The sequence below is a fragment of the Rhinopithecus roxellana genome, chromosome 17 (genome assembly GCF_007565055.1).
Source record: "Rhinopithecus roxellana isolate Shanxi Qingling chromosome 17, ASM756505v1, whole genome shotgun sequence".
Taxonomy (NCBI): domain Eukaryota; kingdom Metazoa; phylum Chordata; class Mammalia; order Primates; family Cercopithecidae; genus Rhinopithecus; species Rhinopithecus roxellana.
This window is the reverse complement of record NC_044565.1, coordinates 20,838,398-21,415,113: the sequence shown is the minus strand read 5'-3', so window position 1 is coordinate 21,415,113 and position 576,716 is coordinate 20,838,398. Positions and strand designations below refer to the sequence as shown.

At 40.1% G+C, this 576,716-nt stretch overlaps 3 protein-coding genes and 3 pseudogenes across 8 annotated transcripts; 2 read left to right on the top strand and 4 right to left on the bottom strand.

Moving 5' to 3' along the window:
• Window positions 1-70,533: 70,533 nt before the first annotated feature.
• On the bottom strand, window positions 70,534-71,138 carry LOC104665949 (annotated as a pseudogene).
• Window positions 71,139-116,594: 45,456 nt separating this feature from the next.
• Window positions 116,595-163,762, bottom strand: SUCLG1 (succinate-CoA ligase alpha subunit). 2 transcript variants are annotated; one of them, XM_030920635.1, is made up of 9 exons: window positions 163,492-163,762; window positions 141,669-141,772; window positions 136,451-136,567; window positions 134,433-134,645; window positions 134,230-134,287; window positions 126,446-126,529; window positions 124,609-124,760; window positions 118,495-118,683; window positions 116,595-116,838 (listed from the first exon to the last, which is right to left on the bottom strand). In XM_030920635.1, the coding sequence occupies exons 1-9, from the start codon at window positions 163,586-163,588 to the stop codon at window positions 116,812-116,814; spliced, it is 1,041 nt and encodes a 346-aa protein (XP_030776495.1). In that variant the 5' UTR covers window positions 163,589-163,762; the 3' UTR covers window positions 116,595-116,811. The 2 variants fall into 2 exon arrangements, with proteins under 2 accessions (XP_030776495.1, XP_030776494.1); XM_030920634.1 differs by having other exon boundaries at window positions 163,486-163,721.
• On the bottom strand, window positions 148,651-151,562 carry LOC104674102 (annotated as a pseudogene). The gene has a single exon (XR_749602.2). The product of XR_749602.2 is annotated as a serine/threonine-protein phosphatase 2A 65 kDa regulatory subunit A beta isoform pseudogene (transcript).
• A 233-nt stretch (window positions 163,763-163,995) lies between the features above and the next one.
• On the top strand, window positions 163,996-494,571 carry DNAH6 (dynein axonemal heavy chain 6). Of its 2 annotated transcripts, XM_030920632.1 has the most exons (78): window positions 163,996-164,396; window positions 164,597-164,808; window positions 178,887-179,119; window positions 185,316-185,489; window positions 188,609-188,871; window positions 203,674-203,941; window positions 206,703-206,837; window positions 206,927-207,080; window positions 207,724-207,853; window positions 209,323-209,491; window positions 212,367-212,483; window positions 216,698-216,898; window positions 231,815-231,935; window positions 235,954-236,105; window positions 238,231-238,383; window positions 240,718-240,969; window positions 245,835-245,963; window positions 251,027-251,140; window positions 253,060-253,203; window positions 265,057-265,269; window positions 266,226-266,318; window positions 267,694-267,813; window positions 272,401-272,581; window positions 279,696-279,792; window positions 282,495-282,714; window positions 284,003-284,167; window positions 284,250-284,363; window positions 287,142-287,267; window positions 287,342-287,497; window positions 287,779-287,940; window positions 297,125-297,262; window positions 299,856-300,023; window positions 303,072-303,220; window positions 304,598-304,705; window positions 316,012-316,567; window positions 317,322-317,444; window positions 320,292-320,474; window positions 321,026-321,169; window positions 331,440-331,661; window positions 332,483-332,630; window positions 334,470-334,627; window positions 344,896-345,027; window positions 349,242-349,413; window positions 353,363-353,509; window positions 354,526-354,599; window positions 356,467-356,621; window positions 362,235-362,466; window positions 366,391-366,543; window positions 368,389-368,529; window positions 369,913-370,155; window positions 372,288-372,455; window positions 372,958-373,193; window positions 374,371-374,632; window positions 375,782-375,905; window positions 376,381-376,577; window positions 378,067-378,270; window positions 379,012-379,137; window positions 381,819-381,983; window positions 389,432-389,499; window positions 392,628-392,808; window positions 397,005-397,184; window positions 401,710-401,943; window positions 407,457-407,592; window positions 419,593-419,762; window positions 437,566-437,756; window positions 458,769-458,929; window positions 460,758-460,846; window positions 461,650-461,796; window positions 463,204-463,342; window positions 471,034-471,153; window positions 472,264-472,385; window positions 481,004-481,133; window positions 483,434-483,561; window positions 487,356-487,541; window positions 488,076-488,148; window positions 488,990-489,141; window positions 490,876-491,098; window positions 494,292-494,571. In XM_030920632.1, the coding sequence occupies exons 3-78, from the start codon at window positions 178,895-178,897 to the stop codon at window positions 494,393-494,395; spliced, it is 12,510 nt and encodes a 4,169-aa protein (XP_030776492.1). In that variant the 5' UTR covers window positions 163,996-164,396; window positions 164,597-164,808; window positions 178,887-178,894; the 3' UTR covers window positions 494,396-494,571. The 2 variants fall into 2 exon arrangements, with proteins under 2 accessions (XP_030776492.1, XP_030776493.1); XM_030920633.1 differs by lacking the exons at window positions 163,996-164,396; window positions 164,597-164,808 and adding an exon at window positions 177,589-177,674 and having other exon boundaries at window positions 206,927-207,047.
• A 2,063-nt stretch (window positions 494,572-496,634) lies between these two features.
• TRABD2A (TraB domain containing 2A) lies at window positions 496,635-552,881 on the bottom strand. Of its 3 annotated transcripts, XM_010359840.2 has the most exons (7): window positions 552,652-552,881; window positions 541,614-542,174; window positions 516,822-516,968; window positions 514,113-514,287; window positions 507,021-507,111; window positions 498,957-499,208; window positions 496,635-497,082 (listed from the first exon to the last, which is right to left on the bottom strand). In XM_010359840.2, the coding sequence occupies exons 1-7, from the start codon at window positions 552,757-552,759 to the stop codon at window positions 496,899-496,901; spliced, it is 1,518 nt and encodes a 505-aa protein (XP_010358142.1). In that variant the 5' UTR covers window positions 552,760-552,881; the 3' UTR covers window positions 496,635-496,898. The 3 variants fall into 3 exon arrangements, with proteins under 3 accessions (XP_010358142.1, XP_030777379.1, XP_030777380.1); XM_030921519.1 differs by lacking the exon at window positions 507,021-507,111 and having other exon boundaries at window positions 552,652-552,876; XM_030921520.1 differs by lacking the exon at window positions 496,635-497,082 and having other exon boundaries at window positions 499,054-499,208; window positions 507,056-507,111; window positions 552,652-552,876.
• Window positions 545,975-546,468, top strand: LOC115894320 (annotated as a pseudogene).
• Window positions 552,882-576,716: the final 23,835 nt, after the last annotated feature.

Below are 576,716 nucleotides of genomic sequence, written 5' to 3'. Positions count from 1 at the left end.
ACAGTCAGAACCCTGAAAGGAATAAAAAGCAAAGCATGCTGATCCTTCTCCAGGGGCTGGCATTTGTTCTCCTTCTGCAGAGACTCATTTTAGATTTGCCTCAATGTAATATGCATAAGAGGTTAAGTCACTAGGGGCACCCCTTCCACTCTCTAGAAAAAAGCTGAGACAAGGAAGGGGTTAAACAAAGGAGTAGGGCAAAACAGACACAGGCAGAGGAATGTAAGTTTTGCAGGTGAATCTGGGGGTGGGGGGTTATCTACCAACAATTATCTACCCCTTAACCAGACATAAGCCTGGAAAATTGACTTAAGGCATTTAATCATGCTGTCTCACTTATTATAAAGCATGCAACAGTTTGACCAAGGTCTTTCACATTCATTAATTCACATGGGTTTTAAATCTGGCAACAATCCTCTTGCATTGGTAGAGCAAACATCACTTATTCACTGATAAGAAAAATGGAAGCTCCAAGATACTAAATGACTTGTCCAAAATCACAGAGCATTAGTCTGTTACTAAGAGGCAAATACATTGCCTCCTAGGACAAAGTATTTCTATCCAAAACTATAAACTTGTACGGCACTAGCTACTTAACCAGCATGAAGCACTTCAAGCAAGGCCTTGAAGGAATAAGGGTTAGGGAGTGTGTGAACATGGTGCATGTAAGTTTGGGTGAAAGAGGCAAAGTTGCAGAATGAGGACTGATGTGCAGGAAAGTGGCTTGGTTTGGTAGCAGTGAGCAGTCAGAGAGGAATATGAGTCCTGGGTGCTGGGACAGAAGGTGAGTGGAAGCTTTATAGATTATCAACCAACACAAGGCAAACTCCTCATTTACCTTATACTTTTACTTTTCCTCCTTATGTAGATCCTAGTTGCCCAGTTGCACCATGGGAAAAGTCTCTTCTCAAAGCCAAAACTATCCAAGGTGGGGGAAAAGATCCGAAAATACTTTTTACCATTTTTATGTGGTTCTAACTTGTCTAAGTGCAAAGAAACTTTCCTTTGTTAACTCAGGGGCTTCAAAGCCAGCTTTGTTTTCATGCCTAGTATTGATTTGGATCCTCTGAAGGGTCTCTTGACATCTCTCCACACCTTGCCTGATGAAGCCAGCAAGTCCAATAGGCCTCTCACTCACTGACAGTCAGAGATGTTCAGAGCCCCTGTCTGGCATAACAAAACCTCTCTAGGGCAGAGTGAGGAGCTGAATGCCAAATCTTCACACAGGGCTTATGAGCTCCTTCTGACATCATAGTTTTTCTAGCCTGGAGAAAGCACTGGTGAAGGGAAAGGACCACAGGACTTTTGTATTCTCTGCTCCTAACAGACATAAACTCTTGAGAGGCAGCCCTTCACCGTGCGATCCCTGAAAGAGGCTAGGCTAGACCAGCCATCAACCGTCCTAGTTCCCAGCCTGACCCTGCCCCCCATAAGCTAAGTTACTCTGCCACTTCCCATCTGGCCTCAGTTTCCACATCTGTCCAACAAAGCCTGGATGGAAGATTTCTAAAGCCCTCCCCAGCTGTCTTTTCTCTTTGGTGCTATGGCAGGTTGAATTCCTCACTTCTTTCATACCTGCCTTTGACACAGTGCTTAGGTCTCAGCCATTAAACCCTGGCATGTCTGAAGGAATAGCAGGGAGAGAGCAGCCAGCCAGAGGGTTTCAACAAAGATCCCTCACATGCTTGACAAATACTTATCAACCAAAATGATATAATCGTATTCTACATACAACGTCTGATGTTTTCACAATTTGGTACTCAAAAGTGGTTTTCAGTGTTTCATACATACAAATGGCAACCAGAACTAAGAAGAAATGTGTACTCTTTTTTTTTTTTTTTTTTTTTTTTTTTTTTTTTTTTTTTTTGAGACAAAGTCTTCACTCTTGTTGCTCAGGCTGGAGTTCAATGGTGTGATCTTGTCTCACTGCAACCTCCACCTCCTGGGTTCAAGCGATTCTCCTGCCTCAACCTCCTGAGTAGCTGGGATTACAGGTGCCTGCCACCAAGCCCGGCTAATTTTTTTGTTTTTTTTTAGTAGAGACAGGGTTTCACCATGTTGGCCAGGCTGGTCCCAAACTCCTGACTTTAGGCCATCAACCCACCTCAGCCTCCCAAAGTGTTGGGATTACAGGCATGAGCCACTATGCCCAGCCCAAAATGTGTACTCTTGGGGCACTCGTTTGGCTTTGTGGGCTGGGGATTATGGTGCATTATCTGACAAAGTAGAGGAAAATTTTACTTTATCTGAGAAACATATTTGCAGCCAGTCTCAGACACACTAAGTCACAGAAGAAAGAAGAATCAAAATAAGGAGAATTCTGTTGTCAGCTCTTTCCCCCCTACCTTTACCTAAAAAAGCAGCCATCTGTGCCCTGTGTGAGGCAGACATGGCAGGATGTGCTTACTCAACACCTGACCCCCAAATCCTGATGCCTCAAAACACACACTGGGAGTTTAGAGCCCGCCCAGGCTGCCTCTCCCCATCTCAGAGGGAAGGCGGATGCTTGCAGCCAGTCCAAACTGCTTCTCTTGGGCTAAGATATATTTACCCAGGGGTGCCAACAGTGTGGGAGTGGAGGCAGCAGGCAAAGGGGAACAGGGAGGTCCTATGACCTTGCAGAGGACAAAACCACAAACCCCTGGCAAGTGACCTGGGTTTTAAGACCAAATGAAGCAAGGCATTTATATTTTTAAATTTGTAATTGACAAATAATAATTATGTATCTTTATGGGGTACAATGTGAAGTCACAATATATGTATACACCGTAGAATGATTAAATTCAGCTACTCAGCACACACATAATCTCACATACTTAGCATTTATGTGTGGCGCAGGCAAGGCATTTGACCTCAGTTTTGTCATCCATAAAATAGGAATAAAAATCGCTATCACACAGGACAGTCGGGTGTCTCTTCCTTTCCTCACACTCCAAGCAGTGCCTGGCAGAGGGAAATAATTTGATCCATATTTAGTGAGTAAACTTCACATTTTGTCCAGAGCCAGCTCAGAGCCCACAGATAAAATCTCGTTATCTTCCCCTAGAGGATCTCTCTAAAGCTGAAAGATGAATCCAGGGTACACCAGTTGGGATTTTACCTAGGTCTCTAGCACCTGTCTCATCCTTTTCCCTTTTGTAGATCTCAGGACTCCCAGCAGAAGCCTGTGTTTTCCAAAACAGAAGACAGATGAAAAGACCCGCAGGCTACAGAGGGCAGATGCTGCCCAACTGAGAGAATGGCCTCTCGCAGCTGCGGAGCCCACAGTTCTCATTGTTTTGGATGTGGGGTAGAAGATTCCCACGTGGTATAAATGTGCCATCTCACATCAGTCACAGGATAAATGTGGGCTCTCAAGTGCCAGATTTTATCTAAGGGACAAAAATGAGAGGAAGAGAGGAAGAGGGAGAGAAAGCTCCAGCCTCCCCTCTGCCAAAGCCTCAAGAATCAGCAATTTTTGCCTTTTGCCATTTGATTGACTTTAAGTCACCATTTAGAAGGGAAAACAGAACATCAACAGAAAAACCTTGAACCATGTTTAACCCTTTATCTGGAGCTAAAAATGAATTTTATTTCACTGTCTCACAGCAGCCTGCAGGTAGAAACAAGGTCTCTACTTCAAAGGGACTGAAGGAAAGATGGGGTGATTCTTCAGAAAGCCCCACACAACCAGGCAGGGCTCCATTCAATAATAGAACTGCAGGAAGAGATATGTTCTTGTTCTCTGGCTGGACCTCAGTGGTGATATGGTTGTTAGTAATGAAAAAGCAATAGTCCTGTTAATTTCCTTTAATTCAACTCACCTGTTTTCCTAGTAACTACAGCCACAGAGAATTCTCTCCTTTGCCTGGAAAGCTCCTATTTCCCCTCCATCCTCCTTTGAAGTCTTCCCGGATTCTGTGGTTCCACTGTGCTCCCAAACCAGCAATGGAGCACTGCTCAATAAAAATATAATGTTAGCCACAAGCAATTTTGAATTTTCTTGTAACTACATTTTAAAAAGTACAAAGAATCAGATGAACCTAATTTTAATACATTGTATTTAACTCAATATATGCAAAATAGTATCAATTTAAAATGTAGTCAACATTTTTAAATATTAATATTTTAGGCCAGGTGTGGTAGCTCGTGCCTATAATCCCAGTGCTTTGGGAGGCCAAGGCAGGATGATTACTTGAGTCCTTGAGTTACAGACCGGCCTGGGCAACAAAGCAAGACCCCATCTCTACCAAAAAACTGAAAAATAAATTAGATGTGCATGGTGGCATTCATCTGTGGTCCCAGCTAGTCTAGTCAAGAGGCTGAGGAAGGAGGATCTTGAGTTCAAGAGTTCAACATTACAGTGAGCTATGGTCGTGCCACTGCATTACAGCCTGGAGGACAGGGTGAGACCCTGTCTCTTAATATATATTTTACATTCTTTTTTCATTCTAAGTCTTCAGAGTACGGTGTGTGTTTTACACTTGGAGCACATCTCAGTTCAGACTAGGCACATTTCCAGCACTCAGCAGCCATATGTGACTAGAGGCTGCTGAATGACAGCACTGCCCTAACAGAACACTTAGCACATTTTTCTGAAAGTCTGTGTTTGCAAGTTCATCTGCCCTATTAGAGTGGAGCTCCTTAAGAACAGAACCATCAACAGGGATCAATTCATAGCAGTTGCTTCATAACTCTATGTAGAATGATTGACCAGATTAATTCAAAAATCAGTGGCACTATTAACCACAGATAGAAGAGGAGAGAAAAGGAATGTATTTGGCATTCAGGATTTTAAGTTAGAAGCACTATGAGACCCCTGGAGAATGATGCTCAGAAATAAGTCAGAGATAGAGATGGGAGATCAGAAAAGGAACAGGATGAAAAATAAAGGTTAGGGAGGCATGGTTTGGGAAGCTTACCTTTACCATAGAAAGCAGAAACATGCATCCACTCATTTCACATAAAAATGCTGTGGGTCATCTCTAAGGAAAATCATAATATGCATCATGAGAAATTAATCTCAGCATGCAGATGCACTACTTCCCTCCTGTGGTAATTACCTGGGGCAGGTCCTGGACAGGCCTGGGATGTGGGTGAGATTCATGTGCAATGCCTTCTATACAGCAGGGTTCTCCCGCTCTGCATAGAAGTCCTCCCTCTTCCTCTCACCCCACTTCCCCAGTGGTCAATACCCTCAACAGAAAAAGAAGTCTCTGGCAGACTGTCTCACATTACGGCAGTGCTTCTCAAATATTCATGTGCATATGTACCCGGGGATCTTGTTAAAATGTAGATTCTGACTGAGTAGGTCTGGGGTGGAGACTAAGATTTTACTTTTAAGATGTTCCAGAAGATGCTGATGCTGCTGGGCCATGGGCCACACTTTGAGTAGCAGGGCACTGGGGGTTAAAGACCTATGTAAAGCTTTATCCAGCCTTAGGTTTTAAGAAAAGAATCCCAGAGAGAGCACTTTAGCCCACAGAAATACAAGAAATGATAGCATTTAAGTGATCAGATGGGACTCATGAGACATAAAATGTCCCCTGAATTCTGCAAAAAAAATGCTACAGAAGCATTTCTGTTTACAGGTAAGGCCATCTCATTAATAGGCAGCACTTGTGGGATATTACCAATCATGCTGGAATTGAAGTTGAATTTGAATCCCCGTCTGTTATACTTACTAGCCGTTACCAGCCATGTGATGTTATGATTATCACTTTGCTTCTATAAATCTAAGTTTCCTTATCTGTAAAATAGGTATAATATTACAGAGGTTCTTTGAGTCTCAAACAAAATAGCATATGTGACATTACCTGGTATAGTACCTGACATAGGTTTGAGTCTCAACAAATGCTTATTAAATCTTAAGCAAAATATTTTCCAGTTACCTATGTGAAGACAGCACTGGAATAAAATTGGTGGAGTGTGAAAATAATTTTTAAGATGATATATATCTGCTTTTAAGTTGATCCAACCTCAGAGTTAGGATATTTGTCTTGAACTAAATGTATCCCCTGTATAAAAGCAATGCAAATACATTTCAAGCAGATGCCTCAGGGAGCAGGCATAATTTCATCTTTACCTATTTTTATATTTCTTTACTGCTGCCATGAGAGCATTTTAATAACCTCCATGGAGTTGAAAGTGATGCAGGTAATTGCCATAAGTAATTTAAGGACTATTAAAACTAACAAACCTCTTCTGTGGAATACCTTGTTAAGCAGTGATCAGCAGAAAACACATAAAGATCATGCACACTGTAAATTCAATCCCCTTTTCCAGTTAGACTGAAGGGGGAATGTAGCTACATTACATATAAGAAGGGTGCAGATATTAAAGCCCTTCCTGTTCAGGTCTTGGGATAGCTCAAGCTACAGATGCCCTGGCAGTCTAATGAGACCCACTCCCTTCAGAAAAGGCAACCCCACCTCTGCTATAACTTCCCATCACCTAAACTGGCTGCTATTTTTTCCATGCATGCTTCTTAAGATATAAATCGAAGCATGTTTTAGCACAAAGCCCCAAGGGCCTGGGTTCTAGCCTTGGATCGGTGAATCGCTAGCTGTGAGACCTACAGCAATTCTTTTCACCTCTCTAGGCACAAACTGCTACAGCTATAAAATGAAAACGATTTATTGTGTGTCCTCAAAGATCTCTTTCGACTCTAAAATCCTTTGATCCTAAACAAATTCTATACTTAGAAGCCCTTTTTCTGACTATTTTAACTATCAAAAATACAACCATGAATCAAAACTAGGGTGCAAAAAAAGGAAAGAGAAAAGATCCATGAAAAGCATAATACTACAAAGTCCATGCATATTAAGCATCCCAGAATCTCATAGGTCCATACTCAGCATGAAGTTATTCTTCCTTCATATGCTGGCCTAATGAATTTGATTTCCTTATTCACAAGGCTCATAACACACCAGAAGAGGCAAATAAAAAAAAAAGCAGACAAAAACACTGACAATAATAAGTAAATGGCCATAGAGGGGAAAAAAAAAAAAACCAGAAAACTTCAAAAAGGCAGGGACTTTGTCTGGTTCACTGCTACATACGCAGTGTCAGGCACATAGTATGTGCACAAAACATGTTGGATGAATGAATGAAAACAATACTTTAAAAAAGCAGATAAAATTTGTGTTTAAGTACAGTGATCCGGGAGAGCCTCTTAATGATTGTTTCACATGCTGCAATTAATATTCATGAGGGTGGCTAAGACTCAGCAAGGAAAATTTAAGCTATGCTCAGCAAGCTCTCATTTAGATGAAAAATTACTACTTCTGGTTAAACATGGTATATCGAGCACATGTTTATCTCTATTCTCTCCAAATACTCTACTAAAAATCAAACTGTATGTGTGTGTGATCTCCACAAGGAAAAAGAGGGAAGAAAGGATCAACAGTGGACAAGAAATATCAGGTATGCAGGACTAGAAAACATCAAATAAAACTGCCAGAGCTGATAAAGCTGAACAGAAAGGGCCTGCAGAAGTGATCCAATGAGAAACCAGCCAGGTGGGCCTCAGATCCATGGAAAACTCAGAAATCAGAGGCAGCCACACAACAGGCACGAGGAACTGGACTGCATCAGGAGAATTTGTTTAAAGTCTGTTAAGAAAGCAGTTAAATTCTCAAGTTTCTTCTCCTACCTTGGTAGTAAACTAGAGATTTATTCAACAAAGAAAAGGATAGAGAGAAAGTTTAGCCCAGGATTGCAGCAGATGGTAGGGAGAGGGACACATCTGAAAACAAGTGTATGAGTGAGTCTACATACAGAACAAGGAGGTTCCAGGTTCCCTGACTCTCTGGGTTTAAAAATACTGGCAGCTTAGGGACATACCTCTCCCACTACCACCTTTCCAGGCAGGAAACTGGAGGATTCTTAGATGGGGAAACTGAATATATCCAAAATCTCTTGATTCTGACACTCAGGATTCTCCCACAAACAGCTGGATCCCCAACTAGCACATTATAATTGACAAGCTCTGCCTCTACCTAAAAAGAGTGACCAGTCAGCTCTAATGTAATATTCTCAAGTATCAACAGACAAAAAAAATGCTAAAATTAAGCCTCCAGTAAGAAAAAACAAGACTAAAACAAATTAACAAAAAACTCAGAGGAAATCAAGACAATGGATAGAGAAGAAAACTTTGTACAGAGATAATATCTTTAGAGAAACAGAAATATTCATCCTTGGCAAAATAACAAGATGTCATTTTTTTAAGGAATAGAAAACAAATTAGAACTCTTAAAATTGGACAATACGATATTTGAAATAAAAAATTCAACAGAAAAAATTCAATAGAAAGTTTGGGATACAAAGTCAAGAGAATCTCTCAGAACAAAAAGACAAAGAGATAAAACAGTAGTAAGTAAGAGGAAATTTGAGTGTCAGTCAGTCCAAGAAGCCACAGTATAACAGAGTTACAAAAAACAAGAAGAGAGAGAACAGAGTGAAATAAAGAGAATGAAATTATCGAAATATTGATGCCCAAAATATTCCTTTAACTAAGAAACATGGCTTTTCAGATTAAAATAGTTTGTTGGCTCTTTATGACACCTGAATGTATAGCACAATGAATAAAGAGGTTGCACATACCATGTCACACTACTGCAAATTTTCAGAGCACGTGGGATAAAGAGAAGATACTAAAATCTTCACATTATAAATACCTAGTTCACAGAAGAAAAAAAGACTGGAAATATGAATGTTATCATATATCTCAACAACATCAAAGCTGGAAGTCAGTGCAGCAACAGCTTCAAATTTGGAATGAAAAGTTGCATCCCAGTATTCTACATTCAGCCAAATTACCAATTAAAGTGTGAAGAAAGAGCAATACATATTAAGGCTTTCAGGGTGTCAAAAAATATTGCTCACACATGCTTTCTCGAGAAGCTACTGGTGGTGCTCTACTGAAATCAGGATATTTAACCAAAGAAGAGCAAGAGATGGGGAGGCAGGTAATAAGAGATACATCCTGGGAGACAGGTGAAGAGAAGGGCCAGGAAGCAAGCTGTACAGAATGCCCAGAGCATAGCCTGGAAGAGGAGAGAGAACTCCTGAAGGAGCGTCCCCAAGAATAATGAAAAGCTGATGCTTCTGCCTGGTTGAGAAATAACAGTCATTGGTGTTGGGAAGTTTGAAAATAGTGATAGGAACACAGATGAACATTCAAGTAAGGAAAAAAATGAGTTAAGTATTAATTCTAGAAAGCAAAACATTCTAAAACCCTAGAAGAAAACCTAGGTAGTACCATTCAGGACATAGGCATGGGTAAGGACTTCATGTCTAAAACACCAAAAGCAACGGCAGCAAAAACCAAAATTGACAAATGGGATCTAATTAAACTAAAGAGCTTCTGCACAGCAAAAGAAACTACCATCAGAGTGAACAGGCAACCTACAGAATGGGAGAAAATTTTTGCAATCTACTCATCTGACAAAGGGCTAATATCCAGAACCTACAAAGAACTCAAACAAATTTACAAGAAAAAAACAAACAACCCCATCAAAAAGTGGGCAAAGGATATGAACAGACATTTCTCAAAAGAAGACATTCATACAGCCAACAGATACATGAAAAAATGCTCATCATCACTCACCATCAGAGAAATGCAAATCAAAACCACAATGAGATACCATCTCACACCAGTTAGAATGGCAATCATTAAAAAGTCAGGAAACAACAGGTGCTGGAGAGGATGTGGAGAAATAGGAACACTTTTACACTGTTGGTGGGATTGTAAACTAGTTCAACCATTATGGAAAACAGTATGGCAATTCCTCAAGGATCTAGAACTAGATGTACCATATGACCCAGCCATCCCACTACTGGGTATATACCCAAAGGATTATAAATCATGCTGCTATAAAGACACATGCACACGTATGTTTATTGCGGCACTATTCACAATAGCAAAGACTTGGAATCAACCCAAATGTCCATCTGTGACAGACTGGATTAAGAAAATGTGGCACATATACACCATGGAATACTATGCAGCCATAAAAAAGGATGAGTTTGCGTCCTTTGTAGGGACATGGATGCAGCTGGAAACCATCATTCTTAGCAAACTATCACAAGAATAGAAAACCAAACACCGCATGTTCTCACTCATAGGTGGGAACTGAACAATGAGATCACTTGGACTCAGGAAGGGGATCATCACACACTGGGGCCTATCATGGGGAGGGGGGAGGGGGGAGGGATTGCATTGGGAGTTATACCTGATATAAATGACGAATTGATGGGTGCTGACGAGTTGATGGGTGCAGCACACCAACATGGCACAAGTATGCATATGTAACAAACCTGCACGTTATGCACACGTACCCTAGAACTTAAAGTACAATTAAAAAAAAATTAAAAATAAAAAAAAAACATTCTGAATGAGAAAGGAAATGTAAGCACAAAATGCTAGGTGGGAAATTAGGAAAACATTTTATATTGTTTTATCTAAACATTTTTATATAATTTCACGTGGAAAACAGGAGGGGGAGCAAGGATGTTGGATTACATAAGTATGCTAAATCTTCATCTTCATAATAAGCCAATAAAAGGTGGAAAATGATAAAATTTTATAAACCAAGAGCTAGTATTTGATTCAATAGAGTTTAGGGAGAAGTGGATCAGGAAACGGCTATTTTATGTTTGGTTTTTGTTTTGTTTTTCTTTTAACTTTAATTGTTTGATTTTGACAAAAATTTGCTTTGGTAAAAAATTTTAAGCTACTTTAAAAATGAAGTCAGATATCATAAAGAGCTTAATAATTGCACGATGCTATCAAGTTAGAATGACCCTAGTGTGGATTATGGAAAACTGACCAGACCATCAAAGTTGAGGGTGACCTGAGACATCGTCAGAATCCAAGGGGTCTTGTCCAAAGGGATGAGGCAAGATGCAATGAAAATAATCTGAGTTTTGTGCTTCTTGATGTCAGGTAAGAGCACAAGTCTTTAATTCAGGGGCCCTAAATATGCCAAGAATTGAAGCCGGCCTCCATCTTAAGAAAAATGGCCATGGAGAGTCATGGATTGGCCTCTAGTTCTGGAGATGATAGTTAGTCATTCAGGTCAGTCTCCAAAGTCTCTAATGGGGTAACTGAGCAGCAGGCACCAAGGAAAAAGGCCAAGAACAGCTACTGTCCAGGCACAAGATAGTATCAGCCTGGGAAGCCACAGCTCAGTGATTATGAAGGCATCCAAGGGCTTAAATCCAAGCAACTGTAGCTGCAAACTCGGATTACAATTTCCACAGTGGCAAGGACTACACTTGCACACCCAGGTCCACAGTCATTAGTCCTGAGCCTATGCAGGGTTGGGTCTGCAGATAGCAGACAACACTGGAGACAGAAAATGGGGCTGGCACAGGAAGTGACCTACAGAAGAAAAATATCTAACACAGGCCAAAAAGAGTCTCTTCAAAATGGTAATGTTTTATGCTAAGCTTTAGTACTTAAAGCTTCCATTACATGAAATATTCACTTTTGTCGAACAGCTCATTCCCCAGTAATATGAGATTAATGATGCATCAGTGTACATAAAAACTACCGAACTGGCTCAGATCAATGGTCTGTCTTGTCCAGTATTTTGCCTTTTAAAGGACATAAAAGAATAAGCAATTTGGAGACAGAAGTATCTGGATTTGGGGCTTGTTTCTACCACTTTGAACTGCATGACCAAATTATTTATCTACTCCCAGCCTCAATGTACTCATCTGTAAGACAGCACTAATAATACCTTCTTCTTGGTGATATTGTGAAAATTCAAGGAGATGCTATCTTTAAAAGTACTTTATAGACTGTTCTGCAGTCTGAGTATGTGAATTAATGTAGCTGAATGATGTGTGAAAGCTTGCTTTTCATATGTATCCTGAAGATCATTCATTTCTTTTAAGAAATTCAATTGTTGACTTTTGTAGGAATATATCTTTAAAAAATCCCAAACCCGTGAAAAATTTTGGGTCTCTGACTTTCAGAGGAAATCTTAGCATATTCAACTTCAAAACAATTAACAGGGAAGTTAACTGAAATCTTACAGTGAACAAAGTAGGTCACAGAATCTAATGCCTTCCTGTGTCATCTCACTTCCTCACCCTTGTATCTGAATCTTCCCCAGACCTGGGCTCTCTGCTCACTTGTGCTCTTAGCAAAGACCTCATAAACTGGAGTATTGTGCATGGGTCAGAGGCTTAATGGGGGGCTAGAAGGAATTGTTGGGCTAAGTTAAATGGCTCTTCCTCATTACACACTCAATGAAATACTTTCCGGAAGGTCACATGAAGCCTAGGCCTTCTCACATGTCTCCAGGAGGTGGTCTGCCCTAGAGGACTAAGCCAGTCAGTCCGGCAGCTGGCCAAGCAGATTCTGCTATTTGGGGCTCACCACAGGATGGGGAATCTGAAGGTACAGGTTAGAAAGTGGGGAGCATTCAGCAATGTTTTGGTTAACAGTCTAATTTAAATTTTCACTTTTCTCTGCCTCTGTTAAAACACCATGGTAAAGTGGAAAAAGCACCCTAGTAGAAGCAGAGTTGGGTAAAGAGTTTGTCCTAATGCTGTCTTTGTTACCAGCCATGAGACTTTAGACAAACTACTTTGCCTCTGTGGGCCTCAGTTTGTACTAATGATGAGTCTGGACTAGATCACAGTTTTTAAATATGCTTTGCAGATTCTAGATTCCCCGGTGATACTTGGGGTCACATCTGGAAAGGTGGAGAAGAGAAAGGTAAGGACATGGAGGCAAAGGAGTGTGAGTCCCTCCTCCAGATCCCATGTAAGAAGAACAGATTTATCACTCTCTCTTTTATCTATTTCACACTAAGAGTTCTGAAGGCAACACTTCCTGGATAAGAAAACATTTGAAAACCACTGGATCATAGGGCCCCAATATTCCTTCCAATCCAATAGTTCTCTGATAAGTTAACATTCTCTGGCACAGGAGACATGAAATACACCACACAAGAAGATAAATCCTGGTCTTGGAAGTATAAGCTTCCAAGATTTGTCAAAACTAGCGCACCTAGGGTAGCAATCCTGGCTGGAACTATCTCATACATCTCCAAGAAAAATAAATCTGTACTCAATAAGCATTTATTGTTGCATAAACCATCATAATGTGCTCATAGGAAAAGACACAGCCTGCCCTTGTAGGGTTTATACTATTAAAGAGGTGAGATTGAAACACAGAGAGCAATACCAGCTCAAATTGCCCCGCTCCCAAACAAAGAACATAAAGTAAGCAACACTACCATATGCAAACTCTGAATGTGTTTTCATGTAACAGTCGGGGAAAGCATAGGAGAAAATGATTCAAGCAGTGACAAAAGTCTTTATGGAAGAGGAAACAAGAGCCAAGCCTTGAAGACAACATCTGAAGTCCAAGAACTAATCACTAATTCTTGGACCCTTAAAGGTTTCTAACTCTTTAAAATTTCTACCTCTGTAAACCTCGGTTTAGAAATGAGATCAATGTTAACTAATCTTGTTGACCTGAAAAACATGTTTTACAGCAGAACAGTTTCCCTCCCCTAGAAAAGCCTACATCCTTTAAACTTTATTCCTAAAAAGGTTTGAAAATGGTTCTATGGCAAAGAGACACAAGCTTTATTAACCAATTATTGGCTACAGGGGTGCTTATATCACCACAACCCCTAGTTCCAGGTGGCTCAGCAGAGAGAGGGACTCCATCTGTTGGGGAGAAAGTAAGGAAAAAGACAAGAGTTCCTTCCTGGTAATCCAGATAATTCTTCCAGATCTTACCAATGATTCATGTAAGTTATACAAGAAAAGGTGTAAATATTAGCAAAAGGAAGGTGTATCTTACATATTTTCTTACCAAGGAATCTGAAAGACCTGATTTTTGTACAGGATAAAACTGCAATTTTACACAGAACCTTCATTCACACCAAAAACAGCATGCAAGTGTTAACCTCACTCATGATCACCGTAAATAGAACAGGCCTTGCACTATTGAGGAGGTGAGATTGAAATACAGAACAATTATGGCACAACACAAGAACAACTGAAGGGCTGAAGCCATGGATATATTGGGCTTGGGAGAGATAATGGTCCCCAAAGATGTTGGTATATCAAAGCCAGGCCCCTGGAGTAAAAGTGGAGCTGGGTTTGGCATCTCTCTCTGTTACCTGGAGGGATAACAAGGCTGTATCCATGTGCCATATCCATGGCTGTAACATGATGCTGCCTGGAAAGGCCAGAAGAAGCAGAGGCAGTTACCAGTGAACTCATAAACTTGCAGTGTCCCTAAAAGAGAGTTCTAAGCCACCAGTGTAACTCTGGTTCTGGAGCTTTGAGAAGAGTGGAGGAAGTGACAAGGAGGAGCACAACAAGAAAAAGGTCATATACATAAATATCCACCCCCTTAAACTCACAAACTAAAATTTCAAATCACAAGAGCATAATTAATGTCAGAAAAGATAGTCAACAAACTGAACAAATAACAGAGTTCCCTTTTATAAGATTGTAAGTAATAATGCATGCTTCTGTAAAAGACGACTTTAAAATAGTATAAATCCTCAATGAGATAAATGACTAATATCCATATACCAAGAAAAATAAATTCTGCAACAAAAACAAGCAATTATGAATCAAGAACAGTTTAAGATTTTTAAAAGAACCCATCAGAAATACCAAAAATTAAACCATAGTTACTCAAGTAAAATAATCTTAGTAGGAAAGGATAAGTAAATGAGAAGAAAATATTAAGAAATTTAGAACATATCAATGTAGACAACATTTTTTAAGTATGTAAATTAGAAGTTATATACACAGGAGGATAGGCTACCAACAACCCACATATGGCCAAAACATGTTGCAGAAGAAGAGGCCAGAAGAAAGAGGTGGAGAGTCAAGATTTATAGAGTTAATGAGGGAAAGGCAGCAAAGCAAGATGGAGGAATAGAAGCCTATAACATTTTCACTTCTCCATGCTGGAAAACCAAATTTAAACAACAATCTGCATATAGAAAAGCACCATCTCAAGAACCAAAAATCTGACAGCATCACTGGGCACACCTGGGACCTGGGGAAACTCACTTCCCTGAAAGGAAGAGCCTTAGTCAAGGCCCAGTGCTGTGCTGGTTTCAGGGCTGACCAAGCACAGTCCCACTGGTGGTGGCCACAGGGGTGCTTACATCACCACACCCTCAGTTTCAGGTGGCCCAGCAGAGAGAGAGACACTGTTCATTTGGGAGAAGGTAATGGAAAAGAACAGGAGTCCCTGCTTGGTAATACACAGAATTCTTCCAGATCTTATCCAAGACCAACAAGGTGTTACTTTGGTAGAAAACCACACCATTATTGAACCTGGAGCCCAAGTCCCTTCGAATAACAGGAAAGCCTTCCCGAGAAGGACAGGCACAAACAAATCAAGACTGTGAATACAACAATAAATACCTAACTCTTCAATGCCAAGATACTGACAAATATCTACAAGCATCAACCCAATCCAGGAAAACATGGCCTCAGCAAATGAACTAAATAAGGCACCAGGAACCAGTCCTGGAAAAACAGATATATGACCCTTCAGACAGAGAATTAAAGATAACTGTGTTAAGGAAATGCAAAGAAATTCAAGATAATATGGAGAAGAAATTCAGAATTATATCAGATAATTTTCACAAAGACATCAAAATCATTAAAAAGAATCAAAGAGAAATTTTAGAGTTGAAAAAGGCAAATGACAGTGAAGAATGCATCACAGTCTCTTAATAGCAGAATTGATCAAGCAGAAAGAAGACTCCGTGAGCTTGAAGAGAGGCAAATTGAAAATACACAGAGGAGACAAAAGAAAAAAGAATAAAAAACAATAAAGCATGCCTATAAGATCTAGAAAATAGCCTCAGAATGATCTAGTTCTGTGTCCCCACCCAAATCTTATCTTGAATTGCAATCTGAATTGCAATCCCCACATGTTGGGGGAGGGACGTCATGGGAGATGATTGGATCATGTGGTGGTTTACCCATGCTGTTCTTATGATGAGTGAGTTCTCACGAGATCTGATGGTTTTATAAGGGGCTCTTCCCCCTTCACTCTGCACTTCTCTCTCCTCACACCCTGTGAAAAAGGAGGTGTTTGCTTCCCCTTCCATCATGACTGTAAGTTTCATGAGGCTTCCCCAGCCATGCAGAACTGTGAGTCAATTAAACCTCTTTCTTTCATAAATTACCCAGTCTCAGGCAGTTCTCTGTAGCAGTATGGGAATAGACTAATACAGAAAGTTGGTATGGAGGTAATGGTACACTACTATAAAGATACCTGAAAATGTGGAGTTGCCTTTGGAACTGTGTAACAGGCAGAGGCTGAAACAGTTTGGAGGGCTCAGAAGAAAACAGGAAGATGCAGAAAAGTTGGGAACTTCCTAGAGACTTGTTAAATGGTTTTGACCAAAATGCTGATAGTGACATGAACAATGAAGTCCAGGCTGAGGTGGTCTCAGATGGAGATTAGGAACTTATTGGCAACTGGAGCAAAGTCACTCTTGTTTTGCTTTAGCAAAGAGACTGGTGGCATTTTTCCCCTGCCCTAGAGATCTGTGGAACTTTGAACTTGAGAGAGATTATCTGAAATTGGAACTTATGTTTACAAGAGAAGCAGAGCATAAAAGTTTGAAAAATTTACAGCCCAGTGATGTGACAGAAAACAAACATTTTCTAGGGAGAAATGTTTCAAGCCCACTGCAGAAATTTTCATAAGTAACAAGGAGCCTAATGTTTTGGCTCCTTTCCCCAAGACAATGGGGAAAATGTCTCCAGGGCATGTCAGAGGTCTTCACGGCAGCCCCTCCCATCACAGGCCTGGAGACCCAGGAGGACAAAAAATGATTTTGTGGGCTGGTCCCAGGGTCTTGCTGCTTTGTGCAGTCTCAGGACTTGGTACCCTATGTCCCAGCCATGGTTAAAAAGGGCCAATGTCCAGCTTAGGCCATTGCTTCAGAGGGTGCAAGACATGTGCCTTGGCAGCTTACACATGGCATTGGGCCAGCAGGTGCACAGAAGTCAAGAATTGAGGTTTGGGAACCTATGCCTAGATTTCAGAAGATGTATTGAAATACCTGGATGTCCAGGTAGATGTTTGCTGCAGGGGTGGAGGCTTCATGGAGAACTTCTGCAGTGCAGAAGGGAAACGTGGGGTTGGGGCCTCCACTGGGGCACTGCCTAGTGAAGCTGTGAGAAGAGGGCCACCAAAATGGTAGATACACAGCTTGCACTGTGCACCTGGAAAAGCTGCAGACACTCAATGTCAGCCCATGAAAGCAATCAGGAGGGGTTCTGTACCCTGCAAAGCCACAGGGGCAAAGCTGCCCAACACCACGGGAGCCTATCTCTTGCATCAGCATGTCCCATACATGAGACATGGAGTCAGAGGAGATCATTTTGAAGATTTAAGATTTAATTATGGCCTTGCTGGATTTTGGGTTTGCATGGGTCCATAGCACCTTTGTTTTGGCCAATTTCTCCCCTTTGGAATGGGTGCATTTATCCAACCCCTATACCCACATTATATATTGGAAGTAACTAACTTGCTTTTGATTTTACAGGCTCATAGGTGGAAGGAACTTGCCTTGTCTCAGATGAGACTATGAACTTGGACTTTTGGGTTAATGCTGAAGTGAGTTAAGACGTTGGGGAACTGTTGGGAAGGTATAATCATGTTTTGAAATGTGAGAAAGATGAGATTTGGGAGGGGCCACGGGTGGAATAATGTAGTCTAGCTCTATGTTTCCACTCAAATCTCATCTTGAACTGTAATCCAAATTGCAATCCCCACATGTTGGGGGAGGGATCTCGTGGGAGGTGACTGGATCTTGGGGTGGTTCCCCCATGCCATTCTTGTGATAGTGAGTGAGTTCTCACAAGATCTAATGGTTTTGTAAGGGGCTCTTTCCCCTTCACTCTGCACTTGTCTCCTGCCACCTTGTGAAGAAGGGTATATTTGCTCCCCCATCTGCCATGATTGTAGGTTTCCTGCAGCTTCCCCAGTCATGCAAATCTGTGACTCAATTAAACCTCTTTCAACATTATTCAGTCTTGGGTGGTTCTTTATAACAGTATGATAATGGTCTAATACAGTATCAAAGGAACAAATCTAAGAGTTATTGGCCTTAAAGAGGAGGTAGAGAAAGAAATAAGGGTTGAAAATTTATTCCAAGTGATAATATCAGAGAACTTCCCAAACCTACAGAAAGGTTTATTTTATCAATATTTTAGTACAATAAGGTTATAAAACACCAAGCAGATTTAACCCAAGAATGACTACCTCAAGACATTTAATAAGCAAACTACCCAAGGTCAAGAATAAAGAAGGGATCCTAAAAGCAGCAAGAGTAAAGAAAGAAATAACATACAACTGAGCTCTGATACATCTGACAGCAGCTTTTCAAGGAAAACCTTACTGGTCAAGAGAGAATGGCATCACATACTTAAAGTGCTAAAGGGAAAAAACTGTTACCCTAGAATAGCATATCCACCAAAAATATTCTTTAAGCATGAAGGAAAAATAAAGACCTTCCCAGAAAAACAAAAGCTGAGAGATTTTATCAACACCAAACCTGACCTACAAGAAATGCTAAAGGGCATTCTTCGATGTAAAAGAAAAGGATGTTAATGAGCAGAAGAAATCATCTGAATATATAAAACTCACAGGTAATAGTAAGCACACAGAATAGTATAACACTGTAATTGTAGTGTGTAAACTACTCTTCACTTAAGTAGAAAGATGAAATGATAAAACAAAAAATAACTACAACAACTTTTCAAAACATAGACTGTACAATAAGACATAAAGAGATATAATGAAAAGTTATAAAAAGTGGGAGGACAAAGTTAAAGTGCAAAGCTTTTCTTTTCTCTTGGCATGTTTGTATATACAATGACTGTTGTCATCAGTTTAAAATAATGGGCTACAAGATAGTATTTACAAGCCTCATAATAATAACTTTAAATCTAAAAACATAAAACAGATACACCAAAAAAATGAAAAGTGAGAAATGAAAGTATACCATCAGAGAAAATCACTTTCACTAAAAAGACAGGAGGGAGGGAGGGAGGAGAGAGGGAGGGAGGAAGGAAGGAAGTGAGGGAGGAAGGAAGGAAGTGAGGGAGGGAGGGAGGGAGAAAAGAAGAGAAAAGAAGAGAAAGAAAAGAAAAGAAAAAAACAGAACCACAAAACAACCACAAAATAAATAACAAAATGGCTGGAGTAAGTCCTTGCTTTTCGGTAATAACATTGAATGTAAATGGACTACACTCTCCAATCAAAAGACAACTGCCTGAATGGATGACGAAACAAGACCCAGTGATCTGTTGCCTACAAAAAATATACTTTACCTAAAGAGAAACATATAGACTGAAAATAAAAAGATGGAAAAAGTTATTTCTTGCCAATAGAAACCAAAGAAGAACAGGAGTTGCTATGCTTATATCACACAAAATTTTCCAACCAGAAACAATAAGTAGAGACAAAGAATGTCAGTATATACTGATAAAGGGATCAATTCAGCAAGAGAGTATAACAATTGTAAATATATATGCACCCAACACTGGAGCACCCAGATATATAAAGCAAATATTATTAGAGCTAAAGAGAGAGAGAGAGAGACTCCAATATAATAACAGCTGGAGACTTCAACACCCTCCTTTCAGTATTGGACAGATATTCCAAATAAAAAATTAACAAAGAAACATCAGACTTAATCTGCATTATAGACCAAATGGATCTAATAGAAAATTACAGAACATTTCATCCAAAGGCAACAGAATACAGATTCCCCTCCTCCACACTTGGATTATTCTCAAGGATACACCATATGTTAGGTCTTAAAACATTCAAAAACATTGAAATAATATCAAACATCTTCTCTGACCAGAATGAAATAAAACTAGAAATTAATACAGGAGCAATTTTGGAAACTATACAAACACATGGAAATCAAACAATATACTCTTGAATGACCAGTGGGTCAAAGAAGAAATTAAGAAGGAAATTGAAAACTTTTTGGAAACAAATGATAATGGAAACACAACATACCAAAACCTATGAGATACAGCAAAAACAGCACTAAGAGGGAAATTTATATCTATAAGTGCCTACAACAAAAAAGAAAAAAAAAAACTCTTTAAATAAATACCGAATGATGTGTCTTAAAGAGCTAAAAAAGTAAGTACAAACCAAACCCAAAATTAATAGAAGAAAAGAAATTATAAAAATCAAAGCAGAAATAAATGAATTTAAAAGTGAAGAAAATAATACAAAAGATAAATGAAACAAAAAAAATGTTTTTTAAAGATAAAATTGACAAACCTTTAGCCAGACTAATGAAGGAAAAAAGAGAGAAGACCCAAATAAATAAAATTAGACATGAAAAAGGAGACTTTACAACTGATACCATAGAAATTCAAAGGATCATTAGTGGCTACTATGAGTAACTATATGCCAATACATTGGAAATTTTAGAAAAAAAGGATAGATGCTTAGACACATACAATCTACCAAGATTGAACCAGGAAGAAATCCAATACCTGAGCAAGTGAAAAACAAGTAATGAGATCCAAGCCATAATAAAATGTCTCCCAGTAAAGAAAAGCCCAGGTCCCTATGCCTTCACTGCTGAATTCTACCAAACATTTAAAAAAGGACTAATACTAATATACTCAAACTGTTCCAAAAAGTACAGAAGAAATAAATACTTGCAAATTCATTCTATGAAGCCAGTATTACCTTGATACCTAAACGAGACAAAGACAAATTAAAAAAAAAAATTTTTTTTTTAAAGAAAAAACTACACGCCAATATCTCTGATAAATATTCCTGCAAAATCCTCAACAAAACACTAGAAAACTAATCAATAATACATTTTAAAAGATAATTCAATACAATGGACTCTGGGGACTCAGAGGAAAGAGTTGGAGGGGGGTGAGGGATAAAAGACAACACATTGGGTACAGCGTACACTGTTTGCGTGATGGGTGCACCAAAATCTCAGCAATCACACCAAAGAACTTATTCATGTATCCAAACACCACCTGTTCCCAAAAAAACTATTGAAATTTAAAGAAAAAAATCATTAATCATGACCAAGTGGGGTTTATCCCAAGGATTCATGGATGATTCAACATATGCAAATCAATCAATGTGATATATAATATCAACTGAATGAAGGACAAAAACCATATGATCATTTCAATTGATGCTGAAAAAGCATTTGATAGAGTTCAACATCCCTTCATGGCTTAAAAAAAAAAAAAAACTGAAAAAACTATGTATAAAAGGAACATACCTCAATATAATGAAAGCAGTATTTGACAGACCCACAGCTGGTATCATACTGAATGGGGAAAAAAAATGAAAGGCTTTCCTTTAAGATCTGGAACACAAGAAGGATACCCACTTTCACGACTGTTATTCCACATAGTACTGGAAGTCCTAGCTAGAGCAGTCAGACAAGTGAAAGAAGAGGCATTTAAATTGGAAAGGAAGAAGTCAAATTATCCTTGTTTGCAGATGATATGATCTTGTATTTGGAAAAACCTAAAGACTCCACCAAAAAACTGTTAGGACTGATAAATTCAGTAAAGTTGTACGATACAAAATTAAAACACAAAAATCAGTAGCATTTCTACAGGCCAACAATGAACAATCTGAAAAAGAAATGAGAAAAGTTATTCCATGTATAATAGCTACAAATAAAATGGAATACTCTGGAGTCAATCAAAGAAGTGAGAGATCTCTACAATGAAAACTGTAAAACACTGAAGAAAGAAATTGTAGAGAACACCAAAAAGTGGAAAGTTAATTCATGTTCATAGACTGGAACAATCAATATTGTTAAAATGTCTATACCACTCAAAGCAATCTACAGATTCAATGCAATCTCTATCAAAATGCCAATGACAATCATCACAGAAATAGAAAACAATTCTAAAATTTATATGAAACCACAAAGGCCCAGAATAGCCAGATCTATCCTAAGCAAAAAGAAAAAACTGGAAGACTCACATTACCTGATTTCAAATTATACTACAGAACTATAGTAACCATAACAGCATAGTACTAGCATAAATACAGATACATAGACCAATGGAACAGAATTAGAACCCAGAAACAAATCCTACAGTGAACTCATTTTGGAAAAAGGTGCCAAGAACATACGCTGGAAAAAAGACAGTCTCTTCAGTAAATGGTGCTAGAAAAACTGGATATCCATATGCAGAAGAAGGAGACTAGACCCCTATCTCTCACCATATATAAAAATCAAATCAAAATGGATTAAAGACTTACATCTAAGACCTCAGACTATGAAACTACCACAAGAAAACTTTGGCAAAAATCTCCAGGATATTGGTCTGGGAAAAAATCTCTTGAGCAATACCCCACAAGCACAGGCAACCAAAGCAAACATGGACAAGTGAGACGATATCAAGTCAAAAAGCTTCTGCACAGCAAAGGATACAATCAACAAAGTGAAGAGACAAGCCACAGAATGGGAGAAAATATTTGCAAACTACTCATCTGACAAGGGATTACTAACAAGAATGCATAAGGAGCTCAAACAACTCTGTAGGAAAAAATCTAACAACAAAAAATGGACAAAAGATTTGAACAGACATTTCTCAAAAGAAGATATACAAATGGCAAACAGGCATACGAAAAAGTGCTCAACATCATTGATCAGAGTAATGTAAATCAAAACTACAGTGAGGGGCCAGACGCGGTGGCTCATATCTGTAATCCCAGCACTTTGGGAGGCCGAGGCAGGTGGATCACCTGAGGTCAGAACCTCAAGACCAGCCTGGTCAACATGGTGGAACCCCGTCTCTACTAAATACACACACACACACAAAATTAGCCGGGTGTGGTGGCAGGTGCCTGTAATCCCAGCTACTCAGGAGGCTGAGGCAGGAGAATCGGTTGAACCTGGGAGGCAGAGATTACAGTGAGCCGAGATCCTGCCATTGCGGTCCAGCTTGGGCAACAAGAGTGAAACTTCATTAAAAAAAAAAAAAAAAAAAAAAATGCAATGAGATACCATCTCACTCCAGTTAAAATGGCTTATATCCAAAAGACAGGCAATAACAAACACTGGCAAGGACGCATAGAAAAAGGAACCCTGTACACTCATGGTGGGAATGTAAATTAGTACAACCACTATGGAGAACAATTTGGAGGTTCCTCAAAAGCATAAAAATAAAACTATCATACAATTCAGCAATCTCACTGCTGGGTATATCCCCAAAAGTGAGGAAATCAGTATATTGAAGAGATATCTTCACTCCTATGTTTATTGTCGCCTTGTTCACAATAGCCAGGATTTGGAGGCAACGTAAGTGTCCATCAGCAGATGAACAGGTAAAGAAAAATGTCTGTTGTGTACATATACACAATGAAGTACTATTAAGCCAAAAAAAAAAAAAAAAAGAGAGAGAGAGAGAGAGAGATTCTGTCATTGCCAATTTGTTCCATGGATGGAACTGAAGGTCATTGTGCTAATTGAAATAAGCCAGGCACAGAAAGACAAATATGTTCTCATTTATTTACGGGATATAAAAATCAAAACAATTGAACTCATGGAGATGGAGATTAGAAGGATGGTTACCAGAAGCTGGGAAGGGTAGTAGGGAGATGGCAGGAGCGGTGCGGGGAGGTTAATTGGTACCAAAAAAAATTTAGAATGAATAACACCTAGTATTTGTTAGCACAACAGGGGGACCATAGTCAATAATAATTTAATTGTGCATTTTAAAATAACTAAAGGAGTATAATTGGATTGTTTGTAACACAAAGGATAAATGCTCAAGTTTATCACCCAATTTTCTTTAATGTGGTTATTCTGCATTCATACCTGTGCCAAAATATATCAGTACCCCATAAATATACATGCCTGCTATATACCTACAAGAAAATAAAAATAAAAATAAGAGTCAGTGATGGCTTCTGCTTAAAGAAGCCCCTTTGCCCCTATCAAAACTCTACTAAAGTGATCACGAATGGATCTGTAAAGGCACAATCCCACAAAATGGAAGGAGTGACTAAATACATACACTACATACATATGTGCATACATGCATATAAAAGTTGAGAAGCAGATAGAAATATGGAAACCAACAGACCCAAGAGTGCTGAAATGTGCCAGGAAAAGGCAAAATTTGGGGTACTGAAGAATCCCAAATGGCTCAGGAATTTGAGAGCACCAAGTAGTTCTGAAAGAGGGGGTAAAGGTAGTGCTGAAAGCAGAAGGACTGGTTGAAAGTCAGTTTAACATGTAGTCAGTGGTCCCAGCTAAGGGAGGGTTGGAAGCTGATGCTCTACTGAGGTTTGACCATCAGGACCAAGTGCTCGTCTATGTCCTTAGAACCACCAGAGTGGAGAGAAGGATCAGTAAGTGAGGCCCAACGTCAACAGTGCCACTAGGATGTCTTTTATATATGGAAGCACCATGTAAAATATTGTTTGAAGAAAGGTACTGTCATTGAAGAAAAATATTTCTCTAAGCCATGATCTTACGCCATCACAGATGGAGGGTACTGGGCGGGCCTGCCATTTGCCACTAAAATATCTTACTGAGTAATCAGGCAAATATGTGAGGGTTCTGGCCTTAATTAAAAACATCAGAAAGATGTTAAAATAAGAGCACGAGTCTGGGAATGTCAGCCAAAAGCCTAAAGATAAAAATTTCCCATTTTATCTTAAAGTTAAAAATAAGAGTTAATTTTGGAGAGAAATCTACCTAAGGTTATTCTTTTTCCACCCCCTGTTCTGACTCACTCTGTTGCCTAATGATCCTTTCTGGGTGCTTTTGACACAGAAAGGGAAGTTTGAAAATGTGTAGAAGGAAGGAGAAGATTTCAAATTTAATCGTAAGTTTAACCTGAGTTTTTGCACATTATTCACAGTATTTAACTGCCTGGATTCAGAAGCCAGAGTTTTAGCCTCAATGCTGACATTTACGATCCAGGTAAAATTAGGCAATTTTACCTTCCAGGGCCTTGGTTTTCTTGACTATAAGAAGATGAGAGTAACAATGCCCACATCAAAGTTAGGATTAAAATTAATTTGTTGACATTAGTGTTGAAGTTAAGATTTAATAAGAAAATTAGCAATAAAAGGTTTTAACATGACATCTGGGATGTAGTAAACACTAGTTATATTTATTATTTTTCAAGGAGCCACAAACTGTAGAAGGAAAACAAGCTATTAGAGTTAAAGAGCATCAGTGGTTAGGGTTCCTAAAGGAATAGCAAGGAATGAGTTGGACATTTAAGATATAGTTGATTTTGATCTGCATTTTAAATGAAAATTGCCTTCAATATATTCTGTTTTGTCTTAAGAAAAACTACAAACCTATACCTCATGGACTAAACCATGTTGACATGGCTCAGTCTGCACCAGACTTTTTATTTTATTCTGGACCCAATTCTTCTGTAAGGGTGGCTTATTTTGTGTGAGTAGACTGCTAGAGGTAGCAGGCTGATGCTCTAGGGGGGGTTTAATCCCCTTATTTTTCTACCAAGATCAGCTCTTGGCAGAGACAATGTGGCCCCCTCATTCATCAATAAAAGCAGCACTGAACTCCAACATGGTTCAAGCTCCAGCTTGAAAATATTGTTTGCCTTGCTCCTAGCATCATCACAAAGACCCCAGGAAATCCAAACATCACGACTCCTACTTCTGTGGTTTTTCTTTCCAAATACCCCCCAGTATTCTTTCTCTCCCTGGTGTTATATAAACAATTCCCATGAACTGGACCCGGACCTAACAATATCTAGTGAGTATAGGAAGACTAGCATTAAAGAAGATGGCAATGCTCCATGTCATTAGGGTCCAGAGCTGGTAAAACAGTAGCTTTTGAAGTATGGTCCCTAGTATCATCTGGCAACTTGCTAGAAATGCAAACTCTGGGGCCCCACTCAAGACCTGTTGAATCAGGATCTCAGGTGGAGCCCAGCAGTCTGGTTTTTTAACTTTTTTTTTTTTTTTTTTTGCTTTTTATTTTTGCCTTGACAAATTAAAACTGTACATATTTATATGTACAACATTATGTTTTGAAATGTGTATACATTATGGAATAGTTAAATTGGTGTATACATTATGGAATGGTTAAATTGGCCTCACATATCACTTTTTATGGTGAGAACACCTGTAAGTCTACTCTCCACAATTTTCACATATATAATACATTGTTATTAACTATAGTAACCATGTTGTGTATTAGATCTCTTGGACTTATTCTTCTTAACTGAAATTTTATGTTCTTTCACAAACACCTCTCAGTCTGTATCCTCCCTGCCCCTGATCCTAGTAACCACCATCCTACTCTCATTCATCTTTTTTTAGATTCTACCTGTAAGTGAGATTATAAAGTATTATTGTTTTTCTGGGCCTGGCTTATTTCACTTAACATAATGTCCTCCAATTTCATCCACGTTGTTGCAAATGAGAGGATTTTTTTAAGGCTGAATAATATTTCATTGTGTATATACTACATTCTCTTTATCCATTCATTGCTAAACACTTAATTTGATTCTGTAACTTGACTATTGTAAATAATGTTTCAGTGAACATGGGGGTGCAGCTATCCCTTCCCATGATGCTTCCATTACCTTTGGATATATACCTAGTAATGGAATCGCTGCATTATATGGTAGTTCTATTTTTAATTTTTTGAGGAACCTTCATACTGTTTTCCATAATGGCTATATGAATTTACATTTCCATCAACAGTGTACAAGGGTTTCCTTTTCTCCACAACCTTGTCTTTCACTTTTACTGTCAATTAATTTTTGTCAAGGATACCAAGAACACAATGGGAAGACAAGGGTCTCTGCAATAAATGTTGTTAGGAAAACTGAATATCCTCATACAGAAGAATGAAATTAGAACCTTATCTCACGTCATATACAAAAAACAACTAAAAATGGGTTACAGATTTAAACATAAGACCCAAAACTGCAAAACTATTAGAAGGAAACATAGGAGAAAAGCCAAGTTCCATAACATTGGTCTGGGAAAATGTGCTCCCAAAGGCACAGGCAAAAGAAGTGAAAATAAACAAAAGTATTACATCAAACTAAAAAGCTTCTCCACGGGGGAAAAAATAACAGAGTCAAGAGACAACCTATAGAATGGGAGACAATATTTCCAAATCATACATCTGATAAGGAGTTAATGTCCAAAATATATAAGGAGTTCAAACAATTCAATAGCAAGAAAACAAACTGAGTAGAATATTGACAAAGGACCTCAATAGACATTTCTCAAAAGAAGACATACAAATACAAAACAGGTGTATGAAAAGATGCTCAACATCACTAATATCAAGGAAATGAAAATTAAAACCACGATGAATTGTCACTTCACACCTATTAGAATGGCTATTATCAAAATTTTTAAGAGTAGATTTTAAATATTCTTACCATAAAGAAATAAGTCTGTAAGGGGATGGATATGTTAATTTGCTTGATTTAATCATTCCACAACATATACATATATCATAACATCATATTGTACTCTATAAATGTATACAATTATTGTCAGTTAAAAATATAATTTAAATAAAAACTGTTTTAACAAGCCCTTCAAGTGATTTTAATGAATGCTTACACTTGAAAGCAACTTAAATAAAACAAATGTTTTTAATGGCAACTGAAAGGACTTAGGTGAGATAAAAGGGAAGCTTTTGTCAAAGAGCTGATAGCGCTTGACAGTGTTAAATGCTAAATTGTAAAGACATAAGAGCTACTACAGAAAAGCCTTCTGTAATTACTTTTCAGGGTTTATCTCCCCCATTCAGCTATGAACTCTAAGAGGTCAAGTACTATATCTGTCCATCTGTCTTATTCTTTGTTTTGTTTTTATTTCTTAAAAAAAAAAAAAGAAGAAGATACATGTGCAGAATAGGTTGTTACATAGGTATACGTGTCCCATGGTGGTTTGCTGCACCTATTCACCTATCCTCTAAGTTCCCTCCTGTCGCCCCCCACCCCCAAACAAGCCCTAATGTGTGTTGTTTCTCTCTGTGTCGATGCATTCTCATTCATTCAACTCCCACTTATGAGACAGAACATGCTGTGTTTGATTTTCTGTTCCTGCGTTAGTTTGCTGAGGATGATGGCTTCCAGCTTCATCCATGTCCCTGCAAAGGACATGGTCTCATTCCTTTTTTATGGGTGCATAGTATTCCATGGTGTACATGTGCCACATTTTCTTTAGCCAGCCTCTTCTTGATGGGCATTTGGGTTGGTTCAATGTCTTTGCTACTGTAAATAGCTCTGCAGTAAACATACATGTGCATGTGTCTTTTTAGTAGAGTGATTTATATTCCTTTGAGTATATACCCAGTAATGGGATTGCTGGGTCAAATGGTATTTCTGGTTCCAGATCCTTGAGGAGTCACCATACTGTCTTCCACCAAAGCTGAACTAATTTACATTCCCACCAATATTGTAAAAGCATTCCTATTTCTCCATAGCCTTGCCAGCATTTATTGTTTCTTGACTTTTTAATAATCACCATTCTGACAGGCATGTGATGGTATCTCATTATAGTTTTGATTTGCATTTCTCTGATGATCAGTGATGTTAAGCTTTCTTCATATGTTTGTTGGCTACATAAATGTCCTCTTTTAAGAAGTGTCTGTTCATATCCTTTGCCCACTTTGTGATGGGGTTTTTTCCTTGTAAATTTGTTCATGTTCCTTGTAACTTCTGGATATTAGGCCTTTGTCAGATGGGTAGATTGCAAAAATTTTCTTCCATTCTGTAGGTTGCCTGTTCACTCTCATGATAGTTTATTTTGCTGTGCAGAGTTCCTTAATTAGATCCCATTTGTCGATTTTGGTTTTCATTACAATTTCTTTTGGCATTTTCGCCATGAAGTCTTTGCCCATGCCAATGTCCTGAATGATATTGCCTAGGTTTTCTTCTAGGGTTTTTATGGTTTGGGGTTTTACATTTAACTCTGTAATCCATCTCTAGATAATTTTTGTATAAGGAGTAAGGACAGGGGCCAGTTTCAGTTTTCTGCATATGTCTAGCCATTTTCCCAGCATCATTTATTGAATAGGAGATCCTTTTACCCATTGCTTGTCTCAGGTTTGTCAAATATCAGATGGTTGTAGATGTGTGGTGTTATTTTTGAGGTCTCTGTTCTATTTCATTGGTCTGTATGTCCGTTTTGTTAACAGTATTATGCTGTTTTGGTAATTGTAGCCTTGTAATATAGTTTGAAGTCAGGTAGTGTGATGCCTCCAGTTTTGTTCTTTTTGCTTAAGATTGTCTTGCCTATCTAGGGTCTTCTTTGATTCCATATGAAATTTAAAGTTTTTCTAATTTAAAGAATTAGAATTTTTCTAATTATGTGAAGAATGTCAATGATAGTTTGATGGGAATAGCATTGAATCTATAAATTACTTTGGGCAGTATGGCCATTTTCATTATATTGATTTTCTTAAACATGAGCATGGAATGTTTTTCCATTTGTTTGTGTCCTCTCTTATTTCCTTGAGCAGTGGTTTGTAGTTGTGTCCTCTCTTATTTTCTTGAGCAGTGGTTTGTAGTTCTCCTTGAATAGGTTCTTCACATCCATTGTAAGTTATATTCCTAGGTATTTTATTCTCTTTGTAGCAATGGTGAATGGGAGTTCACTCATGATTTGGCTCTCTGCTTGTCTATTGTTGGTGTAAAGAAACGCTTGTGATTTTTGTACATTGATTTTGTATCTTGAGACTTTGCTGAAGTTGCTTATCAGTTTAAGGAGTTTTGGGGCTGAGGTGATGGGGTTTTCTAAATATAAAATCATGTTGTCTAAGAGAGACAATTTGACTTCCTCTCTTCCTACTTGAATATCCTTTATTTCTTTCTCTTTCCTGATTGTCCTGGCCAGAACTTCCAACACTATGTTGAATAAGAGTGGTGAGAGAGAGCATCTTTGTCTTGTACCAGTTTTCAAAGGGAATGCTTCCAGCTTTTGCCCATTCAATATGATATTGGCTGTTGGTTTGGCATAAATAGCTCTTTATTATTTTGAGATATATTCTATCAATACCTAGTTTATTGAGACTTTTTACCATGAAGGGATGTTGAATTTTATCAAAGGCCTTTTCTGTATCTATTGAGAGAATCATGTGGTTTTTGTCTTTGGTTCTGTTTACATGATGGATTATGTTTCTGATTTGCATATGTTGAACCAGTCTTGCATCCCAGGGATGAAGCCGACTTGATTGTTGTGGACAAGTTTTTTGATGTGCTGCTGGATTTGGTTTGCCAGTATTTTATTGAGGATTTTCGCATTGATGTTCAGGAATCTTAGCCTGAAATTTTCTTTTTTTTGTGGTGCATCTTCCCAGTTTTGGTATCAGGATGATGCTGGCTTCATAAAAGGAGTTAGACAGAAGTCCCTTCTTTTTCAGTTGTTTGGAGTAATTTCAGAAGGAATGGTACCAGCTCCTCTTTGTACTTCTGATAGAATTCAGCTGTGAATCCATCTGGTCCTGGGCCTTTTTTGGTTGGTAGGTGATATGGCTTGGCACCACCCAAATCTCAACCTGAATTGTATCTCCCAGAATTCCCACATGTTGTGGGAGGGATCCAGGGAGTGGTAATTGAATCATGGGGCCAGTCTTTTCCATGGTATTCTTGGGATAGTGAATAAGTCTCTCAAGATCTGATGGGCTTATCAGGGGTTTCCGCTTTTGCTTCTTCCTCATTTTTTCTTGCTGCTACCATGTAAGAAGTGCCTTTCACTTCCTGCCATGATTCTGAGGCATCCCCAGCCATGTAGAAATGTAAGTTCAATTAAACCTCTTTTTTTTTTCATCCCAGTCTCAGGTCTGTTTTATCAGCAGCATGAAAACAGATTAATACAGTAGGCTATTAATTACTGCTTCAATTTCAGAATTTGTTATTGGTCTATTCAAGGATTCGACTTCTTCTTGGGTTTAGTCTTGGGAGGGCATATGTATCCAGGAATTTATCCATTTCTTCTAGATTTTCTAGTTTATTTGCAGACAGGTTTTATAGTATTCTCTGATGGTAGTGTGTATTTCTGTGGGATTAGTGGTGATATTCACTTTATCATTTTTTACTGTGTCTATTTCATTCTTTTCTCTTTTCTTCTTTAGTCTAGCTAGCAGTCTATCTAGTTAATTTTTTCAGAAAACCTCACTCCTGGATTCATTGATTTTTTTGCAGGGTTTTTCCTGTCTCTATCTCCTTCAGTTCTGCTCTGATCTTAGTTATTTCTTGTCTTCTGCTAGCTTTTGGATTAATTTGCTCTTGTCTCTCTATCTCTTTTAATTGTGATGTCAAATTGAGGGTATCAATTTGAGGTCTTTCCAGCTTCCTGATGAGGGCATTTAGTGCTATAAACTTCCCTCTTAACACTGCTTTAGCTGTGTCCCAGAGATTCTTGTACATTGTCTGTTTATTTTTATTGGTTTCAAAGAATTTCTTGATTTTGGTCTTAATTTCATTATTTATCCAGGAGTCATTCAAGAGCAGGTTGTTCAATTTCCATGTAAGTGTGTGGTTTTGAGTGTGTTTCTTAATTCTGAGTTCTAATTTGATTGTGCTGTGGTCTGAGAGACTGTTTATTACGATTTCTGTTCTTTTCATTTGCTGAGGAGTGTTTTACTTCCAATTACATGGTATTTTAGAATAGGCGTGATGTGGTGCTGAGAATATATATTCTGTTGACTTGGGGTGGAGAGTTCTGTAGATGTCTATTAGGTCCACATGATGCAGAGTTGACTTCAAGTCCTGAATACCCTTGTTAATTTTCTGTCTCGTTGATCTAATATTGACAGTGGAGTATTAAAGTCTCCCACTATTATTGTGTTGGAGGCTAAGTCTCTTTGTAGGTCTTTAAGAACTTGTTTTATAAATCTGGGTGCTCCTGTATTGGGCACATACACATTTAGAATAGTTAACTCTTCTTACTGAATTGTTCCCCTTGCCATTGGGTAATGCCCTTCTTTGTCTCTTTTGATCTTTGTTAGTTTAAAGTCTGTTTTGTCAGAGACTAGCATTGCAACCCCTACTTTTTTGGCTTGCCATTTCTTGGTAAATTTTCCTCCATCCCCTTATTTTGAGCCTATGTGTGTCTTTGCATGTGAGATGCATCTCCTGAATACAGCACACCAATAAGTCATGACTCTTCATCCAATTTGCCAGTTAGTGTCTTTTAATTAAGGCATTTAGTCCATTTACATTTAAGGTTAGTATTGTTACATGTGAATTTGTTCCTATCATCATGATGCTATTTGGTTTTTTGTGCACTAGTCGATACAGTTTCTTCATAATGTCGTTGGTCTTTATATTTTGGTGTGTTTTTTCAGTGACTGGTACTGGGTTTTCCTTTCCACAGTTAGTACTTCTTTCAGGAGCACTTGCAAGGCAGTCCTGGTGGTAATGAAATCCCTCAGCATTTGCTTGTCTGGAAAGGATTTTATTCCTCTACTTATGAAGCTTAGTTTGGGTGGAAATGATATTCTGGGTTGAAAATTCCTTTCTTTAAGAATGTTGAATACTGGCCCCCAAATTCTTCTGACTTGTAGAGCCTCTGTTAAGAGATGTATTGTTAGTCTGATGGGCTTCCCTTTGTAGGTAACCTAATCTTTCTCTCTGGCTGCCGTTAACATTTTTTCCTTCATTTCGACCTTGGAGAATCTGATGATTGTGTGTCTTGGGGTTGATCTTCTCATGGAGTATCTTAGTGATGTTCTCTGTATTTCCTTAATTTTTATGTTGGCCTGTTTTGTTAGGTTGGGGAAGTTCTCCTGGATAATATCCTGAAGTGTGTTTTCCAGCTCGTTTCCATTCTCCCCATCTCCTTCAGGTATTCCAATCAATTGTAGGTTCAGTCTTTTTAGGAAATCCCAAATTTCCTGGAGCCTTTGTTCATTCCTTTTTATTCTTTTTTCTCTAGTCTTGTCTGCATGCCTTATTTCAGCAAGGTATCTTCAAACTCAAATGCTTTCTTCCACTTGGTCAATTCAGCTATTGATACTTGTGTATGCATCATGAAGTTCTTGTGCTGTGTTCTTCTGCTCCATCAGGTCATTTATGTTCCTCTCTATACTGATTAATATACTTAGCAGCTCCTCTAACCTTTTATCAAGGTTCTTTGCTTCTTTGCATTGGGCTAGAACATGCTCCTTTAGCTCAGCAGAGTTTTTCATTATCCATCTTCTGAAGTCTACTTCTGTCAATTCATCCATCTCATCCTTTGTCTAGTTCTGCATCCTTGCTGGAGAGATATTGTGATCATTTGGAGGAGAAGAGGCACTCTGGCCTTTTGGGTTTTCAGCGTTTTTCCATTGATTCTTTCTCGTCTTTGTTAGTTTGTCTAGTTTGGATCTTTGAGGCTGCTGACCCTTGGATGGGGTTTTTGTGAGGGTTTTCATTGTTGTTGATGCTTTCTACTTGTTTTTCTTTCAATGGTCAGGTTCCTCTTCTGTAGGGCTGCTGCAGTTTTCTGGGGGTTCACTTCAGGCCATATTCATCTGGTTTGCTCCCACACCTGGAGATGTCACTCAAGGAGGCTAGAAAACAGCAAAGATGGGTGCCTGCTCCTTCTCCTGGAATCTCTGACCTCAAGGGACACCAACCTGATGCCAGTATGACTGCTCCTGTATAGGGTGTCTGCCAACCCCTGTTGGAGGGTCTCACCCAGTTGGGTCCCATGGGGAATGGGACCTGTTTAATGAAGTACTTTGTCCCTTGGTGGAGGGAGTATGCTTCTCCGGGGGGAAGCCCACTCATCTGGGCTGCCTGGATTCCTCAAAACTACCAGGAAGAAAGGCTGAGTCTGTTGGTCCACAGAGACTGCAGCCACCCTTCCCCACAGGGACTCAGGCCCAGGGAGATCTGGGTTCTGTCCCTGAGCCTCTGACTGGAGTTATTGGAGTTCCTGCATGGAAGCCCCACCCAATAAGGAAGGATGGGTCAGGGTCAGGCCTGAAAAGGCACTCTGGCCACAGTCTGCCCCAGCTGATATGTTGGGCTGTGGGTGACACATCTTGAGACCAAGCCATCCAGCCTCCTCGTCTCTAGCAGGGGAAAAGCACAGCCTGGAGCTATGGAGATGGAATGTCACCCTTCCCACACTCAGGGAGTCTAGTGTGTTAGGCAGTTGTGAGTCCCAGTGCTGGCTGCTGCCTCTCCACCAAAGAGTGCCAATGGCTTAGACGGCTTAGACAGCAGGCAGCCACAGCCACAGCTGTGGTGCTGGTCACCCACTCCTCCTGGGAGCTCAGTAGGCTTAAGCAGATCCCAGCTGAAAGGCTGTGGAGAATCTGCATGGCTGCAGGGTTGGGACACTAGGCCCTGGTGGCATGAGTTCACAAGTGGAATCTTCTGATCCATGGGTTACACAGTTCCATGGAAAAGGCATGATTTCCCTGGCTGGGTAGCATTCTCACTCCTGCCTTTCTCTCCGTGGATCACACCAGTCTCCTACTCAGTTCTGATGAGAGAAACTAGATACCTTGGTTGACAGTGAAGGATTCACATGCTTATTATGGTTCTTTTTGATGGGAGCCTCTGAACACAACTGTTTCTAGCCAGCCATCTTGGCCCCACCCTCCTGTCTTGTTCTTAGTGCAAAGATGTAACAATCAATGTAGGCTCAGATGTGCTACAGTAACAAAACAATCCTAAAATTCATTCTTTAAATAATAAAGGTTTATTTCTCACTAACATTACACATCCTTCAAGGATGGGTGAGACTCTGCCCCATGTCATTCTTTCTGCACCACTGTGAACAATGCTGTTGTGGCTTTTAACTGAGCAATGGAACCTGTCACACCTCAGCTCCCATTTCATTGACCAAAGCAAATGGCCAGACTGAGTTCAACAGGACAGGTTAATATAGCCCTCCTATTTACTTAGTTATCTCTTAGGGAGAGAACTAAGTGTCTGTAAACAGCTAATAACTTCACAAGAAGTATCAGCTCCTCTGAGGTGGGTATCCTCACTTTGCAGGTAAGAAAACAAAGACAGAGAGAGGTTAGGTAATTTGCCTAATGTCCTTCGCCACACAATTATAAGAGCTGGATTTCTATTTGTCTGATTCCAAAGTTTGTGCTGAGAAGCACCATGTCTCACTGTTAGAAATAGAGACCATGGGAAGGGAAAATGATTTTCCAAGAGATTAAGCTTTAAATGGTTGTGGAACTTTGAAGTGGAAATCTCCCAGGGCAACTCAGAATGTGGAACTAGTGTAGAAGAGAGACAAGAGAACTAGAGGTGCATATTGATTTGGAATTTCCAACTCAGAATATTCAGTGAAATATTTGTGTGACTTTTTTTCTCTAAAGACAGAAGAAAAGAAAATGAGAAAAAAACAGTCTTCAGGGATATCAACAGATTTGCAGAGAGAGAAAAAGAGCTAATAGGAAAGTTGTAAAAGAAAGAACACTGAAGAGGAAAGGTCTTTAGAAAGAGTACAAGGTCAAGAATACCTGTTACAACCGAAAGTTGGAAAGTGGTAATACAAGTTTTTAAAAAATGCATTCTATTTGTGTAGAAAGAATTCTGGGTGTCCTCTAAGGGAAAGACTTCATAAAGTAGTGAAATGAGAAACTTCAAATTTCTAGGGCCAGAAAAAGAAAAAAACTGTAGGCATGAGACACAAGATTGAAGTATTTAGCAGAAAGAATCATAGAAAAAGAATTATGGTGGATTTAATGTCAGGCCTGTGGTTTCACAATTTACAAAGAAAAATGTACAAATGTTTGAAGGCAAGAGGATGAGATTGAAAATCAGAGTAAGAGAGACAGAGGCACACAGACAGACTACAAGAACATTATGGAGTTGGAATCAATGGGGTCCATGGTGCAGGGGCAGACTGCAATTATGACCTCAATAGACATCAGGTCTTTTCTGCCTCTGAGACAGGGAAAGTGTGAGAGTATCATGGGAGGGAAATTGCTGATGGGAGATAAAGTCCAGGGTTCTTAGAATGCACAATTGATTACTACATCTTACAACAGGTCAAGCCCAAAATCACAAAAGATAGCATCTTCCCGCATCCAGATGGACTGCCCTATGTGCCTGGTCCTCACCTGGGTAAGAATCTCCTGGGAGTTTTCCCTCTATGAACCATTTTTCTTTTCTCTTCCTCATTTGAAGCATTATACCTGGTTTGGGAAATTGATCACACCTGTGGCAGATACTGCAATTGATCACCCAACATTCATATTTCTTATCTTTCTTATTAAATTGCCCAAGTTTTTTCAAAGTGGCAATAACCCACATAAATTCTTTCCTTCTCAACTTCCTTTACCTTTTTAACCAAAGAGACATCATATGTATCCCTTAGTTGGAATATGAGGGAGGGAACTCTTGGGACCCCATGTTAGGGTTGGGAACTTCAAGGCATTACCATGTATGACTTTCATATGAAGAAAGTCATAATGCAGGGATGTGGGAGATCACTGATTGAATGCACCTGTCTATGGACAGCTCTGAGCAGCAGCATCCTGGTTACTCATTCTTTTTCTTGTCTGATCTGTAGATGACATTTTGTGACCAGAAGAAAAAGGCCCAGAGAAACAAACATCAGTTTCTCTAACCTGTTTTTAGCCAGGATGATAGAATCAGAAGGTTCTCAAGGTTTATACGTGATGGGATGCTCTCAAAAGGAGTTTTGTTGTGAAAACATCCCAAAAGAAAATGGATGAGTGATTCTCCAACACATTGCTTTTCAGTTCTATGACATCCTCACCTCTGTTCTATGGGTAGATTCTTTGATGTCTGAAAAGTTTCTGTACATAAAGAGGAACATTCATTACCATTGTTTAATGCCCCATTTGTTAACTGTATAACTTCATTAAAACATTATCATTTTTGAAGGAGTAAACCTTCACTATTTTAAGTATTCACATAGTACAAAACTAATTAATATAGACTTGGAATAAAACAAATTAGATTTACTAAAAGTTACTTTTTGGTCACAAACATTTTTAACAGTATGTCCCAAATGCATGGAATAAACCTAAATGCCCACTGCTGACAGACTGGATAAAGAAAATGTGGTATATATACATCATGAAATATTATGCAGCCATGAAAAAAACAAGATTACGTCCTTTCCAGGGACATGGATGGAGCTGGAGGCCATTATCCTTACCACCTAACGCAGGAACAGAAAACCAGATACCACATGTTCTCACTTATAAGTGGGAGCTAAATCATGAGAACACATGGACACATTGAGAGGAAAAACACACACTGGGGCCTGTTGGAAAGTGGAGGGTGGGAGGAGGGAGAGGATCAGGAAAAATACCTAATGGGTATGAGGATTAATACCTGGGTGATGAAATAATCTGTACAACAAACTCCCATGACACAAGTTTATCTATGTAACAAACCTGCACATGTACCTTGAACTTAAAAGTTTTTAAACGTCCTAAATAATTTAAAGTATTATTCTAATATTTTATATTTTCTGAAAAATCAAACAAAATACAAAAATAAGAAATGCTTTAAATCTCTATTATACTTTCATTTTAAACTAGTTATAAAGGTACTGAAATCAAGATAAATTTTATCAGATGAACTTATGCTTCTTCCTTTCTAGGAGTTTTATGTATTATCAAGGTTTCTCAAGGCTGAAGTAATTTTACTAGTGACAAAAGCAAAAGAATTCCACCTTAGACCAACTGAAATGACAAGTTGTAGAATTTTGCAACTGATAAATCTTGGTTGGCCAAGAATCCTGATTGTGTAAACCTCTGTGATTTAAACTCAAGCCTTGGGGCATTAGACTGAGCTTTCCTTTTTTTTTTTTTGAGACGGAGTCTCGGCTTTCTTTTATAATAAGGTTTTATGTATTACATCAAGGGACTTTTATGTCTCTGCCTTTCAGATAGGTTTTAAACTTTTGAAACATGTTGTATTCCCAGAAATATGTTATTTATCCTTGGCATGGCTGACATTTCTTAACATGTTGGTATAAAATATCTGCATGTAGGTATTAATTAGAAGCTTATGTAATCAGTAAAAGTTAAATATATCCCACAATGTTCACCTTTCTTTTTATTATAGCTACATTTTTTATACCTTCATTAACTTTTCATTTGAATATTTGAATGACCTCATAGCTTTTATAATCATAATTATTCTTTTTGATGCTTAAATTTTCTCAATTTAGCCAGAAAGAATTCCTTTAAGTCAGTTTCTTTATGCTTTTTACACTGCCTTGAATATCTTTGAGAAAGTGAATATCAGCCCTGCTAGCTGGCTATCAAGCTATGATAGAAAGTCTCTAACAAGCATAGTCAAAGCTGTAATTCAACTAGAGGAAAAATATATCTGAGTGATTTTTGCTTTCTTACCAATGACATCCCAGCCTAGCCTCACTCCCACCAAATTTTGTAGAAAGATTAATAGATACTCAATTGCCAAACTGTTCCTAGCTTCTTGACATTATCCAATCCAGAGATGGTCCCTGCTTCTTCAGTCTCTTCCTAAAATTAGTCAACATAAGCAAAAATCTTATAATAAGCTCTTCCCAATCACCTATTTACCTGACACCACAAAATTCCCCTGGAGTGTGTTCTTCCTTGCAAGCTAAAAAAAAAACTAAACATGTTCCTGATGGTCTTTGACTGGTGGTCTTTCACACTTTGAAGTAATCCTTGCTTTCTAATAGCAGAAAGACATTTTAGACCCATCCTCAGTTTTTCTGATTAAAATATGGTAATCAGTTGTCCTTTAAGTTATTTTAATTGAGAGATGAAAATAAAAAATAAAAATCTGGGCACTAGAGGTGAGCATGAGAGTTAGTGATGATTAAAATTGCTGCTGCTGCAACTATTGATGTCATTTAGTTACTTTTTAAGGAAGAGTATCTGTTTGTTTAAAATTACATCAAACATCCACATCTAGCCTATTTTCACATCAATCATTCCAATCTGGCCTATTTTCTTCTTGTACCCAATATTCTTTTAGCTCATCATTTTATCAACTAAGACTTCCTTTGACATGCACTTTTGGAGGTTTGAGACTCACCTACTGTCCTCCATTTCAAGTTCTCACCAATTAAGAAAAACAGGGAGACAAATTACAGTCTTTATTTAAAAACAAAAACATTACAGAACATACTCTGTGGACAAAAGAGGAAGAATGGGAGGGCATAAAAGGAAAGCAAAAACAATGGAAGGTTGTTTACTCATACATAAAGAGGGGCAATGATAACCACCTGATTGGGTTGTCATTGGAATTAACTCAGACACTGTCTATAAAGTGCAAGGTACATATAAATCCTCTTGAATGGCAGCTGATATGGCCATTTATCATTCATTTTTATCATTTATCTGAACGTAGTTATGCTTTACTCTTAGGGTCAATTTCTAGAAATAGAAATTGGGGATTCTGAACACAAAATTATATAGCTTAAATTTTAACAACCCTTCAGAAAAAAATCTCAATGTTTTTAAACTTTTCCAATCTGATAGATAAAAATAAGTAATTATTTTTATTATCACTTCTTTTCTGCATTTAATATTTAATGTTATCAAAGTTATTTATAAACATAATTTAAAGAGTCAAATAGGAGGGGCTGGTCAAGATGGTCAACTAGAAGGAGTTAGCATGTGCTAGTCTCACGAAGAGAAATACAAGAGACAAGTAAATACAGCACCTTCATCTTTGAGTACAGGAGATGCTGGCAAGATGGCTGAATAGGAACAGCACTGGTCTGCAGCTCCCAGCAAGATCGACGCAGGTGGGTGATTTCTGCATTTCCAACTGAGGTACCTGGTCCATCTCATTGAAGCTGGTTGAACAGTGGGTGCGGCCCACGGAGGGTGAGCAGAAGCAGGGAGGGGTGTTGCCTCACCCAGGAATTGCAAGGGGTCGGGGAATTCATTCCCCTAGCCAAGGGAAGCTGTGAGAAACTGCACAGGGAAAAACGGTGAACTCCAGTCCAGACACTGCACTTTTCCCACGGTCTTTGCAACGGATATATCAGGAGATTCTCTCCAGTGCCTATGCCACCAGGGCCCTGGGTTTCAAGTACAAAACTGGGTGGCCATTTGGGCAGACACCGAACTAGCTGCAGGAGTTTTTTTGTTTCCATACCCCAGTGGTGCCTGGAACACCAGAGAGACAGAGCCCTTCACTCCCCTGGAAAGGGGGCTGAGCCAGGAAGTCAAGTGGTCTGGCTCTGCGGGTCCCACCCCCACAGAGTCCAGCAAACTAAGATCCACTGACTTGAAATTCTGGCTGCCAGCACAGCAGCAGTCTGAGATCCACCTGGGATGCTGGAGCTTTGTGGGGGGAGGGGCGTCCACCATTGCAGAGGCTTGAGTAGGCGGTTTTATCCTCACAGTGTAAACAAAGTCCCTGGGAACTTCAAACTGGGTGGAGCCCACCCCAGCTCAGTAAGGCTGCTATGGCCAGACTGCCAGATTTCTCCTCTCTGGGCAGGGCATCTCTGAAAAAAAGACAGCAGCCCCAGTCAGGAACTTACAGAGAATACCCGCATCCCTTTGGAACACAGCACTTGGGGGAAGTGGCGGCTGCCAGTGCAGCTTAGCGGAATTAAGTGTCCCTACCTGACAGCTCTGAAGAGTGTAGGGGACCTCCTAGCTCAGCGCTTGAACTCCGCTAAGGGTCAGACTGCCTCCTCAAGTGGGTCCCTGAGCCCCGTGTATCCTGACTGGGAGACACCTCCCAGTAGGGGCTGAAAGACACCTCATACAGGAGAGCTCTGGCTGCCATCTGGTGGGTGCTCCTCTGGGACAAAAAGGAAAGAACAGGCAGCAATCATTGCTATTCTGCAGCCTCTACTGGTGATACCCAGGCAAACAGGTCTGGAGTGAACCTCCAGCAAACTCCAGCAGACCTACAGCAGAGAGGCCTGACTGCTAGAAGGAAAACTAACAAACAGAAAGGAATAGGACATCCACTCAGATACCTCATCTGAAGGTCACCAACATCAAAGACCAAAGGCAGATAAATCCACAAAGATGGGGAGAAACCAGTGCAAAAAGGCTGAAAATTCCAAAAAACACAACACCTCTTCTCCTCCAAAGGACTACAACTCCTTGCCAACAAGGGGCCAAACTGGATGGAGAATGAGTTTGACAAATTGACAAAATTAGGCTTCAGAAGGTGGGTAATAACAAACTCCTCCAAGCTAAAGGAGCATGTTCTAACCCAATGCAAGGAAGCTAAGAACTTTTAAAAAAAAGTTAGATGAATTGCTAACTAGAATAATAAGTTTAGAGAATAAAATAAATGACCTAATGGAGCTGAAAAACACAGCACGAGAACTTCGTGAAGCATACACAAGTATCAATCGACAAATCAATCAAGCGGAAGAAAGAATATCAGAGACTGAAGATCAACTCAATGAAATAAAGTGAGAAGACAAGATTAGAGAAACAAGAATAAAAAGAAATGAACAAAACTTCCAAGAAATATGGGACTATGTGAAAAAAACAAATCTATGTTTGACTGATGTACCTGAAAGTGATGGGGAGAATGGAACCAAGTTGGAAAACACTCTTCAGGAGATTATCTAGAAGAACTTCCCCAACCTAGCAAAAAAACCCTTCAAATTCAGGAAATACAGAGAACACCACAAAGATATTCTTCAAGAAGAGCAACCCCAAGACACATAATCATCAGATTCACCAAGGTTGAAATGAAGGAAAAAATGTTAAGCGCAGCCAGAGAGAAAGGTCGGGTTACCCACAAAGGGAAGCCCATCAGACTAACAGTGGATCTCATGGCAGAAACCCTACATGCCAAAAGAGAATGGGGACCAATATTGAACATTCTTAAAGAAAAGAATTTTCAACCCAGAATTTCATGTCTAGCCAAACTAAGCTTCATAAGTGAAGGAGAAATAAAATCTTTTACAGACAAGCAAATGCTGAGAGTTTTTGTCACCACCAGGCCTGCCTTACAAGAGCTCCTGAAGGAGACACTAAACATGGAAAGGAACAACCAGTACCAGCCACTGCTAAAACAAACCAAATTGTAAAGAACATCGATACCATGAAGAAATTGCATCAACTAATGGGCAAATGCTAGCATCATGATGACAGGATCGAATTCACACATAACAATATTAACCTTAAATGTAAATGGCCTAAATGCCTCAATTAAAAGATACAGACTGGCAAATTGGATAAAGAGTCAAGACCCATCAGTGTGCTGTATTCAGAAGACCTATCTCATGTGTGAAGACACATACAGGCTCAAAATAAAGGGATGGAGGAATATTTACCAAGCAAATGGAAAGCAAAAAAAAAAAAAAAAAAAAAAAAAAAAAAAAGCAGGAGTTGCAATCCTAATCTCTGCTAAAACAGACTTTAAACCAAGAAAGATCAAAAGAGACAAAGAAGGCCATTGGTAAAGGGATCAATGCAACAAGAAGAGCTAACTATCCTAAATATATATACAACCAATACAGGAGCACCCAGATCCATAAAGCAAGTTCTTAGAGACCTACAAAGAGACTTAGGCTCCCACACAATAATAATGGGAGACTTTAACACCTCACTGTCAATATTAGACAGATCAATGAGACAGAAAAATTAACAAGGATATTCAGGACCACAGAATTGGAAGTAAAACACTCCTCAGCAAATGCAAAAGAAAGGAAATCATAACAAAGAGTCTCTCAGACCAAAGTGAAATCAAATTAGAACTCAAGATTAAGAAACTCACTCAAAACTGCACAACTACATGGAAACTGAACAACCTGCTCCTGAATGATTAGTGAGTAAATAATGAAATGAAGGCAGAAATAAAGATGTTCTTTGAAACCAATGAGAACAAAGACACAAGATACCAGAATCTCTGGGACACATTTAAAGCAGTGTGTAGAGGGAAGTTTATAGCACTAAATGCCCACAAGAGAAGGCAGGAAAGATCTAAAACTGACACCCTAACATCACAATTAAAAGAACTAGAAAAGTAAGAGCAAACAAATTGAAAAGCTAGGAGAAGAAAATAAATAACTAAGATCAGAGCAGAACTGAAAGAGATAGAGACACAAAAAACCCTTCAAAAAATCAATGAATCCAGGAGCTGGCTTTTTTAACAGATCAACAAAATACATAGACCACTAGCTTCATTAATAAAGAAGAAAAGAGAGAAGAATCAAATAGATGCAATAAAAAATGATAAAGGAGGTATCACCACTGATCCCACAGAAATACAAACTACAACCAGAGAGTACTATAAAATCTTCTAAGCAAATAAACTAGAAAATCTATCAGAAATAGATACATTTCTGGACACATACATCTTACTAAGTCTAAACCAGGAAAAAGCCAAATCCCTAAATAGACCAATAACAAGTTTTGAAATTCAGGCAGTAATTAATAACCTACCAACCAAAAAAGTCTAGGACCAGACAGATTCACAGCCGAATTCTACCAGAGGTACAAAGAGGAGCTGGCCCCATTCCTTCTGGAACTATTTCAAACAATAGAAAAGAAGGAATCCTCCCTAACTCATTTTATGAGGCCAGTATCATCCTGATACCCAAACCTGACACAGACACTACAACAACAAAAAAATTCTGGCCAATAGATGAACATCGATGCAAAATTCATCAATAAAATACTGGCAAACCAAATCCAGCAGCACATCAAAAAGCTTATCCACCACAATCAAGTCAGCTTCATGCCAGGATGCAAGGCTGGTTCAACATATGCGAATCAATAAATGTAATCCATCACATAAACAGTACTAATGACAAAAACCACATGATTATCTTGATGGATGCAGAAAAGTCCTCTGATAAAATTCAACACCGCTTCACGCTAAAAACTCTCAATAAACTAGGTGTCAGTGGAACATATATCAAAATAATAAGAGCTATTTATGACAAACCCACAACCAATATCATACTGAAGGGGAAAAAACTGGAAGCATTCCCTTTAAAAACTGATACAAGACAAGGATGCCCTCACTCACCACTCCTATTCAACATAGTACTGGAAGTTCTAGCCAGAGCAATCAGGCAAGAAAAAGAAATAAAGGGTATTCAATTAGGAAAAGAGGAAGTCAAATTATCTCTGTGTGCAGATGACATGAATGTATATTTAGAAAACCCCATCATCTCAGCCCAAAATCTCCTTAAGCTGATAAGCAACTTCGGCAAAGTCTCAGAATAGAAAATCAACGTGCAAAAATCATAAACATTTCTATACACCAATAACAGAAAAACAGAGAGCCAAATCATGAGCGAACTCCCATTCACAACTGCTACAAAGAGAATAAAATACCTAGGAATACAACTTACAAGGGATGTGAAGGACCTCTTCAAGGAGAACTACAAACCACTGCTCAACGAAATAAGAGAGGACACAAACAAATGGAAAAACATACCATGCTCATGGATAGGAAGAATCAATATCATGAAAATGGCCATACTGCCCAAAGTAATTTATAGATTCAATGCTATCCCCAACAAGCTACCATTGACTTTCTTAGCAGAATTGGAAAATACTACTTTAAACTTTATATGGAACCAGAAAAGAGCCCACATAGCCAAAACAATCCTAAGCAAAAAGAACAAAGCTGGAGGCATCACGCTACCTGACTTCAAAGTCTACTACAAGCCTATAGTAACCAAAACAGCATGATATTTGTACCACAACAAATATATAGACCAATGGAACAGACAGAGGCCTTAGAAATAACACCACACACCTAAAACTATCTGATCTTTGACACACCTGACACAAACAAGCAATGGGGAAAGGACTTCCTATTTAATAAATGGTGTTGGGAAAACTGGCTAGCCATATGCAGAAAACTAAAACTGGACCCTTTCCTTACACCTTATACAAAAATTAACTCAAGATGGATTAAAGACTCAAACATAAGACCTAAAACCATAAAAATAATAGAAGAAAACCTAGGCAATTCCATTCAGGACACAGGCATGGGCAAAGACTTCATGTCTAAAACACTAAAAGCAATGGCAACAAAAGCCAAAATTGACAAATGAGATCTAATTAAACTAAACTAAAAAGCTTCTGCACAGCAAAAGAAACTGTCATCAGAGTGAACAGGCTAGAGAATGGGAGAAAAAATTTGGACTCTGTCTATCTGACAAAGGGCTTATATCCAGAATCTACAAAAAAACTTAAACAAATTTACAAGAAAAAAAACAAACAACCCCATCAAAACATGGGCAAAGGATAGGAACAGACACTTCTCCAAAGAAGACATTTATGCAACCAACAAACATATGAAAAACAGCTCATCATCACTGTTCATTAGAGAAATCCAAATCAAAACCACAATGAGATACCATCTCATGCCAGTTAGAACACCAACCATTAAAAAGTCAGGAAACAACAGATGCTGGAGAGGTTGTGGAGAAATAGCAACACCTTTACACTGTTGGTGGGAGTGTAAATTAGTTCAACCATTGTGGAAAACAGTGTGGTGATTCCTCAGGGATCTAGAACTAGAAATACCATTTGACCCAGCAATCCTATTACTGGGTATTTACCCAAAGGATTATAAATCATGCTACTATAAAGACACAAGCACACGTATGTTTACTGCAGCACTATTCACAATAGCAAAGACTTGGAACCAACTCAAATGTCCATCAATAATAAACTGGATAAAGAAAATGTGGCACATAGACACCATGGAATACTATGCAGCCATAAGAAGAGGATAAGTTCATTTCCTTTGCAGATACATGGATGAATCTGGAAACCATCATTCTCATAGCAAACTAACACAAGAACAGAAGACCAAACACCACATGTTCTCAGTCATAAGTGGGAGTTGAATAATGAGAACACACGGACACCTGGCAGGGAACATCATACACCAGGGCCTACTGAGGGGGTAAGGGGCTAGGGGAGGCATAGTATTAGGAGAAATACCTAATGTAGGTGATGGGTTGACGGGTGTAGCAAACCACAATGGCACGTGTATAACTATGTAACAAAACTTCACGTTCTGCACATGTACCCCAGAACTTAAAGTATAAAAAATAAAAAACGGCACCGTCAATGGTGAAACACCCAAGTACACTCATTGGGGCTCATCAAGAAAACAACTCAACCCACAGAGAATGGAGAAAAGGAAGGCAGGGTGACCACCTGGGAGCAACAAAGAGCCAGGTAAGCATCCCCTGCCCAGGGAAGCAATGAGTGAGTGAGTGACCCCAGGGACAGACACTTCTCTCATGGATCACTGCAACCCTTGAGTCAGGAGATCCCCTTGTGAACCCACTCCATGAGGGCCTTCAGTCTGACACACAGCTCTGTGGGGTCTTAGCAGAGCTGCCACTTGGGCACACACAGCGACCCAAGAACTTTAGATACCTGGACTTCCCGATAAGAGCAGCTGCAGCTCCAGCTGAGCAGGAAGTTATTCCCCTGTACAAACCCTTAGGAAAGGCGCTGAATCCAGGAGGCTAAACAGGGACAGTCTGCAAGCCCTGCTTCCCTAGTACTTCAGAGGATGAGACCCACTGGCCAGGAACTCCAGCCAACCATGGGTAGCAGTATTACACCTCCCTGAGACAAAACTCCCAGAGGGCAAAGCAAATCATCATCTTTGCTTTTTCACAGCCTTAGCACTCTGAAGAATCCAAGGCAACAAGGGACTGGAGTCGTCCCCCAGCACAGCACAGTAGCTCTGTGAAGCAGCAGCCAGACTGCTTTTTCATGCTGGTCCCGCTTCTCTTCACTGGCTGAAATCTCCCAACTGAGGTCTACAACCACCGCTGCTGGTGTTTTCAAGTGAGCAAACTTGTAAAACCTCCCTGGTAGCTCCCAGAGGGAGGGAAAGGCTGTCATCTTTGTTGTTTTGCAGCCTTAGCCATTGTCACCTTCAGGCTTTGGAGAGTCAAAGATGACTGGGGGCTGGAGTGAACCCCCAACACGGCACAGCTGCTGTACAAAAAAAAGCAGCCAGACTGCTGTTTTGCACAGGTCCCCAATCCCATTTCTCCTCACTAAATGGGACCTCCAACAGGGGTCCCCAGCCACCCCTACCAATGTGTTTGAGCCACAGCTCCCATATTGCTGCCTTGGCCATGTTCACTGTTGATATATTTATTTGCTGGAAAACCCAAAGTGACTAGGGACTGGAGTGGACCCCCAGCATACTGCAGCAGCCGTAAGGAAAAGTGGCCTGAATGTTTCTTATGTGAGTCCCCAGTCCCGTATCTTCTCACTGAGCAGGTCCTCCCAACCTGCTACTCCCACTGGGACTATCCAGTCATTAGCAGCTCCACAACTCACTGGGACAGAGGTCCCAGTGGGAAGGATGGATTATCATCTTTGCTGTCTCACAGCCCTTGCCCTTGCTGTCCCCAGGCTCTGGAGAGTCCATGGGACTAGGGGCTGATCTGGACCCCCAGCCCAAAGCACCCATCTTACAGAAATGTGGCTGGACTGTTCTCCATGCAGGTTCTGGTCCTCACTTCTCTTCACTGGGCAGGGCCACCTGACCTGGAACTCTAGCACAAGCACTCTGCCCCAGCCTGATGACTTCAATCACAGGCAGTCCAGCAGTGAAAGAAACACCCACATGCAGAGACAAGGAAGAACCAAAGCAAGAACTCTGGCAACTCAAATAGCCAAAGTGTCTTGTGTCCTCCAAATGATTGCACTAGTTCTCCAACAAGTGTTCTTAACTAGGCTGAGAAGGATGAAATGACAGAAGTAGAATTCAAAATATAGATAGAAATGAATATCATTGAGATTCAGGAGAATGCCAAAATCCATTCAAGGAAACCAAGAGTCACAATAAAATAATACAGGTGCTGACAGACAAAATAGCCACTATAAGAAAGAGCCTGGCCAGGCATGGTGGCTCACACCTATAATCCCAGCACCTTGGGAGACCAAGAGGGAGGATCACCTGATGTCACAAGTTCTAAAAAAAAAAAAAAAAAAAAAAAAAGCCAGGCATGGTGGCACATGCCTGTAATCCCAGCTACTCAAGAGGCTGAGGTAGGAGAATCACTTGAACCTGGAGGCAGAGGTTGTAGTGAGCTGAGATCATGCCACTGCACTCCAACCTGGGCAAGAGAAGGAGACTTGGTCTCAAAAACAGAACCTAACTGAACTGATAGAGCTGAAAAACACACTACAAGAATTTCTCAATGCAATCTCAAGTATTAACAGCAGAACAGACTGAGCTGAGGAAGGAATCTCATAATTTGAAGACTGGTTTACTGAAATAAGACAATCAGACAAAAATAAAGAAAAAAGAATAAAAAGAAATGAAACCTCTGAGAAATATGGGATTATATAAAAATGCCAAATCTATGAATCATTGTCATCCCTGAAGGAGACAGGGAGAAAGCAAACAACACTAAAGATATCTTTCAGAATATCATCCACAAAAACTTCCCCACCCTAACTAGAGAGACCAACAATCAAATGCAGAAATACAGAGAATACCTGCAAGATTCTACAAAAGAACATTATTGGCAAGACACATAAGCATTGATTTTCCAAGGTTGAAATGAAAGAATGTTAAAGGCAGCTGGAGAGAAAGGACAGGTCACCTACAAAGGGAACCCTATCAGGCTAACAGCAGACCTCTCTGCAGAAATCCTACAAGCCAGAAGAGACTGAAGGCCTATATTCAACGTTCTTTAAGAAAAAAATCTTCAACCCAGAATTTTATATCCAGCCAACCTAAGCTCCTCAGAGAGGGAGAAATAAGATTTTTCTCAGATAAGCAAATGCTGAGGGAGTTTGTTATGACCAGACCTGCCTTACAAGAGATCCTGAAAAGAGCACCAAATATGGAAAGGAAAAATACATTATCAGCCAATACACAAACACACTTAGTTACACAGACCAGTGACACTATAAAGCAACCACACAAACAAATTCGCATAATAACTAGCTAACCACACAATGATGGGGTCAAATCTACACATATAAATACTAATCTTCAATGTAAACAGGCTAAATGCCCCATTTAAAAGGCACAGAGTGGCAAGCTGGATAAAATAGCAAGACCCAATGGTCTTCAAGAGATCCACCTCACACACAATGACAGTCACAAGCTCAAAATAAAGGGATGGAGGAAATTCTACCAAGCAAATAGAAATCAGCATAAAAGCAGGGATTTCAATCCTACTTTCAGACAAAACAGACTTCAAATCAACAAAGATCAAAAAAGACAAAGAAAGGCATTACATAATGGTAATGTCTTCAACTCAACAAGATGGCCTAACTATCCTAAACATATATGCACCCATAGCCAAAGCAAATACTAAGCAAAAAGAACAAATCTGAAGCCATCACTTACCCAACTTTATACTACAAGGCTATAGTTTCCAAAACAGCATGGTACTAGTATAAAAATAGGCATGTAGACCAATAGAACAGAACAGGGAATCCAGAAATAAAGTCAAATACTTATAACCAACCAATCTTCAACAAAGCAAACAAAAACATACATTGGGGAAAGGACACCCTTATTCACTAAATGGCACTGGGAAAACTGGCAAGCCACATGTAGAAGAAAGAAACCGAATCCTCATCTCTACCTTATACAAAAATCAACCCAAGATTAATCAAAGACTTAAGTCTAAGACCAGAAGCCATAAAAATTCTAGAAGATAAACATCAGAAAAACTCTACTAGACACGGTTTAAGCAAAGAATTCATGACTAAAACCCCAAAAGCAAATGCAACAAAAACAAAAATAAATAAATGGACTCTAATTCAACTCAAAAGCTTCTACACAGCAAAAGAAATAATCAGCAGACTAAACAGAAAACTCACAAAGTAAGAGAAAATATTTGCAAACTATGCATCTTATAAAAGGCTAACATCCAGAATCCACAAAGAACTCAAACAAATCAGCAAGAAAAAAAAAAAATAATCCAATCAAAAAATGGGCAAAGCATATAAATAGACAATTCTCAAATGAAGATAAACAAGCAACAAACATATAAGGAAATGCTCAGCATTGCTAATTATCAGGGAAATGCAAATTAAAACCACAATGAGATACTATCTTACTTCTGCAAGAATGGCCATAATTAAAAAGTCAAAAAAATAGATGTTGGCCTGGATGTGGGAAAAAAGTACACTTTTATACTGCTGGTGGGAATGTAATAGTACAATCACTATGGAAAACAGTATGGAGATCCCTTAAAGAACTAAAAGTAGAACTACTATTCAATCCAGCAATCCCACTACTCAGTATCTACCCAAAGGAAAAGAAGTTATTATATGAAAAAGACACAGGCACGTTTATGTTTATAGCAACACAACTTGCAATTGCAAAGATATGGAAGCAACCTAAGTGCCCATCAATCATGTAATACTACTCAACCATAAAAAATGAACAAAATAATGTGTTTTACAGCAAGTTAGAATAATGGTCTTGAGCCCATCCAAGTGATATAAATAAGAAATGGAAAACCAAATATTGTTATGTTCTCACTTATAAGTGGGAGCTACGGTAGGAGGATGCAAAGACATAAGAATGTTATAACAGACTTTGGGGACTCGGGGAAGGGTGGGAGGAGGTGAAAGATAAAAGACTACACATTGGGTACAGCGTACACTGCTCAGTGGATGAGTGTACCAAAATCCCAGAAATCTACAGTAAAAAACTTATCCATGTAACCAAAAACCACCTGTACCTCCTAAAACTATTGAAATAAAAATAAAATAAATAAATAAATATTCACCCAGCACAGGAGTACCCAGATTCAAAAAGCAAGTTCATGGAGACTTACAAAGAAACTTAGACTCCCACACAATAATAGTGGAAGACTTCAACACTCTACAAACAGTATTAGACAGATCATTGAGGCAGAAAATTAACAAAGATATTCAGGACCTGAAATCAACATTTTACCAAATGGACCTGATAGACCTCTGCAGAATTCTCTACCCAAAACAACAGAACATTCTTCTCATCACTACATGGCACATACTCTAAAATCAACCACACAATTGGACATAAAACAATCCTCAGCAAATGGAAATAAATCAAAATCATATCAAACACATTCTCAGACCACAATGCAATAAAAATAGAAATCAAGACTAAAAAAAAAAATTGCTCAAAACCATGCAATTGCAAGTACATGAAAATAAAAAATCTGCTCCTTAATGACTTTTGCATAGATAAGTAAATTAAGGCAGAAATCAAGAAGTTCTTTCAACTAATGAAAACACAGATACAATATACCAGAATCTCTGGGACACAGCTAAGGTAGTGTTAAGAGAGAAATTTATAGCACTAAATGCTCACATCAAAAAGTTAGAAAGATCTCAAATTAACAACCTAACATCTCAACTAAAAGCATTAGAGAACCAGGAGCAAACCAATCCCAAAGCTAGCAGAAGACAAACAATAACCAAAATTAGACTTTAACTGAAGGAGACTGAGACATAAAAAACCATTCAAAAGATCAATAAATCCAGGAATTGGTTCTTTGAAAAAACAATTGTAATATAGATAGGCTACTAGCTAGACAAAGAAGAAAATCTAAATAAACACAGTGAAAAATGACAAAGGGGATGTTACCACTGCCCTACAGAAATACAACTAACCAGAGACTACTATGAACACCTCTATTTATACAAAACTAGAAAACCGAAAAAAGGTTGGATAAATTCCTGGGCACATATGCTCTCTCAACACTGAAACAGGAAGAAATTGATCCCCTGAACAGAACAATAATGAGCTCCAAAGTTGAATCGGTAATAAATAGCCTATCAACCAAAATAATCCCAGCACCAGATTCACAGCTGAATTCTACCAGATGTGCAAAGAGCTGTTACCATTCCTACTGAAACTATTCCAAAAAATAGAGAAAGAGGGACTCCTCCCCAACTCATTATGTGAGGCCAGCATCATCCTGATACGAAAACTGGCAGTGGCCAGGTGCGGTGCCTCACACCTGTAGTCCTAGCACTTTGGGAGGCTGAGGCAGGGGTTTGAGACCAGCCTGGACAACATAGGGAGAGAAGACACTGTCTTTATATTAAATAACAATAATAATAATAAAAAGAAAAAAGAAAATCTGGAAGAAACACACACAAAAAATTAAATTTCAGGCCAATATCCTTTATGAACATTGATGTAAAAATCCTCAACAAACTGAATCTAGCAGCACATCAAAAAGCGAATCCACCATGATCAGGTAGGCTTTATCCCTGAGATGCAAGGTTGGTTCAACATATGCAAATCAACAAATGTGCCTCATTACATAAACAGAATTAAAGACAAAAATCACATGACTATCTCAATAGATTCAGAAAAGGCTTTCAATAAAATTAATATTCCTTTATGTTAAAAGCTCTAAATAAACTAGGTATTGAAGGAATATACCTCAAAATAATAAGAACCATCTATGACAAAGCCACAGATATCATCATACTGAACGGGCAAAAGCTGGAAGAATTCCCCCTGTGAACTGGCATAAGACAAGAATGCCCTCTCTCACAACTTTGATTCAACACAGTATTGGAGGTCCTGGTCAGAGCAATCAGGCAAAAGAAATAAAGGGCATCCAAATGGAGAAGAGAAAGCCAAACAATCCCAGTTTGCAGATAACATGATTTTATATCTAGAAAATCTCATATTCTCTGCCCCAAAGCTCCTTTAGCTGATCAACAACTTCAGCAAAGTTTCAGGATACAAAATCAATGTAGAAGAATCACTATTTTCTTATATACCAACAACAGCCAAACTAAAAGCCAATCAGAAACCCAATCCCATTCACAATTGCCACAAAAAGAATAAAATACCTAGGAATACAGCTAACTTGGGAGGTGAAAGATTGCTACAGTGAAAATGACAAAACACTGCTAAAAGAAATCAGAGATGACACAAATGGAAAAACATTCCATGCTCATGAACAGGAAGAATCAATCATTAAAACGGCTATACCACCTAAAGCAATTTACAGATTCAATGCTATTCCTATCGAACTGCCAATGACGTTCTTCACAGAACTAGAAAAAAAAACTATTTAAAAATTTATATGAAACCAAAAAAGAGCCAAAATAGCCAAGGCAATCCTAAGCAAAAAGCACAAAGACCCAGTTTCAAACTACATTTACAGGACTTCAGTCACCAAAACAGGATGGTATATACTGGTACAAAAACAGATACACAGACCAATGGAAGAGAACAGAGAATCCAGAAATAATGCTACACACCTACAACCATCTGATATTCAACAAAGCTGACAAAAAACAAGCAATAGGTAAACGACTGCCTATTCAATAAATGGTGTTGGGATAGCTGGCTAACCATATGCAGAAAATAGAAACTGGACCCCTTCCTTATATTATATACAAAACTCAACTTGAGATGGATTAAAGACTTAAATGTAAAACCCAAAACTATAAAAAACCTGGAAGACAATCTAAGCAATACCATTCTGGACATAGGAACAGGCAAAGATTTCATAACAAAACTGCCAAAAGCAATCATAACAAAAGCAAAAATTGACAAATGAGATCTAATTAAACTTAAGAGCTTCTGCACAGCAAAAGAAACTATCAACAGAGTAAAGAGACAACTCACAGAATGGGAGAAAATATTTGCAAACTATGCATCTGACAAAAGTCTAATATTCAATATCTATAAGGAACTTAAATTAACAAGAAAAAAACACCATTAAAAAGTCAGCAAAGAGCCGGGCGCGGTGGCTCACACCTGTAATCCCAGCACTTTGGGAGGCTGAGGCAGGTGGATCACGAGGTCAAGAGATCGAGACCATCCTGGCTAACACCGTGAAAACCCCGTCTCTACTAAAAACACAAAAAATTAGCTGGGTGTGGTGGCGGGCGCCTGCAGTCCCAGCTACTCTGGAGGCTGAGGCAGGAGAATGATGTGAACCCGGGAGGCGGAGCTTGCAGTGAGCCGAGATCGCGCCACTGGACTACAGCCTGGGCGACAGCGCAAGCAAGACTCCATTTTTAAAAAAATTTAAAAATAAAAAATAAAAATAAAGTAGGCAAAGAACATGAACATTCTGGGGAAAAAAATGTAAATTTAAACCACAATGAGATACCATCTCACATCAGTCATAATGGCTATTATTAAAAAGTCAAAAAATAACAGATTCTGGTAAGGTTGTGGAGAAGAGGCCATCATACTTAGCAAACTAAGGAACAGAAAACCAAATACCACATGTTCTCATTTATAAGTGGGAGCTAAATGATGAGAACCGACCTGGACACAAAGAGGAGAACAAGAGATACCAGTGCCTACTGGAGAGTGACAAATGGGAAGAGGGAGAGGAACAGAAAAACTAACTATTAGGTACTAGGCTTGGTACCTGACTGACAAAATAATCTGTATAACAAACCCTCAGGATACAAGTTTACCTATATAACAACCTGCACATGTACCCCTGAACCTAAAATAAAAGTTAAACAAAATAAAGAGTCGAATAGTTCTATGAGTTTGTTTTTGGGGTGCGTGTGTGTGTGTGTGTGTTAGAAAAAATAGCCCGTTAACCTGCTACCCCAACTCCCACCCACCATTCTCACCCCCACGCCACCACTGCAAAATACTGAATTGAGTATTTTGATATTTCCCTCCCTTCGAAGTTTTTGAGGTTTCCTCTTTATCATTATTATGGGTTTTCCATACTTGGAGATGAAGATTTAGCTCTTTCACACGATTGCCTCTTTTCCTAACCACACACATGCCCATTTCCCAACTGCCCACTACAGAACTCTGTACTTTTGATTATACCAGTATTTGGGGTTAACTTCATAATGATGAAAGTACTACTGAGAGGCTGAGTAATCTAAAGTAATATGCCTTTTCCTTTCCTGCATAACAATTTGTTTCTCATGAAAAAAACAACTGCTTTGCTGCTTCTTTTTCTTAGTTTCCCTGTTTAGTTGTGACTGATTTGTTCCCAAACTCTGACCCCACCTATTACCTTTCTATATATTTTCATGCTCATCTTCTTAAAAAAGCCAGTCCCCAGCCTTCCGGCCAGCTGCAGTCTGAGCTGGCTGCTCTCTGGGCCTGTTGCTGTTGTCTTCAGTTTTCCTTTCAGCATCGTTCTGGGATTCCCTTCATGTATTACCTCTCTCTTGATTTACTCCCTCATTTTCATTAAACACATCTTCCAGTAGCTTCCTGAGTAAGCGTGCACAAAAGACAATATATTTTAGACCTTACCTGTTACAGAGTTTTTATTCTATTCTTATACCTGCTTGATAATTTGACTGAGTTTAGACTTCCAAGTTAGAAATATTTTCCCCCAGAATTTTGTAAAGCTTTGTTCCATTGTATTCTAATATCCAGCATTATCTTGAGAAGCTCAGTCACTATGAATTCCATGGGGCTTCAAGTAAATAATGTGGCTGGGGTTTGGGGAGAATAAACCTGGATCTCAGCATCTTAATGTCTTCTATTTTGGACTAGTCAAAATTTCTAGAAAAGGCTCTTACAATGTCCCAGCTGGAAGATATAATCCTGGAAGCCCACATTCTGAGGGCTAGGTGGGAAAGAAGGCTGGAGATCTCCACATTCAGTAGACAATCCTCTACTTATGATGTTCCTGCCGTCGACTGTGACTCGTGTTCCAGACCAGAGACTTTCTCTTTTGCTCTCTTCAGAAGACAAACTTCCAATCTTCTGCCAGGGTGAAAAGATAGCACTCACTCAGAGGTGAGTAAGCTCTGTGTCTAACAGCTTTTTCAAAAGTTTATTAAAATGGCCTCAAACATTCCTCATTTTAACAAAAAGGCATCCATAAAAACCATCCACAAACATCATATTTAATGCCGAAATATTGATCTGAAACAAGACAGGATGTCCACTTAGGCCACTTCATTCAACATTGTACTGGAGGTTCTAGCTAGGTCATTTAGGCAAGAAATTAAGTAAAAGGAATCCAGATTGAAAAGAAAGAAGTGTAACTATATTTTCAGATGAACATCTTATACATAAAAAGATCTTGTACATAAAATGTTTCTAAGAAATCCACACAAAATAATTATTAGAGGCAATAAACAAGACTGAAAAATACAAGATCAATATACAAAACTCAGTTGTAATTCCAAACACTAGCCATGAATAATCTGAATATAAAATTAAGACAACAGTAGCATCAAAAAGAATAAATTACTTAGAAATAAATTCAACGAAAGACACTTAAGACTTGTGCACCAAACTGCTATAGATACTTCTCTTAATGACCCTAAAAATAATATCTTCCTGTGGGATTTTACTATCATTAATATAAGTGTTAGCATAAATAATATAACCTGAATCAATACCATGTGACCTTTGTCACTGCAAATAGTTAGGTCCTGAAATATTAAACGATATCTTATATTCCCACTACTGGAGGAATCCTGGTATTGCAAGTTCTTCAAAAGGAATGTTTACATCTCTAATTGAAAGGTGGAAAAAGCACAAACTCCTACCTTAAGTTACAAGCAAGTGTGACTTTGAGAAGATCCTGCAAGTCACCACATGGGGCCCCAACACGAGGAACACATGTGAGCTCATATGTTGCCTCTTTTGATAGCATATACTGTCAAGGGCTAGTTACAGGCTCAGAAAGAATGAGTCTGCTTTCCTCATCTTTACCACATGGACCACCCACACTGGAGCCATCCCTCCCTCCTCTCACTGTGCACTCTCCACTTAATCATTTGTCCCTCAAACATTTTCCTAATCATGTAACCGTCTCCTGAAAAACATTCGATTGTGCTTAGTGATCTCTGGGATGAAAACAGGAGTCTTCATAAATTGACCCCAACTTATATACACAAACACATTCTTCCCAAACACTGAATGAAAACATTACTGCATCCATGGAAATCTCTTCAATGATGTAGTCCCCATAAACTCTAACAGGATCTACAAATAAAAGGTTTTCATCTGAAATTATCTCTACCGTCTATCCCCTCTACAATAATGTACATTTTACCTGTTTCCCAAAGCTCAAACCCACCTCTTTCAAAACATTTTTCCTGATGCATATTTAGTTTTTTCCTGAAATGTTACCTCCTTTGGTGGTATTGGTTGGTGCAAAATTGTGGGTTTTGCCATTGAAAGTAACAGCAAAAACCGCAATTACTTTTGCACCAATCTTAATAGTTATGCTATTTATATTAATACATATTCATGTCTTTCTATTTCTGTAAATCTAAAGCTTAGGAACTAAATTATTGATCTGCTTCTGGTACTGGAGTTAATATTTGGATATGTCCAATACATGGGCTTCACTGTAAGGTGATCAGGTCAAGCCACATAACTTATATCCACTAATTTTTTTAAGTGCTAAGGAAATTTCTGTGGGGAAAAAAATGTACTTTATTCCCATCCATGACTGAGTTTCAGAGATGTACAGATATTTGTGATTGTCTACAGAAAAATCATGGGGTACTTGGAGATAGACCCTGTTCTGGGTTGAATTGTTTGCCCCTGTGTCCTTAAACTCATATGTTGAAGTCCTAGCCCCCAAAACTTCAGAATGTGATCTTATTTGGAGATGAAGTTGTTATAGAGGTAATCAAGTTAAAGTGAGGTCATTAGGGTGGGGCCTAATTCAATATGACTGGTGTCCTTATAAAAGGGGAAAATTTAGAAACAGAGACATGCATAGAGGAAGACATTGTGAAGAGACACAGAGAGAAGACGGCCTTCCACAAGTCAAGGAGAGAGGCCTGGAACAGGTCCTTACCTCACAGCCCTCAGAAGGAACCAACCCTGCTGACACCTTGATTTCAGACTTTCAGCCTCTAGTACTGTACAAAAATACATCTCTGTTGTTTAATCCGTCAGTTCGTGGTACTTTGTTATAGGAGCCCTAAACTAATACAGACCCAACCCGTGAATTTTTCACCTGTTTGGAGAAGCTAACCCTCTCCACTCTGTAATGGTGATATTTTTTCAAATCCATTTCACCTTGTTTGGTTTTTGTTTGTTTGATATTTAAAAGATAAAATAACTAAAGATATCCCAGAGTTAGTATCTTTTAGTCACACTGGGAGCTACAAGAGGGCAGCTTTGACCATAGCCACATTCTCCCTTAGGAATCTTAATACTTTTCATTCAGTGCAGTGGTTAGAATTTACATACTATGTTGTTTCTTCACACCAGTCCCAGTAAGACTTCCACTGGATCTCAGGGACTAGAGAGACCTGGGGGTACCAGTTACTGACTCCTCTGTGGGATTCTGTTTCCATTCTTAAGGCTATGGCCCTGATGTGAATACCACCAGAAATACACGGGTGTTTTTGGTGAAGCAAGCACTTCTTTTTACCCTTTCCCACACATACCTCAATACTTAAACAATTTAAATTCCCACAGAAATGGATAGCAAACTCCTTGAGCACAAGGTTCTTCCACAACCTTCGGTCTTTGGTCAGGCTCAGAGGTTATAAAACACCACGCATTCGGTGAAGTCTAGTTCTGAAAAACTCTTGGCTGGCTATATAGTATGTGATGTAGTAAGCTCCAGGGGCAACAGGTCACTCTGAATATGGAGAATAAGCAAGACTTACCTCCTGAATCCATAATGAACCCCACAAGCTAAGTCCCTTTCCTGAGGTAGAGCACATAAAATACCTTATACGGAAGCACAGTCCTATTGCAGATGTGTCAGGGTGCAATGCCGGCCTGATGCTGGAGACAAGACAGCAGTCAGGACCCAGAGCACCTTCCCGACTTTAGACCTAGCTGATACAGCAGTCATTTGATGGGTTTTAGAGAAAGGAGAAGAATACACTCAAACTAGGCAGCTGTGAAGTCCCCAGACAGCCACAGACAATCTCCTGTAGGTCTACAAACCCTAGGGCAGCTATTTTCAACACAGACTATACAATGTGATCAACTGAGAACTTTTCAGAACTGTTGAAGATAACCCTTTCCCCATATAATTTTTTTAAAACATAGCACAGGTGCTCAAAGGAAAAAAAAAAAAAAAAACAGTCAGTACTCCCAACAATTAAATGAGAATTCCTGGAGGGGAGAAAATGTAAACACCCCAGGTTATTCCAATGTGATCTGGGTTGATAACCCATTTCTCTGAGCAACTTATCAACTCTGGCATTGCACTAGAACTGCTGATAAAACAATACATGTGGCCAGGCACAATGCCTCATGCCTGTAATCTGAACATTTTGGGAGGCCAAGGCAGGAGGATCGCTTGATGCCCGGAGACCAACCTAGGCAACATAGCAAGATCCCATCTCTATCTTAAAAAATAGCCAGATGTGGTGTGACACACCTACAGTCCCAGCCACTCAGGAGGCTGAGATTGTAGGATCACTTGAGCCCAGGAGTTGCAGGTTGCAGTGAGCTGATTGTGTCATTGCACTTCAGCATGTGTGACAGAGTGAGACTCTATGTCAAAACAATGATGTAGTACCCCACCTGAAACTGATTGAATCTGAATCTTTAAGGTTGGGTCCCAGGCATTTTTTAAACCCTCAGATGATTTTTTTTTACACAACCAGGATTGAGAATCACTGGCTCCAAGAAAAAATTCCACTTAAGTGAAATGGCCAGCGTTTGATGTGCCCAAGGATACTACTGTGATATTGCCCAAACCTATAGTTTTAGACTCTGAAACCTCAACTCATAAAGAACACAGACAAACCAAGTTCTTCTCAGGTCAAATTTCTCACTGTGCACAAACCAACCTCACCTGAGTTTTATCCTCCAGGACCAGGTCACCTTTAGGTGGACAGCCAAAGAGCTGTCCGAGGCAGAGGCAAATAGCCACTCTCCCTTGGCCCAGATATAATTAGAAGTTCAGTCAGGGCCTGAAGACTTATTTAGAATTATAATAATAATAAGAACCTCATATGTTGATATAACATTTCACTACTCTTCTTACCTACAATGAGTCTAGCTGCTAGAATTGAGCACAAAGAGTCTGGTCACAAAGAGTTGCATGGTGGGATCACATACAAACATTAGACAGACAAAGCCAGCTTCTCACAAAAAGCCTGGAACAGAGATTTTGTAATGTCTCTTACCTTGTTATTTGGTGCCCCTATTCAATGATGAATGATCTATCCTTCTGCTCCAAGCTGGTACAGCATGCAGGCCTCAACCACAATTATAAAAGACAATAAAACTTGCCATTGCATTTGGTTTAGCTTTTCCAGGAACACATTATAGTGTTAAGTATAAGCATTTGCAATGAGAGATTCCTGCTGTGAAAACCCCATTGACTTCAGCAAATCCCATGTAACGAACAAGATGTACTAGCTTGAGAGTACAGGTAACAAAGCCAGAAATTCCATTTCAATATGTTCAAGGGAAATGACATGTATCCATGGATCAATCTGGAGGGGCTTACTGAAGGAAGAACACCAGTTGACTTTTGCCAAGTGTATCTGAGACATCCTTGAAGGAAAGATCTGTTTTAGGTTACTGAGGTCCGTTTTACACAGGTGAGGAGACAATGAAATTTGATGTGACCCAATTTTATTATTTTTTCTTTTGTTTTTTTTTTTTTTTTGAGACAGTCTCGCTCTGTCACCAGGCTGGAGTGCAGTGGCGCCATCTCGGCTCACTGCAACCTCTGCCTCCTGGGTTCAAGTGATTCTTCCGCCTCAGCCTCCCAAGTAGCTGGGACTACAGGCGCATGCCACCACATCCAGCTAATTTTTGTATTTTTAGTAGAGACGGAGTTTCACCATGTTGGCCAGGATGGTCTTGATCTCTTGACCTCATGATCTGCCCGCCTTGGCCTCCCAAAGTGCTGGGATTACAGGCATGAGCCACCATGCCCGGCCTGATGTGACCCAATTTTATACTCAAAAGTAAAATATGTGGAAGCATGGGTTTCACATATTGAGGTAATAACAGAATTGGAACTCCAAATGAGGGCTCATGACTCCAAGTGTGATATTCTGGTTCCTGAGTCAGGATCTTCCTCCATATGCCAGAAGTTACAGCTTAGCCCTTATCTTCCAGCAAGAATTAATGACTTCGCTTCTGGATTCTAAATAATTGACTATACATTCTAATCAAATAAGATAGCCCAGGTTATAGCAGCTTGAGAGCAACAGAAGTAGTTTATCTATACCAGAATAAGAATAAGCTTTTTATTCATTATCACAGATTCATCCTGGAGGGGGAAAAAAAAAAAAAGCATGTGGACATAAAGAATGTGGAAGCACATATATATTGCTATATATTCAAGTAGGAATGATGTGTGTATCTGTATCTACAGATATAGACATAGGTTGGGTGTGGAGACTCACACCTGTAATCACAGCACTTTGGGAGCCCAAGACAGGAGGATTGCTTGAGGTCAGGAATTTAAGACAAGCCTGAGCACATAGCAAGATCACATCTCTACAAAAATAAAAATAAAAAATAAAAAAATTGTTCAAGTGTACTGTTGCAAACCTGTAGTCTCAGCTATTCAGGAGGCTGAGGCAGGAGGAATACATGAGGCCAGGAGTTTGAGGCCAGCCTGGGCAATGTAGCAAGACCCCATCTCCACAAATAAATAGATAAATAAACTGGCCAGGTAATGCATGCCTGTAATCCCAGCTACTCAGGAGGCTGAGGTGGGGGGATCACTTGAGGCCAGGAGTTTGAGACCAGCCTGAGCAACATAATAATATTCCATCTATATTAAATAAACAAATATACCAGGTGTGGTGATGTATGCCTGTAGTCCCAGATACTCAGGAGGCTGAGGCAGGAGGACTGATTGAGCCCAGGAGTCTGAGACTGCAGTCACCTATTACCTCATACATGTCACTACACTCTAATGAGGGCAGCAAAGTGAGACCGTATTTAAAAAAAAAAAAAAAAAGGCTATAACATATACACATTAGAATTCATTTGCTAAGATTATTAAGGGAGGCTTTTAAATTAATATTTTACTTTAATAATCTAATTTGACACTATAACTTTTTAGAAGGAAATGAACTTTAAAAGGATATAGTTCTTACTAATTTCCATCTCTGCATAAAATTTGTAACTACCTTGGAATTATTTTAGTTTTTCCATAAAAGTATAAGATGATGTAATGAATCAGGTAACACGATGTCTGATTATAATGATATCTGACAATAATAACTGTTTTGCTTTGAATATATGTGTGCACACTGCATGCCTTGCCTAAGCATAATACTAGTGTCTTAGTCTGTTCAGGCTGTTGTAACAAAGCATCAGACTGGGTGGCCCATAAACAACATCTATTTCTCATAGTTCTGAGAGGCTGGGAAATTCAAGATCAAGGCACTAATAGATTCTGAGTCTGGTGAGGGCCCGCTTTCTGATTCATAGACTGCATCTTCTCACTGTGTCCTAACATGACAAAAAAGGAAAGAGAGCTATCTGGGTTTCTTTTATAAGGGCACTAATCCCATCCATGAGGGCTCCACCATAATGACCTAATCATCACTCAGAGGTCTCACCACCAAATACTATTACATTGGAAATTAGATCTCAATGTATGAATTTTGGGAGTATACAAGCATTCCATCTATAGCAACTAGTGACTTGATATATATTCAATTTCTTTGGTAATCTTGTTCTGTGGAGTTCTCTAATCTTTCAAGTGTGCTGATTTATTGTTTCATTTCAAGTTCTTTTAAAACCCAACTCAAAAAAAGAATTTCCTTTTGGTTTGAATGCTGTACTTCAATTTTTAGTTTGAGTTATGAATATTTTATTTAATATTGGCTTCTTAAATAATTTTATTGTCATCCTAAAATTCTAACAGAAACAAAAATGAACTTCAAATTTTTTTTAATTACACAGACTGGAAGTCCTAGCCAGAGCAATCAAGCAAGAGAAAACAATAAAATATATCCAAATAAAAAAAGAAGTCAAATTATCTCTCTTTGCTGACAATATGATTCTATGTCCAAAAAACCCTAAAGATTCCACCAAAAGACTCCTGGAACTGATAAACAACTTCAGTAAAGTTTTGTGATGCAAAAATCAATGTATAAAAATCAGTAAGATTTCTATATACCAGTAATGTTCAAGCTGAGAGCCAAATCTAAAATATAATTCCATTTACAATGGCCGCACACACACACAGAAAAACATAAAATACCTAGGAATACATTTAACCAAGGAGGTGAAAGATCTCTACAAGGAAAGCTACAAAACACTGCTAAAAGAAATCATAGATGATACAAACAAATGGAAAAATATTCCATGCTCATAAATAGGAAGAATCAGTATTGTTAAAAAGGCCATATTGCCAATCTACAGATTATACGCTATTTCTATTAAACTACCAATATAATTTTTCACAAAATCAGAAAAAAAAATTCTAAAATTCCCATGGAGCCAAATTCATATGGAACCAAAAAAGAGCCTGAATAGGCAAACCAATCCTAAGCAAAAAGGACAAAGCTAGAGGCATCACATTACCTGACTTTAAACCATACTACAAGGCTACAGTAACCCAAACAGCATGGTACTGACATAAAAACAGACACATAGACCAATGGAACAGAATAGAGAGCCCAGAAATAAAGTTGCACACCTATAGCCATCTGATCTTAGACAAGGCCAACAAAAATAAGCAAATGGGAAAGGACTCCCTATTCAATAAATAGTGCTGGGATAGCTGGCTAGCTATATACAGAAGAATGAAAGTGGACCCTTACCTTCCACCAAATAAAAAAAATTAACTCAGATTGATTAAAAGTTTAAATGTTAGACTTCAAACTATAAAAATTCTGGAAGAAAACTTAGGAAACATTATTCTGGAAATTGGCCTTGGAAAAGAATGTATGATTAAGTCTCAAATGCAATCGTAACAAACACAAAAACTGACAAATGGGACTCAATAAGACAACCTACGGAATGGGAGAAAATATTCACAAACTGCATTTGACAAAGGTCTAATATCCAGAATCTATAAGGAACTTAAATTAACAAGCAAAAATCAAGCAATCCCATCAAAAAGTGGACAAAGGACAGGAACAGACACTTTTCAAAAGAAGAGATAAAAGTGACCAATAAACATATGAAAAAATGTTCAACATCACTAATAATCAGGAAAATGCAAATCAAATCCACAGTGAGGTACCATCTTACATGAGTCAGAATGGCTACTACAAAAATGTCAAAAAAACAACAGACGTTGGTAAGGCTGCAGAGAAAAGGGAATGCTTATACACTGGTGGTAGGAATGTAAATTAGTTCAAACACTATAAAAAGCAGTTTGGAGATTTCTCAAAGAACCTAAAACAGAACTACCATTCAATCCAGAAATCCCATTATTGGGTATATATCCAAAAGAAAATAAATCATTCTACCAAAAAGATACATCCACTCATTTTCACTGCAGCACTATTCACCACAGCAAAGGCATGGAATCAACCTAGGTGCCCATTAATGGTGAATTGCATAAAGAAAATGAGGTACAAATACACCGTGGAATACAGCACAGCCATAAAATAGAATGTAATTATTCTTTGCAGCAACATGGATGCAGCTAGAGGTCATTATGCTAAGTGAATTAATGCTAGAAAACAAAACCAAGTACCGCATTTTCTCACTTATAAGCAGAAGCTAAACATTGGATACTTATGGATATAAAGATGACAATAGACACCAGGGACTACTGGTGGGGACTGGAGGGGAATAAGAGTTGAAAAATTACCTGTTGGGTACTATGCTTACTAATCGAGTGGCGGGATCATTCATATCCCAAACCTCAGCATCACCCAGAATACCTATGTAACAAACCTGCACATGTACACCCAAATCTAAAATTAAAATTAAAATTATTTTAAAAATTAATTATGCAGACTGCCAAGTTAAACTTCAAAATTTACTAGTTAAAAAAGCAGACAGAAAAGATATATGTGATTGAAGTCATTGTAGTTTCCAGACTAGTATTTTGAAAAAGGTAAATCCTCATGTGTTACATATTTTATATCAATTTATTGTATATTATTTTCTGCACAAAGACATTTTGAAACAAATCACAGACCTATCCACCAGAAAAATAAGCATGAGAAATTGTTTTCTAATATTTAAAAATATATGAAACAGATAAGTTAACATATGTAAGCAGTTTAAATTATATAATAGAGATTTGCTTCATATCTTTGTATTTGAACCTAAAACAATCACAAAATCTCTACAAAGTCTTGATCTTGTTGTTTCCCATCACCTGTGCATACTCAGTGTTTGGCCTGGACTATGACACATAGGTACATTTCATATGTTTGTCAATTACATGGATTAATTTCTGAAAGGTGAATTTGTTTTTAAAGTTGTTCTGCTTTTCCAAAATTTGAAAAGTAAAGACCAAAATAACTTGTATATGCATTCAAGAATTTAAGCAAGTTGGAACACTGTTAAAGACCATGCAGTTAAAAATGTAAATTAACCCAGAAAGTTACCTACATGTTGCAGAGTGATATCAGTAGAGACGCTTCCTGTATTGTCTGTGGGTTATGGTTGCAGTATCTGTATTCTGCAAACTTACAACCTAATACTTTCCATGACTTTTAAAGCATATGATTTTTTATTTTATCATTTTTTCCAATAACTAATTTTTCTGAATGTTCTCTATTACAAATTGTGTCGAGTCAAAAATAATTTTGCTTTGTTCCTGAAATATGAGGACAATTTTACACAGTAAAACAAATTTAAAATTATGTCATTAATATTGAAAAAAACTCTGTATTGTTTTTATTAGAAACAGTGATGAAAATATACTTCTATTAAACATTTTACGGTATATCATACTGATTTATTACTTTTCCATTCATGGCACATAAAATAGTTAATGAGGACAATTTTTTTAGTTTGGCAGGCAACATGAAATCATTTGCCATCTCTGATTAGGAAATTAGTATAGGATAAATTACACATGTGTGCTGAATGTGGGAACCCATGCCAACCAACCTATGCCACCCCTCATTTCACCTGGTTTACAGAGCCTTTTATACGCCAGAAAACACAGAGCAAGAGAAAGCTTTTTAAATCTAAAGAATGAAGGAATCCTTCCAGCCAAGAAAAAGACAGTTTCTTCTACATCACCTTGTCTGTGCAAAAAAAAAAATTTCAAGCATCACATCTACAACTAAATTTTGATTTAACCCTAAACCTGCTCCTCCCTCATTAGTAATATCATTATTGTTGCTCATACCCCAAAACTGAGGATAATCCTCCACTCCTCTCTTTCCCATATCCAACCAACTACAAATATCATTTGTGTTACCCTCTAAATACCTTCCAGGGAATCAACCACTTTTCTTCAGCTTTTAAGTTCAGAGGTACACATGCAGAATGTGCAGATTTGTTACATAGGTAAATGTGTGCCACAGTGGTTTGCTGCACAGATCAACCCATCACCTAGGTATTAAGCCCAACATCTATTAGCTATTCTTCTTGATGCTATCCCTCCCCTGGCCCTCATAACAAGCCTCAGTGTGCATTGTTCCCTGCAGTGTGTCCATGTGTTCTCATCAATCAGCTCCCACTAATAAGTGAGAACATGTAGTGTTTGGTTTTCTGTTCCTGTGCTAGTTTGCTGAGAATAATGGCTTCTAATTCCATCCATGTTTCTGCAAAGGACATGATCTTGTTCCTTTTCATGGCTGCATAGTATTCTGTGCTGTGTATGTACCACAATTTCTTTATCCACTCTATCACTGATGGTGATTTGGATTGATTCCATGTCTTTGCTATTGTGAATAGTGCTGCAATGAACATATGCATGCATCTTTATAAATGCATATAAATGTCATCTTTTGTAAAGTGTCTGTTCATGTCCTTTGCCCACTTTTTAATGGGGTTGTTTTTTCTTGGAAACTTGTTTAAGTTCCTTATAGATTCTGGATATTAAACCTCTGTCATATGGATAGATTCCAAAAATTCTCTTCCATTCTGTAGGTTGTCTGTCCTCCACTCTGATAATTTCTTTCGTTGTGCAGAAGCTTTTTAATTAGATTCCATTTGTCAATTTTTGCTTTTGTTGCAATTGCTTTTGGCATTTCTGTCATGAAATCTTTGCTAATGCCTATAACCTGAATGGTATTGCCTAGATTTTCTTCAAGGATTTTTATAGCGTTGGGTTGTACATTTAAGTTTTTAATCCATCTTGAGTTATTTTTTATATGGTGTAAGGAAGTGTTCCAGTTTAATTTTCTGCATATGGACAGCCAGTTCTCCCAAAACCATTTATTAAACAGGGAATCCTTTCTCCATTGCTTATTTTGGTCAGGTTTATTGAAGAACAGATGGCTGTAGGTGTGCGGTCTTATTTCTGGATTCTCTATTCTGTTCATTGCTCTACATATCTGTTTTGGACCAGTACTATGCTGTTTTGGTTACTGTAGCCTTGTAGTATAGTTTGAAGTCAGGTAGTGTGATGCCTCCAGCTTTGTTCTTTTTGCTTAGGATTGTCTTGACTATCTGGGTTCTTTTTTTGTTCTATATAAATTTTAAAGTAGTTTTTTTAATTCTGCAAAGAATGGCAATGGTAGTTTAAAGGAAATAGCATTGAATCTATAAATTATTTAGATAGTATGGCCATTTCCACAATATTGATTCTTCCTATCCATGAGGATGGAATATTGTTCCACTTGTGTCTTCTCTGATTTTCTTGAGCAGTAGTTTATAGTTCTTCTTGAAGAGGTCCTTGACTTCCCTTGTTAGCTGTATTCCTAGGTATTTTATTCTCTTTGTAGCAATTGTGAACGGGAGTTCATGATTTGGCTTTGTGCTTGCCTGTTGTTGGTGCATAGGAATGCTAGCATAGTTTGAATCCTGAGACTTTGCGGAAGTTGCTTATCAGCTTAAGAAACTTTGGGGCTGAGACAACAGACTTTTCTAAATATAGGATTATGCCATCTACAAACAAATATAATTTGATTTCCTCTCTTCCTATTTGAATTCGCTTTATTTCTTTCTCTTGCCCAACTGCCCTGACCAGAACTTCCAATACTATGTTGAATAGGAGTGGTGAGAGAGGGCATCCTTGTCTTATGCTGGTTTTCAAGGGGAATGCTTCCAGCTTTTGCCAAATCAATATGGTATTGTCTGTGGGTCTGTCATATATGGCTCTTATTATTTTGAGGTATGTTCCTTCAATACCTAGTTTATTGAGAGTTTTTAACACGAAAAGATGTTAACTTTTATTGAGGGTATTTTCTGCATCTATTGAGATAATCATGTGGCTTTTGTCTTTAGTTCTGTTTATGTGATAAATTATATTTATTGATTTGTGTCTGTTGAACCAACCTTGCATTACAGGGATAAATCCAACTTGATATATGGTGGATAAGCTTTTTGATGTATTGTTGGATTTGGTTTGCCACTATGTTATTGAGGATTTTTGCATTGATGTTCTTAGAAATACTGATCTGAAGTTTTCTCTTTTTTGTTGTTGTATCTCTGCCAGGTGTTGGTATCAGGATGATGCTGGCCTCTTAAAATGAGTTAAGGAGGAGACCCTCTTTTTCAATTGTTTGGAACAGTTTCAGAAAAAAAACAGTACCAGTTCCTCTTTGTACTTCTGGGAGAATTTAACTGTAAATCCATCTGGTCCTGGGCTTTTTTTGGTTGGTAGGCTATTTATTACTGTCTCAATTTCAGAACTCATGATTGGTCCGTTCAGGGATTCAATTTCTTCCTGGTTCAGTCTTGGGGGTGTGTATATGTCCAGGAATTTATCCATTTCTTCTAGATTTTCTAGTTTATGTGGATAGAGGTGTTTATAGTATTCTCTGATGTCAACCACTTCTTATCTCCTCTGTAGCCAATGTCTACATCTCTCTTCTCTTCCCTCACCTCACATCACTCATGTGCCCTTTTTCAACAGCCTCCTGACTCCAATCCTTGCTGATATCAAAGGCTCAATCTCTTCTCCAACTTCAAACTTCTTCCTCCACTAGTTTTTGCTCTGACTGAGTCTCAGAAAGAAGGGAGCCTTCACTCTTAGTACCTTCATTAATTGCCACGTTGCTTATCTATTTTTCCTCCCACATCTGTGTTCTCTGACACCTCCAGAACCACTAGTAGTAACAAAGAGAACATGTTAGGAAGTATTTAAGTGACCCTCAAAATATTTGATCCGAGAGATATTCCATCTCCAGCTAGAAGCTTTGAAGCAGCTGGCTTATTTTTCATTCTATCCCCTCAGTGTTCCCTCTATAGAAATACAGGTTGTAGAAACAGATAACCTGAAGAAGGAAGGTGATTTTTATAGCAGTCAGAAAAGAAAAATATATAATCATTTCAAGTGGTAATAATTTCTCAAAATATAATCAAACAGAATAAGGAAATAGAGAGTAACTCAGTGGGATGGAAGGCAGTTGAATCAAACCCAAAAAAGTGCAAGTTAAGAGAGAAAGATCCAGGACTGCGTGATTACAGTCAAGCTTGATCGACACTATCTGAAGTCTGAGATAGGTGGAGGTGGGTAGGAGATAGGAAACATTGCTAATCTTGCAGGGAAAGAAATTCAGGAAGATTGCCAAGGAGAGTTGCTGCCATACAGTGTTTGAGCAGGAGAGATTAGGAGAGATTTCAGGAGTTAAAAAGAAATGTTAATTAAGTCTAATTATAGACTGCTTTCAGTATGATTTGACAGGAAAAAGAATTAGCACAAATAGGAGGGAGATAAAAGAAACAGCAGAGTCAAGCAGTTTCCCTATTTTTAATGAACTCCTATAAATTTCTGAATGGGTAAGAAACAAAACCTATAAATATGGGAACCCAGGGACAATATGGAGTGAGAGGGAATTCAGGACAGTGAGGGTTTTAATTAGACACAGCGGGAAGGGATGTAGAGCCCTGGTGAAAAGACTATAAAGGAAGGGGAGGGAAATTACTCTCTGACATCACAGGGAAGTGTTAGAAAATAGATCTGGGGAGAGTGCTCTGTGGAGAGAGAAGATGACAAATGATTTCGGTCTTGTGCGGGGCAGGGGATTAACCTTTTTTTTCTTTCTTTCTTTAAAAGCAATTTATTTCTTATTACAAAATGCAGGTGAGGAGCACGGACAATGCCTGTAACCCCTTGGTTGCGCATCTTCCCAGTCTATTTCTGCTTCTAGAAATACCATGTATACAACACCAAGCTCATGCTGTCCCCAAGCGCTTGCACATTCTAACAGCTGCAGAGTACATGAGCAGGTGGAAAGTCCAACAGATGCCCCATTCACAAGGCAGGGCCCTCCAACCCGTCTTCTGGCTCCCTTTTGCTAACAGTAACTGGTTGCTCTTCCTACTGGTCATAGATAAATGACACCTCCACAATTCTCTGAGTGCTTTCAGGCAACCTCGGGAGGTTGCAACATTTTCATATTGCACAGATGAGGAAATTAAGGTTCAAAGAGGTTAGTGGCTTGTCCAGCTTTCACATTAGTAAATGATAAAGCCATGGCCAACCCAGAAGTTCTAAATCCAAATTCTATTGTCTTGACATTAAACTGAATTTCTAAAGGGACTAAGACCCTTCCCTTGCTCCCAGCTTCCTATGTCCCAGGCTGCCTGTGGCACCTGGACCGCTGCTGCCCCTGGGTCCCGCACATTCCAGGGCAACGATGGAGGAAGGGCAGGCCACCCATGAGGATTTAACAGTCTTTATTGGACTCAGACCAGGAGTCAGTGGGTCTTGAGGACCTCTGTGTATTTGTCAGTTTTCTTCTCCACCTTCTTCTCAGCCTGTTTCCGTAGCCTCATGAGCTGTTTCTTCTGGTAGTGGATCTTGGCTTTCTCTTTCCTCTTCTCCAGGGTGGCTGTCACTGCCTGGTACTTCCAGCCAACCTCCTGAGCCAGGCACCCCAGACAAGCAAACTTTCTTGTAGGCTTCAGACACACGACCTTGAGGGCAGCAGGAACCACCATCGCTTTTTCTTGTCGTAGGGCAGTGGGATGCCGTCAAACACCCGGAGGCAGTCCAGGGCGGCCTGGCCTCCCTTGATCTGGCGTGGCAGCATGTCTCACAGGGTCTGCCAGAAGATGCAGCTGGGGGCCCGGAAGTGGTAGGGGCCTCTGGAAGTGTTGGTGTTCATCCGCTTGCAGAGGAAAGCCAGGTACTTCAACTTGTTTCTGTAGAAATTGCCAGAAATGTTGATACCTTCGCAGCATAGGACCACCACCTTCTGGACCAGCAGTACCTGTTTAGCCACGATGGCCGCCAGGGGGCCCAGGAGATGGCCTCGACCATTGAGCACCAGGACCTGCACCTCCGCCATCTTCCACAGCCGCCTGGGAAAGGGGAGACTAACCTTTTAAAGAGGATTAACCTCTTTTGCCTCAGTTCCTCCTCTCTACAATGGACTCTAAATACTAATCACCTCACAGGGTAGTTGTGATGATTAATGAGTTAATCCGTAAAGACCTAAGAACTGTAACTGATGCAAAGAATCTCTCCGTGCATATGAGCTGTTATTATTCAATCTTATAGTTTTCCACAAATGCAAAATAATTATTTTGTCATAATAATTAGATATGACAGAATATTAATGATTATATAAAGTCTCATCATAAACAAGTGATTTTAATGAAAATTATATCACTTATTTTTCTCTACAATCATTTTTTCCACAGTTCATCTGGATACCAAGCAACATTTTCATATTGCACAGATGAGGAAATTAAGGTTCAAAGAGGTTAGTGGCTTGTCCAGTTTTCACATTAGTAAATGATAAAGCCATGGCCAACCCAGAAGTTCTAAATCCAAATTCTATTGTCTTGACATTAAACTGAATTTCTAAATAAGGGAGAATTTCTTTAAAGGAGATTTCTGAATGGATCTTCACACATCCCAAAAAACTAATCATGGTTACCAATAGACTAAAGATTTTTTAAAGACAACTCAGTTTCAACAAATCAGTCATGCTGTCCTGTCTTTCCCTTTGCTGACAGATAAATGCAAAATGATAGTTCTTCATGTGATCACAAAATGACAGTCCAAACTCTAAGTATCACATCCACATTCAAAGTAGGAACAAAGAGGGAAAGATACCAGCTCCATCTGTTCTTTCTAACAGCAAAACAAAGTTTCCCAAAAGCTTTCACAGCACTCTTCCTTTGTATCAGGATTAGGTCGCATGACCTAGTCTAGCTGTGATGGACACCTCGAGCTGAGCATGTGGTCACCCTAAACAAAATCCGGGCTACCCTGGCAAGTAAGAAGAAGAAACGGACATTAGGCAAACAATTACCAGTGCTAGTTACAAATACTCCCTGAGCTGGCAGAGTAAGTCAACCCAAGCTCAATAGGAGCAGCATGTAGGAGAGCAATCCAAGAACAATCACGGACTAAGGACCAGGTTCCATTACCACTTTCCAGATGCCAGGCAATTAAACATATTCCAAGACCTGAGAATGGTGGCAGAGTTGTCCTCATTGATATCGGATATATTGCTAACACAGGCACAGAGCTATACCTAATTTTATTTGTAAAACAGGCTAATATGTTTTTTCCTTGCACCCCAAGTGTGTGGAACAATCTACCAACTACATTTGTCTTCTGAGTTCTCTACTGCTCTGCATCATTCTAAAATCATTAGCATTTTAAAGTAGCCTTCCACAGAACCCAGAAAAGTGACTCATCTGGAATCGTCAAGTCAATCCAAAGCAGAAGCTATGAGGAAGTCAGGAACTAAAAACAGGGAGACTGATCTAAAGTTTGTGTTAGGTTGAACTACATGCAATTGCCTATTGTTAAGAATTGAAGTGTCTCCCACAAATATTCATGTGTTGAAATCCTAACTGCTAGTACCTCAGAATGTGACCTTATTTGTAAATACGTTATGCTAGCCCAAGACATTCAGTGAACAGGACTGCAGAGTGGGATGATGCCTGCAGATGTTGCAGAGTCTCAGGGACATAATTCTAAACATCACCTGTCACAGTTTCCCAGACCTGGACTGTGCTGGGGTTGCTTAAACAGTGAACTGAAGAATCAGATTCTGTGAAAAGCAAAGACTTAGACTTTGAGAAAAGATTTTCAAATCACATATCTGTTTGGACGAACGGAGGCAAGATGGCGCAGTTCCGGGTTCTTCACCATCAACTTTCCCACGCCCGGGAAAGACATAGGTTGACTGCCCAGGCACAACCCGACCTCCGACGGAGAAGAACCGGAACCCGCCTAGCCATGCCTACCGCCCCGCCCCCGACCCGCCTATGTCCTGCCCACTGCCCTCCCACTCCTGGGCCCAGGACATAAAAGCCGCTCCCGCGGGCGCGTGGTGCGAACTTCCTTGGCCCCTCCTCGTACGCGAGACCCAGGAACCTTGTCTGAGAACGCCGGAGCAAACTTCCTCGGCCCCTCCTCGTGCACGGGACCCAGGAACCTCGCCCGAGAACGCCAGAGCGACTTCGTCGGCCTCCACCGCCGGAGACTGGTGAACCTCACCCCTCCCTCACATTGGCTTGTAAATAAAGTTTTTTTTGCCTTGCCTACTTGCCTTTTCTCTGGCATTTGCTCTGGGGGTCGCATTAAAGCAAATCAGTTGGTGCCGAAACCCGGGAGGAGACCCCTCCTCAGGGCCCCCCAAGGTCCGAGGAGCCTCCTCCTTCCATGCCCCAGAGGGACCAGGACCTGGACATCGCTTTCCCCACCTCCAAGTCTCCTAGGGGTGAGTACCTTTTGCCTCTCTCTCATACTCCTAGGCCAGAAGTCCTGCACAGGCCCAAGGCTTTTTTTTCCGGTCACCAGGTGACCCAGGGAAGTTCCCAAAGGCAGAGACGTCTGTCCAAAGGAACTCCATTCCGTTCCGTGGGAGACCCGTCCAGGACAGAGACGTCCACCTGGAGGTAATCTCCATTCCGTTCCGTGGGAGACCCGTCCAGGACGGAGACGTCCGCCTGGAGGTAATCTCCATTCCAGCTCCAGGAGCCTCTCACCGGTCTCTGGTGGCTCCAAAACGCTTTGTAGCCAGGTAGAGTTCGGTTTCTGTTTCTGCCTATTGGCGAGAGGAAGGCAATGGAAAACCCCCAATCCAAAATACCTAGAGACTCCCCGTTAGGGTGTCTTCTAAAAAACCTCAAAACTTTGCAATTGGAACAAGATCTCAGGCGAAAGCGACTGGTGTTCCTCTCCACTGTGGTGTGGCCACAATATAAATTAGACAATCAGTCCCAATGGCCGCCTGAGGGCACTCTAGACCGTAACATTTTGACCGACCTCAGTAGTTTTTGTCAACGCTTAGGCAAGTGGTCCGAAATTAATTATACACAAGGATTTTGGGCCTTGCGTTCTCGTCCGGACCTGTGTAGCCAGTGTTCCTTGGCTCAAGTCATGTTGGCTAAGGATGCAGGCCTAACAAAGTCCAAAAAAGAGGAGTCATCTTTCCTGTCTGAGTTGCCCGAAGACCTTACTTCCCCTCCCTCCCTTCCACTCCCGCCGTATACCCCACCTCCCCCTCCCGCTTTGACCCCACCTCCTCTTTCGGCTCCACCTCCCCCTCCCGCTCTGGCGGTTGTTCCGCCTCCCTCCTCAGCCCCTCCCACCATTGTTGAGGCTACACTTCCCTCCGACCCCTCGGCACTTCCGCCTGGTCATCTTAGTTCGCCTATCTCTGCCCATACCCACTCTAAAGATTGCCTAACTGCCCCCGCTTCTACTCCCACCCTATCCAACCCCCCTCGGTCTTAGCACCCTTGCGTGAGGTGGCCGGAGCAGAGGGCGTAGTTGGAGTTCATGTTCCCTTTTCATTAGCAGATCTTTCAAAGATTGAAAGACGCCTAGGAGATTTTTCTGCCAACCCTACAATTTATGCCAAAGAATTTAGATACCTTTGCCAGGCCTACGATGTAACCTGGCATGATCTCCAGGCTATTCTTACCTCTACTCTAAACCCTGAGGAGCAAGAGTGCATCCTAGTGGCCGCCAGGCAGCATGCCAACCAATTATACTTAACAGACCCTGCGTTCCCACTAGGGGAACAAACAGTCCCCTCTATAGACCCAGACTGGAACTATCAAGTAGGCCAGCCAGGCCGCCAAAGACGAGATATGATGACTCAATGTCTTCTGGCTGGTATGCAGGCGGCCTCAAATAAGGTAGTAAATTTTAATAAACTAAAAGAAATTATTCAAGGTCCAGATGAGAACCTGGCCACATTTTTAAACAGGCTAACTGAGGCTTTAATTCAATACACTCGGTTAGACCCAGCTTCCCCAGCCGGGGCCACTATTCTAGCATCATATTTTATTTCACAATCGGCCTCGGATATTCGGAAAAAAACTCCAAAAGGCAGAGGATGGACCTCAAACTCCTATTCAAGACCTAGTCAAGTCGGCCTTCAAGGTCTATAATTCAAGGGAGGAAATGGCTGAGGCCCAACGATAGGCCCGCCTAAAGCAGAAGGTACAGCTCCAGACTCAAGCCTTAGTTGCTGCTTTGCAGCCTAGCCGTAACCCAAAACTGGAGAGCAAAACCCCCGGAGGCTCAAAGACAATAAAAGGGGATTGCTATAAATGCGGTAACCCAGGGCATTGGGCTAATAGATGTCCCCAGAGTCCCCAACCGTCTGAGCCAGTGCGGCCGTGCTACAAGTGTGGAGTAGCTGGACACTGGGCTAAAAAGTGTCCTAACCCTCGTCTGCCAACAACTCCTTGTCCAGCATGCCATGAAGAAGGGCACTGGAAGTCTGACTGCCCCACCCTGAAAACGGGCATGGCGCCTCAACGTGATGTCCCTTCTCAGGACCCTGGGAGCTCCTTCCAGCTCTTACATCTGGATGACGACTGAAGGTGCCGGGACTCGGGGACCCCCATCACCCTCGCCGAGCCACAGGTAACTCTCCTGGTAGCGGGTAAGACAATTAATTTTTTAATCGACAACGGGGCTACCTACTCTGTTTTGCCATCTTTCGAAGGGCCTAGCCTTCCCTCCAATATTTCTGTTGTAGGAGTCAATGGCTCCCCGTCCAGCCCTCGAAAAACCCCACCCCTTAATTGCTGCCTGGCCAACAACTATTTTGCACACTCGTTCCTCATTATCCCCTCATGTCCCACTCCCCTACTGGGGTGAGATGTTTTAAGTCAACTGAAAGCCTGTATCTCCATCCCTACTAGCGCCCCCCCACCCTACCCGCCATCTGCTTCTAGTATTGACTAACTCAAATGACTCCAACAATCCTACTAACCCTTTCCCCGATTTCCCCATTCCTATCGACCCCCAAGTGTGGGACACCTCCACTCCTGTCGTGGCAGACCATCATCCACCAATACTTATAAAACTTAAGAAAGCATCTCAGTTTCCAACCCACCCACAGTTCTCTCTCTCTCTCCACAGCACTTACGAGGACTAAAACCAATCATTACTAGGTTACTCAGCCAACACATCCTCATCCCCATTCATTCTCCCTGTAACACCCCAATCCTACCTGTAAAGAAGGCAGATGGAACTTTTCGGTTAGTGCAGGATCTTCGTCTTATCAACGAAGCTGTTTGTCCCACCCATCCGGTAGTTCCCAACCCCTATACTCTTCTTTCTCTCATTCCACCTAATACAACACACTTTACTGTACTGGATCTAAAAGATGCATTTTTCACTATTCCCCTGCACCCAGATTGTCAGTTTCTTTTTGCTTTTACATGGGAAGACCCAGACACCCATACCTCCACCCAACTGACATGGACAGTGCTTCCCCAAGGGTTCCGAGACAGCCCCCATTTCTTTGGGCAGGCCCTAGCAAAAGACTTAGCCTCCTGTCCTCTTACCAATAGTAAAATTCTCCAATATGTAGATGACCTTTTACTCTGTAGTCCCATGGGACAGGACACTCTTTTAGACACTGCGATCCTCCTTAATCATCTAGGATCCAAAGGTTACCGAATATCCAAACACAAAGCTCAACTTGCACAACAATGTGTCATATATTTAGGTATTGAGATCACTCCTACAACGCGTTCACTTACTACAGACCGCTTAACTCTAATACAAAATCTTTCTCCTCCTCAAGACGCTAAGGAAATTCAATCCTTCCTAGGCCTAGTAGGATTTTTCAGACACTGGATTCCTAATTTCGGAATCTTGGCTAAGCCTCTATATGCAGCTGTCAAGGAGACTCCCCAAGGACCTTTGTCTAACCCAAAGTTAATCTATAAACATTTCACTCACCTGAAAAACTGCCTTCTCTCACATCCTACTCTCTCACTCCCAGACTTCCAACGCCCCTTCCAGCTTTTCACAGATGAAAGACAAAAAGTTGCAGTGGGTCTTTTAGCCCAATCTATAGGCGCCACCTACCGCCCCATGGCATATCTATCTAAACAATTAGACCCCACCGTACAAGGGTGGCAGCCCTGTCTTCGGGCCCTAGCAGCAGCAGCCTGTCTAACCCAAGAAGCAAAGAAACTCATTAGGGGTGGTAACCTAACAGTCTTCTCTACTCACCGCCTTCAAGATCTTATTGCCCACAGAAGTATTAGCCATCTAACCCCGTCCAGACTCCAACTCTTTCACCTCTTATTCATAGAAGACTCCACCATTGCCCTAGGAGTCTGTTCCTCTCTGAATCCAACAACCCTACTTCCTGACCCTCTCAAGCAACCTAGTACTGAACACTCCTGTCCAGAACTTTTAGAGGCCCAACCACCTAGTCACTTACATTTACATGACCAGCCATTGGAAGGCTCACAGTTAACCCTATTTGTAGATGGCAGTTATTTTATAAATTCTCTAGGAAACAGACAGGCAGGATACGCGGTAGTTACATCTTCTGCTGTCCTAGAAGCTAAGCCTTTACCACAAGGAACAACATCACAGCAGGCAGAACTTATTGCACTAACTAGGGCTCTCCTCCTATCCAGAGGAAAAATGGTAAACATATACACAGACTCCAAGTATGCCTTCTTGATTGCACACACCCACTCTGTCATCAGATACTCAAACTGCTAGATGCTTTATCAGCGCCTTCCAGAGCAGCCATCATACACTGTAAAGGTCATCAGACTCCATCTAACTCGGTGGCGGCTGGCAATAACTTTGCCGACACCACTGCCAACTCGGCAGCTGGATTCTCCACTCCCACGTTTCCCTCTATTTGTTTTCTCTCTCCTCAATATACCCCTACTTATACCCAAGAGGAAAAGACCAAACTATTACAAGATTCAACAGCCAAACTAGCTGCAGACAATTGGATTTACCTCAATAATAAATTAGTTATTCCTGAAACTCAACTCCACACCATTCTAAAAGACATACATAATTCCCTACACATAGGACCCAAAGCTTTATATAACCTCCTAAGCCCCCTCATTCACTGCCCCACACTCATGAAACACCTAATTATAATCAACCAACAGTGTTCCACATGTCTCAAGTCAAACCCTCAAGGCGCATTGTGCAACCCCCATCCGAGCCATCAACTCAGAGGGCACCAACCAGGTGAAGATTGGCAAATTGACTTTACCCACATGCCAAGGCATAAAAAATTCAAATATCTCTTAACCCTCATTGATACTTTTTCAGGATGGATAGAAGCCTATCCTACTACAGGAGAAACCGCCAATATAGTTGCCTCCATACTCACTGAACACATTATTCCTAGGTTTGGCCTCCCGCTCACTCTTCAGTCTGACAACGGCCCAGCATTCATCTCCAAGGTAGTCCAACAGGTGGCAGCCCTCCTACACATCACCTGGAAACTCCACATCCCTTATAGACCTCAGTCTTCTGGGAAAGTAGAGAAGGCCAACGGGCTCATTAAGCAGCAACTCACCAAACTCTCCCTCGAGACTCGACAATTGTGGGTAACTCTCCTTCCTTTAGCCCTAACCCGGCTGTGAGCAGCCCCACGGAGTCCAACAGGCCTCAGTCCGTTTGAATTAGTTTACGGCCGGCCCCTCACCCTCCAGCAGTTACCCACCCTTTCTTCCCCACTGGCAACTTATCTCCCATACCTCACCCTCTTGAGACAACTCCTGAGACAACATGCAGAACTAGCACACCCCCCTCCAACAGACACCTATAGCCCACATCTCTCTCTCAGCCCAGGAGACCAAGTATACTTAAAAGATATCCAAGCCAAAGATCTTCAGCCTATGTGGAAAGGCCCCTATACTGTCCTCCTATCCACATACACAGCAGCCAACCTTCTAGGACACACGCACTGGGTCCATATATCACAATTAAAAAAGGCCCCCACAGAAGACAATCAGTGGACATCTACTAGACTTACCCCTACCCGTCTCAAATTCACCGAACTCTCCCAACCACCACATGTTCCCTGACCCCTTGCGCTTATCCCGATTTCTCGCCATACTCTATATAAACATAACAGAATTCCAATATCTTACCCCAGATCCCTACTTGCCTCCAGATAATAGCCCATCACAGTGGTTCTCCCGCTTACCTTTATAGAACATCTTCAGTGACAAGGTGTACCCTGTGATTACACTGAAGATGAAGTCCTATTTCATACTTATATTACTATCTTTTTCTTACATTTCAATCTCTATTACTATCCCAACTTTCATATGGAGATTCTCTATAGTTGAAACTTGGTCACACAAAAATAAACAGCACTCACAGCTACAAGGCACTGCTGACTGCCCCCCTTCAGGCTGCCAACCCCATCTTACTATAAATTTCACCCTATCGTGTTGCAGTGCAGCCGGAGCTAAGGCTCTCTGCTTCCTGCATGATCAGACACATTGCAATTGTAAGACTTACTGGAAACAAAGGAACCTAGGATGCCCTTATATTTATTGTAAGATCCATTATGCAACCTTGAGACAGAAGAAACCCACTGCTCTCTTCACCATTGCGAATCAACGAACACCCCTTCAATACCAATTAAATATCAAAGACCCATGGGACCCCCGATGGGCAGACGGAGTCAAAGGTGTACTCTACACAGGCTACACAATCCTTAGTTCATATCCCATGGCTACTCTCCTGATAAAAAGAACACTTGTCCAGCAAAAATCCCTTCCTCAAAACATACAAGCCCTACAGAATTTAACCTTAGCCATACAGGCACAAGAACAGGCCTTACAAGATCAATTACACTCCTCCAATAAGGACCCCTTCTCATGGTTAAAACTAGTCCGTCAAGGGTTAAACCTAACATGGACAGCCAACCTAACAAATCTCTCCAACTGTTTCCTCTGTGTGGCCCTTGAAAGAGCCCCCTTAGTGGCAGTCCCCTTACCTACTGCTTTCAGGGCTACAACTAACTCCATAGGCACCTCCCAAAAACCGTTCTTACTCCAAGTCCCACTATACCAAAGCCCAGAAAGTCCAATCCTTCCTTTCTGCTACTCTACCCCAAACACCTCCTGGTGTAACTATACCCAGCCACCCGCTAAGACCCAGACGGCTCCCATCGGAGGTTATTTCTGGTGCAACAAAACCTTCTTCAAGGTCCTTAATCACACATCCATTGGTCAATCCCGTTGTGTCCCAGTGTCCCTAGTACCTAGTTTAACCTTATATAGCAAAGCAGAAGTAGCTGAACTCGTCATACAATTTAACCCTCCTCCTAATGATCTCCAAAAACGGGCTGTCTTCTTTCCCCTAGTCATCAGAGTCTCCCTGGCCGTCTCCTTAGTGGCGTCAGGGCTTGGAACTGGGGCACTTGCCCACTCGGTACAGTCTACCCAATCTCTAGCAGCTCAAATCCGAGAGGCCATAGAGGCTTCAGCTGAAAGCCTGGCCTCTCTGCAGCGTCAAATTACCTCAGTGGCCCAGGTAGCAGCACAAAATAGGCGAGCATTAGATGTACTTACTGCCGAAAAAGGAGGAACGTGTCTCTTCTTAGGAGAAGAATGCTGCTATTACATAAACAAGTCAGGCCTAGTAGACACTAACATCCAAACCCTAAACAGGATTAAAGCAGAATTAAAAACCTACAATACCCCCTTCACCCCCAGACCACCGGTATGGCTGCTGCCCGTAATACAGCAGATGCTCCCGTTCCTAATTCCCATACTAATCCTCTGTTTTGTCTTATGTCTTGCTCCTGTTTTAATCAAATTTCTCCGAGCCAAAGTTCAAGAGATCACGCGTGTCACCTTCAACCAGATGCTTCTTCATCCGTACGTCCAAATACCAACCATAGACCCCAACCTTAACGACGTCCCTTAACAGCAGGAAGTAGCCAGACAGACCACGCCGCCCCTTATCACTATTATCAATAAAAGGTTGGACTGTTTGGACGAACAGAGGCAAGATGGCGCAGTTCCGGGTTCTTCACCGTCAACTTTCCCGCGCCCAGGAAAGACATGGGTCGACTGCGCAGGTGCAACCCGACCTCCGACGGAGAGGAACCGGAACCCGCCTAGCCACGCCTACCGCCACGCCCCCGACCCGCCTATGTCCCGCCCACTGCCCTCCCACTCCCAGGCCCAGGACATAAAAGCCGCTCCCGCGGCACGTGGTGAGAACTTCCTTGGCCCCTCCTCGTAGGCGGGACCCAGGAACCTCATCCGAGAACGCCGGAGTGAACTTCCTTGGCCCCTCCTCGTACGCGGGACCCAGGAACCTCGTCCGAGAACACCGGAGTGAACTTCCTCAGCTCTTCCTCGTGCGCGGGACCTAGGAACCTCGCCCGAGAACGCCGGAGCAACTTCGTCGGCCTCCACCGCAGGAGACCGGTGAACCTCGCCCCTCCCTCACATTGGCTTGTAAATACAGTTTTTTTTGCCTTGCCTACTTGCCTTTTCTCTGGCATTTGCTCTGGGGGTCGCATTAAAGCAAATCAATATCTAATAAAGAACTTGTATCCAAGAATATATTAAGAACCCAAAACAATACAAAAACTAACAACCCAATTTTTAAGATTGTCAAAAGATTTGAACAGCCTTTTCACCAAAGATGTATGAATTGCAAATAAACACATGAAAAGAAGCTCAACATCATTACTCGTTCCAACCAAAACTATAATGATACCACTACATACCTGTTAGTGTCACAGGACCCCTGGGGTGTCACTTCACCAGCTGGAAACATCTGTGGCTGGCAGTGTCTTCTGCCTGAGTGTTGCTCATGCCCACTGGGCTCGTTGGGCCCACTCAGCTTGGCAGGCTGTGCTCAGCTCATGCTACCTGCTCATATCCCACACCTGCCAAGGGTGAGTCAGGTTTGGAGTGGTGAGGGGTGTGTGGGCAAGTGAGGACAGGGCCGCGCCACTGCATACAGCCAGGCACACAGGCTGCTGCAGCTAGGCAGGCAGCTCCAGGTACCAGCACAGGTGTCTGCTCCATATGAGGATGTTACTGGACCAGATGTACTGCACGTGGCTTCTGCTGCAAGCACCTGCATCTGGATGAGGGGAACGTGGTGGCACCCAGAAGCTTGCAGCCACTAGGAACTGCAGACACCCAAAGAGGGTGTAACAGCCCTGGCTTGGGGAGATCCTAGGCCTGGGCTCCCCAAAGGGCTGAAGCTCTTCTCTCCTTCTCGTCACCCACAACATGGTGAGCAGGGAGCATGTTTCAGCACTTTTTGTGTTACAGCTTTTTAAGTTCCACCATTGGTGAGTCCCTAGTTCTTGTCCCATATCCAGGAAGAATGAGGTACATGGACAACTGGAGGGTAAGCAAGGCAGAGAGGAGCCTCATCAAGTGACAGAACAGCTCTCAGGACACCCAAAGTAGGTAGCTCCTATTTATGGGCAGATCCTCCTGATGTCTGAGTCTGGCTGAGTTTGGGGTATTTATGGTGTCAAAAGGGAGAAAGTGCATGGCCAGGCCTGGAAAAAGCACTAAGTTATCACTCCAGTCTGTGGACTCCATCCAGAATTGACAGCCCAGCCCCCACACTTCAGGCTATCCCTGACTTAAAGGTGGAGCTTCACCAGGGATGTGCCCCTTTCCACCCAGAAGACTGTCTGCCTCCTGTCACCATCAATCATGTCCATGGCACCCAGGCTATTCCTGCCAAGGGGCACTCCCACCCTTGGCCCCCTTCCTGTGCTCACTGGTGTCCAAAGTCTGGAGGGGGGCCAAGGCAGCAGGGGGCTGGTGTATCAGCGCTGCCCCAAAAATGTACACACCCAGCCAGGTTGTAACATCACCTGGTCTTGGCCTCAGCTTTGCTCCACAATCAGAGTGGATTCTGGGAGTGGGGATAGGCCAGGCAGTGCAGGCAGACACTTCTGAGCCTGTGGAGGCATGGGGGCTTTCCTGGTCCCCAAGAGTGCAGGGATGCCCAGGTCCACAACCACCACTGGGTGGCTGCAGCTGTGCCCAGGAGGGTGGGAATCCTGCCCCACCAACTCCATAGTGCGTGGAGTGTGCCTTCCCTACTACTGCCAGCATCTTCACAGTAGCTACGCCAGAGAGGCCACCACTGCCATCATTAGGATGGCTAAAATACTATCATACCAATTGTTGGTATGGATGTAAAGCAACTATAATTCTCACACATTGCTGACAGGAATGTCGAATGGTATAACCACTTTGCAAAACACGTTTTCAGTGTCTTAAAAAGCTAAATATGTACTTACCATACAACCCAGCCATTCTATTTCTAGGTATTTACTCAAGATGAATGAAAACATATATCCATACAAATAACTGCTCATGAAAATTTATTGAAACTTTATCTGTAATAGCTAAATCCTGACTGCAATCGCAGTGTCCATCAACAGCTAGATAAACAGTGAAATACTACTCAGCAATAAAAAAACTATTTAGACATGCAACAAGATGGATGAATCTCAAAATAATTACGCTGAGTGAAAGAAGTCAGACCAGAAAACATGCATACTATATGATTCCATTTGTGAAAGAGTCTAGAAAATGCAAACAAATCTGAAGTAACTAAAAGCAGATCAGTAGTTGCCTAGGGATAGGGGATGCAGGGGGTGGTGAGAGAAAGGGATTACAAAGAGCTGTGTGGAAATTTTAGGGATGAGACAAAGTAGGGATGGGACTTGGCTTCAGCTCACCCCCACCAGAGCATTACTTCATGCATTCCTACTGACCACAAGACCTTGCAAGCTGTAAGTTATCTGAAGAAACCAAGATAAGTGACATTCTACCATGAATCTTACTCAAGAAAACTCCCACCACCCTCATGTGCAAAAGGCCAGGAGAATGACTGATCCTTAACCTTAGCTTCCTTACAATACTAAAAATCACAGCCAGGGGTGGAGACTCAACATGCTAAAGAGATGTGATGCATGCGGAAGCATGTTAACAAACTACATAGGTGCTAAAAAATTCCCTGCTTCTAAATGCCTTAATATCACTCCTTTCCCAACATAGCCACCCCCCATAAAACTGCCTTTCCAACTCCCCAACAGGAGCCAGCCTAAGAATATTTCCTCTCCCCCTCCGCCTCCCTTTCCCTCCTTCCCCTTTCCTCCCTCTTCACCTTTTCTCTCCCTCTCTCTCTCTCATGTTGCCTCCCTATGTCCAGGCATAAGTTCCAATAAAACCTTCTCTGGGAAAATTATTTTGGCCTTGTGTCAATTTCAGTTGCATCGAGAGCCCAAGAACCTGTGGTAATGGGGAGGTGATAGACACACTTATTATCTAAATCATGGTGATATTTTATGGGTCCAGGGTAATTATGAGTGGAAAAAGCACAAACAGTTTTTTATCTGCTCTCATCCCACAATGATCAACACAGAAAACTTCAGTGACCAAATGTGTAGGATGTTTTACCCTCATACCAAGCAAGCAAGCAATCCTGCAGCTGCCAGCTGGATGCCCACTAATTAAATTCTGAAACTATCTACTTGGAGATAGCATCAGATCCCATAGGTTGAGGGCTCAGTCCCACAAGACTGCCTCCTATTTCTGACGCCAATCACAAGCCCCAGGTGATTTTACCTGTGCTTCTGTCTGATATAGTTTGACTGTGTCCCTACCCAGATCTCATCTTGAATTCCCACATGTTATGGGAAGGACCAGGTGGGAGGTAATTGAATCATGGGGGCAAGTCTTTCCCATGCTGTTCTTGTGAGAGTGAATGAGTCTCACAAGATCTGATGGTTTTATAAAGAGGAGTTCCCCTGCACAAGTTCTCTCTTTCCCTGCTGCCATCCATGTAAGATGTGACTTGCTCCTCCTTGCCTTCCACCATGATTGTGTGGCCTTCCCGGCCATGTGGAACTGTAAGTCCATTAAACTTCTTTCTTTTGTAAATTGCCCAGTCTTGCATATGTCTTTATCAACAGCATGCAAATGGACTAATACACTCCCCATCAACCTGCCCACTATAAATCAAAGTTTCCACAACTCCCTTCTCAGGTTTGATTAATTTGCTAGAGCAGTTCACAGAATTCAGGAAACACTTATGCTTACCAGTCTATTATAAAGGATATTACAAATGATACAGATGAAGAGATGCAAAGAGTGAGTTATAAGGGAAGTGGCATGGAGCTTCCATGTGCTCTCTGAGTATACCAACCTTCAGGAACCTCCATGTGTTCAGCTATCTGGAAGCCTTCCTTACCCTGTCCTCTTGAACCTCTTAAGGAGACCTCATTGGATATGAATGATTCATTAAACCATTGGACATAAGTAATTAACTTAACTTTTAGCCCCTTCCCTTCTTCCCTTAACCCCAGGTTGGGGAAAGGGGAGTAAGGCTGGAAGTCCCAAACCTTTAATCATGACTTGGTCTTTTGGTTACCACCCCAATCCTGAAGCTACCTAGGGACTGCCAGACATCAGTCAATACAACATGAGCATACAAAAAGACATCACTTTAGAGATTCTAAGGATTTTAGGAATTCAATGCCAAGAAAGAGATGGAAGAACAAATATGTATTTAACAATATCACAGGTATATACATACATCAAAACTTATCAGATATTATATTAATACTTTAAATATGTGTAGTTAATTATATATTATACCACAACAAAAAAAATTTAATTGGATTCTATTAAACTGAGATTTTTGTTTTCCCTTTGCTTCTTTAAACAAATTATTTCAGAGTGGTTTAAAATAAGAGATTAACATGCAAAAAATTATGAGACCACAGCAAACCATAATAGAAAAGAGGATTCAATGTTGTTAACACCAGAGGTTATATTTATTGTAAGCAGCCTATTTGATTTTGAAATTCCTGACTGCTGAGGAGGAGAAGGTAAGAAATGTAATGAGTTACACTGTTCTTATTATCTCATAAATGGAAGCATGGCAATTATTTAAGATAAATTCACCCTTGAATTCTGAAAGGAATTCATCACATGGGACTTTATGAGGATCATTGAATGATATAATGAACAATTGCTCTAACAGCAATTCCATAGCAATGGCAAAATCCTCTTTGTGTGGCTATTTCCTCAAGTTAGACAAAAGGCATACCATTAAGTCTAACCATTCTTAAGGGGAATGAAACCAATGTGGTCAGAAAGGTAGCATTCTGATTTTCTAATTTGAAGCAGTATCGTTACATGCTTGCATCCTCAGTTATATAGATAAACTATGCCCTGAGTCCCCAGGCCTAGCCTGCTGGTAAATAGATACAGACATGGAATCCAAGCAAATTTTATCTTCTTGTTGCCTGCTCATGTAGATGACCTCAGAACCCTGACAGATCTGCTGTCCTCCCAGTGTATCTGTTAGATACCACCCAGGTTCCTGCAGACCCCATAGTGCAGACCTCTCCACACCACTCTGCCTCTGCTGTCTGTGCTGGAGGTCATTGTGGCTCAATGGACAACTTACACTGCTGCTTTCCAGTCTCTGGGAGGCCTGATTTGTTTCATGGTCTGCAGCAAAGCAGAGAGGAACACTCCTCACTCCAATTATGTCACACACTGTTAGTAGCTTTGCTGGGACCCAATGCTTTGAGTTTTTACTGGAAAGCACTTGTCATTTCTGTCCACAGTCCTCTCTCTCCCTAGGTCTAATATTTGCAGCTGTGACACTAGGCAGGGGACAGAGTGAAGTGAATACTCCCAAAAGCAGAGCTCATGGCCTTTGTACCTGGGTATGCCTGGCTCCTTCCTCCTCGGGGATGGATTCTCCCCTAAGAAGCTAATCGGCCCCTCCTCCACAAAAATTTTGGTTGTTCATCTGACTCATTCTCCAGAAATGACCGGTCATTTCCAAATCCATGGAGTTAACATAATAAACACAGTGGTCTCAAAGTTTGTCGCATGTTAGAATCACCTGGGCATCTTTGAAAAGTCCCCATATCCAGGAAGTACCCAAACCAGAAGATCTTAGATGGATCCCAGACATCAGTATTTTTCAAGAGTTTCCTGTGATCTAGACAGAAGCTGAAGTCCGTGCTACAAATACACCTAACAATTCTCTTTTGTCTCCCAAGACAAACGAACACAAAATTGAGAGATAACTCACTCTGGATAGCCATCTCCTCATCTTCGGATTATAAATTCATAGTCTAGATGCAAGGAAGTTGAGGAATATTTAATAGAAAGAGAAATGAAAATTAAAATGTTAAAACCAGGGACTGTGAAAAGTCTCAATACAATCAGAAAAACAAATTTTATACTCAAGTAAAACACATACCAGGAATCACCTACTCCCACCTTTGCTTTCCACCATTTGTTTGTTTTGTGCTGAAATGATAAGTTTTGTAATGAAAGCATATTTCAGACTCAGCCTTCACAGGAAACCTTCTACACTTTCTGTTTAAATGACAGCACTTAGGATGATGCATGAATTTCAAAGAGACAACGTCCAAGCTCATCTCGGGTTTACTTGGGCATTATTATTCATGAAGCCCTTTCTGAGCTCTATTTGAGAATATCTGTAAGCTGTTTCAAAAGACCAGGGACCCCTACTGTAATAAACAAGTCATTTACATGGGGGAAATGAAAAACCTGCCATGTCTGCCAAATGAAGGCAGACGTGTCTAAGCAGAGGAGGCTTGATGAAGCGAGAGTAGAGAAAGCTAAAGGCTGGATTAAAATACATCAAATCTGCCAAGTGATGGAGAATATACTACCAACCAACAGGAATGGATGTTAGTGCCTAGATGATGTTGCCATTGATTTTTTTTTTTTTTAAAGCAGTACATACGAAAGCTTCAAAACCTAAGATTTAGCCAAATCACAGCCCGAGGATTTCAGACACCTGCCAGGTGCTGGTGAAGCATAACTGCATTTCTTGATGCTTTCTCCTCCAGCGATCAGAACAGCACAGATGTCCATCCTGCTTCAATAGATAAATATTTCTGTACTCTGCATCTGGTCCCTCAGCTTCTGAGAGAACTGCTGTGGCCTGATACATAGGCTGTGGTCACCAGCAGGTAGTAGCAAAGGGTACTCTGCAAGGGTTGTGCCTTGCTCCGCCCACCTGCTCTGTGTCTCTCTCATGGTAGCCTATCCTGGAACACTTCTCTTGAAACCTTCGGTTATTTTGCCAGGCATGGTGGCTCATCTCTGTAATCCCAACATTTTGGGATGCCAAGGCAGGAGGATCACTTGAGGCCAGGAATTTAAGACCAGCCTGGTCAGCATAGTAAGACCCCCATCTCTAAAAAGAAAAATGTGAAAATTAGCCAGGTATGATGGTGCATGCCTGTAGTCCCAGATAGTGGGGGAGGCTGAGGTCAGAGGATCGCTTGAGCCCAGAAGTTCAAGGCTGCAGGGAGCCATAATTGCAGCACTGCACTCCAGCCTGGGCAACAGAGTGAAACCCTGCCTCAAAAACAAAAAAAAAGTTTATTTATCACTTACATAGCACTCTTTCTGTGCTTGACATTGTGATAAGCACTAATGAATAGGAACTCATTAATTCCTTACAACAACCCTCTCTATAAGGTAGGTACGACTGTGATCTGAGTGACAGAGATAAGGAATTGAGGAATCAGAGCCATGGTGAGACTGAGTACAGTGTTCCAGGTCACAAAACAAGTGAGCAGTGGAGACAGGATGTGAATGCAGACCGACTCTGGCTTCAAAGCTTGTCTCCTAATGACTGTTCTCCACCTCCTTTCTGGCAGCTATGAGACCTGGTAGGATCTTGCTCTAGCATTGCTGTATGACTGTTAAAGGTCTAAAGCACTGGTTCTCACTCTTTGGCATGCATCAGAATTAATATCCCCTGGAGAGCTTGTTAAAACACAGATGACTGCGGCCTTAGAGTTTCTGAGTCAGTGAGTCCAAGGTGAGGCCCAAGAATGTACATCTTTAACAAGTTTCTGGGTAATCCCGATTGCTGCTGCCTTGGGAACAACACTTTGGGAATCATTGGCCTAAAGCACTATTTTTAACTATTGATGGACATTGGGCTAATAAACTGATAAGCTTTTGGATGTTAAAGGATTCCATCCTATGTCATTTTTATATCATTGGAAAGAAGAAGGATAGTCTCTCCTGGAAAGAAAAATAAAAAAGAAAGGATACTCACAATATTGTGTGTAGACTTAGAGTGAAGACACATGGTTTTGTTAGCTTTTCTGTTTTTATGAAGGAAAAAAAAATTAAAACTAGTGAATACACCAGAAGGAAGTTTCAAGACTTCCTGATTGGCAGGTGCAACTCTCCTGGATCCTTGGCTGCTGAAGAAAGATTGGACTAACCAGCATCACCTAGTGGCCATGTGGCATTGACTCCACTGAAGGGGAATGAACTTGTCCCTTGGTATTTGAGCCTTTCTACTATGTCCCCATATATGACCTTGTTCATGTAATTAGCACATTATTATTGCTAATATTTCATGCCCTTATTTTAATAAGAAAACATTATATAGGTAAATATAAGTAATCAGAATATGTGCTTCACTTAGTACTTCACTGATCAAACAATATTTACTGGGATTTTGTTATACACTCAACACTCTAGTAAGGACCAAGTGGGCACAAACCAATTATAAAACATGGTCCCTGTCCATATAAAACTCACAGCACAGCTGGGAAGGCAAGTCACTCTCATTAAAACAGAAAAAAACACACAAGAATCAAAACTCATGTTATCCATTATTTACAAAACAAATCCTTTTTTCTTATAGTTATACTATATTATTGTTTTCCCCATTTATTCAACAAATATGAACTAGGCCAAGTATTGTGCTGGACTCTGGGAATAGAAATAGAGACACACTTCTTGCCTTTAAGAAGTTCACAGTCTAGAAAAGAAAGGCACTTAAACAAGCATATACCAAACAAACAGGAGGATACAGCCAATCTGCCTGGACTCAGAGGGTACTGAAAAGTTTCATGGAGAAGGTGACGCTGAACTGAGGTAGGAAACGTGAGTGGGAAATTGTTCAGTGTACAAACTGTACACTGTAGAGGACTTAGCATTCTACCAAGGAATGGCACATGCAGAGGCAGAGAGGCCTCACCAGGAGGGCAGATTCCAGAATGGCTAATGCCCCAATTAAAAGACACAGACTGGCAAATTGGATAGTCAAGACCCATCAGTGTGCTGTTTTCAGGAGACCCATCTCACATGCAAAGACACACATAGGCTCAAAATAAAGGGATGGAGGAGTATTTACCAAGCAAACGGAAAGCAAAAAAAAAAAAAAAAAAAAAAAAAGAAGAAGAAGAAGAAGAAGAAAAAAGAAAATCCCATCTTCTCAGCCCCAAATTTCCTTAAGCTGATAAGCTACTTTAGCAATGTCTCAAGATGCAAAATCAATGTACAAAAGTCACAAGCATTCCTATACACCAATAATAGACAGAGAGCCAAATCATGAGTGAACTCCCATTCACAATTGCTACAAAGAGAATAAAATACCTAGGAATGCAACTTACAGGGGATGTGAAGGACCTCTTCAAGGAGAACTACTAACCACCGCTCAAGGAGTAAGAGAGGCCACAAACAAATGGAAGAACATTCCATGCTCATGGATAGGAAGAATCAATATCGTGAAAATGGCCATACTGCTCAAAGAAATTTAAAGATCCAATGCTATCCCTGTCAAGCGAACACCGACTTTCTTAACAGAATTGGAAAAAACTACTTTAAATTTCATATGAAACCAAAAAAGATCCAGCATAGACAAGACAATCCTAAGCAAAAAGAACAAAGCAGGAGGCATCATGCTACCTGACTTCAAACTGTACTACAAAGGCTACATTAACCAAAACAGCATGGTACTGGTACCAAAACAGATATATAGACCAATGGAAGAGAACAAAGGCCTCAGAAATAATACCACACATCTACAACCATCTAATCTTTAACAAACCTGAAAAAAACAAGCATTCCCTATTTAATAAACAGTGTTGGAAAAACTGGCTAGCCATATGCAGAAAGCTGAAACTGGATCCCTTCCTTACACTTTATACAAAAATTGAATCAAGATGGATTAAAGACTTAAACATAAGACCTAAAACCTTAAAAAACCCTAGAAGAAAACCTAGGCAATACCATTCAAGACATAGGCATGGGCAAAGACTTCATGACTAAAACACCAAAAGCAATGGCAGCAAAATCAAAATAGACACATGGGATGTAATTAAACTAAAGAGTTTCTGCACAGCAAAAGAAACTATCATCAGAGTGAACAGGCAACCTACAGAATGAGAGAACATGTTTGCAATCTATCCATCTAACAAAGGGCTAACATCCAGAAGCTACAAGGATCTTAAACAAATTTGCAAGAAAAAAACAACCCCATCAAAAGTGAGCAAAGGATATGAACCGACACTTCTCAAAAGAAGACATTTATGCAGCCAATAAACATAAGAAAAAAAGCTCATCATCACTGTTCATTAGAGAAATGCAAATCAAGGTCACAATGAGATACCATCTCACACCAGTTAGAATGGAGATCATTAAAAAGTCAGGAAACAACATATGTTGGAGAGGTTATGGAGAAATAGGAATGCTTTTACACTATTGGTGGGAGTGTTAATTAGTTCAACCATTCTGGAAGACAGTGTGGCAATTCCTCAAGGATCTAGAACTAGAAATAGCATTTGACCCAGCAATCCCATTACTGGGTATATACTCAAAGGATTATGTATCATTCTACTATGAAGACACATACACACTTATGTTTATTGTGGCACTGTTCACAGTAGCAAAGACTTGGAACCAACCCAAATGCCCATCAATGATAGACTAGATAAAGCAAATGTGACACATATACACCATTGAATACTATCCACTCATAAAAAAAAAAAAAAAAAGGATGAGTTTATGTCCTTTGCAGGGACATGGATGAAGCTGTCTATTCTCAGCAAACTAACACAAGAACAGAAAACCAAACACTGCATGTTCTCACTCATAAGTGGGAGCTGAACAATGAGAACACATGGACACAGGGAGGGGAACATCACACACCAGGGCCTGTCAGGGGTGGGGCCTAAGGGAAGGATAGCATTAGGAGAAAACCCTAATGATGGGTTGATGTGTGCAGCACACCACTGTGGCATGTGTATACCTATGTAACAGACCTGCATGTTCGGCACATGTACCCCAGAGCTTTAAGTATAATTTTTTTAAAGATTTGAATATTTTCTCATTAATTATGCCAGAGAAGAATGAGATTATGCACAAATATGAATACATAAAACACATTAGTACTTTATTACTGTATTACTAGAGTTTAAATAAAATGTTAATTTTTTATTAGTGAAAAGAACCACTGTAATGGTGCAGTTTATCATAAATACATCTGGTAAAAATATAATTGTGTTTCTCCATAGATTTCTTCACTGATGATCAAAGCAGGATTCATTAGGCTTTGGCAAATAATGTGTAACTGGCTCTGTCCCTCAGATTTCTGTGATGGAAACCTCAAGGAAGGTCCTACTCTACTAAAATAATCCCCAACTATTTGCGGGCAATTCATCAAGGGTGTTTCTGCTATGATTAATAAAAATAATCTGTTACATAATTATTTTTCACTTCCTCTGCACTCACTCTCAATCTGGTTCTTTGAGGTCCAAGGCAAAGCAGCGTCATGGTGCATCCCATCTCCAGCTGACAACCAGCAGTGTAGTGCACAGAAGGACCCAAAACACCTGCTGTGTGATGGTCCCACAGGAGGGAAAGATCAGTGACAGCATCTGTACTATGTCACAGCCACACTGGGGGTGGCTGACGGGACCAGGCGCCCAAGCCAAAACTGTCCAATGAGAGCACTGCTTCTGTGTTTTCCACACTGGAGGTGGAGGAGCGGGGAGCTGTGAGGAGTGGACACTGAGAACTTGTGTCTCTCATTGATTTAGACCTTGGCACATAGTAGGAACTCTCACTGAATTAAAGAAAGAATAAACTGAGGCACTGTCGTTGGCACATCTTGTCAGCCTAAAGTCGTCTCCTCTCCAGGGTAAGGGTCTACAGGACTCTTATTTTATCATTCCACAGGTGACACCTACTCTATTAACCATTAATATATTTACGTACACAGTCAAATCTATATAAGCATGGTTTAGGGTTCAACTGGGATCCCATTACCTGATAAAATATACCCCAAAATGAAACAGGGTATTGTGTAAGGAAGTGAGTTCCTCAACTCTCAGAATTTTTAGGCGGAGGCTGGAAGACCATCTTTCCCTTCCCTAGGAGGGAGGCTGGTCCTGAAGACATTGCCATCTCTAATGTTTTATTTTTCTAGTGACAGCAGAGTAATAAGTGTCATATTTCTAGGTCTTCTAGACCTCAACTTAGCTGAGAATCAGGGTTTCCTTGTGGCAATACCAATTCTAGATACGTTTGCTCTGAAAACCCAATTGTAGTCTTCAATTCTAAGATACATTTTTTGTACTAACATGTCTAAAATAGTGATGTGTCTTCTAACCAGTGACTTGTCATTGTTAAATTTCCAGCACTTTGCTTTTTATTCCTTAGTGGCATATAAATGATAGCGTGCCTAACAACTGATGATGTCTTAGATTCAACTGAATATGTTAGGTCTTTCACAGGTTCCTCTGATACAAGCATAGTCAATCTGTTCTGTTGTTTTTCTTGTGATTCTCAAATATGTATATATAATCTACCCTTTTAGCTATATACCCACGGGTTTTGCAGGCAAGCCTGCTGGATTCTCTAAGTTCTCAGATTAAAATGTTACCCATCTTCAAAAAACAGAAATTCTTTTTTACCCATCTTGTTAACAAAAACTCTTCTACTTCTTAAGAAGTAAGGGACCCAAGTCCCATCTAACTCTCTCCTTGAAATTTCTTCTTCACTAGAGAGAAAATAAAATCCAGAGAGAGATTTCAAACAATGTGAATCATTAAGCAAGCCACCAATTCCAGACCTTGAGAATTTCTAAACTGCCTAGGACTGGGGGCTTCCTAACCTGAATCTGTGAGCTGTAGGATATTCTGATTTTGAAGTAGAGGATAAATTTCATAAGAAGAAGAAATGCTTGAAAAACAAAATTCCACATCTCTCACTCCCCGATCGTTTATATTCCTTCCTGAATTCCTATGGCAGATATGCCCTAAGGTGCCCACAGCGAGTCACACCTTTGTACAATCCCCTCCCTTGAGTTGGGGCAGAATCTGTGCCTTGCTTCTCAACAACAAAATACTGCCAAGGTGACAGGATGTCACTTTCTTGATTATGTTACACTATATAAGACTGCCTTAGCCTACTAGAATACACAAACAGCCATGTGTGACTTGCCTGTGGGAGGACCACGTAGCAGAGAATAGCCTCCAGTCAGTAACAGGTTAAGAAGCTGAGGCCTTTAGTCACACTGCAAGGAAGTGACTCCTGCCAACAACCTGAGTGAGCTCAGAAGTGGATATTTTATCAGATGAGCCTCCAGATGAGAACACAGTCTGGGGAGACCCCTGCAGAGGGACTAGTCAAGCAGTGCCCAGATTCCTGACCCATGCAAACTGTAAGATAATAGGTGTTGTTTTAAGTGACTACATTTGTGGTAATTCGTTATTGCCACAGTAGAAAACTAACACAATCTCCCTTCTGCTCCTTTACCTCCCTCTTTTCATCATTGTGTCTGCAAACATTCATTCATCCACTAAATTGAGAGAGAGATATATATATGTATATATGTATTTAGAATCTACGCTGTTTAAACAGAGGACAAAATGGACCAGGCTTCAAGGATACAATGAGGATTAAAACAAAGTATTTGCCCTCTTAGAATTTACATTCTGATGGAGGAAGACAGAAAATAAACATATAAACAACTATTTTTGATGATAGTGATAGTTTGAGAAATAAAAATAATGGGGATGTGGTTTAATCCCCTCTTAAGATTTGCTTTTAACTTTTATTCCCCTTTCCTGTCTCTTTTTCAGTATGGGTGACAACTCATTGGACAAAATAAAATTCATGCTATCATCATAGTATACGACCCAAGAATTATTCATTTACACACAAAGATGAACAGGTAGTTGAAGGATAAATTATTGTGAGAGGAAAATGTTCCAGGCAGGCTGGAAACATAGAAATAAACATGAGCTGGTACTGGGACTGTTTTTAAATAAGAAGGTTTTCAATTACATACTTCAACCAGCCCTCTTTTGGCTTTGCTTTTCTGCGTGAAGATTTATACCAGCACATTCTGCACATGCAGACAACTTACACAATCCCCACCAAGAATAACTAACTCTTCTCTCCCCCTCACCTCTGTCTCTAGTTTGCACACAGCGTTAAGGAATCTGGGAACCATGTTACACAAGGATCAGGTGGAAGAATTTGAGTTTTTAGCTAAGCAGAAAGCTAAAGCAATGTGCTAACATGAAATTTAAATCAATGGACTCAAGTTACAAATAGGTTTCAGACAAGTCTAATTTCTTTAATAGTTGGAATTTGTTCAAAATGGAATAAGTTGCCTAAAAAACTTATCCCTGGTGGGATTCAAGCAGAACCTATCCACCTTTCTCTTATGGTTGTGAGAAGCTATTTCTCTAGGGGCTAGTAAATGGATCCTTTAAGGCCCTTAAAGGACTTTAATCATGTAATCTGAGCTGGAATGTTAAAAGCTGATGATGAATTAATTTGTTATCCCTCTGTATCTGGGTTCAGTTGCAGAAGACAGAATCTACTCTAGCTATTTGAGATGGGAAAAAAAAAAAATGATTTTGTGTAATTAGGTGGCTGGCAGAAATGCCAAAAGAGCAGGCTCAAGGTTGAGATTTCAAGAACAACTTTTAAAACTACCCATCAGAACTTACCCTCTGAGAGAGCCTCTGTCACGTCAGAAAGCAAGCCAAGGAATCAGGGAGCTGCACCACAAATGCTGGTTCAGTACCACACTGCCTCTGCCATAATTGGCAGCAGCAGAATGGAAGCACCTCCCTCCCTGTGTCCATGCCACCTTCCCTGTTGCAAGGGCATGTGTCCGCTTGGTGAAAGAGGGCATTTGCAGAGCCCAAGATATAAGAAACATAGGCTTCTGGTACAAGGGAGACTCAGTAGGATTGAGAGATTCAGGGTTCTCCAAATCCTCCCAAATGTGGTAACTCCCAATTTTAGGTTCCTACTCCTTCTCATAAACAATTAATTTTCATAGGTGATCTGGTGAGGCTGTGAGCTCCAACTGTGTTGTAATTAATATACCCCCCAACTCCCTCCCCTAATACACACACAACAGACACTGCAGATGATTTTGATTATACAAACTCTGCAACAACAAGGGATAAGAGATTATTTTAGGGCAGAAGAAACTCACTAGTTCTCTGACTAAACCTCAAAATAAAAATTTGAAACTCCAAGTCTTTTTAAGTTTTCAAATGCTGTTCTAAGCAGCCAGCACATCCCCATAGTCCAGGTACTGCTACTCCAACTATATAGTCACTCAGTCCATGAGAGCCGTGAGTCCAACAGACACTTTTTCCAGATTACCCTGGAACTTATGTAACTTAAAGTTTTGTTTCTCCTGGTTATGATCTACCAGTAGCCCCTCCTCTACCAGTTACTGGAACCCAGGGGCCTTTAAACCCAGCTAAGCCATGGAATCCACCCCAGATTCCCATCCCTGAATGTTTGTTGCCTAAAATCACTTCTAGCAGTGATTACTCCAGGTTCACGGCACACAGCAGAACTCATTCTGGCAAGTTTTAGTATAAAGGAACTTAGAATTTACTATTAGGTGACGTATAAAAAAAAACTAGCATAATTGAGCTGAGCTCCCAGGAGTGACTCTCAGAACAATGCAGAACTTGTCCACCTAGACAACTGCTGCCTATGCTGTGATCAGGAAGCTGGGATCAACAAGCCACCAATTATCTCCAAAATTGCCTACTTCTGGCATGCTCCTTATCAGAAATTAAATATTAATATTTGCTTCTCAATACCCACAAAGCTGGGACCACACACTAGGCCCTCTGCTACAGATGCTATAGAATTTTTTTAAAGCACCTCCACAACTATATTTGCCTCACAATGTTCACTTCCTTCTTCTAATCTTGCATGAGTGTATCAGCTAGGAGAAAGCTGGGTCATTTGTAAAACCAAAACATAAGAGAATCTAGGAAATGCAGCATTGTATTCAGATTTGCAGCCCCTACCATTCAGTTAGACACATATCTGAGTCTCATCCTCAAAGAATCTGCAGCCTGGACGTCAGGATTTTTAAAAGCTTCTCAGGTGACTTAACGTTCAGCCAGGTGAAAATCATTGACTCAACAGCGCCCTACTCAGCCACACATAGGCTGTCCTTGGCCAGAGACTTAACGCTAAAGTCATCACAAAGACTCCAAATGTCTGTGTAATCAAGAAAGTCATGGGAAGTTTGTTTTGTGAAGACAACCCTATATGCATCACACTTGCCTTCTACCAGGCAAAATTAAGGTATACCTTCTAATTAGAAAGATTTGCCTAACTTTATAAAACAGACTGGTTGGATTCACATTATGCCAATGTGTAGGAACACTTCATCTAAACAAGGGGTGTCCAATCTTTAAAGGCTTCCCTGGGCCACATTGGAAGAAGAATTGTCCTAGGCCAGAATGATAGCTGATGAGCTTAAAAAAAAAAAAATCACAAAAATATAATAAATAAATAAATAAATAAAAATAAAAAAATAAAAAATAAAAAAAAGAAAAAGAAAAAGAAAAAAAATCACAAAAAAAACCTCATAATATTTTTAAAAAGTTTACAAATTTGTGTTGGGCCGCATTCAAAGCCACCACAGGCTGAAAATTGGAGAAGCTTGATCTAAACACTTTTTACATCCATTACAAAACAATTTTTAAGAAACAATTCAGTTCCACACATGTTATTAGGATATACAGCAGGGGTTGGGTATAGAAACACCAATAAAATTATTCCTGCTGTCACAGACTCTACAACCTAGCCATGTAAAGTATTCAGAGAGCTTGTATTTGCTTTTATTATTACCAGCAGATACCATTTGTTGAGTATTTGCTATGTACTCAGTACAGTCATTTTACAAACATTATTCATTTAATCCTCACAAGAAAATCTAGTGACGCAGATACCATTCTTCCCATTTGGCAAATAAAGATTTTGAGGCTCAGAGAGTTACGTGACTTGCCCAGAATCACACATATGGTAAGTATTGAGAATCGAACCTAGGCCTTCTGACTGCAAATTGAACGACAACCTAGAATCCTAGCTTGAAAGGCCTAAGGCTAGATAAATGTCACTTCTGTTTCACCTGGGACAATTCCATTGTAAATATTCTGACTCCCCAAATAATCAAGTTCCAAACCACCTTGGCCCCACAGGCTGCAGACCTCATTTAATCCTGCCTGCTCTACTGACTAGAGCAAGAGTATGGGGAATCAAAGGAGAAACTCCAGGCCCCAAGCTCTACTTCTCTTTCAAAGTTTTGCAAGCCACAGGGACTTTGGGGGGTTATTCCTTCCACATTTGTGTATTACAAAAATGGATCATAGCCTGGGAGCAAAGCTTCTCCACTTGAGTTTGTAACAGAAAAATTAGACCAGTTTCAGCAGAGACTCTACAAAAACATCTCCAGAAGATGCCACAGCCATGTTTGTTTCTCCAAGGCAATCATCTCATTCCTGGCTGCACATTAGAATCACCTGGGAGAACTCAAAACGCCTCAGTGGTGGACCCACCACCTAGATCATGCTGTAATCACACTGGTGTGAGGCCCAGGTGTTGGAAGCTTCCTCAGGAGTCTCCTATGCATAATCTAAGGATCACAGCTTCAGTGTATTAGGTGCTGTTTAGAGCTACCAACAAAATAAACGTTAATTTCTTGCTTCCTCACCAACAAGGACAGGGAAGAAAATACCAAGAGTAGCAGGAGCTCATAGATTCTTTCCGTAGCTCAGCTACTAAAGTGGAGAATAAACCATCCATGCCAAAGTAGGTCCTAGATACCTCAGAGCAAATAGTTGGCAAAATCACAGCATATGTACTGCAATAGCACTGGGAGAGCATAAAAGGGTTTTTTAAATTGTTACATCTTTAAGCACTTATCTATATGTCTGACACAAATGATAACAAACACATGGTTCCTGCCTTCTAAGAGCAGGAATGTATAATGAAAAAAAATAATAAGGTAAAAACATACAAAATAAACAAAAGCAAACTAAACCATAATGCAATGTGATTTCACTCAGTGCCATGGAAGTATCTGTTCATTTATTCATTAGATATTCAATATGCACATACTATGTGCCAGGCACTGAGTCTACCATGGGCAATGTGGGTAAATAAAACAGGTTATCTCTACTTTCACCAACCTTACAGCTTATGGGAGAGATAGATATTAAACAGATAAGGAGGCATATAACTCTGTATTAGTCTGTTCTCACACTGCTATTAAGTACTACCTGAGACTGGGTAATTTATGAAGAAAATAGGTTTAATTGACTCACAGTTCCACAGACTGTAGAGGAAGCACAGGTAGGAGGCCTCAGGAAATTTACAATCTTGGCAGAAGGCAAACAGGAAGCAAGCACAATTTACCATGGCAAATCAGGAGAGAGAGAAGGGGAAAATGCCGCACACTTTTAACCAATCAGACCTCAGAAGAACTCATTCACTATCATGAGAACAACAAGGGAGAAATCCACCCCCATGATCCAATCACCCCCCACCAGGCCACCTCCTGACACATGGGGATTACAATTCCAGATGAGATTTGGGTGGGGACACAGAGCCAAACCATATCACACTCCAGGCCAAATATGTATGATAATTGGTAGAGTAGAAATGAGCAGGCTGCTACTCTGAAAGAAAATTAGTAAGGGCAGGGAGAGGGTGGAAATATAGATTTGGAGGATCTGAAAAGACCTAAAGAGTAGCTGGGAAGAAACTCACCAGTCTAATAGTGTACGTAGGCTGAGGAATCAAAGAGAATAACATGTGAGGTATCCCAGAGGAAAACTGCAAAAAAAAAAAAAAAAAGCTTTTCCTCTAAGATCATAAATAAGGCATGTGTGCCTACTCTTGACTCTTCTATTCAACATACCACAAGAAGTCCTTGCTGGGGCAAACAGGCAAGAAAATGAAAAAAAAAAAAAAAAGTACCCAAATTTAGAAAGAAGTTATATTGTCTGTTTGCAGATGACATTATCTTATGTACAGAAAACCTCAAATACTCCACCAAAAACTGTTAGAGCTAATAAACAAATTCAGTAAAGTTGCAGGATACAAAATCAGCATGCAAAAATCAGTAGCATTTTTCTATATTAATAATGAACAATCCCCCCAAAATTAAGAAAATAAGCTCATTTACAGCAACATCAAAAAAAAATAAAATACTTAGAAATAAATGTAACTAATAAGGTAAAAGATCTGAACACTGGTAACTGTAAGGTATTCAGGAAAGAAATTGAAGAGGGTAGGCACAGTGACTCACACCTGTAATCCCAGCACTTTGGGAGGCCACAAGAAGATTGCTTGGGCCCAGGAGTTCAAGACCAGCCTGGGTAACATAGTGGGACCTCATCTCTAAAAAAATTAAATTAAATTAAAATTGAAGAAGACACAAATAAATAGAACAATATCCTGTGTGCATGAATTGAAAGAATTAATATTGTGAAAATATCCATGTCTCCCAAAGCAATCTACAGATTGATTCAATGTAATACCTATTAAAATTCCAATGACATTTTTCACATTAATAGTAAAACAATCCTAAAATTGTATGAAACTACAAAGGACCCCTAATAACCAAAGCAATATTGAGCAAAAAGAACTAAGATGGGGTTGGGCACAGTGGCCTACACATGTAATCCCAGTACTTTGGGAGGCCAAGGCGGGTGGATTGCTTGAGCCTAAGAGTTCAAGACCAGGCTGGGCAACATATTGAAACCCTGTTTCTACAAAAAATACAAAAATTAGCTGGGCATGGTGGCATGCATCTGTAGTCTCAGCTACTCAGGAGGCTGAGGTTGGAAGATTTTAAATGATTCATATTCTGTGTCCAAGGTATTTAAACCTATAAACTCTTCAACCTGCCCTCATTGCAGGGGCATTCAAAGTCAATCTGTTGAATCTTCAACCTGAACTCAAATTAACCTACACTTTACTTTTATGCAGTAAGTAAATAAATGATAATAGTTGAGGATATGTCCCCCTCTAAAAGAATTTTTTTTTTAAAATGAGGGCTGACCCACTTCTCTCTTATAGTCATTAGTGAGACTGTGGAAGCCTAGGAAGTCAGAGACTGCAGTGAGCTGTGATCACACTGTTGCAATCCAGCCTGGGTGACAGAGGGAGACCCTGTCTCAAAAAGAAAAAAAGAAAAAGGAACTAAGATGGAGTCATCACACTGATTTCAAACTATATTTCAAAGGTATAGTTATCATAGCAGCATGATACTGGCTGGGATTTCAAACTATATTACAAAGGTACAGTTATCAAAACAGCATAGCACTGGCATAAAAATAGACATATAGACTAATGGAACAGAATAGGAGCCCAGAAATAAATCTTCTCATATACAGTCAACTAATCCTGAAAGTCTTCAAAAGTACACAATAGGGAAAGAATAGTATCTTCAATAAATGATGTTGGGAAATCTGAATAGCCACATGCAAAAGAATGAAATTGGAGCTTTATGTTGCATCAAAATGCATTAAAGTTTCTTTTAGGAGTTTTACAGTTTCTCCTAAAAGAAAACTAGAAAACTCCTTCACATTGATCTTGGCAATGGTTATGTAGACATGACACTAAAAGCATAGGCAACAGAAGCAAAAATAAACAAGTGGGACTACACCAAACTAAAAAGTTTCTGCACAACAAAGAAAACAATGAAAATGAAAGGGCAACTTACAAAATGGGAGAAAGCATTTTCAAACCACGTATATGATAAAGGTTTGATTAAAATCCAAAATATATAAGGTACCCACACAATTCAGTGCAAAAATCAAATAGCCCAATTAAAAAATGGGAAAAAAACCTGAATAGACAATTTTTCAAAGAAGACATACAAGTAGCCAACGGGTATATGGAAAGGTGCTCAACATCACTAATCACTAGGGAAATTCAAATCAAAACCACGATGAGATATCACCTCACACCTCTTAGAATGGCTATTACTAAAGAGAAAAAACATAACAAAGGTTGGTGATGGTGTGGAGAAAAGGGAACCCTTGCACACTATTGGCAATGTAAATTCCACTATTATGGAAAACAGCATGGGTGTTCCTCCAAAATTAAAAATAGAGCTACTATGCAATCCAGCCACCTCACTTTGGGTTATACACTTTTGGCTAAATATCGAAAGGAAATGAAATCAGTATCTCAAAGAGATATCTATAATATATCTTCATGTTTATTGCAGCATTGATCTCAATAGCCAAGATATGGAAACAACTTAAGTGTCCTTCAACAGATAAATGGATAAAAAATTTTGGTATAGTCATGAACCACATAACATCTTGGTCAATGACAAACCACATAATATTATAATGGAGCAGGAACACATAGTTAAAGAAGAAACAAGTAAAAGGAAATTGTGGGAGAAGAAAAAGAAGAACCCCCAAGAAAATTCACAGTGAATGGTTTAGCAGAAGCTTTTGCAGACCTCAACAAGCTCCTTAAAAACTTTGAAAGCATGGACCCTCACACTGAAAGGTTGTCGTTAATAGAGAGGAATGTTCATGGTGCATTATATGGTTACAAGCAAATCTACAATGAAAAAAAGAACTAAACCAAGCAAGCCACTATGGACATATTTCTGAAAAGAGTGACACCTCTTCAAGAAGAGCCTCAGGCAGGTCCTTCACCAGGTATCCAGACAAAGGCATTGTTATCTTAGGAGATGACAATTCCACGTGTGTTATTGTTCCTGAAGATCTTCTAATGGGACAAGATATGGAGACTGAAGATAGTCACATTGATGATCCTGACCCTACGCAGGTCTAGGCTAATATGTGTGTTTTGTCTCTTCGTTGTTAAGAAAAACATTTAAAAAGTAAAAATATAACTTTTTTTGGCCGGGCATGGTGGCTCATGCCTGTAATCCCAGCACTTTGGGAGGCCAAGGCTGGTGGATCACCTGAGGTCAGGAGTTCAAGACCAGCCTGGACAAAATGGTGAAACCCCATCTCTACTTAAAAAAAAAAAAAATTAAATAATAAAAAGCTTATAGAAGAAAGATACAAAGAAATAAAAGAAAGAATTATTTTTGTACAGCCATACAATATGTTTGTGTTTTATGCCAAGTAGTATTACAAAAGAATCAAACGGTTAAAAACTTTAAATGTTTATAAAATTAAAATGTTACAGTGAGCTAAGGTTAATTTATTGAAGAAAAAAATTGCTTATAAATTTAGTGTAGCCTGAGCATAAAGTGTTTATGAACTCTACAGTAGTGTACACTAATGTCCTAGGCCTTCATATTCACTCTCTATTTACTCACTGACACACTGACTCACCCACAGCAACTTCCAGTCCTGCAAGCTTCATTCATGGTAATACAGGTGTACTAATTTTTTCTTATATATTGTACTTTTACTGTACTTTGTCTATGTTTAGATGTATTTAAATACATAAATACTTACCACTGTGATACTATTGCTTATAGTATTCAGCATATTAACATGCCATACAGGTTTGAAACTTAGGAGCAATAAGCTATACCATAGAGCCTAAGTATGTAGTAAGCAATGCCATCTAGGTTTGTGTAAGTATGCTCTGTGATGTTCACATAATGAATTTACCTAAAAGCACATTGCTCAGAGCATTTCCCCATTGTTAAGTGGTGCATGAATGTATACACAAACCCATTGGAATATCATTTAGCCTTTAAAAAGAAGGAAATTCTGCCAATTGCAACAACCTTAATGAACCTGGAAGACATTGTGCTAAGTGAAATAACCAGGCATAGAAAGACAAATTACTACATGATCTCACTCATGTGTGGAATCCAATAAAGTCAAACTCACTGAAGCAAAGAGTGGAATGGTGGTTACCAGGGGCTGAGGGGTGAGGGGCAGTGGGATTAGGGAGATGTTGATCAAAGAGCACAAATTTTCAGTTATAAGATGAATAAGTTCTGGGGATCTACTCTACAGCAGGGTAACTATAGTTAGTAACACTGTGCTGTTTACTTAAAATTTGATGACAGCATATTTTAAGTGTCTTCACACGACAGACAGACACACACACACACACACACACACACACACACAGAGTAACTATGGGTAGTGAAGGATGTGTTAATGAAACATTTTTTTAAAGGAATGCAAGGTGGGGAATACAGAATCACCAAGGCCGCTCACAGAGTCTTGGAAGGGCAATAAGAAGCCTTGAAGCTTAAGCTTGATTGGCTTCATGGTAAGCCTGCCCAGCTACCTCTATTTGCATCCTGCTCCATTGCCTTGAGTCAGGTGAATGCTTCCCAATGGAACTACCTAATTAAGACCTAACACTCCCTTCTAACCACATTCATTCCCATTTGGGCCAGCATCCAGAAGAAAGCAATAGTGTAGGCAGTCAGGACTCATTTGGTCATTTAACAGATTTACATGTATTTATTAGATTAAATCTTAAATGTATCATCTTCATCGACTATTACAGAGCACTTCGTAGTCTATGGGCATGACCCAAGGAGTATTTCACATCTACTGTGTACCAGATTCTGAGGCTACAGTTGTGAATTAGATAGACACACTTGTTGGTCTCAGAAATTGAGCATTTTTCATCTGTCTTTGCAATTTTTGAGAAAGAGAAAGCTGAGATTATGACATCCTATAAAAGCAGGACAATCTCAAAGACTTTCATAGAAAGACTGCCTTGTGAGAGAAATGGGTGCACTTGACCCCCAGGATTCTGCTGCTTGCTGCATCTTTACAAATTGTGTGTGTGTGTTCATATACACATATATATTATGTATAATAATAAAACATTCCTCTGTGTAAGACAGTTTAGGTGGACTTAGCAATTAGTCAAATTTGATTTTATAGGCGGAAATAGAGCCTGGTGAGGAAGTAAAGGGCAGAATTTCTGTAGGTGGGATTGTGGTAATGTGGTAATGGTCTTTTTCAGCAAAGAAGCCTAAGAGCAGGATTTGGCTGTGGCTTGCCGAAAGCTGGATTCCTGTGAGCTGATTCTGAGTAGCCAACTGCCCTAAAGTAACTCAGGTGACTAATGACTGTGAGAGAGAAATGGGTCAGCCCTCATTTAAAAAAAAAAAAAAAAATATTTTAGAGGGGGACATATCCTCAACTATTATCATTTATCTACTTACTGCATAAAAGTAAAGTGTAGGTTAATTTCAGTTCAGGTTGAAGGTTCAACGGATTGACTTTGAATGCCCCTGCAATGAGGGCAGTTGAAGAGTTTATAGGTTTAAATACCTTGGACACAGAATATGAATCATTTAAAATCTTCTGCTGTTGTCTCCCTTTCCTGCTTTCCTAGTGTATAGCAGTATCTCAAATGGCATCTGTTCAATGACCTCCAAATAGTGCCTGGACCAGCATGATATACAGTAGTTTCTCCCAGAGTAATCCTAATCATCATTGTCTCAATTGGCTGAATTACATTCAACACACCCAAAATTCCTGTTGCTTCTTTCCAGTATGAATTAACTTTATAGTGCCTAATTACCTGGTGCAAGGTAAATGCCTTTAATAAAACGTTCTGGTGTGATCTGTCTTTGAGATTACTCTGACAGATTTTGGTATATGACTCTAGGTGACCCGGGGTCTGTATCCTTACATGTCACCTCCTATTTTTAGATAAAACAGAAATATAAGGTAATTTGGAGTATATTAGGTGCATAATCTAGAAAACCACACCTTAGAGACCTCATCAAAATGAAGAATGCAAAAGAAAGTGATTTTGCTGGAGTTTGGCTTTTTATTTCTTAACTTTGTGCATAAAACAATTCCTTTGAGCATGCAGAGTTGGGTCTAAAAAGTACCATTTATTCTCTAATATTTATTGAACACCAAGTAGGTATAGGGAATGACTCTGAGAGACACACAGCAACATAAAATGCAGGCTCTGCCCTTCAGAAACATAGTCTGCTTGGGAAGCACAAGACAAGTAGATGTAGGAAATATAAATTGCAGGCCCAGCTGAACACCGTGAGGAACACAGAAAATTTGAGTCACAGGAATTCAAATGCCAATCATAGTCCCTAAGAGCTTTTGACATTGGGGTTTGGAAAATATTGATGGAAAGGAGGGGTGGAATTTGGGTTAAAGTATAGACTTATAAGAAGATGGATTTTAAGCAGTTGAGGTGGTCAAGGGAAGGACAAAACATACATGGTTTATCTTAGGGTTTGGCCAACAAAATAACACCAGGCTTGGATGATATTTGAGGATGACTCTCCTGTGGACACCTCCTTCACTTCATCCCATCACTGGAAACCTGTCACCTGCAGATGCCTGGTTAGAGGGGACATACTCTTCTCTGAGTCACTGCTTAACCTTCCCCAGTGGCTAGGAATTGCAAGGAACAAACCAGATAGAATTGCAGAGGCCCTCCCTACCCTGTTTCAAAATTAAAGTTCTCAAATATTGATACATCATTAATTCAGCTGCTATGAAGACGCCTTACTTTCCATAATATCAGAATACTAATGAGCTAAAAAGTTATTAAAAGGTAGAACTCCTTTATTTAATAAAAGCTATGAGTACTGACCTTTACATTATCAGCTCGATTTTCCCTTGGGTTACAGAATAACTAACCAGGCTTTTGATCACGAGCAATTTCAAATCGCAGTTCCAGATAGCACAGAGCTGACATAGAGGTGCCCATCCCTGAAGAGCTTTGATGGAATTCTTGATGAAGTGAAACTGATGTGGAACTGCCATTCCTTTTCCAGTGGCATTTCCTAAAGCTACCACAACCCTCCTGCATCATCTATCTCAGTCGTCTGTGGTCAGCTCCTTAGTGAGAAGAGTTGAGCTCTGAGCCCCTGAAGCCAAAGGCAAGGTCCTGACTTCTGCCCAGCCCTTTGTTTTGATGCCATCTCATGGTTACAGACCACATTCTGACTGTGCCTCCATCTCAGTGCAAACCTATTCATATGTAAAATTCAAAGAGAGTAGGTCACAAGCGTAATTCACACTGTTTGAATAACTTTCTGTGGCTTATGATGTCCCTAAAAATGCTGCTTATTCTGAGCTCCTCCCCTTTTCAGGGGTCTGTCCCACAGACCTTGACCCAAGAGTGGATGAACAACGTACACTGACAGAGATATTATGCCTGTCAGTCTGTCTGAGCATCCAGGCCACTTACAGACTCCAAGAAGAGTGCTATTAAAGAGTTGCAGCCATGGCCCTGACTCGCTGACTCTGTGGCATTTATTTAGCACACTTTAAATGACAATGGCTTTGAGTCAACACCATTAGAGGGTAATCAACCTGGTTACCTTCCCCCAAGAGTGCCATCCTGCCCGTGAATGATGAAAGGTTAGTTTTAGGACCACATGAGTAAACAAGTTATTTAGATAAACCACTCTACATTCCCATGTCTCTACGCCCTAAGCTTTTAAGAGAATTCAGCTGCCTTCAGCCAAACACTTTATGCAAACTCCCAGGCCTTCCAAGAGGGTTTGTGTTTATTTCCTATAATTTTACAATTTCTCCCACCATCCTGACTGAACCCCCACACCCCTTCACCTCTGAACCACTTTGACTGGCTCATATGCCCTCTGCAGCCCCTTGCCAAAGTGAGGTACAGGTCTGGGAGCCAGGAGAGGCCACTCCAGTTCAAATTTCAGTTTGTCACCAACTCAGTTTTGATTTTAGGCTTTATCTCCATGAATCTCAGCTCTCCTATCTAGAAAATAAGGCTAGGTCAATCTTTAGAGGTCTTCTTAGTTACAGTCCCTCTCTGTCATCCAGGAAATAAGAGACAAAGACCACATAGAAACCACAGAAAGGGAACTGTGTCCTTGGCCAGTCCTACCTGCCTGTGAGCCTCAGGGAGAAGTCCCATCCTGTCTGCCTTGCTCTGGGCAAAATGTTCCCTACCAGGTGACGTTGGGAGAAACACTTTGAGAGCTGAAGGATGAGAACACATGGACACATGGAGGGGAACAGCACAAACTGGGGCCTGTCCTTGGGTGGCAGGAAGGGAGAGTCTCAGGAAGAATAGCTAATAGATTCTGGACTTAGTGCCTAGGTAATGGGTTGATCTGTGCAGCAAACCACCATGGCACATGTTTACCTATGTCACAAACCTGCACATCCTGTACATGTACCATAGAACTTCAAATAAAAGTTGAAGGAAAAAAAATTCAAAATAAAATAAAATAAAATAAAAACGAAAAGAAAAAGAAAACCCAGTCAGAGAGCAGCCTAGGACCAAAAAACTTACAATCGCACAATTACCATCAAAACTCTGGGAAACTATACAGTGTGAGTCCTGGACTCTCCAGGGACACTGCATTGGTCCAGCCTCCTGACCTTTCCCCTCTCAGGTCCCAGGCCTTTCACCTCCTGGGCTCTAGGGTGCTCATCTGCAGCTGCAACCCTCACTTCCTGAACAGTCCTAAAGCTATCTTTACTTGTCTCATGGGTCATTCAAGAAACCTAATACCATGGTATACTTCCCTGCAAATGCCCTATTACCTTCTGAGAGCACACCAAATATTAACATTTTTTTTTCCTGGAGAATATCCCTTAGTATAGGGGGTAATGCCAAATTCCACTAAGAACTTCCATGGAGGCATCAGGTATTGCCCCACTATGCCCCACACTAACCTCCCACAGTATCTAATATCTAGTTTCTCCTCAAATTTCCCCAAAAAGGGACCTGCTGCTACACTGGCCATGATGGTGGCCAAGCATGAGAGTCAGGGTAGATGACTTGGAATTGGGATTTTTCCAGACAGCCTTCTGGATCCATTTTCCACCCTTCTCTGCCCTGCCATGTACCCCCAGAAGACTGCTCTTTGCATGGCATAATCGGCACTTGCCCACTCTCTGCCTTCCAGTTGAGTTCAGTCAATCCTCCTACTGACAGGAGCTCCGAGAGGTGTGAGGCATTTATTCCCTTCACCCCTCCACATCAGGTTTGACTTGGGTAGTGGTTGCTTTCCTCTACACAGGGCCACAGCTTCTGCCTGAGGCCTCTCATCAGCTTTAGGAACAGTTCCCACCCCTTGACAATTCATGTCTAAAGATGGTAATGACGTCTCACTGTTGCTGATAGCAGGGAGCTTCACCTTTGGGTGTGCCGTCGGACACCTACCAGGGACAATTCAGGGTGGTGAAAACTAAAGGGTCACCCTAGCCAAAATCCACTGAGGAAAGCCAACTTTCAAATACTTGGGAGAATAGGTCCTAATGTCCAGTGCAAGAGTCAGACCAGGAATTAAAGTAAGTGATGCAAAGCCAGAAGGCCAGAACCTAGAAAAGACAGGACCAAACAAACCCAGTCAGAAACAAGCAAAAGTGCTGCCAAAAGGATTGACAATGGGAAATTATGCTCACCTGCCTAGCAGCAGGTATAAATTGCCTGAATAGGATAGACTAGCTTCAAGGATGAGGGACACAATGAATCCTGTAATTCCCATGTAACATTTAGTCTTTGCTTCTCCAAGAGCTGAATATTATGATACATATGCCTCAGGGAAGAGCTTTAAGTCAAGGGATCTAACCCTAGTGCCAAAGATGTGCAAGGGTATGCATTTCTGGGCAAAGAGTCCATAGTATTCATTGAATTTGAAAAGGGATCTAGGGCCAAAAATGATAATCATTTCCAGTTAATCCTATTTTACCACTCAGCGTTTTTTTTTCTTGGAAAATATCTCAGCTCCTGTCTACTATCTCAGCACCAACACTGTGTACCAGGAGGATGGTACACTTCAACTCTGCAGAGACAGAAGGTCCTCCTGACCTTGCCTTTCTCTTTCATTTGGCTGTTCGAGTTGTATTCTTTATGATAAAACTGTAACCATCATAAGTGTGGTGGCTTCAGAGAGCTCTGAATTATCCTAGCAAACTATTGAATCTTAAGGGGATTATGGGAAGCCCCAGATTCGTAACCAAGTAAGACAAAATTGTGGGTGGCAAAGGCAAAACCAGGACTTCTGACTGGCATTGGAAGTGGGAATAGCCTTATGGGGCTGAGCCCCTTAACCCATGAGGTCTGTGTTAACTTCAGGTAGTTAGTGTCAGAATTGAATTGAACTGTAGAACACCTAATTGGTGTTGATGAATTGGTGTTGGAATGTAACACTGAACTGGAATCAGCCAGATTACAGGTTGGAATCTGGGGAAAAAGGACAAAAAGAGAATCCTATTTTGTACTGTATTTTGTATTTTCGTCCCCCTAGGGGGACACCTGTAATTGTGATTATTTAGAGAGTGTTAACGTGTTTGATTTTGAAGATCAGGCCATCCTGAAAAGCTGGTACATGCTAGGGCAAAGATGCAGTAAGTGCTAAAAGCTCTACCAAGAAAATAAAAGTGATTTTCAGAGTTGGCAATGGCTGGCACTGGAGCAGCGTGAAGATGCAGAGCTGTGGCAGGGGAGCTTGGGGAGCCTGAGACAGGAGAAGGCTTGCAACAGGAGCTGCAGGAGAAGAGTTCCTGGAAAGGATCTCTCTGTGGCCTTGGTATGACTCAAGAAAGGTATGACTGAGACTCCCAGCTTGAGTACACCCTGCTGCTTCTCTTGACAAAAGTCGACCACAAACTAAGCTTCTAGAATGGGTTGTGGAGAATTCAAGAAGGGGCTACATTCTGCGTTGGGGAAATGTCGACCTAGGGAGATGGGAAATGTGTGAGATATTCAAAGCAGTAAAGCAGTGGCAATATAACACCAGACCAGAAGTGACGAAGAGAGCTTTAGACTACAGAAATCTGTTAAAATCTTGGTCATAGACTTCACCCATGATGTGGATGTAGCTGAAAGCCATTGCATGTGACTTTCACAGGACAGGGTGAAATCTGACACCCTCAGTGAAATAACTTGAAAAATCTGATTACATGTGAGAATGACATGCCTTGCTCTGTTCACTGCTACTCATTTTAGGGGAGTAGCAGTGCTGGCCAAGAAGAGGGGGTTTCCATTTCTGTTAAAAGATGCAGTAGAGTTCCAGCTTCTGGCAATGATGGAATAGCTTGATCCACCTAACCTTCCTGAAGATAACAATTACTAAATCAGGACAAATTATTTATAAGACAACAATTACCTGAAAGCATTGTAGAGTGACCAAATCATGCAGACAGTGAAGGAGATTACCTGTGAAGGGGGCACTACAATGGCTGAGATTTCTGAGTTTGTAGCAGAAGTTAAAGGCCTTCTCCAATAAGCAGTAGGTAGTAAAAACCAAAAATTGGTACAAGGTCAGATAGGAAATCTGAAAGGCCCTTTATCTATCAAAGAAATTGAATTTATAATCAAAAGCTTTCACAAAGCAAATTTCAAGCTCAGATGGTTTTACTAGCGAATTCTATTAAATTTAAGGAAGAAACAATATCAACCTTACACCAACTTTTTCAGAAAGCAGAAGAAAAAAGAACATTTCCCAAATTATTGTATAAAGCCAATATAACCCTGATACCAAACTTGGCAAGGATGTCTATGAAATTTTATTTATTACAAGAAAATAAAGATCAATACCCCTCATGATTATGTTCATGAAAATTCTTAACAAACTATTAGCAAGTTGATCCATCAATGTATGACAAGGATAAGATCATGACCAAGTGGCAATTACAAACAGGAATGCAAGCTAACATTTAAAAATCAAACATTTAAATTGACCATATTAACAAAATAAAGTAAAAAATATACATAGTCATCTCAATAGACTCAGAAAAATCACTGGAAAAAATTCATCAGCCATTCATGATTTTAAAAATAAACAAGGTTGGGCATCGTGGCTCATGCCTGTATCCCAGAACTTTGGGAGGCCAAGGTAGGAGGATCATTGGAGCAAGAAGTTTGGGACTAGCCTGGGCAGCATAGTGAAACCTCTTCTGCATAAAAAAAGAAAAAGAAGAAGAAAAGGAAACAACAACAACAACAAAAGCCCTACAACAATAACAAAGACATTTAACTAACTTAGAATAAAGGGGAATTTACCTCACATATTTAAAGGACATCTATGAACATCTTTAAGCTAGCAACTTCTAGCAATCTTCAAAACAGGCATGAAGATTGGAAAATAAGTAAAACTTACCCTATCCATAGATGACAAATTTCTATATAAAAAATACCCTAAGGAATCTAATTTTTAAAACTATTAGATCTAAAAAATGCAATCAGCAAAGCTTTAGATTCAATGTACAAAAATCAATGCATATTTGTGTATTTCTGCAACAAAAAAAGAACATGGAAAACTATTGTTAAATAAAAATTTTTCTCAAAATAATATACAGAATTCAACTCAAACACAATCATAATTCCATAGAAATTGACAAACTTATTCTAAAATTTATATTAAATTACAAAAGGCCTAATAGAATACAGTCCAGAAACAGACCCATACATACATGGTCAATTGACCTTTCTACTCTAAATGAAAGCAGTTAATGGTCAAAGATCAGATTTTGCAACAGATATTGCTAGACCCGCTTGAATATCCATTAGGAAAGAACTCAATCTTGACCCCTACTTCACTCAATAAACAAAAACTAATTCAAAGTTGATATAAGAACTAAATAATGAATAATATAGGTTTTACAAGAAAGCAGAATCGTGTCATGAACTTGGGGTAGAAAAACATTTCTTAGGATGAGAAAGCAGTAAACAAACAAACAAAAAAAGATAAGTTGCTCTTTATCAAAATTTAAAATATTAGTTCATCAAAAGACACCAGTAAGAAAATGAATAGGGCAAGGCATAGAGGGTGAGAAAATGTTCTTAAAATACAGATTTGAGAAAGGTCTTGTACTCAGAATATAGGAAGAATTGTTGGAACTTCAGTCCTAAAAAGACAAAGAAATAAAAACTAGGCAAAGACACTTCTCAAGGAAAAAAATACCAAAGGCCAAAAAGCACACTTAGAAGTGCTCAACATTAGGCTGGACCTGATGGCTTACGCTTGTAATCCCAGCAACTTGAGAGGCTGAGGTGGAAGGGATGCTTGAGGCCAGGAGTTTGAGACCAGCCTGGGCAACACAGCTAGACCCCATCACCAAAAAAAAAAAAAAGGTCTCAGCCTCTCAGCACAATTATTATTCAGGGAAACACTAATTTAAGCATGAGATATCACTGACATCCCCACTAGAATGAAATTAACAAGAACAAAAATACCAAATGTCAGAGAAGGTATGGAAAAACAGATGCTTATATTTTCTTGGGATAGAACATGAATAGTACAACCACTCTGGAAAAAAGACAGTTAAATATACACATGCTATTACAGCTAGCTATTCTATTCCTACATATGTCTACAAGAAGAAAGAAAATGTATGTTCACAAAAAGACTTACACACAAGAATCATAGCAGCTTTATTTACTAACAGCCAAAAGCTGGAAACAACAAAAAAGCCAGCAACTGGAGAATGGATAGACATAATGTGGAGTATTCACACAATGGAATAGTACTCAGCAATAAAAAGGAATGAACTACTTACACAATGACATGGGTGAACATCACAGATACTATGCTGAGTGAACGAAGCCAGACCTCAAAGACGACATACTATATGATTCCCTTCATATCTGTTTCTAAAACAGACAAAACTAATTTCAGGTGAGAAAGAATACAGGTAACCTATAGAGAGGAGGCAATTAGGTAGGATATGATGGAACTTTCTGAGACAATAAAATGGTCTATATTATAAGGAAGATGTGGTTCCATGGGTTCATCCATTTCTCTAATGTATATGGCTGAGATTTATGCATTTCAAAGTATGTAAAATTTACCTTAACAAAAGAACTCTTATAACAACATCACCACTATGGGACATGGATTGGAGATTACTTACTGATCATACAATAATGGTAGAATGTTGATAATTTTCAAAGCTAGGTGATGGGTACATGGGAGTACATTATGCCATCACAATTCTTTTGTAAATGTTTTAAAGTTTACATAACAAAAGTTTTTCAAATTTACTGGAGTTGTGAGTAGCCCTTTCACTTTTTTTGTTAATAAAACTGAAATAGGAAACACCAGAACCTAAAATTCTGCCCACTGCTGTCTAAGCTGTGAGATCAGAGGTAGCGGCGGTGTTGTAGGAGGGGAGAGAGGTGAGAGAGGTGGTTAGGAGAAGGTGGCCTCACAGGATCCTAGGAGTGGAGAGGGTAGGTGGGAAAAGGAAGATGAAAGGGAATGGGAAGATGGAGGTGGTGGTGGAAGATGAAAGAGCCATGGGGACACTGAGCTCCCTGGATTAGGCAACAGGAACAGAGGAGTGAAAAGAGAGACGTAGTCTTGGGACAGATGCTCAGAGGACAGGTCAGGGTGCTGAGGCAATCCCGGAGCAACCCTGGGTCAGGGTGGACCCTGAAAAGGATGCCTTCTGTTAGGGTCATGCAGTGGACTGAATGTGTATGCCCCCCCAAATTTGCATGTTGAAACCCTAATCAGAATGTGATGGTATTGTGAGGTGGAGCTTTTAGGATGTAATTAAGTCATGAGGGTGTAGCCCTCCTGAATGCTCCTGAATGGGATTAATGCCTTTATAAATGACCAGCAAGCTAGCTAGCTCTTTCCACCTTGTGAGGACACAACATTGCTGTCTGTAGACCAGGGAGAGACCCTTACCAAGAACCCAACCCTGCTGAACCCTGAGAGTGGACTTCCCAGCCTCTGGAACTGTGAGAAATAAATGTTTAAGCCATCTGGTTTATGGTATTTTGTTATAGCAGTTTGAGCTGAGCTAAGACAGGTCACCTACCTATCATCTGAGCTGTGTCCCTGTCACAAAGCCACAGTGAATTCAACCAAGACATTTTCCTTGGATGGGTCCTTGGTTTAGAGGAAGGAAGAAATGCCTTCCTTCCTGGACCAGTACTGTCACCCTGGGGTGTCCTAAGCACAGCAGCAGGGTACACCCAAGTTTATGGAGCAATGCCAAGCCCTAGCCAAGCCTGCTGTGATGAGCACCCTCACACACCACGTAACGTATACCCAGGTACCCTCTGGCATGGGAGCCATTCTCCACATTTTTAAGCTAAGGAAACAAGCAGAAATAAAGTCTACTTGATCTGAAAGTCAATCACCATGTGTCCCTTGGTCTGGGCAGAATTCCTTGGTCTGTGACACCTGACACCTGCTTTTTGTGTTCTCAGCAGCAGCCTGGGTATGGTCATGCAAGCTCCCAAAACACATTTCCTCAGGCCCATCAAACCTCCTCAAACCCATCTCAAACTACCCAGTATTCCTTCACCTCCTCAAAATGAGCTCTTCCCCCTCCCTGAATTTGCACAGGCTGTTCCCTTACCTGAGTGTTCACACTCCATTTTTCCATGGCTGGTACCTTCTCAGTCCTCAGGTCCCAACGCACGTCCCCTCCCCAGGGAGAATTCCCGTCTGTTTCTTCAGGGGCTTCTCCCTAATACTATTTTTTTTTTTATACTCTTATTTGTTTCCTTCAGGACAGTTACACTATCTGATATTTTGTTCCAGAATGTAAGTTCCTGATGACAGGCACCACTTCTGTCTTGTTTAGTGGCAATTACCCACTGGGATTACTTCTTGTTAAGAAGTTCCCTTTTGAACACGAAGTAGGATGGCTAACAGCTTTCCAGTGTTCTTGCAGTGAATGTCTTAAATCTTAAACAAAGAATGTAGGCTCTGGATGGGCTCTCTGCAGAACCACAGAAAAGCATGGCATTGGTGAAGACTCTCCATTTCCCCGATGAGGCAGAAACTGAAATATAAATGAGCTTCTGCCTCTAATCCTGATGATGATAATGATGACGGTGTGGTGGTGATGGTAGTGATGACAGAGGCACTGATGACAATTAAGTTGCCTTATTACATCCCAGGGACTTCACGCATCATCTCCAACCCTTTGAACTACCCTGCATGATGGAGATATATACATATATGGAAAACTATAATTCAAAAGATACCTGAAGTCATTCTATGTCTAGGCTAGACAACACAACGTTGACACTGCTACAGCCTCATTCCCCCAGAGGTTTTGGTTACAATGTTCTCTAAAGAACCCATTAAAGGCCCAGTGCGGTGGGCGGGTGGATCACAAGGTCAGGAGTTCAAGACCAGCCTGGCCAACTTGGTGAAACCCCGTCTCTATTAAAAATACAAAAAAGAAAAATAGCCAGGTGTGGCAGCAGGCGCCTGTAATTCCAGCTACTCGGGAAGCTGAGGCAGAGAAAACTGCTTGAACCCCGGGAAGCGGAGGTTGCAGTGAGCCAAGATCACACTACTGTACTCCAGCCTGGGTGACAGAGCGAGACCCTGTTTCCAAAAACAAACAAACAAACAATCAGAATCTATTAAAACATACACACATATAAATACACCTCCATTTCTCCCACTCTCCTCATCCTTCACACTGGAACAATAAGAAGTCTCCCAAACCATATTGAAATCAAATTGTAGATTTATTGACTGTTTCTGTTATACAGTGAGGTGAAAACATCTTAATTCAGGACATCCTCCACCTTGTTTTGGCTTCCAGTTGTACTGCAAGACCAGTGTCAGGCACATAGGCTGATAATCAGTGGACAACAGAAGCAAACTGCTGCAGGGTCACATGTCTACGTGATTCATTCCACAGTTTTAGGAATTTTTTTTTTCTTTCACAGCATCTTCCTCTTTTCAAATTCCTTCAAAAACAGGAGAGAGAGAGAGAAGAGAGATGGAATGAATAAAGATAAAAGATCCAAATTACATTTATCGTCAAAATGATTTTGAAACCTATTATCTTTAGGATCCTTTGAACAACCAAATTACAGAAGAAAAATGTACCAGGATGAGGGTGTTTGAACACAGAATAACAGCTTTCAAAATGAGTCTGTGTCAGCTTGAATTTCACGAAACAAGATGCAGAGCTTCAACTTTATATTTCCTAAATCCAGAAGTGGAGAGGGAGGTTTTGAATAATATGTATTTTTTCATAGCAGTGTAATAACAATAATTTTAGGAGCTGAGAAACTTCATTGTGCTTATCCAAACTGTAGTGCTATATACATGAACTACATCCAGCCCTTCTAATAAGGCAATGGAAACAAGTTTGCTCAGTTTCTCAGAGAATAAAGCTAAAGACAGATTGTTAGGATTTGAACAAAATGTCAAGAACCTTAGAAATACCTGAAACAAACAAATACCTTAAGCAAAGTAGTGTTTAAGGAAACAATACCAAAAATCATATTTTTCTAGATTTTAACAATTAGGATAAAATGTGTAGATCCCTGCTGCCACTTACTGGAAGAAAATGGTAACACACATCTCCAATGTGAATTTAAGCATTTGCTTTTCTCTTTACCCCCCACCTTCAAATAAAATTCTTTCTCACACTCACTAAGCACCTAGATTTATTTCAAACACTTTGGCACATAATGTTCTATTCCAAAAGCAGGATCATGCAAAGAGTCAATAAAACAAGGAGTCCACTTTATTCATCCCTAAGACAAGGGCAAAGAAGACCACCAAATCAGGATTTTGAAATTTTCTCTGAATGCTGTTCCCTTCTAGGAAACCAACTGGTACCTATTTTCAGCATGCTTAAGAGGGGATTTTTTTTTTTTTTTTTTTTTTTTTTTGTGGCGGGGGTATACCATCATAAAAACAATGAGGGAGAGAGAGCCTTAAATGACCACTCAAAGAGGCAAGCTGAAAATCAGTACAAAGAGATTATAAAAGACATCAAATCACTTAGAATATTTTAACCCATAATGTCCTATTAAAAAAGGAAAATCAAAAAAAAAAAAAAAGCTAAGAAGTCACTCCTTCAACCTTTAAGTAACAATGGTATTACAACATAGCCAGGGCCAATCTCCTCATCCTCTTTAGATCTCCCTCCACCCCAACTCCTTCATCCAATTTCCATTTCTTGTTACTCAGCCTCCAACCTCCTCTCCTTAGAAACAGAAACCCATGGGGTCAGGGTGGCTATATCCCTAAGGAAAAAACAAGTAACAAAACAAAAAGCAGTTATCTGCACAGCTACCTTCCAAACCCTCAAAATGGAAATCATGACAGATATGATCTTCAAGATGCTTTTTTTGTATGTTGTATCTTGCCACTTACAAAAATACAAATCCCAATGTTTAAAGAAGAAAGCTTTAAAATAAGAACATTATTCCTGGTCATGCCTAATTAGGGCACTAGGACATCAATAGAGTTGATAAAAACTATTAAGCTGCATATCAGAAAACCAATTAAGTCCCAGAAGCAAAGGCCATGATTTCCAGGTACCCAGTATGGCCACACACACAGAAAGCCTACAACCTCAGAGAAAGTGGGCCACTGTTGGAGCTCACCTTGTAGATCGTGGTTCCCAGCTGTGCAGGAGACATACTGACCACAACTCCTGCACTCTGAAGAGCGGAGATCTTCTCTTTAGCTCCACCTTTTCCTCCGGCAATAATTGCCCCGGCATGACCCATTCTCCTCCCAGGAGGAGCAGTTAACCCAGCAATGAAGGACACTACAGGCTTGGAATTTGGACCCTGGAAAGAAAGTAATCTTTTAAATGCTCTAATGAAGAAGTCAATCAAAACTGGACCTCAAAGTCTTGACTCTGCTGGTAAATGGTAAATGACTTGGGCAGGGGAAAGCCCACCATTCATCCTAGGAAAACCAACACAAATATTAAACCATGATAGAAACTAGTGCATTCTCCTTTGAGTTAACTTTCCATACAAACTCAGGAATACAACACCGTGCCAATGTTCGTATCTGTTCAATATAAAATTCCTACTTCACAAATACACATGTGACGCTTTCATTTGAAAAGTAAAAGAGCATACTGGAAAATATGTTATATGATTTGTGATAATAATAATTTAAGACACAAGACTGGGTTGCTTTACTTCAACCTAATATTATGTTAATTCATTATTAGTTCACCCTTAATAAATGTGCTAAAAGAAAAAGATGAGGTGGGAAGTATACTGGAAAGGACCTAGGACTTAATTTCCTAGTAACAAAAGCTGCTTGACCTTGGACAAGGTTTCTTGAGAACCAGACTTCTGTTGCCTCATCTATGAAATGAAATGGCCAAACTAGATTGATGCCCAAAAGCCCTTTCTACTCTGGAATTCTATGTCTAAGAGGGAAGATCAGAATTAGTTTTATTCAGCAAAAATCCATTCTAATGTATAATCTCTATGTACTAGATTCTGAGGTTTAAAAAAAAAAACATAACCCATACAAAGAAAATATAAAAATTTCTGTACTCTAGACTTGCAAAGTAGTTGAAGACATAATATAAAATATGTATATACCTCAATCCATTAAGAGATACCATAGGCCAGGCATGGTGGATCAGGCCTGTAATCCCAGCACTTTGGGAGGCCGAGGCGGGCAGATCATGAGGTCAAGAGATTGAGACCATCCTGGCCAACATGGTGAAACCCCACCTCTACTAAAAATACAGAAATTAGCTGGGCATGGTGGCTCGAGCCTGTAGTCCCAGCTACTCGGGAGGCTGAGGCAGGAGAATCGCTTGAACCTGGGAGGCGGAGGTTGCAGTGAACCAAGGTCATGCCACCGCACTCCAGCCTAGTGACAGAGCAAGACTCTGTCTTAAAAAAAAAAAAAAAAGAGATACCATAAACTAACATATGAATAAATGATTACGTTTCACAATTAATGGTAATATCATGTTCATAACAGAAGTCCAGAGATAATAAGGAACCAGGTAAAACAGAGAGGCCTGGAGAAGGCAGAACTTGAGCATGAGAGGAACCTGAGACCCTTCACTTAGGTACCATCATCTTCCCCTAGACCAGCAGTTCTCAAATCATTTGGTCTAGGGATCCCTTATACTTATGAGAATTACTCAGGATCTCAAAGACCTTTTGTTGATATGTATTATATCTAATGATATTTAGTATATTAGAAATTAAAACAAATTTTATAAATATTTGTTAATTCACTTAAAAATAACATTTTAACACTTTAAAAACCATTCTAGTGAGAAGAGTTGCATTATTTTACCACTTATATTTTCAACTCTTGAATGTTTAACTTAATAAAAGACAAATGGATTCTGATAAATGCTTTCACATTCAATCTGTTGCAATATGTTATTTAAGCTGAAGTATAAAAGGAAAATCCAGCCTCACACGGATACGTAATTGGAAAAGGGAGAAGTATTTTAATTGACTGCCTTACAGATAATTGGGAGTATTCTTCTTTGACACTACCCAAATCTCTCAGTGGTAATTTCTTAAAGGTTAGGTGCAATGTTGGAATCTGAAACCGTATCAGTGAACTTTCTGTCCCTTGTTAATTTAAAACTCATTAATCTGTCTTGCACTTTGAGTGATCTTTTAACCACAATGATTTTGTAACATGCATTCCTCAGTTAGGAAATATGGGTTCACTGAGTTATGCAGATCTTCCAAATGCTGACACATTTCATCATTTAATAACCACAAATCAGTTATCAGTATCACCACCAAGCTCATTAGAAAAGCCTCTAGGTAGGAGGAAGTTGTCAAGCTGACAGTTACAGATGCAAGTTTTCCAAAATTTTAAATATTCACTTGAAAGTTCAAATGTTATTAGCAGCAACAAATACTATCAACTGTTTTCCTTGACACAGCAGGTTTACTTTGTTCATTTTTGGGAAGAGATCTGTCTGAATTACCAGTTTGTCTGCCAGTCATTCTTTCAAGTAAAATTGGTGTCCAATGAAAAGTCCACAGCTAGTTCAGCTCACAACTCAACTGTGAAAGTGCTTTACTTTCCATTTTATCACAAAATACTGACTCCAGCATCATAATTTGATAAAATTAATAATTTGTATTGCTTCATCAAGGACATTCATAAGTGAAACTGGCTTTTCTTTTTTCTTTGCACTGTGAGTAGTACATGGCAGTGAATGACTGCTACTCTGATTCCACTGACTGCCCCGATTCCCACTAAGATGCCAGCATGCAAGGAGCTACATGGTCAGACACTGCTTACTCCTGCCTCCTCTGCCACCTTTCCTCCCTTCCTCCTTATCTTACATAGGCACAGAATGCTCTAGCTCTGTGCCTTTGCTGAGAATGTTCTCCACCCTCCTTGGATACTTGGTAAACTCCCACTTAACTTTTAAGACCTGACTCTAGCTTCCTCTTCCCCCATAAGCCTTTTCTGTCTCTCTCTCCCACCCTCCCCACAAATGCCCTCATATTTCATCATCTCGTCAATGACCCTGCTGTGCCTTTTACACCTTTCTACTATTAAATTCAGCACACTGGCTATAACCTATTCCCCATGTGTTCTTCTACTAAACTATGAATTCCCTGAACACAGAGGTTATATTTTCACTAACTTCGGTATGCGTGGCACCTACTGTAGTACCTATGGTATAGAATTAAAAAAAAAAAGACTCCACAGATTATTTATTCATTCACTCATAAGATCTACATAGAATATGACAATCTCATGTTTGAGTGGCATTAATTTGTACTTGATTTCGCTCCCCTATTCCCCAAAAAGTGGGAATATTGTTGCACTAGAAAGGATCAAGACTTTGTTGAGCCTAGAATGTCAAACAAATCTGCATCTGTCCCATTAGCAAAGAGCCATTGGAGGCTTCTTTGTTTTCTGTTTTTTAAGTGGAGAGAACTACAACTAAAAGACTATGGGGAAGTGTAGTCTGAAAATACGACACAGAAATGATGAGAGGTATGTCTAAAAACAGTAAGACCAGTTAGAATGCTATCAGTACAGTCTGAGCCTATGCCCAGGACTGATGACTCTTTGTTCTTAACTCCTTCAGTCTGACTCCTCATCCTTCCATGGTGAAATGGAGAAGTCAGGCAAACCTGGGTATGAATCTCACCCCTGGTTCGTTTGCTGTATACCTACCATTGGCAAGTTACTAATCTTCCTGTACCAGTTTTCTCTTTCATAAAGAGAGAATAAAAATATCTTGCCAAAGCATCAGGATAAAAGTTAAACACCAGAACTTTTGCTAAACAAACTTTTGTTAAACAACAAAGGCAGCAGCAGATCACGTTTACACCAAGTATTACACTAGGCATTTTATATAATGCAGCATCTGAACTGTTTAACCTAGAATCTTGTACACATTAGGTTCTCAATAAAAATTAATTCCATAAGAACTAACCAGGAATAGGAAATATGCTGCCAAATGAAACAAAATGTCTATGTTTCATTTTCCCCATTAAATACTAAGCTATTCAAGGGATTCAGAATTGGGCCCAAATACATTTTAAATTCAATTTAACACAGCATAATGCTGTATTAACCCAAACCTTTTTTTTTTTTTAAAGAAGTCAGTTTTTACTTAAATTTCAAACTATACAACTTTCTGAACACAAGGGAATCTAACATTTTACTCCAATCCTTAACAATCTACTCCTCCATTTATTTGACCTGTATTGGTGCCTACTGTGCCAGGGGACTGGGCCGGGCACTGAGATTAACAGTTCCCTGCAGTCCATAACACAGTCTAGAGTGAAAGTTAGATATTAAGCATGCCTTGCAGAAGGAACAGCAAAGACATGTGAGAATGAAAACTGGTATGTCAGATGGAAAACTGATCTAAAAGGGAAGGTTTCGATGGTATGGGAAGGACTGGAACACCATGCTAAATCTGCCCTTTAGCTGACATGTAATGGGAAACATTACACGGGAAACACTGTCTGATGTGAACCAAGGACAAAGAGCACCAATACCCATGTTTCAGAAGAGCAGATAATTTGCGTGGCCATAAGCAGAATGGTCTAAGAGTAAAGGGGGGTGGTTGGAGAAAATATGAGAGATCATGAAGGAAATCATTGAGATGGTCCAGATGAGATGGGATGAGGACCCAAACCAAAGTAGATGGACTAAACATAGACAAGGCTCTGAATCTAGACAAACCTCTGATGTCTCAGAGACAGATCTTGGTAACTGAGTAGAAACAGGAGAAGAGATAAATAAAAGTTAGTTCTCAGGTTTCTGCCATAGAAATAAGCACAGAAAATAGATCCAGGGAATGAAAAAAGAGGAGGAAAACCAGAAAGAAACCAAGAGTATGGAGAGGGTGACGAATGAATCAAGGCCACTGGTGACCTCCGCAAACACAATGTCAGGAGAGTAAGAAGATTCCACAGCAGCAAACGGCTCAGTAAGAAGAGTGCTTACTGAGTGACAGGCACTACTTTGCTATACATTACTAAGTCATTTAAACCTCACAGACCTTACAGTAACTCTAGGAGGCAGGCACTACTATGTCCTCATTTTTCCAAAAAGGAAACTGAGGCAATGAGAGACTAAGAAGCATTCCCAAGGTCATATAGCTTCTAAGTGACAGAGAGGAGCCCGACCGCTGAGGATTCAAGAATGAAAGAAAAGTAAGGAAAGAGATTGAGAGAATGAGGGTAAAGTTGAGTCATATCTAATATGGGAGTTAGGGCTTAACATCACCACAAAAGAAAATCAAGTATATTCAAAATAGCCCTTGAAAATTCCTTAAAACACAAATAAATATGCCTTGTTTTGGGTAAACCACCCTGTACATGATATTATTGGTTCCTTTAACTCTCCAGTATTAGTTTTACGTGGCATTTAATTCATTCACTAGTGGATTTTTTTCATAAGCATAGAGAGAAAGTTATCTCCCCTCTCTTGCCTGGTCTCCTGAAGAGAATTTTTCACTCATTCCTCAGTGTAAGATAAATTCTGAAAATCAATGGCTTGATTTTTTCCCACAGTTCTCTGACACAACAATGGCCACAGCACAAATTCACTGAGTGGGGGCTCGTGGCCACCAAACTGCTTCAGTCACTACTGCACCCCCATCTCTCCTTTCACCACAGGAATAAGGCTTAATTCCCTCAAGCTAAAGGAAATGATGACACAACTCAACACTACTCCTTTACCTTTAATTCTAAGCGAAAGGCAACAAGGAAAGCCTCCCCAGGACATAGACAGTAAAGCTTTTCTACTTGATCTCTGAAGGAAAGTGCCATTCCACAAGGAAAGTCTAAAACTAGAGGGAAGCCAGATCCTGAAAAAAAGGCAGGGGGGGACAGGATCTTTAGGTCAGCCTTGAAAAAGAGAAAACAACACTTATTTCCCTCTGAGATCGGGAGAAAGAATACCAGTCACAGGTGAAAACCAAGTCTGCAGGTCAAATAGGGGCTCTCGGGCTGATGGCCTGAATGTATCTGTTCAGCAGAAGAACAACTTACCTACCACAAAGTGTGGGATGATGCCTGGGGAGGAGAGTTCAGAACAAGGAAGTAGAGAATCACCCAGAAATAATACAGAATTGTCTGAGTGTCCGGTATAGAAGTCCCTGCTCAGAAAAGTTTTATCTTTCATGTTTTCTCAAAAAGTTCACCTTTGAAAAAATAAAAATAACTTCTGAAACAAGCCTCTGATATTAAGAGCAAAGAGCTACATTTTTCCAAACCCAAACTTACTGAATTATGTTGCTTCAAAAATTCTGCAGCATTCTCTTCTGCATTACCACCAATTTCACCAATCAATATGATGCCTTCTGTGGCAGAATCATTCAAAAAGATTTCGAGGCAGTCAATAAAATCTGTTCCATTAAAAGGATCGCCTCCAATGCCTGAAAAAGTTGAAAAATATCAATAACTGGAAATTTAAGAGTGAACCTTGGAATTTAGGTCAATAAATGTTTTTAACTAGTTTGTCATTTTTCTTACCCTTCTCCTTAATATTTTTAAAGTATCATTAGTCTTGCATTTAATATTTTAAAAATCACAAAATGCTACATTTATTTCTGTTGATAATATTATATAAATGCTAAATGGTGGTTGGTCCCTGATATTCTAGGAATATTCTAGGGCTGTAACAAAGACAACCCTCCTTTTGCTTTAGCTCCTTTATCAAGCCTCTTCTGTCTCACAAAATTATTCCCAGATAACTCCTTAGAAATGAACATTTTAAGAAAATGTGTATCTGTGTTGCATGCTGATGTTACACCAGAGGAAAGAATAAACATTTAACAAATTTCTTTGAGCAAAGAAACTATTTGATGAAGTATGCTGCAGATAAACCGCCCACAAGTTTTAAGACACAAGTGCCAGTGAGTGACAGTGACTGCCCTGATCCCTCCTGTTCTGGATCCAGAGCGGTGATGACAGAGCCTGCATATCAGAGCCGTACTACATACCACATTTAAGAACGAGTTCTTAGACAGGGTTAAAGTAAATGTTCCCTACAGAGAGGCTGCCACTTTTTATTTTTAAATTATAAACTTACTGAGGGCAGGATTGATTTCTTACTTTTTACTGCATCTCTGAAAAATGGAGTGGAAGAAGAGAACTGGCATTTATTAAGTGCCAACCGTGGTCAAGTCCTATGCTTTGGCACACATTAGATCTGTCATTTCCTAATTTTCTCAACTTCTCTGTGAGACAGGCATCATTATCCTCCATTTACAAATCAAAACTGAAGATGGAAAAGAAGGAATCAGTAAGCCTGTTTCAAACCTTTTCTTATTCTCTGTCACACTAAAGTATCTTCCACTTATGATTGTGCTTTGCATGTAGAAATGCTCAATTAATGTCTTCAATATTTAATTTATGAATTTGGATCTTAATAAAAACACTCCAGAGCTATATGTTATTTTTTGGTAAAGATATTTCTAGAAGGTTAAGAGGTATTCTAAGAATTTGAAGGAATATTTATTAATATGAAAAGGAGGAATTTGCCTTGGCTTTTGGCAACAAATAATTAAATTATTTTAAAATGTAAAAGCTTGTAATTTGTTATTTTTTCAAATGGGAGGCAGTATAGTGTGATAAAAAGAGACGTTCTGAGGAACTGAACCTTCCTCAACCTTGACTTTCTCACCAATAAGGCTCTAACAGTACAATTTTTCAGCTCAGAGGCATCTGAGAGGCTTGCCTTAAGAATGAGACACTAATTGGCAAAGAATTCAGTAACTATGAAGCACTGATGAACATAATGGCAATGACAGCAAAAGTCCTAATATAAAGAACTATTTCTTCAGAGCAATCAAATAAAGTGATGTTTTCAGGCACCCAAGGTGCTCCAGGAGCCACATGTCCCAAGACGTTAGTTCTTCAACCTAGAAATGAAATCTTGGACCACGAATCTTGAAAAACTATAGAACGACTTTATACTTAAGCAAATTAAATTTGAGATCATAACATCTTTTTTATAAGAGTATCAAAATATTTTGCAAATAATAAAATCAATAATTATTATACTCATCCAATGAAGACACTACACTCCAATAAAATGATTTTAGCAAAAATCCCTCACCAACACACAAAGACTGCCCCAATCCAACTTCCGTTGTCTGGTGAACTGCTTCATAAGTCAGGGTGCCGGATCTGGACACAATGCCTTAATGAAAGAGAATACAAAAATATTAGATTGTGTTTCTATGTTAGACTAAAATATGGTAAACTAAATTACCAAACACTTTGAGTGACTAACATAGCTATAAAATTCATTCCATGATTTGCCATCAAAATCAATAGTATCTTCAAATGATGAAATGAAAAGGAAAGGCTTAAATTAAAGCAGGAGATTTTTAAATTTAGACACAGGAGAAAGTATATTATTAGTTAAGGTTATGACTATAAAAACAATGCAAGAAAGACTTAAATTATCTCTTCTGAGAATCTTTATGAAGAGGATAATATCAACATAAATTTGGTAGGTACAATCATACCTACAGGGGCAGAATGTAATAGATTAGACTTATATTACCTGATGTAGTCTGGGTATTTGTACCCTCCAAATCTCAGGCTGAAATGTGATGCCCAATGTTGGAGGTGGGGCCCGGTGGGAGGTGTTTGGGTCATGGGGACAGATCCTTTATGAATGGCTTAGTGCCCTTCCCATGGTAATGAGTGAGTTCTCACTCTGTTCCTTTACATGAGAGCTGGTTCTTTAAAAGATCCTGGCCTCTCTCATTCCTTCTCTCACTATGTGACATGCCTACTCCCCCTTCACCTTCCGCCATGAGTAAAAGATTCCTGAGGCCTCACCAGAAGCTGAACAGATGCTAGTGCCATTCATGTACAGCCTGCAGAATCATAAGCCAAATCAACCTCTTTTCTTTATAAATTACCCAGGCTCAGATATTCCTCTGCAGCAATGTAAAACAGACTAATACAGTACCCAAACTATTAGTCACATTTTCAAATACTACCTATCTTCTCCACAACTATTTTCCCAATAATTTTCAACCAATATATAGGCTTTAAAATCAATATAAAGAAAACTGGGGAATAAGGTCAAGATCCCTCTGGAACCAAGTCTCCCACCTAATTTCTTTTATAAATGGACCTGTATGAAAGCACTCAATTTCACATCAGGATTAAGTGTGTGTGGAGGGAGGAGAGCCAGTGTGGGCCAGGGAGGAATGACAGCTAGATGTCGTCTCTTATAGTTTACTATGCTTGGCTGAGCTTCCAGAAAGGTAATGTATTCAAAGCCACAATCTATGTAATACTTTAGACAAACAAAAAAATTAATCTAGGGTGTCTATGGTTTACTTTCCTTAAACTCCTTCCTTGGAGCAACTTTGAAGAACTCAGAAGACCCTTTTCTAACAATATTATCACCCTACCAGGACAAGTAGAATTTTTGTCAACCTGAGACAAAAAACATAACTATAAGTTACCTCAACTTTCGTACAGCATGTTTACATTCTTAAGCAAAGTGCTATGTCACCATTATTGTATACTAACGCGTACTGAATGTGTGCCCTATGCATACATGCATCTTCTCACTAGGAATTTGGGCACACAATAACTTCAGGTTCTCCATACCAACCTGTCAAGTTGAAAGAACAGTGTGTACGTAACTTAGTCATTGCTACACAGACCCTACAGAACACTGTCAGATTGCTCTTTTAGATGCATTTCACTTGACAGTGACAACTACATCCTCAGTGATGCCTCACTTCATGTGCAACTGTGCTCTAACTCCCTAGCCCAGCACAGTCCCAGCCTCCCTCTCCAGACTTGTTTCTTACTATTTCCCTACCTAGGGAAACTGGGTTATTCCTCGTTGATATTTCATGCTCTCCTATCTTTTCATATTTGTTCTGCTTAAAATGGAGTGTTTCACCTCCACCATGTGACAAAACTTCTAATCATCCTTCAAGGTCCACATTAAATGCTACTTTCTCTTTAAGGTCTTTCCTGATCACCCCCAAAGAGAAGTGAGATATAATCTCTTTCTCTAAATCTCCTCAATGCTTTTATATTTCCTACTGCCCTCGTTACTAAGAAATAAGCAGGAGACGTTGTGTCTTACCTACCACTGTGAAACCACAAGTATTTTTGGGGTAGAAACAACTTCATTCATTGAATGGTTCACTATAAGCCCTAATGCTACCATTAGACACGGTAAGAATGTTAGGCAAATGGCCAGAAACAAGCAAGCAGGGGAGCCCTGGAAAAAGTCCTGGAGGCGCTGCCTACTGACCGTCTGCAAAAAGGCAATGGCTACACTGGCTACTTCTGGCATGTGGTTGGGATCCACTGGCCCTGAAGGGGTCTTATCAGGCCCTAGTAGGAGATAATCATGGTAGGGACTTCCCTGCTGACGAGTGTGTGCAATCCTCCAATAACTTTCCCTAGAGTAGCCTTTTGCTCATTATAATAGTAAAAACCACATCCCTGGGTGGAGATTGTAAATGCTAATGAGATATGCGAGGTGTATACTAGCATGTACAACTACAGAGCATGTGCACACAAGGAGACTGCTTAAACATGGTTGCAACTGATACCCCCTCATGCTCCCTCATGAATAATCATGCAATATTCTCATAAAGAGGGTCCCTCAGCATTAGCTGCTGCTAGCTCATCCTCTCTTTTGAGCAGCCTGTTCGGAATCATCTCTCAGGGTGTACTGTCTCTTTAAATAAACACTGCCGCTACTGTTTTCCAGGAGGTCAGCAGCTGGTCAGCCATTCCTCTCTTTGAATGTACTTTATCTTCCTTCAATAAACTCTGCTACTTAACCCTGGCTGTGCATCTCTTGGTTGAATTTTTTCTTCTAAGAAAACAAGAACAGCAGTTCCTGCAGTACAATTCCAGTACTTTCTGGTAACAAGAAGGCTCATTTCTTGTCAACTCTTCTTGTTCCTGAGGTCAAGGCAGGTACTGATGCCAAATACTGAGGACAGAGGGAGGATCATGAAGAGAACACTGAATGGCCTACAGCAACCTACAGGTAATTATTTTTTTCTAGTGTTATAGCAAACACTACTAAGTTTGAGGTCACTTTTAGCTAATGCTAACTTTCAGCACTGTTAAGAATTATATTAAAATCATAATAATGCTTTTAAAAAAACAAAAATTTTACCAAAAGCAGAAATCCTTAAAACCTGATCTAAAATACTGATTCTACCTAGCTTTAATGGGCAGATATTTATATTTGCGTTACAGAAAGCCTGACCTGTGATGGAACGAACACCAACTCTTTATTCGGAAGGCAGGACAGTGCCTCTGATCAACAGCTTAACATCTCTAAGGAGACTACCTGCTGGCCTGAGCCTTGCCCTCAAGTCTGCGACATAACATGGCCTCCTACTGCTGACACAATAAAATGGAATGATCCATCTGTAAAATGTCCATAAGGAAAAAAGGAAAGGATAAATTTCAAGTTTTAATTTTTATCTAATAATCTTGGCTTGGCAAATAAATTCATGGTCAGGCTCGATCAACCAGCCTGAAACTTGAATATCCTGACCACACACTGATTCTCCAATTAAGAACAATGTTCTCCTACCACCTGGTTCAGTAAGAGACCACCAATGGTGCTTGGGATTCTGTAGCAGCTACCTTCTTCACTAGACTATAATTTTCAATGGGTCAATAAATAAGAGTCTTTACAACCTCTATGTTCCCAGCTTAAAGCATAGTTCCAGGCACAGAAGGTACACATATATGTTTACTAAGTGAGTTGAAACTGAAAACTCATCAATGGAGTAAGACCACCCTCTTAAGTGAAATTTAATTTCAATAGTTTTAAGATTATTCACTTACTGAACCCTAATGCATAACAAATGACAACCACCACAACTTCCGCCCCCCATATGTCTTGTTTATCACTTTTTCCCTATTCTCAGTGCCTTTGTCCCATCCACATCCTCTGTCTTCAACACAGTCCCTCCCCTCTATGGGACATTTCATCACTGAGAAGGTTAGGCGGGTAATGCCCACCTACTTATGTAATGGTGTATTCCTATCAAAATCCCAAGAAGAGTTTTTGCAGATATAAACAAGATCCCTTTTAAATAAATATGAAAAAGTAAACTGCATATCCAGCAAAGTATTAGTACCTAGAATATACAAAGAACTCTAAAAAATAAACCATAAAAAAGTAAACAACCCAATTAGAACATGAGCAAAACCCAAGGAGGGGCATTTCACTGAAAAAGATAACAGATGACAAATAAATTTATTTTAAAAATCTATAAAAAGATAACCAATATCATTAGCCATTAGGCAAATACAACTTAAAACTACACTGAGCTATCACTAAACACTTATCAGAATGGCTAAAATAAAAACACAGTGACACCACCAAATGCTGGCAAGGCTGCAGAAAAACTGCATCACTCATACATTACTGGTGAAATGGAAAATAGCACAGCCACACTGTATAGCAGTTTCTTAAAAAACTAACAAGCAAGTATCATACAATCCAGCAACCATGCTCCTGGACATTTATTCCAAAGAAATGAAGACAATGTTCACACCAAAACCAGTACATAAATGTTTATACCAGCTGTACTTGTAATAGGACAAACTGAAAACAACCCAGATGTCTTTCAACAGGTGAATGGTTAGACAAACCGAAGTACATTCATACCATGAATACTCCTCAGTAATAAAAAGAAACAAACCACTGATACACAACAAGCTGGATGAATCTCTAGAGACTTACTCTGACTATAAATAGGCAATCCCAGAAGGCTACATTCTGTATGATTCCACTTATATAACATTCTTGAAGTGACAAAATTATACAATTGGAGATCAGATTACTGGTTGTCAGGAATTGAGAAGAGGGTGGAAGCAGGAGGCAAGTGACTAGAAAAGGGCAACATGAAGGATACTTGTGGTTATGGAAAAGTTCTCTATATTGACTGTATCAATGTCAATATCCTGTTTATGAAATTATATTATAGTTTTGCAAGATGTTAACCATTGGGCTAACTGGATAAAGGGTGATCTGTCTGCATTATTTCTTATAACTACACACGAATTTATAGTTATCTCAATATAGGCAGTTTAAAATTTTAAAAGAGGGCAGAAGAGTCAAGTATGTGACATGTGGTTGAGAGTAACAAACTGTCTATCGTAAGAGGAAAAAATAGCATGGTACAGTTAAATATCATCAATTTGGAATCCAATCACTTCCTTCAATAACACTCAATTAGCAGATACACAATTATATTATATTAGCTGTTATTAACAAAGACTAGAAATCCATTACACTATTACACTGCTATTACATTACATTATAGTCCATTCAGAAATACCCAAGGGACTGAAAAATCTTTCCTTTCCCTTAACTCTCAACCTAAGGATCTGAAGTCAAGGAGGCTATTTAGACTATTAGCAATGGTACCAAAATAGGAATAGCTGGCACAAATAACCATCTTTCTCTCCTCACCCCCTCAAAAATCTTGTAGTGTTGAGAGGTGAAGCCAGCTGGACTTCCTGGGTTGAGCGGGGACTTGGAGAACTTTTCTGTCTTACAAGAGGATTATAAAATGCACCAATCAGCACTCTGTAGCTAGGATTGTAAAACGCACCAATCAGCGCTCTGTAGCTAGCTAGAGGTTTGTAAAACGCACCAATCAGTGCTCTGTAAAAACGCACCAATCAGCTCTCTGTGACTAGAGGTTTGTAAAATGGACCAATCAGCACTCTGTAAAATGGACCAATCAGCAGGACATAGGTGGGGACAAATAAGGGAATAAAAGCTGGCCACTGGAGTCAGCAGCAGCAACTCGCTCAGGTCGCCTTCCATGCTCTGGAAGCTTTGCTCTTTTGCTCTTCACAATAAATCTTGCTGGTGCTCACTCTTTGGGTCTGTGCCACCTTTAAGAGCTGTAACTCACCGCGAAGGTCTGCAGCTTCATTCTTGAAGTCAGCGAGACCAAGAACCCACTGGAAGGGACCAACTCTGGACACAGTGTCACATATTTTATTCTTTTTTTTTTTTTAATGTCCCTTTTCAAAGGAATTAAATGCAGTCTCCCAGACAACTGTCTCATCAATGGGTTATGACCATTCACAAAGGCAAGGTCTAAAGGACATCCCTGAACTTCTCTTGATTTTCATTTTTTAGGTTTATGGGCACCTTAGAAAGCAGAGCAGTGATCAGAAAGGCAACTCAGCACACAGCATTCCTTCCATGCTCACTTTAAGACCACAGCCTTCAAAACAGACCCAAGAATATAAGAAATATTAAAATATGTACAAGAGCACCAGTGATACATCGATCAGGCCCCACTGGAACTCAGATGGCCTATGGAGCTCCCTGTAACCTCTCTCGTAAGTGAAATTATCAAGTACTGCCACTGGCAGCAGGGCTGACAGCTCTAAGAGACATTGGTAATAAAGAAAAATCATGACCTTTAACTCAATTCTGTAAACTGCACAGCCGACACTCATCCACTATGATAATTACCCTTATTATTAGTTGCCATGGTTTATAGATAGAGAAAAATACGGTCAATCATCTTTCATGACTGAAAAACAGTATAGTTTAGAGAAAGTTTGGTGTAAAGCCCAAACACAAGCCTAATGTGGTTAACTTTGAAATGTTACTTTGGCTATTTCCTCAAGAACTAACCAAGTAGCAGTACAATTTTCCTATGATAGGCCATGTGAGTTGCCTTTCTGATCACTGCCCTGCTTTCTAAGGTGCCTACAAACCTAAAACATTTTAAGAAAGTTTGTGATATCTAAGAGACCAAGGTAATTATTGAGCAGGTATGTGAATGGCCTTATAAGCACATGAAAAGGTGCTCTACGTCATTAGTCATCGGGGACGCTCAAACCACAAGAGATACCATTTTACTCCCAGTAGAATGGCTACATTTAAAAAGGTTAATGGCCAGGCGTGGTAGCTCACGCCTGTAATCCCAGCACTTTGGGAGACCGAGGCCAGCGGATCACCTGAGGTCGGGAGTTTGAGGCCAGCCTAACCAACATGGAGAAACCCCGTCTCTACTAAAAATACAAAATTAACTGGGTATGGTGGCGCATGCCTGTAATCCCAGCTACTCGCGAGGCTAAGGCAAGAGAATCACTTGAACCTGGGAGGCGGAGGTTGGGGTGAGCCAAGATCAAGCCGTTCACTCCAGCCTGGGCGACAGAGCGAAACTCTATCTCTAAAAAATGAAAAGACTAACAATACCAAATGTTTGTGAAGATATGGAACAATTGGAACTCTCTTACATTAACAGTGAAAATATAATATGATACAGCCACTTTGCAGAACTATTTGGCAGTTTCTTATAAAGTTAAACATACTCGACTTATGTTCATATGAACACGACTTAGCAATTCCATTCCTACACATTTTGCCCAAGAGAAATGAAAATGTTTCCACAAAAAGACCTGTACACAAATGTTGACCTAAGCTTTGTTCGTAAGGCTCAAACATGAAAACAACCCAAATGTTCATTAATGGGAAAATGAATAAACAAACTGTGGTATAATTACACAATAGATTACTCCTTAGCAATAACTAAGTTATAATAGTTAATGAAATTAACTACTGATACATGCAAACACATGGAAGAATCCACAGAGTGCTGAGCAGGAAAAAATCTTCAAACTCCCACCACCAAAAAAATCTTCACTGATTCTGTAGATTTGTAATGACTTCTCAAATAAACTCATTATATTCAAGATACAGAATTGATAGACGACAAAACTCCCTGGTAAATTCTACTCAAGTCAAATTAATTAAATTTGATTTGCAAAGTCAAAAATTATTTGTGAGTTTTGAGGGTTTAAGGCAAATGTTTTAATCTACAAGAATGTAACAAACAAACTCACCAATCCTTCCTTTTTTGTGAATATGGCCAGGCATGATGCCAATTTTACATTCTCCAGGCTGAAAGTAAATCACAGTTTTCAGAAAAGTTTAAAAAAAAAAAGTCACTCACAGGTCACACACACAAATAACACTCGCATTCACTCAAAGCTGTTTAGCCCTGTGAGAGGCTTAATCTGGGTTTCTTTTTATTTTTTGCACTCACATTGATGACTCCAGGGCAGTTGGGCCCAATTAGCCTTGTCTTTCCCTGGCGCAGCAGTTTGTGCTTGACTCGTACCATGTCCTGCTGGGGAATTCCTTCAGTGATACACACAACCAAGGGAATTTCCGCCTCAACAGCTTCATTAATGGCAGCGGCAGCAAAGGGCGGAGGAACATAAATGACAGAAGCCGTTGCTCCTGTCTGTTCTTTGGCCTGAAACATTAACAGTGAAGCACTTTATTATTGGTTAAATCATAAACATTGTAAAATAAATCCAATACCATCATTTTAATAATGTCTTGGGGGTAAGAAGAGGACACTACCCAGAGACATAGCATTCTTCCCATTCTCAAATTCGCTACAGTGTCAGAGTAGAGCAGACTCAAGCATAGCTCTTTCTCAGCCCATTTGAATGCCACTGTGAATTGAAAGCTTCTATGACATCTCACTCTCTATGGCATGTCAGTAAACCTGAAAGCAACTTGACAGTAAACAGAGTCAAAGGATGCTGATATATCATCCACAAATGATGCTGGGGGTTAAAAAATAATTTTTAAAAACTCTGTTCAAGATGATAATAGAGGGGGAGACAAAAAAATATCAAAACTAGTATGGAACCAAAAAAAGTCATATCATGGGGATGTAGGTACTTTATTGAAAAGTACCTACAGTACATAGTTTTCTACCTCTAAAGGCTACAAATACTGCCAGAAGCTAGACTGTGACAACAGCAAATATTGTGCTGGGAAGTCATATGGCTGAAAGGTACCAACCCTACTCATTCAAAAAGCTCTTTGAAAGAGCAGAATAGGTGAAAAACAATATCTGTCAAAAAACTTATAGAATATTCCAAATGTCACAACTACTTGTGTCACTATAAATTATAAATGGATTGCTGAGCAACAAGAACTTTCTTAAAAAAAAAAAAAAAAAAAAAAAAAAAGCAAAAAGAGGCTCATGACAAAAGAAAAATCTACCTAGAGGAATTGTGAAAAAATATCTCCTCTCTATATTTTGAGGTTATAAAAATCAGCCATAATAGAATTTATGGCAGGAAGGACTTTAAATTTGTGCTTTAAAACATGTAATGCTTTAAAATATACCTTAAAAATATGCATAAGAAGAGGGGAAGAATACATTTAAGGCTGATCAACACATCATCCCAAAGAACTAAGTTTATTTCCTAGATTTTTAAAATTAAATATCCAAGAATTTACACTACAGTTTCTCAGTTTTGTATCTATTCGTATAAGAGTCAAAAGAGAATGCAAGACTACACACTGAGCTTAAATTAGCTCCCTACAGAGGCAAAATCTGAGATGTCAGAAACACTGTATAATTTACTTACCTTTTGTATCATCTGAATTTTTACAAAAAGTACCTATCAGTTTTGTAACAAATAATTAAAGTTTAACTTAAAAATCATTTTAAAAGGTAATTATTAAGAAATCAGCAGTTTGAGGAGAATCTAGGACACTGTGATTTGTAAATCTGACTCTACAATTTAGTTAATTCACATGGGACCACTCTTTACTGCAAGCCATCCTAATCAGCTGTGAGACCATGGGCGAGATCTCTAACCTCTTTGCACTAGTAACATCCTTACCATTAAAATGACGATGATAACAGCACCTACCTCCGAGGGTTGTGGTGAGGCCTGAATGGGGCAATTTGAATGAACCACCTAGCACAGTGCCTGATGCATAGTCCCCACTCAGGAAGAATTAAGGGGTGGTTGCTGACATTTGTACTACTAACACACTGGAAGAAGAAAGGTAAGGAAACATAAAAAGCGAAACAGGAGCCTGGCCACAGTACTTCCTCCCTTAATAGCTGATGCATATCTAAAAACAAAAATGACACACAGGTTTTGAGGGTAATTCAAATTTCTCTAGGTTACTGAATTTTCAAACAGCAAGTGACTCTCCCAAAAGAAACATAATTAAGATCTCTACCCAAAGAATGCTCGCTCTTCCCTTGATTTTCTTGTCTTGCCAAACTCAGATACCACTAATTACCTCCTTCACAGTATTAAAGACAGGTAAGCCCAGATGCGTCTGGCCTCCTTTCCCCGGAGTGGTTCCTCCAACGAGTTTGGTGCCATATTCCAATGCCTGCTGGCTGTGAAAGGTGCCCTGAGGGGAAAAAGCACAAGATCCATGAGAAACCGCAGACTGGAAAGCCCAAGAGAAGCAAAAGCAATCTTAGCAACTTAGGAAAAGAAAAACAAATAGGTTAGCTATTCCTACATATGGAATATGTTATTCCATAACATATATGAAGCATTCCCATCAATGTACTAAACATAGCTTTGAACCTTGAAGCAAAACAAGCCTCTGAAAAACCAAAATAGCTATAAACAAGGGCCTCTTTGATTCCGTTTTCAAACTTGGCTGATGACCAGAAACTTCCTGTTTCTCAACTCCTCATGGGCTCACACTCCTCAGTTTAAAATCCATGGTAGAGCATTACCCTCCCACAACAACCGTGGCTTTCTCTCACTTCAACTTAAATATCTGGCAAAACCAGAACCTGGGTTATATCCAATTTTCCCCCTACTCTAAGTCTATACATGTGCAGCCAAAAAGTGACTGGGGGAAAAAAAAACATGTCAACTGGTCTCATTTTAAATTAATGATCACTCACCTTAAGTAAGCCTTTAATACTGCCCACCCAACAACCTGTATTTCTCTATCCATTCACTTTTCCTCATCAATCTCAGCATTATTGACATTTTGGACAGGATGATTCTTTCTTATGAGAGGTCATCCAGTGCCTAGTGGGACAATGAGCAGCAACCATGGGCTCCACTCATTAGACGCCAGTAGCACACTCTCCTCACTGTTATAACTCCATCCAGTTAACGACAACCAAAAACAGCTCCAAGGACTGAGAGATTCATTTTCACTAGGCTTCTGGGGTTCGACTTCCCCTCTTCTCTTTCTCTCTCCTTAGACTTCTCTTTTTCATCCAAATTCATACCCTTGGTGATGTCATCCCGTATCATGGCAATACGTATCATCCATATGGTGACCCCTCCCACACACACAAAGACACACATACCCCATATATCTAAGCCTTGAACTCCATACTCACATTGTCAACTGCCTACCTGACACCTCCACTTTGAGAACTAGCAGGCATCTCAAACTCAACATGTCCAAAACTGAGTTCCCGATCACTCCCCTCCATCTACCCTATCTCAGTTAAAGACAACTTCATGCCTCTCAGATAATCAGACCAAAAATACTGAAGTTGTCCTTGATTATTCTCTTTCTCATATGTACCATATTAGATCCATCAGTAGATCTTATTGCTCTATCTTCAAAGTATAATCAACAACTCCTCCCCCTTCTACTGCTATTACCTTGGTCTAAGTCACTTCAACTCTTGATGGGTTATTGCCCTTGCTCCCCTTCAATCTAATCTCCATAGCAGCCCGAGTGATCTGGTCAAAACATAAGGAAGATCACAGTACTCCTCTAATCAAACACTCTGATTGTTTTAGATTTCAGTCAAGTAAAAGCCAAACTCCATATACTGGCCTACAAGTCAATGTACAAGCTGTCTCCCCACATCAGAATCCCGTACCTGCCTCCTCATTACACTCCAGCCACGCTGGCCTTGCAGCTTCCACACACAGCAGGCACATGCCTGCCTCATGGCCTCATTGTGTCCTCTGCATGGAATATCCTTCCCTAAGATATCTACTTGGTTCACTCCTACGTCTCTTTTACATCTTAACTCAGAGATCAAGCTTTCACTGACCACCTGATATAAAATCGCCCTCTCCTCCATCCTAACCACCAGGACTACACACACTCCTCCTTTCCCCGGCTTATTTCTTCCACAGCAATTATACGTTGTAACATACCACATAATATACTCATTCATTTTGTTGATATATTCCCCCCCAACCACTAAAATGTAAATTCCATGAAGACAGTGATTTATGTCTACTTTGTTCATTGCAATATGACACCTAAATCAACATACAGTAGGCACTCAATAAATAGCTGTTGAAAAATGAATGAATCAATGTGGTCATTTCAAGCACCTTCAAAATGCGGTGCCAACTATTTACGTTCTATTAAAGGAATACAAATCAGGGCCTTAGGAAGGACTTCAGAAATTTTCTGATACAAATTATTTTTCAAAATAGGAAACTTGATCCCAAGCATGTTAATTAACTTGTCTAAAGTCAGGGGCAGGGTTTTGAAAGAACCACAGGCCAGTGCTCTCTCTCTTAAAGCAGTGCTATTCAAAGAGTTTGCAGACTCTTGCTGCTCTGCAATGAGATAAGAGGAAAAAGAAAAAGAAAAACAATAAAAAAAGAAGGAGGGGGGAGAGGGAGGGAGAAAATCTAATTTTTAAAAAAGTAAAAATGTTTGCAAATACAGCAGTATGACATTGCTACCTACAGCTTTTACTGTATTTTATTAAAATATTGATCTACATTAGACTGAAAATTAAAAACAAACACCTACACTGCGCTTTTGCTACAGACACTGAGAAGCACTGCCCTAGACTACACTGCCAGGTAAATTCAAAGTAACAAATTGTAATCCTAAAGTAGTGCTAAACAGGAATAACACATCTATTCAAAATAAGCTTATTTTCCTTAGTTTTACCATTATCACCAGCTAGTACACAGTTAGGAACAGTAATAATTTTAGTAGCTTATAAACCCAGTAAAAGAAACAAGATGGCACCCACTGGAAAACTGCATTGCTGAAACATACTCTAAAATACAAAGATTTTTCATTCATATGTGGAACAATGTGTGCACTAAGAAAAACTAATGAGGCAATATGCAGATTTAGTGTGGAAGTACGTTCTAAACTTCAGACATCACCATTATCTCTATGATGAATCTGAATCAACAAACCTGAGGCAATTAACGCTCTCACTTAACTTTAAAAACAAAAACAAAAAAAAGGAGAGTGAATGAGAAACAATGTTAACTGCAGGTAACTGAAACACACTAAAACTACACTTGGATTTAAATATTTAGGCAAACCTTTACCTTATTTAGAACACAGAGACAGTTCTGAATAGTGCTTACACCATGGGCAATGGCTTTTACAAAAAAGCTCACAGCTTAAAATGTCATAGAATCATATAATATTTGGCAAACAGAAAAACAAAATTATATATAATAAATTTATGTGGAGATTTTGGGTTAATCAAATATCTGATTATATGCTAATAATATTAATATATAACAAAAAAGAGGCTGAATATAACATCAATTGGGAAGGGGATGATAGAATGCACTTCGAATCTTGGATGAAGATCTACTTTCCTTAGAATGTGTATAAGGGAAGTGGCATACATAACATTATTTGGCTATCAGAATAAACATTTTTTTTTTTTGAGACAGGGTCTCACTCTGTCACCCAAGTTGGTTCAATCATGACTCACTGCAGCCTCAACCTCCTGGACTTAAGTGATCCTTCCACCTCAGCCTCCTGAGTGGCTGGGACCACAGGCATGCGCCACCACAGCCAGCTAATTTTTCTATTTTTTGTAGAGATGGGGTCTCACCATGTTGCCCAGGCTGGTCTCAAACTCCTGGGTTCTAGCAATCCTGCTACTCTGGCTCCCCAAAGTGCTAAGATTACAGGTGTGGGCCACCACACCCAGCCATTTTTACGAGGAACAAAATTTCAAGGTTTTATGGATGTTTCATTTTTTGTTATTGGTGGATTTTTTTTTTTTTTATGGTAATAGAGGAATGAAAGAAGAAAAAGAAGAAAGGTCTACTGCAACACATTTGTGTGCCCCGTCATTTCAGAAAAAAAAATAGAAAAGCAAAGGACCATTTCACACGAAACAACCTGCTAGCTGCAGTCTATAGGATTTGGCCCACTACCTGGTTTTGTAAATTGAGTTTTATTGGAACGCACCCAAGTCCATTCATTGACAATATTTTCTATGGCTGCTTTTGCTGTTAAAATGCTTTTGAGTAGTTGTAACAGAGACTGTATGACCCACTAAACCTAAAATATTTACAATCTGACCTTTTGCAGAATATGTTTACTGACCTCTGCTCTAGATTACCAAAATACTGAAGAATTGACAAGACAATTCTTTTAATTACAGAAAAATCATTAACATTAAATTATTTTTTAAAAATTGACTGTTTTTATCTTGCCATATCTCCTTTAATAATAAAAAAGGGATACTTTGGGTTAAGACACTTGGTTATACTCTAATTGATTTGATAGTATTCCCTCATTTTAAAAACTTCTGTGCATCTACTATGGTGGAAGTATAAATTTGTTCCAATGTTTTAAAGTTCAATTTAGCAGTAGCTATTAAAATTATAAATACACAGACCATATGACATCCAATTTCACTTTTAGGTATCTATTTTATAGAAATATGGATTGTATATATATTATATGCTGGATAATATTATATAAATACATATAGTTCTGTATAATAAACACTACAAAACACATATAAATATGTTTGTATGCATAAGAAAAATATCTGAAAGGATATATGCCAACTTGTTAACAGAAGGAATTCCTGGGGAGTAGAAAGGCAGGAAAAAGGAAAGAAGATTCTTATGTGGCATTTTATTATAGAATCACATCACAGATATATTTATTTACACTTATACAAAATCTATGAAGTGAACAGGAAAGAGGATGAGAGAATGAATATCAATAAATGAGAACAAATTAAAACATTTCAGGCAATTTTGCCTGCTAGTCCCAGGCCATGGTCCCAGAAAAAGTATAAGATGGGAAAAGTCAGTGGGCTGGTTCTTCTGCTCGTCTCAGTATCCATGAGCCTCTCTGGGTTTGAGCATTTCTCCACACTGAATATGGATTCTGTGTTTAACAATATGGTTTTTTGTCTGTTTGTACAAAACCTAAACACAAGAATCTAGTTTACCTAGTGCTAAGTCAAAGAAATGGTGATCTGTTTCAACACTGGAGGAAAATCATTAGTGTCATATTTGCTGAAAGAAAGTGTATACGCCTCCAGCACAATATACTCCTAGTAAGCATACAATATACTCCTTTGCAACGTAAGTTTAAACACAATTTTTATGTTATAGGCCGACAATAGCAACTAACCTTCTCCTGAGACACAACCCCATTGCTGTACAGTATATTTCTCTGCAACAATCATGTGTTCTGTGATATTAAAAATTAAAAAATTGTTAATTTGTTATATCTCTAGTCTACATTTCAAAATAAAAAATCTAGATATACATACCTGTTTGCCAGTGAAACCCTGGCAAATAATCTTTGTATTTTTATCAACATACAGATGTTTCCGAGAAGCTGTATAGGAACAATGCCGAATTCCATTCTGTGCCACTAAGAGGTAAAAAACCAAAAAAAAAAAAAAAAAAAAAGACACGTTATAATTTTTCTAAACTTTTGAACAATAATTCAACTTGATCACACACATACACAAAATCCTCTAATGCACGAGCTATCCTGTGATCACAGCAAACCTAAATGTCACCTTTTAAATAAGACACAGTGACCACAGTAATAAGTTAGAAAAACAAACAAAAATGACATCGTTCCATTCTCCAGGATCCCCTTTATCAAGAACCATAATCTTGTAGTTTTTTTCTGAACTGAGGAAAAAAAACCAAACTAATGTTTATCATTTTTATTTCCTAGAAAAAAACTGGGGCTCAAAGATAAATGGTTAAAATTAAATCCAGGGACTGAAAACAAAGTGTCACCCCTTTTAATAATGTTTACTAAACAGCCACATGTTTCCCCATTTGACCCAAATTTTTGAAGTCTAATACCTTTAAATAGGTAAGCTAGGGAGGGCAGGAGCAAGATGGCCAAATAGGAACAGCTCCAGTCTCCAGCTCCCAGCGCAAGCGACACAGAAGACAGGTGATTTCTGCATTTTCAACTGAGGTACTGGGTTCATCTCACTAGGGAGTGCCAGACAATCAGTGCTGGTCAGCTGCTGCAGCCCGACCAGCGAGAGCTGAAGCAGGGTGAGGCATGCCCTCACCTGGGAAGCGCAAGGGGGAAGGGAATCCCTTTTCCTAGCCAGGGGAACTGAGACACACAACACCTGGAAAATTGGGTAACTCCCACCCCAATACTGTGCTGTACCATGGGTCTTAGCAAACGGGCACACCAGGAGATTATATCCCACACCTGGCCGGGAGGGTCCCACGCCCGCCCACGGAGCCTCCCTCATTGCTAGCACAGCAGTCTGCGATCTAACTGCAAGGCAGCAGCAAGGCTGGGGGAGGGGCGCCCACCATTGCTGAGGCTTAAGTAGGTAAACAAAGCCTCTGGGAAGCTCAAACGGGATGGAGCTCACAGCAGCTCAAGGAACCCTGCCTGTCTCTGTAGACTCCACCTCTGGAGACAGGGCACAGCTAATCAACAACAACAACAACAACAACAAAGCAGCAGAAACCTCTGCAGACTCAAACGACTCTGTCTGACAGCTTTGAAGAGAGCAGTGGATCTCCCAACACGGAGGCTGAGATCTGAGAACGGACAGACTGCCTGCTCAAGTGGGTCCCTGACCCCTGAGTAGCCTAACTGGGAGACATCCCCCACTAGGGGCAGACCGACACCCCACACCTCACACGGTGGAGTACACCCCTGAGAGGAAGCTTCCAAAGCAAGAATCAGACAGGTACACTCGCTGTTCAGCAATATTCTATCTTCGGCAGCCTCTGCTGCTGATACCCAGGCAAATAGGGTCTGGAGTGGACCTCAAGCAATCTCCAACAGACCTACAACTGAGGGTCCTGACTGTTAGAAGGAAAACTAACAAACAGGAAGGACACCTACACCAAAACCCCATCAGTACGTCACCATCATCAAAGACCAGAGGCAGATAAAACCACAAAGATGGAGAAAAAGCAGGGCAGAAAAGCTGGAAATTCAAAAAATAAGAGTGCATCTTCCCCTGCAAAGGAACGCAGCTCATCGCCAGCAATGGATCAAAGCTGAACAGCGAATGATTTTGAAGAGATGAGAGAAGAAGGCTTCAGTCCATCAAACTTCTCAGAGCTAAAGGAGGAATTACGTACCCAGCACAAAGAAACTAAAAATCTTGAAAAAAGAGCGGAAGAATTGATAACTAGAATAATAAATGCACAGAAGGCCATAAACGAACTGAAAGAGATGAAAACCATGACACGAGAAATACATGACAAATGCACAAGCTTCAGTAACCGACTCGATCAACTGGAAGAAAGAGTATCAGCAATTCAGGATCAAATGAATGAAACGAAGCGAGAAGAGAAATCTAAAGAAAAAAGAAGAAAAAGAAATGAACAAAGCCTGCAAGAAGTATGGGATTATGTAAAAAGACCAAATCTACGTCTGATTGGGGTGCCTGAAAGTGAGGGGGAAAATGGAACCAAGCTGGAAAACACTCTGCAGGATATCATCCAGGAGAACTTCCCCAACCTAGTAGGGCAGGCCAACATTCAAATTCAGGAAGTACAGAGAACGCCACAAAGATACTCCTCGAGAAGAGCAACTCCAAGACACATAATTGCCAGATTCACCAAAGTTGAAATGAAGGAAAAAATCTTAAGGGCAGCCAGAGAGAAAGGTCGGGTTACCCACAAAGGGAAGCCATCAGACTAATAGCAGATCTCTCGGCAGAAACTCTACAAGCCAGAAGAGAGTGGGGGCCAATATTCAACATTCTTAAAGAAAAGAATTTTCAACCCAGAATTTCATATCCAGCCAAACTAAGTTTCATAAGTGAAGGAGAAATAAAATCCTTTACAGATAAGCAAATGCTTAGAGATTTTGTCACCACCAGGCCTGCCTTACAAGAGACCCTGAAGGAAGCACTAAACATGGAAAGGAACAACCGGTACCAGCCATTGCAAAAACAGGCCAAAATGTAAAGACCATCGAGGCTAAGAAGAAACTGCATCAACTAACGAGCAAAATAACCAGTTAATATCATAATGGCAGGATCAAGCTCACACATAACAATATTAACCTTAAATGTAAATGGACTAAATGCTCCAATTAAAAGACACAGACTGGCAAACTGGATAAAGAGTCAAGACCCATCAGTTTGCTGTATTCAGGAGACCCATCTCACATGCAGAGACATACATAGGCTCAAAATAAAGGGATAGAGGAAGATCTACCAAGCAAATGGAGAACAAAAAAAAAGCAGGGGTTGCAATCCTAGTCTCTGATAAAACAGACTTTAAACCATCAAAGATCAAAAGAGACAAAGAAGGCCATTACATAATGGTAAAGGGATCAATTCAACAGGAAGAGCTAATTATCCTAAATATATACGCACCCAATACAGGAGCACCCAGATTCATAAAGGAAGTCCTTAGAGACTTACAAAGAGACTTAGACTCCCATACAATAATAATGGGAGACTTCAACACCCCACTGTCAACATTAGACAGATCAATGAGACAGAAAGTTAACAAGGATATCCAGGAATTGAACTCATCTCTGCAGCAAGCAGACCTAATAGACATCTACAAAACCCTCCACCCCAAATCAACAGAACATACATTCTTCTCAGCAGCACATCACACTTATTCAAAAATTGACCACATAATTGGAAGTAAAGCTCTCCTCAGCAAATGTACAAGAACAGAAATTATAACAAACTGTCTCTCAGACCAGAGTGCAATCAAACTAGAACTCAGGACTAAGAAACTCAATCAAAACCGTTCAACTACATGGAAACTGAATAACCTGCTCCTGAATGACTACTGGGTACATAACGAAATGAAGACAGAAATAAAGATGTTCTTTGAAACCAATGAGAACAAAGATACAACATACCAGAATCTCTGGGACACATTTAAAGCAGTGTGTAGAGTGAAATTTACAGCACTAAATGCCCACAAGAGAAAGCTGGAAAGATCTAAAATTGACACTCTAACATCACAATTAAAAGAACTAGAGAGGCAAGAGCAAACACATTCAAAAGCTAGCAGAAGGCAATAAATAACTAAGAGCACAGCAGAACTGAAGGAGATAGAGACACAAAAAACCCTCCAAAAAATCAATGAATCCAGGAGTTGGTTTTTTGAAAAGATCAACAAAATTGATAGACCACTAGCAAGACTAATAAAGAAGAAAAGAGAGAAGAATCAAATAGACGCAATAAAAAAATGATAAAGGGAATATCACCACCGACCCCACAGAAATACAAACTACCATCAGAGAATACTATAAACACCTCTACGCAAATCAACTAGAAAATCTAGAACAAATGGATAATTTCCTGGACACTTACACTCTCCCAAGACTAAACCAGGAAAAAGCTGAATCCCTGAATAGACCAATAGCAGGCTCGGAAATTGAGGCAACAATTAATAGCCTACCCACCAAAAAAAGTCCAGGACCAGATAGATTCACAGCTGAATTCTACCAGAGGTACAAGGAGGAGCTGGTACCATTCCTTCTGAAACTATTCCAATCAATAGAAAAAGAGGGAATCCTCCCTAGCTCATTTTATGAGGCCAACATCATCTTGATACCAAAGCCTGGCAGACACAACAAAAAAAGAGAATTTTAGACCAATATCCCTGATGAACATCGATGCAAAAATCCTCAATAAAATACTGACAAACCGGATTCAGCAGCACATCAAAAAGCTTATCCACCATTATCAAGTGGGCTTCATCCCTGGGATGCAAGGCTGGTTCAACATATGCAAATCAATAAACGTAATCCAGCATATAAACAGAACCAAAGACAAAAACCACATGATTATCTCAATAGATGCAGAAAAGGCCTTTGACAAAATTCAACAGCCCTTCATGCTAAAAACGGTCAACAAATTCGGTATTGATGGAACATATCTCAAAAGAATAAGAGCTATTTATGACAAACCCACAGCCAATATCATACTGAATGGGCAAAAACTGGAAAAATTCCCTTTGAAAACTGGCACAAGACAGGGATGCCCTCTTTCACCACTCCTATTCAACATAGTGTTGGAAGTTCTGGCTAGGGCAATCAGGCAAGAGAAAGAAATCAAGGGTATTCAGTTAAGAAAAGAAGAAGTCAAATTGTCCCTGTTTGCAGATGACATGATTGTATATTTAGAAAATCCCATCGTCTCAGCCCAAAATCTCCTTAAGCTGATAAGAAACTTCAGCAAAGTCTCAGGATACAAAATTAATGTGCAAAAATCACAAGCATTCTTATACACCAGTAACAGACAAACAGAAAGCCAAATCATGAATGAACTTCCATTCACAATTGCTTCAAAGAGAATAAAATACCTAGGAATCCAACTTACAAGGGATGTAAAGGACCTCTTCAAGGAGAACTACAAACCACTGCTCAGTGAAATAAAAGAGGACACAAACAAATGGAAGAACATACCATGGTCATGGATAGGAGGAATCAATATCGTGAAAACGGCCATACTGCCCAATGTAATTTACAGATTCAATGCCATCCCCATCAAGCTACCAATGAGTTTCTTCATAGAATTGGAAAAAACTGCTTTAAAGTTCATATGGAACCAAAAAAGAGCCCGCATTGCCAAGACAATCCTAAATCAAAAGAACAAAGCTGGAGGCATCACGCTACCTGACTTCAAACTATACTACACGGCTACAGTAACCAAAACAGCATGGTACTGGTACCAAAACAGAGATATAGACCAATGGAATAGAACAGAGTCCTCAGAAATAATACCATACATCTACAGCCATCTGATCTTTGACAAACCTGAGAAAAACAAGAAATGGGGAAAGGACTCCCTATTTAATAAATGGTGCTGGGAAAATTGGCTAGCCATAAGTAGAAAGCTGAAACTGGATCCTTTCCTTACTCCTTTTTTTTTTTTTTTATTTTAGAAATTCATCCACTGAACACATTTTTATTGAGCACCTATTATGTGCACCAGATACTGTTCTAGGCACTGGCAATACAGAAGATAAAACAGACAAAAATACCAGCCTTACAGAGCTCCTAAAGCCTATCTTCCAGTGAAATCAAGATAGGAGAAATTGTCCCTTAAGTTTAAGGTAGTTTAAAAAAAAAAAAATAGGAGAACTAATTCATGGAGAACATGGCCAAGTTATGAGCCAAAGCACAATTCCTCCAAAGAGTACCAAAGCAAATTCTCTTTTGCTTAATTCAGAAGGTAACAATGAAACCCCTGAGGGGTCACCACAAAAGACAGAGGCCCCGCTGAACCCCCTGACCCATGCTTGAGAAAGCCAGGGCCCACTCTCCCTCTCTCAGTTTTAGGGTGGAGAAGCCAATGCTTAGGGCTCCACAGGGGGAGACACAAAAGTCTGTCCCCAAAACAATGGTATTTCCAACTAGAGTAAAGCAATGGTTCCAATGCAAATCTGTTTCATGAAGACAAATGTCTCTCAAGTATGAAATTCAATGAAGAACTTGCAGGTAATAAAAAATAAATGCCTATGAAACCAAAATTAAAATGTTTATAGAATAATAGCATAAGATAATAAAATGAGAATACAGAAAAAGATTTTTGCTTAGGAAAATACTTAATTCTCAGCCCGAAGTCATAAAATAGAAACTTAATGTAAGGTAATTTGGTGGTTTAAAATGCAGACAGATAACCTCTGATTTACAATTTCTGTTCTGTTTTTCAAATGTAGGACAAATTTGAAAGTATTTAGTAAAACTTGGCTTTATGTAACAAATGCACAAAGTCTTAGAGGAGTCTTTCGGCCTTCACTAAACAGAACAGGACTTGCTAGATTTAAAAGAGGTTGTGAACAAAATCAACAATTCAAAAACCAAAAGGGTAACAAGCAAACCGCATAGCAGATGCACTGAGAGGAAAATAAACTATGGGAAAACCCCCTTAACCAAAAGTCATGAGACAGGGTGAGTTTGATTATGTGAAAAATTGTTTTTTGTTTTGTTTTGTTTTATTTTTGACACGGAGTCTCGCTCTATGGCCCAGGCTAAAGTGCAGGGGTGCGATCTTCCCTCACTGCAACCTCTGCCTCCCAGGTTCAAGCAATTCTCCTGTCTCAGCCTCCTGAGTAGCTGGGACTACAAGTGTGTGCCCAGCTAACTTTTTTGTATTTTTAGTAGCGACGGGGTTTCACCATGTTGGTCAGGCTGATCTCAAACTCTTGACCTCAAACGACCCCAAATGGGTGATTTTTAAAAAGGGCTTTAAAACTGTTTAGTAGTTCAAATAGGCTTCCTTACTATTAATTTGCTTCTTAGTAAACTCTTCGGCTTAACTCATTATCTTAAATTTCAGAATTAATGAGGTTTTACTGTAAAAGTAGAAAAGCAAACACTTCAAATAAGACTCCAGCATCACCTATACTAAAAAATTAGCAGTAAAACTGCAGTTTGAAAAGCTACCGCACAATGCAGCAAGGACCAGGTGTTAATACTGCTGGAAGCAGAGCCAGGTAAAGAGCAGGAAATCTGTACAGTATTATCCCTGTGGTTCTCAGACTCATTCAAAATACAGAACTGCAATCTTACAATGAAACAGACATACTGCTTATTACGAGGCACTACAGATAAAGCTTTTCAGAAAAGAGAGAGAAGTATTTTTAAATGTAGGCACAGTGGTGAACTGTTCAAATTCAGTTAGGTGTCAACATCACACATTAGCAGCAAGATGCAGCCACACTTCAGGTTTCTGAATGACATGACTACAGACATGAGCAAATAAAAACCAAAATACAGACATGAGCAAATAAAAACCAAAATAACCACTACATTAACCCTGAGCTTCCACATTCCCCTTTCATGTGAGACTGATGAGACTGATGCAGACCATCATAATTCAGGAAAATGTGGCTTTCACTATGGTCAAATCTCAACATGCCTCCCAAAGAGTTTATAAAATAAGTTATTCTAAACATGTACATTTAACTTTGGAATGATGGAGAGACACAGAGATATATGTAAACGTCAAGAGAATCACTCCACTCCAAGCCTGGGTCCACATCCTTCCAGGCTTTGTCTGGAACATTATGTGGCTGGGGCCTGATTCCACAGTGAGGATGCAGGAGCCCAGGTGGTGATGGATAAAGCATTAGGAGACAATCAAGTATCAAGTGTCAGGAATTGGTCAGTAAGAATGGCTTAAATAATGACTTAACAAAGAAGACGAGTAAAAAACAATCCCATTTCATCTTTAGAAAGAATCAAGTCACTAAAATTTGATTTCTTCTAAGTTGTTGCCATTTGCTTGGATGAGATCTTGAAGGTTTTCCATTCTTTCTCTACCCAGTTAAGAACACATTGACTAGAAATCTGTGATAAGAATTTAGTAAAGGTCTTTTCCCTCCTGCTCCTCATTATGCCAATGCAAGAACACTTATAGCTTCCTGTGCAAAGTATTTGACATCCATGTCTTCATCTTGACCTAACTTCTGTAGTACTGGTTTAACTTCTCCCTGTAAAGCATTGGTATCTAGAATTGGTCCAATTTTTTGTAGAGATTTGGCCACATTCAAGCGAACATTTGCTACTTGGTCTCCTGCCATTTTTAATACGATGGGCAGCATTTGCTTAGTGGTTATTTCCTGACCACAGGCCTCAGACAGTGCATTAATGCAGAATAAAGTAGTCATTCTATGCAAGTAATTAGGATCATTTGCCATTACCAACACTTTGGGAACGATGGTATTTTGGGCCCACTCTGTACCAAACTTCTGAACTAGTTTCATGAGGTTGTTGGTGGCAGCTTCTTGGATGGCGTATACATGGTCCACAAGCCAAGCCATACATAAAGAATTCAGCTTTTCATCAAAGAATTCCACACCCAGCTGGCCTGCCAGCAGCGGCATATACTCAATGATGGCCAGCCGGACCCTCCATTTGGCATCTTCAGCCAGCTCCACTATGGCAGGAAGGAGAGACTGAGAGAGCTGATGGATTCCAATCACTTCATTTACACAATCCAAATTGGAGATGATATTCAAACGAACTTCAGGACACTCATCCTTTAACTGAGCTAAAAAAAGAGGTAGAAGATGTTCAATGGTATTCTCTTTGCCCAAAATAGTAGACAATCCCATAATTACAGAAGCTAGAGCCAATTTGACATGTGGATTGGTATCGGATACTAATTCCATTATATAGGGCAGAATCTGATTCATAATTATGGTCTCTCTATCTTCAATGGGCAAGTTCTCACCAAGTTCTTTTACTTTGTGGGCAGCAGCCACCCGGACTTCAGCTTCACAGTCTTTAAGTAGGTTCTGAAAGGCGGGGATGAGGTCATTTAGGGTGATTTTGGGACCCATGGCTTTCTGGAGCTCTGAAAATTTGTCAGCCACCATATAGCGAACTCACCAAGATTTATCTTCTGCTGCTTGTCGAAGTGTAGGCATCACCAAAGTCTCAAGGTCATCCTGAGACAATAACTGGGCAATACTGACACAAGCTTCCACAGCTAGGAGGCACACTGAATCCTGTTCATCTGAAGCTAGATTAGTGAAGAGTGGAACAATTTCACTTTTCACACTGTCTAATTCCAAAACTTTTGCAAATTCACCCAATTTGGAAGCAGCAGCACGTCGTACCATTGGTGTGTCATCTGAGCACAAGGAATGGAATTGCTGTCTGATTTCTGCTTTAACAGCATTTGATGCCCTGGGATAGCAAACGCTGAATAAACCACATGCAGACGTGCGAGAGGTGAACCAATCCCCACTTGCTAGGCGTTTCACCAGAGGTACAAAATAAGCTTCCAGAGCAACAGGAGTATGCTCCTGGGAGATCTGTCTCAGGGACTCCACAGCCTTGTCACGAACAACAGTCTCTTCCACAGTTGCCAGATTTTCCAAAGGAGGCAGCAGACAGTGGGCAAAGTCAGGACCTCCCACTAGGCCAGTGAAATTTCCCAGCTGTTCAGCAAGAGCTAATAGTACCTCATCTTCATCATAAATTATATCTGTAAGGAATGGCAACAATTCACTTCGCGTCCTTTCTACTCCAAGTGCTAGGGCAATTGTTGATAACTTCTTAATACTGTTGAGTCGGAGCTGCACGTCTTCATTGCGGAGCTTGTCGATTAAAACCGCGATTGGGTATAGCGAATCATCTCCATCTCCCCCCGCTGCTCCTGGGCCGGTCCCGAGCCCCGATGCGCCCGCCATGTTCTTTCTCCTCCTGCTGCTGGTCACCCTCCTTACTCCTTATACGAAAATTAATTCAAGATGGATTAGAGACTTAAATGTTAGACCTAATACCATAAAAACCCTAGAAGAAAACCTAGGTAATACCATTCAGGACATCGGCATGGGCAAGGACTTCATGTCTAAAACACCAAAAGCAATGGCAACAAAAGCCGAAAGTGACAAATGGGATCTAATCAAACTAAAGACCTTCTGCACAGCAAAAGAAACTACCATCAGAGTGAACAGGCAACCTACAGAATGAGAGAAAATTTTTGCAATCTACTCATCTGACAAAGGGCTGATATCCAGAACCTACAAAGAACTCAAACAAATTTACAAGAAAAAAACAAACAACCCCATCAAAAAGTGGGCAAAGGATATGAACAGACATTTCTCAAAAGAAGACATTCATACAGCCAACAGACACATGAAAAAATGCTCATCATCGCTGGCCATCAGAGAAATGCAAATCAAAACCACAATGAGATACCATCTCACACCAGTTAGAATGGCAATCATTAACAAGTCAGGAAACAACAGGTGCTGGAGAGGATATAGAGAAATAGGAACACTTTTACACTGTTGGTGGGATTGTAAACTAGTTCAACCATTATGGAAAGCAGTATGGCGATTCCTCAAGGATCTAGAACTAGATGTACCATATGACCCAGCCATCCCATTACTGGGTATATACCCAAAGGATTATAAATCATGCTGCTATAAAGACACATGCACACGTATGTTTATAGCAGCACTATTCACAATAGCAAAGACTTGGAATCAACCCAAATGTCCATCAGTGACAGACTGGACTAAGAAAATGTGGCACATATACACCATGGAATACTATGCAGCCATAAAAAAGGATGAGTTTGTGTCCTTTGTAGGGACATGGATGCAGCTGGAAACCATCATTCTCAGCAAACTATCGCAAGAACAGAAAACCAAACACCGCATGTTCTCACTCATAGGTGGGAACTGACCAATGAGATCACTTGGACTCGGGAAGGGGAATATCACACACCGGGGCCTATCATGGGGAAGGGGAAGAGGGAAGGGGGGAGGGATTGCATTACGAGTTATACCTGATGTAAATGATAAGTTGATGGTGCTGACGAGTTGATGGGTGCAGCACACCAACATGGCACAAGTATACATATATAACAAACCTGCACGTTATGCACATGTACCCTAGAACTTAAAGTATAATAAAAAAAATTAATTGTAAAAAAATAGGTAAGCTAAGAGGCAAACTTTGTCAGGAATACAAGTAAAAATTGCTCAGCAACTTATTCTCTAGTAGGAACAACATATTAAATGTTAAGTCATAGGATAAAACTTATCTAAAATACAATCAAAAATCACTTAATCTCTTCCGATATGAACTCATGTATAAAAGAAACAGGGAAAATAAAATAAATAGGCAAGTAGACAAGAGAGGAAAAAGCTTGTTTTAAAAAACAAACCTAGGTTATTGAAGCAACCTACCTAAAAGGGAAATTAATTGAGAAATCTAAGTAGTTACTACAACCAGCTCCTCACGTTTCAAAAAACAGGAGGAGGAACATAGATGACTTAAAACTGTGGGCTACCTTCTAAACGTCCATTAATACTACCAACCTGACTTCTCTGTGGCCCATCCCTGGCCCTTTCAAAGTAGCCAGGCCTTCTACCTATCATTGTGGTAGTCCATGAAGCCAGCCCAAGAAAAGAACATAAGGAGTAATCTCTATTGAACAACAAAAAAAGAACACCTATCACATACATGCCCAGAGTCCACTCCATGCTTTCTGCCTTAAATCACTGCCTCATGCCCACCTAATCCTGACCTCACATGCCATAACTGAAAGAACAACAACATCTGCTTCTGGCAGAAGTATCTGGAATCCATTACACCTCCAGGGAAGAGACAGGCCCAGATTTAGCCCTTACCACCTGGATAACATTTGGTACACACAAAGAACTGCTATGTAACAGACAGCTCTCTCAGACGAGACTGTGATCAACAAGGGGCCATGGGCTTTGCAGATCAAGTTCTGGCACAGCAGTCACAGCTAAGCATCTGACTCTAGGCCAGTGGACACAGCAGGGATTTATGGCCTGAGACTCTGTCCCTACTGAACCGTGCAGCACAGCCCACCCTCGCCAGTGCTGCACTCCAGACCCATCCTTGCCCTTGGCTCCCACTTCTCCCAGCTGAACACCTACAACCATGATATTTGTGTAGAAGTTACACCCTTTCCTACCCTGCTACAATTCCTGACTAGTGGAAGAACCGGCTTTACCAGTCTCTCCCATTGAATCTTCAACAAAGGCTCATACCATTTCATATATCATATCATATCATTATCATATCATATGTTTTCAGACCAGAAGGTAGAAGATTTGATTATAAGATCAGATGTTGTGATCAGGATATCTGGAGTCCCTACTTGTTCATATAAAATACTTTTTATGGGTAAAGTTTGGTTCTGCACAAGTACTCTTATATTCACTAACTTAACATAGATCAGACAATTCACTTCTCCTTCCAAAGGCACAGAAGTCACCCTGAGAAAAGACAGGTCTGTCTGTGTCCCTAAAGCACAGCTCCAGTAACAGACCAACGAAGATCTCTACTTTCTCACAGTAACTCCAATCTCCTGGATCAATTCTACGGAGCACAAGATTTTACAACATCAGATCTTTGGTGCTCATAAAAAGTGTATCAGAAGTGTGATAAACAGCAGCTCACCTCCCAATCCCCTGGCCTTTTAGTATTACTCAGTTTGTGCAATGCCCCTGACAGCCTACAGCATCTAATGAAGTAAATCTTGGGAAACTTCTAATGCATAGGTGTAGATGTGTGTGTACTCATGCATGTGATCTCCCCATCTACAAACCAGGCCTAGGTTCATACAGACTCACTTCTAGATAAGCTGGAACTAATAGACTATTATCATCTTACAGGCAAATCCAAGAAATGTATTCAACGGCAAGGAAGTGAAATTCCTGATCACATTCCATCCTGACAAGAAACCTGTATGATGCCAGGCAAGGTTATCATCTGTACTGAAATGTGAGTTCGTTCATTGATGCAATCAACATTTGGGGAGCACCTATACCAAGCCATAATGTCAGGTGTCAAGGATAAAGTGATGAATGACAGTGTCTCAGCCCTCAAATAACTCACAATCTATATGAACTGATATAAAAGTCGGCCATAACTGCTTAGTGTGTAAAGTACTATAACAACAACAACAACAAAAAAGCCTTGGGAATTTGGGGTAAACCTCCCACACGTATTCAAGGTAGAGACGTCTATGTATGTGTGAGAGGTGGGGAGGGTAGAGTTAAGGAATGAATCCCTCATTGAGATTACCTCCAAATTGAAACCTAGGTTATCAGCAGTTCACTACTAAAACCCCCAATAACTTGATCTCCAAGCTCCTAAAGAAAGGAAAGAGGTTCATCTGGTTCCTGGTCCACTGTTATGACCGCTCCACAGCTAAAAACTTTCTTCACCTCTGTCCCAGCCCTGGCCCATGCTACCTAACTTGAGCCCCTATCATCTAAACTGATAGCAGCACCTGCACAGTAGGAATTAACTTGTCACAGGAGATCCAGACAAAGAATCATGGACCATCATATGCTTCCTTTTCTAGAATACTGCTCTAATATGTTAGGCCAGCCAAGTGAGAAATGTTGGCAATCAGAGCAGCCTCTAAAACCCAGCGGAAAACCGTGAGTAGCCCAGCAAGCCATGATGGTATACCATAATCACCACAAATGCCTTTTGAATCCCAGAAACTCAACCTACACCAGAAGATGAATTCACCCTACCCCAGGCCCTTTATATCAAGCATGCTCCCCAACCTGTCATGGGTGTAGGGAGGACCTGAAGGTGGGCTATATGATGTAATACTCCTCACCTTAATTTCTGCCTCCTCAACAGCTTGAGGTAACACACTCCAGAGAGAACCAATTCTCAGTCTCCTGCCACTCCATGCTACCATGACACACCTAACAACTGGTGGATATATTTGAGGCAATACTATTATCAAATCAATGACAAGTCTTACTATTGTTGACATCATAGAATGAAGGAAATTCTTTGTTGCTGTATTTGCATTCAAATGGAAATAACGCAAAATATGCTTTTGCAAGTAAAACTCACCAAATGTTAAATCACTGTCATTCTCCTCATTCTTCCCCACCTTAACTAATTTAAGACCCAGAATTCCAGGCTTGAGATTCCCCACAAAAGCAGACTCCCCACACCCCCACCTTCCCTCCTAGAATCCTTCCACCACTCTCCTTAATTGGGCTGGTAAAGAGTGCAAACCACTAGCTGCTATAAATATTAAAATCAAACTGACTCTACACTTTCTTTCCCTAATGAATTTCTTCTCCACCCAAATTATCAAGCAAATACCTTAAGTAATTAAAAATAGCCTACTCTGCTTCTGCTGGAGAATGCAAACTAGTTCACAGTGCAAATCTTCCACTGTCCACTGCTTAACCCAACTTAATCATATTTTGGTTTTAAATACAATCCTGACCTCTGTGACAAAGCCATCAAATTACTAGAGTAAGTGACTTCCTAAAGTGAAATTTAGAACACAAGGCATGCATTGGTAGCCAAACCATCTTGCAAGTATCTCTTACCTTTCAATTAAAGATTTAATGTCCTTAACTTCCTGAGAATTTCACTTATGTTAATCCATATAAATTAACATTTAAATAAAACATTACACAGTCAAGAATTCCCATATCGGCCGGGCGCGGTGGCTCAAGTCTGTAATCCCAGCACTTTGGGAGGCCGAGGCGGGTGGATCACGAGGTCAGGAGATCGAGACCCTCCTGGCTAACACGGTGAAACCCCGTCTCTACTAAAAATACAAAAAACTAGAGGGCGCGGTGGCGGGCGCCTGTAGTCCCAGCAACTGGGAGGCTGAGGCGGGAGAATGGCGGGAACCCGGGAGGCGGAGCTTGCAGTGAGCCGAGATCGCGCCACTGCACTGCAGCCTGGGCGACACAGGGAGACTCCGTCTCAAAAAAAAAAAAAAAAAAAAAAAGAAGAATTCCCATATCTTCACATGATATATATGATTTATGAATATAATGGGGGACTTCAAAAGGGATCTGAGATTAAGAATAGAAGCTATGAACACTTTCATGTGGTATACAATAAACACCATCACACAGTACACTACTGAGTGCACACATATCCTTACTCTCTTTATCACATTATTTCTAAGTGAAATTATCTAAGCTTAAATTTATTTCAAGATTATTTCAAGTACCATCTAAATACTTTTCGCACTGCTAACTGTAAACTCCATGAGTGTCAGGACCATGTCTTATTCATCTCGTCTCCTATGGTATATGGTCAGTGCCTTACACACAATAGGTGCATGGGAAGCATTTCACTTAATTACAGGACAAGAAACAGGGTCTCCAAAAGAAACACTTACACCAAGCTAAACATCATAAGGTTCATTTCTTTTTCAGTGAGTTGGAAAAAGTCAATCTTGAACTCCCACGTATCAGGAAAGAGGGAAAAGAACCCTCTATCTTTTTTTGTACATATAAAGATAATAGGTTTCTCTAAAATTCATATAGAGACTGCATGGAAGTTCAGCCCTAAAATGCTGCTGGCAGTCCCCAAAGCTACATTAATCTAGTACAAATGCCATGCTAACATTTTTTTTAATAAATGAAACCCAAAAGCAGTAATACAAATTGAATACTTCACTACATGAAAAAAGAAAACATTCAGACTGAGTAAAACACACCATAGGCAGAGTTAAAGGCAATGACAGACCAGGGGAATGTTTTCATAACATTTAACAGACAAGGAATTAACCTGGGCAACAGGAAGAGCCAGCAAAAAGTGGAGCTCAAAGCCTAAGAGAAAAACTGATAAAGGCCATGAACAAGAAACACAATGGATGACAAACTACAAATCAATATATGATGAGATGTCTAGTTTTACTAATAAGAAGGAAATAAGTATTATTATTATTATTATTTGAGATGGAGTTTTACTCTGTAGCCCAGGCTGGAGTGCAGTGGTGTGATCTCAATTCACTTGCAACCTCCACCTCTCGGGTTCAAGGGATTCTCCTGTCTCAGTCTCCTGAGTATCTGGGACTACAGGCCCACACCACCACACCCAGCTAATTTTTTTGTACTTTTAGTAGAGACGGGGTTTCACCATGTTGGCCAGGCTGGTCTCAAACTCCTGACCTCAAGTGATCCGCCTGCCTCAGCCTCCCAAAGTGCTGGGATTACAGGTATGCGCCACCATACCCAGCAGAAAATAAGTATTTTAAATTAAATATTAGAGCAGGAAAGGTGAGGTTGGCCACCAGGAATAGTTTCTGATGGCAAATGTTACAGTTGTCACATCCTAGGCCACCTCCTTATCTTCAGATTCTTAGAAATTGTCCAGCTTAACCTTGGGACTGCATCCCAGGAGCAGCTGAGAACATCATCGCAGGAATCAGACAGGCCTGGTCTTGAGTTTATGCTCTGCCTTTCAGCAGCCATGTAACCCAGAGCATATCTTTTGATCTCCCTTAGCCTTAGTCTTCCCATCTAAAAGTGGGATAACAGCTGCCCCTAGGAGGCTGTGATGTTAATATGAAATTACTCCTTAAATTGGCACCAGGTAGCACAGTGTCTGGTACACTTTCAAAACTGGGTTTACAACCCTACATGAACACAAAGGCAAATCTTTCCCTAAAAAGAGAGAAAAAATAGTTCGTATTTTAAAATCAAATAAGTCTAGCCAAAAATGTTTTCTACATGTCCTTGTGCACATCTTACATGTTTATTTATAAAAATACTAATCCATGTCTACATATAATGTGCAGTATGCACAAATATACTTCTAAGTTTTTAACATATAATACATTTGTAAAGGCGCAGCCCTCACTGTAAAACAGGGACAATAATAGTATATACTTCATAGGCTGATGTGAGAATTAAATGAGTTAGTAATATATAAAGCATTTAAAACAGTGCCTAGGATAGAGCAAGTGTTATATCCCTAAGAGCTATTTTATTATCATTATTATTACCGACGCAGAATGAGTAGATCAAACTGCTTTGAGATGTTCACTGTGACAGGCTATCTGTCAGGTGCTAGGGATTCACAGGTGAACAAGACAGGCTCAGGGTTCTACCCATGTGAAGTTTCCTGCCCTGTAAAGGAGCTAAACATTACACAAAGAAAAACAAAACTACCAACAGTACAAACTGTAATAAAGACAATGAAGGAAAGAGGCTGATTAATCTGAGAGAGATGTGTTTTCAACGGGTGTGATAGATTTGTACCTGTCAGCCACATACTAGTCTTCTTCACCATAATAGTAACCACATGATTTATAAGATGGCTGATGGGATGAATGATGCAATGTATGGTCAAAGAGCACCTGCCCAGGGTAGGACTCAAACCATGGGCCTTGTATGACCAGTACCATGCTCCTAACCAATAACCCGAGGCTTTATTCATGAAATACTCAATACTCCTTCAACTCACCTCTCAAACTGTGTCCCTGGTAAACATTTATTCATTAATGTACTCATGAATTTAACAAATGCACACTTATTAACCATATGCATTATGCATATGTAAGACACAGGCGTGGCGGGCGCCTGTAGTCCCAGCTACTCGGGAGGCTGAAGCAGGAGAATGGTGTAAACCTGGGAGGCGGAGCTTGTAGTGAGCTGAGATCCGGCCACTGCACTCCAGCCTGGGTGACAGAGCGAGACTCCGTCTCAAAAAAAAAAGACACAGGCTATTGCAGTCTACACCTACAGGACCTTATAATACAGCAGACTGGCTAGCAGCCACTTACCCCCAAACTCCAAACAACCCACTATTCAAATGTTAAATTATATATTCATTTAATATTGACTTACAAGTGAAGTTTAATAAGCTGTAAGTACCATATTTCATCAAATATAACACACCATTGATTTTTAAGATGTACTATTAATTACTGGTAAAAAAGAAAAAATGAGGCGGGCAGATCACCTGAGGTCAGGAGTTTGAGACCTACCTGACCAACATGGAGAAACCCCATCTCTACTAAAAATACAAAATTAACAGGGCATGGTGGCACATGCCTGTAATCCCAGCTACTCAGGAGGCTGAGGCAGGAGATCACTTGAACCCGGCAGGCAGAGGTTGCCGTGAGCTAAGACTGTGCCATTGTACTCCAGCCTGAGCAACAACAGCAAAACTCTGTCTCAAAAAAATTACATATATATCAATAATAAGACACATCCTAACGTAAGAAATGTTATAATGTAAAAAAATGTGGGTCTATCGCGCCTGTAATCCCAGCACTTTGGGAGGCTGAGGTGGGCGGATCATGAGGTCAGGAGATTGAGATCATCCTGACTAACACAGTGAAACCCCGTCTCTACTAAAAATACAAGAAAATTAGCCAGGCTTGGTGGCGGGTGCCTGTAGTCCCAGCTACTCAGGAGGCTGAGGCAGGAGAATGGCGTGAACCTAGGAGGCGGAGCTTGCAGTGCGCCGACAGGGCGCCTCTGCACTCCAGCCTGGGGGACAGAGCAGAGCGAGACTCCATCTCAAAAAAAAAAAAAAAAAAAAAATGTGGGTCTATGGCATGCCAGTCCCTTGATGAAATGAAATTGTTACCCTGCACTTAAGAGAAATTATTTTTAACATTCTCAATTACATTTCTATGGAAAAACAAATTTGATGTCAGAAAATCAAATCACTTTCTCATGGCTACATTGGTACATTTGAATCAAAGCTATTTTGTATTTCTGAAATAAAGATTTGGTTGTTAGATGCAATGGCAACAGATACTAGTATCCAAAACATCACTGTTGAGTATCTCTTTTTCCAAACTACACTTTAAATGTATCTCTGATTCTAAAAACAGGCCTACACACTTGGTAAACACAGGGAAAAGGAAGGCAACACCTTTGAGCAGAATAGTCACCTTCTCAATACATCACTGAGGCTGCCAAAAAAAAAAAATCAGAGCTTCGAAGAAAGCAGCTTAAATTATCACATGGTACATGCTGGTGGAAAGGATACTGCAGAGTCAGAAGACCTGGGTGCTAGTACCCCTTCTGATACTCACTGGGAACTTTCGGGATTTCCTCATCTGCCGTACAAAGGTTTGGGACCAGTTGGGTTTTAAGCTTTACTTTCTGGCATTAAAATACCAAAATTCTGAGGTTCAAAAATACTGGCTCTTATTCCCTATTTACTCTAAAAGATTCAAGTTACAGAAACTATTGACCAGTTTTAAAAAGACCTTGCATTACTTTATGCTTCTCTTAAAACGTCACTATTTCAACTTCAAGGGTGCTGATGAAATCCTTAACCTTTCTCATGGAAGAAATCTTTCTCATTTTTCATTGTATTTTCTCTCTCCACTTCAACTGGATCCTTTTCCTTTTTTTTTTTTGAGAGTCTCACGCTGTCGCCCAGGCTGGAGTGCAGTGGCACGATCTCAGCTCACTGCAAGCTCCACCTCCCTGGTTCAAGCAATTCTCCTGCCTCAGCCTCCTGAGTAGCTGCGATTACAGGTGCCTGCCACCATGCCTGGCTAATTTTTGCATTTTTAGTAGAGATGGAGTTTCGCCATCTTGGCCAAGCTGGTCTTGAACTCCTGACCTTGTGATCCACCCGCCTCAGCCTCCCAAAGTGCTGGGATTACAGGCATGAGCCACCGCGCCAGGCCCCTTTTCCTTTTTTCATAAGCTTTTAAGTAAAACAGGGCTCTGGAAGGCAACTACCAGTGTTCACTTGAGTTTTTTGTTGTTGTTGCTGTTAACTCTAATCAATATTGCAACACTATGACCTTCAGCAAGTAACATACCATAAGTTTAAACTTAACAGAGGGAACAAAATTCCCTAACATCTGCAGCTCTATTAGCTTCACAGTCTAAATAATTTCTGGCCCCTTTAAAAAAAAAAAAGTTTGCAAGGTGATGTTGGAGCTGCTATTTTTCTAGTGGGAGTGAAAATGGGCTCAGAAATGTGGCGTGGGAAATAGGAGTTAGAGTTTTGTGAATTTAGAGGTGTTTATACATTAAACATTGTTGTCCATAACCCCTCTTGATACAAAATATATCTTGGTTTAGATCTCAGACCCTTAATAACAAGTTAATCACATGACTTGGATAATTCAAGCCCACTCCAATAACAAAACTTAACCAGATGGTCACTCTAAAGCCAAGTGATCCTGGGAGTCTAAGAACGAACTTCCACTTTTGTGGGAAGAGGATTGAGAGTTCTGCTAAGGGTGGAGTAAGGAGCTAGATCTTTTAGACACTCTTCCTTTATTCTCTAGATTTTTCTAGATAGCAGACCTACCTGAGGCTAGGATCTTGCAGAACCTCAGACTAGCAAGACCACAGAAGCGAAAGACACAGGCGGGCAACTTCTTCCTGGGGTTTCCCACCACAGTGGTTGTGCTGCACACCTGGTCTTCTACATTCTAAGCCACTATCTATTCAAATTAAGCTGGTTTAAAACCATATTCAGTATACTTCATTCTTGGTGCTCAAACTCTATTGACCTGAGTGATTACTGGGTATAACGAATTCTTTTTGTCCTTCTGCCTACAACACCCTCAAGAATCTCCAGAAAGCTTTACCAAACAAACCAACTATTTCATACTTGCTAACATTATCTAACCAGACCTTTGTCCTCAAGTGATCGGCAACTAAGTGTTAGCTATTGAGTGCACACTCATCAATGCACACTTTTAGAATGTAATCTTTTCAAGAAAGGAATTAAGTCTCATAAAATACTCAGTACAAGCAGAATTAAGAACAAACCAGAAAAAGAAAACTAACTTTATTACATGCGAGATGCTTTATATAAATTGCTCCACTTATTCTGCAGTGAACCCAGATCATCCTGTACATCATCATTGCTAAAACGCACATTTTTTTTTCACTTTTTAAAAAACCAGGATACATGTGACAACCACTGGTGTGTCACAATTTTAATAAGCAATCGTTTTTCATTGTTAGTGGTAAACAAAATAATGGTCCACCTTACAAGTGATGGTGCTTCAGGCTCACTGAAATGTGTTAATATTTTCATGTGATTGGAAACACTGAAAAACAGATTAAGAAAAGTGTCCAGGGTTATTACACAGACTGAAAAGGGACTAGCCAGATTTCAAACCCTGATGTGGATGATTCCAAAGTTTCTTTCTACTATAACCTACCTGACAAGCAGAGACTTTAAATATAGCAAGAATTTTCCGTAGTCAGCGTGTCTCAAAGACTAGCAACCTTGGGTGCTGTTTTCGGGAACTGATGTGTCCACAAACCGCCTGTTGGAGGCACTGCAAATAAGCTGGTTTAGGTCCCAGCCAACCATACGCTTCTAGGAGTCTATGCGGCTATGCCGACCCACTCGGCATAGTGTAAAGAAACTATCTTTCCCCTGACGTACAATCCTGCGGAGGGGGAATTCGAAGTGTAGGACCTTTCCGTACTGGGGACAGCCTCATCCCCCAACTTCCTACTGAGACACTCTTTCCCTACCTCTCAACCCAGACACTTACCTTCCCCACCAAGTTCACCCTGGACCTCTTCACCCCCAACTCCAAATAAGGCCAGTCTAGACGCCACCCCCACCCTGTCACTTGTCATCGCTGGGCCGAGAGCAAGCTTCCAAATTTGCAGGGCTCCCAGACCCGAATCCTGGCTCAGCCACCCAGTATCTCCATCTACCAGCGGCCTAAGTCATGCCCCCCGCCCCACGTATCCAGGAAAGCTCCTTCCTCCGTAGGGGTCGCCGACTTGAAGCCGGAATCCCAAACTACTCCCAGGACCCCGCCGAGGTCCCGCCCTGAAGGCCCAGCCGCGGCCTGGGCCAGGACGCTGGGTCCGGCGAGGCCAAGAACCTGCGGGCGCAAGGAAGACAGTCCTGGCCGGACTCACACTCACGGAGGAAGTTGCGCGACAGCAGACGGGTGGCTGCGAGACCGCTGCTGCCGAAGACCATGGTAGCGATGTCAGCCGCAGCCGCAAGGGTCGCGGTCATCCGCCAATGACACTCTCAGGCCCCCGGAGACCTCACAGGGACAGAAGCCTAGGTGGAGGGTGGCCACAGCAGTCGCCTGAACAAATTTCCCTCTACAGAGGATTCTTCACGGAACAGCGGCGATGGCAGGTGAAGACAAAGAAGCATCCTGTCGGAGAGGCAGATAATAACTCGGCTCCTCCCTAGAAATGTGGGTTTGATTAACATTAATTATAACAGCAGCTGGGGGTAAACCCCACGTGAGACTGACCGGCGCGTGGCATTGTGGGCAATGTAGTCTAACGGCCGCGACTGGTTCGTAGGTTTTGAGTGAGGCTGCGGGAAGAGAACGAGGGAGAGCGGCGGTGAGACGGGGGAGACGAGGGACTTGAAGACTAGGAGGGAAGAAACAGCGAGGTGAGGTGCGAAGAGCAGTGCCAGAACTTTGTATCCTAGGCCCATCTCCTCCCCGCTTCGTTTTCCTCGTTTGCTATTAGAATAATATTTCTCACCGCGTACCCGTGCCTGGACCCGGAAGGGTTGCCTCTGAGGACGGGAATTCGAACTGGTGCTGGTGGCATGTGAAGGGAAAGACGTGATGAGAAAGACCAAAAGTTATCTTACTGACAGTTAATTTCTTGGAATGTGGAGTGTCTAGTTAAATAATCATGCAGTCTTTGACTAGCACTAAGTGTATGAGTGTTTATTCCCTGAGTATCCTACGGGCTGAAATTCGAGGTCAAATGCGACTTTGCTCCCTGTTTGGACAAACAGTTCCCTCTTATGTAACAGCTTTAGAAGGAACCTCGGAGAGTCCCAGAGTCAAAAGGTAAACAAGAGATGAAGTAATCTGCGTCTCTGCCGAAGATCGTGCTCCTGAGATTCCTCATCAGTATTGTCAATAAAATTGCAATCTTAATTTACTTAGGTGGTCATTATAATTGGCACTGAGCTGTGGGATGGATGAGTGGGATTACCCAAGGAGATTGCCCAGTACTTCCTTTATGATCCAATTATTGTCATTATCAGGTTGGACTTCACTGCAAATAAACTGGCTCTTGGATCATGTTCTTGTGTAATCACGTGAGACTGACCGGCGCGTGGCATTGTGGGCAACGTAGTCTAACGGCCGCGACTGGTTCGTAGGTTTTGAGTGAGGCTGCGGGAAGGGAACCAGGGGAGAGCGGCGGTGAGACGGGGGAGACGAGGGACTTGAAGACTAGGAGGGAAGAAACAGCGAGGTGAGGTGCGAAGAGCAGTGCCAGAACTTTGTATCCCAGGCCCATCTCCTCCCCGCTTCGTTTTCCTCGTTTGCTATTAGAATAATATTTCTCACCGCGTACCTGTGCCTGGACCCGGAAGGGTTGCCTCTGGGGACGGGAATTCGAACTGGCGCTGGTGGCATGTGAAGGGAAAGACGTGATGAGAAAGACCAAAAGTTATCTTACTGACAGTTAATTTCTTGGAATGTGGAGTTTCTAGTTAAATAATCATGCAGTCTTTGACTAGCACTAAGTGTATGAGTGTTTATTCCCTGGGTATCCTACGGGCTGAAATTCGAGGTCAAATGCGACTTTGCTCCCTGTTTGGACAAACAGTTCCCTCTTCTATAACAGCTTTAGAAGGAACCTCGGAGAGTCCCAGAGTCAAAAGGTAAACAAGAGATGAAGTAATCTGCGTCTCTGCCGAAGATCGTGCTCCTGAGATTCCTCATCAGTATTGTCAATAAAATTGCAATCTTAATTTACTTAGGTGGTCATTATAATTGGCACTGAGCTGTGGGATGGATGAGTGGGATTACCCAAGGAGATTGCCCAGTACTTCCTTTATGATCCAATTATTGTCATTATCAGGTTGGACTTCACTGCAAATAAACTCCTGGCTCATGGATCATGTTCTTGTGATAATTAAATTACTCAGAGTTAAATAGTATCAGTGGTTTCCAGATATATCCATTATAACAAATTGGACATTTTTATAGAAAATAATAGAAAATCCCTTGCTATTTTAAATAGCACAATTCTTCATGAACTGAGTTATATGTTTAGTTTCATTTAATTGATAAAATGAATGATGACAAAAAATATAATTTCAGTACTTTTTTTTTTTTTTTTTTTTTTTTGAGACGGAGTCTCGCTCTATCGCCCAGGCTGGAGTGCAGTGGCCGGATCTCAGCTCACTGCAAGCTCCACCTCCCGGGTTTACGCCATTCTCCTGCCTCAGCCTCCCGAGTAGCTGGGACTACAGGCGCCCGCCACCTCGCCCGGCTAGTTTTTTGTATTTTTTTAGTAGAGACGGGGTTTCACGGTGTTAGCCAGGATGGTCTCGATCTCCTGACCTCGTGATCCACCCGTCTCGGATTTCAGTACATTTTTAATGAAAATTTGTATTTCCATGAAGATGAGTATTTTTGTTTGTTTTGTACACTGAAGTATCCCCAGCACCTAGAACAATGCTTGACACAAATAACTCATTGTTGAATTGAATTGATATATGTAGGAGAATAGTAGTATATAGATTATTTTTTGGATCCACAGACAATGTTTGATGAACTTAGGATATTTCAATCTCTTGTAATAACTGCACCCCTGTGGCGGACCGGGTCTCCCTAATGCAAGCCTCCATAACAACGTTTCAGTACTGAGTAGCTAAGTTAAATATTAAAAGCCAGTGCCCTTGTACAAAGGCTGGGATGTAACAAAAGCCCACCAAGGGTTTTTGCCTAGGCCTTTCCTGGGTCTTAAAGCATGACAAATTAATGAAGGAATTCTTAACAGGACCCATTTAAGATTAAACAAGTTTTATTGGGGATCTGAAAAAACTCCCCAGGCCGCCACAAACAAGTTTATTGGAGGTCTGAGGGAACTCTCCAAACCTCTGTGATTTAGCAGGGGGCAAGATAAGGGTAATCACCCCAGCATCTAAACCCATGTAGATTAAGTAAATTTACTGAGCCTCCAAGGAAGGTCTTCAGTACTCAGACCTTAGTTATAGATTAAAAGAAGTTAATCACTTATGTCTTTAGATAAATGCATGCTTACACGTAAACATAGTTTGGAAGGTATATAAGCTCTGGAAAACTGTAATTTTGAATTGGTCTGGTGATAATTTCCAGGACTTTTCTGTGTAACCGGTTGCAGAAATAAAAACTCTCTTCCTCCCCAGTTCATCTACATCTCATTATTGGGCCACAAAAACTAGCAGCCCAACTCTCAATTTGGTCCGGGAACACCCCTATTTGAACACCCCTCAATTCTGTCTTATCTAGTGTAAAGAGTGCTGGAACAAACATAGGAGTACAGATATCTCTTCAATGTACTGAGTTCCTTTCTTTTGGATATATCCAGCAGTAGGATTGCTGGAGCATATGGTAGCTCAATTTTTAATTTTTTGAGGAAACTCCATACAGTTCTCCATAGTGGTTGTACTGATTTACATTCCCACCATCAGTGTACAAGGGTTACCTTTTCTCCACATCCTCATCAGAGTTTGTTATTGCCTGTCTTTAGGATATAAGCCATTTTAACTGGGGTGAGATGATATCTCATAGTAGTTTTGATTTACATGGATGATCAAGGATGTTGAACACCTTTTCATATGCCTATTTGACATGCGTGCATCTTTTTTTGAGAAATGTCTATTCAAACCTTTTGCCCAGTTTTTGATCAGGTTATTAGTTATTTTTCCAATAGAGTTGTTTTAGCTCCTTATGTATTCCGGCTAGTAATCCCTTGTCTTGTCTTTCCCTAGTGTATGTTCTTGGCACCTTTGTCCAAGATGAGTTCACTGTAGGTGTGTGAATTTGTTTCTGAGTTCTCTGTTCTGTTCCATCATCTATGCGTTTGTTTTTATGCCCGTACCATGCTGTTATGGTTACTATACCTCTGTAGAATAAACTGAAGTCAGGTCATGTGATTCCTCAAGTTTTGCTCTTTTTGCTCAGGATAGCTTTGGCTATTCTGGGTCTTTTTATGGTTCCATATAAATTTTAGGATTGTCTTTTCTATTTCTGTGAAGAATGTCATTAGTAATTTGATAGGGATTCCATTGAATCTGTAGCTTACTTTAGGTAGTATAGACATTTTCACAATATTGATTCTTCCATGAACGTGGAATATTTTTCCATTTTTTGGTGTCCTCTTTAACTTCTTTCATCAGTGGTTCATACTTTTCATTATAGAGATCTTTCGCTGGTTTGGTTGATTCCTATGGAATTAATTTATTTGTGGCTATTGTAAATGAAATTACTTTTTTATTTCTTTTTCAGATTGTTCGCTGTTGGCATGTAAAAACGCTACTGATTTTTGTATGTTGATTTTTTTGTATCCTGCAACTTTACTGAATTTGGTTATCAGTTCTAATAGTTTTTTTGTGGAGTCTTTAGATTTTTCCACATATAAGGTCATATTATTTGCAAACAAGGAAAATTTGACTTCTTCCTTTCCAATTTGGATGTCCTTTATATCTTTCTCTTGTCTGATTGCTCTAGCTAAGACTTCCAGTACTATGCTGAATAACAGCGATAAAAGTTGGCATCCTTGTCATGTTCCAGATCATAGAGGAAAGGCTTTCAATTTTTTCCCAATCATTATGATACTAGCTATGGGTCTGTCATTTATGGTTTTTATTATGTTGAGATACGTTCATTCTATTCCCAGTTTTTTGAGGGCTTTTATCATGAAGGGATGTTGAATTTTATCAAAATCTTTTTCAGCATCAATTGAAATGATCATATGGTTGTGTCCTTTCTTCTGTTGATACTGTGTATCACATTGATTCATTTGCATATGTTGGGTCATCTGTGCATTCCAGGGATAAGTCCCACTTGGTCGTGATGAATGATCTTTCTAATGTATTGTTGAATTTAGTTTGCTAGTATTTTATCGAGGATTTCTTACATCAAAATTTTTCAGCGGTATTAGCCTGTAGTTTTCTTTTTTTTTAATGGGTCTTTCTCTGGTTTTGGTATCAGAGTAATACTGGCCTTGTAGAATGAGTTTGGAAGTATTCCGTCCTCTCCTATTTTTTGGAATAGTTTGAGTAGGATTGGTATTAGTTCTTCTTTAAAAGTGTGGTAAAATTCAGCAGTGAAGTCTCCAGGTCCTGGGTTTTTCTTTAGTGGGAGACTTCTTATTATGACTTTGATCTCATTACTTGTCATTGGTCTGTTCAGGTTTTGGATTTCTTTCTGGTTCAATCTTGGTAGGTTGTAAGTGTCTAGAAATGTGTTCATTTTTCTACATTTTCCAATTTATTGGCATACAATTGGTCATAGCAGCAACTAATGATCCTTTGAATTTCTGCAGTATCAGTTGTAATGTCACCTTTTTTATTTCTGATCTTATTTATTGGGATCTTCTCTCTTTTTTCTTCATTACTCTGGCTAAAGTTTTGTCAGTTTTGTTTAACTTTTCAAAAAACCAACTTTTTATTTCATTGGTCTTTTCTATTGTCTTCTTCATTTCAATTTCATTTATTTCTGCTCTGATCTTTATTATTTCTTTTCTTCTACTAATTTTTTGATTTGGCTTACTCTTGATTTTCCAGTTCTTTAAGAAGCATCATTAGATTGTTTATTTGAAGTTCTTCTTTTTTCATGTAGGCACTTATAGCTATAAACATCCCACTTACTACCGCTTTTGTTGTATCCCATAGGGTTTGGTATATTGTGTTTTCATTATGATTTGCTCAAGAACTTTTTCAGTCTTCTTCTTATTGCTTCATTGATTCCTGATCATTCGGGAGCATATTGTTTAATTTCCACCTATTTGTATAGGTCCAAAATTCCTCCTGTTATTAATTTCTAATTTTATTCCTTTGTGGTCAGAGAAGATACTTGATATTATTTCAATTTTTAAAATGTTTTCAGGCTTGTCTTGTGACCTAACATATGGACTTTCCTTGATAATAATTCATGTGCTGAGGAAAAGAATGTGCATTCTGTAGCCATTGGATGAAATGTTCTGTATATATCTATTAGATCCATTTGCTCTATAGTGCAGATTAAGTCTGATGTTTCTTTGTTGATTTTCTGTCTGGAAGATCTGTCCAATGTTGAAAGTAGGGTGTTGAAGTCTCCAGCTATGATTGTACTGGAGCCTATCCTAGCTCTAACAGTATTTGCTTTATATGCATTGGGTGCATATGTGTTTATAATTGTTATATTCTCTTGCTGAATTGACCCCTTTATCATTATATACTGACCTTCCTTATCTCTTATAGTTTCAGTCTTGAAATCTATTTTGTGTGATGTAAGTATAGCAACTGCTACTCTTTTTTTCATTTCTATTGGCATGGAATATCTTTTTTCATCCCTTTATTTTTCATCTATGTGTATCTTTATGGGAGATGTGTGTTTCTTATAAGCAATGGATCAATGGGTCTTGTTTTTCATTCATTCAGCCAGTCTATGTCTTTTGATTGGAGAGTTAAGTTTATTTACATGCAATGTTATTATTTATAACTAAGGACTTAATCCTGCCATTTTGTTATTTGCTTTCTGGTTGTTTTGTGGTCTTCCCTTCCTTCTTTCTTTCCTGTCTTCCAGTAGTAAAGGTGATTTTCCTTGGTGATATTATTTAGTTTTGTATGTGTGTGTGTGTGTGTGTGTGTGTCTTCGTTGTATGTTTTTGGTTTGAGATCACCACGAGGCTTGCAAATACTGTCTTATATGTTATGTTAACCTGATAACAACTTAACACTGTTTGCATAAACAAACAAGGGAAGAGAAAACTAATAAAAACTCTATGCTTTAACTTCATCCCCCCACTTTTAAACTTTTTGTTATTTCTAGTTACATCTTATTGTACTATGTCTTGAAATGTTGCTGTAGTTATTATTTTTGTTATTGTTTCATCATTTAGTCTTTATACTTAGGACAAGAGTCATTTACACCATAGTCACAGTGTTGCAATATTCTGTTTTTTTTGTGACTTATCAGTGAGTTTGTAGCTTCAGGTGATCATTTATTGCTCACAAATGTTGTTTCCTTTCTGACTGAAATATTCCCCTCAGCATTTCTTGTAGGACAGGTCTGGTGATGATGAAATCCCTCAGCTTTCATTTTTCTAGGAAAGGCTTTATTTCTATTTCATGTTTGATGATGGGTATTTTCACCAGACATACTATTCTAGGGTAAAAGTTGTTGTTTTTTTTTTCTTTCTTCAACACTTTAAATGTCGTGCCACTCTCTCCTGGCCTGTAAGTTTTCCATGGAAAAGTCTCCTGGCAGATGTATTGAAGCTCCATTGTATGTTATTTGTTTCTTTACTCTTGTTGCTTTTAGGATCCTTTCTTTGTCCTTGACCTTTGGGAGTTTGATTATTAAATGCCTTGAGATAGTCTTCTTTGGATTAACTCTGGTAGTTGTACTGTAACATTCTTGTACTTGGATATTGATGTCTTTCTCTAAGTTTGGGAAGTCCTCTGTTATTATCCCTCTGAAAAAATTTTCTACCCATGTCTCTTTCTCCACATCCTCTTTTCAGCCAATAACTGTTAGAGTTGCCTTTTTGAGGCTATTTCTTAGATCCTGTAGGCATATTTCATTTATTTTTATTATTTTTTTCTTTTGTCTCCTCTGACCATGTATTTTCAAATACCCTGTCCTCAAGCTCACTAATTCCTTCCTTTGCTTGATCAATTCTAATATTAAAGGACTCTAATGCATTCTTCAGTATGTCAGTTGCATTTTTCAGCACCAGAATTTCTGCTTGATTCTTTGTAATTATTTCAATCTCTTTGTTAAATTTATCTGATATAATTCTGAATTATTTCTCTCTGTTATCTTGAATTTCTTTGACTTTCCTCAGCACAGCTATTTTGAATTCTCTGTCTGAAAGGGCACATGTCTTTGTTTCTCCAGGATTGGTTTCTGGTGCCTTATTTAGTTCATTTATTGAGGTCATGTTTTCCTGGATAGTGTTGATGCTAGTACATGTTCTTCAGTGTCTGGAAATTGAATAATTAGGTATTTATTGTAGTTTTCACTGTTGGGGCTTGTTTGTAGCCATCCTTCTTGGGAAGGCTTTCCAGATATTTGAAAGGACTTCGGTGTTGTAATCTAAGCTGTGTCTGCTTGAGGGAGCACCCCAAGCCCAGTAACACTGTGGTTTTTGGAGACTCATAGAGCTACCTCCTTGATGGACTTGGACAATATCCAGGAGAATTCTATTATATTCATCTATGTGTCTATTGTTATGACATTACCACACTGTTTTGATAATTATAGCTTGGTAGTAAGTTTTGAAATGGGAAAATGTGAGTGCTGCAACTTTGTTTTTCCTTTTCAATATTGTTTGGGCTACTTAAGGACCTTTGCAATTCCATGTGAATTTTAGGATTAGATTGTCAACTTTTATAAAAGACAGTTGTAGTTTTGATAGGGATTGTATTGAATCTGTACATCAATTTGGGTAGTATTGCCATCTTAATAATAGTAAATTTTCAGATTCATTTACACAGGTTTTAAATTTCTCTCAGCAATGTTTTTCAGCTTTCAGCATGTGAGTCTTGCACTTCTTTGATTCAGTTTTTTCCTACATATTTTATCATTTGCAATGCTATTATAAATTTGTTTTCTTTTTCATTTTTTGATTGTCCATTGCAAGTACATAGGAATACAACTGATCTTTGTGTGTTGATCATGTATCCTGTGACTTTGTTAAACTCATTTATTAGTTCTAATAATATTTTGTCAATTCTTTAAGATTTTTATATAAAGTAATTTCATCTATGAATAGAGATAGTTTTACTTCTTCCTTTCCAACCTGGATGCCTCTTATCTCCTTTTCTTGCCTAATTTCCCTGGCTTGAGATTTCAGTACAATATCAAATTGAAGTGGCAAGATCAGACATACTTATTTTATTTCTAATCTTAGCAGGAAAGTTTTCAGGCTTTCAGCATGGAGTGTGATGTTAGCTATGGGTTTTTCATATGCCCTTCATCAGGTTGCAGACATTTTCTTCTATTCCTACTTTGTTTAATATTTTTATAATGAAAGGGTGATGGATTTTTATCAGATGTTTTTTCCTGCATCAATTGACTTCTTCATGCTGTCTTTTTCCCCTCTTCTTCTGTTAACATAATGTATTACATTTATGAATTTTTTATGTTGAACTACTTTTACATTCCTATGATGAATTATACTTACCCATGGTGTACAATCCTTTGAATATACTGCTGGATTCAGTTTGCTAGTATTTCTGATTTTATTTCATGTGGTCAGAAAAGATATTTTGTATGATTTCAAAATTTTAAAATTTATTGAGACTTGTTTTGTGGCCTAACACATGGTCTATCCCAGAGAATGTTTCATGTGCACTTGAAAATAAAGTGTTTTCTGTTGTTTTGGGGGTGGGACATTTTATAGATGTTTTTCAGGTGTGTTTGGTTTATAGTATTTCTCAATTATTCTACTTCCTTATTAATCTTTTCTGTTGTCCCTTAGTCAATTTGGTGTGACTATAATGGAATACATAACACAGGCTGGATAATTCATAAAGAACAAAGATTTATTTCTTACAGTTCTGGAGGCTGGGAAGTCCAAAACTGAGAGGATAGTGGCATCTGGTAAGGGACCTCATGTTGCAATCACCCATTATGGAAGATGGAAGGGCAAGAGAGTACGTGAGAGAACAAGAGAGGAACCAACTCACTTTTATAACAAGCCTTCTCAATAACTAGCCCACTCCCAAGAAAAAGACATGAATCCATTCATGAGGTCTCTGCATTAGGTTTTCATTTTGACCTAATCACCTCTTATTAGGCCCCACTTGTCACCACTTCTCAACATTGAGGATTAATTTTCCAACATATAAACTTCAGGGTACACATTCAAACCATAGCAGTAGTCGTTCTATCATTACTGAAAGCTAGACTCTTCAACTACTATTGTTTAATTGTCTATTTCTCCCTTTGATTCTGTTAGTTATTACTTCATATATTTTGGGGCTGTATTGTTAGGTGAATATATGTTTTAATTGTTATAGCTGACTGTTAAGATTGACTCTTTTCATGACCTTTAGCTCTCATTACAATTTTTGTCTTAAAGTCTATTTTGTTTAATATTAGTATAGCCACTGCAGCTTTCTTTTGCTTAGAGTATGCCTGAAATATCTTTTTTCCATTATTTTATTTCAACCTATCTGTGTTTTTCAATCTAAAATATGTCTCTTGTAGACAATATGTATTTGTCATGTTTTTTATTCATTCTGCCTTTTAACTGATAAGTTTAATCAATTTCCATTTAATATAATTACTAATGAGGAAGGACTTACTTTTGACATTTTCTGTTTGTTTTCTGTATGTTATTTTTCAATTCTTTCACTATTGCCTTTTGTATGAGGTAGATTTTTTTTTTTTTTTTTTTGTTCTTAGTGGTTGCCCTATGATTACAATTAACATCTTAGTTTATAATTAGTTAAGTTTTTCTTCCTGTAAGTGGACCATACTTTCTTTGTTTGCATGTATCATACTTTTGGTTGAAAATTGGATATCGGATATGTTGAATATTATAATATGGTAACTCTGGAAATCAGATTCTCCTGCCTTCTAAGAATTTGTTGTTTCTGTTTGTTGTAGGTTGTATTTGTTTGTTGCTGACTTTTCTAAACTACTATTTAAAGACTGTATACTTTGTCACATGTGGTAACTGAAATCTCTAAAGTCACTGAAGTCTTACAACTTTTGTGGAAGGATGGACTTTTAGAGTTTCCTACTCTACCATTTTTGCTAATGTTATTCCCATCATTACTTTTAAATTTTATATTGTCATTATCCTTGAGCATTTCATAAATAGTTTATGTATTCTATATCTAAGAGTTCTAATATATAATGTGTTTGCCTTTTAAGTCTTGTTTGTTCTGCTAACTCTTGTTGGGAGTGGCTTGTTTTCTTGTATGTTTGGGTTTTTTATTTTAATTGTAAATTTATATTTGGCTGAAACTAACTTGTGAGAATTCTAAGGAATCAGAGTTGATGCCTTTCTCTTCATGAGTATTTCCTAGTAGTGTGCATTTTTTCCCCAGACCACACAGATAGTGTAAATTAAAAACCCAGAACTAGTTTTGTCTATACTCATAAATTCCTGGGGGAGACTATTATATTTTTAACAATTTTTTCCACCCGGATCCGCAGGTAGAAATATGCTGGTTTTCCTGTAGATTTTTGTCACTGCCAGTTTTTTCCTAGTCCAACCTATTATTGAGGGGATAATTCTTCCAGCAGTCTCAGATGTGTGTGGCAACTGTAGTTTGCTCTTCCATTTTATGTAGACTCAAACAAGGCCTAGTCTTCTATTTCTCCTCTATCTATATCATTTTAGCTCTATCTATGATCTAGAGAATCATACCAGCATATCAAATACTACCTGATTATGTTAAGATTAATCCCTGAAGCTATATGTTCTTTGTATGGGCATTTGTACCCACAGCACCCACAGCTTCCATGTTATTTATTGCTCTGGTTTCATGTGATTATTATTTTGACCCTTGAGGATTCCCTTATTTCTGTGAGCGCTGGTATAGTCCACTATATATCCAGAAGCAGAAATCTATGATTCAATAATCTTGGGCTCAAATTCATATAGAAATTTAAGTTGATGGATCTGGATTTGTATATCAGCTCTGCCACTTACTACCTCTGAAGTGACTTGGGAAAGTTACATAACCTCTTTAAGCCTCAATTTCCTATCTGTGGCATAAGTATAGTAATACCTCAAACATAAGGTTATTGCAATGATTAGTGGAATAGCACCCGTCACAAATGGCCTGGTATATAAATCTTAACCTAACGCTAAAAAAATTTTAACTGCATTTACTTTTACTATTAAAGATGTGAACTTGTGAGTAACCATTTGTAACCTAGTTCTTTAGCTATGAAATGGGAATTTCATGTTTGTTAGCAGTACTTAAGAGATTGAATGCAAAGTATAAAGCACAGTACTTGGCACATAAGAAACAACCAATGAATTGTAACAATTATTTATAAGAACTATAAAAATAACAGGCTATACACAAAGCTGTCTACATTGATTTAGTAAGTGGTCAGTTGACAATGAAGATAACATCTTGCCACATTAAAAAATAAGCTTGGAGGCCGGGCGCGGTGGCTCAAGCCTGTAATCCCAGCACTTTGGGAGGCCAAGACGGGCGGATCACGAGGTCAGGAGATCGAGACCATCCTGGCTAACACGGTGAAACCCCGTCTCTACTAAAAATACAAAAACTAGCCGGGCGAGGTGGCGGGCGCCTGTAGTCCCAGCTACTCAGGAGGCTGAGGCAGGAGAATGGCGTAAACTTGGGAGGCGGAGCTTGCAGTGAGCTGAGATCTGGCTACTGCACTCCAGTCCGGGCAACAGAGCGAGACTCTGCCTCAAAAAAAAAAATAAAAAAAAAATAAAAAAAATAAAAAATAAAAAATAAGCTTGGAGAGATTTGATGAGTAGTGTTTCATATAGTAGTATCTTTGTAAAACTATGTGTCTGTCTTCCAATCCTCCCCACCCCCACTCCACAACACACACACACACACACACACACACCCCTTAGCTTTTGGAATACTTTCAGGTGCACATGGTAACACTTGTGTACAATCCACCTTTATCTAAAAAAGGGAGTCTAGGATTGAGGAGCAATAGATTTGTCTCCATTACATAAACTTTGAAGGGAACAGATTAAAATTTCACTGCACATCTGAAATGAAATCTATTTTGAGTGTGTGTCTAACATTGCTTGTTGTTATAACTTTATGCTTTGATATATTGAGTTGGCTTTGAATTTTTTTCCATTATTAGTTTATATCATGATTGCATTTTACTAGCTGACTAATTAGTTTTGTGTGTATTTTTCATCTCTGGGGAATTAATCTTTATTTTGTGTACATTTGAAGTTTTTCTGAATTTTTAAAATTTTTTCTAAACTGACTTTACTCTCTTGCTGTGTCCAGTTTCCCATTAGGGATTGGGAGATCTGCATTCTAGTTTTGTCTGTGGCACAATTCGCTGCCTGACCTAAAGTACTTGCCTTCTCTGGGCTTCAGTTCCCTTATTAATCAAATGGGGGAGTTGGATTATGTGACCTGTAATCTCCATTTTAGCTCTATCTATGATCTAGAGAATCATACCAGCATATCAAATACTACCTGATTATGTTAAGATTGAGAAGATGCAGGCTGTGAGTACAATAATGTAAAGAACTTCACATACAGCAAGAAACAAATGTCAAGGTAACAAAGAGCAACCAAAAAGAGCAAAATAAAATGATGTGTTCCAATGGTGATTATGTCATTTTGGAGACAAGGTTGAAAACCAGAGCGCGGTCATGTGGTGTAAGGATTCGTCAAGGCAGGTGAAAGGATTTCTTCCCCTGATCAGTAACTGGGATAAGGCATCCTGAGTAAGCAACAGGCCCTGGCCTTCGATGGCATCGCTCCATACAACATTAGCAACAGTCATTTGGGAACTTAAGTGAGATTAAACACCAGAATAAGATCCAGGGTCTGCTTTGGTAGAAAGGGCACCGGAACCAAGTAATACAGGCTCATCCTATGCCTGACACCTAGGTTACCTTCCAAGTGGAAAAGAACATTAGTTGGAAGGCCACAGTGGAGTTTAAGAGGAGGCCACATTTCTTGAGCCTTAGGACACTCAGGAGGAAGTCGGCGGGTTGGGCAGGGATGCAGAGTGGTTGCTCCCTTGGAGAGTGGGACCTCATTTGTAAGAGGTTGAGATGGGTGTGAGTGGTCGATAAGCAATGAAACAAACAGAATTAACCACCTCCTTTGGCTGCTCTGCCTACACCTCCTGGCACAGTACTCAATTCCCAGCGCAGAGGAGGAACCAGTCTGTGCGGAGTCTCCAACAATCAGCGACGTAGGAAATGTTACCGAGACACTAATTGGCTCAATTGCCTGGAGCGCTCCTGGACCGAAAGCTGTGACTGGTTGAGGCGTTGCCTGGCGACGTGTTACTCAGTGGCGCAGTGTATCGGTAAAGGCCCGCTGGTTGCTACGCAACAGGAAACATTCCGCGCTACCAAATACTTTCTACTCCCGACCAGGCATTGCTCTCTCTGGAGACCCTCGGCGTTGGTTGCTCTATTCTGACTCGGTGAGTCCTGGGAACCGACCATCCGGCCTGGCCTCCAATTACTGGGCCAGAAACAAAGTCTGGCTTTCGGAGAATATAAAGAAAGGTTCAAAGAGGCAGAGAAAGTCAATGGAAAGGCATTTCAGTGATTGTCTCCTATCCGCCCGTCATTTTAGAGGGGTGGAAAGTGAGCAATAGCGGTATCAAGAGACTTGTCCAAGATCTCACGCTGAGAGGTCAAATCTGGACCTGCGCTGTTAAATACAGTAATCATTAGACCTCGTGTGGCTAGTCTGAATTGAAATGTGCTCATATATAAAAAGCACACTGGATTTTGAAGGCGTGATACCAAAAGAGAAAATATCACTATAATTTTTATATTGTGTGTTTAAATGATTATGTTTTGGATATGGTAAATAAAACAATATTAAAATTAATTTCACCTATTTCTTTTTTTAAAATGCTATTACTTGAAAATTACAATTGCATACAAAGCTCTCATATTTCTATTGACCAGCACTGATCTATATAAAACCTAGGTCTGCCGATACCTGATTCAAGACCTCTTGTGCTAACACTATTTTGGAAGGTGTTTCGAAGTATCTCCACTCATGTAATGGGGTGGAAGTGTGCGTGGTGGTGCAGAGTGCAAGACCAGTAGTGTTTTAGGACCTTGCTACTCAAAGTGTATGAATCAGAACCTTCATCTTAACAAGCTCTGCAAGTGATTGTCCTGCACGTTAAAGCTCCAGAAGCACTGTGTCAGAAATTAGACCTCAATTCTTTTTTTGTCCTTTGTTTCTTCTTGAGTACCTATACCGTATTTTTCAGACTGCGTGTATTAGAATTAGCTGCATTTTGAACAAGTTCCGCAGGAGATGAGAAACATTGATCTCAATACTATTTGCATTTCCTTTTGTCCTTCCAAATCTAGACCAGTGTGGTCCCCAGATGAGCAGCGGCAGCAGCATCCCCCAAGAACTTGCAAGAAATGCAAATTCCTGGGTTCCACCCTAGCTGCAGGGGTTCTTGAAGCCTAGGCACAGTTTCTAATTTTTATTCCTTTGGTTCAAGTCCTCAGTTCGGGAAGACTGGGGTAACTTTGATGGGTTTTATTTGAGGGGAGTGAGCGAATTCAACTCTTCCTAGTCCTTAAGTCCCTCTCCAGTAGCCTTCTTCCCCAATTCTTTTGATCTACTTTTCATTTTCTTTTTCCTCACCTATCCTTTCCAGGAGTAAGGATGACTTCTCGGGCCACAGATAGTGAATCTGACCTGACAGATATTGAAGAGTATGCTGAAAATTCTGCACTTCCAAGACTGAATAATAAAAAAGCCAAAGGAAGAGTGAGTTATGTGACAGCCACAGAAAATGAATCTGATACACAAATCCTAACATTTAGGCACATTACAAAAGCTCAGGAGAAGACAAGAAAACGACAGCAGCCTGTAAAACTACCGCCTTTGGTAAGTTCAGAAACCATTGTTTTAGCCTCTGTAGCCACAGAGGAAGTTGCAAAATTGCTTTGGAGGATGGAAGTCATTTCCAGACTCTGAATTGACCAAGAAGGAATGAAAAGCTAAAAGATAATAACTGTTTATGTAGTTGTAAATACGGTAAATATTTATTAAACAAATATTAAGTTCTAGGCACTGTTTAAGTTGAAGGATACAGTGGTGAACAAAGTTTTCAGGCAGATAAGTCCTCTCTAGGATTATGTACAATACAGATACTTAACTATGTATGCTATTAGGCACTTTTAGATATTAGGGTACCATTTAACACTGAGAAGTTTAGTAAACATGTTATATTTAGTTATATAGTTTTATTATTTTCAAAGTACATGCCTTTGTATTTAAAAAAGTGTGTGCATGTTGAAAATACTTAATTTTTAGAAACCATTTATGCCCTTGGATAATTATAAATGCATGTAGAGAGCCATGAAAGCGAAAAAATTAAAATGTGAAAGTTGTCCTCTCCACCTTTAGATGTTAGCTACCATCATTAGTGGAGTGCCCTTAAGACTGTTTTATGTTTATTCAAATGTGTATATTTGTATTTATAAACATAGACAGTTTTAAAGTAAGATTATACAATACATACTGATCTCCAAAGTACTTATTTCACTTAAACATATAGAAATGTTTCCAATCCTAGCATATGGTAGTGTCTTTTCTAACAGCTACACTGTATTTTGTTGCATAGAGGTGCCATAACATAGTACTGGTTAACTGGTCTTATGTTTATGTGAGCTCAAGGAATTTCATTTTTGTTTTTTGTTTTGCTTTTATTTGGTTTTGTTTATTTTGTTTTTATTTTGCTATTTCAGATAATGCTGTGTTGAATGACATTGTCTTTATACACATGAAGATCTATTCCTAAAAATGGTATCTTTAGGTCATATGTACATATTTAATTTCAAAAAACATTACCCAATTGCCCTCTAGAAATTTACCTTTTCACCTACAGTGTACGAGAGGGCCTGTTTGCCCACATCTTTGCTTGGTGCTATCATTTTTTTTTTTTTTTTTTTGCTACACTGATATGTTAACAATGGCATCACATTGTTGTTATAATTTGCATCTTATTAATGAAGTTAGGTGTATTTTCATTTTTCATCACCACATATATTACTTATTATGTGGATTATCTGTTCATAACCTTTGTCCACTTTAAAATTAAGTTGTCTTGGGCCGGGCACGGTGGGTCACGCCTGTAATCCCAGCACTTTGGGAGGCCGAGGTGGGCAGATCACCTGAGGTCAGGAGTTTGAGACTAGCCTGACCAACATGGAAAAACTCCGTCTCTACTAAAAATACAAAATTAGCCAGGCATAGTGGCGCATGCCAGTAATCCCAGCTACTCGGGAGGCTGAGGCAGGAGAATCGCTTGAACCCGGGAAGCAGAGGTTGTGGTGAGCCAAGATCGCGCCATTGCACTCTAGCCTGGGCAATAAGAACGAAACCCCATTCAAAAAAAAGTTGTCTTTATCTTATTTTTAAGTTTTTAAAAATATATTATGGATATTAATCCTTATTTCATTGTTTCTCAAACTTAAGTTTGAGTACTGATTTCTCTTGAAGAAAAGCATTCTTGATCCATAGTGCCGGTTTATTTTTTATTTGATGTTACTTTATGTGAAAAAACTATTACACTAGGAATTAATTCTAATTCTTAATAAACAAATTGACACATTAAATACAGAGAAAATACAAAACCAAAACAAATGGAATCAACGCAAAATGCAAAGTCACCACTGTTGTTGGTTTGACACTGAACCTTCATTTGCATGGTGGATGTGGCACTGACTGCTGCCCTCTTCTTCCCCAGGGTTCAGTGTGCCTGCGCCACCACATGTTGTGTGGGACACCAAGTCTGCCTCTCCATTTTTCTCCCATGGAATTAGTGTGAAACTTTTTACATCTGTTTCTCTCCGACGTATTTGCCTTCACTTGACAAAAGTGTATCACTAACCGTTGATGATTAAAGTTGTTCAGCATGTCACCAGTGTCATCCACTCATGTATATTAAAAGTTTGTTATGTGCCTGCTCTGTGCCAGGATTTGAGCCATGCTCTGAGGAATGAACAAAGCAATTGAACAAAAATGAACAAAGCAGACAAGATTCATGTTGACTTTCTAATAATTCTAAATAAGCAGACTGAACAATTTCATCCAGTGATAGTAACTATTAAGAAAATAAGCCGAACGCGTTGGCTCATGCCTGTAATCTTAGCACTTTGGAAGGCAAAGAGAGAGGGTCATTGAGCTCAAGAGGTAGAGGCTGCAGTAAGCTTTGCTTATACCACTGCACTCCAGCCTGGGTGACAGAGCGAGATCCTGTCTCTACAAAAAAGAAAAGAAAAGAACACATGGACTGTGGTAGAGACTCAGAAGAGACTACTTTACATTGGGTGACTGGAGAGGTCTCTCTGAGAAGATGCTATCTGAACAAGTCTCAGCCAGCAGCCTGTATCAACTGCCAGACATCTGCAATTTAGGCAGAGCTCAGTGGGAACACCTTGCCTCTACTCCACTGGGCATCAGCTGAGGCATTGATGCTGTCCCCACTGAGCTCTGCCGAAAGTACAGAATTTTTAGCAAAATAAATGTTAGTTTTTAAGTTGCTAAGTTTGAGGCAGTATGTTATATACTAACAGATAACTTGCAAAGTATAAATAATACATGAATAAAATAATTCATATAATATTTAAAAAAAAAAGGAAAAAAGTGAAAATGACCTGAAGTTTCACCATGCAGAAAGAAAGTAGCTTAATAGTCAAGTGACTAATTTCACATGTGTGGGCATCTGTAGTTTGACTTCTTTTTATAGAGTTGGTAATGATGTATTTTTGTTATTGACTTCCCTCCTCTCGACTACCTTCTCCTCTCCCTTTCCCTTCTCCTCCTTCTTCTTCCTATTCTCCTCTTCCCCGCTGCTTCTTCCCCCTCCTCTTCCTTCTTCTTTTCTTCCCCCTCTTTCTCTCCCCTTACCTCTCCTTCTCCTTCTTTCTTTCCTACTCTTCTTCTTTTACATTTTTTCCTTACCTCCAAATTCCCCAGTCTCGGACTCCCTTTTCTATATCATCTAACATTGACAAAATCTAGTATATGTCCTTTCTCACCTTCGTCCATGCTGAAACAATTTTATACAAATTTATTTGTAATTTTGTAACTTTACAAATGTATGAAACTTACATTTGTAATTGTATTTATTTGTAATATTTTCATAGTACAAATTCATATTTATTTGTAATATTTTCATAGTACAAATGAATACAATACTCTACATCTAGCTTTTTACACTTAGTGGTGGCATAGCATCTGATTGTATGAATATTCCATAATTTACTGAATCATTCTCCTCTTTTGAGACATTCAGGTTGTTTTGCCAGTATTTCAAATGGTACAGTAAAATTATATTATCCTTTTGTACTGGTGCTTATATTCCTATGAGATAGGGCCCTGTGAGTGGTGTTGTGGAGTTGATGAAAAAATTACATATATATACAATTATATTTAATTATATATTAATTTCCATATAATTATATTTAACATATAATTTTACTTAATTCACACATATTTTACCTGGAAACAAGTTTCTCAATCCAATGCACACATGTTGCCTAAATTAAATTGCATTTTCACCCTTAACCTATGGTTTACTATAATCTCTTTCAACTTTTTGTTGCCTGATCTGCATAGGTGAAACTGCACCTTCACACAGGTGCTAGTGTTTTTACCTGTAATTTTTTTAACGTTCATTTTAGGTTCAGGGATATATGTACAGATTTGTTACATAGGTAAACTGATGTTATGGGGATTTGTTGTGCAGATTATTTCATCTCCCAGGTACCAAGTGTAGGACACAATAGTTGTTTTTTCTGTTCCTCTCCCTCCTCCCACCCTCCTCCCTCAAGTAGACTCCAGTGTCAGTTGTACCTCTCTTTTTGTTCATGTGTTCTCATCATTTGGCTCTCACTTATAAGTGAGAAAATGTGATATTTGGTTTTCTGTTGCTAAGTATGATGACCTCAAGCTCCATCCGTGTTCCTGTGAGGAACATGATCTTGTTCTTTTTTATGGCTGTGCAGTATTTCATGATGTATATATATCACATTTTCTTTATCCAGTCTACCAATAATGGGCATTTAGATGGATTCCATGTCTTTGCTATTGTGAATAGTGCTGCAGTGAACATATACATGTATGTGTCTTTATGGTAGATCAATTTATATTCCTTTAGGTATATACCCAGTAGTGGGATTGCTGGCTTGAATGGGAGTTCTGCTTTTAGCTATTAGGGAATCACCACACTGCTTTCCACAATGGTTGTTATTTTTTATTTTAATTTTTTATTATTTTATTTTTCGTATTACAAATAAATACATCTAGCTTTTTACACTTAGTGGTGGCACAGTATCTGATTGTATGAATACTCCATAATTTTCTATTATTTTTTATTTTTTAGTAATAGCCATTCTGACTGGTGTGAGATGTGAGATGGTATCTCATTGTGGTTTTGATTTGCATTTCTCTAATGATCAGTGATATTGAGCTTTTTTTCATATGCTTGTTGGCTATGTCTGTGTCTTCTTTTGAAAAGTGTCTATTCATGTCCTTTGCCCACTTTTTAATGGGCTTGTTTTTTGCTTTTGTTTTTGTAGATCTGTTTACATTTATTGTAGATTCTGGATATTAGACCTTCAAAGATGCATATCTTACAAATATTTTCTTCCATTCTGTAGGTTGTTTTTTCACTCTATTGATAGTTTCTTTAGCTATGCAGAAGTTCTTAAGTTTAATTAGATCCCACTTGTTAATTTTTTATTTTGTTGCAATTGCTTTTGGTATCTTTGTCATGAAATCTTTGCCAATTCCTATGTTCAGAATGGTCTTGCCTAGTTATCTTCCAGGGATTTAATAGTTTGGGATTTTACATTTATATCTTTAATTCATCTTGAGTTAATTTTTGTATATGGTGTAAGGAAAGGGCCTATTTTCAGTCTTCTGCATATGGGTAGCCAGTTATCCCAGTACCATTTATTGAATAGGGAGTCCTTTCTCTATTGCTTGTTTTTGTCAACTTTGTCAAAGATGACATGGTTGTATGTGTGCAGCCTTATTTTTGGGCTCTCTGTTCTGTTCTGTTGGTCTATATGTCTGTTTTAGCACCAGTACCATGCTGTTTTGGTCACTGTAGCCCTGTAGTATAGTTTGAAGTCAGGTAACATGGTGCCTCCAGGGTTCTTCTTTATGCTTAGGATTGCCTTGGCTATTCAGGCTCCTTTTTGGTTCCATATGAATTTTAAGATAATTTTTTCTAGTTCTGTGAATAATGTCATTTGTAATTTGATAAGAGTAGCCTTATATCTGTAAATTGCTTTACACAGTATGGTGATTTTAATGATACTGATTCTTCCTATCATGGAGAGCATGGAATGTTTTTCATTTCTTTGTGTCATCTCTGATTTCTTTGAGCAGTGCTTTGTAATTTGGCTCAAAAGGGATTTTTATCTAAAACCAAATGGAATTTAACTGAAAAGTTAACTGCTGTTTACTTAATCTCAAGCCTTTTTTTCTTAGCCCAGTATATGAGAGACTAGCTATTATGATAAACTCATAATGCTTAGTAACAAAAAGCCATTATAATGAATTCTTCACTTTATTATGTTAAAAGCTGGGGTTTTATTGCCGTAATTTTCAGTTGGATAGCCTAAGATATTGCCACCTATTTTTTTAGATCTTCAATAAGTTATGGCTATGAGAAGTGATTGATGATTTAGAGAACTAATGATTTTGGTGGGAGAATTGTGCACTTCTTCCCATAGTAGCAGTACTAGTAAATGATGGGGGTTTATAATGGACAATTAGGGAGTATATGATTTCATACTTCTGAGCCTTTTCTGTTGTAATTTATTCTTGTAAGTATTCATTGATAATTTCAAGTATAAAATTAATGGAAACTAGGTAGAAAAGTCTTACTCAAGCAATAGGCCAGAGAGAGGCAATGGTGGTAGTTAACTATTAGGACTGCATCTTTGATAAGAAATTAATCCAAGGAGATCAATTTCCAACAGGAGAAAGAGTCCAAAGGTAGTGAAAAATAAAACAAGTTTATACGAATGTTTAAAAGATTAACATGTCTCTCTATTTCCCAAAGCCAGTGCTAAAAGTCTACCAAGATCATAAGCAGCCAGAATACATACATGAACAGAACCGACTTCCGGTAATGACTGCCGGAATCCTTAAACGTCCAGTAAGCATAGCAGAAAAAAGTTTTGTCACATCATCTACTCAGATTCTTGAGCATCAAGATGCTGTGAAAAAAATGCAGGTATAATATTAAACTACTTAATTGATTCTTTTAACTCAATTTGGTTTTGTATAGATTTGCTAACATTTAACTCATAAGAATAGAAGCAAAGTCATTTTCTATAAGGTTGCATAATGAGTTTGGGAAATGCAACATTTCTTCATTCTTCCTGTTTAAGGAAAACTCTTGCAATGGAAGAAAATCATAAAGGAAACTTTCAGCATCTGTATGGTGCCTTCTGACCTTCTCTTACATGATAAAGAAGACATAATAATATTTTGAATGTTATAACTTTTTTGAAATTTTCATCATTTTTACCAAAACTGGTAGTCTTTGAAGACCCTGGTGAAGGACAATAAAATGGAGATGAAGCCAGCTAGAGAGACAATTTGTGTAGCTGGTGAGAGTTGTAGAGTGGGGAAGTTGCCTTGAAAGCCATAAAGAAATGGTAGCTCGGGGAAGAAATCACCAGAGCTTGCCTTTAAATGAATATCTCTAGATAATTAAAGAAAAAAAAACAGTAAGGGGAGAAAATGTGAAAGGCATACCTGCAGTAAAGATACCAGTAGAGCCAAGATTTCTCTGAGCTTTTGGTTGAGAGGATAACTTTGACAGTCACACATTTGAGTGCTGGTTTGGGTCCAAGCATTGGATTAGAACTGCCAGACGTGCACAGTTGAGGACAAGTTCTGTCCTCAAGGATTTCAGAGTCTAGAGGTAGGTAGGTGGACAAATGAACACTCAACACAGTGGGGTATAAGAGCTCTCCTTGGTTGTTTAAGGTACAAAATAATGAAAAACTAAATAAAAGGAACTCTTACACCTGGCCGTTGGGGGGCCAGTCAGTGAATAAAAAGCCACCTTTGGGAGTTGCACTAAGCTGAGAAGAATGAGTGGAAAGTTAATGGGATAGATAAGATGAGAGAGATGGGAGCTCGAGAAGAAAATAGATGAGCAGGAGCTTACTTTGGGTTTGGGTGAGATCATCCTGAAAGAATGAAATCATATGATGAACTAGATGGAATTATAAAGCCTCAGTTACTATGGTGTCTGTGAAGGGGAGCCAGAGGGAGCTCTTTCTCCAGAAAAGATCTGAGCCAAGAAAGATTTAATTGCCTGTAAATTAATTCATTTGGCATAAAGAGTGCTTCAAAAATTTGAATTTAAAGAAAAGGAGAGAATGTGTGTAGACATCTGGGATAAAAGTGGGGCTGAAAATGAATCTCAGGTTGTGAGCTGTGCTTCCTGGTTGTAGCTGTCAGTGAAGAACTCAGTAAAGAGTTAGGAATTAAAGAGAAATATGGAAAAGGGGATGTGTTACATAAAATAAGAAAGGTATTTATTCTGAGAAAAAGGTAATTTTTTCAGAAATTGATTTATCAGAATGAGTTTCAAATAGAAATGCAACAAGGAGGATTTCCTGGGAGATAAAGGAAGGCAGGCAGGAAAGGAAGTTGAAGGCCTCTGTTAATTAAGGAAGAAATTGACTTATCAAATTGGACTGAGCATCCATCAGAGAAGAGTACTACATTGTACAGTTTATGAATAAATGCTTTCTTTATTTCCCACCCCCAAATCTGAACCTATGTTACTGCTGAAGATGTAAATCACATTTTCCCACTGAGTTACATAATGAGAAAATAGGGCTCAGAGGAAAATATGTAACCCTGTTATGGAAGAAGTCTTCCACTTAGAATGCAATAAGATTTTTTAAAGATTAGAACAAATAAAATAAATGCATTTTTCTGTTAAAACAGTAACACTTTAGTCTCATAAAAATACTAAAGTGGACTAGCCCTTGTTGAAACATTGAGATAAGGTGATGTGTGTTCTCTCTGGTTCAGGTTTGGCCTATTCATTCTCAGAAGAGAACAGTGTTATTGCTGCCATCCCTGGCCAAGAAGTCAGAGGCACACATTTTACCTTTTAAGTTCAAAGATGTGTTTCCTTCAGCTCTAAACTTGTTAGGCTTCTGTCAAACTGCTATTGAACAGGGTATATTTAATCAGAGTTGGGGTATAATGTTCCCCGTGAGTACAGATTTTCTGGAGAAGTCGTTCCACAGAGCTTGTAGTAATAAATCCCTGCAGAAATGGCAGCCTCTGCCAGCTATGTTAATAGGCAATAAAATACTCTGCGTATATTTACAGTAGTTATTCAACAAAGCAGGTCTACTATGGTGACTCTTATCTTAAAGCCAGTTACTCCTATATGGTCAGAGAGGCAAGGTGATGACCTTTGGAGTTAGTGTCAAATTTCTTCAAACACAGTGATTAACCTCCTCCATGGGAGGAACAGATGTGAGTGATGCCACCTAAACTTTTTTGGGGGGTGTGAGTGGCACTGAGAGCACAGACAGTGAAGCCCAGAGAGTAGAGCAAAGCTGGAGTGTGTAAGCATGGCACGGTGAGTGGGACTCAGCCTTGCTGCTCCAAGTGTAGTCCATGGTCAGCAGGATCCAAACCCCTGAGAGCAGGTTAGAAAGGCAGAATCTCAGGTTCCACCCTAGTTGTACTGAATCAAAATCTGCATTTTAGTAAGAACCCCAGGTAATTCACTGCACATTTAAAGTTTGAGAAGCACTGGCCTAAAGAACAGGCAATATTAGTTGATAAAATCAGTGCTTCTCTAAGGCTATTGCATAGTGATTCTCAATACTCAATATAACCACCCCTCATATTCACAAAGAAGTAAAGTTATTATGAGTTATGATAGCAGCTGTCCAAGATTTCACTCACTGAAGAGCATCAAGGCAGTCAGAACAGAGGGGGAGGTTGGGAGGAGAGGCCCCAGAAAAGATAGATGCAGAGCAACTAAGCAAGGAGGGAAGAGGGTTCCCATGGACATCAAAGACCTGGTAATATTTTGATGCAATAAACATTGAGTTAAAGGAGAGGAGAAGGCAATGGAAGCTGAAACTGGGACTGCTTTGTGGAAAAAGAATGGGTATCTGGATAGGGAGTCCTGAGAAGGAATATGACTGCCTAACAATAGTTTGAAAATTTTCAGTGCCAAAATGCTTGCCTTTGAGCCCTAGACATCTCATGCAATTGGCAATTAGTCCTTGAAGGTAATGTTTTGTTGCTCTTGTGTGTGTGCAAAGACTCATTTTTTGTTTTTCAAAAATTGGCTTTGTTTAGATTCATCAGCCCTATGTTGAGGTGTTCTCTCCCTCTCCTCCTAAACTGCCATGTAGCGGTACTGGAAAAAGAGATCTCTTCGGGACTAGGTCTTTAGCTTACCCTAAGTACACTTTCCACGACCGAGAAGAAGTTGTTAAAGCCAACATTCGGGATCCCTTGGAAATCATTAAAATAATACGTGAAAATGAACATCTTGGATTTCTTTATGTGATCCCTGCAGTGCCAAGATCATCCATTGAATATGATACATATAATCTAAAGTGAGTTCTTTTTTATGATGTAATTTCTTTAACATAAAAATTACAAATAAGATTGCACATATCATTCATAATTGATTGGATATTAATGATAGTGATATCAAATATAATTTTGGTTATTCAATGATAAATGAATCCTAATCACAACAATTTTATATTTTTTCATGTATTTCCCTTTATCTATTTAGAAACATTATCTATCTTATCTGCACTATTGAGCTTCTCGTATATTTATGTAACATTATGCCATGTATTTTTAATCAGTATTACAAATGTATTTTTGATATTTTATGATTACTGAGGAAAGAGGATGGCAATATATAAAAAGTAGATGAACCACGCTTTGTTTTTCATGTTACTTCATCTTTGCTTTATAGAGTAGAAATAAGGATTGTTTAATAAAATGAGCTTGATAACTTAGGGATTCATATAGATGAATAATATATACACACTTACTTTCTGTCTGTTGTTGCCACACATTTGTTGTTGATATAATTGAAAGTCACATAATTGTGAGTCTGAAAGTTGCGTTAAAGTGCACCACAACAGATAATAGTAGAACTTAAAGATGATACTGGCTTTCCTCTTTTATTTAGTTGGGCTGACAGCTGTTGTTGAGACAGTCTTTTCTTGATGGTGATAAGTTTAGCTTCACCACCGAATTCATTGAGCTACCTTCCCCGTTCACGACTCTCTTATTCTCCCTTATTCAGCACTATAGTTTCAATTGAGAAGATGACACTGAGGGCAGCTCTCCTGCTGCAGAAAATGGGTAGAGAAGAAAAACGTTTTAATCAAAATTTAAAATGACAGATTTGTTGTAAATCTTAAAGAACTTAACAGGAGAGAACAATAACTTGTAGGAAGAACAGAAATGCTTATGAAAATGCAATTGTTCAGCAAAATTTGTTGAGCATGATCTCTGTAGCAGGAACTGTTTTACGTGCTTGAGACACATTAGTAAACCATATCAAAATTGTTGCCCTCATGGAACTGACATTTTAGCAGAGGATGGCAATAATAAACCATACGTGAGTAAATTACATAGAATACTAAAACGTGATAAGTATTGGAGGAAAAAAATAGAGGCAAAGAGGATTGGGAGTGCTGGGGAAGAGGTTGTGAATTAACTGGGGTGGTCAGGGTGGGCCTCATTGAGAACCTGTCATTTGAACAAGGACTTGATAGAGAAGAAATGAATTATGTGGTGGTGCAGTTATGAGCATTCCAGGCAGGAGGAAAATGGATACAAACGTCCTGAACTGGGAGCAGACCTGGCATGCTCAAGGGGCAAAGAGGAGGCTGGTGTGACTACAGTAGAGTGAACAAGAGATAAAGGATATATCTATAACACAAGACCTTGTTGGCTACAACAATGGAGAACCATGGAAGGATTTTGGACAGAAAAGTGTCATGATCTGATTTACATTTTTAAAGGAACCATTCTGGCTGCTGTGTGCAGAATAGGCTTTGAGGAAACAAGGGTTGAAAAAGGAAGACAAATTGAAGGCCGTAGATACTCAGGCGAGAAAGAGACCGGGGATGATGATGAAGTGGTAAGAAATAGGTCTGCTTCTGAAAACAATTTGAAGGTGAAGCCAATGGGATGTCTTTACAGACATTATGTAGGGTAGACAACCAGAAAGGAGTACAGGATGAGTTTAATGATCCAGTTGTCTGAGCAAGAGGGGTAGAGTTGCTATTGACTGTGAACCCTGAAAATCTGAGACAGTTCTCAGTTAATTTAGAAAGTTTATTTTGCCAAGATCATGGATGCGCACCCATGACACAGCCTCAGGAGGTTCTGATGACATAACATGTGCCCAAGGTAGTAGGGGCACAGCTTGGCTTTATACATTTTAGGGAGACATGAGACATCAATTAATATGTGTAAGATGTACATGGGTTCAGTCTGGAAGAGTGGGACAACTCAAGGCCAAGATGAAAAAACTCAAAGCGAGGAGGAGGCTGCCAGGTCATAGGTAGATAAGAGACATTCCTTTGAGTTTCTGATTAGCCTTTCCAAATGAAGCAATGAGATATGCATTTATCCCAGTGAGCACAGGGGTCACTTTAAATAGAATGGGAGGCAGGTTTGCCCTTAGCACTTCCCAGCCTGACTTTTATCTTTAGTTTAGTGATTTTGGGGCCCCAAAATTTATTTTCTTTTTACAGCTGAGACATGGAAGACTGAATGGAGCAGAATCATCAGGGAAAAATACTTGTTTGGGTTCAGATACATTAATTTTGGGATGTCAAAAGGAGAAGAGATGGTAGACGAAGGAGAATTGGGGTAAAAAAGAGACTTTTCCAACATGAGAGAATTCATTTTTTTTAAGATGGAAGAATTAACATACAATGTAATTTAAAGCCCTTCAATTAAAAAAAACCCTTAATAGTATTGTCATTCCTACCACTACTTTATTCCCTTTTATAGTTCTTTGTAAGTTTTTGGTGAAGAACTTGTAGATCTTAAGTGGAAACTGATGGAAAGTGGGTTATTTGGTGATTTTAAAACATAATTCTTGATTCATATGTGAAAAATATTTTCATAGTTTTCAAGAAAAAAAAATCATCTAATAACCCAGATATCAAAGGGTACTATTTGTGATGTTCATTTTCCACTGTGAGAAGAGCCAAATTTTGCCCCATGTAGAACTGATTCTCATCTACTTACCAGTACAAGCTAAAGGATTGAAGAGGAGACTGAAAACTGCTTTTGTTCAGTTCTGGAGATTCATTTCTAGACTATTGAGCACTTCTACTAGGGAGATTGAGTTGATATTTTATGCTTTTTGAACTCACAGAAGTGACACTTAATAGTAATATGTAAGGTCTTATTTAAAAAGATATTTTGGAATCATGTTTATCATTGGTTTATCATGGTTTATCATTATTACATTTTAGGGTTTGATGTTAAATTTTCCTCCCTAACTTGAACTTGAAATATCATAAACCTTGTGAGTAAAGACAATAATTTGGATGCTATGGAGTTGGCAGCAGCTAAACTGGAAGTTAAACGTGGTGTATACTGTGTCAACACGATGAGGTCATGTTATGCCAAACTCCTTTTAAAAGTAACGTGATAAAATAACTGTAAGGCTGTGAGTTTGCTGTTGAAGAATGTCTTCACTACCCAACAAATGTGGTGAAGCTGTGGAAGCATTTTTTTATAATCTTTCAGTCTAGAGCAATAATCTGTCTCTCTGCTAAGTCTATTGATTTTTTTCCAGAAAAATATGTGAACAAAATGCAAAATAATGCTTCTCAATATAGAACTGAGTAAAGGTGAAATTGAGATCTAAACTGTAGAAATCATTTAAAGTTGCACTTCTTATAGCAAAAATGTTTTTGAAACAATATGTCATGCTATTGCTGAAGCACCTATGGCAAGGTATGCTTAGAGAGAAAATAGAATAAGTTATAAGTTATTTGCAAAATTCGCTTATTAACTAACTCTCTGCACATCACTATAAAGTGTGCTGACAGGTATTTTGCTTTAATCACAAATGTGCAATGCAGGTATCAGTGTTTGCCATAAATACAGTACACATATGAGAAAAATATGCTTGACAATTTTTTTCCAGTTATCACTAAAAACCTGTGCTATAGAAGAGTTTTTTCATTTAGTTGTGAGCAGGGATTTAGACTGCAAAAGGCATATAGGAATCAGTAGTGTCTGAGCACTTAGCTGTGTTCAGCAAGAAAGATCTGCCCTGCTCAGAGACAACATTCACATACAATAGTAAACCTCTCATTTTTGACTTAGCATTGACAGAGAGTGAAAATTATAGATCTCCTCAAATCAAGGATACTAACGGTATACTTTTCCATGGTCATACAGTGCAATAGCAAGTAAAAGATTTTATTTCGATCATGAAATATGCAGGAAATGAAGAGTAAGATTTAAAACATTGTGTGAAACTAATAATACTAATAAAGACCATTTCTATGATTTTAGGGGGCTTACTCAAGGGTCATGTCTTAGAGATATGTTTAATATTTTGAGTAGATAACCTATCACCGTGCCAAAATATTTTGAAGATAAGAATACAACACTGGGATTTTGGGCTGACTGAATTCTAGTGTATATGACAAATGTACCTTAGGACAGATTTGGCTCTTTCCAGTCTCTTATGATTTTACTAGTTGGAGGAAAATAATTGATCACGTATTAGTGGGCATATCTATCCAAAAATCATATTTAAACTCAAAAACCTGAGGAGATATTTTCAATCCAAATTTAACCAAAGAGCTGACAAGAATTTGTTTACTTCCATTTTCTAAATTGAAACACTCAGCCTTGCAGCTTTATAGCATAATGTACTTGTTGGCTTACCATCTGATTTAGTGCTAAAAGCAGACTCCAGTGAAATGATCAGAAATTCTGGATCCATAGATTGTCTAGAGGTCCAGAACTATGTGACAGAAGTTCTAGTTACATGGTCTCATTTCCAAAGAACTAAGGTTGTTAACATCTTTTAATTTTTTAAAAAAATTACAACGGGGAAAAGGAACTAGCTGTGTGTGAACCCTCATCTGTGGCTCACACTACCCGTCATTCAGGTGGCTAAAGAGAAACTTGTTACTAATTTTTTAAAATTATGGCTTATATTTATTATTTTAAAATTTGCAATGAGACCTTCCCAAAATTTACGTAAAACTGATGGTCTGAGTGAGTATCAAATGCCCAGTCAGTGGTTCCAGATGCTAAGTGTTAAACACAGCTATAAAGCAAAGCTTCCCAAGGAGAGAACCGCAGCCAAGCAAGTGACTTCCGGTGTGCCCTAGTTGTTTATGGTGGTAAAAACTTATTTTTTAAAAAAGATGCAATTACTCAGAAATTTACCAAGGGTGAAATTTTGTTTTTCTAATATTTGTATGATTACCTTGTTAAACTTCCTGAATTCAGAAAATATTTCCATGAGTAAGACTGTGTAGCCCCCTCTGCCAGAGAGCAGCTCTGTAGTGGGAACACAACACAGCCTCTGCCACCTTCCTGTTGAACCATCCCACTGAGTTTGTCACTGTAGACACTTCCTTTAGGTTTCTAAGACAAGCTCAGTTTATCAGCAAAACTCTTTGTTTTGTGTATGTGAGAAACACAAAGAAATCCTTGTTCAGTTTTTTTTAATTTCATTTGCTTTTTTTTTTATGTTTTCCTATTGACACAACATTAAATGTTCTTAAAAAAAATAAGCAATTAGATGTTTCTGATTATTTTTTCTGTCCTTTCTTTCCTCCTTTCCTCTTGTTTTGTTTTTGATGTTACCAACTCAAAAAAATCTGAAGTTTAATTGAATTTCATAATGAATTGTTTTTAAAACTTAAAAAATTGTTTTTCAAAGCAGAATTTTCAAATTCAACTTGGGAAATGTAATGTTTAAAATGGTTCTCATGATTTTTTAGACACTGTTGTGGATTTGAACCTAAAGAAAGATTATTAAGTGGAATAGAATAACATATTAAACATTAGAAATAACATTTCTTTATTAGAAAACATTCTAATAAAATTATCTTGGTAAAGAGCACTGTAGGCTCTTGTAATTTTCAAAGATGTTTTTGATCCTATATGAATGTAAGGTTTATTTTTTTAAAAGATGTATACTTTTATGTCTTAAATTAATGAAACCTATATACCAATACTTTATATTTTCTTACCACATCCTTGAATTTTTAAAACATTTTAAATCATTTGCTGATGTTAAGGTCAACAATTCTCTTAAATGCTTTATGGTAATATGGATTTAATTTGACATATTTATCTTTTTGCTCATTTATAAGGAAAGTTTTCTGTTAAAGCTAGAAAACTATCAGATCTATATGGCAAACACAGCAGTCAAAAGAGATGAGAAATTAGGCAGCATAGTTAAGCTTATCTCAAACTTAGATTTCTAAACTACAGTAATAGACCTGTCCTTTTGCCTAAATATCTTATTTGTATAAAAATGTTACCAGATTAATCAGTGGTGTCAAACAAGTTATTTCAACACCTTATCAGAAATATCCACCCCACCCAGAAAAGGGTTTGAACTTTTAAAAGCATTACGAGAACAAAATATGAAACAAATTTCTGTTTTTAGATTAGTATCAGCTAAAGAAGCTCAGGAAGCTAGGAGTGCAAGAACATATAATATCTAACATCAGAATGAATCACTATTGTAGAATTGTGATTTTACCACCTTGTGTGGAAGGTTTTTATACTACTTGGAACCAGAAAAGCGAAAAAAAAAATCAATAACATTATTAGTAGACCAACATATTAGATGATATAGATGATCATAATCCAAGACATTATTAAAGTTTTATTGCAATATTTACTTGCATATTGATGAATCTATAGACATTAGTAACTGCTAGACAGCACTATTTAGAGTCTCTGAGGTGAAATGTCTGGAAGAACTTTGTTTAGAAAGAAGAAAAAAAAATCTCTGGGGATTAAATATTCAAGGCAAATGAGATATTATGAAAATACTTCTTAAAAATGTTTGTTACAACCAAGGTTTACTCTGATAACACTGATATTCAAGTAATATTTTATTTGCAGAGGGACTTCCATATGTAAATGGTTTCCTAAAATTATAAATTACGAATTTTAAAATATTGTCAAAATGATGTCTATGATAAAATCCAAGCTATCAACCACATAACCATTTGTTTTTAGCTTTCTACAAAAAAAAATGAGAACAGAATACTATTTTTTGTTGTTTCATAGTTAAGTGCATTGGCAATCCAAAGGATGAGTTTTATCAAGAATTGGGAAGTATTTTGCAAGTGATTTAACTTTGCAGATTTAGTAAAGGTTAGTTCTTGGCTACACGCCTGGGTTGCTTAATTGACATTTGACCACCTGAATAGCTTAACTGAAAAATTATAGCAGCTACCAGGGAATATAATAACCCTTACTGACAAAAATTAGGAATTGACAGCAAAAATTCGACTTGGGAAATGTAATGTTTAAAATGGTTCTCATGATTTTTTTAGTTGTGGATTTGAACCTAAAGAAAGATTATTAAGTCAAATAGAATAACATCTGTCTGTGTTTGAGAGAAATCTTCACCATTGTTTCTAAAAATCATTACAAGAAATGTCAACACTGCATCAAAGAAAGACAAGTAACAACTGTTAGAGTTAAAGAATGGTGGTACTTTTGGTGAATAATTTCAAGAGAACAAGTTATCCAAATTTCGGCTAGTGGAAAAGGGAGTTTTTATATATCAGAGACTAAACAATAAATAAATCATCTTCTGCCATTTGCTGCCTGCTACTTTTACAAAGTTTCTTAGGAGTGGCGACTATCAAGAACTTGGACAGATCATTCATCATGTCTTGATTAGACATGAGGTAGCTACTTCAAAAAAGTTATGGTCACAGCTGTGGTTGCTTATGAGCTAGACATAATTGGAAGTTTTATCAAATTAAATATTATATCCCTAATTTGGGATAATTATGTCCCAAATTAAAAATTATATAATCCCACATATTATGTGCATTGTGTTTAGTCATACTATATAAAGAAATTGTAGTTAATGTCTTCACCAAGCCCCTGCAGTTTATATCCGTGTGCCTTATAAAATGTTATCATTGCATGGATTTTATAACATTCAAAGTTTGAGAGGCATTGTTCTAGAGGATTGTAGAACGATTTTCTCCTGCATGAGAATCTGACCTTTGGCTAACGCCACAGCTCTGTACCACTGACAACCTAAAAAGAGTAAAATGTTGATTGTTTATAGGCAACATTGCTTATGATAAAAATGACATCAATTAGTAAATTATAGCTGCATTGGGAGGAACTAAGAAAGAATTATAAATACCTTATGGGGAGTCATAACTTTTGACTTCCCATAATTCAGATTATTTTTTTTTTCTGAGCATGTGCCCTGGAGGAACACTGAAATCTGTGCTTATGGGGTTATTGCAAGAGATGTTGGCTCCTGTGAGTAATAAGACTTTTAGGCCAGAGTGGCTTTCATATCCACCCAATGTGGATCTCATCTTTTTGCATCTGAGTTGACACCTAGGGAGAAGATAGCTCCCAGGTGGCTATTAGACTGCTGCAAGGACTCCAATGGGGAAGTAACGTCTGATGCTGCCCTGATGGCAATAAGTGGTTCCTGTCCCAGATTTTTCTGAGTAGATGAATGCCAAAAAGAAGTATATGAAAGTCTTGTGAGTTTTAACATTTAGTTGGATCTAAGAAGACCCCTGGTGAGGCATATTAAAGTATTTCTTTTTCAGGCTAGTATAAAAGGACCCACTGTTGATATTATATAATTCTCTCCCTAGTAGATGATAGATGTTTTTCATATCTATGTAACCCTTCACCTCACCGTTATTTCAATTATATAAATTAACATTTGCTGTTTTTTGTTTTGGCCTTTGAAATACAAACTTACATTGATAAGGAACTGTGGGTGCTTTTATAAGGCATAGTGGGGTACTAAGTCTTTACGATGTTAATGGGTGAGTACTGCCACGTGATAGTATTAACACCAACTATAGTGTATGCCAAATCTTGTTCTAAATGTTTTATATGTATTAGCTCATTTAATCTCCACAGCAACTCTTAAGGTAGGTGGGGTTGATATACCCATTTTACAAATGATGAAAATCACAGAGTTAAGTTCACGTAGCTAGTGAGTCATGGAGCTGAGATTCAGATTATTTGGATTTTAGAACCCAAGTCCTCATGCACGCCACTTAATATACTCATCCTCATAATGACAACTACTCCTGCATTTGTGTCACACACACTGTGTTAGGCATTGTGCGAAGTGCTTTCGGTACATTAGTCTTCTTTCTTCCCCATAAACATCCTATTAGAATGACATTATCTATAGTGGAAAGATAAGAAAATTGAGGTATAGATTAATGACTTTTCTATTTGATAGTGTTTTGTGATTTGAAGGTAGGAAATTCAGAGTAATGTCTGATGCTCCCATCTTTCAATTCTATGATTTCATTCTCTGTGCAATGTCAAGTTTAAAGCTATTAAAATATAACAGATAGTTCAGATTGTATGGCAGAGCCTTCCCCAAAATCTGAACATCTTTTGGGTCCACAGAATGCCTAAAACAGGACACCATGTCTCCTATACCTCAGTGTTTCCCAGTGTGTCTTTCCAAGAACATTAGATCTAAATGATTCTAATTGATAGGTGGTTAACAGATGTGTTCTGTGATCATGTAAATTTGAGAAACTTTGTTAAGTCAGTAATTAGGATTAGGATTCTGGTTAGAATCTTTGAAACACAGGTACATGACTTGAGATATTAGAACTATATCAACTTCTACTCTAAGCTCAGGACATGTTCCTTCTAAACAACTAATTTTGTTCTCTGGTTGTTTTTAAACTTGTTAAAAGTACTTTTTAGGCAGCTTTTAAAATTTCACACTAGAGCCATTTTATCCTTTAAATTATATTACTATTTAGTGGCCAAGAACAGAAAACACAGATGCCAGCTTAAAACCTTCTGAAGTAGAGGCATTCTAGTTTATGTGTGAAATTCTAATTATTTTTTAAAAACTTTAGAATGAGGTATATGTATTACATAATAAGGAACAGATCATTCTGAAGCCATATTATCAAAAAAACCTCACCAGGTTTTCTAACACAATGGCAGTTTTCTTAGGCTAATCTATGAAGACATTTAAATCTATTAAGTCAAATTTGAGTCAGCAAGTGGAAACACTTTGGATTTTCATTTGGAATAATCAAAAACCCTCCTTCTGGTTAATCAAACCAGAAATAAAACAAACATTTCTCTTCCCTGGTTTACATTAGATCTATTTTTTCCCCAACACTAGTAAAAGCCAAGCATTGGTTAGATCTAGACTCCAGATGGTCTCCCTACCCTTCCTTCAAACACATGCACACACAAACATACATGCACACACATCCTGGCACTGCTCTGGAGCTATGGTGATTTAGTGAATGATGGTTTCATTTCATACAAAAGTCTGAAGAAACTAGAGCAATAGCTCTTAGCCTTAGCTGCTCAATAGAATCACCCAGGCTGTACTTCCAGTTACTTATGATTTATCTGATCAGTCTGTGGTGGAGCCTGAGCAACAGCTTTTCTTTAAAACTTGCCAGTTGATTCTAAGATTCAGTCACACTTATGCCTCATGGACCTAGAGCACCTTTTCTCAAGCCTTAAAAGACTTGCTAAAACACAGATGGTTAAACCCCTAGATGATTTAACAGGCCTAGGGTGGAGCCTGAGAATGTGCAATTCCCACATAATGCTCATGCTGCTCTTCCAAGGACCATACATTGAGAAACATTGACCCTAAAGCATTCTCCTAGTGATGAAACTTGGACGTTTCCTCTTAGTTTTGCTTTTGTTTAATTTTCCAGGTAGAAAGGAGTTCTTTACCAGATATTTTGCCATCTTTGGTTAATCAAACCAGAAATAAAGCAAGCATTTCTCTTCCCCTGGTTAGGTTAGATCTAGTCTCATATTGAGTCATGGCAAGGACCATCATCAAACAGATTGAGGTTGGTAAATGCGGAACTCAGGAAGTGGCCTGTTTCTTCCCAGGCACTTGCTTGCTTACCTTTATTCAATGAATACACCTAAATCATAATACTTAAAACCATGTAATGATGAAAATAGACAACTTAGAGTTGTGTAGGGCCACAAGAGCTTATCTAATTCAGCCTTAAAGCAGGTAAGGAATAACTCTCTTTCTTGTAGAAATCAGAAATTTGAAAGAAGCAGGAGGTAACAGGGAACGAAGACAGATGTATGCATTCAAGCATGGCCTAAGATGAATATGATGAAGAAATCAGCCTAAGTAAAGAGGATGATTTGTGTGGACAGAGAAGGAACTAATGTGAAACAGGAAGCCACAAATACCTGGGAGAATAACTTGGATTTAATGACAGGAGCAATAAGAGGCTATTCAAGGTTCCTGAGCACAACAGTCACATGAGGCAAACTATGTTTCTGCAGTATTAGTCTGGTAGATTGGTTTAAGGATGAGTAGAAGCATTTCCAATCACTGCAGTGTATAACAGATGGAACTGCTATTTGAAATAACATCACATTGAGGTTTTATTGTTTTGGAAGTCAATGAATTGATTTCAGGAGGAGAAAAAATTCTTTAAACCCCAGAGGGGTTCTAAGCCCCAAAGTAGGTTTACTTTGAGTTATATCTGAAATGAATAATAATAATAGGACAATGATTGACCTACCTCAAGGGCCCCAAAATTCTCTAAGTTCATATGGTTATCTCACATGAAACACACATACTTTTAGAAATTAATAGACATCTTGAGGTCTAAGTTTCATTTAAGATGGATACAGACAGGTTCTACTGTAAAATAATTTGACAAGGGACCCTTTGATCTTCGCTGAGCAGCAAGAAAGCACTACATATATTTTTTCCAATTATGAGATAGTAGAGCATAGTTAAATATAATTTTATTTGAGACGTCCATCTCAATCTAATTGGTTAACTATCCAAGGATCTCTAGTTAACTAGATCCTAAAGTCATCTTCTTTATCTGAAAAGTAGGAATTTTATAACATAACACTTGAATTTTTAAAAAGTTTTCTTTTTGTTCTTAAAGGAAGCCTACTTTTTCTGATTATCTCCTCAAAGAAAGGTCTTAGTGGAACAAACATCCAAAACCACACTCTAGGAGGCAGCTGAAGTTTGATCCTGAGTGCTAAGAAATGCTGAGGGGGCAGTCATCATCATAGGAGTTGTGGTTCAACTCCTAAAATGGATAAACACTTTAGGCAGAGCATGTAGAGCAAAACACGCCAGTCCAAGGAGTAGATCTGGGAGATGACCTCTCAGTAATGAACTGGAAAGTCTAAGAATAATATCACAGAGAAATGTGCATACACTCTCTTTTATGCAAATCTTTTCCTGACCCTGTGGCCCCTTCTACCTACCGACTGGATCGGGCTTGAAGGAAGTCCCTGTTGATCTTTGGAAAAATAATTCCGTTAGAGTAGCAGGAAACAAAACCGTTTTTCAGGAACTCTAAGAGGGAATTGATAAGGTGGATGTGGCCATTGACACACACCATTATAAAGGAAACTTAAAAGAAGAAGAAAAGTGTGGAATTTTAGTTAAGTAGGTGGAAGGGTCAAGAAAAGATTTTCTATATGCTAAAGGGACATTCTGCACACTTTTAGATGTGGAGGAAAAGAAACAAAAAATCTAGGGAGAGTTAGAGAAAAGCGAGGTGAAACCTCTCCATCTCCGTTTGGAGGAAAGCATGAGAGAAACAATCAGGTGGAAAAAACATGGTATGTTGAACTTCAAGTGAAGATACGAGAGGGAGCTTGCCTTGTCTTCACATTTTTTTGTTATTTGTTTTGAAATAAAGTTTGGTGGTTCACAAACATGATTGTGTATTGCAGTCACCCAGGCATCTCCCTATCCTTGAGTCTTGGAATACATAAAGATTCTGATTCTGCGTTGGACTCAGAAATCTGGATTCTTAATAAGCACCCCAGATGATTTTGATGATGGTGATCCAACCTTTGAAAGGGCTCTCGTGTGTTCAGTTTTCAATGAGCAGTAGAGATGTGTAAAGAAGGAAAACACTTGGGGGCTTAAGAATGAAGTTCTGCGATAAGAAGAGATTTAAAAAGAATTTCTATAAATTTCTATAAATAAAAAGAATTTCTAAGTGACACTGAGTGCCAAGTTAGAATTCAACATCATGGACCACAGCTACCATCTTCTAGAAGGGCCATCAGTAGCAGATAGATTGCACAGAGCAAGTTTTCCAGACATGCACCAGGGCCGTGGTCAGCAATTTATTCTTGTTTTTAAATTGCTTTGAAGCCTGATGTTAATGAAACATCTGAAGTTGATTACAATTTCAGTGGCAAATTGAAGTTTTACATTTAGAGAGAATCACCCCAAGAATACCCTAATTATATCTTTAGCTATTGACAATGAGAAAAGGAAAAACATGTAAAATGTATTCCATATTCCTCAGCAGGCCTGTGCAATACCTGGCATTTTTCCAGACATTTCTGAGGTGAGTTAATTAGAACACAGACAAAAAGTCAGATAGTGGAATCAGGTAAAAGCCGAGCAGGTTGAAGGTTTTCCGTGGCAGCCCTGAAGTTGGAGGGACTATTCCTCTCCGACTTCGCACAGCACCATCAGCCCCCCCATATCTCCTTGCACGCTCACGTGAACAGTTCTTGGTTTGGGTTTGCTTTCATTCTCGTCCCGTGTGCCATAATTTAAAAAATATTTTTGTTATTCAGTTTTACTAAAATGAAAATAGAAATTAAAAACTAAAAATGATTTATACCAGTGGTTCTTACTCTTTTATTAACAGACCCAAAACAGAATTTTGTTCCAGTGTCTTAAAAACTGATCATACATATATACATGAATTTTCCATAAAACAGTTTCAGGGATTTCACAAATAACCTGACAGCTGTGTTAAAGGGCTGTGGCCCAGACGTGGTGGCTCACGCCTGTGATCCCAACACTTTGGGAGTCTGAGGCAGGGAGATCACTTGAGATTAGCAGTTCGAGACCAGCCTGGTCAACATGGTGAAACCCTATCTCTGAAAATACAAAAATTAGCCAGGCATGGTGGCGGGCGCCTGTAATCCAGAGACTGAGGCAGGAGAATCTCTTGAACCCAGGAGGAAGAGGTTGCAGTGAGCCGAGTTCACATGGCTGCATTCCATCCTGGGCAACAGAGTGAGACCCCATCTCAAAGATAATCATAATAATAGTAGTAGTAGAAATAAAATAAAATAAAATAAATAGGACTGTGGACTCCAGGTTCAGAATGTAGAGCCAAGAACTGAAAGATGTGGAAGATAGCTGATTTTCACTGGAGTGTTCCTGTCTAATTTCTCTGTAGTACATGTCATTTTTGCATAGTTTTAACACAGAAATAATTTAGGGCTTTGTTTTTGCCCTTAACCTTTATCTTGTTTTACTAAGTTCTCCTAACAGAAACATTTTAGAAAAATGTTATTTTCCTAAATTCCTAAATATATTTTAATAAGGTGCTATATCATATTTCACACTTGTTCTATTACTGAATATTTCTTGCATTCAGTATTTCAGCATTATAACTAAACTTACAGAGAATATCGTTTTGCTGTAGGAAAAATTTTATTTTAAGCAGTTTTAGAGAATCAGCCCTATTTTCATTGCTTCATTTCTTTCTCCTATCCTTTCTTCTGTTTTTACTTTGTTCTTGCTTCTTTTCTTTACTTGATCAGTTTTCTGTTACTCATACAGTTGAAAAATGTCCATGACAACCATTGAAAGAGAGATACGATGAACTAAACAATTTATCAATAATAAATATTTTGTTGGTGATAAATTGGGCATATAATATTGGTCTTGATTCTTATCTCACCTAATTAATGTTTCCTTACTTTTACCTTTCTCATAATTCTGTCCTGACTTGATAGTGTAAAATTCTTTTATGCTATTAATATTGAATAGTTTCTGAAGAGTTAATAATAGATAAAAATTTGGCTCCAGATAGTTTTAATGTAGAACTATTAAATTTTAGTAATTTATACTCAATTCATTTTAATGTAAAAATCATGTAACTGAAATAATCAAGCATATTGCCACAGTTGTGAAATCTTTATAATAAGCCCAACTTGTTTTACTCATTTTCTGGAGTAATGTATTTAATCTGAAAGTTGTTGTTTAGAATTTTTTAGCTTTAAATAATGTTTGCTTTCCAGAAATGTTTTATCTCTGTAGAATAAAAAAGTAACGCAATTGCTTCATTTTGTATTGAATACTTTATTTATTAGTCCCAATTTTTATTTGTTTATAGAGTTGTAAGTTATGAGAACATCAATAAAAATGACTACTATACTATTAGCCAAAGGGCAGTAACACACATTTATAATGAAGACGCTGAATTTATAGAAATTGATCGATGGGAACAGGAATATCTATATCACAGAGAACTCACTAAGATTCCCATATTTTCACTGTTCCGGAAATGGAAGGCTTTTAATGTGTGGAGGAAGAATGTCCGCTCCAAGAAAATCACTGGATGTCGAAAATCTCTACAAAAAAATTTGTTCATTGTTAATCCTGTATGTATTTATCATTCATATTTTAAAATAATTACTTACAAAAAAAGAAAGTGTGAATTTATTATAGCTGTTGGTATAGACTGTTCTTGAAATCAAATATTTTATATTCTTAAGAGAATTCCCAGTTTTCATCCTGTATTGTCATTTAGGAGTCTAGCAATCTAGGGGTGTTTCTACATTTTAACTAGGGTTGCAAAATGCAAAAATATAAGAAGAGAGTTGGACAGGTCCCTTTTGATTAGAAGTCACCTCAGAGTTTTTGGATTTGTGATCCCCTTTGTTGTTGATTAGGAAAGTTATATGTCATTTTGAGCAGAGTAGGCTGGTAGCCTCTTACCTCCCGTTATCTTTGAGACACTCTAGACTTTAGAGTCGAAAATAAGTTAGGGCCTTGTTTTCATGGGTCAGTAGCTCCCAATATATCATGTTTCCTTTACAATGGATTCATACAGTAGGAAAATTTTTAATATTTACTTTGGACAATGGGGCAATCATGAAAACAAAACTGTGAAAAAATGTGTGACCATATTTAAAATTTCTATCTATTGAATTTCAGCTTGCATTAGAAGTTTCCTTTTTGGCCCCTAGGAATAAACTGCAGTCATCATTACCGTCACACTCAGAGTTCTGGTCCTCAGCTGTCTATTTCTGTGACAGTATCTCAAGTTTGCTTTTTACTAGTCATTTCCTTCACTTTGCATATGGTAATATGAAAGACTGTTATCAACATGCCAGTCACACAATAGGGAAACATTCAAGGTCTCTGGCTAACATAAACATTAGTATAAGACAAATATATAAGATGGACTATCTCAAGTCATCCATTCCATTGTGCATTCTGAGTTGTGAAAAACTATTCCAGTCCTTCTTGACATGAAACTCAAATTTCATTAAGGATCCATCAGTCATTTGAAGTTATTTTACCATCTTTCATCTTGTACCATGTCTTGAACACTACATATATCATATATGTGTTGCTAGGTATGTAAAATAGCTCATTCTTAATTTGTCTTTGAAATTACTTCTATCAATCCTCGAGGCATGTTCTCTTATTGTGCTGAGAGTTTTCATTCTGTGTCCATCATTCACACCAGTGGTGTTTCAGCCTTTATAGTATCTTCTCTTAAATTTAGTCCCAGCAGACTAGAAAGCTCTCATCCTTTTAAGCAAGGATTGGCCTAAATAACAGAATCATTGCAGTCATTTAGATATGTATTAAGTGCTGTAATCACCCACACACTTACCACTAGTCTTATATTTATAATTAGTTAACTAGGGCTGATTCCCCTAGACAAGGTTGAAGGGAGACATACTGAGTTGTCCTTGTTTTCCTCTTATGATTTTTTTTTAAATAACCAATTTTGTTGGCACCTGTGCCTACATCATTTCCTTATAACAGTTTTGATATATAATTTACATACTATATAATTCACACATCGGAAGTACACAATTCTGTTATTTTTAGTATATTCACAGAATTGATCAACCATTACCACAGTCAATCTTAGAATATATGCATCACTCCAAAGGAAACCTCATTACCCTTTAGTGGTCACTCTATTTCTTTCTGACTTTCCTGTCCCTTCCCCCAATTATAGGCAACCGCTAATCTACTTTCTATCTCCATAGATTGGCCTGTTCTGTAGATTTCACATAAATGGAATCATACAATACACTTGGCTCTCAGTGTCTTGGGGGACTGGTTCCAGGACCACCCCAGCAAATACCAAAAATCCACGGATGCTCAAGTCCCTTATATAAAATGGCATAGTATTTGCATATAACCTACAAACATCCTCCTATATATTTTGTCATCTCTAAATTACTTTTAATACTTAATACAATGTAAATGCTATGTAAATTGTTGTTATACTATATTGTTTAGAAAATAGTGACCCAAAAAAGTCTATTCATCTTTAATATGGACACAAGCATTGTATACCCTACTACATTTTTAATCTACAGTTGGTTGAATCCATGACTGTGGAACCCGAGGATACACAAGGACTGTATGTAGTCCTTTATGACTGACTTTTGTTTATTTAACATAATGTTTTCAAGGTTCTTCTATGTTGTAGCATAGCATTTTTAAAAGTTGGCAAATTATATTGGATATGCCTATTTTATTTGTCCATCTATTGATGGATATTTGGATTGTTTCCACTTTTTATCTATTATGAATAATGCTGCTATGAACATGCATGTACAAGTTTTTGTCTAGACATATGTTTTCATTTTTCTTTGGCACGTATGTAAGAGTGGAATTACTGGGTCATTAGCAACTTTATGTTTAACCTTTTGAGAAAACATGAAGCAGTTTTCCAGAGCAACTTGTTACCCAATAACAATTTAATGTTAAATTTGACTTTCTTCTGTGTCCTAACCTCTTAAGTTAATAGATGGGCCTTTCCATTATCATTATGACTGGACATTGTAAAGTACTTAAGGTAACACCCAGTTTTCTATTACTTGCCCTCAATTCCTTAAGTTACTTGCCATATTCCTTAAATAGCTGAAAGACATGTATGTGTTTTCAAAATCAAAAGAAAGGAATTCAGACAAATTAAATCTGGTAATTCAAGGAATACTTTTAGAAAAGAGTTATAGAAGTGATCTTTTAACATATGCGTTTTGTAATTGTAGCAAAAGTTCACACACAGAAGTGTTTATTATCCTTAATAACCATTCTTGCTTTTTGAATGTTTATACTTTTAAAGTACAGAATATTTTTACTAAATAATAAATTCCTATTTTCATTCAGCATTTGCGACCAGCTCTTCTTAAAATAAATGAATTGTGTTATTATTTGAGTTTTATGGGACTTTGTTACATTGAAAAGTGTCACACGTACACCCTGCAGGAATTTAAGGCCGCACAAGTCCTATGGCTAGCAGAGGTAACAAATTTTCTCTATAAGAATCAAAGCTTTTTTCCCTATTTTTGATACTTCAGTATCACTAACTATACATATTCAACGATATCTAGGTGACAGAACGCCTGGGAGAATTTCGAAATGAGGCAAAATATGTAGTCAGGAAGGCTTGTCGATTTGCTTTGCGTGCTGCAGGATTTGTTCCTGATGACTGTCCTTTTGGACCTTTTGAGGGTATGAAGGGGAAAGAACCTCAATATATCAGAGGTAGTGGCTTTCTAAAATTTCAGCCCTTTTTAATTTTACTTTTCTGAAGTTTAAATAATGATTCTATGTTTGAATTGTTCCAAACATTTGATGGATGTTATAAATGTAATATATTTTGTGGAAGGGAGGGAAATAGAAAATACTGCATGTTTCTCCCATTACTCCTGTTTGTATATAGTATTTCTAAACTGGATACAGAATCTTGATTAATAAGCACTTTAGAGTGGACTCAGCATCTCTCTGCTTAAAGGTACGTCCAGTCTACTAGCACATACAATAGGTTTTGTTAAAATTAAGGGACTGGATTGACCTTAGGATTGACTCGGTTGGCGGGTACTATAAAGGATGACTAAATAATAGGTAGAAAAGGAGGGTAAAGCTGTTCCTAGGAAAGAGGTAGCATAATATACAGATCAAATCCTGTTAATGAGAATGTCAGTAAACTGTCTACAATCTTGTTGAATTGAAATCCTTTGATGTAAACTTATTTTGGATAATTGGGCTGTTTTGCAGGTTTGAAATGCTTCATGTACCAAAATATTTTGTTGTTTTTGAATTTTATTTATCTTTTCTTTGAATCATATTGAAAGAGATGGAACTTTTATACAAGTACACTTGTTGTTGTGCCTTCTGTTATTCTTAGATTATCATAAAATGCAGAGCAGTATAAGTTTCATTAATACGCCATATGAGTTGCCCACTTATGGAGACTCTGAGAAAATGACGTATACAGAGCAGGCCAGCAAAAGGCATCATTGCATGAGGCTGACATGGTAAGACTATTCTCATTTTCAAGAAAAATTGTAGTATCCATCTTAAGCTTCATTAAAAATTAAACCCCAGAAAGTGATGAGTATGTTAATTTGCATAATTGGAGTAATCATATCACTATGTATATCAAAGCATCGTGTTGTATACCTTAAGTACACACAATTAAAAATTAAAATGAAAAGTAGAATCTTTTCTAAGACCTAAGTGATGTCTCACTTGGAAAAAAAATGGAACCCTTTACCACATTGTTCATGAATGGTGATGAGAAATTTGTGGGACATGGTAACCTGAATGCACAGCCCAGAAGACCCCCTCTTCAAACTGCCACCAACCAAAGCAGCTCTGGGACTGTGAGCTGATAGAGACAGAGCATGAGGCCAAGGCCAAGAGCTCCTCTTTGATCTCTCTGGCTTTGTTTCCCTCTGGCCCAGCCTGGGCATGGAGACTCGCAGTACAGCAGGCTGTGGCAGGGAGAAATCAGGCACACAGATTTATGGACCTCCTCAAGTGGGCCTGGAGGACGTGCTCCATCTTTTTGGTCACAAAAGAACTATAGGCAGCTGCATAACTTCACAAAGGTGCACCCAATCCCTAAAATGGGATTTACCACTGGGAGCCAGAGAGAGAAATATCCCTCCTAGGACCTCACCAGGGGACTCTCATTAGCACTAGCTCTGACACCGGCTTACCCAACTGGATCTTGACCTTGACTGTTCCAGAATTTGGATTTCCCATCATTCTAAAATCTCATGTTTTTGGAACTATAAAATACTGATTATTGTTTTTCAGTCCTCACAGACTTAATCCAACTTTTGCAATTATGTAATACATCTTAACTGTATCTCAGTTTATATATGAAAATATCTGTGTAGCAACAGAAATCAGTGAATCAGTCTCTGAGGCTACCATAGTGGGCCTAAAAGTATTAGAGGCCTTAGAGCTCCACGTGGGCAGAATAGGACTATTCTAAATGTCTTGCTGACTCCGTCTGCATTCTAAGTAAGCACTCAAGTAAGGAAACATAAACTTCAAACCTTTGGGTTAGCAATTGCCATCAACATTTATTCAATAGCAAAAATTTTACACTTTTACTATTAGAATGCAAGTTACAGATGTTGTATGCATTGATTTCTCCTTTAAAGCATCTTTTAAAAAAAATTATGGCCCTTTTAGCTAGATAAACTAGATGCATTTTCCCTAACAGCTATATTACTCATTAAATATTCTATTGAAGAGTTAGAACATCTAACTGAATTAATGCTACATATTTGAATATATTTGTGTTTTAAAAGGAAAAATATCTAAGAACAACTCTTCTGGACAATACATATCTGATATTGTAGTATAATTAAATGGAAATTCAAGGAGAAATTATGATATTTTACATTTTAAATATTTGCTTTAGAGGCACTGTCAAAAATATGTAGTGAATATAAAAAACTGAAGTTGTGTTTGTTTTTTTCCTTTCAAGCTTTATTCGTCTAAACGACTATCTAATTGAGAACATATTGCATGTCTTAACCGTAAATGCTGTTAATTCGCTTTTGAACCATCTCACTGACAAGCTAAAACGAACACCTTCAGCAGATGTCATTCAGAAATGGATTACTGAAGAGAAGCCTGAAGTCCCTGATAAAAAGGTATACTCACACAAAATTAAGAATATTTTATTGGTCAGCATTTATTGAGGAGCGCAAACTATGCTCTATGAATTATGCTAATGTCTGTGCACTAAAAAAAGAGAGAAATGCATAGAGCAGCAGCCCCAACATTTTGGACACCAGAGACCAGTTTCATGGAAGACAATTTTTTCTGCAGACTCTGGGGGATGATTTCGGGATTAAACTGTTCCACCTCAAATCCTCAGGCATTAGTTAGAGTCTCATAAGGAGCATGCAACCTAGATCCCTCACATGCACAGTTCACAGTAGGGTTTGGGCTCCTACGAGAATCTAATGCCACCACTGATCTGAGGGGAGGCAGAGCTCAGGCAGTAATGCTCACCCTCTGCTCACCTCCTGCTGCGCAGCCTGGACCTGTACCTGGTCCATGGCCCGGGGGTTGGGAACCCCGGGCATAGAGTATTTCATGTTATAATCAAAGCCTACAATACACATGAAATGGCAGACTGAAAATCAGCGTATCAACAAGTATCTAATAATAGAGTAAAAATCCACCGTACTGAGAGAAAGTTCCTGTCACAGGAACTTGCTAAAGCTTACTCATGTGTTCATTGACATATTTCTTAAGTACCTACTCTGTGCCAATTCCTGTGCTGGATGTTGAGTAGATAGTCATGAAAAGCATAGATAGGATCTTTGTCCCCCAAAGCTTATAGTTCATGGGGACATAAGTGCTCCTTGTGGGCATAAACTGGCAGGGAGAAGCAGGAAAAGTGGTATAAATAAAAGAAGTAAACAATGGTTTAGAGGTGAAAAGAAGCAAATTACTGTGCTTTGAGGGAATGGCCTTTTATGAGGATGTTGATCTTAAAGACACAGAGTACTTTGAGAAGTTTGGATGAAGTAGTACAAATTCGTGCATTCCAGCATAGCTAAAAGAAAGATCATATTGTCTCATATTCAAATTTCCAGTAAGTTTTGCCCTAGCTCCATCCTTAGTACTAATAGCTTCCTTCCAGAATACCTACATGCTCACCTGATTTCATCAAGGTGAGCAAAACATGCTCATCTCATTTCATCAAACCTCCTACCCTCACAGCTTAAGTCTCCTGCTCCACAGAAACCTAATTATACAAGACCTGATGCTCTCAGCCTTAGTTTCCCTTTCTTCCAAAAGTTAAATCATAGTCATGTACTCCTTTTCATAGCTTTCTCTCCTCCCCTATTCTGAATTTCTCCTTTTTATAAATAGTATCAAAATTTTAAAAGTCACATTTATTTTTCTATTCTAAAAGTAATTTATGCTAAGTGACAAAATTAGGAAAACACAAATATACAAAGAAAAGCACCTTTGCTACCCAAAGATAATTACTTCAAAGGGAAAAAAAGATATTATACTTTCCTTACTGCTTTATCCCTTGCTTTTTCCTCTTAGCAATACAGTATTATGAAATATTTCCCAAGTCAACATTTATTTTTCCACATGATATTCTCACAGAGAAATTATAATTCTTGTAAATAATTTTCAATTATTGATCACATTCCCACTATTTCAAATAATGCTGTTAAAGGGTATCCTTGTCTATACATTTTTCACACGTTTCAGATTTTTCCCCTTAGAAAAAAATTCCTAGATGTGAAATTGAGTCAGAAATATGCACATTTTTAAGGCTTTTGATACATACACACTGACATATACTCTCCAGAAGGCTTTGTCAATTTACAGCAATGTTTAAGAATGAGCATTTAGGCCAGGCATAGTGGCTCATGTTTGTAGTCCCACCACTTTGGGAGGCCCAGGCAGGTGGATCACCTGAGGTCAGAAGTTCGAGACCAGCCTGGCCAACATACTAAAACACCGTCTCTACTAAAAATACAAAAATTAGCCGGGCGTGGTGGTGGGTGCCTATAATCCCAGCTACTCAGGAAGCTAAGGCAGGGGAATTGCTTGAACCCAGGAGACGGAGGTTGCAGTGAGCTGAGATCGCTTCATTGCACTCCAACCTAGGCAACAAGAGTGAAATTCCGTCTCAAAAAAAAAAAAAGAATAAGCATTTACCCACCTGCATACTAAATAATATTACCGTTCATTTTAATCTGCATCAGTAATATACAAAGTGGTATATCACTGCCTTCAAATGTTGTATTCTTGTAATTATGACCCCAGGGCAGGAATAAGGGCATGGGTCTAGGAATCAGAAATACCAGGGTTTGAATTCTGGTCTGCCGCCTACTAGCTAGTATGATCTGGATGAAACATTCTACCTTCTCCAGATCCCATTTTCATCCTATGGGAACAATAATGGAACCTGTTTAAGAAGGTTGGTGTGGGAATTACACAAATACCCAGCACTGTGCCTGGCGAACATAAACTCTCTGCAAATGTTGTTACTGAATAAACTATTTTAAGGAAGAGAAGAATAAGGAGGTGAATTCATCATTTCTATTTTGCTTTCAAGAATTCTCAGATTATGTCCTTTGCCCATTTTTCTACTTAAGTATATATGTATTTGAATATATTTCTATGTAAGGATTCATTAATATATTATTGGCATATAGTCCTATTAAGTATATCAACTATAGTTTTATTAAAATTTTATCAACTTTTTATCTGCTATATACATTATTGATATGTCTTCCTAGTTTATTGTTTACCTTTCCATTTTGTTGGTAGTATTTTTACAAGGAGAAAAGGTTTAAACTGTTATGTAGCCTTTCAATATTTACCTTTTTTTCTTTCTGTTCTTTATTATTCTCTGAAACACTTTCCGCATGCCAAGATTATGAATTCAGCTAATTATATAAACTTCAGTTTACATGTCCCTTGTTTTTTTATTTTATTTTAGACCTTGATACTTGTGTCTTTATAACACTGTAAATATACTCATTTCAGGGGACCCTTGTGGTGGAAAAGCAAGAAGAAGATGAATCTCTCATCCCTATGTTTCTCACAGAACTAATGTTGACGGTCCAGTCACTTCTCTTTGAGCCTTCTCTGGAAGACTTTCTGGTGTGTGTTTTTCATGTATTACTCACATGCAAGCACCCTTTTGGAAAACGAAGCAGCTGTTTTGCTGTCAATTGGTTGTCAGAATTGCAGTTGTCATTACTCCAAGATGGTCATGAGAAAGAGAGAAAGCATTGTTTTGTCACAGCATTATAGCTATATATAAACTATCTAAAAGTTTAGCACATTATCTTTAACTTGAGTCAGATTAGAGGCTTTGTAAGGTACAGGAAAACATTCTATACAAAATTTAAAAGTGACTATAGGGATCCCTTTAAGGACAACTCAAGAGATCACTCTGTTGTGAATACCTTTTCCCTTCCTTCCTTCCTTCCTTCCTTCCTTCCTTCCTTCCTTCCTTCCTTCCTCCCTCCCTCCCTCCCTCCCTCCCTCTCTTTTTTGAAACAGGGACTTACTCTGTCACCCAGGCTGGAATGCAGTGATGTGATCTTAGCTCACTGCAGCCTCAACCTCCCAGGCCCGAGCAATCCTCCCACCTCAGCCTCCTGAGTAGCTGGGACTACAGGTGTATGCCACCAGGCCTGGCTATTTTTTTTTTAGAGATGGGTCTTTGCCATGATGGCCAGGCAGGTCTTGAACTCCTGGGCTCAAGTGATCCGCTTGCTTCTGCCTGCCAAAGTGCTGGCATTGCAGGTGTGAACCACCATGCCCAGCCTGTAAATACCATTTTTGAAATCTTTTTAAAGGTATGCTGGATCCTAGAGAATTTTGTTGTCTTAGTTATCTATAGCAGTGTAACAAGTTACCACAAAGGTAGCAGTTGGAAACATCCTCCATGAATCATCTCAGTTTCTGTAAGTCAGGAGCTTCACTGGCTACTCAGATTATCGTCTATTTCAAGGTCTTGGTCTCCCTCAGACTGCTGGAAGAATTCAGCTCTAAGCAACTGTAAAACTGGGATCCCCATTTCCTTAAGGGGTGTCAGCCAAAGACCACCCTACTTAGGTCCTAGAAACCATCTGTAGTTCCTTGCCATGTGGCCCACTCTCTCAGCAGCTTACAATATGGCTATTCACTTCTTCAAGGCCAGATGGACCATTCTCTTAGGAAGGCCTCAATCCCTCTTTTAAGGGCTTTCACTTGATTCAGTCACATCTATCAAGGATAATCACTTTTGACTAACTTGAAAACAACTGAGTTGGGCCCCTGCAATATCCCCCCACCTTTGCTGCATCATGTAACCTAATCATGGGACTGGCATCGTATTATATTCACAACTCTCACCCACACTCAAAAGGAGGGGATTGAACAGCATGTGTACACAGGGGCAGGAATTTTGGGGGTCATCTTAGAATTCTGCTTCCTATATTTGCATAGGTGCATAGGTTAGTAAACCAGTCAAAGTCTGTATCTTCTGTTGTTAGCTGCTGTACTCTGATTCAAAAGCACTAGTAATCAAGATCTCTAGATTTTAGTCTTGGCTTTACAATTAACAAGCTATTTGACTTTGGGAAAACCACTTCTGGGGTTCAGTTTCTGCATTTATATGATGAGAAGGCATATGAGTTCTAGCGTTGCTTCCTCTTCCAGCAGCCTATGATTCTGTAATTTATGGGATAGGCAGTTTGAAGGCATTTACAATGACAAACAGACTACTGAGGTCCCTGTGATTGGAAGCTCGCTCAGGAGCTCCCATGCCAAGAGGCACTGGACTCTCATGTCCCCTCCTGGCCACAAGATTCATGTCCTTCACATGGGATGCAGGTGTCCTGGACTGCAGATGACAAAAGGAGGCTCTCTCACAAGCAGCTGGCTGTCTTTTACCCCCAAGGGGTGGGCCTCAAACTGAATACCCTTCCCATTTCCTGTTACAGGACCCTGTTCCCCACATGGGTATTTTTAACTAATACATATGAAACATACATGGCCAAACTTTGGGAATAATTAGCATGCTTGTCCGTTCATACCAAAATAAGATTTTATTTCATATAACCCAAAAATCAGCCAATAGAAGTATAAATAGGACTATTATTCATAAATTTTATATTTTTTCACTACAATTTTAGTCATTAGCCTTAATCATTCCCAATGATTCCAAACACACATACACACGGAGATTAATCTAAAGGAAAATTATATACCTAAGTCATGATCTCTTACTTTGCTCTTGCTTAGGTTACCTATGGTTTCCTAACACTTGATTCAATATATACTTTTAAATTCTGATATTTCTTGCCGTGTGAGACAAACCTCCCATTGCATTGGATTCTGTTTACTGCTTCTGCTAATTGAAATAGACTCCTCCTTTGGTTTAATTGAAATAGACTTCTCCTTTGGTTTAATTGAAATAGACTCCTCCTTTGGTTTCTATTTCTGTAGCAACATTTTTTCCTTCTCAGTCATCTTTCCAAGAGCCTCTTTTATATCTATAGATCCAATACTTTTCTTTTAAGCCTCACTCATGGTCATCTGGAAATCTTCACCTGAATGTCCCACAGTTAGCTTCAATTCACCAATATGAATTGAACTTATCAATTTCTTTGAAAACTTGCTCCTCCCTCCCTGTCTCCATCTCAATGAAAGGTGCCCAAGCCAGCAATCTGGCAGTCCTCCTAGATGCCCAGATGCCCAAGCCAGCAATCTGGGAGTTCCCCTAGAGTCTCCCTTACCTCCTTGAGATCAGGTCATCAGTTCTTGTGTGCTGAACCATGGTTGCACCCACTCTGCCACTCTTCTCCATTGGGACCTCATCATCTCTCTTCTGGCCTGCTGAAATAGTCTGCTCTCATCTGCCTGCCTCTTTCCCTTCTAATCCGTTTTCCACATTGCTGACAGCAAGATTATTCTCATAAGCAAATCTAATCATGTCCCTTTCCTGCTTAAAATTTCTCCATTGCCTGTAGTAGCATCTTTCACAAGATGTTCTGTGAGTTGTTGGTAAGCATTCCAGGAGAAAGGGGGTTGTGATATACATTTATATATTAAGAGATATAAAAAATCCTGTTTAGCAGGTCCTGAGAAAATTCCTGTTTAACTTCGTGTAACTCAAGATTTCTTCTCAAATTTACCTTGGAAGTTGGGACCCTTTATCCTCTGGGTAGTCCCCGATCACAGTTTGGGATTGCTGGCCCATGGGCTAACACTGGCATCATGCACAAGGCCTTTCATGAAGGGGCTGACTGCATCTGCAGAGTATTCTCTTTCTGCACTGCAGTGCTGATGCTCCAGTACCTAAATGACTCACCTGCCTGCCCCCTTGGGTCCCATACACAATGACTTAGCAAGGATTATACTATTGTCTGATACACTTGACAAGCTCGTCTTCATCTTTTGAGACTCATTTAAAGACTTACGTTTTCTTTATCTCATTTTCTCTAATTAGACTTTATATTTATTTTAAATTACAAACTAAACATGCTCATTGAAGAGACTTTGAAAAACATAGGAAAAAATTATTAAAATAATCGATAATATTATGTACCAAAAATAAAAACCCATTAACATTTTTATATGCTTCTGTCCAGTCTTGTCTTAGTGCATACTGATATGCTGATACATATAACTTACCATGAGGTTATCTACAGAGATAGATATGGATACATATTTACATTGAGATAATATTATATACCAGTTTTATATCCTGCTCACTCTCTTTTATTCAAACTTAACATTATATCATAAGCTTTTTCTCATGTCATTAATTATTTTTGGGAGACGCCATTTTGTAAGGATATGTAATTTTCCATTGTATAAAGGCACCAGAACTTATATAACTATACTTCTACTTTTGAACACTTAAGTATTTCTCTGATTAGTTATTAATACAAGAAATACTGCAGTGATTGTCCTTGCACATAAATCTTTGTTTACATTTCTATTTTTCCCATAGATTAGCTTTCTGGAATATAAACTACTACCCAAAGAATATAAACTTTTAACCCTCCCTTTAAATTTTCCCATAGACTTCCTTGGCTTTCCTTCCATTGTGACCTGCTAGTGTTTTGTTCGCACTTCAAATGTAGAACTCATCACCATGTGTTGCAATTTTTTTGTCTCTCTCAATTAGAAAACATGTGTCCTCTCTCAATTAGAAAACATGTAGGGCCATGTCTTTTGATTTGTCGTACACTCAGAATCAGCACAATACCCAGCCTAGTTGAATAAGTTATTCTTATTTATTTTAGCATTTCATAAAATTCAAAAGAATTTATAAACATGTGCATTTACATTTATATTTATGCCTTTCTCGTTGACAGGATGGTATTTTGGGTGCAGTTAATCATTGTCAAAACACTGTGTTATCAGTTCCTAATCTCGTGCCTGATTCGTATTTTGATGCTTTCACCAGCCCTTATATTAACAACAAACTTGAAGAAAAAACCTGTGGAACTGGGCCAAGTTTAGCAGCAGTATTCGAGGATGATAAGAATTTTCACACAATTATTTCTCAAATAAAGGTATGTTTACTCTGACTAAAACTATTTTATAATATTCTCAATTTTTATGAAATTAAGTAATATATATTTTTTCTTTCTTATCTCTAAATGTTCTGATGTGAAAATTGGCATGTGCCTAATCTCTAAATGGTAAAATTTGAAAATGATATTTGTTCTCTAGAAATTGTCCTGTTGAGCACGAAATAATTTTTTAAAAGCATTAAAATAGGGCCCGGCATAGTGGTTTACACCTGTAATCCCAGCACTTTGGGAGGCTGAGGCAGGCAGATCACGAGGTCAGGAGATAGAGACCATCCTGGCTAACACGGCGAAACCCCGTCTTTACTAAGAAATACAAAAAATTAGCCAGGCGTGGTGGCAGGTGCCTGTAGTCCCAGCTACTTGGGAAGCTGAGGTAGGAGAATGGCGTGAACTTGGAAGGCGAACTTGTAGTGAGCCGAGATCACGCCACTGCACTCCAGCCACTGCACTCCAGCCTGCGTGACAGAGTGAAACTCCACCTAAAAAAAAAAAAAAAAAAAAAAAAAAAAAAAAAAAAAAAAAAAAAAAAAATATCTGGAGAAACAGTTACTTATCATTAGCGACCCATGTGCACGTGTTTTTGAGAACGTAATCCTGGCTGTTGAGGATGCTGAAACACAGTCAGAGCCAGGGTTACTCACCAGCCAACACAATGTCTTTTACTAAAGTCATTTTTTCATTACATGTTTAATGTTTTATCAAAACAAAAACATGGTGTTTCACTATTTGGGGCCCTTTAGAAAATAAATATAATGGCATCTATCCATAGCCACTCAAATGCAAGCACTAACTAAAGCATGCTTGAAGACTTTGAAAATAGTATTCTACACTTAAAAGTTTTATCTTAGTTGTCCCAATTTTTAAACTCAAAAGCATACTTACCAAGGTGATCAACGTGAGAAGGTAAAGAAACAAGCATTATTCCTGGACTTGCTTCTCTCCTACATTTCTAGGTAACCTAATCTCCTGTGTGGAAAAATAGGAATGCGGCCCTCAATATACTGCAAATACTTTTTCTTCTTGACACCAAAATGATACTGTAATTTCCAAACTTAAAATTTACCCATTTGTCAGTCATAAATATCCGTTATATATACATTCCTATGTAACTTAAAATTAGCATAGTGTTTCAATCTCTTTATTCATCAAAATATGGTTGTAACTGTCATGGTATGATTTTAAAAGCAAACAACATTTTCCATCTACTACTGTCTCTGCTTATGGTGGAATTCTTATTCTCAGCTACATTATTTTACATCATCAATTCAAAAGTTATAAGCTCCTGCCGTGTTGGTTTGGCCTCTTTCATAGTTTTAACTTTGCCAATTGACTCCATGTATGTTCTAATTCTAAAATTTCATCCTAGGTTTTTGTGTTTTTTGCATTAATACTTATTCTAAGGAGGATATTCCACAACCTTATTTCATTTACTAACTACCAGATTTTCTGGTACCAAAATAGTTTTCTGATTCATCAACTTTCTCTCCCTTAGACAATTATTTTTTTATATTATGACTATAACATTTGTAATTAAAAGTTATATTTTCAATTCAGAGAGCCAAGAATAATGGCAACTGTCTAAATATGAATCACCCACATATCTTCCAAAATTAGTAAGAACCTATAAGAAAAAGAAATAAAACTAAACAAAATGTATGCCCTTAGGAAGTAACTGAAAGAGAGAATACCTAAGTATCAAATTACCTCTGAGTAGAAAAATAAACACATACACCAATGAGCTTTCTTCCTCATGCTCCTGCCACAGCCTTTGCAGACAGTGAGGCCAGTCCTTGGGAAATCTACAAAAGAGAGAAGCAAGGAGCTAGCAGTTAATCTAAGAAGCTGAGGTTAATCTAAAGTCACAGCCAGAAAGAAGCGTATCCTACATGCAAAAATGATTTTAAAAAGTCCTGGTGTATCAGAGGACTGACTACAGGAAGGAGACTTAAAAGTGAAGGCTACTCAAGATGCCATTAGTTCTGGGGGAGAAAATAAGGTTAAAAATAAAAATTAAAAAGTTTTTTAAATTTCTAAAGAAGATGAGGCATTATGTGAACATTGGATGATGCAGAGAAAATGAAGCAACTATTGAAAATGTAAGTTCTGTAAAACAAAAAAGAACCTACTTGGGAGGTTGAGGTGGGAAGATTACTTGAGCTCCAGAAGCAAAGGCTGTAGTGAGCCAAGATCACGCCACTGCACTCCGGCCTGGGGAGCAGAGCAAGACTCTGTCTCAAGAAAAAATCAAATAAATGAGAGTGTATCCGACTCTTTTCCTGTCACCATAAAATAAAATAAAACATATTTCATTTTGCTCCACTGACAGAACAGAATGCTCTTGAACTAAAAATCTTATAAATCACCCAATCCCTGAGCTAAAGAAATTAAAATAGATTACATGCAAGTCTACTAACAACCATGAAGCAAAAACAACACTACACACTGAAGTAAATATTCTCAAAGAAGTACTCAAATATACAAAAAGCCACAATGAATTAAAAATTAAAATTTAAAAATATAAATGGAAGGGAAAAAAGACAAAATCATCTCAGAAATGAAGACTAAATTACACAGTGCTCAAAGGAGAATAAGGTCAAAAGTTTAACATGACCAGAAGAATGATGGAAAACCAAAGTAATGAATATAGAAGAAAGATAAGAAAACAACCAAGAGAATGAATGAAAATAAGATAGAGAAATCAGTAAAGTGGTTCAGAGAGAAAATAATTATAATGGAAGACAGGCAAAGAAGAAATAACATACATATAATTGGTGTGTCTGTAAGAGAAAAACAAAAGAGGATACAGCAAACATTTATTTATAACTGTAGTTCAGGAAAAGAAAATTTGAATGTATATATTGAAAGGGCCTACAGAGTTCCTTGGAAAATTATCCACAACAATCAACTCTGAGATATAGCCTTTTAAAATTATTAGATTTTAAGGCTAAAGAATTTTTCTGCAGGTCTTAACAGAGACAAGAGAATTAGACTAGCATCAGACTTCTCAAAAACAACATAAGAAGTAAGGCAATAATGGAGGAGCAATTAAAAAAAAAAAAAAACCCATGGAAAGAAAATGTGCATCAGGAATTTTATCTAGCCAAGCTAGTCTTTTAAGTATCAAGGCTATACAAAAATAGTTTTCAACATGCAAGAACCCAGGGAATTTGGTACTCATTAGAAATCTACTACATGATGAGTTTTATCCAGCTAAGAAATAACTTTGGGGGAAAAAAGCTGATGCTGATATGGAACATTTAACATATTTAATTGTAGATCTATATGAGCCTTAAAAAAAAGATAGAGACAAGAATGGGAAGCTAGTATATAAATGTATGTTCTATTGAAGTCAAAATAGTGCAACTTTAAAAATAGAGAAGGAAGAGAATAAGAGAAAAGTAGAATAAGGTTATTGATTAATGTACAGTTAATAGGCTGGAGTTAAAGAATATCAGTAAAAACCAACAAATCAAAGTGTGAAAGGTTAATAAGGAAACAAGTGACTAATGGTATTTTTAAGAAATATATTGTCACTCAGAGAAAGAAAGAAAGAAGCACACATACAACCATAAGACACATAGAAAATAATATGACCAAGTTGGGACCAAATATATCAGTAATGTGATGAATATAAATGAGCTCAATTCATCTATTAAAAGAAAAAGATTTTCAATTTGGCTCCCAAGGCAAGACAAAACAATATTCTGGATACAAGAGAGAAATCAAAAACAAAATGATTCAGAAAGGTTAAAAAAGAAAAGATGCTCCATGTTGTAGGGGCAAATGTAAACAATAAGAAAATGGGGCTTGTGATCCTATGAGTCGGGGATCCTTAATGCCAGATGCTATGATTTGCTAAGAGACCTCACAGGACTCAGTGTATAATTTTACTCATGGCTATGATATATTACGGTGTAAGGATATAAAACAAAATTAACAAATGGAAAAGGCACATGGGATAAAGTTCAGAGGAAACCAGGCACAGCTTCCAAGAGTCCTCTCCAGTGGAGTCACACAGGAGGCACTTAATACCTCCAGCAGTGGATTTTGACAACACAAATGAAATATCACCTAGCAGGGAAGCTCATTAGAGTCTCAATGATGAAGGTTTTATTTGAGGACTAGCTTCTTTTTGGTAGAATGATATATTTTCCTTTGGGTATTGATATGGTTTCGCTGTGTTCCACCCAAATCTTATCTTGAATTGTAGCTCCCGTAATCCCCAAGTGTAGTGTGATTACACTACTCCTAGTAGGAGGTAATTGAATCATGGGAGCGGGTTTTCCCGTGCTGTTCTCGTGATAGTGAATAAGTCTCATGAGATCTGATGGTTTCATAAAGGGCAGTTCCCCTGCACATGATCTCTTGCCTGCTACCACTTAAGATGCACCTTTGCTCCTCTTCTGCCTTCTGCCATGATTGTGAGGCCTCCCCAGCCATGTGGAACGATGAGTCCATTAAACCTCTTTTTGTTTATAAAGTACTTAGTCTTGGGTATGTCTTTATTAGCAGTGTGAGAACAGACTAATACATGTACATACCCAATAATGGGATTGCTGGGTCAAATGGTAGCTCTGTTTTAAGTTCTTTGAGAAATCTCCAAACTGCTTTCCTAGTGGATGAACTAATTTACATTCCCACTAATTGTGTATAAGCATTCCCTTTTCTCCATAGCCTCCCTAGGTATGGAGAAATAACTGCTACTTATTAGCTTTATAATAGCCATTCTGCCTTGTGTGAGATGGCATCTCATCATGGTTTTGATTTGCATTTCTCTGATGATTAGTTATAATTAGCATTTTTTCATATGTTTGCTGGCTGCTTGTATGTCTTCTTTTGAGAAGTGTCTATTCATGTATTTTGCCCATTTTTTGATGAGGTCATTTGTTTTTTTGCTTGTTGATTTAAGTTTTTAATAGATTATGGATATTAGACCTTTGTCAAATGTGTAGTTTGTGAATATATTCTCCCATTATGTAGGTTGTGTGCTTATTGAAATTTTCTTTTGCTGTGCAGGTGCTCTTTAGTTTAATTTGGTGTCACTTGTCAATTTTTGTTTTTGTTGCAATTGTTTTTGCAAACAACCAACAATTCTTTGTCAAGCCTGTGTCGAGAAGAGTATTTTCTAGGTTTTCTTGTAGGAATTTTATAGTTTGAGATTGTACATTTAAATCTTTAATCCATCTTGAGTTAATTTTTGTATATGGTGAAGGGTAGAGATGCAGTTTCATTCTTCTGCATATGGCTAGTGAGTTATTCCAGCACCATTTGTTGAATAGGGAATCTTTTCCCCATTGCTTGTTTTTGTCAACTTCATCAAAGATTAGATGGCTGTGGGTGTGCAGCTTTATCTCTGGGTTTTCTGTTCTGTTCTATTGGTCTATGTGTCTGTTTTTGTACCAATACCTTGCCGTTTTGGTTACTGTAGCCTTGTAGCATAGTTTGAAGCCAGGTAATATGCTGCCTTTAGCTTTTTGGTTTTGTTTAGAATTGGTTTGGCTAGTGGGCTCTTTTTTGGTTCCATATGAATTTTAGAATAGTGGTTTTTTTTAATTCTGTGAAAAAAGATGTAAGTAGTTTGATAGGAATTGCATTGAATCTGTAAATTGCTTTGGGCATTATGGCCATTTTAACAATAATGATTCTTCCAGTCCACGAGCATGGAATCTTTTTCCATCTCTAATTTATTTCAGCAGTGTTTTGTAGTTATCCATGTAGAAATCTTTTACCTCCTTGGTTTGGCTGTATTCCTAGGCATTTCATTTTGTGTGTATGTGGTTATCAAAAATGGGATTGAGTTATTGATTTGAATCTTAACTTGACCATATAAGGTGTATAGAAATGCTACTGATTTTTGTACATTTATTTTGTATTCCAAAACTTTACTGAAGTCATTTATCAGTTCTGGGGGTCTTTTGGCGGAGTCTTTAGGGGATTTTAGGTATGTGATTATATCATCAGCAAAAAGAGATCATTTGACTTCTTCCCTTCCTATTTGTATGCCTTTTATTTCTTTCTCTTGCATGATTGCTCTGGCTAGAACTTCCAGTACTATGTTGAATAACAGCAGTAAGGGTGAGCATCCTTGTCTCGTTCTAGGACTCAAGGAGAATGGTTTCAACTTTTGTCCATGCAGTATGATGTTGCTGTGTGTTTGTCATGGATGGCTCTTATTATTTTGAAGTCAGTTCCTTTGATCCCTAGTCTGCTTAGGGATTTTATCATGAAGGGATGTTGCATTTTATCAAAAGCTGTTTCTGTGTCTATTGAGATGATCATATGATTTTTGCTTTTAATTCTATGCATCTGGTGAATTACATTTATTGATTTGCATGTGTTAAAACAGCCTTGAATCCCAGGAATAAAGTCTACTTGTTTGTGGTGTATTAACTTTTTGATGTGCTTCTAGATTCTGTTCACTAGTATTTTGTTAAGGATTTTTTGCATCTATGTTCATCAGGAATATTGGCCTGAAGTTTTCTTTTTTCATTGTGTCTCTGCCAGATATTGGTGTCAGGGTGATACTACCTTAGTATTCAATAGAATGAGTTAGGAATGAAACTTTCCTCTTCGATATTTTGGAATAGTTTTAGTAGAACTGGTACCAGTTCTTTGTATATCTGGTAGAATTTGACTGAATCCATCTGGTCCAGGGCTTTTTGTTTTTTGGGTTTTTTTTGGTAGTTTTTTAAAAATTATTTATTCAGTTTCTAAACTTGTTACTGGTTTGTTCGGGGTTTCACTGTCATTCTGGTTCAGTCTTGGCAGGTTGTATATTTCCAGGAATTTATCCATTTCCTCTAGATTTTCTAATTTGTGTATAGAATTGTTCATAATAGTCTCTGAAGATCTTTTTTATTTCTCTAGAATCTGTTGTAATTTCATCTTTGTCAATTCTGGTTGTGTTTATTCTTTTTTCTTTTTGTTTGTTAATCCAGAGTCAATTGTTGGAGTGCCAGGTTTAAGTCCTCAATTTCTTTATTAGTTTTCTGCCTCAATGATCAGTCACTGTTAGTGGGCATGTTCAAGGATCCCAATATTGTTGCGTGACTGTCTATGTCTTTTTGTAGGTCTAGAAGTAATTTTTTTAATAAATCTGGGTGCTGCAATGTTGGCTGTGTATGTATTTAGAATAGCCAAGTCTTGTTGTTGAATTGTACCCTTTATCACTACGTAATGCCCTTCTTTTTGCTTCTTAATTGGTGTTGGTTTATCCTCTATTTTATCTGATATTATAATAGTGACTCCTGCTCTTTTTAGTTTTCCATTTTCATGGTAGGTCTTTTTTCATCTCTTTACTTTGAGCCTATGGGTGTTGTTACATGTGAGATGGTTCTCTTGAAGACAGCAAATGGTTGAGTCTTGTCTTTTTATCCAGCTATCCTCTCTATGTCTTTTACATGGAGCATTTAGACCACTTAACTAACCCCACATTCAGGTTTAGTTAAAATTGATAATTTTTTAGGGAAATATATTTACTGGAATTATGCACATTAGAAATAGAGCTCCTACTAATATCCACAGAAGATATAGAGAAAGTTACCAAAGAAATACTCTACAAAAAGCACCAGGCCCAAATGGGGGAAATTTATCAAATCTCCAAAGACTAGATATTCACAATGCCACCTCAATTATTCTAGAATATTGAAAATGCCTGATAGAAAATGCTTCTTTCATGATAGCAGCAAAGAAAGTAATATAGTTAGGAATAAATTTAATAAGAAATGCTAAAAACCCGTATGAAGAACACTTTTATGTTTTTAAAAAATCTTCTGTAAGACACAAAAATAGGCTTGGAAAAAATTTCTTAAATGGGATGACTCAGCATGATAAAGATGATTTTTCTCTCTAGGTTAATTTATAATTTTAATACATGCCAATAAAAATTTCTTAAATGGGATGCCTCAACATGATAACGATGTTTTATTCTCTCTAGGTTAATTTATAATTTTAACACATGCCAATGAAAATACTGACAAGTTTATAATAAAGCTTATATGCATAAATGGACATCTAAGAATAACTACCAAAATGTTGAAAAAAGAAAAGCTATGAGGAGTACTATACTGCCCAAATATTTAATATAAACACTCTATAATTAAAAGAACATGGTACTGGCACATAAATAGCTGTCAGACCAGTAGAATAGAATAGATGCCAAAGTACATATGGAAATGTATAAAATATGTAATATCTCAAATCACTGAGACAAATATGAATTTTTCATAAATGTAGCTGGTACAACTGAATGGCTATTTGGATAAAGATAAAGTTAGATCTATGGTTCACATTCTATGCACCAATATATAGATTAGGGATCAGAAAATAAAATAAAACTGTAAGTACAGATGGACAAATTCTTTTATGATTTGTTCATAAAAAGGGTTATCTAACTATGACTCAAAAATATGGATGCAAGAATAGAATGAATTGATAAATTTGATTACACAACAAATAAATCTTTTGCAAAGAAAAATTGTAAACAAAGTAAAAATACACTTATAAACAGGGAGAATCTATTTGTATTATATATTACAGCTAAGGGCTAATATTTCTAATACTAGAAAGAGAGGAAACCAAAACTAGGTAGAAAAATGATCAAAACACATTCTTCACAGACATAGAAAAAAACTGCTTTAAAATTCATATGGAACCAAAAAAGAGCCTGTATAGCCAAGACATCCTAAGCAAAAAGAACAAAGCTGGAAGCATCACACTACTCAACTTCAAACTATACTACAAGGCTACCTTAACCAAAACAGCATGGTACTGGTACAAAACAGACATGTAGACTAATGGCATAAAATAGAGATCTCAGAAATAAAACTGCACAACCATCTGATCTTCAACAAACCTAACAAAAACAATCAATGGGGAAAGGATTCCCTATTTGATAAATGGTGCTGGGAGAACTGGCTAGCCATATGCAGAAAATTGAGACTGGACCCCTTCCTTACACCTTATACAAAAATTAACTCAAGATGGATTAAAGATTTAAATGTAAAACCCAAAACTATAAAAATTATAGAAGAAAATCTAGGCAATATCATTCAGGACATAGGCATAGGCAAAGATCTCATGACAAAACATCAAAAGCAATTGCAACAAAAGCAAAAATTGACAAATGGGATTTAATTAAACTAAAGAGCTTCTGCACAACAAAAGAAACTATCATCAGAGTGAACAAACAACCTACAGAATAGGAAAACGTTCTGCAATCTGGGCAAAGGACATGAACAGACATTTCTCAAAAGAAGACATTTATGTGGCATATATATGTTATATAATATGTGGCATATATATATATATAAACTCAACATCACTGATCATTACAGAAATGCAAATCAAAACCACAAAGAGATACCATCTCACACCCCTCAGAATGGCAATTATTAAAACGTCAAGAAACAACAGATGATGGTGAGGCTGTGGAGAAATAGGAAGGCTTTTTACACTGTTGGTGAAATTAGTTCAACCTTTATGGAAGACAGTGTGGTGATTCCTCAAAGACCTAGAACCAGAAATACCATTTGACCCAGAAATCTCATTCCTGGGTATGTACCCAAAGGAATATTCATTCTGTTATAAAGATATATGCACACACATATTCATTGCAGCACTATTCACAATCACAAAGACATGGAATTAATCCAAATGCTCATAAGTGATAGACTGGATAAAGAAAATGTGGTATATATACACCATGGAATACTATGCAGCCATAAAAAAGAATGAGATCATGTAGATCATGTCCTGTGCAGTGACATGATGGAGCTGGAAGCCATTATCCTCAACAAACTAACACATAAACAGAAAACACCATGTATTCTCACTTATAAGTGGAAGCTGAACAATGAGAACACATGGACACAGGGAGGGGAATAACACACACTGGGACCCATCAGAGTGTGTGGAGAGGAAGAACAACAGGATAAATAGCAAATACATGTGGAGCTTAATACCTAGGTGATGGGTTGATAGGTGCAACAAACCACCATGGCATACGTTTACCTATGTAATAAACCTGCATATCCTATCCTGCACATGTATCCTGGAACTTAAAATTAATTTGTTTAATTTAATTTTAAAAAAAGAAAAATGGTCAAAACTTATGATAAAAAGTTCATAAACATAGCATCTAAACATATGAAAAGGTAGTCTACTCATAAGATTAATGAGAATTCAAACCAAGATATAATTTCTCAACTATCAGATTAGCAAAATTAAAAAGTATACCAACACTTGTTGGTGATTACCCTATGGGTAAATAAATGCTCTCACATTATGCTTGTGGGAATGCAAAAAATAAAAGAACATTTTGCAAAATAAAACTATACATGCATTTATTTACCTTTTGATCCAACAATACAACCTTTAAAATGTATCCTAAAAATACATTTTCAATAATACATAAGTACATATGCACTAGATTACTTATTGCAGCATTGTTTATGAGTGCAAAATATTGGAAACTACCAAAATAGCCATGTATAGAAAAATTATTGAATAATCTATGGTATATCCACACAAACGAATACTATGCGGCCGAATAAATGGATGAAGAAGTTGGTTATTAATTAATATAGAGTGATTTCCAGGACATATTGTTAGATGGAAAAGGCAAAGTACAAAAGAATATCTATCTATAGTATACTACTGTTTATGTCAGAAGTAGGAAGGAAAGAGAGATAAACCAGAAACTAAGGAAATTAGCTACCTAGAGGAGGTAATGTGAATGGTGTAGGAAGGGTGAGGAAGGTGGGTAAGAAGTGAAAAAAAATGGGGAAGTGACTATTTTCTAAGTATACCTTTTAATATAGTTCTAAAAATATCAACAAAATGGAGAGCAAAACCCTAAAACAAAATACAAACAAAAAGAAATAAACCCACGTGTAGTGAAATACATAACCACACTAAAGGGATGGGGGAAAATAACTAAACTAAGTAACTTTTGAGCACAGTATTTTGGCCATGTACCCTGAGGATGAAAAACCACCATAACTGCAGCAAATACTGAACTCTGGTTAGTAGGTTTGTTTTTTGCAGTGGTGTTAGTGTATTAGCAACGCTGAAACTACTTTCTATGTATTTTATGTAGACTTGAGCAAAACAAATAGATGTATTGTGAATGATGAAATGAGGTTACTCATCCTCAGAAAGGGAGTTACAAATATGGAAGAGGGAAGGCTGGAATGAACCCTATGTTGTTGCATTGGAATGGAGTTGTGAACTCATGGATTTTAATTGATCTGTAGAAAGATAAAGAAATGTGTAGGGTTTCGTGATTGTATGTGGGGTGTATGTGTGTTTCCTAGACCTGTCTGCTGAAATAGCCTACAAGCAATGACATCCCAATACCAATATCATTCCCAATTGAAAGGAACTCTGTTCTTTTTGCAGAACTCTCTTCTTCAAGGGGCGGGGGGGAGGACAGTACAATATGAGCCTTGAGAATATTATTCAGCTAAAAAATAAGAACATGCCCAAATAACAATGGAGACATGTAGAAAAGACAAAAAGCCACCTCGAAGGGTCTCCCTGGTGAGAGGTGAAGCCAGCTGGACTTCCTGGGTTGAGTGGGGACTTGGAGAACTTAATTTTGTCTAGCTAGAGGATTGTAAATGCACCAATCAGCACTCTGTGTCTAGCTGAAGGATTGTAAATGCACCAATCAGCACTCTGTGAAAATGCACCAATCAGAGCTCTGTGTCTTGCTAAAGGATTGTAAATGCACCAATCAGCACTCTGTAAAATGGACCAATCAGCACTCTGTAAGATGGACCAATCAGCAGGATGTGGACAGGGCCAAATAAGGGAATAAAAGCTGGCGGCCCAAGCCAGCAGCGACAACCTGCTCGGGTCCCCTTCCACAATGTGGAAGCTTTGTTCTTTTGCTCTTCACAATAAATCTTGCTGCTGCTCTCTCTTTGGGTCTGCACTACCTTTAAGAGCTGTAACACTCACTGCAAAGGTCTGCAGCTTCACTCCTGAAGTCAGCAAGACCACGAACCCGCTGGGAGGAACAAACAACTCCAGAAACACCATCTTTAAGATCTGTAACACTCACTGCAAGAGGCTGAGGCTTCATTCTTGAAGTCAGCAAGACCAGGAACCCACCAGAAGGAACCAATTCTGGACACGCTGGGACAATTTGATCAGCACCAAATCCCTTGAATAAAATGAGAATATATGAGTCCATGTTGTGAAATAATGAATTAACTAACTAATTGAATGAGTGAGAAGAGAAAGTTTTTCCCTTGGTAGAATGCAAACAAATGTAGAAAGAAAACACAATTAGAAAATTCACTGCAGAAGCCATCAGCAATCAGCAAGAATCTCTGATGTGTACTAAAACGAGTACGCAAAAGTATGATGAGAAACGGAGTATTTACATAGCCTCAAATTCTCTGTCTATAAGCTACTTATTGCTTTCAAAGGGAAAAATAGTTTACAGTGATAAGTCTGCCAGACACTGCCTTAGCCAATGTGTTAATATTACCAGTAATGAGACAAATCAACAAGTGCCTTGTGAGATGCTGCAAAGAACATTCATCACTTATGTGTTATTACTGCCAAAAATTTAAATCTGAGTCTCATAATGAGTAAATATAAAACACACACATGCACATATACACACAACTGAGGTGCCTTTAAAAAATGTGAAGGTCGGCCGGGCGCGGTGGCTCAAGCCTGTAATCCCAGCACTTTGGGAGGCCGAGACGGGCGGATCACGAGGTCAGGAGATCGAGACCATCCTGGCTAACACAGTGAAACCCCGTCTCTACTAAAAAAAATACAAAAAAACTAGCCGGGCGAGGTGGCGGGCGCCTGTAGTCCCAGTTACTCGGGAGGCTGAGGCAGGAGAATGGCGTAAACCCGGGAGGCGGAGCTTGCAGTGAGCTGAGATCCGGCCACTGCACTCCAGCCCGGGCGACAGAGCGAGACTCCGTCTCAAAAAAAAAAAAAAAAACAAAAAAAGTGAAGGTCATGCAAGGCAAAGTAAGATTGAGATATTGTCCCAGATTAAAGAAAACCAGCCGGGCACGGTGACTCATGCCTGTAATTCCAGCACTTTGAGAGGCTGAGGCGGGCGGATCACAAGGTCAGGAGTTCAAGACCAGCCTAGCCAAGATTGTGAAACTCCGTCTCTACTAAAAATACAAAAAAAAAAAAATAGCGTGGTGGTGGGTGCCTGTAATCCCAGCTACTCAGGAGGCTGAGACAGAGAATTGCTTGAACCCGGGAGGTGGAGGTTGCAGTGAGCCGAGATAGCACCACTGCACTCCAGCCTGGGTGACAGAGCGAGACTCTGTCTCAAAAAAAAAAAAAAAAAAAAAAAAGGAAGGAAGAAAAAAGAAAACCAAAAAGATATGAAAAGATGCAATACATGATCCTAGGTAGGAAAGTAGACCAGAACAAAAAATGTTTTTTCCTTTTACTATGAAATTCGTTACTGGAACAAATGGTAGAATTTGTATGAGGTCAGTAATTAGGTAACAGTATTAATATTCATGTTAATTTCCTGATTTGGACCATTATACTGTGGTTGTGTAAGAAAATGTCCTTGTGTTTAGTAAGTAACCCCTGAAATATTTAGGCGTAAATGTGCCACATGTCTGTAACCTTCTCCCAAATGCTTCAGAGTATAATAATAGGTATATATAGAGAGACTTATAAAGTAAATATGATAAATTGTTGAAATTTAGGGAATTTTGGTGACAGAAATATGAAATTCTTTGTGCTATTCCAGCAACACTCTTGTGAATCATACATTGTTTCAAAGTAAAAATGTTTTGAAACCATATTTTGAACATTGGTGGGGCTTTCCATTTACAAGTCTTATATTGTTTCTAGCACATGCGTGATGATGTATCAGAGATACTATTTAGTCAGCGCAAAGGAAACATAGTTTGATAAAGTTCTTTTTCAATGTTTATTATAAAAAAAGAAACAGCAGAAACATTCTGGAATATTCATAAAAGCCTATTAAAGCAAAATAAATGAACAAATAACTAAATGTAGACATATAGGGCATGTGCTATTCTTTGTAATTAAATTTTCTACTACCGCAAGGCATAACTGAGTCACTTTCCCTAGCTTTGGTGTGTTGGATTTGTGCAATTCCATTGATCACCTCTAGTTTTCCTAGGACAAATTGCAGGCTTTTACAAGTCTTGGTAGAAAACACAAGGAAAAGGTGTAGAACACAGCCAAGTAGGCATGGACCAAGACCAACAGCAGGTGAATCCTAACTGCCTTTCGTAGACTTTGAACATATGATAATATATGTTGACATAGTTATTAAAGGGACTGAAATGATTAGAAATCATTGTCTTGGTTTAAAAACCCAAGTGGGGAAATGTGGGTTAGAACCGAGTTTAAGAGAGGTAGAAAAAAAAGGTTTTATTATGGCAAAGTATGAAGGACATTTTGGAATAAGAGACTGACCAATGCCAAGGATTTGATAGTAAGATTAAGCAAGTGATTTTGTGGACATGCTAAATAGGTTTGCCTTTGCTCAAAAACGCTTTGACGTAAAATATGCAGTTGGGAAAATAAACAAGAATTGCCTCTTTGCCATATGTTTACTGTCAATGTATAAGCTCACCATGAAGCAGAAACAAATTGTAAGTGTGTTTCCTTTCAGTCACAGGAATAATTCTTCAAAAGTCAGGTTTAAAGATGAATTTTTTTTTTTATTTCATAACAGTTTCTTCTTGAATCCATGAATTACTCCTTGACATCAAGAATGTATCTTCCTTCATTCATGTTTCCCAAATCAAAACATACTATTAGGCATAGAGTATGTGTGCTTGCTTGTTTCTTTGTTTAGTTGTATTGAATTCTGCTTAATAAAAATACGGTCATATTTGTCTGCTTATTTATAACATTTAGGAAACCATTCAGGCAGCATTTGAATCGGCCCGCCTCTACGCAGCTACCTTTGAAAAGTTCCAGATATTCTTCAAGGAAAATGAAAGTCTTGATTTACAAGCTCTTAAACTTCAGGAACCTGGTAACTTGTCCATTTCTACTTAATAATTATTTTTATAAGGAAATGAGATTTGTCATCTTTTAGTATTCTGTTTGGTGGTGTTTGGGTGCACAAATGGTAGCCCAAAAGAGTTGGCCTGACAAAAGGCAAGAGTTAATTCATTTCCAGGTTATTTTCTATAGAATTACTTTTTTCCTTTCTCCTTATTCAGTATTACTGTTTTATTTCAGGATATTATGGAAAGCAATTCCTTCCTAATTGCTGATCATTTAGTTTAAAGTTGTATCGGTGCTAAGAATATATAACCTGCATATGAGAAGGAGTTGAAAGGAATGGATACCTCTACCAATTCCATTAAATAAAGTTTACATAAGTTTTTCTATCTCAGGAACTTACTCTTTTTTCTTCTGGGACTACATTAAGATCTGGTGGATGTGAATCAACAACTCTTAGTCATGAAATTAGACGTGGGGAAAACTATTTTATTTCACTAATACTGTCTTTAACAAAAGAAGATGATCTATAATATCCAAGTGCAATTTCAGGCAAGCAAGTTCTCAGAAAATTATAAAAAATAAGTATATTTGTTTGCTATTTTAAAACATGATGCATGTCTTTCATATTTTTTGTTTCATGAGCTTTCTTTATTTTCTTATATATAAATATAATTACTTTGATACTTTGCTCTATGAACCAGCACTAATTTTTTGTTTTTGTATTTATATTTTTCTTTCAATTCCTTATTCTTTATTATGCTGAAGCGTTTTAAAGTAAATTAGACACTGCATTCTTAAGTTAAATAATTCAATAGGCATCTCTAAAACATGTTTCTACAGAATGAAAATAGTATCATCCCATGCCACTCCCCCCCACCAAAATAGCAATTCCTTAATATCTTCACTTACTCCATATTCAAAATTCCACAAGCAAAGCAGCTTCCAGCTGATTTGGCCAGGGATCAAGTCCAAGATCAGGCATTGTATCTGATTGTTATGTCCCTTAAATTTTAAAAATCTGAAACTGGCTCCTTTTTTTCAAGATACTAAGTTGTTAGACCAACATGGGGCCCCAATTTAGAAAGCAAAATTTAGACAAGCCTACTTCCACTGTTCTTTGGCAACACGATCACGCGGAGACTTAGTGTGTGCTGAACAGAAGCACACTGACAGGGACGTGAGGACATGGTGCCTCCTGTGCTATGTCATGGCATCACAGTGGCAGCAGGCGATTGGAGCCTGGAATTTTGGCACAAGAAGGAGGCCTGATCAAAATAGGCAGTTCTAATCCCTGAGCTCTTCTACTCATATCCTGAGCCCAAGGCTTCCTAGCCTCCTGATACCACAGTCCTCACATTGGATAACTGTGATCCCTCAGCAAGTTCCCATCAGGGTGCAGTCCCCTGACTCCCAGGTTGCTCTTCAGCTAGTCCTACCTTGTCTTGCTGGTCCTGCCTTTGAAACCCAATCCTGGAACCAAATCTCCCAGTCCCAACACTCTGATGGCTGTGACTTTGGAGTACCTTGGCCTGGACTCCTAACCTCTGTGCTCCTCCTCTGTTTGGAACCCCCCAATACATCCTAAACCACTAAATCCAATTGTTTGCCAGAGGCTTATAGAGATGGGCTTCGCCCTTGGATATCATCCTTACCTGTTATTTTATATCCTCAAATGACTACAACATTGCTTAGCACATATTGTAGATCCTTAATAAATGTCTAACTGAACTTTTAGCCAGGCTGCTCCCTGTCCCACCTCAGAGAACAACCAGCAGATGGGTTCTGGCTTCCTGACAAGCAGCCACATTTCACCACCAAATTCCTATAAATGTCAGCATTTACTAATAATTTCTACACTTAACTGAGCACTTACAGCATGGTAGATACTGTTCTAAGTAATATTTAGACATTTCATCCAATCCTCACAATTCTGAGGAGAGTATTAGTATTACCATTTTATAAAAAAAAAAAAAAGCAGATCAATAGAGATAAGGCAACTTCAAGATTAAACAGCTAGTGAGCAGTTCAGATCTAATTTCTCTGACTTGAAAGCTTGTCTGCTTAACCATTTTACATACTGCCTCTCCGCAGTGGCTCACACCTGTAATCCCAGCACTCTGGGAGGCCGAGGTGAGTGGATCACGAGGTCAGGGTATAAAGACCATCCTGGCTAACATAGTGAAAACTCGTCTCTACTAAAAGTACAAAAAAATTAGCCGGGCGTGGTAGTGGGCGCCTGTAGTCCCAGCTACTTGGGGGGCTGAGACAGGAGAATGGCGTGAACCTGGGAGGCTGAGCTTGCAGTGAGCCAAGATCGCGCCGCCACTGCACTCTAGCCTGGGGGACAGTGCAAGACTCCATCTCAATTAAAAAAAAAAAAAAAAAAAGAAATCGTATTTCCCAACTACTGGCTTTAATCTTTTATTCCTTTTTGGCTATGTGGCCATAGCCCAGTCATACGACTTCAATTGATATCAATTTCTCTATAAAATAAGTGTTTTGGACCAAATCAATGGTTCTGAAAGTTGTGTTCATTGGCACTGTTCTGAGGGATAATTACATGATACCATGAGGAAACATGGTGCTCACATAAATTTGGAAAATACTAAACAACGCAGCATTATACAGGTATCCTTACCATAGGACTTATTAGAACATGTAACATTAATTTAGTTGACTTTCAAAAATACACAAATCAAAACCTTCTGAAGTGAGTAAGGGAGATAATTGCTGTTTCTGTTTTATATTACGAGGAAGCTGAAGCTCAGAAAGACTAAGTGACTTTCCCAAGGCCACACATGGGTTAAAGACCTGAGCTCAGGTCTTCTAATACTTTCTCTGGTGTGTTCTTTATACTGTATCAAACTACCCCTTATAATTAGGAGAAGAGATGGCATGAGTAAAGGCAGGAAACAGCACCCTTTTCTCTTTGGGGTGGTGGAGGAAGGTTATGGAAAGAGGAAAAAGGGCAGACAGTAAGGAAATCAATTGGACCCAAATGTAGGAGGTAATTAGAAATATAATTAGCTTGTAATCCCAGCACTTTGGGAGGCCGAGACGGGCAGATCACGAGGTCAGGAGATCGAGACCATCCTGGCTAACACAGTGAAACCCCCGTCTCTACTAAAAAATACAAAAAAACTAGCCGGGTGAGGTGGTGGGCACCTGTAGTCCCAGCTACTCGGGAGGCTGAGGCAGGAGAATGGCGTAAACCCAGGAGGCGGAGCTTGCAGTGAGCCAAGATCCGACCACTGCACTCCAGCCCGGGCGACAGAGCGAGACTCCGTCTCAAAAAAAATAAAATAAAATAAAATAAAATTAGCTAAATTTTTAGAGGCCCAGAAGGTACAGAATTTTTAAAGAAAGCAGAGAAGTTTAGAATTGTATATGCATTAGAGAGAGAGGTATTTTTGTCTGATAGTATGATGAGAGTATATTCAAGGATAATCAGGTTTCCATTGGTTCCAGATGGATTGGATGAGGGAGAAAATAGAGGCAAGAAGATTATCAAAATGCAACTGCAGCATATGCAAATTGATAAAGGTCTTGACCATGATGTAGGGTGCAGGAATGTCAGAGAGATGTGTTGGAAAGAGGAACGGAGATAATTTTAGCTATGTGTGATCTTTTATGTTTCAAAATTCGTTGTTTATATTCTCAAAATGCTTCTTTGCTTTGAGATACCATGTGGGAGAGAACATTTAGATTAAGCCCAACTTGAAACCAACCTAGCTCTGAAATCTCGTCAATTCCAGACTAGGTTCTCTAATGCACTTGCAAATTATTTTCATCTGTCATCTCTTCATAGGAGCCAGAAGACATATTTACATTATAAAATATTAGTTTCTTTATCACGAGAATAAAATACTATAAAGCAATCCAAATTAGCATTTTAAAGTTACATGAGATACTCTAACTACAGATAATAACATTATACATATATGTGTAAATGTATCAATGCAATGATTTTTAATATATTTTGTAATGATCTTTTAAAATCCAATATGGTATATTTTATGCTTTATGTGAATTTTTTTTTGTAGATGTTAACTTTTTTAGTGAACAACTGGAAAAATACCACAAACAGCACAAGGACGCAGTAGCTCTCAGACCCACCAGAAATGTAGGATTGCTGCTCATTGACACTAGGCTGCTAAGAGAAAAATTAATTCCATCACCTTTGCGATGCTTAGAGGTAACTATAAACTAGAAAAAAATTTAATTATTTCTCTACAATTATTTTATGATTTTTCTACTGCACAAAAACCTATTATTATTTATTTTATAGTATTGCAAATGTATAAATTAACATAATACTATTGGACATCCTTAATTTCTAAGAAAAGCTCTATAGTCTTTTTGTCACAAGCAGAATCAGCTTTTTAGATGAGATAATGGAGGGGACTGCAGGACTCACACTGGCCTCTTGCTCCTACTCCATTTTCTATTGTCGGAGCATTTCAAGACCTGCAGAGAGGATACTACCATAACAGCTCAATATCCCAGAGGCAGTGATGGTTGATTCTAGACCACCAAGATCAAGTTTAGGAAATCATTTTCTGATCTGGAATTGTCCCTACAGGTCTGATTATGTTTTGGTAAGTTATAGAACTAGGGAAATTTCTGTAATAAGTTTCAGAACCAATACAATAACTTCCTTTGGAGCCAGAGTATACTTGTATCTTCCCGATGCCCACAGAGAGACAATGATATAAAACAGGGATTGGAAAACTGTAGCCCATGGAACCAACCCAGCCTGCCTCTTGTTTTATATACAGTTTTACCGGAACACAGCCGTGACAATGGTTTACATATCATCTATGGCTGCTTTCTTCCTAGAAAGACAAAGTTTAGTCATTGTGACAGAGACTGTATTGACTGCAAATCTAAAATATTTACTATCTGGCCCTTATAGAAAACATTTTCTGGCCCCAATAGATGATAGAAGATAGAGCACTGTATAAAAGAGTGCAGACCTGAGTGTTAATATGTTCTGTTATTAATTAATTGTATAGTATTGGGCTTCCTTCTAGAGTTTTGCTTCTTCATCTGGTAAAAAAAAAAGAAATATATATATATATACTTATTTATGTATATATAATTATTATATAACTGGAGCAAACTTAATTCAATTTCAACAAGCATTTTTTAGCTACTGTATGCTTGAGAAATATTTTGGTATAAATTTACTGTAAGCCCAAGAAAACTGAGCTCAAACTGGCTAAAGCAATCAGAAGAGTTATTGGCATATGCATCTAAAAAGTCCAGAGATTGGGTCAATATCAAGGAGGTATGATCTAGTAGCTCAGTGGTGTTACCAAGGAACCAATTCTTTCCTTCTTTTTCCTGAACCTCCTATGTGCAGGCTTCATCCTAAGACGTTTGTGAAATGATTGTCAAAAGCTTCACAAGCCAATTATTTGTTTGTATGGAGAGAGAAAGAGAAAGATTGGGGTTCTGAGTATATATCTCTCTCAGCCATAAATAAAAGTGTGGGCCTTTATCTGATTGAATCAACTAAAGTCAGAGGTTCACACATGATATGGTTTAGCTTTGCGTTCCCACCCAAATCCCATCTTGAATTGTAATCCCCGACAGAAAGTGATTGGATTATGGGGGTGGTTTCCCCCATGCTGTTCTCCTAACAGTAAGTGAATTCTCACAAGATCTGATGGTTTTATAAATCGTGGTTTTTCCTGCACTCTCACATACTCTCCTTCCTGCTGCCTTGTGAAGAAGGTGCCTTGCTTCCCCTTCACCTTCTGCCATGTGTGTAAGTTTCCTGAGGCCTCCCCAGCCATGCTGAACTGGGAATCAATTAAACCTGTTTCCTTTATAAATTACCCAGTCTCTGGCAGTTCTTTATAGTAGTGTGGAAATGGACTGATACAACCTTAATCTGATCACTTTGGCCAAAAAAGCCATGCTCCTATTTGCCAAGTGATCAGTCAGACTCCATATTTGTTTCTGAAGGAGAGATCAGTTTCCCCCAAACTGCATGGCTAGCACCCAACATGAAAAGAGTGGGACTGATGCTGAACAGGGCAGCACAATGTCCACTACATAGGACGAAGAAGCAGAAAGCATACTTGCAAGATATTAGAGCATTTACAGAAAATTTTTGGTAAGCTGTAGAAATGATCTTCAAAACCTGGCCTTCCTGTTGGCACATTTAACTAGCAGTGATTTAATGAGAAAAAAGTCTCTTCGAATGCACTGCTGCTTCCAATACCCAGATGTCCAATTAGAATTTGTCTAAAATACATATTAAAATGAAAATATTCAATTATTTACAATTCACATGTTATTTTCTTTCTTAGGTGCTAAATTTTATGCTTCCTCGTCAAAGCAAGAAAAAGGTGGATGCCATTATCTTTGAGGCACAAGATGCAGAGTATAAACTTGAGTTTGTTCCAACTACTACCACAGAATATGTTCATAGCTTATTATTTCTTGATGAAATTCAGGAAAGGGTGAGTTGATTATCTCATGTAACTCAATATTCCAGATCTTATAGTAGGAAGGAAGGCATAGTACAAGAAAAAGTGAAGGACTAAAGGGCAAAAGACAGCTGTCAAAATATCAGAAACACTTTCAAAGTAAGTGGCTGTTCTATATCACAGGAATAAAGCCAGCTGACAGTTATCAGACTCTTACAGTCAGGCATCATATTACATTTTCTACATGCATTACGTTTTTAATTCTCACAAAAGCTTAAGAAGTGTTGATGTTTATCCTCATTCTGCAGATAAGGAAACAGGAACCAAAACAGGATGTGTTATCCAAGATCACAGACATGTATGGATGTGAAAGAGTTAGAATTTAGCTTTGAGTCTCTTTGACTACAAAGCCAATGTTCTCAACCATAGTTTATTGGAATTCCAATTTTTAGTAAATGGTAATACCATTATAATCTAGATATTAATCATAATGGAAGTCTGACTGCTTAATAGGAAACTTACCGTTAAGAATGAAAGAAACCCAACACAAACCTGCTTAAGTGGGGAGGTGGAGATGGGGAGAAAAAAGTGGATATGGAGGGTAGACTACATAATTCATTGTCTGATCAGGACATTTTTCTGAGAGTGAAAGAGATACTATTAATCATTGTACTAGGACAATAAGTGTAAACCCAGGACATTCCCAGAGAAACCTGGATATATACTCACCCAAAATAGAGGAAATAGAGGAAGATGAACAGATCTTGATGTAGAGAGACTTAGTTCTATGCATAACTTGTTCGAGGTGTTAGAAATTTTGGTTGAAAGTCACAAAAACTCACATAAATAGCTTAGAAAAATGGGAAGATTTATTCTAAGTTTGCAGGAATATCTTTCAGAATCCTAAAGTGTGGATAGAGCCAGGCCTTTACAAAAAGGCCTCTCTCCTTCTCTCATCTCTGCTCCTCCAGAACATGGTTCCCAAACGGGGACTCCAAATCAGCAGCAGCAGCATCGCCTGAGAATGGGTTAGAAATGTTCATTCTTGGGACCCACCCTCCATGACTACAGTGTTTTTATGACTTGCTAGACCTTTTGAATCAGACACTCTTGGGAGGGGCTCAGCAATCTGTTTTAACAAGCTTTCCAAGGTCATTGCAATGGAAGCTAAAGATTGAGAACTATTTCTCTAAAAACCTGTCTGCAGTTATCTTCTCATGTTAATGACCTGTTCTGTTTCCACATGAAAGTAAATGGCCTCAGTTCTAACTCTTTCTGTGTTCAAGAAAAAGGTCAGACTGAGCTAAGTTCTTTAGATCACAGTTTGATGGTCCTTTGTTCAGCTTGTGGCCAGGAAGTTGGGCCAAGTAGTATGAACATGGCCGCTCCCTCTATAACCATGTGGCAGAGCTGGGGGTAAGGAATTTTCCCAAAACTGGGGGATCCCTTGCCAGAAAATTAGGAAAGACAAGCAATACTGTCCACTGAAAGTAAGAAACCAAAGTGAAGATGTTTAGTAGTCATTGGGCTGCGGTAAAATAATTTATTAAAGGATAGTGGAAATCTCACCATAGATCTGGGTTCTAAACCTATGCAGACAAGTCCACAGCCTGTCGATCCCTCTGGCTGCTCTGGGATGATCACTGCCCATCACACATGCTAGAAGCTCAGATACTATAGCTGAACAACCGCACAGCACGTTTTCTTAGAAAACTTTAAATATTGGCACTGTTTACTACAACAAAAGAACAAAACAGAAAGAAAGAGGAAACATTTATAAGAGCTCAACTCTGAATAATTTACCTCCTAACCTGATTACCTGTATTATAGCAATGACTGTCATCCAGCAGGCTTTAGCCAATTTGACTGTTACATTATAATACACTCCTTCTGTGCTAACTATTCACAGTTTGATGTTTGATATGGTTTGGCTGTGTCTCCACCCAATTCTCACCTTGAACTGAATTCCTCCATGTCAAAGATGGGGCCGGGTGGAGATAATTGAATCATGGGGGTGGTTTCCCCCATACTGTTCTCATGTTAGTGAATAAGTCTCATGAGATCTGATGGTTTTTATAAATGGGAGTTCCCCTGCACAAGTTATCTTGCCTGCCGCCACGTAAGACATGCCTTTGCTTCTCCCTTGTCTTTAGCCATGATTGTGAGTCCTGTCCAGCCATGTGGAACTGTGAGTCCATTAAACCTTTCTTTTATAAATTACCCAGTCTCGGATATGTCTTTATTAGCAGCGGCAGAACAGACTAATACAATGTTCATATTGTACAGTGGCTGTCTCCTATTAGAACAAACTTCAAGACTAAACTAGGACTCTGCTACATTTTATGAGCAAACTATATTTCCATTTAGATTGAAAGCCTTGAAGATGAAGGAAATATCGTGACTCAAATGTACAAGCTTATTGAACAATATCAGGTGCCCACACCTCCTGAAGACTTTGCCGTTTTTGCAACTATGAAGCCATCCATTGTTGCTGTTCGGAATGCCATTGATAAATCAGTGGGTGATAGAGAATCAAGCATTAAGCAATTTTGTGTGCATTTGGGTAGTGATCTTGAAGAATTAAACAACGAAGTGAATGAAGTAAAACTGCAAGCGCAGGTAAGTTAAATTATTATTTTGTAAAAATAATCTATGCAAAGTTTTACTATTACATTTGTTTATTAAAGTATAGTCAACAAAAATTGTATATATTTACAATATATAATGTGATATTTCGAGATACGTATACATTGTGAAAGTGTTAAGCTAATTAATGTGTCTGTCTCCTCATATACATCATTTTTTGTGGTGAGAATAATTAAGACTACTCTTCAAACCATTTAGAGAACACATTTAACTGATGTAGCTTTCGTTTTTTGTAGTTTCATTCTAACCAATCAACAATGTGTTTGAGCTGCTACTTAAAAATTAATGTTTCAAAATCTCGCTTTAAGTAGTGAATGCATTTCAGACTATGACAAAGCATATATGTAATATTAAAATTGAATCTAGCCAATTAAATTCTAGTCCTAACTTGTATTTTTTATTTTGAAGAGTTTTAATGACTTGTTAGCACATTTTGCAGCTATTGTCACAATTTTAAAGTTTGCGTAATATCTGGGTGATGAAATCATTCATATAACAAACACCCATGACACAATTTTAACTGTATAACAAACCTGCACATATATCCCTGAACTTAAAATAAAAGCTAAATAAAAAATAAAAATTAACTTTGCTAGTATATTAGAAATTTCCCATTTAGAAAGAGACAGAGTATACATTGATAATTGGTAGTGAAGAATATTTAGTTACCTTGTACCACTTTTACAATAGAAAAGATATAGGGTACACTGACTCAAAAGAATATAGTACAGACATTAAAGATTATGGCATACCTTTACTTGTATTAACATGGAAATGTAAAAACAGCTCACATTGTGTGCTTCCTATTTGTCAACCAGTGTTCGAAGGACTTGGCATTGTTTTTACTTTTGTATTGAAGCACTTTTGTATTTTCTTACAGACAAAAGTGTACATAACTAATTACTGTACAACTCAATGGATTATCTGAAAATAAACACATCTATGTATCCACTACTCATGTCAGTAAAGCGTTATGATACCCTTAGTGTCCCCTCCTAATTACTAATCCTTTTGTTATGGGATCTTTGGGGTGTCACTTTTCTGACTGGAAACCTCTGTGGCCAGTAGCACCTTTGCCTAAGTTCTTGTCCTGTATCTAGGAAGAATGAGGTATGCAGACAAGTGGAGGGTGAACAAGATGAAGAGGAGCTTTATTCAGTAGAACAGCTCAGAGGAGATCCGCAGTGGGTAGCTCCTCTCTAGGCAGGTCATCCCATTGAGTGTTCAGCTCTCAGCAGAGAGGAGACCCTGGAATGGGTGGCTCCTCTCTACAGGCAGGTTGTCCCATCATCTCTGCAGCTCTGAGCAGAGAGAAGGCCTGGACAGGATAGCTCCTCTCTGCAGCTGGTTGTCCCAGTGTATGCCCAGCTCGTAGCAGACAGGAGGCCCTGAAGTGGGTTGCTACTCTCTGCAGCTGGTAGCCCCGACATCTCTGCAGGTCTCTGAAGTTCTCAGCAGAGAGGGTAGCTCCCCTCTGCTGCTGGTTGTCCCATTGTCTGCTCAGCTCTGGCTGAGCCCAGGGCTTTTATGGACCTCAGAGAGGAGGAAGTGTACACTGATGGGCCCATGGGGGATAATAGGCAGGCTGGAAAAAGCATCACAAGTTCCTACTCTGGTCTGTGGGACTGGCAGCCCAGCCCCCAGCCTTCAGACCAACGTGGGGCCTCACCAGAGACCTACCCCCTTCCATCCAGGAATCTGTCTGCCTCCTGCTGCTGTTCATGGCAGCAGGGCTGGGCCCTGACTGCTCCGAGATCAGAGAAGATCGAAGAAGTGCCTGCTCCCATTGCCTGGCCTCTCTCCCTTCCAAGATCAGAGCAGGGAGAGACCAGGCAGTGGAAGCAGGCACTTCCAAGCCTGTGAGGGCAGAGGGGCCTTCCCATGCCCCCAAGAGCACAGGACTGCCTGAGTCTACAGCAACAGTTTGAGTGGGTACAGCTGCACCCGAGGAACTCTCACCCCAACTTGGAAGGGGCAAGGCTCCCACTTGTCCCTAATTCCCACTGGCTCCATGGAGTGTGCAGCCCCAGCCATGCCTCCCTCCTGCAGCAGGCGTGTTGGCAGTGGCAGGCCATCTGGAGCAGGAATGCTATAAATTTCCTATTTTTGAACTTCTATTAATTAGAGCCACACAGTGTGCCCTTTATTTTATTTTGGTATGTTCCTAAGATTTATCCATATTGCTATTTGTGGATGTAGTTTATTCATCTTTGTTGCTATGTAGTATTTTCTTGTATTTTACAATGATTCATTTCATGGGTGATGGAAATTGGGATTATTTACCATTTTGGGCAATGATGAGTAATAGTCCTAGAAATATTCTTATGTATGTTTTCATGTTTTAACTCATTTAAATCTCAAAACACTTTAGGATTTTATTATTCACATTTTACAGAAAAGGAAATTAGGGTACAGGGTTATGTAATTTGCTGAGGGTCACACAGTTACTAAATGGAGGAATTTGGATTCAAGCTTAAGCAGTCTACTGTCAATGGTTAATAGTCTGCTATTAATTGCTGTACCATATACTGTATTCTATACACAGCATACTGTTAAAAAGTATGAATATTTATGTATGCATAGATCATTAGAGAAAGCAAAAGTGCCAGCATATGCTTGATGTATAATCATGCATTTTTTATTTCTTAAAAAACTTTTATTTTGGGTTCAGGGATACATGTGTAGGTTTGTTATATAGGTAAACTCATGTCTCAGAGATTTGCTGCATAGGTTATTTTGTCACCCAGGTACCAGGCCTAGTACCCAATAGATATTTTTTTCTGATCCTCTCCCTCCTCCCAACCTCCACCCTCAGGTAGGCCCCAGTGTCTGTTGTTCCTCTCTTTGTGTCCATGTGTTCTCATCATTTAACTTTCACTTATAAGTGAGAACATGCAATACTTGGTTTTCTATTCCTGCATTAGTTTGCTATGAATAATGGCCTCCAGTTCCATCTGTATTCCTGCAAAGGATATAGTCTTGTTCTTTTTTATGGCTTCATAGTGTTCCATGGTGTATATGTACCAGATTTTTTTTATCCAATCTGATAGTGATTGGCATTTAGATTGATTGCATGTCTTTGCTATTGTGGATAGTGCTGCAATGAATATCTGCATGCAGATCATGCATTTTAAATAGCATGATGCACATACACAAAATGAAAGCATGGGCTCATTCTAACTAGTGCTTTTTCTGTAGAAGGTTTGAAGTTAATTCTCTTGGGCAAAGGACTGTAACTTCATCATTTCCATAAATGATACTCTCTTGCTATCAAGACCCTCATTCCTGCTGTTGTGGGGAATTTGGGAGAAAACCTAAATGTGACCGTTAATAATAATTTCTTTCAGTTTGAAATGTCTGTTCCATTCTACCTGGGTCTCTTTTGAATAGATTTTAATTCAACTGAAAATCTAAACTTCCTATTGGGCCACCTATGCCACCATCCCGCCCTACCTATTGCCCCATAAAGGGAAGCTTGCATTCCCTCATGGCGAATAGATGGGAGGGGCAGGTCATCTGTTCTTCATGCTACCTTCTGGGCCATAGCAGCTTCCAGTGCAGTTTTGCTGGGCTGCACCTGGTTGTCCCGGTTGCTGTTAACTAAGGATCTTTCCTGGTTCTTTAGGCACCATGCTAGCCCCTATGCTGCAATCCATCATTTCTTCCATAACCTACAGTCCCAAGTAATCTGTAGCTTTCTCATCCTGGCCTCAGACATCTTCTGGTCCACCAGTTCTCACAACAGTTCCCACTACCAGAATCAAGACACATGAGAACTTCAGGATTCCCTGTATATCATACCAAGTCACAAGACACCAGAATGTCAATAGAAGCCCCTTCTTCCTGGACACATCCCTTGGCTTTTACTAATCTAGAGCATGTTGCCGATTTGAATGCATGGCCATGCTGACTAAGACATGGACTAACTAGCCTCCCTGAGCTATAGCTATAATGGTTCTCAAATTCCTTCAGTTTTCTCAGATTATCCTAAACCTAGTTACATGCTTCTGCTTTGCTCCTGAACTATTCCATTCCCATTCACTGGGGTTTCAATCCTAACAGGACAGGCATAAAACATATGTCTTACCATTTATGTTTTTCATTTTCTCTCTTCTATCATCTTAGAATACAAAGGCCTTTCCATTCCTTTATTGTATAGTGGAAGTTTACCTTATATCATATCCCCTTCCTTCTCTTCCCTGTTGCATTCACCTCTCCTTATCTGAGGTCACGTTGGTTGAAGAAGTGTAGGAAATGAAAGCAGATGAGGAAGAATATATTAGGTAATGTTTTAAAACAATTTTATGGCCGGGCGCGGTGGCTCAAGCCTGTAATCCCAGCACTTTGGGAGGCCGAGACGGGCGGATCACGAGGTCAGGAGATCGAGACCATCCTGGCGAACATGGTGAAACCTCGTCTCTACTAAAAAATACAAAAAACTAGCTGGGCGAGGTGGCGGGCGCCTGTAGTCCCAGCTACTCGGGAGGCTGAGGTGGGAGAATGGCGTAAACCCAGGAGGCGGAGCTTGCAGTGAGCTGAGATCCGGCCACTGCACTCCAGCCTGGGCGACAGAGCGAGATTCCGTCTCAAAAAAAAAAAAAAAAAAAAAAAAAAAAAAATTTTATCTCTATGGCACTTTATACAAATGCGTACCTTTTATAATGTCTATGCATTGGTTTAAAATTCAGGAAAGCAACAATTTTAAACATCATTTCTAAAAATCAAAAAGAAAAGAGAATTAAAGGAATCTTTTTAAAAATGTTTATTAATTCATTTAATTTAATTAGTCTTTATCAAAAAGCAGGAATGGCTAACCAAAAACTGTCTTAAATTTACAGGATCCGCAGATTCTAGATATCTCTGCCGACCAAGACAAAATAAGGCTCATATTGAATAATCTGCAATCTGTTCTGGCTGATCTTCAGAAACGTGCATTTCAGTATAAGTCCTATCAGAAGAAATTTAAGGTAATGACAGTTTTACACTATCTGTCTTAGAAATGTGTGTATAGAAATGGCATATATGCACAAGGACTTCAATAATGTAACTGTAAACATTCAATATTTGGACAACTATGTGCTAGTCAGCATGTTACAAATAGTCTCAAATACAAAATATGATATGTTCCCTGCCTTTGAAGTGTTTAAAGACTAATACACATGAGATACCAAATATCTTTCTTATTAAAATAATTGTGAATTATGCAAAACTTTCAGACAAGGAACTGTACTTTCTATGTTAAAATGTAAGTGGATTTTTAAATGTGGTCAATTAAAACCACACTATCCTTTCTTAAGTAACATTCAGGCTTCCTTTACATTCATATGTATGTTATGATTCCATTAATATTGCCTGATTTACACTGGTTTTATGTGCCAATTTGATAAAAATGACATCCCCAGCTAAGCCAGGGATAAATGGTTGTAAAAGGGTAGATTTAAGGACCAGGAGCAGTGGCTTATGCCTGTAATCCCAGCACTTTGGGAGGCCGAGGTGGTTGCATCACTTAAGCTCAGGAGTTCGAGACCAGCCTGACCAACATAGTGAAACCACATCTCTACTAAAAATACCAAAATTACCCAGGCATGGTGTCACACACCTGTAGTCCCAGGTACTTGGGAGGCTAAACGGGGGGGATCACTTGAGCCCAGGAGGCGAAGGTTGCAGTGAGCCAAGATCGTGACACTACATTCCAGCCTGGGTGACAGAGTGAGACCCTGTCTCAAAAAATAAAAAAATAGAAATAAAAAAAGGTATATTTGAAAGGCTAAAAGAAGTCTCTCAAAAAACATGAAGAGAAAGGGTCAAGAGATGCAGGTGCTTTCAATAGCTTTTAGAGAGACCAACAACAAGAAAACAGAATAGAAAAGAAAATATTCCTGTTGGACAAAACCAGGGAGCCCCTAGCGATAAGGAGGATGCCATTGGTCTCCCCAAAAATATTGGAGGAACATGCTTGAACCTCACAGGGGAATGCACCTGTCTTTGCAGAGCCCCAGATGGATGATCAGAAAGTGATCTGACATGCTGTCTACTCCAGGGTCCAGGGATTGGTAGAGAAGTCTGAAAATTATGAACTTGATACCAGCCAATAAGGCTGGTGATACTTGAGGCAGATTTGTGTGAAGGAACTAGAGTTCAAAGTTGTTCCCAGTTGAGTTAACTGACCTACAAGACAGGAAGGTATGTAGTAAGGAGCAAGGTATGGAGGAAATACTACTTGATAAAAAGCTACAACTTGGCCGGGCACGGTGGCTCACACCTGTAATCCCAGCACTTTGGGAGGCCAAGCCTGGCAAATCACAAGGTCAGGAGTTCGAGACCAGCCTGGCCAACATGATGAAACCCCATCTCTACTAAAAATGCGAAAAATTAGCTAGGCGTGGTGGCAGATGCCTGTAATCCCAGCTACTTGGGAGGCTGAGGCAGGAGAATCACTTGAACCCAGGAGGTGGAGGTTGCAGTGAGCCGAGATCGCACCACTGCACTCCAACCTGGGTGACAGTGTGAGCAAGGCTCCATTTCAAAGAAAAAAAAGCTACAACTCGCATGTGAGCACTCCTTGAGTAAGAAAGAATATCATTGGTCCTGTCAGCAAGACAGCAGAGTATGAAGCCCCAGCCCCTCCTTTTTCCCTTGGACACACTGACTCAACAACCCCTGAACCAACTTATTTTGTCAGAAATACAAAGGCAAGTTGAGAGTCTCTTGCACCCTGGGCAAGTATAAAATCAGCTGATTGAAGGAGTAGAATAATTTGTAACACCCTTTCACTGTGATTCCTGCCCCCAGCACAGTGCTACACAGTTAGGAGGAAGTTCTCAGCCTCTCCCTGGTGAGGGAGGGAAAGCTAGACTGGATGGAATATACAGCATTCTGACACTTTAGGAGTCTGCCTGAGAGACTGGTTTCTCTCTTGCCTGAATTTGATTATGGACAGGAAAGGCCCCAGGTTGGAACCACTGAGAACAAAAGCAACGGTTTCGACCAGTTTGCACTCACTAGCCATTAACACCCCTCCCCCGACCCCTGACTCAGTGCAGAGTAAGCAAGCAAGAATTCCCAAATCTCAGCTTTTACCTGGACAGGGAAAGATTTGAAGTGGCTGCCCAATGTGATACATTATCAGGGGACTGCTCAAGGGACAAACTTCTATATCACCTGTCTTGGAGTAGTGACAGGATCCAGCATATTCTAGGTATCTTATGTGTAGAAAACCCTAAAACTCCATGGGGAAAAAATTAAAACTAATAAATAAACTCAGTAAAGTTGCAGAATACAAAATCAACTTACATGAATTAGTTGCATTTTATACTAACAACAAACAATCCAAAAGATAAAGAAAACAATTTGCAGTAGCATAAAAAGTAGCATGCCATTTACAACAGAATCAAAAATAATAATAATAAAGTAGAAACAAACTTAACCTAGGAGGTGAAAGACTCACACACTGAAAACTAAAAAACTGTGATGAAAGAAATGAAATAATACACAAATAAATCAAAAGATATCCCATGTTCATTGATTAGACCACTTAATATTGTTAAAATACCTGTACTACCCAAAGTGACCTATACATTCAATGCAATCTTTATCAAATTCCCAATGACATTTTTAAAGAAATATTGAAAACAAATTCTAAAATGTATAGGGAACCACAGAGGACCTTGAGTACCCAATGCAATCTTGAGAAACAAGAAAAAAGCTAGAGGCTTCACACTTCCTAATCTAAAAACATATTACAAAGCTATAGTAATTAAAATAGTGTGGTACTAGCATACATTCAGACATATAGACCAATGAAACAGAATGGAAAGCCCCAAAATAAATCAACAAATATGGTCAACTCATCTTTGGCAAAGGTGCCAAAAATTCACAACAGGGAAAGCATAGTCTCTTCAACAAATGGTGTTCAGGAACTGGATATTCACGTGCAAAAGAATGAAGCTGAACCCTTACACAAAAATCAATTCAAAACAAATGGGTTAAAGACTTAAAAGACCTAAAACTATAAAATTCCTAGAGGAAAATGTAGGATAAATCTTCATGACATTGGCCTTGGCTATGATTTCTTGGATGTGACACCAAAAACCAATGCAACAAAAACAGAAATAGACAAGTGGAACTACATCAAACTAAACAGCTTCTGCAAAGCAAAGGGAACAATCAACAGAGTAAAAAGGCAACATACAGAATGAGGGAAAAACTGTGTAAATTATATACTTGATAAGAGGTTATTATCTAAACTCCTTATATATAAGGAATTCCTACAACACAATAGCCAAAATAAATAAATAAATAAATAAACAAACAGTTTTTAAAATGGACAAAGGACTTGAATGAACATTTCTCTAAAGAAGACATACAAATGGTCAACAGGCATGTGAAAAGACACCCAACATCAGTAATCATCAGGGAAATTAAAATCAAACCACAAGAAGGTATCACCTCACATCTGTTAGAATAGCCATTACAAAAATAAAATGAATGATAAATATTGGCAAGGATGTGTGGAAACTGGAATCCTTTACACTGTAGATGAGAATGTAGAATGGTGCCAACACTATGGAAAACAGCATGGTGGTTCCTCAAAAATTAAAAAAATTAAAAATGACCCAATGATCCCATTTATGAGCATATATCCCAAATAATTGAATCAGGCTCTTAAAGATATATTTGTACTCCCATGTTCATTGCAGCATTGTTCTCAATAGCCAAGATATGGAAACAACTTAAAATGTCCATCAGCAGATGAATGGATAAAGAAAATGTGGTATCTACATAACATAGAATTTTACTCAGCCTCACAAAAGAAGAAAATCCTGCTATGCCACAGCATGGATGAACCTAGAGGACATTATGCTTAGTGAAATAAGCCAGCTACAAAAGGACAAATACTGCATGATCTCATTTATATGAGACATCTAAAGTAGTCAAACTCATATATGCAGAAAGTAGAACGGTGGTTTCCAGAGGCTAGGAGGAGGGGGAAATGAGGAGTTGTTCTAGATGTATAAAGTTTCAGTTATGCAACATGAAAAACTATTAGAAAAAGTACATTAAATAACATTGTTAACATTGTTATAGTTAGCATTACTGTACTTTACACTTAAAAATTTATTAAAATAATAGATCTCATTAATGTGGTTTTTACCACAATAAAAAGAAAAGTTAAAAAATTAATTTTTAAAAATCACAGAACCTGAAATGAAAGTGTGTCTTCCTCCTTCCATCTTCCCTGTCTATGACTTCATGACTGATTCCTTCCTGATTGCCTCTGATCTAGCCTTCCTTCTGTGGCTTTCAATTATTTGGAGAATAGGCATGAAAGCCTAACTAATCTAGGTTGCAGGAAATCATTTGCAACTCTTAATGGAAGACAAGACTAAATTCCTAATGTCAAAGTCCAAGAATTTCTGTGTAACCAACTAACTCCCTGAAAGTTTCCCCAGCGTTGAGCCAAGGCAATCTTAAAACACTTCTCATGAAAATACCTTCTTCAGATTTTCTTACACCCTTCCTCTCCATGGGGTTCATATAAAGTCCGTGTTTAGAAAAGAGTCAGAAACCATGCTGTCCTCTCCATCTTAAACTTCACTATCTTCCCCACCAGCTACCGCACAGTCATCATCTTCTTCTGCCATTTAAGTACAGAAGCCCAATATAAATCAGTGCCTCTAAAGACTCATCTGCTTTCCCTAGAAGGCCTAACATATATGTGCATGTATCATCCAACTCAAAGAAGAATGCCTGTGTTACTCTTATAATATTTATGTCTTTGGAGAATATTTAAGTTCTAAGGAAATACCAGGAGTTATATTTTGTTACTGTAATGGAAATTCTAATATATGTGGGGTTTTGTGAAGTTTTCTTTTTTTCTTCATTTGTTTCTAGTGCTCCTTTTCTTAATCCGTTTAGGATGCACATTCTGCCAAGCAATCATTGTACCAAAAATTACTAATAGGAGAATAGCATATGCTCATTATATCTGAAAACTAAATTGTGCATTTTGTGTACTACATTTTTAAAGGTAGAAGTGTCCAAGTTTGAAGCTTTGGAAGAAGTCAGTGCTGAACTGAAGCTCAAACAATTGCTCTGGGATTCTTTCTCTGAATGGGATAAACTCCAACAAGAGTGGTTAAAGGTAGGGAAAAAAAGCCTTCAGTTCTTAAATTATTTTTGTATGAATTAATCTTAAAATTCTAATAATTTGAATTATAACTTTTAACAATCTGGTGCTTTTCTTAATCTCAGTAAAATATGCAATGGTATCATTTTCTGAGAATTTTTATAAGCTTTCCAGCGAAGAGCACAAAGGTCCTTATGTCACTGTATGCTACAGGGAAGAAAGTATTCTTGTAAGCCAGGCTTCTCAGGTCCTGCATATTAGAAGGCTACATAATGGAAGCATCAATGGACAATGCTGTGTGATATTTAATCACTTTGTGGTTTCTTTTTTTTTTTTTTTTTTTTTGAGATGGAATCTAGCTCTGTCGCCCAGGCTGGAGTGCAGTGGCGTGATCTCGGCTCACTGCAAGCTCCGCCTCCCGGGTTTACGCCATTCTCCTGCCTCAGCCTCCCGAGTAGCTGGGACCACAGGCGCCCGCCATCTCGCCCAGCTAGTTTTTTGTATTTTTTAGTAGAGACGGGGTTTCACCGTGTAGACCAGGATGGTCTCGATCTCCTGACCTCGTGATCCACCCGTCTCGGCCTCCCAAAGTGCTGGGATTACAGGCTTGAGCCACCGCACCCGGCCAACTTTGTGGTTTCTAAACACAATGTTGTCATCATACACTTCAGTCTTCTTGAGGATTGTAGGATTTTATTTGTGATCTACGCACTTTAGGTTTCTACTTTTGTTGGCCTTTGAAAAAGGAAGCCGTTTTGTTCACTGTAATAGGATAGAGTGATAAAATCTGGGATCTTCCTTTAAGAGCTCAATAGTAAACTTTTTAAATTAAGGAGCCAAGTATCAACAGCCATCAGAGAGTTTTGTTTCTAGGATCTGCCCTATATTCAATCCTTAACAAGGGTCAACTCTCTATGAGGCAAAATAGATGGCCACCTATACTTTCAAGTGTGGTATGGACATGTTAGAAATACTGTCAACCTCACAAATATTGTTTTACACTTCTTATTCATCCTACCCGTGCTGATGCCTATAATTAGAAGACACATGCCTTGGTTAAAAAACAGTAGCATAGGAAATATGTTCCAGGTAATGTAATGTTCTAGGTGCTGGGAGTACTAGTGGAGAATAAGAAGAACAAAGTTCAAACATAGAACTTACCTTTGGTGGAGAAAATAGAAAATAAAAAACAAATATATGCTATAACACCAGTTATAACTCCTTTAACTCATTTATCACTTATCTCAGAAGTAAAAAAATATTCTTGAGAAGATGCAGCTTAAAAAGAATTTTCTGATTACCACCATGGATTAGAGCAGTGGCTTCCAACATAGGATGCATTCACCCTAGGAAATGCACAAGAAAACCCATTAAGGAGCAGAAGGAAAATGATGGATTTAGAATAAAAGAAAAATGAAGGTTTACAAATTTTCTACTGCCATCAGTATATATGTGTGTCTATCTGACATGTCAATATATCTGTATACTTATATGTTTACATAACTGAGAAAAACAATTATAGATCTATATATAAGTATGTAGATCTATAATTTTATGAATAATTTATGAATTTAAAGTATTTATGTTAAACAGGTATATAATCAAATAATAGAAGACTACTAGGTGAGAAATTTCTGGTTAGCAAGAGTAAAAAAATAGCTATTTGTCTCCTTCGAGGAGTTTATGCATATTGACCCTCAGAAATAAATTAAGGAGATTCCAATACTACGTTTGATGATGTAGGAGGCAAGAACATGAAAGGAATAAACAGGTGATGCTGGATATATAATATTATTAGCAATTTAATAAGTAAAGCCATTTCCAAAAGCATAGTGTAGATTTGGATTAACTTTTAAAAGTTTTTTTAGTATTTCAAACTTGACTTTTACTTTATGTTTTAACTTGTTTTGCTTTGCTTTTTAAATTTTTCATAGTCCAAATTTGATTGCCTGGATCCAGAAGTCCTAAATGGTCAAGTTTCTAAATATGCTAAATTTGTGACCCAACTGGAAAAAGGCTTGCCACCCAACAGTGTAGTGCCCCAGCTCAAATACAAGGTGGAAAAAATGAAAGCAAAGGTAAGGTTGGTAGAAGTTATTTCAAAAACTGTAGGCCAATTGGTTATTAATTGATGCTAATGAGACCAATATCAGGAATTATTCCCTGATTAAGTTAGTCAGCTTTGCAGACAGAAAAAACAATAGTCAAAATTCGTTTTTTTGTAGTGGCACGGACTGCATCCTGTCTTCATTTGGCCAAGGACAGTTGAATACTGTGGTTAGGAGGGGCATTCAGAGTGTTTCCCAAGTGGTAACGGAAATAGTGCAGGAATAGGTTGTAGTTATGCTAAGATACTGATATGCTCAAACCCTTAGGGAGCCAGATGATGCTGGGGTAGACTTGTCCAGTTGGCCTTGTCCATTTGCATCAGTGCACCACACAACTATGCCATTTTCCAGATGTGCTATTATGTGAAGAAAGTTGGGAAGCCAGGCTGCAGGTGTACAGGGCTGAATCTTTGAAACCATCTCAGCTAAGCCAGTGCTTAAAATGGTTAAGAAACAGGATATGATTTTAGTTTTTTAAACAATTTTAGGGTGTTTTGTTGTTGTTGTTGTTTTGTTTGTTTGTTTGTTTTTTGTTCACTCTTATTGCCCAGACTGGAGTGCAGTGGCGCAATCTCAGCTCACTGCAATCTTGGCCTCCTGGGTTCAAGCGATTCTCCTGCCCCAGCCTCCCAAGTAGCTGGGATTATAGGCACCTGCCACCCACCACGCTGGGCTAATTTTGTGTGTTTTTTCAGTACAATCGGGGTTTCACTATGTTGGTCAGGCTGGTCTCGAAATCCTGACCTCATGTGATCTACCTGCCTCAGCCTCCCAAAGTGCTGGGATTACAGGTGTGAGCCACTGTGCCTGGACAATTTTAGGGTTTTTTTTTTTTTTTTTAAAGATGAAATAAAGAACTAAAAAAAAAAAATGTGGAGAAGAAAAGTAAGCAAAGCTTCAGACACAATGAAAAGACAATTTTCCAGCTTGAAAAGAGTGTTATTTGCATAATATTTTCCCCTTTAGCTTACAATATCTAGTCAAAACACTTTCCCAAGTTGTTTAAGTCAGCTTCTTTCTTCTTTATTGCCTTTAGTGTGATTATATCATACAATTGTAAACAAATTTATTTGTTACAGTCTGCATGCCATCTTGGGTTCCCTCGAAATCCTGGTTTATATTCTTTTAAACTTGAATACAGTAGAGGTTACTTTTTGTGGCATACAGTTCTCTGGGTTTTTACAAATGGGTAATGTATCCAATACAATAGTACCATACAGAACAATTTCATTACCCTAAAAATTTGCTTGTGTTGTCCCTTTGTAGTCAGCCTTTCCCTCTATCACAATTCTGCACAACCGCTGATCTGTTTTCTGTCTCTATAGTTTTGCCTTTTACAGAATATTATATAAATAGAATAATACAACATGCAGCCTTTTGGGTCTGGATTCATTCACTCAGCAAAATGCATTTAAGATTCCTCTATGTAGTTGTACCCAAAATATATAACATACTCTTACAAATAAAAAGACAAATAACGCTTTAAAATGGGCAAAAGATTTGAATACACACTTCCCCAAAGAAGACACATGAAAAGATGCTGAACACCATTAGTGATTAGGGAAATGCAAAACAAAGCCACAATGAGGTAGCACTTTACACACACTAGGATGGCTATGATCAAAGAGACAGATGGTATAGGAATAAGTATTATTATAGGGAATATGCAGAAGTTAGAACTTCCGCATGTTGCTGGTAGGATTGTAAGGTGGTACAGCCACTTTGGAAACTAATCTGGCAGTTTGTTCAAGATGTTAAATATAGACCTACCATATTACCAAGTGATTCTGCTCCTAGATATATGGCCAAGATAATTAAAAACGTGTGTTCACACAGAAGCTTTGATACAAATGTTCATAGCAGCATTGTTCATAGTAGCCAAAAGTGGGGAAACAAACAAATTTCCATCAATTAATAAATTGGAGAAATAAAATGTGGCATATCTATATGAAGGAATTTTATTCAGTAGTAAAATGAAATTAAGTAGTATGTGCAACAGAATAGATGAACCTTAAAAACATGATGCTAGGTTGGGTGCGGTGACTCAAGCCTGTAATCCCAATACTTTGAGAGGCCAAGGAGGGAGGATCACTTGAGCCCAGGAGTTCGAGACCAGTCTGTACAACATAGTGGGGCCTCATGTCTGCAAAAAATAAGATTAAAAATTTTAAAACATGATGCAAAGTAAGAGAAGCCAGTCACAAAAAAGGGCCAGGTAGCATGTCATTTATATGAAATGTCCAGAATAAAGAAATCTATAATGAGAAAGTGAACTCATGGTTACCAGGCACTGTGGGGAGGAAGAAGTGGAGTGACTACTAATGGGACCTAATGAGTATGGGGTTTCATTTTGGAGTGATGACATGTTCTAAAATTAGATAGAGGTGATGGTAGCATAATTCTGTGAATTATAATTTTTTAAGAGAAAAAATATTCTTCCATGTTGTCATGTGAAGCAATAGTTCATTTCTCTCTTTCTTTTTCTCTTTCTTTCCTTCTTTCTATGAGACAGGATCTCACTGTGTTGCTCAGGTTGGTCTTGAATTCCTGGGCTCAAGCAATCTTCCCGCTTCAGCTCCCCCAAAGTGCTGGAATCACAGGCCTGAGCCACCATGCCCAGCCAGTTCATTTATTTTTATTTTCTAGTATTCTGTTATGTAGATGTACCATAGTTCCTTTATCCATTCACTTGGTAAAAGATATCTGAGTTCCGTCTCATTTTGTAGTGATTTTTAATGAAGCTGCTATAAACTTTCGTGTACAGCTTTTTGTTTTGTGTAAACATGAGTTTTCTATTAACTCGGGTAAATAACTAGAAGTAGGATTATTAGGTTGTATAGTAAGTGTATGTTTAACTTTATAAGAAGTTGCCAAAATGTGTTCCAAGCAAACGTAACATTTTGGCTTTTCACTAACAATTTATGAGAATTCCAGTTTCTCCTAATCATCACTAGCCCTTGTTATTGTGAGGGACCTTTCTGTTTTGTTTTGTTCTTTAATTTCAATCATTCTAAACAATGGATGGAAGCGTCTTAAAATGGTCATAATTGGCCAGGCGCGGTGGCTCACGCCTGTAATCCCAGCACTTTGGGAGGCCGAGGAGGGTGGATGACAAGGTCAAGAGATCAAGACCATCCTGGCCAACATGGTGAAACCCCATCTCTACTAAAAATGCAAAAGTTAGCTGGGTGTGATGGTGTGTCCCTGTAGTCCTGGCTACTCCGGAGGCAGAGGCAGGAGAATAGCTTGAACCTGGGAGGTGGAGGTTTCAGTGAGCCGAGATCGTGCCACTGCACTCCAGCATGGGTCATAGAGCGAGACTTAGTCTCAAAGCCCATCAGACTTAACAGCGGATCTCTTGGCAGAAACCCTACAAGCCAGAAGAGAGTGGGGGCCAATATTCAACATTCTTAAAAAAAATTTTCAACCCAGAATTGCATATCCAGGGAAACTAAGCTTCATAAGTGAAGGAGAAATAAAATCCTTTACAGACAAGCAAATGCTGAGAGATTTTGTCACCACCAGGCCTGCCATACAAGAGCTCCTGAAGGAAGCACTGAACATGGAAAGAAGCAACTGGTACCAGCCACTGCAAAAACATGCCAAATTGTAAAGACCAGTGATGCTATGAAGAAAATGCATCAGTTCCTGGGGAAAATAACCAACCAACATCATAATGACAGGATCAAATTCACACATAACAATATTAACCTTAAATGTAAATGGGCTAAATGCCCCAGTTAAAAGACACACACTGGCAAATTGGATAAAGAGTCAAGACATGTCAATATGCTGTATTCAGGAGACCCATCTCACGTGCAGAGACACACATAGGCTCAAAATAAAGGGATGCAGGAAGATCTACCAAGCAAATGGAAAACAAAAAAAAGCAGGGGTTGCATCCCAGTCTCTGATAAAACAGACTTTAAACCAACAAAAGAGACAAAGAAGGCTATTACATAATGGTAAACGGATCAATTTAACAAGAAGAGCTAACTATCATAAATATATATGTACCCAATACAGGAGCACCCAGATTCATAAAGTAAGTCCTTAGAGACCTACAAAGAGACTTAGACTCCCACACAATAATAATGGGAGATTTAACACCCCACTGTCAACATTAGACAGATCAACAAGACAGAAGGTTAACAAGGATATCCACGACCTGAACTCAGCTCTGCACCAAGTGGACCTAGTAGACTTCTACAGAACTCTCCACCCTGAATCAACAGAATATACATTTTTCTCAGCACCACATCGCACTTCTTCTAAAATTGACCACATAATTGAAAGTAAAGCACTCCTCAGCAAATGTAAAAGAGCAGAAATCACAACAAACTGTCTCTCAGACTACAGTGCAATCAAATTAGAACTCAGGATTAAGAAACTCACTCGAAATTGCACAACTACTTGGAAACTGAACAACCTGCTACTGAATGACTGCTGGGTACATAACAAAATGAAAGCAGAAATAAAGATGTTCTTTGAAACCAATGAAAACAAAGATACAACATGCCAGAATCTCTGGGACACATTTAAAGCAGTGTGTAGAGGGAAATTTATAGCACTAAATGCCCACAAGAGAAAGCTGGAAAGATCTAAAATTGACACCCTAACATCACAGTTACAAGAACTTGAGAAGCAAGAGCAAACACATTCAAAAGCTAGCAGAAGGCAAGAAATAGCTAAGATCAGAGCAGAACTGAAGGAGATAGAGACACAAAAAACCCTCCAAAAAATCAGTGAATCCAGGAGCTGGTTTTTTGAAAAGACCGCTAGCAAGACTAATAAGAAAAGAAGAATCAAATAGACGCAATAAAAAATGATAAAGGGAATATCACCACCAACCCCATAGAAATACAAACTACCATCAGAGAATACTATAAACAGAATTGGAAAAAACTACTTTAAAGTTCATATGGAACCAAAAAAGAGCCCGCATTGCCAAGACAATCCTAAGCAAAAAGAACAAAGCTGGAGGCATCATGCTACCTGACTTCAAACTATACTACAAGGCTACAGTAACCAAAACAGCATGGTACTGCTACCAAAACAGAGATACAGACCAATGGAACAGAACAGAGCCCTCAGCAATAATACCACACATCCACAACCATCTGATCTTTGACAAACCTGGCAAAAACAAGAAATGGGGAAAGGATTCCCTATTTAATAAATGGTGCTGGGAAAACTGGCTAGCCATACGTAGAAAGCTGAAACTGGATCACTTCCTTACACCTCATACAAAAATTAATTCAAGATAGATTAAAGACTTAAGTGTTAGACCTAAAACCATAAAAACTCTGTAAGAAAACCTAGGAAATACCATTCAGGACATAGGCATGGGCAAGGACTTCATGACTAAAACACCAAAAGCAAAGGCAGCAAAAGCCAAAACAGACAAATGGGATCTAATTAAACTAAGGAGCTTCTGCACAGCAAAAGAAACTACCATCAGACTGAACAAGCAACCTACAGAATGAGAGAAAATTTTTGCAATCTACCCATCTGACAAAGGGCTAATATCCAGAATCTACAAAGAACTTAAACAAATTTACAAGAAAAAAACAAACAACCCCATCAAAAAGTGGGCAAAGGATATGAACAAACACTTCTCAAAAGACATTTATGCAGCCAACAGACACATGAAAAAATGCTCATCATCACTGGTCATCAGAGAAACACAAATCAAAACCACAATGAGATACCATCTCATGCCAGTTAGAATGGCGATCATTAAAAAATCAGGAAACAACAGATGCTGGAGAGGATGTGGAGAAATAGGAACGCTTTTACACTGTTGGTGAGAGTGTAAATTAGTTCAGCCATTGTGGAAGACATGGAAGACAGTGTGGCGATTCCTCAAGGATCTAGAACTAGAAATACCATTTGACCCAGCAATCCCTTTATTGGGTATATATCCAAAGGATTACAAATCATGCTACTATAAAGACACCTGCACATGTATGTTTGTTGAGGCACTATTCACAATAACAAAGACTTGGAACAAACCCAAATGTCCATCAGTGATAGACTGGATTAAGAAAATGTGGCACATATACACCATGGAATACTATGCAGCCATAAAAAAGGATGCGTTCATGTCCTTTGCAAGGACATGGATGAAGCTGGAAACCATCATTCTCAGCAAACTATCACAAAGACATAAAACCAAATACCACATGTTCTCACTCATAGGTGGGAATTGAACAATGAGAACACTTGGACACAGGGCAGGGAACATCACACACCGGGTCCTGTCAGAGTGTGGGGGTCTGGGGGATGGATAGCATTAGGAGAAATACCTAATGTAAATGAAGAGTTGATGGGTGCAGCACACCAACATGGCACATGTATACCTATGTATCAAACCTGCACGTTGTGTACATGTACCCTGGAACTTTAATTTAAAAAAGTCATAATTTGCATTTTTCTAATTACTAATAATGTTGAACATCATCTCATATGCTATTTGTCTTCCATGGATCAAGCAAGCTTTTAGTATATACTATACCAAATGTGTTTTTTGAAACTTAAAGTCACACAGATTTGCTCTATGTTCTTGTGTTAGAAGTTTAAAGGTTTTGTTTTCTATGTTTAGATATATGATCTATTTTGAGTTAATTTTTTCATAAAATATGAGGTATCATGGTGTACTTTTGTACATATTATATCCAATTAATGCAGCAGCAGTATTTGAAATTACTATTTTTTCTTCAGTCATTATTTGAAAATGACTATCCTCCCCAGACACTCTTCTCCATTGACTCACCTTTGCACCTTTACCAAAAGTCAATTGACTGTATTTTTTAGTCTATTTCTGGACTCTGTTCTGTTTCATTGTTCTATAAGCCTATTCTTACATCAATACCACACTTTCTTAATCATGATAGCTAGCAAGTCTTGAAATCGAGTAGCCTTAATCCTTCAATTTTGTTCTTCCTTTTTACAGTTGTTTTGTCTGTTCTAATTCCTTTGCCTTTCCATATGTATTTTATATTTAGCTTCTCAATATCAATAAAACTCTCTTATGGTCCAAAAACATAGTTTTATGATTTCTGTCCTTTTAAATTTTGTAAGGTTTGTTTTATATCCCAGAATATGCTCAATTTTGGTGAATCTTCCATATGCATTGAGAAGAATGTGCATTCCGCTGTTGCTCAGCGATCATTCTACAAGTGTTAATTAGGTAGATTTGGTTGGCGGTGGTGTTCAGGTCATCTATACCCTTGCTGATTTTCTGCCTGCTTATTCTGTTAGTGACTCAGAGAGGAGTGTTGAACTCTCCAACTATGATTGTGGATTTACGTAATTCTCCTTTCCATTCTATCAGTTTATGCATTTATTTTTTAAAATACTTTTATTTTAGAATAGTTTTAGATTCATAGAAAAGTTATAACAATATACCAAGGGTTCCCATATACTCCACATTCTGTTTCTTTTATTAATATGTTACATTAGTATAATACACTGGTCACCACTAATGTACCAATATCAATCCATTGTTATTAACTAAAGTCCATGCTTTATCTGAGTTTTCTTAGTTTTTACCTAACATCCTTTTCTTTTTCTGTCCCAAGATTTCATCTATAACAAAACATTACATTCAGTTGTCATGTCTTCTTAGGCTCTACTAGACTGTGACAGTTTCTCAGACTGTCCTTGTTTTTCATGACCTTGATCATTTTGAAAAGTACTAGTCAAGTAGTTTGTATAATATCCTTCAATTTGGATTTGTCTGCTGTTTTTCTCATAATTACACTGGAATTATAGATTCTTACAAAGAAGACAAGACAGCTAAAGTATCATTTTCATCCCCTCATATCCAAAATACATGCTGTCAACATGACTTTTCACTGATGGTGTTCAGCTTGACCACATGGTTGAAGTAGCATTTGTCTTAACTGTACAGTTACTACTGCCCTTTCCATACTGTATTCTTTGAAGGGAAGTTACTATGCACAGCCATACTTAAGGGGTGGAAATTTATGTTCCACCTCCTAAAAGCATGGACATCCCAGTAGTGATGAGCATAATTTGTATCCAGATTTTCTTTTCTTTTCTTTTTTTTTTTTTTTTTTTTTTGAGATGGAGTCTTGCTCCATCACCCAGGCTGAAGTGCAGGGGCGGTGCGATCTCTGCTCACTGCAAGCTCCACCTCCCGCATTCATGCCATTCTCCTGCCTCAGCCTCCCGAGTAGCTGGGACTACAGGCACCCGCCACCACGCTCAGCTAATTTTTTGTATTTTTAGTAGAGACGGGGTGTCACCGTGTTAGCCAGGATGGTCTCGATCTCCTGACCTTGTGATCCACCCGCCTCAGCCTCCCAAAGTGCTGGGATTACAGATGTGAACCACCTTGCCTGGCCCAGATTTTCATTTTTAATACTATAAGGAATAATAATACTATATTATTATTATTATTATACTATAATATTATAGTATATTATTATTATACTATAATAATATTGTTACTATAATAATACTATAAGGAAAGCTTGTAGAAATGACTGAGTATATGGATGAGTCAGGAAATATGCAAGATGAGCCTGGAGCATCTTGAGGTGCTGGGAAGAAAGAAAGGGCTCAAAAAACAAAATGATGAGAGAATATCAAAAGGGCAAGGAAGTCTTAATGGCCAAAGCCATAATAATTTGAGGGAAAAAAAATGTAGTATTGTATTATAACCCGTTATAAAATAAATATCCATGAATTCATTCTGATATAAATGAATGTTTGAATGAATGAGTGAATAACTTTATGATGATACTGCCACCTCAAGATAGTGGTGCTTCATTTATTTTGATGTTGTGTTGTTGTATGTGTGCACATTTAGTATAGTTACTTCTTTTTGAGGAATTGACCCTTTCATCATTTATAAATTGTCTCTCTTTATCTCTGATAAGATTCCTTTTTCTAACATTTACATTGTCCGAAATTAATATAGCTAGTTCAGCTTTCTTTTAGTGTTTGTGTGACATGGCTTTCTGCATTTTTTACTTTTAATTTGTCTGTGTTTTTATATTTAGAATATATTTTTTTGGATAGCATAGAATTGCTTCCTATTTTTTTATCCAGTCTGACATTCTTAGTCCCTTAACAGGTGTGTGTAGTCCATTCACATTTAAAGTCATTATTTATATAGTTGGATTAAATCACCATCTTGCTAGCTGTTTTATTTATTCTATTTGTTCTTTGTTTCTTTTTTTCTCTTTTTGCACCTTTTAATTTAATTGCATATTTTATTATTCCATTTTATCTTCTCACTGAAATTATCATTCATACCACTTTTTCAATCATTTTTAGACACAATTTTTTATAAAATTGTTTAAAATTGTTATCCTAAGCTTAAAATATAGATTTATAATTAACCCAAATCAAAAATTTTACTATTTCACATGTACTGTAAAGACCTTATAATAGTACACACCCAATTAATTCCTCCATACATTCTTTGTGCTGATGATGTTATGTCTATATTTACGTATACTATAAATATAACTTATTTTTACTATTTTTGCTCCAGACAGTTATCTTTTAGAGCAATAAAAATAAGAAAGAAAATGAATTTCACTTTACCAGTATTCCATTTCCAATGTTCTTCATTGCTTTGTGCGGATCTAAGTTTCTGACTCATAACGTGCTCATTCTGCCTAAAGAATATCCTTTAATATTTCTTAATCGAGTATGTATGCTAACAATTAATTTCCTCGGTTTTTATTTTGAGGAAGTCTTTATCCTTTAGTTTTGAATGATATTTTCACTGTGTATATAATTCTGAGTCAACAGTTTTTGTTTCTGTTTTTCCTTCAGTAATTTGGAGGTATTCTTTTCTTGCTTGCATGATTTTGGACAAGCAGTCTGCTGTAGTTTTAAACTTTCGTTGTTCTATAGATGATGTGTCTTTTTTTTTTTTTTTTTTTTGGTCTGGCTACCTTCAAGATTTTCTCTTCATCTTGATTCTCATCAGTTAGGAATAGAGTATGCCTAGGTGTGCATGTGTTATTGTTTACTGTTCAAATTTATTTTGCTTGATGTTCTCTGAGTTTCTTGGATCTGTGATTTGGTGTTTGTTTTTAATTTTGAAAAATTTTGCAACTGTTACTTTTCAAACATTTCTTCTGCTCTGTTTTCTCTCTCTCTTCTCCTTCTGTGATTTCTGTGATGTGTACTTTAGGCTGTTTGATATTGTCCCACAGGTCTTGGATGATCTGTTTTGTTTTTATTTTTTCTTTTCTCTCTTTTTTCTGTGTGTCAGTTTCTGGAATTTATACTTATTTATCTTCAAGTTTATTAATTCCTTGGCTATGTTAAACCCTTTACAGGCATTTTTTAATCTCATCTCTTTTTTTATTTCTAGCGTTTTTGTTCGATTTATAATTGTACTTTCCATCTCTCTGTTGACATTTCCCAACTGATTTTGCTTGTTATCTAACTTTTCCTTTAGAACCTTTAACGTATCATAGTTATTTTAAATTATCTACTTCCAACATATGTGTCATTTCTGGATCTGATTATTGTTTTGCCTCTTAGATGTGTGGTTTTTCTTGCCTTTTCACATGCATCTTAATTTTTTGTTCAAAGTCAGGTATCTTATACAGTACAGTAAATACCAAAGCAAATAATATTTATGCTTGGAAATGAGCATGCCTCTTCTTCTACTTGGATTTTTGTGTGACATGTTGCATTAAATCTAATTACCAATTGGGCTAGGTTTAAGGGTTGATGTTGCTATGGTTACCCTCAGGCACCACCGGCTTCAAATTTTTCTAGTGATACCTTGAATATAGGGTTGGGCTGGTTTACCAAAGGCTATTTTCTCAATTTCTATTTTCCCCTGACCTTGGGTCTTCCCTTTGTTTGTGCTCACTGAGAATCTGTCACTCGCCGCTTTCCACTCTGTATCCCATTGCTATTTTTACTCAATATTTGTTAACCTGGTGGCGGAGGTGAGAAGGAACATTCCCTCATGTTCTCATTAAATCTTTATCTTACGAGGCACTCTAGCTCTTGTTCTCAGAATTCCTATCGCAGGTGCTCCTCCCCCTTTTCCAACTGTAGTGCTGAGCCTAACATTTGTTTCTGTCCCTCCCCCAAGGGTAAATTGTTTTTTTCCATGTTCTACTTCTCCAGTTATAGGAAGATATCATCAATGAGTTACCACTAATGCCTTAAGGTAGCACAGTTTGTTGCTCTTTTCCCTACACATCAAGGGTTTTTTTCCGCAAGGGAGCTAAGGCAGATGAATTTGGTGGAGCTACTATAATGGCCACTGTTTCCCTCCCCAAGCCAGCATCATAAGAAAAGCTTTCTCAGGAGTCCTTTCAGTCTTCACTGTCAATCTCCATTGTATTTGTAGGCTCAGAGACTTTCCATTCTCATTCTACCCCACAGTTAATATTTAGCGCTCTATTTTTGCAATTTAGCTGAATCTTCTTAATAGTTTGTATGTCATCCCAAGGAATCTGCCCCAGGTAGGAAATGTTTCAGTTGTTGTTTCTCCTTGTGGAGAAACCTGTGAGTATCAGTCTCTCTCCAAATTTTGAGTTGGTTCTGCACTGCATACTTTTTTTTTTTTTCTTTTTTTTTAATTATACTTTAAGTTCTAGGGTACATGTGCATAAGGTGCAGGTTGGTTACACATGTACACTAATAGGCTCAATTAGAGCCATTAATTTGCAGTCGTCCAGATTTTGCTTTGTGGAAAGAGGGTAAGTGGTGCTCTTTCCAGCTCTCTACATGCATACATTGAAACCAGAACCTTTGGGTTATATTTTTAAGATAAAAAGCATCATGTCTCTGAGAGTGTTTGCTTTTCAGCTTCCGGTTATCATTGACTTGAGAAACCCGACTTTGAAGGCAAGACATTGGGCAGCTATTGAACAAACAGTTGATGCCACTCTAGTGGATGCTGAAATTCCATTAACCTTGGAGAGGCTCTCCGAGTTGCATGTTTTTGACTTTGGTCAAGAAATCCAGGACATATCTGGACAGGCTTCTGGAGAAGCTGCCTTAGAAGCAATTCTTAAAAAGGTAAATCTGGAATATATATTTATCTATATATAATTAGGGAATGTGAAAGTTTTCAGATTCAACATTTGGTGAGCTGGATGGATTTTTCAACGTTGCAGCTTTCACTCTCTCATTATCAGTCATCCCTCTGTTGTTTCCTTACAACAGGTATTACTGTTTTCACCTCTAAAAATCTCCTCCTTCTGCTTATCCTATAGCACATAGGAACTTGATGGCTATAAGGTTTGAAATGTGCATGCTTATATAAGAAACCATATCCCAAGAAAGATCTTTTAAACCCAAATAAATTATCTCCAAAACTACCAGAGAAATCTGTTAAATGCTTCAAAAGACATTAAGGTTTTCCCAGTTATGATACTATCTCCTTACACTAAAAATATATACACACCTACTAACCCTCTGCATAAAAAGAATTTTTTTTCTGTCAAAGCATATGTGTGAATGTCAATCAAATAAAATTAAGCAAATTAGTGTCATTTATCCAAGAAGAAGATTTTAAGAATTTTAAAGGGCAGGCCGGGAATGGTGGTTCACGCCTATAATCCCAGCACTTTGGGAGGCCAAGGTGGGCGGATCACGAGGTCAGGCGATCAAGACCATCCTGGCTAACACAGTGAAACCTCGTCTCTACTAAAAATAAAAAATTTAAAAATTTAAAAAATTAGCCAGGTGTGGTGGCAGGCGCCTGTAGTCCCAGCTACTCAGGAGGCTGAGGCAGAAGAATGGTGTGAACCCAGGAGGCGGAGTTTGCAGTGAGCCGAGATCGCGCCACTGCACTCCAGCCTGGGCAACAGAGCGATACTCCTTCTCAAAAAAAAAAAAAAAAAAGAATTTTAAAGGGCAATAAGGAGGAAAATGGGATAATTATAGAGTTTTTACTTATTTCATTTCACATGCTTTATTGAGTATCTAAGCACACTGAATTCAGATATCCTAAGACTTGAATTACTTCTAAGGTGGAGGACTCTTGGAAAAGAAATGAATTTGTCATTCTGCCTCACCGTGACTCCAAAGATGTGTTTATACTGGGCGGCACAGATGACATACAGGTGGGTGACTAGGTTATTGAAAGCTTATGGTAAAGATCCCAGTCATACCTAGTCTTAAATTTTCTGTGAGAGATTATGATGAGGGAATAAAATATGAGAGTCACTTAATAAGAAAAATCTAATTGGGAAAGCAAAATGAATGCAAATAATTAACATGAATGCTTGTACATGAAATATTTAACAAAGCATTAAAAATTGCATATATATGTAAGAGTTGCAACCTGTAGTTGGTAACTATTGAGGAACTTACAAAAACAAGGAAACCAGTTACAGCTGAAGTGATCAGAGCATTCTTGCTAGACCAGTCATAATAAACTGGATCTTAAATATTAGATGGGATTTAATAGACATAGAAAAAAAATAAAGGGCACTTCAAACCCGGTAAATAAGGCAAAGAAACCTGAATGAGTATTTCATGTTTATAGCACACTAAAAGGCTAAGTTCACTTGAACTTATTGGAATTAGGAGACAATGGCCATACTCTGTCAACCACAGAAGAAAATAAATCTAACTCGTGTTTGGAATAGTCTTTATCATTTAAAATCTGAAGGCACATTTATTTAGCAAAGGGAGCTGGGTCACACAGCCCGACTTAAAAGGCAAAGCCCTGGCCTAATAGGGTATATCCAGGCCGGAATTAGAGATAAAATAGCTTTTCCAGGTGTAGGTTGGAAGAGCGAGACCAGACATCACTCTGCACAGGGGATGGGAGAGCAGACTCAAATAGGTCAGTAAGTTTAGGCTAAATGTGGTGAGGGTTCTACTCTCAAAAGGCTTATTACTGAAATGGACCATTAAATCTTTCGGATTAACAGACACATTTTTTTAAAATTCACATGCTTCGTGAGAGATGCTGTTGTATAAAGGGGAGTAGAAGGGGAGGGAGGTGGAGGAGAAACTGTGTATAACCATTCAGAGCTTGATATGAATGAGTTCAGTTCTCTCTTCTTTGAGATAATTGACAGAAAGTGATAATTCATTGGACAGAAGACAGCTAATTTTGCCAGTATATGATATTTTGAGAAACAAAGGCAAACCCGGGTGATCAAATTGTGTTAAGAAGGTAAAAGTTACCTAATAGTGAGCAGAGAGAGGAGAAGAGTGTCAACTCAAACAAAAACTCCTGCCGTTATTAATTACAGGAGCAGCAGAAATTTGGCAATCAGAAGTCCTAGCTGACCTTTGAAAGAACATCATGGTGCCACAAGGATGTGAATAATGAGGGGAAATTGATGAGTAGGAAACAGTAGGAGGGGCTAAGCTATTAATTCAAAGAGTTGGCCTTTAAGTAGACACTTGGGATTATGTATCTGAAATATTACTGAAAGCGCAAATACTTGGTGCTGCATGTGTTTTCTTCCCCTTCCTTTAAAGGTCCTTCTTGATGATAGCACCATCAATGTTGCAACCCTTGCCTCATCACGTTACGTTGGTCCACTGAAAACTCGAGTGGATAAATGGCAAAAACAACTTGCTTTATTTAATCAAACACTGGTGAGTAAGAATAATTTCGATTCATACACTCAGAGTATTGGAGAGTCACAAGGACCTTAGGAATTATTTGTTTCATTATTTAAATACTATATGGTTTTAAAACGTAAGTGTTAATTGTGGACATGTTATTGTGTTTAGAATGTAAGGGAAATGCACAGGTATTGAGCTCTTCTTTACGTAATTATACAGCTTAATGCTTTTACCATCACCCTTGCATAGGTATACTTCAATGATATTGTAGATTTGGTTCCAAACCACCATGATAACCCAAACGTTGCAATAAAGAAATTTTGCCACTTGAATTTTTTTGTTTCAAAGAACATATAAAAGTTATGTTGAATTGGGAATACATGGACACAAAGATAGAAACAATAGACACTGGAGACTACTAAAGAGGGGAGAGAGGAAGGGTGCAAGGGTGGAAAAACTACCTATTGGATACTATGCTCACTCTCTGACTGACAAGATCATTCATACCTCAAACCTCAGCATTACGCAGCATACCCATTTAACAAACCTGCACGTGTAATCCCTGAATCTAAAATATAAGTTGAAATTATTTTTTGAAAAGTTATGTTTAAACTGTACTGTAGTCCATTAAGTGTGCAATACTATATTGCTAAAAAATGCTAATGATTATCTGAGCCTTCAGTGACTCATCATCTTTTGGCTGGTGGAAGATCTTCCCTCAGTGTTGATGGGTGGCTGCTGAAGGTTGGGGGTGCTGTGGCAATTTCCTAAAATAAGACAACAATGAAGTTTGCCACATTCATCGACTCTTCCTTCTATTAAAAAAAAAAAAAAAATCTTTGTAGCATGTAATATTTTATAGCATTTTACCTATGACAGAACTTCTTTCAAAATTGGAGTCAATGTTCTCAAGCCCTACTTCTGCTTTATCAGCTATATTTATGTAATATCCTAAATCCTTTGTTGTCATTTCAACAATGTTTATAGCGTTTTCACCAGGAGTAGATTCCATCTCAAGAAACCACTTTCTTTGCTCATCCATAAGAAGCGAGTCCTCATCTGTTCAGGTTTTATCATGAGATTGCAGCAATTCAGTCACATCTTCAGGCTCCACTTCTAATTCTAGTTCTCCTGCTATTTCCACCACATCTGCTGTTGTTTCCTCCACTGAAGTCTTGAATCCCTCAAAGTCACCTATGAGGGTTGGGATCAACTTCTTCCAAACTCCTATTAGTGTTGATATTTTGACCTCCTCCCATGAATGACAAATATTTTCAGTGGCATCTAGAATGATGAGTCCTTTCCAGAGGGTTTTTTAATTCACTTTTCCCAGATCCATCAGAGTAATTACTATCTGTGGCAGATATAGCCTTACAAAATGTATTTCTTAAATAATAAGACTTTCAAGTTGAAGGTACTCCTTAATCCATGGGCTGCAGAATGGACGTTGTGTTAGCAGGCGTGAAAACAATGTAAATCTCCTTGTACATCTCCATAAGAGCTCTTGGGTTACCAGGTCCATTGTCAATGAACAGTAATATTTTGAAAGAAGACTTTTCTTCTGAGCAGTAGGTCTCAACAGTAGGCTTAAAATATTCAGTAAATCATGCTGTAAACAGATGTGTAAACACAGGCTTTGTTGTTTCATTTTTAGAGCATGGGCAGAGTAGATTTGGCATTATTCTTAAAGGCCTTGAGATTTTTTGAATGGTAAATGAGCATTGGTTTTAACTCAAAGTCACCAGCTGCATTTATCCCTAACATGAGTCAGCCTGTCCTTTGAATCTTTGAAGCCAGGCATTGACTTATCTTCATTAGCTATAAAAGTCCTACATGGCATCTTCTTCTAATAGAAGGCTATTTTGTCTTCATTGAAAATCTGTTGTTGAGAGTAACCACCTTCATCAACGATCTTAGCTAAATCCTCTGGATAACTTGCTGCAGCTTCATCAGCACTTGCTGCTTCACCTTGCACTTTTATGTTACAGCGATAGCTTCTTTCAATCTCATGAATCAACCTCTGCTACCTTCAAACTTTACTTCCACAGGTTTCTCACCTCTCTTAGCCTTTTTAAAATTGAAAAGAGTTAGAGTCTTGCCTCAGACTAGGCTTTAACTTAAGGGAATATTATGGTTGGTTTGATCTTCTATTCAAACCACTCAAACTTTCTCCAAATCAGAAATAGGGTTTTGGCTTTTTATCATTTGTGTCTTCACTGAAGTTGCATTTTTAATTTTCTTCAAGAACTTTTCCTTTGCATTCACAGCTGTCTTAATTGTTTTGTGCAAGAGGCTAAGCTTTTGACCTATCTTGGCTTTTGACATGCCTTCTTAACTGAGTTTAATCATTTCTAACTTTTGATTTAAATTGAGAGACATGTGACTGTTCCTTTAACTTGGACACTTAAAGGCCATTGTAGTGTTATTAATTGGCCTAATTTCAATATTGTTGTGTCTCAGGGAATGACAGGGGGCACTAAGGAGAAGAAATGAGATAGGGAACAGGGGAACAGCCAGTCAGTGGAGCAGACAGAACATAGATAATACCTATCAATTAAGTTTGCCATCTTATATAAGCATGGTTCATGGCACCCCAAAACAGTTATAATCATAACATCAAAGATCACTGATCACAGATCACCATAACAGATATAATAATAATAATGTTTAATAATAATATTTTTAATATTGCAAGAATTACCAAAATGTGACCCAGAGACAGAGTAAGCACATGTTGTTGGAAAAATGGCATGAATTAACTTTTTGATGCAGGGTTGCCACAAAACTTCAATTTATAAAAACTGCAATATCTGCAAAGTGCAGTAAAGTGAAGCACGATAAAACAAAGCATGCCTGTATTATCATTTTGCTGTGAAACAAATACTACAAACTTAAGCAATACCTTTGTTGTCTCACAGTTTCTGTGGCTCAGGAGTTCAGGCATGGTTTAACTGAGGCCTCTTGCTCAGGGTCTAACAAGCTTACAGTTAAGATGTCAGCCAGACTGGATTCTCATCAGAAGTTTAACCAAGGAATGATCCACTTCCAAGCTCACTCAGTTGTTGGCAGAATTAATTTTCTGGGAATTCTTGGGCTAAGGGCTTCAATCTCTTGCTGGCTCTCAGCTGGAGGCCATCCTCAGCTCCTAGATGTTGCCCACATTTTTGTCTTTATGTGACCATGACCATTGGCTGCATCAATCTAGCAAGGAAGAAAAAGATCCTAGCAAGATGACTATTACAATCTTATATAACATAAACATAATTATGTACATTCTGTTACCTTTGCCACATCCCATATGCCTGGGAACAAGTCACAGATGGCACCCACACTCAAGGGGAGAGGATTACACAGGGATGTAAATGCCACATCTTGGGGGCCACCTTATGAGTCTTGCTATAATGACTTTATATTTACTGGAAGAATGCTCATTGTTGCTTGAAGTCTCCTTGGAATCTCTCCTTGTGGTACACATACCCTTTTGATTTTTTTCCACCTTTGATTGTCCCATAGCAAAACAAAGAACCCACTTACACTAATCTCACTTTGTTCCCATCCAATCTCTTTCTTAGACTTCAGATATTTAGCTTGACTTAATTATGTTTAGGTTTCTAGACATTCTAATATGAGAAGTTATCTATGAAATAATAAAGGCAGTAAGAGGGAAAAGATAACTTGCGCCAACTTTGTTTCAAAGAGAACTTTCTCAGAAATTCATCTTCTTCAACCAACCACATTGTCTGAGTCCTGTCCAGCCTCCTGGACTGATGGCTGAGCCCTGTGAAGGGAGGGACTACAGATCAAAGTCAAAGGGGACGTTTTCATAGAGGGTCCCTGAAAGAAACCTAAGCTGACTAGTGAAGACCCCCCAGAGAATGAATTGCTTGGAAAGTGTGAGACCTAAGACAAACCAGGAAGTGGTTGTGACATTTGGGCTTACTCCCAAACCTAGAGTGAGAAGTGAGGAACTCTTTCATGGATTTTGGGCGCACACATGCCGTAATAGCAGGAGGCACAGAGGAAAGGTGAGATCTATGGACATTTAATTTCCGACCCTGTATTTCTGATTTCTTTTATTAACAGTGATTTGTCTAAAAGCAGAGGGAATGCATGATTTTCGTCTTCCAGTCTTCTATATATACCACATATGCTGTCATGAGCAGGGTTTTTTTTTTTAATTTTCATTTTTAAAGAAAGATGAAGGAAGAATTAACACATGATTGAGATAAAAGAAAAAAACAAACGTTTTTTCATGAAAATCTTGTTTATGTTTGAAAATGGTCACCAAACTTCCCTTTTCCCTTCAAATCTCCTTGCGTAAGCATCATGCTGCCCCCTGAATCTCTCCTGTGGGTAATTTTAATCATGTTTCTCTGGATCCATTCTGGTAACTACATGGAAGACCCATTAGAACTCTGCTCAGTAGACAGTGGGATGAAATCAGACTAAGGTGAATCTTGGACCTTGTAAGGAATTCAATTTCAAACAACCTGTGAGGAGTATAACACGACCCTTAAGGAAAAAGATACAGTGATTCCCTGTGTCATGATTTTTACTGTAACTATATGTTTTTAATTGGGGAATTAAAATTTGACAATGTCCATATTTTTCTCCTAGGAAGAGTGGCTGACCTGCCAAAGAAACTGGCTCTACCTAGAAAGTATTTTCAGTGCTCCAGATATTCAGAGGCAATTGCCTGCAGAGGCCAAGATGTTCCTTCAGGTGGACAAGTCATGGAAAGAAATCATGAGAAAGGTGAATCGGCTGCCTAATGCTCTTCGAGCCGCTACTCAGCCAGGTATGAAACAAAATTCCAAACAAGCAAAAAGACTACAATCACCTAAAATGTTTCTCTGGGAACCTAATAACACATGGTCCATTCAACCTTTGATTCTAGTCAGCATGGATAACTAGGAATCCTTGCATTTGACACACTTGCTAAGCAATGTCAATGGAACACTGGACTTTTTTATTATTATCTCTCAGCTTAGTTTGTAGTTTTGGAAAAGGAGAATCTGTCTATTTTTGCTGTTTTTATGATTTGGGGATGTTGCTTCAGTGTATCAGTGATGTTTTCATCTCAGAATTTTGACAATGAGACAAATACTTGCCTTCGGTTGACGTATTCTGTTAAAGCTCCTCCACAGATTTATAGCCACAAAAATGTCCACACCTTATTTTTAATGAATTCATCAAAACTAGTTCAAAATATTACCACTTATTGCATTTCTAGTCTCAAGGTTGAAATGTGTTTTAATAAGTTCCATTTCTGTGGATGTGGAATCGAAGTCTTTCAGGGTGCACATATGTGGCTGTTGAACTTTATGCTTAAAGTAAAAGCCTTGGCAAGCTTACCTGTTGTTCAGGAAATAGCAGCACATGGCCCATCCGGTAAATATCCTCAAACAGCTTCCCTGCAGTTTTCTGGGCTGTACCCTTTCCCCAAAAACTCTGACATAAGACAGAAATGGAAAAGAAATGTTATATGGAATAATAGAATTGAAAACTCTTTGGGTCTTTTCAAGGCAACCAACATGCCTTGGCTCATGGTCTTCTTCCAGCCTGTAATCTCAGCACACTGGCCTCTGTTTATGTCATTATATCTCCTTATCAGCCTCTGACCTTCCTGCCTTCTGCTCATAATGGCCCATGTATGATCGATCAGTCCACCAGATGATCCAGGACAGTCTCTCCATCCATGATCCTTAACTTAATCACATCGGCAAAGTTCTTTTCCATGTATACTAACATATTCACAGGTTTGGGGGATTAGGACATGAACATCTCTAGGGGGCCATTATTCTGTCTACTGCACTCACTTGTCATGTTGAAACATTTTGCTGTGAAAACTAATATGTTAGATTACAGAGTGCTGTCCCAGGCCCTACTAGACTTGTTATAAAATGTAACTTCTGAAATGAAAAAAAATCTGATTCAAAAATACATCTGCTCCTAAGGATGTAATATAAGAATAGAGACTTGTATATATCATTTCAGGGAATGATAAAGCTATGAAGAAAAATAAAGTAGGGTAAATGGGTGAGAGAGAGAGAGAGAGAGAGAGAGAGTGTGTGTGTGTGTGTGTGTGTGACAGAAGGCTTTTTTGATAAGGTGGCTTTTGAGCAGAAACCTGCAGAAATGAGGGAGTGAGTCATGTATGTGATCAAAGGGAACATTGTTAAAGGAGGAGGGAAGATTAAAGGCAAGGCTCCCAAAGTGAGTGCATACTTCACATGCCCAATTGTTTGCAAGGAAGCCAATGAGAACTGAAGTGGAATGCAGAAGAAGGGCTTAGGAGGTGAAGCAAGAGAGGCAAGAGTGTTTAGGTGGGGGACTGGGCATCAGACTGGGTCATTGATTACATAGAACCTTGGAAACCATGATCAAGACTGTGGATTTGATTCTTGGGCAGGTGGGGACACCAGCTACTATGATACGCACCAAAACTACAAAGATAAACAAGACATGGATCTTATTCCTTAAGGAGCTGTAGTTTAGTGATAAAGAAATAGTATCCCATCACCACTATTTTGGCGTTTAAAGATGGCAGAGGATACAGAAAAGATGCCAGTAAGAAAGTGACAGACAGTCACGAAGGCCCGCGGCGGGTGTTGACGCGATGTGATTTCTGCCCAGTGCTCTGAAAGTCAAAGTGAAGAAATTCAATGAAGCGCGGGTAAACGGCGGGAGTAACTATGACTCTCTTAAGGTAGCCAAATGCCTCGTCATCTAATTAGTGACGTGCATACTATCCAGCGAAACCACAGCCAAGAGAACGGGCTTGGCGGAATCAGCGGGGAAAGAAGACCCTGTTGAGCTTGACTCTAGTCTGGCACGGTGAAGAGACATGAGAGGTATAGAATAAGTGGGAGGCCCCCGGCGCCCCCCCCCCCCACCGTCCCCGCGAGGGGACGGGGCGGGGTCCGCCGGCCTTGCGGGCCGCCGGTGAAATACCACTACTCTGATCGTTTTTTCACTGACCCGGTGAGGCGGGGGGGGGGCGAGTCCCAAGGGGCTGTCGCTTCTGGCGCCAAGCGCCTGGCCGCGCGCTATCGTGAAAATGGCCATACTGCCCAAGGTTATTTATAGATTCAATGCCATCCCCATCAAGCTACCAATGAGTTTCTTCACAGAATTGGAAAAATGCTTTAAAGTTCATATGGAACCAAAAAAGAGCCCGCATTGCCAAGACAATCCTAAGTCAAAAGGACAAAGCTGGAGGCGTCACGCTACCTGACTTCAAACTATACTACAAGGCTACAGTAACCAAAACAGCATGGTACTGGTACCAAAACAGAGATATAGACCAATGGAACAGAACAGAGTCCTCGGAAATAATACCACACATCTACAGCCATCTGATCTTTGACAAACCTGAGAGAAACAAGAAATGGGGAAAGGATTCCCTATTTAATAAATGGTGCTGGGAAAATTGGCTAGCCATAAGTAGAAAGCTGAAACTGGATCCTTTCCTTACTCCTTATACAAAGATTAATTCAAGATGGATTAGAGACTTAAATGTTAGACCTAATACTATAAAAATCCTAGAAGAAAACCTAGATAGTACCATTCAGGACATAGGCATGGGCAAGGACTTCATGTCTAAAACACCAAAAGCAACGGCAGCAAAAGCCAAAATTGACAAATGGGATCTAATTAAACTAAAGAGCTTCTGCACAGCAAAAGAAACTACCATCAGAGTGAACAGGCAGCCTACAGAATGGGAGAAAATTTTTGCAACCTACTCATCTGACAAAGGGCTAATATCCAGAATCTACAAAGAACTCAAACAAATATACAAGAAAAAAACAAACAACCCCATCAAAAAGTGGGCAAAGGATATGAACAGACATTTCTCAAAAGAAGACATTCATACAGCCAACAGACACATGAAAAAATGCTCATCATCACTTGCCATCAGAGAAATGCAAATCAAAACCACAATGAGATACCATCTCACACCAGTTAGAACGGCAATCATTAAAAAATCAGGAAACAACAGGTGTTGGAGAGGATGTGGAGAAATAGGAACACTTTTACACTGTTGGTGGGATTGTAAACTAGTTCAACCATTATGGAAAACAGTATGGCAATTCCTCAAGGATCTAGAACTAGATGTACCATATGACCCAGCCATCCCACTACTGGGTATATACCCAAGGATTATAAATTATTCTACTACAAAGACACATGCACACGTATGTTTATTGCGGCACTATTCACAATAGCAAAGACTTGGAATCAACCCAAATGTCCATCAGTGACAGACTGGATTAAGAAAATGTGGCACATATACACCATGGAATACTATGCAGCCATAAAAAAGGATGAGTTTGCGTCCTTTGTAGGGACATGGATGCAGCTGAAAACCATCATTCTTAGCAAACTATCACAAGAAGAGAAAACCAAACACCGCATGTTCTCACTCATAGGTGGGAACTGAACAATGAGGAAACTTGGACTCGGGAAGGGGAACATCACACATTGGGGCCTATCATGGGGAGGGGGGAGGGGGGAGGAATTGCATTGGGGAGTTATACATGATATAAATGATGACTTGATGGGTGCTGACGAGTTGATGGGTGCAGCACACCAACATGGCACAAGTATACATATGTAACAAACCTGCACGTTATGCACATGTACCCTAGAACTTAAAGTATAATAAAAAAAAAGAAAGTGACAGACAGTGAGTAGGTATAGAGACTGGCTTGGTTTGGAGAGTCAAGAAGAAGGCAACTGCTTGGCTTTGGTTTTGTACTCCTAGCCCCCCAAAAGTGGGATACACCAGCTAAAAATGTTTCATATTAAATATACTTGTTCATACTTGGTAAATACTTGATATTATTACTAAAGGTAATAGTTAAAGTTCTTAGTCAATTCCCCCCCATTTTAAAGTAATAGAACTTTCCTTTATCAAATAATACCAAAGCTTTTAAAATCTTAACAGTATATTTTACTTTTACTTAAAATTATCTCTTTATTTTTCAGTTAACTTGGTATCTTTTATTGAAAAGACCATACCACTGCCATTGCATTTTATTTATTTATTTATTTATTTCTATTTCAATAGGTTTTGGGAAAACTGGTGGCATATGGTTCCATGAATAAGTTCTTTAGTGGTGATTTCTGAGATTTTGGTGCACTCACCACCCGAGCAGTGTACACTGTACCCAATGTGTAGTCTTTTGTCCTTTTATCCCTCAGCTCGCTCCCATCCTTTTCCCCACTTGCCTAAGTCCATTGTATCATTCTTACACTTTTGTGTCCTTATAGCTTAACTCCCACTTATGAGTGAGAACACTTGATGCTTGGTTTTCCATTCCATTCACTTGGAATAATGGTCTCCAAATCAATCCAGGTTGCTGCAAATGCCATTATTTCATTCCTTTTTATGGCTGAGGTAGTATGCCATCGTATATCTAGACACATTTTCTTTATCCACTCATTGATCGATGGGCATTGGGGCTGGTTCCATATTTTTGCAATTGTGAATTGTGCTGTTATAAATATGTGTGCACAAGAATCTTTTTTATATAATGACTTCTTTTCTTCTGGGTAGATACCCAGTAATGGGATTGCTGGATCAAATGGTAGATCTACTTTTTAGTTATTTAAGGATTCTCCACACTGTTTTCCATAGTGGTTGTCTTAGTTTACGTTCCCACCAGCAGTGTAAAAGTATTCCGTTTCCACCACATCCACACCAACATCTATTATTTTTTTATTATAGCCATTCTTGAAGGAGTAGGATGGTATCGCATTGTGGTTTTGATTTGCATTTCCCTGATCGTTAGTGATGTTGAGCAGTTTTCATGTTTGTAGGCCATTTGTATACCTTCTTTTGAGAATTGTCTATTCATGTCCTTAGCTCACTTTTTGAAGAGATTGTTTGTTTTTTTCTTGCTGATTTGTTTGAGTTCCTTGCAGGTTCTGGATATTAGTCCTTTGCCAGAGGTCCAGATTATGAAGATTTTCTCCCACTCTGTGAGTTGTCTGTTTATTCTGGCTATTGTTTCTTTTGCTATGTGGAAGCTTTTTAGTTTAAGTCCCATCTATTTATCTCTGTTTTTGTTGCATTTGCTTTTGGGTTTTGGTCGCATTTGCTTTTGGGTTTTGGCATGAAGTTTTTGCCTAAGCCAATGTCAAGAGGGGTTTTTCCAATATTATCTTCCAGAATTGTTATGGTTTCAGGTCTTAGATTTAAGGCTTTGATCCATCTTGATTTGATTTTTAGGTGAGAGATGAAGATACAGTTTCATTCTTCTACATGTGGCTTGCCAGTTATCCCAGCACCATTTGTTGAATAGGGTGTCCTTTCCCCACTTTATGTTTTTGTTTTCTTTGTCGAAGGTCAGTTGGCTATAAGTATTTTGCTTTATTTCCAGATTCTCTATTCTGTTCCATTGGCCTATGTGCCTATTTTTATATCAGTACCATACTGTTTTGGTGACTATGGCCTTGTAGTATAGTTTAAAGTCAGGTAATGTGATGCCTCCAGATTTGTTCTTTTTGTTTAATCATGCTTTGGCTATGTGGTCTCTTTTTTTTGGTTCCATGTGAAATTTAGAATTTTTTTTTCTAACTCTGTGAAGAATTATGGTGTTATTTTTATGACAATTGCGTTGAGTTTATAGATTGCTTATGGCAGTATGCTCATTTTCACAATATTGACTCTACCCATTCATGAGCATAGGATGTGTTTCCATTTGTCTGTGTTGTATGATTTCTTTCAGCAGTGTTTTGTAGTTTTCTTTGTAGAGGTCTTTCGCCTCCTTGGTTAGGTATATTTCTAAGTAATTTTTTTTTTTTTTGCAGCTTTTTTTTTTTGCATCTATTGTAAAAGGGGTTGAGTTCTTGATTTGATTTTCAGCTTGGTCACTGTTAGTGTATAGCAGAGCTACTGATTTGTGTACATTAATTTTGTATCCTGAAATTTTGCTGAATTCATTGATCAGCTCTAGGAGCTTTTTGGATGAGTCTTTAGGGTTATTTAATTTCCATGTATTTGTATGGTTTTGAGGATTCCTTTTGGAGTTGATTTCCAATTTTATTCCATTGTGGTCTGCGAGAGTACTTGATATAATTTTGATTTTCTTAAATTTATTTGGGACTTGTTTTGTGGCTTATCATATGGCCTATTTTGGAGAATATTCTATACTGATGAATAGAATGTATATTCTGCATTTGTTGGGTAGAATGTTCTGTAAATATCTGTTGAGTCCATTTGTTCTAGGGTATAGTTTAAGTTGTTTCTTTGTTGACTTTCAGGCTTGATGACCTGTCTAGTGCTGTCAGTGGAGTATTGAAGTCCCCCACTATTATTGTGTTGCTGTCTATCTCATTTCTAAGGTCTGGTATTAATTGTTTTATAAATTTATAAATTCGAGAACTCCAGTTCTAGGTGCATATATATTTAGAACTGTGATATTTTCTTGTTGAAAAAGTCCTTTTATCTTTATATAATATCCTTCTTTGTCTTTTTTAACTGTTGTTGCTTTAAAATTTGTTTCGTCTTAAATAAGAATAGCTATTCCTGCCCATTTTTGATGTCCATTTGCATGGAATACCTTTTTCCACCCCTTTACCTTAACTTTATGTAAGTCCTTATGTGTTAGGTGAGTCTCTTGAAGACAGCAGTTACCGTCTAGACATCCAGATTGGTAAACAGGGAGTCAAACTGTCAGCATTTGCTGATTATGTGATTATAATTTTTTTATTGCCTTTGCAATTCCGTGACTCGCTTTAACTTTAGATTTGGATAACTCAAAACATATTTTTATGAGAGCTTTATTAAATAGTTTTCTAGGGAGAAGATTCATAAATTGATTACATTTTAAAGTGATATTTTTTTCAGAAAAAAATTTGATTTTAACACAGTTTTACCAATACTGTCTTTTTTTAATGAATAGGACTTCTGGAAACTTTTCAAAACAATAATGCATTACTTGACCAAATTCAGAAGTGCCTAGAGGCATACTTAGAATCAAAAAGAGTTATCTTTCCAAGGTAAGTTTATAAAGCAACCTAATATATTTTTTAGTAGTTATGACTGTCAATCAAGTTGAGGTTATAGTTATAACCTCAAAGCATCAAGGAACTAGAGAAAGAAACAAAAAAGATCTATGATAATGAAAATCCAACTAGTTATCGTAATTGGGGAGTATAAGTCTCAAGGATAAAATACAATATTCAATAAATAGTTAAGTGGGTAAGTAAGATACTGAAACAATTTTTTTAAATTTTAACTTTTTTAGTATATCATAGGTGTGTTATGGGGTACATAACATGTTTTGACATAGGTGTGTAATGCATAATAATCACATCATGTAAAATGAGGTATCCATCCCCTCAAACATTTATCCTTTGTGTTACAAACAATTGAGTTATACTCTTTCAGTTATTTTTAAATGTAAAATTAAATTATTATTGACTATTAAATTATTATTGATTATTAAATTAAATTATTATTGACTATAGTCACCCTGTTGTACTATCAAATACTACGTCTTATTCATGCTTCCTATTTTTCGTACCCATTAATATCCCCACCTCCCCATCCGCAACCCTTCCACCACCCTTCCCAGCCTCTGGTAACCATCCTTCTACTCTCTGTCTCCATGAGTTCAATTGTTTCGATTTTTAGATCCCACAAATTGAAATGATTCTTGATCACCCCATTGTTTTACTGTTTCATTGTTGAATGAATATGTGTGCCTGTGCATGTGTGTATATGTGCACAATGTGTGTGTAAAAGGTTAAGAGAGACTGGTGTTACCTGAGCAATTTTCTTTAGGTTAATTGGTGGGGATGCATGTTAAGCTCTCCAAGACGCCTAGTCTTGAGGAGAGTGAACCACACCCTTTCTCATGGGCATAGCAAGCACCCTTAGCACATCTCTCTACCAAAGAATATTCTTATCTCTAGCTGTCCAGCCTCTCCAGCTTTAACACTTTTATACCCTCAAGCGACTGAGGACTCTAGAGTCTTCACCCATCTCCCCATAAGTCAGCCCCAGGTGACCTGACATCTTATTTTGAAATGTGACAACTCTAGTCCTAGAACTTCAGTCAAAACTGCAACTGAAATTTTAACATCTAGTTATATTACTTGGGAAAGGTTTGGTCAAAAACATAGAAGCCACTCTAGGTGTTTAGAGCAAAAGTTTCAGTCAGGGAATTAGAAGTTTTCACTGGGGCTAGGCGCAGAAGAAGGGAAGAACTGAAGACCACTTTGAAGAAATCTGGAAATACAGGCAGAGGTCTCAGGGAAGTGCCACCAAAGTCTCAGCTTCCTGCAACAAGAAAAGGAGGGATTGTCAGGACGACATCTGAAAACCAAGGATAAAATCCCACCAGCTTCAGTCATTCATGCTCAAGTTGGGGAATAATGGCTTTGCTTCCTCCCACCTTCTCAGTCACATAGAAGAGCATCTCATAGGCAGCATTTAATCTGAAACCTTACTGGAAAGAGATTCTAGAAATGTCATTCCAGCTTTTCCCTGATGCAGGGATATTGCTAAGTTGACGGTCAACAATCTAGAGCATTTACTAAATGCTGGTTTGTACATTTAGTCCTCCAAAACATGAGAGACTTGGGGATAGGAACAGCAGCAAAAAGGACCCTTGATTGGGGGAAAAAAAAGTTTGAAAATCATTGTCTTAAATGTTAATAGTTAATTGCTCTAATCTGTTCTAGTATGAACTAGGATAGTCAGTTGGAATAGTAAATCAAATTCCTTTTGAGTGATTTGGAGAGATTAAACATAATACAAGAACTATATTACATGAAGTCTGGCGTTTAGAATATTGTTGGTTATCTAGAGCAGGGACAAACAACTTTTTTTCATAAAAGGTCACATAGTAGATATTCAAGGCTTTGTAGGCTTTACAGTCTCTGTAGTCAGGTCTGCTATTGTAGCACAAAAGGAACCACAGACAGTATGTCTGCATGGCTGTGTGACAATGAAACGTTATTTACAAATACAGGTGGTGGGCCAGATTTGGCCTGGGGCTGTAACTTGCCAACCCCAATCTATAGCAAAATAATATTTTGTAAGTTTACAATTTCCTTTACCTATCTTGCTGGTAATAGTATGGAATATATATAAATGTTTTATTTCTACATATGTATAGCCTCACATGGTTGGAAATGGTGTGCTGGCAAAATTATATTATGCCAGTTTTCACAGTAGCACATACTGCAGAGAATAGCAAATGCCTTTGGGTTAAGAGAATGGCCCAGTACACATTCACACAACCCAATAAGGTTCTCCTGCAACCACCCATCCATCTATTAACTCTTCAACAAATAATGTATTGAATACCAGGTATGTGTGACATACTAGGCTAGATTTTAGGGAAAACAAATAATACATCTTCACTCTGGAGACTTAAAGCCAGGTAAGACAGATATGTGAACACATCAGTTTCTAGCATTTTTACAGTTTTTATGAACAATGTCTATCACTAGACATTGTACTAGACACTAATTCTAGGTGTGCATCATCACACCTAAATGCATCATCACTAATTTTCACAGAAATCATGTTTAGAGATATGTGGGCTCCCCAGAAACCCATGACCAGTATAATTGGAGGTCCAGGAAATTGGTAGACAGGGAAGAGATGTGGCTAAGGAATTTATCTTTTATGTCTATCTAAGACTATACTTCAATTTCAAGTTATATTTTAAGGATGTTCTTTAATCCAGGTTTTACTTCTTGTCGAATGATGAACTTCTGGAGATTTTGGCCCAGACACGAAATCCACAGGCTGTGCAGCCACACTTAAGGAAATGCTTCGACTCCATTTCAAAGCTCGAATTTGCTCTCATGCCTCCTGCTGAAGGAAAGATTCCTGGTATTGATGGAGAACCAGAAAAGATTTATACTAATAATATTTTGGCAATGCTGTCACCAGAGGGAGAAAGGGTGAGGTGCTTTTGTTTATATTTCTTTATTGATGAACTTTGTTACTCTTCTAGGGTTATTCTCGCTCTAAGCATACAGGTACTCTGTTGGCTCAGCAATTTCAAGGATAACCAAGATAAAATTCTTGCCCTCAAAGAGCTCAAAGTCTAACAGAGAAGTAGTCGAACAAACAACTGAAAATCACCACAGAAAATGCAATAATGAAGACATGTGTTCTGTTGTTGGAAATATAGTGGAGAAAACTAGAACCATGTCTTATTTAACTCCCCACAAGAGGCACACTAGTGGACTGGTTAAGAGTACTGGTTCTACTATCAGGCCACTTGGACTAAGTCCCACCCCTTAATCTCATCCAAAAGACAGGGATTAGTAATTGTATCTGATTAATGGAGTGATGAGCCTGTTCAGGGGATAGTGTATGTAAATTACTTAAAGCAATACCCGGTAAACACTATTTAAGTGTTAGTTGCTGGCAGCAGCATCTCCAGGGCACTGCACAGCCCCTGGCATATGGGGAACACCAAGAGAGTGAATCTATTAGCACACTGTGAGGAATCAAGTGACTTCACAGAGGAGAGCCACACATATGCACACACACACAAAGTCAAGTATGATGGAAGGGGGAGTATCTTCTACATGGGCATGGGAGACATTTCAGACACAGGAACTGTGCAGGGAAATGCTAAGGAATTGGGTCCAGTAAGAACACAGTGTTTTATCTATGGGAACATATAAACATTTTATTTGTTCTGAATTGATCCTCTTGCAAAAGAATTTGCTCATCACCGGTGCAGAAGAGAAGGGGAAAGACCGAGGATAGAATCTTGGGAAAACATGAAATGTAAAGAGAGGTTCGAAGAAGAGCAGATGAAGGAAACCAAAACAGCCATGACAGTCAAGCCATTGGAAGTCCAAAAAAATAGATACAAGAACTGAAAAGTGTCATTTGGACTTTTCAGTTGGGAGGACCTGGGAAAACTTGAGAATAGAAGTGATCAGGGACAAAAATCAGATAGCAGCAAGTAGGAAAGTGAAAATAAGTGAAGAAATCCATGCAGTGCATGTAGACTACTCTTTCAGGGAGTTGACTCCAAGTGGAAGCAGTAAAATAAAGCAATAGGTGGGGTGAAAGGAGGTAGATGTATAGTGGAATGTCAATAGAAGTTTCAGTATTTGTGGGCAGGCTTTAGCGTTTGTATAGCTTAGGATTCTGTCATGGAAATACAGAAGGCATACAGCTTACAAGTCCCACACAAGCCACTTTATCAATGCTCTGATTACCTTTTAGGTTGGCTTGGGGAAAGGCGTCAAGGCCCGAGGCAATGTAGAGGAATGGCTTGGTAAAGTGGAAGAGGCCATGTTCACATCTCTGCGTCGCCTGTGCAAAGCTGCCATCACTGACTATCAGGGGAAACTGAGGACAGACTGGGTGGTGGCTGGCCACCCTTCTCAAGTAACTCATACTCACATTTCGTATCTCTGAATTCTTTTTTGGTGATACGTATCACATATTTAAGAAAGATGTTTTCTTGCAGGTTATCCTGACCGTTTCTCAAATTATGTGGTGCCGTGATTTGACTGAATGTCTGGAAACAGAACACAGTAATCACATAGAGGCCCTGGAGAATTTTGAAAAAGTAAATTTTGAGGTGAGATCTGTAACAAAGTGATATTATTGTCTTGCAAGACGGTCTTAGTGGGTTTGTTTGTTTTTTTAAGCATAGTTAATGCAAATTCACTTTATTTCAGAAATTCTAATGCTCTGACATGACTTACAAAGCTTTAGAATTCTCACTAAAATTATTTGTGTTTTACTTTTTTTAGAGACACTACCTTAATGTATGTGTAGTATTTATATGAATACTTGTGAAAATAGGAGGAAAAACAATTCCAGAACAAAACATCACGGTTATAATGGTTTGCAACTTTTAAGGATAAACTGTATTCACTAGTTCCTGGATACCTCTCAGGGAAGTTTATTCAGTCCAGGAAAACCTCCAGATTCATGTCATTTCTATTTTTAGGCTCTAATTCTATTTCTGCTATTTTGTAGAAATACATTGCCATTGCCTGTCAGGCAACTAACAGAAATAGTTAGAGATAGAAATAGTTGCCTGTCAGGCAGCTAACAATAAAACAAAAATAATTCAAAGAATTTACCATCAAGAACTTTTAGCTATAGCTAGGAAATGCTATTTTACTAAATAGCATTTAAATAGCACTAAAACTTTATACTTGTTGAACAGCAACTCCACATTTCCTCCTCTCGCTAGCTCCCTGTAATCACCATATTACTCTTTTTCTATGAATTTAACTATTTTAGATACTTCATATAAATAGATCATGCAGGACTTATCCTTCTATGACTGACTCATTTCATTTAGCTTAATATCCTCCAGGTTTATTCATGCTGTCACATGTCATGGGATTTCCTTTGTTTTAAGTCTCAATAATAAATATTTCATTGTATGTGTATGCCACATTTTCTTTTATTTTTTTCTTTTTTAAGAGACAGGATCTCACTCCATTGCTCAGGCTGGAGTGCAGGGACGTGATCATAGTACCCAGCTGATTATTTTTATTATTATTATTTTTTGTAGAGACAGGGTCGCACTGTATTGCTCAGGCTGGTCTCAAAAGCTTCCCTTAAGCGATCCTCCTGCCTTGGTCTCCCAAAGTGCTGGATTACAAGCATGATAATCATGCCCAGCTCATATTATCTTTATCTGTTCATCCTTTGATGGACACTTATATTATTTCCACATTTTGGCTATTGTGAATAATGCTGCAATGGACATAGGAGTGCAGATAGTCTCCTCCAGATCCTGACTTCACTTCTTTTGGATGTGTACCAGAGTGGGATTACTGGGTCATATGGTAGTTCCATTTTTAACTTTTTGAGGAGCCAGCATATTGTTTTCCATAATGGCTGCACCATGTTTATATTCCCTCTGGCAGCATACCAGGGTTCTCTTTTCTCCATGCTCTTGCCAACATGGGATATCTTTTGTTTCTTTGATAACAGTCACCCTAATAGTTGTGAGGTGACATCTCATTATGGTTTTGATTTGCATTTCCCTTATGATTAGTGATGTTGATCATCTTTTCATATACCCAGTTAGCCCTTTGCATGTCTTTTTCTGATAAATGTCTATTCTATTCCCTTGCTAATTTTTTAATTGGGTTATTTGTTTTTTGCTCATTAAGTTGTAGGAGCAATTAGACCCTTGTCTTATCCCATGCACAAAAATCAACTCAAAATGGAGTAAGTATTTAAGTGTAAGACCTGAAACTGTAAAATCCCTAGAAGAAGACATAGGGGAAAAACTTTGACGTTGGCGTTGGCATTGATTTCTTGGATATAACACCAAAAGCACAAGCAACAAAAGGCAAATAGATCCGTGGGATTGCATCAAACTTAAAAGCTTTTGCACAACAAAGGAAACAATCAACAGATTGAAAAGGCAACCTGGGGAATAAAGGAAAATATTTACAAACAGTATATCTTGTAAGGACCTAAGCCAACTCTTTAACTCCAAATTCAATTCTACTTCCAAGTAATACTACATTTTTAAAGATTCACTCTTAAAACAGAAAAATGAAACAATCTTATGAATAAAACAACTTTATTGAAATAAAACAACTTTATATATATTTATATGTAAATATTCAATAAATATTTATTTATTGAATTAAACAACTTTATTGAAGTAAGAGAAAACACTCTCATGAAATTCCTCAAAGAAATTTCATCTCCATAGCTTCAGAAAAGAGAAATGACTCCCTAAAGAAAGTTCCTTTGCCTCTACGTAGAGATGGTCCCTCATCGGGGTTGGCCCAAGTGACATTTCAGCACAATGATGCAAGGTCCTCAGAGGCGCTGCTCTTCTTTGAAAAATATTTAATTATTTAGGTAAAAATCAAGTAAAAATTTAGCTAACTCTTTCTGAAAATTTTTTCATTTAACTAGACTTTGGCTAGGTTAAAATGCTCAGACTTTCTGATTATTAATGGGAAAACCGCCCCTAAAACTGAAGAGTATCACCTTTCACCACATTTAAGTTTTAGGGAGGACACTCTCCTCTAGAAAATCATCACATAGTGGTTAAGAACATGGGCTTTTCTGGAGGCAAATGTCTACTCAGGTCTCATTTTGCTACTTCGTAACTGTGTGACTGCCATCAAGTTACTTATGCTCTCTGACCTTCAGTTTCCTCAAATGTACAATAGGGGTAAAGACAGTATATAGTTCACAGAAGTCTCATGGGAATTAAATAAAAGTACTGTCCTGTTTGGTCACAAAATTATAGATTCTTAAAATTAGCTGGTTTTTAGCAATGTCTCTCCAAATTGAATGGTGAAAGAGATAATGTATATATGTAAGCTGATCTTGGAAAATTCACCATGACAATTTTTTTTATTTGTAGAGATTAAATGCCCTGGCTGCAATAGTTCGAGGCAGTCTTCCTAAATTACACAGAAACATCCTAACTGCATTGATTACCATTGATGTGCATGCAAGAGATATAGTCACTGAACTTGTTCAATCCAAGGTAACTGTTTCATTTAACTAAAATTATATACTGCTTTCTGAAATGACTGTATCTAATATGTGTATCACATATAGGTGGAGACAGTTGAGTCTTTTGACTGGCAGAGACAACTGCGCTATTACTGGGATATAGACCTGGATAATTGTGTGGCTAGAATGGCGCTCTCTCAGTACACTTACGGCTATGAATATTTGGGTGCATGCCCAAGATTGGTTATTACTCCACTCACAGTAAGTTATTGATCACTTAGGTTAATATTGACATGAGAGTGCTTTTCAATCAAAAGTCTTGAAAAGTTTCATATGACATTAACTCTTGAAAGAATTTATTATGAATACATCTTTGTAAAGCAAAGATTTGCATTATTTAATTATGTGCATGGATCTTTTGGTGTATTTCAGTTGCTCTATTTTTCATAGAAAATAATAATCCTTTCCCCATAGAAAGGAAATGACTTAATTTGTGGCCAGAGTTGGTTCCCTTCATATTGATAATTTGTTACTTTCTTCAGGATCGCTGCTATCTTTGCCTCATGGGAGCTTTGCAGCTTGACCTTGGGGGTGCACCAGCTGGTCCTGCTGGCACTGGGAAAACAGAGACTATCAAAGATCTGGCAAAAGCTCTTGCCATCCAGTGTGTGGTCTTTAACTGTTCGGATGGTTTGGACTACAAGGTACAGTTCTTGTATCTAAATATTAACATTTAAGTGTTTTATGTGTCTTTCTCTATTTGCAACATGACATAACAAAATAAGGCGAGAATAGAGAGATGACAAGCAAGAGAAAAGAAATGGGGCAAATAATGGCTAAAGTGGAATAAATAGAGCAAGGAAGAAGAGTCAACACATGGTGGTCTGGGTAGTCTGGATAAGAATCAAGGCCAGGGGATGATTTATCAAGTGGTGAAAAAATAAAAAATCTGTACATGTCAGTAAGAAGAAAGAAATGAGATGAGGTACAAGATAGAATAGCAGGGAAAACGAAGAACAAGGACTAAGCTTACAGTAGGAAATTGGCAATTCAGAGAATAGTGTATTGAACATGAAATATGTGCAAGGTGAGAATTCCTGGTAAGGTTTTTCAATACAGTGGTTCTCAAACTTTTTGGTCATGGGACCCCTTTACACTCTTAAAAATTAATGAGAAAACTTCCAAACAAAAAAAATTGTCCCACTTTTATATTTTTGAAAATCTCTAATGTTTTCAAAATTTTGCTATTATGCTAATATTTGGCATAATAGAAGACAGCCAGATGCTCCAATTTGCTTCTACATTCAGTCTGTTGAGATATGTTTTTTTGGTTGAACATTTGAAGAAAATCTAACCTCACATAGATATAGACTCTGAAAAGACGAATGTTTTAAAGAACTTTTTCAGTTAATTGTTTATACTCTTCTTTGAACTACACCAAAACTTGACAAATGTTAGTTTCTTAAAGGTTATTTGCTATGTAAAAACTGAAATCATATCCACATCTTTTCATACTCTGTACTCTCATGAGAGAGTGAGAGTGAAAAGAAAGTGAAAAAATAACACCTTGGTATTATTATGAAAACACTTTGGCCTCACAGATCCCCTAAAAAAAAAGCTCATGGATTTGCAGCAATCCTTGTTTGGCTTTATTTCTTCTGGTGGTTGCTATTTAAACTGTAAAAGCATATATTTGTTTCTATATTTTTATGTACCCACTTTGGACACTATCTGCCAACACATTAAATAGATGAGGATTTTATTAGACACAACTTTGTGTGTCTAATGAAGTTGGACTTTCTGTTTCAACCTCACTTTTACCATGTCAAATTTTATAAAATTTGTATTTTATTCTATAACTAAATTATATCTTCATTGCTTTGTCTGGGGGCTGAACATAAAAATGTAAATCCCTTATACAGCACTTATAATATCAAAGACTGTTCACAGTGGAATTTAATAGAATAATTGGCCCCATAGAGAAAGATCAATACATACATCACAAACCCCTGCCATTCAAAGTAAACGTCCTAAGCTTCAGGGTTAGTGGATCATGTTTTCTTTCCACTTTGTTTACTTCTTCTAGAACCAATATTTTTCTCATTTTTTATTTTTTACTTTTTATTTTTTATTTTGAGACGGAGTCTCGCTCTGTTGCCCGGGATGCAGTGGCACAATCTCGGCTCACTGCAACCTCCGCTTCCCGGGTTCGAGCAGTTCCCTGCCTCAGCCTCCTGAGTAGCTGGGATTACAGGCGCCTACCACCACGCCCGGCTAACTTTTGTATTTTTAGTAGAGATGGAGTTTCACCATCTTGGCCAGCTCCTGACCTCGTGATCTGCCCACATCGGCCTCCCAAGGTGCTGGAATTACAGGTGTGAGCCACTGCGCCCGGCCAGAATCATTATTTTTCTAACTTCTGTGTGCTGTGAATCACCTGGAGATATTTATTAAACTACATATTCTGATCTGCAGGTCTGGGGTGGGGCCTGAAATTGTGCATTTCTGACATCCACCAAGGTGGTGCACATCGATACTGGTCCACTTTGAGAAGCTAAGCCCTAGACCATGGTTCTGAGAGCATGAACCCTGAACCAACAGCATTAGCATCACCTGACAACTTGTTGGAAATGCAAATTATAAAGCCCCATGTCAGACCAACTTAATCAGAAACTTTAGAGCTGGAGCGCAGCAACGAGAGGCTTTGTTGAAACAAACTTCCAGATGATTCTGTTGCACACTCAGATTTAAGAACCACTGTTCTAGAGTAGATTCAGCTGCCACTGTTCTTTGTATTTCAGTCTTGCATCTTTCTTATATTTCATTTTAATTTTGTTGGAATACTTCCTTGAGCAATTTTTTCCCATTCAAGTTTATAAATATTCTGTCTTTACTGCGTCATCATACTTGATTGATAATTTGTAGAGGGTGGAATTATAGGTTTAAAATTATTTTCTCACCTGACTTTGAAGGCCTCACTTCATTATCTTCCAGTATGCATTTTGTTAATGATAAAACTGATCATGGCTTAATAAATTTTGGAGGTTTAGTAATATTTTGCTTCCTCTCTATCTCTGGCAGCTTATAGGATTTTCTCTTGATCCTCGGTATTGTGAAAATCTACCAGGATGTGTCTACATAAGATAATTTTCTTTATTCATTTGGTTTGTCATTTTGGGAAGCTCTTTAACGGGAAAAATATGTCTTGTCAGCCTAGTGAGACCTTATTTTATTGCTTCTTTGCTTATCATTTTGTCTCTGTTCTCTGCTCTGGGCCTCCTACTTCTGTTCTCCACTTCTCTTAAATACTCTCATATTTTCTCTTGCTTGTTGCTATTTTCTTGTATTTGTTTAGATTGCTAAACACATAAACACACTTATTTTATGTTTTAAGCAACAATAAAAATAAATAAACTTATTGAAAGATTACTGAGATAGTGGGATATTTCACAGAATCCAGAGAAGAGTTGAGCATGACTCAGGCTGAGTAGGAACTAGGGCAGCCAACTCCTTGGCATTGGGAACTTTAGAGCCTTCTCTCTAGAGCCTTGCAAAGAAAACAGCAGGGTCATATTTCAAATTTTGAAAGTAGATTCTAATTGGCAAAGTGGGTTCAAGTGGTCACCCCTAGATTCGTAAACAATAGCCAGAAGAAGAGGGTATAGTCTGACTCATACAGGCATGGATGGCTGTTGAGAGCTAGATGTGGTACGCAGTTTCCAGAGAAAGAGGAATGGTATCCTCTAAGGGTTTCTGCAACATAAGATTTCTAGGCAAAACGAGATTGTCTCCAAGGGCTATTCTTTTCTGCCTTAAATGTCCCTTCATGTGTGGATGTTCCCCAGGGCTCTGACCAGTCCCCTTTTCCTGTTTTCTCTACCTGCTTTTTCCAGTTCCTGACAACTTCGTAAGAGAGAGGAGAGATTTGGGCAGGAGGAGGTTACCCTGCAGATCCCTGGTCAGATGTGCTGCGTTTCCTAAGACCTAGTTCCTGCTCCTCCAGGAACTCTCTCGCCCTAAAGTCCAACCTTTGAAACTCTTCCTTTCTACAAAAAGCAAACGAAACACTCAAGCACTGGGCTGAGACTTTGTGTTTAGACTCAGGAGAAGGTATATTATCTGATTTACCTTCCCAACAGTCCTCTTTGATAGGTGTTGTCATCATTGCACAGATGGAAGTGAGATTTGGACAGTGAAGTAACTCGCCAGCAGTCACCACTAGAAAATGGCAGAGAAAGAATCTGAACACGTCTTTTGATTCAAGTCAAATGTTCTCTCCCTTTTTTTAAAAAAGTACATATTATATGCAAATTTAGAAACATTAAAAGATATAAAGAATAAAATAATGAATATCTACTTAGCCACCTCCCAGCTAAGAGATAAAATGTTACCAGCACACTTGAAATCCTCTGTCTCTCTTCGCCAGAGATAACTTCTATTCTGAATTTGGGGGTTATCATTCACATGTGTGCATATGTATGTGTGTAGTCCTAAATTTAAAACATAGCACCATTTTGTGTGCTACATTCTACATTTTGGTTTTTCCACTGAGCACTTTGTCTATGAGATTCATCTAGGCTAATACTATAGCTCTATTTTTTTAAATTCATTTTCACGGCTCTGTTTTTATGGTTTTGTTCTTCTGATAGGTATTTGGGTTGTTTCTAATATAGTATTTGCTCCTGTAAGCGATGCTGCAATAAGCATTATTACACAGGCCTCCAGGTGAATGGGTGCATGGTTTATCTGGCTTGGAATATAGGAGTTGGTCTCAAGGTACATATACGTATCATATTGACTCAATAAGGACAAATGCTTCTTCCGTGATTGTGGTAATTTATACTCCCCCTGCAAGTGTGTAAGAGCTGCCTATGCTCCACATCCATGCCCATGCTGTCAGGTTCCATAACTTCTGTCAGTCTGAGGAGTATGAAATGGTATACCATCATTACTAAAACCACTAAAGACTAATTGGAAATTTTATAATGGACGAATTGGGATAGTAATCCACTGATCAATCACAACTTTGACAATCAAAAAATACGTATCTCCTGTTATGATATATAAGCTATGAATTATATATGAATCTAATGGAGTCTCTAGATTTAAATACTGGTTTTCAAGAAGTACAGGTGTATGAGATAAAGGAATGTGTTAACACCACAAGAATACAATCAGCTAAATATGGAATCAAGGGAATTATGTAGGGAAAATAACTTACAGACTTTCAAAAATAAATTGCATAAAAGAGAGAGGATTCAGGGAACTGCTATAAATTTAAAGAGATTTAAGAGACACAGTACCCAAATGCAATGTTTGTACCTTGCTTGTATCTTTATTGGAACAAACCAATTGTAAAAGGACAATATCAGTATGATTGAGGAAAAGTTAACAAGATATTAAATGATTATTGGGTTTTTCTTTGAATAGGTTAGCAGTATTGATATGGGTAATTTGGGGGTTTTTATGTGTTACAGAGTTTATTGTGAAATAATATGATGTCTAGGGTTTGCTTTAAAATAACAATAAAAAATGTTGGAGAGTATTTTGAAAATAGCAGAATGTTGGTAGTTGTTAAGCTGGGTAACATACCTTCTTTCAGTTTGAAATTTTTCAAAATAAAGGTTTTTTTAAATAGAAATCATCACAAAATAAAATGATAGAAATAACACCAAAACATATTTCTACTGGTCAATTAATTGCTACACAATTCATCTCTGAAAAACAAAACAAAATAACCCCTGACTGCTATCAGCTGAGAGCCAACCTGACTCAGACTATTTGCTTCTCCAGTTGAACACAAACAATTTCACAGGCCACCCACTGCAGACCAGGTCACGATGCATCCATTATGGAATGAGATGCCATAATCGTGTCTGAGAACACACAAGAATGTTGTCCAAACCACAAAAAATAGTCTAATATCTCCCTCTCCAGGCTAAGCTGTGTAACTGCTTCACCTTTACCAATGACAGCCTCAGCCAGCTATCCATCAGCCTCCTGTATAATATGATTATGATATCCATCATAAATTTGCCCCTGCTTCCTACCAGCACCTAATCCACAATATTGTGGATTGAATTGTGTCCCCTCAAAATATGTTCAAGTCCTCATGCCTAGTATCTGAATGTTACCTAATTTGAGTCTTTACATTTGTAAAGACTCAGATGTTTAAAATGAGGCCATACTGGAAATCTATGGGCCCTAATCAAATAACTAACTAGTGCCTTTGTAAGAAGAGAAAAATGTGGATATAGACAGACAGACAGAAGGCAGCTAAGTGAAGATACACAGGAGGTAGAGATCAGAGTGATGCAGTACAAGAAGCCTAGGAATCCCAAAGGTTGCCGGCAACCACTAGAAGCTACCAAGAGGCAAGGAAGAATCCTACCCCCCAGAACCTTCAGAATGAGCATGGCTTTGTTGATACCTTTATTTCAGACTTCTAGCCTCTAGAACTGTGAGAGAATAAATTTCTGCTGCTTTAAGCCATTCAGTTTATGGCAATTTGTTATAGCAGCTCTTAAAAACTAATAGAGCAAAACCCTTCTTCACTGACCCTTCCCCAGAATTTTCTAACACAAGCCCAAATCCTGTGACAAGTCCTCCTGATACCCTTTTACTGAGAGAAACCTTGGTTTCCCACAGAGTGTGGTCTCCCTTGTTGCAACAAGTGGTAAACCCAATTGTGTCTGACTACAGGTGTGTTTCTGGTTATCTTTGGCCTGTAGGCATTGACCCTGTCCTTCACTTTTGTTGAAAATGAAGAATTGGAGATCACCTGACTCGAAAAAGTATTTGTTAACCAGCCAGTTATTGCAAGCATTCCTGCATTCATGATCAATATTTGGAACTGCTCCTTTGTTTGGCACCCTGGAGGTTTTTGCATCCTGGGGCAATGCACCATCGTAAGATCTGGTTTGGATAAGAGCAAGCCTGCTAGTATCATCTGCTGAGCCTCTACACCTGTGGCATACTTTCACCAAGTCAGCAGCCATGTCAGGGCTGGATTTCAAACCCCCCACCCTCCTCCTCAGACAGGCAAAAACTGCAGGGGTAGGAGTGGCAGAGAGAGAGGGTCATTTTTGAAGAGCAAATGGAAATGAAGAACCACCATGACCACAGACATGTTCTTAAAGAGAAAAATATTAGCAAAGAGTCTGTGTCACAGATGAAGATCTGGAATTTTCTTTGTTACTTCCTTTAAAACTGTTCATAAGTATCCCTTGGAAAGTCTCCACATATGCCAGGACTTACGTGTATCCTAAGTATGAAGACCATTCCCCTACAATATGGAAGCATTCCGCAGCTTTGTTGTACAGAACACCAACTTGGTCTTTAGTACTGTCCATGAGTATCATTTAGTACTATCATTCCATGAGTTCATTCAACTTCTCTTACCTTGGCTATATTATTACTAATTTCCAGGGACTGTTTCTTATCTCTGACTAATTTCTTTTTTTAGAGTATCTTGTTTTATTTTAGGAATGTGTTTCCCTCCCAAATCTCTCTGAGGATTCCATTTCAATTTTGTAAAATTACTTTCTGCTCCCTAAATTATCTCCACTTTCTCCAAAGTTGCTCATTAGTTTACTCTTCTCATTCCTTCTCTTTCTTGAACCTTCACCTATTGGTTCATAAGGATAGATGAAGGACTAATTTAATTAGTGCAAACAGCTTGTTTCCCCCAAATGCCCCTTCCTTGAATGAAAGAGCTACCAAGAGCTCTGTGGGAGTAGAGAATGTGTAGCCAGCAGGCTTCTCCATAGAATGTACGCACACCAAGCAGCCAGTAAGTGAGAAAGCCCACATCGAATGCCAAATAATAAGGATTTTCCTTCTAATGTAGTACATTTCAGTGGGTTTCACTTTCTTTTATTATTTTTGAATCTCAGTGACTGAAGTGGAAGTCTGGAACCGTCTTTCTCTCCTTGTCTCTGCTTTCCTTATCTCCCAAGCATAATGTCATCTCCCAGTATCTCCTAATATTAATATCTCCCCAAGGCAGATCTCCCCCTTTGTTTATGAGGCAGTCCTTCGTTTTAGCCTGGTGGGGATGTCAGCACTAAAATCGCAAGAGCCCTGTTTACTCTGCTTGGGGTGAGAGGAAGGAAGAACAGAGAGAGGAAGGAAGAACAGAGAGAGGAAGGACCCATAGACCCAATCATTCCAAGTGTGGATCTTTGCCTAATTTCCAAATATTTCTGTAGAGCCTGTGTCTGCTTTTCTACATGTATGTATTCATGTTGCATGTACTCCAACTTGCATGTATTGATATTGGGTTTGGAGTTTCTTGGAGGCATCATGAAGGGCATTACTCCCCTCCCTCTGTTTTGGGGCTGCAGTTCTCCCTTCTCAGTTGGACAATCTGTTTCCCTGTACTTTCCATATTCCAGCTTTTTTTTTCAAAACTTTCTTCCTGCTGGTTTCCCTTTCCATTATGTTTTTATCAAGCAGGTGCAGGTATAAGTGTGGACACAGAAAAGGAGAGAGAGATGCACATAGAACTATCAGTCTTTCTGTGATTTGTGGGAATCAGAGGAAGGGGAAGAAGTAGTATGTGTTCAGTTGACCACTTTGAAATTTTAAAACCATTAGTTCTACTACTAAAGAGATAGATATGGTATAACGCAAGATTTGTACACATGCTTAACCAATATCTCAAGTGCCCAAAAGAAATGCCACACTTTAGATGGCACATTCTTATTTTCCTCCACCATTAGGATTCTGCTGTAGAAGAAATTAAGAATCACTGCCATAATCTGCACAGGTGTGCCTTCTGCTCAGTAGTCCTTGTGTGTGTCTACCATGTAGAATACCTTCTAAAGACAATGAAAGCTTCCATTAGTAAAATTTTTCAAGTTTTTTTTTTTTTTTTGTACATTTCTGTGCCACAATTTTTTTTTATTATTATACTTTAAGTTCTAGGGTACATGTGCATAACGTGCAGGTTTGTTACATATGTATATTTGTGCCATGTTGGTGTGCTGCACCCATCAACTCATCAGCACCCATCAAGTCATCATATCATGTATAACTCCCCAATGCAATCCCTCCCCCCTCCCCCCTCCCCATGATAGGCCCCAGTGTGTGATGTTCCCCTTCCCGAGTCCAAGTTTCCTCATTGTTCAGTTCCCACCTATGATTGAGAACACGCGGTGTTTGGTTTTCTCTTCTTGTGATAGTTTGCTAAGAATGATGGTTTCCAGCTGCATCCATGTCCCTACAATGGTACCAAAACAGAGATATAGACCAATGGAACAGAACAGAGTCCTCAGAAATAATACCGCACATCTACAGCCATCTGATCTTTGACAAACCTGAGAGAAACAAGAAATGGGGAAAGGATTCCCTATTTAATAAATGGTGCTGGGAAAATTGGCTAGCCATAAGTAGAAAGCTGAAACTGGATCCTTTCCTTACTCCTTATACGAAGATTAATTCAAGATGGATTAGAGACTTCAATGTTAGACCTAATACCATAAAAACCCTAGAAGAAAATCTAGGTAGTAGCATTCAGGACATAGGCATGGGCAAGGACTTCAAGTTTTTTTAAAGTCCTTAAGTTTGTATGTTCCATATGTTAGATTATTTGACAATCTGTCAAGTATTTGCAGAGGTGAGTGGAGGTTATAAACAAGAAGGAAAATTGGTCACATTGTCATTTTGTTTAAAAATAAAACAGATTCAAATCACTTAGAGAGACTCAAAAAGATATTTCCTCTTGTAGAAAAGTGTTTACTTCTGACGTAGACCAGTATTCAAATAAAACTATTGCTTATTTGCAGATACCATCTGTTTTTTTCTTTAATATTTCAGCTCAAAATTTAATTTTTGAAGGAGTTGAACTATGCAATACAAAGTTGAACTGCTTTATTTTGATTTCAGATGATGGGGCGCTTCTTCAGTGGCTTGGCACAATCAGGGGCCTGGTGCTGCTTTGATGAATTTAATCGAATTGACATAGAAGTTCTGTCCGTCATTGCGCAGCAACTCATTACCATTAGGAACGCCAAAGCAGCAAAGGTAAGGCACTGGGCAGTCGACTTTCAAGGTAGCAATCCTTAAGTTTGTCATTAACTCACAGAATGTTACATTTTAGGAAGGAGATGCTGAAAATGTTAGGGAGGAATTCTGGGGAGCTCAAGGGGACTTGGCTCTCCAGAGCTCACTGGACTGGAAAAATCCAAGGAATATGGGGTGAGATGAAGATACTGAGTGGTCCTATTATTTAAAATTTGTTTGAGCCCCTTATAAGCATGCCTCTAGAGAAGGGATTTCATATTCAGAAGCGAATGGCAATGAAGGTTGGGACCAAGTCTCTACCACTCTGTGTTGACCTTTGGAGATCTGGTCACAATGGGCAGCACTGGTGTTCAGCCTCTACAAACCAAAACAGCACTGCTCCAAGCCCTGCGAGGGCCCCCACTACTCCCTTGGCCCTTTCCAAAGAGCGCCAGACCTCCTCTCAATCCACCAATAAGGGTTCATCCTGGCACAGCACGGGGGACTCTGGACTCAACTCTAGCTCCAGAGGCAGAGGCTATCTCATTGGAAGGTGCCCTGATAAGAGTTGTTAAATATTTTGATTATCGCCCTCTGCAAAAAAGCGAACTATAGAACTAATAAAAAGCAATCATGACTTGGACTATAGTGAGCTACTAAATTGTGTAAGTCATTGTGGTATGTGCTCACACTTCTTTCATCTTACACCAAACCTATGTGAAGTATATGTCATTTCCCCCAAGGTAATAGGTGAAAAGAATTCAAAGTTTAAAAACTATTTTCATATACATCAAAAATTATCAGACCCTAAAGTCTAAGCTCCCTTACCTGGACCCCCTCATGTTCCTGCATACTCTGGGGAGGCCTACATTAAACGCAAGATCTTTAAATACAGAGATAGCATACTCTGTATTATGCAAGTTATTATCATCTTGTTGAGCAGTTCAGCGACAGCAAAGTGTATGGAGTAAGGGGACGGGGACCAGAGAGAGTAGAGGCAGAATTGAAGCTTTGCCCCCTGGAGAGCAGCCACGTGAGGGCAGAGAAAGACAGGAGAGCATCTACAGATAACCAGCCTCGTCCTCAAGCTGCCAGTGCCAAATAAGACCGTTGGAGTGGGGTATATAGCTTGGAATAGATAAACTAAACCACAGAAATTGAGAGGTTTGCTAGCACAAGCAATCATTCAGCAGCAGCAGAAAAGGTCTCCAGTTGTACCATCCATTCTCTCCTCCAGGCTGCAGCACATCACCCTACTCCATCCTGATCTTCCCTGTATTCCTCATGTCTGTTGATAGCACCTTCATCTAGTGGCCCAACTAGAAACCTGGAACTCACCTTGGATTTGACCCATCACTGTCGATCCCAGAATCTAAGCCATCACCAAGTCCTGTTAATTTTATCTACTAGATGCCTCTCCTCCCCACTTACACCTCTTGAATTCTGGCTCTCATCATGTCCCCAGTGATCATTCCTTACTAATCTCCCTGTCTGTAGCCTGTCCAACCTCTCTGCTGCCAACTTCAATCCTATCACTCTGCTTAAAAGTCTTCTCTGCTTCCCCACAAACATGGAACAAAATCTAAATTACTTAGTTTAGTGTGCAAGACTCCTGATGCTCAGGCCCAGCCTAGCTATGCTTTCTGGAACTTTGCCCTTTAGCAAAGTAAATTGCCGGTCATTTCCGGAACATGCAGTGTTGTTTCTTGCTCCTGCTCCCTTTTCCTGGAATGGCTGCCCCTGTTCCTTCACCTGAAACATCCTTCTTCCTTCTTCAGATCCCAAGCAGGTTGCCTACTACCCCCATGGGCTTTGCACACACCTGCACTGAAGCATGTATTGTCCTGTGTGGTCATGGTTTCCAGGTTGATTGCAGACAGCAAGCCTGGGAGTTTCTGGAGATCTCAAGAGTGAGGCTCCTTCAGCTGTGTGCCTCCATGCCTTACCTATTGCCTCACCTGCAACAGGCACTCAACAAGTGTTTGCTGTTAAGTAAAAGTGAAGGGGTGGTAACAAAAACGGTGACAGTGGGGCCTCAACAACTCAAGAACTAAGATTAGGTTGAAATTTCTTGGGGAATACCAGAAAGTGAGAGTGGAGAAGGTTTAATGGTCAGTAAGTCCAAGATGAATTTAAAATTAGTGGGGTATGGCAGGGCATGCCTGTGGTCCCACCTACTTGGCAGGCTGAGGTCTGAGGTGGGAGGATTGCTTGAGCCTGAGATGTCAAGGCTGCAGTGAGCTCTGATCATGCCACTTACACTCCAACCTGGGAGACAAAGCAAGACCCTGTCTCAAAAAAAGAAAAAAATAGAAAGTTGAATTGAAGAGGCTCAGTAAATGTTCAGACCTAGAAGATTTCAGGACTTGACTAGGAAGGAAGAAACAATTTGGGCAAGTCAGGTGCAGGGAGGCAGAAATCAGGAAACACAGAGCCCAGAAGATATTGGAAGCAGACAGGACAGAATCAGAAATGTTCCCTATTGTCCAACAATAGTGTTCAGTAGTCTTTGCTTTAGTGCTTCATTACATGAGTCTTGCATTCGAGTGATAATTAGGTGAAAAATTTTACAAGTGTCTGGAAGAGTGTTAACATATATTCTATCTTCAAACAGCTCTCTAGATTCATGTTTGAGGGGCGGGAAATAAAGTTAGTGAAGACTTGTGCAGCCTTCATCACAATGAATCCTGGCTATGCAGGCAGAACTGAATTGCCAGATAATTTGAAAGCCCTGTTTAGACCATTTGCGATGATGGTTCCAAATTATGCCTTGATTGCAGAGGTGAGCATCACATTATAAAGCAGCAGAAATGTAAACTTGTTTCTTTTATTTACCGTTCAATTCTACCAAGGTACAAAGTTTCCTTTGTGAATGCCACAAGTAATGGTTATACATTATTTAGTGTAGATATGATTGTTATCACATGGAATGTTAAGTCCTGCATGTTTGTTTGTTTACTGCTATATCCGTAATACCCAGAATGATATCTGGAATATGATAGGCCCCTAAAACTGGAAAGAATCAATGAGTTTAATTAACCAGTTCATTGGGGTTTTTCAGTTCCTCTCTAGGAATTAAAATGTCTGGATTAGTTACAAAAACACAGATTATTTTTATTTCTCTTTGCACGTTATTTTTTACTGGAGTCAAGGGATGTTGAGTAGAAGCCTCCTCACTATGAGGTGGGTGGAGATTGGCTTATAAGTCTGTATCAACTTAGTCAAAAAATCGTAATCATTAACAAATTAATTATTTATAATCATGTTTGTTTTTTCTGTATCCACTTAGGCATCTTTCTATTTAAACTGGTTTTAAATAGCCAAGAATTTAAATGCTAGCCAAAAATTGATGTATTTGACCAAGCACAGTGGCTCAGGCCTGTAATCCCAGCACTTTGGGAGGCCAAAGCGGGAGGATTGCTTGAGTCCAGGAGTTAGAGGCCAGCCTGGGCAACATGGTGAAATCCCATCCCTACAAAAAATATAAAAATTAGCCAGTCTCATAACCCAGTCTCAAAATAAATAAATAAATATTTAATTAATTAAAATAAAATAAATTTTTAAAAAATTATTGATATATTTAAATTTTTCACTTTTTTTAAAAAAAAGAAATAGGGTCTCACTAGGCTGCCCTGGCTGGAACCAAACAGAGGTCAAGCAATCCTCCCACCTCAGCCTCTAGTAGTTGGGACTACAGGCACATGGTACTACATCCAGCTAAATGTTATACATATTTTTCATGGCACTTTTTATTGAGGTACAATTTATACACAATAAAGAGCACAGCTCATAAGGGTGTAGCTCAGTGAATTCTTACGCATGCATTCATCTGTGTGACTACGAAGACCAAAATATAAGGCATTTTTAGGACTCCAGAAGGCCCCTTGTGTGCTCAATGCTGCATTTCATAAGAAGGGACACTACCCCTTTAGGATGGAATTTCTCAGAAAATTCCTGTGATAACAGCTAATTTTAAATATTCTTCTATGTGAAATAAAAGTAATTGCTTAAGAATAGAATAGACTGTTCCAAATCCTATCATTAGAAAAATTACAACCTATATTAGTGTATTAGGTCTTTCTTGCATTGCCATAAAGAAATACCTGAGACTGGGTAATTTATAAAGAAAAGAGGTTTAATTGGCTCGTGGTTCTGCAGGCTGTACAGAATGGTGGTGCTGGCATCTACTTGGCTTCTAGGGTGGCCTTAAGGAGCTTTTACTCATGGTGGAAGGTGAAGCGGGAGCAGGCACTGCACATGGTGAAAACAGGAACAAGAGAGAAAGAGTGGGTTGGGGGGTGCCCCACACTTTTCAATGACCAGATCTCAGAATTCACTTACTATTGCAAAGCAGCACCAAGCCATGAGGGATCAAGGATCCACCCCCGTGACCCAGACACCTCCCATCAGCCCCACCTTCAGCACTGGGAATTATGATCCAATGTGAGATTTGGGCGGGGATAAACATCAAAACTATGTCAATTAGTATAATGCTTATGGCAGCTCAGGGGTCTGCCATACCCACTGTGGGCATGGTGGGGTGGGGGGCAGTTAAGGCAGGTAGTATCTTTACTCTTGACCCTCTCTGCAAACAGAAAATAAATGACTTGCTCAGTGTCCCAACCTGGTAGGAAGAAAACCAAGCTGAGAGCCCAGTCCAACATGTTGTCCACATCTCATGCTTTGTCCTATTGTTATGTTACTCAGTAATGGATTGGACAAATTTAAAAGTCTAGTCTTCTGAGTGCTATTCCTATTATTTTTAGAGTTTAAATGAATTAGATTCTGTTGTCAGTATTTTTTTTTTTTTTTTTTTTTTTTTTTTTTTTTTTTTTTGAGACAGAGTCTGGCTCTGTCACCCAGGCTGGAGTGCAATGGCACTATCTCAGCTCACTGCAACGTCTGCCTCCCAGGTTTAAGCAAGTCTCCTGCCTTAGCCTCCTGAGTAGCTGGGATTACAGGCTCCTGCCACCATGCCCGGCTAATTTTTTGTATTTTTAGTAGAGATGGAGTTTCACCATGTTGGTCAGGCTGGTCTCAAATTCCTGACCTCAAGTGACTCACCCATCTCAGCCTCCCAAAGTGCTGGAATTACAGACGTGAGCCACTGCACCCAGCCTGTCAGTAAATATTTTTAATCACCTACTGTGTGCAGAGCACTGTGTTAATCAGCAGGGATAGGTCTGTAAACAAAACAGACACCAGTAAGAACTCTGCATCATTCTAAATTCTGCATCTGAAGCCAACTGCAGTGTTTCAGGCAGATTATAAATAGAAAAAAGGGTCTGCATCCAGCTCCACTGTCAAAGACACTAAGCATCATCTGATTAATTTAACCAAGGATGCAGAAACTTGTCAGAAGAAAGGCAGAGGAGAGGCTGACGATCTTTGCATGGCTTCCCTTGACTCCTCGGGAAACTAAGAGAGCTAGTAGCAATCACCTTCCACTAGGGTGGTGTTCCTGTCGGATCAGAGAAGCTCAGTTCTTGCTTTTGTGCTCAGGCCTAATGACACCATCCAACTTTCACGATGGGAACATTTTCAAAAGCTGTGCTCTTCTGTTCCTTGAACCAAATGTTCCCAAAGCTACATCTTCATCTACAGATGGAAAACAGAATCAGTGCCTAGGTATCCCCATACAATAGTCTGCCTTCCAGTTTCCTGTGGCACAGAAAGCCTTTTTCCCTTCAATTTTTATGTTTCTTTATTAAAAGACATAACAACTTGGGAAGGTATAATGCTTAGAGTCAATTTTGACTATGTTGGTATCATGCTAATACATTGTTATCAATACAATGTAATAAGCATTGCATTATTTTTTCTATTCTAGGTAATCCTATATTCTGAAGGATTTGAATCCAGTAAAATATTAGCAAGAAAAATGACTCAGATGTATAAGCTTTGCAGTGAGCAGCTGTCTCAGCAGGATCACTATGACTTTGGCATGAGAGCTGTGAAGTCTGTCCTGGACTTGGCTGGGTAAGAAACCAAAGTAGTCGAGTGAAATCCCAAACCATGTGATCAAATGCATTAAATGGGTAACTCAGGAAAGGCTCTCAGACAGTAAGTGATTAGTAAATGTTGGCTGCTGCTGTTGTCATCATTCTTACCTTGACGCTCCTATGACAAAGTGACACAGGCTGTCTCTCCTCATCCCATGACAGTTCTTCACTGTGAGTCCTAACATGGTTGTCCTCGATAGAAACTGGCCTCCAACTAGGCTTTGGAGAACATTAACTTCCCCTGAACTCAAATTCAAACACTGGGTTTTTGTTTACAAAAGCCTTTACTACCTTAAGATGGTATGACTGGACTTAAAAGACACATAGTCTGTTATGCATATGCAACAAAGCCAGTCGTACATGTTGCCTGAGAAAGCCTCAAGAGTTTAAAGAAACTTCATCATTCCAATTCAGTTCAGCTTATGTCTTAGATTTCATCTCTGTCTTTATAATATAGCTCAAGCCTAAACTTTTTTCTAGTGTCTAGTAAAGAAAGAGTCTTTCCTCTTCTCAGGCCCCAACTTTTCTCTTTATAACTTCTTGAAACTACTATATATGGAATCCCCAACTTGTCCAGAGCCTCTGAGGAGACCTATTTTATCTCTAGTCCTTCCTTTCAGGCCATGACTCATTGGCTCAGGTTCTGCACATCCAGAAACCCTCTGCCTGGCTCCTGCATCACTGGGCTCTGCACGAATCTCCCTGCACTTTTCTACCCTGTTCTATATTTTAACCTCTCAGATATAGTATGTCCCCTCTTTACAGGATGGCCATTTAAGGACTAGGAATACTAAGAAGTTGAGATACACTTGCACTGAAGGAGCACAACTACAGTCCAGTGAGTCATAGAGACAGACCAATGTGCAGTCATGTAGCTGCGATGCAGGGAGGGCAGCAACAGGGCTGCACCCACCCAAGGTTCGCTGAGAAGGAGGATAGAGGACAGGAGCTTTCTAGCAAAGGGAGCCACTGGGCTGGGTTTTGAGGGGAAAAATAAGAGCAGGCAAAGAACAAGGCAAAATATTCTGGGCAGGCTGAAAAGAAAAGCACAGATATAGGGATCATCATGATGTATTCAAGGAATTATAAATTCAGGTTGAATAACATCGGGATTGGGGAGGATGTTGAGAAGATGTCCTTATCATTCTCGTCAAGGCTGCATAGCCATTGCAGGACTTGTCAGTGTGCTCTGATGGAGATGAACGCTGAGCACACAAGGGAACATGATCCTCTCCTTCTAGCAGGAATCCTCAGGGGAAGGTCTCTGCCCTCCCTACAGGTTTAGAAAATCACAGTCAACCTTATGTTCTTGTGATATGCCTTTAAATATTCCAGAGTATTCCTTTAAATTTAGATCCTTAAAAAGAGAAAACCCAAACCTAAATGAAGATGTGGTGTTGATAAGAGCTTTACGAGACTCCAATTTGCCAAAATTTCTAACAGATGATGCTCTTCTGTTCAGGTAAGTTTCTAGACGTTACCAAGTAAAGCGTGGCTATCACGTAGTGGCAAATGGTAGTCTTTCTTCAATTATTTCTTTCTCTAACAAACTGAAAACTTTCCCATCTTTTCTGGAGAAACTTATTTTGCAGTTTAAGAAATACTCGTTTAAAATAAAGATACTAAAGTTTGGGCATAATTTCAATCATTTGTGTTTTTTTATCAAAATATTAATCACCAGACTATGTGCTATACAAATTAGCATTTGGCCATAAGTTCCTGACCTAAGGGAAGTTTCTGACTCAAAAAAACTCAGACTTGGGACTTAACATAAATACAATTGTTTTTATCCATTTCATTTTTTGTTGTTTAGTTTTACATTTCTCTAAGTTATACATGTATATAGTTTTAAAAAGAAAATAGTTTCATAAATTAGTCACATAGAAAGCAACAGCCCCCAGCCTTTCACCAACTCCAGCCTCCCAAAGACAATCATTTTCTAACTCTTTTATTTATGTATTCTGCTATCCCTCTCCAGACTTCTTAATACCACATTTACACCGTTTCTTTTTCTTTTTTCCTTTTTTTTTTTTTTTTGACTTTTTTCAGTGGTTGCCCTAGATTTTGCAATATACATTTACAAATAATCTAAGCCCACTTTCAATTAACACAATACCATTTCATGGGAAGTGTTAGTGCCTTATAATAACAATTCTATTTCTCCCTTCTATCCTAATTCCTCCCTTCCATCCCTTGTGTCATTGCTGTCATTCATTTTACTTATATATGAACATACATAAGCACATATTAATATATACATAGGCATACATAATCAAATACATTGTTGGTATAACTATTTAGAACAAACTGTTATCTGTTAGATCAATTAAGACAAAGAAAAATAAAAATTTTCATTTTACCTTCAATTATTCCATCTTCCATGCTCTTCCTTTAGGTAGATCAGAGTTTCTGACCTATGTTATTTTTTGTCTCTCTAAAGAACTTCTTTTAATATTTCTTGCAAGGCAGGGCTACTGGCAACAAATTTTCTCAATATTTATTTGTCTGAGAAAGTCTTTATTTCTCCTTCACCTTTGAAGGATAATTTCACAGGGTACAGAATTCTAGGTTGGTGGGGTTTTCCTCATATGTTTCACTCCCCTCTCTTCTTGCTTGCATAGTTTCTGAGGAAAAGTCAAATGAAATTCTTATCTTTGCTCATCTATAGGTAAAGTGTTTTTTTTTTGTTTTTTTTTTTTTCCTTCTGGCTTCTTTCTATATTTTTTTCTTTAATTTTCTGTGGTTTTAAAATGACTTGCCTCGGTATAATTTTTAGGTATTTATCCTGCTTAGTGTTTTCTGAGTTTCCTGGATCTAAGGTTTGGTGGGTGTCATTAATTTGGGGAAATTCTGTTATTATTCTTTCAAATATTTCTTCTGTTCTTTTCTCCCTCTCTTACCCTCTGGTGTTCCTGTTGCACACGTGGTACTCCTTTTGTAGTTGTACCATGGTTCTTGGGTATTATGTTGCTTTTCCAGTCTTTATTCTCTTTACTTTTCAGTTTCAGAGGTTTCTATTGAGGTACCCTCAAGTTCAGAGGTACTTTCCTCAGCTGTGTCCAATCTACTAATAAGCCTATCAAAGGCATTCTTCATCTCTATTATAGTGTGCTGGTTTTGATAATGCATTTCTTTTTGCTTCTTTCTTTGGCTTTCCATATCTCTTCTTATATTGCCCAGCTGTTTCTGCATGCTATCTATTTTATCCATTAGAGCCTTTCACGTATTCATCATCATGGTTCTAAATAATTAGAATCTGTCCAATAATTTCAACATCCCTCCCATGTCTGGTTCTACTGCTTGCTCTGTCTTTTCAAATGATGGGGAGGGGTTGCCTTTTATTATACCTCATAATATTTTCTTGATGGCTGGACATGATGTAGGTTTAGAAATTAAAAAGAACTGGGCCAAAAGTAAATTGGCTATAAGTAATGTAGTGGTAAGGTGCAGCAGGAGGGAAAGTGTTCTATTGTCCTAGGATTAGGACTCAGTCTTTTAATGAGCCTATGCCAACTGTAAGCTTCATAAGTGTTTCTCACTTTTTTTCTCCCCCGTTAGGTGGTACACGGTGACTACAGTGGCCTAGAGTTTGGTAATTCCCTTCTCCCAGTGAAAGGCTAGAGCCAGCTGGAGTTGATGTTTCCCTTCCCCCAGGTCTGTTAGGCTCTGACAAAACTCTAGCAGGTTAGGCTCTGATTAATTATCCTGGCTTCTTCTTATTAGAAAAAGCAGGGTGCTCCAGCCTATTTCATAATGGTTTCTTTTCCCCTCCCCTGCCAGAAGCATGAAGAGATTTCTTTTTTTTTTTTTTTTCCAAATGTGATTTTTTTTTTTGTTTTCATTTCCAACTTTTATTTTAAGGTCCAGGGTACATGTGCAGGATGTGCAGGTGTGTTCCGTAGGTAAACACGTGCCATGGTGGTTTGCTGCACAGGCATTCACCCAGCATCCATTAGCTATTTTTCCTGACCCTCTCCCTCCTCCGACTCCCCACCCTCCGACAGGCTCTGGTGTGTGTTGTTCCCCACCATCTGTCCATGTGTTCTCATCATTTAGCTCCTACTTATAAGTGAGAGCATACAGTATTTGATGTTCTGTTCCTGCATTAGTTTGCTAAGGATAATGGCCTCCAGCTCCATCCATGTTCCTGCAAAGGATATAATCTCATTCCTCTTTATGGCTGCATAGTATTCCAAGGTGCATATGTACTACATTTTCTTTATCCAGTCTCTCATTGATGGGTTTTTAAGTTGGTTACATGTCTTTGCTATTTATAATAATGCTGCAATGAACATACACATGCATGTGTCTTTATAACAGAATGACTTATATATTTTTAAGCATATACCCAGTAATGGGATTGCTGGGTCAAATGGTAGTTCTGTTTTTAGCTCTTTGGGGAATCACTAAACTGCTTTCCACAGTGGTTGAACTAATTTACACTCCTACCAACAGTGTAAAAGCATTCTTTTTTCTCCACAGCCTCACCAACATCTGTTGTTTTTCAACTTTTTAGTAATAGCCATTCTAGGCCAGGCGTGGTGGCTCACACTGGTAATCCCAACAACTTTGGGAGGACAAGGCAGGTGGATCATCTGAGGTCAAGAGTTTGAGACCAGCCTGACCAATATGGTGAAACCCTGTCTCTACTAAAAATATAAAATTAGCTGGGCATGGTGGCACATACCTGTAGTCCCAGCTACTTGGGAAGCTAAGGCAGGAGAATCACTTGAACCCAGGAGGTGGAGGTTGCAGTAAGCCGAGATTGTGCCATTGCACTCCAGCCTGGACAACAAAAGTGAAACTCCATCTCAAAAAAAATAATAATAATAGCCATTCTAACTGGCATGAGATGGTATCACATTGTGGTTTTGATTTGCATTTCTCTATTGATCAGTAATGTTGAGTTTCTTTCATGTTTGTTGGCTGCATGTGTGTCGTCTTTTGAGAAGTGCCTGTTCATGTACTTTGCCCACTTTTTAATGGGGCTGTTTGTTTTTTCTTATAAATTTGTTTAAGTTCCTTATAGATGCTGGATATTAGACCTCTGCCAGATGCATAGATTGCAAAAATTTTCACATGATGGGATTTCTCTCAGATATTTACTCTAAGAACCTGGTTGAGCTCCTAGAGGTAAAACTCACAAAAGATGTGCCCCTCCACCCCATGACTGGATGCCCCTGGAGTTTTTAACTCTCAGACATCTCCACATCTAGCCTAAAGCAATTTATCAATTACAGCTCACATTTTCCTACCCTGGCACTGGCTCCTATACTAGTTTGTTGTGATCCTATGTATGTGACTGTCTGTGTCTCCAGTGTTGACGGCAGAGGTATCTACAGGCATACCTCATTTTATTTCACTTCATTTTATTGCACTTCGCAGATGTCATGTATTTTATAAATTGAAGGTTTGTAGTAACCCTTCATCAAGCAAGTTTATCAGCACAATTTTTCCAACAGTTTGTATTTACCATGTGTATATGTGGCAATTTTAGTAATTCTCACAATATTTCAAACTTTTTTATTATCATATCTGTTATGGTGATCTGTGATCAGTGATCTTTGATGTTACTATTGCGGTTGTTCTGGGAGCACCACAAACTGCACCCATCCATGACAGCAAACTTAACTGATAAATGTGTGTGCTCTGACTGCTCCACAGACAGCCGTTCTGCCATCTCTCTCCTTCTCCTTGGGCCTCCCTCTTCTCTGAGACACAATAATATTGAAATTAGGCCAACTAATGACCCTACAATGGTCACTAGTGTTCAGATGAAAGGAGGAGTCACACACCTCTCACCTTAAATCAAAAGCTGGAAACGATTAAATTTAGTGAGGAAGACATGTCTAAAGCCAAGATAGGCTGAAAGCTAGGCCTCTTGTGCCAAATAGCCTAATTGTGAATGCAAAAGAAAAGATATTGAAAGAAATTAAAAGTGCTACTCCAGTGAATACATGACTGATAAGAAACAGAAAGTAACCTTATTACTGATAAGGAGAAAGTTTTAGTGGTCTGGATAAAAGATTAAACCAGCCACAATATTCCATTAAGCCAAAGCCTAATCCAGATCAAGGCCCTAACTCTCTTCAATTCTATAAAGGGGGGAAAAGTGGTGAGGAAGCTGCAGAAGGAAAGTTCAAAGCTAGCAGACATGTGACTGAATTGCTGCAATCTCATAATAAAACCTGCATGGATGAGGAGATGCTTCTTATAGATTAGCAAAGAAAGCCATTTTTTGTTTGTTTGTTTCTTTGCTTTGAGACAGTCTCACTCTGTCACCCAGGCTGGAGTGCAGTGACACAATTTTGGCTCACTGCAACCTCTGCCTGCCAGGTTCAAGCAATTCTCCTGCCTCAACCTCCCAAGTAGCTGGGACTAACAGGCGCACACCACCACTGCTGGCTAATTTTGTATTTTTGGTAGAGGAAGAGTTTCACCCTGTTGGCCAGGCTGGTCTTGAACTCCTGGCCTCAAGTGATTAGCCCGCCTCAGCCTACCAAAGTGCTGGGATTACAGGTGTGAGCCCACCGTACCCAACCAAAAGTAGTTTCCTGCAATGGGATCTACTCCTGGTGAAGTAGCTAGCTTCAAACTTATTTTTCTAGCTAGCTTCATGAAGTTTCCTTCATGAAGTTGAAACAAAGAAGTTATTTCCATAACATATAAGGTACAAGGTAAAGTAGCAAATGCTGATGTGGAGGCTGCAGTAAGTTATCCAGAGCTAAGAACACTGATGAAGGTGGCTACACTAAGCAACAGATTTTTAATGTAGATAAAACAGCCTTCTATTAGAAGATGATGCCATATAGGACTTTCATAGTGAAAAAGGAGACACCAACGCCTGGCTTCAAAGCTTTAAAGGCCAGGCTTACTCTAGTTAGAGGCTAAAGCAACTGGTGGTTTTAAGTTAAAGCCGATGCTCATTTACCACTCCAAAAACCCTAGGGCCCTTAAGAATTACACTAAATCTACTCTGCCTGTGCTCTAAAAATGAAACAACAGGGCCTGGATGACAGCATGTCTCTTTAGAGAATGGTTTACTGAATATTTTACCCCTTTTCCCGTTTGCCCTGAGAGTACTCATTGGCAGCGCAGAATTTGTACTTGTGGCTGCAGAATTTAACCCGAGATAACTTTGTCAGGAATTATCTCACTTTTATTATTATTTTCACATTGCTCTAGTATACTGACTTTGGAAACAAAAGGCATCATTCTATAGCATTCTGTTTTTAGTAGTGGTATTTCCACTTACAAAACATAGTAATTCTTGATCACTGAAAATGTCAAATCCTAGAAGGCATAACATTCCTATGCATAATGTTAACATTGTTTTTTTAATAGTCGTTGGCCCAAGATTCATTTGATGAATCTGATTTTTCCAAAATAGATGACTCTGATGATTTGGATGATTCTAATGTTAGTTCTGTTAAGAAATAACTCCAAGAACAGTTTTTACATTTTATTTTCACACTGAAAAGCAATCAGATTTCTTTCAGCCTCACAGAGCATGTTTATATAAAATTAAATGAGCTGCCCTTTTTTGTTCTAAATGAGAAAAGGGCTAAATCACCATTGAGAGTTACTGCTCAGAAAAAAAGACTCCTTTTCAAATATTGCTGCTCATTGGCAATGCACCTGGTCCCTCAAAGCCTCTGAGGGAGATGTACAAGAAGATGAATGTTGTTTTCATGCCTGCTAACTCAACATCCATTCTGTAGCCCCTGGATCAAGGAGTACTTTAAACTTTCAAGTCTTATTATTTAAGAAACGTATTTTGTGATGCTCAATCTGCCATAGATAGTGATTTCTCTAATGGATCCAGGCAAAGTTAATTTTAAAACCTTCTGAAAAGGATTCATCATTCTAGATGTCATTAAGAACATTCATGACTCATGGTAAGACAGAATGTCAACATTAACAGGAGTTTGGAAACAGTTGATTCCAGCCCTCATGGATGATTTTGAGGGGTTTAAGACCTCAGTGGAGGAAGTAACTACAGATGTGGTGGAAACAGCAAGAGAACTAGAATCAGAAGTGGAGCCTGAAGATGTGACTGAATTGCTGCAATCTCATGATCAAACGTGAATGGATGAGAAGTTGCTTCTTATGGATAGCAAAGAAAGTAGTTTCCTGAGATGGGATCTATTCCTGGTGAAGATGCTGTAAATGTTGTTGAAATGACAACAAAAGACTCAGACTATTATACAAATATAGTTGATAAAGCAGTGGAAGGGTTTGAGAGAACTGACTTCAACTTTGAAAGAAGTTTTGCTGTGAGTAAAATGCTATCAAACAGCATCACATGCACATAGATATCTTTCACAAAAGAGTCAATGAACATGGCAAACATTATTGTTGTCTTATTTTAAGAAATTGCCACAGTCACTCCAGCCTTCAGCAACTACCATCCTGCTCAGTCAGCAGCTATCAACATTGAGGTAAGACCCTCTGCCAGCAAAAAGACTATGACTTGCCGACAGCTCAGATGGTCATTAGCCTTTTTTAGCAATAAAGCATTTTTAAATAAAGGTATGTACATTTTTTAGACATAACGCTATTGCATGCTTAAATGACTACAGTATAGCATAGCAATAAATTTTATATGCACTGAGAAACCAAAAAATGAGTTGCTTTATTGCTGTATTCACTTTATTGTAGTGGTCTGAAACTAAACCCACAGCATCTCTCTGAAGGATGCTTATATATAAATATACAATTACGTTTCACAATGAATGGTAATACCATGTTCATAATAGGAGCTCATATTTTTATTATCGTGTTCTTTCTTCCTTTCTGATGCCCCAAGTTTGCTTCTTTTCATCGTATCTTTTTGCTTAGGGAAATTCCCTTTAGCCATTCTTCATGGTAGATCTGCTGACTACAAATTCATTTCCTTTTCCTTTATCTGAGAATGTCTTTATTTTATATGCCTTCATTCTAGAGGGATATTTTCCCTGGGTATAGGATTCTGGAGTGACAGTTGTTTCAGTACTTGAAAGCTGTTGTACCATGTACTTCCCACGTACACCATGCAATTCTATGCAGCCATTAAAAGGAATGAGATTATGTACTTTACAGGGACATGGATGAAGCTGGGCACCATAAACTCAGCAAACTAGTGTAGGAACAGAAAACCAAACACCGCATGTTCTCACTTATAAGTGGGAGCTGAAAAATGATGGATTGATAGGTACAGCAAACCACCATGGCACACATTTACCTATGTAACAAACCTGCACATCCTGCACATGTACCCCAGAACTGAAAATAAAACATTTTTTTAAAAAGATGTACCACTTCCTGTCAGCCTCTATGGTCTCAGATGAGAATTTTGCTATCATTCTGTGTGGTTTTTTTTCCCTGTTGGTAAGGTGTCATTTCTTTTTTTTCTTCTGGCTGCTGCTAAGATTGTTTTCATTGTCTTCCGTGTTTAGAAGTTTGACTATGTTGTTTCTTCACATGGATTTCTTCAGGTTTATCCTGTTTGAGATTTGATCAACTTCTTAAATCTGTAGGTTCGTGCTTTTTGGCAAATGTGTGACATTTTCAGTCATTATTTCTCTGAATACTTCTTCAGCTCTTTCATCTTTCCCCATCGTTTGAGACTCCAGTAACAAAAATGTTAGATCTTTTGTTATATTTCCATAGGTCTCCAAGGGCTGCTCATTCTTTTTTCAGACAATTTTCTCTGTCTTGTTCAGATTGGGTAACTTCTATTATTCTGTCTTGCAGTTTACCAGTTCTTTCCTCTATCCCTTCCATTTTGCTCTTGAACCCATCTGTTGATTTTTTATTGTATTTTTTTCAGTTCTAAAATTTCTAACAGGTTATTTGTATATTCTTTTTTCTTTCTTTTTTTTTGGCTGAGATGTCCTTATATTCTTTTGTTTCTAATGTGTTCATAATGGGTTCCTAAAACATTTTCATGATGTCTGTTTTAAGATAACGATCTCACCTGTGTGTAGTCACATGCACCTATAGTCCTGGCTAGTCAGAAGGCTGAGGCAGGAAGATTGTTGGAGCCCAGGAGTTCAAGGCCAGCCTGGGCAGTATAGTGAGACCGTATCCCTTAAGAAATAAAATACATTTGTCAGACAGTTTTAACATCTCTCTCATCTCAGTGTTAGCATCTATTGATTGTCTCTCTTAGTTCAGTTTGAGATCTTTCTGGCTTTTGATATGATGAATGATTTTTATTGAAACCTACTTATCTGAGATATTATGTTATGAGACTCTAGATCTTATTAAACTTGTTTTAGCTGGCTTTTCTTGATGCCACACCAGCAAGAGAAATTAGAAATGCAACTTTGTTACTTCCAGGTGGGGATAGAATTCAAGTTTTATTGATGTCTGGTGGGAGCAGTCATTTCTGCTGTGTAGGGGTGGGAGTTCCAGCTCCCTGGCAGTCCTCCAGTGATATTGTCCTGGATACAAGAGTAGAAATACCTCATTACTGCTCCCCACGTAACCTCCACTGATGCCACAGGGAAGACAGCTTTATTACCCCTGGACAGTGGTAAAAAGTCCTAACTCTCCACTGAGCCTCCTCTGATGCCACGCATCAGAGAGAAGAAGGGGTGCTTCATTATTCCTGGGGAGGGCTGGGAGTCCAGGCTTCCCATATGGTCTCCACTAATACCAAAGGGAGCATCATTACTTACCAGTGAGGATGAAAGTACATCCCTATATGGCCTTCTCTGACACCATGGGGGAATGAGGAGAGGAATTTCAGGAGACTTTTTACACCCTAGCTAGAGTGGAAGTCTGGGCTCCATACTCAGTATCTGCTGGTGTGGGTAGGAATAAATACCCCAGGAGTTTTCAGTGGTGTTTGGTTAGAGTAGAGCAGTTATTGCCTAAAAGTTTTCTGTCTTGCTGGGCTGCCCCTTTCCTGGTCCTTTGGATAAAGGCGGTAAGCTTTTCCTGGGGCTTTTTTTAAAAATCTGTGCCCATTGGCATTTCTGGATTGCCAGGATGTAAAAGACAAAAAGACACAAGAGACTCGACGCTGTTATTGCTTGCATCTTAAGTACCTAGCCAGTCTGCCTTCTCTCTACCTTTCAGAGTCTTCTTTCATTTATCTTACTTAATGTACAGGGATTTTAGTTGTACTTAATGGAAGGAATAAGGAAAAGTAAGTCTGTTCCATCTTTCCGGAGAAATAACTTGGTTGACATTTCTTGATATCAGAGAAATGATAGATTCTGGTACAGCATGTAGGACAAACTAATACTGTACATGTTCAGAAGAGAAAGATCAAGGAGAAACAATAAGACTCATAATATTTAATTGATTGTAACATTTAATACATTTCTATTTTTACAGCTGTTGCTTTTTCAATTAGTTACATATCTTGAGCATCTTTTTCATGTTAGTATATATGCATGAGTCTATTTTTTTTGTACTGCTGCTAGACTGCTATTATATAAGATGGTACTTTGAGACATAATAAACCTATAGAACTATTTTAATGTGAAAGGTCTTACATATGGACATTTAGATTTTTTCCTAATTGTTTTCTATGCTAATAATGAACATTCCTATACATATATCTTTGCACAGGTATGATATTTCTACAAGGGAGATTCCTGAAAGTAAGTTTCCTAGGTCATAGGGTTTGCACATTTTTTATTTAAATAGATTCAATCTAATTGTCCTCCAAAGATGAGTTACCCTTTTACACTTACATACGTGGTTTTATGAAGGTGCCTATTTCCCCATAAGTGTTTTAAAGAGAGGCCAAATGTAGTAGCCTATTTTAATATTCATTTCTGTAACTATTAGAGTCATTGGCTATCATTTCCTATGTTCATTATTTATAATTATTATTCTTGGAGCATGTTCCTATTGTACTCTTACTTACTGATTTATAGAAACACATAACCTTTATCTGTTATAAACATTGGAAATGTTTTTCTAAGTCTCTCATTCATGCTTTAGGTTTGTATATAAAGCCTTTTATCTCACAGAAGTTTGATTTTTGTCTGTTTGTTTTTCTTTTTTCACTCTGTCAACTTCTTTTTACAGTTGTAGATATCCTGCCTTTCTTAGAAAGACCGCCTTACCACAATGTTGCAAAATTTAGCTCTTGTACTTTCTTCTAGTACTTTCTCGTCACTTTATGTAAGGTTTTAACTGTATCACAGATGTATTTGTGTATATAATGTGAGGTAAAGATTTAGCTTCTTTTTTCCCATGGAAACATCTCATATCAACTGTTTCCTATAGAAACAGTCACATTTTTCCTTCCTCCCTTCTTGCATAATACTAATTTTAATTCTATATTCATCTTATTTTTCTGAATAGCCACATACAGTTATGAGCATATGTAAGTGATTTTAGGAAAATTTGAGCTACAAATATAATTTTAAATATAATTTTAAAATAATTATAAATTTTTAAGTGAGATATTTTATAATTTTTTAAATAATTAAAAATAAGTTCATCACCTTCTATATGTTTGGTACTGTGCCATGTACTGTGAGAAATACAGAAAGAAACACAAGAGATACTGCTTACTCCCAAGAAGCTCCCAATATACTTATGAACATTGGTCTACTATACAGGAAACAAACAAAATCATACATGATATCAGAGAAATGATAGATTCTGGTACAGCATGTAGGACAAACTAATACTGTACATGTTCAGAAGAGAAAGATCAAGGAGAAACAATAAGACTCATAATATTTAATTGATTGTAACAAATATGGGAAAGTATCAATGACCAGTTGCTCCTAATTGATTTTACTTTTGTTTTAACAGTGGAATCATATCTGACCTTTTTCCTGGAGTCCAAATTCCAGAACATGATTATGGTATTTTACAGTCAACAATTGTGGATGTCATGAATGGGCAAAATCTTCAGCCTGAGATGTGTATGATTAGAAAGGTGATACAGTTGTATGAAACAATGCTAGTAAGGCATGGTGTTATGTTAGTTGGACCACCAGGAGGTGGCAAGACCACAGTTTACCGAATACTAGCAGAAACTTTAGGGAATTTACAAAAACTTGGGATAGACAATCCCTTTTACCAACCAGTTAAAACATACGTTCTCAACCCTAAATCAATTACCATGGGCGAATTATATGGAGAGGTTAATAATTTAACCTTGGAGTGGAAAGATGGTTTGATGGCACTAAGTGTCCGAGCAGCTGTGAATGATACTTCAGAAGACCATAAATGGATCATCAGTGATGGGCCAGTAGATGCTCTTTGGATTGAAAACATGAATACAGTGCTGGATGATAACAAGATGCTTTGCCTGGCTAACAGTGAGAGGATTAAACTCACACCTCAAATTCACATGCTTTTTGAGGTAAGTGTACACATTACTGTGGAGTGAAATCATTCATTAAATTGGCATACCATTATTACATTTTTTCTCACACTGATGTAGCCTTTACTATCTATAATGTCTATTATTATGTTCTGTTTACTTGTAAATTATCCTTTTGTAATAGATTGACAGTCAAAGTCTCAAATGTTCTTATCTCTAAAAATAGGAAGTACAATAAATTCTGGCTTCCCTGAGATAGGGAGAGAGAGGAAGAAATAGAGAGAGAGAGCGCTTTGTATCATTTGAAATGCATTTTAAATTTAAAAATTATTATATTTAATAAGAATAAATTATCCCACTGTGATATGAATATTTGATGAGGGATTGGGAGAGGAATGTGGACCAAGTACAGCTACAAACATTATGAAGAATGCCACCTGTGTTCTATTCACTCATCAAATACTGATTGGATGCCTACTATGTGCCAGGGATTCTAATACAAGAATGAAAAGGAGAAAAGAGAAAAGCAAAGAGAAGAAAGAAAAATAGCCCTGCCCATAGAATTTGATAGTATCCTCCTGTACTTGTGGGAATTTTTTTCGCCTTATACTCATTTAACTTTGTTCTTGCATTTCTAATTACTTATTGCTCTCCCACTCTCTTCCACACAAAGCCTTTCAATGTTAAGTTAGACTTTAAAAGTGTGAATCATTTTATAAGTGTGAACACTGAAGTTGGAGAAATAAGGAAGTATCGTATTAGCGGTTTCCTGCTCAACTTTCTTCAACTTTAGGTGCAAGATCTGCGGGTTGCCTCCCCTGCAACTGTCAGTCGATGTGGAATGGTGTTTGTGGATCCTGAAGAACTGAAATGGATGCCTTATGTTAAAACTTGGATGAAGGGTATTTCTAAAAATGTAAGTGCAATCAGATATTCCCCAATATCTCCATCTGTCAGGACTCACGTTGCCTTCTAGTGCACAAATAACAATATGTTAAGGACTCATGGTGCTTGATTGAGGGGACTCCATTATTTTACCTGGTCCTCCCTATGGATTCCTAGAATCCTCCAGGAATGTTTATATACTCCCCAAATCTGTCCTCATTTCTTGTTACCCCAGCCTGCCAGCCGGCGTACTCACACTGCCTCCTGCCTATTCTGTCTGGCTTCTCCCCAGACTGAAACACAAGCCACTTTTGTGAGTCCCTAAAAACACAACTACAACAGCCTGAGGCATTGAGACTTTGCAGAAAGCTTGGGAGTAATAAAACAGAACCAAAATGAAGAAAAAGAATATTTAAGTCTAGACCCTAACTGTCATTGTTTTTGGATTTTCAGAGCCCCTAACACCTATGACAGCCAAAGGTAAAAGAAAACCCATTTACATCCTACCCCAATTGTAGGTGCAAGACCTAAGACACATTCTAACCTCAGAGGTACAGTTCCACCCAAATTGAAGAAAAGCTTATACATTATTATTCAAAACAAATCAGTTTCATACTACTTTCTGTAGCTTCTCCATTCTAACACAGAATTTTTCTCTTTAGCTTAGCTGAACAAGTAGTCCTTTGAGATGTTTCCCCCACATCTCATCCCTACTCCAAATAAGCCTTCTTCGTCTCTGCCTCTCCCCCTCCAAAGATGAGCCAGAAAACTATTGTTTTCCTCCTTTCTTTGCATGAACATTTTAAGAATATTATGGTCTAGTCTCAGAGTACCTTATTAAAGACAGTAATTCTCAGAATTGAGAGTTTATCATTGGCTACCTTAAGACTTTTAACTTTTCTGAATTCACTTTTTTAAAAATTAGCAGACATTTTTATGCCTAGGGCAGTTTTAAGTTTATAGAAAAATTAAACAGAAATGAGGGTTCCCATGTACTCCCTCACCCCCATTATTCACACTATTATTCACCTATTATTAACACTGCATAAATGGTGAACCAGTATTCATTCGTTCATTATTATTAACCAAAGTGCATACTTTGTGTTAGAGTTCACTCTTTGTGTACAATTTATGGGTTTTTAAAAATGCATAGTGTCATGTTTCCACCATTATAGTATCAGGCAGAATAGTTTCATTGCTCTAAAAGTCCTCTGAGCTCTACCTTCTGAATATCATCCCTCCTCCCCATCCCTTAACCCCTGCAACCACTGATCTTTTTACTATCTCTGTAGTTTTACCTTTTCTAGAATGTCATACGTTGAAATTGTATAGTACATAGCTTTTTCAGACTGGCTTTTTTTTACTTGGTAATATTCATTTAAGGTACTTCCATGTCTTTCTGTGGTTTGGTAACTTACTTCTTTTTAGCATTGGATTTTTTTTTTACAATCTTCACATTGTATAAATATTTCATCTTCTAGTCTCATAACAGTGTGTTTCCCAGAGTAGAAGTTAATTTTAATGAAATTCAGCTTACCAGTTTGTTCCCTCATGGATGATGCCTTTGGTGTCATACCTAAGAAGTCATCACCAAGCCCAAAGTCATGTAGATTTTCTCCTGTTATCTTCTAAAAACTTCATATTTTGTGTTTTGCATTTATAATCCATTTTCAGTTAATTTTTAGGAAGGGTATAAGGTCTGTGTCTAAATTCGTTTTTTTGCATGTGTATATCCAGTTGTTCCAGCACCATTTGTTGAAAAGACTGTCCTTTCTCCATCGGATTGCCTTTGCTTTTTTGTTAAAAATCAATTGACTGTATTTATGTAGGTCTATTTCTGTGCTCTCCATTCTGTTCCATTGATCTACTTGTCCATTCTTTCACCAATAACCCACTGTCTTGATTACTGCAGCTGTATAGTAAGTCTTGAAGTTGGGTAGTGTCAGTTTTTCAACTTTGTTCTTTTTCTTCATTGTTGTATTGGTTATTCTGGGTCTTTTGCCTTTCCATATAAACTTTAGAATCAGTTTGTCAATTAATCCACAAAGTAACTTGCTGGAATTTTGACTGAGATTTTGTTGAATTTATAGATAACATCGGAGAAATTGACATCGTAAGACTTATTTAGTCTTCCTATCCATGAATGTGGTATTTCTCTCTATTTATTTAGTAGTTCTTTAGCTTCTTTCATCAGAGTATTATAGCTTGTCTATATAGATCTAGTACATATTTTGTTATATTTATAATTAATTTATTTTTGGCAGTAATGTAAATTGTATTGTATTTTTAATTTCAAATTCCAATTGCTCCTTGCTGGTGTATAAGAAAATGATTGACTTGTATATGTTAACCTCATATCCTGCAACTTTTCTATAATTACCTATGAGTTCCAGTTTTGTTTGTTTTGCTTTGTCAATTTAGGTAGATTTTCCACATAGACAATTATGTTATTTGTGAACAAAGACAGTTTTACTTCTTCCTTCCCAATCTGTATACCTTTTATTTCCTTTTATTGTCCTATTGCATTAGCTAGGACTTCAGGACAAAGTTGAATAAGAGTAGTGAGAGGGACTGAATTCACTTTTAAATATTTTATGTATTGGCAGCTTAAGAAATAATTATGAAATTAACACCTCTGAACCCATTGCCAGACCAAGAAATAGAACACAATCAACTACCCATAATTTTCCCCATGTATCCCTTCCCAGTTATAGAAGGTTTCCTTAAAATTTAATTTATTTAGTATGTTGTGATAGTTATAGCCTTTCGTTTAAAGATCACTGAATATATAGAAATATCCAGATTTTAACCAACCCAATTCTAAACTGAATTATGTATTTATCAGGTCTTGCTAAACTATCATTTGTTTCATTTTCAGCTGAATGAGGAAACCCAAGAATATATATTAAATCTTTTCCAACATTATGTTGATGAAGGTTTACATTTTATCAATAAAAAGTGCAGCCAAGCAATTCCACAAGTGGACATCAGCAAAGTTACTACACTCTGTTGCTTATTGGAGTCCTTGATACTTGGGAAAGATGGAGTTAACTTGACAATGGTATGAAGAGTTTTCTTACTGCTGTGAAGCTAGAAAAATTAGATTATTATATAAATTCCTTGCAAAGAAATGACTCCATTCTAAAATATAACCATTTGATTTTTAAGTTAATTTTTCAGGGGACTAATAGCTATGATTACATTCATAGAATCTCAAAGCTACAAGGAACGTTAGCATGTATAGTTTATTCCTCTACTCAATTTTGAATTCTCTTACAGTCTACAACATATTCCCAATACAAGATATTCTCAATCTGCTTACATACCTTCATGCAGGTATTTAAAAAATTATAATAATCAGTTGAAAGACAAAGTTGGACTTTTTTTCCCTTCATATTCCTTCTCATTCATTTTCTCATCAGTGATTATAATATATAACTATAAGAAAACACTACTCTGTGAACCATTGCATGAAGTGTAAGAAACATACACTGTGCCCATTTAAAAATGTATTAGTCTAAATGAAAGAAAAATACCTTTACACTTTGCAGCTTAGGATTCTTTTTATGTTTATATATAAAATATTAAGTCTGTCTCTCTTTATTCTTTCAGGAACAAACAAAACTGAACACTATACTATGTCAGACTTTTGTATTCTGTTATTTGTGGTCTTTGGGTGGAAACCTAACCGAAAACTATTGGGATTCTTTTGATACATTTATTAGAACACAATTTGATGATAATCCTGATGCCAGGGTAAGAACCAAATAAATTACATTTTAGCATAATAATTCTGAATCATTAAAATTAAATTTTAAGATTAAAACTTTAAAAGCTTTAGTTCTATTGAAAATATAACTTATACACTAAGCTGGTTCCTAAAAGTATTTATGTTTTTCTAACCATAGATAACATTTATCATATTTTTTAAGTTAGGAGCCCTCTCCTAGTCATATTTAAAAAGTAAGATGTATAAGTATATAAAAACTCTCTGCTGTAAACAACTATTGAATTCTAGTCAGTAAATTTATTTTTCACAGTGTGAAAATAACAGTGTGATTGGTTAGCTATTCTGAATTGCTGGAATGTACTTGGTATATATTCTAAGATTGACTAAATAAGTAAATATTGAGAATAATGGCAATGAATTTCTCACTGTTAGAGATGGGATTTAAAAATATGAAAGGAGAAAAATTAGAATGCACTCTGTTTTATTGGATTGGAATTGCAGGTCTCAGTACTCATTGATATTCAAAATGTTAACATACATATATATAATTGTATGAAAATTGCCTGGGCACATGGCTCACACCTGTAATCCCAGTATTTTAGGAGGCTAAGGCAGGAGGACCACTTGAGGCCAAGAGTTTGAGACCAGCCTGTACAATATAGCAAGACTCCTGTCTCTACAAAAAAATTTTTTAGTATCCAAGCTCAATGGTGCACACCTGTAGTTCTAGCTACTCAGGAGGCTGAGGCAAGAGGATCTCTTGAGCCCAGGAGTTTGAGGCTGCACTGAGCTATGATCTTACCACTGCACTCCAGCCTGGGCAACAGAGCAAGGCTCTGTCTTTAAATAAATAAGTAAATGTATGAAAATTGATGTGTGTATACATCAATTTTCTAGTCCATTTTATATATATATAAATTTTTATATACATATAATTTTCTAGTCCATGTGCTGAAAGGAACTAGACACAAAGACACCTTGATAGCAGCAATGAGCATATCTGGTATACTTATTTTTAAATACTATTGTCATCCTCCATTAAAGAAAATGAGAAATTCTTCGTAAAATAGTTGATTTCAAGACTGGATCAGGGAAAATACAAAACAACTCTTTTATGTTGCATAGTAAAAAAATGCTCAAAGAATGATGTGACATGTCAAAAGAACACAGAAGGCAGTTTGAAGAGACTTCCACTGGTCAAAACTGGATAGATTTAAGCATCAAAATCAATAATCATAGTATAGGATCATAACCCTTTTAGTAAAATAAAAATCTGTAATAAAATAAAAATAAAAATCCATACTCATAATAAAAATATGCATGACTAAATGAATAAGTAGGGAAGAAAGAAAAACTCTTTCTTATAGCTAATACCAACTAACCTATGCAGAAGGAATAATGGATAAAGTTAGAAAGTCATCACCTTGCAACCATTATTGTAATAATTGATTTAGGCAGGAATCATCAATGAATACTGAAATTAGTGGGTAGAGGTTTCATGATAAGCAGTACTTACATAGTTTCTAAGTATTTACTAAACAAAACAAAACAAAAAAAGCAAAAAAACAAACTTGTAAACAGCACCTTAGCTACATGATCAATTTAACTTAATTAGTGGGTAGAGATTTCATGATAAGCAGTATTTACATAGTTTCTAAGTGTTTACTTAAAAAAAAAAACGCTTGTAAACAGCACCTTAGCTACATGATCAATTTAACTTAACTAACATCAAGGCAAACCTGTGCCTGCTTCCTAATATGGGACACTGTGAAAGATGTAATCTTGCTTCTGTGATATTTATTTCAGAAATGTATAACTTGAATCTAATCATGAGGTTACACCTGGAAAACCCAAACCAATGAATATTAAACTGGACTATATTCTTCAAATATATCTATGTCATAAGAGACAAAGTTGAAAGACTTTTCTGAATAAAAGGAGACTAAAGAGAGATAATTAAATGCAATGCATGATCCTGGATTGGATCTTGGACTTGGAAAAATATAGCTATAAATTATATTATTGGAAAAAATGGCAATATTTGAATGTAGAATGTAAATTAAATAATATGTCAGTATTCAATAAATTTTATCACCTAAGTATTTTTTTTAAATATGTCCTTTTGTCTTCATCCTTGCTGCCTTTGGATAACCCAGATTCTTATTATTTCTTCCATGGGCTATTAAAATATCCTATTTATTATTCCTTTGCTTTTGCTCCAGTCATATCTAATTCACCCTCTCTACCAGTATTTTTAAAGTTAAAGGTCACAATCTATTAATTGGTCATGAAATCAAGTGAAAGGGTCACAACCCAGTTTTTAAAAAGGAAATATCCTCGACTACAACTATCAGTAAACACTATATTGGAGAGTCTAACTAGTGCAATAAGGCAAGAAAAAGAAATAAAACATATAAACTTTGGAAAGGAAGAAGTAAAATAGTCATTATTTGCAGAAAAAAATGACTGAATATGTAGAAAATCCTAAAAAATCTACAAACAAATGATTACAATTAATAAGTACATTAGTAAGGCTCTTGGATATAAGGTCCACAAAGAGTCAACAAATGAAAATTTAAAAGAATGCCATTTATAAAAGTAACAAAATACCAACTACTTAGGAATAAAATTAATGAATGATGTGAAAGACCTCTGCTGAAAAGTATAAAACATTGTTGAGAGAAATTTTAAAAGATCTGTATAAATGAAGAGATACACTATGTTCATGGATTGAGATACTTTTATCAAGTTATCAGTTCTTTCCAAAATATTTTGAAGATTCTAGGCAACTTCAGTCCCAAAAACCCCAACAAAATTTTTCCATGGAATCTGACAATCTCGTTCTAAAATTTATATAAAAATGTAAAATAACTGAGATAATCTTGAAGGAACACACATTTGGAGGACTTAAACTACATGACTTCAATAATTCAAGACAGTAAAACAGCAGCAGTTCAGAGTGTGGCATTGGTGAAAGGATATCAAATAGACAAACTAGTATTGACAAAGAAGTGGAAGAAAGAAGCCTTCTGAGGTGCTGTACATGTTCTGTATTTTAATCTAGGGTGGTTATATTAATATTTATATATATGAAATTATCTAAAAGAGACTCAATATTTGACAAAAAAGGTTATGTTATACCTTGAGGTTTAAAAAAAAAAAAAAAAGAATAGAAAGTAGAGTGAATTGAGGAGGTTCCAAGATGGCCAAATAGGAACAACTCCAGTCTACAGTTCCCAGCATGAGTGATACAGAAGACGGGTGATTTCTGTATTTCCAACTGAGGTACTGGGTTCATCTCACTGGGGCTTGTCAGACAGTGGGTGCAGCCCACAGAGCGGGATGGGGCATCGACTCACCCAGGAAGCACAAGGAGTTGGGTAATTCCTTTTCCTAGCCAAGGGAAGCCATGACAGATGGTACCTGGAAAATCGGGACACTCCCACCCTAATACTGCTCTTTTCCAACAGTCTTAGCAAACGACACACCAGGAGATTATATCCCACACCTGGTTCAGAGGGTCCTATGCCCACAGAGCCTCGCTCACTGCTAGCACAGCAGTCTGAGACTGAACTACAAGACAGCAGCAAGGCTTGGGGAGGGGCGTCCACCATTGCTGAGGCTTGAGTAGGTAAACAAAGCAGCCAGGAAGCTCTAACTGGGTGGAGCCCACCGCAGCTCAAGGATGCCTTTCTGCCTCTGTAGACTCCACCTCTGGGGGCAGGTCATAGCTGAACAAAAGGCAGCAGAAACTTCTGCAGACTTAAACATCCCTGTCCGACAGCTTTGAAGAGAGTAGTGGTTCTCCCAGCACAGAGTTTGAGATCTGAGAACAGACAGACTGCCTCCTCAAGTGGTCCCTGACCCCTGAGTAGCCTAACTGGGAGACATCTCCCAGTAGGGGCCGACCGACACCTCATGCATCTGGGTGTCCCTCTGAGATGAAGCTTCCAGAGGAAGGATCAGTCAGCAACATTTACCATTCTGCAATATTTGCTGTTCTGCAGCCTACACTGGTGATACCCAGTCAAACAGGATCTAGAGTGGACCTCCAGCAAATTCCAACAGACCTGCAGCTGAGGGTCCTGACTGTTAGAAGGAAAAAAACAAACAGAAAGGATATCCACACCAAAACCCCATCTGTACATCACCATCATCAAAGACCAAAGGCAGATAAAACCACAAAGATGGGGAGAAACAAGAGCAGAAAAGCTGAAAATTCTAAAATCAAATACCTCTTCTCCTCAAAAGGAACGCAGCTCCTTGCCAGCAATGGAACAAAGCTGGACGAAGAATGATTTTGACGAGTTGAGAGAAGAAAGCTTCAGATGATCAGTAATAACAAACTTCTCCGAGCTAAAGGAGGATGTTCGAACCCATCGCAAAGAAGCTAAAAACCTTGAAAAAAGATTAGACAAATGACTAACTAGAATAAACAGCATAGAGAAGACCTTAAATGACCTGATGGAGCTGAAAACCATGGCATGAGAGCTACATGATGGATACACAAGCTTCAGCAGCCGATTCAATCAAGTGGAAGAAAGGGTATCAGTGATTGAAGATCAAATGAATGAAATGAAGTAAGAAAAGAAGTTTAGAGAAAAAAGAGTAAAAAGAAATGAACAAAGTCTCCAAGAAATAGGGGACTACGAGAAAAGACCAAATCTACATCTGATTGATGTACCTGAAACTGATGGGAAGAATGGAACCAAGTTGGAAAACACTCTGCAGGATATTATCCAGGAGAACTTCCCCAACCTAGCAAGGCAGGCCAACATTCAAATTCAGGAAATACAGAGAACACCACAAAGATACTCCTCGAGAAGAGCAACTCCAGATTCGCCAAAGTTGAAATGAAGGAAAAAATATTAAGGGCAACCAGAGAGAAAAGTCGGGTTACCCACAAAGGGAAGCCCATCAGACTAACAGCGGATCTCTCGGCAGAAACTCTACAAGCCAGAAGAGAGTGGGGGACAATATTCAACATTCTTAAAGAAAAGAATTTTCAACCCAGAATTTCATATCCAGCCAAATTAAGTTTCATAAGTGAAGGAGAAATAAAATCCTTTACAGACAAGCAAATGCTGAGAGATTTTGTCACCACCAGGCCTGCCTTACCAGAGCTCCTGAAGGAAGCACTAAACATGGAAAGGAACAACCAGTACGAGCCATTGCAAAAACATGCCAAATTGTAAAGACCATTGATGCTAGGAAGAAACTGCATCAACTAATGAGCAAAATAACCAGGTAACATCATAATGACAGGATCAAATTCACACATAACAATATTAACCTTAAATGTCACTGTGCTAAATGCTGCAATTAAAAGACACAGACTGTCAAATTGGATGAAGAGTCAAGACTCATCAGTCTGCTGTATTCAGGAGACCCATCTCACATGCAGAGACATACATAGGCTCAAAATAAAGGGATGGAGGAAGATCTACCAAGCAAATGGAAAACAAAAAAAGCAGGGGTTGCAATCCTAGTCTCTGATAAAACAGACTTTAAACCAACAAAGATCAAAAGAGACAAAGAAGGCCATTACATAATGGTAAAGGGATCAATTGAACAAGAAGAGCTAACTATCCTGAACATATGCACCCAATACAGTAGCACCCAGTTTCATAAACCAAGTCCTTAGAGACCTACAAAGAGACTTAGACTCCCACAAAATAATAATGGGAGACTTGAACACCCCACTGTCAACATTAGACAGATCAACAAGACAGAAAGTAAACAAGGATATCCACGACTTGAGCTTATCTCTGCACCGAGTGGACCTAATAGACATCTACAGAACTCTCCACCCCAAATCAACAGAATATACATTCTTTTCAGCACCACATCGCCCTTATGCCAAAATTGGCTACATAGTTGGAAGTAAAGTACTCCTCAGCAAATGTAAAAGAACAGAAATCACAACCAACTGTCTCTCAAACCACAGTGCCATCAAACTAGAACTCTGGATTAAGAAACTCACTCAAAACTGCACAACTACATGGAAACTGAACAACCTGCTCCTGGATGACTACTGGGTACATAACAAAATGAAAGCAGAAATAAAGATGTTCTTTGAAACCAATGAAAACAAAGATACAACATACCAGAATCTCTGGGATACATTTAAAGCAGTGTGTAGAGAGAAATTTATAGCACTAAATGCCCACAAGAGAAAGCAGGAAAGATCTAAAATTGACACTCTAACATCACAATTAAACGAACTAGAAAAGCAAGAGCAAACGCATTCAAAAGCTAGCAGAAGGCAAGAAATAGCTAAGATCAGAGCAGAACTCAAGGAGATAGAAGCACAATAAACCCTTCAAAAAATCAATGAATCCAGGAGCTGGTTTTTTGAAAAAATCACCAAAATTGACAGACTGCTAGCAAGACTAATAAAGAAGAAAAGAGAGAAGAATCAAATAGATGCAATAAAAAATGATAAAGGGGATATCACCACCAACCCTACAGAAATACGAACTACCATCAGAGAATACTATAAACACCTCTACGCAAATCAACTAGAAAATCTAGAAGAAATGGATAAATTCTGGGACACATACACCCTCCCAAGACTAAACCAGGAAGAAGTTGAATCCCTGATAGACCAATGACAGGCTCTGAAATTGAGGCCATAATTAATAGCCTACCCACCAAAAAAAGTCCAGGACCAGATGGATTCATAGTCAAATTCTACCAGAGATACAAAGAGGAGCTGGTACCATTCCTTCTGAAACTATTCCAATCAAAAGAAAAAGAGGGAATTCTTCCTCACTCATTTTATGAGACCAGCATCCTCCTGATACCAAAGCCTGGCAGAGACACAACAAAGAAAGTGAATTTTAGACCAATATCCCTGATGAACATCAATGCAAAAGTCCTCAATAAAATACTGGCTAATCAAATCCAGTAGCACATCAAAAAGCTCATCCCTGGGATGCAAGGCTGGTTCAACATACGTAATTCAATAAACGTAATCCATCATATACACAGAACCAATGACAAAAACCACATGATTTTCTCAATAGATGCAGAAAGGGCCTTCAACAAAATTCAACAGCCCTTCATGCTAAAAACTCTTAATAAACTAGGTATTGATGGGACATATCTCAAAATAATAAGAGCTATTTATGACAAACCCACAGCCAATATCATACTGAATGGGCAAAAACTGGAAGCATTCTCTGAAAACTGGCACAAGACAGGGATGCCCTCTCTCACCACTCCTATTCAACATAGTGTTGGAAGTTCTGGCTAGGACAATCAGGCAGCAGAAAGAAATAAAGGGTATTCAATTAGGAAAAGAGGAAGCCAAATTGTCCCTGTTTGCAGATGACATGATTGTATATTTAGAAAACCCCGCTGTCTCAGCCCAAAATCTCCGTAAGCTGATAAGCAATTTCAGCAAAGTCTCAGGATATAAAATCAATGTGCAAAAATCACAGGCATTCCTATACACCAATAACAGACTAACAGAGAGCCAAATCATGTGTGAACTCCTACTCACAATTGCTTCAAAGGATAAAATACCTAGGAATCCAACTTACAAGGGATGTGAAGGACCTCTTCAAGGAGAACTACAAACCACTGCTCAGTGAAATAAAAGAGGACACAAACAAATGGAAGAATATTCCATGCTCATGGATAGGAAGAATCAATATTGTGAAATTGGCCATACTGCCCAAGGTAATTTATAGATTCAATGCCATCTCCATCAAGCTACCAATGACTTTCTTCACAGAATTGGAAAAAACTACTTTAAAGTTCATATGGAACCAAAAAAGAGCCCACATTGCCAAGACAATCCTAAGCAAAAAGAACAAAACTGGAGGCATCATGCTACCTGACTTCAAACTATACTACAAGGCTACAGTAACCAAAACAGCATAGTACTGGTACCAAAACAGAGATGCAGACCAATGGAACAGAACAGAGCCCTCAGAAATAATACCACACATCTACAACTATCTGATCTTTGACAAACCTGACAAAAACAAGAAATGGGGAAAGGATTCTGTATTTAATAAATGGTGCTGGGAATACTGGCTAGCCATATGTAGAAAGCTGAAACTGGATCCCTTCCTTACACCTTATACAAAAATTATTTCAAGATGGATTAAAGACTTAAATGTCAGACCTAAAACCATAAAAACCCTAGAAGAAAACCTAGGCAATACCATTCAGGACATAGGCATGGGCAAGGACTTCATGACTAAAACACCAAAAGCAATGGCAGCAAAAGCCAAAACAGACAAATAGGATCTGATTAAACTAAGGAGCTTCTGCACAGCAAAAGAAACTACTGTCAGAGTGAATACGCAGCCCACAGAATGGGAGAAAATTTTTACAATCTACCCATCTGACAAAGGGCTAATATCCAGAATCTACAAAGAACTTAAACAAATTTACAAGAAAAAAATCAAACAACCCCATTAAAAAGTGGGCAAAGGATATGAATAGACACTTCTCAAAAGAAGACATTTATGGAGCCAACAGACACATGAAAAAATGCTCATCATCACTGGCCATCAGAGAAACACAAATCAAAACCACAATGAGATACCATCTCACACCAGTTACAATGGTGATCATTAAAAAGTCAGGAAACAACAGGTGCTGGAGAGGATGTGGAGAAATAGGAACACTTTTATGCTGTTGGTGGGACTGTAAAGTAGTTCAACCATTGTGGAAGACAGTGTGGCGATTCCTCAAGGATCTAGAACTAGAAATACCATTTGACCCAGCCATCCCATTACTGGGTGTATACCCAAAGGATTATAAATCATGCTGCTATAAAGACACATGCACATGTATGTTTATTGCAGCACTATTCACAATAGCAAAGACTTGGAATCAACCCAAATGTCCATCTGTGACAGACTGGATTAAGAAAATGTGGCACATATACACCATGGAATACTATGCAGCCATAAAAAAGGATGAGTTTGTGTCCTTTGTAGGGACATGGATGCAGCTGGAAACCATCATTCTTAGCAAACTATCACAAGAACAGAAAACCAAACACCACATGTTCTCACTCATAGGTGGGAACTGAACAATGAGAACATTTGGACACAGGGCAGGGAACATCACACACTGGGGCCTATTGTGGGGTGGGGGAGAGAGGAGGGATAGCATTAGGAAATATAACTAATGTAAATGATGAGTTAATGGGTGCAGCACACCAACATATATGTAACCTGAACATTGTGCACATGTACCCTAGAACTTAAAGTATAATAAAAATAAAAAAATAAAAAAATAAAACCTTTGATTCTGGATAACAATAAAAAAAAAGTAGAGTGAATTGCACATAGTAGAGGTAAATATTTTACATGTTTGTAGATACACATATATATGTATGTACAGAGTCACAATGAAAAATGAATTTCTTACTAAAAGTCACTGTCAAATGACCTTGAAGCAATAGTGCTCTGTACAGCTGCCAGAATGAAACTTCTGAAATGCAATCTGATGATGTTACCTACCTGCTTAGAATCCCACACTGAATTGTTGCTCTAAGATCTTTAAAAAGTAAAGCTTTTAAAACTTGGCCCATCTCTATTTCCAGCCTCATCTCACTGTATGCAGCGTTCTCGTGCTTCCCAGTATACACCATATTTTCCATGGCATCAGACTTCTAATTCTATTTTTTTAGTCTGAATCCTGAACCCGTTCTTTCCCACCCCATGCCATCCCTTTTTTGCCCATCTGACTCCAGCTTGTTCTTCAAGTCTGAGTTGTAGCATTACCACCCCTGGAAGCCTTCCTGAATCTGTAGCCATCACCATAACTCCCCTGCAAGTAGAAATGAGCCATTGCTCTGTGTGTGTGTGTGTGTGTGTGTGTGTGTGTGTGTGTGTGTGTGATTGTAATAAACTCCTTTAGAGCCCTTATTTCCCCATGGGTATTAACTGAAGTGCTTATGTCCCTCAGGGGGATTACCAGGTCATTGAAGACAGAGGCTGGATCTCATTCAGCACTTGTCCTCAGCATCAGAGATAGTATTTGACATAGAGTAAGCCCCTAAATGTTAAATTTAATTAAAAATGCTTTACAATTCTGGCATGGGTTTTAATATAATCACTATAACAGGTATTTTCATGCATTGTGTTACATGATTTGGTTTAAATCACTAGTCTCAGATACCTAAATAACTATGTATCTACAAAGAAAAAAGAAATCCAAATCCATTTAGGTTTTTTGACTGCCTTTGTTTCTATATAAATGTATCTACTACTGTGTGTCAATATTGCTTATTCCCTATTGAAAGTGGTGTTTAATTTTGTACTTTAGCTTCCCAGTTCTGGTGATCTGTGGAGCATTCATATGGACTTTGACACCAAACGGTTGGATCCCTGGGAACGAATCATACCTACCTTCAAATACAACCGAGATGTTCCATTTTTTGAAATGCTTGTCCCCACAACTGACACAGTGCGCTATGGGTACCTAATGGAAAAACTACTGGCAGTCAAGCATTCTGTGTTGTTTACTGGAATAACTGGAGTGGGCAAGGTAGGAAACTTACATCAAACAAGAAGTCCTCTCCAAATGTGAGGGCATGGTGGACTTCAAATTGTTAGCACCAGAAGTAATATTATTTCTGAGAGGAATTTTTTTTTTAGCTTTTAGCGTTTTTGCAGGAAGAATGTTATGCTGAATCTATATTGATCCTAGGAATTGTTCTAAAGTTTGCCGGTTTCTGAATGCATTCTTGGAGTTGATACTGTATGAACTAGAGAGCCCTGTAGGCCAGCATTTGTGTTTAGGGGCTTTTATGTTTTATTCCTTGGTATTTTGGGGGCTGCCACTGCACTGGTTGGATGGGAACTGGCCAGAGGAGTTTGCATTCCCAAAAGACTGTTGATAGAGATCAGCCCATCCCCTCCTGCCTGTTCACTTGTATCTGACACAACAATGGTATCCTTGATTATCTGGGGTTTTTTGTTAAAGTAGAATGGAGGGAGGAATACTGATGAGGCTTGTAAGTTTTGGAGAATCCACATAAAATTTCACTGTTTCCCAAAAAAATTTATTCTAAAAGGAATTTGCATCTTTCTGTGACTCTTTCCATAAATTGGCTTGAAGAGTAGCCAAGATGGATTTTGGCATGAAATTAAATTAAAACGTTTTGCTAAGATAGTGCAGATTAGAATATCTCTTTGGTTCTGAAAAATGTAACTAAACGGAATCTCCAGTAAGAGAAAGCAGACATTTCAATCTGGCTTTAACCTCTCTCTTTTTATCGTGTTTCTTACTTATTGTGCCAAATTATTACAGATATAACTGAAAGAGATTATATTGATGTGACATTAATTAACTTATTTTAATTTAAGTCTGTGATTGCAAAAGGATTGCTAAATAAAATTCAAGAATCAGCTGGTTATGTCCCTGTTTATCTGAATTTTTCTGCTCAAACTTCATCTGCAACGACACAGGAGATCATTGAGTCAAAACTGGAGAGAAAAAGAAAAAATATTCTAGGTAAGAATCATTATTTTAGTTTGTCCCACAGAAATTATTCATTAAGCTAATAAATGACATAAATAGTACATGTAATAAAATGACAATTGGATATTTTATTTGCTTAATTTACTTGTAAAGGTGATTCTGTTGATGGCGTTTTTATGCTAGCTATGTAGATGTCTTAGTGTTGCCAAGCAAGTCATTTATTTCTATCATCACCTTCAACTCAGAACATCTTCAATCTCTGCCACTCCATGGCTCTCCCTCTCTACACCCAGGTTCTTCCAACATGCACTGATTTCACCTTATTTAAAATAAACAAACCTCTGTATATTTGGCACATTGGATTATCTGAACTCTGAGGAATAAGTATAGACTGTTTTGGTTTTTTCTTCAGTCAGTGCTTTCAGCCAGGTTTTGTGGTAGCTTCCCCACCCTCCCTTATTAACTGCTTAGATAACTGGCATAACTTTCTGGTCACCTTCAGACATTTGGAGTCTGGGCCAGTCTAAGCCTCAATCCAATACCCAATTCAAAGTTCCTCCTCTCCTCTGTCATAAGCCAGGTTTGTGGCCGCAGGTACATACTGGTGGTGAAGGGGTCATGGGATGCTCGTCACTCCTCCCCAACCTCCCTGTAGGAGGCTGGAGTATGCGGGGAATGGAGAAGAAGAAGGAAAGGACAAGTTTCTTGTATCTAACCAGTGCTCAGATGGGCCTCTCTGTGGCTGGTCCCTGCTTCTGTAGCTGGCACTGAGTGGTGTCCATGCTGTCTGTGAGGCAGGCTTTCAGGAGGGGGCTCTTGTAAGCAACTCCCAAAAGAACTGTAGGTCAGGCATTGGCCTCACCACTGGAAGTTTCCCTGTGGGTGGGAGTCAGGACCTCAGCCCTCACTCTCCAGCAATCCATCTGCAGCCTCTTGCAACTGGGGCCTACTTGCTCAGTCCACAGTCTCTGGGGTGGTGCACCAGTCAGGGCTCAGGCTTGGCTGCCTCCCACATTGCCCACCATCTAGCAGGCCGTGTCATGCCAAACAATGGTGCTGCCAGCTGCTTCACTGCCTCCTCTTTCTGTCCCCTCTCTCCTGCTCAGGTAGGCAAGGGGCAACAGATGCCATTCTATTTTCTGGTGGAGGCCCCAAATTTTTACAAAGGTTTCTCTTAGACCCCTTCCTTGGCCCCCCCATCCTGCTACTTGGCTTCCAGGGGACCACAGGATGGAGTGAATCACTCAGTTTGCCTTGGAATCACCTCCCGTAATTATCCCAACCACAGAGACATGGCTATTTGCCCATCGGGTTTCTCTTTCCTCTGCTATCACTCATTCCTTTTTCTAATGTGTGTATTTCTAATGTGTGTATATTTATTTAAATGTGGTATTGTGCAGCCCCACTGCACTGGATTTCCCTTTGATGTGATCAGGACACTTTTGAATATCTAATCTGTTTTCCCTGTGAGGGTGCCGTGATGACATTTATGAAAGGAAAATTTGGCATTCTTCCTCTTCCTACTATGGAAAGAAACTGATGTTCCTCACTCATGCCTAAGCCGCACAGTTGCTGGGGGCAGTGGCTGAGACAGAGAAAAGTTCACTCCTTGCTGGAGAGAGGCCACCATCTTGTGCCCTGACAGTGAGGATAAGGGGCCACCTGGCATGACAACGTGGACGTCCTGACCAGGAGCACATCTTCCTGCAAGGGCCTGGGTGGGGCCAGAAGGAAGTCTCTTCCGCCGGGCAGGACTCAGAACTGAGCTCTTTATGACCTATAGGATGTCATTGAGTCCAAAGCCATACCCTAGCTTTGTCTTACATTTTCTAGGGGAAAATCATAATTCTTAAATTCATTTTATTTCCCTAGGAGCACCAGGAAACAAACGAATTGTGATTTTTGTTGATGATTTAAACATGCCCAGACTGGATCGCTATGGCTCTCAGCCTCCGATTGAATTACTTCGGCAGTATCAAGATTTTGGGGGATTTTATGACAGAAACAAATTATTTTGGAAAGAAATACAGGTTACTTTAGCTTTTAAATTACTTGGTGTGCTTAAATTTAAATGTCAAGGAAGTATGATGTATACTTTGTGAGACTGCCATAGCAAAGTACCACAAATGGGGTGGCTTACACAACAGAAGTTTGTTTTCTCATAATTCTGAAGACTAGACGTCTAAGAACAAGGTGTCTGCAGGATTGATTTCTTCTGAACACTCTTTCCCTATGTCTTTATATGGGCTTCCCTCTGTGTCTGTCTGTGTCCAAATCTCTTCTTATAAGCACACCCGTCATGCTGGATTAGGGCTTACCCTAGTGGCCTCATTTTAGCTTATCACATCTTTAAAGACCCTATTTCCAAATACAGCCACATGCTGAGACGCCGAGTTAGGACTTCAACATATGATTTGGGGACAGGGGACACAATTCAGCCCATAACATGTGGCTGCAGTTTTTCCTCCTTGTAATTCAATGCATTCAGTCTATATTGAGTTTTTGCCATGTTTGATTCAGGAGATCCATGAACAAGTGAAACAGTCCCTGCCTCCCAGAGAGCTTCAGAGGGTGGACAGACATTTCTTTTTTTTTTTATTTTTTTTTTTTATTTTTTTCTTATTATTATACTTTAAGTTCTAGGGTACATGTGCATCACGTGCAGGTTTGTTACACGTGTATACTTGTGCCATGTTGGTGTGCTGCACCCATCAACTCATCAACACCCATCAACTCGTCATTTACATCAGGTATAACTCCCAGTGCAATCCCTCCCCACTCCCCCCTCCCCATGATAGGCCCCGGTGTGTGATATTCCCCTTCCCAAGTCCAAGTGATCTCATTGTTCAGTTCCCACCTATGAGTGAGAACATGCGGTGTTTGGTTTTCTGTTCTTGCGATAGTTTGCTGAGAATGATGGTTTCTAGCTGCATCCATGTCCCTACAAAGGACACAAACTCATCCTTTTTTATGGCTGCATAGTATTCCATGGTGTATGTGTGCCACATTTTCTTAATCCAGTCTGTCACTGATGGACATTTGGGTCGATTCCAAGTCTTTGCTATTGTGAATAGTGCCGCAATAAACATATGTGTGCATGTGTCTTTATAGCAGCGTGATTTATAATCCTTTGGGTATATACCCAGTAATGGAATGGCTGGGTCATATGGTACTTCTAGTTCTAGATCCTTGAGGAATCGCCATACTGTTTTCCATAATGGTTGAATTAGTTTACAATCCCACCAACAGTGTAAAAGTGTCCCTATTTCTCCACGTCCTCTCCAGCACCTGTTGTTTCCCGACTTCTTAATGATCGCCATTGTAACTGGTGTGAGATGGTATCTCATTGTGGTTTTGATTTGCATTTCTCTGATGGCCAGTGATGATGAGCATTTTTTCATGTGTCTTTTGGCTGTATGAATGTCTTCTTTTGAGAAATGTCTGTTCATATCCTTTCCCCACTTTTTGATGGGGTTGTTTGTTTTTTTCTTGTAAATTTGTTTGAGTTATTTGTAGGTTCTGGATATTAGCCCTTTGTCTGATGAGTAGATTGCAAAAATTTTCTCCCATTCTGTAGGTTGCCTGTTGACTCTGATGGTAGTTTCTTTTGCTGTGCAGAAGGTCTTTAGTGTAATTAGATCCCATTTGTCAATTTTGGCTTTTGTTGCCGTTGCTTTTGGTGTTTTAGACATGAAGTCCTTGCCCATGCCGATGTCCTGAATGGTATTACCTAGGTTTTCTTCTAGGGTTTTTATGGTATTAGGTCTAACATTTAAGTCTCTAATCCATCTTGAATTCATTTTCATATAAGGAGTAAGGAAAGGATCCAGTTTCAGCTTTGTACTTATGGCTAGCCAATTTTCCCAGCACCATTTATTAAGTAGGGAATCCTTTCCCCATTTCTTGTTTTTGTCAGATTTGTCAAAGATCAGATGGCTGTAGATGTGTGGTATTATTTCTGAGGACTCTGTTCTATTCCATTGGTCTATATCTCTATTTTGGTACCAGTACCATGCTGTTTTGGTTACTGTAGCCTTGTAGTATAGTTTGAAGTCAGGTAGCATGATGCCTCCAGCTTTGTTCTTTTTGCTTAGGATTCTCTTGGCAATGTGGGCTCTTTTTTGGTTCCATATGAACTTTAAAGCAGTTTTTCCAATTCTGTGAAGAAACTCATTGGTAGCTTGATGGGGATGGCATTGAATCTGTAAATTACATTGGGCAGTATGGCCGTTTTCACGATATTGATTCCTCCTATCCATGACCATGGTATGTTCTTCCATTTGTTTGTGTCCTCTTTTATTTCACTGAGCAGTGGTTTGTAGTTCTCCTTGAAGAGGTCCTTTACATCCCTTGTAAGTTGGATTCCTAGGTATTTTATTCTCTTTGAAGCAATTGTGAATGGAAGTTCATTCATGATTTGGCTTTCTGTTTGTCTGTTACTGCTGTATAAGAATGCTTGTGATTTTTGCACATTAATTTTGTATCCTGAGACTTTGCTGAAGTTGCTTATCAGCTTAAGGAGATTTTGGGCTGAGACGATGGGGTTTTCTAAATATACAATCATGTCATCTGCAAACAGGGACAATTTGACTTCTTCTTTTCCTAACTGAATACCCTTGATTTCTTTCTCTTGCCTGATTGCCCTAGCCAGAACTTCCAACACTATGTTGAATAGGAGTGGTGAGAGAGGGCATCCCTGTCTTGTGCCAGTTTTCAAAGGGAATTTTTCCAGTTTTTGCCCATTCAGTATGATATTGGCTGTGGGTTTGTCATAAATAGCTCTTATTATTTTGAGATATGTTCCATCAATACCAAATTTATTGAGCCTTTTGTAGCATGAGGGGCTGTGAATTTTGTCAAAGGCCTTTTCTTCATCTATTGAGATAATCATGTGGTTTTTGTCTTTGGTTCTGTTTATATGCTGGATTACGTTTATTGATTTGCGTATGTTGAACCATCCTTGCATCCCAGGGATGAAGCCCACTTGATCATAGTGGATAAGCTTTTTGATGTGCTGCTGGATCCGGTTTGCCAGTATTTTATTGAGGATTTTTGCATCGATGTTCATCGGGGATATTGATCTAAAATTCTCTTTTTTTTGTTGTGTCTCTGCCAGGCTTTGGTATCAAGATGATGTTGGCCTCATAAAATGAGTTAGGGAGGATTCCCTCTTTTTCTATTGATTGGAATAGTTTCAGAAGGAATGGTACCAGCTCCTCCTTGTACCTCTGGTAGAATTCAGCTGTGAATCCATCTGGTCCTGGACTTTTTTTGGTTGGTAGGCTATTAATTATTGCCTCAATTTCAGAGCCTGCTATTGGTCTATTCAGGGATTCAGCTTTTTCCTGGTTTAGTCTTGGGAGAGTGTAAGTGTCCAGTAAATTATCCATTTCTTCTAGATTTTCTAGTTGATTTGCATAGAGGTGTTTATAGTATTCTCTGATGGTAGTTTGTATTTCTGTGGGGTCGGTGGTGATATCCCCTTCATCATTTTTTTATTGTGTCTATTTGATTCTTCTCTCTTTTCTTCTTTATTAGTCTTGCTAGCGGTCTATCAATTTTGTTGATCTTTTCAAAAAACCAACCTCTGGATTCATTGATTTTTTGGAGGGTTTTTTGTGTCTCTCTCTCCTTCAGTTCTGCTCTGATCATAGTTGTTTCTTGCCTTCTGCTAGCTTTTGAATGTGTTTGCTCTTGCTTCTCTAGTTCTTTTAATTGTGATGTTAGAGTGTCAATTTCAGTTCTTTCCTGCTTTCTCTTGTGGGCATTTAGTGCTATAAATTTCCCTCTACACACTGCTTTAAATGTGTCCCAGAGATTCTGGTATGTTGTATCTTTGTTCTCATTGGTTTCAAAGAATATCTTTATTTCTGTCTTCATTTCATTATGTACCCAGTAGTCATTCAGGAGCAGGTTATTCAGTTTCCATGTAGTTGAGTGGTTTTGATTGAGTTTCTTAGTCCTGAGTTCTAGTTTGATTGCACTGTGGTCTGAGAGACAGTTTGTTATAATTTCTGTTCTTGTACATTTGCTGAGGAGTGCTTTACTTCCAATTATGTGGTCAATGTTGGAATAAGTGTGATGTGGTGCTGAGAAGAATGTACATTCTGTTGATTCGGGGTGGAGAGTTCTGTAGCTGTCTATTAGGTCTGCTTGCTGCAGAGATGAGTTCAATTCCTGGATATCCTTGTTAACTTTCTGTCTCGTTGATCTGTCTAATGTTGACAGTGGGGTGTTGAAGTCTCCCATTATTACTGCATGGGAGTCTAAGTCTCTTTGTAGGTCTCTAAGGACTTGCTTTATGAAACTGGGTGCTCCTGTATTGGGTGCATATATATTTAGGATAGTTAGCTCTTCCTGTTGAATTGATCCCTTTACCATTATGTAGTGTCCTTCTTTGTCTCTTTTGATCTTTGATGATTTAAAGTCTGTTTTATCAGAGATTAGGATTGCAATCGCTGCTTTTTTTTTGTTCTCCATTTGCTTGGTAGATCTTCCTCCATCCCTTTATTTTGAGCCTATGTATGTCTCTGCATGTGAGATGGGTCTCCTGAATACAGCAGACTGATGGGTCTTGACTCTTCATCCAGTTTGCCAGTCTGTGTCTTTTAATTGGACCATTTAGTCCATTTACATTTAAGGTTAATATTGTTATGTGTGAACTTGATCCTGCCATTATGACATTAACTGGTTATTTTGCTCGTTAGTTGATGCAGTTTCTTCCTAGCCTCGATGGTCTTTACATTTTGGCATGTTTTTGCAATGGCTGGTACCGGTTGTTCCTTTCCATGTTTAGTGCTTCCTTCAGGGTCTCTTGTAAGGCAGGCCTGGTGGTGAGAAAATCTCTAAGCATTTGCTTATCTGTAAAAGATTTTATTTCTCCTTCACTTATGAAACTTAGTTTGGCTGGATATGAAATTCTGGGTTTAAAATTCTTTTCTTTAAGAATGTTGAATTTTGGCCCCCACTCTCTTCTGGCTTGTAGAGTTTCTGCCAAGAGATCTGCTGTTAGTCTGATGGGCTTCCCTTTGTGGGTAACCCGACCTTTCTCTCTGGCTGCCCTTCAGACTTTTTCCTTCATTTCAACTTTGGTGAATCTGGCAATTATGTGTCTTGGAGTTGCTCTTCTCGAGGAGTATCTTTGTGGAATTCTCTGTATTTCCTGAATTTGAATGTTGGCCTGCCCTACTAGGTTGGGGAAGTTCTCCTGGATGATATCCTGCAGAGTGTTTTCCAACTTGATTCCATTTTCCCCCTCACTTTCAGGCACCCCAATCAGATGTAGATTTGGTCTTTTTACATAATCCCATACTTCTTGTAGGCTTTGTTCATTTCCTTTTCTTCTTTTTTCTTTAGATTTCTCTTCTCACTTCATTTCATTCATTTGATCCTCAATCGCTGATACTCTTTCTTCCAGTTGATCGAGTCGGTTACTGAAGCTTATGCATTTGTCACGTATTTCTCGTGTCATGGTTTTCATCTCTGTCAGTTCGTTTATGGCCTTCTCTGCATTAATTATTCTAGTTATCAATTCTTCCACTCTTTTTTCAAGATTTTTAGTTTCTTTGTGCTGGGTACGTAATTCCTCCTTTAGCTCTGAGAAGTTTGATGGACTGAAGCCTTCTTCTCTCATCTCGTCAAAGTCATTCTCCGTCCAGCTTTGATCCGTTGCTGACGATGAGCTGCGTTCTTTTGCAGGGGGAGATGCACTCTTATTTTTTGAATTTCCAGCTTTTCTGCCCTGCTTTTTCTCCATCTTTGTGGTTTTATCTGCCTCTGGTCTTTGATGATGGTGACGTACTGATGGGGTTTTGGTGTGGGTGTCCTTCCTGTTTGTTAGTTTTCCTTCTAACAGTCAGGACCCTCAGCTATAGGTCTGTTGGAGATTGCTTGAGGTCCACTCCAGACCCTGTTTGCCTGGGTATCAGCAGCAGAGGCTGCAGAAGATAGAATATTGCCGAACAGCGAGTGTACCTGTCTGATTCTTGCTTTGGAAGCTTCCTCTCAGGGGTGTACTCCACCGTGTGAGGTGTGGGGTGTCGGTCTGCCCCTAGTTAGGGATGTCTCCCAGTTAGGCTATGCAGGGGTCAGGGACCCACTTGAGCAGGCAGTCTGTCCGTTCTCAGATCTCAACCTTCATGTTGGGAGATCCACTGCTCTCTTCAAAGCTGTCAGACAGAGTCGTTTGTGTCTGCAGAGGTTTCTTCTGCTGTTGTTGTTGTTGTTGTTGTTGTTGTTGTTGTTGTTGTTGTTTAGCTGTGCCCTGGGGTGGACAGACATTTCTAATGCAGAGTGGTGAGAGGGGAGAGACAGGAGAGTTTCAGGGGTGGGGCTGGGTTGCGGATGGGAGAAGCCTCCCAGAAGTGATGTTGGAGCTGGATTCTGAAGGCATGCATGCCAAAGCAGAGAAAGGGAGTGTTTTATACCCCAGAAGCGGGAATGTAAAATACTAAGGTGGTGTGAAATATGAGCACCAAAGCAACAGGAGAGGCAGAGGTCACATCCCATGGTGCTGTGGGTCCATGAGGAGGAAACTGGATTTATCCTGTAAGTGCTGAGGAGCTGCTGAATGAAATTTTATGGAAAGATTCCCTTGGCTGCAGGGGAGGGATGGGCTAAAAAGGAAGCAAGAACAGAGGCAACTGCAGTAGCCTAGAGGACAAGAGATGAGGGTCGAACCTCCTGGGGTGATGCGTGTGGTCAGAAGGGTTTAGAAGCCAGAAGGCAGATCAGCAGGACTGGTGGTGTGTTAGTCAGGGTTCTTGAGAGGGACAGAATTAACAGAATAGATATATATACATAAAAGGGAGTATATTAAGTATTAACTCACATGATCACGATGTCCCACAATAGGCCATCTGCAGACTGAGAAGCAAGGACAGCCAGTCCAGCCTCCAAAATTGAAGAACTTGGAGTCCGACGTTCAAGGGCAGGAAGCATCCAGCATGGTAGAAAGATGTAGGCTGGGAGGCTAGGCCAGTCACTCTTTTCACATTGTTCTGCCTCCTTATAGTTTAGCTCCATGGGCAGCTGATTAGATTGTGCCCACAATTTAAGGGTTGGTTAAGGGTGATTCTGCCTTTCCCAGCCCACTGACTCAAAAGTTACTTTCCTTTGGCAACACTCTCACAGACATATCCAGGATCAATACTTTGTATCCTTCAATCCAATCAAGTTGATACTCAGTATTAACCATCACAGGTGGGGTATGGAGTCAAGAGGGAGAAGGGGGAACCTAGGCTGACTGCCCCATTTCTGTTCTGGAGAGCAGAAACCAATACGCTTGACAAGAAGAGGGCAGGGGGCATGTTTAGTTTTGCTCACAATAAAAACAAGTATTTGTACCAGGCACTATTCTAAGTGTTTCCCACCTGCTAGCACCCAGCATCCCTACAAGATGGATAATGCTATCAGCCTTGTTTTATAGATCAGGAAATAGGCCAAGAGTATGGAGTTATGTGACTGGTCCAAGGTCATACTACTCGTATGTGGCAAAACTGGGATTAGAGCCCAGGCCGTTCAGCTTCTGAATATGTGATTTCAGCTAAGATTCCTCCCTGCCCACGTTGCTAAGCTCCAGTTCCCTGGGAAATCCAGGTAGAGCACTTTCTGTCTATCAAAATGAGAGCTTAAATAAGGCACAAACATTCTTTGAAGTGAAAAATAAGATGAGTGTAAGAGGCAGAGGGATAAATGGAGACTGAAGAGAGGGTTCAAGCTGTGCAGAGGTGAAAACTGATGGGGGCGGAGGTAGTAGGTCCTGAGAAAGGGGCCTCATTCTCCAACACAGGAAGTCCCGGATGGAAGATGAACCTGTATTCAGTTCCTGGAAAGCAGTCAGCAGTTTTCTTCTTCCAGACTGTATTTACAGCCTGTATTAAAACAGGAAAACCTTTCCTAAAAAGAGAATGTAATTAGGCCTCTTTATAAAGAAAGCAGTCTTTTGCGTATAAGGTTTTTTTACTTTCCAAATAATTTTATCTAACTTTATCTTCCCAACAACGCAGTGAGGAGAGAATATCACATGCCCTTTGCAGGTTTAGAATTCCCCTGACTCAGTGCCATGGGGATGAGGGTGGGAAGGGAATGACTGCCAAACCTCCCACCAGGCCAGTGCTCAGTGGCTCCTCTCTGCCAAACAAATCACATGGAAATGCCTTGCCCTGGCACTCTGAGGCTCCCACATATGGCTGTGAATGGCTGCTCTGATTCAAGGGTCTTTTGCTGCTCCCTGCACATGTCCCACAGTCCCACTGAGGCAGAAGGCTTTATGTCTCCTGAATGCACCCATATCCTCCACCGCATGCCTTTGTGATAGTGTCCTCTACCTGAAAGGGCCCTTCTCTCCAGCTCTTCCCTTGTAATCCTCCTACTCCTTCAAGGCCCATCTCCAAATTGCCTTGCTCACAAGGTCTTTCCTTAAACCCCCATTTCCAGTGTGAGCTCCTCTTTCATCTGCGTGGAGCACTGTGTGTGTCTTTATGGCCTTTACATTCCATCTTGAGTCACAGCTGTTGATGTGCTCATCTTGTATTGCATTCCTTCATGTTGGACTCTGAGCTCCTGACCTCCATCTCCCTCATCTTTATGGCCCCTGCTAAGCTTAATACCTTGTACGTAGTAAGCTGTTGTTTATTGGAACTGATTCACATAGAGACAGCCTTGGTACCACCTCAAGCCTTGGTACTGTAGAGCTGAGATCAAGAGTGCCTTCCTCTTGGTCTTCAGATTCTTCCTCCTACCAAAGGAATTGGCATACACTCTTCCCTTTGCCAGAAATGCATCTGCTCTCTTCACCCCTTATGGCCTTGTCTTCTGCTCCTGTCAGCTTCCAGCTCTCCACTGCAAGTACCATTTCCTTGGCCAAATCTTCTGTGACCCACAGACTAAGTAAGGTTCCCCCATCAAGCATTGCCTCAGCATTATATCCCTTTCCTTCAAAAACCTTACTGTGATTTTTATTGCAATTTTATTTTATTTTATTTTTGAGACAGGGTCTCATTCTGTCACTGAGGCTGGACTGCACTGGCACAATAGAGGCTCACTGCAGCCTCAACCTCCAGGGCTCAAGTAATCCTCCCACCTCAGCCCCCCGAGTAGCTGGGACCACAGGCTCATGCCACCATGCCTGGCTAATTTTTTGAATTTTTAGTGGAGACAGGATTTTGTCATGTTGCCCAACCTGGTCTTGAATTCCTGGACTCGAGTGATCTGCCTGCCTCAGCCTCCCAAAGTTGCACATTTATTTTTAAGATCATTGATTTATTAACCTCTGTCCTTCCCACTAAAGCTGCTTTCAGATGGAATAGGTGGCATGTTCTCTCCATTAGACCCACAGGGCTTTTGCTTTCCATTTAATTCACAATAGCCCAGGCTATTTGTGGATTCCATGTTTGAAGATTCACCTGCTCACAAAAATTTGTAACTGCAAAATCAATATTCATAGCACTTATTCTGTCTTTTGCAGAAATGTACGGAGTGGCGAAAAATTCTACCATCCAACCCACAGTTCCCCGATGAGGTGGAACAAGACAACACTCTGCCTTCTTTTTCAGCTCTCATGCTGTAAACAACTGCCCTTTTCACAGTCTACTGGAGGCCACATTTTCACATTTTTATGCCTTCTGTTGGTGATTTTGACATTTAAAATGGCCCAAGTGTAGTGCTAAAGTGCTGTCTACTATTCCTAAATACAAAAAGGCTGTGATGTGCCTTACTGAAAAAAATGAATGAATTTGATAAATTTCATTTAGGCATGAGTAATAGTGCTGTGGTCCATGAGTTCAATGTTAATGACTCAACAATATAAAATAAGGCGTTTTAAACAGAAACGCACATAAAACAAAGTTATGTATTGGTCAGTTGACAAAAATGTCATCACAGAGACTCACAGAAACCTAACCCTAGGAGCGATGGTTCAGTATCCACCAATCCAGTGCTCCAGCCAACTTTACTAAACTTAACTACCATGAATAATGAATATTTGTTGAAAGAATGACTATATTTTATCTTCAGATAACAAAGTTTTTAAGATTACAGTTTCACATAAAGGTATTTATATAAAGTAGATGAATCAGCTGAGTGACCTTGAGCAACTTATTTAACCATCCAGGGCCTTGGTTTTTTAATCTATAAAATAGGTGTAATTATAGTGGTCTCTTGGAGTGATTGTGAGAAGTCATTTAACATGCACAAAAAATGTAATGCAATGCTGGCATTTGGGAAGTCCTACCATTGGGATAGGCAGGTGGCATTTCGTTCTCTGCTGAGTGATCCAAGTGGATTTCTCTGCACACAGGATGTAACAATTGTATCGGCATGTGCACCTCCAGGCGGTGGCCGCAACCCTGTGACTCCCCGCTTCATCAGACATTTCAGCATGCTGTGCCTCCCAGTGCCCTCAGATCACAGTCTGAAACAGATTTTTCAGGTGAGTGTTGATTCTAACTTAGGCAAAAGGGGGAAAAGAAAATATATGTGTTCCAAGCCTCCCACAATCAAAGTGGTGTCTTGTGTTTCTAAGGAGTCCATCTATCCATCTCTTTCCCGAGCAGGAAGCAGGTAAATATGGACTCCTGGAGAGTAGCTGGCAGGCATTTGCATCACTGCCTTCTGTATCTGTTGGTCTCAGAGAGTTCTAGAAATGCAGAAAGATTGTGCAAACAAAACCCCTACCTTTAGAGAAGGCTGCATCTTAGGTCCCTGCCACTTAGCACTGCACACACAGTTCTTAGTAGATCTCATCACTACCCAGCCCCTGCCTTTGTGCTCATCTCATACCTAACCACCAGGTCTGTGTGTCCACTTGCCACCAAACTTGGCACGTGATGTGCCAGAGAGCTCAAGCTTAAGACACCTAAAACAGAACTCATCTTCTTGGCCACTCTCACAAAGAACAATAACCTATATTTTGTCCACCTGTACTAACTTCCCTAAAGGGCTACTTCTCCATCCTTTATATGGGAAAAATAATAGCACCTGCCCTACAAGTGCTCAACAGATTGTGAGGCATTATTTTGAGTAGAACAATAAGAGAATATGAAGCAGCATGACTAAAGCCCCACATACCCAACCTGCAAAGGTTTCTTAGACAAGAGAGATTGTGAGCTGAGGCTTGGGGATGCTGGGAATTGACAGGGAGGAACGGATCTTAGGAACAGGAAGTGCCGGGTGAATGCAACTGCAGAGGCAGGAAATGGTAAGGTGTGTGCAAAGGTAGAATAAGACAGTTCAGGTGACTGGCCTGGAGAAGCTGATGACAGTGATGTGGACAGTGATGCCCAAGGATGTGGCAATTACCAGCATCGACTTCTTCCAATGGAAGCCCTCTCTCAAGAGGGACAGACTCCACATGTATACAACCTTCAGTACGTGGAAAGGAGTTTTCTGTTTGTATTTAAATAGCTTATTTCTGTGGGAAATTATTTTTAATAAATTGAAGTAGTTCCAATAAGCTGTTTAGGAGCAATGCCACAAAGATATATAAAAACTGCCACATTTTGAAGAACTTTGGGAGAGTGTTTTAGAAAATATGAAAGGATGGGAGCTTAGCTCCTATAATTAAGCACCAGAGTATAGAACAAGACATAACAGGAACCACCAAAGCCATTAGAGGGGTTGTCTAAGCCCCTGCACACTTTTTCTGAGAACTTTTATATTTATATTTTGAAGTTGGAAGTGCGTGATTCCCAACCACACCACAGATCCACTGTGATGTGATGAGTGGTAAGGGGTGTCTCAAGAAACTTATGCCTGGTTAGAAGAAACTGAATTTGCAAATTGTTTCATTTTTTATTAAGTTAAAGCAGATTCAGGGTAATGACTACAAAAATGTCATTCTTCATCATTCCAAAATGGAATGATTTCTATTTTGTGGGTGAGAAGAATACAGTGAAGTCTGGGCCACTGGGAAAGACATGGTCCCCAACTCTCAACCTCCTGTGGGATTATCATGTCCATGGAAATGTGTCACCCATGGGAACATCGTCCAGCAAGCACATCACAGCTGAAAACTGGCTGTGATAGAGCTGCTTCTTCCCACTATAACTTTACAGGTTTACATTTTAAACCCACACTAACTATAAGGGGAAATAGAAATGATACGTTGCAAAACTGCGAGATTCTGGGGGCTACCGGGTTGGACTGAATTCAGGTGGGAAAGAATATTGCTGTCATTACAACGGACAGGGTATTTTGCCTGTAGGAAAAAAGAACTTGCTCTAGGCCCATGGATCTCAAACTTCATTTTTCATCACAGCTCACCTAAGCAGGACCCAATAATTCATCACCCATCTGTCCTGTCCTTCATTACTGTTTGGAGGAGAAAGAACTTGGATGTAGTCAAGAATTGAAGAAGAGCAAAATCAATAAGCTAATTTATTGTTAGCAACATATATAAATAGATTTATTTCTACTATATAAAAGAAGCCTATAAATCTAAATAGTACATGTATATTATATATAATGTTTTCAATCACCTATTAGTGTTAACACAATTAGTCCTATCATTGTACTTTCTTTGATAGTCTATTGCAAATTAGTTAATCAGTGCATATATGCAGGGAGTGCATCACTAATAACCAGTCACGGTTTGCTCAGTTGGAATATGTACATTATAAGTGACTCTTTCTTGGACCACACAGTTCACACAAACCTGAGTGTTTACTTATTGGAAATTTATGTGCCAAAATATGCATCACTATACACTCCAAGGGTGAACTGAACAGCACACAACCAGGTAAATTAAATTTAATGAAATTTCTAGTTAGAAAGCTATAACAGCAGTAACTGAAAACCATGATTGGCTCCATAAACTAGTGATAATGTGCTTATGCCAAAGAATCCTTCTCCCAAAACTGACAAATCTGGCTGTGTCTTGTGTGCATGTTCTTAGTAAGAGTTTTGCAAAGTTGCCAGGCAGATCATGTAAGCCAGATCCTTAAGTAAAATATCAGGCTGTGGTCCTCAGTACATTTTATAATGATATGCTAATTTTAATGTATGGATACCAATTTAGTAGCCTTTAATTCATTCATTAAACAAATATTTGTTGAGCACCTTCCATACGCCTGACATTGGTATATCATCCCTGTCCTCATGGATCTTCTTCCACGGACGCAGATAATGAATAGATGAATGAGATATCTAGATACAGGCACACAGTTACTCATGCATATGTTAGAAACTGTATTTGTATTTGTATTTGTGTCATGGAGAAGAGAAGGCTGGAGCTTTTTACCTACCTATAACATATATATAGATAAAATTATCAGCTTGTCTATTCTCCATCATACACATACAAATGGACAGATTTTCATCAAATTTAAAGATTGGGTTTGGGATGGTCCTACATAAAATACAGACCATGTGGAGTATGTTAAACTCATGTTGGGGTCCCAGGAGGGGATACCTAAAGAGGTCATCCTCACAAGTTAAAGCAAATGTTAAACAGGAGGCCCACTGAAAACAAATACTCAGGTTTATTTCAAAAGATCTCATATATGACACCAAATCTGAAGTCACAACTTCAGATTGGACTAACTTGCAAACATCGATATGCATTCTGGTGGCTTCTCCCATGAGTTACCCCAGGGTTAATGGTGATAAGAATTTATCTATTTAAAAAACAATAATGATTTTTCCAAGCACTTGGGGGTCAAGGACTAGCTAATAAATACACATGTTCAAGTTGTGATGTTATGGATGAGAAGATCAGAGAGATTGATGGGAGGACTTGTTTTAGATTGAGTGATCAGGAAAGGCCTCTCTGGAGAGATGGCATGTAACCTAAAACATGAAGGCTGAAAAGGCACCTGCCAAGCGGAGAGGGCTAGGCACAGAGACAGGGGAGCAGTAGTGCAGGGGCCTGAGATGGGAAGGAGCGCGGGTGTTCAGACTAGTGTGGCGGGGACACAGGGAGCAATGGAAGGGAGGGGTGAAGTGAGGGAGCTGGGGGAAGGGTGGACCGGCAGGGAGACCAGGATGGAAGTGGAGAGGCCAGAGTGAAGGAGAGAGGGGAGAAACCCAGATTTAAAAGAGTGTAGCCCAGAATGGGGTGATGTCCGGGGAAACAGAGAGAAGCAAATAGACCCAAGAAATGTGTTCAAGATTGATTGTGCGGGACAGAGAATGGGAGGTGTCTACAGAGACTTCCAAGCTCCTGATCTGAGCTTAGGAGGGAATGGCCAGCTACTGAAATGGGGAAGCTGAATGTGAAGGAGTTCACCATTGTAAGTAAGTCACATTTGAAATATACATGAAGATGAAAATCTTTGAGAGTGGTGGTCATTCGTCCATAAAAGTGAGAGAGAGGGTTTCTGTTCTTTTTCAGGTGGGTTTGTGCCCTTCTTGATGACCCCTTGGACTCACCTCAAGCAGAGGTCTAAATCACTTGAGAGTACATTCATGTAAATTCACTAGTCAGATATGAATGCCACTCAGGCATCACAAAACAATCACAGAAGACAGGAGTGAGTGCATCCTCGAGAATGTTTTCTGAAATAAGCAGAAGAGCTTTGATACCAGAAGACTTTGTGTTGGAATTTGGCTTTCTGTTATTAGAAAATATGTCATCTGGAGTACTTAAAAGATAGATATTTGGTTTAAAATAAATCTAATCCTCTCATATTATGTTTCTGATTCTAGGCCATCTTAAATGGTTTCCTGAGTGACTTTCCACCAGCTGTAAAGCAAACTGCATCAAGCATTGTCGAAGCCTCAGTTGAGATTTATAAGAAAATGAGTGTTGACCTCCTGCCAACACCTGCCAAGTCCCATTACATCTTTAACTTGAGGGACTTATCCAAATGTGTGCAAGGTAGAGTACTGAACCCTCATTTTCTGATCTGCACCCTCCCTTCTTTTCCATTGGCCCCCAAATCTCTCAGTAACATTGTATGTATGCAGTTTTCTGTGACTCACCCAGAAATCCCATCACCTGTTCCTGTTCAGGCTGAGTGCTTTACAACTATTTTACATGGCCAACACTGCCTCCCATTTCTCACTCCCTGTTGATTACTTGTCTTTCACTGAAAAAAAATAGAAGCAATTGGACCAGGGCTGCCTCTAAATCTCCCAGACAACCTGCATCTTCCTTCCCTGGGCTGAGCTGCCCCTGCATCTATCAGTGCCAGTGCTCCTTCTAGTACCGAACCCAATACCCTCCTGTCTATTCAAGGATTTTGCTATTGTTCCCACTTCTCTTCTCATCTTCAAAGTTTCCTCTTTTATTGGATCATGCCTAATGGCATAAAAAGCCACTATCATACTTCCCATCTGAAAAAAAAAAAATTTTCTGTAAGTCCCATATCCCCTGATGGTACCCCTCCCATTTCTCTGCTCTTTCTAGAAAGACCTCTTAAAGTATGGTCTCTCCTCCCTGTCTCACTTACTACCTCCAGTTCTCCCTTCAATATATGTCAATCAAAGTGTGATACCCAACACTGCACTCTACCTGAGTCCTGTCTCCATCTGCTCAGATTCACTGGTCAGCTCTCAGTGGCACCTTAACCTCACAGCAGTGTCCACACAACTCACCCCTCCCCACCTTCTCCAGTGGTCCAGGGCAGGCTCTCCTGCGGTCCCCCCTCACTGCCTGCTGTCGCTCAGTCTGTTTTGATAGCTGCTCCTCCTCTTCCCTACCTCAAAATGTTGGGGCCACAGGGCTCGGTCTTCAGATCTACACACATATTCCCTCAGTAATTTTGGTCAATTCTATATCGTCAAATACTGTCTACTCAGAGATGGCACTAGAGTGCCTGCCTCCAGCTCCCACCCCTACTCTAAGAGTCTGACTTGCATATCCACCTTCCTTCTCAGTGTGCGCCCTCAGGCATCCAGCTGGCCTGCTACATTGGCATGTCTAAACGGAACTCTTGCTTTTCCCCTCCACCTTGGCCATACGTACCCCAGCCCCAGAGGAGACTACCATTAGTTGCTCTCGCCAGGAACCTTGAAAACCCCTGTGCAATCTATGAATAATCCTGACAGCTTTATTTTCAGGATATATCCCTAATCTAACCACTCCTCACCACTCCATCCACTACCCCTCGAACCTCCTCTCTAATCTCCTGCTTCCAGTTGTCCATTTACCCTGTTCAAAGGGACCAAGCTCTGCCCTCTGTACAGCAGCCAACCATGGGCCCTGCTGAGACCCTCCTGAGGCTGCTTCCAGCACCTGCCTGTGTTGAGTCTCTGAGTGATCTGGATCCGGGTTCCCTCTCCCTTTCATTGCCTACCACTTTCCTCCTTGCTACTGCCACCTCCTTGCCATTCCTGAAATCGGGCCTGCCTGGGGACCTCTGTATGTCACTTGCAATGCTCTGACACCAGATATGCACATGGCTCACTTTCCCTGCTCAAAGTCACCTCCTCAGCAAAACTTTCCCGTGTCCCTTCATAGCTCCTATTACCTGTAATCATATCACACATATTTCTCTGCATATATGTGTGTTTATGTATCTGTCTCTCCCATTAGGACGTCAGCTCCCCAAGGGCTGTATGCTTAGTTCACCACTGTATCCCAGTGCCTAACTGGGCCTGGCACTGAATGAATGAATGTCTAGACGAATAAACAAATCTCCCCTGATTTTGTATACAAGGACACTAACTCTTAGTTGCTCCATGATCTGCTTCATTCCTTGACTCCCCATCCAGTGCCCTTTGTTCTACACCACTCTTAATTTTTTTTTTTTTTTTTTTTTTTTTTTTTGAGATAGAATTTCACTCTTGTTGCCCAGGCTGGAGTGCAGTGGCGCGATCTCGGCTCACTGCAACCTCCACCTCCTGGGTTCAAACGATTCTCCAGCCTTAGCCTCCCAAGAAGCTTGAATTACAGGTGCACACCACCATGCCCAGCTAATTTTTGTATTTTTAGTAAAGACGGGGTTTTGCCATGTTGGTCAGGCTGATTTTGAACTACTGACCTCAGGTGATCCACCGCCTCGGCCTCCCAAAGTGCTGAGATTACAGGCGTGAGCCACTGTGCCCAGCCAATATTTTTTTTTCTCTAAAAAGATTCTAACTAACATTTATAAGTTTGTTTTCAATATCTGCAAAGTAGCCAAAGTAGAAGCTGCGGAGTGCTTTCCTGTGAAGCAATGACTGGCCTCTTTGAAAGCTAGTTCTCCTTCCCGTCTTCATCACAATCTAAGTCATTACCTGTTGTGCATTAACAACTCTGGGAATGAACTAAGAGATGCTGGCCCATGGCAGGAGCTTAGGCATTAAGAACCCTGCAAACCCCTCCTGCTCCTCTCTAATGCACAGTTCTCACACAGGTTCCTGATCTTCCCAACTCCCAATTTGAAAGCTCTGTCACTCTTTTCTTTTTCTTCCTCCTTCAAGAGCCTGAAGGACTCTCAAAGCTGGCACACCATCCTTGCCACAGGATGACAAAATAATTTGTTTTCCTCTTCCTCCACTGAAATCATGCCCTCTTATAAGCAGTTTAGTCCTGCTATTCATGAACTCAATTTTCCTAGAAAACATTAGACTATGACTTCGTTTCTTTCATGAACTGCTTCAGACTCACTCACTGATCCTCAGACATTGTCTAATCTTGTCATTTATTTATTATCCTTCCCCATTGCCTTTCTATTCCTATTTTTAAGATAATTTTTGAGCTTCAAAATTCAGGATCCACTTTACTTCTGAAATGACACATCCTAAAATACACAGGAAATTCCAATGTTGAATCTCTTTCTCCTTGGTTCCACATTTCATCAAAAGTCCTAGAAATTTCCTTATTTCTACAAATATTAACTGAAAATAATTAAAACTTCAAGCATTTGGGAGGGGGGAGGGATAGTATTAGGAGATATACCTAATGTAAATGATGAGTTCATGGGTGCAGCACACCAACATGGCACATGTATACATATGTAACAAACCTGCATGTTGTGCACATGTACCCTAGAACATAAAGTATAATTAAAAAAAAAAAACTTCAAGCATTTCAAGAAACATATATGTCAAACACACACACAAACACAAATGTGAGATGCAAAAAACAGGTAGCATCATTATCTACAGAAATACCCTAGTATTCCAAAGCAACATGAGCAGTACCTACCATGCTGTGTGGTACCCACTCTCTGCTGCGTGTGTCCACATGCACAGTAGACACTCTCCCTGCCCCCGTCTACAGTGTCAGGAGCCCCATATTGGTGGTCTCTGTGGAGAAGTACCATTTCCAGGAATTCCTGTACATTGTTGCTTTGATTGTAACTTGAAATTATTAGAACTGTGTTTGCAATAACAATTTACACTAATGAAATCAGTCCTCAGAATAATCTTAGTAGAAGCCGGAAGGGCCAGGGGCATTTGGTGAGGACTGACATTGGGAAAGAGAGAGAAATGGGAGTTTCAAAAACAGTATAAGCCTTGGGAGGAGGAAAGTTGCAAGATAAGTAAATACATATACTTCAGTCTATTTTAAAGTAAGGTGAGGCCCTTCAGTTAGCATACTGCAGCTCATGTAACAATGGGATCCACTTGCTTACATGGTGGAGTCTGACCACTTCACATGCTCAGTTAAAGAAACATCACAAAACAGGGACAGAAATGTCTTTGTCAAATAATGTGTCCCAATGTTGTTATCGATAAATGAAGTCACTATTCGTATATGTGTATATCCACCGGGGAAGCAGTCATTTTTGGCAATGTGAGGGTGAAGTTGTACTTAAGGATTTCCTAATTAAACTATTACTGGAGATTCTACAAATGTAGAATTTTTCTTTTTTTTTTTTTCTTTTCTTAAAAAACAGGTATCCTTCAATGTGATCCAGGAACAATAAGAGGAGAAATTCAGATCTTTAGACTCTTTTGCCATGAATGCCAAAGAGTCTTCCACGATCGCTTGATTAATAATGAAGATAAGCAATATTTCCATGTTATTCTGACAGAAATGGCCAGTAAATATGAATCTTTACCTATTCTTTTTTTTTACTCGAGTAGAAAAGCAATTTGGTTTCCACAAAGAACAATTAACACAAAAAGAATTTTCATAATTTATGAGTAAAAGTTATTTTCTTTGAAGGTTCAAATATATATTAAAATATATGAAATATTATGCAATATGATAAAATAATTTTATTAAAATTCAGGAAGGGTCAGCCGGGCGTGGTGGCTCATGCCTATAATCCCAGCACTTTGGGTGGCTGGATACATGGATCCCTTGGGCTCAGGAGTTCGAGACCAGCCTGGGCAACAAGGCAAGACCCCATCTCTACTAAAAATACCAAAATAAATAAATAAATTCAGGAAGTGTTAGTATTTTAATTTATTATGAAGTTTAAAGTAGAGGAGAGAAAGTAGGAGAAAGAGCATTTTGTCTGATAAGAAGCCAGGATAGGCCGGGCACAGTGGTCATGCCTGTAATCCCAGCACTTTGGGAGGCCAAGGCGGGCAGATCACAAAGTCAGGAGTTCAAGACCAGTCTGGCCAACATAGTGAAACCCCGTCTCTACTAAAAATACAAAAAATTAGCCAGATGTGGTGGTGTGCACCTATAATCCCAGCTACTCAGGAGACTGAGGCAAGAGAATCATGTGAACCCAGGAGGCAGAGGTTGCAGTGAGCTGAGATTGCATCATTGCACTCCAGCCCGGGTGACAGTGCAAGACTCCGTCTCAAAATAAAACAAAAGCCAGGATAATTTTAAAATACTTCTTATTTCTTAAATAAGTATCCAATATTCATTATTTAGCAAGTGTTTTAAATTATTTGTTAAGTATTCTTAATCTTAAACTTGGGAGATTATCAGCTAAACTAAAGCGGCATGGAGTTAACACAGCATTCTCTCAGTTTTTATATATATTAATTAAGTCTTCTAAGTAAAGTAGCAGCTGTTATTCTGTATGTTTTATCACTAAAATATTCCATTCAAGATTATCATTATATTAAAAACTTGGTTTTGTTCTTTAAATAGACAAACATTTTGGAATTGCAATTGACCTGGAATATTTTTTGAATAAGCCCATCATATTTGGAGATTTCATTAAGGTAAGTATGTTAAACTGACTTGACCTCATTTGAAAATTATAAAGCATTATTTTCCAATTCAAATTTATATTCTATAAAAACTTCACATGTGTGAAGAGTTAAGATCTACGCCAGATGTCAGCAAACTATGTCCCATGAGCCAAATCTGCCTGCCACCTATTTTTGTAAACAAAATTCTTTGGAACATAGCCACAGCCATTTATATATATATATTTTTTTATATGATTGCTTTTGCTCTACAACAGCAGAGTGCAGTAGTAGTGATAAAGACCATATGACCTGCAAAGCCTAAAATATGTACTATCTGGCCCTTTGCAGAAAAAGTTTGCTGACTCCTGGTCTAATTACATTCATTTTGGTAACAGTTTGAATCAGAGAGCTATCAGGTATTCAGTTTGGAAGGAAGCAGAGAGGTCTAGTCTCTTAACTCAGGACTTCCCCCTTATTGTACTCTACGTAGTGAAGCTACTTAGTTAAGAGAATTGTTCTCTTCATTTAAGAGTAACTCTAATTAGTAGCAATTTGTTTATATATTTAACTTCCTTTTATTCCCTTATGAGTTCCTCAAGCCCATCTCTGCAATACTTTCTGTCTAATTTTTACCCTCTGGACCTAATTTTACCCTCTGGTAAATTTTACCCTCTTGACCTGCCTAGAATAAATCTGCTATCTCACTGTCCTGCCTACACTGGCAGATAGCCATGTTGTTTTACTAAGGTGCCTCTTGTTCGAGTAAAACATTCCCAGTGTCTCCAAGAGGGCAGAGACCATGTCTGGTTTTGTTCATCTTAAGTTCCCAGGTTCCTGCACAGAGGTACGTAGCAGGCTCTCAATCAATGCTGGTTCAACACATGAAGGAACTCATCATTATATTATATGTATGCAATACCTCACCACTCTGGTAACTCCACTCTAGATAAGTATTACCACTGACAAATAAAAAAGATAAACTATGTATTTTTGTAAAGTATATATTTATGTGTATTATTAAAAGTATGTCCAAAGTTTGTTTTCGAAGATTCTTTTCCTGTGTGTTTCTAGTTGATTGTATTATCAGATGAGGGACTAAACAGAAAAGGAACAGCTAGACTCTTCTTGCATTGCTTGTGTGTGTTTTAGTAAAACAGTCCAGGAGAAAGTGCCCCTGGGGCAGTTGCCACATACGATAGAGAAGGGACATCATCAATAGATTAAAACAAGGACTCGACTCCCTGCAGTTTACACCTGAATTTAATTTTCAACAATTTAGGTAACCCTAGATGGCTGCTATTTAAAAACTACAAATAGTTCTGGCATGATTTTTTATAATAATAGCAGTCTGCTATGCATAGTTTTTAACCAGTTAGCTTTTCCAATGTCAATAACCTAACAACAAAAAAATGAAACTAGGTCTGGCACAGTGGCTCACACCTGTATCCCAGCACTTCTGGAGGCAGAAGCGGGTGGATTATTTGAGGTCAGGAGCTCAAGATCAGCCTGGCCAACACAGTGAAACCCCGTCTATAATAAAAATACAAAATAAGCTGGGAGTGGTGGTGGGCATCTGTAATCCCAGCTACTCAGGAGGCTGAGGCAGAAAAATCACTTGAACCTAGGAGGCGAAGGTTGTGGTGAGCTGAGATCACTCCACTGCACTCCAGCCTGGGCAACAGAGAGAGACTCCGTCTTAAAAAAAAAAAAAAAAATGAAATCGGAATGTAGCATTGTGAGAAATACCAAAACCCTGTTTCTGAGCTCCTATGTAAATTTTATTGCAAAGACCTTCAAAATTCCAGTGTAGCTCTTGAAGAAGTTAAATGAAATGGATTTTCCAGGTTATGTGTCTATCAGAATTAATCCAACTTGGTTCTTCTCACATAAATTATAGTTTGGAGCAGATAAAGCTGATCGGATTTATGATGACATGCCTGATATACAGAAAATTGCAAATGTTCTACAGGACTATCTTGATGATTATAATCTCACAAATCCCAAAGAAGTAAAGTTGGTGTTCTTCCAGGATGCTATAGAACATGTTTCAAGGTATAGTGCTATAAGGCGCCCAATAATGCATTGATTTAATATTTTTTGTATTAAAGGGTAAAAAAATAAGTTGTATAAACTCTTTAAACAGATTGCTAGATGGTCAGAGGTCTTTTATTAATTCTCACCATAACTTAAGAGTTATTGTTTAAAATATTTTAAATATTTGTGGAATGAGCTTTCTATGGAATCCCCAGAGTCATTATTTTTGCTAAATATTAATTGATGGTTTTTGTTTGTTTTTATCTGTTCTGTCTTGTTACAAAAAGGATGTGGGGTTGTTTACAGAGATACACGTACAGTATAACAAGGCTAATTCCATGCATGCCTAAAGAAGAGGAACTTCAAAATTATAGCAAAACAGGTTCAATCCAGGATCAGAGATTTCACCTGCTTGCGAGTCTGACTCTTACCCACTGCAAGTGTCCTGTGGGGGACACCCTTGACACATTCATAAGCATCCAGCCTAAATATCTGCAGTCCTTGGGGCACACTTTCTGAAGTGGCTCCTGTTCTGTTTGACAGTCCTAATGCTAAAATGGTCTTTCCAGGATAAGCCAACATCTGCCTCCTGTGCTTCTGGTATCCATCCCATCCTGTGAAGCAGTCATGATTAAGTCACTCAGTGTGGGTATGAAACCATGATATGGAGCATCTCATTTACTTGGTACAACACTCTCTCTGTAGCTTAGGATCATAATCTCTTTACAAGTAAGGCTCAGAGAATGTCCCAGTGCTCTGTTGCTACATAATAAGCCACTCCTATCCTTAGCTGATTCATTTTATCATCTCTCAATTTTCCCAGCTATTCTCTCTGAGCATCTCTCTTGCAGTTGCAATCAGACCGTCGCTGAAGTGCCTGGAGCATCTCCGCCTCCACGTAGTCTCTCCACTTGTCTCTCAGCATGGCAGCATCAGGGTGTCTAGGTTTCTCAACATGGTGGCTCAGGGCTCCAAAAGCAAGTACCCCAAGACAGAGAGTGAGGCAGAAGCCAAACAACCTTTTTGACATAGTCTTGGAAGTCACATAGCATCATTTCTACTGTGCTCTTCTAGTCGGTGCAGTCATACAGGCCCACTCAAGGTCATAAGAAGAGGACAGAGACCCTATCTCTTCATGGAATCAAAGAGCAAGTAGGACCAGAGGCATTATTGCAGCCACTTTTTGGACAACGCAATGTGCCACAAAGAGATTAGGTAAATGGTCCAAAGTCCTCTAGTCAGTGAGTGGCAGGTGGGGATCACAGCCAGTGCTTCGGCTCTAACTCCACCGCAGGTACCCCTACCCAAAATGGGCTCACTTTTTTCATAACAGCCCTCCAAATATTTGAAGACCATTCCCATATTCTTCTTAGCTTTATCTTCTCCAGGCAAGATTATCCCACATCTTTCTTATTGCCTGTTAGAGATTATTTCCAGTCTTCACATCTGAGCACTTTATAATTTTTCAATGTTCGACTTAAAATGCAGCATCCAGATTTGATACCATATTCTGTGGAATAAATACAGTAAAATACAGTGAGAGTAGGATTTCCCATGGTCTATTGCTGTAGCAAGATTTTCATGGCTTTGGTTTTTTTCCTGTGTCAACTGCATTTTAGCATTGGTCCTTGTTAATACTGACAGTTAAATCCCTAAGATTTTTTTCACATAAACCATAAGCAAATAAAGTCTTCACCTGTTGCATATTTCATCTCTTTAGCCCTAATTCAAGATTTGTGTTTGTCACAGCTTAAGTGTTATAACATAGGTCGTTTGTCATTGGCTTGTCCAGATGCCACTTGCTTCCCCTCTGTCCCCCAGGTAGCATACCCACATGCTATCCCCTAACAACTTTTATTCCCATCGCTCAGGCAGGCCCTAAGCCTACAAGGAAAAAAATAATGGAAGCATTTTGGTCTGAGAAACTTCCTGGAGAATAGACCAGACCATAGGCAAAGTTGGCTTAATTCTATTTATAATCTTTCTTATTTTGTGAAAGAGAATTACCAGGCCCCTCAAGGTTTGCTTAAAATATTATAGCAGGAAATTAAAAACCATTTGTAGAATGGTGAAGATTTGGTTTTCAGATGCACAAAGGACTGCCATGTAAATAATGATGTAGACTGTCCTCTTTTATTCAAGAGAGGATCAGTAAGGAATCAGAGAAAACATATTTCTGCTTGTAAGAGCGTTCAAACACCTAATGCTGATTGGCAATGGAAAGGACTTTGTTGTGAAAGTGAGTTATGGATTAATTACTAAATACTCAGTAATTTAGCACATACTACATTTCCATTTGTTGGTGACATTTTAGTTTTTGGCTTTTTAACACGAGGTAAGTAAAAGTCTTCTAACTCAGGGGGGAAATTTTTGCTTCAGAGCTTGTACATTCAAAGAGCAAATGCACCAGGCAGTTTCTACCCATTGTGTGCCCCAAAGTTGTCACCACGCTCCAAGGATAGTAGAACAAATCTATTAGTATTTAAGCCACTAATTAGGGGAACCATCTCTTGCCTGCTACGTGAGAGAAAATGTAACTTACCTACTAAATTAGAGAATTCTTACTAGGGGAAGTTTTCAATCCATTTATAAGTAAATTGCCAGAAAAAAAGATAATACTACAAAGCAGAACGGACAAGTAATTTGTTTCCAGTAGTTTCTGATAGAAATAATCAAACTACTATTAATAATAATGTACATGAAATAAGGAAAGAGTGACATATAAAGTGCAAGATTTTTATCATATTCAACATTTCATCAACTGTAGGACACTTGTGCATTATGGGAAAAATAAGAAAACATTATTATCTATTCATTCTTCCCTCAATTTTTTACTCGCCTGGGCAGCTGAAGGGAAATAAGCAAACAGACATCTGATGTGTCTCTCAGTAGATATGTACTGTGGCAGACACATAGCAATCACAGTGGTGCCTATGGGTCTTCGTTATCCTAGTAGAGGAGTTGGCCAAAAGTTCTGGGGAAGAGGTTGACAAACTGCTTTGGTAAAGGGCCAGATAGAAAATATTTCAGGCTCTGCAGATCATACTGCAGCTACTCAACCCTGCTGTCATAATGCATAAGCAGCCACAGACAGCAAGTGAATGAATGAGCTTGGCTATGTTTCAACAAACTTTACTTATAGACACTAATATTTGAATTTCAAAGGATTTTCACATATCATGAAATATTACTCCTTTTTTAATAATTTAAGTTCTAGGGTACATGTGCACAACGTGCAGGTTTGTTACATATGCATACATGTGCCATGTTGGTGTGCTGCACCCATTAACTCGTCATTTACGTTAGGTATATCTCCTAATGCTATCCCTCCCCCCTCCCCCAACCCCACGACAGGCCCAGGTATCTGATGTTCCCCACCCTGTGTCCAAGTGTTCTCATTGTTCAGTTCCCACGTATGAGTGAGAACATGAGGTGTTTACTCTTTAAAAGTTGTTTTCAACCATTAAAAAAAAAATCTAAAAACCATTCTTAGCTCATGGGTCATTTAAAAAACCACATGGTTAAGGGGCAAGATTTGGCCTGCAGGCCATAGTTTGCTGACCCTGGTTTTAGACAAAGCCGTCTTACCTAGTCACTCAAGGTATGGAAAAAGTGGACCTGTCTGAGGAGCAGGAGAGGGTGTACAGGTGGAGGAAACAAATTTCAGTTTGATTCTTATTTCAGAAGATCCTAAATAATGACTGGGAGTCTGTGCCTTGTCCTGGAGGAAGACTTTTTAAATAAGTCCTCGTAGACTCCCTGTTCTATTCTTACACTACATAGCTCCTATCTCGTGCCACCAAAGATGACGTGTACAGTAACTAACTGTTACAGTCTCTAGAAATTGGTTACTTGAACGTAGAATTGATGGAGCACCCACCAAATGCTATGCACTGTTCTCACAGAGAAATGGACAGTATCCACGCCCCCATGATGGAGCTTATATGTGGGAAAGAGTTAGCAATGGTTTTCTCTCATGAGTTACAGTGACCATGTGATGTTTTCATAATCAAAAAATAATAAAGTCACTATAATTTTAAAATATTTGGACATTGTTTTCTTCAATTATCAGCAATATAAATAATCTACATAGATTAGATAGATAGATAGATAGATAGATAGATAGATAGATAGATAGATAGATAGATAGATAATTTGCCAGAATAAGGAAGGGGAAGAAGAGGAAAAATCATTAAACCTGCTTTTACATTTCTCCCATGATTTCTAGATTTTAGACAATGGTAATGATAAGTTTTAAATTATGTTTATATTTTGTGTCTTCCTAAGAAGAATTTATTGACATTATCACCCCCTTTTCTATCATCTTAACAACAATGTATAGAATTGATTCTCATACATACTGGTCACCTTTATACTGATATCCCTTCCCCCTTCCCAGGTTTTTAAATTTCATTCATACTTCTGTATATCTTCAAGGAATCTTTTAGGGAGGCTCTGCAGATTATTTACTCTCTGAGCCATAACATGGTATTTTTCTCCCTCTAACCACTGTCTTGTAAAATGTCATCTTGTCGAATAGATGCCTGAAGCCAGCCTAAAATTATTTGTTCCTTTGGGGATAATCCATTATTCTGCATTAGATAATCATAAACTTTTCAGTTATGTTTAAAACATAGATTTCTACTATAAAATTTCTACATGTAAATTACTTATAGATCTCCTAGGAAATATTTAGTGTTTTGTCTCTCCTCTAGTTTTCTGTCTTGATCTTTGGGGCTGTGGGTTCAGCCCCAGTAGTTTATTCTATCATATCAGTCACCATTGCCTCAATTCTATTCCTCCTTCTCATTCCTGTAATTTCTATGATGTGGCCTCTGGGATTCCATTTGTTTCTCCTAGATTTGCCCTCCTTATCTTCCATTTTCTCTCCCATTATTTTAAGATTGCTATCTTTTTTCTGAGTTCTGGGTATATCCTGGAGTTTGACCTCTACTTTTCCTGTTCAACTCTCCACGGTATTCTATTTGTGAGACTCATCACCTTTCACTCAGGTTTTCAGTTTAGTGGATTTTCCATCTCTACTCAACTTTTCCTAAATTTGCAAGGGGAGGGTTTACTCCTTTCTGAGTGCTCTCTCTCTAGTATCATCATTGCAGTGCTTTTCAAAATTCATGTTAACATGAATCAGAAACTTTCTAAAATTTTGTTGGTATCCTGCAGTAAATCCATTTCAAGGTGTTCTGTTGATCTCTCCTTCTGCACTATGGTGTCTTTTTCTAGGTTTAGTGATTTTTTTCTGCTTGCTCATTCTTATAAATGGAAACCTGGGCTTGCCAATTGACAATATAAGTTGTGGCCTAGATCGAGTAGGGTCTCCAACAAAGTCCTTCAGACTTCAGGGAAAAGAGATTTTACTTTATTGTAAATTTGTACGACTAGGGCCGAGACCGAACAGCCTGTTAGGAATGAGGGAAAGGATGGAAAAGAGAAAAGCCAAGCAGTGCTGTTCACCAAACCCTGGCCTCAGATGCAGCCTGCTCTTCCCTTGCAGCATCCTGCCCCGGGAGGAGACTCCACTGGCTACCAGCCTTCAGTTCTGGGGCAGGCTCTCCGAGCAGGAGCCATGTCTGTGAACTTGAAATAAACCTTTCTCTGCTCTGATGTTTGCAGGATTGCTCGGATGATACGTCAAGAAAGAGGCAATGCCCTGCTTGTCGGAGTAGGAGGCACAGGAAAGCAGTCACTCACGAGACTTGCAGCTCATATATGCGGTTACAAATGTTTACAGATTGAACTCAGCCAGGGGTATAATTATGATAGTTTTCATGAAGACCTGAGGAAGTTGTACAAAATGGCTGGTGTAGAAGACAAGAATATGGTTTTCCTTTTCACCGACACCCAGGTGTGTGTTTAAATAGCCCATGGGTAAGAACAGGAAATGTATGGGTGTTACAATCGGGTGTGTGCTTTGAACAGTTTGTAGGATGAAGTTCAAGGGATTGCTCCCTTTGATAACACATTTCCCGCAGCTTGTAAAAGACTTTTATAATGCATTTTTATTTATTTTACCAAATATTGTTTCCCTTCTTTAAATTCTTAGTAATTAAATTTGATCAAAGGTCAAGGAAGTAAGTTTTTAACTTTTCTTTGAGGGATACGGCAAAGATAACAGAAGGTAATAAACTGTATAAAAGTGCATATAAGAAAATAATTTACCAAAAATTCAATTAGGGAAACATGCCTTTACTTACAGAAAGGAAAAACGAAGGGCTATCTTCTGGGTTAAATTACCTTTAAAATTGAAGTAGGATTACATCTATATCTATGACAGCTAATTTAACTGATCTCGAATTAGTTCTATAGCAGAGGACTTTCTACATTGATTATTCCTGGATATTTTCTCTTTAGAGAAAATAAATCTGTCTAGAAATTAGCCAAGGAATAAAAACGTGATAGAGTCGATGCATACCTTTTTAAAAAAAAATATTGTAAGCAGAATTAAATACAACCAAATAATTGGAAAACTATTTTTAATATCTATGACATACAATGAGTTTGTATCCTATTATAAAAATACTTATTACAAATGAAAAAGGAAAAGTCAAGCACATCTATAGAAGAAATAGAAAAAATGTGGTAGAATGTGAATACACAGTTCCAGAAAACAAAGGGCTTTAAACACCTGAAGAAATTGTCAACCTCACCATTAATGAAGGGAATTATAATAAATAAAAATGTCAGTGACTTGGCCTTGCAAGTTGATAAAGGTTAAAAATTATAATATACAGTGTTGGCAGAGGTGTGGGAATAATAGGCCTGTTTATTCTTCACTGGGAGATTATAAATTAGCAAAATCTTTCTGGAAAGTAGTTGGCAATATGTAGGTAAAGCCTTTACATTTATTTTACATTATAATCAAAGCTACATACAGTTGCACTTATGAGAATATCTACTGTAACGTTTTTAAATAATAACCTGAGAGAGTATTAATGTCCACTGAGAGAAAGTCATATACATAATATCTGATATAACCATATACTAGAGCACTATGTAAAAACTTTAAAATTATAGAAACATACAAATTTTAATGTATATCTAGACATGTATGCCCCATGTACAAAGAGAAAACATTTGAATCATGGGATTGTGAGTGATTTTTATTTTCTTAGTTTTGCTTATCTGTAGTTTCTGATTATCCTAAAATTAAGATATTTCTGATAGTGTTTTTAACATTGCTTTAAAAAATCAAACAAGTTATGTAAAAAGTCTCCAAGTATTAAAGCTCCAAAGATCAAATCATATTGTGTTGCTTCTCTTTAGACAAAAAGTTATTGCATTCTGTTGAAAGCCCCAATCAATCTCAAATGTTCTGCAGTAATGAAGAGTAAACGTAACAAAAAGAAAAGTGCATGTGTCTATACAGGAACTTATATATATACACAAAACATTACAAGTGTGAGAAGAAATTGAGAGAAGCAAGATGTTAAAAATAGAGTTTAATTGGTTGTAACTAACAAATACAAAGTAGAAATAAGTATGATTAGATATTTTGCCTAATGTAATTTCTAAGCTACAATTAATAGCTATATACTATATTTCATATTTTACAGAGAAAGCAAATATTTTCTACTACTGAATGTTTATAAAACTTAATCACATACTAGATTTAAAGAAATTTTTATTAAATTGTGAAAAGCATAAGCCGTACTCATTCTTTGCCCATGCTTTAATCAAAGGAGAAATTAATGATGTGTCTTAGGACTTTAAAATATTCATATAAAAATCAAGAAAGTCAAAATCTCTTAGAGACTAAGAAAAATGAACTTAATATAAATAAAAATCTATGGGATACAACCCAACAGTTCTCAAATTTACATTTATAGATCTGAATCAAAAATTAGAAGCTACACAAATCAGTTTACTTAAAACTTTAGGAGGGAAAAATGTCACAAGACACATAAGAAAACGAAACAAGATAACAGCAGAAGTAAATTAGAACACAGAAAACGACTGTTTATTCTTGGGGAAAATTGACAGACACAATTATACCAAGTTCATTAAGAAAAGCAAAAAGTTTCAAATGAAGAAAATAAAATAACAGATATCTTGTCATAGTTAAATGTATAGTACTCAAACTTCTATATAACTAAAAAGTTAGCTGAAATAAAGGGTGAGAGATTACTTTTAAATATGCACCAATGTTGAGAGACAAAAAGTCTATTTCAAAATATGTAAATTACTCATACAAATTTGAAAGAAAACTCCAAGATGCAGATGGTTGCAAAGTTTAGGTCAATTTTTTTTTTTTTTTTTTTTTTTTTTTTTTTTTTTTTTTATTATACTTTAAGTTCTAGGGTACATGTGCATAACGTGCAGGTTTGTTACATATGTAAACTTATGCCATGTTGGTGTGCTGCACCCATCAACTCGTCAGCACCCATCAATTCATCATTTATATCATGTATAACTCCCCAATGCAATCCCTCCCTCCTCCCCCCTCCCCCCTCCCCATGATAGACCCCAGTGTGTGATGTTCCCCTTCCCGAGTCCAAGTGATCTCATTGTTCAGTTCCCACCTATGAGTGAGAACATGCGGTGTTTGGTTTTCTCTTCTTGTGATAGTTTGCTAAGAATGATGGTTTCCAGCTGCATCCATGTCCCTACAAAGGACGCAAACTCATCCTTTTTTATGGCTGCATAGTATTCCATGGTGTATATGTGCCACATTTTCTTAATCCAGTCTGTCACAGATGGACATTTGGGTTGATTCCAAGTCTTTGCTATTGTGAATAGTGCCGCAATAAACATACGTGTACATGTGTCTTTGTAGTAGACTAATTTATAATCCTTTGGGTATATACCCAGTAGTGGGATGGCTGGGTCATATGGTACATCTAGTTCTAGATCCTTGAGGAATTGCCATACTGTTTTCCATAATGGTTGAACTAGTTTACAATCCCACCAACAGTGTAAAAGTGTTCCTATTTCTCCACATCCTCTCCAACACCTGTTGTTTCCTGACTTCTTAATGATTGCCATTCTAACTGGTGTGAGATGGTATCTCATTGTGGTTTTGATTTGCATTTCTCTGATGGCCAGTGATGATGAGCATTTTTTCATGTGTCTGTTGGCTGTATGAATATCTTCTTTTGAGGACAGTAATAAATATGGGATAATATTTTCCCTTGCCAATAATCAAAAACATCCAAACTAAATTCTCCAAAAGAAAGCATTTATTATACCTTCCAAATTAACAAAAATAAAGGTAAAAAATCGATGAAGTCACACTGGAATTGAATGAGAAATAGTAAAATCTTCAAAATCCAGAAAATATTTATGCATTTAATTGGTAATCTCACTCCTGGGAATTTGTTTCAAGAAAATAATCCAACTAAGGAGAAAAGCTATATGCCTAAAATTGTTCTTATAAACAAGAGTGTAAGCTATCTCTGTCCATGTAAATGTATAGTGCATCAGCTCAATGGTGCATTCTGCTTCCATATTTGTGATAAATATGATGAGTACATTACAGAACTATGGGTTAGTATTAATGATAAAATGGTAACTGAAGGAGGCAGAATATAAAATACTTGCACATATGACTTGACCCAGGTAAAATGGGAATGCATGCTAAGAAACAAAACACAAAGGAAAAATGAAAAATCAGTGCACTTACTATGTTAGAACTTCAGGGTTCCGTGTAATTTTTAAGATTATATTCTCTTAAAGATACAATCGATTCCTGTGAATTTTAGAATAAATATTTGCTTAGTAATAAATGGAAAATGATTGAGCAAGTTGTAATGATCACTGCCTTCTTCTACAGATTGTAGTGGAGGAGTTCCTAGAAGATATAAATAACATCCTGAACTCAGGTGAAGTGCCTAATTTATTTGAAAAGGATGAACTGGAGCAGGTTTTAGCGGCCACCAGACCAAGAGCAAAAGAAGTAGGAATTTCCGAGGGGAACAGAGATGAGGTAGGACATGCCAGAGTAGTTATGTGGCTTTATCACAAAAAGGTTTCTTCACCTTTTATTTAACCATTCACTGATCCCCTGAAGGGGTCCATGAATAGAATATTTTTCAATATAATTGGTTTCCTTTGTGTTCTATGTATTTTATTTTCGGTGTTTAAAGCATTGGTGCACCAGACTTCCAGAAAGTTCTGTGGGAAGCAGAAAACAGAAATCCCACTGTCCCACGGAGGTCATAGTCTTGTCCAAGCTGGCCAGCCTCTCTTATTCCTCTTTAAGCACCAGTTTATTTCGCACACTGCAGCATCCTCCTGTGGAGAGCTGAAGGCTTAGGTCTAGTATTGTTGATGCCCTTGCCTAGCAGCAATGTTACAACACAACAAAGCAGGAATGTGTTTTCTCTCACTCTCTCAGGAACAGTGGCTGCTGCACGCTTCCATTCTCCAACACCATGCTAGATCCCATACACCGTTACTTGCTCACCCCAGCTTTTTTCCTGGTTTCTGCACCTTCTTTAACTTTCTGGCTGTTCTTTCTTATATCTTTACTGTTTCCCTTTGTGGGAATTGTCTCTCCTGCTAGGTCGGAGATTATAGGTACAGATGCAAGTCTACTTCTGCTAATGTAAGCAGGAAGGGATTTATTAAAGGGATACAGAATCATTGGAAGGGCCAAAGAAAGAAACTCCAGACTGAACTCCTTGGAATGAATATAAAATGTACACTGTAGAAGTCAATGGTCAAGGAGGTAGCTGCCTCTGCCACAACCATTCCTGCTGAAGCAGGGAGCCACTAAACCAGTCAGTGTGCCTCTGTGTCAACTGTCAGCTCCAGAGCCATGTGTCCTCCATCACATCAGGAAGCAGCTGAAATCAGGAGCCACTTCCAGAGATAGTAGCTCCAGGATAGTTTCTCGAAGAACTAAGAATTGAACTACCATTTGATCCAGCAATCCCATTACTGGTATATACCCAAAGGAAAATAAATCATTCTACCAAAAAGACATATGCACCTGTATGTTCACTGCAGCACTATTCACAACAGCAAAGACATGGAACCAACTCAGGTGCCCATCAATGATGGATTAGATAAAGAAAATGTGACATGTGTATACCATGGAAAACTACATGGCCGTAAAAAGGAATGAAATCGTGTCCTTTACAGTAACATGGATGCAGCTGGAGGTCATTATCATAAGCAAATAGTGCAGAAACAGAAAACCAAATACCACCTGTTCCCACTTACAGCTAAACATTGGGTAACATGGACATAAAGATGGGAACAATAGACACCGCAGAATAAAAGAGCAGGGAGGGAGGGAGGGATGAAAGGGTTGAAAACCTGGGTGACAAGATCAGTCACACTCCAAACCCCAGAATCATTCGTTATACCTTTGTAACAAACCTGCACATGTACCCCCAGAATCTAAAATAAAAGTTGAAAAAGAAAAAAAACCTCCCATACCATGCGACTTCTGCCAGACTCTGCACTTGTAAAACCTGATGCTGTGCAGCACCCTGGCCCTCTCTCCCAGATGTCCTCTGCCCCACAGCAAAACCTTGTATGAATGGCCCTTTATTCAAATGATCTCCTCAAGTACACGGGTGAAAGGGACCTAAATCACATCCAGAACCCTAGCTGCGATGGAGTTTGCAAAACGACATTTTTAATCTTTCCAGACTGTGTGAGAGAAAGAGGTTGGAGTGAATGTTGAATAAGAAAATTTAAATGTCTACTATACTGACATTTTATATTTGATATTGGGAGCCTCAGATGCATTGGCCAACACTGATTTTCATTGTTGCTTAATCATTATTTTAAATTGAAAAAATATCTTTCTTTTTGTCAGGTGTTTCAATACTTTATCAGCAGAGTGCGTCAGAAGCTGCACATTGTTCTCTGCATGAGCCCAGTTGGGGAGGCCTTTCGGTCCCGGTGCAGGATGTTTCCATCGCTTGTGAACTGCTGCACCATTGACTGGTTTGAGCAGGTTGGTGACATCCCAGGATATCTGTTTGAGAAGTTGGACTTGCTTGACTTTAAAGGGGTTAACACATTGTCCAAGAGTAACTCATGGGTACTTGTATTAGCTTTAAAGCCTACTAGGAATTTATTCATGTAGGGAATGACCATGGCAATCATAGAACAAAGACAAAACAGAATTTGTAAAGGAAGAGGAGACCATTAAATTTAGCAATGTGGAAGTTATCAGCAATCTTCACAAAATCTGTTTCAATGGACGGTGGGGGAAAGGGTTCAAGAGAGAAGAGGGGAGAGAAATCTGAGTCAATGATTATAGGCAACACTTTCGAGTTTTGCCCCAAAGGAAAGCAGAGAGATGGGGCAAGAGCTAGGGGACGTGTGAGGTCAAGAGAGAAGTATTTTTAAATGTGAAACACAAGCGGCATGCATGTGTACTGATGTAAATGATCCAGAAAAGATAAATATGTTGATGATGCAGCATACCGAGTTAAGCACTGTGGGACCAGTGACCTTGATTAAGCAAGAAGGGATGAGAATGAGTCCTCAAAGAAGGGGCTGACTTGGTCAGGGAGCATCCACAGCCTACCCCTGAGTAACAAGTGGGGAGGCAAAATGTATGAGCACAGATGCAGGTAGTGGGAAGATGTGGGGATAAGAGCTCATTGAAGTTCTGTTTTCATTGCTGTTATTTTTTAGTGATATGGGTAGTGAGGTCATCAGCTGAGAGTGAAGAAGAAAGACTAAGTGTTAGCAGTTTAAGGAAGTAGAATCGGGTGTGAAATACTCAGGAGAGCACAAAACTGATGTATTAAAAAAGGTAGAAGCATTTCTGGGCTGCACTAAGAGCTAATTATCATAAATTTAAAGTGATACTAATCGGCAAGGTTGTGCATTTTTCTCCAGCCATGCTCAGCTGCACAGTTGCAGGCATGGAGTAAGAGAGTTGCATTTGACCAATGCTCAGGTGAGTTCAAAGAAGCAAGAGAGGAGCAAAGGAGTTGAGGTGTGCAGGACAGTAATATAATGAAGGACGTGAGGTCCCAACTATGTAACAAACGGAGTGAGAGCATAAGGTCCCTATAACATATGATTTATTTATGGAATACTAGAAACACCCAATCATTAATTCATTCAGTCAACAAATATTTATTGAACAACTTCTGTTGTGCATGATAATGTGGAGACATACTGGTCAGTAAATGCAGACCCAGGCACCCCTCAGATGGACAGAGCCCTTCAGTTCATTAAGCACCATGGACATGAGTAGGAGTTAACTAGGTGAAGAGGGGACTGGGCAAGGAGGAGTTCCTGAGAAATATGTTTTTCTTGGTATTAAACTATGTTATTGAAATGACACAATAGATTTTCTAGATTTTTCCTTGATTCACAGTGGCCCAGAGAAGCACTTCTTTCTGTGTCACAGACATTTTTCTCGCAAGTCAATACTGGAAATGAGGATCTGAAAGAAAAGCTTCCCTTGATGTGCGTGAACGTTCACCTGAGTGTCTCCAGCATGGCAGAGCGCTATTACAATGAGCTGCGCAGGCGGTACTACACAACACCCACCTCCTACCTGGAGCTTATCAATCTTTACCTGTCTATGCTGTCTGAAAAAAGGAAGCAGATTATTTCAGTAGGTTCAATATTGTCCATGAAAATATTGTTTTCCTTGAACTCGGAACTTTGAGAATGCATGGAAACTCTATGCACTGTCTTACCTGTCAGGGCCCTGTATTAGTCCATTCTCACACTGGTATAAAGAAATACCTGAGACTGGGTAATTTATAAGAAAAGAGATATAATTGGCTCACAGGTTGTACAGGAAGCATAATGCTGGCATCTGCTCAGCTTTTGGGGAGGCCTCAGGAAACTTTCAATCATGGCAGAAGGTGAAGAGGAAACAGGCACATTTTATGTGGCAAGAGCAGGAGCAAGAGAGAGAGGGGGGTGGTGCCACAAACTTTTAAACAACCAGATCTCACAAGAACTCACTATCGTGATGACAGCACCAAAGGGGGGATGGTGGTAAACCATGAGAAACTGCACCCATGATCCAATTACCTCCCACCAGGACCCACCTCCAGCATTGGAGATTACATTTCAACATAAGATTTGGGTGGGGCACAGATCCAAACCATATCAGGCTTTCTCCATCCTGACATGTGCCCCTGACAACCTAAAATATGACCAAAAAGGGTTTCCTGCTGTCGGTCTGAGGGCCTTCTCCTTTCTCAAGAATCGTGTGTATGTATGTATGTATGTATGTGTGTATATATATATATATATATATATATATATATATATATTCCTTCTGTCATTTATGCAAGTATCCTTACTCAGTAGAATGATATGGGCATCACAAGACCATCAAAGTTATGCAGTGAACTTGTCATCTCTGTGGTATTTAATACAGAGGAAAACATTTTGTTAAGCAATACAGATGGTGTTTTAAAGAACATGTGCCAGTGGTATCAGCCAAACTATGTACAGCCTGTGTTCTGCCTCTGGCTGTGCAACTTTGAGCACATTAGTCATTTCTCTAAGCCTTAGTAGAAAATAAGGCTAAACAAAAATCTGTGTCTACCTGTTGGCTTGTCGTGGAATTTAAGACACTGTTAGTGAATTCCTGAAACTATGATCTGACACATATAAAGTGCTCAGAAAATAGAAGCTGCCATCATCATCATCATCAGGATATTAATACGACCTACAATTTTCTACATTTTAAACACACCAAAAAGGGAAGCACTTACAATACAGATATTTAAATTTTTTGGAGGATTTTTACCTGGTAAAATGCCTGCCTTGTGAAATAACTTGACCAATATTTTTGAAATCTGCCCATTTTAACCAAGTGTTCTTTTTTTTTTTTTTTGAGATGGAGTCTCGCTCTGTCGCCCAGGCTGAAGTGCAGTGGCACTATCTCAGCTCACTGCAACCTCTGCCTCCCGGGTTTGTGCCATTCTTCTGCGTCAGCCTCCCAAGTAGCTGGGACTATAGGCACCCGCCACCACGCCCGGCTAATTTTTGGTATTTTTAGTAGAGATGGGGTTTCGCCATAGCCAGGATGGTCTTCATCTCCTGACCTCATGATGCGCCCACCTCGACCTCCCAAAGTGCTGGGATTACAGGCATGAGCCACCACACCTGGCCATGAGCCAAGCTTTCTGACTCACTTTAGAAAAACAGTTCTTCCCAGGTGTTTCCTTTACCAGATACCACCCCTTTGATCATGGTCAAGAGTTTTCTACCACAGGGAAGTGGGTTCAAATCCAGCAGCCAGAGCTAGACCCTCTGGACCTCATCTCCCTAGGGGTCCTCAGCCCTGCTAGCCAGAGCAAACAAGCTTCCAGAGCTTCAACCTCCAGGGATTCACATCTGGACCTGTTCCTCACTCATTCAACATGCTACCACGGAGAATAAAAACAGCAGTACCATGTGGTTCTCACTCATTCAACATGCTACCACAGGGAATAAAACCAGTACCATGTGGTCCTCACTGTCAGTGAGCCACAGCCCAGTGACGTCCCACTGCTGTGGCCAGAGGGCATGGATCCAAACAACTGTGATGAATGTCATGGCCATTTCTAGAGTTCCATTACCTGAACATTTCCCAGTTTGTAATATGTTCACAACCTGAATTATTACAAACTGATTTACCAATTCTGTAGATGTAAAAGTCTAATACATGAGTAATACGTGTTTGATACCAGTAAACTTAGAGTTATAATACTCATTATAATAGAAATTTTCATTGTCACTTAGGCACAAGATCGGGTGAAGAATGGTCTCACCAAGCTACTAGAAACAAACATACTAGTAGATAAAATGAAATTAGATCTTTCAGCTTTAGAGCCCGTACTTTTAATAAAATCACAAGATGTTGAAGCCCTGATGGAAAAATTGGCAGTGGATCAAGAAAGTGCCGATCAGGTATGCTGCAGTTCCTGAGAATGTGGAAAAGGCTTTAGTCAGCAACTGATTACTTATATACAGTGAGACACAATTGGATTTGTAATTATATATATTATTAAAATAATTAAATGATAGATTTAGCAAAGTTTTTTTTTTTTTTTTAGCAATTAGAAATGCTTTTAAGTTGTAAACAATCTCCCTTTACTAAATCAGTTTGGCTCTGTCCCCAAGAATTAATGCAGCCCAATGAATGGGACAGAGAATTTTGAGAAAAGCACCACCTACAAATGTAAAGCAACTGCGTCTCTCCTAAGATGGAACTGTTTGTTATAAGTTTATATTCATTATGCTATTGGCATGACATAGATGGACAAAGGAGAGCATAAAATGCAATCTAGCTAATAGCCTTTCATCATTACTCTAATCCAAAGGACAAATATGATTCATTATTATTGACTTTGTTTTAAACATTAAAATTCAAATAATGAGGCCACTTAAGCAGTCATGTTTCAATGGTTAGGTCCGTAACACCGTGCAGGAGGACGAAGCAACAGCAAAAGTCAAAGCTGAAGAAACCCAAGCAATAGCTGATGATGCTCAAAGAGATCTTGACGAGGCACTACTTGCACTGGATGCTGCCAACAAAGCACTGGATTCCTTAGATAAGGCAGATATATCTGAAATCAGAGTTTTTACAAAGCCCCCAGCTTTGGTCATGACAGTAATGGAAGCAATCTCCATTCTCTTGAATGCCAAGTGAGTAATTCAGAATCACATATTGCCATGATACCTAGTAAGAGTTCTTTACTGTTTTCCTCCATGGTAATTTATATATTCATTCCCTTCTCCACCTTCTCATTGCTTCAACTGGTCATTCAACAAATTGATTCAAGGAACATTTTCTTCCCCAACATCTATTTTGTACTAGATGGTGGAAGATATGTTTTTCTCTACAAGATATACACAGGCTAGTGGGAAGCAGACATGAAAACTAATAATTTCATTACAACGTGAGAGTTGTATAGTATTGGGAGTGCTGAGCAAACAGTGCCTAAGTCCAGCTGGGGATGTGCAAGCAGGTTTCTTGGAAAACAATGCTCAGTTGGATAGTGGGACCATAGGCAAGCTCAGGAATGAGCTTTGATGTTCTTGGAATGGGATGGGGCTGGGCAGGAGACCAGTGATTACATCCTGAAAGGTCTTGAATGCTGCACTAAACACTTCAGATTTCATCTTGGAGATACGTAGTTTTCAAACTTTCTTTAGCGATACAAACTTTTTTTCAATAAAATTATGTTGTAATGAATCTTTCTATGTAAAACTGGGCAAAGGGCTCAGAGCACCACATCACCACCAGGCCTCCAGGAGACAGGGTGGAGAAGTTCCCACTGACCCTTAAACTGGTACCTCGGTAGGGCCCAGAGAGCTCTGCAGAGCACAGAGAGAGAGCTGTTGGGACTGAGAATCGTTGAACGTTTTTTATCTAATCAGATTTTCATGGTAGAAAGATCAATCTGGCAAAAGTTCAGAAGAGCAAAGTTCAAAGAGACGTTAAGCCCAGTTAGAAAGCAATTGCAGTGTCCTGGCAGGTGATTTTAAGGGTGGGAACTATGACAAAGGACGTAAAATGTGAGTGCCTGCGGCATTTTAAAAATAAAACTATTGTTTCTATAATGCCTTACATTTCTAAAACTACGATTTTGTAATTCTTTCTCTACCAAAGCTGGGTTGCATGGAACCTTAGTCACCCATTTTCTTTTCGCCCCATGAATTAATTGTGGTGCACCTAACTACCAATTACTAGAATTACAGTACCGAGATTAAAATTACCCGCTTATTGGGATAATATCATAATGTTTTCAAAGAAATACATTTCTTTTGTTCTTACATTGCTTCATTTCAGTGCTATTAATATATCATGTCTGTCTTTCAGGCCTGATTGGGCATCAGCAAAGCAACTTCTTGGTGACTCTAACTTTCTAAAAAGGCTTTTAGAATATGATAAGGAGAACATAAAGCCTCAGATATTGGCAAAGCTTCAAAAGTATATTAATAATCCTGATTTTGTGCCTGAAAAAGTGGAGAAAGTGTCCAAAGCATGTAAATCTATGTGCATGTGGGTAAGAGCTATGGATTTGTACTCTCAAGTGGTCAAGGTCGTTGAACCAAAAAGACAAAAGCTCCGTGCCGCACAGGTACATTTTCTGTAATGTGATATTTTGTAGAATTGAAGGCCATGATCGCCAATCATTCAAGTTCTCTGTATAATGTTACTATGGTCCTACGCAATATAGACAGTGACAAAGCTCTTGGAAATTAGCTTTTGTTTTAAACAAGAGCTAGCAATTGTTTTTCAGAAATTGCCTCTGAAATCAGCCTTCTTTCAGCATAGGAGGAACATGAGTTCCTCAGTATATTCATCTGAAAAAAAGGGAATTAATCTGTTATTTTTAAGGTACTTTTTAGCTCAAGCATCTGCTGGTCTGTATTTCTGTTTGCTAAATACTTCCATGCTTGATGGTGTCATCTGAGGTTTTAGAACCACCTTTAACCCTGTCATTGGATGTGAGGCCCTTCATCTTCCCAAGAAGAAAAAAGAATGATCATTTAGTGGAGCAGCTTACTGAAAGAACTATGGCTATAGAGCAGGGGTTGGCAAACTTTTTCTATAAAGACCCAAAGAACCAATATTTTATGCATTGCAGACTATATGGTCTTTGCGGCAAGCACTCAAAGCCTGCTGTTGCAGCGCAGAGATAGTCATTGACAATACATAGATGAATAAGCGTGACTATGTTCCAATATAACTTTATTTATTGACACTGGAGTTCAAATTTCACACAATTATCACAGTTCATTAAATATTATTCTTTTAAAGATTTTTTTCTAATTATTTAAAAATGTAAAAACCATTCTTAGCTTGCAGACTGTACAAAAACAGGCAGCAGGCTAGATTTGACCTGCAGGCCATAGTTTGCAGACCTCTCATGTGGAGAACTACTTAGGAAATATTAGTTTCCACTATGGCATGAATATTTAATTTGTTGCATCATTTAAAATTAATAATCCATTATGATACCTAATTCATCCCAAATGCTCAGTATACCTGTTTTTCTATTATGATTTATTTTGTTGGGCTTTATTATTGATTTTGTTTTGTTTCATTTACTTCTGTTCTTGTATTTTACTCTAATTCATATTTGTTTTAACTTTATATATCACATCAAAGTCTTTGGGCATGAAAAGAGGAACATATATAAAAATTTTTTTAGATCTGTATTATTAATGGGCAAATTCAGCCTTCTTTTTGGGCCTGTTCTTAAACAGTTGCTTGATTTTATTAGGCTGAACTTGACATTACCATGGCTACCCTGAGAGAAAAGCAGACATTACTAAGACAAGTAGAAGATCAAATACGGGCCTTACAAGATGAGTATGACAAAGGTGTAAATGAAAAAGAAAGCCTGGGTAAGTAACTCATAAAATTTACATTGGCCAGGAAATGCCTGATTTTCAGAAGTAGGAAGAATTTTTTGGGAATCAGGTTTTAGCTTTTATCCAATGTATAGAATGTATTTTCATTAGCCTTCTAGGATCAAATAAGAACTCATGTGTTTTATATATTCAACATCCTGTACCTGAACAAGCCTTACTGGAGCATGTTACATTAAAACACAAAACAGTATGTGAATTTGATCCGGAAACTAAATACTACAAGAATACAGAAAACACTGTCTTCAGAGTTCTTGATATGGAAAAGGCAAACTTAGACTTGATTCTGAAATGGGAATGAATGCTGAATTGGTGTAAGGTTTCATAGAGATGTATTGACATCATTAGTTAAATAATGCTGTTCTGCTCTAAAAAGAAACAGGTAAATAAGCTTTTAATACTTTATGAAAATATTGAATAGTATAATCTGATTTTCTTAAAATTTTTCTAGCAAAGACTATGGCCCTGACAAAAGCACGTCTAGTACGTGCTGGAAAGCTGACGGCAGCATTGGAAGATGAGCAGGTTCGATGGGAAGAAAGCATACAGAAGTTTGAGGAAGAAATCTCAAATATCACTGGGAACGTGTTCATAGCAGCAGCTTGTGTGGCCTACTATGGGGCTTTCACAGCCCAGTACAGGCAGTCAGTGAGTAACCCTGCTTTCTGTAAGGAGGGATAAGAAGCAGCTGAAACTGGAGCCAGGGGTGGTTCATTTTTCTGAGTTCAGATGGAGGCTCTACCCTGTAGAGGTTCTTCATGGTAGAATTTCCTTATATATTTCACAGTCCTTCACTCCCCCATCAGCCAGTGATGGTCTACCCCTAGGCTTTCCTTAACACGTTCCTCCCCTTCTTTCTCCTGTCTTAGAAAGCTATTCATCATTTACACAGCTCAAAAACCTGGGGGAAGGAAAAGAGACAGTGAGTCCCCTACCCTTATGATCAGAAGTGGCACGTAAAGCCAGCCTGGATGAGATGTTCTCAATTGGTGAAACTGCAACAGAGGGCCAGTCAACAGAAAGGAGCAGGCAGGACCAGGAGGAATCTGTGCTTCCTTGGGCTTTTATCTTTATACGAAAGAAAGCCTCAGCCGGGTGTGGTGGCTCACGCCTATAATCCCGGCACTTTGGGAAGCCGAGGCGGGTGGATCACCTGAGGTCAGGAATTCAAGAGCAGCCTGGCCAACACTGTTAAACCTCGTCTGTACTAAAAAAAAAAAAAAAAAATACAAAAATTAGCCAGGCAAAGGGGCGGTGCCTGTGATCCCAGCTACTCTGTAGGCTGAGGCTAGAGAATTGCTTGAACCCAGGAAACGGAAGTTGCAGTGAGTGGAGATGGCGCCATTGCACTCCAGCCTGGGCAACAAGAGCAAAACTCTGTGAAAGAAAGAAAGAGAGAGAGAGAGAGAGAAAGGAGGGAGGGAGGGAACGAAGGAAGGACGAGAGGGAGGGAGAAAAAAAAGAAAGACCGGCCTCTTATTTATCAGAGAATAAAAGTTTCATCTACATGCATTTTCCAGGAAATGAAATTATTTGAAAGAATTTTACAGTCATTTTTTTGAAATGTCTTCCTAAAAATGTTTACCCTTGTCCTTGAGTTATAAAACCTGATGTAGTACCCTCATATAGACTCTCCAGGAGCTCTCAGGTCTTAGGGTGCCATATTTCTCACTGGGGCCAGTTGTGCTTTTTGGGGACAGACAGGTCTCTATTGTGCACTCATTGAAGGAGGTAATATGCCAACATCCCTTTCCCTCATCTACTGACTGCTTGTATACCCTCAGTCATTGTGATAACCCCAAACTTCTCCACGTGCTTTCAGACTCTCCCAACAAGGAAAATACAAACCTGATTGAAAACCACTGTGACAACCCAGTCATTTACACGTGAGATAACTGAGGTCCAAATAGAGGGAATGATGTTTCCAAAGTCACATGTAACTAATGGTATAAAGTACCTAGGCCTCCTGATTTTGGTCTACTTCCTGTGTCCCATGCTCTGATGCCAGCACATCTGTGGAGACTGGGAGGATTTAGCTCTTGAGCCACTCACTTACTGCTGCCCACCACATTTTGCATGTGCCCTCATTTACTGAGTTTTCCTGGCTCTACTCAAGTAATGCTTCCTCCTTCTACAGCTTATAGAGTGTTGGATCCAGGACTGTCAGTCTCTGGAGATCCCAATCGATCCTTCCTTCAGTCTCATTAACATTCTTGGAGATCCCTACGAGATACGGCAGTGGAACACTGATGGGCTGCCCCGTGACTTGATATCAACAGAAAATGGCATTTTGGTTACTCAAGGCAGACGATGGCCTTTGATGATTGATCCCCAAGATCAGGTGTGTAGCAAATACTTCAGAGAGTGACTTTTGGTTCTGCTTAATGTTGAGCTAGCTATTAAAAAATATAAAAGTGGGCTTCAATGTACTTTGAGATTTAGATTTGACGTATGTGGAGATTTAGACCCAAAAGAGAGTGTTAAAGTCCTCTAGTCCAGTTCCCTCATTTTGTGGATGAGAAAGTAAGAAAGAAAGAATTGAAGTTCTCCCATGCTTGATTTTGATTGGTTTTGTTTAGGGGACTGACCATTTGTTTTTTGTTTTCTGTGAGGGCAGAAATCCACAGATCTTCATTCTTCTGTAGTCCTTGTTCCTAAAAGGTCTGAGGAATGAGATTGAAGTCAGGATATGATCGAATATTAGGGCAAGCCTGACTGGAATTTACAATTGACAGCATCCCATTTTCTGACTCCCTAAGTTCATGGATCAAGTTGTACTAAATAGGGTTTGGAAGAGGGAGCCACTGTGTAAGCAAGGGAGACCAACTTGAATACCATAAGCATGATCTCTGTTCCCAGATGACTCTTTTCTTTATTTCTTCCACATCTAAACAAAAAGAAGAGTCCCAAACTTTGGGCTTAAAAGATGTCTTTATTGCCGGGAGGCAGGGCAGTATAGTTTATATATTTCCAATTTGTTTCTAGATTGAATAACATTTCCACACTTTCTTCTAAAGCTTTCGCTTTCTAGCCATTTATTATGCTCTGAAGCAAATGTTCTGCTCTGTGCTTTTCCAAACAGGCAAACCGTTGGATAAGGAACAAGGAAAGCAAAAGTGGTTTAAAAATCATTAAGCTTACAGATAGTAATTTCTTACAAATACTGAAGAATTCAATCCGACTTGGTTTACCTGTCTTACTGGAAGAGGTTTGATTTTCACTTCTTTTTCTCATGTTAGTTCCCAACTTTCAAATCATATCTGGAATCCTGTATAGGCCACATCCCTGTCATGCTAAAGACACCAGTCAACTCCATTTTCAAATTGGTCAAACCGGTTCCTCTTCTCCTTAAACAATACATTATCACATTGCAAGAGGGGTAGGAGGGAGGACCTGTTGACTTTCAGACATTGTTTTAGTGTTAAGAGGGCTGGCCTCTGTTTCCCGACACTGCTGTTTCACAGGCCTCATTATGGCCGTTGATGGTGAGCTGCCCTGAAAATTCACAACAGTAGTGCGGTCAGGATTATGTACATACACTAATGATATGAAGCCAGTAAAATATTCTAGTGGGTATAAACATTATTTTTTTACTTGGGTGTAAGTCAGAATTGGATTGAGTGAATTAGATAAGAATGAACTTTTGTTAAAAAAAAAAAAAAAAAAGGAGGAGGAGGAGGGAGGGCAGTGTTGTTTGTTGAGTCTAGGTGCTCCATTTCTTTGGCTATCATTGCAAGAATGGATGTTTTTTAAATTGTTCCCTCATTCAAACATTATTTGAGAACCAGTGGCAAAAAATATGGATGTGGTTTCTGTCCTCAATAGCTTACAATCGAGGTGGGGACAGAGACAGTGAACAGAGAAAGAAAGAGAGAAGAAATGAGAGAGAGGGAGGGGAAGAAACTTGTGATCAAAGATTTGAAAGAGTAAAGAGGGGGCCGGTAGTCACCAATGGGTAGGCCACCAAGGCTGGTCTGATTTAGATATGTGGGTAAAGGGAGTAATTTAAGCTGTGACCTATGTGATGGGCTCAGCCATATGCCAGGCTTAGAGCGAAGGACTTCCCAAGCAAAGGGAACAGCACAAAGGCCCTGGGCACAAAAGAGATTGGTTAATGATCATGGTTTATTTTCCTATAAGTAATAAAAGAACGAGCGAGCAAAAACATGGGCTGTGAGTTGAGTCTCAGTTTAACCGTGCCTAGAAGTATCACTGCTTCATCAGAAAGAAAGAAAGCTCAAAAAGACCATGGACCAGGGCAGTTTAGCTGCAGCACCTGCATGATGACTAGGAATTATAATTAATATGTTAGCATTAACTAATATTTGTTGCATGTTCACTCCATGCCAGACTCTGTTCTCAGTATTTTATGTATATTAACTCATTAATCCTCACTGCCCCATCACAAGATAGTTACTATTGTTATTCCATTTTGTCAATGAGGAAACTGAGGCATGGAAGGGTTACATAAACTATCCAAGCAGCCTTGCCTGCCTAGGAAATCCGCAAGTTACACTATTCCCCACTCAAGCCACAAAGAGCACAAGGGGCCTCAGTGTGACCAAGCTTGGCCTTGACCAACACGAGGGTGGTTCTGTAATGGATCCCAGTCACAGGAGAGAATGAAGTCTCTAGAAAACTTTGGCACAGGTATTTTAGCCCCAAACTGGATTCCTGAACTCAGGTTTACTTCATGACATGCGAGATCCTGAGGGACTTTCCTCTTTCATGGCAGCGGACAAAAGGTTTTCTGTGATGTTCTGCCTCTGGACAGAAGAGTGTTTTAACTGTAGCGGACTGCTCTTGGGAGAGTGGATGGGCCCTTGTCAGAGCCCCAGCCAGGAACAGGACACTCTGACTGGTTCTTCCCCACTCTCTGTGCCTTGGGGTCATCAGCATTATACACCTAGCTGCTTTCTACTTTGCTAGGGTGATATATTCAAACTTTGTCTCCACCCATTCATGGGCATGAAATCAGTTGCGACCATCTCAATCAACATTTTCAAATGAAATAGAGTTTTTTTGAATCCCAAAATTATATTGAATAAAGGTAAATTTTATCTCATAAACTTTTGTTTGAAGAATTTACATGTGTGGGTACCATGTCACAATGTAAAATAGATGTGTTACAATGGATGACAGTCAAATTTTGAAAGCCCCAGGCCACGGGACCCCATCACATATGTCCTGACATAAAGATGTTTCTGATGGGATCCCTGGGCAATGTCTGCATGCCCACATTCCTACCAACAGTCAGATTCACTTTGAGGAAAAAGGCATAATGGTCATGTAGAATAGGGGTTCATAGACTTTTTCTGTAAAGAGCCAGGGAGTAAATATTTCAGTTTTTGCAGGCCTCATGCAGTCTCTGTGCATATTCTTCTTTGTTTTGTTTTGGTTTAGTGTTTTTTTGTTTGTATGTTTTTACAACCCTTAAAAAGGTAAAAGCCATTTGTAGCTCAAGAGTCATAGAAAAATGGCCACATGGGGCCAGATTTGGCCTGCAGGCTGTCATTTGCCAATCCCTGGTTTTAAACAACCATGAAACTGAACAGATCTTCATTTGTGTGGGGCCTGTTGAAGTCCAACCCACAATGATTTAATCTACCCAGCTTCTCTCTTCTTCTCAATGAAATGAATAGTGTGTAAGATTAATGTAAATAGATATATTGCCTTCAGATGCTCTTATTTCCTTAGATTGCTAATAAAATGCTCACTGGAAAATGGGTACTGTTAGAGGTAGTGTGAGGATGTTAATAAAGATCCATCAGATCACTGGAAAATTGTTCATTCACAGTACATTTTGAGGCCTAAGGAATTTTGTGAAGTTGATGCTATCTATTTTAATTGCTTCTTTTTGTGTTGTCCTGTTTTGTTTTAATTTCTAAGCTTAAGGAAACCTTGGATCCAGCTCTAGAACCCATTCTTTTGAAACAAATTTTTATCAGTGGTGGCCGACTACTCATCCGTCTTGGAGACTCAGACATTGATTATGATAAAAACTTTAGGTTCTATATGACAACCAAAATGCCAAATCCCCACTATCTGCCTGAGGTATGAACTACTCGTCTAGAATTCTCAACTTAACTGGATTATCATGGTGTAATGAATCTCTGAAGTTTGATGGGCTCCCACCCGAAGGGAAAGCTCTCCCCCATTCTCCCCTGTCTGCTATACACTCCCCTTTCTTCCACCATCCTCCATTCTTGCTTCTCTTCTGAGCTTTGATTCTGATTCCAATCACCCTTGTCATCACCATCTAGTTAGGCTGCAAGCCCCTGCCCACTGGGGCCCAGGCCGATGCTCTGTCTCACCCCACTGCACACCTCTCCAGTGCCCTCGCCATCTCCCTTCTGGTCCACAGCCACTCCTTCTAAACACAGGACATCCCCCTTTTAAACTCTCTCTTTCCTCCATCAGCAAAGACTATTTTTGTCCCTGTTATTATGACTAATAAATGAATCAGAGCTTAGTTGGGAGTCCATGGGGCTGGGGTGTGGGGGAGGAGGAGGTGTCATTATTTAAATGTGCAAATGCCCACAGCATACGTGCCCAAATAAAGAGGTCACCCATTTGAAAACTAGGAAGAAGACAACACTAGAGAATCATGATCTAGAGGTCCAGTGTCTACACTTAGAGTTATGGGTGGTGGGGGTATCTTGTCCCCTTCTCATGCTCTTAGATTCTTTGAGATGAGCTGTGTGAGCTCCACTCCATACATATGTCCCTGAGACTCAGAAGACTGTAGAAGAACCCCTACTCTAGTACTACAGTGTCCAAGGTAGTTGCAACAGAAATGAAGACAGCTGGAGCTCCATTGCCCCTCCCACAGATCTCCCACGGGACTCTCCCTGGCCACAACCCCCCTTACAACCCCCCTCACATGCCCAGGTGCTGCCCCAGCTCCTGGCACATCTGTGCACTCTGCAGGCTCTTACCTAGGAAAGGAACTTGACCTCAGAACTTTACTTCTTACCACCACAACCCTCCCAAAAATATCCTTAAATATACCATTCCAAAGAGTGTCACTTTCATTTTGACTGTTGAATTGCTCATAGCTATCTGTCTTCACCAGATGTGTTCAGGTTGAATGAAATTGACACACTTCTTGAATCAGATGGGGAAATATCATTGAAAGTTTAAGTTAGGATTTTCCTCGTCAGCCTCAAGGAGTTTAATTACACAGCCACTACCGGGGCTCATGTCCCAAGTCCCATTTCAGAGTTTAGACAAGTGACCAACATTACCAGAGGCTGGGAAGGAGAATGGAGGGGAGCAGGAAGGTAGGGATAGTTAATGGGGACAAAAATATAGTTAGATAGACTAAATAAGATTTAGTATATAATAGTGCAACAGGGTGACTACAGTCAACAATAATGTATTGTACATTTTAAAATAACTAACAGAGCATAATTAGAATGTTTTTAACTCAAAGACATGATAAATGCTTGAGGTGATGGATACTGCCCCCAAAAAAGAAGTGCGACCAATGTGCCAACTTTCACTCTTTGATTTCTCACTTATTTAACTTTTGAGAGGGTGTATTGCCCACATGACCCAAGCCTAGCTATGTCACGGGGTCAAATTATCCCATTTCCAGGATCCTCAAGTCAATCATCTCTAAAAAGAGATCAATCCTACTTCAAGGATTTTGTAATAAGATAAAGATTACAAACTTACAATATGTAATTTTACCATATTGCAAAATCCTTGAAGTATGATGCCATGTGTTCATTCACACACCCTTGTTATACTTACTGGTTTTTGCTATTGACTTATCGAGTGATGTCAGTGTTTTGTTTTTCTAAGACCACCAGAGTGGGTACAAAAGAACCAGCGACTAGGCAAGGGTAGGAGCAAAACCGCAAGTTTATTTTGGTCACCTAGCTTCAAGGGAAGAAGGTGGGTAGGGAGAGGTCTGTTGGCCCCCCGACAAAAGGGGCCCCCAGAGTCACCCGTACAGCTCTCGGACGGAGTTCCCGCAGTCCTAACATCCCGACAGGAGTGGAGGACTGAGGAAGGCCGCGCGTGGCATGCCTCTGGAGCGGCTTTTCTAGGAGTGGGAGGGCAATAGGCGGGGCACGGGCGTGTCAGGGGCGTTCCACAGGTGCGACCAGGTAAATCTTGGTCTCTTCAGATTGACATCACCTGGCGCATGCCTAGTTGGTCTGCACCTTCCCGGGTCGCCGGCTGGATTTTCGCGCGCGCGGGAAAAGTTGGGGGGGGATGAAGAACCCGGAAGTGCGCCATCTTGCCTCCGTTCATCCAAACAGTCCAACCTTTTATTGATAATAGTGATAAGGGGCGCCGTGGTCCGTCTGGCTACTTCCTGCTGTTAAGGGGCGCTGTTAAGGTCGGGGCCCATGGTTGGCATTTGGACGTACGGATGAAGAATAAAATAAAGCACAGTATTAGTATAGGAACGAGGTATGGAAGCATTTGAGGGTTTGAATGTTAGTGTCTGCTAGGCCTGACTTGCTAACATAATAGCAGCACTCTTCTCTAAGGAAGAGACAAGTGCCTCCTTTTTCAGCTGTAAACAAGCCTAGGGCTTGCCTGTTTTGGGCAGCTACTTAGGCTATTGAGGTAGTTCGGCGCTGCAGGGAGGCCAGGCTTTCAGCTGATTCCAATAACTAGAGGGAGGAAAAACAGCCCGTTTTGACGGGAGTGGCGTAGTGGCATGGAAAGTTGCTGGAAAAGCTCTGCTACTTCTGCCTGGCTGTATAGAGTTAGACTGGGGACCAAGGACACGGGGACATAGAGGGATCAGTTAGTGGCTGTATGGTTAAGAGTTTTAGAGAGAGATCAGTTGCATGAGAAATAGCCTTCAATGGGGGCCGTTTTGGCCTCCATTGGGTGCCTGAGTATGATTACCTCAGGATGAATTTGGAGTTGAATAACGGAAAGGAAGGATTGGGCAGTTGCACGAGAAATAGCCTTCAATGGGGGCCGTTTTGGCCTCCATTGGGTGCCTGAGTATGATTACCTCAGGATGAATTTGGAGTTGAATAACGGAAAGGAAGAATTGGGCAGTTGCACGAGAAATAGCCTTAAGGAAGACAACTGGCAGAACTATGTACTACTGAGTGTGTTCGGCTATCTTATGGCCAAGTTTCAGTGATGAGAAAAAAATTGCCATACAGTAGGTGGACTAGCAAAGGTCTGAGTGTATGAGTGAAACAGCAATATAAGTATAAAATGAGACTTCATTTTCAGTGTAGTCACGGAGTGTCCCTTGCCACTGGAGATGTGTCTGGGTCCTCCCATGTGAAAGCAAAAAGGAACTGGCAGTCTGTGTGTAGGGGTATGGTAAAGAAAGCATCCTTAAGGTCTAGCACAGTAAAATAAGTAGAATTGGTGGGGATATGGGACAGAAGGGTGTAAGGGTTGGGAACTACAGGGTGCGTGGGACGGGTGGCTTCATTGACTAGCCGAAGATCCTGTACTAACCTATACGTTCCATCTGCCTTTTTAACTGGAAGTATTGGAGTGTTACAGGGGGAATGTGTGCGGACAAGAATATGTTGGCTAAGTAGTCGCGTGATAATTGGCTTTAAACCTTGTAGATGTGTCGGAGAGAGAGAGAATTGGGGGCGGTTTGGGAAACGAGTGGGATCTTGGAGCTTGACGAGAACTGGTGGGTGGTGAGCAGCTATGACCGGGGTGGAAGTGTCCCACACTTGAGGGTGTACAGAAATAGGGAAGATGGGGGGTGGGGGCGACATAGGAGGAGCCTGTGCACTTGCACAAAGCATGAGCAACAGGTCATGAGGGGGTTGAAGGAGAGTGGATGAGTTGGTGGGAATGTATATGGAGGCCTTTAAGGTGCTCAGGATGTCTCGGCCTAGTAAGGGGGTAGGGCATGAGGGTATAATGAGGAACGAGTGCGCAAAGTAGTTGTTGGCCAGGCAGCAATTAAGGAGTGGATTTTTTCGTGGGGTGGATGGCTTTCCGTCTACTCCTACTACAGAGATATCGGATGGAAGGCTAGGTCCAGAGAAGGACGGCAAAACAGAATAGGTAGCCCCGCTATCTATTAAAAAATTAATTGTCTTACCCGCTACCAGGAGAGTTACCCGCGGCTCGGCGAGGGTGATGGGGGTCCCCGAGTCTCGGCACCTTCAGTTGTCGTCATCGTCCAGATGTAGGAGCTGGAAGGAGCTCCCAGGATCCTGGGAAAGGGGGTCACGTGGAGACGCAGCACCTGTTCTCAGGGTGGGGCAATCAGACTTCCAGTGTCCTCCCTGCTGGCAAGCAGGGCAGGGGGTTGCTGGTGGACGAGGCTTAGGACATTCATTGGCCCAATGTCCTGACGCCTTGCACTTATGGCAAGGCTGCGTTGGGGCTCGGGGACCTTGCGGACACCTGTTGGCATAGTGTCCCGCCTTGCCGCACTTATAGCAGGCTCCTTTTGTAGCCTTGGAGTCTGCGGAGTATGTGCTCTCTGGTCTGGGGTTACAACTGGGCCGTAAAGCCGCTGCTAGGAGCTGGGCCTTCTGTTTGAGGCGTGCCTGTCACACTGCCTCAGCCGTCTCCTCTCTGGAGTTATAGACCTTAAAGGCTAATTTAACCAGGTCTTGTATTGGTGCCTGAGGACCATCCTCTACCTTCTGAAGTTTCTTACGAATGTCAGGAGCTGATTGAGAAATGAAATAAGACGCCAAAATGGTGGCCCCTGTAGGGGAGGCCGGATCTAACCGGGTGTATTGGGTTAGAACCTCAGTCAGCCTATTTAAGAATGCGGCTGGATTTTCTTCTGGATTTTGAATAATTTCTTTTAATTTGTTAAAATTTACAGTTTTGTTTGAGGCTGTTTGCATACCAGCCAACAAACACTGAACCATTATGTCTCGCCTACGGCGCCCAGGCTGGTTTGCTTGATAGTTCCAGTCCGGGTCTGCCGAGGGGACTGCTTGCTCCCCTAGTGGGATGGTGGCGTCAGTTAAATGTAGTTGGTTGGCGTGCAGCCTGGCGGCCGCTAGGATGCGCTCTTGCTCCTCAGGGTTTAGGGTGGAGGTTAGGATAACCTGGAGGTCATGCCAAGTTAAGTCATAGGCCTGACAAAGGTATCTAAATTCCTTTATGTAGACGGTGGGATTAGCTGAGAAATCCCCTAAACGCTTCTCAATTTTGGAAAGATCGGCCAATGAAAAAGGGACATGTACTCTGACTACCCCCTCCGCCCCAGCCACCTCTCGCAAAGGCGCTAATACTGTAGGAGGGTGTGGGGCAGGAGTGGAGGCATCAGCAGGGCACTTAGAGCGGGTGTGTGCAGACAGGAGACTCAAGACAGCCAGTTGGGGGCCCCGAAGGAGGCACGGGACCGAGTGGATTACTAGTAGGTAAGGAAGAGGAAGGAGGAGCCCGGGCGGAGGGAGGAGAAGTATAGGGCGGAAGTGAGAGAAAGCCTAGATCCTCCGGCTGAACAGAAAGGAATGAAGACTCCTCTTTTTCGGGTTCCTGTGGGCCGGCGTCCTTGGCTAACATAACTTGGGCCAAAGAGCATCGGCTACACAGGTCAGGACAAGAGCGTAAGGCCCAAAAGCCTTGTACGTAATTAATTTCAGACCACTTGCCTAGCCGCTGGCAGAAATTGCTGAGGTCAATCACGCCACAGTGGAAAAGAAAATTAACCGCTTCCTCCTAAGGTCTTGTTCAAGCTGTAAGGTTTTTAAATTGGCTAGGAGGCACCCTAAGGGGGTGCTCTTTGGAAATTTGGACTGGGGGTTTCCCATTTGTTTCCTCTTTACTTACACAATGGACCCAATGGACATGGGAATGGATCCCTGCCTGGCTTCAAAGCGTCCTTTGGAACCAGCAGAGACAGACGAGAGGCTCTTGAAGCCTAAGTGGAGATTACCTTCAGGCGGACGTCTCCGTCCTGAACGGGTCTCCCGAGCCACGTGGTGGCTCCCGAGCCACTTGGTGGCTCCAAATGGACCCCGGACCTGCGCAGGATTTCTGGCCGAGGGAGGTAAAGAGGAGACAAGGGCACTTACCCCAGAGAGGCCGTGAGAGTGAGGGAAGCGGGTCTCAGGTCCTGGTCCGTCTGCCGCGTGGGAGCAGGAGGAGGTTCCTCAACCCTTAGAGGCCTGAGGAGGGGTCTCCTCCCGGGTCTTCGGCACCAACTGTTTTGTTTTTCTAAGACCACCAGAGCGGGTACAAAAGAACCAGCGACTAGGCAAGGGTAGGAGCAAAACTGCAAGTTTATTTTGGTCACCTAGCTTCAAGGGAAGAAGGTGGGTAGGGAGAGGTCTGTTGGCCCCCCGACAAAAAGGGCCCCCAGAGTCACCCGTACAGCTCTCGGACGGAGTTCCCGCAGTCCTAACATCCCGACAGGAGTGGAGGACTGAGGAAGGCCGCGCGTGGCGTGCCTCTGGAGCGGCTTTTCTAGGAGTGGGAGGGCAATAGGCGGGGCACGGGCGTGTCAGGGGCGTTCCACAGGTGCGACCAGGTAAATCTTGGTCTCTTCAGATTGACATCACCTGGCGCATGCCTAGTTGGTCTGCACCTTCCCGGGTCGCCGGCTGGATTTTTGCGCGCGCGGGAAAAGTTGGGGGGGGATGAAGAACCCGGAAGTGCGCCATCTTGCCTCCGTTCATCCAAACAGTCAGAATATATTATAGTAATAATTTTCCTTTTTTTTTTTTTTTTTTTTTTTTTGAGACGGAGTCTTGCTCTGTCGCCCAGGCTGGAGTGCAGTGGCCAGATCTCAGCTCACTGCAAGCTCCGCCTCCCGGGTTTACACCATTCTCCTGCCTCAGCCTCCCGAGTAGCTGGGACTACAGGAGCCCGCCACCTCACCCAGCTAGTTTTTTGTATTTTTTAGTAGAGATGGGGTTTCACCATGTTCGCCAGGATGGTCTCAATCTCCTGACCTCGTGATCCGCCCGTCTTGGCCTCCCAAAGTGCTGGGATTACAGGCTTGAGCCACCACGCCCGGCCATAATTTTTCATTAAAATGTTATTAGACAAAATATATAAAACTTTGTTTATTATCAGTAATAGCTTCTTTCAAGCAAAGACACATTGCGTCATAAGTAACTAAGTGATTTTATTACCTCATTTAGTTCTCACAGCTACCCTATGAGTTTTCACTATAATTATCCAAATTTTTAAATATCAGAAACTAAAGCTCAGCACAGATGAGTGGCTCGTCCAAGATGACACAGTCACTAAAGGGTGCAGCTCAAATTTGAACGCAAGCTATCAATTCCAAAATACTGCTTTTAATCCTTCGCTGGCTCACCTTTCCATAAAACACGATCTAGGATTCTATAACTGTGGTGTCTGAGGAACAAGATTGTTACTCATACTGGCAGCGAAAAAATATGAGGATTTTATAAGCGACATTACACTTGAAGTATGTGTGGGGATAGGTGTGTGTGCAATTAGACCTGAGATACATCCACCTGGGTAGTAATGAGCCGTGTTCTAATAAAGAAAGGTATTTTATTAGTTTGCACTTAAGCATTTTTATGCACTCTGTACTTCTCTTCCAGGTATGCATTAAAGTTACCATTATCAATTTCACTGTAACAAAATCAGGTCTGGAGGATCAGTTGTTAAGGTAAAAAAAACAGGGAGTTGGGGGGAGGGAAGGGAGTGTCGTGGGTTTCCTAAATATTTTGTTTAGAAATATTGACAAAAGGCCGGGCGCGGTGGCTCAAGCCTGTAATCCCAGAACTTTGGGAGGCCGAGATGGGCGGATCATGAGGTCAGGAGATCGAGACCATCCTGGCTAACACGTTGAAACCCCGTCTCTACTAAAAAAAAATACAAAAAACTAGCCAGGCGTCGTGGCGGGCGCCTGTAGTCCCAGCTACTTGGGAGGCTGAGGCAGGAGAATGGCGTAAACCCGGGAGGCAGAGCTTGCAGTGAGCTGAGATCTGGCCACTGCATTCCAGCCTGGGTGACAGAGCCAGACTCTGTCTCAAAAAAAAAAAGGAAATATTGACAAAGAAAATTTTCTGCTGTGTGAAAACGCTACACATGAAACCTTAATAAAAAAAAAACACAAGTAAGTGGCCAAGTTCTTTACCATTTCCATAGCTGCTCAGACAGCTGATCTTGTCTGCCGTCTTCTCAAGGACGTCAAGGATAGACCCTTAATTCCCCACCCCCACTGTTTGAACCAGGCTGGCAGCCCAGCCCTGCCTCTTCCCTTCACTAGGATTTCCATCTTGGGCAAGTGAACGAAGTCAGTCTTTCTGTTGTTCCTAGAAATGCAGTGGTCCATACCTGTGAAAAAGCAGCTTCTCCAAACATATTTGTTCCAGCTTCACTGGTCTTTAGGTGGTTTCTTTGTGTATTTAACTGTCCACTTCAAATATATGTGTGTGTGTATATATGTATTCTTAGTATATTCTGTATGTGATTAGATCCCTATTTCCCAAATATTGGATTATGAGTTGTTAATATTAATCATCAGAATTAGCCAAGAGGTTCAGGAAACAAATTTTTTAAATATTTATTAAAATAATAACATTGATGTTGATTCAAAATTAATTTTATATTAATATATATTTAGCCAACAGATATATACACATATGTATGTATATAGGAATACATACATATGTATTTTTATTCACTATAGAGAAACATATAATTTAGACCCATGTTCAAAAGAATTATCCCTTATATTCAAGTCAAGATCATCCTGACTTACCCATGTTGTCACTAATGAGCTTGAGTCTTATTTCTCTAGCTTGTTTTAGGAATTATTTTGCTAGCTGCTAACTTGCTTACCTTCCACTAGGATAACTTCTTTCCAATTAAAGGTTATTTCACCATATTTTATGAATACATTGTAAGGACTTGGCTGAACATTTTGCATACCAGTTTATTCCTGTGCATAGTTAAGCTCAGCTGTGTCACTAAGCTCCCTGCATGTTAGGCTGCCTGGGACAAGAAGGAAAAGTGCCCTGATAAGAACACAGGAAATGCTGGGACTCAGTCATGGTGCAGTATCTCCCTGCTATTTTTCCTAGATTTATGGTATTGCAAAGGAAAGCTAACAGCCCTCAGCCAGGGTGAGGATGGAGCTGGGTCTGCCTGTGTTCTGACAGGCTGTCACCTATTTCAGTTGCCCTCTGCTCTGCTGAGCTCCTGAACAGGCAGTGATACTCATTGTGCTCAATTGCTCATTGCAATTTTCCTCAGATCCTCTCAATTTTGAACACCACAGTTCACCTCCCTGCCTCCTGGAGAATGCCAACCACAATGCCTTAGTCCTTCTGAGGCAACACAAGGCCATTTTTCAACTTCAAGGAATTCCATTCAGCCACCCAGACTGTCCACTTCCTTCTGTCTTCCTTTCTATTTCCAGAAACTCTAACTCACCTCGCAGACTTTTGGCAGGCTTTTTTGATTCTTAACTTGACTAATTTGATTAATGTTTCTCTCAAACTGTTTCCTGAGCTCACCTTTATCTTAAAATATTCCTTAAACTACTGTCTTCTGAAAAACTTATTTAAACAATTGAATTTGAGGTTATGATTTTTAATATTCTTTATATAATAATTTCAGGGTGTCTGAATTCTGCATGTACATAACAAGTAAATAATGAGTTGTTACTTGAGGCAGCATACTAGTAACAGTGCATGCTGGAGCCAGCAGACCCAGGCACAAGCCCAGCTTCTCATAGCCATGTGATCTCCGGAAGTGACCCACTAGAGTCTGTTTGTTCATCTGCAAGCTGGGGGTGATAACCACAGTGCCCACCTTATGGGGGCATTCAAAGGATTAATAGATAATCCACATAAAACTTTTAGCAGGGTGCATTGCATTGAGTAGTGCTTAATAAAGATTAACTCTTGCAAATGGAGACTGGGAGCAAATTGTGAACGAACAAGTGAAGGGAGATATAAACTCACATGTTTATACAAGGGTGAAGCTGGAGTTAAGGCTCCTTTTTCATATGCAATCATAAATCATTTCATGGAGGTGATGTGATTTCAGAATCTCCCATGTTGGTACAGAAAGACTATTCAAGGCATCATAAATATTCCAGGCACCGTTTTCTTCTTAGCACAAGCAAATGTTAGAGAGAGAAATTGAATGATTAGAGAGATCAAGTATTAAGCAGGTCTTCCTAAGAGATGAGCAGAAGGTATGGAAACTTCAGTAGTGTGCATCTCTAAAATACAAGATAAAGGATCAGAATTGACATGTAGTTGAGTCAGAAGCTTCTGTGTAAACCCAGCAAAAGAGACATGGTGTGCATTCAGATTCGGCCATCAGCATTAATGCTCAGCTAAATAGTATTAAGAATAAGAACAATTGGCCGGGCGCGGTGGCTCAAGCCTGTAATCCCAGCACTTTGGGAGGCCGAGACGGGCGGATCACGAGGTCAGGAGATCGAGACCATCCTGGCTAACACGGTGAAACCCCGTCTCTACTAAAAAATACAAAAAACTAGCCGGGCGACGTGGCGGGCGCCTGTAGTCCCAGCTACTCGGGAGGCTGAGGCAGGAGAATGGCGTAAACCCGGGAGGCGGAGCTTGCAGTGAGCTGAGATCCCGCCACTGCACTGCAGCCTGGGCGGCAGAGCGAGACTCCGTCTCAAAAAAAAAATAAAAATAAAAATAAAAAAAATTAAAAAAAGAATAAGAACAATTACAAACAGAGAAAGAAAAATAGAAGCAACTTTGAGGCACTGGCAGAGACATAATTTAGGTATCTAAACTTTGGTTTTAGTGATGTGGTGCGACTTGAAAAACCCAAGTTGGAAGAACAAAGAATCAAGCTCATCGTGAGGATCAACACTGATAAAAACCAGTTGAAAACTATTGAAGAGAAAATCCTGAGAATGCTCTTTACCTCTGAAGGAAATATTCTGGACAATGAAGAACTTATTGACACACTGCAGGATTCAAAGGCAAGTAAAATATTTTTAGTATTTATGGAAAGTGTGTTACTTCAAAAGTTATAACAGCCTTTGAGGGTCCTGTAAGGGCTTTTAAAGCAAGACGGGGGCCACACTGGGCTTCCATGGACACACAGACGGGTGCCTGCCTGTCAGGGCTCCTTGCCAACCACAGAAACTTGGAGAAACTGTAGACCACCACTCCTCTTGTCTTGTCTGCATTTCTTAAATAAAACACATAATGTAAAGAACTGGGACAGGATATAAATTGAAAGGAACAAGCACAACAAACTTTCATATGAATGCCATCACCTGCAGGAAGCCTCTCTCTGATATTCCCAGTTGGAAATAACTTCCTCCTCCTCAGAACTTCTATAGTGTCTTATCTGAATCTCTACTACAGCACTTGTCACTGTTTATCCTATGTCACAGTTACCCAATTACATGGCTTATCTCTTCTGTTGGGTTGTTAAGTTCCATGCAGTGGGAATCTGTGAATAGTTCATTTTGATATTCCTTCTCCAAGGATTACACATGGTGGTTGCACACAATTGGTACTCAACAAAAACGTGTTGATAGTAAGATGAAGTTTTACCTTAAACTTAAAATTCTTCAGTAAATTATTTCTCAGATTCAAACCATCATTTAAGGAGTGTATACTAAGAACACAGCTTACAAAATGATTTTCATCCACTTGTGAGAAACAAAATAATTTACTAAAAAAATCCCCTTGACTTTATTAAGCCAGAAGCACATAGGTTATCTTTTTTGCTTTTGTTGACATCAAAACTGGTTGACTGCTTTGTATTGTACAGTCCCTTGAGATTGCAGTATTAAAACAGTAATAAGCAAGTAATTTGTTTTCTTCCTCTCTCCTTTTGCTTTTCTGTTCATAGGTCTCTTTATCCTCCTCTCATTTATTCTTCCTTGGGATTTTTATTTCTGGCAGTTGTCTGTTAACCCACTTGTTTTTATTTTTAGCAAAGTTTTACATGCCAACTCTTTAAAGAATGAAATATTTCTACAAAGCTTATTATGAAAAATAGCATTCCCTGCCTTCTCTTCCCACCAGCCACCCATGCCTCCCTTCACAGAGGCAGCTTTCTTGATTTTTTGTTTTTTGTTTTTTATTTTGTTTTGTTTTGAGACAGGGTATCGCTCTGTCACCCAGGCTGGAGTGCAGTGGCATGATCATGACTCACTTCAGCCTTTATCTCCTGGGCTCAACCCATCCTCCTCCATCAGCCTCCTGAATATCTGGGACCACAAATGCACAACACCATGCCCAACTAATTTTTCACTTTTTTATTTTTTGTTTTTTGTAGAGACAGTGTCTCACTATGTTGCCCAGGCTAGTCTTAAACTCCTAGCCTCAAGTAATCCCCCTGCCTTGGCCTCCCAAAGTGTTGGAATTACAGGAATGAATCACTCTGCCGGCCAAGGGAGCTACTTTCATTTTGCATCTTAACTGTTATCTGTACCCCTAACACACACACACACACACCTTCCCATCCTCTGGCCTCCCACTGTAGTTATATCCTGATTATAGCTGAACATTAAATGTTAACATTGGCTAAGGGTGAAGATCTGGCTATAAGATTTGGGGTCTGAGAGGAGAAGGGCTAGGGTCTCAGCATCCAGTGTGCATACAGTCACCCAGTCACTCTGTTTTAGTTCCTTCCTTCCATCAAAAATCCCTCTGTCTTACTTTCTCCAAAGGAAATTTCTATTTTTTCTGCCAGGGTGAGAAAGGGACAAACCCCTGGCTGTGGGTGGCGTAGGAAGATGACCTAGGGAGTCTTACCACCAATTCTTATTTTAAGCCCTTCCCACTTCCAAGAGTGCTTCTTGCACTAATTCTTAAGCCTTTGAGGAGGATTCTGTTTTATAAATTGGGTGAGTTCGTGGCTCTCCACTTTTGCCAGTGTAGGAATCCATTTTTATGGGTGTGCTAAGTCATTGCCACCCTTCTGTCTGCTTTCGAGCTCCCAAAATTCATTGATATTTCCTCTCCCGTTCTTCCTATCTTTATGGGTTTACTCTGCATTTTTAAGCCTTTTCCTACAATTTTAATGTAACTTCAGTAGGAAGTAAAGGTAGATACACATGCGATGACTGCCATCTTTATCTATAAGCTGGCTTATTTGTTTTGCAAGAAGCTGCCTTGGAGTCATCCTTTCTATAGAGCAGGGATCAAACTGATCCTTGGCTGCATTTCCTGCCACTTCTTGGCTACAGTTTATATGCCTCTCAACTCTCAGAATCCTTACATAAAAATATGTCTTATATTCTCTCAACATGGCTGAAACCTCAAGTCTGTAGGGCATAATGTCTACAAGTAGTTGCCAAACTCAACAGAGGCATATAGTATTCTAATATTCTTTGGCAAAGAAAAGAAAATGATCCACTTTCCTTCTCTTTAGCCCTGGGTTCTACATTATCAGTGCCTTGTGCTCCCTAAGACATAAAGAATTATTTGTTAGTGGGCCTGCACGATCCACCAGCTGCTCCCATATCAACTTTTTTTTTTCTACTTGGATTTGAAAGCTTTAGTTGAGTCCCATATTAAGATAGGGGTTTCCTACTCAACTCTGCCCTTTATTTCCCCTTCAGCTCCCTAAGGGGATATTACAGGGAGAGTTTGAACTTTCTGATTCCTGGAAACAGTGTCTGCACTGAATCCTTCCCCTCCCTTTCCTGGTGGGCTGGGGTAAACAGTCTAGACTTATACTCTTTATTATGGTAGGTAGCCACTAGCCATAGGTGGCCGTTGAGCACTTCAAATATGGCTAACCTGAATTAAGATGTGTTGGTAGTGTAAAATACACAACAGATTTCAACAGATTCCAAAGAAACAAAATATCTCAGTAACTTTCACGTGGATTATATGTTGATAAAATATTTGGGGTATATTAAAAATATATTATTAAAATTAATGTCACTTATTTTTTATTTTTTTTTTTTTTTTTTTTTTTTTTGAGGCGGAGTCTCGCTCTGTCGCCCGGACTGGAGTGCAGTGGCCCGATCTCAGCTCACTGCAAGCTCCGCCTCCCGGGTTTGCGCCATTCTCCCGCCTCAGCCTCCCGAGTAGCTGGGACTACAGGCGCCCGCCACCTCGCCCGGCTAGTTTTTTTGTATTTTTAGTAGAGACGGGGTTTCACTGTGTTAGCCAGGATGGTCTCGATCTCCTGACCTCGTGATCCGCCCGTCTCGGCCTCCCAAAGTGCTGGGATTACAGGCTTGAGCCACCGCGCCCGGCCTTTTATTTTTAATAAGTTTAGAAAATGTATGATTATGTGGCTCACATTCTATGTCCATTGAAAAGCACTGGTCTATACAGGAACTTGATGATTCCTTTTAGCTTTGATGGAGCAAATACTGAGCAGTCACTTCCCTTGATGATTTTTCATGGTCCCTGCTCTAGACCCTTTGACTTTCTAGAGACAAAAGGATCTCCCAACCTAAGGATATCCACCTCTGGAAAACAATGGGGGAAGGGAGGGGAGGCAGGGACAGACAGCAGTAGAAAGAGAGAGACTGAGAGACACAGAGAAGGGAATCTTGAAGGTCCATTGGGCAGAGGGCTCCCCAGACCCACAAACCCAAAATGCAGAAAGCCAAAAGACCTTGAAAGCATCTCTAACTCACTTAGGGTTATAATCCTCCACAAACAACAGCTTCTATCCCATATGTCTATACCTGGGAATACTAGGTAAAGAACAAGAATATTAGTCACCCTTGTTATTCCAGGGAGGGATGTGGTACCACTCATTGCCTCCAAGCCACTCTCTAGTCCCATCTTTCGGGCATTTTCCTGGGTATCCCTTCTCCTTTCATTCCTTCATTCATTGTGCGAGCCCTGGACTGCTCACAAAGAAGTTCGGGAGCAATTCAGAGTGCTACAATAGTGTTTGCATTGCAGAAGTAACTCAGATTGAGTCTCAGAGACGTGCTCCTTCTATGTTTTCAAAGCTACTTGTATTGCTTGCTGCCCTCTGCCTATTCCTAACTCTGGAAGGAAGAAAGGTCAGCTTATTCAGAAGGTCAATGAACTCTGAGACTCAGTCATTCCACCTGGGGACCCCTTACCAAAATCACCAACTCATTCTATCCTTGTTTCTTCCCTAGACCTAACTGGATACATTCCAGATGTCCCACTATTTTTCTGGAACAGATCCCTAAGAATTTGTTATTGTATGTTTATTCAGATCACTTCTGGTGCCATTAAAATCAGGCTGGAAGAAGCAGAGTCCACTGAGCAAATGATCAATGTGGCTCGTGAGAAGTATCGTCCAGTGGCCACTCAAGGCTCTGTAATTTACTTTGTCATTGCAAGCCTCTCAGAAATAGATCCTATGTACCAGTATTCATTAAAATATTTTAAACAGGTAAGTGTGTTCTTGTTGTTAATGAAAGTCATCTCTTTGGCCTCCATTACACCGTTGAATTACTTCTTGCCTCACACAAGCCATAAGTCTAGTTATCAGGTAGAATCTCCCAGGTGCACACATGGTTCAAGGGTGGTTCCAGTCAGGCATGGTGGCTCACACCTGTAATCCCAGCACTTTGGGAGGCCGAGGTGGGTGGATCACCTGAGGTCAGGAGTTACCCTGGCCAACATGGGGAAATCCCATCTCTACTAAAAACACAAAAATTAGCCAGGCATGGTGGCAGGTGCCTGTAATCCCAGCTACTCGGGAGGCTGGAGCAGGAGAATTGCTTGAACCCAGGAGGTGAATGTTTCAATGAGCCAAGATCGTGCCACTGTACTCCAGCCTGGGTGACACAGCAAGACTCTGTCTCAAAAAAAAAATTAAAAAATTTTTTAAAAAGAGTGATTTCACCAGCCCTTCCAAAGATGCAGTTTTTAGAATAGAGTTAATGATTATTATATATATATGTGTGTATACATAAAATTTAGAATTTTTTTAATGATTTGATTGCCCAGTATGCACAGAACACTGTAGAGGAAGAGAAGAAAGCTGCTTTGCAAGTTTCATTTGCTCCTGAATTCCTCAACTAACTAGCATGCTTGTTTTCCTTCATGCCTGCCTTTCTTTCTTAAGAGTCACAGCTCAGTCCCATTTCTTTAGACATCCTCTGCAGTAATCTAGATTCCCTTCCACTGTTAGTGTTTTTTGTTGTATCTCAAGTTCGAACAGCACTGACCTTAACCAAATTGGTTTATGTATCTTTTATTTCCCAAACCTTTTATGCAACAACCTGTCCCTCTTCCTTCCGTGCGCCCACTTTTGACTTAGAGGGATCTCTTTCCTTTGTTCCTGTCCCACTTTCACCATATGACTATGAGACTCTTGTTTTATTTCACCCTCTCTTCTTTATCTCATATTCACAGTTGAATTTCATCTGCTGTCTCGTGAGTAGGATGTTTTCACTCCTTATCCTCTTTGTAGCAGCATTCATTTTTTCCAAAAGCAAATTCAATGCCACAAAGCTTCAGCAGGCAATGTCAATTTTGCCAAAGACTTCCAGGGAAGACAGAGAGTTTGCATTACTCACTACACAGCAAGACTTACCAAGCATCTGCATCAGAGGTTCTCTCCAGAGGTTCACTCCAGAGGTTCTCTCAGGTGCCAGTGACCTCCTCTCAGCCCACCCGACCACAGCCTCCCTGGCTCAGTCTTCCCATCAGCTCCTACTTCTTCTTGGCAATGCTATCTCCTTTTCTGGGCAAAACAGTTTAACTTACTCTCACTTTTCTGTTTATCCATGCTTATACCCTACCCATGACATAACTCAGTCAACAAAGGCCTCTCCCTCCATACGTGCCACTCAGTAGAAAACAGTGGAGAATAGTAAACATAAAGCTCTTTCCCTGCAACACATTTCCATTTCCTGTTATATGCCCCTGTATAGTCAATGCTGGCTCACACACCTGCAAGCCAGGCCAGTCTAGGCCTAGTGTTTTCAAAACACTGTTCCACAGACCTAGGTCCTAAATGAATTTTCACAGATATTGCCCATCAACACAATTTAGACTCTATAGCCTGGAATTCAAAGCCACATCCAGCCTGTTCCTGTTTCATCTCTCCAGTCACATTTCTCACAACTCCTGTGCAACAGCCAAATTGATCCATTTACATTCCCAAGACTAACTGGATGCTTTTGTGTTTCTGACACTCCCTCTGTTTGGAATGCCCTTCCTCCCAACCCAAATGCCACCTTCTCCACCAAAGCCTGCTACTGGAGCTGCAAACATCTAGCGGCTGACTGGAATGAACATCCGAAATGGCTGACTCACATGGCTGGGCTGTCACCCATGGCACCTGCAGTGGCCTCTCCATGTGGCTTGGGTTTCTCACTACAGGGCACCTGGGTTCCAAGAGGGCCTCTCCCCAAAGTAAATGTTCAAAGAAACCAAGATGGGAGCTCTAGGACTTCTGACCTAACCTTGGATTTCATGCAACATCAATTCGGCTACAGTCTATTGGTCAATCAAATCACTAGGATAGTCCATGTTTGAGAGAAGGGGATTTAGACTCCACCTCTCAATGGGAAGAGTAGCAAACAGTTTCATCAGTCTTCATCCAAAACATTTGATATGCTTCATCTGGCATAATGTTATCCCACGTTGCCTTGTGTGGTTGGCTTCTGTCTCCTGCTGGAGCCTGAACTCCCAGGAGGAAAAAATGAAGCCTTACCCATCCCATATCCCCTATGGTGCTTAGTGCCACATAATGCTCATGAGTGTTTCATCAATGAAGAGTCTGTTTTGATCTCTGCATATAACATTCCAACAATTCTTCTTGAACTTCAAATAGTCAAACAATTCTGATGACAGCTTGATTTTTTTCTCTAGAGGTCTTATTTAGTACCCTTGATAATGGTTGGAGGTCCAGGAACAATTTCTGTTTCCAGGAGAGAATGGAAATGAGGAATTGAAAGAAATGGGAGTCAAGTTGTTTAGATAGGCCTGGGCTGTCTTTCAACAAGATGTTCATTTTAGCAGCCTTTAAAAGCCATCTGTGCTGGGTTCAAACCTCAATTCCTAGAGGCAAGGGTTTGGGTTCTCATATCTCTGCTCCCTTCCTTTAGTTGACAGGTATTAACCCAAGCAAAATAAGGATTACCAAATCCTGTAATGCCACCTAAATGACTTTTTGATAATACTTTTCTTATCCTGGGTGTTTTGGAATTTATGCTCTTCAAGGTTTTAAAATCTCCTTCAAGAAATAAAAGTGAAAAGGCCCTAGAATATCTTGGGCTGAAAGTAAAAGCGATACAGGATGAATCATCAAAGCTCTGGAGTTCTACAGATTAGAAGGGAAACCAGAAATCCAAAACATATTTGTAGATGACAGTCTTGGCCAGGATACCCTCTACCAAACCCATTTCACAGTGAAATTCTTTAGAGAATTTTGAGATTTACCGGTTGTATTTTGGTACCATATTTATCACATATTCACTGGGCTTTAACCTCTATGCTTCTTGTCAGGTTGTTAAAGAGGGCTGAGTCCTCTTTTCTCCTGTGTGTTAAAACAACACTCTATTACCCTTGTCAACCAAACTTTCAGAAGAATCAACAAGGACTTTCCCAATTCCCTATAATAATTGTAGGCTTCCTCTAAGCCCTTTTAACGTAGGGGAATTGAGACCTATTTTGGTGAGGAGACTGACACAATCGGGCCCTTTCCCTTTGTGCTCCATCCTGTTAGTAGAAGAGGTGGGTAGGAGAGGCCTGCACAGCCTCAGCACAGTTATTTCTAGGAAGAAGTAGAGGACACGTCTTGACCCTGATCTGCTTTGGTCCTTAGCAGGCTTCTAGCTGCCAGTCTGTTTTGATCGGTCTGCCCTCACCATGAACATATATCTTGATCCCAGGGATTGGGCAGGTACTACCTCACTTCCCACTTTACCCCTCAGGCTGTGGATCCTGAGACCACAAACACATGCTCCTCGGGGCCCTGATGGGACTATCCTGAGTCTCTGCTGCAAGATCCCTCCTTGCTCCATGACTTCCATGGAAGGCCACACATTCAGGTTCTGCTCAGCTTCCTCACACAGCTTGGGACCTTTAGAAATTTTTTATCTTCCTTCCACTCCACTTAGAAGTTGCAGAAAATGGGTAGGACTACATCAGGCCTCATCCCTCAATGCCACCATCTCTACTGCCTTACCAGTATCTTTATAATATGGGGCACCTTTGCAGTAGTGATTCTCCTTTCAAAATTTACAGGTAGGAAACAGGGTAGAAATCTCCTTTAAAATCACCAAAATCAGTTTCTCTTAAATTTCAAGGAAAATTCTAGCACATTATTTCTACACCCTAAGAATTATCTTGGGGAGGTGCTAAGAAATAAGCATGAGCTTACCTTGCTCTTACATCTCTCACCCCAAAATACAGGGCTTATCAAATCTGGGTTGAAGATGTTAAAAAAAACTGGTCCTGCCAGCTCACCTCCATTTTCCAAAGTTTCATGTCTCACATCAAGATGATGCTTTTGAATATTGTCAAGAACTTGGCATTAGTCCATTTCTTAAAAATAGGAGAGAAAGGGGAGTGTAGAAAACAAATATCATATATCACTTTGGGATGAATTCTAGACTTTTTCATAGTACAGTAAGTCCTCACTTAATGTTGAGGATCGGTTCTTGGAAACTGTGACTTTGTTAACCAAAATGACATATAATGAAACCAATTTTTTTGGTCTCATCAATGTAATAGCAAAATGACTTTGAATGCAAGGTTGTTCATAATTCAAAGACCTGCTGTGCATAATTTCACTTAAAGTCTCGGTTTCCAAGAACCTATTGGCCACATTGAGGACTTACTGTATTCATCTCCCATGCTGCCATTTACTCACTGAATGCAAACAAGAGAGACAGAGATTTTTTCTTCTCTATAGAGAATGAATTAAATCAGAGACATTGATAGAGCTCTCTTTCACACAGTTGTTCAATACCACCATTGAGACTTCTGTAAAGACGGAAAATCTACAACAGCGCCTGGACATACTACTAGAACAAACTCTCCTAACTGCTTATGTCAATGTTTCAAGAGGACTTTTTGAACAACATAAACTCATCTACAGCTTTATGCTCTGTGTTGAGATGATGCGTCAGCAAGGAACCCTAACTGATGCTGAATGGAATTTCTTTCTCCGAGGTTCTGCAGGATTGGAAAAGGTACCTGATTCCCATTTAGATGATGATTCATATGGTCTGGCTGTGTCCCCACCCAAATCTCATTTTGAATTGTAGCTACCATAATTCCCATGTGCTATAGGATGGACCTGGTGGGAGATAACTGAATCTGGGGGGCAGTTTCCCCCATACTGTTCTCGTGGTAGTGAATAAGTCTCATGAGACCTGATGGTTTTATAAGGGGAATCCCCTTTCACTTTGTTTTCATTCTCTCTTGCCTGCTGCCATGTAAGATGTGCCTTTTACCTTCTGCCATGATTGTGAGGCATCCCTAGTCACATGGAACTGTGAGTCAATTAAACCTCTTTTTCCTTATAAATTACCCATTCTCAGCTATGTCTTCATCAGCAGCATGAAAACAGAATAATACTATGATCGTTATTCTAGATAGAGCCCACAAGCACCTACCAGTGCTCGGTGGTGACTCTGGTTGCTGAAGGCCATACATTTGGCTATGTGGCCCAGTGGAGGGGAATTGAGGTCAGGAGGCACATGTTATAACTCAGCTCTGCCTCCAACTAACTGTATAATGTATCATTTAGCCTCTGTATGGAGCACTGTCCTCACCTATAGAAAAGGAATGTTGGGAGTAACCAATGAGCTAATAGAAGTGAACATGTTTTGAAAAGCTGACCCTCTTACAAGTGTAAAGAGTTAAAATCCAGTAAAAGTTGCAATTCACAGACTTAGCAATAGTTTTTTTTAAAAACCATGACCCTCTCTTGCCTGGAGATACATCTCATTATAAAGCATGGGAAGTGACAAAATGACTTGTCACCTTCTGTAATACTGTAAAACGAGTTCTGCTGCACTTCCCTTCTTCGTGTTCATCTGCTTGTCCTGCTTGCTCCAGTCCCTTAAACTGGCTTAACCCACACACGTACCACAAAGCTAGTGGCCCACAGAGGTGAGCCTCTAAACCTTGCCTACAATTTGGTCTCTGCTCCACTCTAAATTCTTGGCTCTGTCCAACTCTGCAAGTCTCAAGTCCTGTCCTTGGCCCCTGCAGACCTGACATCTGCACCTGTTTGCCAGTATTTGAACCCCAGTGTATCACTAGGAGGTTGAACCTGATGCTTTTATTTGACTCGCTGCTGCCAGACAAGACGTCTCCACCAGATGTTCCTTCCTCCCTGACCCCCATCCATCTTGCATACACACATATTCTGTGACTCCTCTCTTAGTGTGTCTTATCCTTGTAATCACAGTTCATATTCACAGAGAGCTTTCTATGTGTTTTATGTATATCAACTCCCTTATTCCTCTCAGTATTCTTCTTAGGTAATTTCCTAATTTGTATCTCTAGTCTATGATGAGATAGTTAGGCACAGGAAGGTTAAGTAACTTGTCCTGCTCACACACTTAATAGGACCTGGAACCAGGATTTGAACACTTGCAGTCTATAAAGCCTGCTCTCTTAGCCAGTTCACTCTACTGCTGACTGTTAGCCACTCAGCCAGGCCCTGCCCAGTGTGCTTTCGCCCTTCCTTCCTCACTGCAGCCTTGTCAACAGCTCTTCTTACAGTTTTCTCACACAGAGACTCAAAGAAGTTAAAGAGCTTTCCAAAATCACACTAGTGCATGACACAGTCTGATTCAAACCTGTGTCTGAGCTCCTAAAGCCCATGTCCATTCCAACACCACCTACTTCTCATGAACAGCATATTTTGAAAAGTGTAAAATATGTTTTAAATACCATAAACTCAAAACTTAAAATTACCATAGTCAGAAACTTCTCTGAATTATTTTTAATTAAACTGTCTTTTTCCTTATGGTAGACATAAGGAAATTGGAAGGATTCTTGACTAATAATTATTTTCAGAAATGTATTTGGGGGCATATTTTATATGGTCACCTCATTTGACATTTTGACACTAGTATTTTCTATTTTTATCATAAGTGCTACATTGTTTTTTGCTACATTCATTAGGATCTAAATTAGATTTTCTGGAATAATCTTGGAAGCCAACTTCCATGTATAAAACTTTTCCTGTGGAAAAATGTGCACTGAGTTCCAAACACCTAAGACAAGATTGTGTCATTATGCAAGGAGATGGTACAACAAAAGGGCTCTGGAAGAGACCTAGAAAGAATAAAAGATGAGTGTCCAGGATGGGAGGAGAGAGAGGAAGGAGATACATGCCCCGTGGAATCTGGAGTTGACTGGATGCACTAGATGAAGAAAATCCAGATGAGCAAAACACAGATTTCTAGAAGGTCACAACAACAAAAGGCAGGGGGAGATGCTGTGGTCTGCAGCTGGAGACTGGCTGGTGTGAGCAGAAGTAGGCATTTCCAGGATTGAACCACAACAGTTAGAATTTAGGGACAAATAGAAACAACTGGAACCAATACACAAAGCCTCAAGCATCTGCAGGTTTCTATTACATGTGGACAAGGTAAATGGATTTCTGCAAATTGAGGTCTCTAGGCTATTCTCATTGGTTATATTCAGTCTGTACAACTAATGTTTTTAAACGATGATATTTTAAACAGGGGTGTCCAGTCTTTTGGCTTCCTTGGGCCACGTTGGAAGAAGAATTGTCTGGGGCCACACATAAAATATACTAACACTAATGATAGCTGATGAACTTTAAAAAAAATTGCAAAAGAAAAAATCTCATAAGGTTTTAAGAAAGTTTACGAATTCGTGTTGGTCCACATTCAAAACCGTCCTAGGCTGCATGTGGCCCGTGGACCATGGGTTGGACAAACATTTTTTAAAGCATTTTCTCTTAATGCTAGGAATCCAAAAAATGATGCTAGCATGTAATAATAGCATAACCAGAAAACTTTACATGATATCTATTTCCTGGAAAATTCATTAAAATTTGCGCAGAGACCAGTGATTTGTTTTACACATTATTATTAGAGATCAAAATATAGCAAAACCACTCAGAATTCTGCATTAGATATTTGTAAATGCCTGTGAACATTAACTAATCTAAGAGCTCTTTGAGGGGTTTATCTAGGATCAAGATGTAACACAGGGAAATGCCACTTCCAGCATGACAGTGTGAGGATCTTCACATACCTGCTCCCCAGCAAAACTGTTGAAAATTATGTAAGGATCATTTAAAGTATCTGGAAATGGTCCCAGGCACATACAGCAAATGAATAAACATTTATTTGAGATAATTTATTAGAGGCTCAGTAAGGACAGCAAGAGTCTGTGGTCTTTGAACCTAGACCCACTGCCTCCCTTCCTGCTCCCAGCTTAGGGAGATAGGAACTGCACTCCAGACTGATGCAGCTAAGAGCACAGGGCTCCTGCCTGCTCCCCACTGCCAGTTAAAGGGCCATATTCCTGAGAAAGACAGGACATCAGCATTTCTCATCCTGCCCACAGCTACCTACTGCTGAAGCTAAGTTCCAGTTGAGTGCAGCCAAAAGGTGGGGCTGCCTTCTTCACCCAGCCCCCACTGGGGAGACTGAGGCTTCATGTTTGGTGCAGCATCATGGTTGTCCCAGCTCCTAAGATAGTAGTTCATCAATGGCAGAGGCAAGCTGAGGAGACCTGAGGCTACTGTCTTCCCATCCATGGCGTACTCAGCTCCTGGAATATGCCTCTGCGAAAAGTGCAACATTGTCATGCCCCTGGCTTGGAGACTTTGCCTGAATGGGAGAAGCAACCCATAAAACAGATAGTTCCTTATCTCCTCACAGAGTGACTGACTTCATTTCCAACACAGTATGGAAAAGTTTAAGCCTAATGATGCTCTCTAAAACTATAAAGGTTGTAGTGAAAGGCAATTGAAAGGAAACTGATGGAATTACCAGACAGAGAGACAACGCTATAAGCCAGCTGGTTTGCCAGAGATTAGGAGAAGGCACTGAAGCCTGCCAAAGACCAGAAGAAAACCCAAACACTGACCTTAGCAACTCCTTCAAAGGGGCCCAAATTTGAATGTTTTAGTCTGAGGAGAAATTTATGTCCCCAAGAGCATTGTTAAAAACATTAGAGCAATCAGCCCACAATTAGTGGTGCTTAACAGCTAGATGCAGTCAAGGAAAGAAACTATCAAAAAGAGCCCTGAAAAAGCTATGAACATCCCAGGGTAACTGTGGGCATTCCCAAGGCTGCACCTCTTGAGGAGCAACATTAGAGGCTTAATGTTGTGCAGGGGTTGTGGGGAGACTCCACTAAAATAATCCAGTCAGTTATTAAACAAATAAGCAAGTAACAATAAGAAGCCTTTGGGGAAAGGGTGCATGCTCAGAGTTGCTACAGTGCATTACAGGTTGAGTATTCCTTAATTCAAGATGCCTGGGCCCAGAAGCATTTCAGATTTGGGGTTTTTTCAGTTTTTGGAATACTTCCATTATACTTACTGGTTAGGCATATGTCTGCACAAAAAGTTGGACATGAATATTCATAACAGCATTGTTTATACTAGTCAAAAAGTGGAAATGTCCAAATGTCCAATAGCCCAAATGTCCATCAACTGATATGTAAATAAAATGTGGTATATTTATACAATGGAATATTATTCAACCATAAGAAGGAATGAAGTACTGATAATGTGCTACAACATGGATGAAACTTGAAAACACTAAGCTAAGAAGTCTGTCACAAAAGCCCACATATTATATAATTTGATTTACATGAAGTGTCCATAATAGGCAAATATATAGAGACAGTAAGTAGTTTAGCAGTTGCTTCAGGCTCAAGGGATGGGATTAACGGGGAGTAATGGCTAATGGGCGCGCAGTATCTTTTTGAAGAAATTAAATGTTCTAAATTGTGATGGTGGGTGTACACATCTGTGAATATACTGAAATCATTAGATTATATGCTTCAAATGGATAAATTGCTTGGTATGTGAATTGTATCTCAATAAACCTGTTTTTAAATGTAGTAAGGAACTTTGGGCAAATATTCAGGAAATTTTGAAGAACTAGTTTCAGTCTTACAATCACAGTTATTTCTCTGTCTCTTTTAAAACTGTTTACCCACATGTAAGTGCTTCACGGAATATTGCCAAATGGCATAACACTTCTCCCAGAAGTTTCTGAGAATATCTAAAATAATTAGACAAACGCTTACCAGAGCTGGAATAAGGTTGCCATTTGTCTTGCTACTGATACTGCTCCATACTCAGCTTTCTCTGTCTCCTAGGGGTGAGAACATCTGGTAATCTGATTTGAAGACTCGTTCTCTAGAGAAAAATTATTAACCATAGGAATATTTGGCGAGTGGGGAAAGATTGGTGTGGGGTGTTGGAAAACAGGCTGAAAGTAGCAGATTTAATTGATCAACTTTGTTTTCTGTAAATGTCAATCTGAAAAGTTTTTAGCAGCTGTACTTCTGTGCAAAGGTCCACAATTAGAATTGATTCAACACCGTTTCTATTTCACCATATTGTACTACTTGTCCTAGGAAAACAGTTATTTTAACATACTATTAGAGCTTGATTTTTCACTTGGACAAAGTGAAAGTATATTTTGTGATTGCCTTGTGAATTGTTATTCATTTTCTTTCTGTCTTCAAATAGGAACGCCCACCTAAGCCTGAAGCTCCTTGGCTACTTACTGCTACGTGGTTCGCTTGCTGTGACTTGGAAGAATCATTTCCAGTTTTTCACGGACTTACCCAAAATATATTGTCACATCCTATTTCCATACGCTTAGGTAGTGTGACAAAAAGAACCTGCTGAGGAGGCTTATAAACAGGCTCTTGAATCCTAATCTTAATGTTTTCTTTAACCTCTTCTGCAATGTCAATATTTTTCACTAGGAACTTCCTTCATTTCTAAGAAACTGTAAATTATTTGTTTTTACAATTTCTTGAGTAGAATGCTTGGCCCATGAATTTTCAGTATTTCATGTTTACTTTATATGTGTTTTATTTTATGTATATATTTGAGAATATAAACATACATTTGTGTATTGCTTTAGCTGTATCCCATAGGTTTTTTTTTTAACTTTTTATTGAAGGATAACATAAATCCAGAAAAATGCACAAATCAAAATTATACAATTTGATTAACTATCACAAACTGTGTAGATTTATTTATGAACCATCACTGAGAGTAAGAAATAGAACAGTACCAGCATCCCAGAATCCCCTTATTCTCTCTCGCTTCTCTTCCTCAGAGGTAACAACTACTCTGAATTATAATATTCTGTATTAATTTTTCCCTACAAGTTTTAATATATAGCCCTTTCAATTCTAAAACTACACTTACTAGTTCAAAGCCATTTTAGGATTTAGGGGGCCATCTTTTTTTGTTTATAATTTAATTACATTATGGAAATTATACTCATGGTTTTCATGAAATTGACTCTTTGGAATTATATACACTTCCTTTGCAGCCTGGTGCATGTTTTGTTTATATAAAATATTCCATGCATGTCATTTCTTGAATGCAAGGCTCCATATGTGACCTTTAGCTCAAACTTACTAATTGTGGTATTTATCTTACTAACGTTCTTATACTGGATCTGTCAGATTCTAAGAGAGCTATATTAAGGTATACCACTATGATTGGCAACTTCCCTTTGTAATTTTGGAATTTTTCCCATTATACTTTGTGAAACTATGCCAGTATATAAAATAGGTTTAAAGTTAAGTTCTTAGTAATTATTCCTTTTTATTAAATAATAAATCCCTCTTTACTCTGAATAATGCTTTTTGCCTTAAGTATATTTCCTTTTTAATGTATTATTTGTATTTGTTAATCAGGGAGTACATGTGCAGGTTTCTTACATGGGTATATTGCATGCTGGGGAAATTTGGGCTTCTAATGATCTCATTGCCCAGGTAGTGAACATAGAACTCAATAAGCAGATTTTCAACCCTTGCTGCCTCCATCTCCTCTTTTGGAGTCCTCAGTGTCTATTGTTCCCTCTTTTATGTCTTTGTGTACCCAATGTTCAGCTCCCACTTATAAGTGAGACCATACAGTATTTGGATTTTCTTTGTTCATTCACTTAGGACAATGGCCTCCAGCTGCATCCATGTTGCTGTAAAGGACATAATATCATTCTTTCTATGGTTGCATAGTATTCCATGTGTATATGTACCACATTTTCTTTGTCCAGTTCACTGTTGATGGGAACCTAGGGTGATTCCATGTCTTGTTGTTGTAAATAGTGCTGCGATAAACATATGAGTGCAGGTGTCTTTTGGTAGAATGATTTGTTTTCCTTTGGGTATATACCCAGTAATGGGATTGTAGGTCAAACGTTAGTTCTATTTTTGGCTTTTTGAGAAATTTCTAAACTGCTTTTCACAGAGGCTGAACTAGTTTATATTCTCAGCAGCCGAATGTAAGCATTCTCTTTTCTCCACAATCTTGCCAAAATCTTTTTTTTTTTTTTTTTACTTTTTAATAATAGGCATTCTGACTGGTGTAAGATGGTAATTCATTGTGGTTTTGATTTGCATTTCTCTGATGATTAGTCATGTTGAGTACTTTTTCATATGTTTGTTGGCAGCTTTATGTCTTCTTTAGAAAAGTGTCTATTCATGTTCTTTGCCCACTTTATAATGGGCTTATTTACTTTTTATTGATTTGTTTAACTTCTTTATAGATTCTGAATGTTAGTTCTTTGTGGGATGCATAGTTTGCAAATATATTCTCCCATTCTGTACATTGTACTCAGTTGATATTTTATTTTGCTATGCAGAAGCTCTTTAGTTTAAATCCCATTTGTCTATTTTTTATTTTGTTGCATTTGCTTTTGGACTCTTCATCATAAATACTTTGCCTAGGCCAATGTCTAGAAGAGTATTTCCTATGTTTTCTTCTAGGATTTTCATAGTTTGAGGTTTTTCTTCAACCTTGAGTTAATTTTTGTATATGGTGAGAAGTAAGGGGTCCAGTTTCATTCCTCTGCATATGGTTAACCAGTTTTTCCAGCTCATTTATTGAATAGAATATTCTTTCCACATTATTTTTGTTCACCTTGTCGAAGATCAGCTGGTTGTAGGTGTGTGACTTTGTTTCAGGGATCTCTGTTCTGTTCCATCAGTCCATGTGTCTACTTTTGTACCAGTACCATGTTAGTTTGGTTACGGTAGTCTTGTAGTATATTTACATGTTGGATAATGTGATGCCTCTGGCTTTGTTCTTTTTTACTAGGATTGCCTTGGCTGTTTGGGCACATTTTTTGTTTCCTATGAATTTTAGAATAGTGTTTCCTAATTCTATGGAAAATGACATTGGCAATTTGATAGGAATAGCATTAAATCTGTAGATTGCTTTGGATAGCATAGTCATTTTAACGATGTTGATTCTTCCAACCCATAAGTGTGGGATGTTTTTCCATTTGTTTGTTTCATCCTTTCTTTTGGCAGTGTTTTATAGTTACTCTTATAGAGATCTTTCACTTCCTTGGTTAGATGTAATCCTCAATATTTTTGTGGCTATTTTAAATGGGATTCCATTCTTTATTTGTTTCTCAGCTTAAACATTATTATCCTAAGGATTTGACACCTAGACCTGATAAATGACTTCAACAAAGTCTTATGATATAAAACGAATGTACAAAAAAATCCTTAGGATTCTCTAGGGTCAGAATCATATTGTTAGTGAAGAAAGATAATTTGACTTCCTCTTTTCTTATTTGAATAAATTTCTTTCTCCTGCCTGATTGCTTTGGCTAAGACTTCCAGTACTATGTTGAACAGGAGTGGTGAGAGTAGGCATCTATGTTTTTTTCCAGTTCTTACGGGGGAATGCTTCCAGCTTTTGGCTGTGCGTTTGTCATTGATGGCTCTCATTATTTTGAGGTAAGTTCCTTTGATGCCTAGTTTGTTGAGGATTTTTATCATAAAGGGATGTTGAATTTTATCAAATGCTTTTCCTCATCTATTGAGGTGATCATATGGTTTTTGTTTTTAGTCCTGTTTATGATGTGAATCACATTTATTGATTTGTATATGTTGAATCATCCTTGCATCCCAGGAATAAGGCTCACTTGATTATGATGAATTAACTTTTTTCAATGCTGCTGGATTCAGTTTGTTAGCATTTTGTTGAAGATTTTTTAGTCTGTTTTTGAGTCTATTTTCATCAGGGATATCGGCCTTTAGTTTTCTTTTCTTTTTATGTCTGTGCCAGGTATTTGTATCAGGATGATGCTAGCTTCATAGAATGAGATAGTGAGGAGTCCCTCCTCCTCAATTTTTGGATTAGTTTCAGTGGAATTGATACCAGCTCTTCTTTGTACATCTGGTACAATTTGGTTGTCCAGGGCTTTTTTATTTTCTGTTGTTTGGTTTTTTGGTAGGTTTTTATTCCTGATTGAATTTCATTACTCATGTTTAGTCTGTTCCTGATTTTTGGTTTTTTCTGGTTCAATCTTGGGAGGTTGTGTGTTTCCAGGAATTGATCCATTTCTCTAGATTTTTCTAGTTCATGTGCATAGAAATGCTCATCATAGTACCCTCTGAGGATCCTTTATATTTCTGGGGGATCATTTGTGATGTCACTTTTGTTATTTCTGATTATGCTTATTTGGATCTTCTCTCTTTTTTTCCTTGTTAATCTAGCTTATGGTCTATCAATCTTGTTTATCCTTTCGAGAAACCAACTTTTTGTTTCATTGATCCTTTGTATGGTTTTTGAGGTCTCTATTTTGTTCATTTCTGCTCTGATTATAGTTATTTTATTTCTTCTGCTAGTTTTTTTTTAAATCCTGTATTTTATTTATTTTTTTTATTATACTTTAAGTTCGAGGGTACATGTGCATAACGTGCAGGTTTGTTACATATGTATACTTGTGCCATGTTGGTGTGCTGCACCCATCAACTCGTCAGCACCCATCAACTCGTCATTTACATCAGGTATAACTCCCAGTGCAATCCCTCCCCCGTCCCCACTCCCCGTGATAGGCCCTGGTGTGTGATGTTCCCCTTCCCGAGTCCAAGTGATCTCATTATTCAGTTCCCACCTATGAGTGAGAACATGCGGTATTTGGTTTTCTGTTCTTGTGATAGTTTGCTGAGAATGATGGTTTCCAGCTGCGTCCATGTCCCTACAAAGGACACAAACTCATCCTTTTTTATGGCTGCATAGTATTCCATGGTGTATTTGTGCCACATTTTCTTAATCCAGTCTGTCACAGATGGACATTTGGGTTTATTCCAAGTCTTTGCTATTGTGAATAGTGCCGCAATAAACATACGTGTGCATGTGTCTTTATAGCAGCATGATTTATAATCCTTTGGGTATATCCCCAGTAATGGGATGGCTGGGTCATATGGGACTTCTGGTTCTAGATCCTTAAGGAATTGCCATACTGTTTTCCATAATGGTTGAACTAGTTTACAGTCCCACCAACAGTGTAAAAGTGTTCCTATTTCTCCACATCCTCTCCAGCACCTGTTATTTCCTGTCTTTTTAATGATTGCCATTATAACTGGTGTGAGATGGTATCTCATTGTGGTTTTGATTTGTGTTTCTCTGATGGCCAGTGATGATGAGCATTTTTTCATGTGTCTGTTGGCTGTATGCATGTCTTCTTTTGAGAAATGTCTCTTCATATCCTTTGCCCACTTTTTGATGGGTCTTCTGCTAGTTTTGGATTTCATTTGTTCTTATTTTTCTATTTCCTTTAGGTACTACAAGATTAGTTTGCTAATTAGAGAACTTTCTAACTTCTCAATGTCATTTCTAACTTCTCGATGTAGTTTTTTAGTGCAATAAACTTTCCTTTAACACTGCTTTGCTGCATCCCAGAGGTTTTGATACATTCCATGTCTGTTTTCATCTATTTCAAAAAAGCTTTTTTACTTCTGCCTTGATTTCATTGTTTACCCAAAAGTTATTGAGAACAATTTGTTTAGTTGTTTCCATGTAATTTTATGGTTTTGAGAGATCTTCTGTCTAATGATTTCTATTTTTATTTCACTGTTGTCTCAGAAGATGCTTGGTATGGTTTGGATTTTTTTTATTTGTTGAGACTTGCTTTATGACCAAGCATGTGGTCAGTTTTAGAGTATGTTCCGTATGCAGATACGAAGAATGTGTATCTTGTGGTTGTTAGGTAGAGTATTCTGTAGGTATCTATTAGGTCCAAATGGTCATGTTGAATTTATGTCCAGAATTTGTCAATTTTCTGCCTCGGCGATACATCAAATGCTATCAGTGTTGTATGACTATTGTTGTGTACTGCCAAAGTCTTTCATTAAGTCTAGATGTGCTTGTTTTATGAATCTGGGTGCTCCAATGTTGGATACATATATATCTAGGACACTTAAGATGTTTTGTTGAATTGAGCCCCTTATCATTATTTAATGCCCTTCTTTGTCCTTTTTTATTTTTGTTGGTTTAAATTCTGATATAGAAACTGTAACCCTTGCTTTTTTTTGTTTTCCATTACATGACATATCTTTCTCCATCCCTTTACTTTGAGCCCATAGGTATCATAACATGTGAGATTGGGTCTCTTGATGATAGAAGAAGAATGAGTCTTGTTTTTTCATTCAATTTGATACTCTATGTATGTTAAGTTGAGCATTTAGGCCCTTTATGTTCAAAGTTAAAATTGATATATGAGGTTTTGTTGCTATCATAATGCTGTTAGCTTAGTTACTCTGTAGTCTTTATTGTATAGTTGCTGTATGTGTTCTGTGGGCCATGTGCTTACATATGCTTTCATGGTAGCAAGCATTATTCTTTCGTTTCCACATTTAGAACTCCCTTAAGCATGTATTGTAGGGCCAGTCTGGTGGTGGAAAATTCCCTTGGTGATTACTTGTTTAGGAAACACTTTATTTCTCCTTCATTTATGAAGCTTAGCATGGCAGCATATGAAATTCTTGGCTGACATTTATTTTCTTTAAGAATACTAAAAATGGGCCCCCAATTTCTTCTGACTTATAAGGTTTGTGCTGAAAAGTCTGATGTTAGTCTGATAGGTTTCCCTTTATAAGCAACATGACCCATTTTTCTAGGTGCCTTTAAAGTTCTTTCTTTCATGTGGACTTTGGTTAGTCCTATCCCTCCTATCCATCCCCAAGTCTGTCTTGGGAATGGTCATCTTGTGTAGCATCTTACAGGAGTTCTCTGGATTTCTTGTATTTGCATGTCGACCTCTCTAGCAAGATTGGGGAAATTTTTCTGAATTATATCCTCAAATATGTTTTCCAAGTTGCTTACTCTCTCTACTTCTCTCTCATGAATGCCAGTAAGTCATAGGTTTGGTTACTTTACATAATCCCATATTACTCAAAGGCTTTGTTCATTTTTTTTTAATTATTTTTCACTTTTGTCTGACTGACTGGGTCATTTTGACAGATTGATCTTCAAGTTCTGAAAGTCTTTCTTTTGCCTGGTCTAGTCTGTTATTAAAGCTTCCATTTGTATTTTGAAGTTCCTGATGTGAATTTTTCAATTCCAGAACTTCTGTTGGTTTGTTCTTAATATAGCTATGTTGTCTTTCATATCTTGGATCATTTTTCTGGCTTCTTTGTGTGGGATTTCAACTTTTTCCTGGATCTCATGGAGTTTCTTTGCATCATATTCTGAGTTCTATATCTGTCATTTCAGACATTTCATTCTAGTTAGGATTCATTGCTTGGGAGCTAGTGGAATCCTTTGGAGGTGATGAAACACTCTGGCTTTTTGTATTGCTGGGGCTCTGCACTGGTTACTCCTTATCTGAGAGAGCTGATACTTCTCTTTTTTTAATTTGCTATCATTTGGATGGGGCTTCTTATTTATTCTTTTTCCCTTTGAGGGTATGACTGTGGTGTATATTGTGTGTGATTAATTGGCTTCGTTTCTAGGTGCTTTCAGAGTGCCAACTCTCTGTACAGGTTCCTTGGTTGCAAATAGGTTCATGCAGTGGCTTTCTCAGAAGTTCCTTGTTGTAGCAATGTAATTTTATTTGGTGGTGTAATCCAGGATGCAGTCTAGTAGATGGTGCTTAAGAGTAAGAATTGATGGATACAAGCAGGGGTGGAAGCACTAGAAAGTACAAAAAGCACCTCCGCAGAGCACATTCACCCTCAGTAGGGTGGAGCTGCTGGAGAAGCTTGACACACAGACTCTTTCAAACCTCATTCCCCAAACCCCAATGTGAAGAGTCACTTCCAAATCCTTGACAGGGCACGGAGAAGAAGGGTAGCGGAGCAAGTGTGACCCCCCTCTCCATGTCCATTCCCAGGCTTTGGTGGTACCACCTTCAGTGGCTGGCACTGCACTCACATTTTCTTTTATCCCCTCCTTTAGGGACAGTCTGCATCAAGAGTTAGATCTCCAGGTGAGTGGAGTCTGCCTCCCTCCCACTCCTCAGAGCTGGTGGGGCACTGTTCCCCAACTGACCAAGGAAACAGGCTGGGACACCCCATTGTGACCCATGCAGACCAGTTCTAGGTTGCAAAGCTGTCTCTGGCTGAAAGTCTTGCCCTCTGGGAAAAACCTCAGCTTCTCCAACTCTCCTCCCACTCCAGTCTTGTGATGGGAGAGAGCGTAATTCCACTACCTACTACTGGGGCACTCTCCACACTTGCTGCTCAATTCTGCCTGTGGGGACCCTTCTTCCCTTCCACTTTAATCTCACCTAAGACCAAAATGCTTGCTGTGGCCACCGCTGCCAGGTCACCAAACAATGGCTCTAACCTCTCAAAATGGTGCCAGCCATGGGCTTGCACCTAGAGAGGGTGGAGCCCCTCTCAGGCAAGCAGCACGGACGAGAAGCTGTGAGGAGTGTGGTCCACTCAAGTCTCGGTCTCATAGCAGCTCATAGTAAGGCATTGGGCATTGGCCTAGGTATATGTAGGAGAGCCTTGGTCCCCTCTCCCTGCTTGGCTGGGTGGCAGCAGCAGCCACATCAGCCCAAACTCAGGCCAAGGATGGAGCACAGCTCAGCACTACATTCTCAAAGCGGTACCTTGGGCCTGAAAACAGGGAGGGCGGGTCACTGCCCAGGCAGGCAGCATGATCAAGAAGCTGTGGGGAGTATGTTTCATTCACAACTGTCTCACAGCAGCCTGCTACAGAGCTGTGAGTATTGTCCTAGATATGAGGAGGATGATCTGATCTCCCTGCTCTTCCTTAGTCAAGCAGAGGCTACAGCCACATCAGCCCAAACTGCATGGAGCTCAGCCCAGCATTAAACTCTCAAAAGGGAAACTTGGGCCTGGGGCTAAAGAGGGTGGGGCACCATTCAGGCAAGCAGCATGAGCAGGAAGCTGTGAGTAATGTGGTCCACTCCTATCTCAGTCTCAACAGCAGCTCCTAACAGGGCAGCAAGTACCCTCTAGGGGGTGCGTGAGTGTGCCTGTTCTCCCCTCTCCCTCCCTGGAGCAGCACAGTGGCTACAGCTGTGTCTGTAAATCCCCAGGATCTGGGTTCTCAAAATGGCACCCAGCTGAGGCTGTGCCAGGCTCAGATTCCTGTGGGATTCTGTGTGGGTTCCCTTTCTAGAGCAATGTATCTGTACAATCTTTAGGCAGTTCCATATGTCAGGCACAAGGCCCTGGTGGGTCAAGGGTTTCTCCTGTAGCCAAGATCATAAAACCCTGTTTTGGAGCTCCAGGGATTTCTCTCTTACTGTTTCCCTGCATCCAGGACCATCTCCCAGCCCAGTCAGTTCCTGACTGGGCAAGCTAACGTGAACCCTCTCCTTACGTACTTCTGGTACTTCATGTCTCTTCTCTAATGAATCCAAGCATTCTCTCCTAGATGCCCTGTTTGAAATGTATCTGCTTATTATTCTGGCTCTTCTCCATGGAGGCAGCACACAATACCTGCATCTAGTCAGCCATCCTGACCTAAAACCTCAAAATATTATTACAGCAAGCCTCTCTTAGTCAGTACCCCCACTCTATATATTTCTACATTCTTTACTTTCCATTTCCATTTTTTGTGTGTCATCATCATGGTTTTGGCGTATCTTAGTTGGGATTTTGTTGTTGTTTTGAGGAGCATGAAAGTCTTTCTTTTAACAGGCAAATTTCAATCTGATTATATTTATTATGGTTATTGATTTATTTCAGTTCCTCTTGACTGGGGAAGATTTCCATTTGACAATGTCTGGAGACATTTTTGTTTGCCACAACTGGGGTGGTGCTACTGGCATCTAGTGCGTAGAGACCAGAGATGCTACTATACCTCCTACAGTGCTCAGAACAACCTTCCACAACAAATAACTACAGCATCCAAAATGTTAATATTAGTAAAGTTAAGAAACTCTGATCTATTTGGACTACATTGGTCGTCTTTATTTTGGGCATGTTTTTCTTGCCAGCTTTTTCTTTGCTTCCTTTTTTCTTCTTTCTTCTTCCTTTCTTTTTATCCTTTATTTCTCCTCTCCTTCCTTTCTTCTTCAGGTGCATCATCCACACTCTTTATTTTCCCCTCTACTGATTTGAAATTCTATTTTTATTTTTTGGTAATTACTCTTATACTTCTAATATGAATATTTATTTAACTAAGCATACCCAGCAAGTGTGGTGGTTTAAAGTCCACATGAACCAGAATTTCTAAGATCCTAATATATTTATTGGATTTCTAAATGAAGACTAGGGAGGGGGGAAGCTTTTCAATAAATGCATTGACTTACTGAAAAGTGCATTCCCCCCTAGTATTTTGTCCCCCCTAGTAAAAATTGTTTCTATATTATGCACCAGTTAAATGAGACAGCTAGAGGTAGAAATAGAACACAAGAAGAAAAATATTCATAGAAGAAACCCAGAGATGCACAGTTAGGGACAGACCCGAAACAAAAAGGGCTAGATGGAGCCTCATCTACACAGAGACAAAGGAAGAGGGAAAGTATGGAGGTTGAAAAGCAAAGTAATTAGGGACAACTCATAATTTTTTTATAAAAAAGCACCGTGTGTTATCCATGTCTTTGAGACTAAAACTGCAACAACTTAAAAAAACTTTCCTGTTTTTAATGTGTTAGATTTCAAGGTTTATTCCAGAAATGCTACAGACTTATGAAGGTTTGTACATGTTTGATAGGATAGCTGGTATTCTAAAAGTGAGCTTTAGATCTTTGCAAGTGATGTTTAATAATTAATCCCATTGTCAATCTTACCTTCAGAAACTTCCTAATTGCCTTAATCTTTTGTCTTTCATGATTTCTTAGTGTTTCATGTCCTATTAGTTGGGAGTTATTTAAAATATGCATTATTAGGCCAGGTGCGGTGGCTCACACCTGTAATCCTAGCAGTTTTGGAGGCCGAGGCAGGTAGACTGCCTGAGTTCAGGAGTTGGAGACCAGCCTGGCCAATGTGGTGAAACCTTATCTCTACTAATACAAAAAATTAGCCTGGTGTTGTGGTAGTCCCAGCTATTCGGGAGGCTGAGGCTGCAGAATTGCTTGAACCCGGGAGGCAAAGGTTGCAGTGAGCCAAGATCATGCCAGTGCACTCCTGCCTGGGCAACAGAGCAAGACTCTCGTCTCCAAATGAATAAATAATGCATTATTAGATACCATCTTCTAATGCATATTTTATGCATTATTTTGCCCCATCATCAGCTGGAGTCCTAATGATTACCCAAAAAATAATGAGAACCTCACTGGAAAAGTAGTCCTTTTGCAATACATGGTTCTGCTACCTGGTCTTCAGAATAATGCAAACACCTTTAACTAAAGAGTATTGTGGCATGGTATGCCTTGTGGTCTCATACCTTGTAGTTGTCTATATTCCATATATAAATTAGAAATCTTGCAAAGATGAACACTGCCCCAAGGCCATGGTCAGAAGTGTTATTAAATTTTTGTGTCACTAGCTTTCTGATTGCTCTGATTAAACTCCCAGAGGAGAACCCCTGCAGACAAGCTAGAGAAACTTGTTTTCTAGCCTGAAATGCAAGCCAACAATTGTGCCTAATGGCCAACCCAAGAAACGTGTTTCCTCACTGGAGAACACACTCGTTATTTTGGCTTTCTGAAAGGTTTACACCACATGCACTCTGTACCTACAAAAATTTAAATGCAAATTCTTAGTACATGTTATAACCATTGTAAGAGCTAACTATGATCCTAACTTTCTTACAAGATACAAAACCATTTCTTATAAATATTCTATAGCCAGGGAGCAGGGGATGATGTATTGTTTATTAGGGCATAATGTATATATGTCAATGTATTCAGCTATTATTTATGTTGTTCAAATTACATAGGCCAGAACTTTCAGTTTACTTCATTTATCATAGACTGATTTTATTTTTTTTTTTTCTTCCTTTTTCTTCTACTTCTAACAGTGACTATTTGACATATTTTTATGCTATTTTCTGGCACACATGGGTTCATTTTATTGTGTTTTTATTATGGACTTGTTACTTTAATTAATATAATAACCTACTTTGTCCCATTTAATTATGTTTGCTTTGAATTCTAGTTAACCCAATATTACTCTTATCACTTCAATCTTCTTTTCGCTCACATTTGTTTAAATACCTCTATGCATCCTTTTATTTTTAACCTTCCTATTATTTTGTTTTTGTCTTTTGTAAGTGGTTTGCTGCTATTTTCTCATTACATTTTAAATTCTTTACTTTTTAATTAATTAGGTTGGGTAGCAGGGGAGACTGATGTATTTACAGTATACTTGTGATTAAAACTGATAGTAAATATAGAGATATTTTTAAATTACCAAACATTATTTAATTTCAAAGCCAAAACAAATCTAATTAAATTATCTTTTTAAAATTGTATTTCCAGGATCTTTTGAGACCTATATTAACCCACAGGAATGGGAAGGCTATTCTAAAATGAAACACGAAGAGAAACACCTGAGACAGGAAAAGGAGGCCGCACACCAGGATCCATGGAGTGCAGGATTGAGTTCTTTCCATAAGCTAATTCTTATTAAATGTTGTAAAGAAGAAAAGGTAGGGCATTTTTTTAATTAAAGGACTGTGTTACAATTATTTCTACTAAAGCTCACTAGCCAGTTATGATTTATAAATTTATTTGAGAATAACAGTGGCCAAGTTTGGGAGATGACTCAAAAAAATGAAACATGGTTCTGTGTATTACTAAAACATAATGTTTTATATAGAGAATTTTGAAAGAGAGCCAGCCAGGCCCATGGTTATCCTTTCCCTGGTGTGTGCCATTAGAGTACCATGCTCTCTGCCGGAGGGATGGGGTCTGTTGGGAAACTTTAGAAGGGAAATAATGGGCCTTTCAGATCTTGACAACAATGGAGAGGAGACATTTGAAGGGTTCAAAGCCATAGTTACCAGGACCTGTTTGAAGATGAAAGAAATTATGGTGGCCTGAATTAAGACAGAGGTAGTAGTTTAGAGAGATAAAGAGGGGTATGGAGATGAGGCAACTGATACGGCACCCAGTTTCTGTTTGCATGCCAAAGGGGATAGTTGTGCCAACCACTAAGCAGGTGTGAAAGGAGTAATGTGTGAGAGAAAGATGCTATTGACTCTACAGCTATCAGAGTGGATAGCAGTCTGGAAGTCAGCTCATATGGAAGTAGGAAACTGTAGAGAGATATATTAATTAGAAATAGAGATTTGGAAATCAGCATTCAGTTGGGAGTTGTGGGATTGCAGAGGTATAAGACATATAGAATAAGAGGAAAGATAGGCAAAAAATGAAGCTCTGATTACCACCAACTTTTAAAAGGCAGAGAGAAAGGATAAGTAGCCCATAAGAAAAAATAGCAGACGGTCAGGAAAAACACTAGGAGAAAAGAAAAGTGTCATGGAAGCCAAGGAGGTGCAAGTTTCAACACAGCACAAGTTATCAATAGAATGAATGAAGCATTCAGGACAGTTCCAGTTTCTGTGTATTTAGATATAATTCCTATTTTTATTGTTAATAAGGGAATAATATTATCTGCTAAAGATTTGAGTGGTGAGTTTCAGGGAGCATTAGAGAAAAATGGAGATTGTTCCTTTGGGAAAAGGGAGAAAAAACTAACTGGAAAAGACGAAAGCATATTTGGGAGGTGTTGATGCTATGTTGAAGAATTTTCTGCTATCTCTGTGTGTTAGTCTGCTTTGCATTGCTATAAAGGAATGCCTAAGGCTGGGTAATTTCTAAAGAAATGAGGTTTATTTGGCTCACAATTCTGCAGGCTGTACAAGCATGACACCAGCATTTTCTTAGCTTCTGGTGAGACTTCAGGAATCTTTTACATATGGTGAAAGGCAAAGGGGGAGCAGGCACATCACATGGTGAGAGAGGAAGCAAGAAAGAGGGGAGGGAGACCCCAGACTGTTTTAAACATCTATCTCTTGTGTGAGCTACTAGAGCAAGAATTCACTCATTTCTATGGAGAGGGCACCAAGCAATTTTTGAGGGATCCACCTCCATGACTCAAACACCTCCCACTAGGCCGTACCTTCAATATTGGGGATCACATTTCAACAAGAGATTTGGAGGGGACAAACATCCAAACTATATTATTCCACTCCTGGCCCCCAAAATCTCATGTCCTTCTCATATTACAAAATACAATCATGCTTTCCCATGTCCTGCATTAGAGAAAAATGGAGATTGTTCCTTTGAGAAAAGGGAGAAAAAACTAACTGGAAAAGACGAAAGCATATTTGGGAGGTGTTGATGCTGTGTTGTAAATTAGGAGGAAAAACGTGTCATGGAAAAAAGTGTCATGGAAAATGTGGGGTTAGAGCCCCCACACAGAGTCCCCACTGGGATGCTGCCTAGTGGAGCTGTGAAAATGGCAGAGATATTGGCAGTGTGTCATGGAAAATATAGGGTTAGAAAAAAACTCTCCTCACCCCACATGTCTAATGCAGGACATGGTGTCAAGGATTATTCTGGAGTTTTAAGATTTAATGTCTTCCCTACTGGGTTTCAGACATGCATGGAGCCTGTTGTCCTTTCCTTTTGGCTGATTTCTCCCTTTTGGAATAGGAATGTTTACCCAATGCCCAAACCACTATTGTGTCTTGGAAGTAAATAACTTGTTTTTGATCTCACGGGTTCATAGGTGGAAGGAACTTGCCTTGGGTCTTAGATGAGACTTTGGACTTTGAAACTTTGAGTTAACACTGGGATGAGTTAAGACTTTTGAGGACTGTTGGGAAAGCATGATTGTATTTTGTAATATGAGAAGGACATGAGATTTTGGGGGCCAGGAGTGGCTCCTAAGCACACTGGTGCAAGATATGGGCTCCCAAGGCCTTAGTAAGCCCTGTCCTGTGGCTTTTTGGTTAGCTGTCCATGTTGACTGCCCTACTGGGTTGTAGTTGAATGCCTATGGCTTTCCCAGACTGAGGGTGCACACTGCCAATCTCTCTACCATTCTCACAGCTCCACTAGGCAGCACCCCAGTGGGGACTCTGTGTGGGGCTCTAACCCCACATTTTCCCTTGGCACTACTCTAGTAGGGTCTCTCTATGGGGGTCCCACTCCTACAGCAGGCTTCTTCCTGGGCACCCAGGCTTTCCAATACATCTGAAATCTCGGTGGAAGCTGCCAAGCATCCTTCACGCTTGCATTCTGCCCAACTGCAGACTTAACATCCCATGAAAGGCACCAAGCCTTATGGATTATGCCCTCCAGAGTAGCAGCCCAAGCTGTACCTGGAGCCCTCTGAGCCAAGGGTAGAGTTGGAGCTATGGGGATTTGGAAAGCAGCTTCCATAGGTGGCTCAGGGCAGCAATGCCAAAGGCTTGTCTACTGAGACTATTCTTGCCTCCTAGGGCTCTGGACCTGCAATGGAGGGACTACCTAGAAGAGTTCTGAAATGCCTTTGAAGTCTTTACCCCTTGCCTTGAATGGTAGCACCTGGCTCCCGTTTAGTCATGCTAATCTCTCTAGCAAGTGGTTGTTCTGCAGGCTTCTTCAAATCCTTTCGTCAAAATGCTCTTTCCTTCCCTACCACATGAGCAGGCTACAAATTTTCCAAATGTTTACCTTCAGTTCCCCTTTTAATTAAAAGTCCCAACTTTAAGTCATTTCTTTCCTTCTATATCTGATTGTAGGCTGTTAGAAGGAGCTATGGCACTTATTGACCACTTTGTGGTGAAAAAATTAGATTATGAAAAATTTCAAATTTCTTCCACCAGATAACCTACATCATCACTCTTAAATTCAACCTTCCACAAACCCCTAGCGCATGGACACAATACAGCCAAGTCCTTTGCTAAGGTATAACAAGGATGACCTTTGTTCCAGTTCCAAATAAGTTCCTTGTTTCCATCTGAGACTTCATCAGCCTGCCTTTCACTGTTCATATTTCTGTCAGCATTTAGTCACAACTTAGACAGTCTCTAAGAAGTTCCAGACTTTTCCTCATCTTCCTGTCTTCTGAGCTCTCCAAACTCTTCCAGTCCCTTCTCATTACTCAGTTCCAAAGCTACTTCCACATTTTCTGGTATCTTTATAGCAATGCCCCATTCCTCAGTACCAATTTTCTGTATTGGTCCATTTTGCATTGCTATTTAGAAATACCTGAGGCTGGATAATTTATAAAGAAAGGAAATTCATTGGGCTCACAGTTCTGCAAGCTGTACAAGTATGGCAGTAACCTCTTCTTGGCTTCTGATGAGGCCTCAGGAAGCTTTTACATATGGTGAAAGGCAAAGGGGGAGCAGATATGTCACATGGTGTGAGAGAGAGCAAGAAAGAGGGGAGAGAGGCACCAGACTCTTTTAAACAACTAGCTCTTATATGAACTAATAGAGTGAGAACTCCTTCATTTCTGTGGGGAGAGCACCAAGCCATTCATGAGGGATCCACCTCCATGACCCAAACACCTCCCACTAGGCCCCACCTCCAATATTGGGAATCACATTTCAACATGAGATTTGGAGGGGACAAACATTCAAACTATGTCACTCTGTAGGAACACAGAAACCAAGTTACATGGTTGACCTTAAATACAGATGATTATAAGAAAAGAATAGAGAATGCAAGACCATTGAGAGTTTTGGTAAGGGTAGTTATAGGAAAAAGAAGAGATACAGAAAGGGCTTATAGACTGGGAGAAAAGGAACAACAAGTAGGTGGAAATGTCTTTGAAACATGATGTAATTAGACTAAGGATGTGGCACAGCTGGAAGGATGGGAGAGGTTATAATCAAAATTGAGCTTAAAATTTCTAATGGGGAGCAGTTCCAAGTGATGACAATGTTCTGAGGTTGACCATGGGTATGGGTGACTGAAAGAGATAAGAGGATGTGCACTGGAGTTAGAGGCCAAATAACTGCAAGGTTAGGATGTTGGATGTCCACATGAACCCTGAACTGGGGTTGTGTCACCTCAGATGGTGCCTGGAATGCAGTAGATAACTCAGTAACACTTTGTTCAGTGGAACAGACATGTAATAGAAAGGAAGGTGGGCTATGATCCAGGTGGAAAGTCTCCAGTGAATATGAACAATAGCTACCAGGTTGGATGGTGAAAACATGAGAGGATGACTAGATGCCATGAGTCAAAAAAAGGAGTTTTCCAAATAAAGACATTGAAGCTAGAAAATTATAGACTGGAAATTTTTGCAAGACCTACAATCTGATTTCTTTAACAACACATTTTATTTGTTTGTTTTTCAAGGGTAGATAGGAGATGATGAAGTTTATAGATTAGAAGAGACTTAGGAGACAAAATGATCTCTGTAAGCTTTGTTTAGATCCTAACTTAGCATACTAAATATACATAATTACATACTGTTAAATATACACAATAACATACTATTATTTAAACATATGCTCACATATATTTATAATTTATTCAGGGAAATGTGAACACTACATACTTGCTGATATTAAGGAATTATTGCTAATTTTTTAGATGTAATTGTGGTACTGTGATTATGGGTTGTTTTGTTTTGTTTTGTTTTTTTGGAGATAGAGTCTCTTTCTGTTGCCTCGGCTGGAGTGCAGTGGCATGATCTCCACTTACTGCAGCCTCTGCTCAAAGGATCCTCCCACTTCAGCCTCACAAGTAACTGGGACCACAGACATGTACCACCATGCCCAGCTAATTTTTGTATTTTTTTTTAGAAATGAAGTTTCACCATGTTACCCAGGCTGGTCTTGAACTCCTGAGCTCAGGTGTTCCTCCCACCTTGGCCTCTCAAAGTACTGGGATTAAAGGTGTGAGCCACCATGCCTGGCCTATGTGGTTATACTTTTTTAGAGAGTCTTTGTCTTGTAGAAACATATTAAATTACTAAAGGATAAGATCATATAATGCATTAAATATTAAAATAATCCTAGAGGCTGAGGGAGTGGGTGGGTGTATTAATGAAATAAAGAGTGGCCTTGTTCTAAAAAATATTGAAGGTGGGTGAAGCATCAAGTTCACTATTCTCTCACTTTATATGTACTTGAAATTTTCCATAGCAAAAAAATATTTTGACTCTTAGTTACATCCTTCAACACCTAAACTCTCTTGCAACATGTGTAGGATGGCTGTCCGCATGTGACCAAAGCTACAAACAGTAGACACTGTCATACCAAATTCACAGAGGTTTCACTGAAAATTCTTATCAATGCCTTCAACCAAAAACCTTACCCAGGTTATGATACCAAGCAATTGGTAGCATATATTCACAAAGCAACACTAATCAGAACCCAGATTAGGTTTCAGAAATTAAGAGCTAGACACCCATTTCAGAGAAGACAGGAACCTGGATCAGCTAAGACCAAGGACAGTCTCACCTGAAGAAAAGAGTCAAGTATGACAGTGTTGTCCCAGCTATACCTCCTACCAATCAGAGCCCTCATCAAAGCATTTAGGAACAATCCTTACCCTGCTATTGATGCCAAAGAACAACTTGCTGAAGAAATTGGGGCTCAAGAGTGAAGAATCCAAATTCCATTTCAAAACTGAAGATCTAGATTCCCTGACTAGAGAAAAAGAGTATGTAAGGAAGCCTTAGAACTAAGACAAGACCAGAAATAAGACCTTTGTGATGAGAGAGTTCCGGGTAATCCAACTGTTGTTTCCAGGTCAGTTCACAAGCAGAGCCTATTGTGTGTCCAGTGCCTCTATATGGTGCAATCAGCTGCTCTATTGGGAGAAGGAAGATAGTCCAACAAAATGGCTTCTGTGCAAAACTATAATTTTACACAAAAACCAAGCCTTCTTCATGAATAGTGTGTTTAGACCTAAAGATAAAATTTCATTTCAAAAATTCTTAGTAAGCCACATAATGTAGGCTCATTAGGACTGCGACAGGAAATAGAATGCTTGTCATCCCAATAATTCTTTCTTTGGCATCAATAGTATCAACTTCTCAGGAAAAGGTTATTAGGAATTTGAACTAGAAAGAGAAAAAAACTACCATAATTCAGAGATGAATAAAGCTTGCTTGAGAGAGAATAATTCATCACCACAGAACGAAGCTAAGACAAGCTCTCTCCACCAGTGTTCTCAAATTTTGGTGTGCATCAGAATCATTTGGGGTTCTTGTTAAAACAGACTCCTGGGGCCCATCCTCCAGTTTCTGATTCAGTAGGTCTGGGCTACAGACCAAGAACCCACATTTCTAATAAGTTACCAGGTGATGCTAATGCAGCTGATTTTGCAAACATACTTTGAGAACTACTGTTTTAAGGTGATTAAATATACATAAGGAGAAACTGTTTTCAAAGCTATCAGAGAGATGAGGTTATACATCGTTCCCTGAAGCATCTTGGTTTCCAAGGCTAAATCCACTAGGAACTCAAATGTTGGCAGGACTGGTGTTTCACTCCAGGTTTCCTCCACCTCCCAAAGAAGGCAGTTTCTTTGACAGCTGGTTTTCTCTGTTGAAAACCATAGAGTAACCAGAATTATGATTAATCTCACTTAGAGAAACAATTGCAAGCTTTTCCCAATTTGGTCAACCCCAGATGTATGAAAGCAGTGTTAAGTTCTGCCATGTGCTGACTATTTAAGCAGAATATCCCATGGAAAAAAATTCACAAGAGTCTCATTGATACTTGGCACAACTGCTTGCTAAGTAAGAAAGATCTCTATGTCATACAGATTAAGCAAGAGTTACTTGAAAATGTTAAAAAAGCCACGTTAGCTGTCACAGACATATTCTCTGATCATGTGTAGTAACAATTTTAACAACTTTATTGAGGGATAATTTACTTATTATACAATTCACCCAGTTAAGATATTCACTTCAATGGCATTTAATATCTTCACAGAATTGTGCAACCATCACCAGATCAATTTAGAACATTTTAATTACACCCCAAAAAAAAAATGCCATACCCATAGCCCTCATCCCCCAGTGCCATCATCACCAATGCTAGGCTACTCCTGTCTCTATAGATTTGCCTATTCTGTTTTTTTGTGTCCTGTCCTCTCATTTAACATAATATTTAAAGATTCGTCTCTGTTGTGTCAAGTGTCGGTACTTCATTCCCTTTTATTGCAAATAATATACTATTGCATTGATATGCCACATTTTATGTATTCATTCTCAGCTGATGAACATTTATGTTGTTTCCACTTTCTGACTATTATAAATAATGCTGCCATAAACATTTGTGTACAAGTTTTTGTGTGGACATGTGTTTTAATTTATCTTACGTATTTACTTAGTGAAATTGCTGAATTATATGATATGTTTAACTTTTTCATGAACTGCCAGACTGTTTTCCTAAAAGCCTGTATCATTTTACATTCCCACCGTCAGTGTGTAAGGGTTCCAATTTCTCCACACCCTCACAACATTTATTGTTATCTTTTTTATTATAGCCATCCTAGTGGGTATGAAATGGTACCTTATGGCTTTTATTTGCATTTCCCTAATGATAATGAGCATCTTTTCTTGTGCTTCTTGGCTGCTTGTGGAACTGTCTGTTCAGATTCTTTACCATTTTAAACTGGATTATTTGTCTTTTTATCATGCAGTTGTAAGAGGCTTTTTTAAATATCCTAACTACAAGTTTCTTATCAGATATATGATTTGCAAGAATGTTCTCCCATCCTATGGGCTGTCTTTTCACTTTCTTGGTAGTGTCCTTTTGAAGCACAAAAGCTTTTAATTTTCATGATGTCCAGTTTATCTATTTTTTTTCTTCTGTTGCTTGTGCTTTTGTTGTCACAACTAAGAAACCATTGCCTAATCCAAGGTCACAAACATTTACACCTATGTTTTCTTCTGAGAATTTACCCAGCACTTTGGGAGGCTGAGGCGGGCAGATCACCTGAGATCGAGAGTCTGAGACCAGCCTGACCAACATGGAGAAACCCCGTCTCTGCTAAAAATACAAAATTAGCCAGGTGTGGTGGTGCATACCTGTAATCCCAGCTACTCAGGAGACTGAAGCAGGAGATTGGCTTGAATCCAGGAGGCAGAGGTTGCAGTGAGCCAAGATCGCACCATTGCACTCCAGCCTGGGCAACAAGAGCAAAACTCTGTTAAAAACAAAAAAAAAATTATATAGTTTTGGCTCTTACATTTAGGTCTTTTACATGTAGGTCTTTGACACATTTTGAGTTAATTTTTTTTTTTTTTTTTTTTTTTTTTTTTTTTTTTTTTTTTTTTTTTTGAGACAGAGTCTCACCATGTCGCCAGGCCAGAGTGCAGTGGCACGGTCTCAGCTCACTGCAACCTCCGCCTCCCAGGTTCAAACGATTCTCCTGCCTCAGCCTCCCGAGTAGCTGGGACTACATGCGCCACCACACCCAGCTAATTTTTGTATTTTTAGTAGAGACGGGGTTTCACCGTTTTGGCCAGAATGATCTGCATCTCTTGACCTTGTGATCCACCTGCCTTCACCTCCCAAAGTGCTGGGATTACAGGCATGAGCCACCACACCTGGCCTTGAGTTAATTTTTGTATATGGTGTGAAGTAAGGGTCCAACATTCTTTTCTTTTCTTTTCTTTTCTTTTCTTTTCTTTTCTTTTCTTTTTTTTTTTTTTATGGAGTTTTGCTCTTGTCACTCCGGCTGGTGTGCAATGGCACAATCTTGGCTCACTGCACCCTCCTCTCCTGGGTTCAAGTGATTCTCCTGTCTCAGCTTCCCAAGTAGCTGGGATTACAAGTGCCCACCACCACACCTGGCTAATCTTTTTGTATTTTTAGTAGAGATAGATTTCACCATGTTGCCCAGGCTGGTCTCGAACTCCTGACCTCAGATGATCCCCCAACCTTGGCCTCCCAAAATGCTGGGATTACAGAGGCATCATGCCCAGCCCCAACTTCATTCTTTTGCATGTGACTACAAGTTGTCACAGCATCGTTTGTTGAAAGACTATTCCCTACCCATTGAATGATTCTAGCAGCCTTGCTAAAAATAAGTTGACTACAATTGTGAGAGTTCATTTCTGAATTCTCAGTTCTATTCCATTAGCCTATGTGTCTATCCTTATTCCAATATCACACCATCTTGATTACTGCAGCTTTGAAATAAGTTTTACAATCCAGTAGCATGACCCCTCCAACTTTGTTTTCCTTTTTCAAGATCGTTTTGGCTATTCCAGGTCCCTCAAACTTTCATATGAGTTTTAGAATAAGCTTGTCAGTTCCTGAAAAGAAGCCAGTTAAGACTTTGATAACAATAGCATTGAACCTGTAGATCAATTTGGGGAATATTAACATCTTAACAACATTAAGTCATCTGATCTATGAACATGTGGTGTTTTTCCACTTATTTGGATCTTCTTCAACTTTATCCAACAATATTTCATAGTTCTCAGAGAAGTTTTGTACTTCTTTTGTTAAACTTATTTTTAAGTAATCTATTCTTTCTGATACTATTGTAAATTGAATTACTTTCTTAATTTTTGCCGTGATTTAAATGTATTCCCCAAAGTTTCTTTATTAGAAACTTAATCCCCAATACAGCAGTGTTAACTAGTGATTAGGTCATGAGGACTCTGAGCTCATGAATGGGTTAATGTCATTGCCATATGAGTGGTTTAGTTATCACAAGAGTGGGCTTGTTATAAAAGCAAGTTTGGGCCTCTCTTGCTGTCTTTCTCTCTTGCCCTCTCTTGCCTTTCTGCCCTCCACCGTGGGATGAGTCAGGATAGAGGCCCTTGTCAAATGCCATATCACGCTCTTGGACTTCCAGCCTCCAGAACCATAAGCCGAATAAATCTATCTTTATAAATTACCCAGTCTCAAGTATTCTATTATAGCAGCACAAAACAGGCTAAAACCATTTTCTCATTTCTCATTACTACTGTGTAGAAATACAGTTGATTTTTGTACATTTTTGTATCCTGCAACTGTGCCAAACTTGTTTATTGGTTTTAATAGTTTTTGAGTGAGTTCCCTAGTGTTTTGTATATACAAAATCATGTCACCTTCAAATGAAGATAAATTTACTTCTTTTCTAATCTAGATGCTTTTATTTTTCTTGCTTAATTGCCCTAGATAAAACCTACAACACAATGTTGAATAAATGTTATAAGAGCAGATCTTTGCCTTGTTTCTGATCTTAGAAGAAAAGCATTCAGTCTTTCATCATGAAGTATGATATTAGCTGTCAGCTTTTCATAGATATCTTATATGGTTTGGCTGTGTCCCCACAAAATCTCATCTTGAATTCTCATGTATTGTGGGAGGGACCCAGTGGGAGGTAATTGACTCATGGGAGCAAATCTTTCCCATGCTGTTCTCGTGATAGTGAGTAAGTCTCACGAGATCTGATTGTTTTAAAAAGAGGAATTCCCCTGCACAAGCACTCTCTCTTTGCCTGCTGCCATCCATGTAAGAATGTAAGACACGACTTGCACCTCCTTGCCTTCTGCCATGATTGTGAGGCTTCCCCAGCCACATGGAATTGTAAGTCCAATTAAACCTCTTTCTTTTGTAAATTGCCCAGTCTTGGGTATGTCTTCATCAGCAGCGTGAAAATGAACTAATACACTCTCCCTTATCAGATTGAGGAAGTTCTCTTCTATATTCCCAGTATGTGGAGTGTTTCTCTCAAGAATTTTTAAGCCACTACTTGGATCGAGTGAAGGAAGACATAGAAAAATTAAATCGTGGAAGACAAATATTGAACTTGAGAAAGAAAGTTTACCTTGATGGATTTTTCTGATAATACTGCTACAGGAATATGCAATAATTATTATCAACTTAAAGTTTGAGCTACTGTAATTCTCATAACCCATTTAATGACCTATCCATTAGCCTTCTAAAGGAAAAATACACTTCCTTATTCCACTTAACATTCTCTTATTTTTTCTTTAAGTCTCAGGAACTTGAGTATGATGCTAAGAAGTGTGAGGACAAGGGTTCTGTTATATTGCACAATTTCAGTAGGTTACCCAGGGTCCTGATAGGTCACCTAATACACTATGGCTTTAATAAGATTTGTCACTAGTGAAGGATGAGCAGGGAATCCTTATTCCCAAATATTTAAACTTATCTTCTCATCCAAAGAAAACACAGAACCATGCCCTTCCTCTGGGCTGGGAATTTCCAGTCACAGAGAATTTTTCGATGGTGAATTTGTGCACTCACCCATCAATACCTTCAGAACAGTATTCCTCTGAGGTCAGGAATTGCCTTTGGAAATGCCAGATGGCTTCTGATGGAAAGGATAAACTGAAAAATGCTCTGAGGGCTTCAGCCAGCCAGAGACTGCGTGAAGGATCAAGCAGCAAAGCTAAAAAGAGGGTTTTGAGCAAAACATAATAGAGTCACATATATCATAATGGGAAATTCAATTTTATAAAAAGGAGAGAGGAGCTCCTAGCAAAAAACTTGGTGATAAAGAGGGAAGAGACTGAACATTCTCTAATGATCCCACAATACAGACATGGGATTTTGCAGAGGGTGATCTTTAAGAAATGCCTGGATATCTAGGCTTTATAGATTATAAGAAATCCAAGCCATTTGCACAGAAAATTTTTGCCATCACTACCATCAAAATCTCCATGAGAATAGGACAGAAAAATACCCAAAAGAGGCACAGGGAGAAGTTGATCTGTTCCAGCCATGTGATATGAAGAAGCCCTTGAGGACCAAGCAGGTCAGTGTCACTATCTAGGAACCTAGAGCAGCCCAGTACAGGGGAGCACAGAGAGAAAGACCTCAGCATAACTGCAGAGTTAAGTCCACTGCAAGTCCACTGCAAATCCACTGCAGAATGGCAAGACTTTCTTGGGTAGAGTGGGATCTGATAAGGACTTTGAAAGTCAGCAAATGTATATACAGACTGTACAAAAGCTAAAGCTGAAGAACTGATCAAAAATGTCAAGCCAGGAAATCTTCTATACTCCTGCCATGTCAGCATGTTGTCAGTCATAAGGAAACACTCTCTATTCAGGCCATTATGCCAGTGATGGTTTCAACATCAGGAAGGAGGCCTGGTTCGTTTATACTGACAAGAATAGCTAAAATCAAAGAAGTGAGTAACTAAGATAGGAGTTACTGTTATCTTTTGTATGAACAAGATCTTTAATACACTATTGTAAACAGCAGAGAACTCTAAATCACTTAATGTGAAAGTGGGGAGAACCATTTAGCAGTGATAGTGAGATACAACTCTTGGGCTGGCATGCCTACATAACTCACTTCTATGGTACAGCCCCTTCTTCTTCCTGAGAATCATTCACTTCCACCTTCCTGGAGAGACAACTAGCACTAAGGACAAATCAAAGAACAAGAAACCGCATGCTAATTCTGCAGGAATCCTCCTGTCCATAGCTTTAATTGATGCATCTCCTTTCTGTATTCTATGTACTTAACCATGTTCTTGGATATATGTATTGGGTGACTAGCGCCCAAATGAGGGTGTGTTTTATGCACATTTATTTTCTGCATATTTAAAATGTTTCATAAAGAAAATTAGTTCACACACATGAGAAACTGCACATGTTACATATGCTTGTAACAAACCAAGAACTTGTGATAAAGCCACTGAGAACCAAGATCACTATGCAATATTAGTGACAGTTTGTCCTGTTTGCGAGAAAAATATTTCTCCAACTTTTTAAGTTCAAAAGCATTTCATGAGTGTGTTACCATTTTGGTATTTAAATAGCACCCCCAATAAATAAGTTATTGGTGTTTTGTATATTGTAATTCATTGTAAACTCTTGGGTCACGTTTTAGCACAGTAAAAAGCAAGTGGTTTATATAATCAAAGCCTTTTGAAATAAAAGCGATAAAAGAAGTTGTTCCAAAAGTAGAGAAGGAGGGAATTTTCTCTAACACGTTCTATGAGGCCATTATTATCCAGATACCAAAACCAGATAAGAATACAACAAAAAAAGAAAACTATAGACCAATATCCCTGAAAAATGTAGACTCAAAAGTCCCCAACAAAATACTAGCAAACCTAATTCAATGGCACATCAAAAAGATAATATAATATAAAGATAATATCAAAAAGATAATATGAAGTGGGTTTTATCCGGGGATGTAAGGATGGTTTAACGTATACAAATCAATAAATGTGATACATCACATAAACAGATTTAAGGACAAAAATCATATGATCTTCTCAATAGACTCAGAAAAGCGTTTGATAAAATTCAGCACCCCTTCATGACAAAAACCCTCAATAAATTAGGCACAGAAGGAACATATCTCAAAATAACAAAGCCCATATAAGATAACCTCACAGCCAACATTATACTGAATAAGGAAAAGTTGAAAACATTTCCTCAAAAATCTGGAAGAAAACAAGGATGCCCACTTTTACTGCCTCTCTTCAACATAGTACTAGAGTCCTAGCCAGAGCAATCAAGCAACAGAAAGAAGTAAAAGGCATACAGTTTGGAAAAGATGAAGTCAAATTATTCCTGTTTATTGATGATGCAGTATGGTATGACATATCCAAAAAATGAAATTTAAAACTTCACCAAAAAACTGCTAAATTTGATAAATGAATTTAGAAATTTGCAGAATACAAAATCAACATATGAAAATCAGTAGCCTTTCTACATATTGATAATGATCTAGCCGAGAATGAAATTAAGAAGGAAACCCATTTTTAATAACTACCAAAAACAAAAAAACAAAACACAACATACCTGGCTGGGTGCACGCCTGTAATCCTTGCACTTTGGAAGGCCAAGATGGGTGAATTGCTTGAGCTCAGGAGTTTGAGACCAGCCTGGGCAACATGGCAAAACCCCTTCTCTACTAAAAATACAAAACATTAGCTGGGTGTGGGGGTGCTTGCCTGTAATCCCAACTACTTGGGAGGCTGAGGCTGGAGAACTGCTTGAACCCAGGAGGTGGAGGTTGCAATGACCTGAGGAGATTGCGCCACTGCACTCCAGCCTGGGCAACAGAGCGAGACTCTGTCTCAAAAAAAAAAGAAAAAAAAAACAGTACCTAGAATATATAAACAAGGAAGTGAAAGATCTCTACAAAGAAAACTACAAAACACTGAAGAAAGGAATTGTGGATGACAGAAATAAATGGAAAAACATCCCATGCCCATGGATAAGAATAATTACTATCAATAAAATGACCGACCATACTGTCCAAAGCAATCCACAGATTCAACATAAACCCTATAAAATACCAACATCGTTTCTCACAGAATTAGAAAAAGCAATCCTAAAATTATAGGGAACCAAAAAAGAGCCCAAATAGCCAATGCAATCTTAAGCAAAAAGGAAAAAGCTGGAAGCATCACATTATCTGACTTTGAATTATATTACAAGGCTATAGTAACCAAAACAGCATGGTACTGTTATAAAAATAGATACATAGATCAATGGAACAGAATAGAAAATCCAGAAATAAAGCCACATATTTGCAGCCAACCAATCTTTGGCAAAGTCAACAAGAACATACAAAAGGAAAAAGACACCTCTTTCAGTAAATGGTGGTGGAAAAATTGGATTGCCATTTGCAGAAGAATGAAACTGGACCCATATCTTACTCTATATAAAAACCAACTAAAGATGAATTAAAGACTTAAAAAATAAGACCTGAAGCTGTAAAAATACTAGAAGAAAACCTAGGGAAACTCTTCTTGACATTGGTCTAGGCAAATAATTAATGACTAAGACCTCAAAACACAGGCAACAAAAAATAGGCAAATGGGACTTAATTAATCTAAGAAGCTTCTGCTTGGCAAAAGAAATAATCAGCAGAATAAATGAATAAACTGCAGAATGGGAGAGAATACTTGCAAACTATGCATCTGACAGGGGACTAATATCCACAATACACAAGGAACTCAAGGAACTCAACAACAATAACAAAGAAAAGAGATAATCCAATTAAAAATGGGTGAAGAACATAAATAGACATTTTTCAAAAAATATACAAATGGCTAACAGGTTATATGAAAAATACTCAACATCATTAATCATCAGAGAAATGCAAACTAAAACCACAATGAAATATTATCATACCCCAGTCAGAATAGCTATTACTGAAAAGTAAAAAAATAACAAATGTCAGTGAAGATGCAGAGAAAAGGAAATACACATTCCCACTTTGGTGGGAATGTAAATTAGTGCAACCCCCATGGAAAACAGTATAAATTTTTTTGTGTGTGTGAGATATGATCTCACTCTGTCACCCAGGCTGGAATGCAGTGGCACAATCACAGCTCACTGCAACCTCAAACTTCTGGGCTCAAACAATTCACCTGCCTCGACTTCCTGAAGTGCTGGGGTTACAGGCATGAGCCACCATGCCTGGCAGAGATTTCTCAAAGAAGTAAAAAGAACTATCATTTGATCCAGCAGTCTCACTACTAGGTATCTACCCAAAGGAAATGAATCAATATATCAAAAAGATAATTGCACTCATATGTTTATCACAACACTGTTCACAGTAGCAAAGATATGGAATCGACCTACATGTCCATCAATGAATGATTGGATAAAGAAAATGTGGTATATACATAATCGAATACTATATTCAACCATAAATATAGATAAAATCATGTCTCTTGCAGCAACATAGATGAAACTGGAGACCACTGTCTTAATTGAAACAAGTAAGACACAGAAAGGCAAATATCACATGTTCTCACTCATAAAGGAGAGCTAAATATTATGTACACATGAATGTAGAGAAAGGGATGATAGACAATGGAGACTCAGAGGGGTGAGAAGGTGGGAAGGGGATGGATGATAAAATAAATTACTTAATGAGCACAGTGAACATTATTCAGGTGATGGAAACCCTAAAAGCAGTGACTCAACCATTATTGCAGTTTATGCATGTAACAAAATTACACTCTTACCCCATGAATTTATACAAAAAGGAGTGTCCACCTGAAACAAAATATAAAGAAATTGATGCTGGAAAGGTTCAGTGAATTATACTTAGCCACACATCAACACAACTAGAATTAGAACTAAGCCCCAAACGTGATGGCCCTATTGCATGGCTGTTCCTCCTAGACCCTGACACCTTTATAGTTAGTACCATAATACATCCCCACTTAAAGGAACAGGCATGTGAACACCATCTTTTCCCAATGGCCACAGAAGCATGTGATCCAAGGCCATGGCCCTAGACCAGGTTGGGACACTTCCCTGCCCAACAGCATTACATACACACAGATACACACACACACAGTAAGGCTTGTTTGGACAGAACGGTGTTGATAGCTAGTGGAGGGCTAAGGGGAGGGCTGCTGTTTACAGTTGTGCAGGATGTACACTGAACAACCCATGGAGGAGTCATTCACATTGTAGATATTATAGGCTGTATATTTATCATGACGGCTTTCTGGTACATTAGAAGTCCCTTGAAGAGGAGACACCTTTTTCTGTCTCACACAAAGGCTCCATATGGGTTGGGGAGGGACAAGGCCGGCAAGAACAGGAATGGGGTAGGTAAGGTAGGGTAGGATCAGTGAAATAACCAAATTGATGTAGGAAACGGCCAGGCCTGGGCATAATCATCAAGGCTGAGGTTGGTTCCAGAGAAGGGTCAGAAGGGGCTGGTGAGTGAATGAGATGAAGAAAGGGAGACAATAAACTGAGCCAATTTTCTGAAAAGTTGGCTTGTGAGTGTTTGCAAAGAAATGAAATAGTGGCTGGAAAAGTAGCTGCCATCAAGGGAAGATCTTTGTTTTGGTTTTATTTTTAAGGATGGAATATAGTAATGCTTAATTTATGATGATAGGAATATCAAGGAAACAGATCAATAATGCAGAAAGAGACAATGTAGGGGCTGAAAGTAAAGTCCACAATAATGTGAAACAGGCCAGAAGAAGCAAGGAAGGGGAGACAGCAGTTTCATAAATAGAGTGAATGTTGAGGGACTTCCCTCTTACCTAATATTTCATCTTGCCTGTGAGTCATGAGAACCATAGCTGTCTACAGATGTTTGCTGAACAAATCCACCAAATAATACCTATAAAAAGATGTATACCCTCATGCTTGTAATCCCAGCACTTTGGGAGGCCGAGGTGGGTGGATCACGAGGTCAGGAGACTGAGACTATCCTGGCTAATACAGTGAAACCCTGTCTCTACTAAAAATACAAACAATTTGCCTGGCATGGTGGTGGGCGCCAGTAGTTCCAGTTACTCGGGAGGCTGAGGCAAGAGAATGGCGTGAACCCAGGAGGCGGAGCTTGCAGTGAGCTGAGATCGTGCCACTGCACTCCAGCCTGGGCGACAGAGCGAGACTCCATCTCAAAAATAAATAAATAAATAAATAAATAAATAAATAAATAAATATGTATACCCAATCAAGACAGAATAAGTACAAAAACACAAGGCACCATCCTCTGAGGAGCTGAAGGAGAAAATTAGGATAAAATTATGAAGGATCCTCATTCAACGTACTTTTTTTTTCTTTTCAAGGTTGTTTTTGCTCTTACAGGCTTTGTGATAGAAAATCTTGGAAAACAGTTTATAGAGACACCACCTGTGGACCTGGCTACCCTGTATCAAGACATGTCATGCAACACTCCCCTGGTATTCATCTTAAGCACAGGCTCAGATCCCATGGGTGCATTTCAGAGGTTTGCCCGGGAAAGTGGATATTCAGAACGGTAAGGTCATGTTGTGCAGTTGTAATAATGCATATACGTATGAACATCTCTTTGTTAAAATTTGCCTTTGTTCTTCCCCTTGTGGAGCATAAACTCTTACATTCAGGTATCTCTTACTAAATAAATTATGTTAATAGTTAGCTATTGTTAAAATAGGGTCAAAAATCATAAAAGTAGCTGTAAATGTTATTTAAACAAAGGAGAAATTGCTTAAAATGTTAAAGTATAATAATCTGGTGGAATAATGATTGAAATTTGTTTGGTATTAACACAGGATTTTAACATAACCAAAAAGGTGCTGAAGTGTATGCTCTATAATCAAATATACAAAAGAAGAGCTCTTTATGTTCCATTATTAATCTCATCTTTCTCATGAGTCTTCACTCTGCTGGGTAATAGGGACAAGGGGAATGTTTAAACTTACCCATTTACATTATTTTCTTCTGATTTAAATGTCTCCTTTACAGTAAGCTGATTTGGGTTTTTTTTAATGAAAGTTCAGTCTTCCTGGCTCCTCTTTCTATCCCTAATCCTCTCCAAGATGTTATCCAGGTGAGTAAAAAAGTACGCAAGACCACACAGTGGCAGAGGAGAATAGGGGTCTGAGATCCACAAGGTAGCCTCCAGCTCTGATGGGTTCCTTCATGGAGTGGCTGGTCTGGCCTGGTCCCTGGACTAGGAATTAGGGATGGGTTCCATTAAGGATGGGTTCCATTTCTTCATTTGGAGTTCATGTTCTGTACTAGTCAGAAGTCTCCAGAGAAATAGAACTAATAGGGGGTGTGTGTGTGTGTGTGTGTGTGTGTGTGTGTGTGTGTGTATGAAGTTGCAAGATTTGCAATCAACAACTGGAAACTCAGCACAGCTGATGTGTAGTTCCAGTCTGTGTCCAAAAGCCTGAGAGCCAGGAGAGCTAATGATATAAGTACCAGTCCAAAACTCAGCAGGCTTGAGACACAAGAAGAGCCAATGTTTCAGTCTGAGTCTAAAGGCCAGAAAAAAAAAACCGATGTTCCTGCTTAATGGTCAGGCAGGAGAAGTTCTCTCTTATTTAGCCTTTTTTTCTATTCAGGTCTTCAATTGATTAGCTAAGTCCCAGTCACTTAGCTTAGGAAGGGCAATTTGCTTTACTTCGTCTATTAATTGAAATGCTAATCTCACCCAGAAACACCCTTACAGACATACCCAGAATAATGTTTGACCAAATATGTAAATATCTCATGATATTTGACACATAAAATTAATCATCAAATGATCCTAAACGTTTGCCTTTGGTTCTGAAATCTCAACAAAGTATTACTATAGACTTATTAAGAGTTTCTGTGAATCAGTAAGAAAAAGAAAACAACCCAATAGGAATAAAGACAAAAAATACAAACAGAATTCTCAGAAAAGGAAAACTAAATGCCCAAGAAGCATATGAAAATACGTCCAACCTTACTAGTAATTTGGAAACAATAAATTAAAACCATGAAAAGATGCCATTTCACACCTATCCAACTGGCAAAATGGTGGCAAAGATATGGAGCTATGGAAACAATTCATATTGCAAGGGGAGTAAAAAATAAGCAAAAATTATCTGGCAGCATATGTTAAAGTCAAAGAGGGCATCTTCAAATATCTCAACAATTCACTACTGAATTTGCATCATCGAGAAAAAAATCAATCATGTTTGTATAAGAAACCACATTCAAGTCCTTTTTTAAATAATTTCAACTCTTAGACTTGTGTGGTATTTCATTTTCTGTTCCAGCATTAATTCATTTTAGAAAATGGCCTCCCACTGCATCCATGTTGCTGCAAAGAACGTATTATTCTTTTTATGCCTGCATAGCGTTCCATGGTGTATGTATACATTTTCTTTATCCAATTCACCATTGATGAGTACCTACCTAGGTTGATTCCATATCATTGCTACTGTGAATAGTGTCAAGAACATTTACAGAAACATTGTTTGTAATAACAAAAGTTGGAAAAAACCTAAATTTCAATCTAGAAAATGAGTATATAAATTGATACATTCATAAAATGTAATATAATACAGTATAGCCATGAAAATGAATAAACTAGAATAATATCTATTAATATGACTATGTCACACAAACTAATATTGAGCAAAAAAGTTACATTTCAGAACTTAAATATTCAAGAAGTAGAATAAAATATGTAAAATTATTAAACAAGCAAATAATTGCATGTAACATTATTTAAGAATTCATATTTTTTTTCTTTTTTTTTTTATTATACTTTAAGTTCTAGGGTACATGTGCATAACGTGCAGGTTTGTTACATATGTATATTTGTGCCATGTTGGTGTGCTGCACCCACCAACTCGTCAGCACCCATCAATTCATCATTTATATCATGTATAACTCCCCAATGCAATCCCTCCCTCCTCCCCCCTCCCCATGATGGCCCCAGTGTGTGATGATCCCCTTCCCGAGTCCAAGTGATCTCATTGTTCAGTTCCCACCTATGAGTGAGAACATGCGGTGTTTGGTTTTCTCTTCTTGTGATCGTTTGCTAAGAATGATGGTTTCCAGCTGCATCCATGTCCCTACAAAGGATGCAAACTCATCCTTTTTTATGGCTGCATAATATTCCATGGTGTATATGTGCCACATTTTCTTAATCCAGTCTGTCACAGATGGACATTTGGGTTTATTCCAAGTCTTTGCTATTGTGAATAGTGCCGCAATAAACATACGTGTGCATGTGTCTTTGTAGTAGAATAATTTATAATCCTTTGGGTATATACCCAGTAGTGGGATGGCTGGGTCATATGGTACATCTAGTTCTAGATCCTTGAGGAATTGCCATACTGTTTTCCATAATGGTTGAACTAGTTTACAATCCCACCAACAGTGTAAAAGCGTTCCTATTTCTCCACATCCTCTCCAACACCTGTTGTTTCCTGACTTCTTAAGGATTGCCATTCTAACTGGTGTGAGATGGTATCTCATTGTGGTTTTGATTTGCATTTCTCTGATGGCGAGTGATGATGAGCATTTTTTCATGTGTCTGTTGGCTGTATGAATGTCTTCTTTTGAGAAATGTCTGTTCATATCCTTTGCCCACTTTTTGATGGGGTTGTTTGCTTTTTTCTTGTATATTTGTTTGAGTTCTTTGTAGATTCTGGATATTAGCCCTTTGTCAGATGAGTAGGTTGCAAAAATTTTCTCCCATTCTGTAGGTTGCCTGTTCACTCTGATGGTAGTTTCTTTTGCTGTGCAGAAGCTCTTTAGTTTAATTAGATCCCATTTGTCAATTTTGGCTTTTGCTGCTGTTGCTTTTGGTGTTTTAGACATGAAGTCCTTGCCCATTGCCTATGTCCTGAATGGTACTACCTAGATTTTCTTCTAGGGTTTTTATGGTATTAGGTCTAACATTTAAGTCTCTAATCCATCTTGAATTAATCTTCGTATAAGGGGTAAGGAAAGGATCCAGTTTCAGCTTTCTACTTATGGCTAGCCAATTTTCCCAGCACCATTTATTAAATAGGGAATCCTTTCCCCATTTCTTGTTTCTCTCAGGTTTGTCAAAGATCAGATGGCTGTAGATGTGTGGTATTATTTCTGAGGACTCTGTTCTGTTCCATTGGTCTATATCTCTGTTTTGGTACCAGTACCATGCTGTTTTGGTTACTGTAGCCTTGTAGTATAGTTTGAAGTCAGGTAGCGTGACGCCTCCAGCTTTGTCCTTTTGACTTTGGATTGTCTTGGCAATGCGGGCTCTTTTTTGGTTCCATATGAACTTTAAAGCCGTTTTTTCCAATTCTGTGAAGAAACTCATTGGTAGCTTGATGGGGATGGCATTGAATCTATAAATAACCTTGGGCAGTATGGCCATTTTCACAATATTGATTCTTCCTATCCATGAGCATGGTATGTTCTTCCGTTTGTTTGTGTCCTCTTTTATTTCACTGAGCAGTGGTTTGTAGTTCTCCTTGAAGAGGTCCTTTACATCCCTTGTAAGCTGGATTCCTAGGTATTTTATTCTCTTTGAAGCAATTGTGAATGGAAGTTCATTCCTGATTTGGCTCTCTGCTTGTCTGTTACTGGTGTATAAGAATGCTTGTGATTTTTGAACATTAATTTTGTATCCTGAGACTTTGCTGAAGTTGCTTATCAGCTTAAGGAGATTTTGGGCTGAGACAATGGGGTTTTCTAAATATACAGTCATGTCATCTGCAAACAGGGACAATTTGACTTCTTCTTTTCCTAACTGGATACCCTTGATTTCTTTCTCTTGCCTGATTGCCCTAGCCAGAACTTCCAACACTATGTTGAATAGGAGTGGTGAGAGAGGGCATCCCTGTCTTGTGCCAGTTTTCAAAGGGAATTTTTCCAGTTTTTGCCCATTCAGAATGATATTGGCTGTGGGTTTGTCATAAATAGCTCTTATCATTTTGAGGTACGTTCCATCAATACTGAATTTATTGAGCGTTTTTAGCATGAAGCGCTGTTGAATTTTGTCAAAAGCCTTTTCTGCATCTATTGAGATAATCATGCACTAAATGCCCACAAGAGAAAGCAGGAAAGATCTAAAATTGACACTCTAACATCACAATTAAAAGAACTAGAGAGGCAAGAGCAAACACATTCAAAAGCTAGCAGAAGGCAAGAAATAACTAAGATCAGAGCAGAACTGAAGGAGATAGAGACACAAAAAACCCTCCAAAAAATCAATGAATCCAGGAGTTGGTTTTTTGAAAAGATCAACAAAATTGACAGACCGCTAGCAAGACTAATAAGGAAGAAAAGAGAGAGGAATCAAATAGACGCAATAAAAAATGATAAAGGGGATATCACCACCGACCCCACAGAAATACGAACAACCATCAGAGAATACTATAAACGCCTCTACGCAAATCAACTAGAAAATCTAGAAGAAATGGATAATTTCCTGGACACTTACACTGTCCCAAGACTAAACCAGGAAGAAGTTGAATCCCTGAATAGACCAATAGCAGGCTATGAAATTGAGGCAACAATTAATAGCCTACCCACCAAAAAAAGTCCAGGACCAGATGGATTCACAGCTGAATTCTACCAGAGGTACAAGCAGGAGCTGGTACCATTCCTTCTGAAACTATTCCAATCAATAGAAAAAGAGGGAATCCTCCCTAACTCATTTTATGAGGCCAACATCATCCTGATACCAAAGCCTGGCAGAGACACAACAAAAAAAGAGAATTTTAGACCAATATCCCTGATGAACATCGATGCAAAAATTCTCAATAAAATACTGGCAAACCGGATTCAGCAGTACATCAAAAAGCTTATCCACCATGATCAAGTGGGCTTCATCCCCGGGATGCAAGGCTGGTTCAACATTCGCAAATCAATAAACGTAATCCAGCATATAAACAGAACCAAAGACAAGAATTCATATTTTTTTTAAAGTGTAAAGAAAGGTAGAGAAATTATTTGAAATCCAGAATATAAATGACCTTGGGAGTGGAGGTTAGGTGATGAGAGAGAAGTAAACAGGGAGAGGCAGACTGCAGTCTCAGATCTTGTAGATAATGTTTTATTTCTTAAGCTGGGTTGTGGATACATGAATACGCGTTGTATTAACTTCATCACTTTTGTGACTCTTAACTATTTCATAATAATTTTTAAAGTAAGGGTAGAATTCAAGATGACAATTAGAAAATTAAGAAGGTTATTAATCAGTAACTAATGAGTGCTAATTTCTTGATATATTCAGGAGGACAAAAGAAGTATAGAATCACTATATTCCCTTAGGAAAATTAGTGGTTTAATGTATGTGTTAAAATTTTAGGGGAAAAGACTAAAATGATAAATGATCTGCAGCTTCCAAACAAGCAGAGGAGAAAAAGGATATAGTCCAATATTTCCATCCAAAAGCAGATAGGAATGAAGAAAATAAAAAATGAAATATAGTAAGCCAAAAAGTCAAACTAGAGAGCAGAAATTCATGCAAATACCTACATAGGTATAAATATCTCACCTAAGAACAAATAAAAGTGATCAAGTTAGATTTCAAAGACAATTTTTATTTATATGCTATTTAGAAATCACATATACAATATAAAAACAGTACAGAAGGTAGAAAATAAAGAAATTCAAAAGATACATGCCATGCAAATACTAATGAAAAGAGAGCTAGTAATAGTTCCAACGTATATCACAAAACAGAGTTTGAAGCAAAACATTTTATTAAAGATAAAACGGAAAACTACATGATATACAAAATGATCCACAAAGAAGAGATACCAATTGTGAAATTGTACACAACTAACAACAAATGTTGAATTGTATAAAGCAAAAACTGGAGAAATTTATACAAGAAAAAATTGATGAATCAACATTAATATGGAAAATTTTAACACACCTGATAGAAACTGTCATGAAGCAAACAAAAGTTGCAAAATTGGTAAAAATATAAAATATTCAGAGAGTGAAATTAAGAACTTTGATTTCTGTACTTAACAAATGTAACAAATGCAAGATTTTCAAGTATCCATGGAACATTTACAAAAATTAGCCATGTGTTTAGAAAGACACATATTTCTAAAAGAAGACAGACATTTTCTCTGACCACAATAAAATCTTAGGAATCTATCTTAAAACATTATTTTTTAAACATTTTGGGAAACAAAAAAATGCACTTCTGCACGTCCATGTGTTAAAGAGAAAACATAATGGGAATTTCCATAAGTGGAAGTAGATGAAAAAAAAATATAACATATAAAATCCTGTAGGATGTAGTAATGTGGCACTTAGTGGTAAATTGATACATACTTGTGGACTTCTCATTCCAGTAACAACAAACTAAGGACTCAGATCAATATTTCCACTAAGAACACCCAGAAACCATAGACAAAATATTTAAGAGAATATATGTTTGAAGGTCTGGAGAATTAATAAATTAGTGAAGAATATTTAGGAGAAAAGGAAAACCTAGAGCAATGAGCCCAGCACTCAAGGCCGTTTTTTCCCTAGAGGCACCAGAGGAGGAGGCCAAAGGGCTGTGAAGCTGAGCAGACATTTTGATTACTACAAAGGACAAAGGAGACAAAATAAGAACCCAGAGCCCACTAAGTAAACCCCCCCTTACTTTAGGTTTGCACTCCAAGGAGATTTATCAAAACAAATAATGCCAGGTAAGAAATAAATGGTTTGGGAAAGAGGTTAAGATGATCCCTGACTACTAGTATGTCTGGATGCCTGCCAGAAAACATAAATCTTATCTGGGGGAACAGAACATTTTAGCTGCATAAGAAAATATGTACGAGAGAACCTCGGACTACGTGTTTAAAAACCAAGAAAAACAGTATATATTAGAAACAGAGCACAGAGTATCCTGATAGTGGATACATGACATTTATTTTAAGATAACTTTAAAATGTTCAAGGAAATAAAAAATTGAGAAAATTGCAGACAATTTAAATTACTTAAAATAAAATTCTAGAATGTAAAAATATAACTGAGCCAGTCACAGTAGCTTATGCCTGTAATCTCAGCATTTTGGGAGGCTACGTAGGAAGATCACTTGAGCCCAGGAGTTTGAGACCAGACTGGACAACATAATGAGACACCATCATTACAAAAAATTAGCCAGGTGGAGTGGTGCACACCTGTAGTCCCAGCTACTCAGGAGGCTGAAGTAAGAGGATCACCTGAGCCCAGGAGGTTGAGACTGCAGTGAGCCATGTTCATGCTACTGCACTCGAGCCTGAGTGACAGAGTGAGATCCTGTGTCAAAAAAAAAAAAAAGTATATATATAGATACACATATTTATAAGTGTGTGTGTATGTATATCTATGTATATAACTGAAAGAAAGAATTCAATATATCAATTTGATGACTTGAAAGTATAAAGAGACAAAACAATGGAAAAGATGGAAAAGAAGATAAGAGACAGAGATACAGTGGCAAGATCTATTAAAGTGTAGTTTGAGTCCCAGAAGGAGAGAAGAGTGCAGAATATTTTAATAAACAATGGCTGAGAATTTTCCAAAACGGAAGACATCCATCCACAGATTATATAAACTCTACTAAACTCCAAGCGTAATAAATGCAAAGAAAATTCTCTACCTAGACCCCTTACAGTGAATTGTGGGGGGAAAAAAAGAACATATTAAAAACAGATTAACTTTAAAGATGCAACAAATATGCCATTGACTGATTTCTCTGCAGAAATAACGAAATCTGGAAGACATATATTCTAAGTGTGGAAAGCAAATTACTGTCAAAACTTCTCTTAAAAAATGAAGTCAACATTAAGCCTTTTTTAGACAAAAAAGAATTGAAAATAGAAACCCAAAAATAAATTAAGCAGAATAACGGTGGAACTATATCAAAACTTGTGAGATACTCCTAAAGCCAGAATAAGAGGGAAATTTATAAGCTTAGATATATATGTTATACAAAAAAAAATCTAAAACTTAGTAATTAAATTCTACTAGAATTTTAAAAATAAAAATAAGAGCAAGAATTAATGACTTAGGAAACATACAATAGACAGGATCCAAAAGACCAAAAGTTAACTTTTTAAGCTTAATAAAACTAATAAATTCATGCTGAAACTGATTAGAGTCTAAAAAAATTTATCAAAATGAATAAGGGAATATCATTACAGATCAGCAGACATTAAAATGATTATATTATTAAAAAAAACTTTTGTCATTGAATTTGAAAATTTTAGTGAAATTTAAAGTTCCTCAAAAAACATAATTTTGAAAATTGATAAGCATAAATAGCATTGCTGAATAGTCCAATAATTTTAAAAGAAATTTATTATTAGAACCCCTCCCACAATAAAAGCATAAAAAGTCAAATACTTCAAGACAAATATAATAAAAGACATGTAAGATCTCACCACAGAAAAGTATATAATATTACTGAAGGAAATCAAAAAGACCTAAGTAAATGGATGGATATGCCATATTTATTAAGTGGAAGACTCAGTATTGTAAAGATATCAATTCTTTTCAAGTTGATCTATATATTCAATGCCACCACATCAAAATACCATTCAGTGTTTTGGGTGGAAATTGACAAGATACTTCTAAAAGTTACATATAAACACAAGGACCAAGAAAAACCAAGCCAAGTATTATATCAGCAAACAATGGCAGAGTAGAAATTCCAAAAATCTATCTCTACACGTGTAAAGAAAATGTATGTGCTAAGTTCAAGAGTTCGTTGAGTCAGATATCTGGGCCAATGTGACTCAGCAAGTTTGGAGCACAGGCACAAAACTCTAATTGTTATATAACCTGTTTGTGTAAACTCATACTTGGCTCTGAACCACTATTTGTAAAAGGTACAACTGCCCTGCTGATGCTGTACATACCGTTCACACCCAGAGAGAGAGAGTGGAGTTGCTGACCCTGTAAGGGAGAGCCATGGGGGCGGCAGGAGCCGTGGAGCCAACCGCTGAGAAGGGCTGCAGCCAGAGCGGGCAACCAAGATAAAGACGGACAGAGCAGCCAGAGAATAAAAGCCATATTTTACCTGCCTATGGCCCCCCGAATGTTCTTTCAGCTATCTGCCACCCGTCCACCCCCTCCCCCTCAGACCTCAGAATGGGCTGGAACCTGACACTTGGTGTGACAACACAAAAATAACAGTCTAGCAAAAACTGTCCTAGTTAACTTTATCAAAACTCTGGAAAATAACCAAAGGTTTCAGCAACCAAGTGAATGCTTAATAAAGAAAAAACAGCTGAATCTAGACAGGAGAGCTTTGTGGCATTTTAATTTACCCCAACCCACATTCTCTAGCTGAGCAGTGGTGTGAGTTCCTGGTGCCATAGTGAACAGAAAATATCTTGTTCTTGGGGGGTTGTAGCTGTTTGTTTTGGCCTGTCTGGTGTTTCTTTGAAGGACTAGGTCACAGGTCTTGATTTTATTTCATCTAACTAGGAATGCTCCAGGAGAGAGTTATTACCCTGGAAGATTTTGTCAAAATTATTTAAAGGTAAAATGTATGAGCCACTGCCTCCTGGCCCAAGGGATAACAGTTGAGGCAACAAGCAGACAAAGCAGAAAGCCTGGGAGGAAAGGTGAGAGTAAGATGCTTTGGGAAACAAAAAGTTTGAAAATCTCCCACATATTTTTGGGAATCGAGAAGGCCACACTCATGTTCTCGGTTGGGTGTGTACTCACAAAAGACATGAGAAGGAACTAAGCTGTAACCTCTGGCTGACCTTCAGGCTTGGCCCAGCCAGGAAGTGAAGGCTAATGCAGATTTGTAAACTGCTCAGCTGAGTGTTGAAATCAGACCCCAAGGCACACACAGAGCCCATCTGCAAAATCTGGGAAATTTTTGTTGTGGTTATTTCAGACATTTAATGAAATCTCTGTTGAATTACTAGCTAATCTAGTAACACTAAACTAGTTGAATAGAGACATACAAGAAAAAATACTGACCTTACAAAATTAGTTCACAAAAGTCATTAAAAAAACCAAAGACAACAACAAGAAACACTGGGAAGTGGGGACAGTCTAATTTCCAGAGTTGTGACATTATAATATTCTAAATGTCTGCTTTACAACAACAACAAAAAATACAAAGTATCCAAAGAAATAAGAAATTATGACCCATTCAAAAACAATAAAAACTGACCCTGATGAATGCCAGACATTGGGCTTACTAGACAAAAACTTTAAATCAACTATTTTACATATGCTCATACAGTTAAAGGATACATGAACAAAGAACTAAAGGAAAACATGAGAATGATGCCTCACCAAAATAGAGAATATCAATGAGATAGAATTTATTAGAAGGAAACAAGTAGAAGTTTGGAGATAAAAAGTACAATAATTAAAATGGAAAATATACAAAAGGGATACAACAATAGATGTTAAGAAACAGAAGAAAGAACTATGAACAACAGATAGGTCTGTTGAGATTACTCAATTTGATGGGCAGAAAGAAAAAAATACAAACAGAACCTGCCAGGTGTAGTGGCTCATACCTGTAACCCTAGCACTGTAGGAGGCCAAGGTGGAAGGATCATGTGAAGCTAGGAGTTACAGACCAGCCTAGGCAACAAGGCAATACTCTGCCTCTGCAAATAATAATAATAATAATAACAATTTGCCTGGCATGGTGGCATGTGCCTGTAGTCTACTTGGGAGGCTGAGGCAGGAAGATTGCTTGTGCCCAGGAGTTTGAGGCTCCAGTGATCTAAGATCATGCCACTGCACTGTAGCCTATTGGCAGAGCAAGATCCTGTGTCAAAAAAAAAAAAAAAGGTGGGCCAGGCACAGTGGCTCACACCTTTAATCCCAGCACTTGGGTAGGCCAAGGCAAGTGGATCACCAGAGGTCGGGAGTTTGAGACCACCTTGCCCAACATGGAGAAACCCTGTCCCTACTAAAAATACAAAATTTGCTGGATGTGGTGGTGCATGCCTGTAATCCCAGATACTCAGGAGACTGACGCAGGAGAATCGCTTGAACCTGGGAGGTGGAGTTTGTAGTGAGCTGAGATTGCACCATCGCACACAAAGAGCGAAACTCAGTCTCAAAAAAAAATAAATAAATAAAAGTTGACATAACTAAGATACCTGAGAGATACCATCGACCATACCAACATACACTAATGGAAATCTGAGAAGAGGAGAAAGAGGGGGAAAGAAAGAACATTTGAAAAAATAATGTCCCATACTTCCCAAATTGATAAAAGATATGTATCTACACATCCAAAGACCTTAATGATTCTAAGTAGGATAAACTCAAAGAGGGCTATACCAAGACACACTATAATCAAACTATCAAAAGACAAGACAAAGAAATAATCCTGAAAGCAGCAAGAGAGAAGTGAACTTTCACAGATAAGAGATTCTCAGTAAAATTAATGGCTGTTTCTCATCAGAGTCCATGATATCAGAGGCAATGGAATGGCATATTCAAAGTGGTGGGGGTGAAAGAGGGACTGTTAACCAAGAATTCTATATCTGGCAAAATGATTCTTCAAAAATGAAGAAAAATTTAAGATATCCCCAGGTAAACAAAAACTGAGAAGGTCTGTCACTAGTAGAACTGCCCTACAAGAAATACTAAAATGAGTTGTTCAGACTAAAATGAAAGGACACTAGACAGCAAATTGAATTCACACAAAGAAATAAATAACCCAAGTAAGCATAACTACATAGGTAAATATATGTCACTAATAATATACCTTTGGCTTATAATTCCTCTTTTCATTTTGTATATAATTAAAAAGGCAAAAGCATAAAACAATAATTATAAATATATGTTGGTGGTCATACAATGTATAAAAACGTAGTTTGTGACACGATAACAACACAATAGAAGGCAGAGCTATGTAGTAGCAAATTTTGCATACAACTGAAACTAAATTGGTATTATTTCAAATTTAAATTTTTATGAATTCAGATGTTAATTCTAATCCATGACATGATCACTATGAACACAATTAAAAATATATACAATATAGTAAAAGAAATGAGCAGAGAATCAAAATCAATATCTAACTAACCAAAAGAAGGCAGTGATGGAGGAATTGAGGAACAAAAAGGATATGACATGTAAAAAAATCATAAAAGTACATTCTTCCTTATTAGTAATTATATTAAATGCAAATGGATTAAAGTCTCCAATTTAAAGACAGAGATTGGCAGAATGGATTTCAAACACACACACACACACACACACACACATACACACAATTAATTCAATTACATGCTGCCTACAAGAGATTCACATTAAATCCAACGAGTAACTAAAAGAGCTGAAGTGGCTATAATATCAGGAAGAAAAATAGACTTCAAGACAAAAGTTGTTACAAAAGACAAGGATATAATTTAATGATAAGACAATCATCAAAAAGACATAACAATTGTCAGCCAAGTCCCAAAACATATAAAGTAAAAACTGACAGAATTGAAGGCAGAAATAGTTCAATGAAAACAGTTAGAAATTTCAATGTCCCTTCTTTAATAATGGATAGAACAATTATGAAAAAAAGATAAGGTAATAGAAGACTTCAACAACATTAAAACTAATATTAACAGATTTGACAGACATATATAGAACACTGTACCCAACAATATCAGAATAAACCTTCTTCTCAAGTACACATAGTACATTCTCCTGGATAGTTTATATGTCAGGCCACAAAGCAAGTCTCAATAAACTTAAGAAGATTGAGCCATAAAAAGCATCTTTTCAAACACTAATGGAATAAAATTAGAAATGAATAACAGAAGGAAATATGGACAATTCAAAAATATATGGAAATTAAATGATACCCTTTTAAGAAATCACAAGGGAAATTAGAAAATGTTCATTTTTTAAAACTTCAACTTCTACTTTAGATTCAGGTTTCTTAACATGTGCATATTGCATGCTGCTGAAGTTTGGATACAAATGATCCTATCACCAAAGTAGTGAGCATAATGCCCAAGAGTTAGTTTTTCAACCCTCTCTTCCTCCCCTATCTGGTAGTCTCCAGTGTCCATTTTTCCAATCTTTATGTCCTTGTATACCCAATGTTTAGTTTCCCCTTATAAATGAGAATATTCAGTATTTGGTTTTCTGATTCTGTGTTATAGTAATGACCTCCAGCTGCATCCATGTTGCTGCAAAGGACCAGATTTTATTCCTTTATGTGGTTGCATCATATTCCATGGTTTATAGTACCACATTTTCTTTATCCAATCCACCATTATGAGAGAATCTAGGTTGACTGAATATCTTTGCTATTGTGAATACTGCAAGTGCATGTGTATTCTTAGTAGAATAATTGATTTTCTTTTGGATATATACCCATTAATGGGAATAGTGGGTTGAATAGTAATTGTTTTAAGTTCTTTCATAAATCTCCAAATTGCTTTTTAAAGTGGCTGAATTAGTTTACACTGTGAATGAATGCATAGTTTATACACCGACAGTGTGTAAGTGTTCCATTTTCTATGCAGCCTCACTAGCATCTGTTAATTTTTGACTTTTTAATAATAGCCATTCTGACTGGTGTGAGATGGTATCTCATTGTGGTTTTTATTTGCATTTCTCTGATGATTAGTGACATTGAGCATTTTTATATGCTTTTGGATGCCTGAATGTCTTTTTTTGAGAAGTGTTACTCATATCTTTTGTCCACTTTTTAATGGAGATTTTTGCTGTTGAATTAACTTTCCTATGGATTCTGAATATTAGACTTTTTCAGATACTTATTTTCTCCCAGTCTGTAGGTTGTATTTACCCTGTTGATAGTTTCTTTTTCTGCACAAAAAGTCTTCCACTTAATTTGGTCCCATATATCAATTTTTGATTTTTTGAAATTGCTTTGGAGTACTTAGTCATAAATTCTTTTCCAAGGCTGATGTCTAAAATGGTGGTTCCTAGGTTATCTTCTAAGATTTTTATAGTTTGAGGTCTTACGTTTAAACCTTTAATCCATCTGGAGTTAATTTTGGTATATAGTGAAACATAAGAGTTCAGTTTCATTCTTCTGCGTATAGTCAGTCAGCTATCCTAACATCATTAATTAAGCGGAAAACCTTTTCCCCATTGCTTATTAGTGCCAGTGTTATCAAAGATGAGATGACTGTAGGTGTGCGGCTTTATTTCTGTGGTCTCTATTCTGTTCTATTGGTCTATGTGTCTGTTTTTGTACCAGTACCATGCTGTTTTGGTTACTGTAGCCTTGTAGCACAGTTTGGAGTTGGGTAATATAATGCCCCCGCTTTGTTCTTTTTACGCAGGATTGCTTTGGCCATTCAGATTCTTTTTTGGTTATATATGAATTTTAGAATAGTTTTGCAGTGAAATGGGTAGTTTGATAGGAATAGTGTTGAATCTGTATATTGCTTTGGGCAGTATGGTCATTTTAACAGTATTGATTCTTCAAGTGAATTAGCATGGAATGTTTTTCTATTTGTTTGTGTCATTTATGATTTCCTCTGGTAGTATTTTGCAGTTCTCCTTGTAGAGATCTTTCACCTCCTTGGCTAGATGTATTATTCTTTTTGTGGCTATTGTAAATGGCATTCCTTTCTTGATTTGGCTCTCAGTTTAAATGTTATTGTTGTGTAGAAATGCTATTGATTTTTGTGCATTGATTTTGTATCCTGAAACTTATTGAAGACTTTTATCAGTCTTCCAGTTACAAAACCAAATGATTGGAGAAGAAAGATAGTTTGAGTTCTTCTTTTCCTATTTGGATGTATTTTATTTCTTTCTCTTGCCTGATTGTTTTGGCTATGATTTCCAGTACTATCTTGAAAAGGAGTGGTGAAAGTGGGAATCCTTGTCTTGTTCCAGTTCTCAAGGGGAATGATTCTAGCTTTTGTCCATTCAGTATGATATTGACTGTGGATTTGTCATAGATGATTCTTAATATTTTGAAGTATGTCCCTTCAATGCCTAGTTTCTTTGTTAATAATTTTTGTCATGAAGAAATGTTGGATTTTATCAAAAGCCTTTTCTGTGTCTATTGAGATGATCATATGCTTTTTTTATTTTAATTCAGTTTTTGTGGTGAGTCACATTTACTGATTTGTGTCTGTTGAACCAACATTCCATCCCAGGAATGAAGCCTACTTGCTTATGGTGAATTAGCTTTTTAATATGCTGCTGGATTCACTTTTCTAGTATTTTGTTGAGAATTTTTTCATCTATGTTCATCAGGGATATTGGCCTGATGTTTTCATTTTTGTTGTGTCTGTGCCAGATATTGGTATCAGGATGATGCTGACTTCACAGAATGAGTGAGAGAGGAGTCCTTGCTTTTTTAATTTTTGGAATAGTTTCAGTAGGATTGGTACCAGCTATTCTTTGTATATCTGGTAGAATTCCACTGTGAATCTTTCTGGTCCAGGGCTTTGCTTGGTAGGATTTTTATTCCCAATTCAATTTCATTACTCATTATTGGTCTGCTTAGGATTTCTGTTTTTTCCTGGTTCAATCTTGGGAGGTGGTGTGTCTCCAGAAATTGATCCATTTCCTCTAGACTTTTCATGTTTCTGTGCAGAAAGTTATTAATAATAGTCTCTGAGGATCTTTTGTATTTCTGTAGGATTCGTTGTGATATCACCTTTGTCATTTCTGATTGTGTTTATTTGGATCTTCTCTCTTTTTTTGTTTGTTAATCTAGTTAGCATCTATCAATCCTGTTTATCCTTTCAAAAAACAAACCATTGGTTTTATTCGTTCTCTTTTTCAGTGGTCAAGGTTTATTAGGGATTTTAGTTGGAATGACACTTGGATAGTTGGTTGCATTGTTTATATGTAGATCTTTTCACATTATATGGTAATGTACACTACTGCTATATATAGAGATCACAAAATAAGATCCTTTGGAACAATTATGCACAAGACATGCGATATTAGATTTATACACTGGATCCCAGGATGTGACTGACTGGGAAAGAATGTTGAACTAGGAATGTCCAGTGAAGGAGCCAGAAAGTTATATACACACAGTAAACATCCATCTGGCTCAAGGGGCAACTGCAGCATGTGCAGCATTGGCAGAGCTGCCTCAGAGTTGGTAAAACTATTTCACACTGACCAGTTTAGGACTACACAAGATTAATACCATCTAGCATCAGGATATAGCTGTAGGATTTTACAAACCATTCCTATGTCCAACTTCAGGAATTGATGTTTTTCCCAGTGCATCTTAAAATATTGCTGCTTTGATCACAGATCAGATAAAAAGGACAACAGGCACAACCTCCAACTAAAATCCTACTGTAGCCTAGACAGTGAAATGGTATGACATCAGAAGACTTTAAAATTGCAGGTCTTTTTAGAGTCCCCAAAGTATAACTGCACTCTTCTTCAAACAGGCCTCTTCCTCAGGAGTCAGAGTCACCTTCACACAAGGTCGGAGATTCCATTTTGTCCCAAAATGCAAGGAACACTAAGGAAGACATTATCCTTTATTCCATAGAGACCCTTAATCATGGTGGAAATTAGGTGCACCCACCTAAGATTCTTCATTATACTCCCTGCCAAATCTGCCACAGAGGGTCCAATCCCTCAGCCTTTGAGTTTGATCACCTCATAAGCACTCTCAACCACCTACTTGTGAGTCTCTTTCCACTGTTACTTATCTGTATCAATCCCCAAATCTGGGTGCAGAGTCTTCAAGGAGGCACCAGCAACATTCACTCCACTCCATACAGACACACTGGAATCTCCATGTTCCCCAAGGACCTACCCCTGACAGCTTAATGAGTGAACTCCCAGCCTTTCCCCCATCAGGTAACGGAATTGGGCTGAATCCAGATTGCAACCATTTTCAATAACACAGTTTTGGGGAAAGCCACTTATCTTCCAAGCTACATGGGTCAAGATATCCACTAGATTTGAAACAATAAGCAAATTGCAGTTCAGCCTATATTTTACAACATTAGGAATGATGAATTTAAAGATGTTCATGTTATGCTGGACCAAATTAAGATGGCTTTCTCCCTCTTGCTGATGTGCCCAAGCAGTGAAAATGACCAGCTTGGAGTTTGCAGTTACATTAGTCTTTGCCAGAGACAATCTTTGGTGTTCTAAAGAAAAGGCTGCCATGTTGGAGATCCATCATCTTTCCCTTCAATTTATCTTCCATGACATCAACAAGAGCAAGTTCATCTACTGAGTCCTTTGTGGACTTGTTGGCATGGCCTGTGCCATGCCAACAGCACCAATCCCAGCAACTATAATCTTATTCTAAGGGGGTCTCTTCTTCCTCTAGAAGATTATGAATCAGCTGATCCTTGAGAGTTGCCATATTGAACTTGGAACCAAAAGGAATTGGGAATGCACATCCAGCAGGTGTCAGGGGCACATGACAATGAGATCCGGACTCGGCGGCAGTGGCTCCAGCACCTGGCTTTATTAATTCTTTGTATGGATTTTGGGGTCCCAATTTCATATAATTCTGCTCTGATTTTAGTTATTCCTTTTCTTCTGCTAACTTCAGGATTTGTTTGTTCTTGTTCTAGTTGCTCTAATTGCAATATTAGATTGTGAATCTAATTCTCAGTGTAAGAATTTAGCACTACAAACTTTTTTTTTTTTTTTTGAGATAGGATCTCAGTCTGTTGCCCAGGCTGTACTGTGGTGGAGTGATCATGGCTCATTGCAGCCTCAACCTCCCCAGAGTCAGGTGATCCTCCCTCCTCTACCTCCCAAGGAGCTGGGACTACAGGCACACATCACCATGCCTGGCTAATTTCTGTATTTTTTTGTAAAGACAGGGTTTTGCCAGGTTGCCCAGGATCATCTCAAACTGAGTTCAAGTGCCCTCCCCCTCAGCCTCCCAAAGTGCTGGGATTACAGGCACTGCATCCAGACATACTGTAAACTTTTAACGCTGCTTTTACTGCATCCCAGATATTTCAGTATGTTGTCTCTCTCTTTTCATTTGTTTCAAAGAAGTGTTTTATTTCTGTCTTAATATGTTGTTTACCCAAAAGTCACTCAGAAGAAAGTTGTTTAGTTTCCATGTAATTGTGTGGTTTTGAGAGATCTTGGTATTGATTTCTATTTTAATTCCACTGTTGTCTGAGAGTATGCTTGGTATGATTTTGATCTTTTTGAATGTATCAAATCTATTATGGTTAAGCTTGTGGTTGATCTTAGACTATATTCCATATAGAGAAGAGAAAAATGTATATTCTGTGGTTGATGGGTGGAGTATTCTGTAGATAGCTCTTAGATCCAATTGATTAAGTGTCTAATTTATGTCCAGAATTTTTTTGTTAGTTTTCTGCCTCAATGATCTGTCTAATACTGTCAGTGGGATGCTGAAGTACCCCCACTATTATAATGTAGCTTTCCAAGTATTTTTGTAGGTCTTGAAGTAGTTGTTTTATGAATCTGTGTATTCCAGTGTTGGGTGCATCTATATTTAGGACAGTTAAGTCTTTTTGTTGAGTTCAACCCATTACCATTATGTAATGCCCTTCTTTGTCCTTTTTTACTGTTGTCAATTTAGTCTTGTTTCTGCAATATAAGAATAGTCACCTCCTCTTCTCTTGTTTTCCTTTTGCATGATAGATCTTTCTCCACCCCTTTATTTTGAGCCTGTTGGTTTTGTTACATGAGAAATGGATCTCTTGAAGATAGACGATGGTTGGGTCTTACTTTTTTATCCAACTTGCTACTCTGTGCCTCTTAAATGGGGTGTTTAGACCACTTATATCCAACGTTAATATTGATATGTAAGGTTTTGATCCTGTTGTGATATTTTTAGCTGGTTGCTTTGTTGTCTTGATTGTGTAGTTGCTTTATAGAGTCTGTGGGCTCTGGACCTAAGTGTCTTTGTGGTAGCAGGTATCACTCCTTCATTTCCGTGTTTAGAGCTCTTTTATGAATCTTTTGTAATGCTGGTCTAGTGGTAAAGAATTGCCTTAGCAATTGCTTATCTGGAAAAGCTTTTATTTCTCCTTTGCTTATGAAGCTCAGTCTGACAGGATATGAAATTGTTGGTTGGAATTTCTTTTCTTTAAGAATGCTGAATATAGTTATGTTATCTCTTCTGACTTGTAATGTTTTTGCTGAGAAGTCTGCTGTTAGCCTTATGGGATGACCTTTGTAAGTGATCTGACTTTTTCCTCTAGCTGCCTTTAAGAATTTTTTTTTCACATTGATCATGGAAAGTTTGATAACTATGTGTCTTGGGGATGGTCTTCTTATATAGTATCTCCTAGGGTTTCTCTGAATTTCCTGAAATTGCATGACAACCTCTCTAGCAATATTGGGGAAACTTTCAAGGACTATATTCTCAAATATGTTACCCGAGTTGTTTACCTTTTCTCTCTCAGGAATGCCAGTATGGCATAGGTTTTATCTATTTGCATAATCTCATATTTCTCATAGGCTTTATCCATTTTTTAAATTCTTTCTTCTTTATTTTTGCCTAACAGGGTTGTTTTGAGGTACCAGTCTTTGAGCTCTGAAATTCTTTTTTTGACTTGGCCTAGTATGTTGTTAACGCTTCCAATTGTATTTTGAAATTCCTGTAGTGATTTTTCAATTCCAGGAGTTCAGTTTTGTTTTTTCTTCATATAGCTATGCCATCTTACAACTCTTGGATCATTTTACTGGCTTCTTTGGACTAGATTTCAACTTTTTCTTGGATCTCATTGAGCTTCCTTGCCATCCAGATTCTGAATTCTATATCTGTCATTTCAGACGTTTCAATCTGGTAGGATCCATTGCAATCATTTAGAGGGAAGGAAACTGATTTTTTGAATTGTCATAGTTCTTGTGCTGATTCCTAATTATCCAAGAGAGCTAGTATTTATCATTTTCAAGTTTCTGTCATTTCATTGAGGCTTTTTATTTTTGTATTCCTGTTTTTCTTTGAGGGTTTGACTGTGGTGTATGTTGTGTATAGTTCATTGGCTTTGCTTCTGGGTGCTTTCAGAGGCCCAACGCTTTGCACAGGTTTCTTAGTTGTAGCTAGTTTCCCACATTGGCTTTCACAGATGCTGTGTGATTAATCGATGGCATTATTATTCAAAATTGTTTTTGCCTTTTGGGATAAGGAGAGGTACTGTTTTTTGACCTGGGTGGTGATACATGTGCACATTTGCTTTGTGAGAATTCATTGAGCCATACACTAATAATATGTATTTTTCTGTATATATGTTAGACTTTAATTTTTTAAGTGTTTAAAAACTGATCTATAGTGTTGTTAGAAGTTAGGATAATGATTACCTGTGGGAAGAAGGAAGGGGAAATCATTGAGGCAGAGAAAGACATAAAAGAAATGTCTGTGGTATATCAGCACAGTTCTCTTCTCAACCACAGGTATTGATTTGTGATCATTTGTAGAGCTGTATATTCGGTTTTTGCACTTTTCTATGTGGGTCATGGTAAAAATATTTTTAAAAACAAGAAATAAGGAAAACATATTTGTACTCCTATTGGAATGAGGATTCAAAATGTATATATGTATATATATCCTAAGCAAGAGTCTACTGTATTTACATTTCTTGATATTGATTTTGCTTTAAAATAGCATAAGATGATATTTTGTTGTTGCTCTTTAATTAAGGGTGCAGTCAATTTCACTGGGGCAAGGACAGGGACCTATTGCTGAAAAAATGATCAAGGATGCAATGAAATCAGGAAACTGGGTATTTTTGCAAAACTGCCATCTTGCTGTTTCTTGGATGTTGGCAATGGAAGAGCTCATTAAAACCTTCACAGATCCAGGTATGTTGAGCACATGTTGAGCACATAGCCCCTGCATAATAATAACATTTTGATGTAACCTTTTCTTGTTGAATTCATTCCTTATAATAATTCATTATTGTAGGCACTATGTTTCCCTATATTAAAGAGGAGAAATTTGAGACCTAGACAGATTTAGCTAATTTACACAACCAGGGTTTGACAAAAGGCCTTCAGAACTACAAGTTGAGGCTAGGATCCACTGGATCATTTCTGTTTCTTATTGCCTTCTATGAGAGGTCATTTGAATTTGAAATATATTACTTATAGGCATATTAAAAAGAAAAATATACTTAGGACAAACAAAAGAAATTAAATCTTTCCCTATATAACGAGAAATGTCAAGGAAGAGTTCAAATTACCACCAATTCCCTTAGAGTAGTTTTTTACCACCTTTTATCCTCTGTAACCACATGGCAACTAACCTTTACATGTGCCTCAGAGCCACACCCACCCCATGGGCATGCCCAGCATTACTCATAGTTGCTGGCACTAGCTATTATCTCACCACTTTTTTGCCCACTCAAGAAAGTGTAATGGGCTGCAAAGAGAGGAAGTGGAATTAGAATCTACTCATTTTAAAGTGTTAGTATAAAAATAACCAAAATCTCAGGAACTATTTTATTGGCAACAAATGGTGTGGGTCCCATTCTACCACTCTGCTGTGAAGGCCTGGGGTAGAACTTCCAGGCAAGCATATCCAGAGAGAGCCCTTTCTCTGAGGCCTTTCTTTGTGCCCTCACTACAGAAAGCTTTCTGGAAAGGTAAGAACTATGCAGATGATCTTGCAAATCACTTTATTTAGTGCCACTTATTAAGGTGAAGAGCTGCTCCTTTCCAGAGTCCCCAGTCTGCACTGTTCACTGAGCCAGCTCAGGATTTAGCAGCCTTCCCCTAAAGGCCCTTCACTTCCTGGCCCCCTGCCCTCACCCCCAAGCCTTCTGCAGGTTGCTTCTGATAAAGGTAAGGACTCATTTTTATCCACCATTCATAATCTCCACCATTTCCATTCCTTTGCAGTCAAATAAGAGATGGCCTGCTTCCTGCTGGGCCTGTGGCTTATTTCTATTTAAATAATTAAAGAGAAATGACAAGGAGGTCTTCAGTACTGGTCAGAGGTCCCCAATGATTAGGAATATAATTAAGAAGCAAATGTTAGAGAGGCATCAAAAAAGCAATTTGCTGTGGTGGTACTACATGAGCCTCCAGAATATGGAGATGCCGTTCAGCTTCACTATAACTAGGACAAGAGCATTTGCCAGTTCTTCAAGGAGACTGGATGGGCTAATGAAGCCAGCTGAAGTTGTTTGTGTATTTTAAGTGCTTACTAAACTTAAGTGGATAGAAAAGTCCTATTCTGGCCCTTGCTATAATCATTTATAACCCAACCATTTAAGTTCTGATATTGGCCATTTTCATGCCCCTTGTGTTAAATTAAATGGTCAAAAAATCCTCATGAAAATAAATACGTGGGCAATAACTGCCCGCTTTTTCAACTGAAAATGTTTCCCATTTCAAAGATAAGACCCTTAATAGTTCAGTAACTATTAAAAATTAACATGTTCCTAATGTGTTTACCCAAATGTGCCTACTTCTTGACTGCCAAACCTTCCTAACATGAAGTTTCTAAAACAACGCATCTTACTCCCATTTTAAAACAGTTTACAATATACTTGTAATAGATTAACTAGGTCTTTAAACAAAGCTTTATAGGATTTTTTCCTTCTATAGAATAATTGTTTCTTATGGAAAAGTACTACTACCAACTAAACATTTTCCTTTTTTGTTGTTTTATCTTTGTTTTAAACAGATAGTGCTATTAAGGACACTTTTCGACTTTTTTTAAGCTCCATGCCTAGTAATACATTTCCTGTTACAGTTCTTCAAAATTCTGTCAAGGTAATGTATGCATATGGTTGGAACAATGTGAAATGGTTGGTTTCAGAATATTCATCTAGTGCCTCCAAGGATATCAGAGCCTGCACAGAAGCATGTGGGGGTCTGCGTGGCCAGGATGGGGAGGTGAAGTCAGTATCTTTTCATCTTTAACAAGCAGGGAAATGATTGCCCAACCCCATCCTTGCATATTCTAGTCCTACTGGTATTCAGCTCTTCCAGCTCTCACCCTCACAAGAAAATGTTAAGGGTACAGAGTGATGAGAAGAGAACCCCTTCCAGAGTTAAGGGAATGTTTCAGTATTTGAGAAACAGGAAAGCCTACAAGCCATACTAGTATGGCTGTTGGATTTTAATGCTGGAGGTTTATGATCTATGGCAAGCCTCTGCATATGAGGAACAAGAGGTGCTTTTTCCCTCCCTGTCCCATGTCATGGGACATCAGGGGACAAACTATGGGACAATGCCATATGTCAGGATGATGCAAAATTCAATGAGGAAACCTTGAGCATGCTTTCTGGCCTGTGTTTAGAAAAAATGGACACTAAGTGGAAGTGTCTGAGGTTCTTGTTGAACATGTGGTTCAACCACTGTAGGTCTAAGAACCCTGCCATTCCATGTTCTCCCTGGACTGTGCCTGAGCAAGATACAAAGCAGGCTCAAACATGCCAGGAATGGTCCCCACCGCCCCATGAACATCAGCTATCTACATCATCTCAATGGCTTTCAGTCTATGTGTGTTATTCAGAAATAACGCAAATCTATAAAATCATTCTCTCTGCCATGTATATTTCATCTAAATCCAGGTGACCAATGAGCCTCCAAAAGGCTTACGTGCAAATATCAGACGAGCATTTACTGAAATGACACCTTCGTTTTTTGAAGAAAATATACTTGGAAAAAAATGGAGGCAAATAATATTTGGCATTTGTTTCTTCCATGCGATTATTCAGGTACACTTATCAACTCTGCTTTTTAATAGCAACAAGGAAGTGTATTGTGAAATAAATAGCAATAATTAAGTGAAAGCTTGTAAATGTCATTGTGAAATGCTGAAGACTCCATTCTGTGTCTGAACCCAAGTTGTTTTCATTCAACTTTCAATCTCTATACTCCCCTTGCCTCCATGTTTCACAGATTCAGCTCTCACCTCTCGTCTGATCTGCCTACAAAATATCATCAGTTGGATGAATGCAGTAGGTTCAATTCAGTTCAATAAGCACAAAATAGATTTCCTCATAGGTGGCATATTTATTATATTAGTTTTCCGGTTTTCAAATGTGTGTGGTCTACAGAAAATAAATAAATAAATAAATAAATAAATAAATAAATAATCAGACTGGGCACAGTGGCTCATCCTTATAATCCCAACATTTTGGGAGGCCAACGTGTGCAGATCACTTGAGCCTGGGAGTTCAAGACCAGTCTGGGCAACACAGCAAAAGCCCATCTCTACAAAAAACATTTTTTTAAATAGCCAGGCATGGTGGCACATACCTGTAGTCCCAGCTACTTGGGTGCTGAGGTAAGAAGATTGCTTGAGCCTGGTAGGTCAAGGGTGAATGAGCAATGATCGTGCCACTGCACTCCCACCTGGGTGACAGAGAAAGACTCTGTCTCAAAAAAAAAAAGAAAAGAAAATATGCCAGATATAAGATAAACAGGTTAAAAGGTATTAGAGGAGGTCTGACAGGTTGGGATCAGGGGAGGGGTTCTGGGTCTGAGGCCTTTGTTCCGCTAACAAAAGCACGTGAGATGCGGAGGTAGTTTAAGCTTTAGGAAAATGTTGAGATCAAGAGCAGGGAACTTGGAACCAAACCTCTGGCATAATTATCAGTTTCAAATTTAAGAAATTAAGATAGGATAGGGAAATAACAAAGGAGGTTGGGGGAGGATTTCATGATGGTATGCCATGAAACAAAAATATGGTTCTATGTGTGGCATAACTGAAAAATCATGGACAGACTCCTTAAAACAGCAGGGAGTAGTTCTCTCCACCAGATGGATGATTACAGGGTCAATATTTTTATGCCAAAAGACTACAGGTGAAATTTTTTTTTCCTACTTTGATGAAAAAATGCTTTATTTTACCCTGAAGGAAAAATGTTCTTTTGACAGGTCTATCAAATTTCTAGTAATAGCAAATTTTCTTTTGGAAATATGGGGAGGAGCCAGTATTGAAGGAAGAGGTGCTTACTCTGTTTGGTGAAAGCCTAGCTGAAGTTGAGCCACATGATTTTACTGATTTTGCAGTGTGGGGATGCCCAATTTCAATGGAAACTTCTTTTTAGTTTTCAATATATTACACAGAATTTATTTTATCAAATTTTGTTTCAGACCATTTTCATTTTTCATTCTAGGAGAGAAAGAAGTTTGGCCCCCTTGGTTGGAATATCTGCTATGAATTTAATGACAGTGACAGGGAATGTGCTTTACTGAACCTCAACCTCTATTGTAAAGAAGGAAAGATTCCCTGGGATGCACTGATTTATATTACTGGTGAGTACGTCCTTGTGGCCAGGCCTTCCATCTATGTACCACAAAGTTTTTGGTTTACTCCCACCTGGCCCTTACAAAGATGGTGTCCTCCCCCTGTGTTTAATAGTGGTGATGATGACTTTTGATGTTCCTTGTGTGAAGACAAGATTGTGAGAAGAACACATCAGGACATCATGAGAATATTCACATATAGAGAATGGGGCAGCTGCTTTCTCAAATAATAATAATAGGAAAAACAGTGCTTGCCACATGCCAAGAACCCTTTTAAGCACTTCCCAAGAATTAGCAGATTTAATCCTCATAACAACCTTACAATGTGAGGACTATTATTATCACCGTTCTACACATAAGAAAACTGAGGCACACCATTCACAAAGTGCTGGGGCCGAGATTTGAACCCAGACAGTGTAACCTCCAGAATCCACGATCTTAAATTCAAAAGAACCTAAACATTATTTGACTAGTAGAGACCTCTTAATTCAGATATACCTGTGAACAAGAAAAAATCTTTCAGGAATTAAATTTTTGGTAAATATTAACTGTGACTACATAAGGATCTTGTTGCCAAAATTAGAACCAATTTGGACCATGTGGGCTCAAGTAGTAAGGGAGAGGATATTTGCACTGGGAAGTGGGAGAAGGAGGAGCTCTGAAAAGGGACAGAAAGGACATGGATGATTTTCATTGGCAAGTAAGGGAAATGCAAAACAGCAGAAGGGTATCAGGTGATCTATAGACTAAAAGGCAAAATGAAACCTTAAAGCATATTTGAGATGAAGGCAGCAAGATAATAGTAAAAATGGTTTAGGACCAGTCCCCAGAGTGAACCAACAGGGAAAGCCCTGTAATTTGGGAGGCTACTTTGTACTCCTGCCCCAAGCCATCCCAATGGGGCCAAAATTGTTTAGCAAAGTGGTGATGTAGGCAAAATTGTTCTCTGGTATCCTCTGCTTACCCTGAATTTTCCTATCTCTTATTATCCTTTTCCTTCTCCCTCTCCTAGAATCCTTGATGTTTCAGGTTACCTCAGTCTCTACTGCTGTGGAAGTAATTGTGCAGGTAAAAAGTAATTTCCCAGACTGATCTATAGATTTAATGCAATCCCTATGTAACAGCAGACTGTTACACCCAGATCAACTGGCATGTTGCAGGAATTGATAAGCTGATTATAAAATTCATATGAAAATGTGAAGGGCCTCATATGGCAAGAACAGTCGTGGAAAGAAGAATAAAGTCAAAAGAGTAACATTTCCCAATTTCAAAACTTACTACAAAGTTACAAGTCATTGTGGCACTGGCATAAGAATAGACATAGATTTTGACTTGACAGTGGTGACCGTAGTTCTAACACATTTTTTGTTTCTGGCATGAAGGGAGCAGAGCCTTTATCAGGTCGATTTCTTTTTATGTGGCACCCATCCACTGTTCCCTCCAGCACCTAGTCTTGGTCCAAAGAGTCTCAGAGCTGTCAAAAAGTTGTTCTGAAGAAAACAGGACATCTCAGCAACAAATATCCCAAAGTATTGCTGTAAATGAGACTGATTTTATGGGAAAATTAAGAAAGGTGTTCCAGTTCTTACAAATTTGGATCTTCAATCTGTGTTGGAAATTCTGTTTCTGGATCTAGTTTGAGGCACTAAGAAGGATAAGACATCAATTTGCAATGAGCCCTTGCCAGGGTAACATCAATTCTGCTAAAATTGAAGCAGAACAAGCACCAAATTTATGGTGAAGCTTGTATGGAAGAATGGTGAAATATTGATACTTTACAAAAAGTTTGTAGGGACAATGCCTCAAACAAATCAGTAGCAGTTTGTAAATGGATAACTAGTTTTAAGAAGGGCCAACCAAGACAGTGTTGAAGATGAAGCCCACAGCAGTAGGCCATCCACATCAATTTGCAAAGAAAAAAATTAATCTTGTTCATGCCCTCACTGAAGAGCACCAACAATTAACAGCAGAAACAACAGCCAACACCATAGACATCTCAATAGGTTCATTTTACACAATTTTGACTGAAAATTAAAGTTGAGCAAACTTTCCACTCAATAGGTGCCAAAACTTTTACATCCAGATCAGAGGCAGACAAGAGCAAAGCTTTCAGTGGAAATTTAAACAAGTGCAGTCAAGATCCTGAAGCATTTCTTCGAAGAATTATAACAGGAGATGGAACATGGCTTTACCAGTACAATCCTGAAAACAAAGCACGATCAAAGCAATGACTACCAAGGGATGGAAGTGGTCCAGTCAAAGCAAAAGCAGGCTAGTCAAGAACAAAGCTCATGGCAACAGTTTTTTTGGAATGCTGAAGGCATTTTGCTTCTTGACTTTCTAGTCAAAGCTTTAGCAGAAAAAATGCCTAAGAACACTTCACCAGAAAGTCCATCTTCACTTCAACAACGCTATTCAGGCCTGTCATCAAACTGGAGCACTTTTGCAAGAGTTTTTATGGGAAATCATTAGGTATTCACTTTACAAACCTGATTTGGCTCCCTCTGACTTCTGTGCTTCCTAATACTAAAATTTTGTTAAAGGGCACCCATTTTTCTTCTGTTAATGTAAAAAAAGACTGCATTGACATGGTTAAACTCCCAGGACCATCAGTTCTTTAGGGATGGACTGAATGGCTGGTATCATTGCTTACAAAAATGTCTTGAATTGATGGACCTTGTGTTGAGAAATAACATTTATATTTTTAAAAAAAGAATGGGCTTATAAATCAGTGGAACAGAATCGAGAATCCAAAAATGACCTTTATATTTATGACCACTGATTTTCAATGATGGTGCCAAGACAATTCAATGGGGGAAGGATAGTCTTTTCAACACATGATGCTGGGACAATTGGGTGTCCATCCACAAAAGGATAAATTTGAACCCTTATACCATATACAAAAATTAATTCAAAATTGGTGACAGACCTACAATTAACAGAAAAAAGTAAATCTCTTAGAAGAAAGCTTTGGAGAAAATTGTGACTTGGGGTTAGTCACTGACTTCCGAGATATGACACAAAAAAGAAAAAATAAATTGGACTTCATCAACATCTAAAACTTTTACTCTTAGGCCGGGTGCTGTGGATTAAGCCTGTAATCCCAGCACTTTGGGAGCCTGAGGCGGGTGGATCACAAGGTCAGGAGATCGAGACCATCCTGGCTAACACAGTGAAACCCCATCTCTACTAAAAATACAAAAAATTAGCTGGGCATGGTGGCGGGCACCTGTAGTTCCAGCTACTCGGGAGGCTGAGGCAGGAGAATCGCTTGAATCCAGGAGGCAGAGGGTGCAGTGAGCCAAGATTGTGTCACTGCACTCCAACCTACGCAACAGAGGAAGACTCCATCTCAGAAAAAAAAAATTATTAAAACTTTTACTCTTCAACACATACCATCAAGAAAGTGAAAAGGCAAGATGCAGACTGAGAGAAAATATTTGCAAATCATATATCTGATAAGGGCTTGTATCCAAAGTATATAAAGACCTCTTACAACTCAACAATAATAAGAAAAATAACTCAATATTAAAATGATTGAAGATTTGATTTGAATTGACATTTCACCAAAGAAAACACACAAATGCCCAGTAAGCACATGAGAAGATGCTCAATTTGTCATGAGGAAAATGAAAGTTAAATCTCTAATGAAGTGCTACTTCACACCTACTAGGATGACCATAATTTTAAAAGACAATAACAAATGCTGGTGAGCATATGAGAAAATTGGAACCCTCATACCTGCTGGTGGCAATGTAAAATTGTCCTGCTGCTTTGAAAAAATGTTTAAACAAAGTTGCCATATGACTTAGCAATTCTACTCCTAGATATGTACTTAGGAAAAATTAAAACATATGTCCTCACCAAAACTTGTACACAAGGCCAGGCTCAGTGGCTCATGCCTGTAATCCCAGCACTTTGGGAGGCCCAAGTGGGTGGATCACAAGGTCAGGAGTTCGAGACTAGCCTGGCCAACATGGAGAAATCCCACCTCTACTAAAAATACAAAAATTAGCTGGGTGTGGTAGTGCACACCTGTAATCCCAGCTGTTCAGGAGGCTGGAGCAGGAGATTCACTTGAAACCAGAAGGCGGATGTTGCAGTGAGCCGAGATAGGGCCACTACATTCCAGCCTGGGTGAAAGAGTGAAACTCCATCTCAAAAAACAACAACAAAAAAAAAACCACACAAAAACAAAACTTGTACACAAATGTTCACAACAGCATTGTTCATAATGGCCAAAAATGTCCAATAACTGGTGAATGGCTAAGTAAAATATGGCATATCCATAAACAGAATATTATTCCACCATAAAAGGAATAAAGTACTGATACATACAACAACATAAATAAATCTCAAAAACATTATGCTAAGTAAAAGAACTCAGACACAAAAGCCCACAAGTACAATTCTATGTATATGAAATTTCCAGACGAGTCAAGTCTATAGAGATGGAAAGTAGTTCAGTGGTTTCATGGGACAGGGAGTAGACATGGGGACTGACTGCAAATGGACACAAGATTTCTTTTGGGGGGAAATGGAAATGTTCTAAAGTTAGATTGCAGTGATGGGTAAACAACTCTGTAAATTTACCAAAAATTAATGAATTTATATATATAATTATATATAATAGATATATTTTCAATATATATTCTTTTATATATGTTTTATGTGAATTTTATGGTTTTTTAAATTATATCTCATTGAAACTGTTTTTTTAAAAAAGATAGAAGTAAAAAGACAATGGTTTATCCAGGTGGTGATACTTGCTGATGGTGAGTTTTTGTAGGCATTAGTTTATGGATTAATTCATAAAATATTGATTAGTACTATTATGATAGATTCTGGATGTCTGCCTACCAAAAGCTGATGGAGATAATGAATCATTCATAGCAGCCAAAATATAGAAACAACCCAAATGTCCATCAACATATAAATGGATACAGAAAGTATAGTATATACATACAATGGAATACTATTGTGATTCCATTGTAATTCCATACAATACTATTGTAATTCCATACAATGGAATACTATTTATCTTTAAAAAAGAAAGAAATCCTACCATTTGTGACAACATGGATGGACCTGACTGATATTACACTAAATGAAATAAGTTAGTCACAGAAGGACAAATATTGCATGATTCCTTTTATATGAGGCCTGTATAATAGTCAAAAGTCTAGAAGTAGACAAGAGGATGGTGGCTATCACAGGATAGAGGGAGGAGGAAAATGGGGAGTTGTTGTTCAGTAAGTATAAAATTATAGTTATACAAGATGAGTAAGTTACAGAGATCTGTTGTACAATATAGCACTTACAGTTAATCATAAGGTATTTTGTACTTTAAATTAATTTGTCAAGAGAGTAGATTTCATGTTAAGTATTCTAACCACAATCAAAAAAAGTGGGTGGCATGAAGAAATTGTCAGAGGATATGTTTACCATACGGATTGTGGAGATAGCAACATAAGTAAATACATATGCAAAACTCACCAGTTTTGTGTCCCATTTTTTGGATACCAACTAAACCTCAATAAAGTTGCAGGGGTGAGGGGAGGCCAGCAGTGTGTGGGACATGGCACTACTAGAGAAACAGTTATTAGCTCCAGAAGAGGAAATGTGTATGGAGGGCAGTTGTGTCTTCAAGAACACTAAAAAAGGTAAGCCGGGGGCATATCCTGAAAGGCCTATGTGTCTTGCTAATAAATTTTGCTCTAACTTATAAACATTGGTTAGCAATTATGGTCTTTTAGGTTAGGAAGAGGTGCAACAATTCACAAAGCTATAATAAAAGCAAAATGAGGGATTGAACATGGAGACATAGCAATACCAGTGGGGAAACTAGACAGGAGAGAATAAGCAGAGAAATATTTAGGAGGCTTTAAATACTGGAAGGTATTTGGGATTGGAGGAGGACCTTCAGATTTTATAGTGTACGTTACAGCAATACACACATCCAGGAGTGGTATTGGGGGTGGATCTGAGCTCAAAATTGGCAAAGACAAAGTCAAACCTCAGGCCTCTCCAGTTTTTATTGGATCATCCCCAAGTCAGCCCACAGAGATGGGAAAGGAAGAGAAAGGGGAAGCCACTATGTTGGGTTCTGCAGTGAGACCCACAGGAACCATGATGCTGGGGCCAGACCAGGCGGTGGCATGGATGGTGGACCCCACCAGACACACACATGCATGCACACACGTACACACACACACAGTCCCTCTTCTAAGAAGACCAAAGCCAGAAGACTCCTTCTTGAAAGTGAGCTGTGAGTCGTCTACCCTGAGTCAAAATGACAGAGTTCCTTGTTTACTCAGTTTGACCCAAGAAAAAGGATAGAGTCAAATCTGGATGGAGAAGCACAAAATCTGTTGATTTGTAAGGAAAACACTTCTGTGCTTCTTGTCAAAATGCAGATATTTTAATTAGAAACTTATTTTAGAATAATATATGTTAGGACACCCTTCTTCCCCTGACATCATCATGTAGTTGGAGAAACTAGAGCTTTATGTTCCAGCGCCAAGGACCCAAGAGGAGTTTCAAGTCAGGCCATATTAGATGGACCCACAACAGAGATTTAACCCAACTTTATGTTCCAAGATTTCCCAGAGGGTCACTAAAGAATACTCCTAGAAAGATACAGAACATCTCCTTTTTACTTCTTGGAATTGCTGACACAGGGATTCAGCAACTTAACCATCAGCCCTGGTACCTACTTCCCCTCCCCTCTCGCTGGGTGTCTTATCCAACAAGACTGACGAGTGACTCCAACAGGAGAGGGAAGACAGCATCTCTACAGGATGTGCAGATAAAGACATTCCTGTCTTGGAAGAAATAAATTACTGAGATTCCAAAGACTAAAATAACTTTCTCTCAACCAACCATGTCAGCTTGAAAGAAAGAAAAAACAATTTTTTCTTCTTGACATGATGGAAGAAATAGAGATGAGAATGGATCAACAGTTGAAGGATTCAGAAGTTGACAATGTTGGTATCACAGGTGAAATCCTTCCAGGAACACTACAGTGGTGAATGGTGAATTGTAGCAATCGATCTGGAATTTTAAAGAAATTATATCAGCAATAGATTCCAGTGTGCTTCCTTGCTACACATAGTTTGGGGATGACACATGGAAAGTAGCTTCTCTGTGGAAAGAGAGATGGGATACTAATCAGTTATAATTCCTTATCATTACTGTGAAGTGAGTTGTCCCTTTTGCTTTGAATCTATCTTTCCTCGTTACCCTGATAGCAATAATTAATAAGGAATGTATAGAGGTTGAATGCCTTGCTACAAATACTTGATTCTGCTTTACTCATTGGCTTCGAAAGAAGCACTGTTTGATGGAAAATGTGTATGCTTTAGAATACTGCAATCAATGATAAGACTCAAAATCACTATTTCAAAGCAAAAGAACAGAAACAAAAAAGAAATATGTAGATTGAGCTCAGTGGCTTTAGTTTCTGAACACTAAAACAGCAAAATAATGAGAGTAGAGTACATATAGTAGATTTTTTCTACTTTTCAAAAACTGACTTCTATTATCTTTGAGGGGGGTGGTGGAAGGAAATTCTGTTGTGTGCTTTCCATTTTCAGTACGAAACAAATGTGTACATAAATAAATGTTAAAATTTTAAAATTAGGTATGCCTATCAATATTTTAAAAACAGCGATAATTTCAAAATACAAATTTATTTTCAGGTGAAATTACCTATGGTGGTAGAGTCACAGACAGCTGGGATCAAAGATGCCTTCGTACTATCTTGAAAAGATTTTTTTCTCCTGAAACATTAGAAGAAGATTATAAATACTCTGAATCAGGTAAATGACTTTTCAATATTACAGGAAAGGCATTTCCCAAGAAGTCGTTGACAGCATCTCTCAGTTTCCCATCCAGGGGCTGTCTGTGTCGGGTCTCCACAACCCTCTTATAGCCACACCCTATCCCCATGCTTGGCCACTTTCAGAGCTGGTTTGATAGTAGGATCACAGAGCTACATAGTGCTTGGTAACTACTTTGAATTGCTTCGATTTTAAAGTTTATTGCACTGTGTCTAAATTTGTTTTCACTCTTATGTTCTAGTGTATTTTGAATGTAATCAAATAAAACACCCAGACATAGTGGCACATGTCTGTGGTCCCAGATACTCAGGAGGCTGAGGTAGGAGAATCACTTGAGCTCAGGAGTTCAAATCCAGCCTGGGCAACATAACAAGACCCAGTCTCTAAATCATAGTAAATATTATTACTACTACTATGTAAAAGTTTTTTAAAAAAGAAATGAAAATGTCTATTACAGCAAGTTGAGTAAAAACCAGATCTGTGAGTTGGAGATAGCTCATTACGAGTCAGACAGCAAACAGATTAATTGTCCTGAGTGCTGATCCCCTTGGAAGGAGCAACTTGATTAGTACAAGCTCATAAAAGCTCCTACCATTGAGCATCAGTCAGAGCCGATAAGATTCAACTGTATATCCTGCAATCATATAGATAGTTGAGTAACCCTAGATTTCAATGTAGCTTTTAGTTTGGGGAATTAGAGAAGGCTGTTGTTTATCAAATAAGTATGAAAGCAATCTCTAACACAAGCATAAATTTAAGCCCTTAATGAGTTACACCTTTCAGCGTAGATTTGGAGCCCTTCATGAGTTATACTTTTCAGCAGCATATCCCTGGATTCTCCACATCTTTAAATGCTCTGGAGAAGGCATTTGAAAGGTTAGGACAGTAATCAGATTCTCAAGGCCTGAAGAAAAGGTAACAAAACTAGACACAGCAATGAAAGCATGAAAGCTTAGGAAAAACAATCCTCCTTGCTACATGAGCCAGCTGATTGCAGCCACCATCTGCACCACACAAAGAAAAATCAAACTTGGCAGTACAAAGCCAGTCTATTTGAGACATATTTGTCTTCTGTGTTTTTAATAACAGGCATCTATTTTGCACCCATGGCTGACAGCCTACAAGAGTTTAAGGAATACATTGAAAATCTGCCTTTGATCGATGACCCAGAAATTTTTGGAATGCATGAAAATGCCAATCTAGTCTTCCAGGTATGTGGCCTTTCATCTTAAAATACATATTTATGTTGTATAGAAACGCAAAACATCAATAATCACCCCTACTCACTCTGGAAATTATGATCTTCCTAAATAAACAAATAAAATAATTGTTTCACCTTGACTTCAACATTTGGTTCCAATTTAGTCTGTTACCTCTGGGTCCTTCACAGAATCCTAAGACTGTCATGCATTTTCCCTGTCACTGGCCAAGCCCCTCCATCTCCCGGCCTTCTGCCTAGTCCATCCATAATCTACCTGATCACAATCCAACAATTACATGAGGATTTCAGAAATAATATAACCCTCTCCCTTTGCCCTTCTTCTACCAGGCTGGGCACATTTGTGTCATATTACACAAAGGTTTGTGGATCCATACATGATTCAATGATAAAAATACAGTGACAAATGTCCAAAGCAGATAAATTAAAACACCGTTTATTAAAAGCATGGTCACAGTGTCAGATCATAACCCAGAGAAAACTGAGTTGTTTTACTCCTCTGTAAAGACCTTGTGATGCTGCACCATTACCTAAGGGTAGTCCAAGTTCTTCAGCGTGCACTCGAAGCTCTCCTACGCCTGCACGGAGTCACCAGGCACCAGAACCAACCCCTGGACTTGGACTGGACCTAAAGAAGGAGTCAGTGAAGGAAGCCCAGGGCACCACGTTCCTGCCATGGACTTCTGAGATCCTAGACACAGGAGTTCCTGTGACCCCCACACACCTTTGGACTGGCAGGCAGAGCAGCCCAAGGAAAAAGCAGAGGCACAGTTTGAACCCACACAGAGCCCAGAAGGCTTTGCTATGCTGTGCAGCTGCAGGATAACGCTACCACAGACATTCATCCCCCAAGGCTTTCTATGTTACACTGAGTGGCTGTAGCTCCTACTGTCTGCCAGTCCAGGAAATAGCAGAGCCGGAGCATGCTTATGCCTCAAGACAGGCCCCACCACCATTGCTGCAGGCCCAAAGTGCATCTATTCCATGCATCCCTTTGCCTGCTGGCCCCTCCCAAGACCACCTCTGAGGCCACTCCTGTGGGAGAGTGCCCACAGCACAGCCTGTACGGCCCTGCCTGAGTGTTTTATTGGCAGCCCAGGAGTAGGTCACCACCCCCATCACAGCCAGTGCTTGACCCCTAGGGGCCATGGGAAAAATCCACAGTTCTACTCCCACCTCCCCAGGACTCAAGTACACCACCCAGGGATATCAAGTTGGTATCTGTGGCCTGAGCTCGAGTAGGGGAACACAAAGAAGAGTATGGCACAGGTTTGTATGCCAGCATGGGAGCTGGTCACTCCTCTTTTTTTTTTTTTTTTTTTTGAAACAGTCTCGTTCTGTCATTCAGGCTAGAGTGCAGTGGTGCGATCTCGGCTGACCGCAACCTCCACCTCCCAGGTATGAGCAATTCTCCTGCCTCAGCCTCCCAAGTAGGCTAGGATTATAGGCGCCCGCCACCACGCCCAGCTAATTTTTGTATTTTTAGTAGAGACAGGGTTTCACCATGTTGACCAGGCTGGTCTCAAGCTCCTGACCTCAGGCAATCCACCTGCCTCGGCCTCTCAAAGTGCTGGGATTACAGGCGTGAGGCACTGCACCCAGCCCACCCCTCCTTTTTCCAAGATGGGCATGGCCTAACAGCCACCACTTCTCCCTTATGGAGTTCCATAGCCCAGAATGCCTGGGCTGGCTCAGGGATCTGGACAAAAATAGCTTGGGACAAACCAAGCTGGTTGGGCCTGCTACCTGGGCAGAGACTGGAGGGAGACCCACCGGGTCAGGGAGCATGAGGTGGGCAGGCCCCATAACCATTTGCTGGGCTGAGAAGCCTAGACAGCAGGTGCCATACTGGTTGCACACTGGCAGTGCCACTACCATGTCCAGGGAGCCTCCACCTTTGAACAACTGCATCACCAAACCACCTGCCAACATACTCCACAACTCACTCTAACTTTGGCAAGCACAGGGGATGGGCAGTTACCTAAGGAATAAAGGGTCTTCTAGAGACAGTCCTTGGTGCAAACTGCCCCTAAGAAAGGAGGGAGCACACTCCACCAAAGCCCTACTTGGAACAAAGGAAATGGGAGTGTGACACCAGCCACTAAAAGAGACACCACCAAGACCTAGGAATGGACTTAAAGAGGGAACATTCTCATTTTCCACCCTCACCCGCCTTCCCGTTGGAGCCCTTCCTGTTGGGGCCTGGTAAGTGTGTGTACTGCAGTAAGCTGCTTTTCTGTGATTCTCCATTGGACCCACCCCTCCTGAAGGTAACTGAGTTGGAGGAGCATGTTTTTTGCACTTCTCTAGTGCCTCCACCCCCACTGAGGGCTATTGCAGCTAAGAGCCTATGTGCTGGCTCTATTGAGCACCATCTACTGGACTACAGCCGGAATTACAATACCAAACAAAAATAACATTGCTACAAGCAATGCCTGTCAAACATGCTGCATAAACCTCTACGTAACCAAAGAACCCATATAGAGCTTTGCCGCTCTGAAGGCACCCAGAAACAAAGCCAATTGATTGTACACAACACACACAACAGTTATATCCTCCAGGAAAAAAAAAAGAACAAAAAGTCAAAAAACTCCATTCAAACAAAAGCAAATTCAAAAAGATAAAGAAGCATCAACTCCTTCAGATAAGAAGAAATCAGCACAAGAACTTCAGCAATACAAAAAGCCAGAGTGCTTTGTTACCTCCAAAGGATCACACTAGTTCCCTAGCAATGAATCCTAGTCAGATTGAAATGTCTGAAATAATAGAAACAGAATTCAGAATATGTGTGGCAAGGAAACTTGAGATCCAATAGAAAGTTGAAATCCAATGCAAAGAAGCCAGAGAAATAATCCAAGGTTTAAAAGATGATACAGCTATATTAAGAAAGAACAAAACAGAGCTTCTGAAATGGAAAATCTCACTACAGGAGTATCAAAACAAAACTGGAAGCCTTAACAACAGATTAGACCAAGCAGGTCTAAAGAAAATGGATAAACTCTTGGAAACACACAACCTCCCAAGATTGAACCAGAAAGAAATAGAAATAGAAACCCTAAACAGACCAATAATGAGTTACAAAATTGAATCAGCAATTTTAAAAACCTACCAATCAAAACAAGTTTTGCACCAGACAGATTCACAGACAAATTCTACCAGATGTACAAAGAAGAGCTGGTGACCAATCGTATGGAAATTATTCCAAAAAATCAAAGAAGAGGGATTCCTCCCTAACTCATTCTATGAAATCGGTATCATCCTAGCATCAAAATGTGGCAAAGACACAACAAAAAGAGAAAACTGCAAGCCAATAACCCTGATGAACATAAACTCAAAACTCCTCAACAAAATACTGGGAAATCTAATCCAATAGCACCCCAAAAGGATAATCCACCACAATCAAGTGGGCTTTATTCTTGGGATGCAACGATGGTTCAACATACAAATCAATAAATGTAATTCACTGCATAAACAGAATTAAAAACAAAACCATAGGATTATCTCAATCAATGCAGGAAAATCATTCAATAAAATCCAACATCCTTTAATGATAAAAACCCTCAACAAACTAGGCATCGAAGAAACATACCTCAAAGTAATAAGAGCCATCTATGACAAACCCATAGCCAATATCATACTTCACAGGAAAAAATTGGAGGCATTTCCCCTAAGAACTGGAACAAGACAAGGAAGTTCACTCTTACCACTCCTGTTCAACGTATTAATAGTACTGGAAGTCCTAGCCAGAGTAATCAGGCAAGAGAAAGAAATAAAATGCATCCAGATAGGAAAAGAGGAAATCAAATTATCTCTCTTCACTGACAATATGATTCTATACCTAGAAAATCCCAAAGATTCTGCCAAAAGAACTACTAGACCTACTAAACTACTTCAGTAAAGTTCCAGGATACAAAATCAATGTACAAAAATCAGTAGCATTTCTATACATCAATAATGTTTAAGCTGAGGACCAAATCAAGAACACAATGCCATTCACAATTTCCACAAGGAAAATAAAATACCTAAGAATACATCTAACCAAGGAGGTGAAACATCTCTACAAGAATTACAAAACACTGCTGAAAGAAATCATGGATGACACACGTAGAAACATTTCATGCTCACAGATTGGAAGAATCTATATTATAAAAATGCCCACACTGCCCAAAGCGATCACACATTTGAATCTATTTCTGTCAAACTACCAACATCATTTTTCACAGAATTAGAAAAGAATATTCTAAAATTCACAGGAAACCAAAAAAGAGCTTGAATAATCAAAGCAATTCTAAGCAAAAAGAACAAAGCCAGAGCCATCATACAAGGCTACAGTAACCAAAACAGCATGGTACTGGTACAAAAAATAGACACATAGACCAATGGAACAGAGTAGAGAACCCAGCAATAAAGTTACATACCTACAACCTTTGATCTTCAAAAAAAGTCGACAAAAATAAACAATGGGGAAAGAACACTCTATTCAATAAATGATACTAAGAAAACTGGCTAACCTTATGTAGAAGAATAAAACTAAACTCCTACCACTCGTCATATACAAAAATTAATGCAAGAAGAATTAAAGAATTAAATGTGATACCTCAAACTATTAAAACCCTAGAAGAAAACCTAGGAAACACCAGGATATTAGCCTATGCAAATAATTTATGGCTAAGGCCTCAAAAGCAAATGCAACAAAAACAAAATTGACAATTGTGACCTAATTAAACTAAAGAGCTTTTGCCCAGCAACAGAAACTATCAATAGGGTAAACAGACAACCTACAAAATGGGAAAGTATATGTGCAAAGCATGCATCTGACAAAAGGACTAATATCCAAAATCTATAAAGAACTTAAAGAAACCAACAAGCGAAAAACAAACAACCCCATTAAAAGGGGGCAAAGGACATAAACAGACACTTCTCAAAAACAAAAAGAAGAAGAAAGACGACCAGGCGCAGTGGTTCATGCCTGTAATCCCAGCACTTTGGGAGGCTGAGGCAGGCGGATCATCTGAGGTCAGGAGTTCGAGACCAGCCTAAACAACATGGAAAAACCCTGTCTCTACTAAAAATACAAAACTAGCCAGGCGTGGTGGCACAAGCCTGTAATCCCAGCTACTCGGGAGATTGAGGCAGGAGAATCGCCTGAACTTGGGAGGCGGAGGTTGCAGTGAGCCAAGATCATGCCATTGCACTCCAGCCTAGGCAGCAAGAGTGAAACTTTGTCTCAAAAAAAAAAAAAAAAAAGAAAGAAAAGAAAGAAAAGAAAAATACAAGCAGCCAACAAACATGAACAAAATGTTCAACATCACTAATCATCAGAGAAATGTGAATCAAAACCACAATGAGATATCATCTCACACCAGCCAGAATGGTAATTATTAAAAAGTCAAAAAATAACATGTTGGTGAAGTTATAGAGAAAACAGAATGCTTATACACTGTTGGTGGGATTGTAAATTAGTTCGGCCCCTGTGAAAGCAGTTTGGAGATTTCTCAAAAAACTGAAAATAGAAGTAATGTTCAACCCAGCAATCCCATACTGGGTATCAACTCAAAGGAAAATAAACCATTCTACCAAAAAAAAACACATGCACTCATATGTTTACAGTTCTATTCACAATAGCAAAGACATAGGATCAACATAGGTGCCCATCAACAGTGGGCTGGACAAGGAAAATGTGGTACATATACACCATGGAATACTACACAGTCACAAAAAAAAGAATGAAATCATGTTCTTTGCAGCAAATTGATGCAGCTGGAGGCCATTATCCGAAGTGAATTAATGCAGAAACAGAAAACCAAATACTGCATGTTCTCACTTATAAGTGGAAGCTAAACACTGGGTACACATGGACATAAAGATGGGAACAATAGACACTGGGGACTCCAAAAGGGGGGAAAAGGAAGGAAGAAAAGAGTTGAAACCCAACCTGTTAGATACTATGTTCACTATTTGGGTGATGAAGTTCAATAGAAGCCCAAACCTCAGCACCATGCAACACATCCGTGTAACAAACCTGCATATGTACCCTCTGAATCTAAAATGTTTTTTTTTTTTTGAGACGGAGTCTTGCTCTGTCGCCCGGGCTGTAGTGGAGTGCAGTGGCCGGATCTCAGCTCACTGCAAGCTCCGCCTCCCGGGTTTAGGCCATTCTCCTGCCTCAGCCTCCGGAGTAGCAGGGACTACAGGCGCCCGCCACCTCGCCCGGCTAGTTTTTTGTATTTTTAGTAGAGACGGGGTTTCACCGTGTTAGCCAGGATGGTCTCGATCTCCTGACCTCGTGATCCGCCCGCCTCGGCCTCCCAAAGTGCTGGGATTACAGGCTTGAGCCACCGCGCCCGGCCAATCTAAAATGTTTTTTAAAAAATTAAGACAAGTGGTAAATCAAAACATTTTTGAAACAAAAACTGAAAAATTAGCTTTCTATATTATAGAATTATCTTATAAATTAATAAATGATAAAATGCTAAAAATCAAAGATGTGCAAAAAACATTATGAATAATTCATAAAGGAGTAATATAGATGGTCAATGAACATATTTTTCAAGATATAAATTCTTAAAGAAGTGCAAAAAATGAGAAACTATTTTATCTATTAAATTAGAAACATTCATTTAATAATATTAGTTCTTGCAAAGACATAGAAAGACAGGCTTTATGATACACTATTGTTGGAAATATAAATTGATACAATGCTTTTAGAAAGTAATATAGAGGGAAAAAGCAAAAACTGGGTAATACCCAGTTTTAAAGTATTGCCTCTACTTAATCTATCATTTAAAGAATTTCAAAACTGGTGGATGAAATTCATACAAACATATTCTGTTCCCCAAGTGTAATAAGATCGGCTGGGCGTGGTGGCTCACACTTGTAATCCCAGCACTTTGGGAGGCCAAAGCAGGTGAGTCACTTGAGGCTAGGCGTTCAGGACCAGCCTGGCCAACACGGTGAAACCCTGTCTCTACTAAAACTGTCAAAATTAGCCAGGCATGGTGACGGGTGCCTGTAATCCCAGCTACTTGGAGGCTGAGGCAGAATCGCTTGAGCCTGGAGGCAGAGGCTGCAATGAGCCAAGATCACGCCACTGCACTCCAGCCTGGGCAACAGAGTGAGACTCCATCTCAAAAAAAAAGTCTAATAAAATCAAAAAACTAGAAATTTCCAAAAAATAGATAAGTAATTCATATTAATTATGGTGCATTTATACCATAATTAGTATCACATTGTCCCTTAAATTATCACTTAGTCACTTAAAGCATGGTTAATGAGGATTTTTCAGTGATACTAGAAGACTCATAATATTGAAAATGAATTAATATTACATAAATTTATTAGCTCAATTTTGCAAACCGTATGCACATATATACAGAAAGTGTCCAAGTTGAAGTAAACTATAGTTTATTTAGTTAAATATTACTTCATTATAAGTAATTATATCTGGAAAGTAAGTATCATGAATATTTTTTCTTTGTATTTTTCTGTCTCCAAATTTTTGTGTAATAAGCCATATTTTTCTAATTTTAAAAAAAAGTTAATTGAATAAAAGAATGACCTGAAACTGTGTTCTCATGATTTTTCCCTCACTTTCATAATTTCTTTTAACTGATCAGCTTAAAAATGTTTAACCATTCTTTATTGTAGTAAAATATATATAACAGAAAATGTACATTTTAATCATTTTTAAGCATACAGTTCAGTGGCATTAAGTACATTTATTTATGTATTTATTTTTCTTTTCTTTCCTTTTGAAATAAGGCCTCTCTCTGTTGCCCTGGCTAGAGTGCAGTGGTGAGATCATAGTTCACCGCAGCTTCTGACTCCTGGGCTCAAGCTATTCCCCATTCAGCCTCCCAAGTAACTAGGACCACAGGTGCACACCACCACACCAGCTAATTTTTTTTTTTTTTTTTTTTTTTTTTTTTGTAGGGACAGAGACTTACCGTGTTTCCCATGCTGGTCTCAAACTCTTGGGCTAAAGCAATTCCTTTTGAGCTAAAGTAGTCTTCCTGCCTTGACCACCCAAAGTGTTGGGATTACAGGCATGAGCCACTGGGCCTGGCCCATTAAGTACATTTACACTGTTGCTCAACAAAAAAATTTTTAGTATGACAGTAACAACTATGTACTAGGCATTTCCAATGACCACATTTTTTACCAACTCTACCTTCAAGATAGAAAATAAAATTTCTTTAAGCCAGTCACAAAAAGACAAATACTGCATGATTTAACTTTTATGGAGTTATCTAAAATAGTCAAATTCATAGAATTAAAGAGTAGAATGGTAGTTGCCAGGGATTGGGGAGAGGGAGAAATGGGGAGTTACTAATCAACAGGCATAAAGTTGCAGTCAAGCAAGATGAATCAGCGCTAGAAATTTTTTGTGCAACATCGTACCTGTAGTCAGCAATAATTACTGTCTTCCACACTTAAAATTTGTTAAGAGGGTAGATCTCATGTAATTGTTCTTACCACAATAAAAGAAAGTGAAAATAAATAGTATTGTTTTAGAGAACTGCCTTTACTTTTGTAAATAATTATATGTGCTGCAAATTTATTTGTTGAGAATTTGAGTCTTCCCTGTTCTGTCTCTTTCTGCCATTACAGTACAAAGAGACCAACACTTTAATCAACACCATACTTGAGGTTCAGCCAAGGTCATCTACTGGTGGAGAGGGAAAAAGCAATGACAAAATTGTTCAAGAACTTGTTGCTTCTGTCCAGGCCAGAGTTCCAGGTAAATAATTCTAGGAATCTGTATGTAATGGGAATTTTAGGAATAAACTCAGAGAACTGAGTGATAAACAGATGTCAAAACCTGCTTATTATGTAGACTTTTTTTAACCTAAAGAGCTCTTTTGACATGGAGCTCTTCACTTATAGACTAGAAGCTTACAGCATCTCAGCATCTCAGCTGCCGGAAGCATTAGGAGGAAATTGGTTTCCAGCTCAACGTAACTTTAACCAGACTTTTTCCTGAGCTTCCCTTGGTGTCATTATTCTACTGTCTCTAGACCTGTGCTGTGCAAGAAAATAGCCCCCAGCCACATATGGCTACCTAAATTTAAATTTAATATAATTTAAAATTCATTTCCTCATTTGCACCAGTCACATTTCGAGTGCTATCATTGGACAGTACAGATAGAGAACACATCCATCATCATTAAAAGCTCTACTGGACAGTCCTGCTCTAGAATCCATTTCAATTTTTTCTCCATTTAGAAGACATGGCTAAATGACTTTCACCTTGTTTTCTGATAAGTGAAAGAGTCTTCCTGAATGATCACAAGAGATCTATTTTAACACTTTTCTTAATCGATAGGAGATTTAGATGTCTTAGTTATTCATGGTTGGAAGAGATGTCACTATAGGAAAAAGAAAATTGGGGCAGGAAAAAACAGCAAATGAGTCTTGCCAGTGCCCTTAAGCCCTTGGAATAAAAGGAGCCTTGTGGTTTCAGAAGTCAGTTATCTGCCTCCTAGAAGCAAGCCCTCAAGAGAATGTCTGCTTGGTTAGAGAATTCTGTTGTTGAAGCAAACAGTCAATAAATATAAGATCAATAAATATAAGATGGAGTGCTGGTTGGGAAAAGGATGGAGAGATGAATGGATAGCTGCAGAGACCGTGTACTTGTTTGGTGGAATCCCATTGACACCTAGGAGATTTTTCTCTCCAGGCTTCATAAAGCTTGTACTTTTACTGTGAAATGCTAAGCAGATCATCTGCTGAGACTGAGGGGACAGGAAAGCAATTGGCTCAGCAAAAGAACTGAGAGTTTGAAATAGCCCTGAGAGGAATGGTGGAAAGAGAGGACCAGGGACATATAACCACAGCACTGTGGACCCAAGGGATTAGACTCATTGGCACTGCTGAGGGATTTTTGTCCAGCAGCCAAATATGTGTGGTCAAGAAGGAATTTGATATATGTATGTCACAGCCGTTTGTTTACACATACTTTTTGCAAATATGCAAGGAAAAGGCTGTTCCTTCCTCTTTCGTAGCTCATATTGTTTTCATCTGAGCCTGCATTTGGTGGATTGTAGGGAGAAAGAAGAGCTACATTTTCCATCCACTTTGAACCATGAGCCTGTTTAATAATGCAATCAGTCCCTTTAAATAATGCCCAGTTACGTGGGATAAACACTAAGTCTCTCTCTCTCTCTCTCTCTCTCTCTCTCTCTCTGTCTCCTACCCCCAACCTTTTCTATGCAGTGCAGGTGAGCAGGGAAGTGGGAGATTTAAACACTTGTATGGTAGATGGGGAGACTCAGGGTCCCTGGACCGTCTAGTCTCTGGAATGTTCCTTGTCTGCCAGGCAACTGCTTTGTCCTGCTAGCATTTGCCACTGAACCCTTCAGGGCTCTGCCTCCCAATCAGCCAAAGCGAGGCACACCTTCCTATGCCCTCCTGCCAACCCCCATCTTCCACATTGGAAACCTTTCAAACCCCTCATCAAACTTGCAGATACCACTGAGTCATACTGACCTTCCTTTCATCCTCTTCCCTCTCAACCCCTCACCTCCTCCCCACAGTCAACCAGAATGGAAATGAACGGAAGGCTTCTCCTTCCATTTTCCAGTCCTCCTTCTACATTAGCACAGCCAGTCTTTCTATGATCTCACTTAAGCAACAAGAACCTACTTCTCCTGTCCCATGGCCATAGACCACATAGCTCAAACTGGCTGGGAAGATGAAAATACCCATGGGGAACATGCTTTAAGGGAAGAAATGAAATGCAATGGTTTAGTGTTTGAGAAAAAAAAGGATATATATATATATATATATATATATATATATATATATGTCCAGATACACATGAATTTAAGCTTAATTTTCTGTGATTACTTGTATATAAACACAGGTGAATCACAAAAGCATTCTAAATTATAGAAATGTCACATTTAAATGCTATGTGTCTGGCTTAAACAATGAGAAAAGCTGGCTTTTTTAAAATGTTAAGATAAGCACATTGCCTTAGCAATATTGTGAGAACAAATCAATGATGACTAGCCTGAGGAATCACTGTGTATGTTTCAGAAAAACTGGAAATGGAGGGTGCTTCTGAGGGCCTTTGCGTCAAGGATCCTCAAGGACGCCTGAACTCCTTGACCACTGTTCTTGGACAGGAAGTGGACCGGTTTAACAACCTGCTGAAGTTAATTCACGTATGAGAGCTTACTTTCATCATTGCTATTGAGCATCAAAGCTTTGTAGAGAATTGTATAATACGAAATTCTTCCGTTCCTATCACTTCAGCATTTCCATTTGGATACACTAACAACTCTTCAAGCCCAATGAGTCTAAAAATGATTTTATCCTTCTCTAATGAATCTGTATTCCCATTTTCTAATAACGAGGGAGTGAATATGTAACATTACAAATTCTCAGTCTCCTCCTTATCCTTACACCCTTAGATTCTGTTGACTCACTAGAAATTGATCAGAGACGTTAGCACTCAAGAGTAATTCAGTGCTTGTTCCTAATGTCTAGTTTGCATTTAATAACATAGTCTTTAAGCAAGACTGTGAAAACCAGAATCTGTCAGTGTGGGCCACAGAATGCCTGCATTAGAGTCCCCTGTGGTGTGTTCAGCATGTGGATTCCTTGATCCCACTCAAGACCTACTGAGTTAGAATTTCTTGAAGCAGAGCCTGGGAATATGAATTTTAAATAAACTATCCGGATGATTTTAATGCCGCGAAAATTTGCAAACACCTGTTTGATCTTCTGCTTTATGTTCATAGATAGTTTCTCTCTGCATTGCCTTGCATTGATAATGATGGTCAAAGGCCTTCCTAGTTTCTCTGTGCATAACTATGATAAGAGAAAAAGAATAACTATTAGCAAATATTGAGCATTAACAGGAAAAGTGTTACTGCTAATCAGGGAACCAAACACCTACTTTAAGGTCAAGACTTGGGGATAAGATTGGGGGAGAACTGGGAGAGATCTTTTACAGCTAAAGACCATTCCTGTTCCCCATCAGAAAGGCAAAGTCTCTGGATGTTGTTTCTTGGCTGGCAATACCTAGGCTTGTTAGTTGGGTGGACCCTGGGTCAACTGAGTGTGTGGTCTTCACCTTGGGACTGTGGCATCTAGTCAGGTATGCACCAAAGTCAGCAAGCTAAGTCTCTCTCCTCTCTCAGTCTCCTGGTCAGGTTGCCGGGTCAGGGCTTATTTCCTTCTATATTGAATGAATTGGGGTACAGACTAAGCTACTATGATAAAGACCCCTGTAACATAGGCCAAAACAAGATAAAAATTCACTTTACTCTCCCCTAACAGTCCCGAGGGAGCCCTGTCTAGGGCAGGTAGTTAATTCTGCTTTGTGAGCTCATCCAGGGATAAACAGGTTGGCTCTTCCAGTCTCAAAAGACAACTTCCATGTCTGGGTCTAAGGTGGTTTCCCCAATTGTCCCCTTTTGCCAGCCAGTGGGAAGTAGGAAAGAGCGAGCAAGGAAAAGCAGCTTCCTTATAAAAATGTGATCCAGTGGTAGTGTACATCTTTTCTTCTTGTATCCCATTAGCCAAAACTTGGTCACATGGCCACACCCCAGCTGCAAGGGTGGCTGGGAAAGGAGTCTCTAGATGGGGTGCTATGTGCCCAGCTAACACTAAGGAAGTGCTGTTGTTTTGAGGAACACCAGGAGATGGATGCTACTCATGTCTTGCCCTTTCCACATCATGAACTTTCACCCACTTGAAGACAAGACCAGATGTCACTTCCTCCATTATGTCTTCCTGGAGACCAGCCCTTCCCTCTACTGCCAGATGAGTTAGGGTCCCATCCTCAAGGCCCCGTCATCTCAGGTCTCTGTGTCTACCACTGTATTCATTACATTTTTTGTAATTTCCCACCTATGAGTATGGCTACTCTAACAAAGAATTTCTTAAAACCAAGGGAGCTGTTACATTCGTCATCTTTGTTTCCTTAGTAACTGGCATACTAAATCTTCCATGAATATTTGAATGTACGGGTTAACAAATGTGACTCTCAGGTCTCCTTTAGTCACTTTTTCTGGTCAAACAAACCCCAGTCCACCACTAACAGAGGAATTCACCTAATGGAAGCTTAAGGGGAGGAGCCCAGGGACAGGTGGCCTGCAGGGCCATCAGGAACCACAGCCAAGCATTCCCATCAGAAGGGAGGTGCCCATCATGGCATGCTGTGCCTGTGCCAGAGGCCTTCCTCACCTGACCTCTAGTCTTAGACCACAAGGCCTGGTCCTGCTTTGCCCTGGCTTTGTTCCCAGCCTCACCTTCCCTTCCCCTTGGGAACAGCCAGACAGTACTGTAGTGGCAATATGAAATCCAGGGGAAGGGAGCAGCACCCAGGAATGCCATCCTGGCGAACCCACTCTCCTCCAGACAGAACTGTGGGATAGGGCAGGTCCTGGGAGTGACAAGGCCACCCTGTGTAGGCTTCTGAGCCATAGGGGAAGGAAGGCCTTTGAAGTACTCTTTCTCCCATGTAATATATCTGTGTGTTGGCTGCCTCCTTTGGGAGAATCGACTGCAACATGACCTCTTTCTATTTCAAGCAGACCTTGAAGGTCTCAGCAGTCTGTTCCCTCCACCTCTATCATTTTTTGTGTTCTCTCTGGATTTTAGATGAGTCTTCTGCTACTTCTTCCTATTTCCAGGTCTACCATGGAGGATGGTCTTGGCTCTGGCTAAGGGCCTCTTTCCTGCACTCTGCTGCAGACGGTTCCTCAGATCCTAAGGACAAATCTAAGTAAAACACTTCTTTTTTCTACCACTGCCTCTTGTGAAAAGAGGTACAGGGAGAAGGGAACCAACAAATAAACCTATGAAAGAATGGAATGATGTGTAGCCTTGTTTTATCCACACAGTGCCTGTCGCTAAGACACTGTGCGTGTGGTCCCAGTCCTTATTTGGTTGCTTAGTCAACATAAATTTTGCCTCTAATATCTTCCTATTATATTTTCCCAGTATATGGCAATTTTCACAACACTGCGACCCATAGGGGCCAAAACCCACCTATATGCACTCCCTAGTCTTTAGCCAGGTGGCAAACATCGCCCTGTACTCCACTCCAGCCCAGTGTCTCCCAGGACTACTGCCTGCCTCCGTCTTCTGGTGAGAGGAGGAGAGGCTATGAGACATGTTTTAAGGAGGTGTTTCCAGTACAAGGAGACCATCTGATGCCAACTAGAAGATTAGTGTCATCTAAGACTCTCCCCTTTCCAGCCAGGCGCGGTGGCTCACACCTGTAATCCCAGCATGTTGGGAGGTCAAGGTGGGCAGATATCCTAAGGTCAGGAGTTTGAGACCAGCCTGGCCAACAGGGTAAACCCCATCTCTAGTAAAAATACGAAAATTAGCTGGGCATGGTGGTGCGTGCCTGTAATCCCAACTAATTGGCAGACTGAGGCAGGAGAATCACTTGAACCCAGGAGGTGGAGGTTGCAGTGATCCGAGATCACACCACTGCACTCCAGCCTGGCGACAGAGCAAGACTCTATCTCAAAAAAAAAAAAAAAAAAAAAAAAGAATCTCCTCTTTCTGCACTAACTCTGGGGGTTGGGGGATCCCCCTGAGCAGACATGAGGTGGTTCTCCCTCCCCATCTCCCCCTCCTCCTCACACTCTGTGGTTCTCAGGCCTATTTTTCTTTTGGCCTGGAGGAGTGCTAGACAGTGGCATTTCTCCCAGCTGCTTCTCCAGGCTTCAGGAGACATTTCTGCTTCCTTCTTTCCACCGCATTGGACTCTACTATCAACTGCCACCCTCAAGTGTTACACCACAACGGTCACATATTATAATAATGCATGTAATATTGGAGGGTCTGGGAAGCAGACAGTGTGCACAGAACAGAACCCAGCAAGTGGCACCTCCGGGCAAGGCAGCACCTGCTATCATGAATGTGTGTCACTGACACTGGATAATGACATCTACAAAGGCCACCAACCCCACCAACCCCTTTTCTGTTCTTTCAGACTTCTCTGGAAACACTCAACAAAGCCATCACTGGATTCGTGGTGATGTCTGAAGAAATGGAAGAAGTGTATAACAGTTTCCTCAATAACCAGGTTCCCGCTCTGTGGTCCAACACAGCCTACCCATCCCTGAAGCCACTAGGGTCGTGGGTCAAAGACCTTATCCTGAGGACCTCGTTTGTGGATGTAAGAAAATTCCTTTCACTGGGTTTCGATGAGTCTGATGGCATAGTTGGCCTAAGGTCCCTAGGAAGCACTGGCTAAAGATATCCACAGTCACTGATGGATAATCTGAGCCCAGAGAAAAAGAAATGTCCAGAATGGCATCACTTTACACGTCTTATACTGATTATAATATCGTTTGCCCTAGCCACTCATCCCCACATTCCACTTTAATTCCACTTTAATTAATTGGGGTTTCAGCTCTAATTCATGGGACCCCACAGTGAGGTACAGACCAACTGAGATGAGTCCAAACCCCAGATAACTTTGCTGCTGTCTCCCTCTCACATACCCCACAATAACCAGGCTCTGGGTCCGCAGTCATCAGGCCGGCAGAACAGGAAGGGGAATGGGGCAGGCAGTGAAATGGGGGTGGTGACTAACTCAGGGCTGCTTTAGTTTCTGCCTCCTGAGAAACTCTCCCCAAATAGGACTTTGCTTTAGAAAACAAATTCCATCCCAGAAATAACGTTTATTATGAGTATGTTTCTCCTTCAGTTGTGGCTCAAAAGAGGACAGCCTAAGTCCTACTGGATCTCCGGTTTCTTCTTTCCTCAAGGATTTCTAACAGGTACCAGTGCTTCCCCTAGAAAAACCCCACAGGAAAGGCCATGAATTGTCATACACAGGGTTTTGAGGTCCTGGGGAAATGACATGGCTGCTAATGCTTTAACAATGAGGCTAGTGATCATAGGGCAATCTAACAAGGTCCTGCTCTTCCTCACTTGTGGGGGGCAGAGGAAAGATGGCAGAGATAGCAGATGTTCCCCAGCAACCTAATCCCTGCCCCTCTCAAGTTACATAAGTGCAGGCACTGCTGCCTCCATGAACACAGAGTGTGCCTCAGTTCCCCATGTGACCCACGCTCAAGGGCGTCATCTGCTGTCCACCTGCTCAGGCCCCAGCTGTGAGCAGCTTCCTTCCCTCTGAGAAATTCTCTTGATGTGCTTCCATCAGCCCTTGGGGAAACTAGCCGTTTCAGAAGGGGCTAGAGCCTGTGAGCAACTCAATGCTAATGACCCAAGCCCTTCATCTCTCTCATTCTTCATACCTATTAAACAGCCCATATAAAACAAGCTGGGCAAAATCCTAAAGTTAGCGAGATTGGGCTCGGAAACTGCCTCACTCATTTGTCTCCCTTATGTCAGGGCAATGCACTGCATACTGGCCCTCTTCCCTCCCTTTCCAACCAGGACCAGAGCTTGTCCATCCCTTGGGCCCTTACCTCCCAACATGACCCACAGGCTTCCTGACCCTGTGAACTAATTCAGAGGAAGATATTAAGAGTTGGGTTTTCTCTGTAGTGGGAAGGCTCTCTAATGCCAGGGCAGCCTGGTTTGTGTGAAGGGGGTTAGTGCCTGGGGAGTAGCAGTGTTGTTTTGAACGCGGCTTTCTGATTTTCATAATTACAGGAACTCTTCAAAATCATGCTCGAAAATACAATTTGCCTATAGATGAGCTAAGTTTCAAATACAATGTAATTCCCACCTATCGGGATCAAGCTGCAGTGATAGAAGCTGCCAAGACAGTGCAATTTGGACAAGAACTGCCCATGGACATGGAGGTATTGTCCACCTGGCTGTTACGGCAAAGCAGCTTCTATCCCACTGTCCTTGAAGATTTCAGACAACCTCCATGCCCCACTCCCACCACCTCCCATCGGCAGGAGCAGGAAGGGCAGGGTAGTCATCACACCTCCAAGATAAGCTCCCCAATTAGCAATGACCAGATGGGAACTGCCTAAACTAGTCTGATTTATAGAAATATGTTTAAAGCAATATTATTTTATTTTTTAGCTAACTTAAGTAACCTTCTTCATCTTACAGAATCAATATAGCAAGAAGTTAACTGCAAGGGTTTAAAAACTAGACAAGCCTGAGTTTAAATTCTGACACTGCCTTTCTCCAGCTGTATGTGCTGGAGCAACTGTTGATATGTCTGCACCTCTTATTATTTTAAGATCCTTCTTGTCTTAAGAAGAGGGTATCAAGTTTCCCATGTAAGGAAAACTTGAGGCTCCAGGAAGGCAAAGCAACACCCACATTAAAGCCCCCACCGGAGGTTCCAGGACCAGCCTGCCCTGGTCCATGCTCAGCACACTCCATCTACCACAGAGGCTGATTCTGACAGACAGAAGTTTACAGTGACCACCAGGGCTCTGTCCCTCCATCCCATCCCAGTTCATACCATGTCTCTGCTTGGGTCATGTGTGCTGAGCCATGAGAATACCTTACAATCTCTGAGATCTGGGGAGACCTCAGACTGTCTAGCTGGCCTGTCTCCTGGCCCACCTCGCAAATGTCTGCCACCAACAGACCAGGAGACGGGCCTGTAGTGCGGTGTAAAGGAAACAGCCAGTGTCATGTGACAGGCACATATACTGGTCTAAACACAGAGTATGTGTTTAAACAGCTTTATCTCTGTTACAAACAGCCAAGATCACTGTCAGCCCATTTGCCTCCTTGGCTCAGCATAGGAAAAGGTGCTCCCTCTGGGTGGATGCCCAGATGATGGACACCCAGTAGGTAGCAGGATAGTTTTCAGGGAAATCTGCATAAACATATGTGGCAGCCCAAAAACAGGAAGGCCCACCCTGCTGCACCCAAGGAACAGGAAGTTTAGGACACCAAAAAACAAATACCAGCTAAAAAGAATTTAGTTTACCATCCTTTTATTCACTATAAAATGCACTACGTATTATCCAAACTGCTTAGTCCTCTGCCTGCAGACGTGAGGCTCCAATTATCCAAAGACGTGGGGCCAGAATTGGCCAAATCCACTCAGAGTTTGAGGAAGAATGATTCAGATACCCACAATTGGCAAAAAAAAAAAAAAAAATGTGCACCGGTGGAGACATCCAATCACAGGACTCTGATGGGCAGAGTTTCTCACTCTCCCTCTTTCTTATTTAATACAAACATTTAAAAGTAAGCATAATTTTAAAAAGAGAGAGAGAAAGAACAAAAAGGAATTTTCCATGGGCACTCTGTAAATATTGCAGATATATAATCTGTCTTCTAGGAGGGCATCCAAATCCTTGAAAACCCTTGCTAAGAATAACAGATGATAATCTCAGTACTCCTCCACCTCCCATGAAAAGGGGAAAAGTCATTACATTATTATTACATTTTTTTGCCTCTCAGAGCCTCAAGATTGACCTCTCTAAGATGTGAATAATAACAGCAATGTATAGAGTGTTTTTTAGAATTACCTAGTGAGGATGTGGGACATTGGAAGTGACTCACACCTGCTGATCCCTTTTCCCCCTCTCACTTTGAGACTTGTGGGTATCTTTCAGTTGCCCTCTCCCGAGGATGGTGTTCTTGTTCATGGGATGTTCATAGATGCTTTTCGATGGGATGATAAGGAAATGGTGGTAGAAGACGCATTGCCCGGACAGATGAATCCAATGCTGCCTGTGGTGCATTTTGAACCACAACAAAATTATGAGCCAAGCCCAACACTTTACCACTGCCCACTTTATAAAACAGGAGCCCGGGCAGGAACACTCTCAACCACAGGTGAGGATGTTCTTAAGATTAGTTCAAATAATGACCAAATGCAATCTTCCATCAAAGTCCAAACACTGAGCTGTAATTGGCTCAAGATCTCCCTTGGGCCAATTAACTAGACTTAAAATGAAGCCACCTATAACATACAAAATTCATAAATGTAATTATAAATTCTATTTGTTCTGACTGTAGATTAATATTATAGAATTAATTATTGCTTCTATTAGAATCTAAGGAGTAGAAGATAGAGTTTAACAAGTAGAGACTTCCGCTTTCAAAATGGTGGTCTGAATAGACACTAAAATCTCTCTTTTTCTCACCAAATCCATTTTTACTCATCACAAAAGAGATTTTAAAATAAATGAATAGGCTGGGCAAGGTGGCTCACCCCTTTAATCCCAGCACTTTGGGAGGCTGAGGTGAGTGAATCACCTGAGGTCAGGAGTTCAAGACTAGCCTGACCAACATAGTGAAACCCTGTCTACTAAATACAAAAAATTAGCCTACGTGGTGGCAGGTGCCTGTATTCGCAGCTACTTGAGAGACTGAGGCAGGAGAATCATTTGAACTTGGGAGGCAGAGGTTGCAGTGAGCCGAGATTGGGCCACTGTACTCCAGCCTAGGTAACAAGAGCGAAAACTCCGTCACAAATAAATAAATAAACAAATGAATAAATGGAAAGCCCTGATGCAAAACTCTGAGTGGATCTGAAACTGAGATACAGCTCTGAAAAAAAGAAAGCAGACAGAAAGAAAGCCACCTCAACAGATACACCGAGGGACAGCTGAAGAATGAACAGAGAAAATGAACTGGGAAAGTCGCCTTGAATACAGCATAGTGAGAGGGGGAAGAAGTGACCCTGTGGGAGGAGCCAGAATTTGCAACGTTTTTCTAGTTTTCTAGGCAACCTGGAAGGAGAAAATAAAGAATGGAGGAGAGAGAATATTTGAAAAAATAATGGCTGGTAATTTCCCAAAACTAAAGAAACACTTGAATCCTTAGATTATGAGGTCTCACAAAGTGGAAGGAATGATTTTTAGCAACATACAACAAGTAATCAAATCTTCAAAGAAACCTAGATATACCAAAGTGATACTTAAGACTGTCAGAGACAAAAAAAAATTCTCAAAATAACCAAAGAGAAGAGACAATGTATAATATATGCTGGAACTGAAATCCCAGAGAATGAGAATCAGATTGATATCAGTCAACTCTCATTATCCACAGTGCATATAAAAAGATAACGGAGAATCACCTTCAACGGGTTGAGGGAAAATACCTTTGAACCAGAATTCAAAACACAACCAAACCATCTTCCAAAAGGGAAGTGAATAAAGACAGTTTTGAACGTACAAATGCTTTAAATTCATCATCACTGACCTTCTATTTTGAAAAAAATCCAGCTGTCTAGCCAGGTGTGGTATCACGTGCCTGTAGTCCCAGCTACTCAGGAGGCTAAGGTGGGAGAATCACTTGAGCCCCAGAGTTCAACACCAGCCTGGGCAACCTAGTGAAACACCCATCTCAATTAAAAAAAAAATCCAGCTGTCTTAGTTTGTTTGTGTTTGTGTTGCTATAAAGGAATACCTGAGGCTGAGTAACTTTAAAGAAAAGTTTACTGGGCTCATGGTTCTGCAGGCTGGTGCCAGCATCTGCTTCTGGTGAGGGCCTTAGACTGCTTCCACTCATAGCAGAAGGCAAAAGAGAGCTGGTGCGTAGAGATCCATGACAAGAGAGGAAGCAGGCAAGATGGGAGGGAGGCGCCAGACTCTTTTTAAGCAGCTCTCGCAAGAACTAATAAAGTGACAGTTCACCCCCCATTCCAAGGAGTATTAATCTACTCATCCGGGATCTGACCCCCATCACCCAAACACCTTCCGTTAAGCCCCATCTCCAACACTGGGGATCAAATTTCAACATGAGATTTGGAGGGATCAAACATCCAAACTATAGAAGCCTGGCATAAAGAATTCTTACAAATCTGGGAGAGGGGACCAACAACCTAACCTTATCTGAAACTGTGACAGAAACCCCATCTTGTACAAGGATCAAAAGAAACTCTTTTTCAGCTATTTAAAGGAGGGGTAGTCCTATGTAGTAGTCATCAATGGCCACTAATATCCCAAAAAAGAAAGACAATCAGACATAGTGTGCTTCCTGATAGGAGTACGTACTACCAAAGAAGTATTCCTGCCGTAAAACTCAAACCTGCTAGCCTGGGCAAGATGGCGAAACCCTGTCTCTACAAAAAATACAAAAATTAGCAAGGTGTGGTGCACACACCTGTAATCCCAGCTGCTTGGGAGACTGAGGCAGGAGGATTACTTGAGTCCAGGAGTTCAAGTCTGCAGTGAGCCATAATCAAACCACTGCACTCCAGCCTGGGCAAAAGAATGAGACCCTGTCTCAAAAAAAAACAAAAATAAAGGAAAAATAAAACCTCAAACCTGAATGTAGTCATGCCTCTAGATCTAACCTCCCCTTACAGGAAGAGAGGAATATATTTAAAATCACCACAGCAATGCTGTCATCAAAATCCAGATTCTGGGAAACTTAACAGGACAAACAGTCTGGTTGTTTCAACAAATATGTTACAAGGGGGCAGCAAAAGAAGCAGAGGGAAACCTACCAATTGAAAGATTTAAGAGACACATCACTGTTGCAAGATATGAAACTCATTTGAATCCTGGTTATTAAGAAATGATTAGGCCGGGCACAGTGGGTCATGCCTGTAATCCCAGCACTTTGGGAGGCCAAGACAGGTGGATCATTTGAGGCCAGGAGTTTGAGACCAGCCTAGCCAACTAGTGAAACCCCGCCTCTACTAAAAATACAAAAATTAGCCAGACATGGTGGTATGCACCTATAGCCCCAGCTACTCAAGAGGCTGAGGTAGGAGAATCACTTGAACCCAGGAGGGCAGAGGTTGCAGCAAGCTGAGATCGTGCCACTGTACTTCCAGCCTGGGTGATAGAGTGAGACCCTGTCTCAAAAAAAAAAAAGTTCTATGAAGTCTAAGCTGGACGAGTCCTAAAGAATTATTTGTTCTAAAAATCTTCATTTTATAGAGCATAAAACGACCCATAAAGGACTATTTGTCCAGTTAGGACTGGAACCCAGATGTCTTGACTCTTTGTAGCCTCTCGGTATGAGGAAGTTATTCTCTAAGTAACAACCCTTTTTTCCCTATATCCTTAATTAGGACATTCAACCAACTTTGTGGTAACCGTCCTCTTACCCTCCAAGCGGTCCAAAGACTACTGGATTGCCAAGGGATCAGCTTTGCTCTGCCAGCTGAGTGAATGAAAAGGTGCCACCTCAGCACTGAAAAAGAACCAGGCCAGAGATCTTTCCTAATGGAAGCAAAAGGTTTGAATAACTTATATGTGAGCAAAAAGGTGTTAATTCTGATTTGACTTAAAGGTATTAAGTGTGACTTTTATTTCTCTTATGTCCTTAAAATAAAGTGTTTGAGTTCTTTCTGTTGGCAATCCAAGCTCCGCTGTAGAAGCAGTGGGTTCAACACCCACCTGTTAAACCTGCTCCCCCACCCTAAGTGAGAGGCAGCTTCCCATCAGTTACTTTCTGGGACCCCCCCCCCCCCCCCGGAAGAGTCAGGACTCAGCACTCGCTTCCCCGCACAGGCTCCTTTCCTCTTCACCCTGATATGAAAGGCCCCAGGTGCTTCCATTTCTAGACTAGATTAAGGCTCTCAGCATCCAGTGCATGGGAGGTTGATGCGGTGAGCACAACTGGTAGAGCAAATGAGCAGGATAATAAGAAGTTGGCCTCTGATGTCAGTTCCCTGTTCTGTGGGGCTCCATCACAATCCTTGGAAGAGCCTATGCTTTCACAAAAGGGCAGGCCAATCCTGCCCAAGTATGGGGGATTTTCCTCTTCCACTTTAGGATGATTCTGTATGAAAACTAACCAAGTCCCAGTCAGGTGCATCTGAGCCTCTGCCACCTCAAAAGCAGAGATTGGTGGCTCAGTTCTCAAGTGGAGCAGCCAGTGTGACAAACCATCTTGTGTCGGTCCTGCCAATAATGGTCTGCCTGCTTCCTCGGCCATAATGTGATCCAAGAAACAAGGAAATCACCCAGCTAGGATTGAGCCCTTGGTGGGAGCCACACCACCCTCTTACAAAGAATTGGAGGAACAGAGTCAGCCCTCCCATGTATCTCTGCCTCCCCGCTTCATCCCCATACCTATCGAAGTTAAGAGTAGATTCCAGTCGCAGAGAAGCAGGTAACAGCACTTTTGCCAGAAATCAGTGCACAAATCAGAAACTACTCTTGGTGTTTCAAGCAGAAATAGTTGCTAACATGGTCACAGGAATGGCTGCCGCTGCAGAAGTCAAAGAGTTGATATCAGGCATCGCACCATCTGTACTCCAAGGTGGGAACCCTGAAGGAAAAACTGTGCCAACCTCACAGCTACTCCACGCTGAAGCAGGGGAATAGAGGGGGCTACAGAGACTGACCACTGCACAAACTTGTGTCTGCTGAAGCCTGTACATAACCATGCCCCCTGCTCAAGAAAAATTCCCTCTGCCCACTTTTGTTCTCCAAATATCCCATGAGTGTATCTCATTAGGAGAATCAAACATAGCAGCAGGGGGATTTGGGAGTTTTTGCCCGCCTACCCCTGCAATACAGATGGTGCAGAATGAAACCAAAGTGGTGGACATGGATCTTAAGTGCCACCACACTACTGTTTCAGTAAGGCCACTGAGATCTTCTGGGCCCTGGAAATAACTGAGCATGAACCCACAAAAGCCTCAGAAAAGGAAGGGAAGCCAGAGCTACAAATCCAGACAATCAGCCTTACCCTAAGCCAGATTAGGGAACAAATACAACTACTTCTTATTGACCCCACCCAAGTCCTGGACAGACATTCTACCTAGGGTTTTTGTGGGCTACTCAGAAGCCCAGGACCATAAAGGACGCTTGCCACAGGTGGGAGACCCTGATCTGGAACCATGGTGGTTAGGGGAGGGAGATCATCACCTGGGCAGGGTTAAAAGCTCCCATTCAGATTCAACTGGGGAAGTCTACTCGTACACATTTTATAGAGAGTCCCAATAAGATTTGTATTTAGAAAAGACATTTACAATAAACATGTGAATAATAAATAACAAGATGGGGATTGGGGGTAGTTTGAAAACCACTTTCTTGCACAGCACCTCTGACAAAGCCTACCCACTCCCCCCAACCCCCACCCAGCCTCTCAGTGAGACACACACATTATACAAAATGAAAGCATCTCTTAGGGCATAGGGAGCACCCTATTCACCAGAGCTTGAATAGAGAGGTGCAGACCACAAGTTCCATGGCCCACTGACTCCCCTGCATCCAGAACCAAGAGTGGCACAAAGAAAGGGAGCAGAAAGAGGAAAGGGTCAGGATACAAAGCCAGAGCCAGAAGGGATCAGAGATACAGCTGAGAAGTGCAGGGCCTAGGGGGAAGCAGTGAAAGGATTTAGGGTGTGAGAGAAGAAGTTGTCTGCCTGATATATACACATCATGAATAAAAATCTACACCAAAAAAAAGGTTTTATTTTCATCCAACTCATTTATAATTTATTTTCACACAACTCATTATGTTACAAAACTGTTCACCTCCACCCAAAGTTGGATAACCCAAAGTCTCATTCTTTGGAAAGAGAAGAATCAACACTGGGCTTCTTTTTCAGGAGAAGTCTCTTCTCCTGGATTGGGCCCAACAAGGCTAGACCAGAATGTGGAGTACAGGAATGGCCATCCTTCAAGTCTGAGGGGTCAGGGTCTTAGCCTGGTGCTTCCAGTCATTACAGGAGAGGTGTCTCTGTTTGGAAAGCCAGCACCAGCACCCAGAACACAGGAGTCCAGAGAGACAGGCAGGCACTGCTGGCCACCATCTGGCTGTGGTGGGAATGCCCATGGCGAGGGATCTGCAGCTCAGTGGAGATGTGCCTGTCCGGGACAGGGACCTGGAGTTGCGGGACCATGTCACTAGGAGGCAAAGGGAAAGACAGAGTCTGAAGGCACAGCAGAAACCACTGCACACGCCAAGGCCCCCAAATGCCCACACAGCTTCTCTTCATCTCCCCTCCTTAAAGAAAGGAATGGGTATTAGTATGTTAATAGGCTTCCTATATCTCTGGTCCTCTTTCATGTCTTTGGCCACTGCTACTAGAAAACCAAATGGCAGAGGATATTAAGACCAGCAGACTAGCCAACTGTCCCTGGCTATTTGGTTCTTCATCCAAAGATTAGTGAAAGTCTTCGTATAAGGCCCAATTCAAAGTTTGCTAATCACTAGCCTCTGGGCAATCTTAGGCAGGGACCCTCCTCACTGGCCACCACAGAGGCAGAGCCAGACCATGCAGATTCCTCCCTGGGTCTCTGCCTCTCTCACCTGCCCAAGTCCAGGCCTGATGTGCACAGCATGAAGGCATACCAGGTCAAGACAGTTCAAGCTGAGGGGCCCATGACCTCAGGCTTACCCAGATCTTTCAACTTAGCTGGGGTATAAAGTGCCCAACCCCGTGGCCACCAATGGCCTTGTTGGAAAAAGTACTAAACAGGTCAATTTATTCCTCTGTCAATGGAGGATAGTTCATGAGTCACCGTGGGACATGAACACCATCAGAAGCTGTCCCCGTTCTCCAGGTCCCATCTGGCTGCCAGCTTCTGTCCATTTACAATGCAAATCACACAGCATCTCACATGTCCGCTTCAAACCCTTCAATGGCTCCCTACTTCCCTCCCTGTTTACCTCTCTAGACCCGTCTCACCCCACTACTCCTTCACTTCCCAGGCCCCAGTCAGAATTACTTTATCTCAGCTTCTTCAACACAATCGTTCCCTCCAACCAGACTTTCACATTGTTCCCTCTGCCCTCAACTCTTCCCCTTCCCTACTCAGTTGTTCACTCACTCACTCACTCATTCTACATTTATTAAGCACCTGTGCAGGCACTGGATCCCTGAATCTACTGATCCAGACTCAGAAGCTCTATTCACAAGGTTCCACTTTGGCTTCTAGTCAGTATAAGCCAAAAGGATGCTTCCTCAAGGGAAGACTTTCCTGACCTCTGACCCTAAGTAGTAACCTCCAACACACACACACACACACACACACACACACACACACACCATGCACCACAAACACACACACCCACAGCACCTTACACTTCCATTGCAGATTATCTACTCAAAAATCCATCTTCCTCACCAGACTGCAAGTTCCATGAAGGCAGGGCCTGTGTCTGATTGGCCCCATACACACAGCATCCAACACAATAGCAGGCACAAAGGAGGGACTCAATAAACCTGAGATTAATTTAACTGGATTCCTGCTCCCAGCCTCTCTGGGGTAGTTCTTCTAGAAGCTTTGTGCCCTGCAGACTCAGGCTTGCCTATCCACCTCTGATCTATTCCCCAGCCATCTCTGAGACTACATTCAGTGTAGGGTCACAACTCTTCCCTTACAATGTGGGAGTTAAACATGCCCATTCCTACCGAGCTGCTTACAGCTCTGCAAATCTATGGCACTCTCCCTAAATCTGCCATGGAGAAAGATCTGAAAAATCAAGTTCTTTGCAACCTTTCCAGATGCCTTCCACTTTTAACAGACTCATCCTACCTGGAAACTTGTTCTTTAACAAGCATAAACATGTTGCCCTTGCCCTGGCTTGAAGCAACCACCTTAAATCTGGATTCGCTTCTGTCACAGTGGACAGAAAAAGGGTACCTGGGGTCATGAGGAAAGGGAAAGGTTGCTCCATGAGGGGGGTTCCCATTGCAACCAGTGTGAGGGGCATTCCTGGCTCCACTCACTAGGGTAAAGGTGGATGCCAACCCGACCCAGCCTACTCGCCTGACCTCTCCTCCAGGCGAACCCACAGATCGCTGAATTGCCGGAGTCGCTGCCTCCGCCGTGGCCCCCTCTGCTTCTTCCGGAACTTCTGCTCGGCGTCACTGGGAGGGTGGGCACTTCCAGGCCGGGACACAAGGGGCGGCAGCGTTGAGTGCACCGAGGATATGGCCTCCGGTGTCGGTACTTCGGGGGTAGGCACTTTTGGAGCAAAGAAGGTGGACGGGGTGGGCTGTGTGGAGGTCTTTTTACTCTTCCCTCTGTACACAAGTGGAAGGAGGAGGTCTTTGGAGGAGGGTCACACAGCATGGCGCCCTCCCCAGCTCTCTCACACCTCAGGTTTCACGATGACGGCAGATAACCTGAAAGTTCAAGCTGGCCAGGAAGGGCAGAAATTACCCAGTTCTTGAAATTACCTTGGGAATTGATCTCTTTGACGCCTTTTTTTTTTCCCCCTCAGATATCCTCACTCTACCTTCTCCAAATCCCCTAGTCCTGGGGAGAAAGATTCAAGATTTTTAAACTATTACATGTACAGTAATTACTGTACTTTTCCAACAATGAACAGGTCAGCACTGTCTAGAAAATCACTGACAATTATGGCTTTTTTTTTTTTTTACAGACCAGGTTTCTCTCAGTAGCTCAGGCTGGAGTGCAGTGGCCCAATCATAGCTCACTGTAGCCTCAAACTCCTGGGCTCAAGTGATTCTCCCGCCTCTGCCTCCCAAATACAGGCAAATGTCACCACTCTGACTAGTGAACAGTAAAGCTTTTAAAGACAGATGGAAAACGTTTAAATGCCACTTGCTTAAAACCACTGAAGTAGCTCTTAACCCTCTTAATCCTTTCTGTACCCTCATGAGGGCTTTATTCAGGAAGAGGCTCTCAGGACTGTCTTCAAACCACTTAATCACAGATTTGTCCTTAAATCATCTTTCCCAAAGAGATATTTTCACAACTAATGGGAAACTCAGACTCACTTCTAGTTTTCCCCTAAAGGTGACTGTAGTCACCAAATACTTTGAGTGTGAAGAAATAAGCTACTAGAAGGACCAAGTTTCTTCCAACAACAGAACTTTTGTCAAGGGTTTGGTGAAGGGGATGGGGGAGCAGAAAGAGAAGAATTCTACTAGATGCCAATCCCATTGTCTCCTGATGTAGGTAGGGAGTGAGGGTCCTGAAACTCCCATCTGCCTGAGGCAGGGGAGCAGTGGATGTGCCATGTCTAGGGTTTTCCTCGTCCAATGATGTAGGTGCCACTGATCAGCACATGTAAGAACTCAATTACTCCAAATCAGCCTTGATGAACCATCTGCCTTACCAGAGTGGGCCTCAGTTCTGAGCCACAACATGGCAGAGCCTGAGAAGTCAGTTAGTATTAATGGCCTTGTGTGAGGAAGGGTGGAGGTATACAAGAAGGAAAGCAAAAAAGGGAAAGACTTATATTGGGCAAAAAATATAGAAGAAGGGAATTCCTAAAATGGCAAAGGATTTAAAAAGGCCCCTACTCTGAACCTGAGACTAAGGACCCCAGAAACATGAAGTCAGAGCTAGAAGGTTCCTGGAGGACAGGGCTTAATATATTATTACTGTCTCCTGAGCCCAGCACAATGCCTGGTACACAACTGTGAAGCCCCTTAAATGAACCCTTTCATTATTACAACAAAGAAACTAGAGCTCAAAAGGGAATGTGCCCCCATCACAGCTCTCTAGGGTTCAGGTGGCCTCCTAGGGCAGGGGTCCCCAGCCCCCAGCCATGGACTAGCACTAATCTGTGGCCTGTTCGGAAATGGGCCACACAGCAGGATGTGAGCAGCAGGCAAGCAACCATATAACCACCTGAGCTCCACATCCTCTCAGATCAGCAGGGACATCAGATTCTCATAGGATCGCAAACCCTACTGTGAACTGTGTGTGCTAGGGATCTAGGTTGCACGCTCCTTATGAGAGTCTAAAGCCTGATATGAGCTAGAACAGTTTCACCCCAAAACCATCCCCCCTCCCCTGGAAAAATTGTCTTCCACAAAATTAGTCCCTAGTGCCAAAAACGTTGGGGGCCGCTGTCCTAGAGGGTTCAAGAGCAGATGGTCAGGCAGCTCCATGCCCATCAAGCCCTCTGCCCATGACAGAGACTATGTCTTTGTCATCCTTAGCCTCCATATGACCCAAACAGGTCCTGGTACATGGTAGGCGCTGAAGAAAAGTCTGTTGCTTTGATTTAGCAAGGAACATGGTCTCAATCTCACTAGGGCTGTGTTCTATGGCTTGAAACAGTGGGTCCTCACAGTGAGACAAATCATAGCTTTGTTTCTGTTCAACTCACAACAAAGACCTCACCCCAGAAACTCCAGGTAGCCAAGGCCAGGGCTTAAGAGCCAAGTTAATACCCCTGGGTGGGGGTTGGAGAGTAGGGCTCAGGACGAAGTTAGCTTTACTCTTCCTAGTTTTTATTTCCCTCATATTTCTGAGCTAAGGAGTCCTAAGGAATCATAACACCTACTTTATAACTGAGGAAACTGAAGACCCGGGAGAGGAAACTGACCTGCACAAGGTTACAAGAAGGATTCTGTGCCATCTTTTTTTTTTTTTTTTTTTTTTTTTTTTTTTGAGACAGAGTCTTGCTCTGTCGCCCAGGCTGGAGTGCAGTGGCACGATCTCAGCTCACTGCAACCTCCGTCTCCCAGGTTTAAGAAATTCTCTGCCTCAGCTTCTCAAATAGCTGGGATTACAGGCACGTGCCACCAGGCCCAGCTAATTTTTTTGTATTTTTGGTAGAGACGAGGTTTCACCATCTTGGCCAGGCTGGTCTTGAACTCCTGACCTCGTGATCCACCCGCCTCAGCCTCCCAAAATGCTGGGATTATAGGCGTGAGCCACCGCGCCTGGCCAATTCTTTGCAGCTTTTAAGTAACATTCATTGTTGAGATTTTTTTCACATCATAAAGCTAATCCATTCTCATTGTAGAAAATATAGAGAGTAGAAATTAGTGTCACTGTAATCTCCAGGGAGATCCTACAGACAAATGCTCACATGGACTCAGACAGGGGTTTAAGGGTCTCTAGGTCAATAGAGGTGACTGCTCTTCTGCCTCAAATAGAAAATGCCAGCTGCTGAACACACCCAATCCACCATAGAGCCTCTAGGCTGGATCCCTGTCACAGGCTCAAGATCTAGATTATCATGTTTTGACCCACCTGGATTCTCACAGTTTAGCTAAACTTCTACTCACAAAGGCTAAGCCCATGATCATTTTGGCTACAATATAGGGCTACCCCCTTGTGCTGATAGCCTATTTGCCCCCTACCTGCATTTCACGCAGCCTCCTCACTCCATAGAAGTCTCCAAGAAAGAAACACACTGGTTGACAAGGAAAAGACCCCAGGCTTGGAGGCTTAGACAAGATAATTGACCTTTCTGAGCCTCTGCGACTTGTATAAAATTAACCTATCCTACTTTGTTGCTGTGAGGATTAAAACAGCCCAAACACCATGCTTCACACAGTGCTGAGCACTCAGTAGATCCTTACTTCAGGTGCATCCCTCTTTCTCCCAGTCCTCTGAGAATGAGTGAAGCTGTATAAACCCTAGCAGGGCTGATCAGAACCTTAGAGCATCCCACTGTGTAACCAAAGGGACATCTGCCAGATCCCCAAAGATGTCCATGATCTTGCCCCTGGAAGCTCTGAACACGTTACCTTACACGGTAAAAGGAACTTTGCAGGTGTGATTAAGTTAAGGACCTTAAGATGAGGAGAGTAGCCCCGATTACCCAGGTGCGCCCAATCTAATAACATGGGCCCTTAAAAGCAGAGAACCCTTCTGTGGTCAGCGGGGGATATGACTATGGAAGAATGGTTATAGAAATGCAACATTGCTGGCTTTAAAGATGGAAGTCTCCACGAGCCAAGGAATGTGGGCAGCCTCTAGAAGCTGGAAAGGAAAAGAAAACAAATTATCTAGAACCTCCAGAAAGGAATGCAGCCAAGCCCACACCTTAATTTCACCCAGTGAGACCTGTGTCAGACTTCTGATCTCCGGAACTATAAAATAATGAATCTGTGTTGTTCTAAGCCATTGAGTTTATGATAATTTGTTATAGCAGCAATAGAAAACTAACATAGTATCCATTATCCCGGGGGGAGGAGGGAGGAACTGGCTAAGCCCTCTGCAGATTAGCCCAAGAGGAACCCCATCTCTTTCTCTTCTCTGCTGAAAGAATATCAGCCTCACATTCAGGAGCATTTCCTGTGTTTTCCAGCCTGCTGACAAGTGGAGAGTGGCAGCTGCTAGTTGCCCTCCCCACACCCCAACATGCACACCCATCTCTGTCTCCCTAATACTGGCTTACCCCAAGACTAAGGGAGCTGGCAGGGCCTGAAGTAAGCTAGATCACCAGTTAACAGCCCTCATGTCCTCAGCCACACCGGCCTGCCCTGGATTCAAGTTCCACATGACCAGAATCATCCCTTAAGGACTACCATATGGCTGCCGAGGAGGGGAAGAAGGAAACAGGTATCCCCCTGCTGCCCTGGTCCTCCTTGCCAGCCCCGCTTTGTGGGCATTCTCCCCAACCCACTTCCCTGGGTCCTTAGCTTCCCAGGACCCTGTCCCTTCTTCCTGAACAGGAGCTCCTTTGGAGACCTCATCCTCTCTCATGGCTTCACCTGGGACCACTGTATGCACGTTCACCCCTAAAACCTCTCAGGTCCCCCACTGGCTGAATAAATGAATGCACGTGAGCAGCACCGGCCATGATAGTAGCACATCAGCAATCAATCCTATTTGAGATCCTATCATGTGCCAGATGCCAGGATAGGTACTCTGGAAATCCAATTTTGAAAATTAGATCCTTGTCCAGAAGGCTCTAGAAGAAAGAAAGAGCTCTTGCACAAACTGTAGGTTCCTTGGGGTCATGCACAGGATGAACCCAGGCTGGAGCAATGGAGGAAGATGTGGCAATTGTGCTGGATCTCACAGATTCTGATAGAGAGAACTGGGGATAGTGTGGGTAGGGAAAGAATCTCTGGCAGAGGAAACTGCATGAACAAAGACATAGAGGCTAGGAAGTAAAAGGTGGGAGAAGAAAGGGTAGAAAGAAAAGGTTTAGGAGGTGGATGGGTCTGGGTTATTTCCTGGTCCTGGTTAATTGTGTGGCCTTTCACAGTTTCTTCATTAGTAAATGAGAAGGAACACTTCCCTTGCAGGCTGGTTTTGAGCATTAACAGAGAGCCCATATAAACCTGGCTACCACTGGATGATCCACCAATAAATGTTCTTTTCCTCCCCAGGAAAGTGAGAACACTGGTTCTCAGCCTTCACTGGGCATCAGAATCTCCTGGAGAGCTTCTAAAAAGACCGATTCCTGACCTTCCTTTCCCTAAAGGCAGGTGTCAGGGTTAGAGGCAGAATTAAGGAGCCTGGGAACAACCAGCAACACACACACACAACACACGTACCACACACACCACACATACCACAACAGACACCCCACACATACACAGCATACACATCAGACATGCACCACACATACCTCCACACACACACACCACACATACACCACACGTACCACACACACTACACACACACACACCACACGTACCACACACACCACACGTACCAAAACACAACAAACACCCCACACGTACACAACACACACATCAGACATGCACCACACATACCCCACACACACACAAACACGCACACCAAACATGCACCACACACAGGCACAATACCCACACACACACCAGACATGTACCACACACATCCACACTACACACACCACACACACCCCACATACCACACACACCCCCACACACACACGTACCAAACACACACACCAGACATGCACCACACATGCACCATACACGTGCACATGACACACACACACATACACCCCACACATACATATTCCACACAAACCCTGCACACAAATATCACACACACAACACACACCCCTCACACACACCACTCACCAGACACACACCAGACACACACACACAAACATCACATACTCCACACACATTACACACCTCCCCCCCCCCCCCCACACACACACACACTCCCCAGGTAGGGCCCTCTCCAGCACCCTAGGGACAGTGCGTGGAACCCCAGTCCAGTCAGCCCGGCAGGAAGAGCTGAGAAGGGACCAGAGACCAGTGAGGGAGGAAAGACCTACAGTCCTGCAGGGCACAGAGAACCCCTAAGGGCTGGCTCCTCCAGATCTCAAGGAGAACAGGAAGGAGAGAGGCAGGAGACGTGAGCCTGCAGCAGAGCTGACTCAGGCAGGGGCGGGATCCTCCCAGTCAAGGGGAGGAGAGGAGGGCTCCTCAGACGGGGGAAGTAGCGTCAGTAAAGGTGGAGAGGCGGGGACAGGATGGAAGCTCTTCTGAAGCAAGCAGCAGATCGGTGCTGAAGGATAGGGTCTGAGTGCCAAGACCTCCGCGTGAAGACAATGACCTTGAAAGAGAACAATATGAAACCACGGAGGGTTTGAATATGGGACACTGGAAAGATTAGTCCCACAGGAGGGTGAAGAGTGAACCAGAGGGAGAGGGGCCTGGAATGGGGCGGTGGCCATGGAAATAGAGAAGGACAAATCCCAGCGAGTCTTTACTGGAGGAAGACAAAAGCCTGGTGGAGGAGGGAAATGAGCAGTCTCATGTCAGCCCTTCCGTAAGCAGAAAGTGCTCTGTGAAGGGCGGTCAGTATTGACATATTGAATACAGGTCGTGAAGACAGGTGGGGATAAGAGAAGTCCAGGATGTATCCAGGATTTCCTGCTTGGAGGGAGACTGGAAAAATCATGGCTCCTGCCAGGCAGGAGCCTCTGGGGTGAGGGGGAACAGGGAGACAAGGTGCAGTGAAGGGGGGGCCTTCTGAGGAGAAAGAGGGCAGCTGGAGATGGGCGGCCTTCGGGCAGACACAACTGCTGGATCCTCTGTCAGGGGATGGGCATTTGCATCCTGGAGCGCTCTCGCTACAGCTGAGACCTCTGCCAGGAGAAGGGGGCTGCTGACCATGGATTGGGAGGGAGTAGGGGCCAGAGGAATGGAGGGGATATTAGGGGCTGATGAGTGCCCCCCACATTCACATGTTGAAGCTTCAATCCTCAGTACCTCAGAATGTGACCATTTGGAGTTAAGGCCTTTAAAGAGGTGATTCAGTTAAAATGAGGGCCCTAGTCCAATAAGACCAGTGTCCTTACTAGAAGAGAGGCCAGGGATGCTCGCTTACAGGTAAAAATGCCACATGCCAGCAGGAAGAGAAGATGGCCATCTACAAGTCAAGCAAAGGGGTCCCAAGAGAAACCAGTCCCGTTGACACCTTGAGCTGGGACTTCCAGCCTCCAGAACTGTGAGAAATGCATTTCTGTTGATTAAATCACTCCGTCTGTTGTGGTTGCTATGACAGCCCAAGCAGACTATTACAGGGGAAGAGGAAGGACACCTGGGGCCCACCAGGATGGACGACCAGTTGGGAGGCCAGTGGGTGGACAGCATTGCTGAGGGCCTCCTGAGTTCTTTACAGAAGGGTCTGCAGGGGCAGAGGGCAGTTTGGCAAAAAAAAGAGAGAAAGAGAGAAAAAAAAAACCTAGGGAGGAGGAAACAGCTCAGAGAGAAGGGACTTGCTCCTGCCCTGAGAGGGGTCAGACATGCACTCCCTTCACCCCTAACCCCTCTGGCCTATTTACCACTGTCATGGCCTGATTCTGTCTCCCAAAAACTTCCAAAGCACCTAGGGCAAAGGACACTGGACATTAAGCCTAATTACTCCTCCTTTTCCCTACCCTTCGACCCCTAGGCAACCTTCCCTTCACCTTCCCCTGCTCCCCAAACACCACTGAGAAAAAGGCCAGTGTGGCCTCTGCAGTCCAAAGTGTCCACCCTGCCAACCACGTCTGGCACAGCCCCAGCCACACAAAGCCAGTAAAATGTCCATGTAAGGTCAAGTGTGGGGGAAATGACCAGGCAGGGATTCTCTGGAGTTTCTCAGGATAGCAGCCCACCCTGGTGCCCAGGCAGCCCCATGAGGGTCTCAGCTCCCCAGCCAAGATAGAAGCACAGGGCGGTTACTTGTGGATGGGTCGTCCAGCAGGGGCGTGTTCTACCTCATAGCCTTCACGCCGCAAAACATCCAGCACTGTGTTGTTGCCCATGAAATGACCTGCAGTGAGAAAAACAGTCTGAAATGCTGCAGCTCCCAGGACCACCAATCATACTTCCCAAACACACAACCTAGAACCAAGAAATTACCCTGCCAAGCCCCCTGCCTATCTGTCCAGCGCAGTACAGTTCCAGAGAGCTTCTAGAATCAGGCCTGCCAACAGTCCTGCAAGGCAGGCAGGGCAGCATCAGTAGCATTTCAGAGACGATGACACTGAAGATCAGAACAATGCAGCAAGTTACCTGAAGTCACACAGCTAAGGGGAGAGCCTGGACATCAAACTGCAACCTGGTAAGACCTCCCAGAAGAGGTGATATGTGAGCAGGATCCTGAAAGGTGAGGACACTGGTCTGGAGAAAATACAAGAATTCAGGCTGGGCACAGTGGCTCACACCTATAATCCCAGCACTTTGGGAGGCCGAGGCGGGTGGATCACCTGAAGTCAGGAGTTCAAGACCCACCTGGCCAACATGGTGAAACCCCATCTCTACTAAAAACACAAAAATTAGCCAGGCATGGTGGCGGGCACCTGTAATCCCAGCTACTCAAGAGGCTGAGGCAGGAGAATCACCTGAACCTGGGAGGCGGAGGTTGCAGTGAGCTGAGATTGCACCACTGCATTCCAGCCTGGATGACAGAGCAAGACTCTGCCTCAATTTAAAAAAAGGGGGGGTGGCGCAGAGGAGAATTCCCAACTACAGGATGGAATGCAAATATGCTCTCTGAGAAAACAGGGAGGCTGGTGGGACCGAAGGAATGGCTACTTCCCAATCACCACTTTCTAGAAAAAGTAAAGGCAATCTAATCTAAGATTTGTCCTTGGAGGTTTCTGCATAGGACAAACCCACTATGGTCTCAGGAGTCACAACCAGGGAACCCTGGGAGCCTGTGGCAGTACAGCAAATAGGCCCCAAGAAGGAAGCAGAAGGCCCATGGTTCCTGCTTTCATTTTCACCCTCATGCATCAAAGGTGGGGTTCATGGGTCAGCAGAGGCTCAGAAAGGGAAGTCTGGCAAAACCATTCCCTCCCATCCTCCCCTCTCCTCCCCACAGCCTAGACCAGCCTAGACAGCTGCCAGTGCAGGGGTGATAGCTGTAACCTAGAAATGTGGGGTAGGAGAGGAGGCCACTGGAGAAGTAACCCTGGCAAACAGGAGCCAAAAATCAGCATGAGCTGATTTAAGATCGACACCTAAATAAGAAAAAAAGTCGTGTCTTTCACCACTCATCCTAGGTTATTCATTTGCAAATAAGGAACTGGCAATTTAGAACAAGTGATTATAGTTTCTACTTAGCACTTCTGACTTCAATTTTTCTTCTACTGCAAAGGTGATTTCCATTTGTAATCTTCGTATTTTATATCCACATCCCCATGACAAAAGTTGCTGCTTGATTTTAAAACTCCAGTACTTTCCGTTTTCAGATATCCCCATTTTGCAATTAAAAGTTTGCTAACCACACAGCTTTTAAGTTTTAAAAGCACACAGTAATGTGTTTGGGAGCAATTTCTGTAGTTTCCTCTGCTCAACTTAGCCTTCAGAAGGCCCAGAGAGAAAGTGGCTACAGGAAGATAACTTTGCCCTAGAAGGAGCCGGTGCTAGATGGGGGTCACAGCCCCTGGGCACTCCTGACGCCCCCATCTAGCACTGCATCAGTATCACAAATCGAGCCCTGAGTAATGGGAAAGCTCAGGTGTTGGTGTTGCCTGTGCCACCTGCTTGGCACAACCCCCACCACGAGGGCCCACCCACCGAACTGCTCAGACCAAGCTATGCTCCAGCCTCCCGCCAGCCCAGAACTCAGTCGACCTTTCCCCTCTCCCCAGCGCCCCATTACCCCTGCACTGGACATAGGGGAAGCTTTTGGGAGCTCACCTAAGTCTGGCAGGAGTGGAAAGCAAAAACCCACACTCTAGCACCTGGGCACCTTCCATCCATGCAGACCCAGGGTGGTGCACTGGGACACCACCACTGGCTCTGTTTCCTTTCTCATCTGGGGCCTGCCTGCACCACTGTTATAGTGCCTCAAGAGTGAGGCCCAGGCTAACAGCTTTGTTACAGGAAGCCATTTGTTGAGACAGTAGAAATGTGCACATGGTACCCAATCCAGACATGAAACACACGACTTACAGAAGAAGAAAACTGCCACATACTCACAGGCACTGCTGCGGGCACAAACTGCAATTTGTTTTGTGGCAGAACTTTTCAATGAGCATGATGTGGGACCCAAACCCCTCATATTTCTATAAGTTTTGTTAATATTTGAATATAATTCACATAACATAAAATTCATTCTTTTAAAGTATGCCATTCATTGATTTTTTTTGCATATTCAGAAAGTCGTGCAAGTTCGACCACTATCTAATTTTAAAACATTTTCATCCTTCTGACCCCAGCCCCTGGCACCTACTAATCTATGAATACTTTCTGTCTCTATAGATTTGCCTGTCCTGGACATTTCATATAAATATAATCATGTGATTTTGTGACTGGCTGTTTTCACTTAGCATAATGTTTTCAAAGTTCATCCATGTAGTACCATATATCAGTACCTCTTTCCTTTTTATGGCCAAATAATATTCCATTGTGTATCTATATATCACCTTTTATTTATCCATGTCAGTTGATGGACAGTTGGTTTGGTTCCACTTTTTGGCTATTATAAATAATGCTGCCATGAACATCTGTGTACAAATTTTTGTGTGGATATATGTTTTCAATTCTTCTAGGCATATATCTGGAAGTTGAAATGCTGAATCAAATGGTAGCCCCATGTTTAATTTTGAAAAACTGCTAAACAGTTTTCCAAAATGGCTACACATTTTACATTCCCTGTAGCAATGTATGAGGGTGCCAATTTCTCCATGTCTTCACCAAACCTTTTACTATCCATCTTTTTTATTATAACCGAGTATGAAATGGTATCTTCACTTTAGCATCACATCAATAGGGCTCCAGTAAAATAACAGTGGATTACAGGTGAAAATGCAGCAAGACTCAGACTCTATTTAAGAAACGTTCTTAAGAAAACACAAAGACAAAAAAACTAGAGGAAAAACTAGAGGACACTAGAGGAAACTGAAGCCTCTAGGACCCAGAGGTACATCAAACATGCCTTAGTCTGTGTTGCTATTACAAAATACCACAGACTGGGTCATTTATAAATAATAGAAATGTATTTATCACAGTTCTAGAGGCTGGGAAGTCCAAAATCTAGGCATAGGCATTCAGTGCCTGGTGAGAGCCTTTTTTTTTTTTTTTTTATACCAAGAGTCTTACTCTGTCACACAGGCTAGAGTGCAGTGGCATGTTCATAGCTCACTTCAGCCTCACCCTCCAGGGCTCAAGTGATCCTCTCACCTCAGCTTCCCAAGTAGCTGGGACTACAGGCAAACTATGCCTAGCTAAATTTTTATTTAATTTTTGTAGAAGTGAGATCTCACTGTGTTGACCAGGCTGCTCTCAAACTCCTGAGCTCAAGTGATCTTCCTGCCGTGGCCTCCCAAGGTGCTGGGATTACAGGCATGCACCACCATGCCCAGATGAGGGCCTTCTTCCTGAGTCTTCACATGGCAGGAGGGGCTAATGCTAGATCTTCACATGGTAGGAGGCACAAGGGCAAAAAAAGAGCCTACGCTACTTTCCTCCAGTCCTTTTAAAAGCATGAATCCACTCATGAATGTGAAGCCTTCATGTCTTAATCACTTCCCAAAGGCCCCACCTCTTAATACTATGACAATAATAATTAAGTTTCAACACACAAGTTTTTAGGAACATTCAGACCACAGCAAAATATTAAACAGCCCAACTCTGAGAAAGATTAACATAAACCCTCACACTAAAAACATATTTCCCTTACTTCCCATTGCCAGATACATCATATCCAGCTTTCAATTAAAAATTACAAGGCACACTGGGAGGCAAGAAAAATTACAATCTGAAGAAACAATGAAAGCATCAGACTCAGACTCAGACATGATAGAGATTCTGGAATTATCAGATAGGGAATATAGTTGAACTGAAGAGCATCATCAATCAAATTGATCTAATTGACATTTAAAGAATACTTTATCCAACAGTAGCAGAATACAAATTCTGTTCAGCTCACATGCAACATATTTCTCCTTCATTTTTGAGTTTTGCTGGATGTGGAAATGTTTATTGACAGTCTTTTATTTCAGCATTTTGAGTATGTGCCCCAGAGCCTTCTGGCTTGCATGGCTTCTGATGAGAAATCTGCTGTTAATCCTATTGGGAATCCTTTGCCTGCCTTGCTCTCACTGCTTTCAAGATTCTGTGTCTTTGGCTTTTGACAGTTTGGCTATGATATGCCTTGGTGTGAAACTTTTTGATTTTATACAACTTATAGTTCATTGATTGAATGTGCAGAGTAATATTTTTCATCAAATTTGAGACATTTTTGAGCAATTTTAAATTCAAATATTCTTTTTATTTCTTTTTTTTTTTTCTCTCCTGTCTTCTGAGACTCCCATTAGGTGTACATTGGCACACTTGAGGGTGTCTCACAGGTATCTGAAGATCTATTCATTTTTCTTCATTCCTTTTCCTTTCTCTTTCTCATACTGAATCATCTCAATCAACCTATCTTCATGTATGTTGATTCTTCTTCTGCCAGTTCAAATCTACTGTTCAGTCCCCCCAGTGAATTTTTCATTTCAGTTCCTATACTTTCAATCCAGAATTTCTATTTGGTTCTTTTAAAATAATTTTTATATTTTTATTGATATTCTGTATTTGGTGAGATTTGTTCTCAAACTTTAATTCTTTAGACATGGTTTATTTTAGGGTTTTTTGGTTTTTATTTTTTGTTTTTTTTGTTTTTTGTTTTGGAGATGGAGTTTCACTCTTGTGGCCCAGGTTGGAGTGCAGTGGCATGATCTCAGCTCACTGTAACCTCTGCCTCCCAGGTTCAAGCAATTCTCCTGCTTCAGCCTCCCAAGTAGCTGGGATTATAGGTGCGCACCACAACGCCTGGCTAGTTTTTGTATTGTTAGTAGAGATGGGGTTTTGCCATATTGGTCAGGCTGGTCTTGAACTCCTGCCCTCAAGTGATCCATCTGCTTCAGCCTCCCAAAGTGCTGGAATTATAGGCATGAACCACCACACCCGGCCTCTTTTAGTTTTTGAACATGTTCATAATAACTAGTGTTAAAGTCTTTTTCTAGTAAGTCCAAGATATTAACTTCCTCAAGGACAGCTTCTATTGGTTGCTTGTTTTTCCCTGGGTATGGGCCATACTTTCTAGTTTTGCTCTGTGTTTTGTAATTGTTTTTTATTGAAAACTAGACATTTAAATAACATAACATATCAACTCTGGAAATCATTTTCTCCTGTCCCCTCTTCCCAGGTGCACTGTTGTTGCTGTTTGTTCAGTGATTTTCTAGGACTAAGTCTCTAAAGTCTGTATTCTTTGTTGTGTGTGATCACTGAAGGATCTGCTCAGTTAGCTTAGTGGCTGGCTAATGACTGAACAGAGATTTCCTTAAATTCCTTGAACTGGTAAGTTTCCCAACCTTTGCAGAGGGTCTGTGTGAGTTTGGGGACATGTCTTTGATGCTTCAGCAGGCAATTTATGACCCTGCCTTAGCTTTCACACCCTGCTTACACAGAGCCTCAAGATCAGCCAGAGGTGAGAGAGATTAGGACCTTCTCAGGTCCTTCCTGGGCATGTGCACAGCCCTTCTCATGCATGTGACTTTCTAGGAATATTTTAGAGCTTTTCAAAATCCCCTATGGTATTTTCCTTTTAAGTTTTTTGGGCAGCCCCTTGTAAGCTTCAATTAATATTGCTATTTCCAACAACTATGATGTTAAACTGCTGCCACTGATTGTTTTCAACAAACACCGTAAGAATAGGGCTATTCACACAGAGCAGCTCTGAGTCAATTCAAATGAAGACAAGCTTGGGAATGGAAATTTCAGGGAGCTATTGGACATGTCAAATAGTGATGATTCTTTGAGGACGGAGCTTTGGAGGAACTTTGAACCCATTCTGTCCCCTCTAGTAACCATTAGGCAAATGGTTTTCACAGCTAGTGTAGTTCAAGGCTCCTGATTTTCAAGACTACTGTGAAGCTGGGAAAAGGGAGATAAAAACAGAACAAGTTAAAATGCCACAAAGCCCACTGCTTCTATCAAAATTCATCCAGTTTTCTTAAGTAAACACTTCTAGGATTGTTGCAAACCTTTAATTAATTTCCAGAGCTGTGGAAAAGTTGATTTTGACCATTTTCTCCAGTGTTCTTATTGCTGTTATGGAAGAACAGGTTTTTGGAGGCCCTCACCCCGCCATTTCAGAGTTGCTTCTCTCCAACCCCCTATCTTACTGGTAAAAAAAACTGACGGACATGACTTGTTTAAGTTTATGAAGTTAGCAGAAAAAATATGAGACAACAAAGCCCAGTCCAGCAAATGATCTTTCTGCATACTGTCCAGCCTCTGGCATTTTTATCCTCAATTCCTGAGGCTGCAAAGAATTCTGTGTCAGAGTCACTCCGGGGGATAAAATTTATTTCAAGAAGCCCACAAAAGAAAATAATTGTCCTATTCTCTCTCCATGTGTGCTGTTAACAGTCAGTAACAGCTGATGTGTCAGGCCTTGGACTTGGGAGGCTCATTGTCAGGTAGAAGAGTAAAGACAGATATATTTTTAGTGAAAGTTTACAAAGCAAAAAGTACCAGGAAGAAGTTGGGATTGAGTATGAAATTCAGAGGACAAAAATGCTTTCCCAGCTGGCTCATGTGTGGAGAGAGCTATGGGTGATATCACATGCACCAGCTCATCCAGCAACATTTCAACCATGCTGGATGCTGCATCCCCAGCTGGAGCCACTCTGCAACTGAAATAAGTCAAGGAAAGTGTCACTCCCTTCATCTTGCTTCATGACTAACACAGGCCCTAAGCAGGAGTTCACCTCAACATTCCCTTCTTGGGAGAAGCCTCAGATTTCAGAGGCTACTCAGAGGTAACCCACTACTCACCAGCTCCAAAGGCAAAGAAGAAGCCTTTGTCAGGGAACTCCTCCAAAAGGGCCTTCACCCGCTTCCCTATTCTCTCATTTCGCTTGTAGATCAGCTCCCGGCGTAAGTAGCTGTCAATCTCCTGAGCAGTGATGCGCTCCTGAGGCGGTAGCGTGGCATTAATAAAATTGGGAACCTCCACCAAAATAAAGAGAAAAAAAAGGGGGGCAATGGAGTTATTAACAAAGTTACTTCATTGGAGCACCAAATCCCCCAACTAGATGGTCAAGACGCTGTCAAGAGGAGAGTGACGCCATTGTTGGAGTTTCCTGTCTGCTATGTTTCTAACTATATCACATTCCCTGTAACCAAAGTGAAAAAAATATTAAGTGAAGTGCACTGAATGAACTCTTACGCTATTTACAATGTTAATAGCATAATAGTTCAATGGCTCTGTCTGATGCCATGTGTTTATTAAAAAAAAAAAAAAGACACTGCACAGCACATCCATAGTTTTAACTTGTGTGATTCACACATGCTTTTCTTATAAAAATAGTCTTATATAGTTACATATTTTAGATTCTATTACCAAAAACATGAAATTTGTATGAACACTTAAATGTTTTATAAATCCTCTACTTTACATTTTCATTATTTCTCCACTTCCTATTTCTCTCCCTTGCTTTCCCCAGTGTTCTTTGCCTACCTGGCAAATATTTCACTTGATGCTGGTATACATGTTAGCCAGTTTCATTATTTTGGCTAATAACAGGATGCAATTGCATCAAAATTGTGACAATCAGCATGGTTCTTGCAGCACAGAAGCTACCGGTAAGGCTAGCCCTCCGTGTTTTCTCCCCACCCCCTCAGCTGTCTGGCGTCCCAAACCTCAGCCTCCCACTTCTCCCCCTGGGTGCATGGTGTCTCCTCCACCCAGGGACTTAGCAATGTTACCCGTTATCTTGGTCAGTATCTACCCTGCCTGCTGCTGCTGCTTCCAGTACCCTCTCAGAAAGTTTTCCAAAGTCCTCAGACTCTGTAACATAGCATTAACTTCCATCTTATGGATAACAGATCTCCTTTCGCTATTGCCTCGAAATGATATTCTCTCATTTTCACATCGACAGCCTTCATCTTCTACTCTGTCATCTTTTTTTTTAAATCATGTCATTTATGTGAGATTCCCTGCCCATTTCCCAAAATCTCTTCTCTTCAGCAGAGCTCCCCTCTCTACCAGCCTCTCTACAGAGGCAGTGTCAGATACACAGGGTGACCTCCCTCTGACATCCTGCTCCACCTTCTAAATTCCAAACATCACCCAAAGCCTGCACCACTCCCTGCTGGCCAGCCTAGCCCTCACTCACAGTGGCAGCACATTCCCTGACCTCCTGTAGGGGCCCTGTGGGCAGGACAGGTATGGGAAAGTCACAGGAGAGAAATGCATAAGACATCTATATTATCTGCTCTGCCAGCCTCACCATTTGCCCACGTAATGACCAAATCCTCCACCCATATTAACTTTTTTCTGCTGCTACAAATGTCAATTTCCCAATTGATCTTGACTTTTCTTCCCCTTTCCCTACCCCCAGCAAGTGTGCAGGTAAGATCTATCACCAACAACTCTATTTTTCCTTCTTTAATGTGTTTCTTGTTCTCCCTTTCCTCCTGCTTCACTTTGTCTTGATTTGACTTCCTTTTCCTCTAGATTTTTGGAGATGCTCATTACGTCTTTTGAGGCTTCTGTCATTAATGAAATGCCACCTTTCTGGACTGATGCTGCACTCAGTCTCTACTGTCCTTCTCCCCATTGCTGCTATTCCTCCTTCAGCTCTCATGTTCATACATGTCTCCTTATGACTGGGTCCCCAAATTTAACATAGACCTATACAGCATGACCCACACCCACAAGCTCCTGTCTCCCCTCTCCAGTGTCCTCATGCATGCGGACACCAGTCCTGGGTGGGGGAAACAACACAACTCCCTACCTCAGAAGTTTAGCTGATTTTTGCCATTTGCATGTGGTCCTAGAGAGGAGGGGAAGGGACCATGGCTTGTCTCATGGGAAGCCTGTTGATAAAAGCATAACAAAGATCTGTCCCACTTCCCTCCTGGAAGGAGACCATGATCTTCTGAGGCCTGACCAGCTGCTTCCTTCCACTCAGTGGCCCACAGGTAAGGCTGAGCTGGACAAACACTCAATCCACCAGTTCAGCCACACTCATCCTGCAATACCACAGGATGCAATGATCCACTCCACGTCTGCAAATGCTAGCAGCCTTCCCAGCTCTGATGCCCCAATCCTGTAAGCATTCTGTGAATACACAGTTATATCCTGCTACATGTTCCTAGAGGCCACTGAAACTGCAGTCAAAGTTCTGCTCCATCATTTTGCAAAAGTGTGACCTAAGTCAGCCAGTAGGTCATCAGACTCAGAACCCTTCCCTTCCTCAAGGTTTGTTCATGTGGCCCGCTGTTAAATCCTTTGAAGCTTCATCCTTTGGCTGGAATCCTGGAATTAGCCCTAATCGGTACTCCTCTCTGTTCTTACAAGGTTTGTAAAACTTTCATTAGCTGCAGTGCCTCATTCAATGACATCTAAATCTGCCCATTTTATTTCTAGAGCCCTCATGATCTCAATCCTTTGTACACAGGGTGTACATGTTGCCAGGTAATGTTTTTATTCCTATAATTAAATGTGTACTGAGCTTAGCAGAGGGAAAGGGCACTCACCTGGGAGCTGTCATGGCTGAGGATGATGGAGCTGAGGTCCCCGCAGTTATAGTGTTTGATGAGATCCTCCGTCGTGTAGGGGATCTGAAGACTGCCCGCTCGCAGGCTCTCCTGCTGCAGGAGGGTCTGGTTCAAAGCAAAGATGACCTAAAAGAAAGGTCTCTTTTAAGTTCATTAACAAGACAAGTATTTGCTGCCATCTTATTTCTTTTGTCCATGACTGGAAATACCCTCACCTCTGTGCTCGTTATGTAAGGACATGGATAGTGCTACTTTAAGAAGGAACACAAATCCCTGGACAGCGTCCAAAGAAAAGGAGGAGAACAGTCCTTCCCAAATCAGCCCCAATCAGACGCACCTAGGGAACTGCCTTATGGAGGACACAGACAACCTGGAACTCTTCCATGAGTGTGACCAAGAGGTGAGGGAACCCAAGAGCTAGCTTGTGAGGAACAACTGAAGAAGCTAGGAGGTGGGGCAGAGAGAGGGCTGGGGACTCACAGACACACTTACCAGTGGGTTCCAATTACATAAAGGACTGGGCAGGAACCAATGCATTATCCACATCTTTTCTAACCATCAATGCGGCATGGCCAGCTAACAGCATCATTAGATCCATGGGATATTAACGGGAGTTAATGTGAAAAAATGGGAAATGAAGGCTAAAAAATATTAAACACCAGCCTGGCCAACATGGTGAAACCATGTCTCTACTAAAAATACAAAAATTAGCTGGGCATGGTGGCATATGCCTGTAGTCCCAGCTACACGGGAGGCTAAGGCTGGAGAATCGTTTGAACCCGGGAGGCAGAGGTTGCAGTGAGCCGAGAGTGTGCCGTTGCACTCCAGGCTGGACGACAGCAAGACTCTGTCTCGAAAAAAAAAAAAGAAAAGAAAATTAAACAGGTTTTAATTTTACAGAACTTCTCAGAGTCTTTGATATACTAACATGCAATGTGGGTCTCCTTGATGGGGAACAGAGTATGTCAGGTTTCCCAAACATATTTGAGGCACACATCACAAGAGAAAGCTTCGTTGGAACATCTTTTGGGAAAATCCAGATTCAAGATCCTGATGCCAGGAACCCTACCTCTCCAGCTCTGATCCAGCTCTCCAGTGCCCAGGAGAATTCATTTTACAAAGTAGGGAATTCTCTTGGGCACTGGAGAGCTGGGTCAGAGGTGGGGAGGTACGGTTCCTGCTATCAGGTGGGTAGTGGGGCTGGCCAGCCACTACGAGGCTCCAGACAACACTTATGACCCTGTGAAATTTTCTCTCTCACTTTCCCCATGTATAGATCCAGCTCTATAGCCTCTGACAGCTCCCGTTTCTTGTGCTTCCCCAGTAATCAGTATACAGGATGCTGCCTTTGCTGGAATATCCCCTCATTCTTTGCTGCAATACAGACAGGCTTGGTCCATCTGTGTTGCAGCAAAGACTGACTATGAGGTCTTTAGCAAGATGTTTCAACTCTCCAGAGACAACCATTAGAGGTCTCAGGTCAGCAAATGACCCTACCCAGCCCCAGCTCCCTTTCTCCTTTCACATGTTCTCATTCTGAGTAGCAAGGAGACAAGACTTCCTGGTTTGCCTCCCATGGGCCAAGGTGGCACAGACCCACTGCGTGCCCCTTGTCTCAGTCCATTTGTGCTGCTACAACAAAATGCCTGAGACTGGGTAATTTATAAGGAACAGAAATGTATTTCTCACCATCCTGGAGGCTGGGAAGTCCGAGATCAAGGCACTGGCCTTTGGTCTGGTGAGGGCCTTCCTGCTGCATCCTCACATGGAAGAAGACAGAAGGGCAAGCTAACGGAATGGCTGCATGACACCTCTTTTATAAGGCTGCATGACACCTCTTAATCCCGTAAAGGTCTTATAAAGAGGAGCCTTAATCCCATAAAGGCCCTTATCCTTATAAAGAGGAGCCCTCATGGCCTAATCACCTCCTAAAGGCCTCACCTCTTAATACCATCACACTAGCAACATCTGAATTTTGGAGGGGACACATTCAAACCACAGTATCCCTCCTTCCATATAGTTACCTCCTTCAGTTACTCTAGTATTTCCTGTGCCTGTGATTCAACCTTAATCAAAGAAGGAGGCAGATCTCTCTTTGTAAAAGAATGGAAGGGAGTAAGGGATGATGAAAGGTATCATGAAAGTTCATTCTGTGTCAACTAATCAAGGACAGAATCAAGGCAAGTCACAGTACTAAATGATCCTAAAGTTCATTCATTCATCCCTTCTTCTATTCATTAATTCAGTCAATAAATAGTTATTATATGCCTACTGTTCCAAGCACTGAAGATACACTCATGAACAAGACAAAATCTTTGCCTTTAATGGAGCTTTCATTTTACCTGAAAAAGGGGGTGTTTTTCAAGAAAAATCTTGAAAAGAAGGGTGGAAAGGGTATATCATAGAAGCTTCTGGGAGGAGGATGAAAGGCAGAGGCCCAAAGTTAAACTCTGATTTCAGGCTTGCCAGGACAGCACATACACAAGCAAATCAAAACCCTTGATCATCCCAGGGTCATTGCTTTCTATTTTGCCTGGAGAGAAGGGAGGTCACTTCGTGTCACCCAGCACTATGGTGAGGAGGCCATACTATAAACACTCTTCTTTTAAGGAAGTTTGAACAGTGGACTGTGCATCAGAGTTGGTGCTGAATCTTTCTTTTGTTGCTAAAAGCCACAGAAATGTGCTTTTTAAATCTCTAGCACGATTTCCTGTAATCACCACATGCCTTTCCTTTCAGAGCTGCTGCAGTGATTCGAATAACAACCCAGGGGAAGCATGGCTTTCATGTGTGTTTATTTATACCCCAACTACTTCTGAAAGGCCTTAAGCTTCTCACAGATTAAAACCCAGCACAAGATAAACCATCGACCTAAAAGATCAAGAGATACAGAGACCAACTAAGTGATGAGGTAAAAGGGGCTGGATTTCCTTGGCTGAAAAGAGCAAGGATCCTGCCCCACTGTACTCACCAGCAGGTGCTAAACACCAAACACAGTGGTCGCTGTGTGTCCAAAGAGACGCAGTCAATGAAAGTCAGAGGAAGGCTCCATGATGATCCTCAAGGACAGCTTGGCCTGGGGTCATCAGACGAGGCAGCCCACCCCAAACCCCTCCTTCGCTGGCTTAGCTGAGATGTGGGGAAGTCTCTGGAGCACTGTTTATGTTAAGCAAGGGAAAGCCCTCACTGAAACAGACTCCCTGGAGAAAGACCCAAGACGGATTCCTGAAGAAAAAGTCTCTGAGTGGGATCAAAGTGTCCTTACAGGGTTTCCTTGGAGACAGAATACTCCCCTGATGACTCAAGGTGCCTGTTTGCACACTACCACCACAAACCAGGGAGGCAGGTCACTGCCATCCAGCCGTCCAACTCCAGATGGTAGCCCTTTATCACCTGTGCTGCCCAGACCTGGCGGTCCATGCCTCGGGCTGCCCTGGAGTGAAGCTGGGTAGGGGCAGAGCCTTGCCGAAGGTGCCTCTCTTGGAGTGAACCTTTGGTTCACTTTGGTCAGGCCATGGGTAGCCATCTGTGGAGGTAGAGGAGGTAACTCCCTCTCCAGTGAGGAACCAAGTCCAGGGCAGGATGGTGCTCCAAGGGAAGTCTCCATGGGCACCACAGGAGCAATGCACAACCCTAAACTCACTCCCATTCGAACCACTGAGGCCCAGATATGGCATCCTCATAAACTACTGTGGCATCTCTGAAGGACCCCTCTCTGATAGGACAAATGACTGTCAGTCATCCTTACATAATTTACTTTCCTTGCTGTGCTTGGAGAACTCTGAACCAATCTGACAAATTTGGGGTTTCAGGATGTGGCTTGTGGATATGAGACTTGCTCACAAACTCCACAGTTAAGTTGACCCCAGGGCCTCTTCCAGGTGGGCCGTCCTGAATGGGGCATTGTCACTGATCAAGTCACCTCACATGAATCAGCTGAACACACCTGGGGCACAAGGACTGTTGTTTCTGGAAATCCAAAAAGGCCAGGTGCCATGAGCAGCATGCTCAGCCAGGAGCTGGGGACAGTGGCCAGGAGGGGAGAGGGGAAAGGAGCAGGCACAAGGGTCCTGGATGGATCCACCCTGCTAGTGCTCACTGCCTCCCACTGTGCCCACTGCCTCCCACTGTGTCTCCCTTTCTCCATTCAAATCCTTCCTTTACAGTTTCTGCTAACATTTTTCATGTGTTATGTTAGGCTCCTAGGGCTGCCATAACAAAATACCACAAAATGCATAGCTTAAACAACAGAATTGTATTGCCTCACCATCCTGGATGCTAGAGTATGCAACCAAGGTGTTGACGAGGTCATGCTTCCTCTGAAGAAGTTGGGAAAGGATCTATTCCAGGCCTCTCTCCTAGCTTCTGGTGGTTCCTTGGCTTGTGGCTACATAATTCCAATCTACATAGTGTTCTTCCCACATGTATATCTATCTCTGTGTCCAAATTTCCTTTTTTTTTATAAGAACAGTCACTTTTGAGTAGGGCCCACCCTAATGACCTCATCTTAACTTCCTCACCTGCAAAGATGCTGTTTCCAAATATAGTCACAATCTGAGATACCTGGGATTGGGACCACAATGGAAGAATATGGGATGAAGACATAATTCAACCCATAACCCATGTCGATCTCAGTGCTCCTTTTTTTCTAATAGTATGCATACGGTAAAAATTTTAAACAGTATAAAGAAATAGATCGTCTTCCAGTCCCTGCTCCCCAATCACTCTTCCTAAAAGCAACCACTGCTGCCAACACATTGTATCTCTTTTCATGGATGCTCTCTACACATAAAAACAATAGATAGATAGATAGATAGATAGATAGATAGATAGATAGATAGATAATCTCCTCCACTTTCATTTTGCTGCTTTGGCCAATAAAAGTCAATCAAAGGCTTATAAAAGCCTTTCCATGAACAAATACTGAAAATATATTACATATATAATTTTTTTATATATTTTATATATGTGTGTGTGTGTGTGTATATATATATATAGAGAGAGAGAGAGAGAGAGAAAGAGATGGAGTCTTGCTCTATCACCCAGGCTGGAGTGCAATGGCACAGTCTCGGCTCACTGCAACCTCTGCCTCCCAGATTCAAGCGATTCTTGTGCCTCAGCCACCCGAGTAGCTAAGATTACAGGCACCTGCCACCATGCCCAGCTATTTTTGTAATTCTGTAGAGATGGAGTTTTGCCATATTAGCAAGGCTGGTCTTGAACTCCTGACCTCAAGTGATCCACCCACCTCGGCCTCTCAAAATGCTGGGATTACAGGTATAAACCATTGCCTGGTCCTGAAACTATATATTATAATGTAAGATAAAACAAGCAGAAAATAAAAAGCCGAAGGCTGGTGAATAGGCAGCCTTCACTATTTCTGAAGGAAATGCAATTCCAGCTATCCTAGTCATAGGATAACATCAATGACTGAGGCAAATCACAGAAATGGAGAAGGAAAATTTCTGACTACAAAAAGGGACAAAATCAAGGTTCTCTGCAGTCTTTTAAGTGAAAAAGCAGTTTAGGTGCAGAAGCCACTTGCTGCAGACCCCCAGATGTATCCCCCATTGTCCTAACCCAAAGCTGTCCTGGGGCCTCTGCTCTGGGCTCAGGCTGCCCCTGGCTGACTTCAAGGAGAAACCCAAGCAGAGTTCTACAGCTCAATATTTCGGACAATCCTGTAAGGATTCAGGGCTCATTTCTCCCAGATCTCAGACCAGCCTCCTCTTCCAGACACCCAGATGTTTTGATTTTCCCTGAGACCTTCGAAGTCAGTATTTCCCAAACCACAGATTGCAACTCATTCTCCACCACTTCATTGTTGACATAAACCTTGGCATGCTCTACCCACCCATAGGCTTGCTTATTTCCCTTCGTCTTAGGCACCAGCCCACATCATGCATCCAGGGCTGCTCCGTGCTGAGTAATTGCTGCATATAAACCAAGCCAAACTTGTACGTCAGCTCTTCTGTACACCAGATTGTACACCAGATGGGCATCTTCTATAATCACAGCTATGCTCTCATGAATCTCCACCTACCTCCACCCCCAGGTGACTGCAATACACAGGCAAGGCTGGAAACCACAGACAGGACTTGTTAGAGTTAGAGCCTCAAGAACCTGAAGAAATGAACACCAGACATGTCCAACTCTTGCAAATAAAAAAAAAAATGCCTTAAAGAGATGCTGGTCTTGCTGCACTGGAATCAATTGATGGCTCCGGTCACCAACAAGGTACCTGAATGCCAATTCCCTGCACCATAGCTTGTAGAGCCTGACTTATACTCTCGCCAGGAGGGATGTGGGCTGTTGGGGTGTTGGCAGAATGGGCCGGCATGCTTCTGCAAGTCACAGTGTTTTCTAAAGTTTTTCCATAGAAACATAAGCCTTTTCTGTGGACTAGCCTAGAAATCACCCTTTAAAACATTATTTCAAAAGAAATTCACATTTTAAGTTTCCAAGTCCAGTTGGTGGACTTGGAAGATTTCCAAGGAGATTTCCTCTCTAATGGCTACCATCACGCCAAGCTACTCACACTGATGTACCTCCAATGGGTTCTCTTGAACAAAAAATTGCCAGGTAGCAAATGCCTTCACTTAGGTCCTTGTCACTCACTGTCAATCTTTTAACAGCACCTGGGGGAAAACCATGATCCCCTGGGAAAAAGAGGACAAAAGAAAGCGTGGTGGAATATTAGAACTCTGAGCATCCAGGAGAGGGACAGCAAAGTACTCAAAGCTGTTAGCAGGATGGATTTACAATGATAATAATCATCACAATAATAATAATGGTATTCCTCACCCCTCCTCCACCCCCACAGAGTCAGCCTGTCCTCTGGGAGGTTGAGCTGCACTTGGGGAAGAAGATGGTGGTGGCCCTACACTAACAGGGTAGCTCTTGGGTTGGAGAGGGGGCAAGAACCAATGGGTGTGTGACAGCACCCAGTCACAGAGGGTGGTAGAGGATAAATGCGGATACTCAGTAGGAGTTTGGGGTCAAGGTGGAGGCCCCAGAGACAGATGAGCTATCTCAGTCACTCCCTTGCCCTAGAACTATAGTTTGCCCCTCCCCCCATCAAAAAACAGGTGGCTCCATGAGTGGTGAACCTGTGTTACCATATTACCAGCTCCCAATGGCCAAGCAGTAGGCTCAACCCCTCCATGGGGAGCCTTCGGCAACAATGATCCAAGGGAGGAGAGTGTTTGACAGCAACATTATCCTGACTAGCAAAAGATAAGTGATTAATGTGCAGAACTGCATCCAAATGGTAACAGTGGCCATGGCTTCCACCAGCCCCTTTCTCCAACACCTAACATCATGCTGCTGGCCTGACCAGCCACAGGCTGTGAATAGCCTCCTGGGTGTGGCCAGACCATTAGGGAAATAAGCCAGAGACCTCCAAGACCTTAGTATTAACCAGGCTACTTTCCTAGAAGTCTATAAAGATTTCTGTCCTAGGCTATAAGAAACAGTAGCTATGCTTAAAGCTTGCTACTCGCCATTCTTGCTACCTGCAAAGGTGTCCACTTCAGATACACAGAAAGGTCTTATTTGTTGAGAAAAAGTCTTTATCATTTGAGGTCACCAGTGGAGGGTCCCAGCAGAATCCAGGCCATCCCAACTAGGGATACAATGGATGTCTGTGTCTATGGCAGAGGACAAGTACAGCCCAGTCTAAGTCTCGGCAAACACTCGAGGAGATGGACTCATACACAGGGTCATACACAGCTATTGTTCTCTGAGGCTCACCTGAAAGAGGCATTGCATTTGGAAGGACCCAGAAACAAATGAGCCACCAGTGGGTGATGTCACCTTGGAGAGAGTTCCAGTGCTTTCGTAGAGTGTACCAGGAGGCTAAATTTACGACCTTAGATGTCAGCTGTTCTAATCTCATACCCAGTGTTTAATCTCCTCTGTAGCATCCCGACCATCCAAGCTCTTCTTTTTGAACACTTACCATCTCACGTCACTCACTTGTAAAATGTCTTGTAAGACATTTTTAACTATGAGAAAGTCCTTTCTTTTTGAGTTCCCTGTCCATGACTGCCATGCACTCATTTGCATATGTCAGTACATTGTATGCACACATGCATAATTTGTTAGTAGTAGCTGTCAAAATGGAAAATGGAATCTCTCCCCCATAGAAATACCAGCACAAGTATGTAATATACACATGTACAAGGAGGTTCCCTGGGGAACCGTAATTGTGCTCCGCTGGCACTGGGGCTGTTCAGTCAAAATTGAAATGACCATAAATGTGATTCCTACATCGAATAGAAGATTGGATTTGATGACCTCAAATGTAATTACACTTATAAGCCCTTAATTTGCTCCATCTCAAGAAGCAATGGGAGCAGAGCTCTCTGGTCTCGATCCTGACCTCTCTGCCTTGCTTGATTCTCCTCCCCTTGGCACAGGCCATGGAGCTCCATAGAGAAGGGGGTCAGGATCAGGTTGGCATCAGGAGTCTCCACATGGTCCCTGAGACGTTTGAGTCGTCTCCTCTGGTTATGTTGCGGGGAGGGATACCAACGTAACCTCCACACACAAACTCTAATCACAGAACGGCCAGTATAGCTACCCCAGCACATACTCTTCTACAGTCATAAACCTATGAAGCCTGGCAAAGGACAGCAACAGGGGTGGCAGCACAGGTAGACAAAGGCACTGAAGCAGGCTCTCTTAATGTAGCAGCAACCAAGTCTGCAGACCCGGGACAGACCAATGCAGCAAGGACAGGAGTAGCCACCAAGGGTCCAGGAAGAAGCACAGCCAGCATGACCATGCAGTGGGGGATGGTTGCCAGAATGACCATGGGGTTAGGGGAGGGATGCCAGCATGACCATGGGGTTGGGGAAGGGGTTGCCAGAATGACCACAGAGTTGAGGAAGGGTGGCCATAATGACCATGGGCTGGGGGAGGGGTTGCCAGAATGAGCATGGGGTGGGAGGAGGGGTGGCCAGAATGACCATGGGGTTGCAGGGGAGGGGTTGCCAGAATGACCATGAGGTGGCCGGAGTTGCTGGCTTGGCTATCAGAAGCAGGGCCAATATGTCCTCAGGGGCTGTTGGCAGGGTGGAGGAGGGTGTTGCAGCTTGTACTTGGAGGTGCTTCCAGCACCTCAGCAGGAGCCACTAGCCTTTCCCCAGAGGGCAGCAGGAATGTGACAACTGCAAAGATGACCCATATGCCCAATGTAGAAGCAGCCAAAGGCCCAGTGATGAGATCTTCATCTCCACTGTGCAGCGTGAAAGCTCCCTGAGTGAATGAGATGGAAGCCAGAGCCTCCTAGGCCAACGGCAAGCCCAGAAGGAAATAAGGAAAAAGAAGAATAGATCTCCCAATAGGCGAAGTTTTCCATTAGCCCAGGAGGGTAAAGGTCACTGCAGGACACAGAAGATAAGTCAATCTGAAAATCATCTCCTTAACCAGCTGTGGAACCACTAGAGAGGGCAAAAGAAGGTGTTGTGGGTTAAATTTTTCCCCCCACCCAAAAGATATGTTCATCCTAACCCCCAGGACCTATGAATGTGAACTTATTTGGAAACAAGGTCTTGCAGATATATTTAAGTTAAGATAATTTGGGTGGGTCCTAATCTAATATGACTGTGTCCTTATAAGAAAGGGAAAATTTAGATACAGAAAACAGGCACCCACAGGGAGAAGAACATGCAGAAACACCCACTGAGAACACCTAGGTGACGCCAGAGGCAGTGTGTTAGTCCATTCTCACACTGCTAATAAAGACATACCTGAGACTGGGTAATTTATAAAGGAGGAAGGTTTAATTGACTCACGGTTTTGCAGGGCTGGGGAGGCCTCAGGAAACTTACAACCATGGCAGAAGAGGAAGCAAACATGTCCTTCATCACATGGCGGCAGGAAGGAGAAGTGTCAAGCAATAGCTGGGAAAGCCCCTTATAAAACTATCAGATCTCATGAGAACTCACTATCAGGAGAACAGCATGGAGGTAACCACCCCCATGATTCAGTTACCTCCCACCTGATCCCTCCCATGACACACGGGGATTATGGAAACTGTAGTTCAATATAAGATTTGGACAGGGACACAGCCAAACCATATCAGGCAGAGACTGGAGTGAGGCTCCTATAAGACAAGAAACACCAAGGACAGGTGTCAACCACCAGAAGCTGAAAGGGGGGATTCTCTTCTAGGTCCTTCAGAGAGAACACTGCCTGGCCACTACCTCAATTTAAGATTTCCAGCCTTGCTGGATGCAGTGGTTCATGCCTGTAATCCCAGCACTTTGGAAGACCAAGGCACACAAGGTCAGGAGTTCAAGACCAGCCTGGCCAATATGGTGAAACCCCATCTCTACTAAAAATTCAAAAATTAGCTAGGCGTGGTGGTGCGCACCTGTGATCCCAGCTACTTGAGAGGCTGAGACAGAAGAATCGCTTGAACCAGGGAGGCAGAGGTTGCAGTGAGCCGAGATTGCCCCACTGCACTCCAGCCTGGGCACAGAGCAAGACTCCATCTCAAAAAAATTTATTTATTTATTTTTCATATATTATATATAAGTATATATTACTTACATTTGAAAAAATAATACAATTTTAAAAAACAAAAATACAGTATAACAACTATTTACACTGCATTTACATTGTATTATGTATTGTAAGTAATGTAGAGATGACACAGTATTTGGGAGGGTGTGTGTAGATTATATCCAAATGCAACTTGCCATTTTATAGCAGGAACTTGAGCATCCTTGAATTCTGGTATCCAAATGGGTCTTGGAACCAATCCCCCATGGATACTGAGGGGACAACTGTACAGGCTAGATACGAGTAAGCCCAACCACTTACGGTGGTAGGAGCAAAAGCAACAGCAAACTAACCAAAACATTATGCACTAGGCACTTTACAAAGGTTCTCTGTTTATTCTTCACTACAAACTGACAATGTTTGTTTCATCATACCCCTTTTACAAATAAGAAAACAGACTCGGAAATGTTCAATATCTCACCCAACATCACAATACTAGGAAATGGGGGAACCAGGATTCAAACGCAGATCCACGGTCTCCAAAGTTCATACTCTTTCCACAGAGAGACTGCACAAAAAACAGGGCAATAGGCAGCAAGACTAGCCTTGGTGCCTCCCGGACCTCTAAAGCCAACCTCTCCTCAGGCAAGACCTAACTGACTGCCCAGACCCATGCAACTCTAAGGCAAGAAGAGGCAATACGCCTACTTCTCCTGAATGCCCTGTCCTGGTTATGACAGCACCACCAGGTAAGATGCACAGACAGCCTCAAATTCACCCTTCCTGTCCTGTTAACTAACGCCCCTTGCCCCCCGAGATCACAGTGTCAGGTCAACTTCTACCTCTGGGGAAAAGCTCCACAAAACCATCCTCTGATTACAGACCTCTCTCTCCTACTGGGTGTACCAAAGGTGTCAAATTGTAGCAGGACGAGCGGCAGACAAAACTCCTCAGACACCGAGTTAAAGAAGGAAGGGGTTTATTCAGCCGGGGGCATAGGCAAGACTTCTGTCTCAAGAGCCAAGCTCCCCGAGTGAGCAATTCCTGTCCCTTTTAAGGGCTCACAACCCTAAGGGGGTGCGTGTGAGAGGGTCGTGATTGATTGAGCAAGCGGGGTACGTGACTGGGGGCTGCATGCACCAGTAAGTAGATGGGAACAAAACAAGATAGGGATTTTCACAGCGCATTGCTATACAATGTCTGTAATCTATAGATAACAGAACCAATTAGGTCAGGGGTTGATCTTTAACTACCTGGCCCAGGGTGTGGCGCCAGGCTGTCTGCCTGTGGATTTCATTTCTGCCTTCTAGTTTTTACTTCTTCTTTCTTTAGAGTCAGAAATTGGGCATAAGATGATATGAGGGGTGGTCTCCTCCCTTAAAATCACTGTGCCCTTCCTCTACAACCCCTACCCAAACCACAGCTTCTGAAGGGACAGCCCTACGTAGGACATGATTCCACGTGCCTCCTCCCTCCCCAAGCCATGCCAGTTACACCTGAGTGGATACCTGACTCGATTATATGGCACTGGCTGAATCATCAGCTTCACATTCAAAGAGTACATCTACCCCACAGAATGGACTTACAAATTGTCCACAAGCAGAAAATACTCATCTCTATAGGCCAAATACCAACTGCCTCATTTCAAGTCTCTTTTAATTTGCATTCGTTTAGATTTCAAGAAGGGCAAGAGACAAGAGACCACAAGAAAAGAACTATTGGAAATATTACAACTAAGATAAAACACCCCTGATATGGCATTTCCTACAGTGCAAAAACTAAAGGGATTTAATTTTCCCCTTAGAAAACACAGTAAGTAAGATACACAGATTGCTACTTTCACATTAGTGCTTGCCGTACATTATACTCTCTTTTTTAAAAAAAAGATTATCCGTCTGACCATAATCATGGCTTATCATCCGCTGAATCCCCTTCTCCCTCCCTCCAATGACACATATTCACCCCACCTGCACTGCCTTCTGAACGTTGTGCTCACTGGAGAATACTTTACAGGCTTATCACCAGACAGTTTACTTCAGGGTTCAAATTCCACCCTTCTTTGCCCCCTAGCCCCCACGTCCCCCTTTCCACTCTCCCCTTGCCTCCCCACAGCCCTTCTTCTCTCTCCCTTTCTTTCTGGGCTGTGGAAAAAATCGATTAAGCTCCTGTCCATATTTGCAGCAGGCCTTTTTCTCTTTCCTGAGACTTCTTCAGCTGTGGGGAGATCCAGGTCCCAGTTGGGGCATTGTTGAGTCAGCACAGGGGCTGAGGGGGTGGGTGAGGGGGTTCGAGTCCGGCAGATGCCTTTTTTGTCAAAAACAAAGGCCCCCCAGCGAGCCTCTCCTCTTTCCAGCACTTTCATCCCCCTCAGATCAAAGGCCTGCTCTGCATATGAAAGGCACCGCCCATTACGCGGCTCACAGTGGCCCGCACCACCCCACCAGCCTCCCGCGCTTGAACAAAGGGCCTCGCATCTGTTCAAGCGCAGGCCTCACCTTCTGGAGTGTGGGGTTGTTGTGTCTTCTTTTTTCCTTAGTTCACTTTTGAGAGCCATTCAGTCCCTTGAAGTATAGTCTGGAAGCAGTAGGGGAAGGGTCTCCCTTGCCCTCAGACCATGCACCCAGGTAATTTTTTAAGACACCTTGAGGGTGTCTGGTCCTTGCCTCCCCACCTCACCTAGGTCTCCAGGCAGTGGGGAGGTCCTTCTCAGGCTCTTTGTCTTCATTCGCAACCACTCTTTCAAATACCTCCTCCCTTACCTGAAAAGACACTGGTCCCTTGGAAGAGTCTAGACCGGCCCCTCAAACCAAGATGATGATGAAAGTTCTGCTCCTTTTTGTCATGTGAATGGATGCTGCCAGACTCAGGAGCTAAAGCTTCCACGCACTTCTTTGGATGTCTAGGTCTGCTTTTTGGCAGAGGTAGCGGGGAAGCGCTTCTCAAAACTTGAACCTGAGTTCTCAACAAAAGGACTCAAGCATAAGGACGAGACAAACTGGTCTTCAGTGACATTTTAACCTGAAGAAGTGCTATGTTGTCAACAATGACGGTTCCTGAACACCAGGAGGGCACACAGCCTAGAAGAATGCACACGGCCAACCAGACCTTCCCTCTCTTGTCTTCCCGCTGCCTCCTGGACACCCCCCAAGCCTTCTGCTCACTTGGGGCACATCTCCTGACCATTTTTTCTCCTTTTCAATCAGTTCAGCTCCCGCCCTGACTTTCAAGGGCTAAATAAGCTCATCCATCTTCTCCTGTTATGCACTAAATTATGTCCCCCAAAAAGTCATGTTGAAGCTCTAACCCCCCATGTCACCATATTTGGAGAAAGGGCTTTAAGAATTAAAGTTGAATGAGGTCATAAGGGCGGGGCCCTGACCCAACAGGACTGTGACCTTATAAAAAGAGGAAGAGTCACCAGAGCTGTCTCTCCCAACGCTCACACAGAGAAAAGGCCATGTGAGGTCACAGCAAGAAGACATGGTCCGCAGGCCGAGGAGAGAGGATTCGCCCTGATCTTGAACTTGGAGCCTCCAGAACGGTGAGACTTCCGTTTCTTTTGTCGAAGCCACCCAGGCTGTGGTGTTCTGTTACAGCAACCCAAGCAGGCCAATATACTTCCTTCCCCCAAATCCTACGCAATGCTGGGGTAACAACGAGAATAAATACTAATTTCTCCATCTCCAAGGCCTAGTTAATGTCCAACCTCTACCAAGCACTTCCCGACTGACTCAGAAGATCTCCATTCTTGTAACTTTTACTGCTTGGTAGGTAAGTTTCCTTTACATTTTATAAAGTTGTGACAAGACAACCCAGCTTCAAGACTATGTCAACAAACTATGAAAAATCATATGAAGAACCAAATCGAAAGCACAATAAAGTTAATAACCTACCCTTACCCGCATATGAACTTGTGCCTGGGGCCAGTTAGGCATGAGCGCTAAGCAGTTCATCAGAATGATTATCAACCATATCACTTCTGCAGAGTCCCTGGCATTTCTCTTAATTTTCTCCAATATCCATGATCAGCATCCATGTCAGGTTTTCCCTTGTACAACGAACTACATGACAATCACTATCAAGTCCACACACAAAGCAACTCAATGAAAGGCAAATATCTCACTCTCCAGCTGTATCAGTTCCCAGACTCCCAATGTCTCCCTCCTGATGGCCTGGGGTCCTGAGGTTAACATGGCCAAGGCTGCCAGCAAAGAGGCAACCTCCAACACCACTGCCAGGTAGATGGGTGTCTCACCCTACCCAGCCACACTCAGTGGCCAAATGCCTTGTCCTGCAGCACTGCTGTGTAGTATCCCTTCCTCCACTTTATATTCTATTTCATTAGAGACAGAGTCTTGCTCTGTCACCAGGTCAGAATGCAATGGCACAATCACAGCTCATTGCAGCCTCAAACTTCTGGGCCCAAGTGATCTTCCTGCCTTTGCCTCCTGAGTAGCTAGGACTGCAGGCGCTCACCACCATGCCCAGCTAATGTTTCATTTTTTGTAGAGATGGGGTCTCGCTATGTTGCCCAGGCTGGTCTTGAACTCCCAGCCGGCCTCAAGCAATCCTCCTGCCTCAACCTCCCAAAGTGCTAGGATTAGAGGCTTGAGCCACCATGTCCAGCCTCTCTCTCCCCACTAAAAACAGCTTCTGTATAACCCTTCTGTGCATAGAACACACCTAGGTTTCCCAGCCCCATAGTCTAGCTCCCTCCAACATCACCCCTCACCAGACCCCTACACAAATGCTTATATAGCCAACCCAGCCTGCCACGCTGTCGCCAGCACAGTACAAATTTTCCCAGTTTTGCCTGCACTTTTGGCCCATTCAGAATAGCTGTCTATTTTTCTTACCTTACTAAATGCTAGCCTTCCCTTGAAAATCCAGCTCAAATTCTAGTATGTTCATTAATCTAGATAACATTTAGAAAATAAAATTTGTATACCTTTTCCTCATTAATCACATTCTTAGGCAGTTATTCTACCATGACAGCCCCAAAGAAGGAGGAAGGGAGAAAAACTGGGTTTATGAGGATAGGCTGTGCCCAAAATCCCCCCCACTGCAGGGATGTCTGTCACTTCCGCTTCCAGCAACCAAGGGCCTTGGGGCAGCCTTCATTTTCAGGCTCTTCAATCAATATGAGGGTCCCTGAAGTTCAGGACTGGTTTGGAGAGAAGCTATAGAACTGCACCATACCACACATGGTTCTACAGTGTAGCGGTTATCATGTCTGCTTTACACACCAAAGGTCCAGGGTTCAAAATCCCGTGGAACCAAGGGGTGGTTGATTCCCATTTGGCCATGCACGGTGGTCCACACCTGTAATCCCCATGCTTTGGGAGGCAGAGGTGGGAGGATCTTTAGAGGCCAGGAGTTTGAGGCCAACCAAGCAACATAGCAAGACCCCATCTCTACAGAAGTAAAAGTTTTTTTTATAAAACCTGCACCACAGATTCAAAAACTACCCCTCGCAAGGGAAGGAAGGTCTCTGCCCCCACAGTCATGAGCCACACACCCACTACTGCCCTCAGGGTTTGTTTTAAACTTTCACTTTTTTATGGTTTGGGACTTACCCCCCAGGAAAATGGCACACTAACATTGTGTAAGCAGCATCTCTGCCCTCGTGGCAGGAAGGAAATGATTCTGGGAAGATCAACAGAAGAGAAAAAGTCAGGGTAAAGATGGAAACAGCCAGCAAAGAGTAAATGCTCTAGTTTGGTCTTTTAATACAGTATGGCCAGATTGAGCATTCAGAAAACTACCTCCCTCCAATTGCACCCAGCAATAAGTAAACACTCACATGTGCAAGGCACGATGCTAGACCCATACCAAAAAAAGGGGAGGTGGTAAATCAAGATCCTTGCTCTGTAGAAGTTTATGTGCCAGGCCAGGAGACAAAATAAACATCTGGAAAGTTAATCACCAACAAAGGAATTAAATAACCATAAGCCTGATAATTCAACAGCCGCCGCATGGCAGCAAATGAGCAACTTCTCATTGGTGGTATGGACAGCAGACACTATGAGTTCAAGAGAAAAGAGGGTCTTCTGAGCCCTGCAACTTGAGGTAACGCACAGTGGCAATACAAGAACAGGACTGGAGCAGGGACCAAGAATAGGACCCAGTGGTTCTCCAACTTGCATGTGCATCAGAAACACCCGGAGGGCTGATTAGATCAAAGATGGCTGGCCCCACCCCCAGAGTTTCCAGTTCAGGAGGTCTGGGATGGGGGGTCCCAAATTTTGCTTTACTAATAAGTTCCAGGTGATGCTGATGCTGCCAGTCCAGAGACACACTTTGAGAACCACTGGTTTAGCCTGAACATTCTATATCACAGGTAGGAAGCTGGCAGTCCAAATGGCCTATCTGGCTCATGGCTCAGTCTTGTTTATTTTTTGGAGAGATGGGAGGTCTCACTACGTTGTCCACGCTGGTGTCGAACTCCCAGGCTCAAGTAATCTTTGCTGTAAGAGAATTAGCCACAATGCAAGTACCTGCCATGAACTTGGCACAGCTGGACGCTCTCCTCCCCACCACACACACATCAAGGTGGAAAACCCTCTACACAACGTTTTCACTTTGATTGGACACCTAAAATCAGACAGCTTGGAAATCATGTCAAAATCTCCTCCCTGTCAAAGTTGCTCAAACTTTGCAACTTTACCCTGGGTCTGTGTTACAGGCTGAACTGTGTACCCCTTAAATTCATATGTCAAAGTCCTAACCACCCTGCACCCCCCCATACCTCTGAAAATGACTATTTGGACATAGAGCCTTTAAGTTAAAAGGGCCGGCCATAATCCAGGCCTTGGAAGAAACCAGCCTTGCCGAACATGAAACCATGTTCTCAGACTTCTAGCCTCTAGAATTGTGAGGCAGACATTTTCTGTTGTTTAAGCCACCCAGTTGGTGGTACTTTGTTTATGGCAGCCTTCGCAAATTAATACAAACCCTCATGTCCACTGCAGGTGTTTAACCGTGATTTCTACGTCATCTGCTAGGGAGAGGACCAGAAAAGCAAGAAGAAAGCTCCAGTCTTGGGCTGTCCGAATCCCTTTCCTAGACCTCCTTTTCTCTGCTTATTTCCTTCTCTCTTTCATCCTCCACAGTTTCTCCTCTCTGCCTCGTAGGCAATGGCGCCTGCTTTCTGAACAGTCACAGCAACAGCAGAGTCAGGGTTGGGGGTTGTTGGAGAGGGGGAGAAGGTGTGTGGGGTCATCCCCAGATCACCCACTGGCAGAAGCCAGATGTAGGCCATGTTTGAGAAGCAGAGCCAGGGCTGGGTGGGAATATGAAGGGTTGACAGGATCTTGAAAGACCTGGATCCAGAAAGGGAGGTGGGAGCAGTGGGGAGGTGCTCAGACAGGTATCAGGCCCTCGAGCTTGGATTCAGTCACAAGTTGCCTCAGACGTCTGCCAACATTTTCCATCAGCCTGGCGATCGATTTATAGGGCCGTCCAATAGGGCTTTACCCTGCAGCAGCAGTCCCCAGCCTTTTTGGCACCAGGTACAGTTTCATGGAAGACAATTTTTCCACAGACCAGGTTGGGGGTACTGTCGGGGGAGGGTTTGGGGATGGTTCAAGCACATGACATTTATTGTGCACTTCATTTCTATTATTATTACATTGTAATATGTCATAAAATAATTCTACAATTCTCCATAATGTAGAATCCATGGGAGCCCTGAACTTGTTTTCCTACAACTAGACAGTTCCATCTGGGGGTGATGGTGCACAGTGACAGATCATGAGGCATCAGATTTTCATAAGGAGCATGCAACCTAGATCTCGCATGCACAGTTCACGGTAGGCTTCACGCACCTATGAGAATCTAATGCAGCCACTGATCTGACAGGAGGAGGAGCTCAGGCAGTAATGCTAGTGATAGGGAATGGCTGGGGAGCAGCTGTAAATACAGAGGAAGCTTCAGTACCCGTCTGTGGCCTGGGGATTGGGGACCCCTGCTCTACAGCATTTCAAAATCACTTCTGGACCTGGGTTGTGTCAACAACCATCGGCAGCCTCTCCAGACAGCACGGAAGCCCCAGAGAGCACAGAGCATCCCAGAGCTGTCCTTTCCCCCAAAGTCAGGCAGCAGCAACCCACCTACCTGTATTCTGCTCAGCGATAAACAACCTCACCTGCCCAAAGGACCTGCAAGATCAGAGACTCAGTGTGAGCTGCAGTTCTCACCTGAGAGTTGAGAGGCTAATGAGGTCTCTCCTGCTAGGATTCCTCATTTTATGATTCTGCAGCTCTTGCTGACGCTCCCTTTTAAGCTCTAAATGACTGTGAATGCAAAGGGAAGAGCCTCATGAAGAGTTCAGGAAGGTAGGACAGCACAAAAAGTGTCAGGAGGGACAGAGCAAAAGAATACAGAGAAGAAGCACCCTAATACCCGTGGCATGACATGATGCTATACCACCAGTAACCACCTCGGGGTCCAGGGCAGCCCCCACTTCCTCTGTCCCTGGGCCATGGAGCCCTTGACCCCAACACCTTAACCAACTCCTTGGAGGATCCCAGATAACAACTTGGCCCCAGTCCCACCTGTCTCCTGGTCCTTCTTCCTCTCCCCCAAATGGGGTAGACTCTGCCTCAACTACCCCTACCTGGCAGGTGTAATCTTTGGAGGAGGGATGGAGAATTCACGTTCTCACTTTTTCTCGCGTGGAGACATGCTGGGAGTTATTCCTAAATTCTGGACCTGTCCTTGGGCTGATCCACCAAGCAGGTGTCAAGGAAGAGCTGGCTGCCAGGGTTTCAAAGGAGCTCTCTCCTGCCAGCGTAGCTCACCAGGGCAGGAGGCAGGGATATGAGGCAGAAACTAGGCTGCGGTCCCCTTGAAGTGCCTCTCTTTGGACCCCAAAAGCAGCTGGGCAGGGTCAGACACAGCCACAACATGGACAGAACCCCAGCAGCATGTGTGGCATCCAGGTACCTGTGCAAAAATAGGTACAAAAATACCTATTCTTTTTTTTTCGGTTTGCTTTGGCCTTTAGAGGGGCAGCCCAGAGCCAAGGGAAGGCAGGGTCAACACTTGTTTTGTCTTTGAATCCCCAAAATTAGAAAGAGTGCCTCGCCTGCACTGAGTTCTTAAGAAATGTGTCCCAAATAAAAAGTGGCCATAAAAGGAAAGACGGCTCAAGTCCTGAGCAGGACCTGTGCCGGGGGAAACAGAGCTGAAGTCTGCGTCTAGGAGCCCAGGAGCTTCACAGCCAGCCATTCAGGGACAAAGTTAACTCAAAGCAAATCCACTTTGCTTTGAGTTAAATGAGGATTGCCATGTAGGAGCAGGTGTTAAGTGAAGGTGATTTATCAACTGCATGTTTTTTACAAGCGATTGGGATTCTCCTGTCCAGCCCACTGCCACTGGATCACCCTGTAAGTCAGTCCTCTCAATAAACCCTGTGTCTCATTTGCTGGCTCTGGGTCTCTTCTTCCACCTTTTGAACCTAGTGCCATCCCCACTGAAATCAATAGAGGTCCCACATGACACTCAGAGGCAGAGCTGGATTAGAAAGAGGAGATCTGAGAGCCTAGGCCTGTCCTGCACTAACTCTTTCTGTGACCCCAGGCCGGCCCACCCTCTGCCTCCAGATGGGCCTCTCCCAGGTTATTCCAGCAGAAACCATCCCCAGTGACCTCTGCTGGCTGACCCCCCACACTCTTGCCTTGGCCTCTAGGAACAGAGACCTCCTAGCCTCAAGGGTTGTTCTTAAGACCCACGGCACTGATGTAAGAATATGCAGAAACCTGCAAAGTACAAAACAAGGCACCATATGGTATCCCCGGGATCCTCTCCCTTAGGCCTGGCAGGCCAACCCATCCTCAAAGAATCTGACCCCTTCCTCCATAGGAGTCTTCCTCAGGCCAGCTAGCACCTCCCTAGCTCTCACCCCTCCAGCATCCACCTAGCCCTTAATAACCACAGGCTGAGAGAGGTGGCATCCTTCTAGGAATTTGCCCTTCCTCCTCAGCCAGACCACAGGGCTCCTGGGGAGCGGGGCTGCCTCCACCACTCCACTCTGCCCTGGACCTTTCCAGAGAATCATCCTGGAGCCATTTGTTTCTTGTATTAGGCGACCGACCAAACTAAAGACAACTTGCTCCAAAGAACAAAGTCCCCATCTTCTCCAACACCCCAAAACTGTAACTCAAGAATTGCAGTTTCAGCTGGGCGCGGTGGCTCAAGCCTGTAATCCCAGCACTTTGGGAGGCCGAGGCGGGCGGATCACAAGGTCAGGAGATCGAGACCATCCTGGCTAACATGGTGAAACCCCGTCTCTACTAAAAAATACAAAAAACTAGCCGGGCGAGGTGGCGGGCGCCTGTAGTCCCAGCTACTCGGGAGGCTGAGGCAGGAGAATGGCGTGAACCCAGGAGGCGGAGCTTGCAGTGAGCTGAGATCTGGCCAGTGCACTCCAGCTTGGGTGACAGAGCAAGACTCCGTCTCAAAAAAAAAAAAAAAAAAAAAAAAGAATTGCAGTTTCATACAATCTGGAAGTATGTCCACTGAACCCAAACCACTACTGAAGGTTGCACTGTGGGGGGAAAAGGGGGGCTTTTCAGCAGAGAGAGTGAGTTGTTAGGGTACTGAAGAGCAAGAACTGGCAGTAACCATCCTACTGGAAAGTACAAAAGAGTGACAGCCAAAAAGGCAAATACGAAATATGTTAGTGCCACCTATTGGCAGGAGCAAACAATAACAAAGAAGTGACGCTTTGCACAATCGCAATTCAGATAAGAACACCTCAGCATCAACTCTGGGGTTTGCAAAAGGACTTTTACATCCAATTAACTGCCTCTTAGGATGTTGAAAGCCTAAAGATGCAGGCTTTGCATGTGGAAAGCACAGGGAAACTCCAGAATTGTTGGCTATATTCATGTTCACTTAAGGATATGACAAAAAAGAGCCCAAGCCAAGATGTGACTGGGTCCTAAAGGACAGATTCCAATGCAGGAGACCAGAGCTTTCACAGATTTCCGTCCCACCCCACCATGACATCCAATCCATTGGTGGGGAAGTGGACAGGAGAGTCCTATGCTTAGATGGGCAGAGCAGGCATTGCGATTCCCCATGCCTAGAGCCTATCCATAGATGGCTGGTGATGTATGAACATGGAGATGGGATTTGGCAAGACCATTTCTCTAGGGGAACCTACCTGTGCAGACAGAGGGGAAGTGAGACACCACCCTGCTGAGCCCACTCTGCTGAACCTCCAGGTCCAAGCTATGTGCTTTCTTCACATAGGGAACGCCAATGCAGCTGGCAGTACCAAGCAGGCATGAACTTTATGTGAAAGAGAACAGGAGTCATAACTTGATTTAATACTGAGGGGTAAGGATGATGTCTGCCCTGAGATGACAAGATCAAATCCAGGCATCCACGTCAGGGTCCTAACCTGTTGCCAGACTTCAGTTAGATTCAGGGACCTACACCCCACAAACCAAGAGCCACAAGGCCTACAGGGGCCAGGCAGATGAGTTAAAAGAAGTCAAGAGGGCTAGGCGAAAGGCAATAGGGAGGAGTGGGGACCCCGGCCAAATTGGAAAGACAATATTGGCCCCGTCTAAAGGGGGCGGCCAGTGCTCAGTCCAGCCAACTGCTGCTATGTGGGAGCATGGCCCCAGTACTCCAGATCCTCTGAGGGCTCAAGAGAATCCAGGCTGTTCTCCATATGATATTTCTCAATTTTTAAATATTGTCAACTTAGTCATTAAAAAAGAAAAGAAAATATGCTAACCACATAAAACAGAACTGCGAGCCAGATTCAGCCCATATGCCTCTTATTTGCAACCTCTGCTAGCCCTTCTGTTTTATGCTTTTGTCCTCTTTTCCTTTAACTTCTTTGAAAAAATCATGTCTATGGGAAACCAAGAAGAAAAACAATTTCCCTATGCAAAATCAATGATTCCACTCATCTTGAGAAGTTTGAAAGTTAAATATAAAATTATCAGTGAGGACTGTCTCATAGTAGGCACTGTATATTCACTCCCTTCTGCTTATATCTTATAATATTTATGAAGTGCTTTCCAATTTCCTGCTTTTATTTGCTTCTGATAACAGGATGGTAGGGCAAGTATTATTATCCCCATTGGAAAGATGAGGAAACTAAAGTTCAGAGAAGTTAAGTGATGGCTGAAAGTCATACACTGAGGCCAGGCATGGTGGCTCACACCTGTAATCGCAGCACTTTGGGAGACTGAGGCAGGAAGATCAATTGAGGTCAGAAGTTCAAGACCAGCCTGGCCAACGTGGTGAAACCCCATCTCTACTAAAAATACAAAAATCAGCCAGGCATGGTGGCAGGTGCCTGTAATCCCAGACAGGAAGATCACTTGAACCTGGGAGGCAGAGGCTACAGTGAGCTGAGATCGCGCCATTATACTCCAGCCTGGCAACAGAGTGAGACACTGTCTCAAAAAAAGAAAAAAGTCATTGAGCTGTATACTCAGGTTGTATTTTACTGTTTATCTCTAGAAAGGAAACACGGGGAAGTTACATGAAAAAAAAAGACTCTTAAGAACAAGTCATGCTTTCCTCCTAAATTTAAACAACTCTACCTTGCTAGTTTAACCTCAAGGTCTTATAAGAAATTAGTTTATACATCTTAAACACCTATATAAACCCTAAGAATGTGTTATAAAATCAACATGACACTGTAGTCTATAATTATTGTGCTCTAAAATAACTCTGAAATATGTTATCTTAAGAGACGGTGTTGCACCCCTTCCTTCAGAGATACATTGCTTGAGCTAACATTTTACTTCCAAATCTTTTTTTCCCCAATTGGGAGTACGAAAGAAGGCTTTGGCTCAGATTTAAATGCTCACCAGTTTCAAACCCATTCGGTCAAAATCAATAAACCTTCAAATCAAAGCACCTTTCTTTTTGAAAATATTATATTAAATGTAGACATTGAAAAGGTTATAACATTGGCTCTTTGGGTTTCCATAATAATGCAAGAACATTTTTCCCAGGAGATCAATGCAGACAATTAATAATGATCCTTTATCTTATCTATAAATCTTAGTGTGCCAAACAAATACTATAGCATATAGAATAGCATCTGAGTACTTATTAATATTATAGAATTTTAGCAAGATAAATTCCCTAAAGATATCATTATCAACTCAGGAACATTATTTTTAGGCTGTTACATGTCCTTACAGCTTTTAAATAACAACCTTAGTTCAGTATGTCAAGATCTGCTAAGGCTGAGCTATTTGGATTAACAGTAATCTCAAATTCTGAGGAACAAAACCTCAAGGCAACCCAATGAGAACATTTACAAAACAAGATCACTTTATTTCATATTGCAAAGCTCCCATTGGTCTCCAGAAGTATCTAATGCACTTTAAACAACTTTCATGGAAACAACTAAACCACAGCACTTTAATAAAGTATTACTTATGAGAATTGAAGAAGCAACTTCTTGAACATTAACCTAAATTCCAGTGCCCTGGGGTAGGATCCTTAAACCATGGGTAAGAGGAGCATAACTCTGCCTAGGAAAGGAACTGTCCTGGGGCAGTGACCTGAAGAGGGACAGTAGTGACCTCAAAGAAACTGCTGTCACCGAAAACAGCAATGGCCAGTATCACTTTCAAACCAGGCCACGCCCTGTGACAACCAGTGTGGCATCCACATGTCCACAACCTCTCAAAGCATCTTTTTAATGAAGGATCTGAACTAAAATGCATTTAAAAGCACACAGTATGGGCCGGGCACAGTGGCTCACACCTGTAATCCCAGTACTTTGGGAGGCTGATGCAGGCGGATCACTTGAGGTCAGGAGTTCAAGACCAGCCTGGCCAATATGGCAAAACCCCGTCTCTACTAAAAATACAAAAAGTAGTTGGGCATGGTAGCACACACCTGTAATCTCAGCTACTAGGGAGGCTGAGGCAGGAGAATTGCTTGAATCCAGAGGGCAGAGGTTGCAGTGAGCTGAGATGGTACCACTGCACTCCAGCCTGGGTGACAGAGTGAGACTATCTCAAAAAAAAAAAAAAAAGCACACAGTATTTGTTGTAATGATAAGAAAAAACAAGATTTTCTTTCTTGGCAATACTCAAATAAGTGATATAACTGACCACTTGGCTTATTTTCTAACCTCCAGAAAAGCATTTTTGAGCAAAGACAATTTCTAGACAAGCTGTGCCCGTGGTCCATCACCTGCCCGGAAACTCAGCAGATTCACCCATACAACCAAACACCACCAAGTCTTTTATGCAAAGAGAGTCTTACCTGTGAAAAGTTCAACCCATTCAATGGATGGCACTGCTCTTCCACCTTTTCCACTGCCCCAGTCTGTTTCCTCAGCCGCTCAGCCTCCTGGGCAAGGAACAGGTCTAAGACAGGCACCCCACGGGACTTAATGTCCACTTCAGTAAGCGAGTTGACCATAAGCATCACCCAGACAGGCCTCTTGCGCTCCCAGTTTCCGGCAATGGCATTGAAGAGGTAGTCTGCATAGAGTCCCTTGCCGCGCTGGTCTGGGGTCATCCACAAGGGCATCATGAGCTTGACATACTCCAGGTGGCGCTTGAGGCGGCAGTAGATGTCCCTGGGGAGCACATCTTGGAGGTTCTTGCCCTGCGGCAGCATCTGACAGCTGGTGAGAGCTGAGATCGTATAGGGGTCTGTGAGGTCCAACTCAAAGTACACAATGTTGCTCTGCAGGAAAGCCTCCTTAGAGTTGTCGGGGATGAAGTCCCAAACTCGGGTGTACGGGACATGGATCGTGCCAAAGAAGTAAGATGGCGGGTCTCGCTTAATGGTCCACAAGAAGGAATTCAACTCACTTTGCTGAAAAGAAAAAAGGCAACATCAAGGTACAATATGGGGGAGAGGGGAGGGGGGTGGTCAGGAACCTGTGAGAGGAAATGAATTAGTCACATTTCAAGAGAAAATATATCAAACTAGAATTTAGACTTTTGAGTCCATGTAGATTCACCTGCCAGGACAATCCATGTCTTAAATAGACAGGAGCAAATTATGAAATCAGGATGAAATCAGGGGCTCATTAGGACTCTAGTTTCAACCTTGGCTATACATTGGGATCACCAGGGGAGCTTTAAAAGAAGCATCTCTGAGTCCTACCTCCAGAGATTCTGATCTGATTGGTCTGGGATGAGACCCACCTTTTCAATCAAAAGGGGATGGGACCCTCCTTTTCAATCAAAATGTTGATTCCAAGATGAGAAAGCAATAGCAGTCACCAGTTTTGAGTTTGTGCCATGCCTGCCCTAGCAATGAACTGGGCAAGAGTTAAAGAAGTGAGTCTCAGGGGCCTCCAAGGATATACCTGATACCATCTAAGAGACACCTGAGAAGCCCATTCACTGTCTCCCGGCAGACCTGATGGTCCCTGCTCCTTCAGATCTCAAAACCAACATCCTCAAAGGCAGAGGCTTCCACTCTGGCTATGCACTGGAATCACCCACAAAGCTTTTCCAAGTCCAATGCCTGGATCCACCCCAGACCAATCACATCAGAAGCTCTGGAGGTGGAACTCAGAAATGCTACTTTTTGGGGTTTTTTTGAGACAGAGTCTCACTCTGTTGCCCAGGCTGTGTGGTGCAATCCAAACTCACTTCACTGCAACCTCAGCCTCCCAGATTCAAGCAGTTCTCCTGCCTCAGCCTTCTGAGTAGCTGGGATTACAGGCGCTCGCCACCACACCCAGCTAATTTTTGCATTTTTAGTAGAGACGGGGTTTTACCATATTGGCCAGGCTGGTCTCAAACTCCTGACCTTGTGATCTGCCCACCTCAGCCTCCCAAAGTGCTGGAATTACAGGCATGAGCCACCGCGCCCGGCCAGAGATGCTACTTTTAAAGCTCCCCTGGTGATCCCAACATACAGCCAAGGTTGAAACTAGAGTCCTAATGAGCCCCTGATTTCATAGTTTGCTCCTGTCCCTTTAGGACGTGGATCACATTTCTTTCTCTCACAAAGCCTTCAGGTCCAGTCGCAGAGATCTGGATAATCTCTACTGGATAGATTATCTCCAAGCTGCTGCACATGCTGAGCAGTGGTGCATGTTCATCTGAGGCCAGACCATTTCACTCCTGGCCCCTGAGTGTCTCCCAACCTCAACAACTGGCATTTATAACATATCTGCTTATTAAGACGCACTGTACAAAGAAGCGCAGTGCTCAAGGAGCTCAGGTGTGAGTGGCAGACATACTAGTGACAAGAACAATATGTCAAGAAAGCCAGAAATGTGAAAATCCAGGTTTATAAAAATATATATGTATATTTCAGCAGGGCATGGTGACTCACACCTGTAATCCCAGTACTTTAGAGGCTGAGGCGGGCAGATCACTTGAGCTCAGGGGTGAGACCAGCCTGGGCAACACAGCAAAACCCCGTCTCTACAAAAAATACCAAAATTAGTCGGGCATGGTGGTGCATGCCTGTAGTCCCAGCTACTCAAGAGGCTGAGGTGGATTGCTTGAGCCCAGGAGGTTGAGGCTGCAGATCGCACTACTGTGCTTCAACCTGGTCTACAGAATGAGACTTTATCTCAGAAAAAGAAAGAAAGAGAGAGAGAAGGAAGGACTGGAGGGAGGGAGGGAGGGAGAAATATTTGGAACATATTCACTTTACTGAAGGGTTTGACTTCAGCCTTTTAAGTAACATACTTCCCTTGGATTATGAAGTTTCCGTCTACAAGCAATTCTCATTATTCATGGTAGTTATATTTTATAAAGTTGCCACAAACACAAAATTAGCAAATACTAAACTGTTGTTCCTAAGGGAAACAAAAGGTTAAGTTCCTGTTAATAACATTTTCATCAACTGATCAAAACATAACCTTGTTTCATGTGTGCCTCTATTGAAAGGCACCTTATTGGCCCGGCATGGTAGCTGGCGCCTGTAATTCCAGCACTTTGGGAGGCCAAGGCAGGCGGATTACCTGAGCTCAGGAGTTCATGACCAGCCTCAGCAACATGGTAAAATCCCGTCTCTACTAAAATACAAAAAATTAGCCAGGCATGGTGGAGGGCGCCTGTAGTCCCAGCTAGTTGGGAGGCTGAGGCAGGAGAATTGCTTGAACCTAGGAGGTGGAGGTTGCAGTGAGCAGAGATCGCACCACTGTACTCCAGCCTGGGGGACAGAGCGAGACTCCATCTCAAAAAAACAAATTTTAGGCCGAGCATAGTGGCTGACACCTATAATCCCAGCACTTTGGGAGGCCAAGTATGGTGGATCACTTGAGGTCAGGAGTTCGAGCCTGTCCAACATGATGAAACTCCACCTCTACAAAAAATACAAAAATTAGCTGGGCGTGGTGGCATGCTCCTGTAGTGCCAGCTACTCTACTTGGGAGGCTGAGGCAGGAGAATTGCTTGAACCAGGAGGCGGAGGTTTCAGTGAGCCGAGATCCCACCACTGCATTCCAGCCTGGGCAACAGAGCAAGACGCAGTCTCAAAAAAGAAGAAAAAAAAATTTTAAACCATTGATTGTTGAAGTAATATTAAGAGATGAATCAACTACAGGGTCCCCATCCCCTAGGCATCCTCTTATGCAGTAATAAGGGTCCCTAGGGTTATTCAAATACTTCAAAAACGAAATGGAAACTGTACGTCTACCAAGAACGTCTGCTAAGGCGAATTAAGCAATCAAATGTCTCACTGTTGGTTAGAATTAGATCAACAGGGTAGAAGACACTGGGTAACTATAATAGATGCTAATCAAAAGCTGAGATTGACAGTTATGTCTTTGGTTAATTGTAAACAGGTAACAATTATTACCTACAAAAAGGTAGAGGCAGCCTTCGAAGAGTACTATTAGTTTATTTGTTCATGTAGAGGTCTGGCTCGTGAAATGTCTGGGGACCACTGGCCTATATAAGAGATCTAACTGCACAACTTCCAGGCAGTCTACCCAAGAACTTCTACATGGTTTCCAACTGGGAAACACAGCAAACAAGCTGAAATGTTATTATTAAAGCCATGGGCACCTGATTCATCTATCAGGACACCATCATGTTAAACAAATATATTCCCAGGAAAACCAAACCCATACTGCAGGATAATGGAGGGGTGGGATTTGCTTTGGTTCAGTTTTGGTTTGTTTTAATCCAATACACTTAATCTGCCTAAGGCCCCCATCCAACCTCAAAATACCTGCATTTCTCTTCAGAAGCAGTCTGTTCAATATGCATCCATTTTCGTTTTATTATTTATTTATTGTTGCCTTTTCACCTATTACTGGTCTAGAAATAAGGTCACTGTATGATCTTTTCACTGAAAACTGCTTAAATGTAAAACACACACACACACTCACACATATGTCTGGCCTCTAGCCGTGCAATGACAGTACCGATGCTAACAGCAGCTGTTCGTTGTGTGCTAGTCTCCACCCAAACATTGTGCATGGACTTTCCCACTGCCTGCATTCAACACAATTATTTCTGCTGAGCCTACCATGTGCCAGACACTGTTCTAGGCACTGAGAATACAGCAGTGAGTGACACACAGGGCCCTGTTGGTGCTAATTGCTGTGGAGAACATGTAAGCCGGCTTTAAGTCTTTCATCTTGGAGGAGGCCAAGACGTAACTTTCTTCCAGTGTCCCAAATCTGGGTTCATCTGCCACGAGCTGCCTCCACCATGCCGCCTAAGTTGGATCCTAACGAGATCAAAGTCGTATACCTGAGTTGCACTGGGGGTGAAGTCAATGCCTCGTCTGTGCTGGCCTCCAACATCAGCCCCCCTGCGTCTGTCTCCAAAAAAGATTGGTGATGACATTGCCAAGCCAACCAGTGACTGGAGGGGTCTGAGGACTACAGTGAAACTGACCATTCAGAACAGACAGGCCCAGATTGAGGTGGTACCTTCTACTTCTGCCCAGATCATCGAAGCCTTCAAGGAACCAGCAAGAGACAGAAAGAAACAGGATAATATTAAACACAGTGGAAATATCACTTTTGATGAGGTTGGCAGCACCAATCTTTAGCCAGAGAACTCTCTGGAACCATTAAAGAGATCCTGGGGACTTCCCAGTCTGTGGGCTGAATCTTGATGGCTGCCACACTCATGACATCATAGATAACATCAACAATGGTGCAGCGGAATGCCCAGCTAGTTAAGGAGCACAAAGGAAAACATTTCTATAAAGGATCATTTGACAACAAAAACCACAAAAAGAACATGTAAGCCAGAAAAGGGATAGTGAGTACTGTGGCACAGGGTTGCAGGGGTGATTTTAAGTAGGGGGACCAGAAAAGTCACTGTCTAGAAAGACATCTAAGCCTTGCCATGAAGGAGACAAGGGGCCCACTAAGGGGATATCTAAGAGAAGAGCATTCCCTCCAGGAGGCAGAAACAGCAGTGCAAAGGCCCTGAGGCAGGGAGGGCCTCCATGTACTGGAAGACCAGCAAGGAGGCCAGCACGACTGAAAGGGATAGCTGAAGAGGAAAGCAGGAGGCAGACGTCAGAGAGGTGAGTAAGGCCAAGCCATGCAGGGTTGGTGGGCCCCTGGAAAAGCCCCAGGAAGTGTAGAGGACTACGTGATCACAAACGAGAGGTTCCCGATAAGTCCTGCTCTTGCAAAAGAAGCAGGGCGTTCCTTCCCTGCAAACAGGGAGGACAAAGGAGCCAGTTGCAAACAGCAGACCCTGGGGGCTTGTTTATGTGTAAACATCTTGAAAATCCAGAAAGTCAGGGAAAGGTCAGAAAAACAACAATGTGTCTTGTGACTTGGCAACATTCCACAAACGACTGTATAAAATAAAGCAGAGCGCGCCATTCGAGGCAGCCGCCATGTTTGTCTTGTCTTGTGTTGTCTTGTGTGTTCATTCCTTTGTTTAGGAAACACGCGGACCCCAACAAGGAAGAGCTCAGGCTTTCAACTGAGTCAAATGGGAGCCAGCCCAGGTTTTTGAGAGAGGAGTGACATCAGCTGACAGTGTGTTCAAAGGATCACCCTGGAGGCTGGGATGAATAGAAGGATGAGGGCAGACACAAGTAGGTCAGTTAGGACATTACCAAAATAATCAAAGTGGGAGTGACAGGATTGATGGAAGTGATCAAATTCCAGATGTAGTCTAGAAAACAGGATTTGCTGGCCAGTACGGTGCCTCATGCCTATAATCCCAACACTGTGGGAAGCTTGATCCCAAAAGTTTGAGACCAGCCTGGACAACATAGCAAGACCCTGTCTCTACAAAAAATTTAAAAATTAGCCAGGCATGGTGGCAGGCACCTCTGGTCCCAGCTACTTAGGAGGTTGAGGTAGGAAGACGGTTTGAGCCTGGGAGGATGAGACTGCAGTAAGCTGTGATCGCACCACTGCACTCCAGCCTGGGCAACAGAGTGAGACCCTATCTCAAAAATTTGAAAAAAAAGAAAAAGAAAAAAGAAAAAACAGAACTTGCTGATGAAAGGATGAGGTTATCATTTACAGGGAAAGGTCAGAAATTTGGTTTTGGATCTGTGCAGATGACATGTCAAGCACACAACCTAGTGCCAAGGTCCAGCTGGTAGGTGAATCTGTAAGTCTGGAGCTTGGGAGAGGCCTGGGCCAGAGATAAAGATGAGGGCATCATCACCACATAGATGGTCTTTAAAGCCATGGAACTAGATAAGTCTGCAACAGGATGTCCACAGGAGAAAAGGTCTAGAAGTAGACTCAGGGCCCTCTCACCCTAATAAGTCTGGGGAAAGAAGAGCAGCTAGCAAGGGAGAATGAGAAGTGGCCAGCAAGGTTGCTGGGAAAATCAGAAGAGTAGGAGGCCGATTGAAGAAAGTACTTCAAGGAGCAGAAAGTAAGCAAGTGGGTTAAATGTGAATGGTAGGCCAAATAAATCAAGAATTTGAGAACTGACCTCTGGATTGAGCACCACTGAAGTCACTAGGGACCCAGACAAGAATAGTTGGAGTGGTATGGTGGGAGCAAAAATAGGTCTTGTGCTAAGTGGTGGACAGGTAGGCTGGCTCCTGAGTCCAGGCTTTTAAACACCATATTTATGCAGCCTTAACATGCAATAGACTTTACTTGTTATTCAGAGTCATATCTTTTTTCAGTTAATACCCTGCTAGTTGCATTGTTGCTCAGGAATGCCACCTGACTCCAAATCTAGAAAAGCTCTGTCCAGCTCACCTTCCCGATCCCAGATGATTGCCCAGGTAAATGCCACACTGACCTTGTTACATCCTCAGGTGCCACCTTTCCCATCTTCTCTTTTCAAGTTAACACAAGCCAGGGGCTTTTCTGTTTTTTTTTATGCCAAGGGCTATATCTTATTCACCTTCATATTCCCAAATACTGAAATACTTGCCATATACTACTACATAGGCGCTCAAAAAGAGTTTTTTTAAAGAAGTGAATCTTATCATGTACAACTTCTTCAATACCTACAGTTCTGTTCTGACAAACAGGGCACCCAGACTCCCACTGTGTGCGTCAATAACCATTCCTGTTGAACACTGATCCTGCCCCACCAGACACGTCTTCGGCAGGGCACAGGCTGAAAGAAGAGTCTTCAGGACTCTTCTTTACCTTACCTTGCCCACTGGCGAACCCCCGGACCCTTGCACTTACTGTACTGGTGCAGCTGCCTCTGCCTCTCTCATACTGATATCCTCAGGGTAAGGCTATTTATCTCTACAAAAAAATAAAAACAAAAAAAAAAAAAAAACAGAAAAAAAAACCTTCACTACTCCATTTCACTGTTAAAATATATGGCAATTAGAAGAAGCCATAGATTTTAACATTAGGATGGTTTAAAAGAAAATAAAACTGAACCACTATTAACATGTCCCTTCTACCTTGTTACAACTGTTCCCAGAAGGAAAAGACAGCCGGACATGGTGGCTCATGCCTGTAATCCCAAGACTTTGGGAAGCTGAGGCAGGAAGACCATTTGAGGCCTGGAGTTCAAGGTTACAGTGCGCTATGATCACAACACTGCACTCCATCCTGGGTGACAGAGCAGGACTCTGTCTCAAAAAAAGAAAAGAAAAAAGAGAGAGAAAACATGGCCATGGGTGACTGAGACATAGAAGCTACAAGCTTCTGAATCAAACTGAGATTTTAACAGACACCTGTGTAGTCCATCCAGTGAAAAAGAACAAGGCACAATGACAACTGTGTATTGCAAGCTAACTCCATAACACCCAGCACCCCCTCAGCTCCTCCCATCCTAGCATCACTGGACCTGCAATAACTGCACTTTTCCAAGATTGCTCTTCAGCAGACCAGCCATAATGAAGCTGGCTTTACATTTTCCTTTTCATTCAACAAATATTTGTTGAGCATCTGCTATGGCCAGGCATTCTTCTGGATACTGGGGATACAGAGGCAAATAAAACAGACAAAAAACCCTGCCCTTATGAAGATGACTCAGGGGAAGGGGTAGCAATAAACAAAAATTTTTATCAGATGGTGATTAAGTGCCATAAATAAAAATAAAGCAGGGAAGGCAGATGGTAGTGGTGGCAGCGGTTGATATCACCTTTACGAGAGTAATCAGGAAGAAACTCATTGAGAGACACTTGAGCCAAAGCCATTGGAGGTAAGGGAGCAAGCCTGTGGATAAATAAGGGGAGAACTTTCCAGGGGGAAGAAAGAGCAAGTGTAAAAGGCATCAGGCCGGGCATGATGGCTCACAACTATAATCCCAGCACTTTGGGAGGCCGAGGCGGGTCGATCATGAGGTCAGGAGTTCGAGACCAGCCTGGTCAAGATGGTGAACTTCCATCTCCACTAAAAATATAAAAATTAGCCAGGCGCAAGTAGTGGACGCCTGTAATCCCAGCAACTCAGGAGGCTAAGGCAGAAGAATCACTTGAAACGGGGAGGCTGAGGTTGCAGTGAGCCAAGATCATGCCACTGCACTCTAGCCTGGGTGACAGAGCAACACTCAAGAAAAAAATAAAATAAAATAAATTTTTTAAAAAAGACATTAGGCAGGAATAGGAAAGAATACTAAGAGTTCTGTTATGATAAGAAAAGAGACTCAACCTGCGTGGTGCTCAGGGTAAACCCTGTAGTGTCTAGGGGCCAATTTAGGCTCAGAAGACCTCCCTAATGATTAACCAACCATGAAAACCAAACCAGCTCTCAAGCCTACAATCCTGCAGAATCCTATAAGGACTGCTGCACTGGATCGGAGACTGGATCCCAGGACTTCCCCTCTAGAATCTCAAGACCCCAACCCACTGAGGGACCCAACCACAATGCCCTTACAGCATGTGGGTCAGACATACAGCAATATGTGCCACTGATTGGCCTTCCCAGTTCCACAGGGGGTAAGACAGAGTTTGCCCACAGAATAGAACAGCGATTCTCAAAGTATGGTCCAAGGACCTGTGGGTGTGCCGAAGAGACTTTCAGGGAGTCTATAAGGTCAAAACAGTTTTCACAAAACTAAGATATTTTCCTTTCACCCTCATTTTCTCACAAGGTGCTGTAGAATTTTCTGGAGGCTACACGTATGTAATGAGGTCACTGCTCTGATGGCTAATGGAATGTGTGCTATGTTGTGTTTTATGGTTTTCAATACTTTTTTTTTTTTTTTTTTTTGGATGTAGGGTCTCGCTCTTTCACCCAAGCTGGAGTGCAGCGGTGCAATCGCACCTCACTGTAGCCTCCACCTGCCATGCTCAAGGTTTCCTCCCACCTCACCTCTGGAGTAGCTGGGACTGCAGGCACATGTCCCCACGCTGGTAATTTTTTTTTTTTTTTTTTTTTTGTAGAGGCGAGGGTCTCGCCATGTTGCCCAGGCTGGTCTGCAACTCCTGGGCTCAAGAGATCCACCGCCTTGGCCTTCCAAAGTGCTGGGATTACAGGAGTGAGCCACCATGCCGGGCTTCTTTGACAATTTTTTGTAATGTAAAGGAGTCCTGAGACCAAAAGGTAGGACAACCGATGGACTAAAGGACTCATAAAGACAGATTCTAAAGGAGACAAATCTTATCCTGACTCACTCGTCATAATTACCCATTGATAATAGGTTTTGCAGAAGTGAAAGACATCGTGCTTTCTTGTGAGGAGATGGACTCCTGCCTTGTCTAACAAGCATGAAGCGGCCACTCCGCAACAGAGTTTGAAACCACGCCTGGTGCAGACTCCCCTCTCCAGCTGCTGCGCTTCCTGCCTTGGTAGAGGGCCGTCCGCAGACTCGCGACACCTTAGAGAGGCGAACACCGTGCGTCTTCCCAGCCAGCCCCGAGCTCCAGGATCGGCTGTATTTGGCCGTCCTCTGCTTTGCGGCAGTTGGAATGAGGAATAGAATTGCGAATGGCCACGGGTAGAGGCAGACCGGGGAGCTGCGCAGGTGTCATCAAAGATGGGCGGACCTCTAAATTCCAGCCCCACTCCCTACAACCCCCATACCCCCCAACCCCCCGCGTCGCGGGCGCACCAGAAGGATAAGCCTGGCATGGCCCTCCCCAGAGCCAGGGACGCAAAAAGATCAAACCCACCGGAACAAATGCTCGAAATTCAACCTATGCCGCACTCAGAAGAGAGGGAGTGGAGAACCACAGAAAATTCTGAGGGTAGGAAAACTGATCAGAGAAGGAAATATTCATCTCTAAAGAGGTCCAGCCTCGGAGACGCAAGACCTGTCCGCTATAGAGCTGTGTGGACTCGGGCAGGTCACTGGGCCTCCCTTGCCTGGGTTTCCCTCACCTGCAAAACCTGATGCGAACATCTAAAGCGCCCGGCTGGACACGCAAGGCTCAGGCAGTGGTCACTCCGCAAACGCACTCTGTGACCTGGAGCACACAGGTCCCCCGCTGAGTGTCAGTTTCCCAGATCCGTAAAACAAGGGAAATGGCTTCAACTCCCTAAAGTCCCTTCTAACTCAGGCACTGAACATATAAAGGTTAAACCAAGCAGCTGCAGGGCGCTGTTAATATTTTGATAAGAGCAGGTGAAATTAAACTCTTAAGGAAGAGAGGGAAGAAGAAACTTCAAATAAATGTGCCCAAGTTACTGCTCCGCTACGTCCTAGCGGATCGGTCCCCCAAAAGCTCGCGAAAATGGCTGGCGAGACCCCAGGGGCCCTCCCGGACGCCCTTGGGCTGGCGGAGGGCAAAGGCCAGGGCACTGAGTCCCTTGGAGCCTGCTGGCCGCTCCCCTGCGGGAAAGAGGAACCCGAGTGCGCGGAAAGGCGCGCGAGCAAGGAGCGCCGCGGTGCTAGGTGAAAGCCCAGCTGCGGAAGTCGGCTCCGGGTCCGAAAGCGCTGCTTCGCGGGGATCGGAGGGAAACCATCCCAAGGAGGTGCGGAGAGGCCACCTCTCCAGCACCCGACGCGCGTCTTACTTGGGGCTTGAGCTCGCAGTTGGCGGCGCCAGGCGCCCCGCGCCGCCGAGCTGCGCCCGTGGGCAGGAGGCAGAGGGTCTGCAGCAGGAACCAGCTCCAGGGACTCATCCTCCTCACGGCGGCTCCGAGACCCGGAACGCGGAGGGAAGGAGTAGGGCAGCGGTGGCCGCCCGCCCTGGCTAGCCGGGGCCGCGGGGCCGCCTCCGGGCGGGGCTGGGGTGAGCCCGGCAGCGGCGGCCACGTGGGGCCGGGCCCCGACCTCCCTCCCCCCACCCCAACCCCGCAGGTCAGCCCCGCGCCTAGGCGGCCGCGGAGTCCCGAACCGCGTTTCTCCCGCCCAAACCCTGTCAGGACCGCAGCCCACCTCGTGTGACCGCAAGAGGGGAAAAGTGAAGTTCCAGCGCTGTCCTAAATTCAACCTAAAATCGCATTGGTTCCCGCGTTTACGTCTGTGCTTGTGCTGCCAATTTTGAGGGGAGGGTGCCTCTTTATTGAAAGAGGCAGACAAAATAAACAAATGAAAGGCTATCTATAAAGGACAATTCATTTCAACAAAGGAAATCTCATGGAAGTTTTGAAAATCCAGGACCACAAAAGCCTGCGCTCCATTAAGAGCCCTCTTAAGGGATTTTTGGGAATAATATTAAGGATGTTAACACCAAACTCAGAGGATTGCTACAAGGATTAAAAAAGGAAATTTATGAGAAAACCTTGATTGGCGAACATAACAGGCCTGCAAACTGCAGTCACTCCACTTCGGCTCCAAAGCCCCTCTGAGGATTTTTCACAGCGTTGGTCCATCAGGAAGAAAAAAAATTATAAAAGCAAGTAGCTGTGCCCCGCCTGCCGCACCTCCTACCCATGCCTGAGCGCACTTTACCACCACCTTTTAAAGTCCAGACTTCTGCGCGATTAACTTCGGAGTGGTGTTCGCAGGGGCATTTGTTGCAATGGTCTTTAATCGTTTTAAGTCGCTGTCCATTTTGAGAATCTGATAACTGGACGATCTCCCAGGGAAAAAGAAAAAAGGGGGGGGGGCAGATTTGCATACAATGCGGAGAGAGGTTTTCTGAAGCCAGTTTCCAGCTTTCTCGTAAAGAACCCCTGGCTTTGAAGAGCCAAGTCTTTCGAGCTTTAACTCCACCAGCAGTTAGGGTTCAGATGTTTTTGTAAAATCGCTAACTTTTTTCTAAGTTTGAGTGGGGATTTGCTTTCTGGAATTGACTGTCTCCTGTCTTCAGATGACTGCCCCATGTCAGCCCGGCGGCGATCATTAGTCTCCGGGCCAACCCGGGACGCTGCTCTTTGGCGTTTTCAGGCGCCAGCGCTGCCGCCTGCTGGCAAAAACGTTCTCTTTCGGTTGTGAGGGGGATGAGCAAAAAGCATCAAGAACTTAAGTTGCCCTGAGCTAAGATCACACCACTGCACTCCAGTGGGAGTGGGCCACATAGTGAGACCCTGTCTCTTATTTAAAAAAAAAAGAAAGAAAGAAAACCTCGAAAGGATGTAATTACCTATTATTTCATGTTCTCTTTCCCACTCCAAATGAATCAATCTGTGTGAACAGAGAGTAGCCTAGCTCTCTCTGACCACACAAAACATAGCTGAATTTGTTCATTTTCTCCTATTGTTTTTCTCTCTTTTATTTCGTTGGTTTCTGCTCTTACCTTTGTTAGTTCCTTCTGTTTGTTTACTTTTGGGTTTACGTTGCTTTTTTTCTGCCTTCTTAAGGTGGTACCTTAAGTCACTGACTTTAAGCCTTCTTGCTTTTGTAATATAAGCATCTAAAGCTATAAATTTTCCTCTAAGCACTGCTTTAACTACATCACCCGAATTTTGAAAAAACTGTATTTCATTATCTTTCATTATCTACTTTCCCTGGTGATTTTCTTCTTTGCCCGTGGATTATTTACAAGTAGGTTGATTTCCAAATTATGGAATCTTCCTAAATACTAGGTTGGTGCAAAAGTAATTGTGCTTTTTGCAGTATCAATAGATTTATAATCCAATTCCATTGTATTCCATTGTAATCAGAAAACATACTCTGTATGATTTTGATTATTTGGAATTCATTGGGACTTGTTTTATGGCTCAGCATATGGTCAGATACTGAGTATGAAATATCATCCACATCCAAAGTACCTAGATAATTTTGTTTGGTTCTCACATTTTTTAAATGAAGCGGGGTTTGTTTTGTTTTGGTTTGGTTTTTTCTCTTAGCCAGACCCGTCATCAAGTAGGATTTATTCTGTAAGACACTCGGTGTCCAAACATCCTGTAGAATCACATCTACTCTACTTACATTGCTTCCACAGACATTCCTAAGTCCACTATCATCCCACAGTGCTGACCCAGACCTGGTGACAGGCTGACATGGCCTGGTCCCCACTTGCCTCATACAGACATCTGGGTTGCAGGCCTTTCTGCCTTTCCCTTCCTGGTTAGGAAGGAGATGTTAAATGTACCTATGACCTCTCTGCCTGTCTGCAGAGTTTCTGTATCAAGTTCAGTTCCTTAACTTGGGCTTTGTTACTGGACCATACCTCTGGCTGCCCATTGCCAGAGCCCTGAATTGCTTCTGAACTTTCCTCTGGTCCTTTCTCTTTCCCATTTCATGTATGGCTGATATCCTTGGCAACTCTCTCATATTAGTCCATTTTGTGCTGCTATAGAAGAATACCACAGAATGGGTCATTTATAAAGAGCAGAAATGTATTTCCTTACAGTTTTGGAGGCTGGAAAATCGGAGACCAAGGTGCCTGGCATCTGGCAAGGGCCTCCTTACTGCATCACCCCATTGTGGAAGGTGAGAGGACAAGAGAGCAAGAAAGAGAGAGGAATCAAGATTGAGAGCTAAAGTCAGCCTCAAGCCATTCATGAGGTCGTGAGGGTGAAGGCCTCCAATGATGCCCCAGCTCCCAACAATGTTGCATTAGGGATTAAGCTTCCAACACATGCTTTTGGAGGACACCTTCAAAGTATGGCATCCCCTTAGGTCCACCTACTCTTAAGTGCTTCTTTTGTGCCCCTAGTACTGACTTTCTGAATTCACACAAACCTATGAGGCTTACCCCTTCATAGCAGTGCCTGAGGAAGTTATACTGTGGGTACCGTTTTGCTCTTTCCTCAAAATCAGATTTACCCTAAAAAATAAAGTTTTCAAAGTATGCAGAGGACTTGCTATGGCTTCAGCAACACCTCTGTGCCTTCACCCTGCCTTTTTCTACCTGGCTTCACTGACTTGCAGCCATCCACGGATTTTCCAAGGTGGTCAGGACATCACAGGTGTGGTGGCAGGTCCCCTTGGTTGTCCCTCCTGATATTCACACTTACATTTCATGCCCTGTCCTTTACTGTAACCAGAACCTGAGACTTGCTTCTAACAATGAAATGTGGCAATGGTCATGGGCTGTGCTGTGATTACTTGTACATGACTACTTAAACATAGAGTGCTAGTCTTCTAAAGTCTCTCTCTCCATTGCTATCTTTGGATAAGCAAGTTGCCATGAGTCCTACAGCCATGAAGACATGAATTCTGCCAACAACCTAAGTGAGCTCAGGAGCAGATCCCTCTCCAGTTGAGCCTCCGATGAGAATCCAGTCCTAGCCAACAACACCCTGACTGTAGCCTTGTGAGACCCCAAGCAGAGGACTCAATTAAGCTATGTCTACACTCCTGATCCAAAGCAACTGGGAAAATAAATGTGTGCTGCTTTAAGCCACCGGGTTTGTGGTAATTTGTTGCAGCAGCAATAGATAACTAATACACCAGGGGAAGTGGGATGTTAAGCACTTCCTCAGGAGTTCCAGCGTGGCACTCAACCAGCAGGCTGTGTCCGTCCTCAAGGTGACCAGTTGAAGACCTAAGCTGACAGAGGTGTGGAAACACCTACTCCCTCCACTGCCAGGTGTGCAGGCTCCGTGCATTCTTGGAAAGGGACTGAATGTTGCCACACTCCCTCAGCCACCCAGTGTTGGCACAAGAATTTCTAAGTAGGAAAGAGTGGCAAGTATGCCAAAGCTGCATTTGCTTTGCAGCACGCTGCTTGTACCATATTGTAAAAAAGAGAAAACATCCCTGGACAGCTGGGAGCTGGTCTGGTTTTATCAGTCGGGCCTCGGTGTTGCTACAAGCTGCCCTGGCACCCACAGCTAAGTCATGGTGTTCTCCTGTTGAACACAAACAATTTCACAGAGCATCAACATCAGACAAGGCCACTCCGTGATGAATGAAGATGAAAGCAAGACCCCTCCATAATCACATCTCAACACAGACAAAACATGAACATTGGCCAAGTCACAAGAAAGGATGTCCAGTCATCCGCCTCTTCTGACTAAGGAGTGACAGCTGCTCCTTTACCAAGGCCAACTTTCACCTCCATTCATTTCTCTCACCTCATAGATGAGTTATGTGAAGATTCTATTTGGGGATGCATTATGATCCCCCAAAATTCATATATTAATGCCCTAACCCCCAGTGCTTCAGCATGTGACTGTATTTAGAGATAAAGTCTTTGAAGAGATGATTAAGTTAAAATGAGACTGTAAGGATGGGCCCTAATCCAATCTGACTGGTGTCCTTATAAAAAGAGGAAATTTGAGCCAGGCGTGGTAGCTCTCACCTGTAATCATAGCACTCTGGGAGGCCAAGGCAGAAGGATGGCCTGAGCCCAGGAGTTAGAGATCAGCTTGGGCAACAAAGGGAAACACTGTCTCTACAAAAAAAAAAAATTAGCCTGGCGTGGTGGCGCACGAATGGGGTCCCAGCTACTTAGGAGACTGAGGCTGGAGGATCCCTTGTGCCTGGGAGATCAAGAAGACTACAGTGAAACATGGTCTCCACTGCACTTCAGCCTGGGCAACAGAGTGAGGCCCTGTCTCAAAAAAAAAAAGAAGAGAACAGCAGGGACATCCACACATGGAGGGGCAACCATGTGAGCACACAGAAAGAAGGCAGTCATCTGCAAGCCAAGGAGCAAGGCCTCAGGAGAAAAGACCTGCCAACACTTTGATCTCGGACTTGCAGCATCCAGAACTGTAAGAAAATAAATTTCTGGGCCAGGCACAGTGGCTCACACCTGTAATCCCAGCATTTTGGGAGCCCAAGGCAGGCAGATCACATGAGGTCAGGAGTCCAAGAATAGCCTGGCCAACACGGTGAAACCCCGTCTCTACTAAAAATACAAAACTTATCCAGGTGTAGTGGCATGGACCTGTAATCCCAGCTACTCGGGAGGCTGAGGCAGGAAAATCACTTGAACCCGGGAGGCAGAGGTTACAGTGAGCCGAGATTGCACCACTGCACTCCAGCCTGGGCAACAGAGCAAGACTGTCTCAAAAAACAAAAAAAGAAAAGAAAAGAAATTTCTGTTATTTAAGCCGCCCAGTCTGGGGTATTTTTTTATGGCATCCCAAGCTGACTAATACTTGATAGCACCCAACCCAGAGCAAAGCCCACTTCCTTGAACCCTCCCCCAAATCATCTGACAAGTCCAAATCCTATAACAAGCCCTCCTAACACCTTCCTGATATGCCCTACTGTTCCCCAAAATATGAGAAAATTTGGACACACAAAAGACACACATCTAGAGAATTCTCCCTCGTTGAAAACAGCAATAAATCCAACTAATGCAATTTTGAGTGTGTCCCTGGTGGTCTATGGCTGAAGGGCATTGTTAATTGTATGTCTACTTGGAGTGACGTTGGCCAGCCCCCATGCCATCCTTGTGCTTCCACTGATCTTCTATCAGACCTTGTGGAGGGAGACCTACTGGAATTGGCACCTGCCCATCTCTTCTCCCATTCCTCCTCTCCAGCCCCTCCCCTCCCTGCATACCGCATGGTGACACTGTGCTAGGTGAATGCTCACTTGCTCCTAGAAGCCCAGTGCAATGCTGGTGCCTGTACAGAGGAGTCCTGACAGAAAGAGCTTCACGATATGTCGAGATGAACTGGGGCCTCCCAGGAGAGCACAGGAAAAAAGAATGGGTGGTCACTGTTCAGCTAGCTTCAGGCTTTTGCCTCGCTATCTGGGAGACACCAGCAGAAGGAAAGGGCTGAATTGCTGGACATTGGAAGAAAAAGAGTTTTTTACCAGAGAGGGGCAGAAGGGTAAAGAAGCTAGAGGCAAGGAGACTGGAGACAGCCATTAAGGGGGAAGACAGCAGAGATATTGACAAGGGGGTTTTGTGATGGCTTCCTGTTGAAATTTTTCAAGAAATTTCCAGTGATACTTAAATTACACACCATTCGGCAGGGCGCGGTGGCTCACGCCTGTAATCCCAGCACTTTGGGAGGCCGAGGCGGGTGGATCATCAGGTCAGGAGATCAAGACCATCCTGGCTAACACGGTGAAACCCCGTCTCTACTAAAAAAAAATGCAAAAAATTAGCCGGGCGTGGCGATGGGCGCCTGTAGTCCCAGCTACTCGGGAGGCTGAGGCAGGAGAATGGCGTGAACCCGGGAGACAGAGCTTGCAGTGAGCCGAGATCACGCCACTGCACTCCAGCCTGGGCGACTGAGTGAGACTCCGTCTCAAAAAAAAAAAAAAAAAAAGAAAAAAATTACACACCATTCCTTTAGAGGTGGGTTTTAGACCTCTGACAGTTGGCATATGGCTTCACTGTGGGCACAGAGAAGAGAGAAGGCCTTCCAAAGGGGGCCCAGCCACACACAAGGGACAATGAGCTAAACGTTTAGTTTTCACTGTGAGTAAACAAGTAAACAAAACTATGAACTTTTTCTAAAAGTGACCTGAATGATCAGCAAGTTCTTACAAGACAGGGGAGTGATTGTTCTATAAAACCTTTAAAAGCTTTAACTTGCATCCAGACATGGTGACTCACGCCTGTAATCCCAGCATTCTGGGAGGACAAGGTGGGCAGATCACCTGAGTTCAGGAGTTTGAGACCAGCCTGGCCAACACAGCAAAACCCCGCCTTTACTAAAAGTACAAAAAATAATAATAATAATAATTAGCTGTGCGTGGTGGCGCATGCCTGTAATCCCAGCTACTCGGGAGGCTGAGGCGGGAGAATGGCTTGAACTCAGGAGGCGGAAGTTGCAGTGAGCCAAGATCGCACCATTGCACTCCAGCCTGGGTGACAGAGCGAGAATCCATCTCACCAAAAAAAAAAAAAAAAAAGAAAAAAGTTCTAATTTGCTACCCAAATATATTTGGTGGTGTGTGTTTGTTTGTTTGTTTTTGGAACAAAGTTTCGCTCTTGTTGCCCAGGCTGGAGCACAATGGTGCGATCTTGTCTCACTGCAACCTCTGCCTCCCGGGTTCAAGTGATTCTCCTGCCTCAGCCTCCTGAGTAGCTGGGATTACAGGCACCCGCCACTTCTGACTTCAGGTGATCCACCCGCCTCAGCTTCCCAAAGTGCTAGGATTACAGGCATGAGCCACCTTGCCCAGCCATGGTGTGCACTATTTTTTATCCTTAGGGGATCCTGCATCTTTTCTAGAAACTGTTTCACTCATTTATACAACGCCCTTATCAAATACCTGAACAGTTTAGTACCAAGTGAGGGTTTATAAAGATGAATGTGGCAGGGTGCAGTGGCTAACGCCTGTAATCCCAACACTTTGGGAGGCCAAGGTAGGCAGATCACCTAAGGTCAGGAGTTAGAGACCAGCCTGGACAACACAGTGAAACCCTGTCTCTACTAAAAATGCAAAAATTAGCCGGGTGTGGCAGTGTACGCCTGTAGTCCAAGCTACTCAGGAGGCTGAGGCAGGAGAATAGCTTGAACCCAGAAGGCAGAGGTTGCATTGAGCCAAGATCATGCCACTGTACTCCAGCCTGGGCAACAAAGTGAGACTCTATCTTAAAAAAAGGGGGGGGGGGACTGTGACAGGCATGACTCCTGGCCCCACAGAGCTTCCTCTCAAGAGCCATGATCCCTGGTTGCATATTAGAATCACCTAGAGAGCTTTTAAAATTACCAAAACCTGGGCCTCACCCTGATTAATTAACTCAGAATTTCTGGGGGGCGTGGCCCCAGCATCAGCTTCTTTAAAGCTGCCCTGGTATTTCGAATATGCAGCCAAGATTGAGAGACAGACAGAAATTTCACAAAAAAGGAAATTACAGGATGGTAGTGTGGGTGGTGTGATAAGGGTCCATGACAGGACAGCCCATGACCCCATCGTCATTCTACGGAGAGTCTCCACAGGAATGTCATCTAAACAGAAACCTCAGATCTGAGTAAGAGTTAACCGGAAAGCAGCATTCCAGCGAGAAAGAACAGCAGAGACAAAGGCCTTGAGGCATGAGAGAGAGTTCACTGCATTCATGGAATTCAGTCTTGTTGCACATAAGACCAAGGCAGGTAAGGGTAAGCCAGAGAGATAGCAGGAGCTGGAGGTGAAAGGCCCCAGAGCTGAGATGAGGAATTTGGCCCATATCTTGAAGACGTGGCAGAGCCATCAAAGTGTTTTAAGCAGAGGAATTGTGTAATCATACATACACTTTAGAGAGATCACTCAGACAGCAGCACAGAAGGGAAACTGGAGAAAGTGAAAGCGGAAGCGGTAAGACAGTGAGGAGACACAATAGGGACCTGCACCAGGCTCTGGTGGGGGTCAAAGAGAAGTATTATCACAAAAGTAAAATCCACCGCACTTGGAGGTTAATTGGATGTAGGGAAGAGGGAGAACAAGAAACTTTCCAGAATTAGCACCCAGAAAGGGCCTCTAGACCATACCCTCTGGCCTCAACTACACAGCCACAGTGCTGGTGGTGATGGAGGGTGAGTACTCATAAGACCCCCAGTTTCATCAGCGTTTCAATGGTCCTTCAGGCAACAAGAGAAGCAGGGGGAAAGGGAGTCTATCTCTCACTTCCTCCAAGATTAGGAACATCAGGTTCTTCTAGACCCCCAAACTCTTTTACCCCAGCCTCCCCCTGAAGTCTCTATAACTCCCACTGTCCTCTAGTCTTGCCTGCCTTTAGTAGAGTATCACCATCTCAGGCAGTTTCCTTTTGTTCTGAGCACTGTGAAAAGGACTTGGGTCCCGGAAGCATGCAGAACTAGAGTCCCATCTTGTCTCTGCCACTTACTAGCTGTGTGATCTTAGGTAAGTTAGGTAAATTACATAACATCTCTGAACTTTATCTTCTTCATCTGCAAAATGGAAATCAGAATATTTGTCTTGCAGGGATGTTGTAAAGACTATAACTAACGTAATATATAAAGAGCCAAGCAGAATATATAAAAATTGACAAAAGATAATACACATAATATAGAAAGCTCCTAATTTTTAAAAAAGAGAAAGAAAAAGGGTTATCAGGCTATTTGAGAAATCAGCAAAGATCATAAAAAGACCACAAGAGGGAAAGGAGTAAGAGGAGAAAGAAAAGGGAGGGAAGAAGAAAATGAGGGAAAGAAGGAGAAATATAATAGTGCATGAAGAAATGAGAAAATACTCACTAGCTAATCAAATAAAAGCAAATTAATGCTGGAGATGGATAACGATGATAGCCTGACAATGTGAATGTACTTAATAGCACTGAATTGAACACTTAAAAATGATTAAAATGGTAAATTTTATGTTATGTATATTTTACCACAATTTTTTTAATAAAATAATGTTTAAAAGCAAATGAAAACAAGTAGGTACATTTCTACCTCTCGAACTGGCAAAAATAGAAGCATGCAATATCCAATAGGAAAGTAAAAGCTTTTTGTTTTGTTTTGTTTTGATTTTTTGTTTGTTTTTTGTTTTTTGTTTTTTATGAGACCAAGTCTCACTATGTTGCCCAGGCTGGAGTTCAGTGGTGTGATCTCGGCTCACTGCAACCTCCCCCTCCCAGGTTCAAGCAATTCTCATGCTTCAGCCTCCCAAGTAGCTGGGACTACAGGCGTGAGCCAATATGCCTGGCTAATTTTTGTATTTTTAGTAGAGATGGGGTTTCACCACGTTGGCCAGGCTTGTCTCAAACTCCTGACCTCAGGTGATCCGCCCACCTGGGCCTCCCAAAGAGCTGGGATTACAGGCATGAGCCTCCGCACCCAGCCATAAAACCTTTTCGTAAGGTAGTCAGCACCCAGAAATTCCATGAAAGGAATCTATTCTTGGGAAATATTGACTCATGTGTGCAAACACACACATACACACACATACAGACCACAGTTTGGGGATCACTGAGCTGGTCACTGAAACATTAAAACAATGAAACACACAACATGTTCTCACTCATCGGTGGGAATTGAACAATGAGAACACTTGGACACAGAAAGGGGAACATCACACACCGGGGGTGGGGGGAGGGGGGAGGGATAGCATTAGGAGATATACCTAATGTAAATGACAAGTTAACGGGTGCAGCACACCAACATGGCACATGTATACATATGTAACAAACCTGCAGGTTGTGCTCATGTGCCCTAGAACATAAAGTATAATTTTAAAAACAATGAAACAATCCTTATAATTTGAAAATTACAAATACAGTAGATCTTCAGGCTCTAGAATGCAAAGACAGCAAATTAATGACTTATCTGGGGAGGGAGTGAGATGGGTGTGGGGTGGGGAAGGGAAGGAAAGAGGGTCTTTCTGCTTCTACTCTCTATGCTTCTGTATTTCTGATTTTTTTTTTTTTTTTTAATAACAAGCACAAGCCAAGCACAGTGGCTCACCCCTGTAATCCCAGCACTTTGGGAGGCCGAGGTGGGCAGATCACCTGAGGTCAGGACTTCGAGACCAGCCTGGCCAACATGGCAAAACCCTGTCTCTATTAAAAATACAAAAATCAGCCAGACATGGTTTCAGGTGCCTGTAATCCCAGCTACTCCGAAGGCTGAGGCAAGAGAATCGCTGGAACCCGGAGGCAGAGGTTGCAGTGAGCCGAGATCTTGCCACTGCACTCTAGCCTGGGCCACAGAGAAAGACTCTGCCATCTCAAAAATACATACATACATACGTATATACATAAAATAACAAGAACATCTTTGATAAGCTCTTTAATTTTAATGATGTTTTTTAAACCAGCTACTTCTTGAGCATGTATTATGTGGCCAGTCCAATTGAGAGTGTGCCTTATACTTCAAAACATAACGATCTACTGATTCTTCCTAATGCCTGAAGAACTTACCACAGCGTGGCTTGTTTGCCATTTTTCGTGATCATAAATAATGCTGCAGGGAATAGGGCCGTGAAGAAAATGAGTGTTGCAGAAAACCTCAGGATTACCATTCTTGTTAGTCCCACTCATTCATTAGGAACAGTGGCCTCAAGAGCTGAACCCCCAGTGCCTGGCCAGTCTTTCCGAGAGATGCAACATGCTAACAGCAACCCCTGCCCTGATCTGGCTGGCTGACTGCCGTGACCTCCACTTGGCCCCCGAGGCCCCCCAGCTATTGGAATACTGTCCTGGCATCTGGCAACTGGTCATTTTATGACCTGGGTTAAGGAAGTGTGGGGTGTTCTTCTTTCCTTCTTCTTTCTTCCTTGCCAGAGATCTGTTGTTTCCTGGGTAGGAAGTTCCTTTTGTCACATGAATGGCGATCAATATCTGCCCTGGCCTCACAGACTAATGTTAGTGGCCTTAGCTGAGGAAGACTGTCTGCCCAGGACCCCTCCCCCTGCAGACTATAGGCCGCCCTGGCCATGGGAGGGTCAAAGATCTGCTTTCCTTCTTGCTACGGCCCCTGTAGAACTTCCTCATGGGCCAGAATCCTGGCTTAAGAGGCAGCGTCTCTCCAAAAGTGCATGGACACACTTACTCCAAGGAAAGGTCTTTCTCCACTAAGAAAAATATGCTTTACAGCCTCCCAGAAATGAAACAGCAATAGTATTATTTTTTCCAGTTGGTGCATATATATATACCATTTTGTTAAAATACATTTTGGGCTTGAGACTTTATAGTTTTCATAAAATAACTGCCATGAACATACCAGTCACCCAGTATCTCCACATAACAGAAGCCACCCTGTGTGCAGCCCTTGATCAGGGAAGCTTAGCACAGGGAGTTAAGTTACTTGGCCAAGGTCGTACATCTAGTAGGTGTTGGATTCAAACTCACAAAGTCTACCTTTAGAGTTCAAACTTTCACCCATTTCCCTATACTGCCACCTCTCACTACCAGCTAGCATTTTCTTTAAGAAGGAGATATATTACATATATGAGGAAGAGGATATATATTAATACATCCTCTTTTATATGTATTATATGTGATGTAATAGATATTTATATATATATATATATCCTCTTCCTCTCCTTAAATAGAAGCTAATCCAAGAGAACTCCTTAATAAACATCCTGTATATATATATATGTGTATATATATGTGTGTGTATATATATATATATATATATATATATTCTATTATAGAGGAGTTTCAAACTCACGCAAAATAGAAGCATAGCAATACCCAATAGGAAATAGGAAAGTAAAAGCTTTTGGTTTTGGTTTGGTTTGGTTTTGGGGTTTTGTTTTGTTTTGTTTTTTGTTTTTTGTTTTTTTGAGACCAAGTCTCACTCCAGCCCAGGCTGGAGTGCAGTGGTGTGATCTTGGCTCACTGCAACCTCCCCCTCCCGGGTTCAAGTGATTCTCATGCCTCAGCCTCCCGAGTAGTTGAGACTACAGGCGTGAGCCAACATGCCCGGCTAATTTTTGTATTTTTAGTAGAGACAGGGTTTCACCATGTTGGCCAGGCTGGTCTCAAACTCCTGACCCTAGGTGATCCTAAAGACAAAAGAAGGCAAAAGAGTACAATGAACTCATATATAAATATCACTCAGTTTTTGAAGGACATAGTAACAGCTCCAGAACTAGGATTCCATGGAACACAATTGGGGAATCACCGTCCTAGGTCAATGTAGATGGCTCCTCCAGCATTTGATCAGAACACGGTAAGGGCCATTCAGGTGGTACCCCAGAGAGATCAGACTAGGTGCACAGAGGAAGAAGAGACAGTATATAGGGAGAGCAGAAGGGTCAAGAAAGCAGGCAAGGGAGAAACTCACAGCTCCCGGGGCGGCTGGCAGTGGTCTAGTTCCAGCCCTAGGGCATTCTTAGCCTAAGTCCCCTGGGATGGACACTGCAAGGGACTACTCAGGTTCCCCTTCAAGAAAGGACTTGTTGAACCAGCTGGCTAGGAATGTTGCCAGCAGATAGCCTCCAGGTGTCATTCTCTGTAGCACTGCCTTGGCTGCACAGAGCCACCTCACCCTTACAGTCTCAGCCCATCTTTGGGACAATATTAGCTTCAGAGGTCCCCTGCGGTGTGTTGGGGGTACTGAGGTTGTCATTAAGCCTACATTGTCTAGCTTGACTTCTCCCCAATCCCACTTCCTTCTTCTGCTTCAATAGGAGTGAATTCAAGGGAACTCAATAAATATCCTGCACATTGAACCTGTCTGATTTTGCTTCCACGGAATTCCAAGGGCATTTGCCATATGCCCTTTTCGCTTAAGGGATCCCAAGTGAGCCTTTGTTCCTTGCAATCTAAAGAGGATAATTAACACAGTCCCCCAGCCAGTCACCATATTGGGGCTGGGATCACTATTATACTGTACTTCTTTACAGAAAACATACAGACACTGGGACTAGAGAAAGAAAAAAGCAAGTGGGAGAGATTTTCAAATTGTATGCAGTATATCAGGGAAAGAGGTCAAAATGTACACACTGAGACCCATACTTAGGAAGAAAGAAAAACGCAGCTTGCTTTTTCTCTGGCAGTGCTTGGGTGCCCACACTGGCAGATGGGCAGTAAGTGAGCCGATTAAAGGAAACTCAGTCTCTTCCTGTTTGAAGTGGTCTGCTAGGCTTCACTCCGCCTCCCTGCAGAAATGCTTGGTCTTGAGCTGTTCCTTCCTCTCTCCTCCCCAGAGAGGTTCAAGGCACAGGTGCTTCCTTCCTTCATGGCTGTCAGGAAGAGAAGGTTCTCCTGGCTCTTACTCTCCCCATCCTTGCTGCATCTGCCGCCAAATCCTCTGCTGCTGACATATCTCAGTGTCTGTTTTCTTGGCAGAGTCATGGAGGCGGGGGGCTCTTGATGAGTCAGCCTTCCCCTTGACGTTCCTAACCTGGAAAATTCCCCAAGATCTAACTGCTACTTTCCTTAAATTCTTGGCTTGGACAGCCTTCCCTGGGGCCCTCTTCACAGAGCCAGTTCATTCCTGTGTGTTGAAACCAGCCAGCCTTGCAAACTTAGCCTCAGGAAGTTTCTATGCTTTCCCATGGGGTAGTATTAACTTAGCAGCTAGCACCAAAACTCCACTGAGGAAAGGAATTGTCTTTGGGGATTAGCTGCTGGTAGTAGGAAAGGGGGCCCAAAAACCTCCTTTCAGCCAGAACGAAGGAAGCAAGGAACATTGTTCTGCTGTACACTGAACAAGTACACTATTCTATTGGAGAGAAAGAGGAGAGTTGGTATTTCTCAAGGGAAAGAATTAAGAGAAGGAGAGAATCGGAAAGGGTACAGGAGGTAGCTCATGCCTGTAATCCCAACATTTTGGGAGGCCAAGACAAGAGGATCACTTGGGGCCAGGAGTTACAGACCAGCCCAGGCAACATAACATGACCTCATCTCTACTAAAAATAAAAATTAAAAAAAAAAAAACTGGGCATGCACCTGTAGTTGCAGCTGCCTGGAGGCTGAGGAAGAAGGATCACTTGAGCCAGGGAAGTTGAGACTGCAGTGAGCCGTGATCACACCACTGCACTCCAGCCTGGGTGACAGGGAAAGAGCCTTTCTCAAAAATAAATAAATAAAATTAAGTTAGGGGGTAGGTGGAGATACTGTAAGTTTGGGAATACCTGGGAGAAGCACAGGAGGGTCCCCAATGGCACAAGGATGTGTCATTAAAAATATGTCTGCCTCTCCCCATAACCCACAAACCTCTGATAAAAGTTGTACTGCACATACCAGCCTTATATTGTTCCTCTGAAAAAGGAAATTAAGGCCAAGGGCTATCTACATATGGAGGTGCATTAATGTGGAGACACAAAAACTCTGAGAGATGAGAAATAACTATAAGAACAGAACTTGCCTGAAAATTCAGAAAAATCATGGGGAAGCATCCAAAAGGAGTTGGAATCATTCTTAGCCAGATCTTGGTCAGATTCCAGAGAACACCTGAGTTACACATCAAATTTCAGAAACATCTGTCTTGTGGAGGTGAAAGAAGAGTTTAGATGTGAAAGGGATGATTTCTGAACAATAGACGCTAAGCCACCAATGAAGGGATCCCTCTACAGTGGTGTTTCAACCGCTAGTCACAGCCAATTAGTGGGTAATAAAATCAAACTGACAGGTCATAATCAGCATTTGTAATAAAATGATAAAATGGAAAGGAACCATTCAACACCACTAGCCATTAGGGAAATGCAAATTAAAGCCATGATGAGATATCACTCCACACCTATTAGAATAAATACAATTGCTGATGAGTTGATGGGTGCAGCACACCAACGTGGCACAAGTATACATATGTAACAAACCTGCACGTTATGCACATGTACCCTAGAACTTAAAGTATAATAATAATTTAAAAAAAAAAAAAACACTGACAATACAAAGTACTGGTGAGAATGCTGGGAAACTAGATCTCTCCTACATTGCTGGTGGGAATGTAAAACAATACAGCCACTCTGCAAAATTGTTTGGCATTTTCTTACAAAACTCAGCACACTTACCAAATGATCCAGCAGTCCCAGCCTCCCAACCCTGGTCATTTATCCCAGAGAAATGAAAACTTCTGTCCACCCCACAAAATGCACACAGATCTTCAGAGCAGCTTTATTTTTAATAGCCCAAATATGAAACAACCAAAATGTCCCTCAATAGGCAGTACACCCATACCATAGGAATACAAATAATTAAAAGTGTATGAAGTACTCAATAACTTGGATGGATCTCATTTTTGTCTTTTTAAAAAATATAGAGACAGGGTCCACTATGTAGATTAGTGGCTGCCGGGGTTATGGGTGGGGATGTGTGGGACTATAATAGGGTAGCATGAGGGACTCTTTGTGTGGTGATGGAATAAATCTGTAACTAGATTGTGATGGTGGTAATACAACTCTACACATGTAATAAAAATGCCTATGGCTGGGTGCAGTGGCTCATGCTTATAATCCCAGCACTTTGGGAGACCGAGGCAGATGAATCACTTGAGGTCAGGAGTTCAAGACCAGGCTGGCCAATATGGTGAAACTCCATCTCTACTTAAAAAATAAAAAAATAGCCTGTAATCCCGGTTACTTGGGAGGCTGAGGCAAGAGAATCACTTGAACCCAGGAGGCAGAGGTTGCAGTGAGCCAAGATCATGCCACTGCACTCCACCCTGGGCAACAGAATGAGGCTCCATCTCAAAAAAATATACTAATAAATAAAAGCCCTTAACTACACATGCTCAAATAAATATATGTAAAAATTGGTGAAATCTGGAAATAGTCTATAAATTGCATGAATGTTGGTTTCCTGGTTTTGATACTGAATTATTATAGTTATGTAAGATGTTACCACTGAGAAGAGTTGGGAGAAGGATACCAGGGACCTCGGTTTATTATCTTTGCAACTTCCTGTGAATCTATCATTATTTCACATTTTTAAAAAATTAATGAAAAGGAATAGAATAGGACAGAGAAGGTCAGAGTGCTTCATTCGGAGCAAGGGTGAATATTGTTCTAGTAAAACTTTTGTATCATTTGTGTGTGCTCATCTGAGGACTAGGCAACAATATTAAAGGCACTTAATGTGCTTCTTGGGGGAGTGACCTCTAAGGTCAAAGAAAATTTAAAAACCACTGCTCTACAGTACGCTCAGCTGACTCAAAGACCTACAGGAGCCAGACAGATCATGTGAAGAAGCAAAATGGGCCTGGTTCATTAAGATTGGCATCACCTATCTTTCCCACGTACAGTCAAATCTCTTACTGTGGCAGGTTTTATAATGATACAAATATTCTTTACTGTCACAAATAAATGTGCTTTCTTATTTTTCTTGAATCACATGGCACTCTTGTTCCATCTTTTCTCCTCACTTTTTTCACTTTTTTCTTTATTGTGGTAAAATATACATAGCATATAGTTTATATTTTTAAGTGTACAGTTCAGTGGCATTAAGTGAATTCACATTATTGGGTGACCATCACAATGATTCATCTCTAGAGCTTTTTCATCATCTCACACTGAAATTCTGTACAGTAACAAACACTCCCCATTCTCCCCTCCCCCTGGCCACTGGTAACCACTGTTCTACTTGCTATCTCTATGTATTTTCTCCCTATTTTTGAGAGTGAATTAGTTCATCTATTGCTGAGAAGCAAATTACTCCAAAACTTAGCAACATAAAACATAAAGTTACAGTTTCTAAGAGCAGCTTAGTTGAATAGTCTCTAGTTCAGGGTCTCTCCTGAGGTTGCCATCAACTCCACAGCCAGGACTGCAGTCCTCTGAAAGTTTAGCTGAGGCTAGAGGACCCACTTCCTCCTTACTCATGCAGTTGTTGGCAAGTCTCAGCTGCTCACTGGCTGCGAGCCAAAGGCTTCAGTTCCTCGCCACATGGGCCTCTTCACAGGGCTGCTCACAACATGGTAAGTGGCTTCCCTCAGAATGAGAAATCCAAGGGAGAGAAGGACAGAGCCAGGCACCAAAATGGAAATTACAGTCTTTTGTAACTGAATCTCAGAAGTGACTTACTATCATCTCTGGCATATGCCATTGGTCACACAGAACAATCCCAGTGCAATAGAGGAGAGGACTACACAAGGATGGGAACAAGAGAGACTCGCTGGGGCCATCTTGAAGGCTGGCTCACACAGAGACCAAGGATCAAGAAATATTTCTGGCTAGGCAAGGTGGCTCACACCTGTAATCCCAGCACTTTGGGAGGCCGAGGCGGGTGGATCACCTGAGGTCAGGAGTTCAAGACCAGCCTGGTCAACATGGTGAAACCCCATCTCTACTAAAAATATAAAAATTAGCTGGGAGTGGTGGCGCATGCCTGTAATCTCAGCTACTAGGGAGATTGAGGCAGGAGAACTGCTTGAATCTGGGAGATGGAGGTTGCAGTAAGCCAAGAATACGCCACTGCACTCCAGCCTGGGTGACAGAGCGAGACTCCATCTCAAAAAAGAAAAAAAAAATTTCTGTACTATAAGCAGAACACCAGCCCAAATATAATAAGCAGCAACTGACACTTGTTTCCTTGTTTCCATGCTGGAAAGACATTAGGGAATGACAGGAAATCCAGTACAGTGAAGAGGACATGCCTCATTTCAAGGGGGCAGCTGTTCACTGTGGTGTTACCATGAGAAAATACAGACCCAGTGCTACTAGATCTTCAGCTCGGAAATCTTCCCATGTTTGAGGGCTGGCTGAAGTTTTTGTTAAATTTAGCATGACCAGATAAAATACATATGCCAGCTGGATCCAGGCTGGCAGTTTGCAAATCCTGCTGCAGGGTCTAGGCAAGGGCGGTGCAGTGGTGAGGCGCCCAGGCTTTGGAATCAGCCAGATTGGGATTCAAATCCCAGCAATACCAATGACCAGCTGTGTGACCTTGACCGAGCCTTAGATACCTATACTTTAAAGCAGAGATGTTTAAAATCCTGCTCTTTCACACTATTTTGTCGAGGATTAAATAAGATAATACATGTGAAGTCCTTACTGCCGAATCTGGAACACAGTGTCTGCTCAGTAACGTGAGTCGCTGTCATCATCGCTATTCTAGCGGCAAAGATGAAAAATCAAACAGTAACATTCTCACTCACACTGTGGCCTTTAGCCACCTGGGCTACCTAAGCAACTGCCAAGGTTGACGTAGGCGTTAACCCACGCTGTTCTCCACAGAGCAGAACAATCTCTGCTGAGGCTGAACCTCAAACACTCATTTTATTTTCTTCACAATTTTATCTTGGATGAGCTCTTCAGCCCCATAACCTACAAAAACATACAGCATTTTGATGGTGTGGAAAATATGGAATTCACAGCCTGATTTCTTTGCTTCCCCTGCCTCCTTTGTGTGAGGCTGGCAACTATTTTCAGGCTGGTAAAATTTTCAGGCTGGCAAAACTGGCACTCAGAAGGAGACTGTTTCACAAATGGAATAGTAGCAACAGACGGACCAGGGAGGTCATCTAGGGCAAGGTTTCCCCACTTGTGAGCCTACTGTGGCCCATCTCTATAACAGTCCAAATACTTGACTATCCTCTTCTCATTGAGGATAGCCTCTTCTCATTGAATGCCTCCAATGACAGTGAACTGATCACTTCCCTCAAAGTAGCTCATTGCATTTCAGTTAGGAAGTTAAGAATTTTTTTGCTCTGCCTGGAAACTGCCCAGGTTTATGCATTTGTTCAAAGAATACTGACTGAGCACTTACTATATGTCAGGCATTGCCGTAGGTGCTGGGGATACAGTGGTGAACGAGACAGGTGAGGTGTCCCATTTTCTGTGGCAGAACATAGACAATACACAAAGAAATGAATGTGTAACATGTTTATTTGTATATTGGTTGGAGATGGATTCTATGAAGAAAACTGAAACACACTAAAGGACAACAGAATGACAAGGGTGTTGCTCTGTATGTGTGGCCAAGGAGAGTTCTCTGAGGAAAGAGACACTTAAGCAGGTTCCCAAATGAAGGAAGAATGTGCACAATGCGTATGTTTAGACCAAGAAGAGCATAAATGGGGGCAAAGGTCCTATAGCAGGAGTGAATGGTTTTCTTACATTCAAAGGAAATCTGGACTGGACTCTTTCTTCCTATCCACACAATCACAAATTTCACTGCCATTTGCCAGTTAACCATGTTAATCATCTCTCCCTGTATTTGTAGGATTAATATTAGGGCCAGGAGGCTTCCACATCTGTCTCTATCAGGTTTATCTCATCACATTTTGTTCATTTCTTCACGGGATCCAGTTGGTTTTGGAGCTTAGAGGTTCATCCTTCATAACATAATCACTATTCTATCTACATCCTCATTCCAGTCTCTGATAAAAGTGTCAAGTTGGACAAGTCTGAGGAATGAAGCCCCATGGCAAGCCTCCAAAGGCATCCCCCACCCCCACCAGGTTGACAGTCATCAAGACTTCCTTAGTTCCTCTTATTAGTTCTACATTTTCCAGAACATCCTTCTTGACAAAGAAAATGGCAATATCATTGCAGTTTAGTAGTTCAGCTTTGCCTATTCCATCTGTGAACAGTATAAAATCTGTTCCCAGCAGCAGGCTGAAATGTTGTCATGTGTAAGTGGCACTCCAAGTCATAAGTGAATAGGAGGCATGACCCATGACCGTGAATATTATTGACTGACACTACACTTGTAACTCAAGAGTTTCATTGTATCTTCCACAGCCAGAATGCTCCCAGATATTGTGTGAGCATTCAGGAAACATTTATTGAATAAGTATATGTGTGTTACATTAAGTATGTAGGAAAAAAATCCCCAAATGAGATCTGAGTGCCTGGAATCACCAGGTTATAATATATCTACCTCATGGTGTTCCAGTTATCTAATGTTGTGTAACAAAATATTCTCAAACGTAGTGTCTTAAAACAACTACATTTATTTTGCTCATGAGTCTGCAATTTCGGCAGGGACAACTCATCTGTGCTCCACTTGGCATTAGCTGAGGCAGTTTGAAGCTTCGAAGGCTCCTTCACTTGTGTGGTTAGTGGTTGATGCTGGCTATTGGCTCTGACCTCAGCTGAGGCTGTGGCTGGAATGCCAACACGTGGCCTTTCCTTGTAGATGCTTGGTTTTCTCACAACTTGGAGGTATCCTGAAAGAACGTCAGAAAGAACCATGTGGTCTTTTACGACCTAGCCTCAGAAGTCACAAAGGCATCATTCCTTCCATGTGTTATTCACTAAAATAAAGTCACTAAGGCCAGTCTGTACCCAAGAAATGGTGGGAAAATGTCAAAGAATAGGAAGATGTTTTAAAACCACTGCCCATGGGACTGGCTGAGACATAAATTTGACCATTGTCCTTCAGCAATTAATGCCAAAGAGGCTGCCTGCTGTGGTAGAGATGGGCCACAGGGTTGCACTGAGCAAGAATAAGGAATGTCTGTCTGCAAGTCCCCTTAAAGCTCCTTTGTTTGGGAGTCTTGCATACTCACTCAGTCACCAAACATATGTCTCCATAGCTATATTTAGAAGTCAATTCCTTTGTTTTCTCAATAAAGGGAAGTTGGAATGGAAGTTCACCATGGGTCCAAATTGGTACAATTGAATATTCCTACACCCAGGTCAAAGGTGGGGCCTGGGAATGTATTATAATAATACCTAAACAATTATTGGCATTGCAACTAAAAAGATGTCAAGTGCTAGTGAAACCCTCCAAAGAGTCATTGTCTCTGAAAATCTGGATATTTTTATTTTCTATTTAGCAGATCCTTCAACAGTGTATGGCAGAGACCACTCCAAGACCACCCAACCCTGCTTTCTTTTTCTCCTAGGGACAGCTAGACTATATTTCCCAGCCTCCTCTGCAGTTATGTGAAACCAAGTGAACGAGCTCTGGCCAAAGAAATGAGAACGAAAGTAATGGAGACTACTTCCAAGCCTGGTCCATAAAAATTCTAGTGTGGGCCTCTAGCCTTTCCTCTTTCCCCGTCCACTGACTGGATGGTGTGGACCTCAAGGACCTAGAGGAGAGAAGAGTAACAAGAGAGAAGGGGCCTGAGTTCCTGAGTCACTGCATAGAAAAGAATTGCCTGACCAGCAACATCAGCATAGAATGTTGCTGCATGAGTAGAAAATAAATTTGTAGGCCTGGCACGGTGGCTCACACCTGTAATCCCAGCACTTTGGGAGGCCGAGGCGAGTGGATCATTTGAGGTCAGGAGTTCAAGACCAGCCTGGCCAACATGGTGAAACCCCATCCATACTAAAAATACAAAATTAGCCAGGCGTGGTGGTGCATGCCTGTAATCCCAGTTACTCAGGAGGCTGAGGAAGGAGAATTGCTTGAGCCCGGGAGACAGATGTTGCAGTGAGAGGAGATCATGCCTCTGCACTCCAGCCTGGGCTAAAGGGCAAGACTCCATCTCAAAAATCAAAAAATAAAATAAACTTGTATTGCATTAAGCCACTTTGGGGGCTGTGTGTTACAGTTGTTTGCCAACCCTGCCTGTGAAGTTCCGCTTTCACTCAAGAAATGTTCACTACCCTCCCTCTCTTACCACAGGTGGAATATTTTCCCCACTCTGTTGATGGTGGGCTTGACCAATAGGATGATAGCAAACATGATAGGATATGACATGCTTTGACACTTTAACATTTCTACACTATCTTGCAGGACAACCCTCTTGCTATTCTGCCATCACCAAAGAATCAGCCAGAGGATAAGATACCTGTGGAGCAAACCTAGATCCAATCCAAAGTCTGGAGCCAAGCCCAGTCTGGCCCAGCCCAGCACCATCTGACCTGCCCATATAGGAACAAGAATAAATAATTGTTTAAGCTCCTGAGATTTGGGTGGTTTGTTACATGGCATATTGCAGCAGAAGTTAACCAATGCACTCATCAAATATGAGTGTGATATTCCAATGAGGTTGCTATTTTAAGTATCCACTTGAGACCAGGTACAGTGGTTCACACTTGTAATCCCAGCTCTTTGGGAGGCCAAGGAGGGCGAATCACTTGAAGTCAGGAGTTTGAGACCAGCCTGGCCAACATGGTGAAACCTCATCTCTACTAAAAATACAAAAATTAGCTGGAGATGGTAGCGCATGCCAGTAATACCAGCTACTTGGGAGGCTGAGGCACAAGAATCGCTTGAACCCAGGAGGCAGAGGTTGCAGTGAGCTGAGATCACACCACTGCACTCCAGCCTGGGCAATAGAGTGAGATCCATCTCAAAAAAAAAAAAAAGTATCCACTTGATGCCTCTTCTTTATCTAAGTTTATGCCAAAGCTATTTTATAGATGAAGAAACTAAAGAAAAGATCTGCCCAAGGTCACACAAGCCTAAGCTCTCTTCCCACTGTTCCAAACACACTGAAGGAAAGTGAGAAAAGCAGGTAAAATCAGGAGGGGAGAAGGGGGCAGTGGTGCTCAGGCTTGTAATCCCAGCACTTTGGGAGGCTGAGGCAGGCAGATGGCTTGAGCCCAGAAGTTCGAGACCAGCCTGGGAAACATGGTGAAATCTCGTCTCTACAAAAATAATACAAAAGATTTGCCGCTAGTGGTGGTGCACGCCCGCAGTCCCAACTACTCAGGAGGCTGAGGAGGAAGAATCACTTGAACCGGGGAAGTCCAGGCTGCCATGAGCCGTGATCACACCACTGAACTCCAGCCTGGATGACAGAGTGAGACCCTGTCTCAAAAAAAGTAAATAAATAAAATAAAATCAGGACCGAATTTAGGCTGTTACCACCAAATCCCACTTTAAAGGGCTTGGTAATACTTCACACTTGAAAAAGGAAAGGTCAGGACAAATAAAAGAATAACCAGCCTTAACTCCTGAGCTGGTAATTTAGGGAACTTATTACTTAACGGTGTTGCACAGGCTGAAAATACAACTTTTCTAAGAAAGATGTGAATAATTGCAGTATACTACTCCTACAATGGGTTAATAAGAAAAACAAGAACGTTTGTAGGCATGTGGGTCTCTACTATCTTCAAGGTTAACTTCAAGGAAGAAAACCGCACCCACTGATAACAGTGTTTCTAGGAGCTCGGCGAGAAAAAGAACACTGCGAGCCTTCTCGGGAAGCCCTGTTCTCACAACAGCCCTTCACACAATGCATCTAACAGCATTTAAGGAGCACCCGCCACGCCAACGATACTGCTGGAACCGCCCAGTTCAGGGAACATGGGACGACTGACCAGAGGGCAACCGCCCCCAACCTGAGCAAACAGCGCTGGAAACCTATTTCTCCCCTCCCCTTTCCCCTCCCCCCCGTCCCCGCTCCAGCTCCACTACTGGACCCTCGGCTCGAATTCTTTTAGTGCAGGACCAGCTTAGGACTCAGCCTCCCTAAGGAGAGGAAAAGTGGGGGAGGGAAGGGGACTCTGGAGGAGCAAAAGCAAGAGGCGTGGGGGCGACAGGGGTGGGGCGTCTCCTAGAGCAAGGATTGCTGCAGAGTGCGCGTGC

Coding starts and splice junctions, on each gene's coding strand:
- SUCLG1 (XM_030920634.1), bottom strand. CDS start 163,588: ATGACCGCGACCCTTGCGGCTGCGGCTGACATCGCTACCATGGTCTTC. Junction 126,530..134,229: donor TCACAAAAAAGGAAGGATTG/GTGAGTTTGTTT, acceptor TCTTTCATTAAG/GCATTGTGTCCAGATCCGGC. Junction 116,839..118,494: donor TGGGAACCACGATCTACAAG/GTGAGCTCCAAC, acceptor CTGTTTTTGAAG/GAATTTGAAAAGAGGAAGAT.
- TRABD2A (XM_010359840.2), bottom strand. CDS start 552,759: ATGAGTCCCTGGAGCTGGTTCCTGCTGCAGACCCTCTGCCTCCTGCCC. Junction 516,969..541,613: donor ATGGGTTGAACTTTTCACAG/GTAAGACTCTCT, acceptor CCTTTCTTTTAG/GTCATCTTTGCTTTGAACCA. Junction 499,209..507,020: donor GCTGGACGACCCATCCACAA/GTAACCGCCCTG, acceptor ACTTGTGTACAG/AGGGAAGAGTAAAAAGACCT.
- DNAH6 (XM_030920632.1), top strand. CDS start 178,895: ATGACTTCTCGGGCCACAGATAGTGAATCTGACCTGACAGATATTGAA. Junction 297,263..299,855: donor GGAACGCCAAAGCAGCAAAG/GTAAGGCACTGG, acceptor ATCTTCAAACAG/CTCTCTAGATTCATGTTTGA. Junction 460,847..461,649: donor TTCTTCAAAATTCTGTCAAG/GTAATGTATGCA, acceptor ATCTAAATCCAG/GTGACCAATGAGCCTCCAAA.